At 46.9% G+C, this 502,954-nt stretch overlaps 8 protein-coding genes and 1 non-coding gene across 23 annotated transcripts; 4 read left to right on the top strand and 5 right to left on the bottom strand.

The window, feature by feature from the left end:
• Window positions 1–22,352: 22,352 nt before the first annotated feature.
• Window positions 22,353–60,182, top strand: LOC146185033 (G patch domain-containing protein 4-like). Of its 7 annotated transcripts, none has more exons than XM_084606017.1 (8): window positions 22,353–22,456; window positions 22,602–22,675; window positions 29,976–30,062; window positions 35,673–35,753; window positions 36,274–36,362; window positions 38,274–38,323; window positions 57,683–57,733; window positions 59,897–60,061. In XM_084606017.1, exons 1-8 carry the CDS (start codon window positions 22,402–22,404, stop codon window positions 59,920–59,922), a joined length of 513 nt encoding a protein of 170 aa, XP_084462143.1. In that variant the 5' UTR covers window positions 22,353–22,401; the 3' UTR covers window positions 59,923–60,061. The 7 variants fall into 7 exon arrangements, with proteins under 7 accessions (XP_084462143.1, XP_084462136.1, XP_084462137.1 ...); XM_084606014.1 differs by lacking the exon at window positions 38,274–38,323 and adding an exon at window positions 26,121–26,246 and having other exon boundaries at window positions 22,412–22,456; window positions 59,897–60,182; XM_084606010.1 differs by lacking the exon at window positions 38,274–38,323 and having other exon boundaries at window positions 59,897–60,182.
• A 1,199-nt stretch (window positions 60,183–61,381) lies between these two features.
• Window positions 61,382–161,225, top strand: atos (atos homolog atossa). 4 transcript variants are annotated; one of them, XM_084606018.1, is made up of 15 exons: window positions 61,382–61,577; window positions 116,023–116,222; window positions 119,299–119,388; window positions 143,010–143,129; window positions 143,653–143,837; window positions 144,631–144,830; window positions 145,627–145,752; window positions 146,504–147,785; window positions 151,517–151,645; window positions 154,112–154,182; window positions 155,066–155,174; window positions 158,233–158,394; window positions 158,826–158,885; window positions 160,417–160,592; window positions 160,705–161,225. In XM_084606018.1, exons 3-15 carry the CDS (start codon window positions 119,367–119,369, stop codon window positions 160,868–160,870), a joined length of 2,808 nt encoding a protein of 935 aa, XP_084462144.1. In that variant the 5' UTR covers window positions 61,382–61,577; window positions 116,023–116,222; window positions 119,299–119,366; the 3' UTR covers window positions 160,871–161,225. The 4 variants fall into 4 exon arrangements, with proteins under 4 accessions (XP_084462144.1, XP_084462147.1, XP_084462145.1 ...); XM_084606019.1 differs by lacking the exon at window positions 61,382–61,577 and adding an exon at window positions 61,599–61,719; XM_084606020.1 differs by lacking the exon at window positions 61,382–61,577 and adding an exon at window positions 83,681–83,703.
• A 6,675-nt stretch (window positions 161,226–167,900) lies between these two features.
• On the top strand, window positions 167,901–319,281 carry Wdr37 (WD repeat domain 37). 2 transcript variants are annotated; one of them, XM_084606025.1, is made up of 12 exons: window positions 167,901–168,073; window positions 168,370–168,519; window positions 197,736–197,806; window positions 291,433–291,600; window positions 303,094–303,282; window positions 304,050–304,234; window positions 305,176–305,224; window positions 305,360–305,542; window positions 308,006–308,144; window positions 309,955–310,089; window positions 316,151–316,262; window positions 317,537–319,281. In XM_084606025.1, the coding sequence occupies exons 2-12, from the start codon at window positions 168,377–168,379 to the stop codon at window positions 317,696–317,698; spliced, it is 1,536 nt and encodes a 511-aa protein (XP_084462151.1). In that variant the 5' UTR covers window positions 167,901–168,073; window positions 168,370–168,376; the 3' UTR covers window positions 317,699–319,281. The 2 variants fall into 2 exon arrangements, with proteins under 2 accessions (XP_084462151.1, XP_084462152.1); XM_084606026.1 differs by lacking the exon at window positions 197,736–197,806 and having other exon boundaries at window positions 167,902–168,073.
• LOC146185036 (uncharacterized) lies at window positions 169,226–184,952 on the bottom strand. Its single transcript, XM_084605789.1, has 2 exons — window positions 184,442–184,952; window positions 169,226–169,728 (listed from the first exon to the last, which is right to left on the bottom strand). Exons 1-2 carry the CDS (start codon window positions 184,950–184,952, stop codon window positions 169,475–169,477), a joined length of 765 nt encoding a protein of 254 aa, XP_084461915.1. The 3' UTR covers window positions 169,226–169,474.
• FER (tyrosine-protein kinase Fer) lies at window positions 319,167–341,168 on the bottom strand. 2 transcript variants are annotated; one of them, XM_084606024.1, is made up of 18 exons: window positions 340,782–341,168; window positions 338,443–338,665; window positions 337,182–337,355; window positions 336,113–336,209; window positions 335,836–336,028; window positions 334,432–334,569; window positions 333,610–333,732; window positions 332,901–333,023; window positions 332,339–332,516; window positions 329,695–329,793; window positions 328,637–328,726; window positions 326,982–327,179; window positions 326,107–326,283; window positions 324,657–324,870; window positions 323,769–323,892; window positions 322,307–322,458; window positions 321,377–321,499; window positions 319,167–319,815 (listed from the first exon to the last, which is right to left on the bottom strand). In XM_084606024.1, the coding sequence occupies exons 2-18, from the start codon at window positions 338,653–338,655 to the stop codon at window positions 319,676–319,678; spliced, it is 2,556 nt and encodes an 851-aa protein (XP_084462150.1). In that variant the 5' UTR covers window positions 338,656–338,665; window positions 340,782–341,168; the 3' UTR covers window positions 319,167–319,675. The 2 variants fall into 2 exon arrangements, with proteins under 2 accessions (XP_084462150.1, XP_084462148.1); XM_084606022.1 differs by having other exon boundaries at window positions 328,637–328,741.
• A 16,070-nt stretch (window positions 341,169–357,238) lies between these two features.
• LOC146185038 (ras-related protein Rab-8A-like) lies at window positions 357,239–452,891 on the bottom strand. 3 transcript variants are annotated; one of them, XM_084606028.1, is made up of 7 exons: window positions 452,719–452,890; window positions 423,740–423,800; window positions 392,945–393,005; window positions 375,046–375,123; window positions 369,897–369,986; window positions 367,135–367,248; window positions 357,239–363,109 (listed from the first exon to the last, which is right to left on the bottom strand). In XM_084606028.1, the coding sequence occupies exons 1-7, from the start codon at window positions 452,840–452,842 to the stop codon at window positions 363,011–363,013; spliced, it is 627 nt and encodes a 208-aa protein (XP_084462154.1). In that variant the 5' UTR covers window positions 452,843–452,890; the 3' UTR covers window positions 357,239–363,010. The 3 variants fall into 3 exon arrangements, with proteins under 3 accessions (XP_084462154.1, XP_084462153.1, XP_084462155.1); XM_084606027.1 differs by having other exon boundaries at window positions 367,117–367,248; window positions 452,719–452,889; XM_084606029.1 differs by lacking the exon at window positions 369,897–369,986 and having other exon boundaries at window positions 367,117–367,248; window positions 452,719–452,891.
• On the top strand, window positions 385,853–385,926 carry TRNAI-AAU (transfer RNA isoleucine (anticodon AAU)). The gene has a single exon. It is a non-coding gene; the product is annotated as a tRNA-Ile (tRNA).
• Window positions 452,892–457,333: 4,442 nt separating the features above from the next.
• On the bottom strand, window positions 457,334–460,358 carry HINT1 (histidine triad nucleotide binding protein 1). The gene is made up of 3 exons (XM_084606030.1): window positions 460,126–460,358; window positions 459,293–459,397; window positions 457,334–457,647 (listed from the first exon to the last, which is right to left on the bottom strand). The coding sequence occupies exons 1-3, from the start codon at window positions 460,234–460,236 to the stop codon at window positions 457,483–457,485; spliced, it is 381 nt and encodes a 126-aa protein (XP_084462156.1). The 5' UTR covers window positions 460,237–460,358; the 3' UTR covers window positions 457,334–457,482.
• A 5,395-nt stretch (window positions 460,359–465,753) lies between these two features.
• LOC146185041 (ras-related protein Rab-21-like) lies at window positions 465,754–494,000 on the bottom strand. 2 transcript variants are annotated; one of them, XM_084606031.1, is made up of 6 exons: window positions 493,652–493,997; window positions 492,705–492,801; window positions 489,805–489,874; window positions 486,185–486,278; window positions 479,724–479,879; window positions 465,754–467,495 (listed from the first exon to the last, which is right to left on the bottom strand). In XM_084606031.1, the coding sequence occupies exons 1-6, from the start codon at window positions 493,710–493,712 to the stop codon at window positions 467,275–467,277; spliced, it is 699 nt and encodes a 232-aa protein (XP_084462157.1). In that variant the 5' UTR covers window positions 493,713–493,997; the 3' UTR covers window positions 465,754–467,274. The 2 variants fall into 2 exon arrangements, with proteins under 2 accessions (XP_084462157.1, XP_084462158.1); XM_084606032.1 differs by lacking the exon at window positions 465,754–467,495 and adding an exon at window positions 474,995–475,878 and having other exon boundaries at window positions 493,652–494,000.
• Between the last annotated feature and the right edge of the window lie 8,954 nt (window positions 494,001–502,954).

The raw sequence follows: 502,954 nt of genomic DNA on the forward strand, positions 1-502,954 counted from the left end.
CGCCGTGGTCACTTGCTTCGCAGCCAATGGGGACTGAGGGTCGGGGGTTAGAGTATTCATAGGAGGTAGCGGCCAATTACTACACCAGGAGGGAAAAATCCTGTTCTGGCGCGCCCAAAACCTGTGTACGCAATTTCATGGCCACAGGGAATTTTTTTAATGCGAAAAAATTAGTTCGCTATGTTCACTGATTTCTGTCCGCAGAACGTGTCAGCAAAATCGTGTCCGCAGCAGTTGTGAGTAATTGAGAAGGGGTGGAAGTTAATGAGTGGTGTAAATTGATAAAGGGGAACGTAATGTTGTGTCGGAAAAAATAATTAGGCAATTAATTAGAATAACTGGTTCACAGGAAAGGAAAGGTGCAGTATCTGTCCCACTTGTTCTGTGGACACCTGAATTGCGTCGTAAGGGAAGGGAGGAAGGTAGGAGTGAACGCGGAAAGAGAGCAAGGGGTATGCATATTGTCACGTAGCCGTTTAGGCCCGTAACCAGAAGGTTGGTTTTAATAGGGGGGTTGACCTAGAAGGCACAGAAGAGTAGGTCCAGAGAGCACTGAGAGACAGCAGCCGACTTCAGCTTCTTCTCAAAACGCCACGAGACCACTTCTTCCAGTCCGCGCACGAGACTCTCGATGAGCTGCCGCCTAGCGGCTGCTGTTGCACACGCTACATTACCCCCCTCTCTAAAAAAATAAATGCGAGTTTGATGAATTCAAAAGCAGAAATAAAGCAAGAAACATGCGGTAGGCGGTGCGCTAATTTTCTCGCGAAAACTACGGTTTCATGCGCACGACATGAGCAACCTCGGATTTCTGCTGACGACGAGTAGAAGAAAAGCCGTCCGGAAGCACTTCGTAAGTCACGTCGCTCAGCTGACGGAGCACTTTGTATGGGCCAAAGTACTGTTTCAGAAGTTTTTCGGATAGTCCCCGACGTCGAATCGTAGTCCAGAGCCACACCCTGTCGCCCGGTTCGAAAGTCACTACACGGTGGCGGTGATCGTACCGCTGGGCGTCTCGACCTTGCTGGTTCCGGATGCGTGCCCTCGCCAGCTGTCGCGCTTGTTCTGCGCGTTGAGTGAACTCCTCGGCGCCAACTTCGAGGTCACGGCCGTCGTGGGGCAACATGGCTTCGAGCATTGTCGAAACTTCACGGCCATACAATAAGGAGAAAGGCGTCATTTGCGTTGTTTCCTATTGCGCCGTGTTGTACGCGAACGTGACGTACGGGAGGACGTCATCCCAAGACCGATGTTCAACATCCACGTACATGGACATCATGTCGGCGAGAGTTTTGTTCAGACGTTCTGTCAAGCCATTAGTTCGTGGATGGTAGGCTGTTGACCTGCGATGGGTAGTGCCGCTTAGCTGCATGACAGATTCCAGTAGCTTGGCAGTGAAAGCAGTGCCTCGGTCCGTTATTATAACTCTCGGGGCGCCGTGCCTGAGGACTATGCGTTCGATGAAAAATTTCGCTGCCTCGATTGCCGTACCACGCTGGAGGGCCTTCGTTTCAGCGTAACGCGTAAGGTAATCTGTAGCGACAATTATCCACCTGTTGCCGGAATCAGAAATTGGAAAAGGACCCAACAAATCCATGCCAACTTGTTCGAATGGGTATCTTGGCACTTGAACAGGATGTAGTAAACCGGCCGGTTTCACAGGCGGTGTTTTTCGTCGCTGGCAATCATGGCATGTTCTCACGTAATGGCGTACTGCGGCCGCAAGGTTTGGCCAATAATAACTCTTCTTAATTCGGGCCAGAGTTCGAGCATACCCCAGGTGACCCGCGGTGGGCTCGTCATGACATGCCTGTAAGATTTCTTCGCGAAGAGACTCTGGTACGACGAGGAGATAATCTCTTCCCGTCGGAGCGAAGTTGATCTTGTATAAAACATTGTTTCGCATGCAAAATGACGAATGCGTTCTGGCGAAGAGACGGGGAATTTCTGTAGTGCGCTCTTCTAGAAAATCAATAAGTGGTGCGAGAGCCGGATCATTACGTTGCTGCTGCGAAACAGTGAGCGCGTCGACGGTTGCGATAAGGGGAAAGTCTGGTTCTTCGTCTTCCCGCGCAGCCTCGACAGGTGAACGGGACAAGCAGTCAGCGTCGTTGTGCTGACGTCCAGACTTATACACGATGGTCATGTCGAACTCCTGTAGCCGTAAGCTCCATCGTGCAAGGCGTCCGGAGGGGTCTCGCAAGTTTGTTAACCAGCACAGAGAGTGGTGGTCACTCACAACCCGAAAGCGCCGGCCATAAAGATAGGGTCGAAATTTCATCACCGCCCATACAACGGCCAGACATTCTTTTTCGGTGGTTGAATAGTTTGATTCGGCACGGGACAAAGTCCGGCTTGCGTATGCGATAACTCGCTCGGCACCGTCTTGCCACTGGACGAGTACAGCGCCTAGACCCACGTTGCTGGCATCTGTGTGGACCAGAGTCTCGGCATTCGCATCGAAATGGGCAAGTACAGGTGTTGTCTGCAAGCGGTGCCGTAACTCGTCGAATGCCTTTTGCTGTTCGTCCGTCCAGGTGAAGGTGACATCATCCCGGGTGAGACGTGTCAACGGAGCGGCAATGCGTGAAAAGTTTTCAATAAATCTGCGGTAATAGGCGCAGAGGCCCAAGAAACGGCGAACTGTCTTCTTGTTACATGGAGTAGGGAATTTGGTGACGGCAGCTGTTTTAGCGGGATCGGGACGAACTCCTCGATGGCTGACGACGTGGCCCAAGAACATGAGCTCTTCATAGCCAAAGTGACACTTTTGTGGTTTTAACGTGAGGCCGGCAGATCTGATAGCCCGTAGCACAGCGGAGAGACGTTGGAGGTGTTCCTCGAACGTTGGTGAAAACACAACAACGTCGTCCAGGTAGACTAGACACATCTGCCATTTAAGACCAGATAGAACTGCGTCCATCATTCGCTAAAATGTCGCTGGAGCGGAGCACAATTCGAAAGGTAGGACTTTGAATTCATAAAGTCCATCGGGCGTGACAAACGCTGTCTTCTCGCGATCACGTTCATCGACTTCGATCTGCCAGTAACCGCTCTTGAGATCAAGCGATGAAAAGTAGCGCGCGTGGCGCAACCGGTCTAACGAGTCATCAATGCGTGGCAGCGGGTAGACGTCTTTTTTTGTGACCTGATTGAGCGTACGGTAGTCCACACAGAACCTTAAACTTCCGTCTTTCTTCTTAACGAGGACAACAGGCGAAGCCCAGGGACTCCTCGATGGCTGGATGACACCGTCATTTAACATCTCGTCGACCTGTTGAGCAATGACTTCGCGTTCCCGCGGTGACACTCGGTAGGGGTTCTGTCTGACTGGTCGGGTGCGGTCGTCGGTTATTATGCGGTGCTTGGTCAAGGGCGTCTGTTTAACCGCGGAGGCGGATGAGAAGCAGTCTTGAAACTGAAAGAGTAGCCCAACGAGTCTGTCCTTCTCTGCCGGTGATAGAGCGGGATTCACATCAGGGTTGAAGTTGGGCGTTTGGCTGGCAGACGTGTTGGTCTCAAGAACAAAGCAGCCGTGGGCTGCTTCTGCAACACCTTCAAAGTAAGCTACCGTGGTGCCTTTAGCGATGCGTTGCCGTTCGTTCCCGAAGTTCGTAATCAGTACGTGAGCTAGACCATTAGTCAGATGAACTATACCGCGTGCAACACAGACTCCATGATGTAACAGAAGCTCTATGTTCTGTTCGGCAACACCGGCAGCACAGGACTGATCGTCGCACCTGACTGCGACGAGAGCAGACGAACGCGGCGGCATGAATACATCCGCGTCAACGATGCGTAAAGGTGCGTGGCGTCTTTCTGAGTCAGCGGTCATCGTTTCAGGCGTCGAAAACGTTACAGTACGGCGAGGAACATTAATAATCGCCCCATGCTCACGTAAAAAGTCCATGCCGAGTATGAGATCCTTGCAGCAGTGTGGCAGGATAACAAAAACGGCTACAAAGGCTGAATCGGCGATGGTTACTCGGGCAGTGCATCGTCCGATCGGCGTCATAAGGTGACCGCCAGCAGTACGAATTTGCGGCCCCAGCCATTCAGTTTTCACCTTAGAGAGCCGATCTACGAAATTTTTGCTTATTATTGAGAAGTCTGCTCCGGTGTCTACCAAAGCTGTTACTGGGTGTCCGTCGACGAGAACGGAAAGGTCGGCGCTAACAACTTGATCGGCTTGAGGTTGATTGGGAGTTTCGGATTCATGTGGCGGCGGCGGCATCCTGGTCACAGCATCGGACTGAGTCGTCACGGGGGGGTCTTCGGTATATCGGTTCCGTTCGTCAGCAACCTGCCCCCCTGAGGTCGCCACCTTCAGTTTCCCCGGTGTGGGCTTGGCGACCGGCGCCTCGGCGCATCATTAAAATCACGGCGGCTAGGTGACGAGTAGCGCGCGGGAGAAGACTGTGTACGGCTGCTTGAAGAGGTTGCACGGGTTGCGAGGTATTCCTCGATTTCTGGAGGGCGTTCGCCGACCCGGGGACGCGGGGAATCCCGAGAAAAACCCCGAAGACCGAGCTCACGGTATGGACAACGACGGTACAAGTGGCCGGGTTCTCCACAGTGGTAGCACAGCGGCCGTTGGCGAGGAGTGCGCCAGACGTCTGCCTTCCGAACCGGTGGCTGCATGATGGGGCTCTGCTGGGGCGGTGGCTGGTAGGAAGGCTGGTAGTATAGTGGCTGAGGAGCGGACGGCTGTATGACGAGGCTCTGCTGGTATGGCGGCTGGAAGGACGGTTGGTAGAACGGTGGCTGCAAAGTGGGTGGCGGTTGTGCTTCGAATCGAAGCTGTTGCGCAGGAGGCACTGCAGGCCGACGAAGAGCCGCTGCGTAGTTCATAGAACGTGGCTCCGACAGTGACTCAGGCGGTGACAATGTCTGACGTATTTCTTCCCGCACGGCTTCGGTGACAGCCACGGCAGTCGGGTTAGGCGATCCAAGATTGAACTTGAGGAGCTCCTCGCGAACTACCTCGCGGATCAGCTCACGCAGAGAGTGATCATCAGTGGACCTGTTCAATGTGGCCACACTGCTGAAGGGCTGACCACAGGCAGACTCCGTGCGCCGGTATCTTTGCTGCAGGGCTCGCTCAATGAGGGTAGCTTCATTGATGAAGTCCGCGACGGTTTGAGGTGGACTCCGAACCAGACCAGCGAAGAGGGGTTCTTTTACGCCCTGCATCAGGTGGCGCAACTTCGCTGATTCCGTCATGTCGGGATCAGCCCGTCGGCAAAGACGCGTCACGTCCTCAGCGAACATGGCCACGCTCTCGTTTGGTAGTTGCACACGAGCTTCTAGGAGGCGGCGTGCGCGATCACGGCGGTCATGGCTGGAAAAAGTGTCCCGCAGCTGCTGGCAAAAGGAATCCCAGCTTTGAAGACTGGCTTCCCTATTCTCATACCATGTTTTTGCGCAGTCCTCAAGGGCGAAATACACATTGTGCAGCCTCTGAGCAGGGCTCCACTGATTGAATTGCGCCACTCGCTCGAACTGGTCGATCCAGTCGTCGACATCTTCCCCAGTAGCGCCATGGAAACTGGGGGGCGTACGAGGCTGCTGAAGCAGCAACTGGTGCTGACTTGCCTGTGCCATTACAGAAGTCTCGAACTGCTGATCAGCTGGCGTCGGTTCAGGTAGAGGAGCGAACTCCGGCGCCAGACCTCGGAGGCGACGGCTGCAGCGATGAACGGGTGTCGACACGAGCGGAAGCTGGTTGGGACTCAATGAGCGGCTGCGAGAGGCCCGAGACATGTAATTCAAGGCCTCACCTCCACCAGTGTCACGTAGCCGTTTAGGCCCGTAACCAGAAGGTTGGTTTTAATAGGGGGGTTGACCTAGAAGGCACAGAAGAGTAGGTCCAGAGAGCACTGAGAGACAGCAGCCGACTTCAGCTTCTTCTCAAAACGCCACGAGACCACTTCTTCCAGTCCGCGCACGAGACTCTCGATGAGCTGCCGCCTAGCGGCTGCTGTTGCACACGCTACAATATATATGTATGAAAACTTTGTTCCACCGAGAAGGGGCCTCCTATTCCACTGCCCCGGCACGCAGGCCGGAAGCGCGGGTCAGGAAATACTCCGTGGACTAAGGACTAGTGAAGTTACATTGTTTCTTCACGGCCTCAGCCGCCAGGCGGATGGCTAGCTGCTGGATGGCGGGATCTCTGCTCCACAGCTAAGCTTCCCAGACTTCTCTACTATCTATGTTTAGGCTAGCACCTGGGGAATCGGCGCATTCCCGAATTATGTGATTGAGAGTGCCTTTTTGACCACACTTTTTGCATCTCGAATTGTTTTCATTTCTGGTCTGTGTCAGGACGACCCAAACTGGACAGATGTAATTTCCAGCTTGTAAACGCCTGCGCGCTTCATTGTTGGAGAGAGACCGATCTGGGGGCGGATAGCTCCCTCTATTTAGCTTATAGTGCTCTGTAATTTCATGATATGTTATGATGCAATCTTTTATTCCCTTGCAATCGGGTTGTTCTGCAGCCGCCCGGTGGTAGAGAGCTTCACGAGCTCGTGCAGCCTCGTTGCCAGTGACAGATTCGTGTGCAGGTATCCATATAATGGATATTCTTCGATTAATAGGGTTTGCTAGGAGGACGCGCTTGGCTTCCTCCGAGATCCTCCCTTTTCCGAGATTCCAAACAGCACTTTTTCGGTCGCTAATAACCACGTTTGCCTACGTATCAACGCAAGCGAGCGCTGTTGCAACCTCTTCAGCTGTGTCTTTGTCGCGGGTGCGTGACAAGGCCGTGACCTTGAGTATTCCATTTCCATCGACCACCGCCAAGACTGCAGCATCAACATGGGCTACTTCTTCGGCTATCTTGTTTCTCATTCTTTTTGCAATGGTTTTGGCTCTGTGTTCTCTGCGTTCTTTATTATGTACTGGGTGCATTTTCCTCGGCAAGGATGAAACCAATAAGCATTTCCTCGTGTCGAAAGGAATGTTTCTTGTAGGCCTCCATCTGGTTGGAGGCCTATCCACTCTAGGATGGTTCTCCCTGTTTTTGTCTGGCTTAATCTTTCTATAGCTGAGCGATCCGAACCGCCTCAGCAAGTTCCTGCCATGCATTGGGAATCCCCATCTTTTCCAGCTTCTCTGTCGAAGTGGATATAGGGAGTCCTAGTGCCCGCTTGGTGCATATTATGGTGTCAATTCTGTCGCGTTCAACTTTCTTAATATCGAAGAAGGGTGTGAAGTAACATATGCGGCTGATGATGCAAGCTTGCGTAACCCTTAGGAGGCTGCGTTCTTTGAGGCTGTGGCCTCTGAGCGCAACCCTCCTAAATATGCCCGTAACCTGCGCCGCAAAATTTTCCAGTTTTCTTACCCTATGGTGTTTGTATTTTGACCATTCGTTTGAATGAACATACCCAATATTTTAATTTCATCTACTCGAGAGACAAGAGAATCTTCGACTTTGATTTTGATGTCTGCCTCGTTCTTTTTCTTGCGTTTTGGGTTGTAGATAAAGAGCTCTGATATCTGCGGAGAGCATGGTTGGCCTCTGTCAGCTGCGTATTTGACTACCTCATCTGCGGCAGTCTGCAGCTTCCACTCTATCTCCGCGTCACTACCCCTATTTATCCGGAGATTTATGTCGTCCGCGTACATGCTAATTTTAGGAGGGAAGTCCTCTCATTGCTATGTTGAACAAAATTGGGGAGAGGACAGAGCCTTGGGGGGTTTCCTTGCTGCATAGTGTGGTTGTAAGGGATTTGATGTCTTGGAAGTTCATGACTATCTCTGGTCGAGAGAAAGTCTCTAATGTAGTTGTATGTTTTTTCGCCAACTCCAATTTCTTAAAGTCCAGCTAGTATTGCCCCGGGTTTGATAATGTCAAGGGCTTTGGTTATGTCCAGGCCGAGAATAGCCTTTGTGTCCAAAGTATGTTGCTTTAGAATGTCGTACTTAAGTCTCTCAGCATAACGTCCTGTGTGCTGAGGTATGGTGTTCTGCTGAGGACCGGCCTAAAGCCCACCATTTCATGGGGGCAGAGGTTTTCTTGTTCTATGTATTAAGGCGAAAACCTTTATTGCGTCATCGTTGTAGTCAGTGTCACGCTTTTGCGGCGGTTCGATTGGTCGAGACGGGATGACGTCATGGAGATCTCGGCCAATCACAGAGCACCACCCCAGTATGCGCGAAGGCATGCCTTATATGGTCATATGTCAATCAATGAGCAATTACAAATGAATGAATCATTAATTATTTATATAATAAATACTAAATACTGGTTATTTATTACGATTTACTAATGACTCATTAATATGTAAATAATGAATAATAATTACTGATTGGTAATTTTTAAATACTGAAAAATTAATTATTAGTAATTAGTGACTGTGTAATAAGTTATTAATTACTCATTAATGCCGCGCATCAGGTAAAATCAACAACAGTAAACGTAGAACTACTGCGAAGATGCAAGGAGCGCGATGTCGTCGCTGCCAAGCAAAATTCACTGAATAAATGAACTCGCAGAATGTGAAAGAGTAGACGCTCGCTTTACTCGTAGCAGCATTCATCGCTACATGCGCAAGTCGCGTAGCAGAGTGCAGCACTCAGGCTTTCGCCTTTCATCCCTTTAGTCGTCAAAGTGTCCTCGAATTTCTGGTGAGCCTCGCACGCACCACGTGTTCCATTAGTTTACCCACGCACGAGGTTAGCGAGATGGGTCTCAGGTTTTCCAATGAATGTAACGTCAAGGATGTGACGTCACGCAACTGGAAGTAGAGCCGAAAGAGGGCATAGGAAGGGATTGGCGCGCAATTTGAAAATACCAAAGACTAAAATGGGTAAGTCAGTTCAGGCGTTCAGTCGTGTCCGACTCTTCGTGACCCTATGGACCATGTCACGCCACGCTTTCCGGTCTCTCACTATCTTCTTAACATCACATAGCTTCATCTGCAATGCCTCGAGAATGCCATCTAACCATCGCGTTCGCTGCCTACCCCTTCTCCGGCGACCCTCAACCTTTCCCAACATCAAATCTTTCTCCAGCGACTCCTCTCTTCTCATCAGATGACCAAAGTAGCTGAGCTTTAACTTTAGAATTTGACCCTCCAATGAGCAGTCAGGGTTTATGGTCGACAATATCGACTGATTTGATCTTCTGGCAGTCCAAGGAACTCTTAAGAGTCTTCGCCAGCACCACAATTCAAACGCGTCAATTCTTCGGCGGTCAGCCTTTTTCACAGTCCAACTCTCGCATCCATACATCACAACTGGAAAGACCATAGCACGGGTTATACGGATCTTGGTTGGCAGACTAATGTCTCTGCTCTTTACTAGGCGGTCAAGGCTAACCATTGCTCTCTTTCCCAGAAGCAGGCGTCTCCTAATTTCATGGCTGCAGTCTCCTTCCGAGGTAATCTTGGCGCCCAAGAACAGAAAATCTGTTACAGCTTCCACTTCTTGTCCATTGATGCTCCAGGACTTGATAGGGCAAGACGCCATGATCTTCGTCTTTTTAATGTTCAGTTTAAGCCCAAACTTCTCACTCTCTTCTTGTACGCGCATCAGAAGTCTCTTGAGTTCCACTTCACTTTCTGCCATTAAAGTGGTATCATCCGCATATCTAAGGTTGTTGATACGTTTTCCAGCAATCTTCACTCCAGCTGAAGACTCGTCCAGACCGGCCTTCCTCATGATGCACTCTGCATATAGGTTAAATAGGCAGGGCGACAGTATGCAGCCTTGCCTCACCCCTTTCTCAATCGGAAACCAATCAGTAAGACCATGCCCAGTTCTGACTGTGGCCTCTTGCCCTTCATACAGGTTCCTGAGGAGACAGATGAGGTGAATTGGAACTCCCATCTCTCGGAGAGCTTGCCACAATCTGCTGTGATCTACGCAGTCAAACGCTTTCGCATAATCAATAAAGCAGAAGTAAATGGGTTTCTGGAACTCTCTTGCTTTTTCCATGATCCAGCGAAGGTTGGCAATTTGGTCTCTAGTTCCTCTGCCCTTGCGAAACCCAGCTTGCACGTCCGGAAGCTCCCGATCCACATACTGCTGCAGCCTACCTTGCAGGATTTTTAACATCACCTTGCTAGCATGCGAAATAAGCGCGATCGTGCGGTAGTTGGAACAATCTTTGGCACTGCCTTTCTTTGGAATGGGGATGTAAACTGACCTCCTCCAATCCTGTGGCCACTGCAGGGTTGTCCAAATCTTTTGACATAATGTATGCAGTGTGTTAACAGCGTCGTGGTTGAGGTTTTGAAGCAACTCAGCTGGAATACCATCAATTCCGCTTGCTTTGTTCTTAGCAAGGCTGGCTAAGGCCCATTCAAACAAGAAGTGAATTAGGCAACTAGAAGCAACCAGCAGCAGCATCCGCACTTTCGCATTACTCCAATGCAGATTCTGCAGGGCTGCGTTTCAATGAAGGCGAAACGAAGAGGCGTACGCGTGCTGTGCGCGATGTTAGTGTACGTTTAAGATCCCCAGGTGGTCAAAGTTACTCCCTAGCCCTCCACTACGGCTCCTTTTTCTCTCTTCCCACTTACACTCCCATCTTCTCTTCCCTTACGGTGCGGTTTAGGCGCCCCGCCGGGGTGGTGCAGTGGTAAGACTCCCGACTACTGTGCCGGAGTACCCGGGTTCGAACCCGACCTCGGCGGCTGCGTTTCGATGGAGGCGAAACGATGAGGCGTCCGTGTGCTGTGCGATGTCAGCGCACGTTAAAGATCCCCAGGTGGTCGAAATTACTCCGTAGCCCTCCACTACGGCTCCTCTTTCTCTCTTTCCACTTTCACTGCCACCTTCCTCCCTTCCCTTACTGCGCGGTTGCGGTGTCCACGGAAAACAAGTGAGACAGTTACCTCGCCTTTCCCTTCCTATAAATAAATCAGTTTTTTAAATCACAGAAAACAAGTGAGACAGTTACCGCGCCTTTCCCTTCCTATAAATAAATCAGTTTTAAATAAATCAGACAATGCGAAACTACTCAATATAGTTTTGTCGATACTGGGTTTATCAATGCAGACAAATGCCAAATCATTGACTTCATTACTAAAGACAACATAATCATGGATATTAAGGCGAAAGCCTTTGTCTCATCATTGTCGTCAGCAAAAGTGTCACGCCTTTGCGGCGGCTCTGATTGGTCGAGACAGGATGACGTCATGGAGGTATCGACTAATCACAGAGAACCCCCACAGTATGCGCAAATGCGTGCCTTATATGGCCATACGCTAATCAATGGTAAATTACTAATAATGATTAATTAAGCAGTTAAATGCTTTTTACGAATTACTAATCAATTATAATTAATTAGTTAACTATAAATTATTAATTATTGGCTCATTAATCACTGCTTACTAATTTGTGCCATTTGTTGAATTAAAATAATGATTTATTGCTAATTAATGCCGCGCACCCGGTAAAATCAACCACACAACAGTAAACGTAGAACAAGTGCGAAGATACAAGCAGCGCGATCTCGTCGCTGCCATGTAGAATTCACTGAATAAATGCAATGCACTCGCAGCAGCATTCATCGCTACATGTGCAACAATCGCGTAGCAGAATGCAGCACTAAGGATTTCACCTTTCATCTCTTTAGTCGCCAAAGTGTCCTCGAATGTTTGTTTTTTTTAATCTGGTGGGAAATTGCGCGGCACCGGGATTCGAACCCCAGTTTTCATGCATGCGAGGCGATTGTTCTATACCTCTAAGCCACCGCTGCAAAAAAAAAAATAAAAAAAAATGCTAATAGAATCACGGGAAATTGAGTTAATTTAGTCCTAGAATCTCCGCCGTGGTGGTGCAATGGCTAAAGTGCCCGACTACTGTGCCGGAACCCGCGTTCGATCCCGGTCACCGGCAGCTGCGTTTCTATGGCGGTGAAACAGAGAGCGTCCTTGTATGCACTGTGCGGAAGGTGCAGGGTTCGATCTGGTGTGTACCTGGGTGCTCACCTATGAGGAGTATTCTTTTTTTTTTTGTTCATGTATCCTCCTATGAACTCACCGGGTTCCACGAGCACAAGCTTTGCCCTAGAGAGGTGTTCGGCTGCTCTGGGATTAAATGCTTCAAAATAAAAAGACTCTCATTATCCTTGAGAGAAGATGCTATAGCGTTGCCGTATAGGCATTAAACGTTGTTGCTAAGTAATGGGTATAATTATAGTGCTAATTAATAAAGATGTGGCTAATTGGTAGTGCTACTTAGTAGTATAATGATTGGTAAGGATTAGCGCTTTTTAGTGGTGGTTAATATTCACCTAAATGTTACTGTAATATTATGAGTGATCGCTGTCTCCTTCAAGGTATGAGGCGATCGCATAAGGCCTCAACTATCGCACTGAACGAACCCTCCTCAGCGGAGCAGAGGTACCGAACCGCGATAGCAACCGATCGGGTAGCCATTTGTTCCTCACTCGACGACATTTTCTCTTCTGCAAGCTTTTTTGCCTCTAAGCTGACACTTTGCAATGGTGGTTGAATGACGTCACAGCATGTGACGCCATCACCACGTTGATCATTCAGAGAATTCTGCTTTGGCCACAGGGTTTTTGGCGAATGTGTACTCTTATACTCTACCGGATTAATGAATTCTTGACTTCACGTCGTGAAGTCGAAAAAATCTTGCGCCTTGGTGACTAAAGCTGCTCTTCCATTACTCAAACGTCATTGTGTTCGCTTGTTTTGCTTTCATTTCTGCACCGTAGTGGGGTTTTGGACATTCTGTCCGAAGGTAACTGACGTTTTGAAAACTCAGTTATGTTTACCTGAGTTTATCACTGTATTTGAGAAAGTGGCTAATTAAAGACTAAATTTTAAAATATCAAAATGCGTTGCATGTAAACTGGCTCATTTTTTGACATTCAGTCGGTGTGTATTTTGTTTTAAATAAGGTCGACAAAGCCCAAAAAGCGGGGTAACTAATTGGTTTAAGCACGTGCTTCGCATTCGGGAGGTGTCTCCAGCGGGTGCTCGCCTGCAAAGGATGGCGGGCTTTGAGGGTGGGCCTTTGATTTCTCCCTTTGAAGGCGGAATATTTATTTATTTATTTATTTATTTATTTATTTATTTATTTATTTATTTATTTATTTATTGATTGATTGATTGATTGATTGATTGATTGATTGATTGATTGATTGATTGATTGATTGATTGATTGATTGATTGATTGATTTGCTTGTTTTTTTCCTACCTCACTTGAGTTTCAAAATAGTACAAACCGGGCGCTATATATAGCACTGCGCGCTAATTTTGACGACCTAGTTCGTGTTCAGCGGGCTCCATTTTCGCATTAGCCCTTAATCAAAAGCGGCTTTCGTAGGGATCGAGCCCAGAAAGTAGGCCGGGCTCTTTCGAGGAAAGCTAAATCCTTTTGATCCATATAGCGCAGCTGGCCTGCATGTTGACTGAACCTTTCTATGTTGAGCTTTCCGCAGTCGTGAAACTTGAGGCCAGCAGATAACATTTCCGCCGTAACCAGCTCGTTCACTTCATGACGCCGTCCACGTGAGAAGTCTGTTAAGAGACACCCCAGAAGCCATCTTCCTCTCTGCAGGCGTTGACTCGAGTTTGCTCACGTGCCAGCTGAGCCAGCGTAACCGAAGAGGCATCGCAGTAACGCTGTTTCCGCTCGACAAAGAATAGACCGTATAGCCGTGTTCGCCTGGGTCGTGTCACGTATACTCTGGGAAGCCAACCACATGGTGTCACATAAAACATGGATCCCCGTTTGTGCGAGAAGATAAAGATAACAGCACTGTATCTATGCGATCCGCGGTGCAAAGAAAGCACGAAACCGACTCTGCACTTCATACATTCAATTAGAAGGGTGCATGTATTGATGTGCAAGAGAAGGAGGCCGAGAGCCCCTTCGCGTGGTTTTCAGATATAGTGTACACTCATGAGCAAAAGTGGTATGCAACACGCAGCCGGTAGCGTGTTGGCAAAATTGGTATGCAACGCGCAGCCCATATATGCCCGCAGCGAGCATATACAGGAACACTAAGGAAAACTGCATTGCAACGCCATCTAGCAACGCCCACCCGGGATCGAGGCAGTCGTGGCGCTTTCCCATGCATTTTATCGACATGCGCATGTTGCTATCGCTGTCCCTGCTAGCTGGCATTTCAATGCAGTTTTCCCGAACTCCGCCACTGGCTCCGTACGTGTTGTATACCACTTTTTCAAACGACTGTACGTGCACCTGAGGCGCCATCATCCACTCTCAGCTGTCATCGATTTCATTGAATCGTACACGCAAAACTCAATGAGCTCATGCGCGCTGGTGCAATGGTTAGGGCGCTAGACTGCTGCACCCAAGGATGCGGGATCCAACTGCTTTTCGATGGAGCCCTAAAAGCAAGGCGACTGTGGTCGAAATTTCCGGAGCCCTCTACTGCGGCGTCTCACTCAGCCTGAATCGCTTTGCTGCGTTAAACCCCATAAACCATAAGCCAAAACTTCATGAATCAATCAATCAGCCACTTAGGTGGAACGGGGTATGCGAAAAGATTAGTTGTGGTTTAGCTCTGGTTAACCCTAGTTGAATCGCGAAAGCAACGGCGGAAGCTTCTTTTGACTGCTACATTATTCCCCTATCACGCCCTATCAGTGTAAGGTGCTACATTATTGAGTACACTTAAGCTCATCCTTTAAGGGCATGACGCGAGAGCGTAAGCTACCAGCCCACATATAAAGTCACGCTTCAACCAAGCCGTATGGACGTGCCTGCGTGTCTTAGGGGCAACAAGAATGCAAACGGTTCTGGCAAGCTGATTCTGGTATCACGCTCCCATATGAAAGGAGCGACGCGAGTTGGCAGCTCCTGCCCGTGGCGTAGAGGTAACGTGATTTGAAATGTCATGGCACGCTGATGTTTTTTTATGAGGAGACCGTATACCTAAGCCTCTTCACGGCGTTGCTGCGGCAACCCGAGGTCTCGCTTTGGCCGTCGTAGTGTTGCTTTCGCATCAAAAAGCAACGCTGTACTGACGTAAGGCACATGCAAAGAGAGCCCATTTCTATCCATTCACGCGAGGAGAATGATAGACGCGACATATTTGCGGAACTTATCAGGGGCGTAGCCAGAGTGGGCGCTTATGGGGCTTCAACCCCACCCGAAATTGTTTCTCACTGTCATGCACCGCCGACCAAAACAACTACCTGAAATCAATCTGGATTTTGTCTGCAGTGCCTCCTGTATTCTCAAAAACATATTTTGGCGCGAACATTGCGAACTCGGGCTGGATTTCCCATGTACCTGGAGTAGCATAAGGCAAGAAACCGCAAGGTTTTAAGAGCTCATCGATGGTGAGCTGGCTAGTCGTGTCATCTCACGGCAGCCGCGGAATCTACGCAGCGAATAATAATAATAATAATAATAATAATAATAATAATAATAATAATAATAATAATAATAATAATAATAATAATAATAATAATAATTGGTTCACAGGAAGGGAAAGGTGCAGTATCTGTCACACTTGCTCTGTGGACACCTGAACCGCGCCGTAAGGAAGAGGGGAAGATGGGAGGGAAAGTGGAAAGAGAGAAAGCGAATAAATTTCAATTCCAAAACTATACTACCTACACGTGATTTTACAAACGGGTGATGGATGCTGCCATATTGGGGAGCAGGGCTGTTCTCCTGGCACACGAAGGCGTTGGCGACTGCCCCTGCTTAACAGCCAGTCAAACCGGTTTCTCCAGGGGTCGTGAAATGGTCTATAGAATACGGGTATATTCTAGGCACTGTACCTAAACTGTTCAAACACTGTAGAGAGCTGCAGGTAACTGTTTCACGTACTGGTCCGTCAGGAAGACTACGCCTTCCAACTAATGTTAATAACATATGCCTTGGAAACTGAGTGTGATGCATTTTAAGCTCTGCATTTCCTAACTGAAACTAAAACGATTTTCGTCTGAACAATAAATGCGCATGTCATGATCGAAAATTCGGTGGCTGGCTAGCCCCCGCCGCAAGCGGCGTTGACCTACCGTCCCAGCCCCGTATAGACCAACACAGTGTTTACAAACAAAGGGGGCGCTCGCGGCGTCGCAGCCGACTGAGGGTGAAAAAGAGGCTTAGCGCCCATAGGAATACATGGAAGCGAAATATTCCAAAGCAGTTTTCTAATTTCACGGGTCATCTGTGATGTCGTTATTCAGTACAGCGGAACCATGAGCATCCTAGAACAGGTCACGAAAGTATCAAATCTCATTAGCGAGGCGAAGTATCGAGCTCGGGTGCATTTCGTTTCGCAACACTATTGACAGGTGGCGCGCATATTTGTCTCTTTCTTTGCACGTGGCAACCGGAAACGGACGGACTGGCGACAGCGGCAGCTTCCGAAACGTCAAATAATGAGTTCTTTTTTTTATTACCTTATTTCATTTTCAGCTAGTTAGGTTAGGTGCAGCCTAAAGAATAGATTTTAGCTCTTGGTCCTAGCGGCCTGGTTTTTCGTGCCGGCAGCTAGGTTTCCTTGACGTTCATTATTTAGCTATCTTGTTTAGATAAATATTATTTCTAGGCTATTGGCATTCACAGAATTGGTTTTTAACGCGTGTTTGCTAGTCGTTTCTTGTGTCTTCTTTTGGCAATTTGTATATTCTGAGAATTCGTAATAGATATAGTTCAGTCGATGAGCGCTTAAGATGTGCAATCAAAAGAAGGTAAAGTGTACTCAGTGTGAGGCGCAGGTTAATCTCAAGGAAACGCGTTTTGACTCTGTAGGTGAAGCGGAAGGCAGCGACTTTTTGTGTCGGTGTTGCGCACTGAGTGCGCGTCTAGATAGATTTGATCAAGAAAGGGGCAGTTTAGTGTCTCGTGTGGATGATTTAGAAAATGAAGTACGTTTGTTAAGAGCGGAAAATCAGAAACTGCTTGGACAGCTTACTCAAATTGAAAAAAAAAAGGGGGCCGTCTCTATCCTTGGAACCAACGAGGACGAACATTCCAATGCGGGCCACGTGGCTGGGGCCAGCACTGGCATGGAAGGCATAAGCAAAGTAGGTCAGGCGGATCCGAACCGTCAGAGTTATTTAGAAGCAGCTAAGACGCCGGAAAAAAAGGAAGAAGTAAGGAAGAATGAAAATTCCAGAGATAAGGACACAGATAACCGAAAGCAGGAGCCAACAGTTGGGAGAGGGAGAGAGAAGGCCTAGGTGCTTATCGCCGGAGATTCTAACATGAACAGGTGCAAGCGAGATATCTTGGAACGTGTAAGGGGTGATAAGAGAGTGTTGGTTGGAGCCTTCCCAGGGAGAACAATGAGGGCAGTGCTAAAAGAGAGTAAAAATAGGCTGTTGAAGAATTCCGCAGAACGCAGTATGGTAATAGTAGCCGCGGGGCTAAACGATATCCTAAATGGTGACGCTGCAGGAGTGGTGGAAAGTATAGCTAAGGGAGTTGACGAGATCAGGGAGATAGCACAGCAGACGCAGATAGTTGTATGCACAGTACCAGAGGTGCTAGGATTGCACGGAAAGATGGAAAATGACGTGGTGACAGTTAATCAGGACATAAGAAAGTTAAGAGAAGCGTTTCGAAGTGGTTGTGGTAAACAGGGAGGTATATAAAGTAGGTTTTGGTAGGGCTTTTCAGCGAGATGGCATTCATTTTAACAGAAGGGTGGGAGCAGAGATCGGCTGGCGCCTGGCAGGCAGGGCTGTAGCTTTTTTATGGGGTCCGCGAGGACTCCGTGCACAGAGGTAGTTAGAAGTGAAGCAGAAGAAAGTGTAATAATGGAGGCTGAGCCCCCAAAAATGGCAAAGAGTAGGTCGAGAAAGAAAAGTACAAAAAAAAAATTTAACACTAGGATCAGCTACATAAACACGCAAGAAGGTAGAAAAAGAGCGAAATGGCTAGAGATAGAACAGCAATTGACGGATGACAAAATAGGTGTGTACGCTCTTTGCGAGACTCATCTCAGGGATCTAGAAGATCCGCCGTTTATAGAAGGCTACGTCTGGGAAGGGTGCAACAGAACGAGAAAGGAAAAAAAGGGTGGAGGGGTAGGTATGTTGATACACCAGGGAACAAATTGGCAAAGAATTAAATCATCTTGTAAAGAACATATCTGGGTTTCAGGAACAATTGCCGGCATAAGGACATGGCTAGGGGTAGTTTATTTAGGAACAGGACATCAATGCAGGCAAGAAAACAGGGATCATGTTGAATGTCTCAGTGACGATATAAGCCAGTTTGGAAAATGAGCCAATATTACTCTACTGGGGGACATGAACGGCCACATCGACGATCTGGATGGATACACGGATTGTAACGGCAAGCTAATGCTAGATTTCTGTGAGCGACACGATCTAGTTATAGTAAATAGAGAAACAAAATGTGAAGGCCAAATCACGTGGGAATTCCGCAACAGGCAGACGACCATTGACTATTTTCTAATGTCGCAGGAAATTTATAGCAAGGTCCCAAAAATGGAAATAGACGAAGAAGGGGAGTGTAGTCTGGGAAGTGATCATAAACGTATTAGTCTGCAGATGGTGCCCTTGATGAAAAGAGAAATGGAACTTAGACAAAACGTAAACGCAAAATTAAACGACGATCAAATAGCGTAGATAGCAGCAGACATAGAGGAAGCAATAGAGAAAAGCCCCACGGAAGACTGGGATTATGAACAGGTAGAACTACTCATAAGGAGGAAAATTCAGGAGGTTAAAGTAGCAAACCGCTGGAATGGAAAGAGGAAGCCACGGAGCTGGTGGAATAAGGAAATCAGGGAAGCTATTGAACAACGACGAGTTTCTTCAAGGGAACACCGAATGGCAAAGAAAGCATAGGTATCTCAGGAGGAAATCGACCAAAAATGGGAATCATATCGACAAAAGAAACTTCAAGAGCAGGCCCTCGTCCAAAGTAAAATAAGACAGTCCACCGATCGCTGGATGGCTGATATACACGATGCCTCTAGAGGCGGAGCAAGAAAATTCTGGAACCATATAAGCTGGCTAGGGAAGAAGAATCAAAGAAAGCAGGATCGGATTCAAGATAACGAGGGAAATTGTTTAAAGGGAGATAACGCAGTGAACTACATTACATCAGTTATAGCCGAGTCATTTAAGAGCGACGATATGGTAATCTCCGCAAATCAGGAAGCAACACAAGTTAGCAGAATACAAAGCAGTTTAGAACTGACCAATCTAAACTGGAAAAAGGCAGAAAAAAATATTCCTGAAAACACATCTACAGGAATAGATGGAATTCCGATCAAGCTGATTAATGAACTCGGTCCAAAAAGTAAGGAAACGTTGTTAAAAGCTCTGGAAACAGTCATAACGAATAAGCAAATTCCGGACAGCTGGTGACAGAGTAAAATGAATTTGATTTATAAGGGGAAAGGAGACAGGATGCACATAAAATCCTACAGGCCGATTACCATAACATCTGTTATGTACAGGTTAGCTATGCAGGCGGTGAAATTAAAGGTGCAAGCATGGGTTGAAAGTAACAAGCTACTCGGAGAACTTCAGAACGGCTTTAGAAATGGTAGGCGCTTAGATGATAGCCTGTTCGTGCTTACCCAATGCATCGAAATATCTAGAGTGGAAAATAGACCTTTGTATTTGGCCTTCCTGGACATAAACGGGGCGTACGACAACGTAAGCAGGGAACTCCTGTGAAACATATTAAAAGAAGAAGGTATCGGCTATGAGATAATAGAGTTCCTAGAGGAAATATACCGGGATAACAAAGTAGAAATTACGTGGGAAGGGATAAGAAGTTCGGAGGATGTCAAAGTATGCAAAGGATTAAGACAAGGCTGTCCTCTATCACCGGTGCTGTTCATGCTTTATATGATAAACCTGGAACGGAGGATACAAGACAGTAACCTAGGTTTTAACCTGTCATATAGATTAGGTGGAAAGGCGGTAGAGCAGCGCCTCCCCGGTTTGATGTATGCAGACGATATTGTGCTGCTAGCTGAGAGTCTGGAAGAATTGCAAACTCTAGTTAAGTATTGCGGAGACGAAGGGGACGCTTTAGGCTTCAGTTTCAGCGCAGTTAATTCGGGTCTGATGATTTTCAACGACTCAACTGATCAGGGTCTTAAAATGCAAGGCCTTGAAATACCTAGAGTAGCAGAATATAAATATCTGGGGGTATGGGTAAACGAAGGATTGGCATACATTGGAAAGCATGAGCAATCACTTAAGGCTAAAGGGCGAAGGAATGCCGGGATAATGAAGCATAAGGCATTGTGGGGATACAATAGGTATGAGGTATTGAGGGGTATTTGGAAAGGAATTATGGTGCCCGGACTTACTTTCGGAAATGCGGTTTTGTGCCTAAAATCAGAGGTACAGTCGACATTAGAAACAAATCAGAGATCCGTTGGACGATTAGCACTAGGTGCCCACGGCAAAACTACAAATGAGGCGGTACAGGGAGATATGGGCTGGGCATCTTTCGAAGTACGGGAAGCTCAGAGTAAAATATATTATATGAGGAACGCCTGAGGAAATTGGACAGTAACAGATGGGCAGCTAAAGTATTTAAATACCTTTACCTAAAAAGCGTTGACTCACAATGGAGGAAAAGAACTAGGAAACTAACTAGTAAGTATGCAAGTAACAAGGACGGAGAAATAAAGAGCATTAAGCAACAGGTGAAAAACACAGAAGGTAAAAATTGGATAAATTCGATGGAAAAGAAACAGAGTGTGGAATTATACCGAAAGTGGAAAATGCAGATCAGGAAGGAAGATTTCTTTGATAACTCAAGAGGCAGTGGCCTACTTTTTGAAGCTAGATCAGGGTGCCTTAGAACACAAAAAGAAATTTAACAATGGAGATGACGCATGTGCTGTATGTGGAAACTCCAGTGAAACAATTGACCATATTATACTCGAATGTAATGGTATCCATCCGGAAGTTGGTGCAGGCGCAATCACTGTTCCTGAAGCTCTGGGGTTTAGAGATAACAGTGGCCGGGAGAATAAACCGGCGGTGGAAACTAGCAAAAAACGACTGGAAGATTGGTGGCTTAAAAGCAGAGAATTAAGTGACATAATGTTAGTAATGTAGGAAAAAAATTTAATAAATAGAATGATGGTTTAGTTAACCATTCTAAATCAATAAGTAAGATATATAGGGAGAAAAATGAGCATGATAGCTACTGCTACCACCCCGTTTCAAAGGGGACGCTCCTATATCCCATCCCATCCATCCCATTCTGCAAGGCGGATTGGGGAGGAGGAAAGCGTGACCAAACCCGCGTCGGCGAGGAAAGAGAAGCGGAGGGAGAGAGTACAGTGCGAAGCTGAGCGCCGGACGCGGGCTCGGCGTTCGTGTAGCAAATTCGGCCTACGCCGAATGCATTGCAGCGTGCCAGAGTCGGCGCTCCTGTCTTAATATCTCACTCCGTGGTCAGGACCTTGCATCCGCAGTTCCGTCTCACTGGCTGGCACAGGTAGCCGACTCAATGCGCCTGCATTTTGGTTGCTGGATCTACTTTATGGTGTACTTGTAGACACCAAGGGTAATCGCCCATCTCTGAATGCGTGATGCTGCAGTACTCGGAATAAGCCTGTATTCCTTTAAGACTCCCAACAGTGGTTCATGGACAGTCTTCAATGTAAACTTCCCGCACAACAAGCAGTCACTGAACTTCACCATTGCAAACATGAAAGCCAGAGCCTCCTTTTCTAGCTGAGAATAGTTCTTCTCTGCCTTTCCCAGGTAGCACCGAAATATTATAGTAATGTTACGTTTTTGTTTCAGTCGATTGTTATTTTGATGTTGTTAATGTCCTATTTTTGTAATGTTTTAGAAATGTTACATATCAAGGTTGGTATAATGTGTTGATAAACCTTTAAAGAATATAAATCTAACATGTATGCAACATAAACATAACATTCGTGAAAATGTAGAACAACCAGAGAGGAGGCGTAAAACGCCGGACTTGCAAACCGGTTCGCCTGCCGCTTCCACCGTACTGATAGTACTGACGTTAGGTGCACACAGCAGCTCAGCGAGCATTATGGAGACGCCCAGGGAGCCCTCGTTTCAAAGGTCTATAGTTAACGTTTACAAAGTACGTTTACGTTTGCGAAGAAATTGTACTGAAGGGAAACCGAAACAAGACTATATATATGAAGTCAAGGTGAAGTCCTGTACCAAAAAAATATGTTAATTATTTTGCATTTTTTGCACTTTTTAAGCATACGCTCTTTTTAATTAAAGCATTAATTTTTCTTAAAGCTATTTTTTATGCTCTAATTCAATACTTTGATCCTTTGATTTTTATTGCAAGGAGCTACAGCCACTACAGCCCTCTATTGAGCTTTAACAAAACTCATGCGGTTACCGCTTCAAGGGCTACTTTTGACATATATCTAGTCGTCCAGTTGGCAACTGCGCCAACTGCGCTTTGTTTTCATTTTATATGGCTGACAATGGTTTCGCACGTGGAATCTTGGAGAAGTACGGATGGACCGAAGGTTTGTGCTGATTGCGTTGATTTTCATCACTGTGTATTGAAGCTTTGACTGCGCTCACTGCGCTTCACCTGGCAGCTTCGAACCACTTAAAGCTAGTACTTGCGCAGGTTCGCAATGCACATCATGGACAACTTTTTGTTTTCAGGCAAGGGTCTCGGAAAGAATGAAACTGGAATAGCAAAAGCTTTGAAGCCGAAGATAAAGTTTGATACGGCTGGGGTACGTATGACTATTTTTGAAAATTTCAGCATTTTTTAATTTATATGCGATGAGAGCTCCAGCGGTACTTGGTTAGAAAACGAAACCGTCGTACGCACGAATGTAGTCAAGCATAATGTGTTCCGAGCGCGGCAGGGTTCGATAATTGGTACAATACTCTGCATCCCATAATTGTGTCTCCCCGACAGTAGACGTCCGTAAAGTGGGTCGGTAATAGAAACTAATAATAATAATAAAAAAAAAACATTTTAAACCAAAGAAGGTGGTGATTTGAGTTTGTTTCGGTGCATACTCGGAAGCATCATTATTGGTTGAAAGTAAAAGCTGAGCCACATGAAGTGGCCGCCTTTCTCAGTAACCATGGAAACATTGACAGTAGGTTTGATATTTGATATCTTCACTGGTGGCGCCTGAACCACCGAAAATTTTCTGTAGCTTCATTGATCATCAATCACGACTTCTTCGACACCCAAAGGTTGCTTAGCAGCTGACGAGATCTTCGTTTATGATGTTTGAACCATACAAAATTTTATCAGGTAACTGCTACAGTATATATAGCTTCATAGCTCTTCAATCCTGACTACTTCGTTGACACTCCAAGTCATTATTACTACTCCAGTTTCTCTCAAGCAGTCACAGAGCATTGCGAAGGGCAGATCATCATCCTAGATGAAAATAATCAGGCGGCAAAAGCCCAACGTGCCACCATGCAGCTGCTTGAGGCTCCGCGTGAAGTTAAGTATGGAGTGGCATGCAGGGATCACTACGTTCCACGTTATTCTTAACTTTCTTTAACACCACCGAAGGTGTATAGTTTGTGCCTGATTTTCTCCTGCACACTGCAGGTAACGCCACAAGCAGTTTGGCAGTTTGATTTAGTGGCCCTGATATAGCTAGTATTAAGAAGTTGGATTTTAGTTGTCATGTTTGGCGGCAAGTAACGAAGACAGATGTGGGAAAATTCTTCTGCCAAAATAGAATGGCAGCCAGCATATGGTCCACTTGAAGAATGATTTTCTGGCCGCTGGCTTTCAATGTGCATTTCAAGTCTTACAGAAACCCTCTGATGATACAAGATGTCATTCAAGCCTTCTTATTTGATTCATAAATACAGTAAATGCACGAGTTGAATGTCTTTGCAAGGCACCAAGGCCTCTTCGATTTCTATAGCACAATGGCCTTCCGTTTATTGGTGCTGCTTGCGCTACACAATAGCCCAGCATTGCCTCTACCTTTGCCCTAATTTTTCCTTGCAGCAAGCCCTGAAGCAAGCATAGAAAAAGGGCTGAGCAAAAGAAACTCATTTCATCTAAGTTAGAGAGGTTGTCTGGAGAATAATAGTGAGCATGGTCTTCAGCTGTTTTTGAGGGGTGGTGTTGGCAGTGCTATCAACGCTTGTGCTTTCCTCAGGGATTCAGTAACGTGCAGGGCCGTGCCAACCCTTAAATGTTGCAATTCATCCACAAGAGCAGGCAAAGCCGGTCACGCCTTGAAGCAACCAAGCACAAATATGTAAGGCTTGTATGCTATTTTTGCAACCAGATTTCAGAAATGAGCAATAGGGTGAAAGGACTTCATTACTGCCAACACACTGGGCTTTCTACTTTAGTACCTCATCGCAAATAAAAGCTCTGTTTGTAGACACACTTCCAGGCCACAAGAAGACGGCAGCTTCCTGGTTGGGCTGGATGCTGCCAAACCTTTCTAGATTGTGCAGTAGTAATGTTGAGCCATTTTGCACTGTCCTTTAGAATCACAGCAGCAGCTGATTTGGCAAGACTAAGACCAAGGTTACTTTCCACCCATTCTTGGACTGCTCAAACTGATTAATGTAGCCTTTCCCCCTTGAACTAGCATGCATGGCACTTCGCAGTAGCATTCAGTTCTATTATTTTGCACTTCATTCAGTCCATTTTAAAACTGTTGGCATGCTTTGTGTAGCCATCGCAATACTAGATATCACTTGCAAAAGATTTTCTACACATTCATGAACAGCATTTTTGTTGAAATGTGAGGCTATCTTGCAGTTCAGAAGGAGTGTTACATAGTGAACTGGCTCCGTTGAAGTGCATCAGCTCTGCAGCTTTTGCTAGGTGAGTGGTTGCATTCCTGTATGCTTTGAAGCATACCGCAGAAGAAAAAAAATGTGGTACCAGAAAAAGATCTGTGTCACTTTTGACTGGTTTACAGCATATTTAGTTCACCTCTCCCTGCAGGGCACTTAGCAACTACACATACCCACTTGGAGGACCTTTAGTAAAATGAAGTCCCAGAGGTACCCTATTGATAATTTGTAAGGCATCCTTCGCATCCTCAGCACAGGTGACAGCAGAGATGATTGCCTTGGCCATAATATCTTAATTTTTCACAAAGATGCGATAATGTTAGAAGTCTTTAAGTCTCGACATGCTGTCGACAGCAGTGGGAGCTTTGCAAATCTTGGTGTCACTAGCATTCTGAATCAAATGATTCAAGCCCACTTTTAAGAAGCCCTCCTGGACTGAAAATCTGATGAGTTGGTAGGACTGAGTGTACAGTGATAGCGGAAAGAAAAAACAAAACCTTCCTCATGAGGTACGTGAACCTCAGTGACTATTGGAGTTAGATATGATGAGCGAGGTTGTGAGCCCATTGTTAACGGGGTTTCACTAGCGTGGGTAGTGTTTTCATATTTTAACACGGTAGCATCAAAGGCCCTATTTACTGGAAATCTTGTGTCTGTGCCGGCTTTGGCATTTTGAGCGAAAAATGACAAGCAGGGCACTGGCACCAGAGCCTCTCTGATGTCATAATCAGCCTGCCAGGACTCTTGCATTCACATTACCCCTAAGCCACACGGGCACATTCATACGGCTTTGTTGAAGTGGAGCTATATATGTGGGGTGCTGGCTTATACTATCGCGTCATATCCTTAAAGGCAGAGCTTAAGTGTCCCCTATAATTTTTTGTCTCATTTAAGGTTAATTTTCAGTGACCAGATTTATTTGTTATAACCAATAATGCGCTTGACAGTATTGTTATAAGCAATTTATTTTGCCATGGAAATGCTGACGGTGCCACAATAGTTCATTATTATGTCTGAAATGTTGCTCTAAGGGGTATTCTTAAAGCGGGTTTGTCTATATTTGCAAAAGTAGTGAATGTTAGTCTAAATATTCTATTCATATTCAATTTGGTGCCATCACTCTTCCACTTATATTCAAGTTCGATAGGGCTCCAGTGTTCATATTTAATTCAATAACAGAGGCACACTTTTTATATTTAGTTCAGTTTGGAAAAATTACTCTATTTGCACACACCCAGTAAATTTTTGAAATTGTGAGTTTGGTGGCGTCTTGTTTACTCACATTAAGAGGGGATATTTGTTAGGGGTAGGCTTTGGGTAACAGCACTGCATTCTTGTCCCCTGTAAAATATGATAGCTGACCCTTTAGTGATCCTGCAGGTGTTTGTTCAGGAGTACAAGGCACTGTCATCACTGAGAATACGAACAATAAGGATCAGTTGGTACAACATGTTGGATTGGGCACTGCCTAAACAAATTTAGACTAAGGGCAGAGGAATGAAGACAGTGAGTGATTTAAATTTAGTGTTTGTTTATTTTTTGTGTGTCACACCATTTGACTCTTTCTTTACTGTGGAGAAAATGATAGTTCTTTGTAGACTTTGATTGTCTTTCTTTGTGTGTTAGTTATCAAATTTAATATTTTAAGTAACACATAAAATGGAAGCTAAAGAAACAAGCTTCTAAGCTATACAAATTTAAAGGACTAAATATTTGTTGAAACACAAAATTTTAATTGCAAAAAACAAGATTTCACAAAAAAATTAAACAGAACTTGCAAAACTACAGTTGTATTTGAAAATAGAAAAGCTAAAATTTTTCTGGAATATAAAAATGCTGAACCTCTTATTGACCACTGTCTATGAAAAAAGAAACTTCTAAGTTGATTAGTATTATTAGCACTAAATAAAAATTGTACATGCAAAACGAGGCCAGCAATGAAAACAAAATTAACTGGTGCGCAGATGCTGATGTTCCAGCCTGGTTTCTGTTATTGCTGTCAAAACGTGATTTTGATGGTAAAGGCAGCATGTTCAGACTCTTGCTGCTCGGGTTGTCGATAAAATCAACTGCAGACTTGGCAAAGCCACGATATTTGCAATGTTTTCGAGCTTGCCTTTCTTGTTATTTATTTAAATGCTACTGCACCCCTGGAATCCAGTGAAAAAGTGACACCTCAAGTGAAAGAAAAGAAAACAACATTGAAAATGAAACTTCAGTTGTTTCATTACGTGCTAGATGGCTCAGCGTGTTCATAAGCATAGTGGATGGCTCCAAAGTTGGTGTGGAAGTCTTTTGTTTGCAGACTGATATATGTACCATGCCTTTGAGGCATGTTCAATTATTTTTGGCTCGAGAAAAAAAAAAAAGAAAACTACACAGTAAACTATACTTTACTTGTCTGGTTACATGCCAAATCGTGAAGCATGGCAGCAAGCAATGTGGAAAGCTTTGAAATTGTCACACAAAGTAATCATTAGAAGGCTAACTATGCTCACTGGGTGTGGTAAGGAAAGAGTTAAGCTTATGACGATGGTCATAATATTGAGTGTCGTAGGCTTTCTTTGTCTTTTTTTTTTTTCATTTGTACACTAGCAGTTGAAATATGAAACGTCTAGCAGTCAGTAGCATTACACTTTATTTCTTTTTTGTGCATGGAAGCAATATAGCCTAACGTCGCCCTGCCATTCATTAGGGTGTTTCACTGCAGAACCTAAGGACGCAGGATCAAATCCCGGCTGCAGCAGCTGCTCTTTGATAGAGGCGAAAAAGCAAGGCCTTTGTGTGCTCTGTGATGTCAGTGCACTTTAAAGAACCCTTTGTGATCGAAATTTCCGGAGCCCTCCATTGCGGCATCTCTCATAGCCTGAGTCATTTTAGGTCGATAAACCCAGCATACAAAACCAAACCAAACCTGGCCCAATGTCACCATAGTATACTTTCAGAAATGTACAATGGTGACATTTGCATGGTTTATTTAATGCAGGAATGCATTTAACAGCTACATTTTCAGCTTTTATTGTCCGTCATGGTTCCGTCCACCAAGGCGAATCAACATCACTATATTGACTGGTTGCTAACAGAGTGTTTTTAGGAACTCTCGTTTGCGATTAAGTAAGTGTTACTTCAAAATAATGTCAGGTGAATAGGTACTAACTGTGAAAATTACTACCTCTAATAATGATATTCTGCTGGTACAAGCTTGCTGGTATAAAAAAAAATCTAGCCCAGTAGAATGGACTAGTGGCACCAGATGGCCGCAACTTGTCCAAAAGTAGCCGTACATGCTTGTATAAATGATCATTTTGCCTTTTATCCCACTCGTAAACTGGCACCTGTGTTGCTAAAACGCTATGAGCTCATATAACGGCAGCGTCAGCGGAACGTTCCACGAGTGCTGCTACTGACTGCTGAGAAGCTTCCAACGAGAACACGAAGGCGGAAGCTACAGCCAAGAATGCTAAATACAGAAAGACTAGACGTTCCTCTCATCATCTGCGGCAACTTTAACATCAATTCTAAGAAATCGCAGTGGTTGCCAGTCTTCATGCGCAAACTTCTTGGGGTCACAACTCTGAATAACTCAATTCAATCCACTACCAGAAGTGCATCTTGTATTGCTTATATCTTTGCGCGATAAGTTGATGTAACCAGTGTGAACTATATGTGTTACTTAAGTTATGTGCCTCTACTCGCCGTCCTGCGCGACAGCACAGAAGTATACATATTGCAACGTGCCGAAGAAGCCCGCCAACTCACTAAGTTGCGCATCTGTGACCAGCAGGTGCAGGATGCGCGACACTACGACATGCGGCACCGCGAGGTTGAATATCAGACGAGTGATCTTGTCTGGGTTTGGTCTCCAATCCGACGACGTGGACTTGGCAAAAAGCTCTTGCGTCGCTATTTCGGTCCTTACCGAGTTCTGTGCCACGTTGGCGCTCTCAGCTATGAAATTGTTCCTCACGGGGCCCCAACGATCAAGTCGTGCCGCACGACCAGAGATGGTCCACATCGTTCGCCTCAAACCATATCATGCAAAGACGCCCTCCCTGTGAGTCCATGAATTTCCTCGAGCATCGGGTCGATGCTTCCTCACTGAGGGAGTTAATGATGCCAGTGTGAAGAGGACAGTGAAGAGGAGCAGAAGACGGACGAAGTCCCCGTCTTGCGCTCAGACCGGACGTCCCTGGACTATGCTAACACTGGCTCTCTGTGTTACCGGCTCTGCGGCCTTCACACGTCTTTCGTCAGTGTGACAGTATGATTAAAACTAGGTTTCCTCACAATGTGTACTTTGTTTATACCAACAGAACATGGGCCAGCACTAGTGCATTCCTGCCGTGTGCAGTGGAATAATTGAGGCGTAGCACGGATTAGACCGCCAATTTTTTTCACTCTTTGCAACTTTTTAATGGATTTCTTTTTTCAGTGAAAGTATTCTTCTTTTTTCATCTGAACGTGATAATATATTAATTGAGATCAACTTCGTTTGTCATCGGGGTTCCTTAAAGTTTGAAAAAGAAAATGTTTCTTGTGCCTAATTAATAAAAGCCATACATGATGCTTAGCTGAGCTGTTGCCTTTATATTTTCTTTAACGTCTTCATATATGCATTGTTTTCTGCTGTCGAGAAAACTGAAGATTTGTGAATGCATTCTTAGGATCTCATAGCTCACAAATATAACATAAGTAGCTCATAAACGTTAGAAACTCGTGCACACCGTACACTTCTACGCTGGCGGAATTCTAGCTTTAGTCATTTTTTTTATTTATCTCCATTTTTTTTTATTATTCAAACCCTTTCTGCAAGGAAACATCAGCTGCAGTGTCATTTAGTAATGCGTTATAGAGCATAAGAGAATTGACAGCCCTAGACAGCACTTTCTATGTATGCCGTGCAACTTGTTACTTCGTTCTCTTTCTGTGTTTGGAAAAGTGTTTCCTGTTACAGACATGAAATGTCTCTCCTGAAAACAATGCTTAATGCTTTGTGAAAAATTGTAAAAGATTGCTTGCTCAAGAGTGGATGCACCCTAATAAAAGACCATTGAGGCCAGCAGGTTAAATAATAGCAGTGGAAAAGTTATTTGCACTTTTGTTCTTTAAATGTTTGATGTAGTGTTCTGAAACCTAACTTCAGTTTCTTGCCGAAGGCACTGTTGCATATCTTGTGTTTAGGTTATATCATTCAAAGCTGTTTCGGTGTGTGGCTCATCGTCTGTCTGTTTTCAGATGGGGCACAAGATTGACCTTACTTCTCAGTGGTGGAGCAAAGTATTTAATGATGCTGCTAAAAGTATCAAGGTTGACATGTCAGATGTAAGTTGCATGGAGGGTACTTTTTTTGCAATCAAAGAGATTATGGGGTCAGTGGAATCAAAAGTATAAGAAGCACAAAGGAAAAATAAAACGCTAAATGCTTGTCATTTTCATTCTTTTGTACTTCTAGGATACTAATTCATAGCAAGTTTTCTGATGTCCAGCATACTGCTGAATCATATTTCTGGGTGCCGCTTGGTACTAGCTATGGTGCTATTTCTGTAAATATGGTTCTGTCTGAAAGCACATGTTCGAAGGACATTATACTATAAAGCTGTAACAGGGGGTGGCGGAGTAGGATGGATGAGATTAGGAAGTTTATGGGGATAAGGTGGACTCAGATATGAAAGAGGCCTTTTGCCTAGATTGGGCATATTGTGGATAATGATGGTGATGCCATGGAAGAAGAAGAAGTTACTATACATGTAAAGTTGTGAAGCTAGATCTGGTTTTAGAAATCTAAGCTTGCAGAAATTACCAGATACGAGCATATGCAATTGTCGATCTAAACCTTGGCGTATAGTTGTCCTTTTCGGAATGCTTATTTCACAATCGAAAAGTGTATAACAGTTGCATCTTACCGCTACTAACTCATGGGGCTGAAACATAGAGGCTAAGTTAAAAGGGTTCTACTTAAGTTGAGGACAATGCAGAGAGCTGTGGAATGAAAAAATGATGTATGTAATGTGGGTGGGAGCAGCAAGTGTAGTGCACAGGTAATAGCGCTTTAATTAACAGATTATGCCTGTGTTTTCTTGGCTTTGCAGTTGCATTGCATAAATAGTCTGCAAAAAGGAGCACTGCCATGTTTGTCTGAGGAGGCTGTCCTGTTCTGCTGTAATTTTGTTTTTATCCTGGTACCGCATTGTCCTGCATTACTTGCCCCTGACATAGTGGCCGCTGGATTTTTTTGCAGCAACCTACTAACGTCTGTGTGTGAATCAGCATATTTTTTACTATGGTGGCAGCAATAGAGCTTCGTTTTAGCCAATAGAATTTACACCCCGCTGAAAAGAAATGAATGCTTTGAAGTTGGGAAAAATTACCATACTGCCAGCTACTAACTTAGCACGGATGCTCAAGTATATGGCTTGCCAAGATATCAGCGTGACTGAGTAGTGTCCACTGGGCCTGACTATACTGCGCGATGTGTCTGTAGCTGCAGACAATCACTGGTACCATACAGACACCCTAGCACAATCATGGACCAGACAGCCAATTCTCTGTAGTGCTAACGTCACGCCAAGCCAGTTAAGGGCATTCGTGTTAAGTCCGTGAAATCATGCCAATATGTTTACTACTATGTTTCTGTCAGTTTGTTCTGAATAATGTCTACTCATAAAGCAATTCTGAACGATTCAGTAATGTGTGTGTAACATAAAATAATCAAGGTAATTGAAACTCACATATGGCGCCTTTAGAAGGCAAGAGTAAGGAATTAACCGGCTTGTTATGTAAACTTGAAAGGACTAGAAAAAGGAAAAGAGCTGCTGAAAGAACTGAGGCTAACCCCCCCCACACATGAAAAGGTGCCACTGACACTTACCTTCAGGCAAAGTTTTTTTTAAATTTAAGCACACAGGAGGTCCTTACTCCAACACAATACCCAAAAGAAAAGTGAAACAACAACACTGTCCTTTAATAAAGCTTGAACATTGTGAATTATAATTTTGAGACAGACAACTTTCTGCTTGCAGTACTGATTGTAGCAGTGATAGACTTCACATCACTTTTGCAGTCTGGTCGTTGTGTGTGTAAATAACTGCAATCCGCACAAACCTACAGGCACAGCAACATAGGCGAGAGTGCGGTACTAAGTTGGATGAAGGCCCATGTTTGAAAGAACTTTTTTTCTCCCTTGGGAAGTTCGTTACAATGTCCTTGATGCATCTCAACTTCTCCAGGGACCAATGCCTCAAGAGACTTGAAGCACTCGCCTATTGGCTGAAGCAACAGAAATCATCGCGACATTCTATTGCTACGAGAAGCGCAGAGATGCAGCTGCACTCTTTGTGCTATAAGTACAGCAAACCTTCTTTGTGCTGATCAGCAAACAAATGAAGGGGAGGGGCTTCATTATAAAGTACATAAGAAGGGAGCCAATAGCCACTGACACAAAGGTAAGCACAGGAGATGCTTTCTTCTTTTGATGTCAATAAATGTTAAATTGATTGGTCAGAATGTAGGAGAAAAAACAACCGCATGCTGCTGATGGGGCCCAAATCCTCTACCTTTGAATTTCATGTCCGGTGCTCTACCACTGAGCTACGGTGACAGCGGTTCAATCTTCCAGTTTCTTGGGTGTTTATGTTAGGTGTAAAGTATCCTTAAGGGTGTTCACCAGCACCACCCTCCATCATAGTGGCAGACATTGCTACCATGTCCTGTGTTACCACAAGTGTCACATGGAATGTGATCTAATGAGGAGGGCGGGAGCCCTGTGATAGCCATCTTACACTAACATGGCATCAAGACCACCAAATTTAAATCCCTCGTTAAGCCCTCGTATACCGAGATCCTACCATGTGGTTGTTTTTTCTCTTCTACTTTCCAGCCAATTACTTCCACTATTAATTATTATTTTATTATTTCACATTCATGAACATCAAGAAAAAAAGAAAGAAAGAACATCCCCTATGCTTTCCTTTGTGTCAGTGACTGTTGTGCCCTTCTTATGTACTTCTTTGTACTAAAGGCACAGCACACTCAAAAATGAAATATTGGCACGTGCATTAGAGGTAGGGGACGAAGGAGCGCAATCAAACGACGTAGACAACTTTGAAGTGTAGGCCGTTCCTGGTGCCCACATTCGCTGGTTCTGCTGTCCCGGCGCCCTCGCTCAACAGCCACAGTAGTCTTTCTGTGTAACAACTGTTACACATCTGGTGGAAGTGCTGGGTATCATTGGTGAAATTCGTCAGGAAAACTGTCGCACAGCCGTCATTCAGGTCGACAAGACCACGTGCAATAGCCACTCCCTTCTCGAGTAACAGCGAACGGTTACTGTCCGCAATACCTTCGTAGTCGTGAAACCAGTCGTTCCTTACTAACACCAGCACACTGGACCATGGTGGCAGCATTACGTTGTCTTCGACAATACGCAGAGCATTGACTCCTGTGTCTTTTGTGTCACTGCGCCACGGCTTGCTTTGTCGAAAAAACTCGCGCCTTATGTAGGTCGATCACAGCACTGTTTGTCCATAGAAAGTCGAGGCCCAGGATGAAATCTCTTGAACACTCGCGCAAGACGACGAGTTCACCGACATAGACGAAACCGTGGATGCCGGTCCGGGCTGTGCACCTTTCGGCCGGGGTAATGAGGTGACCTCCAGCCGTGCGAATGCTAGGGCCTAACCATGGCTTCAAAACTTTGCTCAAATCCTGGGCGAAGCCGTGGCTCATCACCGAATAATCTGCACCGGTATCAAGTAAAGTGATGGCATTAGTACCATCGATTGTTACACACAAATCAGAGGTAGCGCGTCGGATACTGTCGCTACCGTGCCCAAAAGCAGCGTTTCGACGTATCGGCGGCGGAGGATCTTCAGTTATCCCGACAGCAGTCGCCTTGCCTCCGGAGACCGCTGGAATTAATTTTCCTGACGTGGGCTGGGAGAACGCCCAGGATAGCCGGAGTCTCGACGAGGACTTGTGGAACGTTAACGCCGAGGAGACGACGATCTAGAGTCATAGTGGCCGTATCTCCCAGGCCTCTGAAGGGCCGACAGGTGAGCTTCGATTTTGAATGGTCGTTTGCCGTTCCCTGGGCAAGGGTCGTCGGGCACGAAACCACGCAAGCCCACTTGGCGATATGGGCAGGCCCTGTAAAGATGACCCGCCTCACCACAGTGGTAGCAGAGGGGCCGCCGGTCTGGTGCACGCCACACTTCACATTTCCGTGGCCGCTGATAGGCTGGTCGAGCAGGCACACGGGCAAAACCAGACTGCTGCACTGCTTGAGTCGTGGTATTGACGGTATTGACGTCGTAGCCAGGTGCTGGTGATCGGCAGAGGACAGATGCATAGGTAGGTCTGACCTCAGTCTGGCTAGGACCCTCAGGGAGTTGTTGCTGCGCTGCTAGGCGCACCTCGTCCCGGACGACTTCCGACAGCGATGTAATAGAAGGCGTGCTGGAAGGTAGCTGGAGGGCTTGTAGTTCCTCCCTAACGATCGACCTGATTAGGTCACGTAAAGCGGCCACATCGCTCCCTAGCGACATCGAAGAAACAGCGGGGCCAAGCGTGCTCTCATGCCGATTGTATTGCCGGGCTCGTTGCAAGACCGTTGTTTCCATGATGGTCGCCTCAGTGAGGAATTCAGCAACAGTATGCGGTGGACTGCGCACAAGACCGGCAAAAAGCTCCTGCTTCACCCCATGCATGAGGTGGCGAAGCTTCTTCTCCACCATGAAGGGGTCGGCACGCTTGAAGAGGCACGTCATGTCCTCCACATACATCTGGATGCTTTCATTAGTCTGCTGGTTGTGAGAGTGAAGCGCAGCTTCTGCTTTCTCCCGGCGGTCTGCATTGGGGAATGTAGATAGGAGATTTTGGTGAAATGTCTCCCAGGCGGACAGATTGCTCTCGTGGTTCTCAAACCACGGCCTAGCGGAGTCTTCAAGCGAAAAAAATATGTTATGGAGCTTACGGACGTCACTCCAGCCGCTGTAGCGGCTGACCCGTTCAAAGAGGTCCAACCAGTCCTCCGCATCTTCGTATGCATCACCGTGAAAAGATGGCGGTGTTCGCGGCATGTGGTAGAGGTTGGGTATCGGGGACCTACTATCTGTGGCCATTTCTGGTGAAACCGTCGGTCGAGGTTGCGTCGTCCTCGTCATGGTGGCAAGAGGTCCGAATTCAGGTGACTGGCCGCGAAGGCGGCGGCTAGGGCGCTGATTAACCGGTGTGAGCTTCGTGTTCTTATCTCGTAGTCATACGTAGGTCGGGAAGCATATGCCCAGCACGACTACACCAGATGTGTACCAGTTGTTACACAGAAAGACTGCCGTGGCCGCTGAGCGAGGGCATCGAGACAGCTGAACCAGGGAACCTAATGAGCTTAATGTGGTTTTAAATAAATAATGTCTGCTTTTTTTTTCTCATTTACATAAAGAACCAGTATGTTAGTGGCTTCTTTTGTGTGCTGCTGCAGTGTTAGAGGCCATGCAGCAACAGTTGCCAAATTATGTATGCTTGAGTTGGGATTCAGGCTTTTCGCTATGCTTTGCATTGAGTGCTGCATACACATCCACTGCCTCAGCCATTTAGTGACTGTTTCAAGAAATCTAGGTTTGCATACATTTAAAATTTGCCAATATCAAATTGGCTGTCAGAAGAGAACTCGATAAATGCCACTTTTCACACAGTTCACAGTCTCATTCGCACTTCCAAGCTTTTCCATCATGAAGCATGGGAAAATGTGTGCAGTAGTGCAGTGAAGATGAGAGGCAAGTGTGCCACAGTTGGTGAACAAGATGGTGAACTTTGTGAAAGACATTCTCTTTATAACCACCTTTTTAAATACATCTTAATTTGAGTGATACAAATTTATTCTATGATCTTGTTCTTTGTGCTGTTTTTGTGCCTACATACTTTTTCAACACCTTCCAGGGGGCCACCACTATTTCCAAAGTCACGAAAAAAGAAAAGAAAAAGGCCTTGCCAAGAGACTGTTACAGTGGCTTCATAAAGGTGAGATTTGGGATATTGCTGTGTTGTGACTTGGGGAAAAGGCTTGTTACAAAATTGAGTGTGCATGCATGGGGTAAAGTGTCATGCAAGTTTCGCAACACAGCTTGATGCTGTTCCACATGACCTGTACTGTATGTTGCACACAGGCAGTTCACTTTCCTCTATAGCATACAAATAAGGCTGCTGTCATTCTATGGGGAAAGAAGAAACAGGCTTGAAACATATGTCTCCTCTCTGCTTTTGCATAGTCCAGTTGTCCTGTAGGCATTGTATGTTGATGGACTCGCATTGTTCAGTATGACCTGAAGGCAGTTGCAAGTAGCCAGTTATGGTGGCAGTAGAAAAGCCAAATTTTTGTGTTTGTATTCCTCATAAAACTCTTACTGTTGTTTTTCCTGTCAAAGCATAATGAGGGCATGGAAAATTTATACTAGAGTAAAATTAACACTGATAATGAAAGCCCTTCGAGTTTCTATTTTTCCAACATTGTGGTTTTGTTCTTACGATTGATTCTTCTTAGGCAGGGATTCAGGATAGAAACAGCTGGGTGCAAGCCTCTCCTGCTGTTGAAATGCATCGTTACGCGGAAGAAGAGGAGTCATCTGAAGGGTATGGAAATTCCAGCTCACCCAGCACTATAGGAACACTCTGCATTTTTATAGAGAATCAGTTTTGTAATTCTTTAGCATTTACTGTGAAATCTTATAATAGCAAGCTTTGCAGACTACTAAAAATTCCAGCGCAACCAAAGGCGGTAAACGTGCAGCACAAAGAAAGTTTCATACCTTTTAAACAGGCACATGCGTGGTTAAGGCAGTTACTAAACAGGAGTGCAGTGATTAGTTTTTGCTTGTTTATGTAAAGAAACCAATGATTTTCTTTTAACACATATGGCACAAGCTCCCCAGGATGAATGTTTCCGCATTGTTTACTTTCTCGTAGCCGGCATTTGGCACAAGGCTACAATGTCCAGTTAATGCACTAAGTTTTTTTTATTCAGGTCAAGATATCAGCACAGAATATAAGTTAGTCCACTTGGTCCATGTACAGTGATGAATTAGTATCTCCATTGTCCAGCTCATCCTCATTGCGACGATCTTCTTTGCCATGAACACTGGCAACAATTTCATCTGCAGTCAGCTTCCGATATAAGCATCGAAAATTATGCGTGGGCGTAGTAGAAGCTTGTTGACAACCTCGGTTTACAATTCCCTAGCGTTGCTGTTATCCATGCCTTCACATCTATCTGAGTGTAGCGAAACATCTGTCCCTGCATTCTTCCGAGAGTGGCAATTTGAAGCAGGCTTGCTTTTCTTTAGCAATTAGCAGTTCATTTTCTCACACCACAGTATTGCATTCAGTGCTGATACTGAGTTGGTATTGCAGTGAATTATTGGCATAATAAAATTCGAGTTACACACAGGTTTATTGAAAATGGATCACAGTTTACAATAATTCTGTTCAATGCGATAGACATATTAACTTATTTCCAATGGTTAATAACAAAATATTTAGTTGTGAAAAGGTCGAGGACTCATTTCTTATTGTTTAGCAAATGTCGTAATGCATGCACATCTTTTCTGGAGGTGACTGGGTTGGTCAAAGCATGCTTTATATAGTAAAATCTCAGTGATACGAATTTCGGGATGATACAAATTCGCGAAATTCCCTGGCCAAAGTGCATTGTGTACAGTGTGCAAAATTCCGGATGGTCCGAACATTCTCCCGCGCCACAACGTATGATACAAACGCGTGAACTGCGACTGCAACCTTGAGCACTACCCACTGCCCGCACATCGTTGACACCGCAATCGCCAACCGTGCTGTATGTATGCATCACGAGCAGTTTGCAGTGAAAAGTTAGACATTATGAACATTGCAGCCTAATAAAAAATGCTCATTCTTCGTCTTCGTCGGAGGCCGAGCTCTCGGAAACCGAGTCTTCCTTTTCACCCTCGTCCTCCCAGACGATTCGGAAGCGTTTGCGGCCAGGCATTAAAAATTCACCTCCCGCACACCATTCGCCACCCAAGTAAACTAAATTAGTAACGTCTAGCTGTCGAGCTGTTGCAGAATTTCCGATTTCTTCTGCCATCAGAATAGCTTTTTTGAGGAGAGTGTCGTACCGTGCATGGCGTGTTGTCATCGTGCAAAATGCAATAACAGCAGAAGTAAATGCACTAATCCACTGCGAAATGTGCGACAAGCGCGTGATGAAGGGGACGATGTGATTCTGAGCCCTCGAGTGAAAAGAGCGACGTTTTGACTTTGGATGGAATAAGATTTGACTGATTTGGCTTCCCTGGTACCCATGTTGCCAAGATAACATTGTAAAACCGCGAAAACCGAAACCGAGTGGTGATGCACCCCGGCATTGCTTTATGCCAACCAAATCCCAGTATTCGACTATAACGTGAGGATAGGCTTTGAGAGTCAAAAGTCATAAAAAAACTCTCGTTACATTCGAGTAAATACAGTAGTTTTATACAGGACTCCATGCACCAGCTTTTTTATGTACAGGAAGGACCTGCAGGAAACCAGGTGGAGCCATCATATTGATACGTGGCAAGGTAAGGCCAAAAGATTAGTCCAAGATGACTCCGCACACAGAAACACAGCAGCGTTAACCGGGCACCAACCGACACTTTCGCACGTCGTCTTCAGCAAAACTCACGAGCTGATTCTTCTTCCGTCCTTATGCAGATACCAGTGCATGCACCGCCTAATGTAGCATTACCCCGCCGGCTGAAAAGCACCGTCCCGGTGCGTACTAGCTTCCAAACCAGGGTCCGTGTAGTACGGCTTGAGGCGTGCAACATTGACCGTCTCGGTGCGTGGTGTAGAGGTATGCGTTGCGAGGTGCAAGGGCGCAATTTCATATGTCACTGGAGTCACTTGTCGTAAAATGCGGTTAGGTCCTGTATAACGGGGCAAAATTTTTTCTGAGAGGCCAACGCGGCGAGCTGGGGGTCCAAAGCAGCACGAGAGAGCCGCAAGAATACTGTGTGTTGTGATGACAGGAATCATAGCGACGTTTCTGGGAGTGCTGAGAGGCTGTGAGTCGGTTGCGAGCAACAACGCGGGCAGCATCAACTCGGGCTATGGCGTTACGAGCATATGAGCTGGCAGTGGCGGCCAAAGGGAGCAAGCTGTCAAAAGGAAGCAGAGGTTCACGGCCGTATAGAAGATAGAAGGGGGAGTAGCCGGTAGTGTCGTGACTCGACAAATTGTATGCGAATGTCACAAATGGCAGCGTTATGTCCCAGTCGCGGTGGTCATCAGAAACATACATAGACAGCATGTCCGTTAATGTCCGGTTAAGGTGTTCAGCAAGCCCGTTCGTCTGTGGATGGTAGGCAGTCGTGAAAGAATGACGAACGTTGCACAATCGTAGGATCTCGTCGACTATACGCGCAAGAAAGCAACGGCCACAGTCGGTGAGCAGTTGGCAGGGAGCTCTGTGGACGAGTATAACGTCGTTCCTCTGAGACATCAGTTGCACATCTGGTTGGTATTGCTCGTGTGACCGCGTAGCGTGTGGTGTAATCAGTCGCCACCGCAATCCATTTGTTCCCCGATGCGGACAGTGGAAAAGGCCCTAGAAGATTCAGACCCACTCGAGAAAATGGGTCTATGGGGATGTCGATCGGCTGCAGGAGTCCAGCTGGTAAAACTGCTGGCTTTTTCCGGTGTTGACAGCGGTCACAAGCAGCCACGTAGCGGCGGACTGCGCGGTATAGGCCTGGCCAAAAGAACCGACGGCGCACACTGTCGTATGTGCGAGAGACGCCTAGAAGATCTGCTGTGGGAATGTCGGGAAGCTGTTCAAGGACGGCTGTGCGTAGGTGCTGAGGGACTACTAGTAGAAGGTCGGGACCATCCGGTTGCATATTGTGCCGGTATAAGGTGCCGTCGTGGAGCACAAACAAACAAAGGGAAGGGTCATGGTGATCGGCGCGGAGGCGATTGATAATTTCGCGAAGCTGAGGGTCCTGGCGTTGCTCCCAGCGAATGTTGGAAAAGTCAGAAATAGAGAGCACGCAAGCGTTATTGTCAGATTCAAGTTGGCTTGGCGGGTCGACTGGATGACAGGACAGGCAATCGGCGTCTCGATGCAACTGGCCAGACTTATAAACTACTGAAAAATTGTACTCCTGAAGGCGCCAGGCCCAACGTCCAAGGCGGCCAGTAGGGTCTTTGAGTGTCGAAAGCCAACACAATGCGCGATGGTCAGTGACTACTGTGAATGGCCGCCCATACAAGTAAGGGCGGAACTTCGTAATGGCCCAAACTAGGGCTAAGCACTCACGTTCAGTGACAAAATAATTCTGTTCGGCAGCAGAGAGGAGTCGGCTGGCATAGGCGATGACGCGAGGGGAACCGAGCTGACGTTGTGCGAGAACGGCACCAATTTCATGACCACTTGCGTCGGTGCGTACTTCTGTGGGCGCTGACGGATTGAAGTGAGCCAACACTGGCGGACCAGTGAGGTGAGCAATAAGAGCGACGAAGGCGGCTGATTGTTCATGGCCCCAGGAAAAGGAGACCCCTTTTTTCAGAAGCTGCGTAAGTGGACGGGCGATTTCCGTGAAGTTTGGTACAAATCGCCGGAAATATGAGCAAAGTCCGAGGAAGCTACACACGTCGCTGCTAGATTTCGGTATAGGAAAATCACTTACAGCACGAATTTTGTCGGGGTCCGGCTGGATGTCATGGGTGTTGACCAAGTGTCCTAGGACCTTGAGTTTCCGGTGACCAAAGCTACACTTCTTTGAGTTCAACTGAAGGCCAGCTTGTCGGAAGACGCCAAGAATAGCCGAAACGTGATTGAGGTGGCCCTCAAAGGTTGATGAAAATACGATGACGTCATCGACGTAGCGCAGACATGTGGTCCATTTGAACCCGCTTAGTAAAGAGTCCATCATGCGCTCGAAGGTTGCAGGGGCATTACATTAGCCGAAAGGCATCACCTTGAATTGGTAGAGGCCATATGGGGTGACAAAAGCCGTCTTTTCACAATCTCTTTCGTCAGCAGAGATCTGCCAATATCCAGAACGGAGATCGATGGAGGAGAAGTAGTTGACACCATGCAGGCAGTCGAGGGCGTCATCGATCCTTGGAAGAGGGTACACGTCTTTCTTGGTTATCTTATTTAGGTGTCGATAATCTACGCAAAACCTCCAGCTGTTGTCTTTCATTTTAACAAGTACTACCGGAGACGCCCAGGGGCTGCTCGACGGCTCAATAATGTTGCTGGCCAACATTTTCTCCACTTCTTCCTGAATGACCTGGCGTTCGGAAAGAGCAACTCTGTAAGGCCGTCTGTGAATAGGGCGGGCATCTCCAGTATCGATGCGATGTGTGACGACGGACGTTTGGCCCAGGGATCCGTGACCAAAATCAAAAATGTCACTGTATGACCGCAAAAGGCCGGCAAGGGCGCTTGCACATTTGAGATGCAGGTCAGAGGCAATCATGGCTGAGATGCGGTCCTCCGGACTATGTGACGGGACAGGTTGTGCAGGTACCTCGGCGTGGTGGTCGGACAGCACTGCAGAAATAGTAAAGCTGAACAAAGGTGACAGCTCGGCAAGGAAAATGCCCCCCCGGGAGAACTTGCGAAGACATGCTGAAGTTGAGTACGGGAATGTCGGCGAGGTTATTCTCGACGTGTACAATGTTATGAGGCAGGACGATGTTGCGCTGTAGAGTGATGTCGGTGATGGTATTGACAACGTAGTCGCCGTCAGGAAGGGAGGGAAAAGGTGGCATCTCCTCGGCACGGGGCTCGACGAGATGGCGACGTTGGCGAGTTCTTGGCGAACAACGGCCTGTATCATGGTCATAGTGTCGGGCGGTGGAGACGTGAGTGGTGCAGGAGCCAAGGCCTCGAGTTCTCTCCGGATGATCCGAGTGATGTTCGCTGGATAAGAAGGCTGTTCCAAAGGCGGCAGGTCAGCGCAGGATGATGTAGCTGCTGTGTTTAGAAGGTGGTCAAAGCAATGTACGATACGGCGTTGTTTAGCCTGCTCGAATTTTCGACAGACTTGAAGTACCAAGTCGACAATAGCGCAATCCGTACAGAAGAGGATGTTGAACGCATCATCCGCTATGCCCTTGAGGATATGCCCTATCTTGTCACTTTCTGGCATGGAGCTGTTTACCTTGCGGCACAACGAAAGGACGTCTTGAATATAGGCAAAATAGGACTTCGTGGGGGATTGGGTGTGAGTGGAAAGTTCTGTTTTTGCTGCGCAAACCCGCCCAATCGACTTTCCGAACAAGTCCTGTAGCTTTTGTTTACAGATTTCCCAGGTCACTAGCTCTTGCTTGTGATTTTGGAACCACGTCCGAGCTGTTCCCGCCAAATAGAAGATTATGTTCGCCAGCATAATGGGCGCATCGCAGTGGTTGTTTCTGCTGCAGCACTCGTACTCATCTAGCCAGTCGTCAAAGTCCGGCTTGTCTTCGTCATTAAAGATGGGAAGGTGGCGGATCTTCGTGAGTACTACTGGCTGAGCCAATGTTGCTGCGATGGTAGGGGCTGCCTCGGAGGTCATAGTGGTCGTTGCTGACGTCGTTGTGAGCCCAGATAGGTGGCGGCCACTGCGCAAATCCAGCTTTTCTGTGCTATTTTGCTCTTATATTCTGTTCTGAGCGCACCGGGGAACTTGAGTCACCTCCACCAAGATAATACGTGGCAAGGTAAGGCCAAGAGATTAGTCCAAGATGACTCCGCACCACCAAACGACACTGCTCGCACGTCATCTTCACCAAAACTCACGAGCTTCTTCTTCCGTCCTTATACAGATACCAGTGCATGCACCGCCTAATGTAGCAATATCACCGCTGAATACAGTAAAGTCTCGTTAACTGGGCCTTCCAGGAACCAGAAAAATGTCAAAATTAACTGATGGCTGAAATAATCGAATGGGCCTGAAAGAGCTGCTAACAAACATTTGCATCATGGTAATTTTATCTGATGAACACCCGCACGATGAATGTCGGCATTTGAGAAAAAAAAGAAAAAAAAATAACAAAAAAGAACTGCATGTTTCAAGGTTTCATCAAATGCTTTGCTTTCTGCACTGTCGGTAAGGCCCTCTTCACAAAAGGGAAGGTCCCACTTCACATAATTACCCCGTCACCTTTTGAAGATGCTTCACTGCACAACTCACGTGGTTTAGCATTGCAGTGAAGCACGCAGTGCGGGAAAACTGTCGTAAACTCGAAAATTTTGGATACCAGTTTTTCAAACACAAATATGAATCAAATAAAAAACATACCTGATTCGTATTCGAAATTTAAAATATTCGCACACCCCTAAACTAAATATGTACGACTGCTGAAAGCTAAAACTTTCACTTCTCATAGTAAAACGTTTTTGCCTGCTGAACAGTACCTTGGCAACACTGCTGGCTATATAGAAGAAAGAAGCCTGTGTGGTGGGAATATGTAATTGTGAAGGTTCTCGGGAATGAAGGTAAAAACTCAACACACGAGGCGGCGGCACTTGAAAAAAAAAAAAAAAAAAACTAATTGCTGTAAAAAAAAAGCAACTCGTACAAGCGAGAAAAGTAAAAGTAAAACACATGCTATGAACAAAAATGATAATCTACAAAGGAAAAGAAAAAGTCCAAGCATATGTTAATGTCTGGGGTGGTGGTGCTTCTTAGGAAGTGGTGTGGCTGGGCGTCGGTGGCTCTGGGTGCGTCTCGAATCGAAGATTTGGGTCAACGACCGCTCTACAACAGGCCTCTGCGCTGCAACCTGAATCCGACAGCTACGCGTTTTGTTCGCGTACTTCAGGTGGCTGGAGCAGTGTCTGATGGAGATGCGGGCAGCTTGCCTTCGGTCACCCGGCTGGTGGCAACGTCATCACAGCTGCTAGGAAGGTCCGAGTCCAGCTGCGCCTGAGTCTGGTAGCTCAGGCAAATGCATCTGGAGACTGGATAGAGGCCGATCTGGGTCTGGAATCCCAGACATCTGTGGTGGAAGGCCAAGCCTAGTTACTCGGGTTGCCAGCAGACAGACACAGCAGAGAGACCTCTGTCTCTGACTGCTCCCTTTGTGTCCTCCCTTCTGACTGCCTAGCTATGCCTGCGCTCTCATCTCCACGTGCTGCTTTCTCCATGTGGCACTTTCTCGGTGTGCCATGCGCTTGTTCCTCCCACTTCTCTTCGTCGTCTTTGCCGTCCTTCTTGTGTGACGCTTGCTGCTCACGGTAATATAAGAGCAAAAAACCAGTCCTTGTAGCTGGAGCTGATGTACTATTCCACTCAATATGACTTACAACCCCAAGCAGTGTGGCCTAAGTGGTTCCCGAAAACATGGTGGTGCCAACAAGTGATGCAATTGAAAACGAGAGGGAAAGGATTTTGCTGGTCTAGCATTCAGCCTTCTCCCCTGTTCCGTGTGGTCATGACAGTGACCTAGCGTTATTGCATTACTGGCGCTTGTGTGCTGGATGCTACTCCCCTGCGCCATCTGGCTTTGTCAGTGACATTGCTTTACCGTGTCGCTGGCACTTGCATGCCGAATGCTAGGTGCAAATCATGCTAGATTAGGTTCGTTTATTTGGTTAGCACGGGGTTTCCCCATTAAAACCATTGACCCCACCATGGAACCCTGCCTCTGCCACGCGTTTGTTCCTCCCACTCCTCATCGTCGTCTTTGGCGTCCTTCTTGTGTGACGCTTGCTCCTCACGGTAATATATGAGCAAAGTACCAGTCCTTGTGGCTGGAGCTGATGTACTATTCCACTCAATATGACTTGCAACCCCAAGCGGTGTGGCCTAAGTGGTTCCCAAAAATATGGTGGTGCCAACAAGTGATGCACTTGAAAACGAGAGGGAAAGGATTTTGCTGGTCTAGCACTCAGCCTTCTCCCCTGTTCTGTGTGGTCGTGGCAGTGACCTAGCGTTATTGCGTTACTGGCGCTTGTGTGCTGGATGCTACTCCCCTGCGCCATCTGGCTTTGTCAGTGACAGTGCTTTACCGTGTCGCTAGCACTTGCATGCCGAATGCTAGGTGCAAATTGCACTAGATTATGTTCGCTCATTTGGTCAGCATGGGGTTTCCCGGTTCTAACCATTGACCCCAGCATGGAACCCTGCCTCTGCAACGCTTAACGCACCAGCTTTTGTGATAAATAACGAACTCAAATTTTGCAGAGCAGACGCAGGGGATGTACCTGGTGGCTGAAACAGCAGAATCCTTTCCACTTAGCTTTCAGGTGCGCTGCTGTCGGCCCCACCATGCTTCCGGAATATGCTGCAGCCATACACTCGCTGGTTGCAAGTCATATTGAGCATGATAGTACTTGGCAAGCATGTCACCTGGGGTGTGATTAGATTAATCAGTTAGTCCATTTATCTGTGAGTGGCAGGCCATATGAGTCTAGTAAGTTATGTATTCCATTCGAGCAGAGCAAGACTTTACCGATGTCAGACAAGAAGATATGGCCTCTGTCAGTGAGTAGTTCACAAGAAGCACAATTTTGAAGGACGAATTGAAATGAGAAGCTTGGTGGTGAAGTGCTCATGATGGCGAAATTGCCAAGGATCCTTGTTAGAGAGAAAATCGAGGGAAGACAGTCTATAGATACTTACATTGTTCAGGGCATGGAGAAAGGCGCAAACGATGAGCCCACGAGAAAGAGAGCATGCAGGAAGTGCAGGAAGGCCAGTACATTCAGCAAAAGTGCCTTTGGAAGAAGCAGCAAAGAACTCCAGTTCAGCTCGAGTACAGCATGTGCAGAGAAAATCCCAACCAAGAAATTTCATTGAAATGGAGATGTCATGGAAGTGGGAAGGCGAAACGATGTACTTGGTGACATACCTAATGCCCTGATTAACAATTTGAACAGTGCACACCACTAATGGCACGAAAGCTGTGCATTTGCCATGCACAACGAGAATACAGAAAGAGCTGTCCTCACTTTTCTCAGAGAATGCGAGACCTCGACCATGTTGAAAACTGATCACCAGTGTTGACAAGTGGTAGTGGAGCAACGGCCTCAACAGAATTTTTATTCAAATTTGTGGGACATAAATAGAGCCTTGGGCATTTTGTGGGTGGCACAGCGTGCCTCAGGAAATATGCATCCATCTCGGAAAGAGTGGGGTGCCATAGCATAGAACAGGTGGGGTGGTTATCACTAGTATGCCAAAGATTGCCGTATTTTAGAAGCGCGCTGAGAAAAAACATCTGTTCTCGAGGAACTTATGGCGCAAGCCTTTCAGACATAAATTAGGTCACAGAGTAGCTAGGTGGCTTTGTCCGGACAACAGTGGCAGCATAGGGCAGGTATGCAGCAACAGATGCAGAAGCATATGTCAGGTCTGTAGCGACAGGGGCGTTGACATAGGTCAGGAGTGCAGTGATAAGTGTGGGCTGGGGATTGGTGCAGGCGATTTGAATGCTACTCCACTCCAACACTCGTTCAGCGGTACCGACAGATACTGGGATGGCTCGGAGTTGATAGATAGATGCGAGAGTTGACGAACGACTTCATCATGGCTGAAGGCTTTGATCTTTTACAGTAGCAAAAACTGGTCAACTGAGAGTGAAGCACCATTATTTGCTAAGCTCATCTTAGTTCTAACAGGTGCTCATGACTTTGGCAACAATGCAAAGACCCTTCGAGAGGGGCATCTGAAATGCATCATTCTAAATCCCCTTAATAACATGCCTTTTTCTTGTAAGCCTCAGGTGTCTGAGCATTGACACAACTGCACAGGTTGATCATATCTTCAGTGTAACTTGTGAGGGTCTCGTCCAATTGCTGTAATCGCTCGCACTTGTTTGGTGCTAGTTTCTGTACAGTGGAGATGACTGAGCAATTCAGAGAGGTTCATCTTGAAGGGTACCTGTGAAGGTTCTCGGGATTAGAGCTAGAAATCAACACACAAGGCGACGGCACTTGGAAAAAAAGTCTAATTTAATAGTGAAGAAAAAAACAACACGTACAAGCAAGAAAAGGAAAAGAAATACGCAACGAACAGGGAAATAATCTACAAAAGAAAAGGAAAGGTCCACTCATGTGTTCGTGTCTTTCATAGTGGTGGTACGCTCGGTGGAGTAGTCCGTCTGGGCGTCGGCACAGTCGGCGTTTCTGGGTGCATCCCAAACCGACGAGTCAGGTCAGCGACGCTTTACAGCAGGCCTCTGCGCTACAGCCCGGATCTGACAGCTATGCGTTTTGTGCACATACTTCAGATGGCCAGAGCAGCGTTTGGTAGAGACGCGGGCAACTTGCATTTGGCCACCTGGCTGGTGGCCACGTCATCACTGCTGTTAGAAGGTCCGAGTCCATCTGCGCCTGAGTCCTGTAGCTCAGGCAGATGCATCTGGAGTCAGTATCGGGTCAGTCCGGGTCTGGAACTCCGGACATCTGTGGCCGAAGCCCAAGCCTGGTCACTTGGGTCTCCAGCAGACAGGCGCAGCTGAGAGATTTTTCTCCCTGACTGTTCTCTTCCGTGTCCTTGTTCCGACCCCTTGCTCTGGCTGCGCTCTCGTCTCCACCCGCTGCTTGCTCCACATGGCACTTTCTTGATGTGCCATGTATTTGTTGTTTTCTCCACGTGATGCTTTCTCGATGTGCCATGCGTTTGTTCTTTCTTCTCTTTGTTGTCTTTGGCATTACACTTATGTGGCACTTGCTCCTCACAGTACCTAATCAAAAGATCAGCTTTGTGTTTATGATACCAGAAGTTTGCAGTGTTGGTCAAATAGAAGATAATGTTGTTTAGTTTCATGATGTTGCCCACTTGTTATAGGTACTTACTGTCTCGTATGATGCAAGCCAGTCCTTACAGTCAGCGTTGTTAATACTGTTGAAAAATGTAAGGTCTCAGTGGTAGAGAGAGCTGGAACAAAAAACAGGTATGGTCATTCAAACAGCCTGGAGATTCGTGTCTTCAGCCGTAATGGCTTTCAGAAGCATGGTTGTGAAGTTTTAGGGCAGGAAGAAGATGTGACACACCTCCAACAGATGTAGCAGGAAGTTAATTAGGCAGTGTAGGGTCGATGAGAGCAGTGGCGCAAACGGACTCTCTGGTCAGCCTGGTCGAGAAGGCTCTCGCTCTGAGAAATACCAGTGTGGCTATTAAAGAATGCCTGCCATCTTCTTCAGCCTGTGGAGAAGGTCTGTCTTCTTTCTCGTAGTAATATTTAGTTTTAGAGTAAATTAGTGTCAGCTTACTACTTTCGAGCCAAAGTATGAAAAACATATGAAGCTCGGTATTTAAGCTGTGAGTAATCTGTTCTGTAGTTTTCCCATGGAAAAGAATTGGCTGCGGTTTAGCTCTGGTTAAACCGGGTTCAATTCTGTTAGCAATACCTGCATGGCTGCGCTTATGGCTCGGCATGTAGTGTACCTCAGGGTGCAGCTTGAGATGTTTAGCTATGAGTAAAGACATGGCACACAAATAAACGACTAGACTTCATTGAACGACGTCGTGTCCGTTGTCCCCTGGTAGGAGCTGCCAACTTGGGTTTCTCGTTTCACATGGGACGGTTATGTCAGAATCAGCCTGCCAGGACCCTGGCATTCACGTTACCCCTATAGGCCACTAAGGCACATTCATACGGCTTGGTTAAAGCCGTATTTGGCTCTGCTGCGGCTCAAGGTCAAACATGGCCCTTTCTGGGACTATGCGACAGTCTGAAACCTGACACAGTATTGCTAACGCAATAAAAAGTACCGTGTTGTAAGCATAATTACCTTTTAGTAAATGTGAAAGTGTGGAACGTTTAGTATGTGAAACGTCTGACTGCTTTTCCCTGCCGCCAAACTCATTACAGTCCTGACTACTTTGGCTACTGTAGAGATCTGTATAGAACTCCTCGGCTACTTTGACTATCTTGTCCATATTCGTGATGACGTTACCCGCCTTGTCCCTTATCGCATACATCTGGTTTTTGCCTATGCCCAATTTCTTCTTTGCCGCTTTAAGGCTTCCGCCGTTCTTTACAGCATGCTCAATTTTGTCCATGTTATATTTCCTTATATCGGCCACCTTGCGCTTATTGATTAGCTTTGATATCTCGGCCAATTCGATCTGGTCTGTTGGATTGGAAGCTTTCATACTCTGGCGTTTCTTAATCAAATCTTTCATCTCCTTAGACAGCTTACCAGAATCCTCTCTAACTATCCTACCGCCTACTTCTACCGCGCACTCGGTAATGATATCTCTAAAATTACTGTTCATTGCTTCTACACTAAAGTCATCATCCTCGGTTAAAGCTGAATATGAGATCCTGAATTCTTCTGCCCTCCCCCTCATGGCCAATTCGTTGATGGACTTCTTTCTTACTAATCTGTTCCATTCCCTCTTCAGATCTAGACTAATTCGAGATCTTACCATACTGTGGTCACTGCATCACAACTTTCCGATTACTTCTACATCCTGCATGATGCCGGCATTAGAACACAGTATGAAGTTAATTATATTTTTAGTCTCTCTGTTAAGGTTTTTCCATGTCCACTTCCGGTTCTTTCGTTTGCTGAAGGAGGTATTCATGATACTTAAGTTATCGTGCTCTGTAAAGTCAACTAGTAACTTCCCCCTGCTATTCCTAGAACCAATGCTATAGTCACCCACTGCCTGGTCTCCAGCCTGCTTTTTCTCTACCTTGGCATTGAAGTCACCCATTAGTAAAGTATACTACGTCTTTACTTTCCCCATTGCCAGTTCTACATCTTCGTTGAAGCTCAACTGCCTGATCATCATGACTACAAGTAGACACATAGGCTTGTACAACCTTCAGTTTATACCGCTTAGTATGCTTAATTAAGATGCCTGCCACCCTCCCATTAATGCTATAGAATTCCTCTATATTACCCATTATATCCTTATTGACAAGGAGCCCCGCCCCTAGTTCTCGTCTCTCTGATAAACCTCAATAACACAACACATGTCCACCCTTCAGTATAGTATATCCCACATATGGCCTCCTAACCTCACTAAGCCCTATCAAATCCCATTTCATGCCCTCCGATTCCTGCTAAACTGCCCTCACTAGCTAGAGCTCCAACGTTTAACGTCGCCAGGGTCAGTTTCCAATGGCGGCCTGTCCGGAGCCAGATTCTTAGCACCCTTTGCTGTGTTGCATGTCTGGCCACCAAAGTGGTCAGTTGCTTCGCAGCCGCTTGAGACTGATGGCTGGGGGTTTGTTAGAGTATTCATTTCACAACACCATTATAATGCCCATGCATTTTTTTCTCTCTTACATCTACGTGCTTCCTCTGCGCTTCAAGTACACTGACCCCTCACTTTTTTAGACTGCTTCACCACATGTGTGTCATCACACACTCCATGTGGCGAAGCTTCTTCAAAACAATGGGAGCATTTGCGAAAAAGCACCACTACTGCTGTGTCACACACTGAAAAGAGCCAGGAATGCATTGAAGATTCTGTTCAAAATGACCAATAGTGTGCACAAAACAAAACACTTGGCATAACCACGAGATATTGTCTTTATCGTTTAGCTTTCTTATCCACTTTTTTGTTGGCTTTATTTTTGTAGTGAGCTGGAATGCACTGAAATGTAATAGAATGACCTGTGTCAATCGCCTTGTGATGTAGGTAACCGTTGTCAAGTGAAACTGGCTGGTGATCAGCCGGCAAAGATGGTAAAAGAGGACACGGGCCAGCGAAGACGTTGAATGCTGGCCTCATTTGGTCTGCAGTCCTAGTCTTTGCTGCTGCAAGTGCCAGTTGCCTCACTAGCATGGTGGGCAAGGGCCTTTTGGGCCCTGATCACCGAGCACCCGAGGAGGAAGGCCTCCTAAACCTTTTTAGTGGGGATGGGATGGGGAGGAAAGTAGGGACAGTATTGGCATACCCACATCATGTGGGATGGAGAGCAGCAGCTCTCTTCACAATGCAGGCATTCAGGCGTTTCCTTTTGGGGTTGTAGCGAATAAAAAAAAAAAAAAGAAAACCATAAGGTGTTGGTCTAGAACTGCCACAGAACACGTCCATTGGCCCTAGACAGCCCTTTTGCCGGACATGGGTACCGTCGATGCCGAGCTTTGCAGTCATCAGCAATTTCTTGGAATCGCAACAGCAGCCGACTTAGCTCATGATAATGGGATCGGAGGGCGGGTGCTCAGCGGATAAGTGTACAGTCAGTGGCATTTGCCGCTTTGTTCCCTGATAGTCCCACATGGGCCAGTACCCACATCATGTGCCTAGGCTTGTGTTCCATGTCACAGAACGCATTGTGTAACAAATGCTGGGCCGGTGTTCCACCTCCCGACGCATATAGCTTTCACAGGTGAATCTCGAGTTGGTAATGACAGTTTGGTATCAGGGGTCAGAAACTGCGAAGGCAATCGCGAGTTCCTTGGTCCGATGAGCACTCTCAGCTCTCCGGAAACAACATAGAAATAAGGTAGTGAGAAGCCATTAGCAGAAACAAATTGCACATGGTTGGTTAAAAACTTTCGCTGTGCCAAACTGGGTGCTGCAGGCCAGTCAAGCTGCCAATGGGCAGGTTTTTTTTGTAGCTCTCCTCCATCTGGAAATTTCTATGTGGCAAATAAACTGATATGATCCCAGTTCAAAGCATGCGGATGAAGGATTAAAACACACAGCTGAAGTGTAAGGCCGGGATATGGTAATTTATAAAAAGTGTTCTTGAAATCTGAGAATAGTGCATCAGTTGGTATATGACGGCCAAGATTACAATGAATATCATAGGAACAAACTAATTGTGTTTCACATGAGTGGCCTTTCCGGAAACCATGCTGGTTTCGATTAAAGAACTTGACCAGTGTTAGGAATGTAGCAACATTAGAGTAAATGGTGTGTTCCATGGTATTAGGGCATGCACCAGTTAAGGAAATTTGTAGATTATTACCTGGGGATGATTGCTTGCTTTTTCTTCTTGTGGAATGGAGCCAGTATTAAATGACTCCTGTAAAGTGAGGGAAATTATAAAATTGAAAGTGTGCTTAGCATTTTTAGGGCTTTATAACTGATTCCATCAAGACCACAGGAAAATGAACATTTTAATTTTAGCGTGTGATATTTTAACGATATTAGCAATACCGTGTGGGTTAAAGGTGATGCCTTTTACGTAAATGTTGGATGCAGTGACAGAAGATCAGGAGCATCAGGAGTTACTTCGTTAGCAAGAACTGAACAGAATTTATAGTTCATGGGCATGTTGCTTCACCTACTGCACGGTGAGCCCGTGCTGCCACAGAATGAAATAAAGTAAAACCTCATCACAAGAGACACTCAAGGGACCCGAAAAAGATGTCTCTTGTAAGCAAGGTCTCTTGTAACCAAACATTCTAAAAGCACTGTGTTGATCAGTTTGCTGCACATCAGTGTATAAATGCATTGACACGCATGAACTGGAAATTATTCAGGAAAGCCTAAAGAAGTTATTCATACAAGTACCTATGTATTTTTGTGAGTGCAGAGTGTATTCCTTCCCAAATTCTGGAGGTAAAGCACTTCACTTTGCAAGCCTTCCTGTTGCTCTAATACCTTTGAAGCACTCCTACATGCTTGTCACCCTCAGATGCTGACACTTTTCCTCTGAAATGTCCTCATATTAATCCTCTATGGCACATATGCCATTTACTTGTGCAAGAATTTTGCAGTCTGTAAGCTCTTTGGAAGCACTCAAGATCACATCTGCAGATACGAATTCTTCAAAAGATTCTGGTACCTCAGCCGTCTCTTGGATGCTCACCCAAGCTTCATCTTCAAGGAAGCTTTCCACAGTATCCATATATGAGCCCTCTTACATCATGTCATCACATTTAAAACCTGCTTGTCTGAAACGGTTTTTCACAGCTTCACTTCTCGGGACATTCCAGACACCTAAAATCACCTGAACAGCAAACTTCGCATCAATTACTATTGTACAGTCATGCTGCCTGTCGAACAACAGATGGTCTACCAACCTTGTTTTGTACAGCAACTTGACTGAGTGCACAATGCCTTTGTCTGTTGGTTGAAGGTAGGGTGTGGAGTTTGGAGGGAAAAAATAACTTTGGTGGCTTTGAGCACAAGAACTTTGGTGCTGCAAGAAGCTTTGTCCACAAAGGGAAAGATATCAGCATTCTGAGCTTTTATCTTGTGATTAAATTTTAACAGCGAGGATTTAAAACTGTTGGATGTCATTCATGCATTTTGATTTGCTTCGTAGGTGACAGTAATGCGATGCCAGTGGCTGAAACAATGGGGTCGTTTTGACTTTCCAATCATGGGGAAGCACTCCTTCTCAGTTCCTGACATATATAACAGAATTTAACTAAGGGAATCTGAAGTGCATTCTGTACGAGTTGGCATGCTTCAGCTGCATTGCATGAGCACAGCTGGTTGGGGTCTCATCTAAATAGTGAGGAATTTACTCCATGGGACCTGCAAAAGTTAACCGAGTGTCTCTTGTAACCATGTCTCTTGTATGCAATATTGTTAACATGGCAGACATAGGAAAACCAACCAAACCATTTTCAAATGTCTCTTATAACTGAGTGTCTCTTGTAACAAGATTTAAATGTAGTGGTATTTACATCAGTGCTGATTGTTTTCAGGAAGTGCTCTTGGCTGGTTTGTAACGTTCAGGGAGGGTGGTGGATAAAAACTGGCATTTAGTTTGGGTAGTGAGATCGGAGCATTGCTTAGCAGGTGTGATATTCGTTCCGTGTACATTTGGTGTTAGATAACCTAGCAAAATAGAAAAGGGGGACTCGTCCTGTTATTTAAACCAATGTGATCTAAAACAATGACAAACGTGGTCATTCTGTTATAATGAACTTGGCAGAATAGTAAAGGTTATTTATCCTGTTATTTAAACATTTAATGTGATATAAAACGATGACAAACATGGTCATTCTTTTATACTGATGTTAGGGATGTAAACTGTTAAATGCAGCAATCCTTATTTTAAGGGAGACTAGTTCAATTCATTAGAATGTACATGATAGGTAGAGGCAAAACTGTTACAGAATGCAAGGTCTCAGTTCGTGCTAATGTAGTCTCCTTTATCATAGAGTATTAGCAGTTTTTGGATTTAGAACTTTTAGTAAGGTTAGCAGAAAAAGTAGTGTGAACTGCAAACTGGTCACTGTCACAATTTTTAGCAGCCGGAGAGGGTGATTATCGGTACAGTAGCTGCTAAGCTGGGCGTGATAAAGGACAAACGAGGCAAGGACCTCACTGAAGCCTCAGAGATAAAGAAGAGGTGGCAGGAATACACAGAAGAACTGTACAAGAAGGACCCGAATGTGCAAACCCAACATAGGACGGTTGTGATTACTGATCTCGAGCCGGGCATCCTGAAGAGTGAAGTTGAATGGGCCTTAGCCAGCCTTGCTAAGAACAAAGCTAGCGGAATTGATGGCATTCCAGCTGAGTTGCTTCAAAACCTCAACCATGACGCTGTTAACATTCTGCATACATTATGTCAGAAGATTTGGACAACCCTGCAGTGGCCACAGGATTGGAGGAGGTCAGTTTACATCCCCATTCCAAAGAAAGGCAGTGCCAAAGATTGTTCCAACTACCGCACGATCGCGCTTATTTCGCATGCTAGCAAGGTGATAAAATCCTCCAAGGTAGGCTGCAGCAGTATGTGGATCGGGAGCTTCCGGACGTGCAAGCTAGGTTTCGCAAGGGAAGAGGAACTAGAGACCAGATTACCAACCTCCGCTGGATCATGGAAAAAGCAAGAGAGTTCCAGGAACTTCTGCTTTATTGATTATGCGAAAGCATTTGACTGTGTAGATCACAACAGATTGTGGCAAGCTCTCCAAGAGATGGGAGTTCCAATTCACCTCATCTGTCTCCTCAGGAACCTGTATGAAGGGCAAGAGGCCACAGTCAGAACTGGGCATGGTCTTACTGATTGGTTTCCGATCGAGAAAGGAGTGAGGCAAGGCTGCATACTGTCGCCCTGCCTATTTAACCTATATGCAGAGTGCATCATGAGGAAGGCCGGTCTGGACGAGTCTTCAGGAGTCTTGCTGGAAAACGTATAAACAACCTTAGATATGCGGATGATACCACTTTAATGGCAGAAAGTGAAGTGGAACTCAAGAGACTTCTGATGCGTGTACAAGAAGAGAGTGAGAAGTTTGGGCTTAAACTGAACATTAAAAAACAAAAATCATGGCGTCTTGCCCTATCAAGTCCTGGAGCATCAATGGACAAGAAGTGGAAGCTGTGACAGATTTTCTGTTCTTGGGCTCCAAGATTACCTCGGAAGGAGACTGCAGCCACGAAATTAGGAGACGCCTGCTTCTGGGATCAGTTGTGATGTGTGGATGCGAGAGTTGGACTGTGAAAAAGGCTGACCGCTGAAGAATTGACGCGTTTGAATTGTGGTGCTGGCGGAGACTCTTGAGAGTTCCTTGGACTGCCAGAAGATCAAATCAGTCGATATTGTCGACCATAAACCCTGACTGCTCATTGGAGGGTCAAATTCTAAAGTTAAAGCTCAGCTACCTTGGTCATCTGATGAGAAGAGAGGAGTCGCTGGAGAAAGATTTGATGTTGGGAAAGGTTGAGGGTCGCCGGAGAAGGGGTAGGCAGCGAACGCGATGGTTAGATGGCATCCTCGAGGCACTGCAGATGAAGTTATGTGATGTTAGGAAGATAGTGAAAGACCGGAATGCGTGGCGTGACATGGTTCATAGGGTCACGAAGAGTCGGACACGACTGAACTGAACTGAGCTGAACTGAGCTGAATTAACAATAACCAGACCTGATTACAGAAAAGAGTGAAGCTATGTTTAAGGAAGGAAAAGGCCAAAAAAGATTTTGGACACTACACACTTAAAATAATAAGTTTACAAAACACTACGCACAAAACAAATAAAAAGAAATTGATCACCAGTTCACCCTTGACAACGGGAGTTGCATCGGTGCCTTAGCGGAATGCAGATGAGGTGTTTCATGTATCAATGCGGAACCTTCGATGGCGTGGCAGTCAGAGAAACAGCCAGAGGAAGGTGCAGGAGAAACAGCTGGAGACCCTCATGAGGTTGTACATTGAAGACCCCCTTAAGTAGCCATGAGTTAGGTGCGCAGGCCTCCACAGCTACTTCAGCAAGTTCATTTATTGTGAGCACTTGGCTCAATTCAGATAGTGTCTATACAGAAACCTTGAGATTTCCATTGTTATTAATTCAATGGCTGAGTACTTTAAGGACAGTTCATTCATTGACCATCTACCATTGCTTACAGCTATGCATTCCGTGCTAGATCATTTCCCTAATGCAGATGGGTGCTGTTAGATTTTTATCAAACATGGTAGATGAAGGTTAAATAATTGCAGTTAGAGTTTAACTGACTTTTACACTGCATTGCTGCTTTTACTGCACTCTCTTGTGGGCATTTCATGTGTTTCAGTAGACTAGTCTAGGAAAAGAAACTTGTTGCACATAATGCTGTAGCTCTTGTACCTGCCAGCCCCTCTTGTCACTCTTGTTTCGCATATGTGCACAGATAGGCTTGGTCTTCTTTTCTATTTTTGGTACGTTTCAGTGGTGCACATTTTGTGCAGTCGGCTACTGCATCTGAAAATCGGATATCATACTTCAGTATATTCTTTAGCTTTGCTTTTTTGCTATCAAGATTATATAAGTTGATGCTGCATTGCAGTTCTTTTTAGAAGATTGCCTGTGTTGTCTTTGACTTGCAGAAGCTTGCATGGGTACAGCTGCATTGCTGGAAAGTTTAAGCATGAGGATGGGAAGCTTCTTGCAGTATTAAAAGCAACACCTCGGCATCCTTCAGAGCCGCGCTGCACTTGTGGCCTCACTTGTGCCCACTGTTTGCCAAGCATAATGCATTCCTTTTGTGAAAAACATAATGAAACAATGTCAATCTGTTCAGGTCATGAAAAGTTTAATGTAACAGGGATGACCGAAAGGCTTAGGTATACAAGGGCATATAGGTAAGAGGAGTGTATATTAGCAAGGGCACAAGCATTGGTAAGGAGTTTTCTAGGAAATGTTTATTTAGCACTAGAAATTATATTCTCAGAGCTACTGCACTCGTCATCCTATAATTCTGGGTTTTAAACCCACATTATGCTCTCAACTTTTATGTCATTGCATTCTTTGATTGCATTCTCTTCCCTTACACAATGCAGTACATTCACGGACACCTGTTGACTTCTTCTGGTGTGGAATGCCAGTTGGTGTGACATTGCTGGAATTTGTTAAACAATGCACAGGTTGAATGTCACAAGAATAGCAATCTGGGATGGTTGTAATTTGTTGTGGCAAATAAATAGCATACAAACAGCAGAGGCAAAAGAATACAAAAGGTAGTCATCACAGTGCTGTTAATAATGACCATGTGCTTTTGCCTGCATTCTTTGTGTGCTGTTAATCCACCAGAAAGGTTGGATGGTTCATGGTCACATTCGTTTTTTACATTGTGTCTCTGGGAAGCTGAGCATAATTTCCTAATGCTTAAGTTATTAAAGTATTTGCCTTATCATTGCTACTTTAGTGCTCATCACTGCGTGTGATTCTTTCAGTACTCTGCAGAACGCCATCGGAACAAGTCTTTATTTTTTATTTATGATCGCATACACACTTTTCTAATAGTTGTAGTGTGTGCGGCGCCGCTCAGGCGCATGTCTCGCGAGGCCATTCGATGCCATACATGCGCTGCTCAGCGGACCGGCTAGAAACACGTCTGCTCATGGCGAACTAGGAAAGAAGTTTATTAATTCCTCTATGGGATACATGAAACGGACAGTAAACGCACATGACTCCTGCTGGCTGCTGTACGCAGCACGCATGGAGAGGCTCCCGGAACAATAATGGCACACACGTTTTGCTAAAATCTCACCAATTGCAAAGACGCTCCAGCAGAAATAGCACAGCATGCCACCACTCGATTAATTAGCATATGCGGTTTCATCGGTAGTTTATTCTGTTGCAGAATACCAGATGAGGAATTGTTCAAGGCATGTGGCGGTCTCACAGCACACAAGTAAGTAATATTTGCACTTGAAATGATGAGTTCAAGATCTGCATGTAGGGAGAGCTCAAGCGTCGTCAAGTGTGTCAGTGCCATAATAATGCACTAGCTAGTTGACACATTATTATTTATTGTTATTTATCAAATATTGGCGTTCATCTGCATGTATGGAGAGCTCAAGCGTCGCCAAGTGTGTCAGTGCCATAATAATGCACTAGCTGGCTGACGCGTATTATTATTTATTGTTATTTATCAAATATTGCCAGCTGCCATTTGGCGGCCAAGGCAGTAGTGGGTACAAATGAAATAATTAGGAAAGGCTTAACCTGGTTGCGCCAGCAATAGTGTGCTGAGAATTGCTGATTTTAATCATGGTTTAGGTCAAAGTCGATTGTTAAATCAAACTTCAAAGGTCATGTCATGGTCAGTTATAGGCTAAGCTATACTGGCCTTAGTTTGAATTATTCACATGGGGCCAAATGGTTGTGAAGTCATGAAACAGCTTAGCCAGTCAGGGCGACTGCGTATGATGTTCAGCGGTGTTCAATTCTCATCTCATCTGTTTATATGGAAAGAGCTGTCCGAGCTGGCAGCTCATCTCAACTCAGTCATTCCATCTGGTGTCACAACATCACACAACCTGCCGACCAATTAATTAATGCCTGGCCTTGTCACCTAAGTACCCCCTGCCAGATGCATGCTTATGAGTTTAGTATAGTTTCTATGGTTTAACATCCCAAAGCGACTCAGGCTATGAGAGGTGCTATAGTGGAGGACTCGAGAAATTTCGACCACCTGGGGTTTTTTAATGTGTACTGACAAGTTACAACACACAGAGCACGGGCGCTTTGCTTTCCGCCTCCATCGAAAAGCGGCCGCCGTGGCCGGGATTCGATCTCGCATCCTTAATTAGTCACAGTAGTCGAGCACCGTAACCACTGCGCCGCCCCGGCAGGGGTGCATGCTTATGATTTTTTGAAGCTGCAAGCTTCAAACGATGGTTGTTATAGCAACAGTTAATAACATCATTTGCATTAATGGCATCACTAAACTGCATAGCAAATTAGAGTGATGGCACACGATTCCGATGCTTGGCATCGGAATTGTGGTATCGGACAAATATTAGTCGCATTCATCTAAAATTGTAAAGTGGACATCGGTCACGAAACAGAGGAGAAAAAAGGACATGAACAGAGCACTACATTGTGTCCTGAACCTGCTTGTGCGCTGCTGAGATTACCAAGTGGTTTTAGCTCCCACCTTGTATGTAGGAGGTGTGGGTCTCTGTCCCTAGTGCCACTGGTAGATGCCCATTAGTTTTCCAATGGGTGCAAGCTTTCTGCTGTCATGATGCTCAACTCTTCAATGATTAAATACATAAAAAAGATAGATCTTTCACCCAAACTTGTCTAAACAACAAAACACCTCATGTAATGGTGCTCTTTTGCTGAAGCTTCCCTTGCATCTTTAAAAGTTATAGTCATCATCACGAGCATAGCTAAAATAGGCCACTGTGTCATGTGAACATGCTATAGTATTGGTAACAATATAGAGAGCATGTATGTCATTGCCTAATTTCTGCCAGATTAGGTGTCAGTGATGTTATAACTTCATCACCTGAAAACCATTTCGTGCCTTTGGCCTTCTTTGGGAACTGATAAGTATGTACTGTAGATTTTCTTTTTTGCATATGTTGTGAGTGCAGCTACTGATTATCTGATTATTATGAATGGTATCACTGGTAACATATCCCCTACTGGTGTAGTTTATTTAGGATCACATATTTCAGATGTATAAAGCATATCTGGCTTTGATAGCTTAGAGAGACAGAACGTGTTCTTAGTGAAATACCATGTGCACTAGCTGTTATCTAGCCAGGATAAATAACTCTGCCATGATTGTCCAAAGCTTCCTGGCATGTACAGCAAATACATAATGGTAGTTTGAGCTAACTGGCCCATTAAATAGGGCAGCTCTGAGCTGGGATCGGAGACAGGGACTGGTCAAGGGTGTTTTAGATGTGCACGTGGCTCATAATGTGTGAGTATTGTCAGAATTTCCCCCACAGTATGTGCAGGTTAAGTTGCATCATTCTTTTCTTCACACTGAAGTGAAGGCTTTGTGAACAGCTTGCTGTGTGTTTGCAGATACAGGGCCATATTTTATCTTTTTCAGAGCTGCAAGGCATGGCCATAGTATGAGTGGAAAGCTGAAACGTGTGCAGAAACAAGATGGGCTGTTGTGCATGCCAAGCAATGGCAGGGACGAGCTGCCAAACAAAAGGGCTGTGCTGCTGAAAGACAGCTGTCAAGTTGTTGCACAAGATGATGGAAGTCCAAATGTGATGCTAGAACAGTTGAAAAAGAAGTCCCACAAAAGGAAGAAAAGGAAACTAAAACATGCTACAGATCATGTAGGCGGAAGCAGTATTAAAGGAATTATTTCGTGTTGAAAAACCTCATGACAACATGTAGTTGTGTCATTCATCTGTTTTCTCTGTTTACTGCATGCATGAGCAGCTTCCTTGAGGTGATTATTTTTGTCTGCAGCAAATTTATAGCCATAGTTGTAAAGTTATTTCACTATTAATCAAAGATTTCCCATATTTTGTCATAATTGAGTTTGGAGTGTGGAAGATAGCAGTAAGTCACCATTGGAAAGAAAAAGGTGAATTGTCGCAACATATTGGTATCATTTCCACCATCTGCTTGCTCCTTTGGCCACAACTGTAATCAAGCTTTATTATAGTTCAGAAAGGAGTGTTGCTTTAGGCTGACCTCTTTGCCTGTCTATAATTATTAGTCGAAAAGTAGTTCAATGCACGAATCTACCCGTTAATATAGTGTTTCCAGGTGAGAATGGCTTTAATGGTTCAAAGTTTTTGCCTTTTTTATGTATTGAGGTTTAGGATAACATCAACATCGCGTTTAATAATCAATTTCCGTTTCACTGATGCATGGAATGTTATGTAGTGCATACCGTGAAATGCGACGCTACACTGCAGCTGTATTGTAACAGGCAGCGCGGCGAGTATACCATCATATTTGGCTTCTGTCGGGTCTGTACTACGGGCTGCTACGCGTAGCAGCTGTAATACCGGGCCGCGGGCCACAACGGATGGCGACACACTGCATGCACCTCGATCGTGAGTATCCCAATGCAAATTCCTTGCATACCTCGTAACGCGTCTTAAGGTTTGGACGCAGGGAGAAAAAAAAAAAAAGGATAAAGTCTTGTAACAATTGCAGCTTCCGGATATTACCCAGTAACTCTAAATATTACCAATATTACTGTTGCGACACGCTGCATGCATTAAGCGTCGGAAGTATTCAGGCGATACGTCACAATAGAAGATCGAAAGGAGCGAACAAAGCCCGTCTGTAAAGGAGCCAAGCGTGGTAAGCTGGAGCGGTATCGCGTAATTTGTTTACACATGCTTTAAAGGGAAAGGAGAAGCGGCAAGCAAACGTCGGCAGTTTCTGCCGCTTCCACATAGAGGCTTCTAGCGCAGCTGCGGCGTGGCTTCGCGTGGAGGAGAAACAGCTGATTGCCCAAGTGCACGTGACCTCATGAACGACGCTGTTGCTACGCGTTCCGCGAGTGGTCGAGCTGGACGCCTCGCGATTGGTTGGCATTGTGCCAGTCACGTGGACATGCGACCTCTAGCGTGCGAGTTTGATCAGCTGTATGGCTCAGTTGTGTTGCAGAAGACAGTGCAGGAAGCGGACTGTTTTGAGCTGACATGCCAGGTGCTTGCAAGTCGCATTGCGACGTGGATGCTGCATTCAAGAGGGAAATCGCCTGACGGACGTTTTGGGCAGTGATGGTTGCTGGAAATTCCTTCGAACGTCTTGAGGTGAGCACGGTGCGAGCGCAAACCGCGGATCTAGCGCTGCACGCGTAAGCCTAAACCTCCCGTCACCGTCTGCTACACGGAGTTTATTGTTCGCTCCAGCACTGTGATATGCGTGCCTGTCTTGGAGGAAGACGTACCGCAGGTAACCACTGCATGCGTTTGTGCGTTTGCAGCCGTTCTTCGCGTTCGTCATCGACGTGAGACGATCGCATCGATCATTGTTTTTGTTTGACCTCTGACGCGTTGACGACGCAGATGATGTGATGCACCCATCGCGCAGACGACTTCTACCATCCAGCACAGCTGCTTGAATAAGCTAAACCGACAAAAATGGTTTGCTTCTGTTTTGCGCAAAGGAGACGCCATCTGTTAATTCTCAGCTAGGAAGCTGTTCGCATTGGTGGCAGTTGCTCGCAGTTTCATGAAAGCAAAATTTTGTATGCATGCAAGAGAGAATAATAGCAGCTAAGTAAAAAACTGCTGCACTGTTTAGTGCGTTAATATATGTATATTTATTTTTGTATTTGCGGAGCTATACTCTAAATTCTTTGTCTATCCTGCTCGTCTCCGCCTCGCCACAGCCGCATTGCGGCGTCTGGTTAAACCATCAACCGATCGTAACCTTGCAGACGTTGTTAAACGTGTCGTCGTAGGTTAGCGAAGGTTGAGGCCGTTTCTTGACATGTGCTGATCTCGTTAGCGTTTTCCTTTTTCGTTCGTTGGTCACGCGTGCTAGACGTTGTTCGGGCTGCTGCGGCTCGTCTTTGTGACGCAAGCAGCGTGAACTAAAAAAGGCTAGATGGGTCGCTCTTCGGGCACCCCTCCCTCGATGAGGTCATGCTCTTGTCCGTGCATCCTGGCACTGCCCCACTACAGCGGTCGCCGGCATTTCGCCGGAGAGCACAGTTAGGCCGTGCTCACGACCCTGTTTGCTGGGCCGCAGCTGTTCTTTTTAGTTCATCCCAACAACTGGTTTGGTTTCGCCTATTTGCATGCAAAGCGTCGCACTCCTCGCAGCACTTGTTACGGGGGGCGCCTTTGCACAGAATCCCCTTTTCGGGTGACGTAGCAGGACGTTTAATTTCATGCGTGCACGGGTTCTTTTGTTTTGTGTTGCGCCTGCATATGCATTGTTTTGCCTGGCAGCGTGTCAGGATCTTAGTTTTGATGGGAGTCAGGCTTTGCCATTGAAAGTGCTGGTGACATCTCGATATATCTGGCAGGGAAACTTGCGAGCCTTCATTTCGAGGTCAGTCGTACTTTCCTTCTCCTTCAATGTATGCTTTTCCGTAATGTTGTGCACAATGCGTCGGAACGTCGTTCTTAATTCTAGCCTTCTGCGTTGTTTTCCTGGGAGTGGTCGTCTCAGTTTTTTGTCGTGCATTGTTGGCGGCTGCAGCCTGTTTCTCTCTCTCCCTTTATCCAAGGTCATGGGTTCGAACTCGCCTGCCACACTTCGCTGGAAATGAAATGCAAAAGCGCGATCGGAGTGGGCTAAATTAATCCGAAGCCTTCCACTGCGGATGTTTCTTTTTGTCGCCTCGGGATTTGACTTTATCGCCCAGAGTTCGATTTTTTTTTTTTTTCGTTTATTTGGTAGTTGCCCCTATAGTAAAAATATTGGTTGGTTTGTGGGGTTTAACGTCCCAACGCAACGCAGGATACGAGAGACGCCGTAGTGGAGGACTCCGGAAATTTCGACCACCTGGGGTTCTTTAACGTGCTAGTAAAACTATTGCCTCATGTGCAATGTAGTTACAGGGCTCATGATAAATGCAGTTGATGAGGACAGTAATTGCATATGTTGCATTTGTAACATGTCCGAATTATGCAGAGCTTGTCTGAAAATACAGAAATGTATTGCATCAGCCAAAAGAGTATGAAGTGACGTACAGAGATCATGATGCCCTTATTCGTGTACTTCACATTTGCAGTTGAATAGATGTATTTCAATGACCTGTCTGCTTCTGGTTTTACGCACAACTGTTGTGCATAAAACGAACTCTCAGCTTATTTGCACCTAGCATTTATTTAGTCCTCTTAGGTGAATTTAGCAACCTTCACGTGTCAAATAGGGTGGCTTCTATATGCTATATAGCAAATACAGCAAATGACATTTGATGGGACAGTGATCAGGGTAGCATGTCATCTGTCATTTTATACATGCTGATATTGCCTCCATTAGTAACGTCGTTTTTTGTTTTTCCCGAAATTTCAGTGGTGATATGCTTCTTAGAAACAGTTTGAATTCACGATCTTTCACTTGTTCATTTGATATGTCGTGACATTGTAATGTTGCTAATTCCACCATCTAAAACACTACGAGATTCTGCACATCTATGTAAAAAATTAGGTGTCTTTCTTGAGGCTTCAACATATTATTTAGGTGGAACACTCTGTTCTAGACAGAAAAAAAAATCGTGCATCAAAAGGTTACATCTAGCTCCATCAAATGTTTTATTTATCTGTGTAAAAAAAAATAGTTCCTGCTACCTCAGGATCAAGTTGTATATCTTTTTATTTTGTGGCAGCTCTTTGTTTCTGCTTGTACTGTTTCAAAGTCTTGCTCTGTAATAGCATTGTGATATACATGTTTTGTTGTACTTGTTTCCCATTTTTACTTTGCTCCATTCTTACCAATAAAACTATTTACAGGTGCAGTGTTATCCTTAGCCTCACTTATTATTTTTAACTACTGTAATTAGTATCTGTCCAGCTACGTTGCTTGAATTTTTGGGCACATAGGTGAAGTTAGTAAGGCAGCGCGATTGTTTGTGCTTCTGGGTTGTCAGTTTGTTCAGTATTCAGCCACAGCATTATCTAAGAGTAGACCATTGCCTGCTGACTTATGGTCACAAACTACTACCATTGTTGGCACATTGGCTAACAAAAAACATGGCGTGGAATCCTAAAGCAAATTCTATTAATGCCTCTTTTTGAACATGCAAAATATAATTCATTCTGGCCGGCCTGTAATAAAATTTAGTTCTTAATTGGGCCGTCCTCCAAAAAACAACAAAAGAATGTTTAATTTTTTGCTTGGTGAAGCATGGATAGCTTCTAGACACACAATTTTGGTAGTTTGGACGCATGCTAGCTCCAGTCTGTTAGCATGTGACATTGCATCTGTTTCTAATAGGGTAAAGTGCTGCATGTGTAAAAGTATTACCAAGTAAAAGAGTCAGCTATTACTTATATTAAAAGGTTGTTTCATTTAATGATAGTAAAAAAAGTGCTTTTAACGAGCTGTTCCTCTTACTTGTATATAGATGTCAATGCCACTCTGAGCCACATGTGGAGTAGTGTTTAAATTGCTTAAATACAGATGCCTGTCCTTTGTCATATCTTTGTGAAAAATCCTTCTTGAGAGGCTTCACTCCTTTTTCTGTTGCCTAAATGCAGAGCAATTTAAAGCTTAAACACGAGAAATATTGCTTTCCCATTTAGTGACTAAAGTGCAATTGGATGAGTGCACAGGTCATAGCAAAGATAATAGCTGCTGTCAGCGGGGTCAGGTTTGCCAGTCATGTGGCAACAACAAACAGTATTGTTTCTGGGGTCTCTGATCACAGGCTTAAAAAGAAAAAGACTGTTGACAACAAATTCTTACTTACATGTTTCCTTTTTAAAAATGACATGTTCGGCATTAGTATATGTGGTATTCACCTTTGATCGCAAAATAATTCATGATGAGCTTCTTGATGCTGTTTCAGTTTCATCAACTGAACAATGGCTGTGATGTCTGGTCGGTGCTTGTAGGTCACATGAGACATGAAAAGTGTTGTGGTATAACTGATGCATAATATGTTAATGCCCTTGAGGCAAACTGGTTTAAGTGTTGTAGGGTCAAGAGTATGTATCAGTGATTATATTCAGTTAATGTTATGTGACAAACACCAAATATGTATCACAATAATCACTCAGCTGATGAAACTGAAACAGCGTCAAGCCGAAATTCATATATAAATTATTTCGTGGTTGGGGTTTTATACTACGAGGTGATCCACAAATTGTGATGTCTTATGCATCATTTGAATGAAGAAAGTTGCAACTAACACTAGTTGTCTATCACCTTTTAATGGTTGTTCAACCTTGGTGCCATTTTAACAGAAATGCAGTGTTTTTTATTTAGTAACATCGAAAACTGAAAATGGAATGCAAGAAGCAGGAGCAGTACCGAGCAAAACATATTTGATATAGCCATGGGGCTAGCCCTCTTATAGGTGCTGCACTTTCTTGAACCTGCAGTGATCTGTGTTGAACATGAGAGTTCTGCGATTCGATTGTTACTCTTCTGAGAACAAACTCTCAAGTTGTCATGTGATAATTTTTCTGTTTGAGGTAAGACTCAGAAATGCAAGTATTGAACCATATAAGTAGAATTTTTATTGGTGGTTCTTTTTCTTTGTCTACATGTGTTACCAAAACAATGGGAACTAATTGATGTCATTGTATATTTAAGCAACAGAACCCCTTTTTCCGCAAAAAGAACAGAGCAGTTTTATGCTCGAAAAGGACATAATACGTACATAAGTTATACAGTTATCAGACAATAGGCAGTTATCAGAAACAAATCATGATGACATCAAGTTTTTATAAAAATCTCAGGCTTGATATGTAACACCACAATCTGCCAGCCTACAATCTGAGTCCATAATTTTCTCATCATCATCATCGCAAGTTTGAATCAAATACCAGAAAAAAGCTTTACCGGCAATAAATGTGTTTTCCTGGTAAACAAATGCCAACGAGGCCACAAAAGTCCAAATAGTCAAATTTTTCTGAAAACTAAAATGGGACAGAGTTGACACCAAGGTCCCTTTCACTAAGTGATATCATATATGTTCACCTAATCATGTTTCTTGGCTAGATGGGAGCAACGCCTGCAAACAGTATGTGCCTGTAGGAGGGGAGAATAAGTGCCGACACCAAATTTTGGATGTGTTATCTTATTTGCCACTATTCCTAAGACAGCAGTGTGCAGTTGTACCGTGTTTAATTGGGCTACTTTGGCTCTTGAGCGAAACTGTCGATGAAGAATGTCATCCATATTGACGAAATGTGGAAAAAAATGCTTTCTATTAGGGTTTGCTTAGAGTGCTGAGTTATTTATAAATTTGACGAAAACTTGTGGTCTAAGCGCATTATCCTAGTTGCCATTACCACAAAAAAACAAACAATGTATCTGGAAATGCAAATCATAACAGTTCATAAGATGCATGATGGCATCTAGCAGTGTGATTACATGCCCCTAATACAGATGTTCATCTCCCACAAACAGGTACAACACGTTCAGGCACTACATTTGCTGAGCGCATCTATCAACATCTCAAAAGCTTCGAGAAAACTTCCTTCTAGGCCGTTCATGCAATATAATAAATGTTAAAAGATGCCTTAACCTGACATCTTGCCATTGGAATCCGTTAAACTTAAAAATAAACAGAGAAAATACTGCAGCCAAGGCATTTATATTTAAGGCCTTTCTCTGGTGTCTCACTCAAAACAGGAAAGGAGTGATTGAATTGAAGCATTCGTTTTTGCTCAAATTCCTGTCGATATTAATGCAATAAGAATGCATGGGTTCCAGTGAGCTCCATTTTCATCCTGTTCATTGTGTTGATCACAATTTTACATATTAATGAGGCAAAAATACATTGAGAAATTTTGTCTCAAGAAAAACTGTCCGTCTTAATGGGACTCATATTAAAAGGCCCATGAAAAGCTATTTCTAAAACTAAAAAACACACGAGCAGCAGGAATTTCCATCAGGCCCCACCACAATGTAAGAATTTTTACTCTAGCTTCAATAACTGAAAAGATATTGAAATTTACAGCCCCCCTCCCCCTCAACCTGGCGCATGCTGGCCAGCAAAAAAAAAGAAAAATCGCAAGGGTGCCTTACTGCACCCCAGCCTGCCTGCTTGACTTGGGAGCGTCCAATGAGTGGATGTCATTAGGAAGGGAGAGCGCTGGGGAAGTTTTTGCCCAAATCGATTGCGAGCGATTTTGTTGTTCACTGCCTTGAGGACTGCGGTCTTTGGTGTTGCTGTGATCAAGCAGCAATGATATCATTTTTTAATCGCATAACCTGTAATGAAAATTGACATCAGTCAGTGCACTGTTATTGAAAATGAAACAGCATAAGATGAAAATTTAAGTTACAGAATATTTCAATCCATGCATGCTAGCATCTTGTGCCCCATTACAAAGAGGAAAAAGTTTGCATTCATACTTCTTTAAAGGAGCTACACAGAATTTTGTTTATAAATATTATTGTTTACTCAACTCGTCCATTTTACAGCCTCGCATGGGACTAGAACTTTATTATAAATGCCAAGATCAATCACAAGTGTATGCTCATGATTGTTTTGATACTTCTTTCAGAGAATGTGAAAAATATTCATTTTATTGATATCCCATAAATTTTTTGCAGAACTGATTATTGAGGAAGATAGCGATTTCTGGTGGAAGTAGGCAGAGCTGGTTTAGCTGTATGGAGGCTGTTCCATATTACTTGAAAGTTGAGACAATAGGTGCACCTGCAGGCATGTTCGGAGTTTTACGGTACGGAGAGCAGTGCTGTCCAATTGCACTCCTCCTGCTTATTTAAAAAGTTAAGCATCGATTGGGCTCCTTTTGCATTGCCGTGCTGCCTAGTGGAGCACGAGTAGAAAGCATGTTGTCTGGGCAGCTCTGGAAGAAGACAGTCAAGAAAAATATCATTTGTGGAATGCATATTTATGGTGGATTTAATGCATATATTTGTGGTGTACATGTCTGTAGTGCTCAGAACTGTGGCGCAACGTAGACAAACACGTAGATAGAAGCACAACACAGCACAGATACAGTTTGAGTGCTCTTCTCTTGTATTGTTCCCCTTGTAGATGCAGCCCTAAGAGACCTTGAAAGTGCTGTTTATTTATTTTTCACTTATTTCGATGCCCTCCTAGCCCACATGGCATTACTGAGAGTAGTAGTAATAAACTATAACAGAGGAGCAAGTATCACAGAAATGAAAACTAATCTGAGTCTTTCATCATTGGCTTCACGGCAAACCCATATAATTCCACCTTACACAATAATTCTTTTTTCATAGAACCTATTGCATATCACATTGCATTGATCATTCCTGCAATGTAGCTATCCCTTTATGCAAAACAGATTCTTTCTTATGCTCATTTGTTCCCCGTACTTCTAAAGAATGGAATGATCTTCTGAATGAAATGATATCTATTACTGATACAAATAATTTTCTCAAAGTTTTAGCTTGCACTGTATAAGCACTGCCAGTTTTGTATTTACTAATAATGTTATTGTTAATTTCATAGCTAAGGTTTCGTATATAGGGTCTATAATTTAGGTGCCTGCTTTTTACATTAATACTCCCCTATTAAATGCCTTGCGGGCTTGAGCAATGAGCGTATAAATAAATAAATAAATAAAATACAAGAGGTAAATTACTTTTTTTTTTGGGGGGGGGGGGGAATTTAGGACATGCAAAAGAGATAGTCATATTGTCCTGTGCTTTTGTGTAAAGTTTTCACTTTTTTCTCCTCCTAAGCAGGCAAGGAAGTCACGTTTTTTTTTTTTTTCCTTACACACACACACACACACGTGACTGTCATTGCTTAGTTGTACAGGAACAGTTTTGTCTATAGTGTACAAAGTGCACCAAATGACTGGTTCAGCTGGCATTCCTTCAAGAAATATAATTGGCCCTACTTACCACAATGCTATAGAGCTTCACACTTGCACATCACACAGCTTGCTGGTCACCTCAGTTTTCCAAAGAACTTTGAGCACTAATGCTGTTGTTCAGCACAGTTTAGTCAGCTGTGGTAGCTGTGGTTTTGCCTAAAACAATCTACACCACTATTTCAATTTTTGAAAATGCCGTTTATCCTTTTTGCACTCATTTTTTCATTATGGTCTTCATGGCTATGGTTTTAACATGGAAAAACGGATGAGCTAGTCTGGAGAAATTGACAACTTATGGTTTACATTTGTTTAAACTGACTGCATTTAGCTGTCACATTCGTCTTATTTTGCCTCCATAGTTGTCTCCGATGCTATGCTTAGTGATTTAGAGACCTTTTCAGCATCGCGCTTATTTCCATCCTGCAGCTTTAAGTTTCGCCACTTTTCAAAGCTCCTGTTGGGACCATGCTGGGACTTCAGAAAGTGTCACATACGCAGCAACTCTCTTATTAGAAGCTGTGGCTGACATTAAAGGGAAGCTGAAGCGGTTCTCAAATTGGATGAAATGCTGTGGTTGGGAAGAAAAGACTTCGAAAATCATATGTGTAAATTTTTTCTCGATTCTGTCCGTTAGAACAGCCGCAATCGCCTTTTAAAAACCCGCCGCGGACACGCCCCCGTCGCCTCCGGAAGCGCCGGGTCGGGGGATGGCAAAATTGGAGAGCTGGCGGAAGTGACGCCATTCACGGGGAGCCGGCCAGTAAAGCCCCTCAATAAACTAAAAGTAGCGCCATCTCCTCTCTCCTCCTCCGGCGGCGCCGCTCCTCCTCTCGCATTTCGACCGTGGCTCCACCTACGGGGTGCGCGACTAGCGCGCGCTCTCCGGAGTAGGCGCCCTTCACAGCCGTCTCGATCAGCGCCGCGCGCGCGCGCCGATCGAGGCGGCCGTGCGCCGGGTCTCACCAGAGCCTTGCATTTTGTCGCAATGTGATCAGGTTAAAATATTACTCACTGCTGAAACATAATTACCGAATGTTGACAGGGATTTCCCGCCAGAATAGTTTCAGCTGTGAGTGTCATACATCACATATACGCGATTTCGGCGTTAGTTCAACTCGCCGTCATCTCCGTGTGTCCGTAGTTCGTCACATTTGACCACTCAGCGGCATGCTTTATAGAATTTGTAACTAGGCGGCGGACAGGAACAATTTTGGAACAGTCTGTGTATGGTTTCTTTGCAGCGTTGACTGGACTGCGAGCTGCCGGTAAACTTGAGAAGTGTGGCAGCAGCTGTCTTCCATGTATTTTCAACTTCACCTGCAGATCAAATTAACTATAGGCGGCGGAAGCTGCAGTCTGTGTGGAATCTTTGCAGCTTTGATTGACTTGTGAGCTACCGGTAAACTTGGGGAGGGAGGGAGCAGTTATTTTTTTTTATATTTGGCGTTGACACGGTGTCGTGTTCAGCTGCCATGGTGTGTCACCATACGTACACGATTTTGGCGTCGATTTAACTTGCCTTCACCTCCTTGAGTCCGTCAGCCATTGACAAAGATGCGCAACATGCTTGAAAAAAAAAAAATTAACTAGGCTGCGGAAGCTGCAGTCTGTGTGGTTTCTTTGCAGGTTGGACTGAATTGTAAGCTACCGTGAAACTTGAGAAGCGTGGTAGCAGTTTTTTTTTTATATTTTGCGCTGAAACGGTTCGGTTTCAACTGTCAGTGCGTGACACCATTTGTACGCGATGTCTGCGTTGGTTGAACTCGCCTTCACCACCGTGCTTCTATCAGCCGCCGGCCAAAGAGCGCAACATGCTTGAAAAAAAAAAATTAAATAGCCAGCGGGAACGATTTAGTAGCAGTCCGCGTGGCAGCAAAACACACGGCGATATGTGCCGCGCGCGCGCCGCCCGCCCCGCTGGAAAGGAGGAAGCTGCACGCCCAGAAAAAAAAAAAGCGCGCGCGCGCACGTGACGGCGCTCGGCCAATGAGAGGGTCGAACGACGACGGAGAGCGCAGGAGAGGAGGCGGGCGGCAAACTTCACATGTTGGCGCTACTTTTAGTTTATTGAGGGGCTTTACCGGCCAGCCGTCCTGCCCGTCCCGCATTGCTTGCTCCGCTGCGTCTCGCGCTTTGGCGTGGCGAACGACGATTCAACGTAATCCTTTGCTAGTGCCGTTTGGTTTTTCTAGTTCGAGCGTTCTGTGTGGAGTGGGTGTAGCGACAGGTGGCCATCATGCCGTCGTTCTGTGCAGCATTCGGCTGCGCGAACACTGGCGGCCGGGACGATGTGGTGTTTCACACGTTTCCAAAGGACAAGAAACTTTCAGCGCGGTGGGTCTCTGCCGCGAAGAGGAAAAATTTCGTACCTACAAAATCAACTGTGTTGTGCTCGAACCATTTCCGTGACAGTGACTATTATCGGAGCTTGGGAACGATGCGGGCACTCGGAATTCCAATTAAATCAGCGCAACTGAAGCCCGGAGTCGTTCCGTCAGTGTTCCCGCACAACAATAACGCCTCGCCACCTCCAAGAGCGGCCTCCTGGCAGCACAAGCAGTCCGCTTCATTATTCATCAGCGCGCAGCACATGCAGCTGCACCTAATTGAACAAAATCTGATTATTTGAACTTATAAATATTTGAGCAATGCAAACAATTTGCATTCGTGAACGCTTGACAAGGCTGATGATCGACAATAGTATAGCGTTCGTGCAAATTTTTCCTCGAGTAAAAATGGCAAACTCGTCGAGCCGCGGTATGCATATATCTGTTGTAAGTCATTCTGCTGGCTATCTCGCTGCGCAACACCACCAACTACATCCTGCCGAAACAAGACCAACGGAAAGCCGCAGACAAAAAGAGGTGCACAGGACGACGCGGCAAAGATCTGCCTCGTTTTCTAGCTGGCTTTACTTGTTTAAAATGTGCCAATTCACCTAGCTCTCCACTATACTACATCTCGTAGGACGACAGAAGAAAAAAAAATACAGGGGCGCACTTAATAGCACCCACGAATAGCTTCCTCTTTCATCTCGTTACACTGCAGTCCAGCAGTGAACTCACTAAACAGGTTTGGCGCTCTTTCGTAGTAATAAAAGGCCTTCGGATGTAAGTAAGCACCGTGCTCTAAATAAATGAAAAACAAATGCTTTACCCCGCGTGCCTCGTGTAAGCATGCCGGCGTTTTGAATTCGACATTACAGATGTCTGGTGTTTCGGCTGTTATGCAGCAGCCAGTAAGCAACAGCGTTTCGACGTGATTTACTTTATTACCACTTGCACATCTACATCGCAAAGATATGTAAAAACAAGCACCTACGCAAAACATACGTACCAGAGGAGATTTCAAACCCGTGAAAATGTCGCGGCGTCACTTTCTCCATCGGCGCACTCCGCGGCGTCGTTGGTTCCGCCGTTTTCTGCAGCCGCTGATGGCTCGAACATATATGGCGAGAGTCCAAACTTTTCACTACTGTCCGCGCTATCCATAATTTTCAAGACTAGGCTTTCCAGCCAACTGAAGCAACGCGCTAGCAACGCACTACGCAGCAACGCCGTCGGTGCAGGCCGGAGACCCGCGGGACGCCCGTAGATGACGTCACGACGGTTCCGACCACTCACAGGCGACAGTGGCGTTCGCTCGGCGCCCTGAGGCGCTGGCGCGCGTTTTCTTCTAAAAAACAGCTGTTTGCGTTTATTTAAGCCCTTTTTTCATGCGATATTCTTGTTCAGTGGACCAAAAACAACTAAATGCTGCCGAAAACTCAATTTTTTCGAAAAGTGCTTCAGCTTCCCTTTAAATGCAGGTCACTTAAGAAATGGGAAATAAGCACTGCCACACAAAATGTTGAACTGGCTAAAAGATAGATTAAAAAAAAAATGGTCGACACACTGAAGTCGGTGAAGTGTCGATATGCTTACTTACCTACGAATGACGTCATGTCATCTTGTTGAGACCTTGTAAGGGGTCGTGTTATGTGTGTGCAGCCTTATAATTTTACAGCCGCACGTTGTGCCACTCGATCTGCGCGAGTACTTTGGTGTGGCCGCTCGCTACTTCGAATATTGAAACAAATGAAAAATGAAGTGAGCTTAGAGCATGTAAACAGGATGAAAAGGTAGGTCGAAAAAATAAAAGGGATTGGCCGGATATATATACAACTGTCTAAAAGTATTGGTAGCCTTGAGGAAGTGGCCTTTTCACGCAGTGCATTGTGTTTAAAAATGATGCTTGTTGTATTTACCTGACAGTATTTTTCGTTCTTCATGTTGTGTTCATATGGCAGTGCATTTTTTTTTCTTCACTTTGTTCTGTTGCCTACGATTATTGTTTTCCCGCGATGTTATATTCCCATCCTGCTAAAATCCCTCGTATAAGGCAGTATCTGTAAGAAATAAATGGAAAATCACAGCCCCGCTGTGTGAATCGCTGTTTCGGGCGCTCGACTGTCGAGGCAGAGGACGTGTGTTCGATCCAGAGCGTGGCGTCCGTGTTTCTGTGGGGGTGAAATTAGGCGCCCGTGCACTGTGCGAGGTGCACAAGGAAAGTGAATTGTCCCCGATTAGAGGTGTGTGCGTGCGGGCAACAACAATCTGAGGCGGTGTATGGTTCCTTGCCACGAAACCAATGTCCGTCCGCTAGCAGCAGCGCACTGCGTATGCACCGCGTGGAAACGACCTTCCTGATCAATGCGTGACCCAGTTCTCTGGGCGGCGCCCTTGCACTTAAGGAAGGGAGAGCGCACTTCGCTTTGGACCGCCACTGCGCGAGCACATGCAAAATCGCCCCCTTGACGAACATTGGCGATTTATTGCCCGCTCCACTTTTTCTTCCAGTCCTGTGGACTGATGTCCGCAAAACAACCTACAGCGTCGTCGTGCTTGCTCACTCATGTATCATTGGATAACTTATACAGAGTACGAATGCACCGCATTAATTGCAAGCGCTGATTCACTACCGTTAATTATTTGTGATGAACATTTGAACTTTACGTTACAACGGCGTCATATATCGTTGAAAAGGTATCGGTGAATCCGAAAACAAACGCTATATCATGGAAAACCGAGCTATCGTGCTGTTCTCAGTTCAACCATGGTAAAGCTTCCAATTTTTATGCGCGCTCGTCACGTTGAGGGGAAGAGTTCCACTGGTCAAGGCCTAACGAGGAATTTAAGGAGATATAGACCGCCGTGCAAAGAAGAAGAAAAAAAAAAAAGCCGCTAGCTTTTGCTTCTGCTGGCGCTTCTCACGTGCCCTGCTCCTCGGTCGTCTGCGCGCCCGGCGCGACAAGCTTATTGCTCTGTGCAAGTGATCCCGGTCTGTTGTCCTTCCTATCTTTTCTTGTCCTTGCCATTATTTTCGCGACGCTGTCGGCACCACTGGGTGAGTCTCGCTTGTTTACGGCGTCCCTTTATCCCTGCCGACCGAAGACAAAGAACGGCGCTGGATGTGTCAGGATCTCTCCCTCTGTCGCGTTTGCTTGGCGCGCCAGCCCTTCGCTTTTCCCCGCCATCGACCGGACAGGGCTGAATTCCGTGAGGGCATGATTGATTCGGCGCTGCGGCACCGGGATCTCCTGCTTTCCCCCAGGGCCGTTGTTCTCGTGGATCTTCCTTCAACGGCTGCAGCCTCCCAGTGTGCGCAGTGCGGGCAGAGAGAGGCGATCGCCTTTGGCCCTTTGCGGCACCGATCTAGGATGAGGAAAGCGAGATCCAAATGAGACAGCCTCCTACGCGGCCTCTTTTCCTCTCTTGATACCTGCCCATCGGGAATCGACCATGACGACCGGTTGACGTCATACTGCGGGAAATGGGTGCAATTATCCAGGCTCGCGCAGCTTATCGTCGCGGGGGTCGCGGCAACAGCGATATACCTGTACTCGACCGGACGATGTGCGTTAGAACGACGGTCATGTTGATGGTAGCTGCAGATGTCTGGTCGGTTAGGCGTGCACTCGTGTGCGCTTTAGCACCTGCCATAAGTTGGACCGGAGTCTGTTAATGTTAAACTAGTGGTGAACGTCGGTAAAGATCGTTGCGGGAGTAAGGTACGTCATATTCATTTTGAGTGAGGATTATGGGTGCAACAAATCGCCTGTCTCAGCCAAGTGGTGATAGGGACGTCGGAAGGACATAGCCGAGCCTCGGTGTTCAAGAGATAACATGGAACTGTATACCATTATTTCATGAGTACGACACATTTTATATCTCAGTCAAATGACACCTTATTACCACTTGCCAAGTATACATGCGCACATCAAAGCCACACTCCACTAAAGCGAAAAAAACCGAAGAGATGCTAGTGGACATCAGACTGAGGTTTGGTTGATATTGTTTAACGTTCCGAAGCGACTGGGGCTGCGAATGACACCCAAGTGAAAGGCTTCGCGATTTCGGCAGCCTGGGGTTTCTTATCGTCAGTGACAACACAGAGTACGAGGGCGCCTTGCCTCTCGCCTCCATTGAAAAGCGGCCGCCGCGGCCAGGATTTGATCCCGTGTTCTTGAAATCGACATTTGAATACCTTATAACCATGCACTAATCCACCGTGGCGCTACGAGATTGGCAGGAGGAGTTAGTGGAAACGCAGTGGCATTCGCACATTTCACATCGCTTACCTATTCTGAGCTAATTTCAGTTCCTGGATCTCGATCCACGGCGTAATGTAATTCTCGTTGCTTCGTAGCGCATGCAGCCTCGCGAGTGCGTGGGTCGAGGACATTGGAAGTTTCGCTGCTTTGTTACGTAATGGAGAGGTGAGAAAGCCGGAAAACGCGAACGAGCGGCAGAATCGAGGATGAAAGAAAGGGGGAGGATATCGCACATGACTTCCAACTTCCTATCAGACAGTGCTAATATAAGGGATAAGTGACTTCCCTATGCGGAAGTGTGTGGGTGCGGAGCGGCGTTGTATGGGTTTCGTTATTTTTATCGTCATATCTCGGCGCACTTATCTGTTCCTCCGATGTGTTCTTTGTTTATCGCACTGTGAACAAGTTTCTATGTGCCCCAGTGAATATCGCTTCCGGGGGCGTCGCACCAAGTCTGAGTGCCGTGTGTACATACACAAGTAAACTGCGCGTGCTTATCCAGGACTAAGTCGGGTGTCCCGAACTCTCCTGGGCAGTTTCCATAACACTGTCAAGAAGCTCCGGACCGCCCATTCCAGGCCGGCTGTTGTAACGAGATAAGATGCGGACCGAATACAACACGAACACGTTTTTCGGGATTTCGACGCTCAAATGCCGACGTAGTCATTAGCTTAATTTTTAATTATTGGGCATGATTCACAGGGTGGCGTAATGTCAAGTTTAACATTTCAGTTGTTAATATCTTTAACCTCCGTTGGCTCCGACCGTCTGATATGTTTTTGTGCTCGCCACTGTGTTGCGTGCTGGTTACATTTGTTGTCATTTGTATTAGGAGTGGTAAGCGAAGTCGGCTGAAACTTCTCTTTCTTGCGAACTGTATAAATTACGGTTGCGTCATCGTAAAATATCCAGATTTTTTATCTTATCTCATCTCCGTTGCACCACTCCACGTGAAGCGCCTCCTTGTGTATTGAAGATAGAACGCCACCAGGCCCACAAAAATTTAACTGCATTTGCACGTGACGCTCATTCGTAGCAGTTAGCAAAGCTTTCGACGCACCCGATGATAACAGACCGTTGAGGTCGTCCACTGAAGTTGATCCTTTTCTTATTGCGAAATCAATACTACGACAGCCAAAGTAAAGAGGCGTAGCTACTGTCTCCTCTTAAAAAAAAACAGCCTGCCATGACATTTGAATTCACGTTAACCCTATGCCACTGGCAGGAGCTGCCAACTCGGGTCGCTCCATTCATAAGGGAGGGTGATATCAGAATCAGCCTGTCAGAACCGTTTGTATTCTCGTTACCCCTACGACACGCAGGCAGGTCTATAAGGCTTGGTTGAAGCGTGACTTTATATGTGGGCTGGTAGCTTACGCTCTCGCGTCATATTAAAGGATGGTGTCCCCAATAATGTAGCACCTTACACTTCCGCCGTTGCTTGCGCGATTCAACTAGGGTTAGCCAGAGCTGAAGCACAACTATTTTTTTTTTCTTTTCCCTTTTATTGGGGCTCATTCCATAAGAGACAAACATAAATAGTAGGAAATGCCGGTCGCCAGCCCAGATACCACAATCTTATACAAATCGGAATCAATGAAAATGTCCGGGTGGTTGTTGAGAGAGTGTGCGAACGGCACTGTCAGCACCTACTAGCTCTGCTAACTACGGGACACCGAGGAGAGCGGCAGCACCGACACCGTATTCGCGTGATGCCCTCGACATGCCTTGCTGTCCCCGCACCCGTGACTGTCTCTCGTTCCGTCTTCCGTGGGCAGGCGTCCACGACGGCCCGCCGCTTTGACAGCAGCTCCCCATTCTCCCATCCCCTCGGGGGTATTCCGCGCGGACTCCGGTCTCGGCGCGGGTTTTTCCACGCGGGCATGTGGATCGATAGGCTCCGCACGTTGCCTGCCGCTTTTCAGGAAGGATTCCTCCCAACCGAGTCTCACATTCAGCGGCGCCTCCGTGCGGGGCCGCGCAGAAAGGCTTCATGTGCCTTGTCGGCGGCAGTGCACTGTTGCATACGCGGGTCGATACCCTCTTGAGTGCATTGAGTCTTCCTCCTCCTTCTCCTGTCCTATGCGCTTGGCTCCGACGACGTGCTGTGCTCTTCGCGCTTATTTTGGGGCGTTTGCCTTTGCCTAACTAGATTAAGAGAATTCTCGACGCGTTAGAGCGAATAATTGTTGACGCTGAAGGTTTCTTTAGAGCACCGGCCAGCTAGTCACGTGCAGTTGCACGCATGTCTTTTCAATGTAATTGGCATCTGCTGAACTGCGCAAAATTAACTGACATTGTCTCGAAGAAGCTGCAGTTTTGACACTGTCAGCCAGCATGTTCATCATACAAGGACATTGCATTGCTATAAGTAGGTCAATTTCAAAGCATAATCGAGGACCTGTAGTGAGTCAAACCAGCGCGATTGGTCTAAAAATGTGTAGAGAACTGATTTAACGCGGGTGCTGGGTAGCCCATCGTCGATGATGACAGCTGGCTGGATTCCAAAGAAAGACATGCCTAGAGGAGCGGCCGAAGAAAGTTAGGTGGACGGATGGGACCAGAGAATTGCATGCCTATGGGAGGTGCCCTGCAGCAGACGATGATAAGAAATAGCGATTGGTGTTAGGCGCCTTGTCAGTTTTGCGAGAACAACGGTTATGAACCCTAGCTGTCTCTCTGTGCAGTACTGCAGTTTCTCTCGGCGTGTGGTTAAGTCGAAGTGAGCCTGTCGCGTTACGAGGAGTATACCCATTTGTTCGGGTACATTCGCCCAAAGCGGAATGTCAATACCGCGATAGTTAAGCATGATTAGCGCGCATGTGCTGTTTTTATTTTCCTATTTGTACATGTAGAGTTTCGCCGTGTCGCTTTTTCAGGTGAAGATACTATTTAACCAGATCTCAGAAGGTGCGCGCGTACTGCAGTGTGTAGCAGTGATGCCCCTTTGTGATGCCTTAGAGGCAAGAGCCAGGTTTAAAGAGCTTTACTCCTGGGCTTTATTATTTCTTGCCTTCTCACGCGACTTGGCCTAAACGCAGTTGCCGTTGTTACGATTCAGCATTGCAGCCTGAAACTCGAGCGCGGTGTGGCTAGTCCCGTCGCTGTGCATGTGATATCGGACGCAGCAGGCGCAACTTTCAGTTCCCACGTTACACGTTTGCTCTCCGGTAGGGGACAGTGGGAGGCGGTTACAGCGTTGTCGGGTGTTTTTTTCACTCGGGAGACCTGCCTTGTTGGAGACTCGAGAAATGAGCTGACGCCCTGCGGTGTCTCACGCAGTCACGAGTGGTGGCGCACATTGTTCACCGGAGCCGTACCGTGTCGGAGAAAACACGCACGATTCATTCACCTCGTGCGGCGTCCCCTTGGCGTGAAGGATTTCATCTGGGTGGCTGCGCGTAGCCGAGCAGCGGAACTGTTCCGAGGACTACGGGAGACACAGTGGAGAGTCATTCGTTATAAGTGTTGCCTGTGCGGGACTTACGGTGCGAAGCGTCGCTCGGGAAGGGTTTTATGGATAGTGCAGCACGCGACCGTTCGGTAATTCTAACAGCCTTGACGTGCTTGCAACATATCTACCGCCCAATCATCTACTCTGTTTTTCTTCACATCTTAATTTCATTCAAGTAACGCCCTGCTTGGTTGTATTAACGGCGTGGTGCTCATCTTGAGTTTCACAAGCGCAGCTTCGAATTCCAGCAGTTCACGAATTGATAGCGATCGACCTGTCGTAGAACGATTTGCTGCCCCTGTACGCTTTTGTGATTCGGCTTTCCGAGCGTGTTGACTCGAGTTGCTGCAAAGACAGTGTCCTACTGATCGCTATACTTTCTTCTTATTTATCTCATTTCATGTCTTTCCATGCATCGCTTTCAAATCTGTTAATACCCGCAAACCTGTCCGCGGGACCGCGGCTGTTCTGAGTGGCGCATTTTAAGCTTTAATGTAAGTTTTCCTTCAAAACAAAACAAAAAACGTTAACATTTCGTAGCTTCTTGCTGGCCGATTTTTGTCCCCCACATTATTTTTGCTCCGTATAATGTATCACATGAACATTTTGTAAAGTACTAACGCATATCTTAGGGTCGCAGTGCATCATGCACAACGTGCCAAGTATTGCAGCTGTGTTTACTTCATACGTAGCTAGCTTTGTAGCTAGGCCACTATCTGAACGTATTGATATGAAGAGCGTGAAGACGATAATTCGGAAAGATAGCTACTAGTGCGTCTGCAAAATTGAAAATCACTGGCCGCCCAGCTGTCATTTGTACCAGGAAAGAAGCACAAGCACACGACGAACTCGCAATGCAAAACTGGCAATGGTTAATACACAAGCTGAGCAGAAATAAAAAAAAAAAAACTGCACCCAATCGAATGTGTCAAGTATACCACACGTGCATGAGGCTTTTCGAATAAATGCTGCCGAGAACAATTGGAAATCTGTATATTTACTATCAGTTCGTCCAAACTAGTAGCTTCATGCTACTCATGCATCTCGAGGCACTTATGTGAACGTTCATCCGACGTACCCTACGATCTATCGTCGGGGAACCGCGGCGCGCATTTCCTGTCGGAGGTTTGATCGTTTTATTCCCCGCCTATCGGAGCGGCATCGCGCCCCCGCAGTGTACACGCCGAGCTCATTGGTGCACGAGGTCTTTAGACGGAGTGGGACTTGTGATCCGTGCAGGCGCTTGTTTATGGCCCGTTGCTTGGGCCTCGACGTCGTGGAAGAAATGTACGATTGCCATTCGCTAGTAGGGACTTGGGTTTCGCATCCCAGTCGTTATCTATACCTCCCCACACATCTTTTCTCTCTCTCGGTGCCTTGGGAAGAGCGATCGACGTACGTCCGGATTTCCGTCCTCTGGCCACAGCGCCGCAGCTGACGGCGCTTTGATCGGCGCCAGGAGCCGTTTGCAGGCCTTCTCTCCTTTCGGCAGGAAGCGACACGAAACGCGGTGGCTGCAGGCGTCGTCGGAGCGTTTGCTTGCCCGTTGCTTTGAAATGGGGAGAGGCAGGTGTGTGTTTCTGTGTGGATGGATGGATTCGACAGGAGTGCCTGGGGAGGTATATAACGCGGAAGTTGGCTCGGAAAGTGCGCATGGAAAAACACCGAACGAGTGCGTGTGTCTTTGCGGCTTCGTTTCTTGTCGCCGCAGTCATTCGGCATCGTTCGCGCTTGGGTTATGAGGTAGTCGCTAATTATGTGTCGGTATTTCACTTTTATACGTTAGGGTCAGTGTAATGGAATAATTTTGTTGTCAAAAAGCTTGGAATGCATCAGGGATGAATCCTGTCGTCTTCTCGTTTCTTTCACAACTGTACCGTGTATCAACTTCGCAATTTTTTTCTCCTTAACGGAATATTGTAGGCCAATGTTCTTTCTCTACATCTTAGGAAGGAGGCTACTCCTTTGGTGATGTATTGTTTGAAACAAAAGCCTCCAGTTGACACGATCTCTGATCGGAGCGCATATAACTTCGTTATCAGCCCGTTGCTTGGTAATTTGTGGAGGTTAAACTGTCAGTCGCATTTACTGGTTTAGGTTAAAATAACACGTTCGTATGTGCACAGCGAGGCTATGCGTGGAATATCCCCCCTCTCCCCCATTATTTATACATATATTATGTTGAGGCATGAAAAGGAAAGAAAAATAAAGAGCCTCTGCCCGTGCCACATAGTATAACGGGCTAAGTCGCATCTTGTAAGGAATGAAAAAAGGGAATATTTTACTGCTTTACAAGAAACATCAAAATAAACCAGTATTCACAAAACATCATCAAACAAACATCAAACTGAATAAGCGGATGAAAATTTCGTTCAACCGGGTGTTCGAGTTATTCGGGTTCAAACTGCAGTGCCCGTATACCTGAATTCTCGTATATATCTGGCCGTTCTAAGAAAAAGGGGGAAAAAATGCTTCGTCGCTGCACGAATAGTCTCTTTGTCTAGCGTTCGTGTGTCTAAAGGCCAAACATTTCTCCAGAAGATGACATTCTCTCACTCTCTGTGCGGACTGCATCGTTAGAATCATTTTCCAACGGTGACCAGTATAAAAATTGACACGAACGCTATGGCATATTAAAGCTGCAGCTGTTTCTACATGGTGCGAGATGCGCGTGTTTCTTTCCTTTTCATATTGCGTTTTTGTGTCTTCGCGTTGTACGTACGTCGTGTCTTGAGATCCCCGAATGTGTATGAAAAATGGCCCGTATGTCCGCGCGCATTTCCGACTCCCTCGCAGCGGAAGATCTGAGCTGTGCAGGCTGTGCGGTAGCCACGTTGTCGGGGGGGTTTTTCTGCTTGTGGCGACATTTTCTATTACAACTGTGTATTCATTTAGTTTACTTATTTATTCATTCAGTTATTTATTTTGCTGTCTTTAACCGAGGAAGGAATGGGGTATGGAACGATTCTTGCTCTGGCGGCCACGGGAAAAAAAACGATGCTTCCTCCTCCTCCAGACGCCAGCTGCCGCGACTCTGGCGTGAAAGCTCTCATCTGTCTTACGTCGTCTGTTTTTGTCGTCTATGCGACAAAAAGCGAAGCAACTTTGTTGCGACCGCCGCGAATAATGGCAATAGAATGTTGTTATTCCGTGCTCGTTTGTTGCCGTGCGGCACTCCTAACTGTGCGTTTTTCGTCTAGTAGTAGTAGTAAAAAACATTTATTTCTCATGCACGCGAAAACTCACGCGAACGCGACGGCGGCACGCGTCGCGCGAAGCCTTCTCGCGAACAGAAATGCATGTGTCGCTTGGCTCGTCGCTCGGATCTGCCGAAATAGAAAATTTCGCTCGTTCGCCCGGAAGTAACCGTACGTCACTGCCGCTCATTTCGTATGCTTCCTTTATTTTGCTGAGTTGGATTGTGATTGTGCATTACCGCGTAAACATTTCGCTTTGTACGAACAATGGTGGATAGCCAAGGCTTCAAAGTGCGTCTAATCGCAACCGAAACAATAGAAACAAGGGGTCACGTGACTGTTCCTGCCTATTACAGTGCAAGTTCACACACATTCGATACGGTTTGCTGTAAATACTTTTTGCCATGTTGTCGCAAAATAACTTTAATTCTTGCAATCGTTATGACTGTTGTTGGATTTGGCAATAGTTTTGCGGTGTACTAAGCCACTATGCCAGCCACACAACGTACACAGAGCGTCGTCGCCGTTTCGCTCGGTTCGCGCTGTCGCGTGCATGCGTCTTCCCCAGTAGGCGACGGAGCGAACCATGATCGCTTTCGCCGCGCCGCCTTGTCGTTTCGCTCACATGTGATTCCCGCTTAATGCTTTACTACGGTGCGCGACACATTTGGACGTTGAAATGCAATGTTTCATATTCGCTGTTGCCGTCTGGGTTTCCGCCCGACAGCGTGCCATATTTTCCGTTTTTCTCCCAAAGTGGTGATTACTTGAATGTCTGCGTCATCAACATAGATCCTGAAACAACGTATAGCCGCGGTTGGTTTTCATTGCCGTTCCGACGTTAACTTCGGTGTTCTTGGCGACGTGCCATGCACGCAGCAGCCCGGAAGCGAAGCTTCATGCGTTTTTGTTTCTTTTTTTTTTTTTTTTCTCCTTCGCTGTATACTTTGACACGTATATCCCTCGTGCTTCGATTTCACTAGCGCTTTTCTTGGAATCTGACTCCGTTCCTTTTCTCTCTTCCGCTGCCCGAACTTGCGGTGTAAAAATCTGCACCCGTTTCCTGCATACGCCATCCGGCCCCGTTCCAGAGGAACGACCGTTCTCCGCGTGAAACGACTTTCGGTCTTCTCGTGTATTCCGTACCTTATATACACGACTGGAGCGCGTGCATCGAGCGGTGAGGTATAAACGGCTTCCCTTGGGATTTTTTTTACTTGCTTATTTTATGTGTTTCCCACTGCCATCGTTTTGCGAGCTTGTTTTCAGCTTGCTGGACCTAAAGGGAAAGTCTGCGCGGGTCGTTCGGCCGTTCTCCCCCTAATTGTCCCTTGCAATGCGACTGACCAAGCCTCGCGTGCAGGAAAAAGAACTAAATACAAACTGGGCGAAAGAACTACGTGACAGTGGCGCAGACCGTGGACAGCGGCGACACAACCCCTCTGCGCACATGCAAGCATGCATGCACAGGCGTGTGATCGTCGTTAGTCGCGAACGTCCTCGGCCCTCCGCACTGGTCATGGCCGTGGTTTTCCGTGCAGCCTGGGCGCTTTCTAGGCAGGACAGCGCGGGCAGGCTGGTGGTGGAGCTCGCCGTCGACTTTCATTAAGACCGAGGAAGGGTTACGAATGCGTCCGACTTTCGAAACAGCCTGCTTTTTGTTTTTCTACGGGGAAGCACGAAAACGCAGGCATCGTCTCGTCACCAGGGCTCGTTGCTTGCGCGCACGAAATGACATTTGTCCTTCCTCGCAAAAGATCAAGTCGCGGAACTGCCCATTTATTGACGTCACTAGTTCATCACGTCTCATATCTTTGTGGGGGATTTGATTTCACAGAATGTCTTCCCGTTGTGGTATCGCCAAGTGACAGAGGAGGAATTGTACTGACGCTTGATCTCCTTGTTGCGACGCATGTTTTAGTTTTTGTCAGACATTTCACGCGCAGTCACAATCACTTATCCTGCTTGTTCAGTTGCATGCTATCTCCGTTGAGGTCGAAGAGAACTTAGCAAGTACTGCTTATACGGGTTCCTGCAATTGACAACGTGGCTGCTAGGCTCAGACCCAGCATTCAGGGTTCACGTGTTACAACGTATCTCGGGCGCTTAGCTAAAGCATACCACAGAAGTTTCAGCAGGGCTTGAATGTAAAATAAATAAATAAAAAGCATGCAGAAACAATAGAGGGCAAACTCTACGGGCGTTCCGAGACAGTGTACAGGCAGCAACGTTATTTCGGCATTTTATCAAAGCGTTGCTTTGTTTCGGGTGCGTGCACACTTCGAAGCCCGCTGAGATCTTTGGCAAGAGGGGGAACTGTGTAGTGTTCGGAAACGGCGTGCCTCAGCAACACCGTTTGCCTGCGGTGAATACCGTTGTATAGTTCTGAAATCAACACATACAAGCATTCGCTTCCATATCATCCGTGACCTCGCGCAGTTGGGCGTCTCGCACCGCTGTTCTTTCTCCGGTGCTTGGCTGACCGTTCATTCTTCGAAAAGATATCGCTCTCCTTAGCGCATACACACTGACAATTTGCCAATCCACCTCGAGGCCGCTGCTGTCTTTCGACGCGGAGCGTTGTGGTATGGCCCCTAGCAGTGGAGGTGCCTCCGCAAGGTTGCCATCCGTCGTCACACACTGCTTCGGCGGCACCGCCCAGGCCCCACGAACCTGGGACGCTGGAGGACGTGTAATGACCCGTTCGGGCGCTAGCGCCCGCTGCAACGGGAAAAGCCACTCCTCAAGAGCCCGGGCAAAGAGGAGAAGCGTGTCAGCGGCTGTCGTACCGATAGCGAAATCTGGGGCCGAGGTTAAACCCATTGCGCCGCGTTACGTCGTTTCCCTAAGGACAGCCGCCCTCCGGTGGGCCACAGCTTTGCGCTGCCGCCCGTGTGTAACCAACGTCGTTGTGTGGAGCAGCTGCAGGAGGGGGAGCACGTGCGAAGCCGCACCGACGCTGCTGCACGTGCGATGAGCGGCGGCGATAGTGCGCGTGAACGGCTTTTGGGCACTCGAGGAGATAGCGCATTCAATGCCTTCTCGCGTAATTTCTTTTCGCCCGCGGTCCTGCTTACACTTAATGCAGTCCGGTTCTTGGTGCGTGTGCTCTTTTAGCCGAACCTGTCGCGCTAGACCTTTTAAACTTGGGAGACTCAGCTCCAGCCGGTCGGCTGATTGGCGCGGTGTAGTTGTAGGAATGCACCCTGTAGTACAAGTGTGTTTCTTGGGGCAATTAATTACTGCTTGTTCTAGCGTTGTCGTGTCGGCGAGTAATTAAATCGCCGGGCTGGTTTTTAGTACACTTGTAATGTACACTTGCAAGCTAGTGTATATTATTGTAAACCCAGCTACGGCGGCCGCATATCCAGGAACGAAACAAAAATTTCAGGGAGCACTTCGGCTCACTAAAGTGCTTCAAGGGAAGCCTTCCCCGCCGCGCTGCTTAGGCATTGTCTGCGAGACCGTCTGTGATTGACTAGAATTGTGACAGACACCGTCTATTTCTATATATGCTCTGTAGTGTGGCGTTCGAGGAAGCGGCAAATGAAAGGCGCCGCACGGACGCCTGGATCGAACGCCCGGCGGGGTCAGCTTCGTATATGCGGGAATCTCCTGGTGATGTCATCACCAGTCATGACTTCAGGACCAATGACGTCACCATGTGACGGCTATGGACGAATCGAAACGTCTAACCATTACTATTGGTTAGTGATAGTTAACAATGGCTTGCACTTTAAGAGTACTAGTTAGTCTTGTCAGTGATAGTTACGATGACCTCCAAATGCATGGGTTCCTATGGGCATCTGCTTAACTATTTTATTATTAGTCGTAAATTATCTTGAAAATGCCTTAAATCATGTTCCGATATCATCCGATTGGTATTAAGTATCGATTCAATTGTGATTGGCATATACCCATATAAGGCATGCATCCGAAACGCGGACACATTTGCTAACGACAGTATGAGGCATTAAATGCTTTCGCCTTAATAAATAAAAATGAAGCACGTTTGAGGAGGTGAGTAATGTCTACATGTGTTTAAATACTGTGCTTGTAGCTTCCTACTACATTGTCTGCTTAGTGCAGGTTCAGGACGTTGAACAGCGCATACCACACGGCCTCTGTCGACTCTTGCTTGTACTTCGCCTCGGCATCGGTCATCGACTCCGGGTGTCGTCGCGCATGCCCGTGCAAGCGAAGAATGCCGCATCGGCTGGGCTGCCCCATACAAAAATGGTCTATGTACTTCAATGGAAAAGTTTATGGTCAGTTATGTCTATCTATGGACTTTTATAGTCGGCTATAAAGTGCCATTGAAATATTTATAGGCAGCTATAGAAAATTCTATACCACTTTGTCTGTAGCTTCTGGACCATACAAAATATATTTAGCTAACTATAGAAAACCATATGTCCATGAAGCTATAGACTTTTAGTCATCGAGTTATCTCTAGCTGTCTATAGAAATTTGAATGGCTCTAAAGCTACAGACTGCAAGCCATAGAATCAGTTTTAGCAAGCTATAGAAATGTTTATGCTCCTGGAGCTATATATTATTAGTCATTCAGTTATCTTTAGCTGTCTATAGAAATTTGAACTTCTCTAATGCTACAAACTGCAATCCATAGAATCAGGTTTAGCACGCTATAGAAATGTTTATGCTCCTGATGCTATAGAATATTAGTAGTAGCGATATCTTTAGATGTCTATAGAAATTTGAATGCCTCTAAAGCTACAGACTACAAGTCATATAAGCTGCTTTAGCTGGTTATAGAAAAGTGTATGTTCCTGAAGCTATAGACTACTAGTCATACAGTTACATTTAGCGGTCTATAAAGTGAATGTCTCTAAAGCTACAGATTACAAGCCATATAAGCTACTTAGTAGGCTATAAAACAGTGTATGCACCTAAAGCTATATACTATTTGTCATACAGTTATCTTTAGCTGTCTATAGAAATTTAAATGGCTCTAAAGCTACAGACTGATAGCCATATAAGCTGCTTTAGCTGGCTATAGAAAAGTGCATGCTACTGAAGCTATAGACAAGTAGTCATACAGTTATCTTTAGCTGTCTATAGAAATGTCAATGCCTCTTAAACTACAGACTGCAAGTCATATAAGCTGCTTTAACTGGCTATATAAAAGTGCATGCTCTCGAAGCTATAGACTAGAAGTCATACAGTTATCTTTAGCCGTCTATAGAAATGGCAATGCTTCTAAAGCTACAGACTGCAAGTCATATAACCTGTTTTAGCTGGATATAGAATGCTGTATATACCAAAAGCTATAGACCAGTAGGCGTACACCCTTGTATGAAAGTACATATATCGCCGTTTCGAATCCCTTGCGTGACTTGTACTCCAGCTTGATTAAGAGTTGTGTGCTGTATGCAACGAGAAACCGTATGTCATCAACTACAACGCTGTACGCAAAAGGATTACGTCACAATATTGGTATAACTGGTGGGAGCACTGTCGGCGCATGGAAGTACGCCTGCAGTGAGTACCTCCGACCCTTGATAGTTTTAGTCGTGGGGACTGCTGGCCAATTTTCAGTTACTTATTCATCGAATTGAAAATAAAACCAAAGATATAGAGCATGGCACACATGCACATACACACTTGCGCATACACAAACACACGCACGCACATACATGCGCGCGCGCGCGAAGTTTCTATAGCTGACCATAGAAAATGCTAAAGACTGCAAATATTTAAATTAGGACACCAGAATGAGTCCATAGGTTATAGACTTCTATAGCAGGCTATAGCTTTTTGGGTCAAATATCTATAACCGACGATACAGGGGACTTTCTATAGCTGGCCATAAACGTTTGTATGCGACCATAGAAAATGCTAAAGACTGCAGTACATAGGGAGCCATAAGTCTATAGAATAGGTTAAAGACTTCTATAGAATAGGTTATAAAAAAACCTAAAGACTACCATAGGAACGGCTATAGCTTTTTGGGCCAAATATCTATAGCTGACCATACAAAGGAGTTTCTATAGCTGACCATAAAAAATGCTAAATACTGCAGTAAATAGGGAGCCATAAGTCCATAGAACAGGTTAAAGTCTTCTATAGAACAGACTATAGAAAAACCTAAAGACAGCCATAGAAGCGGCTATAGATATTTGGGCCAAATTTCTATAGCCGACCATACAAAGGATTTTCTATAGCTGACCATAGGAAATTTTTGTATGGGGCCTGTCCGCGTGCGAGCGCTTGCGGGTAACGTCGAAGCCCACATTCGCCCGATTCCTCGAACCCCTTGGCACGGAGGAGGCCGTGCCTCGAAGCGCTGGAGAGCGTCGTTCACTCTATACGTCCTCGCGTCCTTTTGTGCACTCTCGCGGTCCGCTACGCGTCGCAGGCTCCACCGCTTTCCTCGTAACGCCTCGTGCTCGCCCCTGCCTCGCGTTCTCTTCTTCGTCAAAGATTTCAGCCCAGGCATCTCGGGCGTGAAATTAAGCGAGCAAGGCGTGTAGGTGAAATTGGCTGTGTGCGCTTTGTAGAGTGACCTAAGCTGTAGCCCAATGGGCGAGGCGAGAAGTGAGCGGGAAATTCAGAAAAGAGCAACGGAGCGGTGTGGTTTCGCTGGTTATTCGGGCCCACTTGGAGAAAAGAGGACCAAGGTCTCGGCGACCCGAACTAGAGGAGGCCCCGTTTCCTCTCGCTCGTTCGCGCACGACCTACTGCGAGTGTACAAGCCCTGTTACGTTCCGAGTAGCTGGTGGCTGTGAACACTAGAAGACTTGAGCATTGTGCTGCGAGCGCGCCAGCAGACCCTCCGCGCCACGGGGTGCCAGCGAGGGCGCGGTGCTCTCATTAGGAAGGAGAGCGTCCTGCTCGGACTTGACATGTTTATGAGGGTCGCGAAGAGCGACCGTCACCTTCTCCTCTCCCCGCATTGGAACTCCGAGGTGGCCACGGCTCGGCCACCCACGGACCATCGCTTCCGGGAACCGCGGCTGGGTCACGTGACCACGACGTGCGGAGTGCGGCCAGCAGCGGTGAAGAAGAGTCTTCCTCCAGCAGCAGACGAGAACGGCTGCTCGGGGAGCCCGCTACCTTTTAGGGCCTGGGGCCCTCTTCGTTTCTTTGGGTCGCTTTTATTTAAATAAAGACCCGTTTAAAACCTTCACGGAGTCTGCAGCCCGTACCTCGCAATAATCTGGTTGGCAGCGGCGGGATCAAGACCAAGGCTGTGGGACAGCAACTGCTGACGGGAGAGCGTCTTCAACGATCCGGGATCGACGGAGCTCCGCTACGTGGCTCAGGGAGTCACCTTCGTCACAGCGCAACGTGAAGGCCAGGCGTGAAAGCAACCGCTCAAGGGAACAACAGCTGACGGGAGAGCGTCTTCGACGATCCGGGATCGACGGAGCTCCGCTACGTGGCTCAGGGAGTCACCTTCGTCGCAGCGCAACTTGAGGGCCAGGCGTGGAAGCAACCGCTCAAGGAGCAACTTCGACGATCTGGGATCGCCGGACTTGGCAGCTCGTGACTCCGGGAGGCACAGCGGCCATCGCGGACTCTTGGTTGGGTGAGTGCTGGAGCGACTACGTATTGCCAGACGAGCTAGAACTGGGTTCTGTTCGGGCAAAATTTCATTAATCACCACTGGGTGTGCGATTAGTTGAAGGCTTTGTAGTCGGCTCTCGTCAACCATGGACATTAAGAAGTTAAGTAAGGATGAACTGCTGCTGTTGGCAGCTGAACTTGGTTTAGAGATAAGCCAAAGTAGGAGAAAGCCAGAAATTCGCCTCGCTATTGAGGAGGCGGGCTTTGAAGAAGACGAGCTAACTGACGCTTGGGAAAAGATATGCCGAATCGAAAAAGAGAAAGCTGATGAACGAGAGAAGCAGAAGGAGAAAGAAAAGAGGGAGGCTGAGTTGGAAGCTGAGAGAGAGAGTAAAAGAATGGAACTCGAGATTGAAAAGACAAGGCTCGAGCGGGCAAGGATAGAACGCGGAGAAAGTGCCGTCACACCTCAGGGAGGTAACGTAAAGATGACGAACTTGCTTCAGCCGTTCAGAGTTGGCGATGACATCGCTCTCTATCTCATCAATTTTGAGAGGATGTGCGAGAGACACAACATTAGCCGTGACATGTGGCCGGAAAAGTTAATGGCATTGCTTCCTGGAGAACCATCGCAGGTCGTAGCACGCTTGAGTGCTAGCGAAGCGGGTGACTATGATTTGGTGAGATCAAGCCTGCTCGCGAAGTACAGGATTTCAACGGAAGAGTTCCGGAGGAGATTTCGCACGTCTCGAAAAAAACAAAATGAAAGCTTCTTGGAATTCGCCTGTACATTAAATGACAATTTGACGCAGTGGGTGAAAGGTTCAAAGGCAGAGGAATTCAAAAAGCTGAAAGATTTGATCTGCCTTGAACAATTTTTTGAGACCTTACCTGAAAAAATTCGTTTGTGGGTCAGGGACAGGCAAGAGGGACTGTCAGTAGAGAAAGCGGCGCAGCTTGCAGATGAATATGTGGCAAGCCGCAACTTTAAGCCAGGTAAGGCTGGGCAGGATTTCAGAAACGAGAATCAGGGGCAGAAGCTCTACCATCGAGATCAGCAGAAGCCTCGTGTAGAACCCCGCGTCAGAGAACGTGGTTCACTGCACCCCGTTACTTCACGCAGAGCCGATGAATCAGGTAGTAAGGAGAGTAGTGATCATTCGGCAGAATTTGAAAAAAGGAGGCCCTTGGCATGTTACAACTGTAAAGAGTCAGGACATTTCGCGCGAAACTGCACGAAAGAGAGGCAGGTGTTCGCCCCAGTGAGAGACCACCCGAGTAACAACGAACTCCTGAAACCGTACACTAAGGAGTGCACAGTAAATGGTCAGCGGTGCAGAGTTCTCAGGGATTCGGCCGCAACCATGGACGTAGTTCACCCTAAATTTGTTGCAAAAGAAGACTGTGTGTCGGAGTGTGCGTGGATACGTCAGGCAGTAAGTGAAGATTCGGTTTGTTTGCCAATGGCTAATGTTAAAATTGAGGGACCATTTGGCATACTAAAAACAGTAGCGGCTGTGTCGAAGGGTCTGCCCGAAGGCTACCCTTACCTTTTTTCCAACAGCTCGGAATCATTGCTCAATGAAAGGGGTTGTGGCTTCGCTGACGCCGAAGCCCAAGTGATGGCTTTAACTCGGGCTAAAGCGCGACAACTTTCGCAGAAGCTGATCTACCAAAATCAGGAGGGTACAACTGATGCCAGCAAATTAGTTAATCCTGAGGTAGTAATGGAACAGGATAAAAAGAGACCTGAAAGGTCGGAACAAAGTGAGGCTGACCCAGCGCAGAAGTCACAGAGCAGTCAGCGTCCGAATGAGACGGAAAGTGAGTTAAAGACCTCTTTTGTCGCTCCTATTGCGCGTAGCCTTGAGCTGCTACTTGAGGTAAGCAAAGAGAAGCTGATGTCTGAACAGAAAAGTGACCCGACTTTGAAAGTATTCAGTGGCGATTTGACCGAAGGAGTCTCGTCACAGAACATTTCCTTTCGGGAAAAAAACGGTGTTTTGTACCGGCATTATAAAGATAAACGAGGAAGGAAATTTGATCAGCTTTTAGTACCTACTAGGTATCGCAGGGAATTACTGCATCTTTGCCACGACAATTCCTGGGCTGGACACCTTGGCATAAACAAAACGAAAGCAAGGTTGCTTCAAGAGTTCTACTGGCCAGGTTGTTTCAGAGAAGTTCAGGATTTTGTCCGAACGTGCGAGACTTGTCAGAAAGTGGGAAAATCCACAGACAAGCGGAAGGCTCCAATGGTGAGCGTACCGATTATTTCCGAGCCTTTCCACCGAGTTGTTGTCGACATTGTTGGACCGTTGCCGAAAACAAAATCAGGGCACAAGTATTTGTTGACACTGTTGTGTCCTGCGACTAAATTTCCGGAGGCCATACCACTTAAGGAAGCAACATCGGTTGAGGTAGTGGATGGTCTTTTAGCCGTATTTTCTCGTGTTGGATTCCCTGCGGAAATACAAACTGATCAGGGTACGACATTCACTAGTGCACTGACCACCACTTTTCTCGAAAAGTGTGGGATACGAATCCTACACAGCTCTGTTTACCACCCACAGAGTAACAGTGTGGAGAGATGGCACGCGGTACTCAAGAAAGTATTGAGGGCTATGTGCTCGGAAAGAAAGACGGACTGGGACAGCTGCATTCCAGGCGCGCTTTTCGCCCTGCGCACTGTGCCACATGAAGGGACCGGATTTGCTCCCGCAGAGCTAGTATACGGGAGAAATCTCCGCGGTCCGCTAAGACTAGTTCGTGAGCTATGGGAAGACGAACGAGTGAGTAGAAGCGTTGTAGAGTATGTGCTCGAATTACTCCAGAGGTTAAGAGAAACTAGAAAAATTGTAAAATCGAACTTGGAGGCAGCTCAAAAGGTGGCAAAACGCTACTACGACAGGAATGCCAGGAAGAGGTCATTCGAGATTGGTGACAAGGTAATGATATTACGAACTAACCGGCAGCATAGGCTTGAGGTGCAATGGGAGGGACCCGTTGAAGTGCTTGATCGCATCTCGGAGGTTAACTATTTGGTAAAACTGCCGGGCAGGAGACGCGAAGAGCGTGTCTACCATGTTAACCTAATGAAGCCATTTCTGCAAAGAAAGGAAGTCGTCAGCATCGCTTTAAATGTGCCGCACGACATTCCTGCAGAACTTCCTTGCTTTCGAGAACAGGCTGCAAGCATTCAGGAGATCGTCGCGCACACCATCGACCGATCTGAATTAAGTGCCAAGCAGATCGAGGATATTGAGAACCTGATTGCCGAATTTTCGGACTGCTTTAGGGAAAGGCCAGGAAAAACCGACTTGATAACCCATGATATCGAATTGATATCCGAGATCCCTTTCAAGTCTAAGCCATACCGGGCGTCTCCTAGGCAACTAGAAGTTTTGAGGAAAGAGGTGAACCGAATGCTTGAGCTCGGGGTGATTAAAGAGGGAAGCAGCGATTACTGCTCTCCATGTCTGCTCGTTGAAGTTCCCGGGAAGGATCCACGACCTTGCGTGGATTATCGAAGGCTAAATGCCATAACGAAAGACCAAATCTACCCGCTGCCCAACATCGAGGAAAGAGTTGAGATTGTAAGCGGGGCAATGTACATCTCCACGTTTGATTTGGTGAGAGGCTACTGGCAGGTGCCTTTAACTGAAAGAGCTAGCCGCTACGCAGCATTCATCACACCTTTCGGGATTTTTCAGCCAGTTACAATGAGTTTTGGTTTGAAAAATGCCCCATCCTGCTTTTCTAGACTGATGGATCGGGTGCTTGAAGGTCTCAGTGACTTCGCATTGCCTTATCTAGATGATGTGGCGGTATTTTCGAGGGACTGGGAGTCGCACTTGGAACACGTAAGACAAGTGTTCGAGAGGTTTAGGACCGCAGGATTGACGCTTAAAGCAGAAAAGTGCCAGTTAGGCCGAGCAGGTGTCACTTACTTGGGACACGAAATAGGACGAGGGAAGCGGGAGCCCCTGAAAACTAAAGTGGAGGCTATCAGTGACTTTCCCAGGCCGACAACCAAAAAGGACGTGCGATCTTTCCTCGGTATGACTGGTTACTACCAGCGTTACATACCTAATTATTCAGAAGTGGCCAGTCCACTTACAGATAGTCTGCGGAAGCAGGAGGCTGACGTTGTCAACTGGACGCGAGCCAGAGAGGAATCATTTCGAAAGTTGAAGGAAGCCTTGACTTCGGGGCCAGTATTGGTCTCGCCAGATTTTTCTCGACCCTTTATTCTCCAGTGCGATGCCAGCAACCGCGGCCTAGGTGTCGTACTTTCCCAGATTGACAAAAACAACGAGGAGCATCCCGTGCTATACCTCAGTCGGAAATTGACACCGCGAGAGGAAGGGTACAGCACGTCTGAAAAAGAATGCCTATGCATGGTATGGGCCATTCAGAAGCTCTCTTGCTACATCCAAGGTACAAAATTCACAGTTGAGACCGATCATTGTCCTTTGTCCTGGCTGAAGCAAATGTCGGGCAAGAATGGCCGACTCCTGAGATGGAGCCTCATACTGCAGGAGCATAACTTCGATGTAAAATACAAAAGGGGAAGCGAGAACGGAAATGCAGATGGTTTGAGCCGAGGTTTTTAAGCTACGAGGCGTTAAAAAAAGAAAGCCTCTCAGAACTCTCGTTTAGTTTTGTGTTTTATTTTTTTCCATGTGTTGCCGAGGGCCGAATACTTGGTCCAGGAGGACCAGCATGGGGCAAAAATTCTGTAAACGACGTCTGGCAGTCGTTCGTCGCTTGGGCACCACCGACCAGGGGTTTCCGCGAATGTGTGCGTGCAAAGCGAGCGCGAGTGTTGTGCTTTGTGTTGGCCTTCTTCCGACCCTGCATCTGGGGACGCAGCCTCGGCGAAGGACTTCATCCGGGGGAGGAGTCTGTTACGTTCCGAGTAGCTGGTGGCTGTGAACACTAGAAGACTTGAGCATTGTGCTGCGAGCGCGCCAGCAGACCCTCCGCGCCACGGGGTGCCAGCGAGGGCGCGGTGCTCTCATTAGGAAGGAGAGCGTCCTGCTCGGACTTGACATGTTTATGAGGGTCGCGAAGAGCGACCGTCACCTTCTCCTCTCCCCGCATTGGAACTCCGAGGTGGCCACGGCTCGGCCACCCACGGACCATCGCTTCCGGGAACCGCGGCTGGGTCACGTGACCACGACGTGCGGAGTGCGGCCAGCAGCGGTGAAGAAGAGTCTTCCTCCAGCAGCAGACGAGAACGGCTGCTCGGGGAGCCCGCTACCTTTTAGGGCCTGGGGCCCTCTTCGTTTCTTTGGGTCGCTTTTATTTAAATAAAGACCCGTTTAAAACCTTCACGGAGTCTGCAGCCCGTACCTCGCAATAGCCCCCTTCCTCGCCTTTCAGCGAGCGCTGTATTCAGCCTTGCGCTGCATAGAACCCCTGAGCCCTATCATTTTGTGGCGATCAGTGCAACACCCTTTCCCTCTTTATTTTTTTTTTTTTTTAATTTACATTTCCCCTTCTCGTCTTGCGGACGAGCGGAGACTGCGCGGAAGCGTCGGCGCGCATACTTCTACTGGGACCTGGACACGCCCGTGCGTTGCCGTCGCATCCCGGCGCGTTTGGTGCTCGGCGACGATAGAGCGCTGCTTCTGAAGCAACCTCGTCCCTGCTGGGCAACGGGGCCTGCATCCCGCGCGAGAAGAAAATAATAATAAACGGGCATGCGCATGCTTCTTCTGCTGCTGTTTGGATGGGCCGAGAGAACTGGAAGTGCAGAAAAGTGTTCGTTTTCGGGACAGCTTCTTTAGGTCCGACAAGAATGCTGCTTTTTTCTACCGAGTGGAGTAAGGCTCGCAAGGGCAAAGTGCCGGGCTGCATTCGGCACTGATTAGTTGGACAAAGGTTCTTTAGGAAAATCCCCCATGGCTTTTGTTATAAGGAAGTAATTACTCATTGTCATGCACCCGAGCCTCAGCCATACAACCGCGAAGAAAATCTGTATAGCTTTCAACGTGTTTATTCTTACCGGTTGCGATGGGGAACCATGTGACCGTTCCCATTTTGGAGAAGCCGCACCCCTTTCTGGGAAATGGGGTCCAAGGCCTGACACTTTGTTCCATTGAGACGAATCACTGCATACTTGTCTACGATGCCCGCAATGTGGATGTATGCGTTCCAGAGCATTGTTTCGGTTCCCCGCAGTAGACTCTTCCTGCTCCACAAAACCATACGTTCGCAACCCCTCGTGAGCCGTCTTTCCCAACGTTTTTCTTCCGAGCCGGTGGCTTCTCCCACGGCCCGTGGAAATTCCTGGGCGTGGAAAAGAGCTGGCTCCGGCGAACCTGCCAACCGGCCCAGCTAGCGTGGAGGAGGTTCCCAAAAGAGAGGGGGAATAAAACATCGAAAGAGCTCGCACCGATTTCTACGCACTGTGTACACGCGCAGAAAAAGCGGCCCCCGCATCGGCGTTCGCTTTGTCCCTTGTCGACACTCGACGGTCTTTGTCGCCCTCTGTCGTCCCGTTGTTTGCCGTGACGCTCGTCTTGCTCGAGATGGCGTTCGGGGGCATTGTGCATGATGACGTTCGCACCCGTACACGCAGTCGGGACGTCGTTCACGCAGCTTGTCTTTTCACGCCAGTCACTTGTGTGCATGCCATTTGGAGCAGTCGCCATTTGCCTCTGTTCGACTTGGACGTAGAAAACTTATGGAGTGATCACCGCTCGCCCAGCGTCAGTTGCTGTTGCATACCGCCGCCGCTGTCCTTCAGTGCCCCTCGCAGAAGGTTGCATTCTGTTGAGTTATGGGTTCGGATCCCTCATATATCGTGCGAAGAAGCGTTCGTCCGAAGCAATCAGTAAGCTTTTGCAGTCATCGTTACCATTCTCGCCTAGTTGCTCTGGGCATAGATCGTTTAGTTGGCCTGTGGCGTGAAAAACAATAAAAAAAACTGCGGGAGCGCCCGTAAGTACCCGTAAGTGCTCCTCTCTATAGGTTGTGTGACGGCGCTGCAAGCAAATTTTCGTAATCCCCTGCTTTTCATTCGTAATTTCCGCCTTACGCAAGCACATTTTAAGCCTATAGATTAAGTGCAGCCCTGCACCTATTGACGCTCTACTTTCGACTGTGTTCGACTTGTCCGCCGTTCTCGGGTGCTCACAGCGCTCTATGCTTGACCGAACGTGGTAGCGCTGGCCCCTTCTATCATTTATCATCGCTTTAGTCGGCCGCCGGCTCATCTTTCGCTTGCTGCTCGACTGCATTCTAACTAGTCATATAATATACACGAGTTATGGCCGCGTCCGCCATAGCGGTGCTGGTTGGTCAGCGTCGTGCACTGCAACACCCATCCAATGCAGAGAGGGCCGCTTTCGCGACGCTCCTCTTCCGAGGCCCTTATCTCCATCGCGTTAGCGTCCGAAGCAGGGGTCTTCGTTTCGGGGCCGGTTTCTAGATGCACTTGGGGTCTTCTCCTCCGCTCTCGCGCATTTCCGTGCATACAAAAAAGGCAAAGTGCCCTGAACAAAACTGGAAGAGAGCGATCTCGCCGACGGACGGACGAGCGGGCGATGCAGCGCCCCTCGTGCATGCTGAACGGGAAGGGAGGGTTGGAAAAGGAGGGGGCGACACTCAGCAGCTGATCGTAGCGAGGGATCGAACCCTTCCTTGCTCAACTGGGGCAAGCCGGCAGGCAGCGCAGGCTGGTTCGATAGCGTTATACAGGTCTCGCCTACCTCTTCAAACTCAAACCGGAGCAAGGCCACGGCGTTTTCTTTCCTTTCTTTTTCTTTCTTCGCCTGCTCTTCGTCCTCCACGTGTTGCACACATCTCGCACGTGTTCGCCTGACCGCTTTTTCGGTGTTTATTTTTTATTTTATTTTTTTCATTCTTGATTTCCTTGGCGTCTACTCTCCCCCTCCCTGCATTTTCTTTTTGCCTTTCTTCGTTTTTTTTTTCTTAGACCATTCTTAAAAAAGAAAAATAGCGGAAAGAAAGTAGTGCGCGCGCGACCGGTCTGTGGTGATTAAAAAAGCAATATATATAACAAAGTGTCCTTCCTCTAGCACTAGGCTGCTTGCTCTGCGTGCACCTGCTGCGAAGTAATATGGATTGCGTCGACCTGCGCCGATCGCGATGCCTCTTGGGAGCCCAACAAGGCTACAGGCTCGAATTTGACTGGCCGTCTTGCCAGCGTAGCTACCCAGCCTTGGCACCGTGTCAAAGTCCTCGGGGCTTCGCTCACCTTTTAAGCCTTTTGCCGACGGACCTCCTTTCCTTTGTCAGCTTCAGCTCGTGCTAATGTCCTGCCATTTGTGAGTGATGTTTAGTGGGCTGCCCCATACGTGATAGGCTGCTGTCCTTGTGCCGGAAAGTGCTTGGCTGCTATAGTTGCGTAATCATCAGATCAACATAACTGAGCGAGTGTTGCGTAACGGATAATGTCTTCCCTTTGATGTTATCCAGTCTGGGGTTGTAGATCCGAACCGATGCTTATCCCTTTCATGCTTCTTTCTAATAACGAGTCTCTGTTTCACTGGTGATACGTATGGGAACTTCTTATGGCATGGATTTTTGTAGCCATGTTATGCTTTCGCGGCAGTATCATCTGAGCGAGTTGGTGCGGCAACCTTGGTGGAGATGAGAGTGAATACTAAGCTGACGCACTCTTAAGTTCGTCAGACCCTGCCCGTTGGAGTTCTCATTTTTCATTTTGCTTGACGACGTACTTGGCTGTATTTCATCTGCATTGGGCCCTTGAACAGAGGTGGCTGCTTTTCCTCGACACCCTTGAGGTGTAACGTCGCAGTGCGTGAGGGGTGTCATCGGTGCTATTCAATCATGCACCTCGTATAATCTGCGTCTCTCCCTGAGTCGCTTTGGGACGTTAAACCCCACAAACCAAACCATGTATAATCTTTCAGCTCTGCTTCTATGTGCCATGAAGGGTGTTACTATTCCAGCCGGATTGCTGGAGTCATAAGATCACCGCTGGCTTTTTTTTTTTTTTTGTGTGTGTGTGTGAGGCCAAAGGAAAACTGTTAAACATTGATCGTTACACTTCAGCATTCTTATGCGTCTGCAGCACGGGTTTGGATGTGAAACAACTAATCATTAGAACTCATGGTAGCTGTAAGTGGCGAGGAACGGCTCGCGGAATATCTTATTACGGAAGTTTGTTTTTGACGATTCTTGAATCGTGTGGCATGGTCGGTGTGCCACGGCTTTATATATGGCACGCGTAACGAGCGGCTATTCTCATCTGGGTTCTCACTCGAGCAAGCGCATATAGCGTCGGTTCGCTGAACGAGTTTCGTCTGTGCCAGATAAAAGGGAAACAGCTTGCTGCAAATCGAAACTACCCGCGAGACTGCATGCGCTCCCTGTCTCCTGCGCGCTATGCTCTACCTCCATATTGCTCGATTTCTCGACCAGTGTCTAAATTGCGCGTTCCAGACCACACCCGAAAATCGCCACGATTCACCGAGCTGACAATTAGCGTTGGAATATTTCTACAGCGCGCGTGATTGACTCTCCGGTCAGACGCCTGCTCGCTAAAAATGGCAGCACACTTCCGGTTGTGACGGAGCATTGTGTCAACCAGCAGTGCCACTCACAGAACGGCACCTCCTGCCTTTGCGAAAAAATAAAAAAGGAAAGCAAATAGCAGCGTGATCAGGAGACCTCAAGTGCATGGTCACCGCTCCGGTAATGTTAATCCATTGCGCCACTGATGCAACGAGTACGGCAGGCTTTAAATGTGCTCTTATTCATTTTGGCAATATTTCCACTATCTGTCGCTAGGTGACGCTGCTCAGAGGACCCTACTAGGGTGCCTCGATGTAGCGCGCCGCCGTACAGGGTGGAGACACCGCCTTCGACGGCGCCATGTTGGGGCAAGCTTAGATACGGCGGGCTATAGAGCCGCGGCTAGATTTCTTATTCAGCACGCTCTTGCGCTAGCAGGTTCGGCTGTGTACCGTTTTTACACACATACTCGCAATCCTGAGTGCTTTTTTGCTCGAAGAAAAAAAATGAAAGCAACTACTGCTTGCTAGCATGCGTAGTTTAAGAGGAAATGATCAAATTGCAGGTGGTAAGCATTTACTCTTTCGCCGTCTCGGATGTTCAAATTCGGTTATTTTGACGACTGGCGGTTTTATAAAGCAATGCATTTTGCACTGCGGACATGAATGAGTTTGAGGTACATAACATTCAGTTGCGTCTATTGCTATAGATCAACAACCATATGTACGTTTCAGGGAGCCGTATATCGAAAATAATTTGTATTGCAATGGCCCATCGTAAACCGTAGAAACGATGCGTAAATCTACCTTTGACACGTGTCGCATGCTGATGCACACGGCATTTTATTCCAAAACAATCCTCATTAAGACTTTGAAGCTGATTTTGGATGCACGCCTAGGAGACATCTTTTAATAAAAGTTGGCACCAGCTACAGTTTTGCTGCCGTACCTATCATTCGATTTTTCTGGCTGACTTAGCCAACTGAAGTAAATGCGCAAGTGCATCGTCCCAAACCGCTCTAACAGTCTGTTCACAAGCTTTGGGTATTCCGCGCAATCAATCACTGGAATCGGAACGGTTTGTTCGATAAGGCATTTATAGGATTTTACTCGACTCTTCAAATGGAAGATGTCGTTTTGTTCCGATAAATTTTTACACGCAATCAAACAATGTCGGGACAGCTGTTGACTTGAGGAGCCACCGTCCACACACTGTGTTTGCCCTCGAACTGGCGCTGAAATGATAGGCGACGAAACAGTCATTTTGCGTATTAATAATTACGCATCGCCTCGCGATGCGTAATTATTATACAGGGAAGGAAAAGCTGCATTCGGGATGAACTTTTGTACTGCGCAAGAACCTTGCTTCCTCACGACCGCTTTCACAAGATGATGCCGCTACACCTTCCAGCTCATGAGAGCAGTTTCTTTGAGACTTGTCGAGCTGCCAATCATGCTTAAAACGACGTAATTTTCACGAGAACCCAACTTTTTATATTATTTCAAATCTCAAAAACCTCGCGTAAAACTGCTCCTGTGTATAATTAAAAAAGAACAGCTTCAGAGGACCTGTTATCTCTGTTTCGCAAAATGTTGCACTAGCGATAAGCCCACTTGCCAAATTCCAGCGCGGCCAACTCACGGGGTGTTTTCTTTTTTTTTTTTTTTGCGACCAAAATAATTGTTACACACTGCGTTTCACTTCCTACTCTGTCGTGAGATGACATGCCATCCGTCGCTCTCCATTGTATCATTTCCCGAGAAGGACAGAGGGAATGTAATCTGTGTAAATCTGAAGCCTCGGCGGTTACCACCAGCTTTCAAGATCGAGTGTAAAAGGGAGCGATCGAAAGGGCACAATGGTGCATTCCTTTGACAAATACCAGGCTCGACCTTCTCCACATGTTCTTGGTGCGGCTATGAAAACAAAGGCAGAACCTCAACAACAGATATTATTGTGTGACACTACGCGAATGATACTAAAGTTGAGTGTCACTCACTGAAAGTTACACTAAATTTCCCCAAGTGACTACAACATAGCAGACACAATTGTCCATATATTTAGTTTATAAGCCCTCACGTACGCTGAAAATTCAAAATTTACACTTAAAAAACACAGTGCGCTACTCCCGATGCCAGGCAATGCGATGCTTCGACCTGCTTAAAGGTTGAAGAAGGCAGACCAAAATCTGTTGCGCACAATGCTAGATGGGGAAGCCAAAAGCCGCACAAAGCTCGTGATTACAAGCAGACGCGTGAAGCGGCGTGAGATAATGTCCTTTCAAACAGAAGTGCGTAACTGCGTTAGACGAGTGCAAAAATATCTTTTAAAATTCTTCCGTATAAACAGATACAGACCGCAAGAAAGACTGCACGCGCACATACGCAAGCGCTTGTGTGTGTTTGTCATCTTTCTAGTGGTCTGTGTCTGCGCTAGACCTTTTTACACGATTGAAATGCACCTATTCGCTCAAAAAAATTTATGAATGCATAAAAGAAGCACAGGTATTGTGGCTTACTTCGCAGTCTTCACGCTTCACTTTCGCGTCCCATACATTTCTCCGTCTTTTATCCCATGGAGAACAAAAACATCTGGCTCCTTTTTTTACTGAGCCAGCACACAATGGAACACAACAGCCTGGCACGCTAGTTTTCGCGACTGAACACAGTTCAATCGCCTAGCACCCAGCGCACAGCGCAACCGCTTCGCACACACCGCAGCAACGGCCCGAAGCGACTTGCCCCAAGATGGCGAGCACGGCGAAAGCGGCGGCGCGGGGCATGCCAAAGGGTGTCACCACCCTGTACGGCGGCGTTGGTATCGAGGCACCCTAGACCCTACCCTAGGACCCTATAAGTTCGATGGAAAAGAAACAGAGTGTGGAATTATACCGTAAGTGGAAAATGCAGATCAGGAAGGAAGATTTCTTTGATAACTCAAGAGGCAGTGCCTATACTTTTTGAAGCTAGATCAGGGTGCCTTAGAACACGCAGCTACAAAAAGAAATTTAACAATGGAGATGACGCATGTGCTGTATGTGGAAACTCCAGTGAAACAATTGACCATATTATACTCGAATGTAATGGTATCCATCCGGACGTTGATGCAGGCGCAATCACTGTTTTTGAAGCTCTGGGGTTTAGAGATACTATAGCCGGGTGAATAAACCGGCGGTGGAAACTAGCAAAAAACGACTGGAAGATTGGTGGCTTAAAAGCAGAGAAGTGACATAATGTTAGTAATGTAGGAACAAAAATTTAATAAATAGAATGATGGTTTAGTTAACCATTCTAAATCAATAATTAAGATATATGGAGAAAAATGAGCATGATAGCTACTGCTACTACCCCGTTTTAAAGGGGACGCTCCTATATTCCATCCATCCATCCATACCGTTGAGGGAACGGAATCACGCACCGCTCCCACGTGCAAGCCACCTACCTGGCTGCTGTTTAAATGTACGTGCTTAATGTGCATTCATATTGTGCTGCATGCACTGACTCTTTCAGTTGGGTGCACTACTTAATTGGGCCGACGAGTGGCGGTGTTATCGAGGCAGCAACGTTATGCACCGCATGGTCGCTCGTGCCGCTGCTCAATTTACGTGCAAGGTGGGTGGGGTGATCTCGCCCTTCTCCATGTCTTAGTTTTCGCTTAGCTCGAAACTATAATATGAGCTGCTCGGCGAAGCTGCTCGGGAGTGTTCACCGAAGGAAGCGATTTTCTGCACTATTCCGCGGCGGTTTCTCTTGCTGACTAGTTGCGGCAGTGAATGTCATGTGAACACAGCATGTAACCACGTTATTTTGTGTTATTTGTTGCTGTCGCTGGTGCCACGTTTTTTTTTTTTTTTTCGTTTCTTTTCACGCAGTGAGGCTAACCGGTAGTTTTTTTCCACAGCTGTCAGCATTTCTGAAAACTAGTAATCACTCTCTCATAAGTGTCATTTTCTGATCGGAAAATTATCGCAAGCCTCGACGTTCCTTCGTAATTCGCCAATTGAGAGACTCGGCAAGACGCGAAGAGGGCTTTTCTTCAAGATGACGGATAGTGAGGAGATTTTTAATCAATATCCTTGTCTGGGAGAGGGACTTTGAGAGGAATGATTTAAGCGCACAGTCTGCCGCAAGGAAGAAAAAAAAAAAAAAATAAGGGCGGAATCTTTCTACAGCGCGATGCTTGATGTGTCTCGTGCGGAGTTGGCCTGCTTCCAAGTAATCCTCTTCGAAGCTGGAGAATTCTCGAAGCCGGTCGATTCGGCCATGTTTTGGTGCCACTTAGATATGGAAAGGAGTTGCACCAACTCCAGTTGGATGGCTCTGTTTGCTTTCGCATGGAAACATTGTTTGAGAGGAAGGGCGATCGTACACACGTATTATCTATCTTGATTTCTTTTTCTTCTGCTGAAGTAAGTCCGCACATTTCACCGGGGATAAATTTTTTGGGCTGACCGCTTCAGTGACTCCGAAAGCTGTATGAAAAAAGTTTGTCCGGCGCATGCGCAAAGCACTCGCAATTCGGTCCCTAGTCCTCTTGATGATACCCATAAGCCTATATGCGACCGCAGATAATTTCGCTGGGCGCATGGTAATTTTTTGTTTCTTTGCTTAACAGGTTTGGTCTACATACTGGTCTATACACATGGTATAGTCTACATGTACTATGAGCCACGGCTGCCAGAGAAGCTTTGCCTGCGCGTAAGCGTTTTTTTTTTCTCCATCGGCGTGCGTTCGATGGAGGTTGCGCAGCGGAGTCGACGGTCGGGGGCTGCTTGCGCGCGCCGTTATCACTTTGCCCGGGCGTGTTGTGCAGGCGCCTTCGCTCACTCGACGCGTGCGGCTCGGTGGAAAACCGCCTGCGCCCTACATTTTTGTCGATTAGTTCCTTTCCGTGTTGGCTGCTCTGCGGAAGGCCTAGTTCGACGCTGAAACTCGCTTTGGGGCATGGCCTGCTGCTGCCCACTTTGTTCCAGCTTTTGATGGCTGCCCAAGAGCTTGTGCCTGCTTCGTTGGTTTACGATTCGCGCATATCCCTGGTTGCCTCCTCTTCGCTCTTGAAGTCGTCGCCGTTTCTGCACGCTATTTTTTTTTTTATTTTCTTCTTTGTGGAGAGGTGCGAATACTGCTGCCTATGGCGCTAATTCGCGAACGAACGCTATCAGTCGGGGGTGTCCTTCCTGTGCCGCACTTGTCTCGAAAACCGTTTACTCTTCGCCCCAGATTTTGTAGGGACCGTCTAGAATTAGAAGCTGTGGAACCCACTCGGTTTAGGTTACGTTTCCAACTGCAAGAAATCATTGTCTACATATTACAGCTGCCGATGTAGTTGCACAATTTAGTTCGCGAATTGGCACTTTTTCTTGCTTCTTATGCTGGTTGCCATTGTTATCGTGCAGTGGTTTGCATGAGGTTAACAGGTAGTTATCAAATCGTCTTCCAGTCTTCCAAGAGTTGTCGGAGGCTTATCAGCTGAGGTTGCAAAATGTGTGTGGCTGCGGGTGCCAATATTTATACGGTTCGCCAACATGTCGCCAACCCCGAGCGGTTGACGGTTTTGTGTTTTTCGTTCGTTGTGCGTACACACTCGCGGCTCGCTGTTGCCGAGCTGTGCCCTCCCCCCGGCGATATAATAACAGCACACGGTATAACGACAGACAGCGGAAGTCCTCGTATTAACAGATTACCCCGGAAGGAGAGGGGATTGCAAAAACGGGGCGCGAGGTAAAGCCCTTAGTTTCGTTATCAGCCGGTCCTGTTTGTTTGTTTTTCTCCCTCCTGCGTAGCATTATAGTATATGTGAGTATCCCACGTAATACGTTCCCCCTCTTTATTCCTCTGTTTTCGTGCTGCGGTGCGGAGAACCGCCTTCGCCTCCCTTCCGTACGTTCTCCCCACCACCGCTGTATGAAATGAGCTCCGCCATCTATACCTTGCTAGCTGGCCCGAAACGGAAAAGTTGTTCTATTTCAAGCCTAGCCTGTTTCGAATACGCGATAGTAGTTTTTGGGGTGGCCAAGGCGGTAGGGCTCGGCGTGTTCCTCTCCCCTCGCTCGATGGGCTCTCGTGCCTGAGATGGGAGGTTAAAACACGCACGGCACCGCACCCCACTCCAGAACGCACGGTGGAAGCCCCGGTGTCTACTACAGTGCGCGCGGTTCAGACCGGTTCAGACCTCGACTGGCTGGGGTCCGTGCGGTAATAACGCCGTGGCAGAGATCCAGCTGGTTTCGGCAGCAGCCAGGCGTAGCATCGCTTTCGTCCTGCGCTGTTAGCGCCCCTCCTTTTTCCCCCTTTCTCTCATTAAGCTTCTCTCTCTCTCGCAGCGCCCCAACGAGCCGCGTCTCAACCCGGATGCGCCCCGCAGTGCCACTAAACGAAAAGTCTTCTCCAGAGGGAAGGCGTAGATTAGTTGCCTGAGATGACAGCTCCGTGGAGATTCTGCTAATGCGTTTCATTACGCCCATTGGCGGCTTGAAATTTTGGGCGTAACAAGTAATTGGCGGTCAATTATTTGTTGAATTGTCAGGTGGCGTATAGCGAGTAGTTTGTCATGTTAAGTGACTTTCCTATATCAAGCACATGCCTTACTGTACTCTTAATTACCGGTCTGTCCTGCCATTTCTGCGCTCTTTTCCGCGTGTAAATCAGTTATTTCATTTATGTCAGCTTGGCTGCAGCCTAGCGTTAGGCGCTCAGTTCCGTTTCCTCCATTCCACGTCTGTCTTGCGCTCGTTGTCTCTAAATTTTGCTGATTCGACCAATATTACTCGCGCACAGCGGTCTCGTTGCTTCATGCCGCCGCTCCGTGCACACTGCTATCAGCATTCTTGAGAACTAAGGCAAATGTTGAAGTGGGTCAATGTATATTATCGTGATTTCATTGCATATTGTAATGCGATGTCTTACAAGTCTTTTGGTCACCGCTGTGCCGGCTCTGCAAGTTCTCCAGGCGCACTTAGCCGCGGGCTCCTATGGATGCATAATTGTTCGAGATTATTAACCACTTAGGTCGCGAAAAGCCGATTAGTACCATCGCTGTTATAGAATATTTAATTTGAGAGGCACTGCGCCGAGTGTAAGGCGGTAATCTCGATATTCACGCTCACGAAGGCGTCGTATAGCTTCTCTGCACCGGTTCGTTCGTGGTAAGCGAACGCAAGAACGCAGCCTTGATACTCGAGCGTTCGATAGTAGGTCGCGTCGCACAGCTCGTGTAAGATTATGGTTTACGATTGTATCTGCGTGTGCGGTCTTTGTAGGATCGGGAATACGTTCGCTATCCTTGCGCCTTATACCCTTTCACACGAGCAAATTTAATGTCAATCGTATCGAATGACATTGGCATCTAATGTCGTTATTCCCCTGATACACGAGAAAATTTAATGTCATTAGGTTCGAATGACATTCTTCATCGAATGAGTTTGGGGAACTCATTCGCATTTGATCGCGAATCGAATGTGTACTCTTGACGCCAGATACGCAGCAGAAACAAGTAACGCAACAACATATTCTGCGCACAATGAAATTAAAAAATTATATTTTTAAACTTTTGTTTTAAAACCTGTTAATTTATGTGTAAAATTATTCGCTCTGCAGGTTCTCGCGGAACGGCATTACTCTCGGTCACAGCAGTGATCCAGCCATGGCAGCGACTCACGATCATTTTGGGCTCTTTGTTTCTTGGTGGCCGCATCTCTCCGTATGTTTATCTCGGAACTATTTGAAGTTTTGACTGAGCTTCTCGCAGTTTGGACGTCAATTACAGGCTCTACGTGTCTTCGTGCGTCTCCGCGCTGTGTATCCGCGCTCCGCTGTGTTCAGCCATATTGTTTGTTTACATTTATTGACTTTGTCGGTGACTCGATACTTGGCTTGGATTTTTATGACTAAAGTGCTACAGAACAGCCAAAAGTAATGTTCTTCGCTTGAATTATCGTACAGAAATGTTTTGATCAGCTTTAAAATGTTACACATGTGATTTCAAACGCCTTTTATGCGCGCTGATGTTCCTTAAGTGCAGTATTTTTTTATAGCTGATCGTAATTGCCACCATTTTACCGTGTAGCACCGAAATAAATCGAATGACATTAAATCTGCTCGTGTGACAGAGGTATTACTTGGAACGATGCGTCGAACGATAGCGATAACACGTGGTATTGTGTACCGTGGTGCGTATTGCTTCTTTCACGCGTCCATGCGTGTCTTTTGATCTCATTGAGTCATGTGCTGAATGAACAGACCGCGTGCCTGTCGATGTTGTACGCACCTCCGTTACGTGTCATTGGCTGACATGTACATTTAGGCGTCTTGTCTGGCTTTCTCGTTGCATTGTGTTATATATAAGGTAATGTGACGCAATGTGATGCAGTAGCCTCCTGCAGCTCTCGACGATATTGTTAAGGAAAAGTACACAGTGGTAAACGCTAGTTGACTCTTAGACGCACACGACACACCGCACGCCACAGAACGAAGTCAGCTAGGCCTGAGCGTCGTCTTCTTCCCTACTTCACATCAGCACGTCGTCGTCGTCTCCATACTGTGCTCCGTAACAGTACTCCCCGCGCCGAAGAAGCACCGTCCCGGTGCGTCCTACACAGGAGAACTCGAATGATATGGTTTTAGACGGGCGACATGCACGGGTTCTGGATGAGGGGTTGTGGAAGGATTCTTGGGCTGTAAAGGGGCGATCTCATAGGTCACATCGGTGACTTGCCGCAAGACGGAGTAAGGGCCCACGTAACGAAACAAAAGTTTCTCACACATACCTACACGGCGAGCCGGGTGCCAAAGGAGTACGATGGAACCAGGAGGATAGTGGACGTCTCGGTGATGAAGGTCATAACGACGTTTTTGAGAGCGCTGAGATGCTCCAAGACGCTCTCGAGCAATGTGGCGGGCGGCATCAGCGCGGGCGATGGCATCCGAAGCGTAGCTGCAGGAAGAGTCGTCAAGAGGCAGGAAGGTGTTGAATGGGAGTAAAGGGTCACGGCCGAAGAGTAGATAAAAGGGAGAGTATCCGGCGGTATCATGGCATGAGGAGTTATAGGCGAATGTGACGAAAGGTAAGGAGACGTCCCAGTCACGATGGTGATCGGACACTTACATAGACAGCATGTCGGTCAGTGTGCGATTGAGGCGCTCAGTAAGACCGTTCGTTTGCGGATGGTAGGCCGTGGTGAACTGGTGACGAGTAGCGCAGGGGCGGAGAAGGTCATGAACCACTTGAGAGAGGAAACAGCGGCCGCGATCTGTTAGCAGTTGACGTGGAGCGCCATGAATCAAGATTACATCATACAGAGGAAAGTCGGCAACGTCGGAGGCGCAGTTGGTGGGGATAGCCCTGGTTGCAGCATATCGGGTGGTATAATCAGTCGCCACAGCAATCCATTTGTTTCCAAAAGTCGATGTCGGAAAAGGCCCAAGAAGATAGAGGCCCACACGAGGAAACGGCTCACTCGGCACTGGAATTGGTTGCAGGGGCCCACTAGGTTGAAGCGAGGGTGTCCTTCGGCGCTGACACAACTCACAAGCGGCGAAGTAGCGACGGACAGAGCGGTAGAGACCAGGCCAGAAAAATCTGCGTCGCACATTGTCATATGTGCGTGATACTCCCAAGTGTCCTGCTGTAGGAACGTCGTGAAGTTGGGCGAGGACACTAGAGCGCAGATGAGCCGGAACGACCAGTTAAAGGTCCGCGCCATCTGGACGCATATTGCGTCTGTATAATGTCTCCTTATGGAGTACAAACATGCTGGCGGAAGGATCGGGGATGTTGTGAAGCTCGTCAATAATTGGTTGCAGGGCAGGATCACGACGCTGTTCGGAGCCGATATTGATAAAGTCCGAGATGGACAAAACGTAGTCGTCGTCTGCATACTGTGCTCCGTAACAATATGTTGTATACCTGTGCCCGCAAAAAAGAATATGAATGACAGTGGGTACACCTCTGCATTAATAGTTTATTGCTGTCAGTTGCGAATTCAGTGGACTGAATAGTCTATTTTTGTTTGTGGGGTTTAACTTTCCAAAGCGACTCAGACTATGAGAGACGCCGTAGTGGAAGACTCCTGAAATTTCTACCATCTGCGATTTTTTAGCGTGCACTGACATCGCACAACACATGCGCGCTCTGCTTTTCGCCTCCACCGAAAAGCGGCCTCCGAGACCGGAATTCGATCCCTCATCCTTGGGCAGACTATAGTAGAGCGCCCAAACCATTGCGCCACCCTGGCGGAGAATAGTCTGAATAGTGAATGAACTGCAATGGGGCTCAAATTCTGCACAGTTAAGTTTCTTAAGCTACTCTGCGCAGTATGACTGTACCTGCGCGAAATGGGCATGTGCTGCATCCTTATGAAGTCGTCGGCAGGTGTATTGAGCTAGGTTGCAAAGGTAAACTTCCAGTTGCGTTAAACACCCTACAATCACTTAGCCGGCTGCTTTAGAACATGCGGGATGAAAACGTGATCTCGATCGAACACGGTATAGACAATGTCTAGTTTAGCTTTACTCGGCATCTCGCAGGGCGATCTTGTAACTGCTCCATTCAACGCCGGGTTTCTTGTCTTTTTTACATTCCTGTTGCATTAAAGTTTACCTTTTTTTTTGATGGGGCGCTTTTCCCGTGACGCACGAACATACATCAACTGTAGGGATCTCATGAAGTAGCATTTCGAAAAACGTTGTGGTATAACTGCGTAGCCTCTCATGCGTACAAAGCTTCAATGTTGATTGTACGTCGGAAGCGAGTGTGTATGTATTTGAGTTCAGACTCAAACTATGTTGGGGTTGCCTTTGTTGCGTTTCAAAACATATGGCTTTTGTGGTAACGCCCTGTGAAAATCTGATCGCGCAATATTTGAAAGCTGCGATATAGTGTCGTATACTCTGAATGTTCGGATAAACTGGGGCTTCGTACTATCTACCTTCCAGTCGTAGGAGTTCAGCCACAAATATATGGATTTCCGAATAGCCACTCTGGCGTTTAGGCGTAACGCACACGAAAGCGATTGCGGTCTCTGCTGGAGCCATCAGCATCGCCGATGCGAGGCGACCCCTCAACTAGGCGACGGCGGTAGCGTCTGCACTGGAGCGCGCAACTCCACAGCGCCTGTACAACAGATGCGCGATTTCGTGTGGCGCATGCCCAAGGTTAGGAGGTCTGCTCGGCCGCGTCCAAGGTTCCCCAAGTACGTGCACTCCCCTTTTCATTTCTGGCTCACGTCGGCCGCTGGTTGCCGTGAGCGGAGTGGGCGGCCGTGGTGCGCCGTTATATGGGCTTTCGAACAATACACGGTCCGGCGCTGCTCGTTAAAAGAACGAAAAGAGGGAGGGGGCACTACATCGTTGGTTGTGTGGGGTTAAGCAGTGAATGGCAATAGCGGAGGGAGGGGGATTGTTGGCGGCGTAGTTTCCCTGGACGTCAGGCGACAGCGCTGCAGGCAGTTTTTCAGTTCTTCGCGAGATAATATTTTTATTTTTTTTGTGTGTTCATTGGGAAGAGCTTACCATGCACGTATCTGCGTACGTGCACACTGGCATTATGCACTCCTCTATGAGGGCCTCGCATTAACGGTCAAGGCATTTACTTGTAAGCCAAGAACTAAAGCGCAACCAAGACGAACACAAGACTCTCCTCCGGAGAGTCCAGGATGTTTGTCACAACGAACGAGGGGCCGTTGACCTGCGGTGCTGCTGTGTATACGGTGGCATGCTTCGTCATTCCTACCCAATCAGTGCAGTGTTCATATTTCAAGAGAGTAAAAACATAGAATACTATGCGAAGTTCTGCGTACGACAACACTGTACAGCTCGATTCTAGTGCTGTCCGTGAAGTTGGCGACTCGAATCTGGGCAGTCATTCTCGAGCGCTTTTTTTTTTCTCCATCCGGCCTCTTTCCACCGGAAGAGATACTAATAGCTTTCTCTTAATGATTTTCGTTCTCCTTCTCCGACTTTATAACAGTCCCCGAAGAGGCGAAGGTCCTCCCTGCATTTACCCCGCGCACGCGCGGTGAAGACTGCATCCGGACCGGAATGACTTTTTCACTTTCAGTTTGTGCATCGTAAGCTTGTTCGTGGCCTGCGTCTGTGGCGAAAGTTTTTCGGGTCGCTATGCGGAAAGGGGGAGAGGGTTAGAAAATGTCATTCCAAGGCCTCTGATAGTTTGGAAAGGTACGTGGAGCTCGGCTTCACTAAACATGTTCCGAAAGCGCCCGGAAAAGGCGTATTCGCTTGTGCGTGCATGGTCGCGGGTTCTCTACAGAGTTTTGTTGTAGAGAAAAAGGTCCTCAGCGTCAAAAGAAACGCAGCTCTTGAAATCGGCGCAAATGGGGCGAAAGAGTTGTTTATAGTCTCAGCTTAATCTACCGACGAAAAAAATGCTTTGATTCCTCAGCAGATGCGTTTCTTTTTTTTTTTTTTTTTTTTTTTTTGTCGCAGTCAGAAGAATAGACGAATATATTTTGCGGACGAAATCAGAGTGAACGTGCGCGGTGCAATAGTTAACTTTTTGTTTTCTTTTCGAGCACTGTTCATTAAAAAATTGCGAAGTTCACGTGATGCCGCATATCTACAGCACGCCACCTATGAACAAGGGTGCAGTAACTTCTGGTGCAGCCATGTCATCGCGTCGTGATGTGTTCTCGTCGTTCTGAACCAGGAGAATGAGGAGGTGCGTAGTACTGCGAAAATGTGGCATTCCAGGCGGCTGTGGGGATTGGCATCGTCGGCCATGCATGCTGTTGTTATGGAGGAAAAAGAATACTGCACAGAAGGCACGCATGTTCATCATCGGCAGCCTGAAGCCAAACAGCTTTGTAGAGATTTCATTCAAAATTACTACCGGTCATGCAGATATGCAGCTATAATTTGTGACTATCACATATTTTTGGGTGAACATCAGTACTGTAAAAATAAATGGGGGACTTTACTTTTTGAACACCCCTCGCACATTTAACCGGTATTTACCCTGCTATAATTCCGACATTTGCAGTAGAGGGCTATGAGACGTGAAAAACAACGCACAAGGCACTGCTTTCAATGTCCGTCGCGACGATGCCGAGCCGAGCGTTATGTTTACGGGCCGTTCCTGGCACGGGCTTTGTAAACCGCTGTCTGGCTGGTACCCTGATCTCGACAGAGTGGCGCTGTTCCAACGATGCGGAGCTGCGGCGTGCAGACGGAAGTACTAAACAGTGCGAACAGGCGCGCGCGCGCTTTTTGCGTTGGCCAGCCGTCACACACGTGTCTGTCTTTTACTTCATGCGGTGCCGTTCCAAATGGTCTCGTACGTCCTTCAGGCGCGTTGCGTCATCGTCCCCCTCCACTTTCTTCTTTGTGTGTCGCTTTTTCGTTTCGTGGCATTCCTATCCTAGCATTACTCAGGCGCCATTGTTCTATGGCGTTGGTTTTGGTGCCACACGGCTTAGCAGTAACACTGCTTAGCCGTATTTTTCTCTCTTGCTTTCTCTCCTTCCTCTCGTTTGTGTCTTCTGTTTGTTCTTCCTTTTTGACCTCTTAGTTTTCTTTCTTTTCGTATGCCTGATGTTGATGCTGCGGCTGTGGCTTATGCCTAAAGACAGGACATGTTGCGTCTTTCGGACTTGTGATCCTCGGTGCAGTGTCGCGCGAGTCTTCAGTGGGTTACACGCTGCGCTGGACGCGTGGTTTTCGTGTTACCTTCACATGCGCGACCCCGTGACCCGTACTGCACCGTTTGAGCAATCCGATTTGCCAGTGGCTGTGCTTCCCGCTTCTCCTTGCGGCAAATTCTGTAGTCTGATAGTACTTTGCAGCGGCTGTACTCTCCGTAGGGGAGGTTTTGTAGATGTGTGGCGCTGTCATCTGCTCGTTTCCTCAAAAAGAAGCGATTTAAAGCCGCAGTTCTCTTCGGGCAGCTCAGGAATACATTGAGTCTGTCTGCTCTTTACGTACGCAGCCTCGACAAAAGTTGACAATTAACATGTTTACTGCCCAGACATCAGGCTCCCCGAAATGACTTCGACTACATCACCTCACACAAATTTCGCCTCGTTCAGTTTATCTATTTGGCCTTCCTATTTCCTCATTTTTTTTTTATTTATTTATTCGCCGTCCTTAGTCGATTTCAACGGACGGAGGCTCCTTCCAGGTCGTTCTTGGCAGTCTGGGCGACGCCCACCCGTATCCGTCGCTTTGGCCAAGTGAAGCCCCCGCTCTGAGCAGCAGCTTCCCCAAATCCGAAGCCGTCTCGGCTGCATGCGATGACGTTAGTTGGCGCGAGCGCGCGTGATCCCTCCGCAGCCTCCCATATCGTGTGCCAGGAAGAATCTCTTCTTGGTCGGCCGAGAGGCGTCCGCTATTTGCGTCCCCGAAGGCCGGAGGTATACCTGCTGGCGCCCGAACTTCTGTCGCGGCCAAGGACGCGCGCGTGGACCTTGGGGCTCGAATGTCGGCCGTGCGTTTCCTCTGAACGGCCACCGTCGCTTTCTCTACGCGCCGACAATGGGCGGCCGATCGTTTCGGCGGCTGTGTCTCCCTCTCTTTGTATTATCGCCCTGGCACTTAGCTGTGCTGCTGCAGCTGCTGCCAGTCCGCTCGCTGTTTTGCTGCTTCGCGGGTCGTGTTTTTCTTCGCTTCGCGGTGCTGGGTTGCGCAAAAGATGGGTGGCGGAGCTACTAGGGTGTTCCCCACTCTCTCTGCCTTGATTGCTCTGCGCGGTCGTCGCGACGTCAGCACGCAACGCGTACTCTTCGTGCCAAGGTTGGGACATTCGAACGCAGATTACAGTTTGGGCCAGCTGCGACAAGGGGCCTCGTAAAATTATTATTATTATTATTATTATTATTATTATTATTATTATTATTATTATTATTATTATTATTATTATTATTATTATTATTATTATTATTATTATTATTATTATTATTATTTTAGGCTTGTCTCGCGATACTCATGCGCGTCGTTTGGGTCAGTTGGGCGAGCCTCTTTCCCGTTTAAAATCGTCGCATGTAAGCGCGTGGTATTTTATAAATAACGGCAGCGTGGAATCGAAAGCGATTGGCTTGGTAGCACAAAATTTCTTGTACGGCACGAAATGTGGCTGGCTTACTAATGTAAATAACTAAAAGGATATCTGTAAACGCCGTGTATTTGTGTGAATGTTTTCCCCGGACGCAGTCATAAATAGTAATTATCTGCACCATCCTTAAATTTGTTACTGTCACCTTAGTCGGACCTTTTGTTTCCGCCTGGTTTGCAGGGGGAAAAAAATTAAAAAAAAAAAAAGAGCTTCCGCAGGCGTATATATATAACACTAAAATCAAACAGTGCGCGAAGAAAGAAGACGACCAAATATATATATATATATTAATCAACGTTTGGAATATCGTTTGAAAAATGAGGTCGAATAGCAAACCGTCCATGTACTGTGCGATGTCAGTGCACGTTAGACAACCCTAAATGATCGAAATTTCCGGATTCCTCCACTGCTACATGTCTGATAACATGAGCCGCTGTGGGGCGCTTTAAACCCTATAAACCAAATCAAAATTTTGGTTATTGTTTTGTCAACAAACCACCGGCCGCCTGCATGCTCGGATGAGCATAGTTATTTCGTCGCTTAATGGTCGTGATCTGGCATTCCACTGCGCGCGTTTGCCTTTCCTGTGCACTGCAGCTACTGGAGTGGAGCGATGCAGGTGTGTCGACGTCCTCCGCCGCTTCCGAGCCAGGAAAAGTGGCATTGAAAGTGCGTGACCGTCACAAGACGGTGGTAACCTTGGGGCTTGCCGTCGCTATGGACAGCATTTAATTCGTTCGTTCGGGAGCGCTACAAGTATACTCTGTCGTCCATGATTATGATGGGAATTGAGGTACAAGCCTTGGAGGACGGCGAGGCAGTTCTGCGCCGATGCAAAGAAAGCATGTCCGTGATTCGGAGGCATGTAGTTTGAACTCCAAGCAATGCGCGGAAGTAACACCGGATATATTTTTGACTTTTATGAGGCGTTATTTTCCGCATTCACCGCGCACTGTTTGTTTCACAGTTGTCTATTTTGCTCTTTTTTTTTCTTTCTTTAATGGACGTACGTTGAAAGTTTCGTTTATAGGAATGGGTAATGTGTCTTTACTAGTGAATTACGGGTAATTGCAACCTTAAAGAAACTCCAGTTATTCGAAATGATCCATGGCCACCCACCACGACGTCCCTCATGACTGACCTGAGTCGCTTTGGGACTTCAAACTCCGTAGATAAAACGAATCAGATCGCGGAGGCTTCGGTTGATTGGTCTCATTGTTGACATAAAACGACCGAACACTGACTTCTGCAGTGGGGAAATCCAGCCGGTGACCTGCATGGTCTGACTCGCTCTGTCGTCATGCGCACTGCGGCGTGTACTCGAGTTGGGTTGTTGGTGGTTTGTCATCGATCTCCCCCAGTTTCTTATACTTGTCCTCCCTCTTTTTCTTCCCTTCGCAGTCTTGGAGGCCATGGCCCAAGAAGTGGTTGTTCTCTCGCCCTCGCTGACCCCTTCGTTGGACGCGGAGTGCTGCAGCTGTTTGACTCCCCAGCCGAGCAGAGACCCGTGACTCCCCTATCCGCCAGAAGCTGGCGCGAGTTGGTGCCGGAGTCTCCTCATCCACGTGAGCGCCGTTGAAGAAGGTCCACCTCTGGCGCAGGTGAGTAGCGCTGCAGTTGCTTAGTATTTCTTCTCTCCCGGTTAACAGAGAGAAGCTGTAATTATAGGCGGCATGAATGGATCGAAAAATCATTGTCTCGTCTAACGTGAAGCGTATGCCCTCCAGTCCCTCATATTATGCGCAGAAACTCTGCTTGCAGTTATCATTCACCAACTGGCTGTGCTCAGAAGTAAGGCTGTCGAAACTGCAAACGAGTCTTGTACAGCTTATAGCCTCCTCTTGTTAAGAAATTGCATTTCAAAAAAAGAAAGAGAAACCTCATACGGCAGCCGGCGTAGGTATATATGGGCTTTCGGAATGAGGCAGTTACGTTATACTTTGACCGAGTGCACCTCCTTCAGGGCGAGCCGCAGTTTCCTCATATACTTATCAATCAAGAGCAAGAAAGTCGCCAACTTCCCGATCGAGTGTTCAAGCTCGCTGTACGGATGTCGCGCCGCGTCTCGTCTCGTACGCAATAATCGCTCACCTAATTTGAAATTCCTACGTTTAAGATTATTATTAAGATGACGTTATATATACGCCTCACCTGACGTGTCTGAAGTGCACACGTGGCACGTCCTTTTCCTGTACCTTCGCTTCCTGTATTCGTCTTTATCATTTTTACGTTGTCTTTAGCTTTTCTTACCTTTCCTGTCCCATGCGCCGCTAACCAGAACGTGGCACAAGCCCTCGTCCTTCGCCTGACGAAAGCTTTTTTTTTTTTTATCGCGATTATTGCAGGGGTTGGACTTCTCGGTTTAAACCGAAAAACACCGATAAAGGTACGCCCAAACCATTTTAAGAAGTTCGGTTTAAACCGAACTCTCGATGACGCGAGAAAATTACAACAGTGGTATGATGTGAGATCGTCGTTGGTTTATGTACAGCGGTTGAAGGTTTTGACGCATTGTTCATGGTATCACGAATGGGAAAAAATGGCAGGCGTTCTTCCCGACCCTCGAAGACATGCCAAGCGTTTGAGAAGGGGCGCCTGTGGCGAGGCAGGCACTTCGAGGGGCGAAGGACAGACCTGAGAATTTGCAGCGCAAGTGTGTCTAGGAAATCGCGGAGACTAAAGCCCGTCAGTTTCTTTCCGCGTGACACTTCTTAGACACAAGCCGAGAGAAGCGCGTTTCTTTTTTAAGTAATTTGACTTATGCAAAAATTTGATCGTAATAAATAATATTTCAGTTACTCCTTTGTCAAAGGTGTGAATTTATCTTTTACATATGCGTTTTGTCTTAACGCAAATTTTCATCATGACAATAGCATTTTCTTCCTGGTTCTTAGCTGTATATATGAGAAACAGTACATTAAATAAAAGTGGATAAAACAACGTGCAAGAAAAAAAAAGCGAAAATGTGCACTACGTCACCTGTAACTCTACAGGGATGCCTTTATCTCACTGAAGAAAAAAGCCGATATTTATTGAGCAGAAAATAATAATAACCGAAAAAGAAACGGAAGTTGTGTTTGCAAATAAACACCGAAAAATGTGAGCCGAATTATCAGAAAATAGAAACCGAAACCCGACGCTGCTCTCCGTTGTTATTCACGTGGTTATCCGTTTGGTTGGGCTGCGGTTGCGTGTTTTGTAGCACGTTTTAAGCGCCTCTGATTTGCTAAAGCGAAGTTTTACGTGCTTATTTTTTCCCCCTGATTTGTCTCCTTTGAGACGAGCTTCAAAAATATATTTTCGCTAACAGCAACGAGATGACGATTTGGCTTGCCATTCTTTGTATATTCGTAGGTTTATTCGAGCATGTTGGTCGTCTAGCCGGCTCTCAGACACTGCAGGAGATGTCTGTAAAAGACGTACCTCTCGAATGCCGCGTTTGCGTTCTGTGGAGGAAAAGCAAAAGCGCAAAAAAAGAAAAAGCTCCATGCAACGCCACGGCATTGAAGAGTTGCGCCGGACGCTTCCAAACTTGCTATTGACTCGTTCTGGATTGCGAAGGTATAGCGTGACTACTCGTTGTTGAAAACTGCGAATTTTTATTTCTAAACTTGGGATGCACTGATTTCTGTGGAACGACATTGCCCTTGGAATTCCCGCACGAGCGGAAGCCGTGCAACCGCGTTTACGTGGAAAAGTTGCACTGTCGCTCGAACAGATAGAATTGTGACTCGCAGAAAGAGACCGAATTTTTCCGAAGGCGAAATGTAGAAGTGTCCTTGGAAACTAAGTGCCGCACTGTTAATGCTTGTAATAAATGAAGGGCCCGGCGTTGAAGATGCAGCGCTGTCTCTTGTCGAAGATGTAGTCCTGACGAAAGCATGTGCGATTCGCAAAGGACCACGCAGAACTTCGCTTGCTCGTCGGTCATTTTGCGTAGCGATTGTCTTTTACCTCCCTCAGGCGTGTTTCGTCTTCTTCCCTGACCGTTCTCCCGCGTCTGCAGAGGCTTTCCCAGCATATTGTTGTTGGCCTCTTGAAAAATGTAATTGCAACCTCTAACCGAATTGTTTCTTTCTTCTTTGTCTTTGCTGTACACTAAGTAAGTGTACACTGTACACTAACTTGTTAGCGCGTGAATTAGCACATTAATGTAGATATACGACAAATACGTGTCTCACCCATCGTGTTTTCTGTCGGCGCACTGATTTACAACCCAACTTTATTGGTGGCCAAAAACTGCGATGCTACTGTGTAGAAACAGTCATTATTTTGTCACTGTCGCATAATTCATTGACTTGAAATATGCCAAGCTATCAGAGGTTGTGCATGTTGTCTGCTAGCAACAGTACTACGCGACTATATTTGTAAGACAGAGCTGTATCTTTTCTCTCTTTTTTTTTTTTTTCGGTTGCTGTCGATAGTACGTGATGCTGTGTGACTCGTGACAGTGACCATTCTCCTTTAGACTCACAGCGCCGTATATCGCCACTGGTGCGGAAACAGACAGTTGGAGTAAAAAGTTTCTTGTGTTCCGCGAAGCGGGTGGGGAACTCGTCGGAGCTGCCTTGCTGCGCATGGCTGCTCCCGCATTCATTCTACTCGATCTTTTTTTCCTGTCTTCCTCTTTCCCTGAAGGTGTATATGTTTCCCATGTGTACTTTTATGCGTGTGCAGGTTATTCGCCACATCTGGCTCGGAGGAACTGACGACTTCTGTCGGCTCCTGATCGCCTCTTGCCCAGAATGAGACCGACGGCGGAAAGCGGTGAGTGTTCCGAGGCGAACTCTTTTTCCGCGCTCTTTGTCCCGGTACCGTTGCCTGCTTTAGTTGATGCAATACCGCGATGATAGTTCGTTTGCGGCGATCAATTTCTAAAGGAAGTCCTCGTGCCGCGAAGGAGGAAGGGGGGTCGATCGGGCCTTTTTTCCATCTCGGTTTGTACACGCCACTCGAAACCGATTGTTTTAGGTGTAAATTTCTTTCTTGCGAGGCGTTATTAACGCCCCGAGATCATCATAATCGTATGCTTGGCCTGCGCTACAAGCGACTGAAGACAAGTCAGCGTCCTGCGGATGAAGGGAACGGTGGCGCAATGGAACTTAATCATTGCAGCTAAGCTAAGCTGACTGGTACATCCGTCCTCACTCGGCACATGATGCCTCAATTCCGTTCAGGCTCCCGTGCCAAAGTGCCGAAACGCAGCGTAGCGAACCTTTGGTGGTGCCGCAATGATGGCGAAGTCAAGGCCCGACGCTGGCACCTCACCTTGACAAATAGTGCTGGCGTGCTTGTCGTGCCCTTCCGCTCCTAGCCGTGTTTGCCTCGTTTCATAAGCACCACGCCACAAAGTACAGCTCGGCAACTGTGAGGGGTCGACTCACATCGTCTTTGGCGGCCGCCCACACAGGATGCCCTAAGTCTGTTGTTCCCTGGTGAACCCGAGAAGGGAAGCAGCATCTGTTTGCGCTGACGTCGTCACACTTCTGGGAAGTCTTCTCGCGTCTGGCTCGCGGACGGCGGGGCCCCGTCGCGCGCGCAGCTCTTGTCGGCGTTGCGTCATGCCTTGCGACACGCGTCTGTGCCGCTCTCTTGTGGCGGTCACGAGGCGCATCTCGTGTTTTGAGCAGCGCGCAGGTTTGTCGCCGTCGTTGTCGTAGATGACGTCGCCGAGCGATTATTTGGCCCCCTAGCCCGATACCAGCAACAGCTATCTACGCTGCTCACGCGCTCCGCCTCTGCGACGAGGAAGCGTGAGAGAAGCCGTGACACAGAGAATCGATGCCAAACGATTGATTTTTCTTCAGGCGCGCCCTGGTGCATGCACACCCCATCGACTGTGTTGACCTCCGTGAGCGGTCTCCTTCGGCCGCACATTGGTGGACAAGCGTCACGCGGCCAGGTAGAGGTGTCTCGAACTCCGTGAGGAGGAGGGGTGCACTCGATTGGTTCAGTGGCCGCTGTTCGGCCTTGAACCGACCAGCTGGATGGAGAGAGTCCCTCCCCGCATCTACCGTTTGCCACCGTATTTTGTGCTTTGTCAGCGGAGAGCGGGCTGTGTGGACGTCCTGGCCGATGGGGGTGGGGGGGCTCGCGAGTCCGTGACCCCTCGCTGTTGCCGGGGCCCTCGTCCGCGTGCATGCACGCTTGCTGCTTGTGGGTCGGCGCGCACTAGTCTCGGAACTCGCTCGCTCAGCTGTGCCCTTCCCCACAGCATCGTTCGGACCACACGGCCCCGCCTACTAATGATGAGCGGGGGGGGGGGGGGGGGGGGGGAGAGAGAGAGAGAGGTCATCACGAATGGCGGCCCGGTGTGTTCTCTCGATAGCACAGCGTGCGATGTGCTGCCGTCGGGCATCACTTGCTCTTCTCCCATAGCAGCGGCGGCGCGGCGATGGCTTTGCTTGCCCCGTCAGGTAACAGGGTACAGATGCTAGCGCTGACTCGGTGGACGCTTAGAGCCCTTTCCAGTGAGAGGGTCCACCGCAGGTGGCAGTGTTTGCTACCTCCAGCACACCCCCTCCCCTGGTGAATTCTTAGGAGACGTAATGGAGTCATGTTTTTGAGAAGTGGGATGACGAGCCAAGTGCAAGGGTATTTCACCTTTGGGATGCGTGTCTGCGAAGCGTGCGTTTTGATCCCCAGCCTTTTCCGTTCTCATTTGGGAGCACTTCATTGCAAACCTCCTGGCCTAATCGTCAGCTTCGAAATAGCTTCGGTTACTACGTGATTTGCAGTCCGATTTCCCGTTGGCATAGCTGTTCGCACTTGCGTCAGTAGCTACGTGGTAATAGGGCGCGCCTAATGAAGTTCGCAGACCGGAAAGCGTGGCGTGACATGGTCCATAGGGTCACGAAGAGTCGGACACGACTGAACTGAACTGAATGAAGTTCGCAGTTACCACCGCCGCGTTTTTCCTCTGCGTGCTCGATTTGCGCATTTACTTTGACGACTGTGATTGCGTCTGCGTACCGCAGCGCCTTTGGCAAGTGGCGTACGAGTTAAGACGAGGCGAGTACGCTGCTCTCCGTTTCATCACCACCGGTTACGAGCTAGCCTTTGCGTAGAGGTGTGGAACACTCCATCCATTATTGTTGTGGTGATGACTCTGGCCGATCACGGCAAGTGTATCTGACTTAATTAAATCGTTCGGAACAGTAGTTACAGGCGCAGAAGGATAATCTCGATCGTTGTTAATTATACAGCTAACTCTACATTACCTTTGGAGTCGACCACTGTTTAGAGTGGTGACATGTGTACCGTCTTGAGGTCGCCTTAACGTTATTTAAGTTAACTGATTGATATCTCACTGCCAGACTAATCCTGCTCACTCGTGGCCGTGAGCTCGAGAGGGCGAGCATGTTCGCTCGTGCTTACTCACGACGAGCATGTATTTCGCCTTGGGCCTGTTCGCTTGGTGAGCCTCGATACAATGTAGGCACAAAGAGATGCACACACTCCCCGTCGCTCTTCGAGCTGTCACGTACTTTCGAGCTTGTCCCTTGCACATTTGTGGAGAGCTCAGCTTGCGTGCTGGGCACCTGTCGCAGGCGCGTCCCTTCCGCATTGGAGCTCGTCCAGGGGGGGAGGTGCTGCAGCCAGCGAGGCGTGACTACTGCTAGCCGCGAACAGAGGAAGCGCCCAGGGCCGCCGCGGCCCGGTGAGCATCCCCTGGTGTGCGTGCGCGACTCGATACAGTTTGGAGAAAGGACACGCAGCAGGGGAAGCGATTCCAAAGCTGGATGCAGTTTTCCTCCCCTGCATGGTTGCCACGCGGCCTAGTTGCGTGCGAACCATTTAATATTGTCTCCACCGCTATGGACGACGGCTTATCTAATGAATGCGCCACCGTCGTTGCGCGCACCGAGGTAGTAACGCATGGTTCGCCTCGTATCCCTGTGAATGTGGCTGATATCCCTCTCGGTGCTTATGAAGGGTTTTGTTTATTTAGTTATCCGTCGCCGCTACCCTACCGGATATTAGCGGTGTACAGCTCCGAAGAAGCACTGCAACCTTTCTCTAGCCGGGACGTACACTTATCCTTTCTCGTCGCCACATTGTGGAGATTAGCATATGGTGGGCTGCACCAGGCGATCTGTGCTGTTAGCCACCGGCGACGTCCTTACACGCTTTCAATGTTTTCTGCATGTTCTGAGAAGATCGCCGGAACGGCGCTCGCTAGTGACACGACAATGAAGTTACAGCATAACCCGAGCGCCCAATCTCAGTACGCGATCCGATATCAGTCAGAAGAACTCTGATTACGTAATGCGGAGACGCACGCCGTTGGTTTCGTCGTCGGAAGCCAAGGTAAACCGAACCGCGCATTCCAACTTTCTCCAAAGAGCCTTTCGCGACGGGGGCGACCATAGTCCCGTGCTTCCCGTGGTTCCCACGGCTTCATGGCGGTTCTTTCGTTTCACCTCTTATCTCTATGCTTTCTTCTATTTTATTATTTTCGTTTTTAATACAATGTGCTCCTTTTCTTCTTCGGTGGGAGCAAGAAGGCGGCTGCGGAACGGGGGCTAGGTATGCGGCTTGCGGAGGCACACAGGATGGAGAGTCCAGGGAGTGGTGGGGGCCTGGGAGAGGCGGCCGCTGAGGAGGTGTGCGCGGTAATAAAAGTTCAGACCTAGTGCGCAACGCTTTCCCCGGAGCTTTGCTCACTCGGGCGTCTGCTCAGTGCTCTGTGGCAAACTCTGCTTAAAGGCCGCTACGAAGAAGCGAGTGATGGTTAGAAAAACTTTTTTTTTTCTTCGTTCCATTTTCTCATCTGAACGCGCAGCTTCATAGTCCTTCCCCTACCTTCCGTATGATTGCAGGGCTCTTTATTTATTTAATTTTTACTTCTTTGACTCTGAAAAGAGTGGGGAAGAAGGTGAGCGGCGAACCGACGGGCCACAGAACCTGTTCCTTCGGCGGCTGTCTGGCACGATGTGTTCTTTTTGTTTCCGAGGAAGCGCCGCTTAGTAAGGCATGTTTTCTTCTCTTCATATTTCCGGTCCTTTTATGGAGCGCCTCTGACGTCCCGCCGAGACGATATCTTTATGGCGCGCCGCTGTTTAGCGTTTATTACCCGCGCTGTGGCCATTCGAACGCACTTTCGGGCGACGCTACGTTGCTCCCGGGTTCACACGCCAAGCGGACGGCATTTATTACACTCACAAACAATGCTTTTTAGCTTATCCGTTTGTGCCGGAGGAAGTAGCGGAATGAAAGATGCAGGTGCTGCGCGTCGCGCACGATAGCGCGGGATAAGTTATCATCGAAGCTATTCCTTCCTGTGTCGTAATTCTGCCTCGGTGCACGATTATAGAAGACTTAGCTGTAGTTAGGGGGACTTTTTAACTCCAGTCTCTCACTATATCTTTCTGTTGGTAATGGGTTTAGGTTGCATACGATTGAAGCGCGCTTAGAATAGATGCTGCGAAGAGGGCAGCACTGTTTTGTTATCATGTTGTGTTGAAGCGGGACGAGACCACCGCAGTCTGCATGTGCTCGCCAGAATTGGGTCGTCTCGAGTGGCGTGTAACAAACGGTATCTCAGAGTGTCAACGTCGCAAATAGCGTGAACTTTCTAGAAGACAACCATTTTTGTTTAAGCTTTCGTAGCTATTCGTGACGATATAGTGTCGACTGTGCCGCCATGCAGTCTTCCTTTTAGTGTTTCCCAGTAGAGTGAGCTTCTACTTCATAGGGAGTCTGCGCCGATAGACGATGCATTGTTGAGCGGAGGGACAAGCGTTTTCGCGACAGACCTCGGGCAGCTTCGCCCGAGCTTCCTAAGATCGGGCCATATGGGGAGCAGCAGAGCGACGCTGTATCCCTGCAGTGCAGCTGTCGGTGATAACTTCCCGTCGCGCAGTGAAACGATCGCAGGCCGAGTTCTTTTGGCGGAGCGGTGGAAATATATCGATGGTTTCGACCTCACAGTGGTCTTATTATTCGTGACCCGGTTTAAATGTATCTCATCCAAAAAAGAAAAAAGAAAATGTTCGAGCAGATCGTTTTTTTGTACTGAACAGCTAGACAAGAACTGTCGGAGCTCGGTGGAAGGTCTGTAGGCACGCGTTTCTGTAATGAGCGCATAATCGTTACCGGCTTCCAGCTACCTATTTCCTGTCATTTTGTCCCCGATAGTGCACGCGCTTTCGCACTTTGTCGTCAGCTACAGTTTTCAGGGAGTGTGGTCTCCATTGGGCGGATAATTGAGGTTTCACTTTCTCGCTACCACGAGCGAACAATGCTCGAAAGACGACGAAATGAGGTGCAATCCGAGCGTCAAATGTTCCAGATCTCTTCGTTCCGTCGTTTGCGCATTACAAAGCCGGTCCGTGTCTAAGCCGCGCATTTCGTGAAGAGCGATAGGTTTCTGCGGCCGGCCGTTCGTTTTTGCTCCGTTTTGTCCCCTCCCTCTTGTGTCTGTTTCTGTTTTCTCTTTCTCCTTTTTTATTCCTTCCTTCGGGATTCGGTGTGTGTCGCGGCGGTTTATCGTCGGTTCAAGGATTTTTCCTCTTCCTGCTGCTGCGTTCGTGTTGTATCTGACGTTTGTTACGCGACGCGCGCCCATGCTGCAACGATAAGGAAATACTGAGCGGGGAGCTGCAGCTCCACTCTCTGCTCCTCCTTGTATTCGCGGTACGTGCGTGATCACCTGGTGCGCTTTCGTCGGTCCCGGCAGGCTGCAGCGAAGCAAAACCGCGCGTCGCATAAATGGGGCACCGCCTCTGATGAGGGCGGTTGGCGCATGCTCAGTGTAAGGGCGGTATGTATATAACTTCGCGTAAGAGTTTGCGTTTAGCATTTTCGCCGTGCACGGTTTGATGTCGCCGAAGCTTTCGCATGGTCAGCATGCTGGAGGCCGAATTGCTTGTTTTCTTTTTCTTTTCTCCAAACGGACGCTGATTAGGCATCTCAGGCGCAAAGATAGTGGCGTCAAATTATCTGGCATAGCACGCCGCAATGACGGTGGTTCCCTCTGGCTGGGTGAAGTAAACCAGAGCCGCTGCGGTTTATCGGGGACACTCGGCGAATTTATCCCAAGGACGCGATCCCGGCTGCTGCGGCCTTATTTCGGTTATAAAGGGCACGATGCCAGCGCCAATTGAAGAACCCTAGCGGTATAAATGAATCCGGAACCGACCAGTATACGGCGTCCTCATACAAACCCACACATTTTCATTTTTCGTGGGATCTTGTTCCACTGCCGTCAAGAGCTAACTTGCGGGAACATGGAAAATCTTCGCTGCTTGCGCTGAGAGGTGACATAGCGGTGACCCGTGCTCTCTCAAGAGTGGTTACGAAGCATATCTACGTAATATCGCGCGGGCTGACGCGACCAGCCCCAGGCCACGTCACGACACCTTGCCCCAGTGACATCGTCTCCGCTCGAAACGCCGTCCGACGTGTGTTTCTTCCCACCACGGAGATGCTTGCACGACATGTGAGCGGATAGTAAACAAGCTCATAAAGTTCAGCTGCGTCGTGTAGTAGCAGCGCGCTCCCTCGCTCCGTCACGATATGGGTGGCCCTCGGGCAACTAGGCCTTGCCGAAAGGGCCTAGTTGCCGTTCACGCTTCGGAAGTGAGCGTTGTATATAGCACAGTGCGGCTGCTGGTGTCCTGCGGCCGCCGAAGGCATTTATGGCCCGCCGAAAGAGAGACTGCATCGCCGAAAAAGGAGCTTGGTATTATTATTATTATTATTTTGGGCGCGTTTCTCGGACCTCGAGGCAGCGCTCGCACACTTACTTCCGGGGGAAAACCCCCGACTGGCACTGAAAATAACGCTGTCTTGCGTTGTCGTAGTCTTGCTTATTCTTTGATTTTTCTTTTTCCCTCGTTTCTCTCGCTCTTTTCATTTTTTTTTTTTTTTCGGCGTACCTCGTTCTCTGCACCCTAGCAACTGCAACCGTACCCGAAAAAGGACGCGGCTTAGTGTGGACGTGCTTCGCCGTGTATGTACGCTCGTTCGTGCGGGACGCGGCGAGGCCGTAAATGAGGAAGTTCGGGGGCGCTGCCGGATTGGGCGCGTAGTGCGCGTACGGCTAGCTGGCACGTGCCAGGGAACGGATAAGCAGCGAGTGTTGGGCTTGTTTATGCGCCTGCTAGTGGAATTCGGGCACCATGAGTAGCAGCTGCTAGCTTCGGTTAACCACGCCCCGCCCCACGTTATATGCCGTATTCAACCGCACCAAAAATGCCATTAGCCAAATAATCGCGCTGGTTTTTTGTGAAATGTAGTTAGCAAGTCAATCGCAGTTCAGTTTGCCGTGTAGCTGCACGCGCAACCACAATTAGTGATAGCCGCAGCTTACGTAACTTCTAAACATTGAGTGAAAGAGTGGGCGAGATAGGTCGTTGGCGGAACGCTATTGATGGGTTAATTTTACATCTACCTATACAGCTGATGACGTCATTGTACTTTTCGTTGTTGTTCCGTCTCCGCTTTAGTGCAGCTGTGAAAAAGAATCTGCGGCGGGCGCGCATTCGCGCTGAAGCAGACACAGCAATGATGGGGGTCATCGCGACATTGCAAGCGTGCTTGTGTCTCTGTAGAAACAGGCATTGCAGCTGCCTATGCTGGGTTGTGATCCGCGACGTCCTGCGGCACCGTATATTCCCCTCAAACTTACTTCGCCACCTGAATGCAAACGTTGCAGTTTCCGTGCAGCGCAGTTAGTGGTTGGCAAGGGACTTTCGTCCAGTTGTCGGAACGAACAGTGCGATGGACTCGCGCTAACGTGATTTCGCTTATCGTTCGACCTGACGTCGGTGTCCCATCAGAAAGGGTCCCCGCGCAACTCGGCCGTCGCATAAATGAAATCGTGCTTTTCGATCGGCTTCGAGCTCGAATCATCGAAAGGCATTTCGGACAAAAATGTCCGTGCTTGTGCAGCGACAGCGGGCTTTTTTTTCTTATGTGTTGTGTAGAGAGCAGTGGATTTGAGGAGGAGATAAAAATTACAGGGGTGCATTTAAGTCTCGTCCTTACGGGTAAGGGCGAAAATGCGAAAGCATTGAGAGCTCCTGCTTTTCCGACGTCTGCAGCATTTGTATTATCTTTAAATCCTTGTATATTTTTATTATTTCGCTTAATTGTTCTTTTAATTTATTATATTTATTATATCTCATTAACCCATCAGTTAGTCTCTCGGCTGTTGTGACCACGTAACTGCGACCACTTCCGGGGGTTGCGGTAAACTAATAATAACAGGCCTCAGTTTTGGCGCCTCGTGATCCATATAAGGCTCTCGCCTAGCGATGGAACTATGATCAAGCATACGGGACTTCGGAGGAAGGCACCAGACGAAGGCAAACAGCGACTGGCGCGCCTTTGTTAATTTCTCTTGTTAAATGTTTTACGCAGTACTCGTTATAGGATACGACGTTGAATGGAGATCACATTGCTTCGTAGGGCTGTGTTTTGTCATGGACGAATTTCGGCTGCCTCTTATACTACTTGTGCTGCTTTCATATAACCTCCACAATTAATAATTTCGTAATTTCAAATCGCGCTGATCGCGTAATCTCCGGGGCTAGTTGCCTCATCTCTGTCTCCTATATAGAATCTTGCGGAAACTGTGAAGGCAGAAAGAAAGAAAAAAAAAAAAATCTGTGCCGGAAGTAGTTGCCGCTTGGCTCGGTTTGGAATGGAGTCTGCTGGCGAGCAACCGACGCATCTAGGATTAATATTAATTTGTCTCTTCTTGATGAAGGCGTCGCCCAAATACAAACGCGCCGTTCTCCCGGGGTGAGGAGGAGGGGCTGCTAGAGAGAGCGAGGAGGGGTCGGCAGCGGAGGAGCAAGAACGGCCCAGAGCTTCGGGGCCCCGCTTTGGAGTAACGGCGAGGCGCTTTGGCGGCGAAGCCATTGTTGTGCCGCAGCAGTCGCTGGAGCCGAGCGGAAGGTGGACGTACCAAAAAGAAACGCTCGCGCAACGTTTCCGGCGAGGAAGCCGTGGCCCTACGATGGAAGCGGGAGATAGGGCATGTTCGCGCTTGCCGTGACGTACGAGTCGACGCACGCTTGTTTTTAGAGACGCTTGTATGCACCGTAGCAATATATTGATTATTTTTGCGTTGGCTCTTACAGGCCCGTCCTTTGTAAAGTTGTAAGCAGGACTTGTGCAATAAACATTATTATTATTATTATTATTATTATTATTATTATTATTATTATTATTATTATTATTATTATTATTATTATTATTATTCGCAAGGATGCAGAAAGGGGCGCCACCGTGGTGGAGGGCTCCGGATAATTTAGACCACCGAGGGTCCTTTTCCTTCCATTGCAATGCGGCCGGAATTAATCCTACCGACCTGCAAAGGGACCGTCGAAACCAGAAAATATGGAGGTATACAGACAGAGCACGGTAACCAAAGGAGTGCCGGCGGGTTCAGCTGTTGCTGTCAGAGACAAGCTTGAACCGCAACTATATCCCAACCTTCCATGACGAAGAGGAAAGCATGAGCCTCAGCTCAACAGCGAGATGCCTCACGAAGGCCTGACGATCACTGGAAAAAGGCGAGGCTGCGTCGCAGGTGTCGTGAGTAGTTGTGAGGTGGCAGCGCTGCCTCGAGCCACCGGTGACGACTGTTTAAGGTCAAGCTTCATCTCAGCTCTTCTGGTACGCGGCACCGCGACGTGACGCAAATGTGCGAGGAAAGAGAGCAAGGAGGCTGCGCTCAACTCCCGATTACAGGAAGCCGCCGACGTTGCATAGCGCTGACAATGACTCCGAGGATAGTGCACACTTGCCGCTTTTGCGCGCCTCCTGGGGAAAGCCTTCTGCGACGATTATCTCGACACAAAATTTTCTGAAGATGTTACGCCACAGAAACCAAGCTGAACGAAACTCCCAAGTGAACTATATGAAGCTCTAATGCACCTCAAAAGCATACAGACGCGCGTGCGTGCGCGGCGTACGCTTATTGATCATACCGTTGCGGTGCGCTGCATCAAGACGACGACGACGTGCTCGTGTGGTGGTGTGAAGAATACGGCGCTCAGGCTAAGCTGGGTTCGTTCTGGTGGTGTGTGCGTCTGACAGTTAACTAGCGTTTACCAATCATATGTTCTTCGTACTGCAGCATAAATAAGAATTTAAAAAAAATGCACACGGAAGCTTTACACACACAGAGCATAAAAGAAGGAACAAACAACACATGAAATGGAATATCGATGAGGTGAATCACGTAGAGAATGAAAATAATGTGATGTCTTAAAAACAACACAAGAAAGCATCCAAAACAGAAAAGAACAAAATACATTCATTGAAAGCGATACAGAGCATCATATACCAATACACAGTAAAGCATCAATAATAATAATAATAATAATAATAATAATAATAATAATAATAATAATAATAATAATAATAATAATAATAATAATAATAAATTATTATTATTATTATTATTATTATTATTATTATTATTATTATTATTATTATTATTATTATTATTATTATTATTATTATTATTATTATTATTATTATTATTATAACGTGGCCAGACGGGACAGGCGTGCGGTGGTGGTTAAACGAAGCAGGAACATTGCTCCCGATATTTTCACCACCATCCCGATCATTTGAGTTTGCAGAGCAACAGAGCGGAGTCGATCCTGTTAATGCCCAGTACGAGACGTCGACTTGCCGCATCAAGGCTCATTTTCTTTGCTTTTGGGATCATTTTTAAAGCACGTCGATTGAGGTGCTCAGAGGAATTAGAACAGTTATGTATGGAACGCTTCGAACAGAACGCGAGCTTGTTTCCATCTAGAGACAAGGGCCGTCGGATGGCAGGTGTCTGACACTTAATAAAACATTCCGATCCCGGCCTTCGCTTGAGCCGTCCGTGCCGCTGGCGTAAATATTGATCGTTCATTGTGTTCTATACTTCCAGTGCTATAAGCGCCCTCTGGCCTACGTGGACAATTTATAGACATTCGAATGATACTTTGAGCTATCGGATTCCGAGTCTTACCTCGACTAGAATCCTGAAGTACACCATTCCTTTTGTCTAATCGTGAAATTCTTCCTCCGGGTCGGCTAGAAGCCGTCACCTAATTAATCGTTAGCGGGATCTTTGTCGCTGGAGGGTCTTAGTTCTTTGGTTTCCATGGTGCATCTGTTTACACTGCCGCGTTGACTTCTGTTCGTCGGTGAATCGCATGCGTGCCCTTGGGTGATGGCTACACACTTAGCGAACAGCGCTCGTTTCGGGTCTCCTCGACTAGATTGCCGCGGTCTCCTGTTTTGGCCATGCGTTTCTTTTCGCAGCTGCGTGTCGTTTAGCTGGCGGGCGTCTGCAGTGTTGTCGCCGAGTGACACTTCACATTTCGTCGCTGCCAGTATGCGCATTGTCTCGGCTTGGGGTGAAGCGGGCTTAGCTACAAAAACACGAAAATGCGTCGAGTATGCGCGGCTCGTCCGTCTTGTGAGTACTTACGGTTGTGCGGGACGCATTTTTTTAGCGAAATTTCATGGACAAAGGAAATTAAAGCAGTGTGTTGTCTCATCGAGTCCAACTAAAATATAGATATTATCGCACTTGAGCCCGAGTTTGAACTTTATCACTGCCAGGGTTAAGGCTGGTTCACATGCAAGCGAACTGAGCGACAAGAGCGAAAAATTTCCAACGAGTCGGAACTACGTCGCTCGAGCCGCCGCGACAGAAATCGCTAGCGTTTTCGCTTGCATGTGAACCAGGCTTTAAAGGCCAGAATACATGCGGCGTTTTTTTCCACGATTTTCGCGCGTCGAAAACTGCCGCGCCGACGCGACGCCCAGCTCGAGATACATGGAACGACGAAGCGGCGCGAGCGCCGCCGCGGATCCCTCGATGCGAAAGCAAATGCAGCAGCGAGCGGAAATAACCGCAGAGCGAGGTACTAAAGTCCCTTGTGGTAAAATCCCGAAAGTGCTCATTCTAATGCTACTGTGCTAAATGTAGAAAGCGTACATTGGAGCGCAAGGATTTGGCTCGCTCGAATGAACGAAGATACTTCGGAATGCCCGCTCGGATACCAGCGGCACGGTTTTCTTTTTTTTATTTTTACAAATTTCAGTCCAGGGAGCAAACAAACACACAGCGATCCGAGAGTAGGTCGTTTGCTACGTCCAGGAGTTTAGTGAAGGCTTTCCGAATATGGGGGGGGAAGGTGCGCGGTGTTTCATTGACTCTCCGGCAGGCAAGTTTTTGCGAAACATATCCCCCATTACAGCCTTGCGCAACACAAAACAAACTTAACTTTTCAAGAAGATTTAAATGTAATCTCCATTTTGATGCCGAAAAAAAAAAACGCATTTAAACATTTCACCTCTCTTGGCAAGTTCTGCACTTGTGCAAAGTGCGCCGCGCTTTTGCATTCTGACTTTAATTCTGCCTGCATACTTCCGAGTATTCTCTCTAGGTTAGCTTCGTTTTCTGTGCGTTGTGCAGTGGCGTCACCTTAGTGGAATTTAACGTTGCTTATTTCGTAGCGTGTGATTGGTAACAAAAAAAAAAAAAAATCTTCCTGCCATGTGTCGTTCGCGTGACACATTGCTCTCTCTCTCTCTCTCTCTCTCTCTCTTTACACACCACTGTATCAGTTCCTCAAAAGTTATGGGAAAGCGAAAGAAGAACGTGAAAAATACAAAACAAGACAGCATCTTATATGTTCGATCCTGCAGTCGTGCAACAGGATAACATTTTAAACGAGGTTAAGTGTTTAGGAACCGAACTTTGCCGCACACCTCAGACGATTGAACCAAAGAGAAATTCCTTCAAATCTGAGAGCAACTTTAGTGAACATTAGACAACTAATCTCAGGTCACCGTAATTAGGCAGCAATTCCCGAGCGCCGTTTGCTGCGATGCACGGCTGTCGAGAATGCCTTCTCGATGTTGGCAGTGGCTGCGGCAGTCTTGCGGGGCAGGTTTATTTTTTTTTCTCCGTGATAGAGGCACCCATCGACGTGCTGCGCTAAGCGCCATGGCCTGTGCTGTTGTGTTTAGGCCCATGATTGAGCAGTTTGGCGCGCCCTAATTTAATTGCTTGGCTTCAGCTGTCGGGGCTCTTTAATGGCGTACCGCACTTCGCGCCAGTGCAGCGCTTTGCTTTTCGTTGAAAGGCTTCGTCTGCCCGAGGTGGCCTGTTTAGCGGCTGAAAAGGCTTTGCCTACGGGGTCTTCGTTCTGCCTTGTACTGCGTTTAGGCTGTTGGAAGTGAGGCTTCAGTTCGGGCCTTCTGGACAGCGATTTCTGTTTTTGCTGCTCGACTAACCGAATCTGGCCACGGTAATGCGCTTCCCTGTAGCACTAGTGTCATTGTCTTGGCTTTTGTCGAGGCCGAATTTTTTTTTTCTTTTGAAGCTTTCTGCGGATTTCACTGCTGCGTATGCTTTCTGTATTTTCGCTCGACGGAGGACGAAGGGAACGCAGTGCGCGCACATGCGCGCGCAAATCTTTCCGCGCTGGAAATATTTGGCGGCATTTTAAGGTGGTGCGTCACAGGGATGTCCGCTGTCTTGGATGAGTGTGCGAGGTTCCTGTAGTGCCACTGTCGCCCGAAATAAGCCCGACGTTACTCCTGATGTAGCGTCCACGGTGCAGATGACGATGAGGGGTGATGGGGAAGGGCATAGGGGTTCCAAGCCATCTTGGGCGCTGTGCCCGCGCGTTATGTAAGTCGTTTCGAGAAGCTCCGCTGCAGCGACCTTTTCGGGGCTTTCCGAGAGGTTAATGTCCGCGTTCCATGGTTGTCGCTTCATTCCGTAAGTCCATATTTGTTTACGCGAGAAGCGTTCGGTGGCTCCGATTGCCTGGCTGCAGTGTTTCTCATTGATGCCTTAGTCGTCAGCGGCACCTGGCGAAAATTTACCTACCCCCGCCTTCCACGCCTCCATTTTGCTTACCTGGTGTGTAGGTAAGCTAACAGAACACGTAATCCAAACGAGACTAAACAGATTCTAGAAGAACAGGAACTTTACCCCGACACAGTGATGGGAGGCAGGACACATTATTTTTTTTGTTTTTTGCATTCGATGTCATGCTTCAGCTTAAAGAGCATGTGCTAGACAACCAAACGGCAGATACGATTTGATATTCGGTATAGACGTGGTCAAAGCTTTCGACAGCGTTCACCACGCAGCGATACTACAACGAACTCTAAATGTAAGGGTATACAACTACGTCAAGGACTTCCAAAGTAAAGCTGTTACGATCAGCCTAGGAGGGAAGGAAGAGGAAGGCAGAAGGCTAGACAACAAAAATGGCTCGGTCCTCTCACCAACGCGCTTCAACATTGCAGTGATTGGTCTACCGGAGAAACTGGCAGGTATGAAGGACTCAATCACACAATATACACGGACAACCTCAACCCCTGGCTTACCAGAGGCAGTGATGCGCACATCGTAAACACCCTCCAAACAGCAATCGAGGAAATTGAGTCGTACCTAAGCCAAGTAGAACTCAAATGTTCTGCCGAGAAATCGGAAGCGCTCTTCCTCGGCCCACAGAACAGACAAAACACAAAGCCCCACGAACATGAGATAAAGCTAACGGTTAACGGGGACGAAATACAATTGGTAGACACGATTCGAGTGCTGGATCTTAGTATGCAATCAAACGGTGAGAACGCCGAAACGATACAAAACTCGAATCGAGTGTAGGCCAGACGACTCAAAAGAATAGCAAACACGCTGGAATGAAGTAGACAAACCTCTTGAGACTAATTTATTCATTTGCCAAGCCATAAATCTTGCTTTTAGCCCATGAATCCATCCAGTTGTGATAACTGGAATCACATTCTTGGCGCCATGCCTATATACGGCTAGCCAAAGCAGAAAATAACAAGCCTTGAAGTCCTAACCAAGAAAGGCGTCAAAACCGCCCTGGGCCTCTCCCCCGTTCACATCCACCCAGAACATTCTCAATATGGGCATTTCAAACACAATCGATGACCTCATCGAGGCTACCAGAGTTGCGCAACAGCAGCGACTCCGACGCTCGGGGCTAAAAATGCTAGGAAAGCTAGGCTTCGAATCTCGAGCGAGGCTCAGACTCGCGGAGAATATTCCAAAAGACATGGGGAACGATGACAGAGTCTACACACACACACACACACACACACACACACACACACACACACACACACACACACACACACACACACACACACACACACACACACACACAAACACAAACACAAACACAAACACAAACACAAACACACGCACGCACGCACGCACACACGCACACGCACACGCACACGCACACACACACACAAAAAGACAACTAGCCAACAGCCAGGACTGCCCCGCCGGGGTGGTGCAGTGGTAAGACGCCCGACTACTGTGCCGGAGTTCCCGGGTTCGAACCCGACCGCGGCGGCTGCGTTTCGATGGAGGCGAAACGAAGTGGCGTCCGTGTGCTGTGCGATGTCAGCGCACGTTAAAGATCCCCAGGTGGTCGAAATTACTCCGTAGCCCTCCACTCCGGCTCCTCTTTCTCTCTTTTCACTTTCATTCCCACCTTCCTCCCTTCCCTTACGGCGCGGTTCGGGTGTCCACAGAGCAAGTGTGACAGTTACTGTGCCTTTCCCTTCCTGTGAACCAATTAATTAACAGCCAGGACGTGGTTTAACGGACGTCGCGAAATACGCAGCCAGGCAGGACGGGGCCCGGGTCTCGCGCTGCAGCATTCGACAGAGGGACGCAACAGCGGCTGAGGAGCTGGCCTAACTCAACAGAATGGCAGAGTGATTATAACCGATTCCCAATCGGTTATCCGAAACTACATCGCAGGGAGGTTACCTGCCGACGCAGTCAGAATTCTGGCCCACGAGGGCCTGCGAGGAAACTGGGGTAGCGCACGCATAGGCCTGGGGACTCGCACACCTGGGTCACAATGCGGTCTCGTCGAGCAGATCACCGTCAGAACTAGGGTACGTGTCTCGATGCCTCTCGCCTCCGCGGAGGCGGAAGGCATCGAGGTACCCTAGTCGGAACGAGGAGCTGAACACACATCTCGATATTCTTAGTCATTGCAAATTAGGCAGGCAGATACGACTTCGAGCAAAGGTCTCAGCGGAAAGGGAAAAAAGTTGTAGGTTCCTCCCAACCCATTCGCAGATGGGATCCGGCAGTCCAGGACCCGAGTTATAAACACTGTAACGAAATTGCAGGCATTATCCACATGGTGTGGACATGCCCTAGTTACAACGAACCAAAGTCCTGGGTGGATTTAACGGCCAGCGAGAAAGAAAACCAAAGTCTTCCATCTGGCCCAGGACACTCCACTGAATCTCAAGCTGTATCACAGGGGGACTCAGCGCTCGAAGGGGAGGAAGGTGAAAGGGGAAGCAGATGACAGCGGTCAAGACCGAAGTCTTCATCTCCTTCTGATTCCTTGACGGGTGCAAATGAAGTTACTCCATCCATCCGACTCAGGCGCGAATTTCGCCTCAATCTAAGCGCGAGTTGAACCTGCGCCATCTTGCTGAGCGCTGTAACCACTGGGCTATATCTAGGCGCAAGGGCTTCGCTGTTCGTCAGCATGAATGGTGCATAAATACACAGCGCTTGGCATTGGCGGTCAATCTCGTGCCCGTGGTGCATCCCGATGAAACCAATTGTCGGCGCCGGTATGTGTTGTGGTGTGGTCGTTAGCGCACCGGTGTCTGCGTGCGGCCCACTTCGCTGTGCCGCATCCTCCGGCCAGCTCACTCTTGTCGGGCGCGAAAATCGTAAGCGGGGGCAGTTGCGACGGTGACGCTAACTTGTTGGATATGAGACTCGCCGAATTTAGACATCCCCTTCCACCTCCCTCTCTGGACTGTACATGCGTCCTGCTCGTCTCCTCGTTGGTTTCTCTCCCTTACATCAGTGGCGGCGACAGCGGAGCACTTTCCGAGAGCGCGCAAGGAGTCCGCCAGTATATGAACCGCGGGGCGTCCTCGGCCCAGTGACGCCAATCGGTGCCAAGGCCCGGCGGCCTTCCTTGTCACCGTTAGACGCCTGGCGCACGGGCGGCGAAGGGCGTCGGTCATTGTGCAGCCTCTGTCCCTCCACACCATCTACCTTGCCCCGTGCAGTGAATAAAAAGGGAAGGTAAGGGGGGGAGGGGGTGCTGCACTTCCCCGTCCCTACGTCCGCTCTGCTGCCACGTGAGGGTGGTGTCGTAAGAGGTCGGTCGTTGAGGCTGCTGCTGCGCTGCTGGGTCTCGCAGCGCTCTCCGGTACGGCCGTCCCAGTGACCTATTTGTACCATGGCGACCGCACTACCCAGCCCTCCCCCTCTCCTCTTCCCTTCTCTGCCGCCGCCCTCGCCGACGACGCCTCCTTTCGCACCCGCTTTGCGTCCGCCGCACTGTCGCCTTCCAGCAACTTTCACCGCAACCCTCCTCGTTTCCTGTGCCGGCCTCATCCTTCCTGGACTGTTGCTGCTGCGTTGGATGGTCCAGTTACATCGCCGTGCGCTTCGCTCTTACGCGTCTAGGCCGCCATCATGGTCAGGAGGACGGGCCTAACAAAACGAGGAAGTGGTCGGGCTCTTGCTCTTCCTTCTGGCGGGTGGCCTACGGGGCCAAACTGTAGGCCAAGTCCGTAACGTCATCCCGTTTCCGTCGTTTATAAAGGAGGCTCAGGGACCGAACACTGAGTGTCGAAGTACCGGACAGCAATGTACAGCTGTATGGAGCCACTTCTCTGGAACTCGCCGTTCTCACCACCACAGTCAGCAAAGAGGTGTGGAAAGGCAGCTTTTTCTCCCTCCCATGGAGGCTCGATTGGCACCCTCAGGACGCCGGAAGTATCTCGGCCCCTTTGGGCACTCCACTTGGCTGCTTTCGAATTACAGAATACCTAATCTCAATTTCGGCACTAAATTGATATTGCAGATGCCTGGCAGAACGGCGGCGCCATGCAAGCGAGCCTTGGCGTTAGCTGCGTCAGCCAACGCCCGGCAACAGCCCGATGCGTAGCCGGGCCATTCGCTATGCGCCGCCTCCAGTGTGTTGGAGGGGACGACGGACGGTCTTTGCAGGCGTCGGGAGAAATCGCCCCTCTGCTGCAGCGAGCACGGTGTGGCGCGGGTTTTTCGGCAGCGAGTAAAAGTGAAGCGTGCGTGACGCGCGGCGTGGGGGCGGCCTCCCATCTCGGCCAGAGCGCGGGGTTACCAGAGCGCGAAACGGCAGCGCGCCATCAGCCGGCTCGCGCTGTGTGCCAGATATCCCCCTGGCCCAGTGGATTTCTAGGTCGTGGAACCCTTTCCGGAGGGAGGGCGGTAGGCCGCGTCACTGTGCCTCTCGTTTCCTGGCCGCGTAGTGCTCAAGATAGTCATTGTTTTGAGCCAGGACTGCGTCTGGTAGTATCTATACCGTAACAAAGTAACGAGTCCTCCGCTGTTCTTCCTTTTCCTGGAGCCCGGCAACTGCTGGAGCTCTCCGAATGAGCATAAGAGCAGCCGAATCCGCAGTTGCACTTTTAATAACATGGAATAATTTCCTCGACAGCCCTTCGTAGACTTTTAAGCCGTCTGAACAGTTTTCGTCCACTCTCAGGTGCGTCACGATGAAGCGGACGCCGGAGACCGGCCGGCCTTCGCTCACCGCGTTTTTGCACGTATAGTCGTCCATTGTGCCAGTCTGTAGTACATCTGCTGTGGCAACATGTCCGACACGATCGTGAACTGTGGGAATACCATGGACCGAACGCAGTGAAACGAGTCGAGGGATCTTCGGCGACTACCAAAGCTGTGTAGGCCGTTTCACTTTTCATTGGAGCGACATGTCGGACTCCCGACTATGGTAGCCGCACGGAGAAGTCACATGGTCGCATATGTCTCAGCTCGCCCCGCTGCGGTGGCGCAGTGGTTAAGATGCCCGACTACTGTTCCAGGGTACCCTTGTTCTGACCCGGCCGCTGGCGGCTTCGTTTCGATGAAGGCAAAACGGAAAGGCGTCCGGGATTGATTACTCTGTGGCCTTTCACTGCAGCACCTTTTCTATTTCCGCTTCAACTCCCACTTTCCTCCCTTCCCCTGCGGAGCGATTGAGGTGTCCGCGGAAAAGTGTGACGTATACTGCGGCTTCCTTTTCCTGTAAACGTATTATTATTATTATTATTATTATTATCATCATCATCATCATTATTCAACTCGCGCCTCCCACAGTCCGCTCTTAACATTATCAGCCTGCAAATGATAACTTCAATCGCGCGACGATCTCGGATTCTTCCGCGTTGCTTTATTATTGTTATGCTTATTTACACGCTGTTACGAATTGAATAACAACTGAAGTTTATTTTTGAATGCTTTCCTTTTTTCCTCGCGGCGCCATTTTTGAACGCACCCTGGAGACGCTTACATCAATTAGTGCGCTACGCTAACAATGACATTCGCACCGATTTCGGAGCCTTTCGCGTTGTTTACGAACACGCTATAATCGCATAGCTGAAGTTTTGTTTTTAATGTTTCTTTTTTTCTCTCTTCAGGCGCCCTTGTTAGAAAGCATTTTAATGGGGCGGTAACGTCTAAAAGTGACCAGCTCAAAAAAAATTGAAAATCTTGTGGCTTCCCCTAACGTGCAGTTGATTTTATCGACACCCCGACCAGCACCAAAGCCTCCTGCTAGAGTTCAGTTATGACAGCGGGCATGGAACAGCCGCGTCCGAGCGCCTGTTAGTTTCGTTTTCGTCGCTTGCCTTTTTGTTTTGAGCGTTCAGTTATTTTTTTAGTCAGAATACTGTTAACTTAGAACATCCGTTTTTTTTTTTTAACATATAGTGTTCAATGAAAGCTTCGTTTCATTTTTTTCTTAGTCTTGTTTCTGGCAATTAAATTTTTATGCTGCAACGCATATTTCTTATTTACCTAAAGCACGTTTATAAAGCATTAATTTCGTGTGATACATATAATATTAAACCTAATAACTTTCGCTGAAAAAGACTGCCAAAATCAACAACAAAAAACCAGTCATTTTCCCCACGGTAGGGAAAGGGTTTAATATGGCTTCGACTATTGAGATTGAGCGGTTTATGAAAAGGTCAGGACACGTTATTTGCTCTCTGCGGTTTGCTAGTGTCTCATTCCTCTGTCCTTTCATCGTTTTTTTTTCTTCGTCACCTCTCGGAAATTACCGTTGTGTTTGCGCTAGGTGCCTGAGATATGCGCGCGGCACGCGGTAATGCATACCCCGGAACGCCTTGCGATCAGCTACAGCTCAACGCTCTGCCCTGATGGGGCTGGTGCAGGTGGGTCACCGCTGCTTGCGGCGGGGGCTGGCCTGGCACCGAATTTTAGAGCGCAGCACTTTGGCGTCCGTTCCTGGGTTTCGCGTCGGCGTCGGCCTCGTAACCAGCTCCGCCCCCCTTTCATCCCCCCAGCGCTAGCAGCGACCGACTGATACCGCTGGATGCCGCTGACGCCGCTAGAGAGTCAAGATAACGTGACTGCATAGAACACCGTCGCCGCCATGCAGAAAGAGGAGGGGAGGGTCCCCCCCCCCCTGTTCCTGTGTGGCGGATAGGGTGCTCTTCAGTTGCCGACGCGCCGGTTATTTCACGTAGGCCCCGGCACGTCGACGAATACGTGACCACCTTCCCACGGCTAGACCTGGTTCTTGGCGCTGCGGAAGCGAGGGTATCATATTGTTTGCGTCGGCATCGGCGGCGTTGTCCCTGAAACCAACTCCGCAGCTGGGGTTGACTCACTATCGGCGTCAGCAGCATCAGTCAGTCGCTGCTATCTCTTCCCTCCTCCCCTTATCGCGTTGTCCGCTTGCTGCGCGCGCTTCTGCCCCCATCGTTTGCCGCTGGGGTACACGCCGCCCCCCTCCCCCCTCTTCCTACGAGTCTCCGGTTGTCAAAGCGCCGGCTCGAACTTAATTCCTTTCTTCGCTCCTCCTCCAATGCAACCCCTGTGAGGTGGCAATCAGAGCCAGATCGGTGGCGGCGGATCTGTATATGTGCACCGCCCGAGCCGAAATTGCCGCTGCCGTTCGCCACTGCGAAATTATCTGCCAGTTCTTTCTGAGCCATGAGCGAGACGAAAAAAATTCTGTGATAGTGCATACATGTGTTGCTCGATTTCTTTGCCTCAATCTATCGAAAAGGTGAAACAGCTTATTTGCTGCGCTCAAATTTTGCATTAGGAAGCAACGTAATTGTCGGTAATTTTTTTGTCTGTTGTAGGCCGCATTGCACACGCTGTTGTTGCGGCGCGCGTCTTTCTTTCCCTCTTGCTTTTCTTTCTTCTCTATATTCTCTATCTGCACGAGGCAGCGGAGGTGGCTCAGCTACAGAGCCAGTAGCAGGCCCGTGCATTTTCTTTTCCTTCTTCCTACAGCCACAACAACAACAACTGCCTTAATAATAATAATAATAATTGGTTCACAGGAAAGGAAAGGCGCAGTATCTGTCACACTTCTGTGGACACCTGAACCGCGCCATAAGGGAAGGGAGTAAGGTGGGAGTTAAAGTGGAAAGAGAGAAAGAAGAGCCGTAGTGTAGGGCTACGGAGTAATTTCGACCACCTGGGGATCTTTAACGTGCGCTGACATCGCAGCACACGGACGCCTCTTCGTTTCGCCTCTATCGAAACGCAACTGGGTCCGTATTCTGAGGTAGCGTCGTTATTTGTTGTTGTGGCTGTAGGAAGAAGGAAAAGAAAACGCACGGGTCTGCTTCTGAAGGTGTCGCTATCTCTCCGACTTCGAGTCATCTGATTGGTGGAAACGTGACATCCGGTTCTGGTGTGTCCACCAATCAGGTGACTCGAGGTCGGGGAGATAGCGACACTTTCGATTACGACGCAAACGCGGAATACGGGCGGACCCTGGTACTGGTAACGGGGCTTTGTAGTGGCTCGCCGGAACTGGACCTTCGCCCTTCGCGAAGAAAAGCCAGCTAGCTGTTCGGAAACAGAGGTAGCAGCTCAACTTCGGGTCCGTGACAGCGCCTGCGTTCAATTATCGAAGAAGCGTCACGTTCACGGCCGTGGCCGCATTCGTGCGTGTGCGAGGACTCCTGCGGCGAGCGATGGGGGAATGACGCGTGCCATCGGTGCAGCCGCCCGCGGAACAAACTCTCCTTGCACGTGGCACGCACTATTGCGGCGCTGCTAATTATAACGTCCGCTGCCAACGCCACAAAGCCCTCTTTCGTACTGGCGGCAACGGCGACACGTGTGCGCATCATCGCATCGCACGCGGCTGCAGTACTGTTCGGAAGACGCGGTCGGCAAACATAAGGAACTGGCATTGTGTACACAGTATTGCTCATGAGAGAGCTGCGAGATTTTGTGCTTTGTCATGGCTAATGGAATTTAGAAGGAAACTTGGGAGATTGTGTACACAGTATTGCTCATGAGAGAGCTGCGAGATTTTGTGCTTTGTCATGGCTAATGGAATTTAGAAGGAAACTTGAGAGATTCTTGCTAGAGGGCACTCATGCATCAAGTTTTTCTAGGGTGCCTCAATACCAACCCTAAAGTTTTTCTACTCCCAAAGAAGCATAAAGGGAATTATTGATAAGCCACTCAGTTAGTGTCAGCACTTTAAATGAATATATAGTTGTGCAGATGCAAAGTGTGTTCATTGCAGCACTTAAGATTCCAGATCATGAGTTAGACTTCTTCAAATTTTGACCAAATCACATGAAATGGCAAAAGAGGGGCAGGGTGTGATGTTAATGTGGTCATTCATATCTCCAAGTACTCAGATTTAGATGCCTTTCTTTTCTGCTGCTAAAGGAGGTTGCTTACTTACTAAAGACTGTGACTTATAATAGAACTTTATTGTGTTCATCTAGTACTCTAATATAAAGTTCTGGCAAAAAATCAGCTTTATCATTGCAGGAAAAGGTATAAATATTTAGTACACATAGTGTCTCATAGTGATGGCCTTGCAGCATACAATTAATTGGCTGAGCCTCGCTTTTAATTTTTAAAATTGCACTCCTTAGAATATGTTGAAAATTGATGTCCTAAAGCTTGAAGCATTTTTCTTCTGTGGTACTTGAGAAACATATCACAAAGCATCAAAGCACGCAAATGACAAAAAGTATGCTTCATGTTATGTTTTTATATGTGGCTAACATTTTATCAGTTTGGGTCCAGATACTGTGTTATCTGTATACACTTATTGTGGTTTCACACATTTTATGCAATTTTTCGAAATGATGCTTCTTAGAGCAGGATAAAAATTGATATCCTTTAACTCGAAACAGTCTTCTTTTGTGGTACTCGAAAATGGTCGCGAAGTGCAGAAGCATTTAAATGACAAAACGCAATCCTCATTCGATGTTTCTATGGGCAGCTGACATTTTTGGTTTTGGTCCATTAGCTCTACCTTCTCTCTGTATATACACTCGTGGTTTTGCACATCTGTTGCACATTGCTGTTACAGAACGAAACAAGTCCCAAAAAGGTGGTGAACACACGAAAAGAAAAAGCACTACATCACTGTCAAGCAGTCCAAATGCTCCAACTCGTCTAGGCATCAGCTCGTGGCAGTTGTGTTCGCAAGGTACCTAGTGTTGTTTTCAGTTACCATTCACATGCTGAATAATGCTTTTCTGCTACACATAATGCAGCTAGCAGATATTAAAGGAAGCTTGCCTTTGGTTCAGCAATTGCCGAGCTCTTGCTGGTACTGAACTGCAACTTAAAAGCTTCTAATCCATTACCGTATTTGGTGTTTTTCTTTTTTCTCTTTTGCTTATTTCTTCTCTGTGAGATGTGCTCACCCCTGCTTTATTCATAGCATGTCTAGCTTTACAAAAATGCCATTTATGCTAGAGCTTTTCATTGTGTTATTTTGATACAGTGATAAACTGCAGTGTAATGTAGAGTATTTGTAGGTACTCTAAATGGGGGGGGGGGTACACCCTTCATCAGCATACTGAATTCTTCGTTTTAATAAAGGAGATGTCACTGCGTTGAAAACAGTCACATTTCTCTAATAAAATTTCTGCCTCTGCTTCTTTTGAGTGACTGCAAGTTCACTATTAATACAAACTGTGTTTCCTCCTCCTCCTCTATGTGCGCAGAGATGCATCCGGCTGTGGAGGAAGTGAAGATTGAGCCCTATGACTTCTTCATCGATGTGGGTAGCCTGGTGTTGGAGGGGCGGGTTCCATCCCGTTCGAGCAAGGGTTATGCTGAGGGCCTGCACTGTCCACCTACCAACCTGGCTCAGGCACGCCACCAATGCGACCCTACATCAGTGCTTGAGGTGTGCTTCCATCCTCATCTCTGCAAAATGAGAATGTATGAAATTTTTCTGGTAGGGTTCTTCCAAATCTTTTCACATGGAATGTAAAGCTGCCACCTTCCTGACATGTTATAAACAGGCGTGCATATTCATGTGGACCTTGGGATGAAGTCAAGTGAAAATGCAATACCTTCTCAGCGGTACATCCATAATCAAAATGGGAGCCTGGTATACTGAAAGTAGTGTCTCAGTCACTTTGTATGAAGAAAAAGAAAAGCATTCTCGCCGTGAAAAAGGTGAAACGCTCTTGAACTGGCTGCGTTTTTGCAGCGTAGAGCCAGAATTACCTGACATATGCTTTCCAGCAACCTTATCAACCTGCTAATGCTGCAGCAGAATCAAGCTGTTTACTAAGTTGCATTATTGTGGCGTGCTCATTCTCACTGCCTTCGCTACTTGTGGTGTGGTCACTACCCTGGCTTTTGTGTGAAGCTCTCCTGTGGCTTCTTGTGGACGCTTTGAGACCTCCCACCTCCATATAATGGAGGACTAGTGTTGTAGTGAACAACAGAAATGCTCACCTCTGTTGTTTTTATTGCCTGTCTTTTTTTTTTTCAAGCTAGTGCATTGAAAAGAACTTTTAAGTTTACATTTCAATCATGGGTTACAGTTTTCTAAGGTTGTCCTTGCCTGCATGGTAAATTTTGTGTTGCTGTGCCAAACAGGGTAGAACTTTTCTTTAGCTGCCTTCACCCATGTTATTTTGCCTCTGCAGAGCTGCCCCTGTAGCATTGCATTCTTTTCCCCTGTGCAGTGCCAGAGGTTTGAAGTGGCCCTAAAGCACATGGGGCTGCTGTGGAGGAACAACATCCCTATGTCCGTCGAGGTCCTGCTGTCGCCAGACTGTGCCCATTGCAGAACTGCGGACCAGACTAGTGGAATTGACATCTCCTCGGCACCAGACACGTCACACCTCCTGCTCGAGCAGTGGTTCATTCACATGCTGCCCAGGCGGTGAGTGCACATGCCCAAAACTGCTGCTTTCATAGAAGAAAAAAAATAATAAGTGGAGACAGTGTTGAGCCCGCAGTGCTTGGAAGTAGCATCCCACACATTTTGAGGGTAGTGTGGTAATTTTAATAAATTTAAATGAGTATGTCGCAGTCAAGTTATAACATGATAATATAATAATTGGTTCACAGGAAGGGAAAGGTGCTGTATCTGTCGCACTTGTTTTGTGGACACCTAAACCGCGCCGTAAGGGAAGGGGGGAAGGTGGGAGTGAAAGTGGAAATCACCTGTACCAACATCCCCCTTAAATCTGCCCTGGTGCAGAGGCTCTAAGCAGTTGCTAGTTTTCGCAGTTGGTAGTGTTTTAATTTTGTCTAAATGTACACAACATAAACATTTTTGTGCAAGTGTTAAATTTGAACCTCTTGTATAAGTTCAATCTTACATGAGCTGCACATCTGAGACCTAAAAAATAAATGGGAAGAGAACCTACATGGATTGTTCATTGATGCTTAAGCTGCATAAACCAAGTGTAACATTCCTTTTTGTGTTTCTTAAACTGCTAAATAGTAATGCTGCCAAAAGCACATGATAAAAAATGTAGCCAATTTTGAATTTGTAATTTCACAAAAAGGAAAGGCTTGTCCAGCGCTGTACAGTACCATATTTATTAATTAAATATTTCTTGGCGCTTCCTAACTTTTGTGCTCACAAAGAATGTTTTCTGAGGGGCAGCTCTAGCATAACTACTGTTAGGCTTTATGCGCACTTAGTCAAAGTTCTGTTCTGTTCGTTGCAGGGTTCCGGAAGCCATCGCTGCGCCACGAAGCCTGATCCAGGCCATACGGTCCTACCTTCACTTTTCACAGATCAGTGCCTGGTACAGCCTGTCGGGGGGAAGGAGTCCTCGAAACATCTACTACAGGTGTCTACTTCTATCCTACTCATAGATAGCCACTTCATTTAGTATGTGATGCGCAGCAGGAACTATCCATCATGAGCACAAAGTACAAAACTCACTGATTTCTGTCTATTGGGTGTCACTGTACAGTATTCATTAGCATGCAGTTCTGAACATCTGAGTGCGTGCTCTTGGAGTAATATGTTGAGGCAATATTTTCATCCTCATTGCTGCTGCATTATTAACTAGTAGCTAGTGCTCAAGCAGAGTCCAGAAAATAGGAGATCATGAGAATAAGGCACTTTCAGTTGTTTGGCAATTATTGTTATGCCTTTATTGCATTCCTCCTTTTTGAGAGCTGGCTGCCTTCGCGACTGTCCAGCGTTTTAAACACTGACTGGTTCCTCTTAAATGTTCCAGACAACTATCATTCAGCTTGTTGTAAGCGCAGGAGAACAGTTTTTTCAATTAGTCTGGTTGCTTGATGTTTGTGTTTAGCTACTCCTTCCAGATTTCATTTTTTGTGTGAATTCCATAGTGGAGCTTGTATTTAAGTAACCTGATTAGGGTTGCTATGCTGTTAACAGCAGTTCATGCAGCCGTAAAAAAAAAAATAAAAAAAAAATAAGAAATAAGAAATGGCTTTTAGTTCTCACAGCGGTTTCTTTATTTACGCTTCATTTCCCTATGGGGGTTCTTGTCAAGCTGCATTTCCCCTTTGTTCATGGATTAATCATTTGTTTTCTTTTTTATTTGTTTTGCATATACCATGCAGGATATCTGTGCCAGGTGAGGCATTCTCCAGCAAGTTTCTCTGCAGCCCTCATGTGCACAATTTTCCTGTGGCAAGCCTCGGGCGGAGTGCCTCCATCAAAGTATCTGTCAAGTCTGTGCCCCGGTGTCCCAATGGCATTCCGGCTGTTGCCTGTGCCAAGCATCCTACAGTGCCTACCATGCCCACGGCTCCCAGCAGTGAGCAGTCAGGCGCCCCCATCATCACTGCCCCGGTTCGAGGTCGAAGCCTCAGGGATGCCGACACAATTGTAAAGAACGATGAGTCGGCACTCCCCAAGCGCAAGGCCAAGAAGCACAGCAAAGGGGATCTTTCGGCTGACCTGCTGTTGGGAGAGAGCCTTCTCGATCCCCCACAGTCCTTGCAGATGTACCCCAAGCGCTACCAGAGCCCGTCACGATGTGGGAGCCCCAGTGTGGAGGTCCCTGAGCACCTTATGTTCAGGAGCCGGGCCCAGTCTCCGCTGGAGCCCAGCAGCGAAGCCCAAGCTGAGCGCAATCGAGGGAGGACTGCAAGACGACCCGTTATTGAGCGCTTTTTGAAGAAGAGTGGAGAAGCACTGCCCAGTGAGTCGTTTGCTTTGTCGGACACTGCAGCTGCTACCTCGAACCGAGGACAGAGAAAAGAGGAGCCGGTGACAGCTGCCACCCTTCCTTTCTGGCCAAGTCCTCATACTTGGGAGAGGGCAACTTTGCAGGCCCCTGAGCAGCCAGCTGCCTTTGTTCCAGTCCCGCAATCGCCACTTTTGCTCGGCGATGGCGGGGTTAATGCCAGTGCAAAAGAACTCTGTGAAAGGAAACCTGTTGACAAATTTGCCCGTGCCGCTTCGCCCGAAAAGGACTGCATTGGACTGAAGCAAAGCCTGGAAGACCTGAGCCTGTGTCACATGAGCAAACCTTCTGCCAAACACAAACTGATCTCAAGCAGCTCTAGTGATAGTTCACTGTTACATGTGCAGCAGCAACAGCAGCCAGCTGTCCAACCTGGCTTGCTAAGGACTTCAGGGCTCAGTGTGAAAGACCGGTGTGCGGAAGGGACAATTGGAAATGGTGAGGTGGTGCATCGGGCCATTGAAAAGGAGGTTGAAGCTAATGGTAGCAAATGTGGTCCCACTGGGGACAGGGAAGAAGCAAGTCATAAGAGAGCATTAGGACACAGTAAGACGTGGAGCGATGGGCTCTGTGACCTGAAGCTGAAAGATGGAGTGGTTGGAAAAGGCAGCCACATCTTCAGCAACCTCATTCACAAGCACAAAGTGAGGCAGGTGAGTGCACGCTGTTGTGAACCAAAGTGCCCTGTTTTTTCTCTAGTGTCCTAGATACTTCCTGTACTTATAGTCAAATTACTGCTGTGTAAATGTATTGACTCTCAATTTGACTTCCTAATTATCATGTAATAAAAGCACGTGATTGTTTATATTTTTTATCCCACTGCTTGTTTGCCTATCTCTATTACTCTGTCATGTTTACATGTGTTTAACTTCTGTTACTGCTAAAATCTCATATTACATTGCTGTTGTCGGCGTATAAGCCATGCTAAATATATATGCACACAGTTTCAGTTTTAAAATTCTAGTGTGGAATTTGCACAGCAGTCATGAGTGATTTAATTGTTTTTGAACTTCAGCACTCTTTTCTTGTCTGCCTTATTTCCTTAACTATGAATTGATTCCCTTCCCCCACAGAACATCTTAAAGTGTTGCAGTCGATGAAGATTGGGCACATTATGCGTCTTCATACTCAACTCTAGGCGGGCAGTTAGCATATTGTACGCCGTCTTAGTAAAGTTACCTAAACGAGCAGCCGCTTTTGTAAGTTACACAGACGTGTTTTTTGTACATATTTATTGGAAAAAAACACTGTACTTATGCTGTGAAGCACCATTTAGTCTTTTGGATAATGCATAAGATAATTGCTCCAATGGGTTAATGACCACATAAAGAAAGGAGTGGGAAGTGAAGCATCAGCCTTGAATTGCTATAGAGGTCAGAATGAAATTAATTACCAGCTATCGATAATTTGGCATGTGTACTCCATTTCACAAGTTGTTTGCAGCACTATGGAGCTCACATCTCTGTTGTCCATTCACGGCTGCGGTAACACAGTAGCCCTGAGTTTATTCTGTGGATTTATTTTTCAAACCTTTATTGCAGTAATTGAGAACGTAGTCCCACCTTTTTCTTCACAAAGTACAGCAGGTGTTCCATTTACTGTTCACATTAGAAATTAGCAGAGAAAGGCGACATGAATGCAGCTTTTCAGAGACCTGCTGTGAAGTAGTGTGAAACCACTATTCACAAACTGCGCTAAACTGCATGCAGCAGCTCCTAGTTCTTTTAATGCACTAGCAGTAGGGCTTCCACTGCACCAAAAAGTCTCTGCCTGTTTGTGCAGTCCTCGGCCACTGACAAGTGGGACTTAGCAGGCAGTTAGAACTCGCATTTGCCAATTTCACCAATATTTCTGGTGACATGGTCAGGCACTGATTGGCCGGCGAGTTGCGTGATGTCATGAGGCCATATGTCATGGCCGAATTGGCAGGAGCTGTGGACAGTTCTTTTGGGTTGGAAATATAACCCAGCAGGATCTTTGGAACCCATTGTCAAGCATATTACTCCTAGGCCATACAGGCACGTTTGTACAGCTTGGCTAAAGCAGGGCTTTCCATTTGTGCCTGGTGGTCTTTCACTGAGGTCGTCTTCACCAATTTCCTACCAGGCACAGTGGATCCAGGACACACTGCTGTTGCAGTGCCCTCTTGAGGGGCATTAAGCAGTACCCAAATTATATAGTGCACTGCCGCTAAAGCCCCAGTCACTTCCTGTTCAAATCAAGCACAACCATGAAAGGTTAGGATTAACCATGCAGATGCATAATAATTTGTGCTTAGCCCCAAGCTAAACTGCCTGTGAATTCTTTTCCCAGCCATGGAGCCACTGGTCACAGGATGATGGCAATGGAGGAGCACGTTTATGCGGAGTGCATTGTTCTCATTGGCTTTGATGGCCACAGGCTCCACAGTGCTGCAAACCACTTGTGAAATAAAGTGTAGTGCTACTACGTAAACTGTAGCTTCTCAAATGTATAGTTTAGGTATATGTTTGGGTAGTACTGATTTATACCGTATTTACTCTAATGTAACGCAAGGGGCGACTTTCCATACTGCCCAATAGGAAAAAAATAAAACCATGAACGAGATAAGTGCTTGAAAAAGTATCTTTAATAGACATTATGGTCATTGCAGTCTATTCAGAAGCGCCATTCGTTGTCATCATCGGAGGCAGAGTTCTCAGAAACCCCAGTCTTTCTTTTCACTCTCGTCCTCCCAGACGATTCGGAAGCCTTTGCGGCCAGGCCCACATTTAAAAATCATCTCCCGCTACATCCGCCACCCATGTAAGGTAGATTAGTAACGTCTAGCCGTCGAGCTGCCGCAGAATTTCCGATTCCTTCTGGTCTCACAATAACCTTTTTGCAGCGAATGTCGTATCGTGCACAGCATGTTGCCATCATGCAAAATGTGACAACAGAAGTAATCATGCTTATCCATTGCGAAAGATGTGACAAGCGCGTGATCAAGGGGACAACGTGATTCTGAGGCCACGAGAAAAAGAGCTATGTTTTGACTTTGAATGGATTGGGATTTGGCTGATTTGTCTTCCCTGGTACCCATATTGTCAACATAACATCGTAAAACTGCGGAAACCGGAAACCGAGTGGTGGCGGATTAAATATGGCTGCACCCCGGCGCTGCTTTAGCCAGCCGAATCGCAGTATTCGATTATAACATGAGGGTAGACTTTGAGGGCCAAAAATCTTGAAAAAAACTCTCATTACATTCGAGTAAATACGGTATTTCGTTTGCCAAAGGCATTTTTTCAATAATGCCACTTTAAGATACAACTAGCAAAAATGAACTTTTTTTTTTCATCTAGTTAAGTGATAAAAGTTCAAGTAATTTGCAAATTACTGTATTTAATTTGAAGATGTGCTTTTCAGTCAAATTTTTGTGCCTTAATAGTCACATTATTGTTTACATTACCTGGTCACTTTGTACCATTGCATGTTGTCATTGCAGCTTCCATTGGGCAGCTCCTTTGCAATAAAGTGCTGTTATGCTCTTGCACATCTTCAGAATACAGCCGTTAAGAAGTATTATGGATATCAGAAAAGACTATTAGCAAATTATTTGGCGCCAATCGCTACATAGTTCTGGTAGACATTTCTTTAGTGCATGCCATGAGCAGTACAGCTTAAAACTGTACAGCTGTAATATCTCAACATGAAAAGAATAATATGTGTAACTGTCTCTGAATAAAGAAGCTGTGTTGCTTTCATGCAATTCTGTGTTGTCTTGAGCTTGTAAAATAAAAAGCTCTACATGAGACTTGTCTTCGGAGGTTTCGCAAAGCTTGGGAGGAGCCGCAGTATTAATTTAAACATAATAAGGTGCCTAGCTCCGATTCGTCCGTACATGGCACAAAATGCCAGTTGCTTTGATTGCCTGGGTATATTTCTTAATGATTCCAAATGAAATTTGCAAGATTTTTTTTATAAATTCTTCAGCACATGAAAGTAATAATTCTACTCTCATTAGTCTGTATGTTAGCATTTCTGCTGAAAGTGAGGTTTGCTCTCCCATATAGGCTTATGAACACTGCATGCTCTAAAAAGAGAGCAGAGCAAACTAAGAGAGTGAAATAAATTCTGACTGAGTAATTGTGCTGCTTGCCCCCAGTATGTTGGGTTCATCCTAAAAAATTCTGTCAATAGGCCTGCATTGCTGTACAAGCTTCTGAAGCCTTGAGCACGTCTAGCATCGAAGGCACCACAGCTTCTTTGTCGCATCGTTGCTACTCTATTTAGAATGGTGCTTCATCTTGAGGAAATTTTTTTGGCTTTCTTCATTTCTTCCTGCCTAGCTTGTTCGGTGGATCAGACGTAAAGGTGCTAAGCACACGTGTGAGTTTACTCTGGGTCATTGGTCTTGCTTCAGATGATGTGCAAATCACGGAATCATCCAGTGCCTACAGCAGCAGAGCGTGCTCAGTTCCGCCGCTCTCTCGACAGTGCCACCTCAATGGTCTTCCATCAGAAAACTGGTCTGCCACTAACTTCTAGTCCTGTGAGTTTCATCCTGTAGCAGTTGTTAGTGAGCTGCAGTTTCCTGGATGATGCTGATCAAAAAAGAAAAGAAACAGCGTATGAATATGCATTTAGGTTGTGTCCACGATGCTGATTTGCTCCTCCTGCTTCTAGTTGTGCTCACAGATACCTTATCTTGCTGTGCCAGATAAAGCTTGCAAAGGGAACATTTCCTTTTATTCCTAGCATTGTGCTGGGCTGCGGCAATTAACATCAGAATTAAACGCAGCAAAGCAGGTGGCGGCTGTCTCGTCTACCTAGGGCGAGTGAGCCAATTAAAGGCTCAGTTTAGAGCGTGCAGAGTTTGCAGAAGGATACGGGTTTTGTGACAGGATGTTTTAAAACCTTGTGATCACAGTCCCAGATCTTCAGGCAGAAATCTGGCTTGTTAATTTGAGCCAATAAAGTAGCAGGCACCAAATTATTGTTGGTGTGTTCTGTTTTTGAAATGATGCACGGGACATTACAAAACACACATACATATCGATAGTGCAAATAAGCTACAAATTATTTTGTGACCGAATTTGTTTCTCACATGCAGTCTCGGCTTCGCTTCTAAACAAAAAATGGCGCCTATGACCTCACAGGTGCATTAAGATCATGTGAGGTGCGCAAGAACTGCAGTATGATCGCTTCCTTGGTCCTTCTAATTTTCAATGAGCTTTATGCAAACCTTCTGAAAAACTGGAATTGCAGACAGTTGATAAGGATAATAACGGGCAGTTTTCTTTACGACTCATGTGACTAGTACTCATCTGTGACAACACAGCCGTCATTCAGCAATTGAAACCAAAACCAAAGTGAATGGAAAAACAAATTTTAATTGTAAATTATTTAGCTGGCATAAGTGAATTCCATGTCATGCTTCATGTGTTCCGTTGTCTTGTGCACTACTCCAAATAAAAAAAGAACATGTACCCAAAATTTTTATCTATCTACTCTTATATTTATCTCGTAAGGAAAAGTTTGAGTGTTGTCTGAAAAGTGTTCATGGGGTAGTCCAGATGAAGTAGAGTGTGGCAAAGAATGGAAAGGGAGGTAGACAGTACCCACTCCATCAAGATAAAAATTTTGCTTAAGGAAACTGTGTGGAATCCTATTTTTTTTTCAAGGAAGAAAGAAAAAAGAAACATCTAACAGATACATCGTTCTAATGGGAATCCTTCCTGCAACTGCCCTCTCCAAGAGTGGCCCATAACTCTGCTCACAAGAAGAGTTTATAACAGTCTCCGCCTAAGGCATGGTATCAGGAGCTTGTAAACAAAATGTAGCCTATTAGTGTTGCCCTTTACTATATTTCATGGATTTTGGCATTCAGCCTGTAAATAAAGTAAGAATAAGGCCACTATTGTAAGCCAACCAATCTTGAATATCTGTTCTGCCATAAGAATTCATGCACTGCTTTTATTATCTATTTGCAATGGGAAGCTCTACTAATGTATATACTTTTATTTGGATTATGGGCACACAAGATCATTTTCCTGGTTAGCTGGAACGACTACGTTTGAAGCCTTCGGTTTTTATTATTTGAAGATTTGATTGGGGGGGGAGGGGGGGGGGGGGACTTTAATTTGATATTAAAAGGCATGTTTCGAGTTTTTTTTTTCTTTTGGTGAATATTAATTTTGATGAGCGAATTACTGACTTTTTGGCATTTCACTGTGGCAGTCCTGTGCACTAAAAGAAAGTCTGCTGGAGTCACTGTGTTAGCTCATCCAGCTCATAACATGCAACTGGCACTACTTGGAGCTATACTTGTAGAACAAATGGCTATTGTCATTTAAAAAGCAACAAAGCTAAATGAGGTAGCCAGCAGACTAAAATACAAGTGGAAATTCACTGCTAAACAATACACTGACATGTTATTGGTGACACCCATGCATGGTTTCATGTCATTGTCTTATATGCAATTTATAAGCCGAGATAAACTGTTTCAAGTGGAGATATTGATGGTGAGCAAACAACGTGTAGCAGTAGTTGCTGAGGAGGCTGTGCTTTTTGGTCCACAGTGGCATTTTGGGAAAAAGCACCTGAAATCGCATAAGTGTCACTGTCTCTCATCACAGCATTGGTTTCCTTGCTTATTTAACTTTCAGCTGTGACTGTGTATGCACACAGTTGATACAGTTGTAATCCATAGTCCACAGCCAGCCAGCTACCTATATGCCTTGCATGACACAATATTGATATAGAAAACTGAATTCAGCTTATTTCTTTTCTTGTATGAACTGAAAATTCTGGAAATTTATAAACTTGCTTATGCTTTTGAACTTGTTGTTCTACTTAGTTGTTTGTTCAGTCTGATGGAATGAGTGGTTCATTTAATGGGCACCACATGCACATAAAAATGCTGCTAACAGCCACATGGACTCTCTGTGCCTTGCCTTTAAAAATGTGCACAGAGAGAACAATTGTGTTGCACCAATTTTTTCATTTTTTTTTTCAGGCTCCTCTTCGAAAATCTGGAGCCAGTTTTGATTTTGATAGCAGCCTGACTTCTGTGTCTGCAATTAAGAGGTCAGTATTATGTTTCTTTCTTCCAGTAATTTGAGAAATTAAAAGGTCAGTTTTATGTTTCTTTTGTATCACACTTAATAATAGGAAGGACCAAACAGGTAGTGTCTAAGTTTGCTTGCTTATTAGTTTTTGCAGAACAGCTATCTTGAAATATCTGCCCTGCAGTAGTATATAAAGTCCAATGAAGATTATTTGTAAATGTTGTGCTGCTCAGCAGTAGCAGCATCAATTATACTATGTTCCAAGAGGGTCCTTACAGATTTTGCCTGGGATGGCTGTTGACTGTTGAACGTAAATCTCACGTTTATCAGTAATGTTACGCTGCAGTGTACTGTTCTACCTGTTGATTTCGGTCCACCTATGTTGTATGTTCTGCATGGTTAAGTGTTTGCAGCCCTTTTTTTTCTAAACATCTGACAAATATTGCAAAAAATAAGTGTCATTCTACTTGATTACAGGAAATCTAAATTATGGCATAAAAATGGGTGTTAGGTGCAAGTCTGTTATCCTTGAATTTATTTCACTGTAGAGCTTGTTTTTTTTCTTGCATGTCTTCTATGCAACCAGAGCTCTTGGGAGCGACAATGTCTTAAAATGGGGCTCATTGCATGCTGCCACAGTGAACTGCCTGCTACTCTGCATACATGAGCTAGATGGCAGCACTAGGTTTCTTCATACATCTGTAACATTCCTGAAAACGTGTGTTGTAGTGCAGCTGCATAAGCAGTGTAAAAATGCACAGATTTGATGGATGCTTGTTGTGCTTCCTCTTACTTCTTGAATTCTTGAGAGGTTAGTTTATTTTTTATGCATTCTTTATTTGTCACACGCAAAAAGAGTTAGCAGCACAACCCTTCAAACGTGCGTCCTTTGGTGTTTTCAGGGCATTGTTTGAGAAGGAACCTGAAGAAGAGGAAGCATCACCAGAGGAAATTATCAGCTCAAGCGCACCAGCATCCACCACTACAAGTAGCCTCATTGTTAACTTTGAAGTAAGTCTCTTAACTATTTGCTTCCCGAACAGTAGAGCACACAGACAGCATCACGCATTTATTTTGCTTATGGGAATGCATAATGTTGTTACAGAGTTACTGCATGTCTTTAACTGCATAAGTGCATTTTATCCCTGTCCCTGTGTGAACTAGTTTACCTTGTGTTAACTGGTGTGTAAAATATTGAAATTTCCGAATACAAATCGAATATGCTATTGGGGAAAAAATGCCTTCGAGTATCGGATGTCTGATCAGTTAAAAAAAAAAAAAGAAGAAAAAAGAAAAACTAGAAAACTCTATTCAGGTTGTTAATTTCAGAATTCACATTGGTATTTGCAGATAAGATAAAATTAAAATAGGATTACACAGAAGTGTGTACCCTACTGAAAATTCTGTATAAATTTTACACAATTCCAGAAAGGATCGACCTGCATGAAACTGAGGGGAGCAGTCGTATCACTGATTAATACAGTAAACTCTCAATAATTCATCCTTTAAGGGACCAGAAAATATGTCCACTGTAACCAAAAAGCTCCAATTATTGAATGAGCCTGAAAGGCCCGCTGAAAACCATGTGCATCAAGTAATTTTATCTGGTGAACACCTGCATTACAGTTGTCTGCATTTGAGATGAAATCATAGTGAAAATTTCTTTCCTGGTTTCGTCAAGTGCTTCACTTTGCTGCGCACACTGTTAGGAATGTCCTCCTTCATAAACCTGCCCCTTTGCATTTTGTGGATGCTTCACTGCACAGTCAGTGCAGTCGAACGTTGCAGTCAAGCGCACAGTGCAGTGAAACTGTGGTGAATTGGAAAATGTTTAGTGTATTCGGTAACTTTCGAATATTTGAAAATTTGAATATCAGCTTTTTGAAAACGAACATGAATCGAATAACAAACATATTCAATTCATATTCAAAATTTATAATATTTGCGCACTTCTATTGAAAATTTGAATATCAGCTTTTTGAAAACGAACATGAAGTGCGCAAATATTATAAATTTTGAATATGAATTGAATATGTTTGTTATTCGATTCATGTTCGTTTTCAAAAAGCTGATATTCAAATTTTCAAATAGTTAACAGTGATTAGTGTTGTATTGTTGAGTTATGCACTTCACTATCTGAAAAGATAAGACCAGCTTTTGATGCATTTAGAAGGAAGTTGTTTGCCATATGGACCTCTTTTGTTTGCAATATGCACAGGCTTTCTGAAGGCAGTTAGCACTTAGCGCTGACATTATTGTCACTGATACTGTTTGGAGAAAAAAAGATAAGAGAACTACTTTCTTCATATGCACAGCATTACCTATTATGCGAACGTAAATTTTGCTCATCACTTTACATGCACGTCAAAAAGCAGCAATTTAAAAAAAAAAATAGAATTTTGACACCTTGACGTATTTAAACAATCATGATCTTCTACATCTAAAATGCAGAGCTAGGGATGGTTCGGTAAATACTTTGAAAAATTGGTTAAATTAGCACGTGGAGCATTCTGAGAGGCAGTGATGGGACCAATATTTACGTGCATGATGCATCAAACCATGGTGCCGCCTGAAATCGGGATTGTGCAAGCTGGTAGGCTTTGCTGGCTTTACCACTGCACACTGCCAGGAAGCAGCAGCAGCAGCAACAACAACAACAACAACAACAACAACAACAACAACAACAACAACAACAACAACAACAACAACAACAACAACAACAATAACAATAATAATAATAATAATAATAATAATAATAATAATAATAATAATAATAATAATAATAATAAAATGTCTTTGCTGCCAAGACCAAGCTGCTTTACTGAACTCGTTAAAAACCTTCAGTTGTATTTTTTTCACCTTATTATTTTGGGCCAAACACTGCTTTTGTGCACAAAATTTAATGCATTTGTTTCAGTCAGATTAAGAGCAAATTAAAATGTATAGAATGTAGCTGTGTAGGTTTAGATACAATCTGTGGTAATTTTAAGAATCGAAATATTTTAGATATTCAGGCACCACTACTAAGAACTGTACACTAGATATGAAATTATCGCAAAAAGTTGATGGCAAGGGAATGACATTATTTTGCTCAGCTGTATAGAGCAGAGTCTTTGGTAGAAAAAGAGTAGAGTCAAGTCTTAGGCTGCCATGTTCAGCAGCTGCACAAGTATGCACTGTTTTTCACTTATGCTTAGCATTTAGAACAGGAAGGTGCTGAGCTATATTAGAATTGAAAACACGTTTGGGATAAGTAAATCATATGAAAACGTTGTGTTATAAATATAATAAAATAAGGCTTGAATCTTTATGTGTTTTTCACTAAAGGTTTGCATTGAATGCAGGGTTCAGTTGTGGTGGTCTGAATTGCTTGTCTGGTCACACAGCGCATATTTTCCAACTAATGTGAGCTGACTACAATAGTGCCTTGATAATTTGCCTGAAGTAAATGTTAATTCCGCTTCTGATCTTACACTGCATAATGCATATCTCAAAGTGATCCCATTCTTCCATGTCATCACCACAAAAAATACACTGGAAGGCGTGGCTAGCTTTAGTAGTCATCACCATGTGCTTGGTATAGGTGGCAATGGTTAATTTACCAGACTTGGAACAAGCAGAGTCTGCATGAGGAATGAATGCTCATTTTCGCATTTTTATCGCTGCAACCAGTGCCCTTATTCTAGTGGGCATGAAACACAGCATAAGGGTGAGCTTCATACACAGCATGGAGAGACCACGTTTCAGCTTTGGTTTCCTGTGTGCATCTCGCTATTTCCGCGGCCGTAGTATGCAGGCACACTGTGCTAATGCTTAAGTACTTCCTGTCTATTGTGTTTAGCCGACAAATGCTGATTCCGATCAAACTCTCCATGTTGATGGGTTTCCACAGAGGCAGTCGGAAAGACTGTTATTAACTGCCCCCTTATGTGTGGTGTCACCTCTGAATGGTCAATTTTGTCTTTGGGTGTCAGACATCAAGGGAAGTTTTGGGACTTGTACAAAGCTGCTAATACTTTCTGTTCAGTGTCACTAATTTCCCACTTCACTTCCTTCTCTTCTTGTGCAGGAGTCTGTCCTCAACGGCCGGCTGGAGCCAGTGAGCACTGTGCAGGGCTTTGTGGCTGAGATTGGGGCCAGTGGATCTTTCTGCCCCAGGCACATCACGCTGCCAGTCACTGTCTTCTTCTACTCGCTGCAGGACATCGACAAAGTTGTCTCACCTTATTTGGTAAGACCTCTGCTGTGCCCACTGAGCATTGCTTGTTTTTTATTGCTATATAAGCTTTAACCAAGAGGTGACACGTCAGACTGGTCATGAGTCATAAGACACTGTTGGTGCTTCGGCAGTCATGGGAAGGGGTCACTCGGTCAGGAATGTCGTTGCTGTTTTGTTAACTTTCTTAACAACCATTTTGTTTTGTGAATAAACAAATTCAAGTCGTGCTAACCATCACTGCTGTATGCTTTTCCCATCAGAGAAAGCAATCAAGTTTAACAGAAGACGTTTATTGAAGCCAGTGGAAACTTTTCAATGAACCTGAAGTTTTGCCTTTGCCAGCATAGTTGCACAAAAAATAGCAGCATTTGTCCATCATTGCATATGCAGTATGAGCTTGATTTCTGTGGTGAGAGTTAGTTTATGCTATTTCGTTCTTGCAGGGTCATATTAACCTTGGCATGAAAGGTTACCATGTTCCAAAGACGGGAACAATTCAAGTGGTAAGTTCTTGGCAGTTTAATGCAGAGTTGTGCCTGCAATATGTGTTGTCTTTACTTTTTAGTGATGCTGCTTTCTAAGGATTTTGCATCCGTTTTCTATCCTAGAGCTGCTTTATGGCCCTTTTAACTAGGAGACTAATGTAATGTAATATAATTTAACTGTGTCGAAGGGCGACATACATCTTATGCAAAAAGTTCTATAAAATTTAATTTGTCTGTCGCATAATATTGCACTTTCTTTTTAGTTGTGCTGATGAAACCAGCTGAGCTCAGCTTTATTTTTTGCAGGTTTTTATGTGAGGATTCTAGTTTTGTCTGCATGGTTTATAGGCAGAATGCATTGTTGAATTGCAGCCATTCAACAGACACTTGACCCTTCCACTTCCATGCTCATTTTTAATAACATCAGATAGAATTACTGAAACTATTTTATTCTTAGAAATTGCTGCCGGCATACACTACAAAATTATTTCTTTAGGCATACTGCACTAGCCACTCAAGTGGCTGTTGCAGGGATTGTCACCCAGTACAGATCTGTCATAATTACTGTTCACAACTTTGATGTGCAAAAAAAAGAAAATGCATTTGCTTTGTGAATATACATGATTTCATATGAGTAGAACAGATTTTATAAATTATTATAAATTGCAAATTAGATATGTGCCGCGGTAGTGCAGTGGTTAAGGTGCCCAACTACTGTGCCAGAGCACTCAGATTTGATCCCGACCGCCGTTTCGATGGAGGCGAAACGGAGAGGCATCCGTTTGCTTTGTGATGTCAGTGCACGTTAAAGATCCCCTGGTGGTCGAATTTACAACTTTCACTCCCACCTTCCTCCCTTCCAGGTGTCCGCAGAGCAAGTGTGAAAGATACTGCGCCTTTCCTTTCCTGTGAAACAATTATTATTATTACTGCTTGATCATTTATAGCAATGTATTCAAACAACTAAACAAGCTAGAGATTGAAAGAGGCTATCTACAGGTCTACTTAACAAAACTCCTGTGTCTTCTGTCTGACTCTTTATATTCACTGTGGTTGTGTTGGATTTCTGTTTTATGGGAAGGGAATTTTCTCATGTAATGATGTTCCTGCAGTCTTTCCAGTAAGTACAACAACCAATTCTTGGCTGGTTTTCACACTTGTTTTGAATACAGTTCACTTGTTTGAATATATACATTGCTAAAAATGATCAAGCAGTAAGCACATACCTAATTTGCAATTTATAATCATTTATAGGATCTCACACTAAAACCTAAGTACAGCAGCAAGGACAAATAGGATTCGTCCTTATCTCATCCTCAGCAAGTGACAGAAGTGCTGTAACAAGTTCTGCTTAGGCCAGGAAGCAATGCGCAAGATCACATAAATCCTGGAAGGGCTTAACTGTGAGCCATTAGCTGTGACTGTGTTGCACCTCTCATATTTGTTTGCAACCCGGTGCCATCCCTTCCATTACACTGGCACACGATCTCTTGGAAAGCAGTGTTGCTCACGTCTGTCACTGGGTGTTTTGTCTTCCCTATATCTGCAGACACTATTCAATCCTCATAACACTGTGGTAAAGATGTTTGTTGTTCGATACGACCTCTCGGACATGCCTCCCAACTGCCAGACGTTCATTCGGCAACGCACCCTCTTCATGCCCACCGATGGTTCGGAAACAGACACCGAGGCCAGCCGCTGGCTCCGCTACCTTATCCACCTCAGGTACACGAGTCGGCCTTCTTGGTTTGGGGCCCCACCTTATTGCCGTTGAATGCGTTGAGATGAAGGTGTGGCAAAGCTGGTACAACTTTTAAAAATCATCCTTCCTGTGCAGGTTTGCAAGCTCGAAGTCTGGACGCATCTACCTTCACACAGATGTGCGAATCATCGTATTCCGGAAGAGTGACTTGGACGCAGCCACCATTCATGGTGATCGTCCTTATGAGCTTCGCTCCTTCACCCAGTGCCCTGTCAACCCGAAGTTCTCACCTTGCGAGTAATTGACGCCATGGCCGACGATGGCCGAAGGAATAAGAGAAGCTCACTCTTTCATGCCCATACACAGAATCACATACTGGCCATGTCTTGCTCCTCCGTACATAATTTTTCCCCCCAGTTTGAGTAGAGTGATCTCTTTTTTGTGTGACTGCAGATTCAATAAACATCTGTAGAGCATGCGCCTCCTCTCAGAAGACAACGTGGCCATCTGTATTGTTTTTTTTCTCGTTGTTAAAAAGCAAAAATGAAATGATATTGTTCATGTATGCTGTTAACTTATTGTCTTAAAGGCTCTAATAAATTACTAGGAATATGTAGAAATAAAATATGCGCACCTGTTGTGTCATTATTATTTTTCATAATTACCATGGCACCCATGTTGCCTCCCTACTTTGTGGCCCCTCTCTCATATCCCTATCCTGTAGGTCTTTATTTTTTTCCATCCTTTGTGGCACTTGTTGAGTTGCGATGCTTTTGTTGCTCCACTGATCGCACGCACTGCCGGTGGTCCAGCAGGAACACTATTTGGCTTGCTGTTTTGGAAATGCGTGTGCTGCATCAGTGCCACAGTTTCTGCACCAGGTCTGACCTAGCAATTTTTTTGCACTCAACAGCGATGCTGAGATAAAAAAAACCTTGGAAAGAAAGAATTGGCAGTATTCATGAAATTTCTTGCAGTTGCTTTATCGCTCTGGAGTAGTCATGGGGGATAATTATTTTAGTGAAAACCAATTCTAAGTCTTTATCTCAGCATGACTATGTTAGCCCCATTGCACCCACTACAATTTCGGTGGTGGACAACGGCTGTTGAGATGCGTGTCTTTCTCCCTCTTTTCTTTTTCTTTCATCTCTATTTTCTCTTCTGTCTGCACGAGGCAGCGGAGGTGGCTCGGCTTGGATAATTAATTTAGTAAAACCCAAATTCTGTGTCTTTATATGAGAATGACAATGTTAGCCTAGCAGCAAAAGATGAACTCTTCTGATCACCATTTTGAAATGAACATGGTATAGTTTAGCCTTTTGCAATCTATGGTAAAAAAATTGCTGTGGTTTAGCTTGTGGTTAAAACTGGAGTTACGCGAGACTTATCTGCATGGCTACGCTTAGGTTCGGCTTGAAATAAAACCATGGCTTCTGCACATAGTAGTTTATTCTATGGTTTCAGCTTTATTTATTATTCTATGGTTTCAGCTTTATTTATGCCGTAGGGGGCACTTTTGACCAGTAAAGTGCGATGAGGCGAAAGCCCTATCACGCGGTGGTCCGAGGCCCTCCACTATGAAACCTCTTTCTGTTTTCACTCCCTCCTTTGCAATAACGCAAGTTACCAGGCAACATATAAAGCCGCTTCATAGGCGCCATATGAACATGCCTGCATGGCCTAGAGATTACGTGAGTGCAAGGGTTTTGGCAGGCTAATTGTGATATCATTCTCCCACATGAAATGAGGGACCCAAGTTGGCAGCTCCTGCCAAGCTTAATGTCTAGAAGCCATACGTCTAGTTAGTGCTCTGCCATGTCAGCTGCCAGCTACCACCTCCCACAACTTCTTCGCTCTTCGGACAGGCACGGACGAAATGGCGAGACTGTGGCTAATGTAGCTCTCACTACAAAACCCTGCTGACATGCAAGGTTTCCCAAATTTGCTGGTGATGGCTTTCATTTAGTGGCCATTATCAGGCTGTAATGGCTCTGTTTTCAGTGAATATCTCATCTTTATTGTTAGAAAATGTTAACCTACTGGTGCAGGCCAACTCCAACTTGTCCTAGGTGTTTAACATTTGACGCCATGGACTGCATGATCAAGCTAGACAAGAAAATTTGCAACCTGAATAGCATAAAGTATGCTGCACAAAGAATGCTTGGAGTACCCGATTTTGAGATCAGGCTGTGTGTCTTGGGCACGCTGGCACTGCTTCATAATTTAACAGCACAGTACTAAGCGAAAAGCATGTGTAAGCAGGCAGAGGGATTGACAAAATAGAATGCTTAAATATATAGTTGCTCTCTTGTCCAGTTGTCCCATATATCTGCAATATTAGATTGTGTACCTTGGAGTGACACCCTGGCCTTTGAACTGAGTTTGCAATCAACGGAGAGCTGTGCTGTCTTGTTCCTTAAAGTTGGCAACTGAGTTTGAAAGTAAGTTACGTGGCAAAGCATTCTTTACAGCCTCACATGGCACGCGCGATGCCAAAGTTTATTGGGCTGAAATTAAACGTTCTGGCTCTTCGCCGAGACTTTCATAGAGGGGTGAACCTGCAGCCAAGTTTAGCGAACTATGGTGTAAAGTTCTATGGTACAAAGGAGTGCGCATACATTTTGCATGTGCATGTGGTCAGATAAGAAAAATTGAGAAGTATTTTATGTGTGATGCACTGGAAATGGATATTGGAGAAAAAGTGTGTGGCATCATATTAGCCAGCTTGCATTGCAACTCCTCTTTACAGCGCAATTACAGGTGGTAAGAGAATATATGGTTGGTGTGGACAGACCGTAGGGAAAAGCACCAGCTCAGAAAGGGCAGCATATGCTGGGTTCAGTGTTGTTGATTAAGCAATGTCGCAATATATCCCCATTGAAGCTTCAACTAGCAGACACAGGAGGGAGCTGGAGAAAAATATGACCGCGTACACTGCTGAGCTGCTCAAACATTCACAAAGATTGGAACCTACACAGCCATCGGCAAAGTAAGTGTTGACATGTCTGACAAAGTAAGAGACATGCTTTGCACCATGTTGACATGCCCAGTGAACACGGCTATATATGTTTGTTACACACTTAAAAAACAAAAACGTGAGCGATATTGCATACAGTTAGCTAGGTGTTGAGGATGACTACAAAGCATCTACAAGCAATTTTGCAAAACATCTGGGCTCATGAAGATCCTCGCAATCATTTTAAAAATACTAAAGCACCACCTATGTTGGGTTAGAACCGATGCCTAGACGGTTTGTAAGGTATCAGTTTCAATGAGTGGTCCGATTGGCTAAATGGACTACCATTTGGTATAAACTGGTCAGCCCAGTTGAACCTAACAGCTAATAGTGCAACATCTAAATAAACTTTAATTTAGACACAGTGGTAGCTGTAATTTTGGTGGGTGTAGATCATGTTCCAAATGAATACTCAGTTGGATCACTTTTTGTAAATTGGTGAGCCAAAATTGTTTTGCCAGCTGCGTCCAATTGCTCTGTTCATATGTACTCTGTGTCCATGCAAACATATGTATATTGAAGCAGAACTAATGTGATTTTTATAATAAGATATATGAGCAGCTTAACTTACTAAACTGTGTTCATTGTTGCAGTATCACTGCAATCAGAATTAAAGATAACTACACTTAATGGGCAAATTAAGTACCACCGGCCCCAGAATGAGAGCCTGATGAGGGGTACGCAAGCAAGAGAATGTGTTCGCACATTGAGCTTATGCATTAGTGCTTGATTGAATGTAGCATTTTCTGTGTGTGATGCATGATAACCTGTCATCATTGATATCCATCAAAGCGTGCAATTTTCATAGCTTTCATTTTGGAGTGAATATAAGTTTGCAGGTTTCTTTTTCAACTGGAATGCTCCATTGTATGCATTGTCTGACCAATTGGACTCAGTTGTATGTTCCACTAGACTAAATATATGTAGTAGGACTGATCCAATAAATTGAATTGGTAAGTCTGATTGGACATATGCCTATTGGGTCTCGCTCACTGCGTGTAATTGGTGGAGGGTTGAAACAAAATAGGAGAGTCCAGTTGTTTCCAATTAAAAAAATTTAATTGGTTAAAACTGAGAAATTTTGTGTGCTCTCTTATATAAAACTATTTTTAAGTTTTAACACTTCAAACAGGGGTTTGAGGGCCCCCTCAAATGAAGGCAGGCATTGGACAAGAGAGGCATATGTTGTCATGTGGGTGCACTCCTGAGAATGCATAATCTGTGTGATCTAACTGGAGATGGAGATTCAATGCATAGTCCAGGCGGGGTAGATGAGGAGTGGTATGCGGTTTTAGGTAGTCACAATGTAAAAATTATTTTCTATAAATTAAGGGGGTGCCTTCAGGAAAATAGGGAGAGATTATGTTTTTCCAGGGACATACAGGAAAATCACTGGCATATATGGTCATGGGACTCTATGCTCACATGATGATTGGGGCAGGTAGAATATAGCTATCGCTGTCAATTCTTGTGGGAGAACACAGAAATATGGATCTTTCCTTCTACATTTTTTTCTCGTGGTCACCTTGGACAATTTCTTGTCTGAAATAAATCTTGACTTCTGAGGGACTATAAAAAGGAACGTGAAAAATAATGGAAATTTTGTCACACTGGTTGAAGTCAGTAGACTGGGTGCAAATTAAAGTGGAGTGGCCAAGAAATTCCAAGTATATATTTTTCCAACGCATTACATACTGTACATCCTTGTCAGATATTTGGAGTCCAATTTGCTTCTGGACCGCACCAAATAGATCATATAATGCAACCCTAGTGTGGTAAATTTCTTTATGGTAAGAATGTTGGTCCTGCCCCCCTCAGGGGTGGAACTCCTACAAATGCTGCAGGAATTAAACCTTGCTACACGGCTACATGAAGCAAGCCCCAGGTTCAAATATTTAGCAACAGTTCATTTTAAAAGGCATCGAAGAGGACGGGTGTTGCTTACTGAAGTGCATTTACAGCATTTCAGTTTAGGTCCAGAAAATATTTAGAGGACAGTTCATTACATTTTGAGAATGCAATGACATTACAGTCTAAAGCCCTACTCATCCTGCTTCTGCTCGTCACTCACTGCTGCTCGTGTACACTGCATGCGCAGCTACCATCTTCGGTCACATATTTACATATTTCCATAGTTGCCCTGTCCGCATGTACAGATTTTCCACAACGGCAGACACAACTTTGACTCCATTTGTTTAATGCTGATGCACAGAACTGCAATCTATAGACACATTTGCACCGCCAAGTCCAACAACTTGCTCGGCCATGTCTATAGCCATATGTCACAGGACTATGGTGGTTAACAGAACCAAAGAACATGCTAACTTTGCCATGTACATGGCTCCATGACAAATTCCGCTGGCCAATCAGTGCTCAGCTGTGTCACGTGGTTTCATGGCATCATGGCATCACGCATTCTGTCAGCCAGTCTCCAAAATATATTAAGCTTCCAGCGCATTAAAAAAGTTGCTGTGGATTATCGTTGTATACACACTGAACGAAACTGAGGCATGCAGCTGCCTCCGAACACATTATCAATGACTTCGACATTTTATATATACCAAAAAGCAACATATATCCTCTCCATGCAAGTGCACCTAAAATGGATGGATGGAATTGAAGATTGCACTCTCACGCTGGCATAGAATAATTGTTATTTCTGAAGTTAAATTCATGTCAGACTAACAGGGGTACTAAATGCAAGCATGTATATGCCAGTACACAGTTCCTTTGTGAGACAAAATAGCACAGTGATAACGCTTTTCGTAATACTTATAAGTTATAACCATCAGACAAAATAATAACCATAAGTATTTTGATGTGTTTGGTATAGTCAGCCACTAACAATTGATCTCGTATTCTGTTCAGTGGAGTAATACATACACTATATACCATGGCCCACAATCGCCAACTAATGTCTAAGGTAAGTGTATCATACTACGGTAGGGGCCAACTCTTTGAATCTCTTGAGTTCGACTATGATACAATTTGACTTGGTTAGTAACCTTTTCATGTTTTTGTGTCAAAGATTTACCAACACTTTTGTATTGTACACCATATCCTCAAGCACTTAAGTGTGGGTATTGTGTGTTCTGTTGACCAAAGTGGAGCAAAACTTCGTATACACCTTAGATTTGTGTTCTACCATGTGTTCCCCGTCCTGGCGCAATTATCTGGAAAAAGTAGAATACTTTTCAGTAAGATCATACCTCTCATTACATGCCTTTTGTATAGGCAAACAAGAATGTTAATTTATGTTGTTGTGACAGCATTCTTCTGGAGAACACTATGTTATGTCTACAACAAGCCTGACAGTGTTACTTCACAGTTTACTGTATGCCACATGAGAGAGCAGTTTCTTCTTCTAGGTCTACCACAAGTCTGACAGCGTTGTCATGCACAGTTTACTGTACCACGTGAGAGCGGTTTCGGTTTTTGCTTTACTCCGTTTCATACATCAAGTGCAACACTGTCAAAGCTACAGCTCTTGTTCGCGCTCTCCGCATCCGCGATGAAAAATAGTGCCTGCTCTTGACGAGAGCAAATAATAGTTATTTTGTCTGCAAGCTTAATACGTCTTACATTTGCCATCAATTTCATAAAGAGCACATTTTTTAAGAAGAAAGGATCGGATTCAGTGAATTTGTATGTTTTTATGTCGTTTTCGTTCGTGTCGCGTTTTCACTGCCCCGCAACCTTGCCAGCTGTGCCACTAGATTGCGCTGGCTGTGCCCTCCGCGCTGCGCATCTTTTTGAGAAAATGGTTCTTCGGTGCGCATTTTTTCTATAAGATCCGCACTGCGAAGATGTCTAGGCAAGTGAAGCAAGTTATTGCAAACTTGTATGCTCGGAATAGAGTCCGTTTTTGCAAGAACCACTCTGCCACAAAACGCGCGTGTAGTGATACGCCTTCATTTTTTTTCTTGCGGACTACTTGCGTAGCTTTCGCTGCGTTGCACCTGATGCATGGCGGAAATATACCTTGCCTGATGTATGAAACGGATTATAGCTCCTAGCAACATGCAGGAAAGAGAATGAGACAGGCCTTTGTCCCCGAGCTTTGAGCAATAACCCCCCCCCCCCCCCCCCCCTTCACGCATCAGAACTACGAACAGTATGAACATCTCTCTCTCTCTCCATAGCATAAATGGATAAAGGCTCGTCTCTATCCCTCGCCTGCCTTCTTTGCACAGCCACACTACACTACAGTCAAGGTCTACACCGACTAGAAGCCACACAACAAGGAGGTTATACCTGCCTAATTTGGACGTCATATTTGTCAGTCTAGTTTCCCGTTTGCGCTTTTATTGACTATCTCCAGGTGGAGCCACAATATCCGGCGCAACCACTGTTGGGAAGTGTTTTGACAGGACATCGGGCACTTCGTGTGCTATGTGCCCGGTGCTTAAGCGTATTTTCCGTGCAATTAAATGAACTACAGAAGGAATTCCGTCAACTACAGCAGGGATTACCTCTAAAATCAGTCTGGTGAGATCCTCAACGATGTTAAATGGCCACCTTAGTGGCGTCATTTCTACCCTCGTAGCGCATCGACCTTTTGAGTGTTGCATGCTTTGCCTCGAATTGTTTACTATGTGGTGATATTTATAGGTTGATCTAAATGAGGCTTTGTTGGGCAGGGCATTTATTGTTGCCAGGAGATCTGCGGTCACTCAACGCTCAGTATTCTTGACGTGCTGCAAGGATATGTATATATATATATATATATATATATATATATATATATATATATATATATATATATATTTTGTTTTGTTTTGCAGCCAAAACATGCCGCACGACTCGACCAGCAAACCGAGCAAAACCAAAGGAATAAAGAACTTTGCACGCGTTCTCAGTGACAAGGACTCCGACCTAACGTCTCCTTACGCCAAGAATGACGACGGCGAAACTGTGCTGCCATCGGCATTCAGGTATGTGACCTGTACCGTTCACCTTTCCTGTCGCCACCTAAGGCACTTTGCATGGAGTGCCCAGTTGCATACGTCCACGACGGCGTCATTAGCTGCATGTATGTGTTACTGCACAGTTATTCTGGCTGTTTTCAGTGCAGTAGCGAAAAGTCTTACGCTTGAATTCAAGCGCTGCTGCGTACGCCCACTGTGACTCACGAGCCGGCACTAAGTTTGTGTGTATGTGTGTTAGTTTTTATCGCGGTCCAGCTTACAACGGCACTCGCAGTGCATAGCGTTGACCAACGCTGGCTTATCCTTGTTGATTTGACTGCAAAAAGCGATGAATGGGTACTCCGGTTAATTATATACCACAACAGGATGCTGTCCGTGCCATCAGGGCGATTGTTGACGCTAATGCTGCTTTATTTATACCCATACCCTGACAAAGCGAACTTCTCTAGATGTTCACCAGAGTGCGCCTCATGTTATGCGTTAGCACATTCCGACGGTCGTCCCGATTTCTAAACGAAACTTCAAATCGACCCAACCCGACTAGATGTTAGTGCTTGTGCCGCTTTTATTAAACGTGACCATAGTGTTTTCTGAAGGGGCAGAGTGCTTTATATGTAGAGCCAACGTTTATTTCATTCGACATAAGAATGAAGCAAATTGTTCCTGGCAGCGAAGTTAAAAATCGAAAATGACATTTGCTGCGTTATGGGCTCATCACAGGTGATGACAGTCACATATAGTAGATGCATTCTCGTGTTCAGACATATTCAGTGATGCTCATCACTGGAAATGCTATACTCTTTTGCCTGACCTTGGCTTCTTGCACACCCTACCTTTGTTTCTAAATAAAATCAAAGCTCAGCTGTGTGCAGACAGTCTGCCTCTACTGAAAGTCACCTTATACCATCCACTGTACATGCCTAGCTGTCTTCTTGAGCTTGCTCTTCAAGAGCAATTAGCTTCATGTCCGTGCTTCGGCTGGCATGTCTTCAAGGTGCTGCTTGACCTTGGTGCATCGCATGTACTTTCGAAGAACCAGAAGAAATACAATGTGCACGGCGATGGAACATGTATGGATGATGTTCACTTGCAAAATCTTGAACACAATTTCCATAATGCTTGGAGGAGGAGGAGGTGAAGCTGGCAGTGCCGTGTCACTGCTGTGAGGGTCCGAGATTTCATGCCTCAGGTGTGTCTTTGCTTTTCCATGAAGCTCTGCAAACATTTTCGTAATAGATAACTTTTATGTGCACAGTGTCTTGGAAATAGTTCTGCTTATGTAATGATTAAATCAAGTTATCATACCTGCATAAATAAGTGGATGTTTTTCTTCCCCCCAGAAGTCTGAAAGCTTTGGATGTGCCTCATATGTAGGGCAATATGTTAGCAAAAATCTATTTTTGATGGCTAAAATAGCTGTTGCAGTCATTATGCAAGTTGACTGTGTGTGTGTGTTGCCATGCACAGTCTGTCAAAAATATACATCCGAAGAGGACGAAAAATAGTGTCCTCGCCATTCTCAAGCCCACATATTTCAGGAGTGCCTCCAGGAGCCTCATTACACAGCTTAAAAGCAAACCTTTGGCTGTTGTATTTTTGACAAAGACTACATGTCTGCTATAGCACAGTTGATTGTGGGGTTTTTCTTTTGGGGGAGATGGGACAATAACAATCAAGTTAACAGTGTGAATCCACATATACTTTGCTAAGGATCAGAGTAATACATTCTTCAAGCTTTGGAATGACTACCTTTTTTTTCAGTAGCTTTATCTCTGCATTATGTCACTACAGGCTGTTTCAGAAACCAGAAACGTATGACCATCATCCTTTCAGAACTGCTGCTGTTGTCAACTGGCAAAAAAGAGTGGTACCAGGTGCACACGCAGGAAAGAGCAGCCATCCATGCTTATTGCGCATGCACCTTTGTGGCAGATTCTCTCAGGCTTTTGTTGCCAGTGTGGCACAAGGCATGGCAGTCGTGCGCTCCCAGTTTCCCTTTAAGTGTGAAACAGCTTGTACATCACACTGACTTGTGCTAGTCAAGCTTTCATCCTAAAATAAACTGATTAAAGGACTTTTGCTCATGCTCTGTCTAGCACCTTTCTTGTTGTACTAAGAACTTCATGCTTACTACTTGCAAACGATGACTCCCTTCACACTGTTAGAGGGCAACTCCGAAGGGTATTCAAGCATTTTGAGTTCATGATTTCATTATTTTCAAGTTCCTTGAATCTCCTCTTGCTGGTTATGATGACAAGAATTTTAAAATAACGACCAAAAGAGTGAAATGAAAGATGGGTTTCAATCAGCACAGGCCGTCATGAACACTCATTAAACCTCTTGAGTGCGAGTTGCATGGCACACCTGGTGACTGAAACTGGTATAGCCAGATGCAGCTAAAAAAAATGCAGTTTTGGTCTTTCAAAAGACCCCCTGCAGCCAACAGGCAGGGACTGATCCTCGTGACATCTTGGACAATCCCCTTGGACTTGCTAGCATGACGATGCAGGATGTGGCAAATAAAAGGGCTGAGTAAGGGTGTCATGAAAATCAGTCGGTGGCATTGGCTGAATGGCCTCCTTTGAGAGACATCTGCTACTTTTTTTCTTCAGTCATATTAGACTATAATGTTATAATTACTTAATTGAAGAGGTCGAAAATAAGTTTGAAATTTTTTCCTTCAGCAACTGCTGAGCACATATCAATAGGTGTGAAGCTTGTGATAACGCTCAGTTAGCCCAGAAAATTTTCACTCAAGAGAATGATGTGAATTCACTAAATTTGACGCAAGAGATAAATGGACTGGCGAACCTAGTACAAAACATTCAGTAAAATGCATGGATGTTCTAAAAATCTTGGAGTTGTTCAAACAGCAGTTCCAGAGCTCTTTGGTGTTACCATATTTTAGTTAAATTTATATTGCAGTTTTTTTTCTTCTGGCCTTGATTACTTCCACCGAATTTGGCAGGTGCAGGACATTTCATTGCAGTGCAAGTGCATTTTTTCATTGAAGATGATTTCCACAGGCAGCACTGCATATTTGATGTCACAAACATTCCCTGCACAGTCATACCCACTAGCACCTTGAGTTGATTTTTCTAAAGTTGCTACTGCAGCCATGCAATGCTCACATGAATGCTTGTGATGGCGCATTACACTGCATCATGGGGCCTTGCCCATGGACAGAGTTTTAGTTTTCGCTGTTAGTAAACTGTTACACTTCACATTTCGAGAATCGATTTAGAGGGACTTAATCTTCTTTACAGGAAAAATGTCCAAAAAGTAGGAAGATATTGTGACTATCAACTTTTGCCGTCACCTCATTTTAAAGGGCACAGTTGCTATCTATACACCCTCTCCTTTTTACAGTCACAGACTAAGAAATGCTAGAACAGCTACATTAGGAGGTGATCATTTTACCCCAGTATAATGCACTTCAGTGCTTCTGAATTAGAAAATATATGTTTATTGCCATAATATTGAACACACTTGAATTTCAGAATAACAGCTTGAGGACAGAGTTTTCGTTTTCGCCGTTTTTAAACTTACTCTTCACATTTGGGAATCGATATAGAGGGACATAATCTTTACAGGAAAAATGTCCCAAAAGTAGGAAGATATTGCGACTAGCAACTTTCCGTTTCATATTACAGTTGTTAGTGTGCGCCTGTGTTGTTTCCATTTATATGTGTTTGTCTACATTGTGCTGCAGTTGTGGGTACTCTTGAATTTGATGCTGTTTTGGGCATGCTGTATAAAATTTATGTACTCTTAGTTAGCTGATGGTTGTTTTTGTATCACTGGGAAATGTATGCTTGCTTCAGTGTGAGCACTATAACAATGGTTTTAGCCCAATGTTCTTTGTCTTTTAAAGGTTTTATTGCTCTCATTTCATTCTCAGTGCATTGCTGCGATTGCCTTATGTCCGAGAATGTGCGCAGGTACTGCTCAAATGTCCCTGAGATCTCGAAAGTTCGGGCTGTGCTTAAGTGATAGGCCATTGACTTGATGGCCATTGGAGCCACCTGTGTTACAGTGCTTAGTTGGCCTTTGAGCCACTAACTACTGGTTCGAAAACCTCCGAAATGATTATGTGGCAGGGGTATTCGATGGTTTAGCTATGCATTTGTGGAGGAAACTTCAAGCATTTGTAGTGGCACTTGCTTGAACGACTATGCATATCATAACATCTCGGGTCTCGTTTCAGTAAGCTTAGCTTAGCTTTTGGTTTTTAGCAAAATAAGCAAATACAATGTTTTTCAAACTTAATTTATATATTCTTGGAATTATCTTTATTTCATTATCTATGCTGATGCAATCTAGGCGATCGGGATTAGATTGACTTCTGCAATCTTGGTTTATATTACTCCCTTGCTTTTCAGCCATAAACCTGTGGCTTTTTACCAACATATACTGCTGAGGCACTCAGATGACCTCATTTTTTTTAACACCTGAGCCTTAATGATCATGACAGCATCGACATCTCAGTAGCTACTGCTACATTCTATCAAAATTTCCATATCTTGAAGTTCTCTGAAAGCTCCACATAATTTTTGTATATTTGCTTTAATCTTTCACTACTGTCCTTCATACAAGCTTTCAGTATGCGCTGCCCATGCTTCAAAAGATGTCCAACCCATATAGCCCCACTCTGCCTCATTTGTGGTTTTTCTGTCAAGGATGTATTCTAGCCGCACCTCTGGCCTCAAAACAATAGACCATTCCTAAATTATGCCATGCCACACTTGCCGCGTTCCGGTTACCTTAGGGAACATGCGCTCGAGTTTTCTGTGTACCCCTAGCGCCGCCTAGTGGCCGCTGCGCCACTCGCTTAGTAGAATGACTGCGGCTACCGTAGCTGGAGGCGTGGAATGGCGGCTGAGTTATTACAAAACCGAAGGTATACTCCTGTGTTTACAAGTGCTCGGATACGATAAAAACGGTTGCTTTGTATTCAGTTCCACCGCAGCTGTACAAAAAAAATAATGGCAGAGGTGGACTCATGCAACTGTACCAGAACGGTAGTTCAATATGGGCATCTTGTTTGTGCGCTGCTTTATATCGCACGTCATAATGCCCGGTTTTGCCTGTCGTACCGTATGTATAAACATCGTTTTGTTTATTCGATTTTATCATTTGCGCAATCTTAGGACAGAGCATGTTATGAAGGGCGCCCGTTGGAACATTGCGTGAGCTCGAGCTTCGTGTGCGATTATTAGATGACCGAATGTGGCTCATGGACTAAAATAAGTCGCAGTCATCAACAGTACTGAGTGAAGACTTTTGTACATGGCATTCTTGTACAAACGTGTGACCGTCTAGGTGGCAAACCGGGGCTATCAAGTTGTAGCTATCCAAATGCGCAGTTTGTCGGAAGTGCTAAGAATGAGGTATTGTGCGAGTGAGTATGTGTGGACAATTCTTCCTGCAATTAGTTATTGCAGCTCGCTTATTGACCCCTTAAACATTTCGGAGAGATATAGACAAGGGGCGAGGACTCAATATACAGCATTTTGAAAATTCTCCCGCCTCAATTGGGATCTCATTTGCGCAGAAACCGCGCACAAAGTTTGACTATGGTACATACCTGGTTTGGCCGCTCATGATAAAAAACTAAGAACCATCTGCGACGCGACTGAGGAGCGAAGAACGCCAACGCAGTTTCCAGCGATGGATGGATGGATGGAATATGGGGAACCCAACCTAGTTTGGTTGCGCGACTGCAGCATGCGCTCCTCCGCAAGCGGCAAATTTTGAAGCATCGGTCAGGCACGGCACTGATGTGACGCTTGACTGAACATGTTTTGGCGGCTTCGTGTGCTGCTCGCGTTACCTCTCCTTGTGAGTGCTCGCACCGGCCCGCCGCCGTGGCTTCGCAGGCATGCAATTTGGTGTCACAGCTGAGTTTGGCTGGAGTGGTTCCGTGACGCTCGAAATGTGGGGAAATGTATTGTTGTAATGTTGGCTGTCACAACAACTCGCCTGTAGACTTTCGTGCCTTTGCGGCTTCTGCACGCGGAAGCAACTCGCTTTGAGCGTGCTCGCGTTCTATGTCGCTCGCGTTGTTGAAAGCTGCGCGCGCGCTCCTGCTTCTACTTTTCAAGCTCGCGCTTGGACGAAGTGGTGTTTGAAGCGAGTGTGCAGGAACGTACACGCTTCGACGTGGTTTTAAGAAAATTGCTGACAGCGGTGGCTATTTTCGCAGTGCAAATGTCAAAAAGGGAGAGCTGTTAGTCAGCCATGTGCATTCTGTTGAGCAGATTGTAGAAGATAACACTGTTATCGTGAAGGCTAAGTGTGGGTCGCAGGTCAGCGACCACATCGTGTACGACGTGGGATTTGAGGCAAGTATTTCATTTTTATTATACCCATTTCATTAAGGCCCAGGTGCTCTCTAAGGAGGGCTTCGGATTTTTGCCGCTGGATTGGCCCGATTGTTGTGCCTGGCTTGTGCAGGACTCATCTTCGTGGGAGTTTATGAAACAGCACACCGCAGCAGCATGCTTGCAGCGCCCTGAGTTCCTGCCTTGCATGTACACAATTGGCACGGGAAATCTCTGGCGCTTTTCAGGGCATGTCCATGCTAGCTGCAAAGAAGCATGTCACATAACAGAGACGGGCCGTTTGATTCATTTTGAACCCACGACGTAAGGAGCAAAAGTAACAAAAGAGAACAAGGATGCTGCTTCGCAACTCATTCTCAGGCGCAGATTGTTTCTTTAGAAAGCAGACACTGAAGCTCCAAGGCAGGATATATTAAATGACCTGTAAGAAAGGATGCAATTGAGTGAACATGTTCGTTTAGTTTCGTAGTGTTTATCGTACACCTCAGCGCGACAAGGCTAGGAGGGGCGCTGTATTGGAGACCTATAAAAATTTCACCCCCTCCCCCCTTCCTTCCATGGTTATTTAACGGCACGTATATTTCTAAAGACCTCCTTGCAGTTCGCCTCCAGCGAGCGGCGGCCGGGATCAAACCCGCGTCTCCATGACCAGTAGTCCCTAACGCGTGAGCCACCGCGGCGGGGCGAGTGATTGAATAAAACAGTTATATACCAATATAAAAGCTATATGAACAATGAAGTAATAACCACGCAGCGAAAATTTATTTTTCTAGGTATTGTCCAGAACTGTCTCATTTACTCTGTGGAATTGAAATTACTCAATTAGTTGCGGGACCAGTTATTAGGATCTGAATGTGATTCACGAAAATTAAAACGTGAAAATATCTCATTTGCAGCAAAAGGGTTGATGTTTCTTTCTATGCATGTGAATGCACATTCTATTCACGTGGAAGCTACGTATAAAATGTTCTGAGTATGCAATTGCATGACAATCGGCATCAAAATTAACATATTGGCACATAGTGAAAAGCACACCTAAGATGCGAATGGACCCACATATTTTTTATTAAGTTCATAGGCACCAACTAGATTACATCTGCAAGCTCTTCAGAAATTGAATCAAACAGCGCATCGAATAGTTGCATGCGCCGTACAAATCTGGGCCTTAATGAAATGGGTATAATAAAAATGAAATACTTGCCTAAAATCCCACGTCGTACACGATGGAGTCGCTGACCTGTGACACACACTTAGTATTCATGATAACAGCGTTGTCTTCTACAATCTGCTCAACAGAATGCACATGGCTGACTAACAGCTCTCCCTTTTTGACATTTGCTCTGCGAAAATAGCCACCGCTGTCGGATATTTTCTTAAAATCACATCGGGAAGCGTGTGCATTGTTGCACACTTGCTTCAAATACCACTTCATCTAAGTGTGAGTTTGAAAAGTAGAAGCAGAAGCGCGCGCGCAAGACAGCTTTCTTTCAGCACAAAAATCCAAGCGCGCGCAAGCAGCTTTCAACAACGCGAGCGACAAAGAACGCGAGCATGCGCAAAGTGAGTTGCTTCCGCATGCAGAAGCTGCAAAGACACGAAAATCTACAGGCGAGCTATTCACTCTGCATGACCAATCACATGGCGTTGGCCGGAGAGGGCGCTATTCACTGGCGCCCACAGCGCCACCCTGCGATGCTTGGGTCCCCTATAGGAGCGTCCCCTTTGAAACAGGGTGGTAGCAGTTGCTATCATGCTCGCTTTTTTCCCTATATCTTAATTATTGTTTTGGATTGGTTAACTATACCATCATTCTATTAAATTTTTGTTTCTACATTATTAACATTATGTTACTTTTCTGCTTTTAAGCCACCAATCTTCCAATCGTTTTTTTGTTAGCTTCCACCGCAAGTTCATTCACCTGGCCACTGACAGCGTGACAGCGTGACAGCGCCTGCATCGACTTACGGATGGATACCATCACATTCGAGTATATGATGGTTGTTTCTGCGGATTTACCACATACTGGACACATGGTTAAATTTCTTCTTGTAGCTGCATGTTCTAAGGCACCCTGATCTAGCTTCAAAAAGTAGGGCACTGTCTTTTGAGTTATCAAAGAAAGCTTCGTTCCTGATCTGCCTTTTCCACTTTCGGTATAGTTCCCCACTCCCCACTGTGTTTCTTTGCCATAGAATTTACCAAATTTTTACCTTCTGTGTGTTTCACATGTTCCTTAACGCTCTTTCTTTCTCCTTGTGACCAGCATACTTACTGGTTAGTTTCCTAGTTCTTTTCCTCCATTGTGAGTCAACGCTTTTCAGATATAAGTATTTAAATACTTTAGTTGCCCACCTGTTACTGTCCAATTTCTTCAGGCGTTCCTCATATAATATTTTACTCTGAGCTTCCCATACTTCGAAAGATGCCCAGCCCATATCTCCCTGCAGCCCCATTTTTGGTTTTGCCTTGGGCACCCAGTGCTAATCGTCCGACGGCTCTCTAATTTATTTCTAATGTCGACTGTACCTCTGCTTTTAGGCACGAAACCGCATTTCCGAAAGTGAGCCAGGGCGCCATAATTCCTTTCCAAATACCCCTCAACACCTGATACCTGTTGTATCCCCACAATGCCCTATGCTTCATTATCCCGGCATTTCTTTGCCCTTTTGCCCGAAGTGATTGCTCATGCTTTTCAGTGTATGCCAATCTTTCTTTACCCATACCAAGATATTTCTATTCTGCCACTCTAGGTATTTCATGGCTTTGTATTTTAAGACCCTGATCATTTGAGCCGTTGAAAATCATCAGATCCCACTTAACTGCGCTAAAACTGAAGCCTAGAGCATCCCATTCGCCTCCGCAATACTTAACTAGAGTTTGCAAGTCTTCTTGGCTATCTGCTAACAGCACAATATCGTCTGCATGCATTAAACCGGGGAGGTGCTGCTCTACCACCTTTCCGCCTAATCTATATGACAGGTTAAAACCTAGGTTACTTTCTTGTATCCTCCGTTCCATATTTATTATATAAAGCATGAACAGCAGTGATGATAGAGGACAACCTTGTCTTAATCCTTTGCATACCTTGACAGCTTCCATACTTCTTATTAGAGATGAGCAAGGCGGCTCACTTTAGTGAGCGGATCGGAGAAAGTGAGCCGGCTCACTTGAATGGCTCACTGGTCCACTTACATCTGTAGAGGTGAGTGGGTCGCTCAGGAGGGGCCGAACTTTTATATATGTATATTAATAGTAATAAAAAGTAAAATCAATTTTGGCCCTCGCGTGACACCGCAAGCAGTGGCATTTAGCATCAGTTTGTCTGCGGTTGTGATTGCAGTTGCGGTTTCTGCCTGTTGAGACGACTGAGGAAGGTGCTACAGAAGAATGCGGAACATTCGGACCACTTCGCTCTGCGGACAAGTACGAGTACTGGTCCCCACTTGTCGGCGTGGAACGAAATCACAAAACTGCAAGACAAAATAAAAAGTGCAGGCACCAGCAGCAGTGCGCCCGCGGTACCCGCAGGAAGATCCGAAGGCAATTGGTTGGTTGTGACATGACACCGACAATGGCGGTATAGTTGCTTTTTTGCTTTGCGTTTTGTCCAGGAAGGCCAAATACAAAGGTCTATTTTCCATTCTAGATATTTCGATCCATTGAGTAAGCACAAACAGGCTATCATCTAAACGCCTACCATTTCTAAAGCTGTTCTGAAGTTCTCCATGTATCTTCTTACTTTCTACCCATGATTGCATCTTTAATTTTACTGCCTGCATGGCCAACCTGTATATAACAGATGTTATGGCAATCGGCCTGTAGAATTTTATGTGAATCCTATCTCCTTTCCCTTTATAAATCATATTCAGTTTACTCTGCCGCCACCTGTCCAGAATTTGCTTATTCGTTATGACTGTTTCCAATGATTTTAACGTTTCCTTACTTCTTGGATCAAGTTCATTAATCAGCTTGATTGGAATTTTATCTATTCCTGTAGATGTGCTTTTATGAATATTTTTTCCACCTTTTTTCAGTTCAGATTGGTCAGTTCTAAGCTGCTTTGTATTCGGCTATCTTGTGTTGCTTCCTGATTTGCGGAAGTAGACAATTTCCCTTGTCATCTTGGATCCGGTCCTGCTTTCTTGGATTCTTTTTACCTAACCAGTTTATATGGTCCCAGAATTTTCTTGGTCTGCTTCTAGCGGTATTGTGTATTTCAGCCATCCAGAGATCGGTGGACTGGTTTATTTTACTTTGGACGAGGGCTTGTACACCAAGTTTCTTTTGTCGATACGATTCCCATTTTTGGTCTATTTCCTTCTGAGATACCTGTGCTTTCTTTGCCTCTCGATGTTCCCTTGAAGCTGCCCGGCGTTGTTGAATGGCTTTCCTGATTTCCTTATTCCACTAGCTTTGTGACTTTCTCTTTCCATTCCAGCAGTTTGCTGCTTTAACCTTCTTAATTTTTCTCCTTATCAATAGTTCTACCTGTTCATAACCTTAGTCTTTCATGGGGCTTTTCTCTATTGCTTCCTCTATGTCTGCTACTATCTGCGCTATTTGATCGTCGTTTAATTTTGCGTTTACTTTTTGTCTAAGTTTTATTTCTCTTTTCATCATGGTCCCCGTCTGCAGACTAATATGTTTATGATCACTTCCCATGCTATACTCCCCTTCTTCGTCTTATTTCCAAGCTTGCTATAAATTCCCTGCGACATTAGACAGTAGTCAGTGGTCGTCTGCCTGTTCCGAAATTCCCACATGATTTGTCCCTCACATTTTGTTTCTCTATTTATAATAACTAAATTGTGTCGCTCACAGAAATCTAGCATTAGCTTCCAGTTACTATCCGTGTATCTATCCAGATCGTCGATGTGGCCGTTCATGTCCCCCAGTAGAATAATATTGGCCCCGTCTCCAAACTGGCTTATATCGTCACTGAGACATTCAACGAAATCCTTGTTTTCCTGCCTGCATTGGTGTCCTGTTCCTAAATAAACTACCCCTAGCCATGTCCTTGCGCCGGCAATCATTCCTGATACCCAGATATGTTCTTTGCTAGATGATTTTATTCTTTGCCAATTTTTTCCTTGGTGTATCAACATTTCTACCCCTCTCCCACTTTTCTTTGTTCCCGTTCTGTTGCACCCTTCCCAGGCGTAGACTCATCTCAGGGATCTTTTAGATCCCAGAGATGGAGTCTTGCATAGCGCGTACACACCTATTTTGTTGTCCTTCAACTGCTGTTCTATCTCTAGCCATTTCGCTCTCTTTCTACCCCCTTGCATGTTTATGTATCTGATCCTAGTGTTAAACCTCTTACTTTTCTTTCTGGACCTCCTCTTTGCCATTTTGTTAGGCTTAGCCTCCATTATTACGATTTCTTCTGCTTATCTTTTAACTACCCCTGTGCCCGGAGCCCTCGCGGACCCCCTAAAAAAGCTATAGCCCTGCCTGCCAGGCGCCAGCTGATCTCTGCTCCCACCCTTCTGTTAAAATGGATGCCACCTCACTGTAAAGCCCTGCCAATACCTGCTTTGTGCACCCCCCTGTTTACCTTAACCACTTCGAAACGCTTCTCCAGGCTTAACTTTCTTATGCGATGATTAACTGTCACCACATACTTTTCAAGCTTTCCGTTTGTTCCTAGCACCTCCGGTACTGAGCACACAACGATCTGTGCTTGCTGTGCTATCACCCTGATATCGTCAACCCCCTGAGCTAAACTTGCCACCACTCCTGCAGCGTCACCATTTAGGATATTGTTCAGCCCCACGGCTACTATCACCATATTGCGCTCTGCAGAATTATTTGACAGCCTATTTTTGGTCTCTTTTAGCACTGTGTTCATTGTCATCCCTGGGAAGGTTCCAACTAATGGCGCATTCGGTTGGGGGGACGAGAGCAGAGGCGCCGAGCAATACAGAGCAGCACAGGAGCACCGCCAACGAGGGTGTAACTGTCCTCCCACGGGAATGCTCTCTGCATGTTAAGAGCAGCACGCCACGACCATGTGACCGCACTTCTCTTCCCAGCATTCTCTGCTTGCTCGCAGCGGCGGCAGTTGCAACTCGAGGAGAAGCCAACTCTCCGTGTAGAACCGCTTGTTTTGTATGCCATTGTTCTCACAGCGCGGCGATCTGCCTCCTTTGGCCCTTTCGACGCTAGCAGCGACTCTCAAACATGCATACAGCACCTGAGCAATGCTTTCCGTTCGCCGAGTGCCGACACTTTGCAGCCGCCATTTTGAGCGTCACTGAGTCAAGAGAGAAAAAAAAAAGGAGAAAGATGGCGCGGATATGACGCTTTATGCCATGTGACTTCCTCTACACTTGCTTTATATGAGGGAGCAGCGGTGAATGCACTCGGGTGCTAAGCGGAGGAAAAGCCCTCCTCCTCTATCATTGGAAGCCAGTGATTCTACTCCTGCTCTCCCACTGGAAGGCGCCCGCTTGTCTGAGAGCACTTTCGAAGTGCTCTCGAGTGCGCCTGCTCTCCCACTCGAATTCGCCATAATACTCGCTTATCACCCTTTACACGTTACATGATATCTCGACTGCACCTGCTCATGTTGGAACCCCCGACGATAAGCTTCCGGGCATTCTCTCTCTTCCTGTGTCCTTCTCTGGGATTTTCATTCCAGCAAAAGACAGCTGTAGTGCCATCTGGCGTCGCTGGAGGAAAGTGTGCGGTTCGAAAGTGCCCAGGCAAGCATGGCACGTTTTTGGAATGATGCTAGGTGACACCACCGCTGCCCTTTGGTGGAAAATTGGCATTGCGTCTTTCGCGCCTTCAGTCGCGTCAAAACTATTTTGGTTTCTCATCGTGCTAGTCCAAACCAGGTAATAACCGCTGTAAGACTTACTACACAACAAAAGGGACTACAGCGCGCATGTTTTATGCGCGGTTTCAGTGCAAATGAGGCGGGAGAATTTTTCAAAACATCTCCGATAAAGCTGCAGAACACTGTATAGTCGCAGTCATCACGCCGTTAAAGGGCCATTGTCCAGGGTATGACATTTTAAACAGAGCCCAATGCTTCCATGAGGTATACTACAGCGATGCGCCTGCCTGAAAACAGCAAGAACACAAATCAAAGCTCTCTCATGCTCCCCTACTAAAGCCAAGCGGCGCCACTAGTCAAGACGGAATGCAGTGGTCCGTCTCTCTAAGTGACGGGTGAACGATGGGCGAAACCACTTTTTGTGCTAGCCGTTCTCTGTGCTGTGCTGTTCCTAGAGCCTTCGCACAGACACTACGCTTCCCGCCAAACCCAGAGAAGGAAGGGGAATTTGGCTTGCGGTTGACTGCGGTGGCTGTAACTGCGCTACTAATTACTTTTTTCAGAAAATGTTTGTGGCTTTGCTTTCCGTGGGCGAAGCCTCACAGTCACGCGGGTTAGAAAATATTTTCGGCTGGAGGGTGGACTGGCCATTTAAGATAATGCCTGCAAATTTGATTTGATCTTGTGCAGGGAACAGCACATAGCAACTTTGTTTTTTCAAGCTTGCAGTGATCCTTTTTTTTTCTTCATTAATAGGACTGATTGCAACATCAACCATCGGTGCAGTTCTTACTTGGTTGGCTCTTACAGATGGAGAGCGTGTGCTGAGGCTATGGAGATTACAAGACGTGGTAGTTGTCCTCCACGCTTTCACATTGAATTTTGCCGACAGCTTCTGCCCTGCATTCATCAACAGAACGACTGTGCCTATTTAATTGCTTGTAGTGGTACCAAAGTGAACTTTCCAGATGCGTGGTTCACTGCAAGCTTAGTATTGTCAGCTTCGAGGAATATGTAAAACATTGAAAGCTGGTGGAGCGCAGTCGTAAACCGGCAGATGTCAAAGTGCAATGGCAGGCCTTTATTCTGTACACATGTATTGCATTGCTTTGCCCGCGCAAAAAAAAAAAAATAATAAAAAAAAATAAAATAAACATACAGTACATTATATATTGCGATACATTTTTAGTGGACAATTTCTTTTTTACCCAATGAAGCTATTTGAGTTATTATGGTTGTGCAGTAGATAAATGTTGCATACGTTCACTGCGCTTAGCACGTGCAGTACGAGGAAACCTATCGGAATGTTGTCATCGCAGCTCTTTACATTTACTGTAATATTTCGCCTCAAGTAGCTCTGCTTCATCGCAACTACCCTCATACCTGCTTGAAAGCATACACATAATTTACTGTGCGCAGCACCACTCTTTGAGAGTGTCCCTTGGCAAAGAAAGAAAAATGCATTTTCAGTTTAAAAACCTGTGCGTAGCAACAATATATATATATATATATGTATATATATATATATATATATATATATATATATATATATATATATATATATATATATATATATATATATATATTTTTTTTTTTTTTTGCAATGCAGTGGCAGCGTGGCTCGTAGCCAAGCTGGCAGACAGCTGCGCCGGTCAGGTTGCAACTGCAGTTCTGCAGAACAGTAAAGGTACCTTAGATACAGACGCACCCCCTGGGCAGCGCAAGTTCCCTAGTCCAGGCTTCTGTGCTGTGGGCGTGTCGGAACAGTGGTTCCTTACCCGCATGGAGATAGGCTAGAATTATAAGTGATATTTTATTTATAGCTGCAAAAGAAATAGTTGGTCATAATATAGAAATAGTTGGTCATAATATAGAAATAGTTAGTTATAATATGCTAAGATAGTTGTGGACGTAGAATTCTGGCAACGTTACACTTTAGTGACGATAGTAATTAGACTTCGCGGCCATTTGGGGAAAAGTGGTCAGGGTGCATTGTTCCAGTGCCTCGTTTAATACACTGCTTGCAGTGTCGCGTCCATTCCAAGGTACTCAGATTGTTTGTTTACTAGGGGACTGTGTGGTGGCGCTCGCATATTACCAGACCTCGTAATTTTTCTTTTCAGCAGTGTAGCTTAGATATTAATAATGCAGATAGTATTCTGTAATCGTTGAACTGCTTCTGTTGGAAGGAAATGCTCATATATTCTTTTAGAGGGTATACTTTGACATCGCGGCCGCGAGGGCCACTTTGGGGGGACGACAGGAAATGGGTGGGCGGCATCTCGAACCCCTCGCTCTGCAGGCACTAGCTGAAGGATGCACAGATTGTACTGACACGGCTACTTAGTTGACCTCTTGAATAATGCCAGAGGCTTCCGAAACCTATTGCAAAATGAAGTCCCCAAGACTCGAGTTATGCGAGACAGATAGACTGCCTGAAAGAAAGAGGTTGTCTGCCTACACCTAGAATGAGGTGTTACTTTAAAAGGCACCTTTCAGACGTGGGTGACTTAAAAAAAAAAAAACTGCGGAGGTTTGTCCCAATTTTAAGCATGACTACATCAGCCTGCCTTGACGCACTCGGCCCGGCATGCACCTCATCCATAACGAGACTTAGCAACGAAGCGCCGGCGAAGCAGTATTCCCCGCCTAGCCACGTGGTCATCAGTGCACATTAGAGAACCGCAGGTCACAGGTGCACAAAAATTTCGGAGCCCTCCACTACGGTGCCTCTCGACTAGCGCGAGCTGCAGTCTGAAGAGCAGAGCTCATGCACTAAAAAAAGAAGAGGCCAGTGTACCTGATTTGGTGAGCACTGGATCCCTGTGGTCAGCTGGCACAAAGATGTGTTTCGCGTCCAGCGCGGCGCCGGTGGCATTGGCGCCAGGGCGTGCGACGAGGGTGTCCTGAAGCACGACCACGGCTCCCTCGACCATGAACAGGAAGCGGAGCACAATGGCGACGACAAACACGGCCGCTGCAGCCAGCATGGGCCTGCGTGCCTCGCGCGTCGCAGCCCAAAAGACGACCCCGTAGGCGACCAGGCTTGCGCAGGTGATGGCTAGCTTTGCCGATAGCGACCATACGGCTATCGAGGCGAGGAACACGAGGCCTCGGTTGGGCTGCCGCCGCACCATGGTGACAGTAGCCAGTGCCAGCTTGCACGTGTCCACCGCCACGCTGGTCATGGCCAGCGCGCGCAGGTTCACCACCACATTGCGGGTGTCCTGCACGCTTCTCCGGGCTCGGTCGGCGGCGCGTTCGCCAGCCTCATCGCCGGCTCCTCGGCTGGGCAGCATCATGTGCGTCATCGCGCGTTGGCCATGTCTGCTGAGCTGCGTTGAAGGAAGGGCAAACTCTGGGTGGAACACGCAATGTTCGGCACTTGTGAAGCTGCTGTGCGCCCTCAAATGGTATCTATTCTTTGTAAAGCGCCCCTGCAATCGGCGTTCTCTTATCCACCGTTTGCTGCGAGTGCCGTCAGTTGTGCAACTGACGGACGCGTTCTCAAGGGGGAATGGTTACCTTGACTTACACAGTGGCTCCAGCCGGTTCGCATGGTCATGGCCTGCAGGTCGAAAATTAGCCCTGCGGTATCGAGTTGTCTTTTTCCGCTGAAAATGACAACATCTCAGCACTTTCTCAGAGAGAACTCGCTGCTCACGAGCACTCTGTAGCGTGGCGGCAGACACGCTGCTCAAGGGCTTCCTGAATTGAAAGTTTCTGCGCATACTCGTGGGGTGCGCCGAGCAGCGATGAGACGAGGATAGGGGGCGAATATACTAGTCGTTGCAGTATCTGTCTACACGGCAGCAGGGACGATGGAGGCTTGACTCTCCATATTGGGCTACTCGTGCACTTTGGAGGCGGCGTGTACCGATGCACCGCCGATATCGACGGAACACGTCAAATAAACGCCTTCTGCATATCTCAGGGACTTGGGCTTGAACTGTGCGACCCTTTACGAGATCTTGGATATATGAAACGAAGAGTGCGATCAGGACTGATGCCGCGCGGTCATACGGTCGGCAGTGTGGCGGCGCCGTACTTACCAGGGACGCACGCAGTGGACCACGCGGAGTGCCTGCTGGAACCTGCGGTGCCTGGAGGGGGGCTGTGTCTCGGCTGCTCACTTCATCGTTCTCTTCGCTGGGCTTGTCTCCATCACGATCCGTCTGCTCGGAGTATTCTTTACCTGTCCGGTATAGCCGAATAAAACGAAGACCTTTTCTATCGTTACACCGAATTTTTTGTCATGAACAGAATTTTGTATAGTTACGGAACTGCAAAACATACAAGAGAAAGGTCGACATTACGACGTATTTTTGGCATGGTTTCTGCAGATTTTTTTTTTTTTTTTTTTTTTTTTTTTTTTTTTTACTGGCTTTCTGCCTCTTTCCAGTTTAGATTGGTCAGTTCTAAGCTGCTTTGTATTCTGCTCCCTTGTGTTGCTTCCTGGTTTGCGGAGGTTACCCTATCGTCGCTCTTAAATGACTCGGCTATAACTAATGTAATGTAGTTCACTGCTTTGTTTCCCTTTAAACAATTTCTCTCGTTATCTTGAATCCGATCCTGCTTTCTTTGATTCTTCTTCCCTAGCCAGCTTATATTGTTCCAGAATTTTCCGTGGCAAGGGAAAAGCGCGCAGCGAGCGGCGCACACAATTAGTCGTGTACTCCCATCCTTCACCCGTCATTCAGCGAGACGGACCAATGGATGTCGTCGCTACTCCGACGTCAGCCTAGTGGCTCGTAGAGAACGGGGAAGCTGGTTTCCCTAAGAGGAGGATGAGAGAGCTTTGATTTGTATTTTTGCAGCTTTGCGGCGCGCGTATCGCTGTGGCATTTTGCACACGTACACTATCTCCGGTACCTGATCGAATCATTGGACTCCTTTCGTCAAGAAGTCATACCCTGGACAGTGGCCCTTTAAGAGGAGAATGGTGAAAGCCTAGCCTTCCTCTCCTATAATTTGCCTCTTATTGTTTCTAGTCGCGGTCATTTCAAGTCTTCGTTGGACATATTGGCCGTTTCGTAGTCATGAGTCATGCGTAGTCATTGTAGTCATTACCACTCATAGCTAAGCATGTTTACTCATTTTAAATCAGTTCCGGCCGTTACAAGTCATTGACGTATTGGTAGTTCCATGGTCATTTTCAGTAGCTTTATTATAATTTTATTGTCATTGCATTATTAAGTAACTCTGTCGATATCTATCACTTACCTTTTTTTTATCCATTACCAATTACCATCAATTATTTGCATTCCTAATGTCCCTCTTCATACATCCGTTATTAGTAAGTGACACATCAGCGTCCGGCGCACAGATCCCACCCACAACTCTCGCGCGCGAGATTTCGTTTCATATGTCAAATTTCCGTCGAAATGGCGTCGGACGTCAGGAGACGTAAAAAACAGCTCGGATGTCGAAATAGTACAAAAAGCGAAGCGTCAAAATTTGGTTAGAAACGCCGGATTAGTGACTTAATACTGAAGATCACCGAATGACCTATAGTTTGGGTAAAAAAAAAAAAAAAAAAAAAAACAAATACGAAGAAACTTAGATGATTACTCACATCCTGGGGAAAGACGTCGAAGCAGTGCGAGATCTCACAAAATGAGTAAAAAATGGCGGGTTTTTGTCGAATTAGATAAAAGAAAAACGTCTAATTAAGCGTAATAAATACTTAAGATCACCGAAGAACCTGTGATTGGGTAAAGAAACAAATGAGGTCAAACGCGGCGAATAAATACAAAGAGTCGCATAAGGGCTTTCATCGTACCGCACTTAATTAAAAGGTATACCTGAGTGCCTCCAACGATTTTTTCTTAACATTTGGAACATTCTAAAAACCCCGGTCGTAATTAGCTGAGACCAATCAGCAGGGGCTGGACACCATGTCCCATGCTCTTGTCGCATATACGAAATATGTCTTAATTGTTTGGCTTTGCTTAGCCGCGAGGGTTACCCTGCCTCTATATTATTCTACATTTATTACTCTTGAACCTTAACTTATATTCTTCTCCCCTCTACTACTACTGCTTTTCTCTTCTACCTCTATCTTGCGTGCTTGTGTACTTATTACAATTTATTTTCTTTCTTGTTTGCTTTTCTTTGTCTTCATCGTCGGCGACATCTCAGGACTTCTCTCGTTGACATTCGGGAACGACGGCCTAACTACCCTAAATATGAAAGTCAGAACCTATTGCGACGTCTCGCGGAATCTCAGGAACGCGAGATTTTCACCATGAGCCTATAGAAGGCTTTCGCCTTAAAAGGTCGTTGTCGGAATCCCTGCAGAATGTGCGTTTTTTCTCTCTGTCGGCTTTGCGATGCGCACAGCTCCATTTGCGCGCCGCGAGTATCGGACCCGCCGCAGGTGCGCTTTGTTCGAGCTCACAGGTGGGGCCTGGGTCGCCGCGCAGTTCGAGCATCATCCCTCAGCATCGTTTGATGCCGGTGCGCACACATGTGCTCGGGCTTGTGGCAGCGACATCAGCAGCTTGCGTCCCATTTATAGAAAAGCATGCTGCGGCCTAAGGCAAGGTCAAACATTTGCAGCGTGAATGTCGCTGTCCTATTATTACTCCAGGTTTGTTCCACGTGCGTGATGATGAACGTTTTTGAGCAAAGTTGGTTTAGGTTGGCTAGCTATTTATTTCCGAGCTCAAAAAGAAGACGACAGTGCACACGAGCTCTGTTGTTTTGGCAAAAGTAACCTGGCGCACACGAGCTCTGTTGTACAAATGAACAAAACGGTACGTCTTTGCCAAAAGTAACCGGGCTGCATGGTTTGCTTCTTGCTTGTATTGTACAGCTAACATGGATTCCCAGAGGATCGCAACTTGTTAAGTGAGGACAGGAGCTCGCATTTACTTTGCATAGCCCTAAACCTTCAGAAGTGGTACGAATTCTCTGCTACCTGTCCGAAAAACAGAACACGCAGCCTGGTTACTTTTCGCAAAGACGGTACATCGAAAAAATAGCTGTGCAGCCTAATCCTTGGCCGATCCCCCTGTGTGGGTATGTGTCATCAATTTAGAGAACATCATCAATAACAAATGAACGTATATTTGGAATATAGTTTACTAGAATACTGGTTCACTATAATTAGAAAAAACATCCGCATACTCTTCGTCGTCATCTTTTTGCGCTCAATATGCAGGGGATACGTATACCATACAGACCAACTTATGACATTAATGCGTTAGCTTAAGGTCGCTGACAGGCAACCTGAAACAAGGCGTCTTCAGGACATAGCAGCATTGCTGTTGCAATGTACGTCGTTGCTTGTAGTGCCTTTTCTTGTTGTTGTTAAAAAAAAATGGTTTCAGTTGTCTCCTTTGTATTGCTGTGTCCGTGTTGTGTAGTTTCAGTCGATGAGCTTGGGCGTTGATATCGTGGGTCGTTTTCTCTCAACAGTCTTCGCATCAAGCGGCCGCCGTTGCCTGCACGATTTCGCGCGAGCGTATGCAAAAAATATATGCCTAAATTGTGTCTTAATTAGTCCGTGTTACAGTCTGGTGTGTCAGCAGGGTAAAAGGGGGCAGCCTTGTCGTACGCAGCAGGCTTGAATGTGCGTTGCAGAGCGCAGCAATGGCGGAGCAAATTGTTGTGACGGAAGCTCACGCGTATACGACGACGCAGCAATCTTTCTCGCGCGCAGTTTACGGGGGATGGATGGAATCAACTTTATTAGATAAAGATAAATCTTCCAGGGTGGTCCCCTACTTGTCCAGGGGTCCACGGGCTTGTGTTTCGCGTAAAGCGGGGCTTAGGGTGGTGGATATGTGACGTGTGCAGGAAATCAGGGGCGACCATTGTCCCCGGCGGTGTCGCATGACTCCCCCGTATCTGTAGCCTTTTGCAGATGCATTGCTTCTGTTGACATTAAACGCACAACGTGCGCCTTTGTTGAATTTCTTTTTCGAGTTGTGGCGTCTGATACGCTCTTGATCATTGCCACTGCTTGCGATTGCTCCATAAAGACGGAGAAAAGAAATCTTTTTTATTTAGGAAAGTTTCTTCCGAAGCCATGGGGCTTGCATAACCAGTTCGTGGTCAGCGCTTTTAATTTCCACATTGTTTATAGGCGGGCCTGCTTTCATGAACATTCGGCTTATCGCCCTTGGCTTGCAAATCGTTTGGACATCAGCTAGCTCTATACGCAACAGTTGTGTGATTTTATTTTATACGAGCGCGTGCTATATGAGCTTAGCTATTCATTGCGTCGTTGGTTGCATTTCCCGGGGTATTTGGCTTTCGCTTTGTCTGTCATTGTATACATTGTCACGTTATGTGGTGCGTGCGCTGTGTATTCTGAGCCATAGCCTCCTTTATACTCTGTGCCTGTCAACGCGCCGCGCGAACTATAGAGTGGCACCGTCGAGTAAAGTTGCGCGGTCCCCTCGCTGAGGGCACCGCTGACGTAGGGGTCGAGGCGCACGGGTACGAATATCGGCGCGGGGCGGGAGCGCTGTTATTCGCTAGCGGGATAACTGTTCCTAAGCATGAGTCGTGCATATTCAGCATATTTACTTGTAAGGCCGACATCCACTAAGCATAACAAGTGATCATGATACTTGTTAGGCAATAACACCAACGCTATATGACATATTTTATGTCAGGCAGTTTCAAGAAATTGCGCATTGCTCGAAAAACTGCATGACTGCTCCGCTAGCACCAATGGTAATAGAAAAATTACAATGCTAGTCTACGCTGCAATAAAACAAAATTTAAGAAGAAAGGCACCAGCATTTATTTACACATTTCACAACAGCAATTGTGCTCCAAGAGTACCATGGTGTGATGTGATGGAAGTGGTGTGATGAATAGCTGTCACAAGTAGGGAAAAAGGTTCACGGTGACTGCTGTCACTGATAGCACTTCAGAAGCCAGCTTGATTTACAGATGATTGGAACAAGTGCATCGCAGTATGCCATTGAGATCTGTAAGGACAACAATTTTTGTATCAGCTGTTACTTTCAATGACTCAGCGCGTCGTACAAACGTTGTTTTTTTTTAACTAGAAAAACAAGGAAAGACAAATATACGCGTTGCATCTTTCTGTTTCGATCACTCCAAAATAATCGTCACAATAGGCAAAGCTCGTGTTTTTATTTTTTCACAGAATTCGAAACAAAAAATACTGCGCTGGAGCACATGTAACACCACACAGATGAGCTAACCAGGGAGGAAGTTCGCATCGCAGTCCAGAAAATACACGTGCACATTTATTATTATTACCTTACTGACGCGTAATAAACACACTTCTGGTGCTGTCATTATTTCTCACAGGCCTTAATGCAGTTGAGTGCTAGAAGGGAAACTAATATAGGCTTTGCAAGATTTGGTTTAACTCACTTTAAAGTAGTCATCTTCACAATAGGTAAATCTTGTGTTTCTATTTTATCACAAATTTTCGTAATTAGCGTATACTGCAAAAAAAAAAAAAAAAAAGCTTCGCAGGAGCACACTAACACACTACGCAGACGAGCTAGGCAGGGAAGCAATTAGCATTGCAGTCCAGAAAGCACAGGTGCGCATCTAACATTACTATTGCAGTATTGACGCTTAATAAACAGATTGTTGCTGTCACTATTTTTTACAAGCCTCAAAGCAGCTGAATACTACGCAGAGATCGCCGGAAGGACAAAGCAAAGCTGGCACTTACCAGTTGGTGCAATGCTGTATTCCTGCAGCACCCGAAGGCAGAGAAAAGTAGAAGCATGACCTTGCACACAGCAGAACAGTCCACGAAACAGCGAGAGAGCGGCAGCGTGTGGCTATCCAGACCGCTTTGCAACACGGCGCACCCTTGCCCGGCACACTCACGGCGCACCCGGCACTCGCCTGGCGAAGGTGACCCTACGTCGCTGTCGCCATCTCTCGGCAGCCAGCGGCGTAACTTGTCAACGGAGGAGGAGCGGCGGCGACGGCCGCGGAGCGCGGAGTTGACAGGCACAGAGTGTATAAAGGAGGTTATGTCTGAGCATACGCGTTCATACTTTGGCTCCCAGACTTTCGTGCACACGCGGTTGAGCATCGTCCCCTCCTCTATCCCTCGACTCTCCCTTCATTGCTGCCCATTCACCTGCTCTTCCTTTTAGAACTGCCCCACGTGCCCCGTGTTTTCCCCCTTTCTACATTCATCCTCCTGTCTCTTTCACTTTATCCGTCTTCCATAGACTTTTAGTATAGCGTATGGACGCTTTCGCACGATAAACTTCAGCAAATTGCGGGTCGTTACGCCGTGTGTCGCATCGGCGTTTTTAGTTAACTGTACGCATAGGCGGACGCAAGCTGCAGTGGTGACATCTGTATGGAGTTGAAATCAGAAAACACAGTCGGCTTTTTTTTTTTTTTTTCGGAAGTTAAAACCAGTCGAGTTCCGTATTGAACACTGACTTACTACAACACATTACACATTACAAGCTGCTAAGTTTACTTTGCGTCAAGTTTTGTATTGTCGTCACGGTGCATACCGTTCAAAACTTTGTTTACTAAGACAATCGTGTAAGCAGTCAAGCCAAGACGATCCACTTCATGGCGTTGCCAATTGACTGGCTTAGGGACTGCTCATCTGCCGTGCAAGAAAAGAAAACAGAACATATGAATCACTAAATATTTGTGCTGAAGGTTATACCGCTGTCATACGGGCATTTCGAAGGCCCTCGAACCGACTTCCTGTCGATTCGAAGGCCTTCGAAAGCTGCCACACGGGCGTTTTCAATGGCCATTGAGTCGATAGTCTATCGAGTCAACGGAACAACTCAGAACTCTATCGAGATCTCGAAGGCCTTCGAACCTCGCGCAAGGTTGCTAGCGTTGACCCGAGGAGTGTCACGCACACACGTGCACAGCGCGTTTACGATACAAAAACGTGAACAAGCGCTATTATTTTATATCTTTAATTTACGCGGTAAAATATAATACCCGTAATAATTTTAAAATAGTATCGCTCTTTTTTTAGGCATATTATTTATGTACTCTTCTCTACTACTGTAGCTTGCGATGCCGAGAAAAACAAACACAATGAAAAGCACAGTCGTATGAACGCCAACGCGTTAAAAAAAAAAAAAAAAACGTTGTCCTTGAATAACAACTAAACACCTGCAGTTACTAAAAAAAGGTAGCAGTTATATTTTATTTTGCATTTATAGAGAGATTTTAGTTCTTTAAGCAAAACCGAAAGCAACGATAGTGTCGCCATACACGTTTGGCGCCAAACACCAGAGCTGTTTTAATAGCCTTCGAGTTTTGCCGTGTAGCAGCGGCACAACTCCTTCGAGTTCGATCACGATTGAAAATCTCGAAGGCTATCAACTCAATCGCCTTTGAAGATTACCGTGTGGTAGGGGTATTACACAAGGCAAAGCGAAAGCTCCGTGTACCATTTATAGGCATGAGCCCATAAACAAGGTAACGAAGACAGATTCACACTGAAGCGGGCGATTTATACGCCGCCGTCAACGCGGTTCCCCCTATGCATCATAACTGCGGGGGGCCGGGCACGATTCTCTGCCTGTCTACGCTCATCTTGCCTCGCTTTTTCTTCTGCACTTTTCCTTCTGCAAGCACAAAATGCTCGCACGGGCACAGCCATGGCGCAGGTTGTACAGTAAAACGTTTCACTCAAACACTTTATCCCTTCTTCCTCACTCACTCATTCCGCCCCTCAGTGGTGACATAGCGGTTAGGGCGCTTGACTGCTATGCCCAAGGATCCGGGATTGACTACGCTAAACCCCAGGTGGTCGAAATTTTCGGAGCCCTCCACTACGGTGTCTCTCCATTCTCGCTCATTCAGTCGGGCGTAGCCGTTCCCAGTGCTGCCAGGTACGCCAGGTTCTGGCTTATATGCTCATCGCCCTCTCGCGAAAACTATTCCAAGCACCGTCCGCCAAGATATTGTAATGGAGTAAAAGAAATCGTTTAAGCCGATAATCTAACTGCGAACCATCGCACAACTTTCGAGGTCCGTAAGCGCGACAAAGTGGCGCTGGCGCGAAGTGATGTGGAAAACGGCGCATATTTAGATTTTGCGCTGAAAGAGGCGATGTCTGCAAACGCGCAGTTCGAAAAGTACGCGGATCGTGTCGTATGCCGACTCTGGCAGTAATTTGTCAGCGATTACTGTTTTTAATTTCTTTTTTTTTTTTTCGGAATGTTTGTGTTCTTTGTTATCGCATGATCTTGAGTATATTGAGTACGTTTTCTTTCTGGTGATTGACTGACGGAAATACCAAGCTGGTGTCTTTATGGTTCTCTTGCGTGTGGCGCGAAATCGAAGCATACGAGGGAAAATCGCTCGAAATGCCCCCTTCGATTTCTGTAGTGAAATCGTCCACTACAGTGTATATACACGGTCGATTCTCCTCACCTCAGAAGCGCGCATGCAGCATCCCCATGATTGCGTTTCCCGCGCACACCATCCAGACCTCCCAATGTCCCTCGTCGTACCGTTCTAGTGTCGGAAGGGGCATTACTCTAGCTTGAATGTCGCCGTCGGGGCCGCGGCGTGAAATGGGTCTCCGGAGGAGGCGGCGAAGCCCAATTTCGCTTCGCGCGAGGTGATGGACTCGCGAATTTGCTGCCTACGGGCAGTCTGGTCTCTTACCCCTTCCTCGTTTCCTTCTGCGCGGTTTCCAAACTCCCATCGGGAATCCAGCCGGCCTCCGTTTACTACTAGTGGACGACGAGACCCCCATGGGGGTTGGCGTGAGAAAGTCTGCGCTATCGGTCTCCTCCTTGGCCGATAGCTTAATCTGTAAGACATATCGGCCCCTAGTTGACCCTACAGCTGTTGACTTTTGCTGCCAAGGTATCGGTCCGAAACGTCCAGTGTCTTAGCCGCCTGGGGGAAAAATGAGCGGTGTGAACTTGTGTAAATAAATACTTTCCTAGGAAATAGAAACTTACGTATCCTGCGTTTTTGTTATCGCGTATGAACTGTTCAAAAGCGGATTTTATTTCCGCCCGTTTCGCTCGCTTTCCGCATCACAGAAAAGCAGCGTGACGGAGTTCGCGGAACCGGCGACCTTTTCCGAGGCGACTTGACGTCAGTGATCGGGACCGGGCGACGCTTGGATCGTCCACGCAGGCCCGCTTTCAAGCACAGTCGGCAGTAGCAGGGCGACTTGCGTGCCGCGGTGTGTCCATACGTCATGGCATATTCTCTCTCTCGTCTCCTCCTGTGTTGTTTTCTTTTTCTCTCCGCAGTGTTAGGGATAGGGCTTGCATGCTTGGAGGCAACTAGGTACTTCGTTACCGTGGTACTTAGTGCCGACCCGTTATTATTTTACTCAGCCAGTTTTATTCGCGATCGAGCTAGCCCGGTTCTGCTGGACGCTTGAGCCGGTTCCCGAAGCGCGGTTTTCGATCGTAGGGATACGGCGGGCCAGCCTCGCGAAACATTCAAGCGCAAAGCCATTGTTGGCCAGACTACTTGGTTGCGCAGAAATTGTAGATTCCTTTTTACTTTTGCATGATTAACATTTCATTTCTAGTAAAACGGCAGTTCGGGCGAGTTGGTTATATATTTGTTATTATAAAACAGAGCAAGGACACGGGACTAAGAAGAGGGGCGACTTGTGTGTCTTTTCCCTCTTCTTAGTCCAATGTCCTTGCGCTGTTTTATAAGAAAAACAGTTTAATTGTTTTCTAACAGCGCGAACAATATATACAGAAATAGAATTTGTCAATTGCACATTTACTCTAAATCTATGCTAATGTGCTGTGCCACGACTCGCTGAACATGAACAAATGGGAAAGTGCAGCAGAGTTGCATGCTGAGCTCGTTTGAAACTTCAGCCGACACCGGACTCAGGATTGAAAGCAAAAGTGAGAACAATATATACAGAAATAGAATTTGTCAATTGCACATTTACTCTAAATCTATGCTAATGTGCTGTGCCACGACTCGCTGAACATGAACAAATGGGAAAGTGCAGCAGAGTTGCATGCTGAGCTCGTTTGAAACTTCAGCCGACACCGGACTCAGGATTGAAAGCAAAAGTGAGCCTAGGGACCTATCCGGAGACCGGTACAAGCTAGCTTCCTCGTTAATCGTGTCGGCCATGTGTGTCAAAATGCGTTCCGCCATGTTTGGTTTTCCTGTTTTCTTCAGCGCGTGCCCTCACCTCTCTACGGCCTTTATACGCGGCGTTCTCAGCGCAAAGAAAGAAAATTAATGTTCGCTTGCGTTCATGTGCCACTTGGGTCTCGTCTGATAGCATTGAAACTGTGATTAATAAGAATAAAGTCTAGCGCTGGCTGACGGATCCTACTGTGAACGTTGAGGACATATCGATGCGTACAAAATAAACTTTTGCTAGCAGTCCAAGGGCAGCTCCGCTCTTCCGACCTTGTCCATGCAGCTACTGACGAATCAGGGGGAAAACATTACATTGGCGTAGAAGAATTCGCAATTCTTACATTGCTTGGTAACAACAAATTCCGTAGGGTACAAGACGGCAACGGCTTCCGGGAATGCCTACATTTGCATGGCTTTGGCCGGCCGGCATGGCATTCACTCGCTTTTGACGCGCGAAGTCCTCGAAGAGTCAAAGCTATAGTGAATGACCAGCAGGGTTTTGATCTTTGTCTTCTGCGATGCTATTGCTCGTCCACGCAGTCAAGACCTGACACCGCGTGCTAGAGTGGAGCTGCTCTTAGAACTAGTGAGGGCTCTACTTCGTAGATTTGAAATTGTGACGCAAACACAAGAGCTACATTACTCATGTGTTTGAAGAGTGACTCATTGCTCTACTATTTTTTTTTTGTTTAATGACGCTTAACGCCCCTGCTCTAGTTACCCGTGGCTGCTCACCCCCCCTCCTGCCTCATAGCAGCGACGTCATACGCTGCGCTTTCTGGCAAATATATTTGCGGGAACGGATGTCCATCTTTACCACAAAGTAGACTTGGAAGGAAAAGTACTACGATAGCGCCGTCTTTGAACCTTTGCCTCCTCTGCGAACAGCAACCAAACGTCGAGTAGTGCTGCCGGCTTGCTTTTGCACTGACACAGCCACGACTACAAGGGCGGAATTGTTTACATAAACAAGCGTGGACTTTTCCGCGCGCTCTCTCCCACTTCACCACAGCTCAGCTGTGGTCCGCCGAGCGCCGCGGCGGAACGCTGGAAGAGATCGCAAGTGGAGAGGGCAAAGTGAGGGCGAGGAGGCGTGCGGGAAAGCGTGCTTCCATTGGCCCACAGTCGGTGCAGGTGAAAGCGGCGACGATGATGCGGCGCGCGCGCCGCGACGGTGGCGGCGGTGCCGGATCGCTGGATTCGCTTTCTGTCCGCGGCCGCGTTCGCTAGGCCGCTCCGACGTCGCCGGCTACTACGACACAGCGTCGCGAGGAGGAAAGAGCAGCGGCTGTCGCGCGCGTGCCCGTTTCGCCACCTTCGGCCGGTGGTGGTTTTGTCCCATGTTCGCAGCCTGGGGCGGAGCAGCGTAGCGTGCTGTGTGTGCTGCCGCTTCTCGCTCGACCGCTGGGCGCTGCCGACGTGGTCACTTCGCGCACGTGGCTTCCGGATGCCGGCGCGGAGCGGCGCGTGCTCTCTTTCTCCCCACCAGTGGCGATCGTCGTCTCGGATAGTGCTGGCTCGCGGCCTCTGAGGTAGAGGAAGAGGAGGAACGGACATCCTTCGGCTGGCTCGAATTGCAATTGCTCGTTTCCGAGCATCGTTAAGATTTACTTGGTTTAGATTCCGTTAAAGGAAAATCGGTGTTGTGGTTGGGTTTCGGACCCGCGTGTAGAACTTGTGCGCGTGTTGTGGACCGTCGTTCTTCCGCTTCGTAGGTCTGTTATCCCCCGAACACTCGCTTCCTGAAAGACGTGTTCTCGCATACCCCGTTGCAGCGGCTTCGAGTGTCGTGTGTGTTTGTGTGTGTGTGTGTGCATGTGCGCGTTCCGCCGAGCTGTGCGCACGAGCTGTTCCGGTCGTGAGTCTCAGTGGGCTTTTCGCGCGGTAGACTGAGAATCGGCACCAGCAGTAGCCATGAACGCCGTGGTGGAAGGGCGCAAGCCTAGCGCTGGCGACGGCTCTGACCATCTGGCGTTCCTCTTGACCTTCCTGCACGGCAGGGGCCGCCTGTACGAGCTGTTCGGCCAGATCGAGAAAGAGTTCGAGTCGCTGTACGCCGAGAACCTCGCACGTGAGTACTCTGCTTGTTTGTTGAGCTCGCATGCGTACTCCGCTCTGTGTCTGCGCGCGACGGTGGTGCAAAACAGCGCACAAACTGTGTGTACAGGAGACTATTGCGCTTCAGTAAAACTTAGTATGCAATTGTCGATACATCCAGTGTTTTTAAATTCTTAGAAACGGCAATGCTCCTAAACAAGTTGTAATGTCCTTTGATATCTGTAGTTCGTATTCCTAACATAAACACAATACATCTCGTGTTCGGTGCATGATAGCCTTAGTTGCTTATGTGCCATTAAACCCAACACAACACAAAACTTTTGGCGCGTTGTCTTCTGCTGCGCGAAAGGCACGAGTACGGAGGAGCAACAGTGCGGCTTACTTTTGCGCCTCTTGTAGTTTGTTCCTGCCCCGCCGGGGTGGCGCATTGGTTACGGCGCTCGACTACTGTTCCCAAGTACGCGGGATCCAATCCTGGCCTCGGCGGCCGCCTTTCCGACCCCAGGCGCCCGTGTGCTGTGCGATGTCAGTGCACGTTAAAGAACCCCAGGTGGTCGAAATTTCCGGAGTCCTCCACTACGGCGTCTCTCATAGCCTGAGTCGCTTTGGGACGTTAAAACCCCACAAAAGCAATCGTAGTTGTTCCTTCTCCGTCCTCGTCGATTTTGCGCAAAAGGAGCATTGCACCGTAGTGCTTTTCTTCACTGAGGCGAGCGGAGCGTAGTGCAGTGGCCTGGCACACATGGCCTCCCCTTAGCCGCCGCCTAGTGGCTCCTTGTGTACTTCGTGCTCGTAGAATTCGTGCCACCCCGAACCGCCGGGAGGCAGAGCGGGCTGGCCACTTTTTTTATTTGCCCGTTGCCAGGTGATTCAGCCAAATGCCGCGCACGGCAGAGCCACTGACACGCTGTTTAGTGCGTCGATTGTAGACGATTTGCTCACACTCGTTAGACACTGCAGCGAAGAGGACCCCTCCATATGTGCTGCGAGGTATCCGGACGAAGGATGTAATCGACATGCACTGTTTAATTTGACGGCTGCAACTGGCACCTTTGGATGATACCTTTCAGGCAACTGTCAACCAGCGCTCATGCAGACTGGCAGGGATCTCGAGACCGGAAGTCGGCCACGGTGTTTTAAGTTTGGCGCCATGTGAGGCGCATATTGTTTTTAAGAATCCCGCGACGAAGACGTGCGCTTAGTGACTCGCCTAAAGAAGTGCGCGTCCGTCGTAACCAGCGTCAACGGATGTCGTAGGTTAGCCCTTCACGTTTTAATTGCATTATCCCCGCCGCGGCGGCTCAGTGGTTGAGATTGTCGACTGTTGGGCCAGAGTAGCCGGGTTCGAACGCCGGCGGCCGTGCTGTGCGATGTCAGTGCACGTTAAAGACCCCACGTGGTCAAAATTATTCCTTAGCCCTCCACTACGGCACATTTTCCAATAATAGTAATTGGTTCCCAGAAAGCGAAATGTGCAGTATCTGTCACACTTGTTTCTTAGACGCATACAACTAAATACACTGCTTACTCCTGCCCGATCTTTTCTATACAGAATCATACATTCCCCTGCATGCCCAAATTGCCCAGAACACTATGCAAACTTGGAGCATTGCATCTTTTCATGCCCTGTCGCCCTCCAATCTCCTCATTTTCCACACCCTCCTCCCCCAACGTGGCGGGCTTGGTTAGCCTCTGACCAGCTGCAAGATCAGTTGGCCTTGGTGACCCTGGCCCAGGACATTCTTAACGCTTAATGCAATGCGTTAAAGGGCCACTGTCCAGGGAAGGCCCTTTTAAGAAAAGGAGCCCAGTGTTTCGATCAGGTACCGGAGATAGTCTGTGCAAAATTCTACAGCGACACGCGCGCCACAAAGCATCGAAAATACAATTCAAAGCTCCCTCATGCTCTCCTTTGAGAAGCCAGCTTCACCGCTCCCTGCGCTGGCCCGACGGGCCCCGATAACGACGTACGTATCGGGAACGACGTCCATTGGTCCGTCTAGCTGACTGACGGGAGAAGGATGGGTGTCTACCGCTCGCAGCGCGCTTTTCCCTCGCCACGGCCAGACTGAATCCAGCGGCGCGCGCTCCCTCGACCGTTTTTTCTTTTTTTTTTTCGCGCTCGCGGAGAGCCACGCCCCACCTCCCGCCAAACGCGGAGGAGGAAGGGGAATATGTATTGTGGAGGCTAGACGACCTCGGGCAGGAGAGTGAAAAACCCTTACGAGGGAACGGAAGGAGAGAGGCAGGATAGAATCGGGTGATTGAGGCGGCTGTAACTGTGTCATTAGTTACTCTTTTCACAAACATTTTGCGGCCTTGCGTTCCAGGGGCGAAGTCTCACAGTCACCGGGGAATAAAATATTTTCGACCGGAGGGTGGACAGTGGGCCTTTAAATAAAGTTGTTTCCTCCTCCTCCCTTTCTGTAGACACCGAACCGCGCCGTAAGGGAAGAACATGCAGTGAAAGTAGAAAGAGGAGCCGTAGTGGAGGGCTGCGGAGTAATTTCGACCACCTGGGGATCTTTAACGTGCGCTGACAATCGCACAGCACGCGGACTCCTCTTCGTTTCGCCTCCATCGAAACGCAGCCGCCGAGGTCGGGATCTAACCCAGGTACTGCGGCACATTTCGGGCATTTAACCACTGCACCGGCGCGGCGGGGGCACCTCCTGCTACCTTTGCACTTTTTATCCCTTACGGCGTGGTTCAGGTGTCCACGGTGAAAAACAGATCCTGCCCCTTATAACCAGTTTGCATTTTTATGACTGCTTTTATGAAGCTCCGAATGCCGCCTACCTGGCTCCGTATCCGAGTTTGTATCGTTATCGAAAGTGTCGCTATCTCTCCGACCTCGAGTCATGTGATTGGTGGACACATGAGAACAGGATGCGACTAGACCAGTTTTGGTTCCGGTATTTCCACCAATCAGCTGACTCGCGGTCGGGGAGATAGCGAAGCGACACTTTCGATATAACGACACAAACTCGGAATACGGACCCTGATCTATATTCAGCGCCTTTTTTGCTCCTCAAGACTGTTGCATGTTCATCGGTAATTGCGTTACGGCTCCCTGCAGCACACGCGAACATTGATGGAAAGCTCTGATGCGAGCGCGCGGGCACGTTCAGATCTGCTTTACTCATCTTGATCTTTGCGCGTGCTGCTGGGATAAGACTTCACAATTACAGCTTAACCGAGGGCATGAGAAAGTCGAGAGGTGAGCGCTAAAAGATGGAAAGGGGAGAGCGCCTGTGTCGTTTTTGTCTTTATGAATCGTGGTTTAGCGATCGCATTACCCATTCGAATTTCCCCCTCCTGACGAACAGCTGTTTCGGTGTTCAAGAGATCCCATTCTCGCATGCATTGTCCTCGTTCGCCAACATGACGGTAATTCGCGTTTCTCTATTAACCGAGATGCTGGTGCGAGAGCAGTTCATCCACGGAAGTAATTAAGGCGAACAGCTTTCTTCTACTCGGTTTGGTTTTCGGCTAAGCGCTGCCATTGGCCGCCGTGCGGTTAAAAAATGTCGAGCGTTGAGGAGAGGAAACTGCTGCAGACGCGATGTACTATACAGGTCTCGTGCGTGGACCAATATATCCTTTGTCAACGTCTAGGTAAGGGAGAGCTATATACAATCGGGATCCGTACAGCGATTGCGGACGTTTGCATCTCTGGATGCTCGCCTCTTAAACTTTCCCGGTTAAACCGCTTTTCTACCCCGAAAAGGCTCGCTCTGTGTGCCTAGCACACAGCTCGGCCATCTTATCGGAGAGGACCAGGAGTGCCCGCCTGCATATAATTGCGGGAAGCGGTACTTTGTTCGCGGAGGAGATGGAAACGAAAGAAAACGGGTGAAGAGGCGCTGCTGATGGTTAGGCAGACAGCAGAGTTTAATGTCGTGAATGACGCCGCAACTGATGGTTTGTTTCTTGGCAGTATGCCGTCGCCGCTGCTTGACGTGAGAGATCAAAATTGGAATTTGTTTGAAAACTCCGCCGATATATACGTGCGTGATTTTCGCCGCTCGTGCCCCCTTATTTCGACCTTGGCAAGGAGGTGAATGAAATGTGCGAAGGGTTTCACCTCGGTGTGTGGTCGTCAGCGTATTGCACTTCGATTCTGGAACGAGCAGCCGTGTACAGCACTAAAGGGCCTTTGGCACGTGTTCAGGGAAGAACCTGGAAAGAGTAATGAATGAAGGCGCCGAGACGACGCGATATAGCGTTTGCTCTTTCTCGGTCCCGCCGTCTCTTCTTGACACAGCGTGCGCATTGATCATAGCAATGGAGCAAACAAGCTGCTGCCTTTCCTCAACCTGGCCTCGGCGTCTTTGTTTTTCAATTGTGCAAACGTCCTTGGGCCGAGATTTTCGCTCATGTCGAGGAGAACCCTCGCCGGCGTCCGCATGCAGTTAGTGCGGATCATTTCACTATATGCGGCCTGCTTCATCGCCCCGTGTTGCGGAGCCATCTTATTCATTGATCAGCGTCGACATCTTTTGCAGCCTTCAGTAGGACTTAATGCAGCAGTTTTGCAAGCAGACGAAAAATGAACTATAAATGCTGTAGTGGCACGTCTAGATTCAACTAGGGTTTTTATTCTCCCAGCTTATACCCCTTTTTCAAAAGAGTGGGAATATAGAAAAATATTCGTGGTTGTTCTGCATCGAACCGTGCTTTTGCTACCATTGCTCACGAGTCACAACCCTCCGAGCATGTCCTTAAAATCGCCTAGCCCGCGCACGCGGTAGACAAATAGGTCCATAAAGTACACAAAACAAACAAACTCTGACGCTTGCCTCAAGCTACGCACGGCTTTAATCTTTCTGGCCGTTTGTGAAACTCAAAAAGCCGCTGCCTATCGAAGTTCATCGCAGTATTTCATCCTCGTCCCAAAGCTGCTTCTAGCGTGCATGCAATATGGATGCGCTCGTGTTGTCTCTGTGCGAATGACGCGAGATATGCAACGCTTCGCGAAATGTTGTCCGTTGTGTCTACATTCGCGTATACGCTTGAAGATGAAGCTGCGGCCGACTGGTCATTCGTAAAATCCGAATTCGTGATGCCGAGCGTGTGCGGCTTCCCTGGACGGCGGAGAGAGCTCGAAACAGCTATAGAGTAGCGGGTCGTTGCTTTTTCTAGGCCGTTACTTGGCTGTCGTAACTCCATCTCTTACCGAAAATATTACTTTCCGTTCCCCGCAGTAGACTTGCTGTTGCCGTGTTTTTATATGCGGGGACAGGCTTCGCCCGAAAAGGCCCGTGCATACATCATACCGACATTGCTTCTTTCGGTGTACTTCCTAAACACTGTCTATAAATGCGCGGAAAGAGTTAGTGAGCAGGATGACAATTCCAAAAGTGGGGACTATTTTTCTCCCCTCTCACGTTCAAACGCAATTACGGTGCTTTACAAACGACCGTAGAAGGAAATGTATTGGATACAGTTATATTTGGAAAGCAGTGAAGTCGCTTCATGATTGGTTCCGAGCGCGGGTAGCAATTCTAATATCTTTCTTTTAATTATGGTACAACAAGAGTGAAGTTGTTTGCTTTTTGTCATTCGTTTCCGCTAGCATCGAAGTTGTTGCCACGCAAAAAGAAGAAAAAAAAAAAGACATGGTGCAAAACTTTTGTAAACGCCGGAAGAAAGCAATGCTTCCCGCGGAGTGTGACAGGTGGTGGTCGGATTAAGACCTGTGTGGCCTTGTTTAGCTTTGAGAGCACCAAGGAACAGTTGCTGCCACGGTGCATACGGCACGCTGTTGAATCTGCAAAACGACGGCGGTCGCAGCCAGCGGGACCAAGCCGCCAAAAACTGCTTCGGTTTGTGAACACTGGCTACGCTTTTCGCAACTTGCTCGCTCAAAGGTAACAGCCCACGTACTCGGGGTCTGTACGGGAAAAATTAAAAGCAAGCCAGGCGGTTACTGAATAACCATCGTGCATGGAGAAAATCCAATTACGACTTCCTTGTTATACCGCGGGAGGCAGTTTAGGGAGCGTAATTTCGTTATACGAGAGCGCCATCGTGCATCCTCTTGAATGTCGAGCAGTATACACCCCCACACTACCCCTTGTCGTTCACCGGGAGCACTCCGCGTGGCGTTCTCTCTCGGCATCTCCGTTCCCGCTTTGTTGGGCTGCCTGCATCACAGCTGCACCTCGCGTGCCTCGCTGCTGCGTCGCGCCAGTGTTGCTCTTTCCACGCAGCTGCCCTTTGAGCCGGGGAATCCTGTTACCTTCGTGTTTGTTCTCGACGCCATTAATGCGCTTGATGTGGGTTTGGTGTTTTGCTCACAGGCCGAAGGTGCATCGCTCTGCAGAGTCGTCGCAGGACTTATTTCGTTCCCTTATTTTTTTTTCTCTCTCTCTCAGGTAACTGAAGTGACCTTGACCCTGCAAGTTTACTCTTGACGCCGCATTTAACCGCTACATGTCTAGTCTTAACACGGTCTCGCTGCTCTGAACAAGAACTCTTATCGAATTTCGGAAGGATGGATAAGCAAAGTGCGCATGATTTCAGGTGCTTCAGAATGTCAAAACCATTTCTAGATGCTTGGTGTAGGTACACCCTCTGTCAAAAGTCTAGGTCTACTTCTGAGCCATACTATGTGGCTCGTAATGCATTCACTCGCTAAAGGTAAGGAGATTTTTCTTCTTACCCTCTCCAGTGGCTAGGACTTCCACGATTGTTAAAGGAGTCATAATATACGGCAAATCCTTCGGGCTCTAAACTTTTGACAAAGGCTATACGTCGTGCGCGTATATGAAGGCTATAGGGCAACTGCGCGTATTTTCAGTCAGTATTATTGCTTTGTGAGCATTGCAGAGCAAGCGTAGAACCTCGCTTTCCTCCCCAACGATTTGCTTTGGAAGCTGGATCCACTTGTAACAGACCTATTTGCTGTGCCGGAAAATTGGTTCGTGTGTGCGGGCTATCGCTGAAATGGATGTGTGTGGAAACTGCGCTGAACTGTTTGCCACCAAGAAGAGAAAAGTCTGCAACTGTCGTGGAAGCAGACGCGGGGCGAAGATGGGATGCGCAGCTGGTCACGAATTGTATCGCCCTCTAAATGACATTCCAGATGACTAGTCGCATACGCCCGAGCCGCGGGTCGGGCAAGTGTCTCTCAGTAAATTCCTTTATATCCTGCCCCTTACTGGTATCAAGTGCGATGTCTTTTCTTCCAGTGAGACTGTCACCGAATGCATGTGGCACAGGCAGAGGCTCTTTATTTTCCTTTCCTTTTCATGCCTCAACATAATATATATGTCATCGAATGCAGCGCGCACAGTGAGCTCTAGCTGTTAAGCTGTGCAGAAAGTTTCTTAAAAGATCGTGATGAGAAGCCAACCGCTAAATATTACTTGCCTGTCAACCTGTGTGTCGAATACAGCTAGTCTGTACGTGCATTACATTTCCGCCTCTGTGACGCAAAAGCATCGCCGCCGCGTTAGGCCCGTGTCAGAAATCTACTACTTAAGCGGATTGGTGGAGAAAGCAGGCAGAATATATGCAACAATGGCTAGCCTGAAGCAGTAGTGATAATTGGATTGCGTGAAAAAACGTATATTTATACAAACTACCGCAACTACTACAAACTACCAGGGGGGGGGGGGGGGGGGGGTAAAGTCACACCCAGCTCATTGTTTTGCCACGCCAGTATAGACGACGTCAAGACTGACCAATGAGCGCACTAGATTTACTAGACGAGTTAAATGAGACTTGGCAGTCCCTTTTATGTGGAGAGAGCTAGTGTGATCACCTTGTGCAAACAAGTGCATTTTTTTTTTTTTTTGCGAATAACTTTTAGGTGCGAACAACTGAGCCAACCTAGTTGTCATGTGTGACCTCCGCAGTCCTTTAGTGATTTTTCTTTTTCTCGTTTTAGACAGATGGTGCAAACTGCCGTGTAAAGAGGGAAGGAAAAAAAAAAGTGGCATAGCTATGCCTTGTGCACGCATGGTCCTTGACGCTTCGGGAAGGCCTTTCGGAGGTTGACCCTGGCGAAGAATTACGAAAGGCCGAGACTAGTTGCCTGCCATCTCTCTCCGTCTTGACACTTCATCGCGCGAATATTAAAACGAAAGGGGGGGTATGTACGTACGAGGGCACGAGAAAAACAAATTTCATACAGATTTAGGAAGGCGGTTGGCGTTCCGTGTTTTTGGCATCGGAGAAGAGCTGTCGAAATTTCGGGGAAGGAAAAAGAAAATATTGGAGGCCGGCATCCTATACGGCATCTTCCACTTCACCTTGTTGAAGAAATACCGTGCGGCACCAGTTCGGTTGCAAACCGAACCGAGTTAGCTCTTGGTGGCCCTGATTGTGCCTATGGGGCTCTTGCTCTGCAGAGATCACCTAGTGGCCATGGGTGGTTCCGATAAAAAAGTCGGGACGCGACGTATTGTTTCTCTCCCTTCTTTTACCGCCTTGACTTTTTCTCTTACGGCTTGCCTACACTGAGTGGGAAGTATCATAAAGTTTAAGAATATAAAACATTTTTGAATCGACGTTCAAAAGGAGCCAATCCGGACTACAGGCGCATGGTCTGTCGGGCAGAATGCCTCGCCAAGACATCGTGTAGCACACTTGGGAGATAGGCTGGGATTTTCCGCGAAGCAGTCTTTGCACATTGTCACCTGATTACTGCTCACGTGCTCTCCCCTCTGTGACATCAGCAAAACGGTTCTATAGCATGCGTTCTGCTACGGTGTTCCGCTGACGGCTTCTGGCTGCCGGTCGATAACCGCTGCTGTGTACCGCTAAATGGGCCTGTGGAACAAGCAGTTCATTGTCGTGGCTGTGAAAGCTCTGCTTTCACCACCTTAGCAGGAAACTGCTCACAAACATTTTGAAAGTAATTTGTTCGCTTACTGAAAACTGTCGGGACGACTTAAGACTAGTGCTGCACCTGCGCGGTAGCATTTTCAAAACGGGATGCTAGTCCCATTGAACTAGAGAGGTAATAGTAAAGTTCGCTCCGGGTAGCGTTGTCGTGGAGGTTGTGTCGGATGACGGATATGCTAGTGTCGTGTAGCAAAGTGTTTTTACGCAGCGGACTTCTGGGACAAGTTCAGTTCATGGAGAGGATCAGCGCAAGGAAACACGGACACAAGACATACGGAAAAACAGGACTGTCTTGGGTCCGTGCTTCCTTGCTCTGCACCTGTCCATGATGCCTCACCGACTGGCCTACGCGAAGGTATTAAAAGTTCAGTTCATTTGTTCCCCAGCGGGCCATAAGTCCGCATTCGGCTCTTTGACGCCATTTAGACGCTTATGACTGACCAGCTGTTAACCAGATCGACGCCTCACAGTGAGACCTATCATCGAATTTCTCGCGGCTTCGTTGTGGGGGTTAGACTTCGTAACTATAAAAGCGTGCATTTGAACAAACGATAGCAATAGTTGGGTTGCAGCGACGAAAAGGGCCCATTTCAGCAAGATCGCATGCCATCAGCACTCCAGTTACAGCATGTACTATATGCGGATGGCAACGGGGGCGCCGCCTACATTATAGAATGCCTTCCGTACCGCTCTCGTCTCGGCCAGAAGACAAAACGTCGTTCAAAAAGAGAGTGGGAGTCCGCGCGCAGCCCACGCAGAGCACGTCGGTCAGACGGCGGGGCTGGCAACAAAAGGCGGATGCTCCTCCACGCGCTGGCGGCTGTGGAAGCCCCGTTGCGTAAAAGCCTCGCCCGCATTGGCTCCGTTGGTGAACTGTTTCACCACGCGCGCACCTGCAACGAACTACGGCCTGCTTGGCTTTCTGACGTACTCTCTCTGCACAGACAGTGTACCCTGTCTCTGAGCCGTCGAACTCGTGTATGTTAAGCGCTTCTTCATGTGGTTTTCTTCAAAGCTTTTCTAGCCTGTTACATCTCGACTTCTCGCGCTCGACTTCAGCCTAATTGCTCTGGTACTGCAGCGTGGTGCTTCCGTTGGCGTGCGGAAGAAGCATGCTCGGCCGCGCACGAAGGCAGCATCCTCGTGACGTTGATCCCAGTTGTGGCTTGGCGCCATGCGTACACCGGCGGTTGCGCGGATCGAATGGTCGCCTCAGAGGCCGGATTTTGCGCGTTGTCAAGCCATATCCCGAAGACGTCCTTGAGGACGCCTGCAGCGTCGCATAAAGGAAAGTAATTTTTAGTGCGAAGGCGCTACTTCGCGGTGGAAATCGGAAAACCGGGAGGTATGTGGCGAGTCTTGACTTTTTACCGAGGTAAACTAGGTACTCCAAGCTTATTCTAGGTTTAGCCACGTTCAACCTATCTCTCTCTTCTCTCTCTCTCTCTCTCACACACACACACACACACACACACACACACACACACACACACACACACACACACACACACACACGCGCACACACACACACACACACACACACACACACACACACACACACACACACACACACACACACACATATATATATATATATATATCATCATCATCAGCCTGATTATACCCACTGCAGGGCGAAGGCCTCTCCCTTATTTCTCCACTTAACCCGGTTCTGTGCTATCTGCATCCACTTGACCCCTGCGAACTTCTTAATCTCATCCGCCCACCTAACCTTCTGCCGCCCCCTGCTACGCTTTCCTTCCCTTGGAATCCAGTTTGTTACCCTGAGCGACCATCGGTTATCCTTTCTTCGAACTGCATGCCCTGCCCATGCCCATTTCTTTTTTTTGATTTCCACTAGAATGTCGGTAACTTGAGTTATTTCTCTGACCTACTCTGCACGCTTTCTATCTCTTAATGTTACCCCTACCATTTTTCGTTCCATAGCCCTCTGGGTAGTCTTACTCTCTTGGTTAGCCTCCACGTTTCAGCCCCATAGGTGAGTACAGGCAAGATGCAACTGTTGTATACTTTCCTCTTGAGCGATACCGGTAAGCTGCTAGTCATAATCTGCGAGTGCTTGCCAAATGCGCTCCATCCCAATCTTATTCTTCTTGTTATTTCCGGTATATATATATATATATATATATATATATATATATATATATATATATATATATATATATATATATATATATTGGGTATGTTCCAAATGCGCTCCATCCCAATCTTATTCTTCTTGTTATTTCCGGTATATATATATATATATATATATATATTTATATTGGGTATGTTCCAAATGCGCTCCATCCCAATCTTATTCTTCTTGTTATTGTTATATATATATATATATATATATATATATATATATATATATATATATATATATGTGTGTGTATATATTGGGTATGTTCAGATAACTGTTAATCGAGGTGACAATCATTTGTTTTTGGTGAAAATGTTTTTTTGCATGTTGTGGGCGAATGTCTCGACACAAGGAATGAACCTTAGTTTTACAAGATAGACTAGTTTTCTCGGTGAAAAAGAAAAAAAAAAAACGTAGATCACTACAGGGGAGAAACGCCGTTTTTGTCATTTCAAAAAGTTGCAAGTTTGGATTTCTGCTGCTTGTTCACTAACTTTGTCGTGCATTATTTTTACTCAATCAATCTACGCATCATTTAGTTTAAGGAGAGTAATTAATGCACTTTTTTTTTATTGTCGCACTTAATTGTTTCAGTAAAAAATCGCGAACTTTGCTCCAGGAGCAGCGCACTGCAAAGCGGCCAATTTTCAATCCTGCATTCTGGCACGAAGCAGTAAAAAGCTGTCAGTAAATCTTTTTACCTTTATTATAAAGATTATGTTTTAATTTCAGGTAAAAATTTAAGGCTCTAGACCTTAAGTGTTTCCTCAACAACGCATAACGTTCGGCCAAATTTCGAAAACAGCAAGAAAGGGATAACTTTGATTCCAATTAAAAAATCATCTTCGATTCATCTCTTTCTCGGGAGCTCTCAGTAACTCAGAGTTATTGGGGCTAAAAAGGGGTTGCATTATATTGATAAAAGTGATAAAAATGTCAGTGACAGCTTGCTCTGACAATCGCTAATATTTAACCCTACATTCTGGCAGGATGAAATTAGTTGTTGCCATTGAAAATTTTTCTCAGTATTACGCAGGCCTATTATTCCTGCAAAAATTTGTAGCTCTGGAGTTGTCTGTTTTCTTTTTTTAATATTACTTAAAAATTGGCCGAAGTTCAAAAATATCGAAGAATGTACAAATTTGATTCGAATGTAAAAAAAAAAAAAAAAAAATCACCATCTTCGATTTTCATTTAAATCTTCTTAAACAAACCTCAGTTCTTTTAATTTTATCTCATACAATATCCAAAGCCTTTTCAATGCTTATAAAGTCGTTTTATGCTTGTTGGCAGGGTTGATGATAGCTTAGAATATAATGTATTCGCTATTTCTTGCTGTTTCATCGGAAAATCTGAGTGACCGTTTAGCTTTTACTCTATTCTCTATATATTTTTTATTATTATACGGTGCAGGGATATTCAATCCAGCTCTTAATTATATTATTTCTTATCTCTATTACGATAAACATTAACACTTATTTATTATTTGAGGGCAATTTTTGCTAAGTGCACTTACATGTATTACATAAGCAAAACGCTCTGCAGTGTGATATTTGTGCTGGATTTATGCACCTCTTTATGCCTGCGGCATGAACGAGCCGATATGGCGAGTGTTCTTATCTACAGAGCGATCTAGCCCAGAGAAAAGGCGAGGCAACCGGCCAGAGGAGAAGAGGTGTGGTGACCGCCAACATCACTTGACTGTGCCGCACCAGAAATATGCCGAATGCTTCCTGCAGATGCTGACGAGGAGGGGGCGTATTATCCTCGCGCGGCCCGTATTGGGTCGCATCTATGGGAAAGGAGTACGTGAATTTTGTTCGCTCTGTTTACTTCCTGAAGAGAAAGCGGCCCAAATTTTGACCCGCTCACAGTGACGCTAAGGGGCCGCTCATTATCCGTATCTAATAGATGGGACAGAACCGGGTATGATGCTTGTACGTGTCATCGAGGTTGCACTCGCCTCATACTCTCAGAGGACTCCTGACATCCACTCAGCTGTTTACGGCAGTCGCAGAGCAGTGCTTTCCATACTTGTATGACGTTTTCATAATTGACATTCATTGTTGCTAAAATGTCGGGTATGTTCACCATCGCCGGTGAATAAAAAGAATGAGGCGGCGTTTTTTTTTTTCGTGCGATCTTAGCGAGGTTCCAATTAGGGCGAACATTTTTTTCGTTTTCCGGCCTGCTCGCACGGAAATGATGTGCATCGTCTCGCGCGGCCCCGGGAAATCTAATTGGACGGGACAGATGATTACCGGGCAGAGAATGGCTTTTGATCGAGAAATCACTTGTGGTGCTCGGGGCCGTTCTCGGTCTTCTGGCCTTTTAATTTCGAGCAGCGAGCGAGGTTCCTTCGTATACTTCATTGCTACTAGGTTTTTGTTTTTCTTTTAGGCTCGAGATGGGGCAGGTGGGGCAGCTGAACCGGTGTATGCCAACGCTTGTACGCGCTGATTTTCGTAATTGCAGGTCGTGTACGACTAAGCTCTCTCCCCCCCCCCCCCCCCCCCCTCCCTCATCATCCGCTCACGCTTTCAACGCTGTTTGTTTAGGCGAATATAATTATAATATTCCGTGTAACTTTGGTCAGCCTCCTGTATGTTCTGGTGTCCTCTTTTCTAATAAAGCGGTGTCTTTTCGCTTTGCACCTCAGCATAGCAGGCTGAGGCCTCGCTGTGGGCGCAGAGGCGGTGCTGTGAATAGTGTGAAGTATATGGCATTATTCTGGTTACACGGTAAGCATAAACGTGAATTCGATGAATTTGTGCTATGCCGTTTTCTGCAGATGTTCAGTTTTCACCGGGGTTTTCTTTGCAATGAATGTTGTTACTTGGAAGCGTTCCTTCGCAGTGCTTTCTTGCGTTCAATTCTTTCGATATCGAAGAACACAATGTTTTAGTTGGTGTTAACGCCTATTAATCACTTGATGCCAGACCCAACTAAACGTACCTCGCTTTTCGTTCGTAATATTAGTTCGCATATTAAAGTTTTGCAGAGCTGGTGAGTGGAGATAAGGCGAAACATCCCTCACGTGGTCCAAATGTACTACTGAAGCGCAACGCTTTTCTGGGACCGGTCCTTGAGGTCTTCGGTCATGACTGCCCGTGCAAACGATAGCTCCTACAACAGTGCGGTGCGACCGCGGGACCTTTTGTTCTCTGCTATAAAAATTGTAGGGACGTCAGCCTGCCCTATCTTGCGGGTAATAGCTTGTGCTAAATAGTTTAGCCGCAGTTCCTCCGAAGGATTGCTGTAGCTTGCATTGTACAAATCAGAAAAAAAAAAAAACAAAAAACAAGCTTCTCAATCAGATTTTCGCTTGTGGGACCTCGGTAACGAATTGTCCCCCCCCCCCCCTTTTTTTTTTTTTTTTGAAGAAAGACAAGGAAAAGATTAACAAAAGAAGGGAACCTGGTTTATGGCGATGACAGCTCGACGTGCTCGCCGAGATCTAATGGCTTGAACGAATCGCTGTTGTTCCTTGGCTGCGCGCGCGTTTTTTTTTTTTTCTCTCTTTCTCACGGCCCTCGAACGCGTGATAGATCATGCGTGGGAGGCGGCGACGTCGCACTCCACTGTCATCATTACGTCGTTATGCAGCCTGTCTCACGCGGCAGGTGTTCTCGCGTCCCGTACGTGGGTTGTGATGCCCCATCCGCGTACGAGCGAAGGACCGTCGGCGTTGTTTTGTCACTCTTGTGTGCGGCGCGCAGCGCCATTCCTGAATTACGACCACGAAGCAGCAAACCACGCGTGTTGGCACGTCGCGGGTATACGTATGTACAGTCAAAACTCGATTTAACGAAACCCGATTTAACGAAGGTATTGTTACGACCAAGCATCCGCATTTGCGCGCTCTATTGTTCGCCTGTGGGCATGGATAAGTGCTGTGAATATGTGGTGATGGTCCAATGGCTCTAAGTGAGCCTGTTTCCAGGAATCCTGTTTTGTAAGCCTGTTTTGCTTTGTGGACACTCTGCAAATGCCAAATTGACCCTGCCAAGAGAACGTCTGGAAAAACACAAAGAAACGTCCCCCTGCGGGAAATGCAGGAAGTGCTTTCTTTCTTTTGTTCACCCTTCCAGTCGATAAGCCCTATCGTCCAGTGAGGAATGTCTACTTTCCAAAGGAGACGACAGAGTGACATGTCCGCTGACGTGCAGGACAAGAAAGGAGCATGACGCATACAGCCATTAAGTGATTTCCCAGGAATGCAGGAAAGATTTGCAATTGTCGAAAACGGACAATGCTGGGAGCGGAAGCGGCGCCACGTGCACTCGGGTTTCTGAGAAGTAAAACCACTTGTCAGAACCAGCCTGTGGTTTCTTTGCTGAAGAATAGAAATGTACCTCCTCTCCTCGCCGTTCCCAAGCTTTTCCCGCCAACAAGTGATCACGCCCAACGAATGAATGCCGGACCAGTCAGTGCTTCAGACCATCAGTGCAGTGATGTGTTCGATTGGATGCCGATACCTGAGGGGCGTGCCCTGGATTTGGTTGGTCAGCATCTTCAGAGAGGGGCTGGACATAGGGGGTTTTAAGGACGCTGCAGAGCACGAAATGTCGCTCTGAGCCCTGGGTAAACGGCTCATCCAGTCGCTTCTCGCTATGAACTCTTAACGCTTGCCATTTTGCTGATGTACCCTTCTTTTTCTTGTAAATAATCTTGTAAATAAGTTTTCTCAAAGTGCCATTAAACCTGCTTGTACATATTTCACCAACTTCGAAGATTCAGTCCTTCTTCAACCCCGAGTCTCTGCACGCTACCAAGTGAAGGCCGGGTCGACTTAGCCCCAGCGTCACGACAACTGGTGACCAGCGTTGGGATCTGAATCTACAAGCCACAACATCTGATGACTGGAGGTGGGATCTGGATCTACAAGCTACAACATCTGGTGATTCGAGGTGGATCAGAATCTACAAGCCACAACATCTTGTGATCGGAGGTGGCATCTCAAGCAACAAGCAGGAGCAACAATCGGCCAACAAGAAAGCAGCTCGGAACATCGATCGCATGTGTGGGTGAGTGCTTGGCTTTTCTTCTGATGTGGACCAGGTTCTAGAACAGGGTTAGATTTTAGAACTGGTAAAAAGTGTTGAAACGCCTTTAGGTTTGGTAGTTTGCACTGTTGTTTTGGAAGTAGCCGACACTCGGAGCGATCATGGACCTACAAAAGCTGCAGAAACCGGACCTGTTGCTATTGTGTGAGGAATTGGGAATTGATACAAGTGGTTTGGCACGAAAACCTTTGATTATAAAGGCAATCACAGATTTGGGAGCCGATGATGAGGAGCTCAGTGAAGCATGGAACCTCATCGCCCAAAAAAAGGAGGAACAGCTCAGACAGCAGAAAGAGCGCGAACGTCAGAGGGAAAAAGAGGAAAGGGAGCACGAACGTGAGAAGCTTGAGAGAGAAGCAAAAAAGCGGGAGCTAGAAATTGAGCTCCGGAAATTAGAAGTAGAGTTGAGCAAGAGGTCGGGCAATTGTCCCCAGCTAGCGGTACCTCTTCTCAACAAGGAGGCAGATTTCAAGATGTCAAAGTACATGCAGCCATATGTGATATCAGGGGATATCGGTCTGTATCTGGGTAACTTTGAGCGAACTTGCGAAGAACTGTCCTTCCAGCGAGACACGTGGTCTCAGAGATTATTGACGGTTCTGCCCTGCGAGGCAGCGGAGGTTGTCGCGCGGCTAAACAAGGAGGACGCGGACAACTACGAGAAGGTCAAAGCTTGCCTTCTGATTTTCGGAGACAGAGATGTGCAGGCCTTAACACGTTCAAAGGCGCGAGAACTAGCTACACTGCTCATTTCAGAAAAATCAACAGCGGAGGAAACGGCAGTTAAAACAGTGGTAAATGCGGAAAATAGCGGGCCAGAAAACTTTGAGAGCGAGGCATCTCAGATAAGTCAACATGAAAGTGAGCTTGATAAGACACGGAATGAGGACGTTCTTGAAAGTAACCTCTTGCCGCCAGTGTCTAGTAATCTCACGAGACTTTTAAGTGGAACCCGAGAGGACTTAGCTATGGAGCAAGCCAATGATCCCAAGAATAAGCTCGAAGTACAGTGGGAAGGACCTGCTAAAGTCGTTGCAGAGTTTTCTGACACTAACTACGCAGTGAAAATCCCCGATAGGCGTAAAGCAGTGCGCATTTATCATTGCAATCTTATGAAGCCTTATGAGCAGAGGGAAACCATGGTAAATCTAACGTTAAACCTTCCGGAGGAGATTGGGGATAACTTGATTTGCCTCAGCGGAAAAGGAAGCAACGCTCAGGAGCTTCTCAGAAAGACGGAGCAGAGAAGAGAACTAAAGAAATCCCAGCTGTCCGATCTGGGCGAAATAATAACAGAGTTTGAGGCCTGTTTCGTGGACAGGCCAGGCAGGACTGATTTGACTGAGCACGATATTGAGCTGACTTCAGACGTGCCAGTGCGATCAAGGTGCTACCGATTTTCTCCAAGGCAAAGAGAAATTCTGGATAGGGAAGTAACTCGCATGCTGGAATTAGGAGTAATAAAACCCTCGGAAAGCGATTATGCTTCGCCTATGATCTTAGTAGAAGCTCCAGGTAAAGACCCTAGGCCTGTGGTAGACTACCGAAAGCTAAATTCTCTCACCAGGGATCAAGTGTATCCTATTCCGAATATTGAGGAGAGAGTAGAACAGGTCAGTAGAGCGGCATATGTGACTACGCTGGACCTTACTCGAGGATACTGGCAAGTACCGCTCACTGAACGCGCCAGCAGATACGCGGCTTTCGTCACTCCGACGGGCAGCTACCAGCCAACAATGATGAGTTTCGGGCTCAAAAATGTTCCATTTTGTTTTTCCCGACTCATGGATAGGGTTTTAAAGGGGTGTGAAACATTCGCGGTGCCTTATTTAGACGACATTGCGGTTTTTTCCGACTCATGGGCGGACCATATGGTACATCTAAGAGCTGTACTGAGCCTTTTGCGTCAAGCTGGACTAACCGTAAAGGCCGAGAAATGTTGCCTGGCAAGGGCGACCGTGGACTACTTGGGTCACAATGTAGGTCAAGGTTTCAGGAAACCCAGCGAGATTAAGATTTCTGCGGTAGCAGACTACCCGCGGCCGAGCACGAAGACGGAAATTCGGGCATTCTTAGGGCTGACGGGATACTACAACCACTACATCCCTCACTATTCATCTTTGGCTAGCCCTCTGACCGACGCTCTCCGCAAGACAGAACCGACAAATGTAGTCTGGGACGAACAAAAGGAAGCCTCCTTCGTAAACCTGAAGGCTGTGCTGATTAGCCGTCCGGTATTGCGAGCTCCAGACTATGGCCGAGAATTCACGGTCCAGTGTGATGCCAGTGATCGAGGGTTAGGTGCTGTTCTCTGCCAGAGAGATGACGACGGTAATGAGCACCCCGTGCTCTACTTGAGCAGAAAACTGAGTACTAGAGAGAGGGCTTATTGCGCGTCAGAGAAAGAATGCGCTTGCATTGTATGGGCCATTCAAAAATTGCAGTGCTATCTTGGAGGGGCCAAATTCACCGTAGAGACGGACCATTGTCCCCTGGCTTGGCTGCAAACTGCGACATCGAAGAACAGTCGCCTTCTTAGGTGGAGCTTGATTTTACAGCAGTACAATTTTGAAATAAGATACAAAAAGGGGAAGTTAAATGGGAATGCGGACGCGCTTAGCCGCTCTTTCTAAGCGGTCCGAGATGTTCCTCACCATGTATCCAAATTGATAATCAGGTTTTTTTTTTTTTTTTTTTTTTTTTTTTTTTTTTTTCGTGCGCTTGTATATGTGTGGCTATGTAAAGCAGCACGTTTGGTTTTCTAGGAATACGTGGGTCCTGAACGTCTTGAGAGTGGGCTTTTCTCGAACAACAATGGCAGTCTTCTTTTAACCTGGTCTCTTCAGACGGGAGCCGAGTGCTTGCTTCGACATGTGGTTGAGTTTCAGACAGCTCGAGCAATTTGGCCTACAACAATCAAGACAACGCGACAAGCAACAGCGAGCTTCAAGCGTTCACGTGCAGGCCATTAAGTCGTCTCTTCATGCAGCAGCTGGGACTGCTGCCCTCCGAGACTCTTCTGGCGGGGGAGGAGGCTGTTACGACCAAGCATCCGCATTTGCGCGCTCTATTGTTCGCCTGTGGGCATGGATAAGTGCTGTGAATATGTGGTGATGGTCCAATGGCTCTAAGTGAGCCTGTTTCCAGGAATCCTGTTTTGTAAGCCTGTTTTGCTTTGTGGACACTCTGCAAATGCCAAATTGACCCTACCAAGAGAACGTCTGGAAAAACACAAAGAAACGTCCCCCTGCGGGAAATGCAGGAAGTGCTTTCTTTCTTTTGTTCACCCTTCCAGTCGATAAGCCCTATGGTCCAGTGAGGAATGTCTACTTTCCAAAGGAGACGACAGAGTGACATGTCCGCTGACGTGCAGGACAAGAAAGGAGCATGACGCATACAGCCATTAAGTGATTTCCCAGGAATGCAGGAAAGATTTGCAATTGTCGAAAACGGACAATGCTGGGAGCGGAAGCGGCGCCACGTGCACTCGGGTTTCTGAGAAGTAATACCACTTGTCAGAACCAGCCTGTGGTTTCTTTGCTGAAGAATAGAAATGTACCTCCTCTCCTCGCCGTTCCCAAGCTTTTCCCGCCAACACGTGATCACGCCCAACGAATGAATGCCGGACCAGTCAGTGCTTCAGACCATCAGTGCAGTGATGTGTTCGATTGGATGCCGATACCTGAGGGGCGTGCCCTGGATTTGGTTGGTCAGCATCTTCAGAGAGGGGCTGGACATAGGGGGTTTTAAGGACGCTGCAGAGCACGAAATGTCGCTCTGAGCCCTGGGTAAACGGCTCATCCAGTCGCTTCTCGCTATGAACTCTTAACGCTTGCCATTTTGCTGATGTACCCTTCTTTTTCTTGTAAATAATCTTGTAAATAAGTTTTCTCAAAGTGCCATTAAACCTGCTTGTACATATTTCACCAACTTCGAAGATTCAGTCCTTCTTCAACCCCGAGTCTCTGCACGCTACCAAGTGAAGGCCGGGTCGACTTAGCCCCAGCGTCACGACAGTATCCTAATTCCCCCTCAGACGCCCATAGGGTTCAATGCTTTGACTAACCCGAAATAACGAAACCGATTCCGTGATCTGTCCCGATTTAACGAACCTTTTTTCGAGAAATAAGGGTGAAAAAGTGTTAATTTTTGGTCTATTTTGTAGACAGCACCCCAAAATTTACAAAGTTCACCGACTTTGGCAGAAAATAAATTTGTAGTCCCCTCGGGCCTTTCTTGTCGAGTAAGAATTTTTGTTGTTTCTTTTCGTACGCGCTAGCGGCGCCGGTCGTGGTGTTGGCGCTACCCACTCGAAAGTAGCGCGGGGGGTCATGACGATTACCACACGGACCCCCAAAGATTGCGCTAGTTGTATGATTACCAACTTTGGCGCCAATTTGTCATTAGCTGTGTGGCTTGCCGTCCCGTCGGCGGTATTTAGGGAAGATTGTTGCGCCGCTAGCCGAACCGTCCTTTGGGTCGGTGCTACCGGCGTGAATTCGTCACGCGCAAGTGCGACGAAAAGTGAAAATGGTACGTGCTAACCGATACGACCGCGATAAGCTGGTACGGTTTATGCGGATGCAAAATGCATTATGTTCAATGGGTGCTCAGTCGCGGACTTGACTTTAACACTTTTAAAACTAAAGTACTGTTTAAGCGGGTACGTTTTAACGAGGTTTTACTGTAATCGAATGTACTGAATTATGTGCCCAAGAAATGCCTCATTCAATTTAACGAAGTTCTCGATTTAACGAAATAATTCACGGCTCCCCTCAACTTCGTTAAATCGAGTTTTAACTGTATATGAGTGCGAGCGGCGCCCCCTCTGCTTATGCGCGTGCGCCGCGATGGTGGTTGCCGCTCTTCGGCAAGGTCGTTGCACGCGTGGGCACTTGGGGCCGCGGCGGCGGAGCAGCGATTGTTTTACGTCCTACGAGTGGTGCGCTGGGCTTGCGTGGGACCCTCTGCTGCGAACATATACTGTATTTGCCCCAATGTAGTGCGGCCGTGGTTGTAACGCTAGGATAGCTTTTGCTGGTACTGGAAAAAGCACAGCTTGTGTTCCTTTCGAGTCGGTACTGTTCCCCTGCGCCGCTCTCCGTGGGTTTGGCTGAGGTTGTTGCTCCTGCATGCCAGCCGTGTTATAAGCGCAGGTTCTGCTCTCGGCTGCTCGGGCTCGCCTTCCGTCTGTATACATAGTTTTTTTTTTTTTTTTTTCACAGTCGCGACCTTAGATTTGTTGTTTCGCCTTTACCGTCGGTGTCTGCGTATGGCGTACGCGAAAACAACGCCCGTTGTGCGTGAGCACGGCGCTGTTATTAGTTGCGCTGATGATCGCGTCGGCGCGAATGTGGCTTGCTTTACTTTATTTGTTTTTACAGATACCTGCAGCACTTCAAGTGCATTATTACATGTGGGACGCTGCAGGAAAACATATGATTTAAATGAACAATGTCAGAACAAAGCAAGACAGCTATGCACAGTTGTAAGACGAGAGCAAAATACGAAACACCGACAGAGAGCTCCCGTGTGCTTACTTGATGCTGTCGGTTTCCTTGGGCGGACAGTGGATTTGTGTGCGCGCGAGGGAGATGCAATAAATCGGGCCTTGCGCCTCGAGGGATTCGTACGCGTTGTTTGAAACCTGGTCTCTGAGGTGTATACCGCCGCGGGCGAGCAACTACCGTCGTTGCCTCATCGCTGTTCTTTTCGTGTGTGCTTTTGGCAACCCCCTATTCACGTGCGCAGTGTGTCGGTTGACTTAAGATTATGTGTAATCACACGCATTCGAACACTAGTTAGTGAAGCCGCGAATCAACACCGCGTACTTTTCATACAATGTCGGTGTGCGATTAGTTCTCGGTCCGTCGCCTTTGCCCTTGACGGTGTTGAAATGTGGGAGCCACGCGACTGACGAGACCGGTATGGGTCACTTTCGAAAGTCGCCTCGTGCCCGCAGCCAGTGTTCCCGGTGGGCTTCGACAGCGAATTCGCTCGCCTCTCTGTGCGCGCGGTTACTTGTAAACACATTTGGAAACGCGCTGCGTTTTCTCTCTTGCACTCATCCGGCGACTGCCCTGTGCACCGCGTATAGTTGTAGCCACGTGCGAAGATCCCGCGCTGTTTTGAGATGCGCGTGGTGCTTTATGAGCGGAGGCGTCTGACTTGGGCTATGACTGACTGGGGAGCTCTGCCGACTCGTTGTTGGGAACTTTTTATACTGCTGTGTCGGATCAGAAGTAATGCACAAGCTGTAACGCTATTCAAGTTTATTATTATTATTATTATTACTGTAGGTTCCCCTCACTGTCTGCTCCCTAACCTCTCCAGGAATGCGCGTATGTTAGTGTGGACCTGGTGATTCAACATCTGGCGTTGCGCGGCATCAACGTCGTTCTCGCTGCCTGAACATAATTTCGTTCTCTCCCCGAGCGAAATCGGGTGTGTCTATGTGTGTACGTGTAGTGCGAGATTTTCCTCTCTTCTTGCCTCGATCTGTTCGCCGTTGTCGGTCGCGTATTGTTCGCGACTCGGTTCTATGGTCGCCATTAAGGAAACGGAGTGGAATGCCGTATCGAACTGCTGCTGCTGTTGTCGCATGATCCGGGGACTGTTTACGTCCTAACATTGCGGACGCGTGCGCTGTACGTGTCGTTGGGCGGCCGCATCAGTGCGAAGGAACGTAGTCCCCAGCTGTAGCGTCCACTCTTCCTTCATGGTCCGTTGAGTCTCCAAGTGTCAGAGAGAGAGAATACAGTAATGGTGGAGAGAGTAGAGCGAGCAGATATTGCCCCGACCGTAAATTGGCGCTGCCTGTGTACGTATAGCGAGCGAGTGCACGTGATTTGCGAAACGAAATGCAGTTGTTGCTTCGGCTGCTGAACACGACGCGGAATCGAATCCCTACCGCTGCAGTCGAAATTAGATGTCGACGAAATGTAGCAGGTTTTCCGTGTGATGTGCGAAAGGACCCCAAAAGGTGAAAATTCATCCGAAGCCCGCAATATGGCACCTTTCTTCTATATTTCACTTCCGCTTCTGTCTTCACGTTGTGTCGGTGAGATGTCCGGCGTGAGCGAGATATATGTAGTTACTGTGCCTGTTGTTTCCTCATGACCTGTACTTTTGTGTTGCGACATCAGGGCGCGGCAGGCATGCATCAATGCTGTGCATCCCCGAGGATGTAGTGATCAGTAAATAGGTACCTCATTGCGATGATTTGAATATATGAACGGCGATGGATAAGCCTATCATTAACGCATAGTTTCCATGGTAGTGGAACGCATTTTGCAGTGACCTGCCTCCCGCCGAGCTCGTTAGGCGTTTCTATAGGCCTAAACTGATGCGCATCGAAGTCGCAGCGGACGGTTCATTGGTGCTAGCCACTTACCATTACGCCTTAAATTGAATAACCACTCTTTAAAGTTAGAATCCAGTTGGTTTCCGCAGCTCCGCTGGCAGCGAATCGCCCCACGCGAGAGCCGGTTCGGTTGGCTGCACCGCGTGACGGCGTGCTAGTTTGAGTCCATCCTCAAGCGTAAGCCATTCATCACGCGTTACACTATGCCAGGAGCGCCACGTGTATAGGTCGACGAAATTTGAGTTCAATATATTAAGCTACTATCCCGTACTAGTGCGTCGAATTTTAAATGGAATAATTTGTATCTAATAATCCATAATATCCGGGTTCTGTACATCCGGCTCCACTTATATATGATCCAAGTGCACAGCGGAGCCTGCGCAATCCTTATTCCCCAGGATGTCCTCTCCCGACCGAGTAATGGTTGTGGCCATGGTGGTTGTGACCGTACATTGTAGTCGCGACTCGCCCGTCTGGCCACGCCAATTTACACTTTTCCACATCGTGCTTTTGAGAAAGAGGGAGCTAGAGGGCAGGCAGTGTATATATTACGATGTACTACAAGACCGGCTCACTCTTAACGCAGATATAGCGTGGTTTTCGGATATTAGTTGTAGCGAAACAGTCTCTAACGAAACTGTTTCGGAGCCATTTGGAAATCGTTTTAAGGAGGCTTTCACGTGAACCTTTCACCCGCCGCGGTGTTGTGATGCCGTGGTTAAGATGCCCGATTACTGTCCCGGAGCACCCGGGTTCGATCTCGACCGCTGGCAGCTGTGTTTCCATGGAGGCGAAACGAATTACTACGTAGCCCTCCACTACAGCACCTCTTTTTCTCTTCTTTCACTGCCACCTCCCTCCCTTCCCGTACGGCGCGGTTCACGTGTCCACAGAACAGGTGTGCCAGATACATCCGCCTGTGTATCTGTGATATAAATTTCAGGTTAGTGTGGCGAAAATTTCGGCGCAGGGGTGTGCCAGTGTGATGAACGCAGAGGTCTCTGAAGTGCTTGGATCACTTCCTTCAGCACGGTGTATATTTACGATGAACATATTTGGTACGCGGCCACTACGGGCTTCCACTCGGCCCAAGAAAAATTACGAGGGACTTTAGCGACTAAAGTAGTGAAAGGCGAAAGCCTAAGTGTCGCATTCTGCTACGCAACTGGCATTAATCAGTAATTCATTCTGTAATTAAGTATATAGTAATCGAATACTTAATTATTCATTAATTAGCAATGAATTACTTAATCCATCACACGTAATTATTAGTCGTTAATTAGTAATACATCATTTGATTGGAATATGGCTATATAAGGCACGCGTTCGCGCATACTGTGGTGGTGCTCTGCGATTGGTAGAGACCTCTATGACATCATCCCGCCTCGGCCAATCTGAGCCGCCGCAAAAGCTGGGCGCATTTTGTCCACGACAGCATGAATATCAAGGCTTTCGCCTTAATAGTCGCAGTCCGTCCGTCCAGTTCTCCGCATTGCTCTGGCAGGTGACGTATGGTCGGCTTGTTGTGTGACGTCATGAGACCACATGTCCTGGCCGAGGGAGCTGCCAAATTGGGCAACGCTTTTGAGATGGGAGTCGTACCCACCGGTACTCTGCACGCGTCTCCGTGCAGCTTGATTCAAGCGGGCTTTTCTTCTGTCTGCCAACCTGGACAGGGTACATCGAATTGATGAGAAATCAGGGTTAACTGTGCTCGTGCACAATACTTCGTGATTCTGCGGCGCGTTTCGGATACGAAGATTCGCCTTTTTTTCTACATCGCCCACCTGCTTCTTCTTCTTCACACACCTTTATCACATGCGAGCTGACCCCTCGTGCCCTAACTGCCCCTCCATCTAGGTGAATCTTGCACATTGTCTTTCCCTGTGTCCTGCCGTCATGCAATCACTATCCATACCCCCCTACCTGTCTCCTGGCGTGCCTGGCTGGGATCTTCTTCACCGAAGGACCAACTAGCCTTGGTACAACAGGCAGCCGATCTTCTGGAGGCTTAATTTGTGTCTTAAATAAAGTGCATTACTACTACTGGCAAACTTCATTCGTACCGGTACATATCGCAGGTCTCCGCGGAGCGCCGCGCGTGACGTCATCAATTAGCTATGCGCCGCATTGCGCATGTGCGATGTGCTGCGCCGCAGCGGCCGGGGATATAAGCCGTTTGTGGAGCAGCCGCTCGAGCGCTCGCTACGCTCGCCTGCAAACCGAATCTACACATTCTGCCGACATCGCTCGCCACGAAGAAGAGACACGCAGAAAAAGTGAAGTTGAGAGAGCTCAACGAGCGATGAAAACTCCCGATGAGCGAGAAGAGAAACTTGCAAAGCGACGACGCAAGCCGGCGGAGAAGGTGCGACAGCAACAACAGAGAAACGATTCGATCTCATCCACGACTACTGCTGTTTTCACTTCCTAGCTTAGTTGAGTAAAGCCACTGCCAATTTCTTCACCTTTCTTTCGCCTTTCTCACATCCCCCATGTTGTCGTGTAGTTGGTTGATAACACTGTCCCGGCAACGATCCGGCTTTCACCGGCTGCTTAAAAGGCACGTTTCTTGTTTTATCTGTACGCGTGGTTGCAATATTTAAAAGTTCCGCGTACGAGAAATCCAGATGGCAACAAGGAATCGCTCCGGCTTGCATGGATTGACTGCCGGAAAGCAGTGGCTCTATTTGCAGCGATGAGAAAAACACGTCTGTCGAGCCGGCGTTGTTACCCTCCCAACTTGTGTGCTTTTTTTTTTTTTTGTGGGCTGTATATTCGGCGCCTGCATACTCTTGCTGTTCGCTTTGTTGCGAATTTTTCTTTGTTTATTTTGTTTTGCAGGACGTGAAATGTAGCGCGGGAATGCGTTGCCCGTATGCGCATTAATTATATAACGTTGGACCCGGATATCAGGGAAGCACGTCGAAGTTTCTTGGAGCACCCTAACGCGTGCCATCACGTTGCAGTGGACTATATTATGTACAGTATTCAAACCGTCATTTTTCTGAGCATTTCGCGCCAGTCACGTGGGCGAGAATCATCCGTTATACCGAGTCGCGAAAAACAGAAAACTGCCTTTCAGATCTGCTTGTGTTGATGTTGGACAGTGAAGTGGAAATTGCATGCGCAAAATGTTGGGGGACAGACCGTACTGCATGAGCCATGAGGCGCATTATGACGTCTCATGACGCGATGGCGTGATCTCTCCTACTGTGACTGTTCCCATCCGTGCATGAAGTGCATACATATCAGTACTTAGTTGGCTCATCTGTCTGCTCGAAGCAGCTGTCGAGTTTTCTTCACATCCGTTCATGCTGCGTGCGGTAGGGAGCGCCAACCGTGCGAAAGCATCAACTCACGAAACAGATGCAAGTCATCACTCGGGAATTTATACTGTTGCATTGCTTTTCGCTGTTGCCCTGCTCTGATGGTCCGTTCATTCCAGCTTTGCTGCTCATTCTTAAGCGGCAAATATATACGGGCCCTTGTGGGATCTGTACATATTCCAGTTTATTTTGGCGTTGGCCGTCTTCCCCGTGCACCTTTCGCAATAGAGCATACTGTTGTCTCAGTAAAGGTTAATTGATAGCCCCCCTCCGCCTTGTCAGAAGTGAACGGCAGATTGAGGCTTTGTCTCAATGCTGCGATCGTCTGCGTATCTTTTGTTGTTGTGCTGGATTTAGCGAGGAAGTGCCCCGCGTCGTCGAGGTCGGCTCTCGGGTGCGCGAGCCTGATATGCGTCCACTAAATATCGCCGCGTTTCTGGCTCTCTTGCCGGGGGTGTCGGCTATCGTCATTTCGCGGGGCGTCCAGCCGGCGAAGTCTGGCGTGCACATAACGCACTTGCGTGGCCATAAGCAGCAGCGCTCGAGAGATCGCGCGCTACAAGGTGCTCAGGATTTGGTCATCCTGCACCTGTTCTTGTATACAAGTATACAATTTAATGCACATTGCGCATTCATTATGCCTCCGCTATATATAGGCGCGAACCTTATTCGAATTGGACGACAATAAAATTCGCCCATCCATTCATTACACAATTAGCGCGCGGTCAGACACTGGGAAGCTAGCGCCCCTCGCGGTTGAAGAGACATTTGGACACAGAGACAAGTGGATTCGCAGATCCGTCCAGCATGGCGCATTGAAGTTGCCTCCCCCCCCCCTCCTCTCTCTCTCTCGATATATATATATATATATATATATATATATATATATATATATATATATATATATATATATATATATATATATATATATATATATATATATATATATATATATTAGCAACGAAGTGCGTCCAGCTCTGTATCCCATGCACACACACTGAGCGGTTTTACAGGGTACTACATTTATACATCTTTTGTTCTTTCGAATTTAAATTTTTTGAATTTAAATTTGCTGCATAGGGTTTGTTGCCGTCCAGGTATCCCGAAGGACCTTAGCGATACACTGCTGGCTGTATTTCGGTTGGGTGTGAAGCAGTATGATATAATACGGCCGCGCATAGTCTCCAAGTTGTCTTGGGTGATTTGCTGGGAGTTGCCACCCATTTCTGCCTCAGTGAGCATGTGACTCGTGCGTCTTCCCGATGTAGAGTCGTCAGTCGCGTCCACTGCGTTCTATTCCTAGCGCACGACGACATACACACTTGCTGTGCAGCTTGACAGGGCGATATGAAGGCCTCTTCTGAAGCAGTGGCGATAGTAGGTCGCGGATGTCGCTTGGACAGCGAGCAGTTCGGCGTTGTTGCTTTCGAAATCCGGAATTTTCTCTTGGACAGCATCGGGAAGCTTTCTCGGAGTTGCATATGTCGTAACGCTGGGACTAAGTCGACCCGGCCTTCACTTGGTAGCGTGCAGAGACTCCGGGTTGATGAAGGATTGAATCTTCGAAGTTAGTAAAATATATACAAGCAGGTTTAATGGCACTTTGAGAAAACTTATTTACATGAAGAAAAAAAAATGGTATATCAGCAAAATGGCAAGCGTTAAGAGTTCATAGCGAGAAGCGTCTGGATGAGCCGTTTACCCAGGGCTCAGAGCGTCATTTCGTGCTCTGCAACGTCCTTAAATCCCCTATGTCCAGCCCCTCTCTGAAGATGCTGACCAATCAGTTCCAGGCCACACCCCTCAGATATCGGCAACCAATCGAACACATCACTGCACTGATGGTTTGATGCACTGACTGGTCCAGTATTGTTTCGTCGGGCGTGGTCTCTTGTTGTCGGGTAGAGTTTGGGAACGGCGAAGAGGTAAATTTCGATTCTTCTGCAAAGATCCGCTATGTTGGTTCCGGCAAGTGGATTTCCTTCTCAGAAACCCAAGTGTACGTGCGCGCCACGAATACTGCTCCCAGCAGTGTCCCTTTCCGGCAATTGCAACTCTTTCCTGCATTCACGGGAAATCCTCTAATGGCCGTAATCCTCATGCTCCTTTCTTCTCCTGTAGGTCAGCGGACGTGTCACTCCGATCGTCTCCTTTGGACAATAGGCATTCCTCACTTGACAATAGCGCCTCTCGACGGGAGGGGTGAACAGTTGAACAAAAGCACTTCCTATTTCTCACAGGGCGACGATTCTTTGTATTTTCTTGACTCCCTTGACAGGGCCAACTGGCCAACTTGACAGTTGTAGGGTCACGACAAAGCAAAGCATGCTCAGAAGATGCCTTGTCCCGCACGGAGCTGGCCGAACAACGCCGGCTAATCGAGCGGGCCGAGAGGATTGCCGTGGCCCATGGGCTTATGGACTGACGTGTATTTATTTCTTCTGAGACCGCTTCATCAGCACCAAACCGCAAGACCAGCGACAGCTGTTCTGGCGGGCCTGCAGGATTGAGGCGGCACATGGAGCTCTGGACTGAGGGCTCCACTCAGGAAGAAAAGGAAGTTTACATAATAAATGTTTTCCTCCTCCTCCTCCTCACACGAAAAGATTCATGTGAACAGGCTCACTTAGAGCCCTTGCAGGAACAGCACATATCAATACCATGCCCACAGGCGCACAATAGTGCGCGCAAGCGCGGACCATGCACGGTCACAACACATATCACAAAAGCGCGATTGCTGCACGTGCGTGCAGTGTTTTTTTTCCTCGTCGCCCGATAGTTGGAGGAGATAAATGAGTGACCTCTCGAGGGCCCGACAGACTGCTGATTTTCTTCGCGAGAGAACCCCTTTTGCTGCCTATCTCGGTTGGCTGTCGCCTAGCTTACTATGGGGAGTCTGCGGAGTAACGCAACTGTTCTCTACGGATGTACGATTGGTGACGCGTGCCCGCCATCTAATGAAGGTTGGATGGCGAGCTATTATGTTGGTTGTTCCCAAAGCGATCTGTGCCTTTTGTTATTACCAGCCATCCGGCGCTTGTGAATGTGCGCTCCTTTTCGAAAGTGGCCTTTTTATCCAAGGTCGCAGCGCGCGTGTCCCCCTTCCTTGTTCGCAATTTGCATAAATGTGAAGCTGAACGTGCGGCGTATACCTCTGGCGGTTAGTGTGACGTAGTCCTACCCTGAAGCGACTCGAGTTATGGCAGACCCACTCGAGTTATGGCAGACCCAGTAATGGAATACTTCAAATAGTATATGACTGTGGCAACACACTTGTGCCTGTATCTGTTTGCGTAAATGTGCTTACTCGCATACAAAACTTCGCTAGCTTCTTCCTCATCTGGCCTCTGTTCTGTAGTTGGTAGTTTAAACGCCCCGTTCTGCAGAGAATCCGCCGGCGTTGTGAGCGAGAAATCACGGCCATGGCACTGACAGCTGACGTGGCCAGGTTGATTTCTCGATGGTGGGACGAAACCACGTGACGTCACGACCGAGTTGGCAGGGGCTGTCAGCTTGGGTGGCTGCTTTGAGGTGGGAATCGAACTCATCGGGACCCTGGGATCCCGAGTCAGACACGCTGTAACACTAGTCGTTAGGCCACACAGGCACATCAACAGGGCTTGGTTAAAGTGGGGCTTTATAATCTACGTCGGGTGCTCATGAATATAATGGGGTAGCTTAAGATTGCGCATAATATAAATGCTGGAGATTAGGCGAGTAGCAGAATGTTATGTAACAGAACAATAAGGACCATGCTTTGGCGGTCAGAGTCTTCTGACGCGTTAATTAGCAAGACATAACGCATATATGCTTAGAACGAGAGAAAGAATGAGCACTGAACAAGGTTAGAGGGGGAGGAATTAAGCCGGGCCAACGTTCCGACAAGCGGACTTTGCTTCTCAGACAGACAAGTCCAAGCCCACAAGACATTCCTTCGGATTTCTCCCTCTTCCACTTGGCGGATGGTGAGGGAGAAATCCCTCTTTCTACTCGTCAGAACAGACGTTAGTGGTCAGGATAGGTAGATAAGGAATGACTGCAAAAATGAATAAAAGTGATTGGGAGCAGAAATGGAGCAAGAATAGCAAATAAGAATTGCAACTACAATCAGATTTGAAATAAGTCGACGGGTGAAAGGAAAATGCTACTTCATTCCTCCCGCTTCAATTTTATTTCCTCTCTCTCACCTATAGCGCCCTATTACATATCTCACTTTCTGTTTCTGCTGACCGGCTCCCTTTTTGAGACTCGGCGAAGTGTGCAGAAAATTCTGCAGCCTGCTGGGCCTCGAGCGTTTCTCGTAGTCTTTTACTGCATTGTAACAAAAACCACCACGTCATCATCATCACCATCATTGCTGTCGAGGCAGCCAACGCGGATGGCGGGTGCTGACTGGTGTCGTCTAATGAAACCATCTACAGCTGCATGGGCCGTTTAATTCTCCCTTTGCCGTGTGCAAATGACCACGTCTTTTCGCGGGTGTCGTGTGTGCCGCGTATTTATTGAAGCGGGGTGTCCTTTGTTTCCTATACACTTTGATGTTGGCCGAGTGCTGTATGCTGGTCATTATTAGGGGCCATTACGAATACGGCGCAGCTGATTCTCCTTTCTCTGAGTTTTTCTGCTGTGTGGACGTGCGTGCGGTATATGGACAACTGCCCCGGCGGCCGTGAAAAACGATTCTCATGTTCTGTTTTGTGGCCGATCGACCGGTGATGGGCGATATCAGAATGCGTCGACCCGCACGCAATACTCCCGTCGTGAGTCCCCCGTTGTCCGGCATAAATGCATGCAACTGGCGATTGTGCCATCGTTTCCAACACGTAGTGCTGCGGGTAGAAAGGAGCGGAAAGCCTCTGAGGCGTGGAGGGGGTCGGGCGGACGCTGGTGAATCAAATGAGTGCGTGTCGTCCGCAGCCAGCCAGCACGAAGGCCTTCCGAAAAGTCGCGCTGTCGTCCCCGTTCTCCTCCTCGAAGCGCCGTGTCACTGCTTCGGGCAGTCGGTGGCGCTCGCGAGCGTGTATCGACTGGACCTCGGGACACACCCCGCGGCTCTGCTGCTCGGGAAAGCGCTCGAGGCCGTCCCGCATACGGGATGAGGGAAGAAACATAAAATAAAGAACGGGGGATGAGGGAGGAAAGGCGTACTGAGCCAACAACTGAAGAAGGCCTTGCGAGGCTTGAAGGTCGCTCTTCGTGACGACCTCTGTGAAGGGAGGCTAACTCATTTGTCTGGTGTTTTTTATCCTGATTGTTCTGCTCCTTTCGACTCTTCCATGGTTGCCAATCCGCGTTCTCTCTGCCGAGTTTGTGCGCTCGCTTGTCTGTGTGTTGGGCGAAAAAGGACGGGCGAGGCCGCTGCGACGCCTGTCGCTCGGTAACTAACTGTCGATTGGGACGCACGCGGCATGGGCGTTTCGATTGCGGCCGGGACGAAGAGGGAGAGGACTGGTGGAAGTGGTGCCTTGAAGACAGCGGAGCTCGCTGACATACACTCGTGCGTGCGTGTTACAAGGTCGCGGCTTTTCTATGGTACGTGGTGGAAATCTGACTCGACTGTCAAGATGTGTCGCTCCCGTCCTCTCCTCACTCTTTCCTAGCTGCCTTCGCCTGTTGGCTCTTGACAGTCCCGACATTCATATTCGCTGCCCGTGCATCAACAGCCGCCATTTGTGACGAATCTGTGGTTTGTTCTGCGTTTCTGGTTGATATCGAATGTTAACATTCTTTTCACACGGTACAATGAATGCAGTGAAGCCATCTACAGTGTTAATAGTAGTAATAGCAGCAGGAGCAGCCAGTCCCGAATTGTCACAGCCCTGGTGCATATGAGACATTCTCTCGCGAGGGAATAACCACTCAAAAAGCCCGCCACGTTGGCTTCGTGCGCTTCGGCGTTTGTTGCTGTTACCGAGGTCACAAAATCTTGGCTGTGGCGACAAACGGCTCCCGTGTGCTGTGTGACGTCAGCGAACGCTACCCCCCAACACACACACACACACGCTCTAGAGGTGGAAATTGTGGGGCTTTTACCCGCGTGTCGCTTTAGGACATGAGATCCCGTTTACTGCGGTACCCGTACAGATATTTTACTGCGCATTCTTCGCCTTTCGAATGTGCGTGCGTCATTCGCGCGCGCGTAGAGAAATAGCACCGTGATTAAAATTTTTCAAACGCTTCTCTCGACTTCTTCCTGACGGAGTGGTCATAGTGTTTAACGTACCGAATAATATCTGCTCCTCGTGTTTAAACGTTGCGTTGGACGTGCTGTGCGCGCGCGTGCCATTCAGCGCCAGACATCCTTCCGGCACTTCCGCGTTTTTTGACCGTGACGACTTCCCCGCTACCTCCCATTCTTCTCCAAAGCAGCTCCTGGTGCGGGAACGTATGTATGTAAAGTGCACGTTGTTGTTGCGAACTGACCGCTGCTATATTATGACGGCCACTTGATGGCTCGCTAGCAATAACGCGCGGGGCCATCTCCTGCTTGAGGAGGCGGAAGCCCTAATGCACTGCGCCTATTTAGCCATGCGGTGTGCGTTCGGCGGCATAAAAGTTGAGCCACGAGCTCTCCCACTCTGCAGGTGGGTCAAGGGAACGAGGCTGTCGAGGGCCCCGAGTGAGGGTCGCTGCAGAGGACGAGGTGGCGGTGGATAGATGGGGAGTGAGAAATAGGGAGAGGTGCCCAACTGTGGCGTGGATGTCTGCTGCCAGCCAGATTAGTGGGAGAGACCGCTCGCACTTTGCATAATGGACGATGGGCCTGCATCCCCCCCTTCTCCATGCAAATTCACTCCGCCCCCGCGCCTGCTGCTGCTTGCTGGCCCACTTCGGGCAAGAGCGCCGCGGCGCGTTGAGAGTAGCGCGTGCAACGCGTGTGACGAGCGGTCGGTGGCGAGCTGTCGCTTCCCCCCCCCCCCCCCTCTGTTCGTTCCGTTTGTTGTTTGTGTGCACTTGCAGCTATGAACAGTTGGGTGGGGCCGCGGGGCGCTGAATATCAATAAGCACTGAGGCCCGCTTTGGCGTAGCGCACGCGTACTTGGGGCGGGTATTCAGGGTCACCCTGTCGTTTTCACGCCGAGCGCCCTCCGCTCTCTCTCTTCTGGCCTTCTCTATGAGTTGGCGGTCGACGTCATCTCATGCTGGTTACTTGTTTCAGCAGCGCGCTTATTCGCCTGGAATGCGGCGAGAACTGAGGCGCATTTTTCGCGGAAGCATAGCCTTTTTTTTTTTTTTTTTTTGTTTTTCTTCGTTGGTCGCGTTGGCTCGGAGCCGTGAGGCTTGCTCGCCGCCGCACAGTTCCTCGTTATACGAAGTCACTTGGGGTGGTGGTGGTAAGAACATTTATTAGCTATATACAAGGGCCAGGAGGTATGCTTGGATCAGCCCATAAGGGACCGGTCCTTACAAGCACTAGATGGAGGTCCCTAGTTTGGGACCCCAGTGGCGGTTGCCGCTGCCCGAGCGCGCGTTGGGCCTGTAAGTCGTGGCAGCCGAGCAGGATCGCCTCCCAGTCCTCCCGGGTTGGGTTGGAGATGGGGGGAATAGCCGGGTTGGAGGGGCAGGCCCACACTATGTGATAGATGTCAGAAGACACCGCTCCACAGTGTGGGCAGCTGCCGCTAAAGGAGGAGTCAAAATGTTTTAGGGCTGGCGGGCACAGCAATGTATTGGTGAAAAGGCGGAGAAGGAGCCGCTCATCCGCCTTTTTGAGGCCTTTACATGGGCTGGTGCAAAAGCGATGACAATTTTGATATACGTCGTGATACCGCTGAAGATGTAGGCCCATATAAGGTAACGCTGTACGGAGTCCATATTCCGTATGCAATTTAAGTAGATTCGATAGGCTAGGAAGGGAGTTCAGCCTTGTTCGACGTTCCGACAGGCCCCTCGCGAGTCGGTAATTATGTATTCTGAATCGGAGTGTGAGGCCGTGAGAGCAATCGCCACCTGCTTGTGTTGTACTGTGGGCTCTGAAGGTGAGAACGTTGAGTGTTTTGCTGTTGTGAACTACAGCGGCGGTGTACCATCCCCCGTGGTGAGGGCCGGAGGCGTCCACGTAGTATACACCCGTTATGTTGCCACAATGTCGGGCTAGGGCTTCCGCTCGTGTCAGGCGCCGACCATTATGATCCTCGTGTCACATATTGGCTGGAAGAGGTCGCACACAGAGGGCGAGTCACCACAGTTCTGGGATGCGGAACCTTCCATTAGAGGGGCGTGTTCGATACGGAGTCGAGCAAGAAGGCGGCGACCCGACTTCGTTTGCGATAAACGTGTGTACTGGTTTGTAGGGTGCGCCTCCCGGAGCTCCCAGAAAGGATTCACCACTCCAGGGGCCATAAGACGGCTGTTTGAAGTAGTGATGGGGAGGTCCAGGGCACGCTTAATAATTTGCGAAAGATGACCTCAAGGGCATCCTCCTCTTGTTTCCGTAAGTGGAGATAAGGTGTCGAATAGGGAATCCGACTGGTCACGAAGGCGTTTGCCAGCCGCAAGGCATCCTTGCATCGTAACCCCCCGCGTTTGTTTGAAACCCGGCGGACCATGCGGCCCACCTGGTCCTTCACCGTACGGAGTTTGGCCAATGTAGTGTCTGACCGTCTGTGTTTGTGGATGTAGAGTCCGTGTATCCGTATCTCGTCATCTTCGTGTATGAGACCACTGTGTAAAGAAAGAGTGATTTGAGTTGTTGTGTACTTTGGTGAGGGGCGGAGGTGCACCAATTCTGATTATTTGTCGGGAACACCAAAGACCGTAGCAGCGGGCTTAGCGGTCTACTATCGTCGCCGCTGTTTGCAGGCTGGCTTCAAAATCCCCTATGCTATCATGCATGGCCCACAGGGTGATGTACCGCGAGGAAAGTACCGCGCCTTAGGGGTTCACCGCGTGCCGAGTAGGTAAGGACCATGCTCATTATCTTGGATACGAATGTAGGATTGACGATCCATAAGAAATTGCTTTGTGTATTGGATTACTGGAGTGGCGACGCATGGTCAAGGATATAATGCGGGTCGGTTCAGGTAAAGCAACAGCGTTATCGGAGCGCGGAAGACTTCGAGCGAAGCGGCAGTTTCGCCGAAGCTCGTGCGTTCTACAGGTATGCCAGCAGAGGACCATGCGTGTGACTATACTTTAACGCAATCGATAGCGTTAAAGGCCACTCTCTAGAAAATCTGCCGTTGTCTCCGTTATAATCGGGTGAGTGAGTTTATTGAATTAAGACAAACATAAAGACACGCTCTGGCAGGTGGCAGCAGGTTACATCACTGAGCACTGGTTCTTCGATGGGCTACTCCCAGGCCACGTATAGGCAACCGCATACGAGCGATAGCTGGATAACATGGTAGCCTAGGGCTATATGCTAATAAGAACCTACACGGAATGACTAGTCTTTTTAAAAACGAAAGTCTTGACTCTACCGCCTCTCATTTTGCACTTTGTCGTTATGGATTCGTATTCATATTCGCAAATTAGTCTTTCCAACTCTACTAGCAGATGAATGTTAAATGCGAAGCAATGTGGTATGGCATCACCCTGAATGTTGCGCAAAGAATGGTTCCGCCCCAATTTGTTACAGTTTTGGTGTCTTCCTGTTTCGCACTTCCTTTCCACGCCACTTATTGAGACAACTAGGGCTTTCGCGTCACCTGAATCACCGGTGCTGACACTGTCGCTGTTTCTGTTTGTCCCACTTATTTTGACCGATAGGCAGGGTGATGACTAACAGTCATTGGACCCTGCGGAGGATTTTCAAACAGCTTACGACTCTCACGTGAAATCCAACGTCGCAACGAAATCAGTTCAGGCCAGTCCCAGCACGAGGGGAGTTATGCGGCAGGGGCTCCCTGGTAAAGGCTGTGAGCCTGGTTGACAAGTTTTATAGGAACGTCTCGCAGGCGCAGACTGCTGGGGGCTATGTATGTGTTCGTTGTCATTTTCCTTTTTTTTTTTTTTCGCTTTCTTGGTTTGATGTTCCCGCGTCTATACATTGTGGTTCTTTATTTGTATATCTGCTAAAATGCTGAGACCAATACACTAACCAAAATTTTGAAATAGTGCTGTCTCTTTGAAATAAAGTTGGTTCTGCGTTCACCCTTAACCCACGTACGATCGTCGGCAGCGTTCCTTCGGAGTCTGTGTCGGTCACCATACCACAGAAACGTTTTCTCAACGTTGGGTCCCTCGAGAGTAGCTTCAGAGCCGAACTGCTACCACCGTTGCCTGTCCATCTTTCAGTAAGCGTGCGCTGATTCGCCGTTCGTTTTTGGCCTCGCTGCTATCAAACGGCTATCAAACGTGCTTGGCTATACCGGGCGGGGCTTGAGCGTGGTAGTCGTACAAAATTTCCCTGTTGTGAAAGTCGCGAATGCAACTTGCTCTTCACCTTACAACCGAAGCTCTCTCCACAGCGCAGCCACACTTTCGAGCGGGGATGACCTGTGATTCATGCGCCAGTATGTACGAACTTCCAATACGAACGGTGAAAAGGTTGCGTATGCTGGAGGTTAATCTGCACCACTGTCTGCTCGCGTTTCCCAGTAAATAATCCACACGTGTTGCTGCCGTTTATTCACTGCTTTCATTAGTGCCGTCCCCGAGACACCCTGAACGGCTTCGCCTAAACCGGCTTGCACAAGAGCGTTGCATAGCCGAATTCGCTAAGTGGACGCGCGGGAGGAGCGTCCGTTAATCCCTGAATGCGAGTAATGAGCTGTGCAGTGGCGCTTTGCATGGCTCTTGTGTGCGTGTCTTTGCGGCTTGCCCAACGCGTCATCCGATGCAGTGTTCAGCAATCCCGGCGACTTTTTAATGTGCCGGGAGCGCTGTAATGTCCATACGAAACTTTGCCGGAGCCGAAAGATTTGTTCTGATCCGGTGTCATTTCGGTTCCCTGGTTTAAAGTCTGGCCCCGAAACGCGTGTTTCTCTGAAACGCGGCTGTTTGTAACGGGCTTCTGAAAGCTAATTTTACCTGATAAACGTCGTTCCTCTCAGATTCGCTGCCTCGACTCAGAGTCGGACTGTGAAGAAAATATATGGTGATCTGGCGCGGGCGCATATCAAATATTAGTTGGAAAAGGATTTAAAGCACTGTAGGACATTTGTCACGATCGCGCATTTCTACGCAGCTCCTTAGTGCTGGGTCATTGTACATGTCGTCTTTGTGCAGTGTGCTCGCCGGTGCATGCGAAAGCTGTTCATGCTGGCTTCACATATCCTTCGTTGTGAGAAGCCTCTGCCTGTGTTGTTACGCAAGGGCGGCTTTGCGCAAACCGGGATTGGCTTTGTAGAACGCCGTTCGCGGTGGAGTACTGCCTCCCCCTGCCGTTACCCATTATTGCTATACCCGCAACCGCAGTTTCTCCGTTCTTTCGAAACCAAGATAAAAGTGATGTCTGCCCCCCTCCTCCGCCTTGTTCCTCTTCATATGGCAACGACGACCGTGATAGCGCAGGTATGCAGTAATGGCTGCCAAGTCCAGCTATAAAACCGTCCTTTCTTTACACTGCTTGGCTGTATTATACAGGTGTGCCTGAGTGGAGGTCAAGCTGTAGTACCTGCCTGCACAAGATAAGATAGAGCGGTAACACGGTCAGATAGTCTTCATTCTTAGCCTTGGCGCTTCGTGATAGGTCTGTGCCGTGATCTTCCCTTTGTAGCGAGAACGCCGAGAAAATAATGTTTGAAATAAGGCTCAAAATAACTAACCCCGCCTCTATAACTCGGTTTACGGCGCTCACCCATGGACGCAGCTTCTATCCAGGGGCGACCGCATTTCGATGGACGGGAAAAGCAAGGCGCCCGTGTGTTCCTGTGTGATATCAGTGCACGTTCAAGAACCCCAGGCGGTCGAAACTTCTGGAACCCTCCACTACGGTCTCTGCCTTAGCTTGGGTCGCTTTGGTACGTTAAATCCCTATAAACCAAACCAAACTAGACGCGACTACCGGATCTCATAGGCTTCATTCAGATCACTTCCCCGAAGTATTTAGTCGGCGGCTATGTTTTTTATGCGACGTGTGTGGGCATCTGGTTCGGCGAACTCGTATACAATTCGTTGGCGTTTTCTTTTTTTCTCGGCAGTTGTCGCGTGGCGTTCCGGCCGGCGTTAGCCCCCCTTCGCCTCCTGCATTGAGTCGCATTCTGCGTCGAGAGCAGGATATTGGTGCGGGCTTCGTTCATATCCGGGCGCGGCTCGCCGCTCCGGGGCTTCCCGGTGCGCTGCAGCAGTTTTCACTCGCCCATTCCATGCGGGCCGCTGTCGGGTGAGCGCAGCGAAGGCATTTAATGCGCTGGCCCGGTTTCCACCTTTCTCATTGTTTATGTTCGCGGGTCCCTTTAAAACAGTGCCGCAACGACGCGCTTAGACTCCGGCAAACTGCGACGCTGGAAATAGCTCTTCCTGTTCGAGCTTTTTGCACCGACGATACTTTTCCCCCTACAGATTGTCGTCCTTCTCGCGTGGGACAGATGCGCGCAATGGCTTTTTCTTTGTTCACTGTCGGCGTCCTCATTGAGCGGAAGAGGAAAAACGAAAGCGCGCATTGCTGACGTCATAATGGGTGTGCCTTACGTCACTGAAGTCTGGTGGGAAGTGCTTTTTTGTTTGTTTTTGGTTTATTTTTAATACCGAGTGAAGCGGCGGTCTGTTAATTTTTCTTTTCTTCTTGCTTGTCTTGCCGCATGCATGCGTCCTATCGTGGGTAGCGCATTTCAGCTGCCAGGCACGGATTGCGCGTAACGTTCGGCGCAACGAAATCCTCGCATATTTCGCGCGACGCCTGGGAGGAGGACGGGTTGTTGCTGCCGCACACTCTTGCTTGAGTTAAGGCGTTTAATTGTCTCGGGTTCCGTGCCAACGTGAGGCGGCCCGCGAACGCGGGTGACTATGACAGCTTCGCGGTTTCATGTGTGCACTGTTCTGTACTCAAAGACATTCCCAACCTGGGAGCCAGCGTGTTGCTCGCTGGACAGCACCTCGCATCTGGAGCCACTGCTCATCTGCCTCTGGCTTAATGAATTGGTCGTATAAGGTGCGGAAAAGCATTCCAGTGAGAGACATGGTTGGTCCCAGTTTTGAAGTGTGCATACATGTATTTTACATGCTGAAGTGAAGGGTGTCCACGGCTACGGCGATGTAGTTGGACGGATGCGCACTTTAGGCTGTTGCCGTCAGTTAGCTTGGGATTACGTTTCCTCAAAGCATAATTGTACGCTCTGATTAAGGGCAATGTACGCCGTGGGGCACGATCAAGGGCTCCACGTGTGGTCGCTGGGGACAGATTGAACTGTACCGACTAGATTACAGCATTGTAATGGCAGAGTTAGGAGCCACTTCGGTAAGCTAGCTATACTCCGTTTCATACATCAGGTGCAACGCAGCGAAAGCTACGCACGTAGTCCGCAAGAAAAAAAAAAAACAAAAAAAACAGGAGGCGTATCACTACGCGCTCGTTCTGTAGGCGAGTGGTTCCTGCCGAAACGGGCTCTATTCCGAGCATACACGTTTGCAATAACATGCTTCGCATGCTTAGACATCTTCACAGAGCGGATCTTATAGGAAAAATGCGCACCAAAGAACCATTTTCTCAAAAAGGGATGCGCAGCGCGGAGGGCACAGCCAGCGCCATCTGGTGGCACAGCTGGCAAGGTTGCGGGGCAGCAAAACGCGGCACGAACAAAAACGACATCAAAAAACATACAAATTAGCCGAATCCGACCTTTTCTCCCTAAAAAAGGTGCTTTTTATGAAGTTGATGGCAAATGTAAAATGTATTAAGCTTGCAGACAAAACAACTATTATTTTCTCTCGTCAAGAGCAGGCACTATTTTTTATCGCGGATGCGGAGAGCGCAAACAAGAGCTGTAGCTTTGGTATTTTTACACTTGATGTATGAAACGGAGTATAGAAAAGGCAGAACGCTTTGTCGCCGTCACTCAGCCACCAATGTCGTCTGCGGTATATGTGGCGACACCTTGAGCGCCGACCCCGAGGAGGCGAGGCTACACCGCGTTACTGTGAAGCGACGATCACGCCGTAGAGTATTTCTTTTTCAGGTGCTTTTAGAGTATACCTTTAATTCTCAGCAATATGAGTTTGTCTTTCGCTGCCAGCAAAGCATTGGTGTATCCAGACAGAGCCTTATAACATTGATTTTTAGCGACAGCTATAACAATGGATGGGGCGACCTTCGTCCGCCTGTAATCTGTGTCGAGAGAGAGACCTAGCTCGCTCTGAAGCGGAGCGCTCTCCAGTCATGTTTTCTCCCTCTCTGCGTCGATACAGGTTGCCGGCGAAACACCGGTATACACGGACGCTTCGGAGGAGGGGATTGCGGGTTCCTGCAGGCTTAGGTTTGAGTTTGTATTCTTAAGGACCGATTTACCAATCCTTGGAATCCATGCCCTTCTTTCGGTCACGAATTTCTGCAACTTTTCTGTTGTATTGAATTTGAGTCCTCTCCTCCTTTACGTCACTTGGCCCGCTTTTGAGCCACTAATCCTCCAACTGCATTTTGTTTATTGGCTTTTGCCGCTATTCCGTTACCTTCGAAGTCACCCGTGGGCTGGAGGCAGTCGACGGTGACGGTTTCAGGTCGAACGCTGGCACCACCACCAACTGGTGAAGCGTGGGCACTTCCAGCTTTCTACGCAGTGCGAGTTTCTGGCCCAAAATGGCTCGCCCAAAAGAAGAGAAAGAAAGGAATGAGGTAGAACAAAAACTCGAATGGAATGTCGGGCAGCGTGCGAGGTCGGCGCGCGCCATGATTTCCTCCTCTGCGCGCGTGCCTGAAAGCGTGAGCTCTGGCCAGACTGCTGCGTGCCGTTGTTGTGCTTGGCAGAGGGGCCAGTTGCGTAGCGAAATTCTACACTCTCCTGTAAGAAGCGGGATGGAAAGATATGAGGGGGGGTTCTGTGTTATCGCACTGCAATCGTAGCGCTTGCGTCTAAATTTTTGAAAGTTGCGTAAAGTCTTTCTTTTGATTGCGATTACATCTTAATTGGCTCATACCTGCCTCGAGCAACGGCGACATTCGCTGGTGTCCTTTTCTGCTGCCAGTTAGTAACACGCACACACACTTGTTCACCACTGAACTTCGTTACGGCTTTTGTGGGCGCCGTTTATTAAATAGCTGGAATAGCCGTCCTTCCCGCTGCCTGGTGATCCGGTCGCAGTGCCTCGTTTTGCGGGTTTCTTGCTGGGAACGAGTTTGGGCCGCTTGCTGCCTTGTGAGCGGTGACAAGGCGGTGTATAGGAATGAGAGTTGGAAGTTTGGCGGCTCTCCGGATCGCGACGGAGGCCGTTATTTTGTCCCCAAAGAGTGAAGTGCAAAGTGATCTAAAAAGGCAGGTTGGAGGGGAGAGAAAGAGCTCTCTTTTTGGCGTGCACTCCGTGCACTCAAGAAATCCGTTTGTGAGCTTTCTAGACACCCTGCGTCGTCTTCAGATTGCGCGTTCAGGTAGCGGTGGGTCGCGGGGTGCCCCTTTTCCTTTTTTGGCCCTCCTCGCCTTTCTGCTGAACTCTGGTGCGGGATGAAAGGTCGCTGACCGAATAAAGATGAAATTTCGATACGGCTGGCTGTGGGCCTCTTCGGAAGCAGATACGGCGCCTGGAGAAACGGGGCGTGTGTGTGGCCATCTCCGTGCATGGTGGGGGCGGTTGTCTGGTCTGTTTGGCCACTGACCTATCGCGTGGGTGCCGGTTCCTCCGGGAGCACTGAGTATCCCTCTGTTGCTTGACCCGAGGACTCAAGCGGCAAAGTATCTTGTTTGTTCTCGTGCTCTAAGCCTTGTTTGTACTACCTATAGTCGCCGTGCCCCGATTGCCTGTACACGTGTCCGACGGCTGATGCTGTCGCCTCTCCAAAGATCTTTTCCACAAGATTACATGGTAGCCACTCTCGAAATTGTCATCTGTGTCTCTCTCTGTTTCCTCGTTCGTTTGTCGTCTCCTCTTGTGCCTTTATTGAGACAGGTCCTTAAACAAATTTCGCTACGTCCTTCGTGCCCCTTGTCTCGACTAATTGCGGCTGCCTTTTGTATGCGGCACGGGGAGTGTAACAAGCGGCTCCCTGCAAGCAGCGTAAATCACGTCGTCCACTTTGTTTGCTCATTTCCGTCCAAGCGGCCAGCGTCCGCCCCCGTTTTCAGGTCGCACGACGAGGAAGTGGCGGAACAGTACTCAGCGTTGCTTAACATCCTTCCTTGCTCTTCGGAGTAGGTGTAAAAGATATACGTGAGTTTCGGGAAATGTGCTTGACCTATCTACTTTCTCGTGTCGTCTCTGTCGCCCGCTAGGTATCTAACCCGAGGAGCGTATAGGAACCAGCAGATATAGTTTTATATTGGACCTCCTTCTGTCTCGCCTGACTCTAACGGCGCCTGTTAGCTTCGCAGTGTCGAGGTGACAGAAGAGGCGGCATTTGCGCGACGGCTGGTGCGCCCAGAGTTGGGATTCTTTCCTTCCTGCTATAGTGGTGGTGGGCTCTCCGAATTGTCGTTGGTGTTTCTTTTGTTTTTATCTAGTTTTTCTTTTATTCTATTTTGTGTCAGTGTGTGTAGAGAAGCCGGCGTGTGTCGACAGGGGGTTGTGAGAGGCAGCCCACGCCGCGGCAGGCGTCCGGTTGGCCGAAGGAAAAAGCTCTCTCTCTGGGCCTTGTAGCAAGGATGAATTAGAAGGAAATTACTGGCCTCACTCTGTCGCTTCTGTCGACCGAGTATTTTATTTCTCTCTCTCCCCTCCCTTTGTTGGTCGCCGCTTTTGGCGCTCGTCAGGTCGCAGCCAGGGGGATTTTTTGTTTCCCTGTCGTGTCGCCTTATCGTCGTCGTCTTGCTTGTCTGGCTCATCAGCTTCCGCGGGATTTTCTGCCCGACTTAAGGCACGGTACCAGCCGTTCGCGGATCGAACGATGCTCAGCTAGTGCCTAAAAGGCGCCCGCCTTCGTTCATTACAGACAGCGTCGTCTCCGATGCCTATTCGCATCCAGCATTATATCCGGCGCTCACTTTGATTTTGCTTTTCTTTTGCCCGGCAACATATCTTTGCGCCGCCGGTAATAGGATCACACAGTCCTTTTTTTTTTTCCAGACTGCTTCGATTGCAGAAGCACCTCGAAAAAGAGGGGACGCAACGCAAACCTTCGTGCCTCCCGTGAGCTTGAAACAGTGTTCTATATACCATTTCGGAGTTCTGTTACGTGTACGGTGCACGGGCGATGAGCTTTCGACCTGTTGTCCCCGTACCTTGTTCCGCTATTGTCGAGTGGCGACCTTCAAGCTGAAAACTCGCAAGATGAGATTGGGCGACGAAATGCGATGCGCACTTGGTTGTCGTCATGAGCCATCCGATCGGAGCTCGCCAGGGCTGCTGCTTGGGCGAATGTCTGCGACTAGGTCATTCCCGCGCACGTATGCCCGTCTTGTGGGCCTGTGTTTGCCCCACTTTGTAGCGCGAGATTCAGTGCTCGTAATTTAGCGTTTGGTTACTGCGTCTATGCTCCGCTCGCTTGAGCTCGTGTCATTGAGGAACGCGCGAAATTAGACCCGCCCAATAAAAAGTGCGCGAGCTGCCACGAGCCGGCCAGGAACATGATCAGGAGGAACATGACAGCCTCTCCAAAATAGGAACGACAACGATGGGAAAGTGTGCAGCGAACAGTACTGCTTGTCTTGACCTACAGCTGTCGTGTCTATGGTTCAGTTTATCGTCTAATCTTGGTGATCTATACCTGTCCTGGCCAGACAGGCCCTACGGGGAGCCAAGAAATATCAGAAAGTCATGGCGAAAACTCGCTGTCCCCAGATCTCGTCCAACTACCTATAACCCACCCGTTATTCCTATTTCCCATTCCCTTTCTCCCATCCCATTCCGCTACTTCCCACGGGAGATCAGGGGAGTCTCTCCGGGCGCGTGCTCCTGGCTGTGGGTCGCTGTAGTAGCATCCCCCACCCCTCCCCCCCCATCTTTTATTTATTACTTTCATGTTAAAACTTTTGTCGAAATGGACGTTCATATATATCGCCAATTCCGGATCTTTCTCTTCGCGCGATACGTTAGTGTTGCGGGAGGAGTCTTACCTTGGACTCCATCTTACTCAGTGTCGTCCGGTACTCTCATGGAGATGTAGCCATATCGCGATGCGGTTGTCGAACTTGGATGGAACTGCGCATGGGTTTGATGCACGTGCGACGTACGCTATGTGCTGAAAAGGCTGCATTGTCTTTAACTTTAGAGAGCGACAGTTTTGTCATAGCGTCGCGAATATCGTGATACAGCCGGCGTTTTTTTGGCCGAAGCAGTATAGGCCTAACACTTGTGTATGGATATGGAAGAACAGCAGTAACCAGGAAATAAGTATATATATGCACCAAATAAAAAATACAAGGATAAGTGCGTTTTCCGCACCTTTGGCGTGCGAGCAACACGTCAAAAATATATAATATTATTTCTAAAGTGCGGGCACATTGTTGTTCGCGATTAGCAGAAAGCCGGAACGGAACATCGCTCGCCCCGCTTGATGTCACACCGGTGGTTAGCGTATAAAAGCCAACCGCAACGGTCTCTTTCCGCCGCTGGTCTTGCGTTGCGCCTCCTTTCGTTCGCTGCTGCTTCTCCTTTACGTAGGCTTCAAGCACTGCGTGGCATTCCGCGTCGTGTATGGAACCACGACCCTTCTCGACTCGCGGGCGGGACGATGAAGCAATTCGCCCTCCACCATTACCGCATTGTTCCACGGCGCGTTGCTTTCGATTGGCGACAAGCGGGACGTCATTTTTCTCGTGGCCACCCAGGCGTGCTCCAATTGTTTTTGCCTGTGGTGCGTAAGGCCCGCAGGCTCTGTCGCGCGCTCCTCTGTGTTCCTTGCTCTGCCATGCGGCAAAGGGGAAAGAGACGCGTAATTGAAAACAGAAGCGACAGAACAGGCCGGCGAGTAAAAATGAATACCGTTACAACATTCGGGAAGGAAGAAATAAATCTATCTTTTGAGTCCACAATCGAGCGACTTTCCGCGGTGGTGTAAGATTTCATTTTTTTTTATACGTTTTACGATCAAAGCGCGAAATGCGATTCGGATTCCGTTTTTCATGCTGCGTTCTTTATCTTTTTTTCTTTCCCTCTCAACGAGTTATTCTACTCGGTTGCCAGATCGCGGTTTCGGGCGTGCAGTGCCACTTGTGCTGCGTGATGAGGAAGGTGTGGAAAAATGGTCAGGTGGGGCAGCGCGCGCACCTTGTGGAAAAGTACGCGCCCAGTTACGCAAGTTGGTGTAAGCGGCTACTCTAACAGAAGCCAGCGGCGAAGCATCGGCTAAACTGCCCCATTCTTCGGCTGATCCGAGCCCTGCAGATTCCTGGCGCCGCGCCAGTTACGTCTTGGCGGTGTGTGCAGCGCGGCAGGAGGAGACCCGAAGGTAGGTCTCGAGGGCACGCGCCGTCCGGTGTCGGGCGCTTTGGATTAACTGTCGCCTTCGGCGGTACTGATTAAGGATTAGTGCCGATATTTGTAGACTAGGATCTGCTATTCGCACATCGCGGAACTCGGTATGCCCTTATTGCGAAGAATTCCATTTCAGTATTGCGAATACTGCGGGGTACGCAGACAAAAAGCTATACTACGTTTGACCAGGTGTCGCTCTTGCAAGGCATACAGCATAACAAGTGCATTGGACTATGACATTTGCGCATGAAACAAACAGAAAAGAGAAAAATAAATTCAGTGGAACAATAAACGCGACACCTTTGTCTGGGCGATCACATAGCTGGACCTCCCCGGGACTTGCGAATGTTTGCAGCTCATCTTTGCCAATTCGTGTGTGTGTGTGTGTTATTAGCCCTTGGCTAGGCTTACTCTGAGTTCTCTATCTACGATGTCTGATAATCGACTGCATGTTTAGAGGGCGTGAACTTTCCATTAGCATATATGCTGCGAGTGGTGCCCCTAGTACTCGCGTAGCCATGGCGATCACGTTTAGACTGCGCACCTAGTTTATGTTCAAGCTTTGATCGCAGTTCAGCCTGGAATCGGATGCCGTGCGCGAAGTGCTCTGCGCGATCGACGTCCGCTTAACCACTGTCAGCTCTCACTTTTCACGGATCGAGCAGCCGGTCTGGTAATCGCCTCACCACCACACGCTGCTACGGCTTATATTTAACGCATGATCCCGGTGACCACAGCGACGAACCCGAACGCTCGCTTATGTGTGTACGTCGTAAGAAATCCTGGTTCGTTATCGGTGGCTGGTGTCGGGTGTGGATGCATGGGGTCAGCGGCCGCGACTCTTGCCTAGCAGCCGCGCGCTATTTTTGAAGGCGGGCGAAGTCTGGGGATGATTGCGGCTGTCTGATAATTTTTGTTTTTCCATCCGGGGCCCCCAAGACAGAGCCGCTGCCGCCCTTCAAGCACGCTCCAAGGCGTGAAGGATGCTCGTCTTTGTGGCGCCCCAGCTGTCGTGGAGGCGTCAGGAAGCCGACCCTAAACTCTTGGCGGCAACTTTCTTTCCAAGCACCCGCCGCTCTTTTCAAGTGTGGATCCGTGGACCGTCATTCACCCTTCGCGCTTTGTTTTGGGAAGCGCTGGCTGAGTGGAATTGGCGCCTGTGTGCTCCCCCTCATGTAAAACGATAGCTTGGTTGACGTATACTCTAAAGGAAGCGTGCCAAGAAAGCCGAGATTCACTGATATATTTATTTTTTCATTTATTTCATGAGGCTGATCAATGGGAAATTAATACCTATAGCTTGCCTGAAAGGCATATGATTACGAAGTAGAAATAACAACCGCATGTAGGTGGCGCTTTGCTTGCACGATGGGTAAGAATTGGCGCTCTTCGCCCGCGATGATTCGCCGTTGGGAAGACCGCATTCTTTTGTACCTGTTTGGAAGGACGGCCGTAGTGAGATAATGTTAGGCCCTTTTTTGCAATACTCTTTCGGTATGCTTTCATGTGCTCCTCGTTTGTTTTCCGAGCAATCTGATTATTATTATTATTATTATTATTATTATTATTATTATTATTATTATTATTATTATTATTATTATTATTATTATTATTATTATTATTATTATTATTGTTATTATTATTATTATTATTATTATTATTATTATTATTTATTTATTTATTATTATTTTTTTTTTGCTTATCCACTTACTGGTGCTCTTGCTCCGGGGTCACACGGGGCTTGTCATCCCCTTCGGATGAGGTTTTGTGTGTTGAAAACAGCCAAATATAGACACGGACGACACAAATCGACGACAGTCTCTATATTTGCGCGATGTTTTCAAGGAATTATGCTACTGACTAGCCCAAACGAAACACCTATTGCATCAGAGGTTTTGTGGGCATTCTCTGCTGCATGCTGGGAACTTAGCCGACATTCGTGGCTACACAAAAGGGCTCGCGTTCGTTTCGGGGACGGAGCGCGTTGGCCTGCTTTGTTCGCACGGGGAGGGTGACCTCTCACTGGAGAAGTGTACTTATTCCCTGAAGCGGCCGATGACTAGCGACATTCTGCTCGACTTCGACGGGTTGGAAATGCGGTACTTGCCAGCTTAGTCGCACATGTACGGAGAACACTACGCGTGCTTTCGCGGGCAAGCTGAGGCACGTGTGTGTTTCGGGTTTCGTTTTAGCAATGTTTTCTTTTCCTTGGCGGGACACTTGTGTTTCCGGATGACGTGCTTGGCTCCGCATTTCTAAGCTGGAAAGCATCGCGTGGAGTTCTAAACATAGCGCCCCTAAAATCGCAGCCCAACGAGAAACGCTCGATTGCCAAGACGGGTAAGGTCTTCGGAGAGTGCGTACGTGGCACACGCCCCGTACCGTGAGGCCAGCCTCTGTCATTTCTTCAACTGTCGCATACAGCACATCCCTCGTCGCCTAATTCTTGCACGGCGGTCGGAACTCTCTCTCTCTCTCTCTGGGCGACAACTGCGAATTGTGACATTTTTGTAATAAGCCTGGGCGAATATGCGTATTTCATTGCGGGGTCGGCTTGCTTAGAAACTGGCGTGCAAAGTCTGAGCTGTGGAGGAATTTCACCAAATGTCGTCGAGCTCGCGTCGCCTTTGCTGTCGCCGATTGGCGTATATAGTCACTTTTACAGCCCTACGCATTTTGTTGGGGCTATCTGCCGCGCATGCGGGACCCAGAGATTCTACGCACCGGTTTCAGCTAGACCGCTTTGGCTTCCCTTGAGGAAACCTGTATTTGTAGAGCAGGAAAACGTGTGCTTTTCACGCATAATTATGGAGTGGTTATTAATTAAATTGTCGCTATGCCTCGATCAGTGGTTAGGCTCCGAGGACGCGAGTTCGTTCCCAGCGGCGACTGCGTTTCGACGGAGGCGAAAAGCAAAGGCTTCCGTGTAATGCTGTGTGCACGTCATAGAACCGCTGGTGCTCGAAGTTTTTGGAGCACGTCACTACCGCGCCCCAATAGCCGATGTCGCTTTGGGACGCTGAACACCGTTAAATAGGTGCTCCGGCAAACGTTGTTTCCTTTCATGAAAACCTGGACTTTCAGATTTCTTATATTGAGAATGCTGTATAACCGATCGGCTTTCGAGGACGTCAACTTCCATTTTTTGTTATCTCCACACTGCCACTGTATTAATGCAAAAAAAAAAAAAAAAAGCAAAACCCGTGTAGTGGTCGCTGTCCGAGGTGAAAGGAAACTCATTGTTTCGCGTTGTACGAAACCCTCGACCACAGAGTCTATTGTTCTACCTGGAATTCTATCGATGACTTTTTTTTTTTTTTTTGCAGTCTTGTGATGTTTTCTTTCTGTACTGTCTAATGGCGATTTCCACTGGTCGGTTGGAGCTGGGCGCCCGAGCTACAGAGCGAATCAGCCTTGGTCGACCAGCGGAACGTGTAGAGCGCGCGGCGGAAGTAAAGCTGGGCCGGTTTCGAAAGTTGTAGCCGCATCCCAGCGCCAAAATGTTTGCGGTTGATAAATAGGCAGGAGTGCGGCCCTCAACAACTTGCTTTCTCATTTTTTAACGCTGCAGACATTTTTCGATAGACGAACTTCGACATATTCGCGCAAAAAACGGTGATGCCCAGTGTCCTCTGCCGATGTCGCCGAAACGGTCAAAAACAGCTAAAAGAATCCAGCAGCATCCGGAAGTGACCGCGTCAGCGACTAGGACTTCCGGCGAGATCCGACTTCGGTCGGCGGATCGAGCTGGAGCGTCCCGAGCTGCCCCAAACGACCAGCGGAATACGCGCAACCTATCTTGGTCGACCAGTGAAACTCGAAATCGTCGTCCCGGAGCAATAAAACGTGCTCCGTAGCGACCAGTGGAAATCGCCATAAGCTTGATCAGAGGGTGTTCCCTGAAACGCTCGATTGGCCACTTTCAGCGGACCCAGCGGACGCAACTTACATTTCTCAATTATGTGGTGGCACGCTATGTTGAACTCTCAATTGGCTCGGCTTTAGTCACGGATTGGTCCGCCTGCAGTAGAGCTTTGGGGTGTACGATGCGCATGAGAAGCTCACCACAGACATAGTGCAATGCTTACGTCTGTATTAAGTCTCAGCTGTGGTCGGATTTCCTAATGCGACCTGTAAGATGGTTTTGAAAGGATAGTGCGAAGTTGCCGTTTAACAGGTGTTCCTAATACGCTCTAGCAACTCAAATAATTTTTGTTGAGCCGGGCATGGTTTAAGTGCGCGTGCTGTGCTTCTTATCTCTTAACACGTTTACAGCAACAGAGGGTGTTCGGAAGACACACTAAACATGGCGCTCCATCGTAAATGTCTGTCCCGACGCCTAGTCGCCAACTTGCCCCGAAAACAAACTCTTGCTGTGCGTTCCGTGTCCCTTTAAAAAGTGTTGCTATCTCACCTCAGTCTGTGGTGACGCCTTCGTCATGGTTCCTGTCTGCCCCCCCCCCCCCCCCCCCCCCTCCTAAAGCACCAGATTCTTTTTTTATTATTATTATTATTCCAAGTTCCCAAAGGTTGCTTTGAAACTGGCGAAATGTAAAATGCGCCTGTGTGATGTGTGGTGTCAGCGCACATTGAAGAATACCGTTGTTTCCCAGCACCTCTCGTGTGTCGCTTCGGGGAGTTAAACACCGCTGTTCGCAGTTTGCGAAACGGCAACTAATGTATAACGTAGGAATAATTCTACGCGACTTCGGGAGATCATCTTTTGGTATTGGACTCAATCCCAATGAGGAGTAGCGAATAAGACTGGAAATAAGGCTTGCACTTCGCAAGCCCGGCCTTGGTGCTGCGTGTCATGTCAGCACCCGCAAAAACTGGGACTCTCAAGTTTGTGTGCACGCGTCGGCAACCCTTTCTCCATTGGTCGTTTTGTCGCGTATATGTATGCGTACATTGCGTCACGCTGTTCCGCTTGTGCGACGGCAACGGGCCACACGCGTTGCGCTAGCGAGTGTAATGGCATGCGCCAATTGTCGTCTGCGAAAGTGCCATTGTGCACATACGTGCCGCAGCAGGCTGCCTTGCCCCTTGACTCGTGCACAGCCGTCGTAGTAGTATACCGTACACACGCGTGCATAGGGCAGTGTGTGCCGCGCTTGCTTACTGCTGATAAACAGCTCTGCACCCGGCTTGCTGCTTGTAGGCGAGGGTTGAGAGCGGCATAGGGTTTGATAGGGTGAGAGGGAGAAAGAGAGATAAAAAAGGAAGAAACATCCGCCCTTATTCTTGTTCTTTGTGTTCCCTGACAATGGAGACGCGAATGAGAGTCCTTAGGCGTTTCCCCCCTTACGACTGCAGCTATTCCTGGCGTTGCGTGCGCTCCCTTCGGCGGCTTGGAGACGACAGCGCGCAGGTGTCGGCACGGCCACCACTCTTCCTTGTACCTTTCGGCGTGAGCGTAGTACACCCAGCATTCTGGGGAAGAGCCGCGCTGCTGTCATCACACGGGTGCGAGGGCGGCAGAGTTTCTCCTTTTGGGCGCCTCTTGCAGCGAGAGCTCGTCCTCGACCGGGGTGGTCGTCGATTCAGGGTCACCTCCGGAAACACCCTTCTGGGCGTACTAATAGATCTCCTCATACTTACACACGCACACACACAGGCCTGGTTTCCTCCTGCCGTGTTGACTCGGTATGTTTAGCATTCGGCTGTTGGCCGTCAGATTGCAAGGTCTCGAAGTGCTGATTTTGGCGAGCACATGAAGACCGCCTCTCTGCTGCGTATAGTGTCGGTGCATGTTTAAAGAACACCAGGGGGTCGAAATTATCTCGCGGCACGATACGTTAATGCCCCCTCCCCTCTCCTCTGTTACCGTTCACCCCCTCTCATCCCATCACGGAACGGTTCAGGCGTTCGGGGCAAGTGATACCGTTACCAGGCACTTATTTCGTCATGTCTACTTGTCCGTCAACGATACACCACTGACTGACGTACGCACTGACTTGCGGGGCGTGGTACCCGATTTAATTACGAGAGAGCTGGACGCCGCGAAAGGGCACGTACCGGTGCGGACAAACGTCAACTAAGCACGATATTTACTTCAAAAAATTTTCACGCGTTGCATAATTGAAGTCGTGGTATGTGCGAATCGGTAGTAGACGCCAGTAGCCTTTTATTTGGACAAATATTGCTTTCTTATCTTCAGTGCAGAAAGCGTGATTTTAATTTGATCGAAAAAGCGTGCTCCTTACTTACGTCCGCACCTCTACCTTTTCTCCCCATGAATCCGTGCTTGGGTGGGGACTTTTTGAGCACGAAATATAAGCCGAGAAATGGTACAGCAGCTGTTCACTTTGCGTACAGAGGTGGCTCGAAGAGCGACACTTATGGCCAGTTGCAAACAACGCGTGAGCAGGCAAATTCCTGGAGTCTTCGCTGAAAGCTTTTCTCTGTCCCTTGTAGGCCACCTTGCAGTGCATCTCCCGGAAGCTCGTCGTTGCAGAATTCACTCTGGAGATACCAAAGGCAGTCGTTTGTTTTGTTTTAGAGGCAGCGGCTGCGCAAATTACCGCCGCACTCGTTCTTTGTACTCTCTTGGAGGTCTCTGTGAGGCGCTGCTTTAGCCCGCGATTGAGGTACCACGGCTGATGCGCAGCGGGCTCCCCGAAAAGTTTAACGCGTAAAAACGTGGATGTCGCATGCCGTTTGATGCCTAAGGAGGAAAGCACGTGGTCGACCGAAACGAAGTTTGGAAATTGGGTCAGGGAATAGCCGCGGTTCCCGCGTCTCCGGGGTCGTGCGAAAAGAAGGCAGTGAAACGACTCTGGACACGCATCCAACAACTAATTGCGTCTTCCTCAATCCGGCGCCAGTCTTGAGCAATTCGTTGTCCCTCAGAACACGAGAAGAATGTGCGTTCGCATTTTCGTCGCTCGCTGCGCCTATAATGAGGCTTTATAACCCGAGGCACTTTTCTTGCCTCGTACTTGCATGCAGGCACCAGATCCTTTCTGAGAATGACAGTTAACTTGCCTCTGTGGCCTCAATTTTATTTTTAGCCATAGATGACCTCCGCTTTGTATTATTTTTGAGCTCATGACCGCACTTTTCTTCTCACGGCCGGACCTGTAATGCCGCGAAAATTAAACAAGAAAAAAACTTAAACGGGGAACTTTCTCGCCCGCCCTAACGGGCAGTCAAGAAGTCTAATCCCCGTGACAAAAAGAGAGAGAAATCTTTGGCATGGACATAAAGAAGCATGGAGTGTTCTTTTTCAACTGTAAGTATCCTGTGATCGGATGTTTGTGATTGGATTCTAGCCGTCGCTGCCCGTGTTTCATTGTTAAATGTTTCCTTCCCCTTTCACGCTCGCTCGTTTCGCTTGGTCGCACTCTACTGACTTATGCGGATGAACAAGTGAGGGGAAGAGATATATCTCACTAGCGCGCCCTCTTCCCTCCGTGAGCGCGGACGTTGTTGGCGCAGTGTGTCATGCCGTCGACGACAGCGCACGCGGCGACAAGTCGCCTGTCACCCTACGTACGCCTTGTGCGTACTTTCAGACGTGTGCTCGCTCGTTGCGGTGTAGTTGTGGGTCCCCCTTGAATGCACACACCGCACGTCCTGCTGTTGCTGGTGCACGCATCGCACTAAAGGCACACAGGTGGAGTCAGTGTTGCAGGTTCTATAAGCTACGTGCACATCCTTTGTCCAAAGTCAATTTCCTGTCTTGCATTTCCATTTTTTTTTTTTTTTTGAAGGACGGCTTCAAAAGACAGGCGGACGCGCCACGTATCAAGAGCCAGAGTTTGCCTTTCTCGAGGTTCGAGCCATTGCTGCTTTCTTTCTTTTTTTTTTTTTTGCGCTAGGTGTTATATCTTTCCAATAAGAAGAAAATTGTAGGGTTGCAAAGAGTATTTATTCATTTGCAGCATTATGGTATCATTCTACGTGTGAGCTGGCGTTTGATAAAGGTGTGTTTTTTGATGGCGAATATTGTCCTGTTCTTTCCTGCTGTGATCGATGGGTCACATCGGGAACTACCAAGGCGACGAAGCATGCCCCCGAAATAGCGACCTGCTTGAAGCGAGACGGCAATAAGGATGGAAGGACAGACGGAAGGCCGATAAAATGATTCCAGGCTGTAATTCTTTTATCGCTTGTCCATCTGGCTGTAACGCCAATTAGCGCAGTCTCCTGCGCTGCTTTTTATACCGTATCTGATAATGTTTGTACAGAGAAGAAAATAAAAGTTTAAATGTTTCACAGGAATTCAACGTTTAAATGGGGCGTGGATTAGTATAACATAACATTCCTGCTTTTTTTATTCCACTTTTTAAGCGAGTGGAGAAAAATATGTTTCTGTAAGCGTTTTCGAGCATTTTGCTGGGAAAGTTTCTTGTGATCTTCAACGTTGCCGTGCCTGAGAATCACGCGTCTCCACTCTCAGCGGTGACAAATTGTTGAGGTGGCTGTCAGCTATGAGCAGTCGTAATCTCTAATAATTTTGTTGCTTTTGTCACAGCTTTCACTGATTACGCTTAGATCAATAAAACACACGACTAACCTCAACGACAGTAATGACAGAGATCAGTTAGTTTGCCTGCTTTTACGAGCTAACTCCCAACTTAAACGCAACTAGAATGCGTTGATTCTGCTTGATCACCAAATAGGACCCGCTGACTTCCAGTTGGTAGGCACCCGGGACGAGTCAATGCCAGCTGAGTACCAGCAGAAACTAACTGAAATCATTTAGAACCAGCTAAAACAATTCGGAGTTTTTCATCTATTTGGGCGAATACAGTTTTGTGCTTTGACATGCGAATTATCAGGCTAGCTTTGAGATTAAGCGTACGATGCAACGAACAGCGCTTGAAGCATTCAACGTTGTAATACATAGGCTTTAATTTTAATCGTGGAAAATCGGGAAAAATATTATTTGACTATTTTTCGGACCAATCCTCAAAAGCCGTCACTGTTTGCAGCGAGGCTACATTGTCCACAGTCTCGCCATTTCGCCGGGCCTGTTCGAAGAGCGAACAAGAAAAAGAGAAGGAAAAGAAGAAAATGAAAAAGAGGACAGATAACTCGGTAATTGGTAGAGACGAACGACAACAGCGAGTTGCTACAGGACAGAAGGTTCGTTCGAACGTTGTGACGGCGGTGTGCCCCGTAGTTCGCCATAGAGACGATGTCATACTTCTACACCCGAATGAGAATGGGCAACGACGAGAAGCAAGAGGTGCTCATACGTGAAGTGGTCGCCCTATGGCGTAAATAAACCATAAACTACTATGTGCGAAATCCGTGCCTTTACTTTCAAGCCGAACTGAAGCGTAGCTCCAGGTTTAACCACAAGCTAAACCACAGCAAATTTGTGTTGTTGTTGTTGTTGAGGCAGGGAGGGAGGGGTTGACAACAGAGAGCCCCGTTCATTTGAATCCTGGGCAACGTTTCCGTGTACATGCAGCGGTGGGAATGCTTGTGCCACTGGCGCCAACTTGCTCCATTGCATTAAACACTTTGCATATTGCTGCGAACGAGTGGTTGTTGGTGAAATTGCGCCACGGCTGTGCGAAAATAACATTCCAACAGTGCTTGGTTTGTGGAGTTTAACGTCCCAAAGTGACTCAGGCTATGAGAGGCGACGTAGCGGAGGTCTCCGGAAATATCGACCGCCTGGGGTTCTTTAACGTGCACTAACATCGCACAGCACACGGGCGCCTTGCTTTTCGCCTCCATCGAAAAGCGGTCGCCGCGGCCGGGATTCGATCCCGCATCCTTTGGCACACTAGTTGAGCGCCCTAACCACTGCGTCACCAGGCGGGGCCATTCCAGCAATGTATAGAGCCGAGTAGAATGTAAAATAGGTTCAGTGCAATGTTGTAAAACTTCGTCGGCATGGTCACGCTCCTGTTTCAGCGAAGCGAAATGGCCGCGGTCATCCCAGAAAAACTCATTGATCGACGGCCAATTTATTCGTCCTGGCTAAACCAAGTTTCTCCAATTGAAGCGCGTCAGGGAGCGTTCATCGCAACGCGGGAGAGCAGCCCATTCTTAAATCTATAGACGAAAGCACATAATTAGAAAATTTAAAATGGGTATTTCTCGGCACTCTCCACAAAATTGATACAGCTAAACTTGCGCTAATGCCAACAAAACGTCACTCATTTTTCTTAGTAAAATAGTTATTTGGGTGCGCATAAAAAAAAATAAAAATAAAAAACACGCAGGTTTAACTAGCGCGACTGTTTTGGATCGTGCTGCATTCGAGCTTCATGCAGCGCGTTGTTCATGTATGCCGATTTTAACGCTATTTCTTAGCATCGTCCTCCTCCTACAAAACACGACGAACTGCTCCAGATTTAATTTTCTCCAGCCACAAAGCTTTGCGTTGTTTAGCGGCAAACACTTTGTAGAGAACGCAAGAACCTGGTGAATTAATTCGTTCATTGTAGTCCCGGAAGAGTCTTGCGATGCCCGTCGTAGATGTGCGTAGTCGCTCGACGAGATAATATATATATATATATTGTTACGAAGCGGCAAGCCGATGAAGACAGGAGACAGAACATGACCGATGACGATGGTAGATGACGTTTAATGAATGTTCGCGGGCCTAGCGCGAGCGCTCCTGCCCGCGCCACTGCCCGCTTCTTCCTTGTCGTCCGTAACATGACCCGGGGCCACCGAGCGATCGTCCCGATCGTGGACGAGGAAGTTTAGCGATGTTAATGATTTTATGGCATGATGACGGGCGTGTCTGGATGCTTGAAGAAGAAAAGGAAGAAAGAAGAATAGAGCGGCTTGCTGGTACGATGTCTGATGCGTGGGTGATCCGCCTCCCTTGGAGCTGTCAACCATCCGTCACCAGAGTCCATAGGACCAATGGCTCGAGGTCACGTCGGGCAGCTTGGGCGGGGGTTGCGTGTTCGTGTCCATCGGTTCCTTCGGGTCATTCGGGTCCTTCACCTCGGTTCTGATCGGTATGTCTGTTCTCCTTGTCTTCAGGTCCGGGCTGGGGGCTGGGCGGTGGTAGTTGTTCAGGTCTGGGCTTAAAGGGCTGGGGCGAAGCTGCTCGGCGATGTCCCTGGGCCCTCGGTGATGGTCCCGGCTTGAAGATGGCCTCGATGCTCCAAGGCGAGGATGGGGATGTCGTACGCCGCACCTCCAACCAAATGTTACGAAGCGGCAAGCCGATGAAGACAGGAGACAGAACATGACCGATGACGATGGTAGATGACGTTTAATGAATGTTCGCGGGCCTAGCGCGAGCGCTCCTGCCCGCGCCACTGCCCGCTTCTTCTTCCTTGTCGTCCGTAACAGTATATATAAAAAGCACTTTTTCTTCCTACTTTCATGCGTGGAAGAAGTAACTGGGATGGGCTGATTTTCGAAAGTTGGCATTCATTTGGTATACCGGTTCGCTGCGAACTCGGGTGCGAGTCGAGTTCATGTCTTCTTGCGCTTAGCAGAGAACTAACTATCCGAGCACTTTAGAGTAGTCCTCAAGGGTAGAGAACTTGAAATAGGAAGTATGTTTCTAGCTCTCGCGTTCTGTAATCCTTTGCAGCCAGTTTAATAACTTACCCAGCACCCAAGCTTCCACCTGATCGAAAGGTGTAGCGTGTAGTCTGGGTTGGAAGTGAAAGAAGACTGCTCGTCATTGATTTCTGTTCTGAAAAAAAGTTCAGCCGAAGTGTCTGTGCTTTACCCGTGTTTTTCTCCGCCTGCATCGACCTGCGCACAGATGTCCGGCAGGCTGTGTGTGTGCTTGTTTGTGTGTGCGAGCGAGTACTGTTCGCTTGGCAGGGGCGGTGGCGCACTTGCGTCCCGCATTAATTGGCTGCTGCGTGGTCGGCCTCTTCGCCTCCCACTCCCTTCGGCAGCCGATGCGGCGAGGTCGCTGATAAGCGGGGCCATTAGCGTTATTTCGGACGGGCTCCCGATTTGTCCCGTAAGCTACTCGACGTGTGTGCCCTAAAGCCCCTCAGGCTGCGTATCGATCGATAACGTTTTGCCCCCCCTCAGCGACTTGTGTCTTGCTCGAGCGCCTCTCTGCCTGTCTGCCTCTCTCTCTCTCTGTTGTGTTGTGCGTGTGTGTGTGTGTGTGTGTGTGTGTGTGTGTGTGTGTGTGTGTGTGTGTGTGTGTGTGTGTGTGTGTGTGTGTGTGTGTGTGTGTGTGTGTGTGTGTGTGTGTGTGTGTGTGTGTGTGTGTGTGTGTGTGTGTGTGTGTGTGTGTGTGTGTGTGTGTGTGTGTGTGTGTGTGTGTGTGTGTGTTGCGCACGCGCGATGTATGCGTATAAACGTCGGCCCCAACGTAGTCGGCTTTGTCGGCATTCAGAACAAATCTGGTTCAGGCTTCGCTTACAGCAACGACTGTGCATCGCTCTGACCTTGGCCGCTCATACGCCGTTGCGCGGCTGTCTGACCGATAACCTTTATTTTGTCGCCGTCCGATTGGGATTGGCTTGCCCGCTTTGCGATTGATGGACCCGAACGGCAATAATCCCGTCAAGGATGGTGTGCTTAATGGGCCCTCGTTAAGGCGACGCGATTTTTATTTAAACTGCGGTAGCCAAGGAGAAGGCGGAACCACTTAGGGGGGGGGGGGGGGGGGGGTTGCTTTTTGCCATTTGATCAGTAGGATATACTTCAAAATATTCCTTCTTCGCCTTCTTTCCGTGATTCGCGGTTTTCTTTTCTTTTTTTTTTTCCCCCTCGTAGGATATACTTCAATATTCCTTCTTTGCCTTCTTTCCGTGATTCGCGGTCCTTTTTCTTTTCCTTCTTTTCTTTCTTTTTTTTTTTTTCCTCGTAAGCGATAGCGCGCGTGAAATGTTGCGTTGAACGACTGCGCTTCCTGCATTTTGCGAAAGTGCACGGCACCTGTTACGTCGGGCAATTTGAATCCGTCGACTGTGGTGTACCCCGTACCCCAAAAACGAGGTCTGGCTCCATCGGACGGGGGTCTCCAGTGACGCGAGCAAAAATAAAAGAGGGAAATAGAAAGTTGCTGGCGGCTTACAGAGCGCAGGGGGTAATCCCGGACAGCGTAGCTGTGCTCCTGTGGCCGCCGGGCAGTGCGCGCGTCCGCGAGCGAGCTCACGTGAGCCTGTGTGAGTACATCGAACAGGCGGGCAGGCGGGCTTGATGACCCGCCTATTTCACCTCGCCAGATAGTGCGCGTTGTGACTGAACGCTCCACGTGTGCTATTTCCCACAATAACGGCCGATCGCCCACGACAGCCGTCAGTGTTTTGTACAGTGTGCCAGTGCATGCGTTGTGAACAGTTGCCTGGACACAGAGCTATTGCGGAGGCCCGCCCGATGTGCCGAGTGCTCAGGGACCTAAGACATTTGCGGGTAGGCCTCAAGCAAACTACTGTACACTGTACCATAGTGTATATATTTCTTTTATTTTTACCTACCCTTTCCTTTCTCCCTATCGCTCACCTTTTTGATTTCCTCTACCTTCTCCTCGCTATCCCTTTATTTCCGCCGCCCCAGTTCAGGTGCTTCAGATATAAGATAGCAGATACCGGGGCTGGCAAACATTTTTTCTTTCCTCTTGTACATACAATAAATAACCACTACAACAACAACAACAACAGAAAGTGGCTAGTGGCCTGTTTTGCACATCGTTTTAAGGCGAAAGCCTTTAATGCCTCGTCATTGTCAGCTGTCGAGAGAGGGTGTCACACTTTCGAGGGAGATAAAAATAAAGAAATAAACCTCCATCGGGAATCGAACGTCCATCCCTTGGTTCCCCAGCCTCGCGCATTACCAACTGCGCCACGCCCCGGATCGTGAAACGCTCTTTATAATTCCCCTTGTCTATCCGTGAGGATTCCGCGAGTGACAGATACTGCGCCTTTCCTTTCCTGCAAACGAATTATAGAACGCCGGTGAACTTTCATGCGTTCAATGCAATGCTGGTTGTGTTCGACAAAGGGCGCGTCATGTACTGTCACCAGGTGTTTCATGTATTGGCGAAGCTGACCCCGCCGGGCGTCCGATCCAGGCGTCCGTGCAGCGCCTTTAATTTGGCGCTTCCTCGAACGCCGCACCACACAGCAGACACAAGCATACCCAGATGTCCCCGCCGGGGTGGGGCAGTGGTAAGACGCCCGACTACTATGCCGGAGTTCCCGGGTTCGAACCCGACCGCGGCGGCTGCGTTTCGATGGAGGCAAAACGCAGTGTCGTCCGTGTGCTGTGCGATGTCAGCGTACGTTGAAGATCCCCAGGTGGTCGAAATTACTCCGTAGCCCTCCACTACGGCTCCCCTTTTTCTCTTTCCACCTTCACTCCCGCCTTCCTCCCTTCCCTTACGGCGCGGTTCAGGTGTCCACAGAGCAAGTGTGACAGATGCTGCGCCTTTCCCTTCCTGTGAACCAATCAACCAACCAACCCAGGTGTCTAGAGGCGTTAGTACAGCAGGCATCAGCGACATTTCAAATTGATTTACAGGATAGAAGAGGCGCATGACTCTGTCGCAGTTCTCCGCGGACACATGTACCACGCCGTAAAGGAAGGGAGGAATGTGGGAGTGAAAGAAGAGAGGGAGATATGAGTACCTCCACCCCGCTATAATGGCTTTCGCCTCATCGCACTTTAGTGGTCCAAAGTACCCGCTAGAATTTTTTTTCTTTCAACCTTGAGCTCTCGAAAATATGTTAATGGTCCTTATTAAGACTTACTGCGAAACTATCGAAGTGATAGAGAAGAAATATTCCGATTACCAGTGACAAGAAAAAAAAAATGGTTGCCTGCTTCGCATTCATGCAGTCCTTGTAGTTTCAAGCGCGGGGAGTCCAGACCTACCGATACCACCCGACTATAAGCCCTGTCCGCGAGGCGATGGGCGCTCAAAATAGCGCCATCCACTCGATTGGTTCCTTGCTTGGAAACCTGCTGTTTTAGGCGCTTTTGCCCTGAGGAACATTTCAGGGCCGCGATCTTCAGACTCTTCGGCGAACAAAGACCACCGAAGCACTCCTCTGAGTTTGGAAGCCACGTAGACACAGGCGACCGCCTGTATAGCTACACGTTATGCGGGAATTAATTTTTCTATCCTTACTGGTCAGGCCAGGCCCACGGTGTATAGTACAAGATGGACTCAGCTTCACTCTGCCGATGTGCACAGTGTACGATAAGTCGCGCATTACGCCCGCTTATCCACGTTGCATTTTCCATGTGCGCTTTTTCTCTCGTAGTCTCTTGATAAGCATATGTCTGGTTTAGCTCCGTATGAAGCGGTTTTATCAGTTGTGCACGTACTTTGTTTATTAGCGGCTCCTTTCTTCTGGGACACTGCACCCGCTTCGTTGCGGCTTCACCTTATCGACGCTGTGGCGGCGGCGTTCCTTTTCGGGCCTTTTTCCTCCTCTTCGTCGGACGGGCGCGTCCTTGTACGCGACGTACGACCGTTGTGTACTGGGGCTGTGCATAAATAACGAGGGGTGCATGCACTGCTTGTGTACGATTGCATAGGCTCCGGACTCCGGAAGCACAGTGTGATGCTCGACAGCATGTCTTCTGTGGCTTGTCGGCCCAGCTGCCAAGCGGGAGGGATGCTGGCAAGGTGTTCGCTTTGGCGAGTCGGCGCGCGTGTGACGGAAATAAACGAAAGAGGCCTGGCGAGCGTGGTCGTTGCGTTCGATTCCGCCTGCGCCTTTCTCTACGCCTTCCCAGTTTCCTTAGATTTGCTTGGCTGCGACGTTCAACACTGACTTTTTTTAATTTGTCGCACGACTTCAGCACAAAGTTTGCTCGAGCGTCCTCTTGTGCAGTGGTCGATGCGTTTGGAGTGCTGCCGCGGCAATCGCCTGAGTCTTTGTTGGGTCGCAGCAAACGGCAGTTCAGGCGCAGTTTGAGGGACGTTTATCTGTCACTTCGTTGCCTGCGAACGGTCAGGTTTTCGAGCGACGCCTGCGAAGTTCGCGGCAAATTCGTCCGATAAAACCAGCACCACACCATGGTTGCTGACAACAGCGGTCAGATCTAAACATATTCGGAGGTGAAGGCAAGGGTTCTCCTTTGCTGATAGAATTTGAGGAAGGAGGGCTAAGTGCCTCGCAGTACGTCTGATGGGCAAGTCATATGAAGCTCGTATTCTGAGTGTGTCGTGAGATTTTGTTTTCGTCCTCACCTGACTGGTAGGAACGCCGGAAGCGGATGTCAATTTGGCTGCGACTGCGAACGGTAGAGCAGGTTTCGCGTTTGCATATATGAGGTGAAGGAGAAAACGACATTTTTTATGACGACGTAAATCCACGGGTCCTGGTTGAGAAGAACGACAGGTTGGGCGAGCTGGTAGCGATCCATGATAGTTCAGCAGCGCTAACAAACAGGACAGAGTAGGAGAGGGGAAACAAAAAAACGGCGCTGAGTGATTCAGCGCCATCCTGTGTGTCCCTTCTATACTTTCGTAGTCCTGGTTACTTTTGGCAAAGACGGTACGCGGTATATGGCGACCTAACTACCCTTTTATTGTAAAACTCTCAAGATGACAAAAAAAAAATCATTAAATAAATGTGAGAGAAAGCTCGTACCCAACCAGAGGTTATCGCAGGCAAAAAGCAATTGCAAATAAAATAAAATAAGAAACTTCCAACAGCAAATTTAAGGAAAGCCAATCAGAAGAAAAAGAAAACTATGGCACGAATGTTGGGCGGCAAAAGTGGCTTTCAGGGACTACCTATCCTTTTTAGAGCGAGCCCTTTCTTTGACAGTGGCTTTCTTCTCGCGCACCCTTTCTTAAAATATTGTGCCTTTCAAGTTTAGCCGCTGCCAAATACATAACTTACACAAATGGAAAACATGTTCCCCCTTGTAGCAGCAGGCCTCCAAAGCGAGTGCACGATGTGTCCGTCCCACATAGGAGAGCACAAATGTGCGCGCCAAGAGCGTGGAATATAGATGCGATGTCGGAGGAGGGGCTGCGAATTGACCGATTGGCGGCACGAATAATGCCCGGATTTGGCTTCGAAGCATTGTGCGCTATTTTCGGTAGTGGCGCTAGCACAGGCGATCAACTGCTACTGCAAACTAGGCAAATCGCTGAGTTCCATAGGCGTCTGGAGGACCTAACGCAATCGCCCGTAACTCGGCGTAACTTCAGAGAATCCCTGGCTGCCCGCGCGTGCCTTTTGTTAAGAGGAAGGAAGGCACGCGGTTGACTGTGGGCAGCGTACATCACGGCCATGCCTCCTGGAGGCTGACGTTTTTCTTGGCTCACAGCCTCGCGTTGCGGTCTGTGCACACAAATACCGGCGCGTGTTTCGAATACCTGCATGCACGAAGGCGTGTTCGCGCCGCTTGGGAACGCGAAGTGGCGGATGGTCCGACAGACATGGGAATAATTGTGTTGACATCAAGGTCAACCGCCTTGCATCAGTCCAGTGTGGCGTCGCAGCTCCTATGACGTTACAAAAAAAAAAAAAAGTCAACACAGTGGTTGGAAGGCCTTTTAGTATAAATCCTGGTGGGCGAAAATTATGTGCTGCCATCCACTACACTAAGTGTTTAAGCGATTTTAAGGACCTGACGTAAGGACTGCGAATTACCGACTTGATGACGTTGTTCTGCGGTGTTCTGTCCTCCCCCCGAACAGAGGCGGCAGTGTTGTCTTCTGTGCGTGTTCTGTCTTGTTTGCGCCGTTCTTCATCGTGAATCTGTACGGCATCTAGCCCAAAACATCCTCCTCCTCTGGGCGTTGTTTGCAGCCGGCGCCTTCCTTTTCCGGCCTTTTAGTGAACCGAGAAGACGTGCGTCTGAGAGTGTTGCTTTGTCCTTCGGCCGGCGATATTAATTCGGTAGGAAGCGATTTCTCGCAGAACTCCGAAAGACCGACACGGTACTGGTGGAGATCAGAACGAAAGCGACGAGAGCTTCGGGAAGGACGGGCTCTCGTGAGAAGCGGTTCGGGCAAGCTAGTGTGCAGCCTCATTTCCTGCAATAGACTCGTGCGCTGGAATCCATATTATTTCTATATTAATTCTATCGGCCTCGCCTCGAGGACGCGTTTGGCCTCTTCCGAGATTATTCCTTTCCCAGAGTTCCTCACTGCATTTTTGCTGTCACATAAAATTGTCCTGGCCTCGGTAAGGCCTTACTCCTGATTGTCACGCCAGATCGTGACGTCACAGTCACGTGCTTGGCGCGGTTAAATTGAACAGAGCTTTCGCACGCTGTCACCTGTGTTTCCGGTAATTTTAATGCGAAATCACAGGGTCAAACCCAACCAAGAATGCTTGCACGTGTCGAGCACGGGCCAAAAATAAATGTCGGGGCCGAGTGGATTCGAACAAAGGAATTCCACGTGCTAAGCGAGTCGTCTCCAACAACTTCCATCTGCGCGCAAAGGCTTTCGCTCGCTCTACTCGTTTTACCTACGTTAAAACTCTACCACTCTTTTACGCACGCGCTGCTCTTTGCGCGATCTCGGCATTCGTCATGCCGGGTATGCTTTGCTCGCGTATTGATCGAGGTCGGAACCCTATATAGCGGCAACCCGCTGTGCGCGAGCAGCGTATATCCCTCGTTGATATTCGATGCCACTTCACCCTTTGAGTGTGGCCCGCTGGATTGGAAGAGGCGAGCCCGGTCTCGTTGCCTCCGGTGAGCATCAAGATCGTAATTATTCCATGGTGCTCACTGCTGAGAATGCCGTACGTGCCACTGCATGCAGCACTCCGTTACTTGTGAAAATGAAAATGTGTGTGTGTGTGTGTGTGTGTGTGTGTGTGTGTGTGTGTGTGTGTGTGTGTGTGTGTGTGTGTGTGTGTGTGTGTGTGTGTGTGTGTGTGTGTGTGTGTGTGTGTGTGTGTGTGTGTGTGTGTGTGTGTGTGTGTGTGTGTGTGTGTGTGTGTGTGTGTGTGTGTGTGTGTGTGTGTGTTTGTGTGTGTGTGTGCTTGCGTGCGCGCGCGCAATTAATAATCGGGAGGTTCAGAGCCTAGCAACGTCGCCTAGCGTTTGATTGTCTGCTTTAGTGCTTAAGCACTAAAAAAAAAAAAAAAAAAAACATACACCCGGCATCGGAGCGGATTCGAAATGGTCAGGTTCGAACCCGGATACTCTGGTTCAGTAGTCGAGCGTCTTAACCACTGAGTGACCGCGCCGGATGCTTTTCCGCCATTTTTTTAAATTATTATTAAAGGCGTAGTATCACTTCTCGGGTGCCACCTGAACCGCACTTTGAGGGAAGCGAGGAAGGTGTGCGTGAAAGATGGTTGGTTGGTTTGTGGGGTTTAACGTCCCAAAGCAACTCAGGCTATGAGAGACGCCGTAGTGGAGGACTCCGGTAATTTCGACCACCTGGGGTTCTTTAACGTGCACTGACATCGCACAGCACACGGGCGCCTTGCTTTTCGCCTCCACCGAAAAGCAGCAGCCGAGGCCGGGATTCGATCCCGCGTCCTTGGGAACAGTAGTCGAGCGCCGTAACCACTGCGCCACCTCGGCGGGTGTGCGTGAAAGAAGAAAACAACAGTGTCGTAGTGGTGGGATGCGGAATAATTTTGACCATCTGAGGATCTTGTGCACTAAGACATGGCACCGCATGCGGACACGTTTAAACGTGGCCGCCCTGGTCGAATCGGAGCACGTGCAAACCACTGAGCCACCGCGGCGAGGTTCTGAATTTACGCGGAGTGTGCACCTACCATTTTGGCGACCATTTTGTGGTGCATATATACGTCATCGGCGAAAGGCTGCTAGCGTATCATACATTATCGCCTCCTCCTCCGGCTTGCGCTGCTGAATTAAGCTCTGCAATCATCATCATCATCATCATCATCATCATCATCATCATCTGCCTGACTATACCCACTGTATGGCGAAGGCCTCTCCCATATTTCTCCAATTAACCCGGTTCTGTGCTAGCTGCATCCACTTGACCCCTGCGAACTTCTTAATCTCATCCGCCCACCTAACTTTCTGCCGCCGCGTGCTACGCTTTCCATCCCTTGGAATCCAGTTTGTTACCCTATGCGACCATCGGTTATCCTCTCTTCGCACTACATGTCCTGCCCATGCCCATTTCTTCTTAATTTCCACTAGAATGTCGGTAACTTGAGTTATTTCTCTGACCCACTCTGCACGCTTTCTATCTCTTAATGTTACCCCTACCATTTTTCATTCCATAGCCCTCTGGGTTGTCCTCAACTTAAGTTGAACTCTCTTGGTTAGCCTCCACGATTCAGCCCCGTAGGTGAGTACAGGTAAGATGCAACTGTTGTATACTTTCCTCTTGCGCGATACCGGTAAGCTGCTAGTCATAATCTTCAAGTGCTTGCCAAATGCGCTCCATCCCAATCTTATTCTTCTTATTTTTCATGGTCCGGATCTGCGGATACTACCTGTCCTAAGTAGACATATTCGCCTACTACTTCAGGTATTTCGCTACCTAATGTAAACTGCTGTTCCTTTCCAAGGCTGTTGAACATTACCTTAGTCTTCTGCATATTGATTTTCAAGCCTACCTTTCTACTTTTCCTGTCTAGGTCATCAATCATTATTTGCAGTTTATCCCCCGAGTTACTTAGCAAAGCAATGTCATCAGCAAATCGCAGATTACTGATGTATTCTCCATCTACCCTTATCCCTAACTGCCTCCATTCCAAGTCTCTAAATACTTCCTCTAAGCAAGCTGTGAATAGTACTGGGCAGATCGTGTCTCCTTGCCTAACACCTTTCTTTATGGAAATTTTGTTACTACATTTATATGCAGAACTATGGTTGCTGTGCAGCCACTATATATATCTTCCAGCACTTTCACATACGGCTCGTTTACCCCCTGATTTCGCAATGCCTGCATCACCGCCGAGGTTTCTACTGAGTCAAATGCTTTTTCGTAATCAATGAATACTCTGTATAAGGGATATTCCGAGCATTTTTCTATCACCTGGTTGATGGTATGGATATAATCGATAGCAGAGTAGCGTTTCCGAAAACCTTCTTGATCATTTTCTTGATTGCAGTCTAAGGTTCTCCTGATTCTATTAGCTATTACCTTGGTAAATACCTTATACGTAACAGACAGCAAGCTGATTGGTCTGTAATTTTTAAGGTCCTTAGAGTCCCCTTTCTTGTGAATGAGGATAATGTTTGCATTCTTCCATGGTTCCGGTACTGTCGATGACACCAGGCACTGCGTATACAGGGTGGCCAGTTTTTCTAGCACGATATCCCCCCCGTCCTTCAGCAAATCTGTAGTTATCTGATCCTCTCCAGCTGATTTCCCCCCTTTTCATAGTTTCTAATGCTTTCTTGACCTCGTCTTTCATCACTGGTGGAACGTCTGACGTTTTTTCCCTACCGCGAATCTCATTACAGTCCTGACTACTTTGGCTACTGTAGAGATCTGTATAGAACTCCTTGGCTACTTTGACTATCTTGTCCTCTGTGCCCCACCACAAAATCGCGCTCATTATGTCACTTATATAGTTTTATACTGCAGGGTGTCATGATTATCGCTTCTAATCGTCCGCTAAGTTATGAATTCCTCTATACATCGCATTAGGCAGCCGCAGCCGCTCTTACGTCGGGTATGTGACGGTTTGAGTTTTGTGGTGGGGGTCCGTTTTCGTGGCAAAGTCTGTACAAGTACTGCAGGGAAACCGAGGACGCTTATAGTGTTTGCGCTGTACATCGCCAGGGGCCTCTCCGCGGTGTGTTTCGGGGCTCGACTGCTGAGGACGAGGGTCAAATCCCGGCCGCAGGGGCCGCTTTTCGATGGAGGCGCGAAAACAAAGGCGCTCGTGTACTGCGAGATGCAAGTCCATGTTGAAGAACCCCAGGTGGTCGAAATTTCTGGAGCCCTCCACTACGGCGCCCTTCATGGTCCGAGTGGCTTTAGGACTTTATGGATTTTAACCTAAAAGAAAAAAAGGACACCGACCGTGCCGAAATAGCGCGGGACAGGGCAGCGCGATTTTTTTTTTTTTGTGCGCGTATATTCAAGCTTGTCGAGTAAAAAAGAGTTCAATATACTTATAATAAAAATTTAGAACGAGGTTTCATAACGAGAACAAATAGATATGATTTTGTTTTTACATTTTTCTCATCGCAGACCGCCATGATGTTACAGACGAGCAGCCCGAACCGTAAGCTTGTTGTGCGCACTTACAGCTCGCTCGTTTCTGTAAGCGAGCTAATATCAGCCGATATCCTTCAGACACGGTGTGTGAACGCCTACACCGTTATCGCTGGACGGCGCAGTTGCAAAATGCGCCTCTCTGCATAGCCGTGTTCCCCCAGTTGCGCGCCGCCGGCGAAAGATGCGCTCACGCGTGACCCAGGGTTCGCTAATGCGTCAGTTGTGTTCAGCACGATGCTTATCCCTTTCGGTTTGCTCAAGCTGGGGTTGACTGACTATGCCTGTGACCTTATGTCGGGACCTTATATCAAACATGAGAGCCTCTGATGACTTTTAATTCTCCTTTTTTTTTTCTTACCTTTTTTTCTTTTCCCCCCTGTAGCTTAGACATGCGCATTCAGTCGAAGGACGCGGAGTGATTGCGTTTTCCTGTCTCCTTAATTGTCGTCTCCCCATACACTGCTCGTTGTCGAGCCTTTCGTCGCTGTCCGGGGTTTACGGCAAAATGGGAAGCGCTCTCTCGCTTCAGCCCGTCGATTAATTGCGACTGCGGCGCGCAAGACAAACCGTGCGCATGGTGGCCGTTTCGGCCTGGCTCGATTCCAACGGGAAGCCTCTCGAAAGCGGCTTTAATTTCGGCTTGTGTAACCTTCTGGTGGGACGCTGTCGTCGCTCTTTGGAGCAGAGCACGGAAACACCGTGCGTGACACGTGCTCTTCGGAGCGCTCGAAATCGTGTGCAGCGTTTGTTGTAGCAGTCGTTTCTTCTAGTTCCTTTCTGCCCTCCTTTCTTTTAAGCCTTTATATGGCTCACGAGGCCTCAAATCTGAGGCCGGAAGTTGCCCGCAAAATGTGACCCAGTGGTCCCAGTCGCGACAGCCGAGGGACTAATGAAAACGAGCCATAAATTTAACGAGATAATGAAAAATAATTATGGAATACTAAAGCCGTTAGGGTGGTAGAACAGAGCACGATCAGTGAGCTTCTATTCGTGTTTTGCGTGACTACAGGCACGTTGTTTATTTGTATTTATTGTAAGGCAATTGTCAAGCATATTAAAACTCCTTGCCCACTCTCGTAATGTGGGCTGACGGGTAAGCTGACATGTCGGGTACGAAATTTGCATGGCATATAGTTAAAATACGCGGTATTGATCTGGCTGTGTCTAAACGTTCTACCTGCTCTCGCAAATGTAGTGTAGTATGGTATGCATAGCATGGTGTATGGCATATCATAGGATAGCATAGTACGCACCTCAAGCCGTGCTCGCCGTATTTGTTTACTCGTTTCAAAAAATCTCGCCGCGGTGGGGAGGATCGTTGGCCACGCAAGACCCTCTGCTTGTGTTCGTTGGCGATTAGCTTGCATTAAATTCAGCCACGCGCTTCCAGTCTCTGCCGTGTCATTCGCCCCCGAACGCGTTGTTCTTTGTGCACAAGACGTTCTTCTCCACCGTCGTTTTATTCCTCGCCACGTGCAACTGCGGCGATTTCGTGACGGCGAAGAAGCGCGTAAACGGCTTGTCCTTGTTGGCCGTTTTGCGTTTAGAACCCTGTTTTGAAACCCCTAGGCTGTTATCTTCGAATATCGGAGTATTTATCAGCATTCCTTGTCCTCCATTTTATATATATATATATATATATATATATATATCATTCTACTTTGCGACGTCGAGTGTTTACGCTTCGTTCATGATTCGCCTGGCGCGGCTGTGATTTTCGTGCCGCTTTAGGCGGCGGTACCGCAGCGTTATTGGGACCTCCTATACTGCCTTCCGAGGTGTTCCAAGGTCACAGAGGCCGTTAAAGATTGCCTTCAGTTAAAAAGACCTGCCGTGCCTTCCGAGAAAGAGCGGCATCCCGCGCGTATATACCGCTACCCGCTATTGATTGCGTTTGCAGCGGGTCCTGGTCCGGTTGCGTTGCGTGCGCGCGCCTCGCTATAGTTGCTATAGGTGCCGTATGGGCGTATAACGAGAGCTTCGTGCAGTGCGAGGGTCCCTGGCTGTTGTAGGGCGCTTTCTTTATTCACTGGCGCCGTTGTGGAGATGGGAGTCCCGGGAGCAGTGCGCGTTTCTTGTGTGCACCTTTCGCATTCGTGTGTCGCCAACAGGATAGCTCGCCGCGTTTTCACAGCGTATTCGTTTCTCGGACAGCAGCGCTGAGATGGGCTTGCATGCTTTGTCGTCCAAGCTTTGTTCACGTTCCCCACCCCCAATTTTCCTCCTCCTTTTTCGCGGTCGACGAAAAATGCTCCATTAGTGTGGCAACTATTGCACTAGTGGAGCTAAGGAAAGGTTTCGTCTCTGTTTCTACCTGTGCCGCGTTAATGGTGCGGCGAGCCGCAAGAAAAAGTGGTGGTTGACGTTACCTTGTCTCGCAGCAGCAAACTGCGCGTCAGCAGCGTCGGTCGATCACAACTTCGGTCAGCTTGTTTATTCATCGCAGCCCGAACATGTCGCCCTCGGCAATGAAAGCTGCACTGGGGGCCAAATTGAAGTTGGCGTAAGATCGATCGTTTGCCACTTTCTGATGCCCAAGTGGTACACTTTCGCCGTGGGCGGGTCTTCTCTAAACTGGAGACGCTCATCTCACACTGTTGTGCAGCGTCGTTGGGGCAGGGATGCTATTGCGCGCCTCCGTCTACAGAGATCTCTGTACGCGGAAATGCGTGACAGGTTGCCCTTGGGAGACCCTTTCGAACGTGGAAAATGCTGCTGCATCCTTGTTTTCGCACTGCGCACTATACTCTCTCGGACGAGGAAAAAAATGAAACGAGGAAAAATGATTTTGTGGAAATGAAGGTCCATCTAGACTGTCTCACATCTGGGTTCACGCCGTAACCGCGCCCTGGGGGAAGGGAGTGAAAAGAAGAAATAAAGAAATATTTTTTTTTTGTTTCGAAATACTTTCTACCAGCGTGGGATCATTAACGTGTATTCTCCTAGGAACAGCCACTGTGAAATGATTCGGTGGTGACCGGAGCCGATTGTCGGACGGACACTCAACCCGACTCGATGGTCGTTTAGTTCGACAACCTAGCATATCCATGAGCTCTATACAGGCGGTTTTCAGCCCGACAGGCTGACTCGACCCGAATTTTGGGGGGGTAATTGTAAACCCCCTGAAGGTGAACTAGCTACTATAGGGGTGGAAGAACGGCCAGCGCGAGACGAGCGGCAAAAACGAAGGGAAGAGAAATGAGCATGTTCAATCTCTCTAAACTAAACGTGCTTTTGCGCGGTCTGAAGTGAACGCCGCCGTCGGTTGCCTCGTGTTTCACGTTTACCATTGAATACGGGTCGCGCTCTACGTGCCTCTGCACCATAGAACTATACGTGCCATGTTTTGGTTCCTTTGTCTCCGGTTGCTTGTCAGCACCGTGAAAAAGGCTTCGTTTCTGTTTTCTTTTCTTCTTTTTTCTTTTTGCTGCAAAACGTTATTTGTGCGAAAGTTTATTCGCTTTGCATTCCGTTCGGTTTGCATCGTTCTCGCTCGAATGATTTCTGCTGATATATGTGGTTTGGATTGGTTGATTTGGTTTAAGTGATTTAATGTCCAAAAGGTACTCGCGCCTATAGTGCTTAAAGTCTGGCTCCACCGGAGGGGGATTTCGAGCACAGATGGAAAGGGAAATAGTGGAGAGAAAAAAGCGGCTGGTAGCCTGCTTCGGACATCATTTTTTGCAAAGGGAAGAAATTATTTTTCTCCGTCTTAGCTTTTAGAAAATACGTTAATGTCTCTGATTTAAACTCACTGCGGAAACAGTACAGGAGTGTTCTAAAAATCACTGGCAAAAAAAAAAAAAAGGATGGCAGCCTGCTTCGTATTCGTATGGCATTTAAGCGTGGACTGAGACACCCTGTCATTCGAGCACAGGGCGTCAGACCACGCTTGAATACTGGTGGAGCCCCGCCGGGGTGGTGCAGTGGTAAGACGCCCGACTACTGTGCCGGAGTACCCGGGTTCGAACCCGACCGCGGCGGCTGCGTTTCAATGGGGGCGAAACGAAGAGGCATCCGTGTGCTGTGCGATGTCAGTGCACGTTAAAGAACCCCAGGTGGTCGAAATTTCCGGAGTCCTCAACTACTCCGTCTCTCATAGCCTGAGTCGTTCTGGGACGGTAAACCCCACGAACCAAACCGAATATTGGTGGAGGGGGTCTCAGACCCCCTGAAAGAGGCACACCTTAGTGTGATGGGCTCCGGGAATTTCGAAGTGACCATCCGAGGTTTCTTTCTTCCGCTAACAAGGCCGTTTCCTGAAGTGCCACTCAGTTCCCAGCGTCCGGACGAGACGCTGGTGCCAGTGCACTACAGCATGTGACGGCGTCTGTGATTGCGCAGTCGTCCCTCGCGAGGCTTGCCAGGCGCGATGCAGAGGACGGACGAGATAGCATGAAATCAGGCGTGCGGAGTGCGCACATTTCCCAAAGCGTTTGGATGTTTAAAAATAAAGAAAAAAAAAAAACGTGGAGAGGGAGAGGGTTCTGCGGAAAGTGCGTTTCGTCCTTTCTTTCTTTTTATGATCGGTACAGCTATTGCGGAGGCCCGCCCGATGTGCCGAGTGCCCAGTGACCTAAGACATTTGCGGGTGGGCCTCAAGCAAACTACTGTATACTGTACCATAGTGTATATATTTCTTTTATTTCCCTTTTCTTTCTCCTTATCGCTCACCTCTTTGAGTTCCTCTACCTTTTCCTCCCTATCCCTTTATTTCTGCCGCCCCAGTTCAGCTGCTTCAGATATCAGATAGCAGATACCGGTGCTGGCAAACATATTTTCCTCCCGTTTGTATATACAATAAATAACCACAACCACCACCACCACCCCTTGTACACTGGCGCTATCTTTATGTTGGACCTTCTCCCGCTGTAGTCGCTTCTCCCGTTTTTTTTTTTTTTTTTTTTTTTTTTTTTTTTTTTTTTTTTTTTTGCGTGTTCTTCGTGACAGCGCTCATACCCAGCTCAAGATTGCGTCCCGAGGCTTTCGCGGTTTTATCGCGTATGTGGAGTACATCGTGGCTGCCGGGTTGTCCTGTCCGGATGCGTGGGAGTTTAGTCGCCGAGAGTGCAATGAACGCGCGTTGAGTGCGTTTCTGACGGAAGTAGATCATTGAGTGAACTGCCCCTTGAGAGGATTTCGGAGGAGGATTTGTTGGATTGAGGGGACGGATTTACTTCGTGGACGTGCAGGCTGCCTCCTGGTCTTGCGCGTAGTGCGGTCAATTGAGACTACATACATACTGTATTCCCGAGTTTGCCAAGAAAAACAAATCTTGACACCACCGTTTTTTTTTTTTTTTTTCGTTTGCCGTTTGGTGATGTGCTATGCGCGAAATCCGCGCTCACTAGGTTAACGAAAAAAAAAAAAAAAAGGAAGAACACGTTGGCTGTCAGTGTAGTATATAGTTTCTGCATATAGTCAACAAGAATTCGATAGAAATACAATGCGGTGAAATGAGGCATGGTTTGTATATAACCCGCTGTGAAGTTGCTGGCTACTGCCTCCGCTGGTTACTTTCGGGTTATATTGCTGGGTCTTTGGGCGTCGAAAAAAAGAAAAGAAAAAGGAGCCAGCAGTCTAAGAGTTCAAGGTAAACGTAGGGGATATATATATATTTTTTTTATGTATTTAATTTGATATTGACAAGAATTAGTCCTGTGATGATTTAGAGAGAAAGAATATTCTTTCTTCCTAAATCATCACAGGGCTAATTCTTGTCAATATCAACTTCAATACATATACAAAAATATCCCCTACGTTTACTTTGAACTTGTAGACTGTTGGCTCCTTTATTGTATCATTACGAGCCCCCCATTCACCCTTCAATTTTATACGGACGCCAGAGGCTTTCAAAACCGCTTGCGGGTGTGCGTGTGGGTTACCGCGTGGTTCGCGTCCGAAGGGCGCAGCCACCACTGTGTGCGACCTTCGAGGAGTGTCCTGCCTGCCTCCTATAAAATTACGGAGTTATCATTTCTATACAGAGTATTCTAGTTTCTTCTGCACAGGCTAAATAGATCCAGCGTGTAACTACTTATGTTGTTAGGACTTGTTCGCGAATGTATACTTGACCGGGCCACCTGCTCGTAAGCATATACTAAACCTCAAAAGCAATGCTGTCTAGTGTAGAGTTTTTTTTTTTTTTTTTTCTTGAACAGCAGCATGCGAATTTGATAAGATGCAACACGGTGCGCGTGAAATGACTACGGTTTGTCGATTTTTGTAGCGCGTCCCTAAGATATTTTGCAATATGGGGCTTCGCTGTGGTTTGCTGACTTCAGAAGCCGCTGATGTCGAATCTCGCTCACTGGCGGTTGCTATAGCGATAGCGAGCAGCGCGTGACAGAGCTCGCTGTCGCACCGCGAAATGCGCGGAGCATTCTTTCATGTTCCTTATTAAATTTCATTTTTTTTTTCCGCCCGTGTCTCAGGGGAAGCGAACACTTTGCGCTCGCGCTTTGATATGTTTTAGCTACCTATCGACGAAGAAAGACGGAAAAAAAAAAAAAAAAAACGCAGGGCAATGAAATCGTGGTTCTGAGAGAACGCGCAAGTCTGAAATGGAATCGGAGCCAGGCAGATTTCATTATTTCCGCCTCTCTTTGTGGCGCTTTCACGTGTGTGGAAGCGCGCTCTCTGGGTGGAATGTTCGCCACCCCAGTAACCGCGTTTTCGGCAGGGCCGCGTACCGTTCACCTGTGGGGATTTCTCTTTCTTCTTTTGCGTCAGTACGTATGCGCCGTTCGTGCCAGCTTTTATTTCTTCTTAAGGAGGGGGGTATATGACTCGAGGCACTGGAAATGCACTGTAGTTGGTTCCATTGCGCGGCGCGAATTTATATCTACTGGCGCCGATCCACGTCGTGCGGCACGGGCGCGTGTTCTCCTTGTTTTCACACGCTATGCGGTTTAACTTTTGCTCCGTTTTGTGTCCTCTCTACTCCTTCTCCAATTTCTGTCTGAGGGATTAAATAAAATAGTTTGGGCACCTATTGTTGATATTTATCGCACTGATTCGCCCCTGAATTGGCGTGCACACTATAAAAATAATAATAATAAATGCACCATTTAAGTGAATGGTATAGTTACCTTCTTTTTTTTTATTCAATAAGAAACACCTGGCTAACTCTTTAGCAATCCTACTGGCACGTGCCGCGAAATAGAGGGATACAACCGGTTGAAGACATGTCCCTCGATGATGTTGGTGACAAAGATCAAACACTGAAGGCGTCATGGGCGCGCGCCCTATACTTGCCCGTTGCACCGCTTATAAACAATTTGAGCGAACCCCTGTATCGAGTCAGGAAAGCTTAGCAGTTGGGCGGTAGTATTTAAGTTATTTATTCAAATATCATGCGGCAAATCGCAGTCATACTGCAAGCATACAATCTGCAGCTAGTCTTTGAGAACACGAATGCCTTTTATCACATCTCACCGCGATGTTGCAGTGGTTAAAATGCCCGACTACTGTACCGGAGTACCCGGACTCGATCCCAACAGCCGGCGGCTGCGTTTTGGTGGATGCGAAACCGAGTGGCGCCGGTGTGCTGTGCGACGTCAGTGCACGTTAAAGAACCCCAGGTGGTCGAAATTTCCGGAGCCCTCCACTACGGCGTCTCTCATAGCCTGAGTCGCTCTGGGACGATAAATCAAACCAAACCTTTATCATATTAAAAGAACGCTTGATTGACAAGTGAAAAGTGTTTCTGAACGTCTAACGGGGTTTAACGTCGGAAAGTGACTCAGGCTACGCGAGACGCCCTAGTGGAAGGCTCCGGTAATTTCGACTACCTGGGTCTCTATAACGTGCACTGGCATCGCACAGAACACGGATGCCTTGCTTTTCGTCTCCATCGAAAAGCGGCCGCCGCGGCCGGGATTCGATCCCGCATCCTTGGGCGCAGCATTCGAGCGCCTTGACCACTGCACCACCACTGCGGCGCTCTAAACCTCTGAAGTGATACCTAAATCCTCAAGCACCTTTGCACCCTAAGGAGTTGCTACATTTTTGCATCCATGCATATTAAAGAGTGTATTTGTATTTATGCATAAAGGTGGGTGGCGTGCTTAGCGCAACTTTTTTCTGCAAAATGAAAACAAAGAAGATTAAGGGGTAAAAATGTTTATGCAGTTTTCTTTTGCAGTGTATATCGTGCAGCTGTATATAGAAGCCATCACCCTTTGTTAGAGCTTTTAGTTTTCGCAAGATACCGGTCCTACTTTACGATATGCCACGAAGATAGGGCAGTTTAATGAAATGATGTGAATTTTATTGCACTTCTTGAGCCGATGGGGCCATATCATCGCTTCGCTCGAGGCTGTGTGTGCACCATTGTATCAGGCGCTCAGTTACAAGAGAGCCTTTGACCAGTTTCATTGTCGAGTTGCGAAGGGGCGTCCCATCGGCGGAAATATCTGTCCGATCATTGTCCCTTCCGCTGGGACTCGGATTTCGCTGCGCAGTGTCAGGCGAGCAGGATGCGTCTCGCATGACTCAATGTACGCGTATTGACGCCGCTCAGTCAGCGACTTTGTGCCCCGAGTCTGACACACAGTGATTCCTTCATCCAGTGTCGCGGGGCTTTGGTTACGTCAGAGGTTGAGCGAGCTGCTCTGAAATACATGGTCACGCATATACCTGCTGCCTAACGAATGGCGTATGCTGGCTCCACCTCGATGGTACATGCTCTACTCGTGGCGGACTAGCAAATCTTGAAACAGGGTGTTTCGGCTGTCAAGTATTGGCATGCAAGTTGGCTTATTGGAACCCCGCACAAGGTGCGGAAGTTTTCTTTATTTCGAGGTCCTGACCGAGCAGCGTCGGGGCACGCGTAATGCTGGCGTATACTTGTCGGCGGGAAGAGTCTTTTTGTTTTCCCTATGTTTTCTTCCTTGAGAAGCATATGCACTAGTTATCGCTTAAACGTTTGCAACATTTTATCAGCGTATACGCTTGTGTGTTCTTGCACAGACACGCGGATGGAGAGGCGCGTGCCATTGGCTTATCCGCGTGTGTATGCGTTGTATCGCCTAGCACACTGACCCGTTCCACGCGACGAAAATGTCTGGGTTGATGTTTGCTCAGCGGCGAAGACCCGATTGTCTGCCCGAATTGTAGCAGCTGGTCCTTTTCCTTGGCCGACGAGAATTGGTCACTGCATGATTAGGGGTCGGCCGAAGTGCACTTCCTTCTGGAGGTGGCAGAACGCTCGAGCAACCAGTGTTCTACATCGGCTGGAAGCGTGCGTACTGCGGTGGCGAGTATACGGGCCTCCCCGGTCCGAATGGTGCGGCAACGGTGGTTCGTTTTGTCTGGGATGCAGTGTCGATGCAGATTTTGAGGATGCAGTGAGCCCCGATGCAGATTTTGACGATTGCTCCGCCCTCGTTCTTAATAAGCGAGCGTTCGTTTTAAAACTGCTGCCGGCTGGAACTGTCGCTGTTCGCAGTATAAGTGTCGTTGCCTAGGGTTACATTCCGAGTGCCGAATAATCAGCATCGGGAGCCTTTTGTCCTGCGGTAGTTTCACGATGCATCTCGACGCCAATACTAGCCGGCTGTGCACAACCAGTCGCGCTGAGTGTGATTCGCAACGCGCAGCACGCGTCACAAAGTCGCGAAGCGCGGTGATGGTGTCACTAGTGGCGTGTGCTTCCAGCCGATATGCATTAAGCGCGAAGCGCACAACAGCCGCCACCGCAAGTTGCGCTGCAGATTATACCGAGCACGACTGTAGCTTCGCTCGGCGTTCGATTGAACGTATACTGCTCAGTGGTTACGGCGTTAGCCTACTGCTGGGGCCGAAACCTGGCCGTCTTCACTTGGGGACGAAACGGAAGACGATTGTGCGCAGTCGCGCTGAGATGACCGTAGCTGATTGAAGTTAATCCGGAGCTACGATGCCTCTTTCTCGGCCTCCTCTCAACTCTGTCCCTTCCCTCGCGACGCGCTGTTTGACGTCCACCGTGAGAGGGTTCCTACGCCTTTCCGATAACCAGTGAATATTGTCTTGAATAGTCGCGCCTGTGAAGGAGCCCGCGCCGTCGCACGTCCGTCTGTTTGCGTTGTTGTACGCAACACGTGCTGTCGTGACGCTGGGGCTACGTCGACCCGGCCTTCACTTGGTAGCGTGCAGAGACTCGGGGTTGAAGTAGGATTGAATCTTCGAAGTTGGTGAAATATGTACAAGCAGGTTTAATGGCACTTTGAGAAACTTATTTACAAGATTATTTACACGAAAAAGAAGGGTACATCAGCAAAATGGCAAGCGTTAAGAGTTCATAGCGAGAAGCGACTGGATGAGCCGTTTACCCAGGGCCCAGAGCGACATTTCGTGCTCTGCAGCGTCCTTAAAACCCCCCTATGTCCAGCCCCCTCTCTGAAGATGTTGACCAACCAAATCCAGGGCACGCCCCTCAGGTATCGGCATCCAATCGAACACATCACTGCACTGATGGTCTGAAGCACTGACTGGTCCGGCATTCATTCGTTGGGCGTGATCACTTGTTGGCGGGAAAAGCTTGGGAACGGCGAGGAGAGGAGGTACATTTCTATTCTTCAGCAAAGAAACCACAGGCTGGTTCTGACAAGTGGTTTTACTTCTCAGAAACCCGAGTGCACGTGGCGCCGCATCCGCTCCCAGCATTGTCCGTTTTCGACAATTGCAAATCTTTCCTGCATTCCTGGGAAATCACTTAATGGCTGTATGCGTCATGCTCCTTTCTTGTCCTGCACGTCAGCGGACATGTCACTCTGTCGTCTCCTTTGGAAAGTAGGCATTCCTCACTGGACGATAGGGCTTCTCGACTGGAAGGGTGAACAAAAGAAAGAAAGCACTTCCTGCATTTCCCGCAGGGGGACGTTTCTTTGTGTTTTTCCAGACGTTCTCTTGACAGGGTCAATTTGGCATTTGCAGGTTGTCCACAAAGCAAAACAGGCTTACAAAACAGGATTCCTGGAAACAGGCTCACTTAGAGCCATTGGACCATCACCACATTTTCACAATACTTTTCCATGCCCACAGGCGAACAATAGAGCGCGCAAATGCGGATGCTTGGTCGTAACAGCCTCCTCCCCCGCCAGAAGAGTCTCGGAGGGCAGCAGTCCCAGCTGCTGCATGAAGAGACGACTTAATGGCCTGCACGTGAACGCTTGAAGCTCGCTGTTGCTTGTCGCGTTGTCTTGATTGTTGTAGGCCAAATTGCTCGAGCTGTCTGAAACTCAACCACATGTCGAAGCAAGCACTCGGCTCCCGTCTGAAGAGACCAGGTCAAAAGAAAACTGCCATTGTTGTTCGAGAAAAGCCCACTCTCAAGACGTTCAGGACCCACGTATTCCTAGAAAACCAAACGTGCTGCTTTACATAGTCACACATATACAAGCGCACGAAAAAAAAAAAACCTGATTATCAATTTGGATACATGGTGAGGAACATCTCGGACCGCTTAGAAAGAGCGGCTAAGCGCGTCCGCATTCCCATTTAACTTCCCCTTTTTGTATCTTATTTCAAAATTGTACTGCTGTAAAATCAAGCTCCACCTAAGAAGGCGACTGTTCTTTGATGTCGCAGTTTGCAGCCAAGCCAGGGGACAATGGTCCGTCTCTACGGTGAATTTGGCCCCTCCAAGATAACACTGCAATTTTTGAATGGCCCATACAATGCAAGCGCACTCTTTCTCTGACGCGCAATAAGCCCTCTCTCTAGAACTCAGTTTTCTGCTCAAGTAGAGCACGGGGTGCTCATTACCGTCGTCATCTCTCTGGCAGAGAACAGCACCTAACCCTCGATCACTGGCATCACACTGGACCGTGAATTCTCGGTCATAGTCTGGAGCTCGCAATACCGGACGGCTAATCAGCACAGCCTTCAGGTTTACGAAGGAGGCTTCCTTTTGTTCGTCCCAGACTACATTTGTCGGTTCTGTCCTGCGGAGAGCGTCGGTCAGAGGGCTAGCCAAAGCTGAATAGTTAGGGATGTAGTGATTGTAGTACCCAGTCAGACCCAGGAATGCTCGAATTTCCGTCTTCGTGCTCGGCCGCGGGTAGTCTGCTACCGCAGAAATCTTAATCTCGCTGGGTTTCCTGAAACCTTGACCTACATTGTGACCCAAGTAGTCCACGGTCGCCCTTGCCAGGCAACATTTCTCGGCCTTTACGGTTAGTCCAGCTTGACGCAAAAGGCTCAGTACAGCTCTTAGATGTACCATATGGTCCGCCCATGAGTCGGAAAAAACCGCAATGTCGTCTAAATAAGGCACCGCGAATGTTTCACACCCCTTTAAAACCCTATCCATGAGTCGGGAAAAACAAAATGGAGCATTTTTGAGCCCGAAACTCATCATTGTTGGCTGGTAGCTGCCCGTCGGAGTGACGAAAGCCGCGTATCTGCTGGCGCGTTCAGTGAGCGGTACTTGCCAGTATCCTCGAGTAAGGTCCAGCGTAGTCACATATGCCGCTCTACTGACCTGTTCTACTCTCTCCTCAATATTCGGAATAGGATACACTTGATCCCTGGTGAGAGAATTTAGCTTTCGGTAGTCTACCACAGGCCTAGGGTCTTTACCTGGAGCTTCTACTAAGATCATAGGCGAAGCATAATCGCTTTCCGAGGGTTTTATTACTCCCAATTCCAGCATGCGAGTTACTTCCCTATCCAGAATTTCTCTTTGCCTTGGAGAAAATCGGTAGCACCTTGATCGCACTGGCACGTCTGAAGTCAGCTCAATATCGTGCTCAGTCAAATCAGTTCTGCCTGGCCTGCCCACGAAGCAGGCCTCAAACTCTGTTATTATCTCGCCCAGATCGGACAGCTGGGATTTCTTTAGTTCTCCTCTCTGCTCCGTCTTTTTGAGAAGCTCCTGAGCGTTGCTTCCTTTTCCGCTGAGGCAAATCAAGTTGTCCCCCATCTCCTCGGGAAGGTTTAACGTTAGATTTACCACGGCTTCCCTCTGCACATAAGGCTTCATAAGATTGCAATGATAAATGCGCACTTCTTTACGCCTACCGGGAATTTTCACTGCGTAGTTAGTGTTAGAAAGCTTTGCAACGACTTCAGCCGGTCCTTCCCACTGTACTTCGAGCTTATTCTGCCTTGAACTTCTCAGCAACATCACCTGGTCCCCGATACAAAACGTCCTTTGACGGGCTGTCTTATCATAGTACACCTTGGAACGAGCCTGGGCTGACTTCATGCTGGCCTCAACGAGTTCCTTAGTGTTATGTAAGCGATTCAAGAGGTTCAGAATGAATTCTACTACTGTTGGGTCTTCTCCGCGCCCCTCCCAGGCTTCGCGCACCATTCGCAAAGGTGAGCGCAGTGACCTTCCGTACACCAACTCGGCTGGGCTAAATCCAGTGGATTCGTGCGGCACTGACCGCAAAGCGAAAAGCGCTGCAGGCAGGCAGGTATCCCATTCGCGCTTGTTTTCATAGCACAGTCCCCTCAGGACTCGTTTGAGAACAGAGTGCCATCTTTCTACGCTGTTGCTCTGCGGATGATGGATCGAGCTATGCACTACCTTAATGCCGCATCGCTCGAGAAATGAGGTGGTGAGGACACTCGTGAAAACGCTACCCTGATCACTTTGGACCTCGGAAGGGAATCCAACTCGTGCAAACACTGACAGCAGCGAATCCACTACACTCTCGGACGTCACCTCGCGCAGCGGAACAGCCTCTGGAAACTTTGTGGCTGGGCATAACATAGTGAGGATATAACGGTACCCTGACTCTGTCACAGGAATTGGCCCAACTACATCTATTACTAACCGGTGAAACGGCTCGGTAATGATTGGTACTAACACCATCGGAGCTTTCCACTTATCTTGCGCCTTTCCAACCCGCTGGCACGTGTCGCATGATCGTACAAAATTTTCCGTGTCCTTAAAACATCCAGGCCAATAGTATTCTTGCAACAGCCTCTGCTTTGTTTTCTTTATTCCAAGGTGACATGACCACGAGCTGCCATGGGAAAGTCGCAGTAAGTCTCCGCGATACTTTTGGGGAACGACTAATTGGTCCCGCTCTACTCCGCGCTTATCCTTGAATAAGCGATACAGCACTCCCTTTCTCATCTCGAAAGAAATATTGTTTGCTGTCTTAGTGGCGCGGTGGCGCTCCCTTATCTCCTGTATCTTGGGATCATTGGCTTGCTCTATAGCTAAGTCCTCTCGGGTTCCACTTAAAAGTCTCGTGAGATTACTAGACACTGGCGGCAAGAGGTTACTCTCAAGAACGTCCTCATTCCGCGTCTCATCAAGCTCCCTTTCAAGTTGACATATCTGAGATGCCTCGCTCTCAAAGTTTTCTGACCTGCTATCTTCCGCATTTACCACTGTTTTAACTGCCGTTTCCTCCGCTGTGGATTTTTCTGGAATGAGCAGTGTAGCTAGTTCTCGCGCCTTTGAACGTGTTAAGGCTTGCACAACTCTGTCTCCGAAAAGGATGCCCCTCTTTCGCAGCAGCATGTCCGATTTGTTGGAGAACAAATACGGATAGCACTTAGGAAGCTTTCCTGAAACGGCAGCCTCGGTTGTTAATTCGCCGAAAGGGCCCTCGATGACCACGTTCGCGATCGGCAAGCACACACTCTGTTCCTCAACTACCTGTCGGATCCATGCACACTGTCCTGTATAGTCGGAAGGCGATACATACGCCGGATGGACAACATCCATCGTTGCGGCCGAATCGCGCAGTACCTTGCAAGGCTTCCCGTTGACTACTAGGTCATGCAGGTAGGGTTCTAAAAGCTGCATATTTTCATCGCAGTCCCTGACATACGAGAAAGCAATCTTTTCTTTCCGGCAGTTGACGGCAATGTGACCCTGCTCATTACACCTAAAGCATATGAGCGGCTTCCTAGCCTCAAGCTTATTCTTTGTGTTCTGCACGTTGGTCACTTCCCCACTTTTCTCACTGCCGTCCTTTCTAGGGAATTTGCCTGAAGAAACCTTCATTTCTTCGTTTCCAACTCTAGCAAAGTGCCTTTCCTGACGGTTTTTCACACTGAACTTGGGATTGCGGGGCCTATCCACAGCTGGGTTGCTGAATTGTCGGCGCGAAGCATACTCCTCAATAAGTTCGGCAGCTTCAGTTGCCGACTTAATTTCGCCTCGGTCCTGTAACCAATTTCTTTCTTTTTCTGGGAGGCAGTTATAAAACTGCTCCAAAAGAATTCGCTCGACTACAGCGTCCCTATCACTGTAGGAATCTGTGCTCTTTAGCCACTCGCCCAAATTTACTCTTAAATTGTACAGGAATTCAGGGTAACTCTCGTCCCTGGACTTAGTAGCGTTCCGAAAACGTTGTCTGAACGCCTCGGCGCTAAGCCTATACTTTCTCAGAAGGCAAGCTTTGACCTTCTCGTAGTTGTCCGCGTCCTCCTTGCTTAGCCGCGCGACAACCTCCGCTGCCTCGCAGGGCAGAACCGTCAATAATCTCCGAGACCACGTGTCTCGCTGGAAGGACAGTTTTTCGCAAGTTCGCTCAAAGTTAGCCAGATACAGACCGATATCCCCTGATATCACATATGGCTGCATGTACTTTGACATCTTGAAATCTGCCTCCTTGTTGAGACGAGGTACCGCTAGCTGGGGACAATCGCCCGACCTCTTGCTCAACTCTAGTTCTAATTTCCGGAGCTCAATTTCTAGCTCCAGCTTTTTTGCTTCTCTTTCAATTTCACGCTCTTTCTGCTGTCTGAGCTGTTCCTTTTTTTGACCGATCAGGTTCCATGCTTCACTGAGCTCCTCATCATCGGTTCCCAGATCAGTGATTGCCTTTATAATCAAGGGTTTTCGTGCCAAACCACTTGTATCAATTCCCAATTCCTCACACAATAGCAACAGGTCCGGTTTCTGCAGCTTTTGTAGGTCCATGATCGCTCCGAGTGTCGGCTACTTCCAAAACAACTGTGCAAACTACCAAACCTAAAGGCGTTTCAACACTTTTTACCAGTTCTAAAATCTAACTCTGTTCTAGAACCTGGTCCACATCAGAAGAAAAGCCAAGCACTCACCCACACATGCGATCGATGTTCCGAGCTGCTCTCTTGTTGGCCGATTGTTGCGCCTGCTTGTTGCTTGAGATGCCACCTCCGATCACCAGATGTTGTGGCTTGTAGCTTCAGATCCACCTCCAATCACCAGATGTTGTGGCTTGTAGATTCAGATCCCAACGCTGGTCACCAGTTGTCGTGACGCTGGGGCTACGTCGACCCGGCCTTCACTTGGTAGCGTGCAGAGACTCGGGGTTGAAGTAGGATTGAATCTTCGAAGTTGGTGAAATATGTACAAGCAGGTTTAATGGCACTTTGAGAAACTTATTTACAAGATTATTTACACGAAAAAGAAGGGTACATCAGCAAAATGGCAAGCGTTAAGAGTTCATAGCGAGAAGCGACTGGATGAGCCGTTTACCCAGGGCCCAGAGCGACATTTCGTGCTCTGCAGCGTCCTTAAAACCCCCCTATGTCCAGCCCCCTCTCTGAAGATGTTGACCAACCAAATCCAGGGCACGCCCCTCAGGTATCGGCATCCAATCGAACACATCACTGCACTGATGGTCTGAAGCACTGACTGGTCCGGCATTCATTCGTTGGGCGTGATCACTTGTTGGCGGGAAAAGCTTGGGAACGGCGAGGAGAGGAGGTACATTTCTATTCTTCAGCAAAGAAACCACAGGCTGGTTCTGACAAGTGGTTTTACTTCTCAGAAACCCGAGTGCACGTGGCGCCGCATCCGCTCCCAGCATTGTCCGTTTTCGACAATTGCAAATCTTTCCTGCATTCCTGGGAAATCACTTAATGGCTGTATGCGTCATGCTCCTTTCTTGTCCTGCACGTCAGCGGACATGTCACTCTGTCGTCTCCTTTGGAAAGTAGGCATTCCTCACTGGACGATAGGGCTTCTCGACTGGAAGGGTGAACAAAAGAAAGAAAGCACTTCCTGCATTTCCCGCAGGGGGACGTTTCTTTGTGTTTTTCCAGACGTTCTCTTGACAGGGTCAATTTGGCATTTGCAGGTTGTCCACAAAGCAAAACAGGCTTACAAAACAGGATTCCTGGAAACAGGCTCACTTAGAGCCATTGGACCATCACCACATTTTCACAATACTTTTCCATGCCCACAGGCGAACAATAGAGCGCGCAAATGCGGATGCTTGGTCGTAACAGCCTGTCCCTTCCGCTGGGACTCGGATTTCGCTGCGCAGTGTCAGGCGAGCAGGATGCGTCTCGCATGACTCAATGTACGCGTATTGACGCCGCTCAGTCAGCGACTTTGTGCCCCGAGTCTGACACACAGTGATTCCTTCATCCAGTGTCGCGGGGCTTTGGTTACGTCAGAGGTTGAGCGAGCTGCTCTGAAATACATGGTCACGCATATACCTGCTGCCTAACGAATGGCGTATGCTGGCTCCACCTCGATGGTACATGCTCTACTCGTGGCGGACTAGCAAATCTTGAAACAGGGTGTTTCGGCTGTCAAGTATTGGCATGCAAGTTGGCTTATTGGAACCCCGCACAAGGTGCGGAAGTTTTCTTTATTTCGAGGTCCTGACCGAGCAGCGTCGGGGCACGCGTAATGCTGGCGTATACTTGTCGGCGGGAAGAGTCTTTTTGTTTTCCCTATGTTTTCTTCCTTGAGAAGCATATGCACTAGTTATCGCTTAAACGTTTGCAACATTTTATCAGCGTATACGCTTGTGTGTTCTTGCACAGACACGCGGATGGAGAGGCGCGTGCCATTGGCTTATCTGCGTGTGTATGCGTTGTATCGCCTAGCACACTGACCCGTTCCACGCGACGAAAATGTCTGGGTTGATGTTTGCTCAGCGGCGAAGACCCGATTGTCTGCCCGAATTGTAGCAGCTGGTCCTTTTCCTTGGCCGACGAGAATTGGTCACTGCATGATTAGGGGTCGGCCGGAGTGCACTTCCTTCTGGAGGTGGCAGAACGCTCGAGCAACCAGTGTTCTACATCGGCTGGAAGCGTGCGTACTGCGGTGGCGAGTATACGGGCCTCCCCGGTCCGAATGGTGCGGCAACGGTGGTTCGTTTTGTTTGGGATGCAGTGTCGATGCAGATTTTGAGGATGCAGTGAGCCCCGATGCAGATTTTGACGATTGCTCCGCCCTCGTTCTTAATAAGCGAGCGTTCGTTTTAAAACTGCTGCCGGCTGGAACTGTCGCTGTTCGCAGTATAAGTGTCGTTGCCTAGGGTTACATTCCGAGTGCCGAATAATCAGCATCGGGAGCCTTTTGTCCTGCGGTAGTTTCACGATGCATCTCGACGCCAATACTAGCCGGCTGTGCACAACCAGTCGCGCTGAGTGTGATTCGCAACGCGCAGCACACGTCACAAAGTCGCGAAGCGCGGTGATGGTGTCACTAGTGGCGTGTGCTTCCAGCCGATATGCATTAAGCGCGAAGCGCACAACAGCCGCCACCGCAAGTTGCGCTGCAGATTATACCGAGCACGACTGTAGCTTCGCTCGGCGTTCGATTGAACGTATACTGCTCAGTGGTTACGGCGTTAGCCTACTGCTGGGGCCGAAACCTGGCCGTCTTCACTTGGGGACGAAACGGAAGACGATTGTGCGCAGTCGCGCTGAGATGACCGTAGCTGATTGAAGTTAATCCGGAGCTACGATGCCTCTTTCTCGGCCTCCTCTCAACTCTGTCCCTTCCCTCGCGACGCGCTGTTTGACGTCCACCGTGAGAGGGTTCCTACGCCTTTCCGATAACCAGTGAATATTGTCTTGAATAGTCGCGCCTGTGAAGGAGCCCGCGCCGTCGCACGTCCGTCTGTTTGCGTTGTTGTACGCAACACGTGCGGTGGGTGGCACGTAAATCAGGTTTCCTCCGATGATCCGGTGGCCGAGTCCAATTCGCGTATTCTTCCTCATCTGCCTTCCCGGCCACGCTCTTTCGGCCTTCGAGCGTATGCTGTGCAGGCGAGGAGTTTTATTTTCGGCCATTTTCTTTCCGTGCTCCCAACGGCCGTGCGGCTGCGCCCCCTTTCGTTTTTTTGTTTCTGCGCCGCCATCTTCCTGCTTCGTGTGTCGATGCGCATGATTAGCCATTCCTCAAAGCCCCGATCTCGGACGCGGCTACCTCGATAATTTCTGATCGGGAAAGAAACTCGCTTGCGCTGGGAACTGCCCCTCTCTCCCCTCTCCTAGATCCGAAAGGAAGGCTGATGCGCAGGGAGTAACAGGAGCGAAAATAGAAGGAGAAAAAGAAGAAAGAAAAAAAAAAAAAAGGCGAGCTGCGCGCCTGTAGGAGCGGCTCACGGAAACTAGGGGTCCGCGATAACTCCTGTGATGCTGAGCTTCTTTCTTTCTCGCCCTGTTGGTTCTTTTTCGTTTTTTTTTTTTCCTCTGTGTCGTTTGTTTCTTCAGGTTCTCTCTGGCACCCAATTACAGTGTGTCCGGACTGTCAGGACTAACCACGTATATACGCCCCTTAACGCAGCTTCCCAGTTCAGCAGTTCTCGGCGGCCGCCCCGAGAGCCCCGGCCACCGGAGTGAGGTTTCTCCCAGCTGCTCCCGGGAGCTGATTGCGGTGCTCCGATGAGGTGCTCGGGTTTTGTTTCCGAACAGCTCGTACAGGGTGCAAAGGGTTTAGCGCTGGTCGGTGCAGGGAAGTCTCGACTTCTTGCGTGTGCAGAGGGCGGTTAACGACTCGAAAGCCTCATTTTTGAGCTGAGAATGCGAATAAAGCGGCCCACGATACAGCAGACACTTCAACTGTCATATTTGTGGCATTAATCTATTTTTGTGATTTACTTAACACGTGGCTTGCTGACAGTCCGTCAGTCATTCGTCAGTCATTAGTATTTATTAAATTGTTTCGGTGCCATTTTTGGAAGTCAAACATCATCATCATCATCATCAGCCTGATTATACCCACTGCAGGGCGAAGGCCTCTCCCATATTTCTCCACTTAACCCGGTTCTGTGCTAGCTGCATCCACTTGACCCCTGCGAACTTCTTAATCTCATCTGCCCACCTAACTTTCTGCCGCCCCCTGCTACGCTTTCCTTCCCTTGGAATCCAGTTTGTTACCCTGAGCGACCATCGGTTATCCTTTCTTCGAACTACATGCCCTGCCCATGCCCATTTTTTTTTTTTTTATTTCCACTAGAATGTCGGTAACTTGAGTTATTTCTCTGACCCACTCTGCACGCTTTCTATCTCTGAATGTTACCCCTACCATTTTTCGTTCCAAAGCCCTCTGGGTTGTCCTCAACTTAAGTAGAACTCTCTTGGTTAGCCTCCGTTTGCCACCAAAGTCAAACGTTTGCCACCAAAAAAAAAACAAAAAAAAAAACACAATCGTCGCTTTCAAGCGTAGTGAAGCACCAATTCACATCATGGATGAACCTTTGCAGTTTACCGTTAGTTTTTTTTTTTTTTTTTTTTTTTTTTTTGTGCATTACCACTGTGATTGTTCACTTCCGCACTTACCCTATTTGTGGTGGCTCACATCTCCAGGCTCGTGCAGCAGAGTGACGCTCGTGCGACGCGCTCGTGTTGGCGGTTCGTGTGACGTCACGATATCACGTGTCATTGCCGAATTGGTAGGAGCTGCCAACTTGGGCCGCATCTTTTGACATGGGAATCGAACCCACCGAGACCTTTTGAATCCGAAGTCAGTCACGCTACTTCTAGACTATGCACGTACGTTCGTACGGTTTGGTTAAAGCAGCGCTTTATATCGGTGCTGACTGGTAGAGGCACAGATTGAAAGGCAGTTAGGCGATGAGAAGAATGTCCGCAAACGAGGAACCGTAGGAGGAGCCGCAGATTTCCTTAAAGGCGGAACTTGTGTGCGCCATAATTTATTACCTTCTTATTTCGATTATTTCCCTGGTCACATGTGATCGAGTCTGCAGCGAAAGCAGCCCTTTTGAACGTTCAATCGGGCACCGTGCGAAGCCAAAGACGGACGCGGTACCGAGCGTCAGGGTTCCCGCAAACCGCAGTCCTATCCGTTATACCCCCTGGCTAGCTCAGGCACGGCATGGGATCAGATTGCGCCGAGCAGGTGAAAGCAGCGGGAGAAGCTCTAAATCGGTATATAAGTGAGAAACTGGGCTAAGTTACAAATAAATACCCCATAGCAATTTCGTCTCCGGAAAGCGCGCGCGGCCGCTGGTGTTTTTCCTCCGAACGCCTTTCCGTCGGCCCGCTCGGTTGTTTGCTCGGGCGATGTGTTCTGTTATAAATCACTCGATGGCAAGCTGCTTTTGGTTCGTTACTTGCCTCCCCAAAACCCCCTCCGATGTTTTCCACAAAGCGGTCTGCTTTGCCGGCGAGGCTGCGGTGTGTACGCATGCGTCCACTGTATATCATTTCTCTCTCTCTCTCTTCTTTCTGTCTCTATGTCTATTGGGGAGGGGGGGCTAAGGGCTATATATGCATCCAAATTCTGAGCGCGTGATTAATAGGCTACACTGAGTATAAATGTTTTCTTTTTTTTTTTTACACGGCCATTGCGATGCAACCATTTACTTTGATAAAATCGTCACCGGTAGAATCCATTGGCGCGAAGATATTAAATTAAATCTTCTCGGAGATAACCGTGTCATAATTTACTGCCGGAAAACGTCAGCATACCCGCAGCGAGCGAAATAATTTTTGCCCATCATATTAATAGACTGTAGTTGCACTCAGTCGCCTAAAGCTCTCAGAAATTCCGGGGTTTAAAAATAAATAAGAGACTGAAGGTTATTCTCAATGATTGCGTTTCGCAGACTTTTGACAGGGTGTACGTACACTCCGTACAGCTTGATTTTAACGAATATATATATATATATATATATATATATATATATATATATATATATATATATATATATATGGCGCTTGTGAACACTCTCAAGCTTCGTATACAGACAACATAAATACCCAAGAAAGTAGCAGGGGGGACAGCGGTCGATGTAGCTCAGTTGGAAGAGCACCGGACGCGTTATTCGGAGGTCGTGGGTTCGGATCCCACCATCGGCACGTTGTTTTTTCTTCTACTTTGTGTCTAATTATCTTTCCCCTAAACATATTACATTACTAATTTCTGTGATTATCCAAGTTAACATTTAAAAAAAAAAAAGACAAAGTACCATCCCCAACGCTTTCCTTGGCCTCGCCGACTGTTGGCTTCTTTCCTTCATGTATTATAACGAGCACCCTCATTTCCCCTTGATTGATCTGCTTGTAGCTTACGGGGGTCTCGGTTCTGGCAGTCTTGAAGCCATAGGTAGCGTAAGAGGGTTCTAGCACAGCTTTCGCCCTCGCTCTTGATCACGTTCTACGTGACGCTGGCGATAACAAAGGACGTCCTACGTCCGCCGCTATGGCTGAGGGTGGCGCTTGTGAACACTCTCAAGCTTCGTATACAGACAACATAAATACCCAAGAAAGTAGCAGGGGGGACAGCGGTCGATGTAGCTCAGTTGGAAGAGCACCGGACGCGTTATTCGGAGGTCGTGGGTTCGGATCCCACCATCGGCACGTTGTTTTTTCTTCTACTTTGTGTCTAATTATCTTTCCCCTAAACAGATAACATTACTAATTTCTGTGATTATCCAAGTTAACATTAAAAAAAAATAAAAAAAAAAAGACAAAGTACCATCCCCAACGCTTTCCTTGGCCTCGCCGACTGTTGGCTTCTTTCCTTCATGTATTATAACGAGCACCCTCATTTTCCCTTGATTGATCTGTATATATATATATATATATATATATATATATATATATATATATATATATATATATATATATATATATATATATATATATTGCTGAATTTGGGTCAGTTCGCATCGTCCCATCCGAACAGGAGGTTGCAAATGTATTGCCCGGGGGAAGAGCTGGTGTTACATTAGAAAGTGTGCGCCTGCGTAGTGTTTCGACTCGCGAGTGTAACGCAAAAAGAAAGGAACCGGCGTTATTGGTTGAAAAAGCGCCAGATATTTCTCGGGCTTTTTGGCAATCCGGTTAAATATTCACCGCGGGAAGGGGAGAGGAGTGCCCTCGTATAAGCCGCAACCACATCTGTTTTTGCGCGTCCCGAGGCCGGGCGACCCTTGTGACTTGTTCTTCTCTTCGGGGGGAGAGCAGCAGGAATGACCGTTTCTCTTATTAAAGGCGTCAATATACATTACGAACCCGAGCCTCTCAGAAGAAAAAGAAAATACTTCAAAAATACTTGGGTCTCGCGACTGTGTGCGCGCGAAATGGAGAGGGCTTTATTCAGGCTGCGCATTTTTCTCGAGGCCGCGGGCCTAATCGATATATTCCCCGCTTTGTCCTCGTGCGTGTGTGGCCTACTTAATTATTTCTGCGTATCGCGTAAAAATGAGCGCGTGCGTGTTCATATTATGTATAATGAAGTAACTTCTGCGCGATGCAGGCATTAGCTACGGTGTTATCCTTGCAGCTGTCGTGACAAATAGGGTAGATCGGGTACTCGATCGTTTGTATAACGCGTTTCTTCTTTTTTTTTTTCTTTTGTCACCAGTGAATATGTTACGAGCTCCGCAGTGCGTCATAAATTGTCGTAGTCCGTCACCGTCTTCGTGAATGAGTAATTTACCACGTACGAAGGGCGAGATCGACTTAGTAAAGAGAGCGATAGAGAGAGAGAGAGCAGCTCGCGGACATGTCGACGCGAAATCTCAAACTCAGTAGGTACTGCCGCCTTCATTGTTACCTGTAAACGGTTATAAAAAGGTCTCGTTTTTTTTTTCTTTAATTATTACGTTGAACCGCCCGATAGAGATCTGGGATGAATTGGTTTCATTGACTTGGCACGGTTCTTTCGTGAGTTTGTTTGGTTTTTTTTTTTCAAAGATGAAAATGAATGAGAGCGATGGCACGTTCAATGCTTTGAAATCATGAGTCCGTGTTGCAAACCACCGCACCTTCTTTTTAAGGCGAAAGCCTTAAAATGGCTAATGCAGTTGTGGACACTGTGTGTCCCGCTTTTGCAGCGTTTTGATTGGCCGAGGCGGGATGCGTCCCTGCCATCTGCAAAGCCACACTTGAACGCACGCCTAGGAACGCCGCGCGACAGGAGCGATGGTGTACCGTTCAAACTCACACTTGCCGGAGAATTTGGGATAGATACTTCGCCTTTCCTTTCCTGTTAAACAATTATAATTATATGTAGCACTGCAACGAATGCCGACAAAAAGCTAACGATGGGTGGCAAATTATAGGATAGGAAGGGTAGGCTTTCGCCATTCTCCTCTTAAGAGGCATCTAAGAGACCATCTAATATTTTTTTTCCCTGGTTTTCTTTTCAGCCAAGCGTATAGCTGCGTCTTGCATCGCGTGTGTCCTGCGCGGGTGCGTCCGATAGCGCGCTCGCTCGCCTGTATTCTGGGAGCAGCCTAGGGGAATATCAGCCTACATTGGTCGTATAAGGGCTTTTTGACTGTTGGGTTGGACGATCTCGGCTGTACATATACTTTATTCGTTTTTTTTTTTTGCTCATTATAACGAATATTAGACAGGGCTGTTTGCCGTGAGATGACTTCGCGATTGCGCAGTCAACTGATATCGTACGAAAACCCCAGCGCTTGAGTAGGTGCCTAGCGTTGTCACCTGGGCCTGTTTAGTTTTCAATGCTGATTGGGACTACTGTCCAAGAATTAGCGGGAAATTTCGGTGGCGCTGAGAACATGAATTACAGCTCAAATTGCTAGAGCTCAAGTATTAGAGACATTTAGTTTAGCGCTACCGCTTACCGCTACCGTCTACCGCTACCGCGCGAGCATCAGTACGCATGCGCAGATCACTCCGAGGGCGACAGATGGCGCCACGTTCCTGTCAAATTCCCGCAGGCTCCGCACGCAGTTACCAATCAGCGTGTGCTCTGCTGACGGCGTGCCGTAGCGGTAGATGGCCGCAGTAAGCGGCAGCGGTAAACTAAATGTCTATTAGAGAGATTTAGCTTACCGCGATCTGCGATCCGCCACCGTTACCCTCTACCGTGCACAAGCTGATTGGTCCCGACGCGGCAGGTCTATGTGGCGATATCAAGTATGTGGCGCCATCTATCGGTGTCAAGGGGATCTGGGCATGCGCAGTGGAACGCGCGGTGGCGGATCACGGTAAGCTAAATCTCTCTATTATCTCACGTTATAATTGGAGTTCCGCAAGTTTTTAGCGTGTTCTTCGGCGGATTCGTCTATTTTGATATATGCTGTGTTGTACCATAGCATGCTCTGCCATACTGTACCATATACCGTACTACACCGTACTCTGTCATTCACCGCGTTGTTCACGTCTCATCGTGGCGTATATAGAGCTCATCGTGTGCTTGTGATAACAGGAAGTAGCAGAGCTCTTTCTCACCTATCGCTTCGTTTGTGCACACGCAGTGAAGGAGAAGGTGGAGACGCTGAGCGAGCAGCTGGGCGCCTGCTCCCTGCTGCCGGCCAGCGGTCCCCACGAGCTGTCGGCCGCCGTCGCCGACGCACATGTGGCCGGGGAGCCCGCCGCCGCTTCGGCCAAGGCCACGGCCAAGGCCAAGAGGGAGTCCATGACCGGTGAGAAAGTGCGCCGTGTTCTCCTCGCTTTTCTGTCGCTGCCCTGTCTGGCCATTGTCAGTATTAATGCGAAAACATTTCTTGGCTCTTGGGTGGCACGGATATGATGTGTGGCCACAAGATATGTACACGAGATAACAACAAACGGTTTACAGGCAAATAACAGAGGTTCATTAATGATAATGAAATAAGTCATAGCAGCGTTGTGTACAGACTACTAGTTAGTCGGGATAGTCATGGTGATAAAATACAATAGATACGACTGATAATGCTTCCAGTAGGCATTTAGGTCACCGTTAATGGTAAACAAACGATGTCAAAGGTTGGATAGATAGTGATATTCCGCACCTAAGGAGACTTAAGTGCGCCCCTGTATTTTTGTTTTAGTTTCACTTACTGAACATATGAAGAAGCGAATTAGGTCATTACAGGGAACCCCGGCAGAACATCCCCCGAGTACTTTCTCCAAAGCCGGCCGGCTCGTGTTTGTATCATGTGGAAGACCGCAGCGGTAGCGGTATGCGCGATAACGGTGCACTAAACGTCTCCATTGGAAATTTCTAGAATAGCGCCGTGCCTGTCGCTGTGTGAATTGTCGAGATCTACATTTGCACTTGCGGAGTAGTGAGCGTCGCCCACGCCCGGTGTGACACTATACGCCTGCCACCGCGCAAGGGCAGTTTAATTCCCCACTCAAGCGGCTATAGCGCTATGTTAAAACAGTCACTCGAGTGCATCTTCCTCCTCTTCAGCCATGCCTCTCTTTATCTTTGTGGGATTACTTGATACAGCTTACGTTTGGTTGCATTGTAGACCACAGAAGAAAAAAAAAAGCAAAAACTAAAGAGGAGTTGCTCATTGTGTCGGTTCATTTAGGCCGCCTCGATTGACGCAGTACTGGAAAGATTCGGAGAGTCCGTAGACGCCTGACAACAACTTCATTGGTCGAATATTTAGGGGACTCTCCCAAGGTGGAGTAGATTTGTAATTAGGGAGTAATTACTCATTGCCATCCACCCAAGCGCAGCCATACGGCTACAAAAGAAAACTATACAGCTTTCTCCGAAACTTTGTAGCTAAAGAAAAATTTGTCCTGGTTCAGGGATTGAACCCGGGAAAGTCGCTCGTATACCAACTGAGCTTACCAGTATGTGGATGTCAGTGAGAAATTACTCCCTTGTAGCAGCTTCTTTGTGATACAATTAACGTTCCCATGCGGGCGTGCAGGAAACCGCGCTCTTACAAAAGGGCTTCGCCCTACTTCAGCGCCTCTTAGAAGCATAGAAAGTGTAAGTGGGCCCTCCTTCGTTGCCTTCTTGTTTTACACTGGCCACCGCCTCATGCCTTCGGGTCATTGTTGCCGGCGCGGAAACCTTTGTGGACGCCAGTGGGCGGGTTGGTCCCGAAGTGGGGCATGGCTGACTGATACTCCTCGACTCGCTACGTTGATCACTGTTCGGGTGTGGGGCCGCTCGATTGCTACGTTAAAAGAAAGAGCGCTAAGGTGGAGAAGGGGAGGGGGGTCTTTTCTGCGACTGTTTCGTATTCTTTCTCAGAAAGCTGCTGGAGCGAGACGGAGCTATCCCATTGCTGTTTCATATAGTACCTATATAGACGGATCTGTCATCGTTAGACGAGTGCATTCAACCAGCGCTGAGCTAGCCGTTGGCACAGTAGTTTTTCTTTGCACATTTTTTTTTTCTCGCGTATATCATCTCACGCTAACTAGACGCACTCGTGCGCGTCGGACAGCGCACTTGTGTTGTTTGCTCACATAACGTGAGTGGGATTCAGTCTGTCCCAGGTGCAAAGGATGTTCCGATGCCCTTCGGTGACTGCCGAAACGCGTCTGTGGCTAAATGTCTGTTTTGAGCGAAAAATGTAATCGTGTTGATAGAGTCGAGATCGAGCATGACACGCGCTTCGCTAAAAATCGGCCGGTAATACCAGGGATCACAACTGGCTTAGCTGCACATCATAGGATTTGTGAGTACCCGTGATGAGCGGTCTTTGCCAGGGCTGTGTTTCTCCACGCACATTAAACCTAAACGGCCGTAGTACAGGCGGCGATATGCGCGGGCCTGCCGTTTGTCACGCGAGGTGTCACAGCGAGATCAGTGGGGCGATGAGGCGGGAAACAGCGGAGTTAAAAATTCGTTGTCTATAACACTTCAAATGGTGAGGATTGAGCCAAACGCCGCGGAGCCGCTCGCATTTTCTGTGCTATTTATACACCCCCTCTGCATTTGAGCGATTGGCTCGTGCGCAGGGTTAGTCGGTATGCTGTATGCCGTGTAACGCGACCTTTAGGGCATGCGAATTGTCGTTACCCGGGTCAGTTTTACGGCCGCACCTGCGCCTATAGTTGCGCAATCGGCCCCATTCCGTTCAGGCCTCGGCTCGGCCTCTGCACGGGGCCCTTGGGCTAAACTTGGTCACTCAATTTCGGCTCCCCCTTTGCCCGCAGACACGGCGCGAGAGGGAGAGGAAGCGGCCCATTGTTTAGCCGATACGGGGAAAGGAGGGCGACAGGAGGTACGAGAAACTCCGATGTAGGTGCTGCGTGTTCTTCGCACGGAGTGTCGGGTTCACCTGCTGGGCGGGCTGCGTGGCGCAACGACTACTCCGCTCCGGCCGAGTCTCGTTGCGTAATGGCGGGGCCGCTCGAGGCGATGTGGCCGAGTGGCTTCGATCGGCGGCGCGTGGGCCTTATTAACCCTATCAGATAATATACGGACAAGCGAGGCCTCCTCCTTCGGCAGCGGTGTCGCGGCGGCGCGCGATTCATCTCCTCCTCTTCTTTCTCATTCGGCTCTGCGTACTTACTTTTCGCCGCCCCCTCTCTCGGTTCCGTACGCCACCATTGAAACCTCGTTGTGCGTCACCGCTGTCATCGTTGAGTCGTTAGTAGTAGCAGAAGCACTAGTAGTAGTATGTGTTGCTGCAGTAAACTCGGTGGTCGCTCTTTCGAACGAGGAGCGAAGGGTGCTATACATGTCCGCTGTCCAGTGATGGTGCGCAATCAGTGGTGGCATGGTCTAGATCGAAGTCTGGAAGTTATCGAACACGCAGAACTCTTCACTACTTCATTGGGTATATAAGGTAGGGATTTGCGGAGCGCGCATCATTTGGAAAGTGGCATCACGATTTCCGCGTGCCTGTTCGCTGTCTTGCGTCGGTGCATGTGGCTTATCGTATATATATATATATATATATATATATATATATATATATATATATATATATATATATATATATATATATATATAGAGAGAGAGAGAGAGAGAGAGAGAGAGAGAGAGAGAGCCTAGCTTAAAGTAGTGCCAAAAGGCGAACTAGAGTGATGCGAAGAGTAACGGATGTAGTCCAAAGGAACAGAGAGGCGTATGCCAAGAACAGGGCAGCCTATCCTGTGGGACGGCAGGGGGTCGGACAGGTAAAGATATTAGGGACCTAGCATACGGTGCCCGCTGCCGGCACAACGCAGAACAGGGCTAATTGTAGATTAGTGGGAGAGATGATTTTGTCCAGGAGTGCAAGCAACTTGGATGTAAGGGTACGACGATAGCAATGCTACTAAAGCGGGCAGCGTGGGGTTATATGCGGGAAATGTTACTAGGCGGTGCAGCTGCAGTTTTCCGCTTTCAGTACCATTGCGGCACCAAATGGCTGTGCTCAGAAAGACGAATGCTTGAGCAACAGAGAGAGAGAGACCATATGGTTTGTGAATCCTCAAAACCATTGAACCCATTTCATTGACGACCTTTAGTTATTCGGTCTGGATCCCATTATACAACGCTGCTGTTTGTTTGCCCAACAACAGGGACGGTTAAAAGTACTAAGCGGATTTGTTAGAGCCCCCCTTCTCCTTTTTTAGCTGTCGGCCAGAGAGGAAAGAACGAGCGAGCACAGTGGAAACATTTCGCGAGCCCTGCGACGGAAGGAAACTCTTTCTTCTCGCCGTCGGCGATCGTTGAGGGCAAGTCGTCCGGTCCGACCGATTGGGAACAAATAAACGACCGGGATCCCGCCGGACAAGGCAATTACTGCTCGCCTCTTTTCTCTCGTCGATGTATCCAGTGCACGGAGTGGTCTGTCATTCTTTCTTCGCCGCCGCCTGGCGCAGGTTTATTTATTCTTCGGCGGCCATTGAAAGGCCGCGGTGGTGGAGGGCTGCTCTTCCGGAGATAAACAAAGTGAGCGGCTATTGGTATGGCACGACTGTCGGCACCCGTTTTGAGCGCGCTTTCATCCTTCGTAAAGGGTAAAGGCCCGCTTCACGGCGAGGGGCTGGGAGAGGGATGGGAATGCGGGGAGAGAGAGAGAGAGAGAGGTCAGCGGCTGTCTCAATGTCACGGGATTCTTGAGCCGGTTGCCTGGTGGCCTTTGGCCGTCTTGATGCCAGGGGCTGTCGACCAACGCCCGATAGCACAGAGCTTATTAGCGGGTCTGGGTGGAGCGCAGCTAATTACGCAAGGTGTGCTTTGAAGTTATCGCAGACTTATCTTTGTGGCCCACAGCAGCTCTGAGCCCCATTCTGCTGCCCAGAGAATCGGCTCTGGTCGCGCGCGTATTGGCTTGTTGTGCACTTTTGATAAAATGTTTTGTTTACGCGAGGCTGAGTGGAATAGGTGCACCATGTTGACCTTAGACGCTCGGCCGGTCATTTCGGGTGACCTTTAGACGCCCTCACTGCCTTGGAGGACCGTTGCTCTAGATATATAGTGGTGGTGTCGTATTGCCCTCCCTTCTCTCTTTCTCTCTCTCTTTCTTTTCGGGGGAATCGACAGAACGTTACTGATGCGGGAGCCGCTTCAGAACAACGAAGAACAGACATACTGGCGGAATTGTCTTAGTTGTGGTTATAACCAGAAGGTCGCGTGTGGGGAATTCGGCAACTATTTGATATTGTGCGGCGTCAAATCAAACTTGCACTCTGCCTCTTATGGTGATGGGGCGTGGCGAAGAAAGGCCGCGAGAACGCAGCTTGACGATGGCTTCTCCGGGTATATTTCGACAGGCGGTCGGGGAAGAGCTCCGAAATGTGATCTCGAGCTTCGAGGGCGAAGGGAAAAATAGATGAGAATTGTCTTCAGTTGAATGAATGCACTACAAGCAATGAAGAGCGCATCTCGTAAATTCACGGCAAGAAATCGTGAAAACAAGAATTGCAGGACACTTAAGATCCGCTTTTAAAGATACGGCGCGATAGCGTTGATGGCTGCTTTCTTTTTCTTTTTTTTTTTTTCGATATAGTACGTATCATTTTTGCCACACGTACCTGGGCAGCGGGGTTTGCTTCTCAGCAGAATGTGTGTACAGCGAAGTGTTACGGCTCACTCTGAAGACCAAAAGTTCTCGAATGGCGTGGACAGGGCTCTCCTTATTTTACAGATTTATTAGAGTTTGAAGAGTGCCATAAGTTTCGCTGTATGCACGTCTGCAAAACAAGCCCGATTACTTGGTTGCGTTTGGCAAAGACAGTGTGTGCACGTAAGTGTGCATGGCGCCAATGGTTGATCATATTCGTATGCACGCAGGGCAGAAAGGGTGAATCGATTCCATGCTAAGCAGTTCGCGCTGAAAGGCAATTATACTGACCTAACTTTCAGTGAACAGGTTCAAAAATTCCTACCGGTTGGCTGTTTGAAATAGAAAATTTCTGCAGAGACACACTCTCACCTGCAGCCGACGTCAATGACAAAGTTTTAAATTAACGCAATCTGGCAGTGAATTATGATTGATTGAGTTATTGATAAATCGATATCGATAGAAAACGTTTACTTAATTAGAAGAGTCAGTGGTCTTTAGCTCGATGGCTACCTGGCTCCAAATGACAGTGGACGTTGTGTTTGCACTGAGCTTCCAGCGGCGTGCGTCGGTCTTGTGCGTAGAAAAAGCACTATAATTTAGTCGCGCGACCGGCTTCGGTACGGCTTAGAGAACCTCGTACTGCAAAAACCGGCATTGTCTCGTCCACGGCTACCAACTCGCCGCTGACGTTAACCACCAGGCTGTAACGTTGATTCAAGAATATTAACGAACTAGGTTATTAGTATGCTTTGTAATGTATGACGTCCTCCGTACTTGAGTGTATGTTCCCGAAAGTGTTTTCCACGTTGAAAACCCTAATTTAGAATTCTCTAAAGCGCTCGCTGAAACACCGGGCAATAAGTACACGTGCGACATGAAATGGCACGTGAGATATGCTTTCAGTGCCGAAGCTTTGGCGTGTTTTCTGAGGATAACCTGCTATTAAATTTGTTTTATAGGCACCAGTTCAGTGCGGTACGCGCAGGGAGTCGACGGTCGGCCTTGATAGGCAAGGGTACCGCGTATACTGTGTTTATAAGCAGCCCGTTAAATGAGTTGTCGTCTCAGTTTCGCAAGTAAAACGCACATGTCGGCACCGCCGCTTGCTTAAAAATGCCGGCAACCCGTCCTTTTCTGTGCAGATGTCACGAGTTTCAATCGACCAGCAGGGAATATCTACTATAAATCAAGCTTTCTCGCTATAAATGCGTCTTTTTCTGTCGGATAAACGAGAGCATGGCCGGAAAGACAATTTTTACTGAGAGCGATAATTGTACTGAGTTGTCGTTGAAGTGTCCCATTTCTTTGGAGTTCCAGCTTGACTGCGCGTGTAATGTGCGTTGAAAAAAAAAAAAAAAAAGAAAAAATCACTCGGAGCGTCGTGCCTCACTTGGCTGTGTCGTGTTTGCACGCGTCAACATTCGCGAAGGGCTGCGCTGCGCCTTGCGATGAAGGTGGTATCACACGTGGCTGCCTTTTTAGGTAAATGTGGTTTGGTTAGCCATGGTTCCTTTTTATTTATTTTTATTTTATTTATTTTTTCCACTTTTCTCCGTGGGCGTCTGTTTGGCATGTTTAGCGGAAGCGCATGTAGCTGTGGGCCTAGTATATCACGGTTTCTCGGCTGTCGGTAAGCAATAGATTGGGGCAATACCCTCGTTCTGTAATGGCATGGCCTTCGGAAATCGTAGTGCCGAGCTAATGCTGCTGTTCTGGGGCCTTTATCTTCACTCTTGTGTTGTTCGATCTGCTGTCTTTCTGGTGCTTCTCGTGCAGATTTATCCTCACGACCAATAGTCTCTCTGTAGAGGTGGCATGTACACTATGTTTCGGCGAATACGCGAATGATGTCCACTCGACCAGCTATACGGGCGTCTGTGGGACATGCTCCTCTGGCTATCAGCATTGCGAATACGATTTTTCTTTTTCGGGCGTGCGCCTGGCGACTAACTGGAATTTATCGCTTTGCTGTCCAAAGTATCTCATCGCCTCTTTTTGCATTTTAAATTTACATGGTAGTTGGACGAACCCGGTTTGGGGCTGGACAGAATGAGCAGGTTTTATGGATTAGAGCGCGTTGTTCGCCGTCACCAGGTTTATTGACCGAGGTGCTGCGTCGCCCAGGCCGACGACGTGATGGAGTACGTGCTCTGACGACGTCCCCGTTTTTATTAGCGCTGTTTGTCTCGTTCCCGCTTATTTGCACTGCCATCAGCCCTCACCCCCTCGCCGCCACGCCTTCCCGTTCTCGTCAAAAAAAGGAGCCTGTTTTTTGATAGGCCGCGTCCGATAGAGCCGACAGCGCGGTATGCACCTTACAGCCTTTCGCGCCTACTTGGGCGAGAGTGAGGGATGCGGCGGGGCGTGCAGAACAGAACGCGTTTGGTATGTATAAAGGGGTCGAGAAAGATTCATTTCCCGCATTATTTATTATCTCTTGCCTCACTTCAGCTGCAGCTCTGTTTAAGCGCCTGTACTTCGCAATTGTGTTAAGCTGCCTAACGTCACGCACGCTCGGTCTTCACTCTGGCGCGCGATAGGTCGGGTGAGTGGCGTTGCTGTTGTTGCGACTGTAGGGAGAAGGAAAAGAAAATGCACGGGCCTGCAGTTACTGGCTCTGTAGCTGAGCCACCTCCGCTGCCTCGTGCGGACAGAGGAGCTCGTCGCGCGCCGAGTGTTTTTCGGGGAACCAGCAGAAAGAGTGGACGGGGAAGGAGGGTTATTCCAGCATTGTTTACCGCGACCGGTCGATATAAACGCGCGCTGCGAATGACCTGGCCGTGACCTGCTGCTGTGTGGGAGGCTGCCGTTCTTTCCCAGTGGTGCAGTTTGCTCGGAAAGGTGATATGGGCCTCCGAGCGAGATTTGCGGCCGCTGGTTTTCTCCAATTATTAAGGATTGCTGTGCGTGCCTGTGACAGGATGCTTTGCAGAAAGCAGGGGGATATAATTGCAGGCAATTGCAAGACCCGTGTTAATATGGGCTGCGTGCGCGATAAGCTGACTGTAGTTCAATACGGACCCCTTTCGTGAGTGCTAAATCAGCTTCACCTTGAGGCTGTACGCCTCACTAATGGAAAAACAGTAAATTTATTATGAAAGAAAAAAAAAAATACTATATACACATAGCTGTGCTTTTGTTTTCATGAAACAAAATGCGTCAGCCTCGTCTCGGTCACACCACCGCGTGTACATGTTAAGCGGTAATATTACATTAACACGTGTGTGTTCAGCACTTCGCCGTTCTTTGATGGCGCTAACTTCATGATTAGGATTAAAGCCTACCTAACGGATATGTCGAAACGAGTCCATTAACAGTCTTTCACGGCGCTACTAAGTTTCGGTGTGTTGGTAGCAGGGGAGGTGAACAGAAGGGTAGCAAAAAAAATAATAATAATAATTTCTCCTTTTTTTTTTTTCTGCATTGCTTAGACTGTGCGACAGCAGATTTGTGCATTTTTGAAGGGTGGAGATTGGCCTTGCCTCAGTGATGGCATGCATAGCGTTAGAACTCGCTCTAGTGGGCCCTTTTGTATACCTTTTAGAGATAAGTCGATAAAAAAAATGAAATTGTTATTTCTCTGCTTCTTTTTTGTAGTGCGAAGTCTCTTCTAGCCTAGCACGTTGCCGATTTCCGGATTCCGTCTGCCTAATGGAGTGCTGTTATGGCAACGATCAAGCCTAGCTTTGCTATACTTGGTTTTACCATGACTTGCTATAAGCAACCATGACTGATAGGCTCAAAGTCGAGGCTAATTGGGATTAGTTAACTCCAATTTCATAATTGCCCTATAATTTCAAGGGTGGTAGTCACTGTAGTTTTCTCATATGCAATCCTTTTTTTGTAAATATTTTTTGCTATGAAATTTGTTATTGTGGTCTGTTGATTTGAATATCTAATGAATACTGCATGTATTAATACCTTTTATATATCGTATGTAAGTGTTGCATAATGTGTTTTTTTAATATTTTATATACACTAGAGGTGTGTGCTGTTGTCTGCTGTTGTCTGTTTTGGGAGCCAAGGCCCAGTCAGGCTTGTCACCTTTGCCTTGGCTTCCCCTTTCTTGTAAAAAGAAAGAAATAAACTCCAACTCCAACTCTAATTAAACCTGTGTTCAGCACAGGTTAGGGAATGGAGTCTGAATAACATTGTCATAATTTTGACTTCCTTGAGCCTAATTGAGCGTGTGCTAGGCAGTTTATAAGCGTAATAGACCGATAGGTGAGCATGGAATTCTTTAAGGTGAAAATAAAATATTATGTTGCTGCCTAACACACATGGGCCACAATTAAACTTTCTAAGGCTAACTACTCTAAATAAGCCTAACCACGGGCTGACTTGAGCAGTGGTGGCTCGCACTTTGTACGGCCGGTGCAATGGGGGTGTTTTCTGTCTGCTGCCGGTGCGCGATCGTACGTGGCACTGCCGCCCTGCTCCTCCTCTGCAGGCGGAACGAGCGTGCGTCAAGCTAAGGAGGTCAAGCCTGTGGCCGCAGTCCTGCACATCGTTGTATGCCGTACCCAGTTGTTATCCTGTGTGTGAGGACGGTAATTAACGCGTCTGCTGCCGTTAGGCCAAGTTCTCACCTCAGAACAAGAAGACATGTTGCGATGAACGCGCCGCGCCGCTGGAGGTACACCAGAAACTCGACAAAAGTAGATATTTCACACTCACATTAATGGAACCCACAGTTGGTCATTGACTACCCTGACTCTGCAACAGGCATGGGGAAGCCGCCCTCAGAAAAAGGGACACGTGCAGTCAGAAACATGTTCAAATATGAAATGATGCCGCTGCTACTGCACATTTGATACTCCATGCAGGCAAAACTGTTACTTCCCCAGGGTCGATTACTGATTGAAACTGGCTGGGAGAATGCGATGCACCACATCGAACAATGAACGCTATGAAAGCAGCAGACAATGCACCATTCCGTTTCCAGTGGTGAACAGACCTGCTAGACCACTAATGCATTGCTTGTATTGCAGGCCCTATATGCATCTGCAGCCTTATTGTTACATTTCGATGATTAAAGGGTGTGTTTTTTGTTTTTTCTTTTAATATGAAGGAAGCAGGGGGGGCTGATAACCTTATGCTCAGTGCACTGCTAATTGGCTGTTTGTGTTTGTGATGCAAAAAAGGTATGACTGAGAATTGGGTTTTAAAATAGGGTTTTAACACAAGTTGTGCACTTTAGGAAATAATGAAATCGTGTTCTGTTTTCCGATGTTGTCTGAATAACTTCGACATAAATATATGGAATGAGTAAATTTGGGATGTCGCTGACTCTGTGAACTTAAATATTTTCAGGGCAAAGGGAATTCATGTTTAGGTTGATCACTGGCAGTTCATATTAGTCATATCATATCAAAAACATATACATGTCATTTTTCAGCTGTGCCAGAAGAATTGACTTGCGTCTATTGGTGTGGCATTCATCACAAATATTATGAGCCAGCACACCCTTTGACAAAGTCTGCGCATACAATGTGACTAGAGAGGAAGGCAAAGCGTGCGCCCATTGAGTCTGCATTTTCTTATGCTCACATTCCCTTAAGCTCGTTAAATTTAAGAGCTTGTTCATTCCAACGGGAACCAGCCCTCACGTCCAGATTACATGCTGCAAGGGATCATAATGCAAAGTAAATCGGAGTAGTGTGTCTCCAATATATGTTATATATCCGGCATAGTTTGGTACCAAGAATCTCACAAACGTGAACTTGAAGATGAGAAAGCACGTGCTTACTGGCCATTGCCACAAAAGCGAGCATCTAGGGAGGGGTAGGTCCATCACACTGCTAATGGCGGCTGAGTGTGGCGTGTAACTTGCTTACAAGGGCTTCCATTGTATCTGCGGCCAGTGCAGGCCATACGAAAGCGTGCACTACTGCCACTCAAGACCAGCCATGGCCTAATTAAGCCTATTTGGTGCAAAAGAATGTCTAGCTTTCACATGTCAAACTTGCATTTAGCTAGGGCTACACCACTCTCTTTCACTTCTTTTTCTCCATTTGGCACGATTGTACGGACGCAAAATGCAGAGTAACCGGCCTCTATTTTTCAGAGATTTTATTGCCTTTTGAAATGTAGCTATCAATAGGCAAGCCATTTCACATTTGACATGGGCCTGGAAATTCCAAGAGCTGTCATGACAGTGTTACTTTGTTTTTGTTGCAGCGAGCCAGCTGTCACAGAAAATAAAGAGCACATACAAGTTGAAGGCTTCCACCAGTCGCATTGTCTCAAGCTTCAAGACTTCCACACTGAGCTGCCAACTGGCTGTGAGCTACTTTGGCCACCGTGATGGAGTTTGGGAAGTCAGCACCTCACGTTCAGGACTCCTAGTTATTGCTACAGCATCGGCAGGTCAGTGACACGGTCTGCATTCTGGACCTGCTTGGTGCCCAGGTCATTGCTTTTGCATTTATGAAAAGGATGTGCAAGGAGTTATGAAATAGGTCAGCAACAGCACCTATACTTTTTCCCACTAATACCGATAGCATTGCATAAGCCGAAGCTTGTATTGGTTGATCATTGGGCTAAATACATACAAAGCTGCCCACATTTTGGGATAGTGTATGTTTCTCATTTGGCCATCATGGTTTTATTTCCCAATGGGCAGGTACTGGTCAGTTACATAAGGTTTCATGGCAATCACAGTTACAACTTGCTTGCTTACAGAAGAATTTGCTTCTGGGCTAGTTGATTCCCCCTTTTTTTGACATATGAGTGCAGTGCTGACTCAATATTACCATGTCATATTTTGAATTCTAGTTTTCTTATACAAAGCTCATTACTAAATATAAGTGCAGGCTGCCATCACAAGATATTTTCAGTAAAATATTTCTTTAGCATTTGAGCAGGTCTCGGGTCCATGGGTTCATCCTTTGATTTTAATTGTTAATCGTTTGAACAGAATCGACAGCGTCTCTCATTAAATCAAGCAGATTACAAAATTCATCGGCACGCTGTACCGTGTGCAGTCCTTATGCAGATTATACAGTACATAATGTTAAGGAGTTTTAGGGCCTGTGTTCATAACAGAATAATTGTGGGTTAGAGAGAGAAAATGGAAGTTTAAAACTAGCCTTGGGTCCTGCCCTCATGCTTTCTCGTTTGGCACAACAATGCAGATCACACGGCCAGGCTGTGGGACATCCAGACGGGCCAATGCATTGTACAGTATGCAGGGCACGAGGGCTCAGTAAACTCCGTGCGCTTCCATCCCACGCAAGACCTGCTTGTAACTGCCTCCGGAGACCAGAGTGCCCACATCTGGAGAGCTGCCACATCAGCTGCGGCTGCACTGGACTTGGTGGTGAGATCTCCTTTTTGTTTTAATTCAGAAGCGTTCATACAGATGCCATTTTGCCTCACTGTTGACTGGCCCCAGCAGATCATGGAGCCTATGTGTATTGGTGCAGATTATTCAAACAGAGCTTCCATAACGTATCGTTAATCTAACCAGTTTAAACCCTGGATAATTTTAGTGCTGCGAAAGATCTGCGTCACACTATAAAACCCAACCAAGAATGCTATGGGCTTGCGTATGCCAAGCTCAGATGGGAAAAAAAAAATAGCGTTTAAGCGGAGCGAATTCCCACCCAGGGATTTCTCAGGGGAAACGAGTATGAAACTTTGTAGCTATTGCCAGTCGCCCGCGTGCAGACTGCAATGCACTCTTGAACTGTGCATTGCACCTCTTTTCCCCACCAACTTTCATCTATGCGCAAAAGCTTTCACATGTCCTGCCAACAACTTGGGTCATTATTTGTCAGAAAGGACCAAAAGTGAACTCAAATTTTTCTCCTTGAGTGAAAGCAGAACAAATGTCGACAGGTCTGCATCCAGTGACGTCGCATACGCAAGGTTGCTTGTCCGTAGAAATGTTCCTGACTGAGGCCACAGAATGAGAAATTTTAAAATTCATTTGCTCTGTAACAGAATGCCACCACACTGCGAAATCAGGCACAAATGACCATAAAGCGAGAAAGAACATACCGCAAAAATCATTAAAATTCGATGAGAGAGAAAGAGCGCTACAGTTGGCCTCTGGCTGGTTAGCACCTTTATTAGCGAATAAATTGGCAAACTCATTTGAATGGTCTAGTTTTTGTTCTTAAGGCTAGAGCCATTATTGCTCGACACTTGGCTGACACAGGATCAAGGAAAAATTACTGGCACGTCTTTTTTGTTTAGTGTATGGCTTCAGTTAGTTGCCAGCTGTGTTTTATGCTTCCTTTTTTCGTTGTTTTCCAGAAAGGACATTCTTCTGAAGATGAAGTTGACCTTTCCGAGAAAGAAGATGGTCAGTATATGTTTTGAGAATCCTGTACTAACAAAGAATATTATACCTATCACATATTGCTGTTTTGCTGTTAATAAAGAGTAGTAATACTTTAGTACTGATCTTTTGTTACTTTGGTATGTTCTTACTCTGCAGACATTGACTCTGCAAGCAATGTCCTAGTGATGAAGAGCCCGCTGACTGAGTTGACGGGCCACAGCAGTGTTGTGATAGCATCCGACTGGTTGTCGGGTGGGGACCAGGTGATCACTGCTTCCTGGGATCGAACGGCCAATGTCTATGATGTGGAGAAGGGAGAGCTTGTGATTCAGCTTGTCGGTGAGTCTCATGGACACGCCTTCTGATCAACTGGATCTATTTTTTTTTACCCTATGAACACAAACAAAAATGAGACAACGCTAGTTTTGCCCTGTTTGAGATACAACTTTATTTTGGAGCTGAATTTTATGCCTGTGACACTGTGGTGTTGTTCATCGCGTGTGCCAGTTTTTAAAGTGTATGAAACTTATAATGGATGATTGAAGCAAGTAATATATAGGACGTGAATTTTTCAAGCTAGGAAGAATTTAAGGTTAGCAGAAATAAACTACAAATCAAGGAAAAGCCAGAGTAACTATCTCATTACAGGGGCTGTCATCATCACTGAGTGGCAAGATAAAGTGATACAGGTGTATAATTAGGATCTGGTAATGTAATGAGAAAGTATGATAACTGACAGGTGTTAAGGATAACAAGGGGGATTCCAAGATATTGAAGGCAAGCATAGCACAGGATGGAGGAAAGTTGGGTGGGTGAATGGGTTGGGAAGTTTGCAGGGATAAGTTGGCAACAACTGGCAAAGGACTGAGTTAATTGGAGAGGTGTGGAATAGGCCCTGCAGTGGGTGTAGTGCAGCTGCTGATGATCACGATGATGAAAACTTAAGCAGCATTTGAAAAATCTTATAACTCGTATATTTACTTGTAGAATAAAGAAAGGAACACTGTATAGCAAGCAAAATTTACAAGCGCCTTTCAATCCGAAAACATGTCAGTCATGATGAAGCCTGCTGAAGAATGCCTACTATACTTGCTCCTCAAAATTCTTGCGGCTCTTCAGCTAATACTTTTTTTCGTTTGCCAAAATTGCTTTTGACAGTAAGGGTTTGTGTTTAAATTGAGTTGATATTCATTATTCTCTGGAAGTACACAAGGAAGGGTATAGAAGCTAAACGCAGTATTTCCGCCTAGGCCTCTGCAGTCATTGAATTTGCTACTCACAGAAGAAGGCTGTCAGATTTATCAAACACTTGTGTACAAATGCACATGAAAGCATGCGTGTGTGTGTGTGTGCACACACGCACATGTGTACACATATGCACACACACACACATACACACAGCAGTCTATGCTTGCGGTGACAAGCTCATTTCAGAAGATCACAATATACAGCAACAAAAATCGTCATCTGCCCATCAACTCAGCAGAAATAAAAACACCTTAACAAGTTTTCCCTTTGTGCAAAGAAACAGAACTGCATACATGAACTGCACTTGAGACACTACAAATAAATTGATTTAAAACTACTGCCACATTCCATAACTTTGTATTGCCAGCAGCACAATACTATAGGCAACTCCACCTAGAAACTATGGAAATGTTTAGTGGCTTTAATGTAAAGTTATTTGCCCTCTTCTCTAGAGTTTGCAGAACATAAGATATGTCACATGCCAGGAAAAAAGAAAGACTCTTGGCTCTAAGCTATTTGTTATGCATTGGCAAGGTTTTGCTTGTTTACTGAATCTGCTGATATTGAAGTCTAGCCCTTCTTAGCTTTATTAAGAAAAGAGTTTGTTTGATAAAGCTATCGTTTGTCTTCTATGTTTTGCTTGCATATTGTGAACTTAACGAGTTTCTTGTCTCACAGAACTTTATTTTATTTTATGCTCGGCTTTTCTCTTTGTTTTTCCTAATATTTTATGTAAAAAATTGAACACCGATGTATATACCAATGGTCATGCTCACTGAACCTAACCACACTTGATGCCTGTTTTTTAAGCATCTGTGTTTTCATTTCTTTCTGGTTCCCATTTATTGTGCTGAGTAGGCATACATATTGCAGTGCTTTAAGTTGCAAGGGTGCTTGTGTATTGCTATAGTCATAATGTTAAAGTATGTATGGATAAAAGAAAGAATTACTGGATGAGCACATTAACTTATCTATATTTAAAGCTTTTTAGTGTCGAATTAGGTTGCAGACTTGACATGGTAGCAAGTGTATAAAAAGGTATCTCAGCTCATGGCCAAAAGTGAACAGCGACGGCTAATAACTGTTGCATTTCTTCACTGTTAATAAAACTTATACCTAGTTTCCCATGGTATCTTCTACTACTTGAATGTCTTCATGATGGAAAAATGTGATCAACTAAAGCAGTATGCTGCTATAAAATATTGCTCGCGGTTGCAAAACCACCTCTTTTGTGGACATGCTCTTCAAACAAGCTCTAAAAGTATGGAGGGCACTTAAGGGATATATAAATGGGGATAATACAAATTCAGATTTCATGCATTAATATATTTTAGCAAAATTCATTTACCAACTGCCACTTTCTGTAACTTTGTATTATTGCCAGTAACACAATATAGGCAGCTCCAACTTAAAATGAGTCTTCCAGTGCTGCCATAGAAATGTTCAGTGACTGTAAAGGCTTTCTTCTTTTGTGGTTGCTTCTCTTTTGTCGTATTGATTCTCTTCACTTCAGGCATTTCTCTCTTTCTTTGCCTATGCACTGCTCGGGAGCAGGTCATGACCAAGAATTGACCCACACCAGTGCACATCCAACGCAACGCCTGGTGGTGACCTCATCCAAGGACACAACGTTCCGCCTTTGGGACTTCAGGGAGCCCATACACTCAGTCAGCGTATTCCAGGGACACACAGAGTAAGCAGCATTTTGGTCTGAAGTGTTCTTGATTTTGATCTTGATATGCTCTGAGAAGCGAGAAGCATCCATCATCTCTGCCCGGTTCTCAGTGATCTGCCTCCAATTTCGCATCAGAATGTGCCAACACTGCGTCAGGTTTGAGCCAGCATTGATGCTTCCCCAGCTGTAAACATTGTCAAGTTGTGCCAGTGGACTTGCTACCACTAATGTCCCCAATTACATATTAGCTTATCTTTGCCCGAAGTGTAACAAAGAATAGGAAACTCTAGCTAGTTTCGGTTTTCACAACCTCACCACACCTGGTGGCCGGAAGGAAACTGATGTTTAAAAAGAAGCGACTGCTTTCGCAGGCGTGCGGCATAAGCTGCAGCAGACACTTTCAGTGGAGGCAAAAAATATTAGCCGCACTTGTGCTGTGCAATGTAGGTGCACATTAAATAACCCCAAGTGGTTGAAATTTCTGCAGCCCTCCACTACGCCATTTCTCATAGCCTGAGTCACTTTGGGACGTTAAACCCCACAAACTAACCAAAGATAAGCTGCAGCTGTGGCAGAGTTGTCTAAGACGCCAGCATCCGTACATACTCCTTTTTCGCCGGTGGTGTTTCAAATTGTGCTTGGTGTTGTTGCCAGGACAACAATACTACGCTTCAGTAGGCTTTGATCCGGCTGCTACGAAAGAAATTGGCGCTAGTGTCTCAAATGAGGGACAGTGGCTTCTATGGAAGTTTTCTACCCCTGGCCTAACCCTGAAGCTCTAGCCTCAAACCGCAAGGGAAATGAAGCATGACATGCTAGCACACATACTTCACATTTGGCCACTTTAACTAAATCAGCTGCAATTTTTTCAAATTACTTTTCCCTCTTTCCAGGCTTTTCAAGTAGTAGATGTGAATTCAGCATCTCCTTGTTAGCAGATGATGTAGATGGAAAAACATTATGCAGCAGTTGCTTTGTCATTTTAGTAAGTGCACCGTGTAATGTACTTAGAACCTAGCATAGTTGGCAGCACAATTATATAGAATGTGGATGCATAAGGGAAATTTTGTTTCCATGAAGTTACCAAGCCGAATACCTGGATTTTATGGGCTTGTATGCTCTAACCACTAGTATCAGTACCAGGCAACTAGATCACAAGGCAGTGCTAAAAAAAAAAAAGATAAAAATGATACACGACCGCTGTTAAGCCGATAAGAGTCAGCTTAAGGGCGGAAATGGTGAAAACCACTTTACAGGACTGTTTTCATTAACTGTGTTGTTCTCATTACTATTGTTACCATCATCAGCATCATAGCTAAATGCACTATCATTGTCATCATTTTTATGCTAGACAAGGGGAATTATGATCTAGTATTACTATGATGGATAATTTCTGCACACACTTTCTACACAAAAAATCTGATGATGCCACTCATAAGCCAAGAAATGTTTTCGCCTTAAAAAAAAAAAAAGAATCTCTTTCCTTAGCAGCTGCATCTTAAACTTATGCTACCGACTGTACACTTAGAGTTTCGTCAGTTTTTTTATAGTGGTTGTTTATGAGCGATTTTGTCCAGCTGCCCATGCTTTCAGAGATGAGCATTTGCCTTCTGCAGCTGTAATTGTGCACGGCACGATACAAACTCATAATATCTCTTCAACTGGTGATATCTAGGTCACGATAGGCCAAGATATTGGCCACATTACTCTCAGCCGTACCTACATCTTCAGCAGTTGTTTGTTTTTAATAACGCAATGCTCACAATGCTTTTGAAGAACATTCTTAAAACCTTACCGGGGACTGTTATGTCTGTTTCTTCATGTGCAGGGCTGTGACTTCTGCTGCTTTTACACCTGGAGACAAAGTTGTATCGGGAAGTGATGATCGCACAGTTAAGATCTGGGACCTGAAGAACATGAGGTCACCTCTTACGACAATCAGGCTTGACTCGCCTGTTAACAGGTAGCCGTTTTTACCTGTGTGCTCAAAAAAATCAAAATATGCATGCTGTGGTAGAATATTTGCTCTCCATCTTTATTACACTCTTCACATGACTTTCTATTAGTTGCTTGTTTTTATATAAAGTGAAACCTTGTTAATTTGCACTTCATGGGACCATGGAAAAATCATCTACAAAGAGGCAGTAAACCCTAATTGAAAACTGCTTAAATATTTCTGCTGACCAGACACAAAATGATGCCCAAGCTGCTACGTGAAAGAAGGTTAATTCAGAAGCTTTTATTCACATAGGGCCACAAATTTCTGTTGTGCATGCTGCTGAGGGGGCCTATTTGCCATAAGTGCAGTCTCTTAAACAATGTTCCAACTGCTCTATTAGGCCCCATGTTTAGGCTTGGGTGAACAGATGAAGCATGCTTATTGTGCATGCAGTTTCTTGGCTGTCTTCAGCTTCTTTGTCAGCATCGCTTGCATTGAATGGTGTTGTGACATAGTGACAATGTCACTGTGAGATCAGCCTGAAGTCTCAGCTCAATTCTCTGTATCTGTGAACGTGCAAAAGACAACTGTTTCTCCAGCACCTTCCTGCTGTGAAACGTTTGCAAAGAGCCCCTCACAGGCATTGGCAGTGACAGTCTACACCAAAAGCTTCACGCCGACGCAAGACATGTTGAGGTGTAATGTCGCTCGGGAAGCACCAATCGACAGTGGCAGTAATGCAACAACACAATGAGATGGCACTAAAGGTGCCATGATGCTGGTCAGCTGTCGGTGCAGGAATGACAGCTAGGAAAACAACAGTTTATACTAGAAGCCGCTGTGCTGTGGAGAAGTCGGATCGTGTGACAAGAAGTGATAGCTATGGAAATAGTCAGATCCACATGGCTTGGCCCATGACTGCTCAGCCAGCGACGCCTGCGAATAGGATGGTGGCAGGGGCACGCTGGCACCTCTAGTGATGGGAGGACACGATGCCATCTCTCCATGCATGTCTCAATGGCTGCGAGGTTGCTTGTTGTGTCCTGTGCCATATCCTCGTCAACATTTCACCACAATCTACACGCTAGGGACACTGATGAGGCGCCTTGGTAAACCACAGCATAGTTCATGATTGCTTTATTAGAGACCCCTTCAGCCTCATGCACATCGACAGATATGCGCTAGCTGAAGCTGAGCCATTCATGTTAAAGCAATACATCTTCAGCAGGCACCAAATGCAGGAGGTTTGACAGGAGTGGAGGCTATAGTTTTGTGTGACTAGGTCTTGAGCAGAACTGCTGCTTAAAGGGCCTTGGGAATGGTGTTTAAGTTGGCTAATTTGCAGTCATTTTTTTAAATTTGAACATTTAACACTTTGCGGCGATCCGCAGAGCCAGGCTTTTGCCCTAATCGTCGCATATGACTTCATGTAGTGCATGTGTCATAAGTAGTGGAGAGCCATCATTGGTTTGCCACCACTGTCATCCAAAAGAGTCCAGTGAGCCTCATAGATGTGTTGCTTCCACACACCATCAGGATTCAGTGCCATGTTTAAGTAGCATGCTCTTCTAAAACTAGAAGCCCACCTTGTCAGACGTCCGTAAAAATTTCTGCTTGAGCTAATGATCAGTGACACAATAAAAGCTTAAAAGCTCGTAAACTGACGAGAGATGTGGCAGACACTTTGGTTGGCAAACACCGGAATGCGAGTGAGTGCCCCACTGTGGCAACCGAAAGCACATGGGTGACATATTTGTAGGCAGGGCGACAACCCAACTTGTAATATTTATTCTTTTATGGCTCCCTCTTGCATAAAAGTTTAGAGGGAAAAGGCAGAGGGTCATTTTTAATCATCAGTACCTCTGGTGCTACACTAGCTAGATAAAGAATATTTACAGGAGAATAGTGAGTGGTTCAGTATCTATCAGTACTGTTTTTCTTACCCTCCTTGATGACCATTTCTGAGGTCCTTAAATTAAAGTTCACCTGGAGTGGAAAAACTGTCAAAGGTGACAGTTGAGGCCTGCCTTGTATTTAGGGAGCCTTAGTTTTTCTCAACTGCACATTTGTATTCTCACAGATCACTGTCCAGGGTGCAAAGATCTCTACTTCAAGTGCAAATGGGAACCTTACATACACTGCGCCAGTGCATGATTGCTCTAGGAACTGACCCCCATCATGTTAATGGCGTGAGGAGCTACCCTCCTCCTTTCATGCTTTGTGGCGCTGCCCAAGAATGAAAATATTAATTGCCAAAATCAGGAACAGGAAGTCTTTCCGGATGTTCATCAGATACTGTGCGTCTGACCCTAGCTGCAACTTAGCAGACCAGATCGTTTAAGCCAAGCACATAAAGTGAGTATTACAACTATACTGGTGAGGACTACGAATTAAGGGCCGATTTTGCCTCTCATGCTGTCTGATAATGTGCCCTTCTTTGAATAGTTTGCATGAAACATTCCTCAACAAACCAAGGCTCCTGTGGGGACAGCATTGAACACTCATGTGGGCTGCAAGCTAGGTCTTGTGCACTGAATTCCTACACTGAACATTCCAGCGGAAGAGCACCATTTATGCTTTTTGGCAGTCTTTCAAATTGCACACGCAACTGCGTGGCATGTTGCCAGACACAATGTGTTACTGCTAGGAATTCAGAAATGCGCAATTTTTTATTAAGCTATTTGCTAGCAGAATGTTGCAAAACTGCATTTTCTTTTGATGTTTTCTTAATCTTTTCACAGCAACTATGTACCTGCAAAGCAGTGGGTTATTCTTGACAAATGATGCACCTAGAAACACAACTTATAAATAGTACAGGTGCTAGCAGTAATAACTGACACAAACTAGCATCAATCAAATTAATAACTGCCTTTATCAAGCTAACTTTGCACAGATGTTAAAGTCGAGAGCACAAAGCTTGGTGCTTGCTAGGCCTGGGCAGAGATGTTATATTTATGGTGTCGCATAAGTGTAATAAAACACTGTGTGGTACATTAGTTTAATCAGGCATCCTCGCCTGCTCTGGGTTCAGTGGAATTGGGTGTTGTGCAACCCCAGGATTCGTTGTTGTGCTTTGGAACAGAGGTTCTCATAGAGAGTTCTGCAGAACCCCAGAGTTCGAGTGCTTTTCAAGGTTCCACGAGCTCCAAAATTCATTCATGAACCAACTCCGACTGTTCCATTACACGCCTTACTTAGGGACTGAGGACACTGCAATTATTTACTGCAGACTATTTCACTGTACAACCAGCTATTGTTAGTTGAATTTGGGCATTTCTTGAGGTACCATTTAACTGAGCATTCCTTTTTGCAAGCATATTAGACAGCAAGGAATGGAGATTGAAGCCAAGATGTGCGTTGTTCCTCGCCATCCTTTAAAAGCAGTTGAGATTCTCCGAATCTAGAAAAATTGAGAACCACAGCTATAGGGGCGCGTTATTAGTGTTGTGTGTCAGTTAGGAGCGTGTCAGTCAGTAAGGAGTGTTTTTTCTTTTTTTTTTTCTTCTTTAACAGTGCAGCTTCTTTTACTTACACTCCCAGGATGTGTAGAATTGGCAGATCCAAATGGAAGCACTGAAATGTTACCAATATTAACATATTTATTGGGTCCCTTGCCCTGCACTTCACTGCAGAACCAAGCTTTGTATTTTGTTTCTTTCTTCTTCACTGCCAAATTATGCGACCCCATTTGTACTTTCCCTCAACATTTTTCCTGCGCCTCTTTTGTTTTAGAAAATTCTCTCTCCAAACTCCTCCTGCACGCATTAGTATACAGTAAAACCCCGTTAATTCGGATTTCGCGGGACCGGAGAAAATGTCCGAATTAACCGAATGTCGAATTATCGAGAGGGGCAAAAAAAAAACGCAACAAACTGTCCCACACCAACATACCTTTATTTTTTGAAAAAATCTGTTATAGATGTCTGCTTTGTGCGAGAAACTTGCATCGCAACTACTATCTTACGCACCTCTGCCAAATGGTGCAGTGCACGTACGCTGTCTGCAGAGCCTGCACAAATGTCCTCCAGAACGCGCAGGGCGTCAACAGCCTCCGTCACAGTGTGATGCGGCAGTTCATCGCATGCATCGTCATCGTCTTCAGAACTGGGCTGTTCGCTTCCTAAGGCTTCTGCGATGATTTCACCGTCGGTGAGGTGGCCAGCAACGACAACGTCACTGTCGATAGCGACGTAATCACTCAGCCGAACATTCGATGGCAGAACGCTTTCGTAGTCTTCATCATCTTCATTGGCATCGAGGCCGTTCACACCGATGGAGTCGGTGCTATCACCGAAACCACTATGTCGGAAGCAGTTGGCGATCACTGCCGGTGGTGTGCCTCTCCACACATGCACCAGTATGTGTAGTGCACTTAGAAGTGTGACGTCATACTTGCGTCCAGCTTCCGTGCATAAGAGCATACGTTGAAGCACCTGCTTCCTGTACCGGCTCTTCAGGTATTGAATAATTCCCTGATCCATCGGTTGGAGGGAAGCAGTGGTGTTGGGTGGCAGGAAAAGTAATTCAATGTTTTCGAGCCCGGACATATTGCTGTGTGCACTGCAGTTGTCAACGACAAGCAGCACCTTGCGTTTTTGGACTGAAAAGCCGCGGTCAAGTTGTCCTAGCCACGCTTGAAATATTTCCGACGTCATCCAAGCCTTTTTGTTCGCTCGGTATTCTACCGGCAGCTGCTTTATATTCTTGAAGCACCGCGGCTTTTGAGATTTCCCAATAACCAGCAGTGGCAGCCGCTCCGTGCCGGTCATATTCGCAGCAAGCAAAACTGTCACTCTGTCCTTACTCCGCTTGCCGCCGACACACGGGTCCCCTTTAAAAGTGATTGTCTTATCAGGCAGAGCCTTGTAAAAAAGTGCCGTTTCGTCTGCATTAAATACATTGCAGGGCTCATAGGCAGCAAGGCGCCTCGGAAGCTGAGCCCTCCAATCGTTCTCGACGCTTTCATCCACAGCGCCTTTTTCGCCGCAGACACTACGGAAGACTAGATTATGCCTTTTCTTAAATCGGTCAAACCATCCTTCTGATGCACGGAAGGCTTCAATGTCCATCATTAGTGCGTACCTTTCTGCTTGTGCACAGATGAGGGGTCCACTCAAGGGCAGCTGTGCATTTAGCGTGTCAGAAATCCACCGAAGTAGTGCCTCTTCTAGCTTTGGGTGCGCTGCTGTCCGGAGTCTTTTTCGCTTGTCGCTGAACTTCTGTCCGTCGTAGGCTTCGAAAATCTGAGCTTCATTTTTTATGTATGAGCTCAGCGTGGACCTCTTCACGTTAAACTTTGCCATGATGACCTGTCGAGGCATTCCTTCCTTTACGGCTTTCAATATCTCGACTTTTTCTCCCAAGACCTTCGCTTTGCAGTACTTCGCCCGCTTTGCTGGGGCCGCAGTAGCCATCGCGGGGGCCTAAGAACGCAGCGCTATCGGGCTTGTTCCACGGGAAAAAATGAGAACAGGGGACTGCTGTCCACACTTCAGCACCAGCTTGACGCACACACCTCGCGAAAAAAAAAAGCGCACACCTTGCGTACGACACGCTCGCAACAGCTGAGACAAAGCGCGCTCTACGATGCACACGCAAAGAAAACAAAGGGAAAATGGCGAAGTACAGCCGTACGGCCAGCAGCAGAAAACAAAAAAGTATCCCATCGTGCCTTTTCCCATTTGATGTTTATAGCAATGAGTATGGTGCTGTTACATTTCGGTTGAACACCAGCGCCACCCGTGCTATAGTAGCCAGGCTTATCCCTCATTCACTATCATCATCATCGTCAGCCGCCCTCATGGCCGCCTTTTACACATACATTCAAGCTCCGCTGCCTGTCCGAATTAACCGAAGGGCGGCCAAATTTGTCCCAATTAACGAGAGTTTTGCGCCATAGAAAAGTAAATGCGGTTGACGGGACCGGATGGGCTGTCCGAATTATCCGATTTTCTGAATTAACGAGGGTCGAATTAACGAGGTTTTACTGTATTTTATTTTCACACAGCAGTGAAATTATTTGGTTTTCATCAATTAGTGTAGTTGGGCTACACTGAGCTGATTTTTGTTTGTCTTTCTGCTGCAGACTTGCAGTTTCCAACCAAAATGTCATTGCCATCCCACACGACAACCGGCAGGTTAGGCTGTACGACATGTCTGGTGTTCGCCTTGCAAGGCTGCCTCGCAACAGCAGACAGGTATGGAATTTTAATAAGAAAGCATTTCTTTCCTCATGAGTGGCACGTATAGGAACTGTGTACAGTGTGTGTTGTCGCGAGATGTGTACGGTATTTCAAGAGGTCAGAGCTCTCATTAATAAGAAAAACAAAATTGTGTGTATGCCAGGACTCGAACCACCATCCTTCCATGTCCCAGCCGAGTTGAAAGATTAAAAAATTGTCGCACGAGTGTTACGCACGAGGAAAGAGTCGGACGATCATCAACGGCCACAAATGATGACAACATTGATCGTGCGCGTGAAATGGTTCTGTGAGACAGAGGAGTGACTATTGATAAGTGGCACACAGACTACAAATTATTCATGGTTCTGCCTACGAAAGCATGCACAACAGTCTTAGTTTTTGTAAAGTCTGTACGAGATGGGTTTCAAAACAACTCGTAGGGCGCGGTGCATGCGTGGCTTGCTGGTCAGCCTCTTAGCCAAAAACCAGGAAGATTGTGCAGCGATGAGCCAAGTGCGTTGAAAACATAGAGGGTGCTATTGAAAAATAATGTTAAGTTCAGTTTCCTTCTTGTATTGCAATGAAAGTCACAGGTATGTTGCAGATCATTTTTGACTCGTCCTTGTAGCTAAGCATGCTATTGACAGGATATACTTCAAACGAATGTTACAACCCAATTAAATCAAATGGAAGTTGGGGATATTCATTAGGCCCATGAAAAATATGCTTGTTACAGTCAAGGAGGATGGTTGTGAAAGTAATGGCCTGTGGGTAATTTTAGCCTGTTTTTCTTTGAAATAAAAACGTTCCTCCTATCTTGCAATTTGGAATCCCATAGCTGGCACCTGAAAAAATGAATGTAAACTGAATGCAAGAAACCTCAACAGCTCTGTTATATGTCCTTATTTTCTACAAGATATTAGAACCTGCAAGCTTTTCTTTGCTTCAAACACAAGTTGACATCTTTATGCTATATGACTGCAAGAAGGCCATGTCTCACATTAGTGTGCTGCAAAATGCTGGTTTTGGCACAGTGCTTTATATCTCACTGTGTGCTGAAAGCCTTCAAAGTGAGTTATCGGACACCAGTCATAAAACGAAGTAAAAACATATAATTAAGATTTGCAGCAGTGATGTGGTTGGACAAAGCAGTAGCTAGTGGTATGTTAGCTGGGAAAGCATGTGTCAACTACTTCTCATTGCAGTCATATCCGAAGTGTTTCGTGCTGGAGGAGCACCCTGGGAATATCTCGGGGCGTTCTGAACATGGCAGCACTGCCAATTTTCAGGGCCACCGACGGATGGTGTGCGCTGCAGCTTGGCTTGACACTGACCAGGCCAATGTCAAGGCGAATCTCTTCACATGTGGTTTTGATCGCAACACCCTTGGCTGGAATGTTGGCGTGCCTTCTAAGGAAGAGTGCAAGGCTAGCCTCCTGAAGGCCAACTGAGCACAACAGGGATGAAAGCTTGTTGCAGGAAACTCCACTCTGCTTTTGCTTTTTCACTTGAAATGGCAGCTTGGAAGGCACAGAGTGCAGAGCAGCCCCGACCAGTCAGCATACCACCACCTCTGTTTGCTCTGAAGTCAGCCATTCGCGAGAACTGGTGAACATATCACGTCCACAGGAGGTGCTTGTGTAGCTGGCATGAACAACTTCCCCCTAATTTTTGCCATCCGGTTTACCACATAGGGATTTTCGTTTGGTCAGGGGCAAGAAAGAGGTGGTTTTTTTATTTTCTAAAGAACAATCATGCCGTTATAGTGTAGGAAGCACTTTTGTGCGATCACATCTTTCGTCTTTTCTCCCTTTTAAGTTGTAGTTATCGGTTTGTGCAGACCTCCAAGGACGATAGGCGTGGTATAAAATAAGGATAAAATTCATGGGCAGGCATCTCGCACTAATCAAAAAGTTCTGCATTGCTACTATTTCTTCATTGGCTTTATTGAAAGCTTAAGACTGTGATTTAAAGTTGATGAAAATGCCTTGAGCTTAAGTCACATTGCTTGAGAGCTATATGAAGAAGACACTCTTCCATTTCACTCCTCTTTTTTTTCTGTTTCAAATGAATTCATATTTAGTGCTCTTGGAGGGCAAGAGGCACAAGTTGTTGCAATACTATACCTTGTTGTCTTCTGAAAGTAGTGAGCGATTGTAGGTGTTAAAACATGGCACCTGTCTTGATGTAACTTACCAAAGGAAAGTTAGTAATTGTGGACACTTTTGATGTACTAGACATCTGTATGTGCATTCAGTCTGATATTTTGGCTTGTTTTATTATAAAGGTAGTTACATCAATGTTTGTTTATTACCTCTGCGTATACCTTCAGAAACTACAGTTAACCACCATTAAAAAAATACCCAGTTGCTAGCGGCCAATTTCGTTTGCGGAACTTTTGTCTGGTCATCAATACAGCGTTTGGAGGTGAAGAGGTTGTCTATTCAGCCAGTGTTGAAGCTTTGTCACAGTTCTGAAGATTATAAAGTAGTGTGTTGTCAGTCAGGAGAACTAAATCTAAAGCCTTCTTTTTTTTTCTTGCTCTCTGCACTCCCAACATTTCGTTAATCCCTAACCTCATAAAGAGCAGTGACTGTACTACCTAGCATAGACCAAAACTGTCACCAGATAAGTTCTGTGCAGTTAGACAGCAGTTCTAGAACTAGTGACATTCCATCTGTGAAGTGTCCTGGCTGTCTCTTTCAGTAACTACACATCCGCCAGAGTTCAGTCTCTACTTTTGTTGTGTGCGACAATGTATTGATGTAAATAGAATGCACTGGAAATGTTAGAGATGTGTGTGTGTGCTTGTGCAAATGTACCATGTGCTTTTGCTGTTCTAGTCTTGTACAGGCACAGGTGACTGTGGAAAGATCAATTGTCACAAAGTTGTGCAGATTGTAGCATACTTTATTTCAGTTAATTTTTTTCTTCTTATATGTCCAGAAACAGTAATTAGTGTTTGGTTTCTGATACAACCATTTCAAGTCTGTTTACACCCTGTACACTTATTAAAAGCCACTTATATACCTTCTTCCAGTTTTATTCTATTGCTTGCAAGGTTATTATTTAAAAGAAGGAAGAAAAATATGGCACAAAATAAATACCAGTGGCTGAGCTCTGAAGAACTGCCTGTACAAACTAGCTTATTTCACTAAAAAAAAAAAAGGTTATGCTGTTATAACATTTTTAGGACACCATTTGTTCATAACATGTTTTTTCAACTTTTGACAAACATTTAAATATTTAACTATACTGTATTTACACATCTGCTGCCATACAAGAGACAATTCCACACACAGAAGCATTTGTTCCTCAAGAGCGAAACTCTCTGCCAAAGCAACAGCAGAACACAGGTGACGATTTGAACAACCACAGCGTATGCGAAATAAATGTTTACATGTTCCAGTGCACTGTCCCCTCTGTCATTATATGTGCTTGCCAATATTGACCAGAGCTTGGTGAATCTCTTGGAACGTAGGCCTCTTGTCGGGGTTGTACTCCCAACACCGAAGCATAAGCTGGTACACGGTATCTGGTACCTTCTCGGGAGCTGGTAATCGGTACCCTGAAATTCAACACAGGCAAACATTCATGTCAGTTGCTGTTTGAAACACAAAGTGGCAGAGGCATAGCCAGGGGAGGTGTTGCAGTGTCAGAACACCCACTAACATAGCACGAGAAAGCTTCTGCATTCTGCTGTTGGAAAAGAGGATCCTGCTTATGTGAGCCTTAAATACGTTTGGCCACTTATGATTTTGGGGCAGCTGCCAACGAGTTATTTGTGAAGGGACAAAAAATATTTCTGTCATTGACATCACTGGGAAATTTCCAACCATACAACACAGTTTTAACATGATGTGGTAAATCTTAGTTATTACTCCTCCCACTTCCAATTGAAAATTATTTTTCACTGGAAAAGTGCATTTGAGCTATGATCAGATTACCATGAACTGGCACTTAGGAGCAGATTTAGTCAAGGCTCTGACCCCAAATTCGTGAGAAATTTACATCACACCAAAGAGTTTCACAATTCTGTAGATTGCTTCACATCGCTATGCACTGCACACAACATCAACACCCAAATGCCTCCAAATTGTACGAGCACAGTGCCCACACATTCTTTCAGCTCCGTGCTTGGTGGCTCATTTCCTCTCTGTTGAGATAAACATCCATGCTCTTATCAGCTCGGTCCTTTACTCTTACCGAAGACTCACTGCCTGGAGGCAGCACTGCCCAAACGAGCGCTGTAAACACACATGCGAAGAAAGAAATTACAGCCAATATGTGTGGTTAATGTGTATGTGCTAGCAATGCTGGAAGCTGAACCACTTTATACCCTTGGAGACACTCTGATGAAATATGTGGCCTCCGTTGCCCTTCTTATACCATGTCCTTGGTGCACACGGTGCAGCTGTTTCTCCTCTGCTTTTGAAGGTCGCAGAGACTAGACCAGCCAGACAAGCAAAAATTGGTGAAATGCAAGAGTTCAGGTTTCAGAGGTGTCGCTCAAAGAATGTGATTGAAACAGGCCTGACTGGGGCTAAATTTCGGTCCTGCTAGATTTATCGAGCTTTAGTACATAAATCTGCAAATGGGCCTACTCGGCTATTCATGCTTCCTTGGTGCACTAAAAAAAAAAGCCTATACCAGACGTTGGGCAACATACATGAGAAAAAAACCAATTGATGCTAAACACATAGAACATGCTATCTGATCTCCTCACTTGTGATATTCCCTTAAGCAGTGGGTTTGGCTGCACAAAAAACTTGGCTACATTGTATTCAGAACTGCCTTAATTTAAGCTAGATCTCGAAGAAATGTCAATATATGATTTGGCTGGGTTGATTCCCAGTTCATATAGCTTCACTTCATTTTGGGTTAAAAAATTCAAGAACTTCTTGAACAGGCAGATTTGTACACAGCTCAACCATTTCAACACACCGCGTTTACACTCTACAAACGGCATTTATAGAACCTTCTTGTCGGTGGCGGAACGGTTGTGAAGGTCACCTCGGTTTATAAACTTCACTCCTCAAAGCCTGCAGAATGTCGGCTATATTTTGCTTAAAGCTGCTTCTGTAGCACAATGCTACTAGCAAAGTGCTTTGGGAATTCTTCCAACTCACCTGTGTCTATCAGTTCCCTGGCTCGACTGTTGGACATGCCACAGTAAGGAGATGCGCCCAATGAATAGATTTCCCAGGCCAGGATGCCATAGCTCCAAACATCACACACAGATGTATATTTTCCTATCCATGACAAAACCAAAGGAAAAATAGTTATATCCAAGGTTCGAAAGGGCATAAATCTTGTGTTTGTTTATGGCTCAGTAGGGTAGCAGATGCATAGGATGTACCCAAGTACCATCTCATGATGCCTATACATCTGCTTCGAAAATGCACATGTGGTAGTTCTCGGACAATAGTTGTAAAAATATAAGACATAACCTGAAACCCCAGCACATAAAACTATATCTATCACTGCATACATTACAAGGCAGAACAGCGCAAGCTGCATAGGGACAAGAAAGGAAGACGAGACACACACAGCGCTGTGTGTATCTCGTCTTCCTTCCTTGTCCCTGCGCAGCTTGCGCTGTTCTGCCTTGAGATGAACCAACTAGCCTGCGATGTGTTATTCAACTGCATACATGAATAACTAGACGGCTGTTCAGGTACTGCTGTTTAGTGTGTACACAGAAATAATGCACCATATGTGAAGTAACCAGAAGTGAAGCAGTAAATAAGCAATGTAATATGCATCACATTTATTTGTCATTTGCGAGACCTTTGTCTTCATAAAGCCTTTCAGGGGGCAATCTGGAAGTAATTTATCTGTGAGGAATGCTCGTCAAACTAGATCTACAGTGTTAGAGTTGCTCAGCTGATTACTAGTAGTCATTCATGGAGCACTGCCAACAAGAGTCATGAACTTCCATCTGTACTGCACAAATCACTGCAAGCAGTTTGCAGGATACATTATAAAGAATGCACCTGCAGTGCTTTTATAACATTCTACATATATTCTATAAAATCGTGCGGTGGAGAACCACTCACCAAAATTCAGGGCCTCAGGTGCTGTCCACTTTATGGGTATCTGCTTCATGCCATCTGACACAATGTACTCCTCTTCTTCTCGTGACATGCCAAAGTCCGATATCTTTACTACGTTGTTCTTGCCTACCAGACAATTCCTTGCAGCCAAGTCTCTGCACAAGAAAATGGTCATTTTCTGGATAAGGCGCTGCTGCAAACAATGCAGGCTATCCAATGTTTGAAAGCACTTTCAACTATGTTAATTTACAAGGAAGAACCATGGTGGAATGTTGTCTAAGAACTGTTTGTGCTAGAAAGGGTGATGATTTGAATGCTATAATTCAGATATGGAAGAAGGGCTGAACACTGCGCAACACGAACCTTATTTTTGCATGCTTCCTACTGCTAGACAGACTTAGCTTCAGAAAAGTGGTGCAACAAGAGTACAGAACCATACCACTGCAGTTGCTCTGCCTGCAGCAAGGTTTCCCTTGCAGTAAATGGAGGTATAAGTCCAAATTGTGTTGCTATAATTCCTGTAGCGCACAAACCAATTTTAAAAAACAGCCAAACTCCAATTTGCGTTACCTTTATGGTGTTGCAGATTTGACCAACGACTTGATGTACCAAAGCTCAAAGTGTTTGCTTACTAACAACAACGTAGTAGTATCCTTGGAAATGTTTAATCTTTCAACTGCACATGGCTACTGTCGCCTGACATGAGGCTTTAAGTGGTTCAGCTCATAGTAAATCTCTCAACAGATTAAAGCTCAATTCGGTCCGACACTATATTCCATAATAAGATCCTCTTGTCTCCTAAAAAATATTAGCTGATCATGACTCCAAGCATTTCTCAACTTAGAAGTAAAGTTTGTGTTCTGTTCAGCTCTTTAAACCTGCTAGTTGGAATGAAGATATCTCCATTTTTTTTTCCTCTTCACAGAAACCACCTACATACTTGCAACATCGTAATTACAGTATGTGTAACTTTAAAATACACTGCACAAAGAAACCTATAAGTTTTACTGAGACTTTAATTGGTGGCAATGCAAATGTTGCAGGTATATGAGCCTGTCTGTAGACAAAAATAGCATAATGCGCACACAGTTGCTCAAGCACAGTCTAATTGCTTGAATGAAGTAAAATAAGAATGAATTTTTATTCTGATGGCAGGGGTGATGCTTTTGTTTCCTTTAATCTTTTGTCCTGTAAACTACTATTAGTTCTGCACGATAAAAAAGCTTCTTGATGCTGTACATAGAATCAGCTTCTCAGAATTCCTTACCATGCTGATAAAAATTTTCGAAAAATGTATTTGAGGGGTCAGCTAAATGGGTGCACAAAACAGTTTGACACTGCCCTACATTACGATTTTTTATAATTTTTTATTTTATCGAGCAATGTGCATGGCATTGGCAACTTGGTACTGCAAGAGCACAGCCCATAAACCACCCACACCGTAATGCAGCAAGGGGCACTTTACCTGTGTATGCAGTTTTTGCTTTCCAAATAAGCCATTCCAGCAGCCGCATCTGTACACATGTTCAGCAGCTCCTTCGGACTTAGTTTGGGCCCTTGATTTCTCAGGAAGGTCAGCAGAGATCCACCTTGGAAATGGAACAGGTAGATCCACCTTTAGTACTGAAGTGCACAGAAAAGAAGTCTCCAAAATAAAATGCAGTGTTACAGAAAGAATGCTGCTGTTTTATCGTGCTGCCAACAATAGGTCTGAAGCATTAAGACCTTCTCTATGGGCTGCTGCACTTAAACATGCTGCACACCACCACAGCCACCAGCACACACCCAACAGATGTCTGGATGGGACCGGAACCAGCTGCAGATGTATCGCTATTATTAGTGCAGTATGCCATTCAAGAGGTGCGTCCACTTCCACACTGCAAGCAGTGCAAACATCAGTGATACTTCACTGTGGCCTCATACCACTTGGCTGTGGGTATGTGGGCACAAGCACACTATCTGTATAGTATCTCTGTCCTGATCTGTGACATTTCTGTTAACTCTTACGTGCAAAAGCTTTTCAGTTATAGGTTTACCTAGTGCACTTAACTTTTCCCACCATTTCCTACTGGGCACTTTGGCAGCCATTATGTGGTTTACATGTATGCGCTATAGAGGACCCCAGACATGCCCCCTGGAGACTTTTCTCTCATACTAGCACATGTTCATAGAAGAGCGACAGAAACCATATTGCTTTGTAGCAGTGTCTAAATGCATTTTTTTTTTCGTTTATAGTTGGCTTATTTTGTACTTTACTCCAGGATTATATAGCAATTCTGTCTGTTACAAGGGTTTAAAATAATACGAAATTGCTTTGACCAAGAACATATGGTGCAAGTAGGAAGACTGGTACCTGGCACGAGTTCCATGACGATCATGATGGGCTGCTTCTGAACACAGATTCCAATAAATTTGACGATGTTTGGGTGGTCATATTGCTTTAAGATTCGTCCCTCCTGGAGAAATTTTTTCTTGTGTTCATCTGGCAGGTTGACGCGGCAAGTCTTCACAGCCACGTCTAGCCTTTGTGGGTGCAGAAGTGCTCTGTAGACATCTCCAAAATTGCCCTGTCAAAAAAAAAAAAAGGATATGCACAAGTCATGAAAATTTGGCAAACTCTTTAGCTTTCGATTAATCCAGCATAGTACTAGGTTTGAAAAAGGAACTTGAGAAAAAAGTCACAGAATGTCGCGCTTTTAATTTTCTTTTTTACTGCTCATAGATGCACACGAAGTTGACAGTAACTATTGCGACTGAAGAGGGAAAGTTGTTTATAGACCTTTAAAGATCATAAGTATGAAATTGTCAGAGAACGTGTATTTTTGTGCACTGACTACACATACCTAGTATGTCATTTAATATGTAATGTGTCATGGTTTTCTTGAAAGCTTTTAAAAAATTTGCTGCAAGGAACTTTACTGCATTGTGCTATAAAGGAACACACAAGATGTAAAATTATAATTCTGACGCAGAATTTAAGTTGTCAGGTTTTGAAGTTGCTACTTCAGAAAAAAAGCTAAGGAAGATTTTTCCCACATTTGGCATACGACACTAAACATAAATTTTCTTGACTGTTTTGAACAGAAGTGCCACGTAAAGCGTCACATAAATGCACAGAGATAAAATTCAATAATTTAATGGTGCATTTGAAATCACTCAAAAATATGTCCTGAAAATTTCATAGCTGTAAATCCATGAAAAATATCTTCTCGAAGAGCCCCTTGCCCTGTCATCTCTTGAATAACTGTAAAACATATTTGACCTCCAATAAATTGCAAAGCTGCTCTCAATTTGTGCAAGCTTATAATGCACAGTTGTAGCAATTCTAAAAGCACAGTGACAAGAAAAATAAAAATGGAATGTCAAATTTTTGTCTGCTCAATTAAAACTACATTTACCTTGGCAGCAAATATGTATGGGCTGTGGGTGTGCAACAAAATAGTATGCCACCTTGCACAAATCAACAGCCTGAACTCAATGCATGCAAATATGACAAAACATGCAAGCTCCATCTTCTCGTTCGCAGCACTGCAATAAATTGATTCTGAAGCACAAGCGTTCCCACGAATTCTTTTTTTCTTTTTTTTTTTTTGACACACTGCATGCTATAGGTGGCTGTTGTACTTTGGCCATTCAAAATCAAATGTGCCACAAAACAGTTGCTCAACCTCCATCTCTGCTTTGCATATTTTCGCTGCCTACCTAAATACTGAAATGGTATACGCTGTCTCTTTTATGAGTGGGGATTTTTGCTTAATTGGAATGTTGCGATTGTTCAAGAGCTGCACCGCGTGTTCACTCACTCTTCCAATTTTCTCAACGAGCTCAACATCATCGTTGTTCAGTTCCCATCGCTCTCGGAAGATGGGAGTTTGTAGTATTGCCCCTGATTTGCTTGTCACTGGATGTCCCAAGTGATGCTGATACACTATCAGCTCTTGCACTGTGCTGAAGGCTGGCCCTTCAAATCTGTACTTTCCCTGCACAAAAGAAGCAAACGGGTTTTCATTAAGTACTGAGATTTCATGGGCACTCGAAAACGCTCACAGTTAGTGCCTTTTGTATTCAAAGCAGGTGCTGCTGACACTAGGTAACACAAATGCTATTAGCACTGCTTAGCATACAGCTGCTGATCACATGCATGTTCGTGATGATGCAAAGTCTAAGATCATACTTCCTATGGCTCAGGATTAATTTATATCATTAATGTACTTTAATGTACACAGGCATTTTGTTTTTATAAATATGTGGCCTCCACAGTCGAAATCAAAGCTGTGACCTTGGGACCAGCAGCTGAATGTCAAACTCTGCCACCACAGCAGGTGACGATTACTTCCTATACAACAAATTGTAAAAATAAATGAACTATGAAGCAAAGAATTAAAGCTTATATTGCATATTGTCCAAGTTCTTCGACATGTTCTTATTTTCAGAATAAACACAGTTAAGGAAGCCGCAGTAATTATATTGCAGTGTTTATCATTTCTAGCTAATTACTTAAAATACTCCCACATCCATAGGTTATGTCATTTAACCTTTGCTCACATTTATCAAACATTTCAGCTATATTTGCTGTGTAATGTCATACTTAGTGTTTGCGTTTCTTGACGCATTTTAGGTGCCTTTGAGAGTTCATAGTTGCAAGCATGCAAAGATATAAATGGAAGATGGGGCTCACATCAGCGGTAGTCTGCACAATGAAATGCTTGTGGCCCTGCCAGCACACTGAGAGCACCACTTGCTTCGTTTCGTTTCGTATCGTCTCTCGCACAAGGTAGTCGCCATCATTGACAAGCAGTCGGACAACCTCTTCCCTTGGGAGCACACCATGGAACCAGTCTTCATCTTGTAGCGAGATGTTCGGGTTAACAGTCATCTGGATTGCGTTAAAAAAAGGGAGGAGAAAAAGCAGTGGCAGATCTTACGTTAATGGCAGCAGTGACAAAGTTATATTCATTTGAAAGAACACAGATTTGGTCTAGATGGTGATAAAACTCGAGAAAGGAAGCAATAGCAGAACCAGGGCGAACATAAGAGACTATGTAGGACAAGTGCTAAGTTCGGCATTATCTTTGTTGGTGCTGCTCTTTTTTGTTTTAAGTCACATCATGTTGACATTTGTCCAGCACCAACAGACACGTTTATTAACAAGAATAATTTATTGAGTAGTCTCCCTGCCAGCAAGTCAAACTCACTATGTCCTTACTGAAAAGGACAGGTTGCCACTGTTTTGAAGTGGTTGGCAGTTTAGCATAACCTCTAAGATCTAGAACAAAAACAATCTATCGATATGTGCATTTTACTCCCAAAATTGGGCAGCGATGGCAATGCCTGCATTTTGTTTGAGGCCTTTTCTTGCCTATATAAGCCTCGATTTCAGCAAGAATGGTCTTTCGTGATTGAAACACTGTACTCTATCAACACAGGCCAACTTCTATTCGTCCTCAGTGTTTCTTTGCTATAAAATACTTTTAATGCATCACTTCTCTCGCAAAAGATTCTGTCACATCAAATAAATGGTCCCTGAGACACACATTGAATCTGTATTTTAAATGCAGCTGAAGGCAAGCACAACAAAAGCGTCCTTTTCAACAATAATTTAAAAATGACTCTGGAATCACTATTGAGATAAACCTGCAAGAAAAAAAAGCAAAAGCACAGTGCGAAAGTCTCCACATTTCCCTCATGTACCGCTTTTTTTTTTCTCTCCTTCGAGTAAATGTTCACTCCTTTGGGTGTGCAATCAGAGCCAGAACACACACGGTTGCATGAATAAACATTATCTTTATACATACCGTGCTGAAAGCTGCCACTTTTTTAAACTTTTTACCTCCGAGGCCTTCTTGCTTGTAGCAGCATTACTGATGTGCTAGGAATTCAGCGCCTTGTGTGAGACTGGTGCAGTACTACATGCTGCACTCCTGATGCAATATTCATTGCCATCTTTCCCTTACGTATGCGTAAATTCACTCTCCACTTCCTTCAGACAAGGTAACTGGTCAATGGAGGCAGCTTATTTTCAGTGATCAACCAAAAGTTGCCTTACAGAATGGAAGCCTTAAGCCAAAATAAATAGTACAGTACTGACAGACCAAAAAAAAAAAAAGACAGCAGTGAGTGCAAAAACATCTCATGGCTCATACAAGCTCACAAATGTACTCTAGCTGAGCAAACACACTGATTAGTTTCTAATGCACAAGCACTCTAAAATGACCTTCTTTAAAAAAAAAAGAAAAAGATAATCAAAATGCTGTTCCACAGGCAAGACAATGCTATCTTTAAGTGAACGTGCACGAGCAGAAGAGCATGCAGGGAGACTGACACAACACTTACGCGGCTGTAGGGCCGGTGGTGGTGGGTGTTGTTAGTCTCTTCAGAGATGTTATTGGAGGTGGTGATGCACTCCTCGGAGTCCTTGGAAGGCTGGGGGCGGTTGGCCTGGCATGAATACACTGGACACTTTGGCAACGACATTTGTTTTTCCCTCATGCAGAATGAGGTGCTTTCGACTAGGGAAGTTTACGTAACCACAGGAGGTGGAAAGACATAAAAAAGCTTCTTGTGTAAGCTAGGAATGCAGCTTGGGACTTAAATATGCAGCTCATACTTGTGTTAACAACTACCACAGTGAACACCTCAACTCTAGGCTATATAAGGGTGCTGTCAAGAAATTACATTTATTGACATTACCTAGTGGCTCAAATTTTCAGTGCTAACAGTAGATACACAGTATTGCTTGCATAGCTTATTATGTCTGTTTTTCACACAATCTCCTAAAATTTACTTTAGCACAGATTATCCTTTCAATCAACCAATCCTGTTGTAAATGTTTTGAGTGCATTTTAAAGATCCCCAGGTGGTTAAAATTACACCGGAGACGATATCTCTGTCTTCCTTTCTTACAGCTCAGTAAAGATATTCACCAAGAAAAGAGGAAACTGCTGCATCTTTCCTTTCAACAAAAATTTCTTTCTGTGCAATTACATCTTTTCTTCTCAGCCAAAAAATGGCAGCCCACACTGACGTACTATGATCAGCACAATTCCTTTCACACAATTCCTGCTCTGAAATTATGTGGTAAACATACATAAACACTGACATGTGTAAGCATTAGAATGTATAATGAGAATATCCCGCTATTTATAGGCGCTGCAAAGTGATACCGCAAAATCAAACTCGGGTTCATTGTCTTTGACAACAAATTTAAATGTCTGTGCTGCCAGCCGTTGAGCCCACAGAATATGAATTCAAGCTAGGCCACCTACTTGAAGCGTGCGCTAATAAAAGTGACTACATACAGACATGCATTTTACTATATACCCTCTTCCATGCAGCATAAAAAGGGCGCCACTACAGCAGGCACAACAGAAGAGAAATCAAATTTCATTTACCTGCTTTCGGAGGAAGGGGCTCTTAATCTTGTCCACAAAATGCCTTGCTGCAATCTTGCTGATTGTAGTGAAGTCCATTATTTCTTCTCCCTTGCTGCTCTGAAATTAGGTGGTAAAGCAGCAGCTGAAATTATGTGAACATGGTGCAAGAGACTGCCATTCAACCTCTGATCACGTTTTGAAAATTCTCCACTCACAGAACTGCCATGATATATTTCTGTTGTACCCTTCACTACCCGGCTCAAGGCTGCAACTTTTTCTGACAGCACTTTTTTTATGACGGTGCACTGCAATTATGTAGACAATGCATGTAGACACGAATCTTTCTCGTGCGTTAAAGACGATGCTTCAGGTGCTACACCATTCAGTTCAGTTCAGTCGTTCAGTCGTGTCCGACTTTTCGTGACCCTATAGACCATGTCACGCCACGCTTTCCGGTCTCTCACTATCTTCCTAACATCACATAACTTCATCTGCAGTGCCTCGAGGATGCCATCTAACCATCGCGTTCGCTGCTTACCCCATCTCCGGCGACCCTCAACCTTTCCCAACATCAAATCTTTTTGCAGCGACTCCTCTCTTCTCATCAGATGACCAAAGTATCTGAGCTTCAACTTTAGAATTTGAGCCTCCAATGAGCGGTCAGGGTTTATGGTCGACATATCGACTGATTTGACCTTCTGGCAGTCCAAGCAACTCTCAAGAGTCTCCGCCAGCACCACAATTCAAACGCGTCAATTCTTCGGCGGTCAGCCTTCTTCATAGTCCAACTCTCGCATCCATACATCACAACTGGAAAGACCATAGCACGAGTTATACGGATCTTGGTTGACAGACTAATGTTACTAGGCGGTCAAGGCTAACCATTGCTCTCTTTCCCAGAAGCAGGCGTCTCCTAATTTCATGGCGGCGGTCTCCTTCCGAGGTAATCTTGGAGCCCAAGAAGAGAAAATCTGTCACAGCTTCCAGTTCTTATCCCTTGATGCTCCAGGACTTGATCGGGCAAGACACCATGATCTTTGTCTTTTTAATGTTCAGTTTAAGCCCAAACTTCTCACTCTCTTCTTGTACGCGCATCAGAAGTCTCTTGACTTCCACTTCACTTTCTGCCATTAAAGTGGTATCATCCGCATACCTAAGGTTGTTGGTACGTTTTCCAGCAATCTTCACTCCAGCTGAAGACTCGTCCAGACCGGCCTTCCTCATGATGCACTCTGCATATAGATTAAATAGGCAGGGCAACAGTATGCAGCCTTGCCTCACTCCTCTCTCAATCAGAAACCAAACAGTAAGATCATGCCCAGTTCTGACTGTGGCCTCTTGCCCTTCATACAGGTTCCTGAGGAGACAGATGAGGTGAATTGGAACTCCCATCTCTTGGAGAGCTTGCCACAATCTGCTGTGATCTACGCAGTCAAACGCTTTCGCATAATCAATAAAGCAGAAGTAGATGGGTTTCTGGAACTCTCTTGCTTTTTCCATGATCCAGCGAAGGTTGGCAATTTGGTCTCTAGTTCCCCTGCCCTTGCGAAACCCAGCTTGCACGTCTGGAAGCTCCCGATCCACATACTGCTGCAGCCTACCTTGGAGGATTTTCAACATCGCCTTGCTAGCATGCGAAATAAGCGCGATCATGCGGTAGTTGGAACAATGTTTGGCACTGCCTTTCTTTGGAATGGGAATGTAAACTGACCTCCTCCAATCCTGTGGCCACTGCAGGGTAGTCCAAATCTTCTGACATAATGTATGCAGAATGTTAACGGCATCGTGGTTGAGGTTTTGAAGCAACTCAGCTGGAATACCATCAATTCCACTAGCTTTGTTCTTAGCAAGGCTGGCTAAGGCCCATTCAACTTCACTCTTCAGGATGCCTGGCTTGAGATCAGTAATCACAACCATCTTATGTTGGGTTTGCACATCCGGGTCCTTCTTGTACAGTTCTTCTGTGTATTCCTGCCACCTCTTCTTTATCTCTGAGGCTTCAGTGAGGTCCTTGCCTCGTTTGTCCTTTATCACGCCCAGCTAGAAGCTTCCTTTGATATCTTTGATTGTCTTATACAGAGCTCTTGTGTTCCTTAATTGGCTGTTGTCCTCAACTGCTTGACACTGTATGTTCAGGAAGGCATTCTTATCTCTCCTTGCTATTTTCTGAAAATCCACATTGAGAACCTTGTATCTTTCTCTTTCCCCCATAACTTTTGCCATCCTCCTTTCTTCAGCTATTTGCAAAGCCATACTGAACTTCATAATATGAAATTGATTTCAGGCACAAGTTATAAACTGTAGGAATACTAGTAAGTGGTAAGCAGCATAAAGTAACGTGGAGGCAAGCTGGGAAAAGAACATTGGGGCTTCATTTTAGGTGTGCCTCCCACTGCTGGAATGCTGTAAACCTTCTAATATGTGGTACACTTTCCTTCTCACCTGACTCTTTCCTTCAAGAGCTGACAGATCTCTACACTCCTTTGGTGCAAAAAATTTCTAGCAGGTCTTCAGCAAGCAGACTGAACTGATTTGCAAATATTAACTTTTAGTAACAATTTTTGGTTAGAGCATGGTAAAAGCATAGACTCGGATCAGGTATACCAGCAAGTTTACAGCCGTGACAGGCATCTGTCAGAATTATCTCACAAGGAAAACATACTTGTTCTCCATTAAGGGTGACATCAAGTTCAAGATCCAGAGCCCGGGGGACTTCATTTCCCATCAGCGAAAGAGCCTGCACAAGCAGCTGCAGCTGGCTGTTGAACCGCTCTTCTTGGCACTTGGCTTCATCTCGCTCCCTTTTGATTATGTCCACAGCTCTCTTTTTCACCATGGCTCTGCAAATAAGTGACGGGAACAGTCACCCCATTAAGCTCGTAAATAGTCACTGAAAGGAAGAAGCCATTTAAGTTCGAGAATTCTCATCATTTGGTCCCTAATTAGGCTGTTTCTGGGGTTAACGCTGCATAGATCACCTATGCTTCATAACCTTACCACCTTCCCTACCTTTTCTGTCCTATTTTGCTCTAAAATACTTTCTTTTTTCCTCTCGAATAATGTTACCTCAGTCCCTTAGGAATCTTCAACGACTGGTTATATGCTTGCACCATAAATTTGTACGTATAAGAAGCTATTTCTAAAGTGCAGTTTCTTACGGCTGTTAATGAGCAGTTTTCCCATTCTCTACACTGGACGATGGTGACTGTCATTGCTACACTTACGCTGATCCCAGATCGGGAGTTGTCTTTATTTCAGACACGTCCACTTGAAACTGTGCTAACTGCGTCTCTTTCTCCAAGATCACAGCCTGGACATGGGCAACTTTCGCCTGAAGCTCAGTGATCCTGTGAGGGCAGAGCAAAGTACATACGCTGGCTCAAAGGGCATAAACACATAACACCAGAAAAGAGGGTACAAATGCTCATTTTTTATGCTCCTAGGTATGGGACATGCATAACCAAGATAAATTTGCATTTTGCCAAGAATATTCTCAAATTCAGCCTTGCGCAAAATAATGGATGCCATCCTGGGAAAAACCACCAGCAGAGGAATAGATTCACTGAAGCACTCATAGTGAAGGATATATAAAATTAATTGATTCATAACACCTTTATCAAAGCTGTCAACACTGATGACAACCTTTCATATGAAGAGATTGTGGTTTTTGTTGGAAAGTTTGTTTTGCTAAATTCCCTCCATGCAACCCAAGGATAGCAACTCCTTTACGAGTCAAGTTTCAACCATTTTAAGTGTCAGGGAAACTCTCTTGTGGCGAACAAGTACTTTCATTTGGGAACACAAATTTGCTAACTGTGACTACATGACTGCATCTATGTAGTGATATAGTGGCTTTATGAGCTGCTAACGTTGGTCCCAATACTGCTTAGCACATTACATGCATGGCTCCACATTTTTACCGAGTTCACTTACCTTTCCCTCACAGAGTCGATTGTAAATTCATCAACTGCAATCTGCTCTGGCTTCAGTTTACCGGAGTAGTTGTTCAGCAGTGATTCATCGTAATGGAAGTCAATAGGAGGAATTGGTTTCGACCTGCAAATGGATACATTGTACACAATTTGTACAGTATATGGGCTGAACTTTGATCATGCTTCAAAGTAGAAACACTTCATGAATATTACCTCAGTATGTCATTCTGTCCACACTCCACTCTAATACATAAGACTAGAGTGCTAAAGAAATTTTTGCTGAGCTGGGCTCGGGAGGCTTTGGCACATCCCATTAATAAAGGAAGGGTATGCATTAAATTGCTGCAGCAGCCACAGGCAGTCCCTTTTTTTTTTCTTCTTGCAAGGGCAAAATAAATTGTAGCTTTTTCGGTTTTGTAATTGCTTATTTTTATTTCTTGTTTACAATGATCAGCCTACTTTCCAATAGACATACTAGAAGGAGCACACACAGCAAAAAATGCAATAACTAAAACTTAGAATAAGCTGAAAAGTTCAAGAAGAGGTTTGCAAATACATTGTTTCAGAAATATTTCTACTGAAGGTCAGTGCAGTCATTAGAATAAAAAGTTTGAGTTAAATTTTCATGACTAATGTCATAAACAGTTGTATGCCTAATTCAAGTTACTGTCTGGGCCTCTTGGAATGTAAAGATATGGACTGGAAACATGGTTTTGGGTTGCATAAAAATGAATGCAATGATTAAGATAAAGTGTACTGTAACCACACTGTTTTCAACACATGCAGATTAACAATAAGGTAATCAAAAACTATAGGAACTCACTTGTATTTTTCAACAAAGTCCTCATATTCTTTGTCACTGTTCACTTGTTCTATGCTTTCCATGACACTTTTCTGGAGTGCTTGGAATGGTTCCGAACAAAAATTTGTACGATGTGAGAAGTCCCTCACGACTGCTTGCCTGTAGATACAAACCATGTCATTGTTAAGACAGTAGTAGGGATGCAACAAAGCTAAAAATGAATGTTTAGTGCCTTACCAGTAGTCCTATACGAAAGCAGTCGGCAAAGAAAGTCTGAGTGTTACCATTGGCATTGTATTGGTTGACACACATATACATAACTTCAAAATAAACTTTTGGCACATAAACCTATGTCCCAGTTTCCAAAGCCAAATTTCATTTGCCAGTGAGATAAAAGAGAACTTAAAGGGTGTCCACACATACGCACCGAATTTATTTTTATTCTTTATAGCACCTGAAAAGGCAGTGATGTGATCATGCACGAATTAAGTAAACAACTGGAGAGTAATCAGTGACTGCACATTGAAAAGTAGTCCGTTTCATATTAATAAAACATGTACATAGACTCTGTTTCTTGATCAGAAAACTGTTGCAGCATATATACATTTTTTTTAACAGTTTTGCTCTTAGAAATGCAAAGCTATCCTTGTGTTTCTCTCCTATGATGCCGGTGATACTTAGGAACAAAAGTCTTATAAAACTAATTTTAATTACAATTTTGTAGCTTCCATTTTTAAAGTTTTCTGAAAAACAGCTTAACCACCCCTCGAAATATTTGTCAGTGTCTGTCGCACATGATTCCCACATTAACTCCAAAGCCAACATTACAAAAAGAAGATTTTAATAGCAAAAAGTTTTTTCTTTTCCGCTCTGAAGTATTTCCAGGCTTGCTGATAAAAATGGTGTTACATCAGCATTCCACCCATCACTTAAAATTTATTGATCAATGAGGGACAGCAAACGAACAGGTTTTATTATTAGTGAATAGGACAGTGTAAGCACAAGTTTCATGCCAAGAATTCTTTTCAATTCTTTAGTGGCAGTCCTTAGAACGTTATCCTTAGACCCTACTGGTAATTTTACACTAACTATAGTCTGTACTGCACTCAAGACTTCCTCAAAACACTGCATTGCGCATATTATAAGCAGCACACTAAAGTGAACTTCAAGTAGCGTTATCATCAGTCAAAAAAAGATAAAATAACTAGAGGACATTTGCAATCTGTATATCTTTGCTTAACAAGCACTGGATGAACATGCAGAAATAAATTGGTTAAAAAATCACAGACTCATTGTGCAGTCTGACAAGTCAAAAGAAACAATCATTAATTTGCTTAATGTTATAGCACTCTAGGTAGCTGAGATATGGCTAAAGAGAGGATGTATATTCATAACGTATTTGTGTTACAGGAAAGAGAATTGTACCAGCAGTCCACTGCCTCCTGTTGCACTGTTTGTTGGTATTCTAGCAGGCCCGGTAGAAGTGTAGTCCTCAGGTGATGCTCATAGTTCATAGCTTCATTGAGGAGGAGGATATAGTCATTGTGGGCTTGGTGCAGTTTCCGAGTGGCCTTGACATAACGCTCTTTTGCCTCTTCCACCTTTTTGTTCCCTCGACCTAAAAGAAAAGTCACTGTGGTCAGCACTTACATTTTCACTGAATCCCATGCTTCTAATTCCAAAGCGCAAATCTTGTGATTACCTTTCATAAATTGGTCCTCATACTTTTCCTTAGCAGCCGCTGCATTCTCTATGCATTTCTCATACTCCGAGGTACTCCTAAGCACAGCATCTCTCAGCTTTTGCACGACAAAAGAAATGAAGAAAAAGTGAGAACTTGTTGTCACATGAGATATGAATCACCATTCTAGCGCCTTGACCTCATATTATTATTACAAACTCAAATTCAATCATGTGTCTGGTTACTCAATATCATATAACTGGGCACAGTCATGTGAATACAGAGGAAAGCGAAACAGTCTTTTCAGAGCCTTCACAGCTAAAACATGTCTCAGTTTGGGGATAGAACCTGGGGAAATTCCTGGAGATCCAACCCAGGAACTTCCCCAGATTCAATCCCCAGAACAAGACACTCTTCTTCAACTGCGTGCATGCTAATGAGTAATCGACTGAAATTAGCACCACTGTAAGGTGTTAACGTGAGCATGTTGAAATAATGCAAATGCAAGAATAGTGCTTGTGCTGGGTATGCAATATGCTTTTTAGGAGCACTGCACGCTTCTCACTGTCTCAGTTCGAAAAATGTTTCCTCCACACTTGAATATTTTTTTAGGCAATACCACATATAGTTACTGAGGCTGCCTGCCACATTAACAACTTGACGTCCCTGTTACAAGGAAAGTTGAACTAGCAATTAATTGAATTGCCACTGCACTGAATAACAATGAAGCATTCTTGAACAGCACTTTGTGCACAACACAGTCTGAAATAAATCACTTGATTGCACTACATACAGCTAGTTTTTTATTAACATAGTTTGTCTTTCTGCCACATTCAACTTTAAGCACTTATTTCACATTTTAATCCACTAAATAGTAATTTGTGTGCACCACACGCAAGCAGCACAACAAAATGAAACACAGCCCAACAAGGCCTGCCTGGCTACTGTAAGCACCAGCTGTTCAAGGTACCACCACTAATTTAAAAACAACTGTTTATGTTAAAAGAATGTTAAGATATCAATGTCTGAGGAGCATTAAAAACGAGCCCATTTTTCCCTTCTCAAAAGCCATTAGAAATATAAATTGTACCCTTGTCAGCTCTCCATGGATTCTTTGATGTTCTTCTTGATATACCTTCCTGAGTGCCCTTTTTTCCAAAATGAGGCAGCTCAACTTGTCTAACGTGTGGGTAGCAACTAGGTCAGCGTTCTGCTTAAAAAGCCTGCCAACAGTATCTGTAGTGTCCACAATGGCATTCCATGCCTGGAAAGAAGCACATTTTATCTTGTTAGACGCAGCAAATCTTATTGTAAAGTTCACATCTAACAATATTTCGAGATGGTTTGCCAACCCTACAGTGAAGCTGAATGCATGCCATATTTAAAAAAGGACAACAGAAAGAAACAAAAATTGGGGGTACATTAATCATCTCTGCATATTCAGCCTGATTAGCACTTGAAAACTATCTGGGTACTAGTAGGCCGATCTGAGCTACCACTTATGTGACCTGCTAGTTTACCACTACAAACAACTTTCTCATCAGTCACATATGCTAAACATACAACAGCTAGTTAGGCCAAAAGCACCCTCAAGAAATAACAGATGAACTGCAGAAATATTTTGAAAGCATGGAGCAAAGTTCTGTACACTAATTTTTATTCCATTATAATGTTTGCAACATGACACATCCCGCAAGAAAAATGTAAAAAATAGCTAGATATAAATTCTTCGAATTAGGTTGCCATTTATTTGTTGGAACAAGCCACTAATTAAAGTAATATTAGCTGGCTAATGACATTTAATTATTTAAGAAGAATAGTAGTTTAATTAGTTAACAGGAAGGCTAGTCCCACCATAAGCAAAAACATGTAACTAGAAAATGCAATTGCTGTGTACTGCAAAAAGGCAACAGAAAAGAAACAGTACTGGCAAGCAGGCAACTAATAACTAAAAACGTAAACTAGATCATAGGAACAGTGTCCTTCTAAGGAAGTTGCTCTGATTCTAAGCTGTCGAGATTACGGTAATGCAACATATCTGACATAGCTAAAGGACAGTCATATGTTTTCTTTTGTCATTGTAATTTCATGCTGTTCAGCACACTTAGTAATAGCAAACCAACTAGCCCAACTTTGCCATTCTTATGGCATATCTGAACACTGTACAAGTTTGAGCAGCTGTGGTTTAATACACAGTCACATATTCTAATTCAAACGTGCTCATCTATCAGTCTCAGATGCTACTAAGCAGATCCATTTGGGATATAATCTCAGTTATCAATCGTACCTCCGAGCATTCAGTTCAGTGGAAAACTCGACAGTGATATATGAGCAAGGGCATCTTAACACACCTTTGCAACCAGGCTGCCAGCAAGCTCTTCTCCGGGTTCTTGTTTGGCTGTCTGAACACAAAGAGCACTGAGGGCTAAGGAGTATTCACGGTCACACTTAACACGGTGCACAATGAAGCGACGCATATTCTCCAGCAGCCTGAGCTCTGCATCTTGCACAGAGAGGAGTGCATCATGAGAGCTCCAGCCCTGAAGCTCTGTGGCGAACCCCATCAGCAGTAACCTGCAATGGTACGCAAAGGTAGCACACAAATCAGCTGTAACTCTAACTTCCATAGAAACTAGCCTTGCCATAGCATCTAACTTTAGCAACATGCTCCACTTCAAGACAAAATACATCTGCTTACAGCATCACCATGCCGGATAAGGCATTGTCATATGGCAGGAAATTAATGTACAAGACTTCACCTTCTTTTCTCTTTTCAGCTCCTTTTATTGAAGGGTTAATTACTAGCAAGTGTCAGAGCCAAGAAGCATTCCGCTAAATGGTAGATTTTATGTAACTCTACAATTTTCCTTCCTCTACCCTGGCCTGAGGGTTTGGTTAAAATAAGCTGCTGACGAATTAATGCATATGGCACTGTGAGGATACAACAAAACAGACCTCTCAATATACAGCACAATGAGGGATGCTTACAGTACATGTAGTGTAGGCAGCAAGGCTGCACATATGTTAAGAAAGAAGTGATAATGGTGCCCTTTGCAGCTATGTATGAATATTTCCAAAATGTCTATTCATAAGCGAGCATGCAGACCATCATCAAAAAGTGCTCCCAATTTTCTCTAGACAGCTGTGACATTTTTTAGTTATTACCTGAAATCAAGCATCTCACAGCTTCTGCTGCACATTCGTGATAGAAGCTGAGCACTTATGGCCAGCCTATAACAGGTATAGTCAGAAGCAGTATAGCCCTGGCATAAAAATGAATGGAAACATCGTCAACCTATGTAATTTCATGAAAATGAAATTGCTGCTACAGAACATTTATGCTTTGCTGAGTCGTTTCAATGAATAGTTTTCTATGAACAACTTCCCGAGGCAGAGTTATCTAAAAGAGAAATATGCATTACGCAAGCCAGCGAGCGCAGCCTTGCGTTTTCCGACGATCTCTTCGATATTTCTTCCTACGACACACAGACGGCCCCGCACGGTGTAGTACCTATCAAGACGGCCTTCGTTTGGCTGACTGCCCCGATCGCTGTTGGGTCTCATGGACGCAGAAAACGAGGACAGGGCGGTTATCCCGGGTTTGATCTCGTGCAACGGACGCCTTCGGCGCAGAGCATTTCGTTGCGTCGGCCGTAGCAGCATAATGAGAGGTGTGGGGATGCAGTTACGAGTGCACGCATGTCATGCGGGAAAATATGACGCGCGGTATACATTTGCATAAAGCATAGCGCCGGCTTCTGTTGCACGGATATTGTTATGTGAGCGCCGTCCGGTATGCGCGCTTGCACTCCACAGTGACAAGCGAGAAAGACGTATAGCCGTACACGGGCGGTTTGAACTTCGCGCGCCGTATACCAAGCGCACGTTGTGGTTATAAATCAATATATTTTGTTATCCACAGAAAAAGAAAGAAATAATTAATGCCTGCATGCGTACGTACGAGTGCTGGTTTGCTACAAGGCCGAGTGCGACTTTATAAAATCTGACAGGGGGATGCATAACATATTTGGTGCAGTTGGTTTCGCTTCTCAGAACCCGCGTGCGCGATTAAAAGCTTATCGTACTGTTTTAGAAAGCTAGATCGCGTTATACCCCCCGTTTTCTTTTACGGTGCTGCTCAAAATGAATGAAAGAAGCATAGGGTAAAACGAACTTTAATCACGTCAGACGTACTACAATGACTGCAACGCGCAAGTCGATAAGCTCGCACGTTTAATTCTTATCCGCACCTTTCCCGATTATGATAAATAAGCGCAAAAAAGAAACCGCTGTTTCGGTGCTGGATTATTTAGCAAAACAGCATCGAGTCTAGTTATTCGTTTATAAGGAAAATCGCACAGAAAAATTATAGGAAGAATATATAGTGCTCAAATCTGCATATATGTGCCCCGCAACGCTGTGCTTATTTAAGATACCGACCAGGGCCGAAGATTGTGGACACGTCTGCCTGAGTTCCGCATCAGAAATACATGCCTAATTTTAGAAGCCGGCCTCCGGCGCCGAGTCAGCGAGCCCACGCGTTTTCTCCCAGTCCAAAGAGCACCTCGTCTGGTCAGCCTCGTGTGCTTTTTCTTCGATTACAACCAAAGCAGACGTTATTTTACATCGTAGCTATGCTGACATGAAATCGATTCTGACATTCTTAAATTTTCGTGAGCGTCACACTTACGGTCACAGATACAAAGGCGAAGTGCCGAAGGTTTTTTTGTTCCTAGAACAGGAGCAGGACGAACTTGAGTCTCAGGGTCGTATCCGAAAAAGACAACCGTAATCCACGTTGGTCTTCATTTGAGACACAGGTTATCCAGAGGACGATGTTCGTATGTAGTGAAAGCACAATTCTTGCACGCACTGAGCTCGTTCGAAGCACCAGCACACACGAGACTTTCACGAAAGACTCGGGAACAACAAAGGCACAGCCGCACGCACCAATTGCTTCCTCCACACTCGCGAGCAAAGGCGGCCGCGACGGAAAGCGCTCGCTTGGGAGAGAGCGGAGGGATCGTAGGTCGGGGAAAGAAAGCGACGGCTAGTTCGCAGACCTTCCGCCAGGGAAACTTGCTCTAGGCATAGACAAAGAAAGAAAATTCTTTAGGCGGGAAAGCCGAAACTAGGGCGGCAGCACGCGCGTCTAATGTGGTGCCATAGTGGTGCCCAAGGAGCCATACTAGAGGTAGATGCAAGGCTTAAAGTCAGGGGGGTCTCGGGGGGTCTGATACCCACCACAAATATTTAATACACCGCGCGCTTGAAGGTATGACTGCAAGAATACGAAGCAGGCAAATCGGAACATATTTTCTCTATCGTTTCGACAGTTTCGCAGTGAGTCTTAATAAGAGCCATGAAAACGTTTCTTATTAAAACCCGAGACGGAGAAAATAATGATTTGTCCCCCTTTTCATAAAACGATGTGCAAAGCAGGCCACCTGCGGTGTTCTCTTTTTCCCTCTTTATTTCCCTTTCCACCTGTGTTCGAATCACTGGTGACGTCCCTCCGATGGAGCCAGACTAATTCTACCATGGCCAGACTTTAAGCACAGAGGAGTATAAAAGCTGTTCACAACACTAAAGCATCCAAAGCCAGCTCCTGCACCTAAAGAGCTGGCACAAAAAGTGAAGAAACAGCGATTGTATACAGTACTGAAGTTTCCTTCATGCCTCACGTGACCTACACAGGACTTCGATGCCATAAACGTCGTTCAGCGGTTGAAACACGCATTCTTGCGCCACGATTGTGGTGCTCTCAACCGTGGTTTGAATGAACGAAATAAGCTGCTGCCGTGATTCGACAGCCCAGTCCCAGATATGTTGGCGATGGTTGCAGCCAGCGCGGTGAGCTCGCTGCGACTTGCACCGTCACGTGCGCCGACTATATGGGCCTGCCGCTGCAGCGGGGTCGTGGAGCCGAGGCCGCAGCTGATTTCGTTCACTGAAACCCAGGTTAGCAGCACAATCGTGCGCACGATTGCGCCAGTCACATGATTTTTTTTTTTATTTCGCTGGCTTTCTTTAGAGCTTGGAAAAACGATGCACGTGACGCTTTCTTTATCGGAAGTAAACGGAATGGGTTTTAGAAGGTGCTCTCTAATTTTGTAAATCCATTTATTGTCTAAATGCGATAGTTAGTAAGTTAGAAAAAATGATCTTAATTACTAATCAGTTAATTGAAAAATAAAAAAAAACTCCCTGTGGTGCGCCATATGGCTGGCAGCTGTATACAAATGGTTTCTCTGGCCTACCTCAAATGTTTCATTTTTTAACCCTTGGCTAAAGTTAGCTTAGACACCCTGTATATATAGCTGCAGAGGCGCGTAAAGGCCATTGGTTTAAATCCGCGGAAAATTTTGTTCAAAAGAAAAATGTACTTTGGCAGACAAAAGTTTCGAGGCACGAGAAAAGCAACGGTTGAGCTTGTCGAAACGTTGGCTTGCGGCCTTATACTTTACGACAGCAGGGAATGTTTTTGTAGACTTGGATGGTATTTTCCTCGAACGGCACGCAAATCTAATCAGAGTTGGTTTCCAATGGATGGGTAGAGGCGTTGTCATGCTCACTGTCTCGGCATAATGCCCTAGTAACGGGCTCGCTCTTGAGGACTAGATTTCTCGTCACATGCGAGATTGCGAACTCTGGAAGATACTAAACGAGCCACTTTTGCGGGGCTTGGACGCAAACGACTTCAGCTATACATGTTTTTTACAGGATATTGTACGTATATTCACCTGTCAGCAACTGCTCCTCTTGACCGTCCGGCCAACCACCCTCTTTAACTTCAAGCAAGCGTTCTTTAATGTTGACTTATAAACACTATACTTTGTGTGTTATTTCCAGCGAAAAAAAAAAATACCGTTCGTTACGTCAAAGAACTGTTTACCTTTACCGTTGTCACTATTGGTCCGACGGGTGATATCGCATTTATTGCGCGTGCTGATTGGTGTATGCGGCAGATTCAAATATGAGATATCGCATCAATGCCTCCCTGGATAGCCTGAAAGATATCTCATCTCATCTTAATAAGATAGAAGGCATCAAACATAACATCTATGCAGACGATATAACAATCTGGACAGATGGAGGCTTCAGCGCCGATATATCGCATAGGCTGCAGGAAGCGGCGTATATAGTTGAAAACTACGCCCTAGAGAGAGGACTATCTTGCTCTCCTCGCAAATCTGAACTTTTCTCAGTGTGCAGCAATGCACAACTAACCAGAGAATCCCACCTACCGCACCTACACAAACCAGTGGAGGTATACGTGGGAGGGAGCAAGGTACCGAGAGTCAGCACCATTAGGATCCTGGGGTATTTCCTACAGCAGAATAGGAAAAACACCACCATCTGAAAAAGCTTCAGACGTATGTCGACCAGGTAACGGGGATATTCAGGCGAATCTCTCTCTGGAACAAAGGCCTCAGAGAACACTGTCTAATAAAACTGCTTAGTGTCTTTGTAATCAGCAGGATAGCTTGCTACCCCCTTTCTCAATCTCAATTCTGGTGTTAGAGAAAATAATCAGAATGTTATTCAAAAGGGCTTTAGGCATCCCCCCCCAACTCGTCGACAGAGAAGCTTCTAGCTATGGGAACGCATAATACCTGGGAAGAGATTGCTAAAGCGGTCAGGGAAGCCCAGATTTGGCGGCTCAACTCCACTGTAGTTGGCCGAAAAATACTACAAGAACTACAGCTTCAGTCAAGTCAGCCACCCTATGTCGCTGAACTCCTGGAGCTTGAGACGCGGGAACTATTCAAAATTGCACCGATCCCTAAGAATATGCACCCGATTTATGATAAGGAACGAAGACAGCATAGAGCAAAATTTTTTCAAAGCAAACTAATAAACGACCCTCCTGAGGAATCAGCCTATTGCGATGCTGCCTGCGGGCTAGAACGGGCCGTGATCATAGCAGTGGTAGATCGGAACCACTCCCAGAAAGTAATTAGATCCATGAATACGCGTAACGCTTTAATAGCTGAAGAGGCTGCGATAGCGCTAACATGTACAGGCACTAAAGCCAAAACTATCCTTTCAGATAATAAGGCGGCTGTTAGGAACTTCGGCAAAGGCCTAATTTTCAAGCAGGCGGCCAGTCTACTGAGAAAGCACCCGCTAAGCCGGGAGGTTTCAGTCATCTGGATTCCAGCCTGGACTACCAGGCAATGAGGCTGCCCATCGCCTCGCTCGATATGTATACACCCGAGCGGCCATAGAGACCCCGCTACCCGGAGACAAAGACCCCCTCATCACCTACAAGGAGCTCTCTGAGACTCCCAGACTAAACAGAAGGATCTATCCACCACCAGATAGGTCCCTAATATCCTCAGAATGCAGGGCCTGGCGAAAACTTCAGGCCAATCGCTTCTTTCCTTATGTTACTCTGCATAATGAGTTGACAGGGGACCCAGAGGCTTGCAATCCCTGCAACGTACCTCTGAGTCAAAATCATCTAATCTGGCAATGCCCCGATTCTCCGGGAGCTAAAGAAACTGATCCTTTTGGTCAAATTACCTGGGAGTCTACCATCCGCAGCCCAAATGCGGATGAACAAAAGATCGTTCTACGCCTGGCGGAGGAGGCTTACTACAAGACCTTCTCTGCGGCCACGGCGCAGGAGAGCCGGCAAGGAGACCCTCCCCCTGGCTGAGGTCCTGCCCCGAGGTCCATGTCGGTGTAAATAAAGTCTTCTCACTCACTCATCCCTGGACAGGTCCGCTTGCTCCTTTTTCGAAGCTCGTGGGTTGCCAAATGCGTGCCGTACCAAAGGCGAGAAGGAAAGAAATGATTTTAGAATGGAAGAGTGCGTGCTAAGTGGAGGCCGAGTCCGATTCCAGCAGCAGCCGTTGCCGTAATGGCGTTCAAGGTGACAGGGGAAGAATCAAGTGTGCGCCGTCATTGCTACAGTGTACTGGATACCGTTACCGCAGACACAGTGAGACCAACGGCTTTGCAAGTGCCGAGGAACGTTCGAACTCCGGAAAGGCGATGCAGAAGTCAAACCGTGGCGAGAGAACCTGAAACTCGGAAGAAAGTACAGCAGCGGGTAACAATTAAGCACAGCAGGAATTCCGAGCAGCTCGAAGGAGTGAAAAGTGAGCTTGATGCACTTGTGAAAGAGCGGCATGCTGAACCGTGAAAGAGAGGACAGTGCCAAACTGGAAGGGTAAAGAACTTTTCGGGAGAAGCACCGGGAACAAACTATCGAAACACTGCAGCTCGAAGCATCAGAGTGACTAGGACTGCGGCTCGTGTGCTGTACTATAGAGGAAGTGCGCCGGCCCACGGTTTCATCAGGGAAAGGCTTCGTTCTGAATACTTCTAAGACTTCAAGATATGTTACCCGCCACAGCGACTATAATAGGCCGTTCGCTATGTTTTGTCACCTTGACGCCGGACAGTTATGTCGGCAGAAAGGAGCTCCTCGGAAAATCGTTACGCTACACAAGTGCGTTGCAGAGATTCGTAGCAAATCACGAGCGAAATGCACAAAAATTGCACGCACTGGTTAATTCCTTTATTTTTGTTCGGTTTGACGTGCAGGCGATGTAGCTTGTTGGCGGTGGAACCGACAACAGGCTTTTTGCAGTAGCTTTTTATGCAATTAAGCGAGCGCACGCAGCCGAAAGCGTGAAGACGAAACTATACCGCTTAGAGCTAGCTGTGTACGAGCTCCGGCCGGCCCGAATGCCCCCGGTCCGCGGGCTCCATTCCGGGCATATTTGCCTCGGGCGGGCTGGGCTGAACTGCCCGCTTCCAAGTACTCGCACACAAGTTTTGCGAAATATATGGCCATGGTGTGTGGGCGTCCTGAATACACAGCATGAAATGGTTTCCCGCGTTCTCCCCTCGCGAGAGCGTACGAGTTCTCTCTTGACGTACATTCCCCTTTCCTGCACGCGCCATAACTTAATCGAACGTTTGCTAGTCGTCAAAGACTGAACAGGAGAGCCGCTTGTGTGCCATTTAGTGTCGGCTTTCGTGTCTCCCGCTTCAGGAGGAGGAGGAGGAGAAAACTTTATTGGGGAGAAATTGATGTGTTCTTTCTTCGTGAGAGGACGCTTCTCAAGCCCCAGGGGTGGCCGTCGCTTGATGGCGCTCGACGACCTCATTGGCCCAGGCCGTGATGGCGTGTTGCCGGCCTGGATCAGAGCTAAGCAATGCGGCCTCCCACTGTTCCGAATTGGTAATCTGCAGGCCCTCCGGCGGTTGCATGTTTTCTAGTAAACATGATGTAACACCATCGCAGAGGGTATCCGTTTCAATATTCGCGCCACGCTGTCGCCTCTCACGAGTCTGCGTTGTCACTTGCTCCTAACCTAGACCTTGCATCGGTGGAAGCCTAATCAGAGCATCCGTCGCTTGAGTCAGGAAAGTACACGTGAAAGGCACACGAATCGAGACGAGCTCAATGAGTACTTGGCCACAGTAATAACCCCTTGCTCAGAGTTTCAGTTAGTGGGTAGCGCTGTTTTCCAGCCGCCATTTGGACCAGCGAAATAAACTTTAGCGCTGCCGGAGAAACGGTGCCGAGCCGATCTCAGACTCTTTCAATGTCGGGTTGGGCCTCATGTCGGTAGCATTGGACCCAGGCCGGGCCCAGGTTCAGAATTTCGTCCCGTGCACAGCGCTCATACCGCTAAAAAATCCTCGAGCAGTGTCCCATGAGATTCACTTGCACGGACTAGCTTCGAGATTTTTAGTGCATAACACTACTAGCCGCAATCACGGATTTCGCCGATGTCTGTCCGAAGCTGCTCTCTCTCCCTCTCTTTCTATTCGTGAACTTGAAGTGAAGAAAGAGAAAGTGGAGACGCGTACGTCGCGCGGCTCAACATTAGGGAGTTTTAGAATAGGGGGACCCAAGGCTTGGGGCCCCCAAGGAAATAGCGTGCGGCGGCGCAACGTGCTAGCCAAGCGGCGAGTTTTAGAATAGGGGTTTTCCCGACGCAGCGGAGCCGGGCTTGCGTTCGTCGATTGCAGCGCCGCAACGGTAAACCAAGAAAGAGCATTTAAATATATAAGAGCCAACAACGCTATTTTGTTAATCAAAAAGTGCTACTATTGCACAAAACTATATTAAAACTACCAGTTATACAAACTGTTTTTGTCATACAAGACGAAATCGGCCAATTGTCAATCCAGGCCGAGGCCGGGAAAACTCATTTGAACCTTCCGCGCTTTCCGCCGTCTAGTCCCCATGGCAACCGAACGAGGCGAACTCGCTAGGCCTAGCAGCTCGGTAAATCCAGAAGCAATCAGAAAATATAGGGCGTTTTATTGCTAAAATTTGGTGGTGCGGGCATCATGAGACATAGCATAAGCTTCGTTGGCCTTTCGTTTGCCATGGACGCGTGACACCATGGAGCGATGACGACGAATGTGTGCCGAGGCGAGCGGCCGCCGCTTGGCCGGTCGCCGCCATGTTGCCGTAACCCAAGCGACCCAACGGCGGCTTGGGGCGAACGCTATTTCCGAAAAATGGGGGCCGCCCCTAGCGTTAACCCAAGACCCCAAGCGCGGCTTACGTTCTGCGCATGCGCATTTCGACGCCCCAAGCTCCTTGGGGGCCCCAAAGCTTGGGGCCCCCTATTCTAAAACTCTCTATTAAGGAGGTGGAGCGGCCGCATAGCTGCAGCAGAAGCCGCTCTCTCTCTCTCTGTTCATCTATCTCTCCGTGAACTTGAAGAGGAGAAAGGGAAAGTGGCGACCCCCGCATCACGCGACCTAACACTGAGGGGGCAGAGCGGCCGCATAGATGCGCTCAGTGAGAGAGCAAGACAGTGAGAGAGGGGCGTGTGTGTTGCAGACGTGGCGGCCGTCACTGGGCAACATTTCACAAGCGTGTGTTACTCCGGAGTGAGCAGTCGCGTGTTGTTCGCGCGTCCTAAGCTTCGGCATCTCTCCCCTCGCGTCAGTCACTCCTCAGCCTTCACGGACAGCAGACGTGCACGCGCAGTGCTCCCTGAACCTCGGCTCCGAGCCGCTCGCCGTGTCGTGAAGCTGACTGTACTTACCTCCGCGCCTTAACTGGCGCTCGCCTTCAAGCGCGTTTCCCTCTCTTTTTCTCTCCTCTTATGATCCCACCCCAGACCTTTCGGCCGCAGAGTAGTGCACTGTAAAGAGGTAAATTGTGCCTATTTTCGTTCACTTCTGAAGATGGCGTAAAGAGAGCTGAGGATGCGGCTGCTCCGCGCGTTTGCTTCGCGTCGCAATGGATGAAGCCGGGCCGTGGTTTATGGCTTAAAGTACTATTCTGGCACGCACATTGAGCGGGGTGAATGTATAGTAAAGCTGCGAATACAGCGTTGGGGTGCACGCGTCCCGCACTTCTTCCACCCAGCCATCTTTTGCAAGCCCTGTTTCCGTGCCGCTCATCGCAGATGACACCAGAAGCAGCTGCGCCGGTGGTGGTGAAAATATTTACTGCAAAAATAGAGGGGCAACTCCACCCCCCCCCCCCTACATGACATAAGACGTGTCATGTAATGGGACCGCCCTTATAAAGCAAACGACAACCTTTAGACGGCTATCCGCTCAGAGTCTCCCGATTTCCCGCAGAGCTTACAGGAGGAGAGTGACTGATCGGGCCGGGTAGCGGGCATGAAGAAGAATTGAGTAGGGAGCAGTACGAGCCTGGAGTTGGCGCCAGTGGGAAGCCTCGGTTAGGGTTAGGGAGGGAGTCGGCGGTGCGTAAACACGCCGGCTATCTCGGTATAGGTAAGGATCGATATATGTGAATGATAAGCAGACGTGCCTGGGCTGGGGGAGGGAGCCCGACTCCTGCCGAAAAGTGGGACCTCGGAGAGGGAAGAGACCTCCTCGTTTCCTGGGAGGCCTGCATGTGCGGGGGCATAGAGTTTTTTACTCTTACCTATAGAGGGAAAGCTCTGCTTCCATCTATGGGAGTTTACATGGAGTTTCCAGACGACCAGTTCAGCCACCATGGGCGCTCAAAGCATCATGGACCGGAGAGCTACCGATTACAGAACTGCAACTTTTGGCCAAAACTAATGCAAAGATAAACGTTTTTCTACTGTAAATAGTCCTATCATTCAATATTGTGACTATAAATTTCAAAAAAGAGAAAGAAACAGCATGTCAGTGTGAGATTTATCCAATATAAGCGATGGCTCTTTCTCCTATTGGCTTAGTTTTGAGCAGCACAAATACCAATATTTCGCACTTAATAAGCACACTTTGAGAGGAAAAAAAAACGTTTTGGAAATATCTATGGTTGCGCAATTACTTAAGGAAGTTTTTAGTGGCATTTCGGGAAACAGAAACCTTTCATTGACGACGTCTGCTTTTGCGGCTTCGGTACATGGCTTTTTGCGGTCTATGTACGCACCTTGAGATGATGATGACGATATAAAAACATCATAGTAACGCCACTCCATGCATCTGAGAAAAACCGACTGTCCCGCAACAAGTAGCACACCGGCCCATGATTCTTAGCGCGCCCATGGTGGCTGAAGTGCAGCGCCCTCAGCTTTCCCTCTAGTTAGTGTAGGAAACTCTATGTGCGGGGGTTCAGATGAGGGTTGCGGGGCGGGTGAGGTTCTAAGATCGTAGAATTAAGCCGAGCCGCGGCACGGGATACCAGGCCATTGGCGAAATTGGATAGGACGGATTTTGAGCCTGAGAGAATTTTGGTGGTAGAGGTGTAGATGAGAGGAAGCGCAATGGCTACCTCCTTGGCAATTAGGGAGGAATCTGTGGTGATGGAGCCTGATGCGAGTAACCGGTACTGATTGCTAGCTACGGCGAGGACCATGCGGAAGCCCGACGAGTACGCTGCCACGTCTACGTAGACTACCTCTGAACTGTCACCGTACTCCTTGTGCAGGGCTTTGGCGCAGCCTGCTTTGCGCTCCCCGTTGTGTTCGGGGTGCATGTGCTTGGAGATAGGAGGGACTATGAGAAAAGAACGAAGGTCTGGAGGTAGGGGACCCCGTGGGTAGGATCAAACGTGTTGTGGGTACCGAGGTTGAGGAGCTGGGCAGTAGAGATGCTATAGGTGTAGCCGGGAGGCGAGGCTTCGTGAAGCTCCTGAGAAGCACATTGATGCGGTCCCACTCCTTTGACTTTAAAGGAGGTAGGGGAATGCGTACGCCGTGCGGCTCTTGATGTAGACTTGGGTGAGGCGGATTGTGTTTCGCTTTCGTAGACCCGCGCTTCGGTTCGCCATGCACCGGATGGTGTGGCTCCCTGGATTTGGGTCTGGAGAGCTTGGATGGTGTCGCCGTGGGAGTGAAGGCTGAGGCCCAATATGCGAATGAGACTAGAGAAATGGGGTGGCTATGGCGACATAATATACAACCTACAATCGGCCCTCAATATCATCGACTCGTACTTTCGCGCGCGTGGCTTGGCTTGCTGCCCTCCAAAACCACAATTCTGCCTCTACCGTCCCAGGCCACACGACCCCGCCAACCCTCTTATCTCATTAACTCTAGGTCTGTTCTTGTCTGCCGGCCTTTGTCCGCGCAGACCAGTGTGTACTCGAGTTCGCCCGCTCAGGGTCGTACCTGAGAGCGAAGCTTGAGCCTGTCGATCGTGATTCAACGATGCGCGACAGGCGTACCTTGCGGTGGTAGCCCACTCTCTCTCTCTCTAAGGAACCCTTTAGTCACCGCGAGAGAGAGAGATCACAGCAAGCCCTTGCTTGCTTGCGGCGCGCATTCCTTGTCCCTTGCGCGCAGCGGAGCCTTGCTCCTCGCGTGCTCCTAGGACGCGGTGACTGAGTGTTTGTGTAACGCTGGAGGACGGCGTTTAATAAACGTCTCCTTTGCGAACTTGGAGGCTGGTGTCATTGCAGCGAAGCGCTCTCCTCCCTGCGGATGTTGAGTGCCCGCTGTGGTGTTTCAGTGTGCGCGTGGTGAAAGCTGATTGGGGCCTCGGCTCGCGCGACGCTCGAACCCGCGGTGACTGGTGGCGATGCCCACGTAGAAACCACAAGCTGAATGTCGGAGACTTGGGCCAGTTGACAGGGGAGTTGGAGAAGGGCTACGTTGAAAAGGATAGTAGAAAGCGCGGCATCCCGTGGCGTCCCCTGTATTCCCAGTGAGACACCGGAAAGCTGGAGGTCGTCCAGTGTGAGTGTGGCTGTGCGTTCGGCGAGAAAGTCGCTGATGTAATATTACATCTGCGGGCCTACGTCAGTGTCGTGGAGGCCTTCTAGGACGGCTGCACGGGTAGCGTTGTCGAATGCTTTTGTTAGGTCGACACCGAGGGCCTTGATGTCGTCCGTGGGGGAGTCAAGGATCGATGGGGTGTTTGAGCTGTAGAAAGACGTCGTGGGTGGATAAGCCCGGGCGGAAACCAAACATGCAAGGAGGCATGAGGTCGCTGTGCTCCAGATACCGACTGAGTCGGGTCTGGAGAGTTTGCTTCATGGGCTTCCCCACACGGTACGTAAGTAAAATGGGACAGAGGTTAGCGGGATGAAGTGGTTTACCGGATTTGGGAATAGAGACTATAACTTGGCATCATTCCACGGAGGTGGGAGGGCGCCACGCAGCCAGCATTTGTTGAAGTAGCTAGTTATGGCTGTGATGAATGGGGATTCGAGGTTGCGGAATGCTTTGCGCACGCTTTCCGGTCCAGGAGCTGAGGATGTGCTGAGGTGCTGAAGTTCTGCCCTGACTTATGCCTCGGTGATGGGTTGGTCCAGGAAGAAGTCGGGTGATCCTAGGGAAGTGGAGATCCCGTAGCTCCTCGAGGAGTTCCTGCGGGGAGGCCGCGAATGTGTGTATGAGCTTGACGATCGAGGTTTTGTTTTTGATATGTCTTGGACTGAGTCGAGTCAATCAGATTGCAGAACAGGTCAGGCTCATGTTGCGGGTAAGCCTGTTACAGATTCCTAATTTTGGCGGGAGAGAGTCGAAGCATGCATCTCAATTCCCTTGTTAAGACGGGCCAGCCGAAGTCTAAGTGTTCTATTCCAGGGCTGGCACCGCCACCTCCGCTTAAGACCCGTCTTGGCTTCCCAGAGGTGCAGAAAATGGGAATCCATTGCGTCTGCAGGAGGGGGCGACTCACAGCGCGGACGTCGTACTAGAGTTGGTCGGACCAAATAGCTATGTCTGAGACTATGTTTAGAATGCGGGTTGCTCTGAAGGTGCGGAACGAGTTCCACTTCCCGATGATAGCACCACGAGGGGGTCCGCGTGTTGGGTCTACTTGTAGCAGAATCTCGATAGTGTAGGGATCACTACCCGGGTTCACCTGGGTGTTATACCACGCATAGTGAGGGAGGCGATGGGTAAAGGTGAGTTCGAGAGTAGTGTCTGTGCAAACATTGTTCCCGGTGCGAGTAGGGGTGATAGGGTCAGCGAGAAGGAAGAAACCGGCCTGCTGAGCTGCGAGCCATACGCTTCGCCCCTTGGGGTGTCGATCGTGTAGCCCCAGGTGGTGCGGTGTGTGGGGCGTTGATGTCCTCTACAGTTGGGTGGGGGCATTTGTGTGCGGCGCGTTTGGCGAGCGTGAAGAGTCAGTTGAAGTCGTACCGCAGGTATTTCGTTCGTATCCCAGAGCATCAGCAGTGGGTTCATTTCCGTGCGCTTTCCATCCACGAAGTGCAGTGAACACACAAGTGAGCTTTGTGATGGTACGAAGTTTTTTTTTTTTTATTAATCAAAGCCAACCATTGTCGATTCAACTTCAGATTGGCAGGAAAACGATGCAACAAAAACATGTCGCAGCCGCACTCCGACTTCCGTGTACCTGCCGTGTGCACGAACTAGCGGCAATATTTTCCCGCTTTCGTTGGGTACTGCCGCATCCCACGACCACGCAGTGCTGTCCAGATTACCTTGGAGTTGCGCACGGCGTTGCAACATTCGTTGCAACAAGGTAAATATGTATTTAACACGGGCTACTATAGCGAACGCACGTCGCTTTATGGACCGGGTTATCGATCAGTCCAAGCTAGGAGAGATGGCAACCACGATAAGGCGGAAACGGAAGTGGGGTCGCTCGTAGTGCATGATGTTATAGAGTATCTTGCTTCTTTTCGGAAAATGGTGTATTTTTTTATTTTATTTATTTCCAATACCTCAAAGACCCCAGGAGTACGGGGTTTTACATGAGGGGTATAGCTTGACAGTATTGTCGAGATTAACAAAAAAAAAAAAAAAAGTTTTCAATGGCGGTTCTGAAATGGCTTGGGTTAGAGTGAGCGACAATGTCAGCGGGAAGATCGTTCCAGTCGATGGCTGTCCTTACAAAAAATGAGTTGAGGTGCGTTGTCGTTCGGGCATGTGGCGGATAAACGGCCAAGGTGTGGCTGATGCGACTGGATGTTCGATGGATCGGCATGATGACTGCTTGCTGTGCTAGATGATAAGGCATGATAAAATTTATGAAATAAACAGAGTCTAGATATTTTACGGCGTGCTTGCAAGCTTGGGAGACCGGCATTAGCTTTTAGATTAGTGGCGCTAGTATTACGAGAATAGTCAGAGAAGATAAATCTAGCTGCACGGTTTTGTGTTAATTCAATGGTAGATATCAAGTTTTGAAGATGCGGGTCCCACAATGCGCATGCGTACTCCAATTTGGGCCTTACAAGGGTTACATAAGTTAGGTGTTTAACAGAAGAAGGTGCCTGAGCTAGGTTACGCCGAAGAAAGCCAAGTGTGTGGTTAGCATCGTTAGTAACGGATGTAACGTGAGAATGCCATGTAAGGTCACTGGAAATTGTGACACCTAAATATTTCAAAAAAGATGCTGAGGAGATAGTAGTTCCGTTTAGTAAGTAGTTGTACGAAGAATAGTGTTGGCGTCTGTGGAAGGTAATTAAGGCCGTTTTGTTAACATTTAGGGTCATTAACCAATTTCGACACCATTCCTCGACTTTTGCCAGATCGGCCTGAACAGCCAAATTATCAGTAGGGTTATGTATGGGACGGTAAATGACACAGTCATCGGCAAAAAGGCGGATATTAGAAGAGATGGAGTTGGGTAGGTCATTAATATAAATAAGGAAAAGAAGAGGACCAAGTACGGTACCTTGGGGTACACCGGAGAGAACAGGGGTGAGACTGGAAGCTTAATCGTTAGCGAGAACAAACTGGGAGCGGTTAGTAAGGAAATCTTCGATCCAATTAAATACAGATGCATTTAAGTTAATTCTTGACAGTTTTAGTAATAGTCGCTTGTGGGGAACCTTATCAAATGCTTTTTCGAAATCTAAGAAGAGTGCATCAGTAGGAATATTAAGGTCTAAGTTGGAACTAATGTCGTTTAAAAACAATGCAAGTTGCGTGTCACAAGAAAGGCCTTTCTGAAAACCGTGCTGATTGGGATGGAAAAATTTGATGGATGTTAGGAAGTTGACGACATGTGAGTAAATAACGTGTTCCATGATTTTAGAACATACGCTTGTGAGAGAAATGGGGCGAAAAGTGTTACCTGAGCCCTTCTTAGGAACTGGAACGATCTTGCCCACTTTCCAGTCTTGAGGGACTGTGCCAGATGATAAAGACTGCTGAAAAATGTGTGTTAGGATTATGCTAGTTATATGCTTGGTGTTCTTCAAAACCTTTGTGTTGATGCCGTCAACTCCTGACGATGATGTGAGCTTCAAAGAGTCGATAATTTTTGCTATGCCATGAGGTGTAAATGTAATGTCCGTCATGTTCGGATGAGTTAAAATGGGAAAGGGAGGAAGGTTTGCGTTAGTCTCTCGAGTGAAAACCGCACTGAAAGTGCGATTGAGGGCCTCAGCAATGTCGCCATCAGATAAAGGAATGCCTGACTCGTTAAGAAGACGCGTGCATTTGAACGTTTTGGGTTAATAATCCTCCAGAACTGTTTAGGGTTGTTGCGGATTAATAAAGGTAGTGTCGATGAAAAGAATAATCTTTTAGACTTTACTAGGAGCGAGCGAAAAAGTTTTAATGTAGAATGATACTTCTGCCATGCACGTGGGGTGTTAGTAGATTTTGCCGCTCTGAAGTGTCGTTTTGTTTTGTTTTTTAATCGTTTAAGAGATGATGTAAACCATGGTGATAAAGGACGGTCGCGAATAATCTTCACAGGTATGTACTTTTTGATTAGGTACGTTGAGGCTGGCGTTTTTGTAATAACTCGCTAAGGAGTAGCGAAGCGTTCACAACGCGTGATGGTGCGTAGGCAGCTAAGAGTTATTACCTCCGTCAGGCACTCTGGAAATATATTTAAGAGTGGGGGGACTGGAGGAGACCTCGAGTTTGTTTTATTTAAATTAAGTCTAAACTTGAATGGGCAGGTTTATGAAGCTGTACACATGAGGAGTGATCGACTGCATTAAGGAAGTGTCTGTGCACTTTGTTAATCAAGGACAGGGGCACAGGTGAGTCAATTAACGGCTCCGGCTATGACATAGGATTGGTTCAGGTTACTTACAAGAAGTGCTTTGCGGCTGGCTACAGAGCCAACTAGCTGAGCCCTCATCATCATCATCATCATCAGCCTGATTATACCCACTGCAGGGCGAAGGCCTCTCCCATATTTCTCCACTTAACCCGGTTCTGTGCTAGCTGCATCCACTTGACCCCTGCGAACTTCTTAATCTCATCCGCCCACCTAACTTTCTGCCTCCCCCTGCTACGCTTTCCTTCCCTTGGAATCCAGTTTGTTACCCTCAGCGACCATCGGTTATCCTCTCTTCGCACTACATGTCCTGCCCATGTCCATTTCTTCTTCTTAATTTCCACTAGAATGTCGGTAACTTGAGTTATTTCTCTGACCCAATCTGCACGCTTTCTATCTCTTAATGTTACCCCTACCATTTTTCGTTCCATAGCCCTCTGGGTTGTCCTCAACTTAAGTAGAACTCTCTTGGTTAGCCTCCACGTTTCAGCCCCATAGGTGAGTACAGGCAAGATGCAACTGTTGTATACTTTCCTCTTGAGCGATACCGGTAAGCTGCTAGTCATAATCTGCGAGTGCTTGCCAAATGCGCTCCATCCCAATCTTATTCTTCTTGAAGGTGCAGCGGTGGCGTAGCGGTAGAACATCCGCCTCGCATGCAAGAGGACCGGGGTTCAAATCCCGGTGCCGCGCAATTCTCCACCGGATGACAGAAAAAAAAAAAATCCGCGTGTCGATGGAATTGCATATACAGGTTTGGGGTGCGACCTGATGCCTCCGGCAACGCACTCCCTCACCAGAACAGGAGTTGGCCACCCTGGTGCAGTAATTGGCCACAACCTCCTATGATAAGCTCCATAAAACCCCGGCCCTCAGTCACCAGCGGCTGCGGAACAACTGACCACGGCGGCGGTCAGAGCTGTGAAGCAGCAGGGGGTGCTAAGAAAGCCTGGCTCCGCTGGACAGGCCGCCATTGGAAACTGACCCTGGCAACGTTTAATGCTAGAACCCTAGCTAGTGAAGCTAGTTTAGCAGTGCTGTTAGAGGAACTAGAGGGCATGAAATGGGATGTCATAGGGCTTAGTGAGGTTAGGAGGCCGAATGAGGCATATACTGTACTGAAGGATGGGCATGTACTGTGTTAGCGAGGTTTACCAGAGAGGCGACAACTAGGGGTAGGCTTCCTTGTCAATAAGTATATAGCGGGTAATATAGATGAATTCTATAGTATTAATGAGAGGGTTGCAGGCATCGTAATTAGGCTTAATAAGCGGTATAAACTGAAGGTTGTACAGGCCTATGCACCTACATGTAGTTATGATGACCAGGCAGTTGAAAGCTTCTATGAAGATGTAGAATCGGCAATGCGAAACGTAAAGACGCAGTATACTGTACTAATGGGCGACTTCAATGCCAAGGTAGGGAAAAAACAGGCAGGAGACAAGGCAGTAGGTGACTATGGCATTGGTTCTAGGAATAGCAGGGGGAAGTTACTAGTTGAGTTTGCAGAGCGCAATAACCTCAGAATCATGAATACCTTCTTCAGCAAACGGAAGAACCGGAAATGGACATGGAAAAGCTGAGCCCTATTGGGCTAAAATTGCAGGAAATCTTAATGCTAGGGAAATGTTGGGGAAGAAACTTTTCCTATTTTGCACCCCCCTTCCCCCCCCCCCCCCCCCCCCTCATCTGCTCGTGTATACCCGTTCGACAAGTGAGTGCTGTGTTAGTCGCGAATCTCGCACAGAGATGCGACGAGTACAAATTTACCAATTGCGGCACAGAATGAATTCTTTATTCAACCAAGTCATCGCGTTCAATTGCAGCTCAGCGATACACTCAGGCGCAATTATTGAGAGTGAGGTCACAAGTGCGCTTAGAAAGATAACACGGTTTCAGTCATGATGTATTTGTGTTTATATCAGCATCGTAGTCTTTTTTTTTTAAACTCACTTATTCCGTTATGAAACAATAATAAGCCGTTTGCTTGGCCTTCTGTGGAGCGTTATACGTACATGGCTGTACTGTACCGTTCTGTCTTACCGTAAATTGTAAGCACTGAAAACTTCACAGCAGCTTGTGACCGAAAACCGTGCTCCTAAATTAGAATCAGCTAGCTGGCGTTGGTTCGTAGCTTGAAAACAACAAGAATGAACAGACTGCATTCATCTCAGACGTGAGCACTTAAGTTGTGCATCACTGTCCGACGTAAATATGTCCCAAATGTCTTATGCAGTATGTCTTATTTTGCAAGCTTTAATTTTCCACGAAAAAAAAGTAGCGTGTGCGCCTCAAGTGACGATTATTGATATCCGATATTCTCGCATGCAGCACACTATACTTACGGCAAATTCACTACCAGTTTCTGCAAGAAGGTACAAACCAGTGCAACTATATAAACTGCTCTATAGCACCCTTCCTTACCAATATTTAAAGTGACTGCGAACACATCGACGTAAAGGATGCTTTGTGCGAACCACATCAGTGCAGCGAGGTAAGAGACGTCGTATTTGAAGTTAAATCACAATTGTACAAGATGTGCAAAGGCTAATGCTTTACTAAGGCTGTATTACCGGTCCTTTCCATTTTATTGTACATGCAGCTCATGCCGTGTACTGATTGCGGATTTTACAGTGAGCACAGACGCCAGCTTTTTGTTGCGTGCCGCGTTCTTTGCAATGATGCGTAATACAGTTCTATGCGTAAATCACCACGCGATACTTGTCTACGACGGCTAAGTGATTTATGGTCGAATTTTTATTATCTCATCTTTATCACTGCTTGTCGATTCGTGATTCTGGCTTTCGGAGCAGGCTGGCTTCAAGTGAATTAAAACGACGAAGCAGCGTTTATATCGCAGTTTCTTCACCTGATCTATACTGACGTCATACAGTTTAAACTAAAACTGATATTCGTGAAGGAAGAAATTGAACAATGAAAGCTGTGGTAGGCAAACTGGTGATTAATGTGTATAATAATGCCTTACGCACCATTACAAAAAAAAAAAAAAAAAAAAGGAAACTTGGAAATGAAATTCAGCGTCTATAGACCAACACCAATATGTGACGTAAGCTACGTGCGGTGAAGCTGCTTCGACTGGCTGGGCCGACTGGGGGCGTAAAGTAGGGTTAGCTTGGCATCAATAGAAATGCATATAACGGATAGTTTCCAAAACGTTTTTCTGGTGTCACAGTGCACCTATGATGTCTCCGCTTGAAGAATAACCAAGTACATCCTGGAACAGGAGTTTAACATGCGCGTGGGAGTCGCCTCCTGGCGGAGGTACAGGACGGGAGCGCGACCCACAGAAACACATGCAAGCAATACTTCTAAAAATATTTTCCCCGTTTCAGAAGTACCAACAGAGTAAGTCAATCGTTAAACTTTACCGTGCTTCGAACAATGGCGTCGGAACCTGCTGTCTTTGTTAAGAGTTTAGTGCCCAAGGTGTTTTCTTCTAAACCGTGTAGTAGGACTCCTCTAGCACTCGTGGAAACCCTACCTACTGGTTAGGGCAGGGCCGAAAATCTTCTTACTTTCAGGAGATTTTAACACTGCCAATGCTTTACGAACACGCCGTGTTGCTCAGAAGTAAACCCCATGCGCTCTAAGCTTTTGACAGACTAAATCATTACAAAGCTAGGTTTTAAAACTTGACAATAACTGTACTTGTAAAAGGCGCTGTATCCGCCGAGTGTTTCTCCAAAAATTATTTCGCTGTTTTGCTTACCCGTATTTCTATGAGTCCCACTCCGTTCTTGTATTGTATACTTTATACGAGAAGTGTGTGCACGGTGTTCAAAAAGCATTGTTCGCCTTTGAAATGACGTTTCATGCTTTCGCAATTTATTCCAAGACATAATCGGTTCCTCTTCGAGAAGGGACGGCATCATATGCGCACTGTGAAATCATGAATCTGCTTTGCAGACATTTTCTTTTTGCATATCTATGACTACAGCTGTACTCCAAGTCGGCTCCAGCATCCGCGAGCGCCCTCTTTGCTTGTAAACATAGTATTGGTTTATACTCCATCAACGAGGTCTTGTGTGTAACATCACCGACACTTTGATGACGGTCCACGCATGCAACAGACTGTATATACGCGGACAAGACAGACATTGCAGCCTTACGCTATCCTCCTAGTTTCCAACATCGCGACCATTATGATTTCTATGGAACTCATATGTCATCTTCCGACGTGGCTCAGCGATCTTAACGTGAGTTCAAGTCTGCGTCGTCACCTGGAGAATACTTTAAAGAACAGTTCCAACAAGAAAAGGACCGCTGCTACAGCCACTGAACACATTATGAAAGCTCTGGTGCAGCCCAAGCTGGCGCCATTCTATTTCTTTTATTTACTTACTACTTTGTTAGACAGCAGTGAATTCAACTAGAAAACACCGATCACCTTCTCTCATCCAGCAATCTCTTGTTCACATAGTTACGAACATATTTACAGTCCCGACCGCCCTCGGGCGCAGCGATTGTCGATTTCGCCGCGCCTGCCGGCGTTCGTTGGCCACACCGGATGCAGTGAGTCCGGACACACAGTCTCGCGTTTTCGCGACGGAACACGTCGGTATCCCGTTATACGCAAACAGCATCACACTTTGTACAGGAATGGTCCACACCGAAAGATCAGGTATATAACAAACTACGGTACACATTGGCAGCGCCCCACGCTTCAGTGACGCACACATGCCTGGAGGTTAAGTAATGATTCAACAATAACTATTCAGCGAAATCGCGACAAGGCCAGCTGTTACACGCTTTATTCGCAAAATGTTGAAGTTTCGTTGAGTTAAATCGCGTTGCTTTTATTAGACGCATGCGTTGCTTGCGTAAACAAGCTCATGTTTCGCGCACCTTTGCATTTCAGCCTTCTTCCGTCCCGCAGACGCCAACGATTGGCCACGAAACTAAAACGAATAAACAACCATCCATCCAGAAACGCTGAATGTCACCAAATATTTACGCTCGCTATGCAGGGGCGACAGAGTTACACACCTGACGTCACTCTCCTCGGATCGGCAGTATATGAAATGAAACGGGAAACACTGATAAGCGATAGTGCAGATCAAATACGTGTCCCACTTTGTGCTCAGCGTTGTGGATGCGCGTTCTAACGAGAGCCAGCTCGTAAGCCTCGCAAAGGTACACGAGCACGTGGTTTCCAAATGCAAAAGCGCGTTGCCTGGGCTCTTCCTTGCCTTTTTGTGCCCTCGTACTCGATAAATATCCACAATCGTCAATCAAGGAAAGCTGCGCGGCCGTCAGTGAGCAAATTGGAAAGGCCACGAGCAACTTTAGCCCTTAAACCTCGCCGGTGCCCTCGGGTAACAGCCCTGGTATCTGCGCTGAAGACAACGGAATATTGTTTTGCTTAATCATAAAAATTGATTGCGTGGCTGTCTGTGGCTATGCAAATGTTCGGCGGTAAGAAACGCATATGTTATTAAGGAAGTTTGAATTGAAAACAGAACTTTTTTTTTTCGCTCAGTTTAATTAATTTAGCGACGTCAAGACCGGGTTTTACGTGAGCACTGTTTAGAAAGGAATGACACTTATGCAGCTTAGCATAGCCTAGCCTTATAGCCTTAGAGAACTGCGTCGATTATCTGTGTCCACGACATCGCTTTTTCCCCCTTGAAAACCAGTGTGAATATGACTTGTGCGTTGTGTTGAGGAAAAATGACTATCATGCGCCAAACACTATGTTTAACGAGTTTGTTTAGTGGATAAGAAATGAGAGCCTTTTATAAATTTTTAGGATCCTTGTTTCTTCCATAGAACTAAAATCAAATGAAAATTCAACAAGTAAATTGTCTCCGAGTAAGCTGGGGAGGAAAGGGATGTGATATTGGCATAATCGAGTAAAATACGTTTTCCTCAGCTGTTGGAGCTCTGTGCCTGAGAATAAAATGTTGCTTAGTGCGGCTCGCTCACCTCCACACCTCTATACCGAGTTTCTTGAAGAATGATTGGCCCTGTTTTGTCAGTAGAAGTTATGTGTGGCGTCTGTCATAGCCTTAGTCGCTTTGGGAAGTTGAACCCCACAAACCAAACAAAACCAGAAGTTGTGCCCGGTCTGTCCAAGATAGCATAAAATTACTTCAATGAAACTCTCATTCTAGTGTATGACTTCCATTTTACAATGGCCGGTCTTACAAAGTGCATTTTTTTATTTCCTTCATTATTTCTTTTAGTCTGCCATTCATTTCTTCGCTTACACTGTCCTAATGTCATGCAATCTTTGTATGGTATTCATATTTTCTTTATTTTCTCCCTTAGAGATTGTGCAGCAGGTAAGCTGTGTCTCTCTAACGCTTAAATGTAACGCTATATAGGCTCTGTTTCGATGTCCTGTGTTACTGTTTTGTATCGAATACACAGACAGCATAACATTCAATAGTAAATACAGTTCGGTAGCCTGCATTACAGTGCTGCCCATCCGACATAATTTGCTATTTTTGAGTCGTCTGTACAAAATTCTGCGTCCTGCACATATTTTTTCTTTTGTAGTTTACAGGTATTCTTGTAATATGTGTCTATGTGATATTTGCTTTTTGCGAGCGTTTGTTAATCTGAAGCTAAATACACAGGGGAGGCAGTGCCAGGGTGGCAACGGATCATGTCTTGTGGAAACTTTGGAAGGGCGTCTAGTATTCCGAATTCTTGGCATTGATTTCATTTCCTGGTGTCAGTTTTACGTAAAAACAGTTCTGTTTTCATTGAAAGTAGCTTCTAGCTATTAGAACGCAGTAATGCATGGGCGCAGACAGACTCCGATGTGTATTCAGTGTCCCTTTAAAATTACATTTCGTAAACTTCCTTTCCGATTCTCCACACGGACTGCTTTCTATCACCACCTGCGCTTACTGCGGTTCAAGGTACATATAAGATTTAGCCTTACACTAGTTTGTTACTATATCAGACGTTCCACGAAGTATCTTACTTGTGACCGGACTTTGGACTGCACCGAATTATGATACGGTCAACGTAAAAGATTGCAACTAATTCATCCCATCTCCGTCGCGGGATACCTTGTTCAGACTCGCGCTTCCTCTGTCTGTGGAAACGTACCTCTGCCAGCTCCATCATTTACCTGCGTGTGCATACGCACACAACGAGGTAAGGTTCGCTCGTCACCCTATTAAGCGCGTCTGTTGCAACCGTTGTGTTTCTCCGTACACACGCACACACCCTGCACACATACACACGTCTATATGCCGGCTCTTGTCGGCGAAACGCGTAGCGTGAAGACGAAGCGATGCGCGGTGAGTGCCGTGGATTGTAAAGCCGTCCATTCCGCCGTCGCACTTGGATAAGGGCCGCTGACGGTTCAAGGGCCGCAGCAGATCTGTCGCCGTCAGCGGCCGGGTATATCAGGCGTCGGTCAGTCCAAGGTCCGCGCCTTTCCCAAAGGACGTCGCAGCAGTGGGGGCGCAGCGAGGCGGCAGCGCGGAAATAAACTAGCTCGGGCGTTGGTGACACGGCAGGAGCAACGACGGGAAGGTCTTTAAGAAGAACGGGTTGAGGCGTCACTCAGCAGTTGCAGCGATACTGCGCCGACGGTGACTGCCGATTCTGGTTCAGGTCTGCCTTCTCCCACTGAAGTCGCTCACTCTCCTCGAACTTGTTGGGCTGCGAAAAAAACAGGTTGCGACCAAGTGTTAGGCAAGGAGGGAATTGCTGCGGACCGTAAACACAAGCAGCAGCAGCGACGGTCAACCTGGCCTCCCTCTTCCCACGTCCTATCTCCCCTTCCCCCGGACGCCAAGAGTGCCGCCACGACATTAGGCCGGCATAACCCGTGTCCGGTATCCCCCTCCCCAAGAATATCCCACAGTACCTAGAAGAAGAACCTGGACCTACACATGTTCGCATGAGATACCGCATCGTCGCCCTCACATCAAATGATTTCCCCATTCTCTCCCCTCAGTGATACAAGATGTTGGTTAGTAGCCCAATGTGCTTAGTTAAACCCACAAAGTTGCGGAAGGTTTCTCACAGGGGAGCAATTGCCCATCAGGATCCACTCGTGCGTAGCCTTACGAGTAGCCTTACGAGTACGAACACTGGGGATGTAGCTTTCTCTTCCAGCCACACGGCTGCGCTTGGATGAACTCTAATGACTTTGCTTAAAAAGCGCCTTCGTAATGTGAGAAACGCGGAGGGGTTCTCTAGAAGACCGAAACTATATGTCAATATCCGTCTTGCTTAACTTTCCGCGACCTGTTGTGCCACATAATTAGTTAACAAGCAAAAATCTAAAAAAAAAAATGAATCCTGCGTGCTGAAACATCGCAATGACATGACACTACCCTTATCTGCCCTAACGCACCCACCTTAGAGTCCAGGTTTAAACCTGAGTGGATTCGGTTATATACGCGGAACGACAAAACAAAAGGCACAATTGCGCAGTGTAAATCCGCGGATGGCGCTCATGGACTCACGCACTTATCGGCACTGCATGGAATTTCTGCAACGCACAATGCATAGCGAATAACGGCACCTTTTACGAAAAATAGGAAATTCTGTGAGCCTGTGTTTAGGTGCTGTCGATCACGCGCATTTGTTGCAGTTTTCGACGAAAGCAGTCAAAGGTATTACTTCCCAAGCGACCTTTGTACGCTGCTCTGGGAACTGTATTCCAGGTTTTAAAACGGGGTGACCCCGTTTTACGCAGAAAAAGTGTAACAAAATGAGGGGCTCGCTGAAGGAAGCTGTCAGTCTGCAAAACCAAGGAAAGGATAGGGAAAGTTTTCTATTTTGCGTTTAAAAAAATGTGGTGTTGACGAAAAATTTATGGCCGAAAGACAATTAAATATAAGGTAAAAAAAGAAAATGACTGGTGAGATGTGAGCATACAACGACCTCCGAATTTCCTCTGCCCTACCTACTTCTCATCCCCACAAATTATCTTTTCATTTCGTGCCTTCTGTCTTTTATATTCTGGATTCTAACGCATATTCTATATAGGAAAAATTGTAGGACGCTTAAGATAGCGTTATCGGGTCCCGTTCGCACCTCAATGCGTTGAAGACGGTGGATGGATGTATAAGGCTTTGAATCGGGCGGCAGCTCACGCCATCTGTTGCAGCAGCACCGTACGGTCGAAGGAATTTTCCAGTAAGTGCCGCATAAGCAAAGCGGAAATGTTCTTTGCTACTCGCTTAACTATTACTGCCGTAATTGGTTTCTTTCTGACGCACCTAAACATTAGCTGACAGTCACAAGGCAATGCATACTATAGGTCCACGTTTATTTGGGCAGAATCAATGCGGTTCTGTGGCGGAGTTCTTCTTTATTTTTATTTTTATTTTATTGCCTGTTTGCGTGCTCGTCTCGCACTGAGAAGGAAACGTGTTCGAGTCCGTAGGTTTCCGCAGAACATTTATTGTTTCTTTACTTTCTTCCGATTTTTTTTTTTTTTTTTTTTTTTGCGTTACAACCGCAAGCTGACACCGGCTTTTCTGCGACACGGGGCAGCGCTATGGCGTAAAAAGAACTTACATCAGTGCTGGGTATTCTGCTGCCTGCGATATCCTGAGAAAAATTCGCCAGCGGAATACACCGCCTTTCTTACTAGCCGCGGACGATAGTGCAGATTGTAACGCATACGCATGATCAAAGAACTGTTGCAGATTCTACTACAAGGCCACTCACTGCGACTTTCCCGTGAACCAACGGATCACAGAAATGGGAATCTGCGCAGCAGGAGAGAAGTCGTTAATTGCACCATACTCTGTGAGATCACACTTGTGAGCTCGCGCACCCACTTCAACACCTTCCCCATATTTAGCGTTTGAAACTGTGCCAGGCTGTTACAGAAATTTTGTAGAACGAGAAAAGTGTGTGCGTGTGTGTGTGTGTGAAGCTTTGGCATAAGTGAAGCGGCCCGTTGCTTAGCGCTGCAGGACAACCGGCAGTACAAAAAAATGTAAGGGAGGGAAGGATACACACGTAGAGCTTATCGTAATTAATTTTGAGGCGAGCTATAGACCAGATGCGCAGCGCAACATGTGCGCCTGCAGCACAGGCAGCCGCAGTTGCACGTGCATGCGGTTGTCACAGTCGTCACAAAATGGAGCATTTGCGCCCCGCGACGCAGGTACAGTTCCAAACGGTTTGCACTTACGAACATCACAGCGGCTCCGGAATTTTACGCATTTCATGGAAAGACACGGGGAATAAGGGAATTGAACGGCGGGAACAGTAAGGAGAGCGGAAAGTTGGGCGAGTTGCTTGACATGCATAAAGTTTGCGCGTGGACACGAAGACAAGAGAGGAAAAACGAAGACGAGCGCTAACTCACAACTGAAGGAACAGTAAGGAGCGACGAAGCTTGCACAGCGAATAAAAGTTTCGCGTCTTTTCAAGAACAAAAAAAAAAAAAAAAAAAAAAAAAAACAAATACTAGAGAAGATGCTAGCACGCGTGCTTTTGGAAAACGATGAAATAAAAGCCTCTGCAAGTTGCACGAATGGCGGAAAAAAAAGCATACACGTAATAAATATACCATAACCTTATTGTCTTCCAAATCTTACTTCTTCTCAATGTCGGGCTTGCGGGGACTGCTCTCGCACGCTGCGACGACATTCCAGGCTTGCAATCGTCGCACCGCGTGTAAGCGGGCTTATCGATGCAAGCACTGCCTTTCAATCACAGGACAAATTGCGGCCCCCGAGCGAATGGCTGCGCGCGTGCCTTAATAGGCGCCACCGTGCGACGACGCCGCGCATGCCTCGAGTGCCGCAAGAACAAAGGCCGGCTGGCTGTCCGGCGGAGCTATCAAGGTTTCGCTGTTACGCCCAGTCTTCGATCGGTAATTGTTCTCGCTGCTCCGACGGAGCTATTTGGGCTCCGCGCCACTGGAAACTAGCTGGTTATGCTGTGCGTTAGTCACCGAGGTCGCATCAGTCCTCCCTCCCGCGTGATTGCCGTTCATCGTAGTGGTCAATTGCAAGTCGCGCTTTCGCTGTTCGACCCCCCGTCGAGCAATTGGGAACCGATTACTCGCTACTTATTGCTGTTCGCTTTTCGAGGCGCGCAGTTGCCGGCTGTGTCATTCGATGTTGGCGGCCAAGTACAGCGAGGTGCGAGGGCGCGTGAGTTTTGTATTGCGCAGACAGCTGCTGTGGAATTTTCGCCATGACCATCGAACAATCTCACAGAATGTGTACAGGGCTTTCGCTAGAACTGGAAACAGGCGATGCAGCAAACAGAAGATGGCAACATATGTATGTGATCTGTCGCGCAGGACTTTTCTAGACAATTTCGCGCTTAATCATGCTAAACCTACGCGACAAATGTGACACGCTCCGTCTCTTGCAACGCATTATGTCGGTCCGAGCGTTCCAGCGAAACAATGCACACGAAGAAGCAGTAACGCAGGAAAGCCAATCACAAACCATCAAAAATGGGGGTTGAAGAACAAAATAATAATAATAATAATAATAATAATAATAATAATAATAATAATAATAATAATAATAATAATAATAATAATAATAATAATAATAATAATAATAATAAGACTAACTAAAAACGGAACTAAACACAACGGGAGCTCAGCAGCACATGCATGCAACAAAACGAACGAACGCAAAAGAAGCAAACAAAGGAAAAAAAACGAGGAGGACTTGTACAAGGGGGCTGATGATCACCCTCTGCTCCCTCTGCTCTCGGATTTTCCTGGCAAGCGTGACGAAGGCCTCCTGGATGTTGATGTTCTGCTTGCAGCTGCACTCGAAGAACGGGATGTCGAAGCTCTCCGCCATCTGCGGTCGAGGAGGAGGGAAATAAAAGTTACTGTGCGGTCGTGATGCGCTCGAAGGCGCACTAATTAAGCCGTGACACACCCAAGCCTGTACATCCGGCAACGTAAATTTACGGACCCTGTAGGTCGCTCGAAAACTCAAGGTTACAATACACCAATTGCAACCAGAACACAGAGCACTGCCCACTCCGACATTGCACCAGCAGCACAGTGCACAGGCTTCCGGGGCTGCTGTGATTTGTATACTTTTCATTGGACAGGTACGCGGTTGACGGTGTTGTGTCTTGCATCCAAATGTGACTCCGTGAAAATTTTGGTTCGAGCTTTGTTTCGATGCAATCCGATCTCCGGTGTACTGTTCTGCATCGCCGAATCCTTTGACTTAGCTTAATTCTTTTTGATCTTGTGTGGATTTATAGATCAACCGTAGATCCGTGCTATACATCCTGTACTTTTCGCGCCTAAAGTGGGCAGCTTGTGGAAAGCCGCGTCTCGTGCAGTTGCATGCAAGTGAATTACGGCATTATATATAAAGCACGCAGCTGGTCATTGACAACAGCGTTCTATTTCAGGGACGACGTTTAAATGTCTCTCCGCGCGCGATGAGGTTAGGGCGATTGCCATAACTACATTCAAACGTGATCACACTGCGTTCTAATAGCGATAAGCCCTCATGTTTATGTATCTGAATGTTGCTTGAGCACGTCGCATTCTCCGGCGTAGTATTTATTCGCCTTATCTGCTGAAAATTGTAACGCATGGTCGTTGCCTCCAAGACCCATGCGCAGTTCGTAACTCTGGCGGCAGCTGTACAAGTTTACCTAGCTGTTGACAGCCGCTGGCGCTAAATGCGTGTCTGACGTGCATGGACATTTGCAGTCATTGAGGGGTGTCCTATGTCAGATGGAGGTGCCAAAGAAGTAAGCCGTCACAGGACGTGCACTGCTGGCAGACAACGACCGCGGCAAACAAGACTGGAACCTCAAGCTGCAGGATAAGTTCTAATTCGGTGTTTGGCCAAACGGCAAACGCAGGAAAGTTTTTACCTATCGCTGGGATCCGTATGAGTGAGTGAACGGGTTCCCAAAGGCCGTTTCCATAGATGCATTCACGTTAATAGGCGAAAAAGCGTGATTTGTCATGGTTAACGGGTACGAAGCTGACATCGCACGCTTCACATCATGCAGGTGTGGAGTCTTTCCAAAGGCGTTTCGAGCAGAAACCACCTGGAACAATTCCTGTGTGCCCGTCTCGTTCGGTTTCGTGTGTTCTTTTGACCATGCACTTCTTTTGCGCACCACGCGTTACTTCCTCTTGTGCAACGTTTTCCCTTTATCTCAGTATTACACGCACAGCTTCAGCGTAAACACATGTGTATAGATTCCGTGTCGCTTTGTGGAATATTTTACAACGAATTTAACGACCTCGCATACAGCCAAAGAACGAGGCCAGGGGATGACATAAGGTGAGGGCGACACTTTCTTGTGCCCTCCTTTATCGGTGCCGAGCCCCGCTCTATCGCACGACTGATGACCTTGATCGCTTCCAATTCCTATCACGCACTTGAAATAGAGGGCAAGCGCGGTCGAACGGTATTCGTTTCGTAATTTTCTCCTTTTTACACTCCCTCTTTCACCTCGAATCGGGACCTTCGTGACCCCGGGATGTCTGGCGTGCCCCGCGGTTATCGCTGCTTGTGCTCCATATCTCCCCCCTTGCAGGAATGCCGTTCGCGTGCGGTGTGGACGTAAAAGCACGGCAAACACACGTTCTCGCGGGCCCATTTTCCTCGAATGGGTCGCGGCGCCGCTTTCATGGGATCGATTGGCGCCAGCTTGTGGGCCCGTATACGCGTTGTTTTGTACACAGAGCTTGTTTCGCAAATACCGTCCTCGAATCGAATCGTCTGGTCACCACGGTGTCAACGACTCCTAACAGGGTTTTCGCAAGTGCTCTTAAAACGGTGCGCTCAGACGTGGCCAGCATGGAACTATAAAGTCGCTACATAGGCGGTTGTTGTCCGCATCTGTACTGAATGCAGGATATGCCGGCGCGTTGTGAGAAAGGCGCACAGTTGTTTCCTAGGCGGCGTGGATGAACCAGCCGCCAGGTCATATTATCGGAGCTGACCACATGACAAAGTGCGTGGTCGATTGCAGGTTTCATGTCCATTGTGTTAAAAGCGCAGTCACAGCTCCCTAATGTAAGTAAACACACAAACTGTGTGTGAGTGGCTCGACCTCACAGCATCTGCAATGACGAGTCAATTGCGCATTAATGACCTATATAGTGACTGGAAGCTGACACAGCTATCATCTGGGCACCACATGTACACGTGCATCCACGCATCAGTACTCGGTAGCGCTTTCCGTGCAGTTATTCTGCAAATTACTGCTGAAAACACCAAAGATTTCAACAGCTTCTATTGAAAAGTTCAGCCCATTATAAAAAAAAAAAAAAGACAAGCAAGGGATGTCCTTTAAAGCGATAAGTGCATATAAAAAGCAGCGTGCCAGGCATTGTCCCCTTCACGGATTTTGAACACATCACATATGTAAAAGGAAACGTTGCTCATATCTACTAGTGTTGGCGAAAAGATTTCGGTTCGTTCACATCGCGGAGATGGGAAACAGGGTGTAGAGAGCGCACCTTTTCTCCCCGGTCCTTCTCCACTTGGCGCATGTGCGTCGCGTCGCATTTGTTGCCCACCAAGACCTTGACGACCTCTGGCGACGCGTTCTGCGACAGATCGAAGGGAAGGGGCAGACGGTGGATAGAAAAGGCAGAGAAATGTGTAGATCAGGTGTTTCGTACTGTGCTACTCAAACGAACGTGAACCACTCACACCTCTATCACTGTGCCATCGTTTCCTTTAAGACCGTGTGTCCCCTAGAACCGTACGTACTCGCACTGACAACAGTACACCGCACGCCACGGTTGCAAGCTGCCTGGGAAAAGTTCCCGATAATGTTCTTGCAGGTTTGGGTGGGCTCGCGCTACGACAGCTTTGGTGGAACGTTTGAGCGACCTGGCACTGCACTGTCACATTGTCGTTGCCCGCGCTGCGAGGTAATTGATAGCGCACGGTGCGTTTGATACATGCTGTTATACGGATTCCTCATTGGCTCTACACGGTAAATGGTAGTAGCGATGTGCTGAAACATTGTCCTAGTATAGCAGGAGAGCATGTTTCTTTAAGCTCACTGCTATATAGTTCGCATCTTTCGATCCTCGCAACAGTTGCCTGCGGAGTGGTAGCTGTGTGGATGGAAGACCGACAAGCAGTAATTTGTGCATATAGTTCTGCTGGATTAGCCCCGCTTGCAAAAACAACGACAATGTTTGGCCTCTCGTTTTTTACAGGTGCCGATCGAAGAACATAATCCATGACTTTAGCAGAATACGCTCGTACTGGCTAGTTTTTCGAAACGTATCCGAGAATATAGACTTTTATTTGATCGTACTGGCGTCAAGGCTTCAGCTTTTTACTCTGTAACCGTACTCAGATGTTGAAGCCACGCAGGTGTATGGCTTTACGTATTTAGGGCCGAATGTTATAAGGAGCAAATTTGATATTATTATGTATTCATAGCACAGAGTAAAGGTTGTCACAGTGCCTCAAGCATACAGACGTCGGCTTATGCGTAAGGAGTGCCCTCTAAACAACGGCGATGAAATGTGCGCAAATTCCATTCACGCCGGCAGAAAAAAGAAGAAAAAAAAATAACCGAGGATTAGCTCCGCCTAAACCGATTAAGACGTGCTTAAACACGTGCAGTGTTTGGAATTATTTTCCTTAGCGACTTAACGTTAAAATACCGGCAAAGACTTTGGCAAAGTGTTCATCATCATCATCAGCCTGACTATACCCACTGCAGGGCGAAAGCAAAGTGTTACACAGCTTTAGTTCGGTTGTTTTTCGGGGAAAGGAGCAGTATCTGCCTCTCTCCTAGGTGGACACCTACAGTTGCAATTAACGGCATACAATTTGTGGTGCATATATGTGGCCGGTTCGAATCCCTGTCGCGAATTAGCCTTCAACGTGGCCAGCAGATGGATTCTAAATAGGAAGCAAAATGGTACGAGACCAACCTAAACGCTGTGCGACGAACGGTTAGGTCACGATTATTTTGCGGACTGACGTTATATTTTTGTTGTTATTCCCTGCGGACACATTCTTGCGGACAATCGGACGCCACTCAAGAGCAAAGTAGACCTTCGCCTTAAAATAAACCTTCATTAATGCTATGACATTATGCGTCTCATTAGCAGAAAAGCCGTCGGCGCTCGTTCGTTCGTCGTTGGTTTGGTTTGTGGGGTTCAACGTCCCAAAACAACTCAGGCTATGAGAGACGCCGTAGTGGAGGACTCCGGAAATTTCGACCACCCGGGGTTCTTTAACGTGCACTGACATCGCACAGCACACGGGCGCCTTGCTTTTCGCCTCCACCGAAAAGCGGCCGCCGGGGCCGGGATTCGATCCCGCATCCTTGGGAACAGTAGTGGAGCGCCGTAACCACTGCGCCACCCCGGCGGGGTTCGTTCGTTCGTCGTCGTCGTTGCCGTGCTCGCGAGATGCTCGTGGAAACCTCGGCGATGGTAAATAGGGCGACGCCATCGAGCAGTCGTATATCGCGCACGGCAAGCCGAGCATCCACGATGCATCGCTATAGCATGATACAATTTAAAAAAGAAAAGTGATTCCTAACCATGGGGCATGATAAGCGGCATGTGTATTACTCCGATAAGCAGTAAATAAAATTAGTTTTTGAAATTTGACTACAACAAGCAAGCCAGGGGCATTGAAATAATCAGCTTATAATTTGTTATAATGGTTAGCTTTTTATTTGGGTAGCAAAAAAATAAAAAGCGTTAACAGTGTACTACTTTCTGCCAATGCAGTCTTAAGTTGTATCCGATTGCAGCGAACGAGGGCGCGAACGAGGCTTGTACCGAAATTGCGATGCAGCGTTCCGAACGGTGCCAAACTATCTCCAGTTGCATATAGCATACTTTTGCTCTTCACGAGTGAATAGCAGTGAGAAGTGAAGTTCGCCAATGATGATGAATAACTTGATGAATAACTTTATTAACACCCGTCAAGGAAAAGATTCCTCCCCTTTCAGCATCAGCAGGCTGAAATCTCTTGGGATTCAGCGGTGTCCAGGGCCAGATGGATGATTTTTGTTTGGACTTCTTTGTTCTGGTTGATATTTAAAGCCTCCCAGGACTCCAAATTCCTGTCTGGTTCGTTGTATCTAGAGCATGCGCACACCATGTGTATCATACCTGCAATTTCGTTGCAATGTTTGCACCGCGGGTCCTGTATCACCGGATGCCATCTGCTTAGTGCGAGTGGGTTGGGAACTGCAACTTTCTCCGTGTAACCTCTTCTTTTCTGCTTAGAATTTTGTCTGCTCGAGGCAACGTCTGTCTTTCTAATCATTGAGAATATCATAGTATGTTTTCAACTCTTCGCCCTGAAGGGGCTCTCTGCTCAACGAGACCGCACTGCTATCCCGGTGTGTAAGTCTTCGGGCCAGTACTTGCGCTGTCTCCTCACAGGCCCTCGTGGGCCGGAGTCCAAACGAGTTTAATGAGCTCTGCCGGTGGCGGTCCGGCAGCCAGAATTTTAACCGCTTCGGCAGATATCTTGCCTGCGTTGTAGTTTCGGACAGCCGATTGGGAATCTGTTACAATCACCCTTACATACTGTTGTATTAGGGCCAGCGAAATGGTCACCTCCTCAGCCGCTGTTGCGTCCCTCTGTCGAATGCTGCGCAGCACAAGACCCGGTCCCCATCCTCCCTGGTTGCTAGGGCTACGAAACTCGTTCTGCATTCCTATTCCGTCGCGTCCGTGTAAACCACGTCCTGTCAGTCTGCTAGTTTTTTCTGTATAGCTTTCGCTCTGTCTTTTCTTCTACCCTCATGGTGTACCGGGTGCATATTCCTTGGAAGTGATGGGATTCTTATTTTGTTCCTTATGTCTGTTGGGATATCCTCAGTCAGTTTTAGCCTTGCTCGAGGTTCCAAGCCTAGCTTTTCTAGTATTTAAGTCCCGATCGGCTGCGTAGGAGTCGTTGCTGCTGTGTTACTGTGGTCAATGAGCTCGTCTAACGTGTTTGAAATCCCCATGTTGAGAATTTTCTGGGTGGATATGTACGGAGGGATTTCAGTTCTTTCCTGCTTTTGCCAGCCATAGGTATGGTGCCACGTATGTAATCCTACAAGTGAATCAATTAGTCTCAATAGGTTCGCCTCTTTCATTCCCGCGTGTTTGTTTGCTATTCTCTTGATTAGCCGACACGTCTGGCCTACAGTCGATTCGAATGTTTGTATCGTTTCGGTGTTCTTACCGTTTGACTGGATCCGAAGACGCAGCACTCTAATCGTTTCTATACCCAGAGTATTTTGTCCCCATTTACCGTTAGCGTTATCCCGTGTTCCCGGGGCTTTGTTTGTTTATTTCGTGGGCCGAGGAAGAGCGCTTCCGATTTCTCTACTTCAGCTCTACTTCAGCTTCTTGGCAGCTACTTCACTACAGGGATGCGAACCGACGACCTCCAAGCGGATGCCTTCAAGCCAAGGTTTCTGCAATTACGGCTCACCGATGGTGCGTGAAGTATGACGTCGAGTACGCGCGCACATACTTCGAATGCCAGCTGAAAGAACTTCTTTGTCATTTCACTCGCAGGACTATTATCAGTGTCCCTGCCGAATTTTTTCCTCCTCGTTGAGGGCGAGCATACCGCACTATATACTTCGAAGCTTATCTTGAGGGACACCTCAGTATATATCTACGTTCAGTGCTCGCTTTTTTTTTTAATTACTATCTATGTGTAGCAATATCTCCACTATGAGTTGTTTCTCTAATTAGTTTCCCTTGAAGTCTGTTGAAATTACGCTGGAGGCTGCAAAGAAACGTGGAGTTGCCGACTTTCACTGGCTCAGCGAGACCACTGACATGCATGGCTCTGCTTTCTGAACAACTTGCCGTCCCAAGGCGTCAGTATACGGTCGTCTCTCCTAGCGCCACAGGCTTGGAGAAAAACGGCTCCAGCTACGCAAGCCTCGAATGCAAGCGCCTGCTTGGGGCCTCCCCCGCTCGGGGCACCGGAGGAGTTTGTCAAGTAAATCCTCGGCTGAATGTGACTAAGCCCCGCGCGCGAGCCGGAATGCCGATCGACCCTCGTTCCGATGTTAAGAGGATTTCGTGGCCGCGACAATACGGCGGCGGTGTAGATCAGAGGCAAGGCTGCCCCTAAACGCGAGAGATGAGCTGTGCGAGCGGAAGATCAGCGGCAATGATGTCCGGCATGCCTTGTAAGGGTTTCGGACGACGCAGAGGTGTGCCTTGTTCGAGCGCTCTGCTGTGACGCGTGTATACGCCCTCCCGTGGCAGGTGCATCTTCGTAATAACGCGATTATTGGCGCCTCGCCCCTACACAGGTGTGCACTAATACTATAAACGGGAAAAGTGAACGCGTTATGAACGAAGTGCGAACGGAAAATAATAATGTGGATGCGAACGCGTAATCCCGTGTCGCGAGGTCTCTCATGGAAAAAGAGTGATAAGTCTTCGATTGCACGATTCGTGCGAGATCCATGACTCGGGCACTTCCACGTAAACCGCAGTGCATATCTAGCAAGTGTGGACGAACTCCGCTAGCCTCCACTTAGGATGCTGGAACGAGCGGGCATTTAGCATTATCGTATATATGATCTCGGAAACGCGTGAATGACACTCCGCACTGAGTACAGGAAACACAAAGGAGAGTGCACTGTTTTTGGCTTACCTCTTCGATATTCCTGAACCAGTAGGAGAGGTGGTTGAAGGAGTCCATGTTTGTGACGTCATACATGATTAGAATGCCCTGGAAAACACACGAAACATACAATACATAAAAATAAGTTATACTCGAAAAATAACGGACTAACACAGCTCGAACAGCGCGGTGGCACGGCAGCTATAACACAACCTGACCTGTCGGTACCGTAGGAACTATTTCTGTGGGAACATATTTGCGTTCGTTGTTTCTGTGGACTTGCCGACTCGGCCGTCTCATTTCCAGCATGCCCCGTAGTCACCCTCCGCACGGCCACTTCGTGTTTTTGTTAGCTTGCTTCATGTCTGCTCTGAGTACCGAAGGTTCCGAACCATGTACGTAAATGAATACTTGCTGCGCTGGGCGCTGAATGTTCGGCGCGTTCTTCTTTGTCATGCAGTTGATGCGTCTCATTATTGGTGGGAGTGCGTCGTTGCGATGCCCGCTGTTGTACAGGGTTTTCAGTGCTGCGGGAGAGTAATTTCCTTCCATTGCTGTCGTCTCACGTGTACTTGTATACCATATATTCGCTCCATATTCGTCAACATCGGTCGGATCATATAACTCAGTGTTGTGTACTATTGGCGACATGCTAAGGGTTATTAGTGGCAGTAAATCGCGATGATACAGTTCTCGGGCAAAGGAGCAAGTTTAGTACAGCGAACGTACACAAGAAGCAGTGTTCTGTGACGACAATATCACTATGCCATTTAAGCGCGTTCATGAGTTGTCAACTGATAACGACTCTCGTGCGATTACGCATGCTACTGTGCACAGCATCGCCACTGCTGTATAGCTTGCGGGTTAGGGAGAGTTACATACTGCGAAAACACAAGCCACGGACGCTGCGAGGAAGATCCCGTGCATCTCGTGACGCAAACGCGTGGCTCGCGTAAAGGTGTATTTACCAAAACGCGCCGTTTAGAAGCAGTAAATTTCATCACACTGATAACTCACGCTCAGGGCGAGGAGGTTGCACGAGCTGGGTTATGTCGCGAGTTCACGGGCGTCGTACAAAATGAGCAGCAATTACACGCGCGTCGCAAGCCAGTGGTTCGGAAAACGAGGCCCGCTTTACAATCGCTTACACGCCTTTAGTTCGCGTACCCGCGCAAGGAATTCACGTAGGCGTATGCCACGTGCACCACTATGCTGGTCGCTTTCTTTCCGCGCGATCAAAGAAAGCGAACAAGCCTGAATTGCTTCCGAAATGACGAAAAGCCTCTTCAGCGAGGCAATTACGCGGGTCACACAAAGGCGGCTTCTCGGAGCTCTAGACGTCCAACGCGTGCGAGTTGGGAGCGCCCTGTGCCTTGGGCAGCGGAGCGTTCTGCGCCTTCCGGGGTCTGCACGTAGCATATACACCTCGTAACGCGAGCGCCTGCATAAGGGCTATTTATCCGCTGCGACGCATTGTGTAGGGTCGCTCATCTCGTCTCGCGGGACGTCGCTGTGTGTACCTAACGGAGCGAGCTATGAGCGAGGAGGGCTCCTTCTGTACAAAGCAAGCCCGCACATGGCACGTGAGAAACACGCCCGTGGATCGGTGCCGGCGTCTAGCGGTGCAGATCATCTAAGTATGGTTCGCTTTACGGTATATAGGGTGCCGGAACCACTTACGCGAGTTCAGGCCGCTTGCCTGCTACGGGTGACGGCGTCGACGATGAGTGATGAACAGACGGAACGGGTGTACGCTATATGTAATTTTACGTAGCCAGATCCTACTACCACCTGGTGTGCATTATGAGGTCTGATAATATATACGTATCGGCAACAAAATAGATCGGTTACCCTGTAGCGTGCTATTACTTCAAAAACACCGACGCACGTAGAGAGATGGGCTTCCTGGCGCACATCGCGAACGATTTGCTGTGCGACAAGCCCACGTAGGAGACACGCAGGAATGAAAGACAATGAAGGATGGGTGAGAATACTCATCACGTTTAATGGGCCGCTAGATAGAAGCGCTTCATTTTTACCCCTCAAATAAACTTGTACAATTTGGCTTTATATCGTTGTGATGACGTTCGTTTCTTAGTAAAGTGCGCGTTTACTGTTGGGAAATTTCGATTCATCAATGGAACATTTCTTTGTTCTGTCATTCAACCAATATTCATGACGTTAAGGATGATTGACACCGAATTATGGACTCGATGATCAGTGACCAAAATCGGATGGCGGCGAAGTCTATCCCTTATAAATCCGCACTCTTAAAGCGGTGACGTCATCGCAGTTGCCTTATTGAAACTGCCTGTGGTCCGAGATGCATACTTCAGTTTCGGACTTATGTTAGTTTATAGAATCTCCATTTTCATAAAAGTAGGTTTGATTTCATTACAACGCAGTAACCCACCAACGTGATTACCCATTCAATCAAATGTGATTTAGGCAGACTTCAGTTGCATGCCTTCAGCGCTGTCCCCTCTTCGATCTCTTCCATGATGCCACACAGATAGCGCGGCCATTCTTGACGAACCTCAGTGAGAGTAAAATATGGCGCACTGACCCAGCATGAAGAACCGACCGTTCCGGCTTCACTTGTTCGCCCTTTACTTGTCACACGTGATACGCCAGAGCGTATGAAAAGGCGGTTATCGCCCCACAACCATGAGCTCCTCTCGGGTCACCCCACAATGCAGATATGGCTGCCCCTTTCTGCGAAAAAGTCCATTTGATGCGCTATATCAGCCGTGCCTCAACGTGCCAATAATAGCAATATGTACATGACCGATAGTACGTGAGCTAAAGCGTACAGTCGTAAACACTTGGACGAAGCCCAAGGACACTTGATGAGTGACCACGTACAGCCTTTATCAAAAGTTTACAGCCCAGAGGGTTTGCTTTTAAGCCGTATAATATGACTTCTGTAATAATCGTGGAAGTCCTAGCCATTGAAGAGGGTAGGACGAAACATCTTCTTGCCTTCAGCAAGTATGGAAACCTGGGAATGCATTACGAGCCACATAGTATTGCTCAGAAGTAGACCCCCATGGGCTGTAAACTTTTGATAAAGGCTGTACGTACAGTTAAAACCAAAAAGCTTTTTTAAAGCCCTTTTTTTTAACAGCATATAGACATTTGTTTGCAGTACAGTGAAACGAGAAAGGCTCCTACAGTTGGAAGGCGGTCACCATGTTCATTCGCTATTCGGCAAAAAGAACGCATATAGGCAAGAAATGTCAGTTTCTTGACGCGTTAAAGCGCCATTTTCATGAATTGGCAGATAAGTAGTCACTGGCACTAGTAAGCCGTTGTTCTCTTTTTTTTTTTTTTTCTTTTCCAAGGCAAACCCACGAGGGCGCTGGATTAACCGTTCGAGTTGAACGTGCTCCTGTATCTGCGAATCGCATGCAGGCTATTTTCAGGCACGGCGTATACTAGACCGACATGTGCGCCATTTACCCTGTGGTTTTGTGCACGATTGGAATGTGCCCATCGATCTCTGAGTGATTTATGTCACGCGCATATACGACGTAGGGTTCCTAGGCCAGAATTCCAGGTTATGCCTTCCTCTCGGCACGCACAGCAGCGGCACTGCGTCGTACCGGCGACGCAAGCCATGTACACAGCCGTCCAAGCGAAACGCGTGGTATGCTTTCGTTATGAGGCGGTGAAAGCGCTACACGCCTATAGTGGAAGCGAGCTGAATCGAATGAATGCCCCGGAGGGTTTATGCGTACAAGGTGCGGAGCGGTGATCACCATACCACGAACAAGAAGGTTACGAGGAAGAATCGCCTGTTTCCGCTCGCATCGCTTGGCGACGTTTCGCATTTAGAATCCGCTCCGTCCCTCTTCACGCGCGATGATCTATTTTCGTCAGCCCCAATCTATCCGCGTGAGACATTCGCTGATTTCCTAACTGCCTGTAATGTGACCGGGGGCGGAAGCATTGTGGGAACACCGGTGACGGGCTTGATATCTCAATTGGCATCTCTCGATCTGCTCCCTTTGTAGGAGGAAATGGGGATGCACACAGGGAGCGGTTAGCCAGGAGTTCAATTCTGGGTGATAAGACCGGTTGCGGCTAACTAAGTGTAACGAGAGTCAATGACTGCGGTCTTCTTTCTTTCTTTCTTTTTTTTTTTTTTGCCCCCAATAGATACGAAGTTTCGTGTTATCACTCCGTACAGTGCAAGGAGAGAAAAGGCGCTGATCATCGATGCGATCTGAGCTATTTGCTTCTTTGTTTCAGTTGTGAATCTATGACAGGCAGGCTTCGCCCAGATGTATTCTCTCTTTAACGGCGATGCTGCTTCTCGTAGCTAACACCTAGCGAAGCTGCGCGATGCAGTAGCTGCGGGGTAGTCTTTATGTGCGGCACCTTGTGTATATCCACATCGGCGAGTGTATAACTGCGCTCCTCCGAAGAAAGGAAGACGACAAGAAAGTCTGACAAGAACGGAGCAAAAAACATGCGAAGCATGCTTAAGTGCGAACATGTAACAAACATCATGACTCTTTCTGGCCACGTCCCGGACATGGCGCTGCTGAGCACCGCCAGGTTACTGCCCGGTTCTACTTGTAATCGCGGGCGCCCACTGTTCGCCAAGCAGTCTATACATAGCGGCCGGCATCGAGGCACTTCTTATCGCACCAAGCGTCCACCCGTCCCGAGGAAAAACAAAATCTTATCGGCGGAAATGACGCCTGAGCGGAGCTGTGTAGCCAGCGGCGATGATGGCCGGGCGTCTATTGTCGCCGGTACAAGAACCACGTCGTCAAGCGCGTGTCTCTGAACGAGGAAGGAAGCGGGCGCGGCCACTCCGCTGTGCTTTAACCGATAGAGGGAGAGCTGCGGAGTTCTGTGATTTCGCGCCGATTAGCGTCGATTTCGTTGTGTTTCTGTATATAGCATTTTCGTTCCGCCAGTCGTTCGTGTCTACCGGCAGTCCTTTATTTAGTGGTCACTAGCTGTTAGTGTTTAACCGCACTCTAGCCCTAAGAAATAATTGTGAGAAAGAAATTCGTAAAAATTAAAGGTCCCTACATTATATTCCAGGAAGGAAACGTTTCGCATGTTTCCGCGTGATAGCTGTAGTCGCCAACCTCCCAGTAAATACCGTTGGCTGCTATGTAAACGCCGCTGTTTACAACGACCCGATTGGCTCGTTTGATGACTGTTTTTTAAATATTTATTTATTTATTTATTTATTTATTTATTTATTTATTTATTTATTTACAGCATACGGCTAGTCTCAAGCAGGAGGCTGTAGGATGTCCCGCACAAGTGTCATCATGGTCCCCTCAAAACTTAATTCATTGATAAATCTATATCGCCAACAAAACGTCCGCGCAGTGTGGATATCTTATGTGGATGAACTAGTATATACGCATATAGTAAAGAGTATACAGTTAAGATGATGCCGCGTGCATGACGGCGTGCATTCTGAGCAGGCATATGTATAGACAGAAAAAAAAAAAAATAACTGCTGCGTGCCGCTCCTGTAGACCTCGATTATGACGCAAAACGGCCTGCTTTAATGTAAGCCGCTCAATTCAGCTGTAACACGGAACATCCAATATCCTGCTTCATATCAGGGCGTGGCAGAGTTCGTTTTCGAAGTTTGCGCGCGTCCAGGGTGTGTATAGAGGCGGTGACAACGACCTTGAGTGTTGCCATTCCCGGTCGGACAGTATGTATACGGCAGCCGGCGCCATTCCGACGGCGAAGACACGGAGCGTCCCACTTTCTCGTCGCGACGTCGTCGTATACGCCATTACCTACAGCTGCTCTCGGCGCGTCGTAAAGAAGAATCCGCATTTGCGCGAATTCGAGGACGCTGCGGCGCGCGCAGCAGTTTTCGGTGACGAGTAATCTGAGACATTCGAGGTCCTTGACGCCTTGTTCTCAGCGGCTGCTGTTCGCTCGCTGAAGCTGCAGACCGAGCATAGGGCTCACAGGTGGTCTGTTCCAAAGTAACATGTATACTATAGTACAGCCTTTGTCAAACGTGTAGAGCCCAGGGGCTCTGCTTCTGATCCGTGCAGTGGCGCCGATTTAGCATTAAGGGAAGTCTTTCCTATTAGAGAGGACAAAACATCTTACCATCGAGAGGTTCGGAACACTGGAAATGCATTACAAGCCTCACGAAGTGGCTCAGAAGCATACAGACCCCTTGGGCTTTACACTTTTGACGAAGGCTGTACATGTATTGCATGCATCCGCGAAACACTGTGTGCAAACCATAGATGCATTCCCACAAACTGCGCTCGCGACTGGTGGCAGATTATAATGTATTTCCCTTTCTTTATCTTCGTCTTCTGAAAGCTCCCATAGAAGCCGGCCTATTCCGGTGAGGTTGTCTTTTCTTCCTCTGATACCTCTCCCAAGCTCTTCCAGGACCACCGTGCCTAGGACACATCAACTGTCCTCCTGCCTGCCATATATGCAGTGGATGTTGAACTTGAAAGTAAGCTATTTTTATTGTTATTCGGATGACGTTGATTGTGAGTTGTGTGGTGCTGACGCGAAACCGTTGCCTCGTGAGTTGTAACTGTAGCGTACAACTTCCGAATCCAATCGTGCATGGAAAAGTGGCACTTTAGTTTGGTGGTTTTCAGGAGAGGTGTGTGCCACCCGGTGGCAGCCCTAACGAGATAGGCAGCGTACTTCAATGTGTTTCTACAGCACTTATCGCATGTGTATCCCAGTCAAGCCTAGCTCGCTCCAAACGTATACGAACCAGTGCAGGTAATCGGTAGCCATGCACTGTGCAATACCGCACAGCATACACATAGCCTGCGAAGCAAAAAAGATGGAAATCGAAGTGTGTGCGCCACGACGTACTGAGACCCGCGCGGCTGTCTAGAGAGAGGGTGGGGTATGCAATTCAGTCCTTTGAATTGAATAATTGTTACTAAGAGTGAAGCTGAAGTGCCCTATGTGCAGTGAGTCACTGAGTCATTGTTTTCGACGGAATTTACTTCGTTGCTCTATTGCTTTTTTTTTTTCATAAAAAAAAGAAGCGCTCAAATTCTGCCTATCATTGACCTAACGAATGTAGCTTTAAAGCTGTTTTTATATAAAACCTGCAATTATGGACTGGATTATAAATGACTAGCTTAGGCGAACGCAGCACGATTTGTTAAATGGAACTAAACCAACATATGTTGCCGCAACCTCTGGTGTGCCCCAAGGGTCTGTTTTGGGGCCATTGCTATTTAGTCTTTATAAATGACATTGTGCAAGATCTTGAATGCAAAGTGAGATAATATGAAGATGATTGAGCCATTTACAGGGACGTTGAAAATGACCGTGATTTCAGCAGTTTTGAGAATAATCTGAACAAAATTCATGCTTGGTGCACTAAGTGAGGCATGTTCTTGAGCAGTGCTGAATGTCAATTTGTGTCATTCACCCGCAAACTCTTTCCTGGAGATCAGTATAAATTGGGCAAACTACTTCTTTAAAAGGTTCAAGATTACAATAACCTTGGGGTCTATTTTTTAGAAAATTTGACATGGAACAGACACGTTGAATATATTTAATCACAAAGTCATCTTGAATGTAAAATCTTGAGTGAAATAGCTACTGCACATAACAAATGTTCGTCCGGTACTCAAGTGCAATTGCGCGGTGTGGGACACTGAAAGCTCTAATCTTATAGAAAAGATTTAACGTATCGCTGCAAGGTTTGTTTCCGGTAATTATAACTTCTGCAGCAGTATTACATTACACGTTTACAGCAGTATTACATTACAGCAGAATTACAAACAGCGGCGTTTACAGAGAACCTTGGTTGGAAAACACTTGCATATCGCAAAATGTATTTATTTTTTTTTTTTTTTTTGTCGAGTTCACTCTGGTCTCAAAGGAATAAACAAGAACATTTTCCCCCCAAACTTCGTCTCTGAACGATGTGATCACGAGGTGCAAGTTCTTGAAACGCGCTGTCGAACTGGTGCATACCGTAATTACTTTTTTCCTAATACACTGGAACAGGCTTCCCAAGAACATTGGTGAGCGTAACGCTTTAGTCTTTTTTAGGTAGAACGAGAGGAAGAAGATGGCTTACACGGTATGAAAGAGAACTGAACAAGGGGGGACAGTGCCGGGGGGAAGCCTAAGTTCGCAGGTCGAGCCAACGTTTCGAAAAGTGGACCAAAGGAAGACAAGTCCACTTGTAGAAACGTTGGCTCGACCTGCGAACTTAAGCTCCCATGTTCCGCGGCCCTGGCTCTGCCGGAATCTTCCGCGGTAAGCAACTTCGAGCAGACTTCTGCACGGTGCGATGGCAACACACCGAACACTCTACTGGACTTCCATTCAAGCGATGCACCAGCAAAGCCTATTTGAAAGCCTTTCTAGGCTCAGGGGTGTGCGCAGAAAGTGTGCGTCCGCGCAAGGTGTCCACCCCTGCTAGCTGTCCACATCCGCCTCGCATTCAGGACGGTACCAGGTTCGATTCCTGGTTCCGCCGGGTACCCACCGCCACCGGTTTCGATGGACACAACATTTCTTTGGCCTGGTTCTCGACTCTTCTGCGGTTAAATGCTTGGGACCCTTTCTCAAGGATTTCACCCCAGAGTAGCCGAGCACCAGGCCGGGGGAAAGCTTGTACCCACTGAAAACCAGATACCCGGCAGTGGCAGGGATCGAACCTGGTACCTCCCGAAGCGAGGCGGATGCTCGACAACAAGGCCACCGCTTCGGTCAAGCATACGCACAGATAGCATTTACAGACGATGTTCGACACGATGGCTCGAAGGCCACAGCGGCAGGTGAAGAGCTTCCTCCCCAGGCACCCCTTGAGACAACCAGCCGCCAGGTCGAGGAAAGCCTTTTTCACCGGTTGGGTTGTCGGCGGTTGGTGTCGCACCTCCCGCAACCGAGGCGAGCTACCAAACCACCACGACGCTGCGCTATTAAGTGGCAATTCCGTTTGTTCCCCTGTTTGGGCCTTGAATAACGTGCTGCGTTTCGCCAGCTGTGTTACTGAACAAAAAAATAATGTGATCAGGAAGCCGAATTACTCTTGACTACAGTGAGGGACAGCTGAGTATATGTGACGCAGCCATAAAGTCTGCTGACGTTTGGAAATGATTAGAAGGGACTGTATAAAGGAAGTAGGACCGCAGCACGTACGCAGAATGCATGACTTCCGAGCGGCGAGCGAAATAGGTCCGAGTGTTTTTCCACTAAAGGTGTGGCAGCCCGTCACCATGCACAGGACAGGCGAAGAATAGCTGGTATAGTGCAATGAGTGTTCTTTCTTCCACTGTGAGCCTCTTCTGCATTAACATACAATTAAGGATTAAACATAATCCGTTGCGATTTGCCAGAGTTTACTGAGTCCGTATTGAAAAAAAAAAAAACGTATTTGCGTTTTTAACAGGTCTTTTATGAAATAACATGGGATTATGCAGGATCTGATGTGAGACGTATAGGAACTAAATAGAAATATGCAGAACTAGTAGAAGGACGCACATGAGATGCATATGGGTCCTGTGTTCTCATAACAAGCGCCTGTAACTCCTGCATATTGCATGTGGGATGCATTTTAAGAGATATCGGCGCTGTGAATAGGTCCCGTATTGTAGGGGTTGGATGTGATCCTAAACCTTCAGGATTTTTATATGCAAGGCTGCAAAGGCAAATTTTGATATACGCGTGCGGTGTCCCGGCTAAATGCGATCAAGATTTAAAACAACAAAACGTTTTTCAAATTTTAATGAAGTAAACATTATTATCCGACCTTTGCAGTGTTATAAAGAACACTGTCCAAAAACTTTCCGGGATAATTTCAAACCATCAGTCCAGATGTTCCTTACTATGCGCTGAGATGTGAGTACAAGAACGTTCATTTCGCGATCGTTGATATGCGGTCGCCATGGCCGACTCCGGCAGAAATTGGGGATCAAAAGCCTTCATTCAAACTGTCCCGTTACTGTCTGAAAAGCGGAAATAATTCAACGCCGTAAGGTGCCCTTAAGGCGCACATTCGCGATCACTTTGATCGTACGAATTCAAGCATGACAACTATTTCCTAGGGCTTGGAGTCAGGTACCGCAATGCCACCAATACGTCTGGTTGCTTATGCAGGCGAATTATGCCTTGCATGGCGTGAAACCGTTCAAGCAAACGGTATGCGCAGTTTAAGTCAGGCTTATATTTGCAGAGGTAAAAGCTATTGGCGACAAGTACAGCCTTTATCAAGGGTCTGCTTTTAAGCCTTGTGTCTCGGCATTCATGAGAGTCGACCCCATTGGAGAGGGTATACGGCAAAAAAAAAATTTAGCTTCAGGAGATTTGGACACTCCGAATGCGTTGCGAGCCACACGGTGTGACTGACAAGCAAATGCCTTGGGCTCTACACTTTTGACAAAGACAACCTCACGCTGATAGAACGAACTGCTTCAAGCTTTGGGAGGACAAGTGCAGTAACTGCAGAAATGCCGTCGCGCAAAACATGAAAAGCGTGACATTTTTATTGTAATCGTCCTAATGAGATCGCAATATATTTCACGACCCTTTTATGAATTGTGCTGCAATTCTGCACTTCTTAGGGTGCTTCGAATGAGTTCCAACGCTGACTCGCTGTGGAAGCCCAGCCAAGTGCATGGAAAGGCATCCCTCTTCTCAGCCGGGTCGCGCGCCCCCATCGCCGAGAGACCGGTTTTGGCGCACGCAGACACGCGCTTTGCGGGCGACCAACGCACGACGACAGCGCCTGTAGACTTGTTGCACAGCTCCCCGACCGCCACTATTGGACTCCTTATCACATAACTGCATTGCACAAGCACTTATGTCGTTGAAAGCCAGCGATTCCTGTGCCGGCCTGCTAGCTCAGTCGGTTAGAGCGTCGTGCTAATAACGCGAAGGTCGTAGGTTCGATCCCTGCGCAGGCCAAATATTTTTTCGTTCTCCTTGACGGTGCCAGCGCGCGTGATCACTGGCAACAGTGGGCGTAAAATGGCGGGCTCTATTCCGAACAACGATGCGTAGTTGTGCGCTATTCAAGCGGGTATTCGAAAATGTGATCGTAGACTTCATTTAATTTTATTACCTTAAACAACTTAGGGGTGTAGTACATAGAAGATGGGGTGAAGTACATAAAAATATGTTCTCTTCATACATGATGCGCGGAACACTTTCATGGAATATAAAGGGACACGTGATGGCAGCGATGTGGTGGGGAAGGTCGTTCTAGTCGGCTGCTGTTCTCGGAAATAATGAAGTTGAAAAGGTGACAGTACGGTCGTGAAACCTGGTGCGTTAAGAAAAGTGTGAAGCAGGTGCGCAGATATAAGGTTCCTGGTGAAGTGCAGAATAGTAAAACTTGTGATAAGGAGAGAGACTGGCGTTGCGGCGGAATGAAATTGACTGTAGATCTGGTTGTTTTTTTTTACTTTATTTTTTATTTTTTCGGAATGAAATGCTGACATCGCATGATTAGCATGCATATATGGATCCAGTGGCTCAGTTTTGAGCCTCCTCGAGGGCATTACCAAGATGTAATTGGTGGGTATTCCAAACAGCAGATGAATATTCTAATCTCGGTCGGTCCAATGCTGTGTAATCAAGTTGTCTTACATGGAGAGGGGCACTACGGAGGTGATGCTTTAAAAAACCTAATGATTTGTTAGCAGATGCGATAATGTCCATTACATGTGTATGTCTGGTTAAATTAGAAGAGAGAGAGAGACACACACAGAAGTATTTATACGATGGTTTTACGAAAATAAAAGAGGGTTGCGGTGGCGGTGGAAGGGCACAATTTTACATTTAGTAGGATTAAGGGTCATTACCCTTTGATTGCACCATGCTTGTATGTTGTTTAGGGTCAGTCTGTAAAGATTATTGATCGGATGAGTTAGTGACAGAATGGTAGATAACAAAATAGTCGACAAACAACCGAATACGGCATGACACTTGGAGGGGTATAAATCCGCGATGTAAGTGAAGAGCACTAAAAGCCCAAGAACGGACTCGTGGGGAACGTCTGACGTTACTGGTAATGGGTTTGATTTGGCATGTTAACTGAAACAGAAAACTCTAATAAGAAATAATTTGATCCAGGCAACTTATTTGGCTGCAAGTTTAAATATGAAGTTTCAGCAACAAGCGATCATGCGGAACAACTATCGAATGCTTTCGCGAAGTCGAGAAAGATGACATCGGTTTGCATGTTAATATCGAGGTTGGTGTGAACATTATGATGAAAAATGACCTCACAAGACATGTTTTTTTTTTTCTTTTTGCAAAATCGATGTGATGAATGGAAGAAATTATTTGAGTCCAAGAAATCCATGACTGAAGAATCAGTTACATGTTCCATGAGCACTTTGCAATATAGCTGTGGACTATCCTTTTAAACCTCGCCGAGGTGGCGCAGTGCTAAGGCGCTCGACGTGCCCAAGGTTGCGGTATCGAATCCCGGCCTCGCCGGCCACTTTTCGATGGAGGCCAAAAGCAAGGCGCCCGCGGCCTGTGCGATGTCAGTGCACGTTAAAGAGCCCCAGGTGGTCGAAATTTCCGGAGTCCTCCACTACTGCGTCTCTCATAGCTTGAGTCGTTCTGGGACTTTAAACCCCACGAACCGAACCAAATTAACTTATCCTTTTCAGGCTGCAAGTGCATGTTAGAATATCGCGGCGTAAAAAATTGCGAAGAAACAGTGTTGAAGAGGGATGTAATAAAAGTGCTGCATAAATGCGTACTCATTGTCTTCAACGACGGAACATGCTGTTATTTACTCACTGCACTGCGTTACGTAAGAAGTTTTTTTCACTGTTCCTTATGTATACTTTCCCCGCTTCCCTCATTATCCGCATTCGGAATGTCCGTGACGGTCTTAGAACGGTTGGACTTGTTTATGACAAGTACGTGCAGTGACTGAGAGTGCACTGTTCTAATATGCATCAATAGTTACATACGGCCGGTTATGAGCGAGTGAGACTGGTATTCGATTCGATGATGCGAACGTTTGTTAATATCGACGTCTAGCTCGTCGTGATCTGAAGCCACACTGTTTAACGATGCTGACCAAAATTTCAGTGCGAACATTTAATCGCGACGACTATTTAGTGTCCGGGCTACTTCCCAGCTCAAGCGCTTCTGACTTGTGAAGCTTATTGGAAGAGAACATTACGTGATAACGTAAGGGCCCCGCATCGCAGAAAAGTCGGCGTGGTTGTTGGACCTGAGGGATGTCAGCAGGAGCAAAGAAATAAGTTTTGCAGACCGTAGTGTCTATTTGCTTCGCAACTAGCATCCATATGCTGGTCAAGTTGAAGGGTAGTTTGCGACAGGGATTCTAACCGACGACACGTGTACCTTTAATTGTTCGCCCTTCATTGCAAGTGTAGGCGTCCATCGAGAAATGAGTCAGACAATTCGCCTTCCTTCCCCGGTAACCAGCTTAAACAAAAAATGTAAAAGTACTCGCAGAATGAAAAGGCGGTGTTAAAGGCGCTAACTTGAGCGTACCCTTCTTTTCTGCACATTTCCGAAAACTTCTGTGCGTCCACGTATAACTAAAGGTCGCTCGCGATGAAGACATCTGACGCAATCGTTTCGCTGGCAAACAAAAGCGGACTACAACTATATGAGAAGGGCTCTCGTACTTCTGTTGTTTGGAATGTAATTCATCCTATTATAACGTCCGTCATACAGTCAATCGGTGTCCTGAGGTTTGTTCACACCATGTTAGCGACCACTGCACTTTTAAACATGGAACTTATATCGTACCATAGCCCGTACTGGCACTCCTCCCACGGTAAGTCCAGCGGTGGTAGAAACGTACTTGTGTTGGACTGGTCACGTACACGCATGTCCCACCGTGGCACCATTAAGTAAACTCCTGAAGGACCATCTTCATATGTAGTTCAGAACTAGCACCGCTCCCGCCCCCCACAATAACAGAATGTAAAGCCAAAGAGTAGATCTCTTCAGCACCACCGATGTATCGCGGGTAGAGTCGGCCTGCATGCACGAATGGCACACACAGGGCCTTCCGCTCGCAAAGCTACTGCGGTGACAGCCGTCGTGTCGTATCAGCCAGCATGCTGATACGACACGTGTCCCGTCGCCAGGCGCTCCTTAGATTGCACATACTTTATTCAGGTGAATTAATTTCTCCTGGTTAGAGAGCAATTTTTGCTTCCATTAATTCTATTAGCAAGCGCCGAACTCCGCACAGGTGTGCTTCAGTGCACATCTTGTTGCCTGCAAAGTATAGCCCTGAAATGTCCTGTTTTTCTTTTCGCTTGTTTCCCAATAAAGCGCGTTCTGGGTGCTTCCAGCGCTCATTTATTTTCGCAGTTTATGTTGGATCCCGGTGTGCACATAAGCTGCCCGTATATGTTTAACGTCCAGGTTTTTATACGCGCCAGAGCAGACGCTCATTGCAGCTACTTCTCTCGGAAGGGAAACCTGCTCCTCGAAGCGTGACAAGGGTGTGATGACCTTCCGTGTAGCGCCTTCTCCACTAAACCGCTGCGGCGCTCCTCCGCGCAGCGTCGGCACGCATTTACAAAGCTCACGAAGCAAGCACGCCCTGGCAAGCCCTTCCCCGTCGCACCTCGTCTCGTGTCGGTTCTGTTTCACCGTTGCGTTTCCCGCCTCACCCTTTTCCCTCCCCTCTCTCTCTCTGACACTGGCACACTTGTCATGCAGGAAGGAGGGAAACCCCGCCGTCGCATGCGGATTTCTGCGGGATGTTTTGCTTGTTATTTAGGACGTTTCGTCACTACCTCTTGACGTGTGATCTTGATCCTTTCGCTTTGACGAGCTGCGTGCGTGCATGCTACTTACACCGAAGCCATCATTCACCCTCACTCTTCGCTTCACTGCGATGTTGTTCAGGTGCGAAACAAGCGGTCATTGGAGCGCAAGGATGATTTCACGCTGGAACACAAGAAGAATCGGCACTTTTGTTCACCACTCCTATAGAAAGCGTCAAACGCCGAAGCGCTTGTTATTCGTCTTTAAATGCCGGAGAAAAAAAAAAAAAAAAACAGAAACGTACGTGCTTGGGATAGCGTCTTAAGCAGAACGGATGGACAGCAAACACACGGGATGAATCTGTTTCATGTTGCTGAAATTAATTTTCGGCCTAATACTGTTGTCAACGTGCGAATTCGAAAAGGTGATGCGAAGAGTGCTCATGTGCACGGTCAGTTCACGCTATTCATTCGCGGCGTTTACACAGTCCCAAGCGTGGACTGTACATGCATAACGGAGCAAACGGAAGAGGAAAGTATTCGTGTGAGCCATATTTCTCTCAAACCTTTTATATGTTCCTATATTAGGCGCGATATGATTCCCGTATACGCCCCAACTGCACTGCATAGGTCGTGCTCTAGTGCACGAAGTAGAAGATCATGCGTTTAGAAGTTGTTCCTTAATCCGTGGCCATCGCGGGGACACAACTGAACAGCCTGCAGGTTTACGAAGTCAGCTCGCCTGTCCTGCCCTATATATGTCACTGTTTAGCGATGCAAGAATACGAAGCCGGATGTATGCAGTGCATCCTCATCCGGATGTAGGTACGTAGCGCAGTAAACCCGCCGCGCAATCTGCATTGCCGAGAGCCTGACTTCTGATAACCAAAGGCGCTTTTGACTCCGAACGCGACAGCACATTATGTGTGGTTTCTGAAGCACACCAATGGCTGGCTTTTCAATGGAATAAATCGTTACAACGAGATATACATTTCAAAGAGCGAAGGGGAACAAACGAACCGGACCTTCTCCGTTATACCGTTACTAGCATGCGCACAGCCCCTATCCGAAACGCACGCACAAACCAGGCGACAACTTCGGAATGATGTAGTAGACCTCTATAATAGCATAGGAGTAGAAACTCGATCACCTTCTATCACTCCCATATTGGAACGATTTAGAACAGTGACGACGTAACGTGGGCCGTATATTCTATGGTCCGCCGTACTTCTTTGGCGAAATCTGTACGTGCCAATCGCAGCTAGCCTCGTGCTGCGGAGACAGAAGGGTGAGTTCAGCGTATATCTGTGGAAACAGGTTGTCTGGTTATAAATATACAGTTAGACTTCGGCACTGCAGGTGTAACTTCCGCATGTATCTTTCGTTGGCCACGCGTGCCACGCCGGATAGCACGTTCGGCGCCTGCCAGGAAGACCCGCAGGATGTCCGCTAAAAAAGTAGCGCGCAAATATGGGTGCCCTGTCGCCGGGGTACCGTCTCGGCAGCCGCTTCGGAGGAGCTGACGGCGGCCCTTTTTATGCCTCAGATAAGTGAGGTGCGCGAAGATAACGGAAGTGGCGTCGCGGACCCGCACTGTCTGTCTGCACAACCGCTGAATGTGCCTGGCGCGACACTGGAGCCGGATGCGAGTGCGCGAGGGCAGGACTGCCATGTACAGAAGGCGAGAGATGGCTGCGGTGTGTGAACGCTGAAAAAAGTACGCAAACGCCGTGACGATCGCGCTTCGGATAGCACGTGGCTGCCCGCGGATAAGACTGCGGAAAACTGCAGAGATGCTGAACGGCGCAAGCACGTGCGACGATTCGCGATCCAGAAAATTGAGTGAGGAGGATTTTGAGACCCTGCAACGGTTGAAAGTCCGCTTACAGCGGCAGGTCCGGAGTGACTGTTCGAACTGTGCACGCCACGCGCATGATTAGCATATGAAACATGTACTTAATTACATGAACTACCGATCATACTATGCACGTGGCTGCAGCAGTCATGCACGTCTGCAAGGAATCAATGTCGAGTAAGGAGAATTTCCTTTAGGGCTGAAGTAATTGAAATCTAAATGCAGTCTCTAATTTTCCCAGCGTTGTATTTGTGTAGTTGTATTTTGCACTTGCACATTTATTATTCGTATTTTTTTATGCCTTTGTGCTGAGCACACGTTAGTCCTTTTAATGCAACGGCCTGAAGTATTTTCTAAATAAAATCTAAACGCTGTATCGTCGTATTAAGTTATGAACAACAGAAAGCGAGAGAGGCGCTAAAATTAGCGCAGTGATGCAAGGGTACGAAGCACTGGCGTTACAGACGTGCGTCTCCGTGCTTTCATTTTTTTATTTAGGAATTCCAATGACACAAATTGGGCACTATTTTTAGTACGAATTAACGTATTCGGAACACTGCGTAAGTGGAAATTCGTCAGACTATACTGTCCACCGCGGAATAACTTCGATCATTGGTTTTTATGGCGCTCATTTTGCAGCCATCTAATAACGTTTAAGCGGCACATCCCGTGCGTTCCTGTACTCTGCGAAAAATATGATACAGCAGCCGTCTGAAGCGCGTAGCGGTTGTAAAGCGTGGCTGAAGCTTACTGCAATGATCTTAAATGGTTTTTGGTTAGGGAGATTTAAGTACTGTGACTTCTCGCTTGTTCATCGAAGTCTCCGACCTTATCCCCAGATTAGGCCACGCCAGAGGAAACAACGTGATGCGCGTTTTCAATAATCGATAATCAACTCACTTCTCGTTTAAACGAAGTTTTCGAAACGGTGCTGCAGTAGAAGAATTACGCAATATCTGCTTTCATACGAAAGCGAATGGTCGCACGTGTACACCTGCAGCATGATCAAAGTGCGCAGCATGGTCACAGGAAGCATGGTTAACTTGAGGTGAGCTTCATGCTTAAATGATGCCTCATATAGTCTGTTCATTCCTCTTCCGCTGCAGCATCACATTCATTATATGTCTGAATAACCCAGCTATTCGCAATATTACCTCTAGGTATATATTTGAAACGTAACTCCCGTCTGAGTGCGAACTGAGTGTATTTGAGTTCTTCTGCACCGCGGTTTACGGAGAGCAGAAAATCGCACGCGAAGCGGTAAGGCGAGCCGCGCTCCGGTCCCGGCACCGCGCTGTCTCAGTTCGTTGACAGCGTCGCTGGAGCGGAAGCAGGAATGGGCGCTCACCATGGCTCCTCGGTAGTAGGCCGTGGTCAGGGTGCGGAACCGCTCCTGGCCTGCAGTGTCCCTGCACAGACAAGGGCGAGGGTGATTGGTAACGGGTGAAGTCTCGGATACGACTCTGGGTCGTTGGCCGCGCCCGTATAGCGGTGCAATCCACTCGAGCAGAGCGGCGACTGTGGTCGATATATACTGCAGGCTTCGGGCCACGAGTGACCTGCCCGCTCTACAGCAGTGTTCCCTTTGCCGTAACTTCGCTTTTCGCGACGTCAGTTAGTAATCGTCGCTGCTCTGAAGCTGAATTCTATAAGATGAACTGTGTGCGTGCGATGTAAGTACACGTCAAAGAACCCCAGGTGGTAGACATTAATCCAAAGTCTTAGGCTACGGCGTCACTCTCTTTTGTAAGCATAGCGATAGAGTTCAGCTTCACCACGGCTGATATTTAGTGAAATTTCTGTCCTTTGAGCACCGCTGTACGATGTGTATTCGCTTCAGAAGCGATTAGTTCAGCTTGTCAGCAGACCGATATATAGCGCGCGGGTGATGATTATACCGTGTTGCCAGCAGATGTGAGCAATGAACAGGTCGTAGAGAACGTATGCCATGTGATGCTGCTATGGGAGAAGAACCACCTACAAGTACGCATCTTGAATTCGCTGATGTTCATGCTGTGCCTGCGACGATGACGCCTGCGCTGTTCTGTCACTTCGTAACTGTGGAGCACGCGGGAACGTGCCATCATATTTTGTAGCGAAAGCTACGCTGCGCTAGGTTTCCAAGCCGTCGGCGTGGCACCGTGTGCCGTATGCCGTGTTGCCTTGCAACGGTCACGTGGTATAGACCGAGAGCTGGGCCAGGAGTTGGAGGAGGAAAGAAGAAGAAAAAAAAAAAAAGACGAAGAAGATAAGTCGGTAATTGGTAGAGGCAAACGACAACAGCGAGTTGCTAGGACAGAAGGTTCGTTCGAACGTTGTGACGGCGGCACATTAAATCCAGGTGTCCGGAGAAAAATTCGCTGCAACACTCACAGCTTTCGCTTTATCGCTAGGTTCCAGCCATGTTTAAATCCGCACAATTTCTTTTCCATGTGCAGGCATGAACAACTCCAGAGAAACGAGGTGAAAGCCAGAAACTATTGTTACGCGTTTCACGGCCCCGTTCTCAGTCCCTTTCTCTCTGTTCGTAATAGCTTGTTACACCTCGCATCTACACACCGTTATCTGTGGTACTACTAAGTGTTGCGACGGACTGCTATTGTGGAAACGGCCGACCCGTGATAACAAATGATACGGATGAGAACAACGTGGACATGTGCGCAGACGTACACGTTCCTCTTCCGTCAGTATGCAACAACCAACCTGACTCAGTATTAGACTGCTATTCTATGGAACTTTCATTTATGAAATGCACATTGTGCCAATGCACTATTCTCCTTTCATCTGTACCATGCAAAAATCTCGGAGTATGCACAATTGTGCATCACTGATGTAATATCGCTAAAGATGCAATATTCCAGCCTGCATTCTTAGATGTAACCTGTGGTACTCTCTCTTCGACGGTGGTGTTAAATCTCCGCAACGGCAGGTGGCCTGCACGGGTCATAGCAATTCTCGTGAGCGGGGCACTCCTCTCTCCCTCGGGGATGGCACGCCGTAGACACGTGCCAGCAGCGACTGCGCACCCAGCGTGTGTGCGCATCGCTGGGTTCGGCCAGAGAACGGTGAAGCCGCACCCGCCGACCGGACGCCTTTCGCCTTTCAAGGCCGGCCCGCTGTGTGAACATCTGTCGCTCCGGGAGGCCGCACGTGACCGGCGCACGACCGCGGCGGACCGCATGCCTGCTACTCTGCCGTGCACCACTGGCGCTCCTCAGCAAATGGCTGGGCAGCGAAGACGGGCAGCTGGCTGAGCGACGGATCGACCAAGGCACGAGGAAGTCACGAATGTGGAGCCAGGGGCGATCCTGACTTGCAATCAGATTTCTTTGTGTCTGAACGAAGCATCGCGCTCCGTCCGGCACTTTCCTTCGGTGAAGGACAAACGGAACAATGACCACAGTGTGCGCACGCAATGGGTAGAGAAGGCACGCTAATCATCCGCCGAATAACAAGCGCATCTCATGCAAGTATTCCTCATGAACGGGCGCACATTTGGGGTATTCCGTTATTCACATGGCGAGGAGGCTTTTAGTGAGTTACCGCTACAACGTCTATAATAGCCCCTTGGTGCGTTGAGCTATACATATACCATAGAATATATGTCCAACCGGAGATGTCATCCACTGTCTATTTGTAAAGAGGGCTCTAACCAGTCGCGCATCCATGAGATGGAGACTTGTAGTGGCCGTGATGCTGCCATACCGAGACTGCAGGGGAAGTGGAACTGCGGGGCGAGCCGCTGGACATCCTGTCACACTATGCCAGCACGCAACCGGGTTAAAAGCCTTCGTCCACCATACGGCTGCTCTCAGTTACTGCGCATGGAACTTTGGATGTAACCACCTTCTGCAGTGATATGAGTAATGTAGGATTATTTATGCGGTTCAGATCAGATATGACTTTTAAAAGCAGGACATACGCGTCGAAGAAGACGCGCAGCAGATTGAGAACGTACGCACGGAAAGAAAACAGAAGGACCAGAAGCAAGAAATTGCAAGTATTCCAGTGCGCAATCTGTAACTGCGGCGGGATGCAGTCTGGAGAATCTGGCACCGCACGGCATGTCGCCGTTCTCCTGAACTACGTAGGAAGGCGGCCTTAGAAATTAACTGCGACATATGCTACGCTGATATAATTCTAGAAGAGCCCTACGGAAGTGTAAGGAATGAAGTTCCCTTTAATAACAGACACAGCACGTTTAGTGCATTCTAAACGCTCCAGCTAAGCGAGGGTAACCGCAGAAACCCTGAAGTCACACACACACACAAAAAAAAAAAAAAGTAATGGAAAAGCACTACGCTTTCAACTTAAACGCAAATTATGCCTATATGGAGAGGTTTGAGCGAAGGGAAGGTGAACCATTCACTGCGTCTCCTGATGGCTGCAAGATTGCACGCAGAACAATGACACTTCTAAGACTTCACGTGAAGGATACTGTGTGAGCCTGCAATATCTACTCAGAAAGCTGTGAACTGCGCGCAATCTTATGCAAAGAAATCAATGACGGCATCTAAATCGATCCCGCCGTCAGGTAAAACGCTGGAAGGACTGGCAAGCGGAGACGGATGCCGAGAAGCAAAGTGTGTCCGAACGACGTAATATACGCATATTCAATTGAGAGCTACATACTAGTCTGTAAACGATGACCAGCCTATTAACTTCGTTTCCACAAGGAAAGGCCATTGCAGCAGCATGCCGGACAGGCAGAAATACTTCGTGCACTGCGCTGATGTCGTACGGACGGAAAGTGCCACAAAGAAAGAAACAAGGAATGTAAGATGATAAGAAAAAAAAAATCCTTTCAGCTGCGATACCAAGGTCACCGTGCGCCTAAATGTAAAAAAATAGAGCTGTGTATTTCTTCTTATAACGCAGTGTGGTGAGGCTAACCACCGCCTGGAGAAACCCTTTCAAGCATTCAGAAATCCCATGAATGCGGTGAGCGGTGAGACTGGGGTAGCATGTGCAGGGAGATGGAAGGAAGGAAAAATATAAACGACGTATATAGATAGCGTCGTAGAGTGTGCATGAATCTGAACATCTGGGGAAGCATGAAGAAATGGGCATAGAATAACTGCAGGAGGTTGGTGCGCGCGTGTACATGCGAACGTGCTTTAACCGAAGCAGGAAGTAATTCATATTCTTACTCATGGAGTAAGTTTTGACAGTGTTCCTGCGTACGAAGACAAAGTAACCACTGTTTTACCAGCCCAGAAAAGAGTACATTAAAAAAGATACAGTAGCTGCTATAGGCGCACGACCGACTAAATCCTGAAGTTCTGACAGCCCAGCAGGGAGGACACTTGAAGGTTCGTAACGAAAGATGTGGAGCATCTTTCGGACCACATAAGAAAACGCTTCTAATTTTATGCACATGCGAGAATCTATACAGCAATTAAATATATAGTGGACTGAGCGCAAGGCCGATAGCGATTATAGCCGAGTATGCAGGAAGCAAGACACCAGGGACACTGTGAGAGAGCCCTGAAAACGGAGGCATTGATAACGAGGCTGAATAATGTATGAAACAATAAATCGATGAGATAGTGCTAACAGCACCCGATTCACAGTAAACAGAGGAATAGAAGAGGCCCCGAGAGTAATGGTGTATAGGATGACTAAATCAAGCGAATAACGGAACTAGCCCCTGGAACATATACTTTCCTTCTACAAAAGTATATGCTGTTCAGAATAGATGAAATAGCAGTATGAAGTTCTGGATAGATGGAGCAGAGTATAGAAATATATAAGCGGGACACTTACGAGAAATTGCATTGTTTTATTTTGAAGTGAGATGGTGATTCCTGAGTGTACGTGCGATATCTAAACGGACAGTGAAAATGCACGATTATTGAATGCGAAGTCCTTGCCTCACAGACAGCCCCGCTCTTTCATTGTTTAAAATCGTCCTACCGGAAGAACGCGTATGATATATCCGTGCAACGGAAGCACTTGCGACAGGCTAAAACGTACCAACCTACCCGGAATAGTGACCATACCTCCGTAGTGATGAAGTGCCGCAATGAAAACGTATATAGTCAATCGCACGTGTTCGCACATCCATGCTCCGTTCATTCTTTGTTTTCGCAGGCGAGTAATGCGCTATATCTCGTTACACATAGCTTAATGCAAGTAAGCCGCACACATCGGCTTCTGCAGAAGCATCGCGGCATGGACTAGCCGTGCCTCGCAAGCACGTAGTCATCGTTATGTTCCGCGACGATCGCGAAGGCACTGCCTCTGCTACTCTCTGTAGCCGTTTATCTCTTTTCTCCGCGTGCGTGGGAAGATGAGAGGAGTGCGAATGGTGTGACTCACTCGTTTTAATTCGCCCACTGCGGGCTTGACGCCGACCTTTGACGCTAGACTAGAGGGCGCGGTCGTTCGCGACTCCGAGCGATTGCCAGAGGGGAAATGTGATGCATGCGTGAGGCAGCACGGCAACGATGAAGCGCACATGTTGCTCATCCTCGCTTCTGTATCTTCCGTTTGTTGCTATTGCAGGTCTCTCTGTCGCGAACGGGGTTGTGCGCTGCTGCTGGACTTCGTTCTCCTGTCCGCTGAACGGAAAATGGACAGAGCTCGTTCCCCGCTGCTGTTGCGCTACTCTTAACGGCGCCATCACGAACTGAAGTGCCCGCATGAACGTCGGTCGCCTGTAGAAGCCATACTTTTCGTAATCGGGTGGCCATGTATCTGCCGCGCGTCTTTTCTGGAAGGTTCCATTCATTGCACTGCTTCTGTGAATTTGCCGACGTAGTTCCGTACACTGCATACTATACAGCAATACATGCAGTGAATAGCCGACCCTGCAATGGAGGGCGTGGAGTAAGTCCAAGATCTGTTTACTTCAATCCAACACTGTTGCATGTCGTTCATGCATCCGTGTGCCGGACAGTTCGTGCCACGACTTCCCACCGGACATCACGTAGAGAAATTGCGACCGGGTGACGGTATTGTAATGCACGCAAATTTCAGCGCGAGAGCACCGCATGGAGTTCAGAGACGTTCTCAGAGCTGAAGACAGGGACTTGAAGAGCGCGCGCGTCGCGATCTCACGCGGTGATTCTCGGCGCTGTTGCCCTCACTAACCGCATGTGTCTCGGGAGAAGGAAGGCGGGGCTGCTTCGTCATGGGAAAGAGAGCACTGTCAACACAAATCAAAATTCGGAATGGGGCACAGGGGTAGGCACACCATGTGTTGAACTGCTGTGTGTCACTGACATCCGTACACATCGTCACCGGAGGGCACTGCGCACTGTCATTCGCTTACTGCTTCGCATTACGGCAGAATTACGAACGCCCTGTGAATGCTCCGTGCATTGAAAGAAACACTCATTGAACCTTAATTTTCAACCGGCGGCACAGAACTTTCCTGCCCGCGCGCAACCCCTGTGCCGCGACAGAGCGACTGCTCTAGGGCTTTTATGAATGGCCCCACCGGGCGTGCCATTCAGAGAAGCAGCACGTTACTCAGTATACATGCACGCGTTGTCTCGTTTATATATATACGACCGGGTACGTCGTCGCGATAACGTGCTCTTATCGAGACGAACTTAAGACATGCACATCGAACCCACCTCCATTGTTACTGCGAGAAGCTACTCTTATGCCACTCAGGTACGTTTATATATATGGCTTCGTTAAAGCGGCGCTTTATATGCATGTATAGGGCGGTCTTATACATAACGCGGTAGATTACGAGTATATGCTAATGAGCATATGCGACCCCTAACTGCAGTAGAAAACTACGTAGGTGCTATCGTCTCGTTTTCCCATACGAGGTAATTCCCATTTCGCCTAACAACGTACGCTAAATCGCATCGCCATTTCCTGTTACCTATAGTATCGTTATAAATGAAGTAATGGATGTCATCACTTTGTGCGCTGTTTCTTTTTCAGCACCGAACAACGGGTTCCTAGGGACGTTGCAGTGAACATACTATCTCACTACGGGGAGGAACAGAATTGCCTTTCACGCGATAAGGAGTACATGCAGCGGTGTGCGACTTATGCATATTAACTATAGATTCTCGAACCCCCTACAGTGCTTCTTGTTACGGGAATGTACGAATACTACGTTTGGATTATGCAAAGAACTGCGAGTAAGGTTGCGGTCTACCGCAGTGATCACGCAGGGGGGAACCATGCATGCAGTTCATGCATCGAATTGATTTCCTTGTGGCACGCGTCGCGGAAGATGCGCGGTGCCAGGCGGGAGTACTGGCCTGGATTTCATAATTGCTTCATAAATACTGCTGGGATTTCCTCAGTTCGTCCTGATACGGAGAAAAGCTCATGAGTACATTCATTAAAAGACATGTCGTTACAACATGAGTTGCCGAAATCGCAATGAATCCTGCAGTAGAAGCAAGAAAGGAATGAAGTTATACGCATAAGATTACTTCAAGGACGTATGCTGGATAGGTTATGGTGAGTATGCAAGTAAATAATGGTAATTTGCTCCTCATCAAATGTCAGAGAAGGCCGTTGGGCTGTTTTCAACACCGTCCTGGATGCGCACGGACGACAAAATGAGAGATCGAGCACAATTAACGCACGCGGATACAGGAATGGAATGGATTGGTGTCGTCAACCGACGTTAACGACGTGCTGCGCGCAGTTTCCCCTCGTATATTCCGACGCACGCAACGGCCCACAACTCTACATTTTTGCGTGCTAGTCGAGCGCGCCGTGGCGAAAGTGCACTGAAAATAACGGCCGCTAGTGAACATCATTGACAGCACACCTCAGGTTGCTCTCGCACACGCATTACAGCGGCATGCGCTGAAAGTTTCGCTGAAAGTTGACCCACTTCCACGAATTCACGGATGTAGTACCCATACGGATTCGTTAGTGTTGCCAGTCGTTTCCGAGCTGTTGACGCACAAGATTCCATGTTTGCATATGGAAGCTTGAGCTTCGGCGCAATATGCAGCGCTCGAAAAGAGCATTTCCGACCTTACACGTCAGCGAGTGAGAATCCTAGTGCCTTTAGAACAGTCAGTCAGGAGTGCGGCAATGACAGTTGCTTGCGTGATAAACCAACAAGGATTAGCTATTTGCGCAATTCGCAAGAGGCACAGGGAAAACATTCACAGTTGCTATTACGCAACTTGCTACATATGTAACTGTTTTTTCCAGCTGGAAGGCGAGCAGGTCGCACGTATGGCTTTCGAGGAAAACGAATTTAGAATCGTCTCACTTTGCGGGAAAGTAGGTGGCGCGCACTCACTGACCCGGTCACAGGAGTGTACTAGTGGAAACGTGATTCAGTTTGTATCTGCAGGATACGATCTCCATTCAGAGGATTGTTCGCCGGAGAATAGATAGATTCCTCAGAGGTCACACAAGAGTACTGCGTGCACGACGGTCTCCTCGTGGTACCTTGCTACCGCTTTTCGCTCCTTTCTCGCTCAAGCAGCTTGCGACCTATGTCCCATAAGCCTACCTGCGGTACACAACGAGCTCCATGTATGGTGCTCGTACTACCTCGAACGAAGGGAACTCGACTTATCGGTTGGCGCCGAGGCTTGCGCTTGTCCCCGTAACAAAAACAACTAAGGCGCGTTGTCTTCGGGGGTTGCTCCCGTTGGTCGCCTAGCCATTGGAGCGCGATCACAATCAGACCGCACTAAAAGGGGACATTCGCCGGAGCGTGCCGCGTACCGGATTGAGCTGAACGTCGAAGGGCCATCGAGTACGCCCTCCCTTCGCGGCTCGCTTGTTTTCGAAGCCTTCGGGCCGAAAGGAGAGTGCATGATCGTTCTTCGGTAGCGCTGAACGTAACCACGCCTGGTTGGAAAACGCGGCCGATCCGTTAAGCTCGCTGGCTGCAAACTATCTGCCTTGAGGTGTCGTGCACGCCTCGTCGTAGTGCGACTCAAGGATGCACAAAGCAAAAAAAAAAAAAAAAAATGGATAAGTTTGGGATGGGACCGCGTATCGGCATCGAACAACGGAAAACCGAGACCGTTCGAAGAGCGATCCCTACGAGCGGCTGAGGTGGTGAGCAGTACTTGAACAATGGGCTTCGTCACGTTTCCCGGACAGACGAGATGTACAGGGGTTCAGCAGAATTCTAGCGCGGTCATCAGCAAACGTGCACGATTTCTGCGTATCTTGAACGCAGTGTCGTGGACGGCGGTGCGCAGGGCTATGCAAGTGGCAACGAAGTCCCGCGGCCACTGCAGGCGAAGGCCTTCCCTATATAGATCTACGGGGTCTCTTCCTATGAGTGCTTCGATTCGGAAGAGCAACGAAGAATGCGTATCGACAGTGGAGCAGAGAAAATGAACATGAAAACGCTGCAGCTGTTACATCCTGACCAGTGACAACATAGCGCTCGTTAGTACAGCCATCGCTGCGCTGATTTTGGTCGCATCTGTTCACGGCGAATGACATAAGCTTCTCCGCGTAGGGATTTCTCACATTCGCGAACTCGCACCTGCACCCCACATCACCATCGATGGGGATCGCGTGCAGTGTCAGATAATAAAATACACCTCCCCCCTGTCTCCCAGCTGGAGCGCGGACGCTGTGAGCGCGTGCGACAGATTCCACATCTACGCGCCTCTTCAGTGCTGCAGCAGCTCACTTTATAACGTCCTGCCGTTAGCAAGGCAGTGCAAATCCGCATATTCCGCACAATGTCTGGCATGCTGTAACGCTCTTCATGAGGCAGCAAGTGACAACAAAGAGTGTCTGCGGCCACTGCGTCTATACTATACTGAACTAGAAAACTGATTCTCGTCTATACCGATAGAAAGCAGCATATGACACGCAGCACTTCGGGTTTGCGTGTGAAGAGCGTTGCGTGAGCGGACACACTCCACCACTATGCATCTCCAGCGAGACGCTAGCTGCTTAGCGTGTACGCTGACACTTCCCGTTGCGATCGGTGTAGGACAATGATGGACACTGCTGAACGTGTATATGTAGGAACACTCGCCATAACGCCGATGGCATATCGGGTTCTAGCGGAGCTGGAAAGGAATTTATCGAGGACCTTTAAAGTTAATCAAGTCTTTCCAACTTGATAAAAAATTTTAGTCTTTAAGTTGTGCCCCTCACCCCCCTCTTTTTTTTCTTTCCCCTCCCTTCGCTAGTCTCAAAAACTGAAATCTATCGCAGCCCGCTTTTTAAATTCGCGCCACGCTACGTAACGAACGGAGCAGATAGCTTATCCGCCTTGCAGAAGTACTGCGTGTAATCGAGAGCCGAGTCCGTCTTCAACACCGCAATTTTAAATAACCGCAGTGCCATTTTTGACCTCGTGAATTTTGATTGAACAGCTGGACTTCGCCTCCGGCTGCAGTATACGTTACCGTTCGGCCATCAGCAACGAAATATTCTCCTCCGAACCTCGATAAGAACGTCACTAGAGAACCTTATAAAAACTCACACGCCGCATGCAGTGAACACATCCAGCTTTAGCCGTTGTCATTACTTGTAAAGAATATTGTCACTGCTGTGTTATGATGAAACAGTTGACATCCAGTGTTTCCTATTACGTACTGCTGGTTTTATTAACCATGCACTTCAGAACGACGACCGCAAAAGGGAATTTGTGGTCGCTGCAACTTCGCACAACAGTATGCGATCCATTCAAGATTAATCTCTCGATTGCAGCGATTTGTGAATATTAAGCCACCGTCCTCGCACAGTGCGTTATGACTACGTCTGCAGTCATTCGAGGAAACCTAAAGAAATGAGATGCACACGGCATCTATCCAATCCGTGGCATATTTAACATGAACGGATGGTGTTTCGAAACTTTCGAGTCCTCTGAAGATGAACCGAGTGGCTCGTCCTGCGCGCCACAGCTTTCTCAGCTCCCCTCTCTTTTCCTCGATTGGAGTGCGGAAAGTGGGAGAGAAAGGACGCCGACGAAGAAAAAGCGAACAGCATTCGGGTCAGCGCACTTGGCTCAATCAGTGGACGGCCGAAACCTACTTCGGTCCATTTACGGAGAAATGCTCCCGAGGAGGCAGCTGCGAAGCGTTGTTTGAGACTGCCGCAACCCTATATTCGTATATCCTGCGGTACAGCACACGGCCGTGGTGTTTGCTGGCCAAACGGAAGGCTAGATGGCTTCCTTCTTTCATCGAGAAAATAGAATCCCGTACGACGCCCTTCTGTGCCGCGCAGCCGTCCCGACCGCCAGCCGCATCGGGCGGTGTTTGCTTTTCTTGCGCAAGCCGTTCGCACACGGGTAAGGCAGCACTGCTATCCCTGACGAAGAGCTGATGCTGCTCAGACGTTACCTTGATGCATCGAAAACAAGCAGGCTGTTCGCGCAGCGGAAGCGTGTCCTCGATTTCGGCGAATTCCTCCGACCTTGTCGGTCGAAGAAAGTACGCATGCTTCGCATCAAGGCTATCAGATTTTAAACGTTAACCGTGCTAATTACCTGCTCGAATACTTCGATAATGTAGGTTTTCAGACTCCATGCACTGCGCGTATACGTTATGCCACACTACCGTCATGGAGTGTTGCAATAACTGTACTGTGCATGTTTCATTCCGGCACGGCTTTTGCGTAGTGTTCCTTCCACCGCATGGTTAGACAACGTTGGCCTAACCGTGTCGTATTATTTCCCTGCGCACGCTGCCGCCCAAGATCGTGAGTTCTGGTTGCGATGGACAAAAGACGAGGAAACGCGAGCTGCTCAGCACAGTCCGCGCACGGACGGCTTCCGTAATTTACTTGATACCCTTTCAACACCATCACCCGGCTCAACCGTATACAGCTCTCCCCCTCTTCGCGTGCGCCGCTAAACGAGGCAGACGAGAGTGAAATCAAGAGCAAAATCAGCCGGCGAGATCGAGCACAGATCAAGAGCCTCGCTAGCCGCCAGGCCGCGCAGTGGAAGTCCGCGTTCCATGGATCAGCACGCCCGGAAGTTGAAAATCGGGACCGAGCGGGACGCATGCATGCATTGCCGAGGAGGGGGGCGCATGGGCCGGCGATACCGACGGCACGCATGCCGCTATATGGAGTGGTGCGCTGCTCGAAATCCGGAGCAGAGCCCAGCAGCAGTCGCCGGTCCTGCGGAAATCCGCGGCCCCGCGGGTACACCTCCGGAACGCATGTGCGGACAAGGCTGTAGAACCGGCTCGCGTCTATGGAGAGCCCGTCCTCTATTTATGCGGCGGGTATAGTATGTGGCACGGGGTAGACGCGGCAGGCGCCGGCCTCGTGGAGTGAATGCGTTCGTGCGTCTGTATAAAAGTATTGCCGCGATATCGGTAATTGCGGCGACAGGAGTCGCTCCGCGCGACACCGAAAGTCGAGCGAGAGTTCCTTAATGGGGCAGCGACGCCCGTGTTTGGGCGTGGTTGAAAGGACACGCCGCTTTCCTTCTGCGCAGCTATGAGACGAGCGAAACGCCGCTTTCGATTTCGCTGCGAGCATTATAACGGCGGTCAACGAATGCGCGAATCAGCCCGCCCTGGGGAGGTGAGACCATCGAGCTTTTGACTCAGCACGTGGTAGATAGGCTTTAGGATTAATGCGGAGTTATGCATGGATACTTCCTGCAAATTAGTAGCGCAATTATACTGACGGAGGTTCAGAGTTGCAGAGGGAGTACGCAGAAATGCAAGCTCGACCATACCCACGCGACTCGGTTATCGTTTAAAGCGAAGTTCATGGATTAGCGCAGCGCATGGTTGAGTTCCTCTCACTGTACAATCATCGTCATATTCAAGATCAAGAATATTAAATACTGAACAGGATATACATACTTGTTCCATCAAACCCTCCTAATATTCTGCCTCCTTCAACGACCTCGTTTCTCTTGACGTTAGCAGTATATAGGTTATACTGGCAGCACTGTAAGTCTCTGTTCGTGGAGTAGGATTGGCACGTAATGGACCGCAGTCAAATCAAAACGGTTCGGCGGTCGCGTCATATACCAACTATATGCTAAGCAAATCTGATGCATAAAGTCTTCGACGCGACGGTTATGCTTAATTGTGATCCTACTATTTTTCATAACCTTGGCATGCCTTTCGTTAACGGATCATTAACGGCATCTTCTTTACGTGTAAACATTGCCTGACGTATCGATGACACATTTTAAATGCTTTATGCATGCATTAAACGGGCTGCCTAATGCAGCTAACTGCTACGTGCATGCAGAACGGCGAACTTGCATTTTCGACATGTACACCTCTCCGGCTGCGACTTCGCTGCTCGCAGCCTCGCTTTATTCTTACAGCTACGCAACACATATGGAGGACAACTTTGTGTCCTCCAAATAGGTCAGCACCATAGCGCAACAACCACATTCCGCACGCGCCGAGTTCACGCCGTGCTCGGAATTTTAAGAAAAAAGGAATGAACGCGCGAATGAAGAAAAAGCAAACATAATCCCCGAAGAGCAATCGTCCCGAATCTACGCGATTAGCGATCGGCTTATAGTGCAGGCCCCGACTGTATACGGTCTGAAAATCTGCGAAGACTCGCAGAAAAAACGGGGCGAGTGTAGAGCGCGTACATGTTATGCGGGTCTTTCGACGTCGCTTCGTCGTCGTCGGTCGTGCACGTCCGCGATGTACTAGATGCCGGCGACGATGCATTATGAAAGGAGGCGTGATTATGGACCGCGTTGTTTCAGCCGAACGAGCGATCTAGAAAGAGGGATTGAGCGGGACGGGAGAGATTGCAGGTCGGTCGTTGAGTCTTTCGTGGGATAAATGACCCTGCGTTGTATATACATTACCCTCACCTATCGAATAGCAATGAAGCCAGGTGACCGCGTCGCCCAGATACGCGTCGTACACGCTTCAACTGCCGCGGGCTGAGTATACGCCCCGACGTTCCGCCTCAGTTTTTGAGATTGAGTGCGCGCGCGTTCCTGTATAGTTTACGCTGGGCTTTCGATGTTTTGGCATGAGCGTGTCTTGGAACGAAAGTTTCAGGGAAACAGGAGTACGTTGCGAACGGTACCGCCTTCACCTGACACTGCATGCTGTAAGAAGTTACTACAAAAGAATTGTTTCTTTACCGTGGCAGGCAGTCTTTGTTTGGTACGTCGGCAGCGAATTAGCTCCTTTCGCATTGACCTGAGACCTCATCTCAACTCTATCGATATAAAAATCTCTACAATTGACCAACGCGAGGAAAGCTGATATCTTTTCGATAACTATAATTTATCCGCTGAAGGTGCAAGTATTGAGTGCGCGCACGAGAACGTCAGTGCTACGTTTCTATACCTCATCAGACATTCTCCCGCATGGTCCTGAACCCTATGCAAACTTAGAACATCGCATGTTTGCCTGAACTGGTGGAATTCACTCACCTCACTTTCCACACCCTCCTCCCCCAACTTGGCGGGCTTGGTTAGCCTCTGACCAACTGAAAGACCAGCTGGTCTTGGTGACCCCGGCCTGGGACATTCTCGACGTGCGTTACAAAGTTGTTTTCTCCTCCTCCTCCTCCTCCTCCTCCTCCTCCTCCTCCTCCTCCTCCTCCTCCTCCTCCTCCTCCTCCTCCTCGGTGTCACGAGTTTCAATGGTGCAGCAGAAGCATGTCATGCATCGAATGGAATGCGAATTCTAGCTGTGTTCGAACTGCTTAGCATATTTTGAGCAGTTTCATCTTTCGAAAGCAATCGAGTGGCCTTAACTCGTCCCACACATCGCAATGCGGCGTGATTCGCTATGCTCGCAGACTTTGGCTTTCGGCACTCCGTGCGCTAGCTGTAATTACGGTTTCGCAATCCTTATCCTCCCTTTTCCGTTCATTTCTGTAAATATGAAATTACGATATACGATCGCCAGCGTTCATGAAAAATGGAGGCTTGCCAGTCGCCACGGTATTACCGCGAAGGTCACGCGCTTCTCTCTTTTCCCCCGCAGCTTGCGCAAGAAAATATGTGACAAAGACTGATCGCTTTGCTTTTTTATAATTCTGTTGCTCAGGAAGTACATCTGCACGTTTATTTTTGGAAGCTTTCTCAGTTGTTTTCCATGATCCACGGCTAGCAGTATAAACGCATGGGCGCAGTTTTACACACAAGACGTCAGAGCCGATGCAAGCGTTCCACCCATAGCTGCGCCTTTCGCCGTTTTATGGGGCTATATAACGAATGGCCGCAGTGACCCGAATTGCAGGCTCGGCTCAAAGCAGCGCAGAAAGGATTCTAACAGGCGAATAGGAAATCTTCGTGAAAGCGCAGTGAACTATTCGAAACTCTTGCGTATGCAGAGGCGCAATTTACTATTCGCGCAGGGGGATCGTTGCATGTACCAAGTCCAAACCATTATCGAAGGTCACGTAACCCTCACGTCATGTAAGAGGACAAAGACCCAGACAGATTTCACTAACCGACTGCGCAGCTAAGTACAGTTCGCCCTGAGCCATGCGAAATGTTGAGGACGCGTACAGCACTCGGGATATACGAATCGTTCATTAAGAAGACTAAGCTTCCGAGAAAGGCTAGTCACGCTGTGTTCTGTTCTTTAATGTATTAGCAGCCAATTGTATAAGGCGGCGAGGTAGCGGTGCGCCTTTCCAGGAGTTCTCTGCTTCGTTCGGACTGCAGCGCGCATGCTGCGCCGGCATACCTGACGTCTAGCCGGAGCAGACGGCCTTTCTTCTTCGCGCCGTTGTGAAATGTCGTTGTTTCCTTGCGGCCTCAGAGGCCTATACGGCATCTAATATCACGCGCCCAGCTTCTGAAATATGAAACGCAGTCTTTGGCAAATGTAACTACATAACGCAGTTTGTTTCTTAGCCTTGTAACGGAGCAATGTATGCGGGAACTATTGCTCCCACTTTTCCATGCTGACCTTTCGGCCTTCAGAGGTGCCTCTGCGCATGGCTAGTTCTGGCGAATACGGTACGAGTGGCCGGTGCCCACCGCAACAACAGTGCTTCCGCAACGGAATTCGTATTGCTGTATGAAGCGCAATGTTAAGCTCAGTTCGTGGAATTTAAAGAGTGGTAACCACCTTGGCAATCCCCGCAATTCGTATGCGGCGACGTCTCTGCCTCTACTTTAGAGATATGGAAAATCAGGGGTGAATAGTAGCCTATAGACGGAGATACGTTCGGTACTGAATAAAGGGACTGGGATTTAGAAAAGATTCAACCGAAACACTATTGATCTGAGGCTGTTGAAAAACTTCCGGTGCCCATTTAGGGTATTGCTGATTTGCTTCTCTTTCCTTTTCTTTTTGTGCTCGAACCAGGGTCAGATGCTAATTTATATTGGTGTTCATATTTTTCAGGTTTTCACGCGTCACAACCACTGTTTATCATCTGGGCCCTCTCAACCTCCGCTCGTAGGTAAAGCTACGAGGACCTTCCCGAAACAGAACGCCTGCATTAAAATTACTGACTCATTATACACCGCGATGTCTTCCTTCCTGTTGAGCGGACTTCAGTAACCACGGTCAGTGCAGAAAGGACCCACGAAGCTCCCAAAATAAAGGTTCGCCGCAGTGTGCGCACGAGTGCTTTCTTTATTGCGCACAGGCGGCGTTATAGCTTTCCAATATGAGGTCCTCATATGCAACGTCCATGGAATTCACAGCCGAACTCCACGCTGGTGCCGGATTGGTCATACACCTCATATCTCGGAATAAATGCCTCGATGAGCGCAGTTTCGCATCTCATTGTGCACTTCCTGAAGTAGATAGACTATCTATCGTGCGAAACGAAAGCAGAGTGAAAATGAAATACTGTGATAATATATTCTACAATGCAATACAGCCACTAGTAGTGCAGGCAAGCGTACAAGTACGATAGCTGTACCCGTTTTTTGCGAGATATATACGCACATGCATGCACAGGTGCTATCGTGTCGCACAGACGTAGAGTTTTTCGTACCTGTCAGCAGTGAGCAGACGCCTTAACATCTTAACGATGTACTTCCATGTACTTAACGATGGAACGGAGAGTACGACTCTGTGTAATACATTACACAGAGTCGTACTCTCCGTTCCATGAAATACTTTCGGCGAAACGGATGAAGTCGCATCATTCACCGCCTGTAGTGACACCCGGTAATTCGAGATTAGAGGACTTAGAGGTTATTGATAATTATTATGATGACAATGATTATTATAATTATTTCTACGCAATGCATGCATGCAGAAATAAATCCCGAGTCTGATGTGCGCGTGCGGAACTCCGCTGAGATGTGCTAAAATCATGCACCGCGACAGTACGCACTATATGCGAATGTAAATTTTCGGAGTTAACGTCTCGTAGCGACACGCGGATTATGAAGAATGCCGTACAGCAGGGTTTGGCAATTACTTTGAAAACCCGAGGTCATACAAACGTACGATGGCTTCGCAAATCACACCGGCGTGTCTGCATTTACACCTCACTCGTAATATAGCGCGCCACCTTCGTATCAGCAACCTGATGTCGAAGCCATTGGGCCACTGCGGAGGGCACATGGTATAGCAAGTGTTACCATGCTTATGTGATGCATAGATGTTTCACATAGTCGCGCTAAATCATTCACTGCAGTGTTCGCTCTATATGTGCATATGCGCAAGCATGAACTTCCGAATGACCATAATGTTTTTTTTAATGACGCATGGTATTTTGCCTGTGTGATGCCGGGTTTATTGTCGAAGCATTTTATCGCTCAGGAGCCGAATTCAGGACAGATCTCCACATCTCTCCCATGCGTCGTGGATGCATGTAAAACACCGGACTACCACTACGGCATACACTTTCAAAACTCGTTGCACATCTCCTCATTGAGCATGCATGTTGATGACATTTGTACCAGTATTTGTTATGTAATATGCCATCCTCTAGCATAGGACATGCGAATCGCAGGCGGCGTCCGGTATGCGTCAAACTGGTATTCCTCGCACCTCCAATTTCGCGCGGAACTAGCGACCTAACCCAGCTAATATCGCCTTACATAACTCCGAACCATGTCAGAACGATCGTTTCGCCCTCTTAACGAGCCAGCAACCGCAGTTACAACAAGAAAAAAAAAACGCATAAAAACTTCAGGAAGAGCACCAATGACGACAGTGAGCGCCTCGCAGACTTGAACCCGCTTCACGCGTGGTGGCTGCAAGCAAGGGGCGTCAGCCGTTGCCGCCGCTTCCATCATTTGGCTAACAGACAGAACGACGACGCCTCAGCGAGAGCGTGGCATCGCTGAGGGCAGCTTCCGGCCCGAACGAACGATAATCGTCCCAAGGGGTGGAGGAAGACGACCAGTCTGCGCGCCCAGCCACCGCATGACGGAAGAGACTCCAGCATTGATGCTGCAGGAAAAAAGACAGCACGGAATGAAGAACGAAACAAAAAAAGGAGACGCACGAAGAGCCACCGCGGGGTGAAGAACGCCGACTCAGAGGGTAATCAAAACTGATGAGACGGGAACAAAGCGGCGAGCGGACGGCTGAAGGAGCTGGGGCCCATGTATAGCGGAGACGAGAAGGCGAATGTTGATAATAAAAAGAAGAATTGAGTGGAGGGATGGGTATACACATACGCGCCTCCATCTATTACGACGCCTCTCCCACGCTGCTGGCGCAGAGCGACGGCTCCGCCATTTTCCATTAAGCGAGTGAGGCGCATACTTTGGGAACGACCGCGCCTGTAGTGGTGGAGATGATCAGACCTTCAACATTTGAAATGAACGGAGGATTCGAGGGTTAACCGCGGGAAGGTGTTCCTGGCGCCGACTTCCGTCGCTTAGAGCGCGACGTCGTATTCTTGTACTACGTGCTCTATTCGGCTTCTGTGTATAGCGCATGCTCGAGACCTCCTACATGACCCGAAATGTGATGGCTAAAAGGGATCATTCGCGCACGGTCACGGACCAACTTGTGTGGCACATTCCCACGGCTCCAGCGCCATTGTGAGGCCCCGCAAAGGGTGCTCGTGACGTTCCCGGAGAACAGAAAACAAGAAAAAAAAAAAAAAAAAAACGAAGTGACTCCCACCTTTCAAGGACGGAGCTGCGGCAGGTCTTACACATGACGACCACTTGAAATTAGGTGCGGACGCAGTTATACTTATTCTCCCCGGTTAATCTCCCTGCGTTTCCTCCCCCTCCTGCTCCACGGTACATGCACTGCTGGTCAAAAAACTCTCCCATGCCGATGTACCTGTATTAGAGCACTATGAATATATATCTCACTAAGAATTGAGGGTAAAGTCGGGCTGGTTAGTTACGACGAAAACAGCGCTTACAGAAGGCACAGCGGCCCTTTTCTGCTGTCCCGTCCCCTGTAAACGCTGCTTTCGTCGTTCCTTTCCATATCTCTTACTTCTTTTCTGTGCGCACGGATAACGTCATTGCAGTTAATTGTCTAAATTGCTCAGAACGTGCACTCCTCTTACTTCTCACAGTTGACACAGCCAACAACAACGAAGCCACCGCCGTATCGACCTGCTGTATTGCAGATTGCATGAAACGCGCAGAGAAAGCAACGAGAGAAAGCGAAATTCGAGCGTCGCTGGGGAGGTCGTAGGTGAAAGGCAGCGCATGCGCCGACTGAGTTCAACCATGGTTTCTACGAGCGGAAGTTCAACCGGCAAGGCTAGAACACCGCAGTGCTGCGCTACAGCAAACTTGGTAGTGCCGTCATGCCGCTCTCTTGGGGCTTTGGCCGCGGCGTGCGAAGCGTACGTGCGTGGCGCGCGGACACACCGTGACCGGCGCCCGAGCTGTAATTACGTCATGCGGGCCGAAAGACGATCGTCGGACGTGCGCGGCATGTGGACGAGCGGCCGCAGCTCCTCAGTCGAACAGAACGTCGCAGCAACCTTCCTCCCCCCTTCCTCCTTTTCGCTCTCCTAAGCTAATCCAGCGCTACATTGTGGCTTAAGGCTACGAAACAGACGAATTCGGTAGCGTTAAGGACACAAACGTGTTGCAGTGCCGGAACGGCCGGAACTGAGCAGCGCCGCAACACTGGGAGCCTATCAGGAACTTGCCGTTGAGTTTGACGGTGCGCTGCGGAAACTCACCGATGTTCACGAACTATAGGCGACGTAGGCGTTGCTGAGACTGCAACAGCGGAGCGTCTACCAACATATGCACTGCGCCTAGTGGCTGTGCACTTCCATCGAACGTACACGTGCACGAGATAAACGTCCGTACTGAACGGGCCCGGAAGGCAGCCTTTCCTGCATGGCGGGCATCATATGGGAGAAGTGCAAGCAAGGTGCATGACGTGAACAAGCGTGTATCTTTCATGCTAAGAGGATATGGAGCTTTAAGTGACGTCGCCTCTGACGCACGTGGAGGGTGTTGTCATGGCAATTTGTATATATACGTGCAGTACGTTCTTGGCTGTGCAATTTCCGGCGTATTGTATTATGGCGTAGACTACACAATTGTTAGCAGCTTTAATTTAGGCGCGAGGACCTACATTAATTTAACGTATTGCTTGAAATTGGTCTATATATCAAGGCATATATCTTTCAAACGGTATACCCCTACAATGCCTGCAAAAAGACTGCGGGGAAGATACCGTAAAAACCAACCGCAGGGCCAAACAGGTTCGAGATTTCCGAAATATTCGCGCAACTGAGCATGATAAATGTTAAGACGCCTTCACCAGCAGTCCATTTGCCCTTACTATTTCAGACAGCTAAGTAATTTCTTGCATTGTAACCGTGTACTGTAAGCTGCTTTTGAAAATTAGAACGCAGTTTTCCCTGCGATCTTCCCGCACGCGTATATTCCCTGCTGCTTAGCAACATGATACGAAGTTCTTGTCCATTCTATGGAATTAATGAACCGAAGATAAAAAGCGCTAATGCCAAATACGTACACATTACTTAGGCTGCTTTGTATAAAGCAATGAATTGAAGCCATAATGAACTATTATGGGCATACTGTAATCGCCTGCCACATTTACACGGCGGATGTTAGATGCGCTGGACGTTGCCACACATAGAGCGAACCGACCCAGCTTCCTCTTCTTCAGCTTCTCCCGCCACACCTCATCTTCCTCCAATACAGGACCGCGAGACGTGCGTGACACAGCCCCCTTCGCAGACGATGCCCGCCGGGCGAGTAAAGGTTCGTCACGTTGATAGCAGTGCTTCATGCGGGCCACGTGAACTACTTGAGTCTTCCGAGAACGACGACCATTGGGTGGTCAGGCGAGAGACTACAAAGTTGACTGCGCTGAGGCGTTCCATTACAACGAAAAGGCCAGTATACCGATGCAACAGTTTCTGGGATAAGCCGCGCTTACGCAACGGCGTCCAAAGCCACACCAAGTCACCAGGGGCATAATTAACATCTTGATTACGCTTGTCGTAGCGTTGCTTGTAGAGTTCTTGGGAGGCTAGAGTGCGAAGTCTAGCGAGTCGGCCAGCTTCTTCAGCCAAAGAGAGTTTCATCAGGGAGTGAGAAAGGTAAAATCGTGTCCAAAGTATTGGGTTCGTGGCAGCGTTATAGGCTGAAGATGACCCGGGGGAGAGCAGGTTGGGTGCTTGAAACGTCGGCACTGGAAACTGGTGAGTAGTTGGACACATCTTTGGCCAATAAAAATGCTCCTTAGTCCTGTGCAATGTCCTGGCAAAACACAAATGTCCAGCCGTGGCATCGTCGTGCATTAGCCGAAGGACATGACACCGAGGAACCTGACACCGAAGACTTTTAGGAACTACCAGAAGAAACCGTGCACCTACTGACGAGTATAGTTCTTCCTGTATAGTAGGCCGTCACGAATGCAGAATGAGGTCGCAGGGTTCCGGGAACTTGCAGCATCAAAAAAAAGAAGAAAAAAAAAAACGGCGCCAATTTCCTGTCGTTCCGCTGTGCAATCTTGAATTCACCAACATCGGGGAAGCTTGGAGAGATAGCAGCTATATATTCATTCAAAATCTCACTCTCGCAATAAGTAGTTTCAAGCGGCAACCGTGACAGGCAGTCAGCATCACCCTGCTTACGACCACTCTTAAAAGACACAGTAAAATTGAATTCTTGGAGGCGCAAAGCCCATCGCGCAAAGCCTCCACAGCGGTCACGAAGGTTTACAAGCCAACGTAAGGAATGATGGTCCATCGCAATTTCAAATGCACATCCATAAAGATATGACCTAAACCGTGGCACACCGAAAACAACAGCTAAGAATTCCTGTTCAGTTACTGTGTAATTACGCTAAGCATTGATTAAAGGACGGCTTGCATATGCAACGACATGTTCATTGTCATTGTGGCGCTGTATGAGCACAGCACCAATTCAGACTGCTGTCGTGACGCTGGGGCTATGTCGACCCGGCCTTCACTTGGTAGCGTGCAGAGACTCGGGGTTGAAGGACTGAATCTTCGAAGTTGGTAAAATATATACAAGCAGGTTTAATGGCACTTTGAGAAAACTTATTTACATGATTATTTACATGAAAAAGAAGGGTACATCAGCAAAATGGCAAGCGTTAAGAGTTCATAGCGAGAAGCGACTGGATGAGCCGTTTACCCAGGGCTCAGAGCGAGATTTCGTGCTCTGCAGCGTCCTTAAAACCCCCTATGTCCAGCCCCTCTCTGAAGATGCTGACCAACCAAATCCAGGGCACGCCCCTCAGATATCGGCATCCAATCGAACACATCACTGCACTGATGGTCTGAAGCACTGACTGGCCCGGCATTGTTTCGTTGGGCCTGGTCACTTGTTGGCGGGAAAAGCTTGGGAACGGCGAGGAGGTACATTTCTATTCTTCAGCAAAGATCCGGTAGGCTGGTTCCGGTAAGTGGATTTCCTTCTCAGAAACCCAAGTGCACGTGCGCGCCACATACTGCTCCCAGCATTTTCCCTTTCCAGCAATTGCAAATCTTTCCTGCATTCCCGGGAAATCCTCTAATGGCCGTAATCACCTTGCTCCTTTCTTGTCCTGTACGTCAGCGGACGTGTCACTCTGTCGTCTCCTTTGGACAGTATAGGCATTCCTCACTGGACAATAGCGCTTCTCGACGAGAAGAGTGAACAATTGAACGAAAGCACTTCCAGCTATTTCCCGCAGGGGGACATTTCTTGGTATTTTTCTAGACGTTCCCTTGACAGGACCAATTTGGCATTTGCAGGGTCTCAACAATAGCAAAACAGGCTTACAAAAAAGGATTCATGGAAACAGGCTCACTTAGAGCCATTGTACCAACAGCACATATCCACAGCACTTATCCATGCCCACAGGCGAACAATAGAGCGCGCAAATGCGGATGATGCACGGTCGTAACACTGCGCTGGCGTCAGTGTGAATTTTTGTTGGAGCTGATGGGCAGAAGTGGCGTAGTACAGGTCCTGATGTCAAAATAAATTTTAACAGACGAAAGGCGGTGTAACATCTTTGGGTAGAAGACAAGTAAGTGGATACGCTAGGTCAGCAAACTTCGAAACAAAACGCCGGAAATAGCGCCCCAAAAAACTCCTGAGCTGTTTTAAAGATTTTTGCGGTTTAAAACAAGTGACAGCTTCAATTTTTTTTCGGACCAGGCCTGACCCCATCCTTGTCTACAAGGTGTCCAAGTACCACTGTCTGGCGTTCTCCAAAACGACATTTCTTGTAATCGAGTACCAGACCAGTTTTCTCAATACACTCCAGGACAATCTCTAATCGACTGTTGTGTTCACGAAAGGTAGTTCCGAATATTACTACATCGTCCAAATAACACATACAAATGTGCCACTTAAGTCCGCGCAAAACTATATCCATGAATCTTTCGAAGGTGGCTTGAGCGTTACATAATCCAAACGGCATCACATTAAATTCATACAGATCCGTCTGGGGTGATGAATGCGTTCTTTATCTTTCGGGTGCATGGGAATTTGCCAATAGCTTGATCGCAGATCAGCTAAGGAAAAATAGGAGGTGGTATGCAAACAATCAATGGCTCCATTAATACGTGGCAGATGATACACGTTCTTCTTGGTAACAGTATTCAGCCGTCAATAATCGATAAAAAATCGCCATGTGCCATTTTTTTTTTTACTAGTATCACAGGGGCAGCCCAGGGAGTAGTCGATTCTTGAATGATGCCCTTATGCAGCATATCACGAACTTGTTCTTCGATCGTCTGGTGCTCTGATGGGGATATACGATAAGGCTTCTGACGGATTGGAGCAGCAGTCCCAGTGTTGATCCTGTGCTGAGTACGGGAAATGGAAATCCATGGTGGCAGTTCCCACAGAAATCGAAAGCTGCAGTATGTTTTGACAGAACTTCCACTAAACTGTGACTGTCACTTGTTGGCAGGAATTTGTTAACCATGGAAACAAATTTTGTCTTATCTACTCCTGAGCATGCGGTAGGTTGGTAATTGTCTATGCTGGGCACTGCCACTGATTCAACAGCGTTTTTGTCAAAGTTGGCAAGTTTTAGACCACGTGGTAATACAACAGATTCATTTGAGCATTACAGGAACGGAAGCTGGGTCGGTCCGCTCTGGGTGTGCTAACGTCCAGCGCATCTAACATCCGCTGTGTAAATAAACCTCGTAGCAACTGTGGTGGAGGTGCGGGATATAGATCACCACGGAACGTCTCCTACACCGCCGAAGCAGAAGAAAATTCCTCTTCTGCTTCTCCCGTCACACCTCATCTTCCTCCAATACGGGACCGCGGGAAGTGCATGGCAGTATATTGTTACGGACGACAAGGAAGAAGAAGCAGGCAGTGGCGCGGGCAGGAGCGCTCGCGCTAGGCCCGCGCACATTCTTTAAACGTCATCTACCATCGCCATCGGTCATGTTCTGTTTCCTGTCTTCATCGGCTTGCCGCTTCGTAACTATATATATATATATATATATATATATATAGAGAGAGAGAGAGAGAGCACCGTTGTATGCACATTATGCATCAAAAAGAAAGTAAGCGGACTTCACCACAGAAACGATGCATATCGGCGAAACGCGACTTCAGGGAACATAGATGTGCCTTTACACGGCGGCGCGGTCATCCCTATTTAACAGTACATAACTATTAGAGAAAACACAATGCTAGAAATAAATAAAAAAATTACAACTTGAGAAACCCAACCTAGCCATTGCGTAATGCGAAGCACCATAAGGTGTACGTGCGAAAACGTATATTATAGCCGCAACGAAACGTCACGTAAAGCTGTGAGGCTGTGAACACTAGAGTATTCCACCCTCCGAGCGATGCATGTGCACTAAGGAGGAGGAGGGGGGGGGGGGGGGGAGGCAGGGAGGTTAACCCGTAAAAGCAACCGGTTTGCTGCACTGGGGGAAGGGGGTGAGTGGATATAAAAGTTGGGAGAGAGGGATGGTTGAAGTCAGTACAGTCACATCACAGACATGCCACATCACATCACGTCACAGTCATAGCACTTAACATAACAGCAAACTCATAGTATTTCGATTAGGTCTGTGCTTTTCATAAAACGGAGCAGTGCCTGGGAGGCCTTCACCGCAGACGATCACCGTGGCCAGGGGCCTAAAATCTTAATTTCAGTCAATGGGCGTCCATCTAGATGGTCCAGCGTACGGCACAGACACTGTCTTTCCTCGCTGTATATCGGGCACTCACAAAGAATGTAGCCTATAGACTCGTCGCATCCACAGTTTGTACATGCAGGGCTGTTTGCCATGCCTATCATAAAAGAATATGAGCTTATGTTAGTGCATATCCAGGACACAGTATGTGCACTAACATTGCGCAGTCAGGATAAGGAGTAGTAAATAGTGAATAACGAGGACATTAGTACATTTTTTCACACGCGACGCGTCTACAGAAATGGCTAAATCCTATGTGAGCCGCTGAGCTATTCAATTTCATACTATTGCGTAACATTGCGCGCAGCCCGCTGCCGGCCGAAGCACCTGGTGCCGTGCTGCCATCTATTCGCGCCAGCTGAAAGCGCGCACTACAGCGAAGCCTGGGGGACTGTTTTTTCCCGCAGCCGCTATGCGAAGCAGAGAAACCAGCTTTAAAGCGCTAACTTCCACGTCGAACTGCACGCATGTCGTTAAAAAAAAAAAAAAAAAAAAAAAAAAAGGTCCGGAAAGAGAGATTGAGGTCGATGACAGCGGCTGAAAAACAGCAGCACAGAGAAGAAATAAGATACACACGAGCGCTCACGTGCATCGTTGAATTACGGCCCAAAATTCGCCGCAAATGAAACTGCAGGAAAGCTCAGGACGCAATTAGTGGAAGGGAAGGTAATTAGAGGGGGGTACTGCGAAGAAGAGAAACACTAGCATCGCACCACTTCCAGAGTGAACGCGTGCATGTAGGCATGGGTGTCAGCTCCTGCGTGCCTGAATGCTAAACCTGCGCTCACTGAACCAATTGTTTCATTACCTCCATTAGCTCTAGCAGCGGCGCGCTCCATTTCTTGCAGTTTCAGGCGATGACACCTGGGCCTATAAAACTTGAGCTCATAAAATGGAACAGATTCTTGAAACTGGTAACACGTTTGTATATTAATACAAGGCGGAGGTTGTATGCAATTTTCAATCAATTCATTGCAGTTTTATTTACGGAATAGTGAGAGCGGAAAGAAGAAAAAATATCTGTCAACGCGACCGCTTTACCAGACTCGCAACCCTTACAAAGATGTGGTTTTGAAGCGAATTAAATGGCCACATAATTAATTGTAGGCTGTTCAAGAGACACAGAAAAGCGCACACAAGTGATATTTAGGCGCAACAAACCATAATGGTTGTATACATCATTTATAATTCTATATACCTACATTTGAACATCATGCAAGGTTGTGGCCTAGAAACGCATTCCGGACAGTGGCGCCAGATAAACTGCTTAACAATTCGAAAAATAGCCTGTTCAAGTATTTCGGGGGCAAGTATTTAGCGTGGCGAAACCATAGTTTGTTCAGCACCACGGTAAGGAATAGGTCTCTGCTTTGTCTTCCCGTGTACGGTATCACAATGCTGGAAAGAGATTGTTTATTTCTAATGAGTTTAGTTATGGCCTATCTGATAATTGCGCCAAAACTGTATTTGCCATGTTGGTCAGTTCTTTTAAGACGGGCGAAAACAAGAACAGGCTGGTGTCGTCGGCGTATATGATAGATTGAATTACTGCAGGTATTGCATATCTCATCAATCTGTGAAATTGCGCGATTGCACAAACACACTGGGACAGAACGAACTTCGCCACGCACATGTCACGATAATAGACGGTTATGCTAGCCTCCTAGACAGAAACCAATATTACCGGCAACGTGCGCCTGCGAATTGACTTGTCTGTCCGGCGCGCAACCAGGCCTATTGTATTTCCCCCATGCCAGTGATTTCAAGTTTATGAGTGCTCTTAGTCGATGTGCTGAGCTACGTACACATCTGACTTCCGCGTCAAAAACTTTGATGAGTACAGCTTTGCAATATCGAAGGACGGGCACGAACTTGGTCGTTAGATGTCGGAGAGGAAACGCTTTCATAGTGAGAAGACGAGCATGTCCTAGAATTTATTGAAGAGGAAAATAGTTCGGATGCTTGGGACGTTTATTTCAACGTGCAAGGCAAACGTCTACAGATCCCAGCGATACGCGAGAAATTTCGGCGTTTTATGTTCGTACTCCAGCCTTGCGCTACATCAGGATGAGATGTAAAAGTTTGCGCGTAAATGGCGAGAATGCACGGTGTAAAGCAGGAATTTTCTATGCACAGATAGGGGCAGATAATTTGTTATAGCTCCCGCAAAGTTCCATCAAGATATGATGCTACACACTATTTCTGTAGCCGTAAAGAACAGCTAAGGTGGCAAAATGAAAGGAATTAACTGTAAGCGATATCTGCGCTCATATTATGCAACAATGTGGGAGGTGGCCGGGTTTATTGGAAAAATCAGTGAGGACAATTGTGGGCAGCCCTACAATGGCGATACTATATATACGACTTAGTGAGCCGCGTGTCCGCAGCCTCATATCCTGCAAGGATGCTGAGTGACTGCGCGTTGAGCTACCAACTCTCGGTTGCCCGCAAGAAAGATTCGCAAGATTGATGCAACTAAACTAGGTAACGCAACGAATACTACAAAAGTTAAGGATTGCTGCAACTCGCCTCAAGTGTGCCTGCACCAACCGCTGCTTATATCAGTCGGTTGTTCAGTCAGAATGAAAAGTGACTGAACCACATCAACCCGAAACGAAGCAACCGTCAAAACTGGAAAAATAGCAGCTATACTAACAGGGGTGGAAACATGCAGAAGACACCGGCGGAAAGGTCATATGGCCGGCCAAATCCTTCAGCACGTCTGAGAGAATGACGATTAGCGGTCAGTGTCAATTAATACTGGAGCCGAATTTGAAATAGATCACTTCGCCCCTGTAATGCAACGTCCTGGAAAGCAGGCGAACTGACCCATTTTCCAAAGGGGACCAAGTTCACTATGCCGCATAGTGTACCGTCCTCTGGAATCAATCAATGCCTCTTTGAACTGGTGTCCGATATATGCAAAGACGAAAATGTTGAATCACCTCTTGCTTTGGGTCTGCCCAGCTCTGAAAGCGACACAAATCCGGCACTTGACGATAGCCGGCCTTTCAGCAAGCAGAGACCACATCATCGCTCACTCCTGGACTTCATAAAATTAGCCAACCTTTTTCCATTCATTATTTCCTCATTCTTCATCTCATTCCCTACTGATGCCCTGAGGCAATAAATATCGTTACATAAAGAACTGGTACCGCGTGCACATTGTTCCCTTGTCCTACATCGTTACACTTACATTTATTCCCAGCCATTAAGCAGAGTTCGAAAGGTAATCATTTTGTACCGGACATTGCAGTCAATGACTGCTGTTGATGAGCGGTTCTAGTCACAAGAATTCTTAATTTCAAACGTTTCGCAACATTGGCAAAGCGGGTGAAGATGCACGGGAGAGATTACGATGGGGCAGTTTTGACGTTTCGTTATTATCGGACAAGCGCATAGGTTTCATTTGTTTTCATTTAAGGCTATTTTTTAAACTCCTCATGAGGGTATTCGCTAAACTTCATGCTCTAAACTTAAATTTTGTGCTACACTTCTAAACTTTATCCGTTTAACTTACGCGTAAACTTTCCATCACAACCGTCGCACGTTCTGAATATTCCGAAGAATGCACTTACTCTTACCATCGAACCGGAAGATAACTGCGTGTAACTGCTTAGGTCACCTGTCGTCAGAAGCAATTTCTGACACTGTGGCGAAATCCTCTATGAAGTCTCATCTACGGATCGACGGAATGCAGAACACGATGACGACACGGCGATTTCACCCGCTGGTGACGTAAGCGTTCGAAATCGAATGTTGAATGAAACACTCTAAGGCGAAGGAGAAGCACGGTGCGAAATGACCGTGTATATAGCTAGCAGTCGCTTGCAAATGAAACGACAGAGAATCTCTTCTCCTAAGCCTTATGGAATTTATGAATTTAGAGAGTGTATTTCCCTATCGCACAAATTACGCACTAATTAAAGAGCTGGCACTTAGGCACTGTATGCCGGACAGCATAAGTGCGCTTCGATGCATGTACTGCATTTCGCTCATGTCTGACGGTGCCACTTGAGCACTCAGCAAAAACTATTAATATAAAAAGCGCGCATACCAATTACTTATGTACCCTGAATGGGTACCCTGTCCGCATGGAAACGAGACGTACACAATGACCGCGATTATTTATGCAAAACGTGAGTTGATATGCATCCACGTACCTCGGAGAGTTGGCTTCGCATTCGGGTTATCGTTTCTGGTGTACATAAGCACTGTATCCAGGGGACCAGTAGCCAAACATGTGATAGGTTCGTTCTTTCGGACGTCTTTTTTCCACTCTGTTCGGCCAGAGAATCTGACGAAGGGTGCCCTTCGATATGCCTTTTTCGTTGCTGTTACAGTCCTTCACTTGCGTTATACTTGCTTAGCCGACGTAACTTTGTCGAGTATTTACACGGGACCGTGTAAACCATGCCGGCATATATCTTTTTTTTTTTTATCTCTCCCGTAAGTCGCACCTCCAGCCGTTTCAGCTTGCCTAAAAGAAAGCGGCAGATTTGGGTGTTACAGCCATTGTACGTTGTTGATGAGGATCCGCTCGTTCTGGATACGGTGCCAGCGTCGCCGGGCTAGTTCCAGATACCCGCGCATTTTCTCTGAAAGTAGCGCATCACATTCAATGAAATAATAAGACCTGATTCCTGCAGTCACAAACTTTGAGAAGGCCTTAACAGCGTTTCCTGCACTGCATAGAAGTCCAGTGCCTTCGTACCGAATGGGACTTTGTTCCCGCAATGTCATTGCTCTCTACTTTACAGCATTGTCCAGAGAACACTTCTTTCATTTTTCACTGAGTTCACGATGAAAATGGTATACCCTACTCTGGCTGCAAGTCAGTCACGCACTGAAGGTGATTTGGAGTTCATCGCGGAGTATGGCCGAACGTTGAACAATAAAACGGACGACCTGACGCTCGCGGACAATGGGCACTCATAACCACGTATACGAGAGCGGCTGCTCCCTGAATACGCGCAAGCATACCGAATGAAGGGAGTCTTCAAGATGGGCATCAATGCGTGATGATACGGGTCATTGTCATGCATAATGGTGGTGGTACGTTCGTGATCCATGGGCTGACGGAGTAACGTATACGAAAGCGCAGCTCTTCTCGCGGGTGCAACAAGAGACGTCAATTACGCCGCCATCGTGACTTATACGATAACGCGACTTCACATGATGACAAAAGTGTATGGCAGTGTAATTTTGTTCAAACGCGTGCCGTCGCGCACCAATGCTTGTGGTGAAGCCGCATACAAATAAGCCCGAGATTTGGCTCTCGAAATACAGGCCCGCCGAGATGAATAAGGATGACCTTGCATCATGAGCGTACACGGCCATGTGACAGCCATGCCATTTCGAGGATCGACGATCACACAGTGCACAACCGAGCGTATAATCGATCAAATCAGAAGCTCCGTCAAGAGTTCTCGGGAGCTAGTAAAGAGCATCTAAAGGCGCCCCGATTTTACACGCAAGATCACCCATGTAGACCCACACTTAAAAAAACAAACAAAAAAAAAAAAAAACACACGTTTCTTCATTAAGCGTACCTGCACCACATGCTCCGCTGCATACAACCTCTGAAGTCAGGATCACCCCATTACTGGACTACCGCGATTCCTCTGGGGCCAATCAGCAGCCCTTGCTACGACTGCTAGTCAAGAACAAAAGCACTCACCATATTTGTAGCTTCACCGGTAGACCGTCGAGGTTGATGATCTTCTGCTTGAAGTCAATGCCTGCAAAACGCAAAGCCAATCCGACGATCAATACAAAACAAAGCTTAGCATTTCTTCCTTTTTTCTTTTTTTTTTTTCTAATTGCAAGAACGAAGTACCTCTAAAGATCGGGAGCCTCGATACGTATAATGTGCACACCACGGTGATTTGATTTGCAGGGAGGGCGCGTACTTAAAAATGCTATAGTGTTTCAGAACGAATTTAGGCGCGTATCCACAGGTTATCAATGGCTACAGCATTTCCCTTGACCTGGCGCTCGGATTTCTCTGGAACTAAATGTTTCAAGAAAAAAAGAAGTAGTTTACTGATCTCACCTGGTGAAGACCGAACACCTTAACCATTTGTAGTAGCGGTATCCAGCTAAGCTATAGCTCTGTGCCATGGAAAATCAAACCTTATTTTGGGTGCACTGATAAGTGGCAGCTTTATCTGCTCAAGGCGCATTTGCCCTCGCTTGCAAGCAAGGACATCTATCCCGTACATAAATTTCTTCTTACACGCAATGCCCATATTCGCGAACGCGCGTATGGTTATACCACATGTCTCGGGCCCTGAAAACAGTTACTATGCCCAGCTGCAGTTAAGGTCTGGCTCCCGAAACTAAACGAAAAACATTTTTTTTTTTTCACTTTTGCTGCATTTTTTGCGTGTGTGCGTGTTTCCATCTTGCCTTTGTGAACATAAAGGAAAGTGAGGCACGAAAGAAGAATAAACAAAACGCACGCGATAAAAGGGTAACATCCCCACGTTTCGAAAGCACTGTTGCCTAACACCGCTCTGACCTCTGTCTGCAGCAGTCCGTTGACTCCCTGTACTACAGGCATGCTCTGTGGAGGCATAAATTATGTCGTCACTCCGCAAATATGGCCCCATAAACCTCCGCGCGTCGTAACGAAGGAAGAACGCGAAAATAGCTGACTCAGCTGCATGCTCAGCGGGCAGTCCATCGATCTCTACGAGTTCGCATTACCCTCCAGTACTGATAAAAGTATTCCATGATATTTTATTGACAATCTGTGCATTGTTTCGCTTTTACCAAGAGCAGTTTAGTTAGTCCGCTGGTTAGTGATGCTTAGGGCATTGCCAGCTCCAATGTGATAAAAAACAAAAACAAAGAGAATACTGAATAATGTCTTGCGCAAGTAATAAACGTTGCCACAAACTTGTCTTTTCTTCACCATGCCTTCATCACGTACAACTGATTTGCTCAAAGGAGGGGCGCGACTCAAACACTCCCCGTTCTAGCCGCGAAGCACGCTTGAATGTTTTACGCTCCTCAACGAGAGTAAAGTAAAAGAGAGAAAAAGAAAAAAAAAGAAGGAGAAAATGAACGAACGGTAATGCTTTCGATGGATAAAGACGCTCGCTCAGCGCGAGGCGCGCGCTTTCCCGGTAAAATAACGTCGCCGCACGGAGAAGCGAACAAACGTGTACGTTTGAAGGCAAAGGCGAAAGCACGCAGGACAGCACAGGCCTGATACAACCGTCGTTGAGGAGAACGCAATCTTCTTCCGGCCCGTAAAGAAAGGCTCCGTTCTGCTCTCCCTTCTCCCCCTTCTCCCCCGAGAATCAGTCGGAGAGGACGTCACGTTACATCCCGACAACTTGGCGTTTGAGTTGTATCTTGCACGACGGGATAGACGGAAGCCTCGAGCGAGAGTAGAGAAAGCGGAAACGGAGAGCCGACTCGCGGTGCGGTAAGCCACGTTCGCTGGGGGCGTTCCTGATACACGCCTGAATCTGTCCCTTGATTGCTTCTTGTAACCTTCTATTTTTTTCTTTTTTTTTCCCCCAGTGTAATAAGACGAGCCGCGCGAGGCTGCAAAAATAAAAAGTCAGCGTACAAGAGATTTGTGCGGGAAGCGAGAGTGGTAAGGAATGGAGCACGCACTCTCGTAATAGTTTCGTCTCGAATGCGATCCCCGTTCGCCCAAGAACTCGGGGCTTCATCAGAGTTTCGGGCAGCAGCGCCGTCTTGGCTGGCTCCTCTCTTCCTGCGAATTGTATACTCGGTTGGGCTGGTGGCAGAATGGTTTCGCGTGAGGTCGTACTCTTTGCATGCGTTTTCCCTGTTTTCTTTACCTTCGAGCCTTGAACTTTTTTTTTCTCTGCATATCTAGCAAAACATCTATCCCGACCCTTCTCTTTCAGCTTTCCTCCATATCTGGCACGGCGGATATTTTTTTTTTTTTTAGTTTTTTGCCACTCTGTAGAATAGGAAGACGCAAAAGCTTGAATCTTGCGTAGCACAGCGCTTTGAGTTAGCCTGTGTTTCCACGCAAGCTAGAGGGCCACATCTTTTCTGCGCCCAGATTACGCTCCGAAACACAGGTGCGCAATTTAGACGAAACGTTAATTTCCAAGCCTCGGAGGAAACGGACCGCCTGCAATATAAAAAATAGACGAATGTGGAACCTTGAAAATAAGAATACAAAAATTAGCACGAAGGGGGCGACACTCTACGGTATTGCCAAAATTCATCAGTAAATACGTGAATAATAAATTCGTCCGGGTTCTCAATATTCGTGGCTCTTACACCTTGCAAATTGCTATACAGCCTTAATTAAGGAGCATGGCTTGCGCTGGCGTGTTTCATGGCTGTGTGAGCGTTTTAGCGTATACACACCGACACATTTTAATTACATCGGAACAGCCACTGTCAAGTCTGTCGGCGCCGGTGACAGCCCGCGCGTCCCTTCGATGCGAAGGCTCGCTTACAGCGTTTGTGCTAAAACTTAGAAACGCACATTGGAAAAAGGAGTGAAACTTATATCCACAGTCTGTTTTTAAAAAATAAGGCCAGCATAAAGGCTACGTCTTTCGATCCTGATGAAGCAGAACGAGGTGAAATGCTAGTGGAAAAGTGGTACCGGTTTTCAAAAAAGGCGACCGCAGTATAATAACCAACCACCGTCCCATTACTATACTACCGTTTTTCAGTAAACTGATTGAAAAAGTAGTTGTCATTCGTCTAACAAATTATTTTCTTAAATTCGATCTCTTAATACCCTACCAATTTGGATTCAGGCCGAACTACTCTACCGAACTTGCATTAATAGAATTCACTGACCAAAGCGTTCCCTTCATCGTGGTTTCTTTGTTGATGCCCTTTTTATTGATCTAACAAAAGCTTCGACACAATTACCCAAAACATGCTCTTTCAAAAATTAGAATGTCTTGGCATTTGTGGTGTGGTCCTGCAATTAGCCAATTCAAAGCTATCCCACTGACAGACTTCAAGTTGTTGAATTTGGTGGCATATTTTCTTACCCAAAGCTAATGAACTACGGTGTCCCCAGGGATCCATTGTAGACCCTCTCCTCTTCCTCATTTATATTAATGACTTGCCAAAATGATTCAACTACTCCTGTTCCATTTTACGCTTACGATACTACCATTTTCTTTTTTCCCACGCTAGTGATGTTTCTATACTAACCGCCAATTTGAACACTGACCTTCGGAGTATTCATACTTGGTGACAAAATAACCATCTATTAATTAACCGAAGAAAAAAGACGACCTTTATGGTTTTTCATTCAAGCAACAATTAAGGAGGTAGTTCGTGATCTTAAGGTGCATTTAGGCACGGACATAATTTACCCGTCAGAATCCACAACATTTCTTGGTGTCGTTCTAGATAATCAACTAAAGTTTCATCAGCATATCAATTTCATCAAATCTAAGCAGCCTATGGTATTCACGTGATAATTAAAGCCCGGCATTACTTTGACCTACCTACACTTCGCATGTTATATTTCTCCTTCGTACATAGCCACCTCTCGTAATGCAAATCATCTTGGGGTAACGCATGCAACACTCACTTTTTATGCGTTGGCCACCTTCAAATTCAAGCACTCCGAATTATTACTTTTAGCTCTTACTGTGCATCCGTTCTCAATTTTTATCGCACTCTTAACATACTGCCATTGTCACTACAGCTTAATTTTAGGTTGGCATCAATTATTTTTAAAACGAGTAATAATCATGTCGTTCTTAGTGGTTTTGAGTCCTCAAGCTCTAACAATAATAACACCAGATTTGCTGAAGATCATAATCTACAATTACCGAAAATCAGGAATAATCATGAAAAACAGACTACATACTTTTCAGACATATCTGTGTGGAATTCATTGCCATTCGAAATCAAATCACAGCGCACTCTTCATTTATTCAATCATTCATTAAAGGCTTACTTTTTATACCTTGTTTTGTTCCACCGACTAAAGATGTTGCTCTGGCTGTTAAGTTTCCGTGTTTACATCATTTCATTCGTTTTTCAGTAATTTGCATTCTCAGATTTCTGCAATTAGTGCATTTTTGTTCGCAGTCCTCGATTATTTAGAATTTTTCATACTGTTTCTTGTTAGAATTGTATTGTATAGGTTGTTTTCTCTGCACGCCTGCATATTCTTTTCTTAATAACTGCCTAGTAAGTTATCCGCGAATCTTATCCATTTTGTCATAGGAGGCCCCCCCGACAGTACTTCGGCACTTCCTCCTGTAATACAGGTATGTATGTACATGTATCTCACAACGAAAAATAAACATGATAAAGTAATCTCCGAATATCACATGAAAATCAGCTAATTCCAAGTCGTTTGTGTAGTACACCTTCGAAGGTTCACGTGAATACTGCAAAAAGAAAGAAAGAAAGAAGCTAGGGACGAATGAAATGATTCGCTGAGGCTATGCGCTATAGAAAATGTACACGATATACATGTACCTGAATAAGTCGATGTTTCCAGCAGCAAAAGAGAAATTTTATTTTGTACGAAAATACGACAATGGATGCAGACTGCGGCAGATTCTTGACGGGTATACGCACCAAGATAAAGGCATGCCGATGGCCAGAAAAGCAAACAACAAAGCAAGGGTAACTGGCCCACCAAAGAACCAGGCCCAGAAGTTACACATGGTGTCTACAAACTTATCGCGGAACGCAGTGCTTATATTAGAGATTACCCTGGCACACAAACAAGGGACAATAGTAAGGGGTTTAGATGTAGGAAAAAAATAAAAGGCGACGAACAGTAGACGGAGGATTAAGTTAGTACGGTCGAGTCATCGATTCCAGCTTGTTCTCATAGACCTATGACAAGAACCCATGAAAGGGCCTATACGAAAGAACAAGAGTATAGGAAAGAAACGAGTGTGCCAGCGCCACAGAAACTGTGCCTCCCCGTCTGCTACGATAAGAATGTTTTTGACTCCATATACAATGCAACTTCAGTTTGGGCTCATTCGCCGATCTTATATTTTTAAGAGGCTTAGAGAGAACAAGGATTTCAGAGCCCATATGGGAGGCAACGACTGTCCCTGTTACTCAGCCATTATTTATCTCAACGCACTATGTGCGCTTTGCAGTACTGCTACATATCTAAAAAAAAAAAAAAAAAACACCTTGCACCGCATTGGGAGAATTACTTCATCACCATAAATATAGTAGTCTAATATATCTCTCCGAGCTTGACCTCCATGTATTATTCCCAGCGCCATGTCGTTTTTTGATAACGGATTCGTTCATGAAATATGGCTTGTTCCACCTGCCAGTCATTGGCTTCATCCTTTGTGCTATCACTGAGCGGAACATTTCGCAGTAGGGCATATTGCAGCAGAAGCAGGAGTAATGACATTACGACTCGATCGCTGCACTGAAAATTATTAATTGAAGATATTGAACCCCACCGCGGTGGCGCAGTGGTTAAAATGCCCGTCTACTGTGCCGGAGTACCCGGGTTCGAACTCGACCGCCGGCAGCCGGTGGCTGCATTTCGATGGGGCAAAACGAAGGGGAGTCCGTGTGCTGTGCGATTTCAGTGCACATTAAAGATCTCCAGGTGCTCTAAATTACTCCGCAGCCCTCCACTACGGCTCCTTTTCACTCCCGCCTTCCTCCCTTTCCTAACGGCGCGGTTCAGGTGTCCAGAGAAGCAAGTGTAACAGATACTGTGCCTCTTCTTTCCTGTGAACCAATTGTTTTTATTATTATTATTATTATTATTATTATTATTATTATTATTATTATTATTATTATTATTATTATTATTATTATTATTATTATTATTATTATTATTATTATTATTATTATTATTATTATTATTATTATTATAGTGAATATATTAAGGCGAAAGCCTTTCTAGGCTCATAAAGCGTAAATCTGCGCGTCGCACCCATGCGCTGATGTGCCACTCGCAAATAGCGGAAGTGTAGGGAGAGAGCTTAAGGATGAAAACGATTGATGGTGATAGGTAATTATTAAATGTTTTAAATAGATATCTGTAGAGATAACTACTAATGCTAATAGCTAATAATTGTCATTAATAATGACTCAAACGACTTGTAACCGCAACTGATTGGAAATTAGTAAAAATGCTTAGTGGTTCGCCAACTAAGCCCAATTCTCGCCATTTTAAATATGCTTAGCTATGAGTGGTAATGACTAATGACTAGGCATAGCTCGTCACGTCTACGAAACTACTGTAACGAAACGACCAATAAGTCAAACGACGACTGAAATGATCGCAACTGAGGTAAACGATGAGAGGCAAATGATAGGAGAGGAAGGGTAGGCTTTCGCCGTTCTCCTTCTAAGAGACCCTCTAATCTTTTTTTACTTCGGTGTGCCTTTTGGTTTGGTTTGGTTAATGGGCCCGTTTAACGTCCCAAATCGACTCAGGCTATGAGAGACGACGTATGGTGGAGGGCTCCGGAGTAATTTCGACCACCTGGGGTTCTTTAACGTACACTGACATCGCACAGCACTGGGGCGCACTGGCATTCGCCTCCATTGAAAAGCGGCCGGCATTCGATCCCTCCTCCTGGGTATCATTCGAGCGCCCTAACCGCTGCATCGTCGCGGCGGAGCTTTATTTAATTAATGTGGATATACCTCCCCTAACACATGTGTAGCATACTTCTTTGTGGCGGACCTTCAGGGGCAACATATATCTATAAAAACGGACGGTATATGAAATCGCTGTTCTGCGCACCTTTCTGATCTTTGAGTTGCGCTTTCAAAAACCGCACTCTTTTAGCTCTAGTAAGCATTTCTTATGTGCGCTAGCCGGCACATAGCGGCCCAATGCTTGTTCTGTACGGTGACCGTAACCGTCGCACCGCCATTTCGATTGGCGTCGCTCATGTGGTTGGCGATGCACAGGTAAGAAGCAAAACACTTCATATTTCGACGTAGGCGCCTCGTTCTGTACAAGGCGCATGACAGCTGACGAAAATATAACGTTCAATGCCATATGCGTACACTGTCGAAAGGTGCATAAGCGTCGAAGCGAACAGAAAACTTATTCTGAATAACTAAACAGAAGTACGAATACCTTACCACAATAGGTACCGGTGAAGCTAAATGCGATGCACATTTGGAGAATTTGGACATTCAAGTCCTGTTCGCCGCATTCTTGCCTCGTAAGCAAAGCTGAGCAACTTCCACTTTCGAAGTACAGCCCAACCAGCAGTCATTCAGCGGAAGCTGAGTATGTATGTGTCGTTGTGCAGGTGGAGTAACACGCATTACATTCCCGGCGATATGAAATGATATGATCACTTTTTGCGACGCTTCCATCGTTTCCGTGGCTGTTCTGGCACGGCTGATGTAAACGCCAGAACCACGGTGCAAGAATATTTAGGTGGGGACACAGCACGGGCGAGGCACTGGACGCAAGTTTCCAGATAAGGTACCAGCCATGCTCCTCCGAACCGGGCCGCTGATCGCAGCGTCAGCGTCGATGTAGCGGTGAATCTTCGCTGGAAGAAAAAAACACATACATCGACAACGCCGTTGCGATAGCAACCCGATGATATCGCCCGGCGCGTTTCTCCTGCGCGAGCCGTTTGCGTGGCCCGAACTGTTTCCTCGCCGTCGCCAGAAGCATCACCGTAGCACTTTATTCTTAAGCCATGCCCACTGCATCAGTGCAGAAGCGAGGTCCAGAATAATTTATTGGCTTGTCAATACTATTGACGTAATATATTCCTAACAACGAAGTGAAGAAAAGGTTGAAGTTGCACTTTATGTTGAAATATGGGGGAGCGAGTACTACATTACTCAACCATTGAGTCATCGTTATTCAATTGAAGGCGCCGGGGAACCAGTTTTGTCACTTTGGATAGCGTAAATAGAGCAGGGAAAGCGAATCCTGCGTTCGGTTGGGCGAATGGGAAAAATATAAAAATTCATAGGGTATTCTTAACCACTTAATCAAGGAAATGCAACAGCGCCCCGTACCGCTTCTCTATCGCATAAATCACTAACGTGCAAACTGAGTGGAAGAATGGAAGAAGAGGGATAAGCAAGCGAGGAACTGTACGGACGTGTTATTGGTACGAAAAACGTTACAAATGTTGCCGTGATTTAAGGCTTTTTTGCCTCAAGCAAGCTCAACTGTCTTCTATATTTGCACGAATCCCGACTGCACGAACGGCTGCACGATCTATCTATCTATGTTCATCAACTGATTTATATGCGGCTTTGGCGCACCACATCACATTACTGTTCGCCAATCTCTAACGTAGATTCAAGAAAGCTGTTAACCGTAATTTTACCTCTATTTTTTTTGTATTGAATAAATTATACTTGGTGTTCTTTTTTCATTGTGAAATTCTCTTCCCCTCTGTACTGTACCCTATACCCTGAGGATAAAAGAATAAGGGAAAGGAAAAAAGAAGCTAAGAGAAGTAATGGTATAGAGGAAGTGAGAGGAAGGGGGGAATTCAGTGGGAGCTAGCAGAATCCAGTTCGAGGACCTCTAATGTATTGAAGGAATAAAGTAAGGAGCAAACTAAGGATGAGCGGGCACACTGATGGGCGAACAAAAGATGTAAAGTCAAAGAACAAATGAAACGACTGATGGTTAATGCTTTGCTGTCAAAGTGCCGCCGCTTACGCGTGCAGCAGGTTCAAATTCCGCGCGAAAATTCATTCGCCTTCTGCGCTTTTATTTAAGCATTCACGAAGCCACAGATTTATAAAACTGCGCTGAATAATGGACCTAGACAAAAACAACGCGACAAAAATATTTTTCTCTCATCATAGGCCACAGTTTACGAGAAAATGGCTCTCAAAAAGCATGTATTCACCATAGAAAAGCAGTGCCTCTCACTACGTCACAGGCCGCTGAGCGAACTGCCATCTCGTATGGCTTAGACTAACTAGGGGACTTTATCTGGAACCGGCGCGGTACGCTGTGTCCCCACCTATATATCTTGCACCGTGGCCAGAACACAGTGCTGGACGCGAACCGCGCAGAGGGCTCGAATACGGACGAGTTGACGGTGCGATCTTCAGCGGCGGTTAAAAACTTATAACGCATCGACAGCTTAAAGCGCATTTCGAAAGCTCGGAATGGCACTGTGCCTGTATTAATACGTATTGAGGGCGAGGGGCTGCACCATCCTTTCCACTCGTATAAAGAGATAACAGCGACAAGCTTCGGACAGTCTACGCACCGCTCGCACTGGCTGAGCAGCTCCGGCAGCCGAGTGGGTCAACTGCCGCATACGTGAAGACGGTGGTTCGAATCCCGGCATCTGCTTTGAGAACGCTTCCATTCTGAGCGGAGCGCTGACCGGGACTCGGACCGATATCGCTCCGGGTCACTTGTGACCCGGCTGTACGTCAGCTACCGTAGTGCCTTTTAAGCACGTCATCTCCTCTCGCTGTCCCCCAGGCATACAGTGGGCGGATATCTGTCGCTGCTGTTTTGAAGTGCACGCCTGAGTGTGTTAGGATGTGAGATCCCCGTACTTCCTGCATCGGCAGCATAGAGAGGGAGAGTATGAACTAATGTATCGGATCACGAACGTCCTGCTGGCTGCTGAACAGGTGCACTGTTCTGCCGTTTACACATAACAGTGAGCTGTACTTCGATAAACATGCATACTCCTCAATTGGCTCCATCGCTACGTTCCGGAACAGGAGTCCGGAACAGTTCCGAAATCACGCGTACAGTATGGTAATAATCATATAAATGTTCCGGATAGTGCCGCAGAGCATTGTGAAGTGGCGCCCCAATGAACTGGAGTGTGGTTCCAGAGTCGGAGGGGAGGGCCTCTTTCTTTTGTTCGCAGTAGTAGACTCATGCAGATAACTTAGTTTACAAAGTGGAAGCTCGATTAAGCATGGTCACGCATGGTCTTCTGTGGTTTCCTCCATGGCTGTCTGCGAATGTCAAGGACACCACAGCCAGGTCTAGACACGAAGATGTCGAGGGACTCTTGAAGGGGATGTCCCAAGGAGGCGAGCCAGAGGGTCAGCGTGGCGGTGGAGGGAAAGGGTAGACAGGGGACTGGAAGGCAGTGCGGCCTTGTTCCAGGCAATGTTGTATATTTGTGGAGGTAAGTACCGGCACCAGGACCGGGTTAATTGGAGGAATGTGGGAGATGCCTTCGCCCTGCAGTAGGTATAGTCCGGCTGAAGAAGGTGATGATGATGTACCGGTATCAATTAAATTTGCCAGGTGTGTGAAGCAGCGCGGTTGCGTCTCATTGAGCCGCACATGAAGTCAAATTACAGGCGTCGATGACCTCGCTCGGCGAGGCTAGTAAATAAAGCTTTCGGTTAAAAATTTACACCGCAATTGGATCGGCCCCGAGAAGTTGCGCAGAATAGCGAATTTGTCATTATTATTATGAACAGGTATTGTGAAATGAAATGGCTTTGGATATTCCATGCAATAAAACGCAACTAAATTGACTTGGCAGTTAATTCAACTTCGGACGGTTTCTAATTCTAAGAGGCGGTTCTAAGCAATTTGAAGCGCAAAAACCCGAACTCAGTTTAGTATTTATTTTTATGGTTTTAAACAATGTAATACAATGCTTTTTTTTTTTTTGGTGCCTTGTATTTGCGAGTTACTGAGGAATGCTCCGGGAAATGTAATAAAATCAAAGATGATGGCTTTTTATATTAAAATCAAAATTCCCCGCTTTGTGTGTGTGTGTGTGTGGGTGGGGGGGGGGGGGAGGGGGGGGAGAGTGGCGGGTTTGATTCTGGTACATTTTGAAGTGATGTACAGAAACAAAAAATTGTACAAGTCTAGAACTATTAAATTTTCTTGTTAACAAACTGCAAAAAACTGCGAAAAAGATTGAGCGGTAACACCGCAATGTCTCTTGACAAAGGCTGGACTTTAATGATATCTTCAGTATCATGTGGCTCCTGCAGGGATGCTTACGATATTAATTTTCCCAGAAAACAGCAGCAAAAAATATTTTATTGTTTACGGGAGTAGAAGTGCCCTAGATGTGATGATTAAATAGCGATGTGCGACGAAATTTTGGTGTACATGCAGCACAGCTCCAAAGCTTCAAGTTTAAAAAATGGCAAAAATGACGCTTTCCGCATCTCGTCTTATATTATTTTTCCCGAGAAGGCTACAGCATACCTTCAAAAAGTAGGGCTCATCCCTTCTTTCCGACACATTAACCCTTCATATATATATAAAAAATAAATAACCAGTAAAAATGAAGGATGGTTAAGGGCTCTTGATCACTGCTTTCACCTAACACACTCGTATAAATTCGACAAATTCTATAAAACTGATGTTTCGCTCCTTTGCAGGCAAAGCCTCAGGCAACAGTGACAATGGCAGGACTTCTCTACGAGAGTTAATACAGAATAATATCAGGTAGCTGCGATGGATGCGCGCACCACGAGATACTTCCTTACGCCTCCCCCCCTCCCCCCCTCCTATTGCACTCCCTCAGAAAGCAATTACGACAGCAATGTAACACTAGAAAAGTAGTTAACGAAAAGAATAATAAAATCTTAGCTAAATTTTTATTTGGATTCAATGCTACACGAAGGTGTCCAACAACAACCCATAATCTGAGTACTTTGCAAATTCCATTCGTTGGTTCCATTGGTTTTTCTGTTTCAGGTAGCAAAAACAAATTAAAATTCGTCCGCTTATTTAAACGGAAGGAGATGCTATGAATTTGAAACTGAAACGCTGCCACAAGTGGCACTGCGAGATAAATATTAGGTCACCAGGCCTGACCTTGACCGCTGCGGTATGCACTGAAAGGCTTCCCTTCCTGCAATACTCGAGCCTTGGCCAGAAATTAAAATTACAGGCTCAAGGTGATATGGTCGCGGGGTCACGGCGGGGGCACGGACCAATACGAATTTTTGTCGCAGGACATCGTCGTTTGATCCAAACGCTCGCGCTAAATTGGCGCTATGGTTCCCGTATATATATGTGACGCGGAATTTAGAGACGCCGAAGGCGTCACTCTTATACAGCAGCTGTTATCGCCTGTTATCGGGACTGTTATCGGAGCTGTTACAGCCGACTTTCCTGGAAAGTGAATGGTACGCAGCTGGTTTATCCTGATGTTGTGACGGCGTACACTTCGCTATAGGTAGTGACTAACATTCATTCCCCAACACCATGCGGAAATGGCTTTCACAGATGCCACCCGTATCTCAACATACACTGTAAAAAATGTTTTGGTGAGAATTACCGAAATTTTGTGACTGCTGCCCAGCCAGAAATGTTGTTCTGCTATTTTTATGTTTTTAATTCTTCCTTGAATTTACTTTTTTTTTTTCTGTTTCCAACGAACACAAAATTTCCGCAAATTGACATAAACGATCCGTTCTGCTACTGTTTTTTGTTTTTCTGTCATTTCACAGATTTTTCTGTTACAGCTAACAGAAAATGTCTGATGTATATTCCTCTCTTTTCATTTTTCTGTTATTTCACAAAAAAAAAAACTAATAAAAACTGTGAAATTACACGCGGCTCGCCTTTCTGTCATTAAACAGCATTTTTTCTTACTAAAGCACCATTGCGCGAGAAACTTTCTGTCGGCGTTGGCAACAATCGATGGCACCCATAATGTTGGCCTCGACGAGTGGAACGACGACACGCCTAACCGATATCAGATGTAGCAAGGAGCCACTCCTTTTTCTTTTTTTTCTTTTGACCCACTACCTCAAGATAGACGCACTATTTATCCCTTTTTCGTATCGAAAATTTTACGTAACCGTTCTTCGGACAACGCTTTGGTGGTTGTAATACCATTTTTCGTGCAATTTAGCATTCATATACTATTCAAGTAACAGTCAATTTGCGATAGGAAATTGAGCTGTTTGCCTTCCAACCAAGGTTCTGGCTAGAAAGAGAATTACTGTCTTTTTTTTCTCTCTCTCTTTTTTTTTTCGTGAACGTGTTTCGGTAAATGGCGTATAACAGATATGACCTGTAAGGAGACAGAAATTTTCTTTAAAAATACCTACAATTTTACATACAAACAGTCCCAAGCACAATCTTCTCTATCAGGTGACTACGTCAGTATTGCGAGATGGCAGTCACGGTTACCAGAAGGATCCACATGGCTTGAGCTTGCCACCACGTGCTGCCGTGAGCCTACACATGCCCTGCAGTATGAGTACATGCCATCTCACACGCGTGCTTCCTCCGGTATACAGCTTGTGACGCGGACAGCGACGTGAGATTCCGTAGTTTCAATTAAGAAACGTTACAGCACCATTGGGACTTCGATGTGAGGTATTTATGAAGATAATGCCTGCAGGACAACGGAAAAAACCTACAAAGCGCAGACATCGTTAGCATACATCATTGGTACAATAAAAAAGACATGTACACTGGACCAGACATAACCCTGCAACGAGCTAAAGAGCCGACGCATAGCAGTGCAAACAACTCCCCATCCGACGTCGCTTGCGACACTTGACGAATAATATACTCCCGACAGGACGCGCTTTGAGGTGTCTGCGCCGGCTAGACGCCAAGCTAAGAAGCCAGAGATAAAATGGTAATAAGAGTGTAAAGAGCACCGACGGGAGCATTCTCTCGTCTCTCGGTTTTGTGCTTGCACTTCTACTGACAGCTTTATGTGCACACCCTTGCATCACTCGTAAAATGGTCGAAGAAACAAGATGCTCGGATTTTCATTTTCTCCCAGCTCGAGTTACTGCCAGTTCAACTCTGACGGGAAGATGTTCGGCCACTTAACTGAGATGTCGACAGGCAAGATAGAGGGAGTCACAAAGCATCAAGTACCGACTCCTGAAGACATTATTTAGGTTCTTTATATCCGCCAAAAGAATGTTTCCACACTTTCAGTCACCGCGCACCATTTCGAATGGAAATTTATTTTTTACGTAAATTAATAGTCTATGCAGGTTCACAGAAACTCAATTAGCTTGCCTTTAAACGTGAAACATCAGCTGTTAATTTGTCTACCATCGTGCGCAAAGCGGGATGGGATGGTGCACAGTCGCAAAATTACGACATCGGACGGCATACTGTAGAAATAATGGCACCGCAGAGAGTTGCATAGCCAGGATTTGGACAAAAGTGTCAGCAAATTAATGTTTTATTCAGATGTAAATACATTAACCAGGTTTGACACCAATATTCATTACGTAAAACATCAGCTTGGTGGGCGGAAACATTGGTGTTATTGTCTATACGGCGACTAACAATACAATCGTCAGCAAACAGTATAGAATGGTATTTGAAATGGTAGAAGTGTTGTCATTTATGTGTACTAGAAAGAGCACGGAACCGAGGACGGTACCCTCAGGCACACCTGTAAGTATGAGGGACCTGGAAGAAACAGTATTATTAGCATAAGCAAATTGCTGTCGGTTAAGAAATCATAAATTCACTCATACACGTGCGGATAAAAATTAAAATAAAAAAACAGTAAATAACCATTCATGGGGAATTATTCGCAGAAGCTTTCTCTGTAGACTAAATATATTGCACCAACTGGAATATCATCGCTGAGTCTAGAACTAAGATCATTTATCAGTAATATTAATTGTGTCTCACAAGAGCGCGCTTTTCGAAACACATTGGTTGGGATTAAATAAATTACAAGACATTAGAAAGTTTACATGTGAGTGAATTACACGTTCCATTAGTTTAGACTAAACAGCAGTAAAGCATGGGTGACTGTGTGAAGGGCCTCTTTCGGGACTGGAGTGACCTAGCCTACCTTCCAATCTTGTGAAACTGAACCGGATGAAAGAAACTCACGGAATATATAGGACAAAATAATACTTGAAATGTGCTTGCTGTTGGTTAGTATTTTGCATGATTCCAGTTCACAGCTGCAAATAAGTTTAAGTGATTCAACAAGGTTTATGATTCTGGGGGTTTCGAATATTAAGCCAGGTATTGAAATGCGATCGAAACAAGGAAAATATGGCACAAAGTGATTAAGAGTAAGCTCACGAGTAAAAACAGAACGAAAAGTTGAATTTAAGACACAGGCTGCGTCTTGGTCTGGAACAGGTAGTGGTCCCATCTAGGTCGAGCAGTAACTTGGAATGAGTGAGGTTAACAAGTTTCCAATATTTTTAAAGACCATTCAGGAACGTGGAAGGCAGGGTCGATGAATATAATGACTACTTTACTTTTTTTCCAAGGAAGCAAATGTTTCGTCCGCATGGTGGTATTTTTTTTCTTTTTTCCAAAGCCCTTACAAACAAGACCCTTTCGCTACATGAAATAAAAAAAAAAACCTTTGTTCGCTTTTATGCAGATGGTTTTATTGTTTTTGAACTATGGGGATCTTACGCTCTCGGCCACAGAGACAGGTTACATGAGCCCGCATATAAGTTCCTGTATTCTATTTCTAAAAAGCGTTCATGGAGTTAGTGTCTACGGAACGCTCGCGAAAAATCGATTAAAGACCAGTTACAAAACTGAGTCAGTGCTTCGTTATTCTTGTGATAACCGGCTCTATTGCGCACGGTTACATTTTTTTTTTTTTTTAATGCGGAAGCATTACTTCGCTATGTTCACCGATTTCTGTCCGCAGACCGCGTCCGCAAAATCGTGTCTGCAGCAGTTGTGAGTAATTGAGAAGTGGTAGAGGTTAATGAGTGGTGTCAATCGGTAGAGGGTGACGTAATGTTGCCACAGAAAAATTAATTAGACAGATAACATAATTAGGTAATTATTTACAGGTGAAAAATGTAAAGGTCCGCAGCAGTTGTGAGTAATTAAGAAGTGGTAGAGGCTAATGAGTGGTGTCAATCAATAGAGGGTGACGTAATGTTGCTTCAGGAAGGTTAATTAGGTAAACAAAATAATTAGGTAATTAATTACAGGCAAAAAATGTAAAAGTTGTCCGCAGCAGTTGAGTAATTGAGAAGTAGTAGAGGTTAATGAGTGGTGTCAATCGATAGAGGGTAACGTAATGTAGCGCTCGAAAAAAATAATTAGGCCAATAAGTTAATTAGGAACTTAATAAGAGGCAAAACAGGCAAAATCGTGTCCGCAGCAGTTGTGAGTAATTGAGAAGTGGTAGAGGTTAATGAGTGGTGTCAATCGATAGAGGGTGACGTAATGTTGTGTCCGAAAAATAATTTGACCAATAGGTTAATTAGGTAATTAATTAGAAACAAAATGTAAAAGTAAAGGCGCAAATGGTCTCATTAGCCAATGGCTTAACACCACATTTAAATGTATCAAATGCTAAAATGGTCAATCAAATTTTTTCTTTGCTTTTCCCCTTTCATTACCTATTCATTCGACAGCGGCGAAAACGATACCAGTTCTATGCGGTATAGAGCGATAACCAAGGGTATCAGGTGGAAACTGATCAACCATGGCGTCATTGGTTGGAAGGCCTCCTGCGTTGAGGAGCACTTGCGCTTGTATATCTATATGTATACGGCCTGAGGCACCTTCTCTCAATTTTCTAGGCGCAAATTAAACGGTTCAACTTCGGTAACAAACGGTACGGGCTCCCGGCCATAAGCCGCTTTCCTTAATAATAATAAAAGAAAAGCGACCACTTGATACGGATGCGGTGGCAATGACATGTTAAAATGTTCTTATAAGGCTTCTTGAAACTGCACCGTGGTCCGTTACTAATTGACAGTGCTTCTCCCATTAACGCGCATAGATTCATTTTCTTCTAGACTATTATAGCCATTGGAGCAAGCTTCCTGCCTCAGCTGTTATACGATAACTACCGCTGAACAATGCTGTTCTGGAGTTAACCGCCATTTTAACCTTCTAATTACAGTCCTTGTTGATCTATCAGCTACACTCACTGGTTTATGCTTTACAATGACACGCAGAAAACTTTCGTGTGAACTTTGTTTCCAGTTTCCGATGCTTTCCTAGCCCCTAGCTTCCTAACTTCTGACAGCTGAAATAAATGTTGAACGTTGATGATTACCATGACTGATATTCAAACCAGCCCGGTCGCTTCCTGCATGTTCAGTAACAGGAAGTTGAGCGAGTCCTGCCGGCACGCGCGCTCGTTGTCCCGTTTCGCTCCGTCGCCGGACACGGCCGGGCGAGAGAAGGCGGTCGTTGGCGTCGTCTCGTCCGGCCGCCGGCTGGCCAGCCTTTTGTTCCGGCACCGAGTGTGTCGCCGGCCTTGCGCCGCGCTCATCGATCGGCCAGGATACGAGGACCGTGCGCTGCCCCCATCCTCCTCCACTTTGCGGGAGCCTGAACGAGACCGCCGTCGTTAAAGCCCTGCATACACTAACGCCAGTGCGATCTATCTGAAATAGACCCATAGAAGAAGTCAGGACAGCCCGCCGGGCAGAGCGGCTACCGCTCTCCCAGGAGACCGGTCAAGGCGGTGACGCGACACGCACCGATCGCCTTGACTCCGAGCTCGGAATGGCTTTGTGCTAGCGGCTATCTTATTCTCTTTTGATGTGTCCTTCCAAATCCGCTACACGAAGTTGGGCCGCTATAGCGTGTGACATGGCACAGAGCGAACGCGTCCTGTCCGGACTCACTCGATTGGTTGCGTGCATGGCAACAATCGGTGTTCCGCTTGAAGTGACGGCTCCAACTAGCGGACAAGTGGGCGAACACGTGTCGGCTTGCTCAACGAAAGCCAGAATTGCAAGCGTACAGATCTGTGGCCCCCAATAACACGAGAGCAGCCGAACCGCCAGGCAAGAGCCAATCGCCGAATTGCGTTTTCGGTTTCGCAGTCTTTCTCGTCGCTCTGTCAGGAGCGACAGAGGTCGGTCTTGTAAGCCTCAGCGAATGATTCAAGCAGAGTTACGAAGTCAACGAGGTGGCGCAACACACCCACTAAACAGGTATACAGACGGAGTCTAGGTGTCCAGCACTATCGTGACAGTTGTTTCCGTCGAACGACGCCAACTAACATCAGCCGAGATGACAGTTTCACCATCCAGACACTTTACAGACAATGTATAGGCGGTGTAACCATGCTATGACGCCACAAACCACCACTTCCTCACGTGGACATTCACGATCAGCTATAAGCCGTGTTTTGGTGCATTAAAAGTCGCCGTTAAACAATGTGTACAGCACCACGCTGTGGCTAGACGACATCGTGCGAGTTTAAAGAGTACTATACTAAGAAGAGAAAAATAAAACTGACGCTTAAGTGCCATCCACCGGAGTAAAAATTCCTGCAGCGACTTTTATACCGTATCCTAGCCGCGCTCATCTGCAACATACGCTGTCACAGCTAGCAACATCTCGCCACTCACCAAAAGGAGGCTCATCAACCCGCATGATTTTGCCTCGACGAGGCGGTGCAGGTTCTCTTTCCAGGTGCGCGAAACAGTCGCAAGGATCGCGTATGAGAGACGCGTTACTAAGTTACCGAAAGGATTATAGGCAAGAAAAGCCTACAAGTACCAAACGGACACGACGCACAATGCAGCTGTCAGATCGGTATGATGAAGGAAGCTACCCGGCTCACAGAATGTCCGCAGCTCACCGCAAAGTACGCGAAAAGATGAAGCAGGTGGAGCTAGAGAGATAGCAGATCGCAGCCCGCGAAAAGACTCCGTTGGTGTTGTACTGTGCCAGCAAAACAAAGATCGGTAAAGAGCCCTTCTACGAAAATCACAGAGGCAGCGAATTATTGGGCGAGACCCGTAGTGACGTACTCTGCACATGCATGCTGCGTGCAAGTACACACAGTAGACCTGGAAACATGCCCCGGTGTGGCCTGGCTGGCGAGTCAGTTTCCCACGTCGTCCTATAGAGTGCCCTGTCATGCAACACACGATCAGCGGAGCGGCAGTGCGGCAGTGTATACCCCCTGCGGATGCTGAGCGCGATCTACAGGACCAATGAAACTCAATAATTTCCTTCCTCTATGATGGTATCTAATTGAGAAGTTACATTCAGCACTGGCGACATGGTTTTCGGCAGTCGAGTGAGCATCCACTAGGAACGTCGTGGAGGGCACAAAGTGGCGGCTCGAGCATTGGTGGCAAAATCAAGAAACCCGCACGTGACTTTTGGGTTGGCAACAGCAGACAGAACTGGCACCACTTACACTACAGAAGCAAATCAGCCTTTTTCGTATTTTTTATCGTATTTTTCTTTTCTTTTTTGGCCTTATCCAGAACTCTGTCGATTGCCCGATACAAAGGGATAGCACATATCATCATCATCATAATCCGGATGCTCGCGCGCTATGCATGAAGTAAAGAAAAATATTATACAAGAAGCCAACAACTGGTGACACACAACGCCAAACAGGCGTGTTTCTCGTTCTGCCCCATCGTTTGGTCGTTAATATTAATTGAGATTGTGTGTTCCTCGTCCTTTGACCTTTGAGCGGCAGACGCCTGCCTAATCGCCAGGCGCTGCCAACCATGGTTTCGCCATTGGGATGGGAGGGTGATACCGGAATGTAGCTTTTAGCGACCCTTCGACCCCGAGTCAGACCAACACCACCTAGAAGTCTTCTATAGGTGGTGTTGGTCAGACACGCTGTCCATAGGCCGCAAAGGCGCGCGCGTACGGCTTTGGCTAAAGCGGAATTTAAAAATATGCCGCTTAATGGTATCTTGGGCAGCATATATATATACATCACGGTCACCCTCACGAGCCTGAGTCTGGCAGGCGGTAACGGTTGACGGTTTTTGTGACGTCATGAGACCGAACTGGCAGCCGCTGTCAACTCGCGCTTCACCATTGAGATGGGAGGAAGAAACCGCAATCAAGCCTTTCGGGATCCTTGAATCCCGTGCAAGATACACTAGGCTTACACCTAGCACTTTTTAGAACGGTTTGGATAAAGCGGGGCTTTATATCTATGTTGTTCCAGGTATCTTGGGAAGCTTCCATCACGGCACACCTCACGAGAAACACTTCGCCTAACAAGGAAAACAACAAAAACCAATCTCGTCACTGTCTCCGTACGGCACTCTAAAGCTATAGAACGCACAGCTAAACTACGCAAAGTCGTGTTTTCGCACGGTAGAGCCAGTTAAACCATAGTTTAAACTTTAAACACCGCTTAACTTTTTCTTCTACGGTTGTATAACCCTACTCAGTTCAGTTCAGTCGTTCAGTCATGTCCGACTCTTCGTGACCTTATGGACCATGTCACGCCACGCTTTCCGGTCTCTCACTATCTTCCTAACATCACATAACTTCATCTGCAGTGCCTCAAGGATGCCATCTAACCATCGCGTTCGCTGCCTACCCCTTCTCCGGCGACCCTCAACCTTTCCCAACATCAAATCTTTCTCCAGCGACTCCTCTCTTCTCATCAGATGACCAAAGTAGCTGAGCTTTAACTTTAGAATTTGACCCTCCAATGAGCGGTCAGGGTTTATGGTCGACAATATCGACTGATTTGATCTTCTGGCAGTCCAAGGAACTCTCAAGAGTCTTCGCCAGCACCACAGTTTAAACGCGTCAATTCTTCGGCGGTCAGCCTTTTTAACAGTCCAACTCTCGCATCCATACATCACAACTGGAAAGACCATAGCACGAGTTATACGGATCTTGGTTGGCAGACTAATGTCTCTGCTCTTACTAGGCGGTCAAGGCTAACCATTGCTCTCTTTCCTAGAAGCAGGCGTCTCCTAATTTCATGGCTGCAGTCTCCTTCCGAGGTAATCTTGGAGCCCAAGAAGAGAAAATCTGTCACAGCTTCCACTTCTTGTCCATTGATGCTCCAGGGCTTGATAGGGCAAGACGCCATGATCTTTGTCTTTTTAATGTTCAGTTTAAGCCCAAACTTCTCACTCTCTTCTTGTACGCGCATCAGAAGTCTCTTGAGTTCCACTTCACTTTCTGCCATTAAAGTGGTATCATCCGCATATCTAAGGTTGTTGATACGTTTTCCAGCAATCTTCACTCCAGCTGAAGACTCGTCCAGAGCGGACTTCCTCATGATGCACTCTGCATATAGGTTAAATAGGCAGGGCGACAGTATGCAGCCTTGCCTCACTCCTTTCTCAATCGGAAACCAATGAGTAAGACCATGCCCAGTTCTGACTGTGACCTCTTGCCCTTCATATAGGTTCCTGAGGAGACAGATGAGGTGAATTGGAACTCCCATCTCTTGGAGAGCTTGCCACAATCTGCTGTGATCTAAGCAGTCAAACGCTTTCGCATAATCAATAAAGCAGAAGTAGATGGGCTTCTGGAACTCTCTTGCTTTTTCCATGATCCAGCGAAGGTTGGCAACTTGGTCTCTAGTTCCTCTGCCCTTGCGAAACCCAGCTTGCACGTCCGGAAGCTCCCGATCCACATACTGCTGCAGCCTACCTTGGAGGATTTTCAACATCACCTTGCTAGCATGCGAAATAAGCGCGATCGTGCGGTAGTTGGAACAATCTTTGGCACTGCCTTTCTTTGGAATGGGGATGTAAACTGACCTCCTCCAATCCTGTGGCCACTGCAGGGTTGTCCAAATCTTCTGACATAATGCATGCAGAATGTTAACAGCGTCATGGTTGAGGTTTTGAAGCAACTCAGCTGGAATGTCATCAATTCCGCTAGCTTTGTTCTTAGCAAGGCTGGCTAAGGCCCATTCAACTTCACTAGCCCTACTAGCCCACGCAACATATTCTGCAATTCCTTTACATTTCAGCTCTTCGTAGCGTGCGTTCACAGATCAAGTTTAGGCTCTAGCCGTTCGTGCCGAATGAAATCACGGGCAGGATTTTGTTTCACGCATCTTCAATTAATGACGGGGTTAACATGCAAGCGAAGCCGAATCATGTAAATATATTCTGACCACAGTGAGCAACTGCCTCGTAATGACGCCCCGGACAATTAACTAATGGCAACGCGCGGCAGCCTCAAACGTGAGAAGGGAGCGCAAACACAGAACTGTGTCATCAAACGAAACTGCAAGCCCGAACGGACCAAACACCGCGTTTAATGGCACTGCCACGCGTGGACAGCCATAAAAAAACGCTCCCTGTCATCAGCGGGTCTACATCAAAGTTTTCACCGGCTTATCGCTAAACCAAACATATTAAGCCAGCGTGCGCGCCATTAACCCCTGCTCCTATCTCTTTTTAACCGGGCCGCTCAAGTACTACAGGCTTGTGACGCGAGCGCTCCGCGCGTCAAGCCAAGCAAGCTGCTGCTATATAGGGGCGCTCGTTTAAACACGTGACCACGTGACTCCTTAACGCCGCGCCCATAAATGCAGCCGCGTGTTTCCGCGTGAAGGCTCCTCAATAGCAGGCTGCCGCCACACGCTGCTCGTACCTTATTTATGACTCTCGGAGCCCGCCGCGTAACTAGGAGACGTGACATATGATGACGCGCCATCTTGGGAGGTAAACGTCGCGACGTCTCTTTCACTACTCTTCCTTTTTTCCACCCTTCCGAGCGTGCAGTCAATCAAAGGAAGAAGTGGAAGCTGCTGCCGACGCCCTTTCTGGCTCTGTCACTGCTCTGCTTTGTGAACGAATGCGGGGATTGGATGCACGCTTGCACGTACTGGTGCGTCCAAGGGCAGAAATCCTAACTAGAAAGGGTGCACGGCTCTGTATGCCAAAGCGCGAACGAGTACCTGCATCGTCGTCGATATATCGATAATCCACGGCGTCATCCGCCCATACACGGAACCTTCGTGGAAAGCGACCCTATTGTATCCCGCGAAAAACGCGCGATTCTTGGTATTATTTGGTAGGTGCGCAATATCGAGCTGATTTTCGTTGTACCCACGAAGGAGTTCTTATCCCTGCTGTTTTGTCGCCTATATACGTACGCACCCCTCGGTGCGCAGAGATCTGTATTCAAATGGCCATCTTGCTGGTGATTCGATTCTTTCGCTCAATGCCTGCTCGTACCCTCTGTGTCGAGTGATTCCGGAGCATTAATGTCGCACCCCGCCGGGGTGGCGCAGTGGTTACGGCGCTCGACTACTGTTCCCAAGGACGCGGGATCGAATCCCGGCCTCGGCGGCAGCTTTTCGATGGAGGCGAAAAGCAAGGCGCCCGTGTGCTGTGCGTTGTCAGTGCACGTTAAAGAACCCCAGGTGGTCAAAATTTCCGGAGTCCTCCACTACGGCGTCTCTCATAGCCTGAGTTGCTTTGGGACGTTAAACCCCACAAACCAACCAACCAACCATTAATGTCGCAATATGCGCGGTTTTCAAGCTAACAGCGTATTTTTGTTTGTTTTCGCCAAGGCTAGGAAGGACAGGAGCCTTTATCTAGAATTTTACAGAATGTAAGCAGAGAGCACATAACTTCTCCCCGTCCTTTGAACTGTCGTAGCACAAGCGATAACCAGCAGTGATTGAACTTTCACGTTCGCTTCAGTACGCGTTTTTTTTTTTCTTCTTTTTTTCTCTAAAGCAGTATGGGCGACTGAGATGCTTTTCTAACATGCATGCGACAGGAGTCGGCCATGCAGCTTCATATTTTTTTTTCATTAAAAAAAAAAGAAAAGAGAAGCAATGCGCGGCATTCTTCGCAGCGAAGAGGCCAAACAAGTCTTGCTTATTTGCGCCTTATTATTAAGTAAGGCGCTGACACCTTGAAGTTCTTGAAGAGGTCCACTTTTATTTTTTCGTTGCTGAAAGAAGTGTTTTTCACGGGTTCCAAACGTCTGTCTGGCTGTAATCGGCGCGTCTTGCCAATTACATGAGGCTCACAACCAGACGAAATGCCTCGCAAATTCAGCCTCCTAGCTTAGCTCCCTCTAAATACGCTAGAATAATACCGAAGCTTGAGAAAGACAACCAGAAGATCCACGTAAAGCTGAACGCTTGGTTACCATGGAACGAGCATTTCGCAGCAGTACAGCTTCTGGCTTCAAATTTAAGTTTCCGGTTATCGTGTAACTGAGCTGCACAGAATAAAATGAAACGTGCAGACGCAAGCGCGCGTTTGTGTGCCTGAGTGTGTGCGCGCGTACGTATGTACGTTTCATTTTATTCTGTGCAGCTTAGTTACACGTTTCCATAAATGCTTGTACGAGGCACCCAAACGTCCAGATAACCTAGCTTTAAATTCTTCAAGTTTAGCTTTCATTTGCCATCTTTGCAAAGTGAAAGCAACAAAGGCAGAAACCAGAGCTCTTATTTGTTTATTTAAAGTTGCGGAGTGACGGTGACTCAATGTCAAAGAATCTGCCCTCGACTATCACGCAAACAGCGCTTTCGACGTCCTCACTGCGTCCACCTTCCAATTCTTAGCGAAGCAAGCAGTTGTTAGGTACACGAAGAAGGAATGCTCCACTAAAACTGCAGCGAAAATCATTAACCACCAACGACGACTTCATATCATGAGTGTCACTTCAAAGGCGACATCAAAGGAATCAATCTAAGCGTTTCAAGCCAATTAATTTAATACTGGGAAGACATTTAAAGAGTACGTAATCGTAGTGGAATAATTAAATTCAAGAAAGGGATGTTCTTGCTAAAGGTGACCACCCGGTGCACATGTGTGACCTCCAGCCCACTGCAGCTGCCCAGCAGCCTTGGCCAACTGCACCGGTCAGCGCAGCACTAACAGTCGGCGCGCGGCGCAATGCGTGATCTTTTCAAGCTCTGGACATGCCTTGCTGGCGGACAGGTGTTGTCCAGCCTGCGTACGGCACGTATCTTGTTATAAGAGCCGGGTGTGCCTACACAACTGTGAACGCTCAGGGGCTCGAGCGCGCTGGAAACGTGTTCAGACAAACAGGAAAAAAAAAAAAAAAAAAAGCGGGAGAGGGGGGTACACGTCTGGGCACAGTGCCTAGAATATTTATTTACGTTTTCTTTATTTGTATCGAATTCTATTTAAAGGCGCTGTAAATGTAACAGTCGACGTTTCTAAGCGCTAAAGTGTTGCCTTATTCTTCTGTTTTCGTGCTATTTTTGGCAATGAAAATAAATTATTGTGAGTACTCAATTTGTGCCTGGGCATGAAATGCTCGATTCCTGCTGCTGTTTTTGAAAACATGATCCATAAATGGCAGGCAACACTAAAGACGTTTATTTTATTTATTTAAATTTCCAATTATATATTGACACCTACATTGCAATACGCTAGCATTTATGCCTGTTGCCATTTTGCCTTCCAAAACATTTTTTCCTCGTACATTGCGAAAAGTTTCTTTCTGAGTAGCACACAAAAATGTTCGAGTACGGCATCGTTAGAGCGGGCAAGGCCAACACCACCTTGGCAAAGCACGACACCTCCCCCCCCCCCCCCCTCCCTCTCCCTTGCGCGCACACAGAAGCAGCCGGAACCCAAGAAATGGAGAGAGTGAGAAAAAAAGAAAGAACTGGCTAAACTACGCTATGGTGAGCAGTCCGTACCAAATATAATATCAACGTGTATTTGGCCTTTTGACGAAGAGAACAGGAACACGTGGAAGGGAAGAAGGAAGCCCTGCTTCACTCAATTAAACCTAGCTAAAATAAGAAAAAAAAAAAAAAGGCTTAACAAGGACCATATGAACTTTATAAAGTACGCGTTGGGAAGGAAGGCGAAAGGATAAGGATTGACAGAAAATATGATAGGAGGAAAACCGCCAAGAGAAAAACCGCGCTCAAAGATTCTCCCTTTGATCAGTTTCGCAAACCCAGCGAGGAAAACCGAGCACAAAAGAGACGTTTTCGCAGCCGAAAAATGCAGCAGCGGCGGCCGTCTTGACTCGCCTTACAAGACGTACTAACGACGAGGGTAAGAATATATATTGCCTCGGCTCCGCTCTCGTCACCTAGTGAGAACGGTCAACAAGGCAGAGCAGAATAATCGGATGAGCACGACAATGAGGGGACACAAATGAGGCAGATATAAAAAGAACGCAAATAAATTAAGGTACCATGCAACTTCAAACGCATAAAACCATGCATCTCTTGACTCACGTTAAACTGGCTATAATGTTGGGCTTCAGTTCACAAGCTTGGCTCCAAACAAACACTGATCACGTTGTTTGTCGTGAGAACAAGTATTCGGGCTTCGCTAAAACCGATTCAGCGTTTATACTTAACGTGACCTAGTGTCTTCTGTACTGAGCTCAACCTATGTAATCGAACTAAAAACCGCCTTATTCAATTTCGTGACAGACAGGATATTGTAAAATCGGATACAAGATTAATCTTGGGGTCTTAGTTGAAGTAACAGTGAAGGGCCGCGACGCTGCAAGCGCACAACGTGAGGCAAGACAAAACAAGGACCAAAGGATGACGAAACTAGATATAAACCGTGAAACATGACACCACCCGCGTCTCCGTCTGTCAATTCTCAAACGCTCTTCTGCAATCGTGATAGCGAAACTCTGAGAGAACACTCCTTTAGCCATATTTTCTTTTGATTCCGCGACTTTTCGGAAGAATGGCGCAGAAATCAATGTCACATGGAGACATTAAACTCTTTTTTTAAAAAAACAAAACAACAGAAGAAAGGGAAGAAGCCCGACCGAAGCACAGCGTTCGAAAATACACCTCGGCACGACATCCGATTTGCAGCTGCGACTCCCGTGGTCATATGGGACCAGCCGCATTGTTTTGGCTCGCATTTGGGAGCGCATTGTTTTGGCTTGGAACATGTTTTGTCTGCCCTGAAGCCGCCTAAATAGACGGCACTTTCATTTTTATATGTTCACTTCCCTCATTTTTTTCTTCTTCCCTCTGTGTCTCGAATGTGGGTCACGTTGCAGCTGCGAGGCGTCAGATAAACTTCATTACGGTTCCTGTTTCGTTTTTCTTCTGGGTTTTCCTTCTTCTTCCCCAGCTTTTGCGACTTGACCATGTTTCAATAGCACCGAAGAACTCGGAGAGCAAGGCAATCAATCAGGATTGCGTCACACGTGAAAAACGAAACCTGGAACGGTCGCCCATAGCGACAAGTCGAATCAACGCGCTGTAGTAGAGGAGACGGGAGATGGTTTCGACATGAAACAGCGCTCGTCTGCGCAGCCAGACTTAATTTAACGAAAAAAAAAAAAAAATCTGAGACCCACTTTGATGCACCAGAGCTTCCGTCTCAGCTTTATAAACCGTCGTATAATGGAAAAGAAAGAAAGAAAGGAGAAAAGTACTACAAACGGTTGAAGCGTGGCTTTACCTAAATATCAAACAGAACGAATCAAAGACTTAAGAGTTCCAAGGAAGCGTACCTTCCGTAACATTGCATATTGGAAATGTGTTAATTCGAATTCGGTCCACCGGCTTATTTGAATTAACGCTTCGGCACCGATAAAGTCACGTGTTAAAGGCGCGTCTTCATCGAGCTGCGCGTTATTTTAACAAATTTCCGGTCCCCCCCGACTTCGAATTATCGAGAGGCAACTGTATAATGGAATTTGTTGACGTATATCATTTATGATTACTGAAGCCTGAATTATAACAGTATATAACACACTAACTGTATATAATTACCTGTTCTTATTTACTTGCAGTGCGGGCTCTGACTTCTGTGATAGAACGGTACATTGCAATGTAAATAGCTAGCTCGATTTTATTTTCATAAGTATATACGATTATGCCCAGGCGCTGACATATGCAGCGCAGCCAGCGCCTTACGTGTCTTTGTAACTTGTTAATTCGTTTGAATGTATAAACCATGAACAATCAACGTTGTCGGTAATTAGAACACGTTAAGTGATTAATAAATTACCCGCAATACATTTCGACAAGGCATTCACCTGACAGAGAGGCGAAACTCAAAAGTGGAGCTTGAGGCATCTGCTACAGCAGTTCTATGAATCAAAACCATTTATGAAACATATATTGAATATAATAAAAAAAAAAACTACTAACCAAGTTCTCTGCTTTGCGGTCTCAAAGATTGGCTCCGCCTACACCTGCTGAAAGAACCTAGCCAGTTACGCCGACGTACGACGACTGGTAGATTTCAAATGTCACGCCAGCGAACACGCGTGGGCCAACACAACGGCCGGTTTTTCCCATAATGGGTATTCCGACAATAGGATCTGCAGACCTTTGTCCTTTGACTATTTTTATTTGTCCGTATAAAAACTTCTCAGCTAACAATAGCGATCGGCCTTGGAGGAGGCAGCTGCACGGTGCGGACTGGCCACATAGAGGGTTTACGCAGTGCCTTTACAACTCCAGACCGCAGGCGAGGATCTCGCAACAAATGAGTTGGACCACAACGAAAAATCAATCTGGGTCCAAAACGGGGGGAATTCCCCGCGGCGCAGCGTTCTGCGCTTAAAGGCCGCACCGCGTTGAATCAAGATTCGCACGTACACCGCTTCGAACGCGCCGGCCAGATGACTCATCGCCCGTATTGTTTGCTTTGTACCAGCACGGGGAGCCTAACAGTTCCCCTCTTATGGCTAGTTTATACTTTCACCCGCCTCTCTGCTTCGTACACAATGCGGGAACTCCACGGTAGCTCGCTTCCGCGTCACAAGCGGGGGTTGTGAGCCTTGCGCAAAACCACAATTTTCGAGAACACAGATGTTTTGCATGCAAAACACAGGCCTCGCTCAACAGGTCCTCTTTGAAGCGGCACTTAGCAGCCAGCGCGAAATTACACCCAAGATGCAGTTTTCTTATTGCAAACGAGAAGTCCCAGCGGTGCTTCGAAAGGCGGAAAAGGTGCCGAGCCGTCGACCTGATGTTTGGGCTTTCTCACCGAACTCAAAAGCGCCTGGGAGAAGCCCAATTTACAGGACGGAGAAGAAATCGGAGAAATACGTTCGCATTCGCCCGTAGGGGGCGCGATGAGACTTACCGATCGTTGATATATAAGTGTCGTAGAAGCGCTCGTCGCAGAATCGGTGTACGATGCACGTTTTGCCCACATTGCTGTCTCCTAGGACGAGAATTTTGAAAATGGCCGTGAAGTCCACCGCCATGTTGACCCAACTGACAGCGGCTGACGCGGGATCGATGTGTTGCTCCGGGCGAGGGAGAACCGCAGAGGAGGGAGCACTTCCGGAGCCTGGCGGATGTGACGTCAGCCTCGCATCTGCAGGTGTTTCGTTTATTTTTATGTGCGTGTAGTGCGTGTGCGTGCGCTTTCATCGCTCTGATCTTGCGACGCTAGCAGCGGCGCCCGAGTGGCGGAAGCGCTAAGCGAACGCAAGTTAAAGAAATGCTAGGAAACCACCTGCACGCCGGTCATTCGAAATTGACTGAAAAACGTTGGAGAAAAGGCTACATATTGGACCTCACTTTCGTCACGCGATGGGGTTCCGTAGCTGTATAAACGAAGCTGTCTGATTTCCGAGTAATGCATCCCATCCCAAGTCACGACGTGTACCCGGCATGCATGAAATTGCCGCGTCAGAGGAGTAAAGTTAAGGTTGTTGCACATGCAAGCGAAAACGATCACAAATATTTCTGCCGCCGCGGCGACAATTGCAAGCGAAGATGTCCCAAAAGTTTTCTTTTTGTCGCGTAGTTTAATTTCGTTCATTAGTTCGCATCTGATCAAGTCACCATTCAGGCGATAGTGCTGATTTTAATTTATACCCGTTAGATTCTGGTGTCATAAAGGCCCAGTGGCATGTATTTGCGAAATGTCCTCAGCACTGTTTACTAGCTGCTAACGCGTGTTCACGCGCATCGAACGTATTGCCAATTCTAATTGCCAATGAGGAGCAAGATTGAAACCGAACAGCTGTTTCAAGAGGCGATTTGGATTCACATGGATTGGTGGATTTTAAAAGCGTCCCCTTTTAAACAGGGTACGTAGCGTACGACATTTTCCACCATATGTTCGGCTTCTTTTTTTTTTTTTTGCTTATATCTTGAATGTGGAAACACGTCAACTATTTCGTCATTTTAGTTCATAAATTTTTATTTCTACCTTTCTAACACAATGTCATCTTTCTGCTTTTCGGCCACCAATCTTCCAATCACTTTGATTTCGCCAACGTTTAATTCAACCGCGAGGACTGCATGGAGTCTCTAAACCCTACGGTGAAAGAGAGTGACTGCGCCTGCATCCAAATGGACACCATAATACTGAAGTATAAGATCTTCAATTGTCTCCAAGTAGACCGCGAAGATGCGGTCGTTCTGGATCCCCCATTAAAAACTCGCAAAACACACGCACACAGCAGAAATGTGGGCGGGAGGGTATACCATGGCGCCATCTCTCGGCAGCGCCAGCATGGATTGGATTCGTGAGGCTCCATGAGGCCGTTCGACCGACGGTGCCTTTAAAGTGCAATAGTGTCACGAAATACATATTTCAGTGCACCGTGACACAATGTGTGATGTACTGCTCTTTTCCTTGAACTATCCATTTCCCCTGTGGCGTTGACAAACGCCTGCCTTGAGTCAAAAGGGATCAGGACTTCTCACTTACTACGGCGACTGAGGAGGTTCACGTGCGCCGCACTCCTTGCAATGTTTTCGCATGTTTTAGAGCGTGAGCTCTACTCTGCACTGTAACTCGCATGTTCATGTGGCGCTGCAAATTACACTGAGCAGACACACTCATGGGTGAGCGGAGTTACGATCACCTGGGTTCAAGGTCATTCACTTGCGCCTATCACCTCAAGCCGATGTAGTGGAGGGCTGCGGAAATTTCGACCGTCTGGGATTCTTTAACATGCGCTAACCATGTGCCTAGGAGGGCTTTTCACAGATGCTTCGCGGCGCTTGGTTTCTCAGTCTAGATATGGATGATGTGCGTGCCGGTCAGAGTGCGTCAACGCTTAGGCGCATGCTGATGAGTAAACATGTAAAAGGAGCTTACGCTCGGATAACTAGGTTTAACAGGAGTTGTGGTCTCATTTTCGCTCCATCCAAATCATAAAACAGGCTTTTTTGGCAACAAAGCACTGCACAGAATAAACGAGCTGTCACAAGCAAATTAGTCGGGGTTCAAATCGATTTAAATCAATTAAAACATGCTAAACCAACATTTGGCATGGTTGTGCTCGGTGGTTTAGCAGCGAGGGATTGGCACAAAATTTGACAAAGCCTTTGTTAATTAGTTTGGTTTCCGGGGAATGGAAAAAGTGTAGCCTGCCTTCTCGATACACAAGACTTACAGCTGGAGATCAATACTTCGTCGGTCCAAATCCCTATTGCAAACTAGCCACCAACTAGCACACGGATGCTAAATGGGGTGACAGCACCCTGAACGCTGCACAAAGAATGGTTGCATCAAACGTTTAATATGGCACGCATTATATCTTTGGCATCAATTTCTGCTCATGCCACACATGAAACAAGTAAGACTGGCACCTTAAAATGCAGCAAGTTTTATCTGTGTCAAACCAGTGTAGTGACAAGCATTCTACAGAAAACACTGTGTGTCGCACTGTTTTACAGACAACACTGAATGGCTACATTAAAGTCAAGTGTTGAGAGGTTACCATGCTGGCAAATCTCACTGAAATGAAAATTTCAACATTTGAGACGAGAGGCAAAGAGCAACAAGTCATACCATAGTCATACCAAACCAAACCAAATGCAGGTTACTCAGTTTCGTTTTGTGCCCGCAGATATGGCACCATTCAACTTCTCTTTTCAGAGTAGATGAGTAGTGTAGTAAGTATAATACCAGGTCTTGGCTAACATGAAGCAGTCTTTAAATGCATAAAAGAATACAGACACCAAATTTTGGTTGCCTTCTTAACGATACCACGGCCGCTCGATGGGAGCCCAGTGCGCTTCCATCGAGCGGCCGTGACGATACATACTAAGTGCTGAATTACTGTACAATGGATCCTCTTGTGGTATTTTACTAGTGCCACAAAATAATTTATGAATTCTTTTTCCTCTCACTTGTTTCGGTTTCAACGGCCAAGCAACAGCTACGTCAAAATATAAATCACGCAAAGGATTAAAAAACTAGGCTTTCAGCTTTTTCACTAGAGAATGCTGTCCTTGTTGCAGGCTGCTTCAGCACTGTGGTAAATCAAAACGGAGCCATTGTATTTCAGTTTTTGGTCCCTCATGTGACCTATACTTGACTGACGTCACAGCCATCGCCAAGCTGCTAAAACAAATCTTAACAGGCGAGCAGGGAAATTTGCTTATAAATTATTTAGCAGTCGCAGGCAAATGGCATGTGCCGAGCTATGTAAATAGCGTATTACACATCAAAAACACAATCCAAAACTAGGCATCTGTATTTGAACCTGTGCAGGAGTGTTAAATTTCAGCCAGCTCCTTCAGCAACAACTCCACGTACATACCCTTGCTGCACACTACAGTGGGAACTTACACCATTTTTTGTGCCAATTCTCAGCAGAAATAACCATAATTCCCAAAGCACTCTTTCAGATAAACATAGAAGCTTGCAGCAAGCTTAGTCCTACAAATCTGATTTTGACATAATAAACCTCAGTATCAGAGTTGTGAATACCTTTGCTGCTTAGCCGTTACACATGCTCACAACCTACAATGTAAGGACATACCAAGAAAAAATTAAAATGAGAGCCCTTGCTCTCATGGCGAGGATTCATGTGGTCACCATTGCAATGCACAATTGAAGCCAGCACTGTTCACCCCAGTGGTAGAGCTTGCGCCTATACCTTCAGTATGGGTATGAAATGAAGAATGAATAAATGATTAAATGAATGAAAAAAGGTTGGCTGATTTTATGAAGTCCAGGAGTGAGTGATGATGAGGTCCCTGCGTCCAAGCGACATATGAGGCAGGATTGGTTGCTGAAAGGCTATCCTTAGGTGCCGAATTCGTGTTGGTTTCAGTGCTGGGCAGTCCCACAGCAAGTGGAGAATGTCGGCCTCAACATCGTTTTTACAGATCGGGCACCCTGGGCGGGGATATACTTCATTTACTACATCTTGCAAGTATCCCTGTAGGGTGCACTGAAAATGTTATATGCAGTAAGCTTCGACATGCATCATTAAAATCCTTATTTGTCAATCACATGCTTAGCAATTCAAGCTTAGCACACATTTTTTTTTTTTGGCATGTCCCAATTGACAAAAATGTAATTTTGTCGCAACCTACTTGAGAAGCCATGAGCAGAGATATGCAGTCCAATTCTAAGGATGCAAACTACACTGCACTAAAAATTTTTTAGCAATGCACCCTACAATCGATTAATAAAACTTTTTCCGAAGCCGCACTTTAATCTTGAGACAACTGGTAAACAGGGCAATTTCAAAGGGATACATCACGATGCCACAAGTGCAGTGGAAAAGCTAATGGCATTCACAAGGACAAGGTGCCATTTCTTAATTTAGATGTGCACAGCACTGGTCATACTTGCACAAAGGCTGAATGAGCCTCAAAATTCTAAACAGCCAGCATAAGGGTTTTTCTTTTTATTCAAAACATTGCTACCAGAGGTACAACCTCACTATGGTGAGTATAAAGTCAAGAAAACCGGTTAACAACACACTAAAGACCTTCACTCACATTTAACACTTTATTCATCAAACAGCGCAACCAGAACATGATCAACAGTCTTCCACCTTAAGAAATGACAAAGGAGTAAGTTAGGCACATACACAGCAATTGAAACGGCTACAAGGCAAATGAGAGGCCCCAATGCATAAGGATGTTAGCCAGGGGGCCAGTTCATCTGGCGTCCCCCGAGAACATGAAGATGGATGTGGTACACGGACTGGCAGCCCTGTGGACCATCGTTGATCACGACACGGAAACCCTTATCCAGTTTTTGTTCCTTGGCCACATGCTGTGCCACATACATGATGTGGCCCAAAATCTGGAGGCACAGGAGAAGGAACAATAGATGAAAAGTTATAGGTAACGAAGAAAGCAAAACACAAGCAACCAGTGCAAAGATAAGAATTCAGCAATCCATATCTCAGCCAGGTCATTTTCTGTTTAGCCAGAAGCCATAAAGAAATGCACAGAATTATGGTGAATTCCAAATACAGGGCTGGAGCACTTCCAGAGCAACGTTTTCTGCTTTTTTTCGAGTATTGTATTCCAAACGCAGATCCGGAACACAGATCGCGTCTTCCAAACGCAGATGGGTAGCAATCACCGAGCCAAAGTCGCTCCATGGAGTAGTAAAGACTGCTCTGCCTAAATCTGAGGAGCTGGCCGGAAGTTTGTGTGGCGCATTCCTTCAACAGTGCTCTATATTACCGCCTGCTTGTCATATCAGCCGCGCTGGCTCCGCCCTCTGCACTTTGTAGCAGACGACCAGAACTTGCCGCCGCTATGGATGTGACGAACTAGCGCTCGCTCTTGAAGACAGCAAGCAGAAGAGCAGCTTCAGCTTGGAAAGCGACTGCAAAACTGTCTTTATGTGTTTGTATTTCGTAAAATCGAAGCTATTCAATTACTGCTCTGCTTTGGGAGGCTGAAGACGGAGGCTGCGACTGTTTTGTTAAAAAAAAAAATGCCGAAGAACTCTTTCCAAGTACGCTTGTATTTGGCTGTGCGACCTTGAATGAAATAATCGCGTATGGTGTTGATGTCAACGTCTCAAGAAGCAGCGGGAGCAATGTAGATCCATTACAGGTTTGAAAACAGATGATACGGCGCATACAGGAAGCGCAGGCAAGTGCAAGGAATGATGGGTTTTTCCTGTTAGTTCGCGACGACCACCATCTTGCTCCGACTGGAGCAAGAGTGTTCCAAACGTAGTCAGAATGCATGCGCTCCACCGCATTCGCACACTCTGTTCCGGAGAGTGCGGACTGCTCTGGCTCTGCGACTGGAATTCACCACTAGAGTCTAACACTATTTAAGGTATTCTTAAACTTTCTGCGAATATTTGATAAAAGTATCCATGCAAGTATTAGGCTTGACAGGAACAACAGCAAAAGATAGGGAGCTTTCGAATACTTTGCAACAAGGGACAACCCTGAAAACAATGTGGGCAAACCAATTAATGAATCCTCACCAACAATGAGCACTTGCACCACTCTTCACACACACACAAAGCTGCAGAAATGTGCCAATTCGGCCTCTTTGTTGGTAGTGCTTTCCTCTCAACAGAAGTACAGAGTGCACAAAAGAACAATGTAGACTGGTATGTCAGGGATATCACTAACACTAATGGCGTCATTAGCACTGAATGATGCCTATGAATGACGTTCTTTGTTCACCTGTTGTGAATTCAAAGAAATGAATAAACTCAGGCCATATTTACCCCCATTTCAAGCCCCAATTTAAGAACACAAATGTACAGGTCATCTTAAAAATAGATTGCAAGCTTCCCTTAAGTAGAGAACAGGCAATGTATGATTCACTGCAGATATATTATGAATTCAAGAACAAAAAATAAAAATTCATGGGCTGTAAAAAGAAAAAAAGAGAGGTTGCTTACAAAATATAAATTAAAACCTCCACATAAGGTGCACTTCGGTTCAAATGCGGCTATGCATATAACTTACATCTTTGTCCGCTTCCTCGGCCTTGGAGAGCTGTGAGATGGCCTTCTTCGGTATCACCAAAAAATGCACCGGCGCCTGTGGGTTGATGTCATGGAAGGCCACGCACTGAAAGGGAAAAGAGCTGGTTAAGGCTTCGAACGGCGACGGTAAACCATTTAATGAACGAGCATAATACCAATATAACCTACTCGCTTTCTCAACAAACCTCTAGGTGAAAACAAAGGAGACGCTGCGCTGTGTCAGAACAGCAACCTTATGAACGCTTGAGGTCAACCACCAGTGGAACGTTCGAGAAAATTAGGCATATGAGCATAGACGCCTTGTAGCTTTCCTGCTAACGTCTCTTGCGGTCCACCCCAGGGTAGGAAATCGAAGCGCAGTTGATGAACGATGCATACACAGCCCTTCTATCGCCCAACCTAATTCCTTAACACAACTTTCACCGGAATGCAGATAACCACCGACAAACCCACACGTGCGAACAAATATGTCATGGTTTTAAACACTACGACATCCTTCGCCTATAAGCAGCTTGATGATTAGACGATTCGAGTACATTATAGCTCTTTTCGTGTCCAAGTCAAGTAAACCAAATCTCCGTAAAGTTGTTTACAAACGCAAAGTTCAGCGGTTAGGCCTAGGCCTAGGCCACAAGATACCGGCAAAAGACAATTTAACCAAACCGACCACAAAAAAGCTCGCGAGAAAGACATCCACGGTGCCCACCTATCTTGACACCTGATTTCGTGAGAAAATACTGGAACTAAGATTATCTTTGACCACGTATACCCTGCATGATGTTTAAAACAGAGGAAGCGTGGGAATTAGCTCACCTTGTCATCCTCGTATATAAACTTCGTGGGTATTTCGCCCCTTATTATTTTGCCGAATATGGTATCGCCAGTTTCGGATGCCAGCTGGGCTTTTTCAACTTCACCTGCCATGTTCTAGAGCGTGAACCGCCCAGTGCACTTTCAAACGCCGGATGAAAATACCGACCGACGACGATAGACAAGCCGGCGTGCTAATGCGAGTGGGCGAGTGGGGTGTACACCTAATCTCTTTCTCTATGGTACAGCATGGTACAGTGGCCAAGTGGCTAGCGAGAGCGAGGAAGGCCGTTAGGACAGCGGGTGCCGCTGCAAGCGCTAGCGATCTTTCTTTTCGGAGAAGCGTGCAGTGTGCAGTCGCAGCCATCAGTGACAGCCAACGTTAATAGAACTTAGTTCTATTAGCGTTGGTGACAGCAGAGTAGCCTAAAAATATTGCAGACGTCGCAGATTGATTGTTTGGAGAAAAAAAAATTATAGGTGCTTAGTGGATGGTGGATCTGTACAGGGTCTTAAATATTTGGGGGCTGGGATTTAAAAAAATTCCTATGCAACGTCTACTACCCCATTCGAGCTGAAATAACGTTCACAAAGTAGCTAAATATAGTCTACGTTATCTGATAAGTGATTCAACATCGGTACTTGCCTAGATTTCCCCAAATAGAGGAAAAACTGCTCTCGGTGGCGTGCACAATTTTCGCAGAAGAGAGTCGAAAAGCTATTTTGACATGATACGTCATCTGTCGAGCGGTGAGACAAGCTCCATCCCACCGTTGGCGCGCTTGCCTCGCTGCCCGACAGATGACACACTATGTCAAAATAGCTTTTCGACTCTCTTCTCCGAAAATCGTGCACGCCGCCGAGAGCAGTTTTTTCTCGATTTCGGAAAATCTAGGCAAGTACCGATGTTGAATCACTTATCAGATAACGTAGACGATATTTTGCTACTTTGTGAACGTTATTTCAGCTCGAATGTGGTAGTAGATTTTTCATAGGAATTTTTTAAATCCCAGCCCCCAACTATTCAAGACCCTGTATAGTGTGCTAGGTGGCCGTCAGTCGATGCTGTACCCTTGGCTCTGATCACGACCTCAAACTGAATTTCCAGGTCGTAGTTGAACGGTTGAACAGGTCCACGGGGCGCTAGCTGGCGCCATGAGCTTCGAAGATGTTTGAGTGGGAGACCTCCCGGGCAGTCCTAGAATACGTTGCATAACACGTACGATTTCTAGCCCTTCGACAGAGCTGGGATTGTGATGCCTTCGCAAATTGAATTAGTTTTATGGTGGTGTCGAAGTCGTCTACGATACGTGTACATTAAAAAAAAAAGAAGAAGAAAAAAAAAAGCAACGTTGCAGAAAACAGGTTGTGGGAGCGCTAATCGGTCCTTCGGGGTTGGGACGTTGGGATCCATGCAGGCCTTCGCGGAAGACAACTCATCGCTCTGCATACACATGCTTCACCTCGGACGACCAGCTAGCCTGCGCGCGTGGATAACCACCTCCTTCATCTGTGGGATCGATGCCCGCCATGGTCTGGTCCGGCGGTGGAAGCATACCCACAAGACGAACAAGCGGCTCCGTTGCGCCTATGCTAATTCTGACGACACAGGCCGAACAGTATGCGTGTCCCACATATATCTGGCTGATATGAATTCCAACTAGATCGCAAGGTGCGGTAGGGCGGCGGCACAGATGAGCAGCTCTTCCGCACGTAGCTCGATCCGGCCAGCACACGCGGTGAAACAATATGCGAAGGATCCAAGGGCCCGAGTCTGATTCAGTATGCTGGGCAACCAAACGCAGATCTGTATGCGCTTCAGGGCCAATTAGGTAGCTCTCGCTAAGATGAGGCGCGGTACGGCTCCCATGCAGAGACGGCATACAGTCATGCTGTTGGCGATCGAATTTGCCGGATCTGGAGTACGCCCGACTCCTCGAATGCGTCAATCATATATATTTGGGATAGATCAGTGCCCTTGCCGGAGGAATGAAAGACTTCCCTCGTGACTTTCATCCCCAAGCCCAGGAAGGCGGTACACTTTGATAATAGAGAGTTTTAGCTGACCGTGATCCGCCACCACGCGTTCCACTGCGCATGCCCAGATGACGCCGATAGATGGTGCCACATACTGGATGTCGGCACATAGACCTGCCTCGACCAATCAGCTTGTGCGCCCGCCCACGCACGGTGGCGGATCGCTAAGTCTCTAATAGATTTAGCTTACCGTCATCCGCCACCGTGACCCTCTACAGCGCGTGGGCGGGGCGCAAAAGCTAGATTTAGCTTACCGTGATCCGCCACCGTGACCCTCTACCGCGCGTGGGCGGGGCGCAAAAGCTAATTGGTCTCGACGCGGCAGGTCTATGTGTCGACGTCCAGTATGTGATGATGATGATGATGATGAACTGGTGGCCATGCCCTTTGAAGCGGGTGGACACTCACACAGTATCCGGCCAGGGGGGGAAAAAAGCGAGAAAAGGAGAAAAAAAAAGTTACACACTGAGTTGCGGAGTTACACACACACGCGCACATAGGTCACATCGGTCACTCACACAAGCACACACACAAGCAGTAGCTGCCACCAAACACCCCCTATCGGCGGCGCACAGTCTTCCACCACTCGGCTAGGCGCTTCTTGGTGGTCTCCACAGCTCCCCCTCTGACGCTGCCGCCCGCGTCCTCTTCCTGCGGCTGCTTGGTAGATGGGGTCGAGAAGCCAAGCGCTTTCAGGAACGTGGCTCCCTCTTGTTGTGGCGGCTGGAGGCCCTGGCAGTGCATAACCAAGTGCTCTGCGCTTTCGTCCGCCGCACCACACACTCTGCACGCCGTGTCGTGTATAGTTGTGTCGAACCGGCTTTTGTACACCAGGGTCCGCAAAGCCCCCGCTCTTGCCTCGAATAGGAGGCTACTCCCGACACTGTTGTCATACAGTGTTGCGGGCTTGGGAGCTAATTTATGGCGGCTGTACAACGCGAGCGTGGTCTTCTTGCTCATTGCGTCCCGCCACATTTCGCTCTCAGCTGCCCCGACACGCCGACGGACCTCCGCTGCCCATTTTGTTGCGGAATCGGTGTCTGGTTCTGGTGCCATCTATCGGCGTCGAGGGAATCTGGGCATGCGCGGTGGCGGATCACGGTAGCTGATCGCGGTAAGCTAAATCTCTCTAATCTGCGCACAATTTCCCTTACTTCATGTGTGTCGGAAAGCTTATGGAGACGATGGTACGCGACAGTCTCATCTCGCCCATATACTTCGAGGTTAATGGGTTTTTCGCCGACGCAATTTGTACGGCTTTAGATCGCATATCAATGTGTCAATGTGCGGCTTATTCTTTCCGCGGCCGAAAGTGCTCATTTTGTGGCTGTAGGAAGAAGGAAAAAAAAAAAAATGCACGGGCCTGCTACTGGCTGTAGCTGAGCCATCTCCGCTGCCTCGCGCGGACAGAAGAGAAAATAGATAAGAAAAAGGAGATAAAGACGCTCGCCCAAAACTGTCGTCCACTACTGAAGCGATGGCGGGTGCAATGACGGCCCACAACAGATAAAAATTCGGTGGCAGGCTAGCCCCCGCCGCAAGCGGCGGTGACCTACCTGACCCAGCCCCATCAGGACCAGGATTAGCCCCCCTCCACCCCTCCCCTCGTGCGGACAGAAGAGAGAAAGTAGAGAAGAAAAGAAGAGGGAGAAATAGACGCGCGCGCCGCCGTCGTCCACCGCCTAAGCGGCGGCGGGTGCAATATGACGGCTTCGGAATTGTGCTCATGCATCGGGTCGAGGAAGTCGCCATTGCCGGACTCGCGGTTGCTGACCCCCATGCCGTACTGTCATTACCGACTCGAGGTTCACCCGTGAAAGTCATATGCGTGGCGAGGTTGGCACGCTATAGCTCACCGCTTGCTTTACAATGCGGACCGCGACGTGCAACCCCAGCCTATGAGCATCGCGTGTGGGCGCCGGCGCATTGGACTATCCTGCAGGGAACAAAGTGGCGAACGCCGCTGCCCGCGCGATATGCTCCAGGCACCCACACTCCGCGGTCCCCCGATGACGAGATAGGCCGACCGCTGCTGCGGTTGCGAGAAATTATTGACGATTGCAAAGCTCTCCTGGCGAAGGGGACTGTCGAAGGCCGACGAACGCGTGCTGCGACAGCTGCAGACCAACACTTTCTGGTGTCCGGCCTAGGCTGCTCGCTACGACGCAAATATGAAACCCGAATGCCCGCACTGTAAAGAGAGTCGTTGCTATTTATCCCACATGGTGCTTCCCTCCCCATCCCACCCCCACTGAGGAGGCTTGGGAGGTCTTCCTCCTCGGGTACTCGTCGGTCGAGGTCCGAAAGGCTCTTGCCCACCGTGCTCGCAAGGCGGCTGGAACTTGCAGCAGCCCTACTGGGGTTGCTGACCAATGAGGCCAGCGTCCACAATCTTCATCTTGCCTTGTCAGATGATGGGAGGATGCACCAGGTGCTGTCCTCCTGTGAGGGTATACAGACCTCAACCATGTGATCATCATTCTACGGCAATCCCAGGCAAGGCCTGCTGCACCACAGGGGTGAGGGATTTGTAGCGAAAGCTACACTACGCCAGCCGCTTCGACTCTTTGTCATGGTCACACTAACATTGAGCCGAAAATGAAAAGGAAGAAGAAAAAGACAGATAACTTGGTAGTTGGTAGAGACGAACGACAACAGTGAGTTGCTAGGACAGAAGGTTCGTTTGAACATTGTGATGGCGGTGTGCCCCGGAGTTCGACGTAGAGACGATGTCATACCACTAGAAGTCTCCTGCACCCGAATGAGAATGCATGGTCAACAACGAGAGCCAAGGGGTGCTCATACGTGAAGAGATTCCGCTATTGCATAAATAAAGCTGAACGCCATGTCTTTAATTTCAAGCCGAACCTAAGCATAGTCATACAGATTGCTCTCGCATAACTCCAGATTTAACCACATGCTAAACTACAACTAATTTTTTTGTTTTGGGGAGCGGGCTTTTCCCAGCCAAGGGGTTCATGCAATCTGGTTGATCCCCGCAGAGGTGGGGTTGCAGTGCCAGTGCATCACGTCCACTCCAACCCAACGGGTCAAAGCCCGACGTGAGCAAATCTTCTAACATATTACTTCGATGTTTCCATTTTTCGCGTCCCTTCATTACAGGAAATCAGTGTTTTACAAGCAAACACTCGGATACCTGTTGTAGAAGCCGTCGCGCTATTTTGGTGGACATTACCGCTGTGATGAGCTTTTCTTCGTCTTCCCTGTCATATTTTTTCCAACTCTCCTCGTTAGCAGGTGGCAGTGGTGGCGACTGAACAGAAGCCGACAGAAGCCTGCTGACAAGCCCATGCATTTTCCTTTTCACTTTTCCAATCGCAACAAACAAAACACGGGGACATGCACAGTCTTGGTTGAAATGTTGAAAAAGAAGTGCAAGCCTGAGCTACATAAACCAAGCAAAGAAAGATGAAAGGGCAAGTAGTTGGCCACAAGGTTTTTGCAAAGCAAGGCCTCATGTGGTAGCCCCCCTTTTGAAAGGCGGGGCTACCCCACTCAAGGTAACATATTCGAATAAAAGGTTATGAAGCTAACAATGCTCTGTAATGAATGGATTCCAAGCATGCTGCATTGGGTGTGTGGCGAAAAGGGGCATGCAAAGTGGTGTAGCCCAAAACATTTTATTATAAAATGCCCCTGACATCACATCCTTTCAAAACAAACTTCTCAATGCATTCATAATGGCACTTGGGAAGTCAGAGTAATGACACACTTTAGCTCTTAGTCACACAAGCAACACATTTTTCTTGTAAAAAAGAGAAACACTTAGCATATGTTCCACACTTTCACTATTTAAATGTATTTAACACTTTTCTCTTGAGACAGTGCTAAGAAGAATCACAATCTCCAACACTTGGCAACAGATGAAATGGCAAGTGATTTTATTATCACAGCACAGGAGCACACAAAGCATAAAATTTAGCATTGAAAGATAACCTAATCTGCATTCTTTAAAATTCATGTCTTTCTTGTTTCAAAGCCTAAGCATATATAAACTGGCGCAGGACAGAAACAGAATGAGCTGTTCCAATGCGAATGCGTCAGCTCTAAGGCACAAGCACTGATAAAAATACTGGCAAACTTGCACAACATATGCATGGAAATATGCTTTTCACTCGAGTTGTGTACAGCATGCAGAAATAGAAATGCATTCAGCTGCATCGAGCAATGGAACCAAACTATACAATCTAAAAAAAAAAAATAAACAACTGTCCAGCAGCATAATCATAATGTAGAAAACAATTCACATATAACAAGAAAATTTGTACAGGTACAGAACAGCTGAAGCTAATGATGTAACCGAGCAATGACTATACCATACATGGAGATGCCTTTTGTCAAATCTCAACCCTTTACTCGGAAGAACTTGAAAGGGGTTTCCCCTTGTATATTGAGCATTATTTGCGCAGTTCAGTGAGGAGAGCACTTTCAGATTTGTCACATGTAAGTACAAATGAACTGTTGGGCAAGTTGGCATATTTGCTAGAGAATGGCAGCCCGATAGAGACCGCACAACACACAGTGTCCATTGCCTTGTATCCACATGGCTCATTGCTGTGAAACAAACAGCTGGTAGAGTGCGCATGTGTTGTCCTCTTTGTTGTAAGCTGTGCCCATTCTGCTTCTGTTGTCTAGCAAGTATAAATGATTGCTAAAAGTTTTCGTTCCAGCTTGCTTCAACCTAAAAGCATCACAAAATGGGTGTTGGTATCAAACCACAAAATCAAAAACAAAGAAAAATGAGGTCAAATTATCAGCACAGAATGGTCCCAGACTCTCTGTGCCCACTATGCACAGGGCAGTACATGCTGTCAGTTCTTGTGCAAGTCCAGAGTAATGGCAGTGATTACAATGGAAACATAGTACTCAAAGTGTGACACCTTTCAGTCTCGTTTTAAGACTAACTGCCCCACAGGAGGTCAGAATGTTCACAAAGACTTAGCGGACAAAAATGTGAATCATGGGACGTAAATGAGTGGTTCAGCATGTCTAGGGAACGACGACACAACTACACCGAGGCATGCTATTTAGGCTACCTCAGCATCTCCTGGTAGCTGCAGCTAGCAGAGTGCCACGCTGTTGAATAGTTTCTACTCAACAGAAACAATGAGAGTCTGGCTTGAGTAGATCTGGATCTGAGGGAAGGCGCTCTATTCGGAGTGTCTTTGACAGCGTGAATTTGTCAAGTGATCCACACAGTGAAGGGTCGGTGGGCGGGCAGCTGCCTTCCACTTGATAGAGAAGCTTGCTAGATGCAGCTCTCTCTTCTGCTTCGACAATCTGGAGTGCCAAGTGGCAGAACATCTCGTCAATACCTGCCAAATAAAGGCACGAATAGGCTGTCACATAACTCATGAAAAAGACAATACCTAACAAAAATTTTATGCCAGAACGGTGCCAAAAAATAAAAAATAAAAAGGAAAAAAGAACACAACACAAATATAATGACCCAAATACGCTGATGCCTAAATATCAAAGGCATGAGAAAATACACTTCCCACCAACTTGTAGCACTGAGGGGCAGTGAGGAGCTCACCACCTTCCACTGCTGTAATGCATTCTAGTGAGAAATGCTTGGAACTTGGAAGGGGAAAAAAAAAAAAAAAAAATTGCACCTCCCAGTTGCCTTTTAGTGGCACAAAAACAACCCTTCATGCATCTGGACATTCCACTGTAATGAAAAAATATTTGGGGTGTAATAAGTAAGTAATGAATCATCTGCATATACTGTTTGCACTGTGCTCGGGTAGACGCAAATGACTGATTCCCCACTACCCTTTGGACATTTCAGAGGTGCTGCATCAAGTTAATACCTAAATCTTATGGCTACTGCAGAGTTTTTTTATTTATAACATTATGCGGACAAAACGTGGTCCAAGAAAGAGGCAGATTACAAAACAAGGCACAAGAAACAGTGACCCTAAACAGCATTTGTATTGACAAAATACATACACATACTAAAAAACAAACAAAGCATACCATTATAAAAATAAATGGGATATTATCACACATCAACAAGCTTCATATGGAAAGAAACAATATGCAAAGCCAGCAATATATTGTAAAACTGTAAAAACACAGTTGGTTTTTACGGTATTGGTTGGTTTGAAATCGACCAGTACTAGTAGGTATTGAAACCGACCACAGGAGAAGGATGGGCACAAGTGTCCCTGGCTTGGCATCTGGCTGTCTTCACTGTGTGTGTGCTTGGAAGGCGCCCTGCAAATCCTGCTGTGCCCTTTCAGGGGCAAACACAGTTTCAAACGTACCAGCCTGCATAGGTGGGTAGATACTTGGGCTTGTTGGTACATGATCGAAGGGAACAAAATGTAGCGCACCAAGACAAGGACAGAGAAAGAAGACACACACAGCGCTGTGTGTGTCTTCTTTCTCTGTCCTTGTCTTGGTGCGCTACATTTTGTTCCCTTCTGCATAGGTGGTTTGCACTACTGCATTCACATGAGAGTTGAGTTGAGCTGTTGGGTTTAATGGCACATAGACTTTCATGCACCAAACGCCAGGTTTAGTGTGTCATATATATCCAGTGATGGTGTAGAGGTAGAACATCTCCCTCGCGTGCAAGAGGACCGTGGTTCGAATCCCGGTGCTGCACAATTCTCCACCAGATTAAAAAAAAAAAAAAGTCAGCGTGGCGATGGAATTGCCACAAACAGGTTTGGGTTGCGACCTACCCAGTGAACACCTCCGGAAACCACTCCCTCACCAGAACAGGATTTGGCCACCCTGGTGTAGTAATTGGCAACAACTTTCTATGCATATTGTTATGTGGTGGCATGACAGGCAATGGAACACGGTGACACAACAGAAACAGAACGACATGATGACATGACGATGAAATATGCTTTAATGGCCAGCGGGCCTGGCACGAGCGCTCCACCCCGCGCCACTGCCCGCATCATCATCTTCATAGCATTACCCGGGACCACCGAGCGATCGTCCCGATCGATTGCTAGAAATCCAATGCATGACGTGACGATGAACACAGACACAGGATTGGGACATGAAACGCTGGACACCACAATTAATGCGAAGATGGGAAGAATGCTTGCACCGGAGCATCAAGTCCAATCTTCACCGTTTGCCGAAGGCCATGGCTCATGGACATGCCGAACGGCTTGGGCGGGGGTGCTGTCTTCGCACGAGTGGTCGTGAGGTCGCTTCGTCGTGGGGTCGGTAGGGTCGGCTTTGGGTTCTTCCTGGTCGTCGTGCATTGTGGTCAGGGCTGGGGACGAGGCTGGTTGGGTCTGAGCAAAAAGGGCTGGGGCAGAGCTGGGCAGCGATCTCCACGGGCTTTCGGCAGATGGACCCGGCATACGGTTGGCTTCAACAGTGCAAGGCGAGTATGGGGATGAACCGCACCTCCGACCGAATGTTACGTGGTGGTGACAAGCGATGGAACACGGCGACACAACAGAAACAGAACGACGTGATGACATGGTGATGAAATATGCTGTAATGGCCAGCGGGCCTGGCACGAGCGCTCCGCCCCGCCCGTGCCACTGCCCGCATCGTCATCTTCGTAGCAATATTCTAACAAACCCCCAGCCTTCAGTCCCCAGCGGCTGCGAAGCAACTGAACACGGCGGCGGTCAGACCTGCAACACAGCTAAGGGTGGTAAGAATCTCTAGCTCCTGACAGGCCGCCATTGGAAATTAACCCTGGCAATGTTTAACGCTAAAACCCTAGATAGTGAGGCTAGTTTAGCAGTACTGCTAGAGAAATTAGAGGGTATGAAATGGGATGTGATAGGGCTTAGTGAGGTTAGAAGGCCAAATTAGGCATATACTATACTGAAGGGCAGACATGTATTGTGTTATCGAAAGTTTACTGGAAGGACGAGAACTAGGAGTAGGGTTTCTTGTCAGTAAGTATATAGCTGGTAATATAGAGGAATTCTATAGCATTAATGAGAGGGTGGCAGGCATCGTAATTAAGCTTACTAAGCGGTATAAACTCAAGGTTGTACAGGCCTACGCGCCTACATGTAGTCATGATGACCAGGCAGTCGAAAGCTTCAACAAAGATGTAGAATTGGCAATGGGGAAAGTAAGGACGCAGTATACTTTACTAATGGGCGACTTCAATGAAAAGGTAAGGCAAAAGCAGGCTGGAGACCAGGCAGTGGGTGAATATGGCATTGGTTCTAGGAATAGCAGGGGGGAGTTACTAGTTGAGTTTGCAAAGCTCAATAACTTAAGAATCATGAATATCTTCTTCAGCAAACGGAAGAACCGGAAGTGGACATAAAAAAGCCCTAACAGAGAGACTAAAAATATAATTAACTTCATACTGTGTTCTAACCCCGGCATCATGCAGGATGTAGAGGTAATCGGAAAGGTGCAATGCAGTGACCACAGGATGGTAAGGTCTCGAATTAATCAAGATCTGAAGAGGGAATGGAACAGATTAGTAGGAAAGAAGTCCATCAACGAATTGGCCATGAGGGAGAGGAAGCGAAGATGATGACCTTAGCGTAGAAGCAATGAACAGTAATTTCAGAGATATCATGACTGAGTGCGCGGTAGAAGTAGGCAGTAGGATAGGGTACTCTACCGTAGGTAAACTATATGAGAAGACGACAGATTTGCTTAGGAAATGACAAAGTCTGAAAGCCTCCAACCCAACAGACAGGATAGAACTGGCAGAGATATCAAAGCTAATCAACAAACGTAAAGTGGCCAACATAAGGAAGTATAACATGGGAAAAATTGAACATTCTCTAAAGAGCGGGGGCATCCTTAAAGCAGTGAAGAGGAAATTGGGCATAGGCAAAAATCAGATGTATGCGCTAAGGGACAAGGCGAGCAATGTCATCACGAATATGGACAAGATAGTCAAAGTAGCCGAGGAGTTCTATACTGATCTATACTGTAGTCGAAATAGTCAGGACAATAATAAGATAGGCAGTAGTGAAAAGCAGTCAGGCGTTCCGCCAGTGACGAAGGATGAGGTTAAAAAAGCTTTAGAAACTACGAAAAGGGGGAAAGCGGCTAGAGAGGACCTGGTAAATGCAGATTTGTTGAAGGACAGGGGGGATATCGTGCAAGAAAAACTGGCCACCCTGTATACGCAATGCCTGGTGTTATCAGTGGTACCAGAATCATGGAAGAACTCTAACATTATCTTAATTCATAAGAAAGGGGACACTAAGGACTTGAAAAATTACAGACCAGTTAGCTTACTATCTTTTACATATACGATGTTTACTAATGTAATTGCTAACAGAATTAGGACACTCTTAGATTTCAATCAAGCAAACGATCAGGCAGGTTTTCTGAAAGGGTACTCTACTATCGATCAAATCCATACCATCAACCAGGTGATATAAAAATGCTCGAAATATAACCAGCCCTTATATATATCATTCATTGACTACGGAAAAGCATTTGACTCGGTAGAAACTTCGGCAGTCATACAGGCATTGCGAAATCAGGGTGTAGACGAGCCTTATGGGAAAGTACTGGAAGATATCTATAGTGGCTGCACAGCAATCATAGTTCTGCATAAAAAAAGTAACACAATTCCCATAAATAAAGGTGTTAGGCAAGGAGACACATCTCCCCAGTACTATTCACAGCTTGCTTAGAGGAAGTATTCAGAGACTTAGCAGTTAGAGATAAGTATTAATGGAGAATACCTCAGTAATCTGCGATTCACTGAATGACATTGCCTTGCTAAGTAACTGAGGAGATGGACTGCAAAGAATGATTGATGACCTAGACAGGAATAGTAGAAAGGTAGGCTTGAAAATCAATATGCAGTTCAGAATAGGTAATGAAGCACTGGAAATGGTAGAGGAATATGTCTACTTAGGACAGGTAGTAACTGCAGATTCAGACCATGAAAGGGAAATAACTAGGAGAATAAGATAGGGATGGAGCACATTTGGCAAGTATACACAGATTATGACTAGCAGCTTACCAGTATCGCTCAAGAGGAATGTATACAGCAGTTGCATCTTACCTGTGCTAGCCTATGGGGCTGAAGCGTGGAGACTAACGAAAAGGGTTCTATTTAAGTTAAGGACAACGCAGAGGGCTATGGAACGAAACATGGTAGGTGTAACGTTAAGGGATAGGAAGCGCGCAGAGTGGGTCAGAGAAATAATTCGAGTTAATGACATTCTAGAGGCAATCAAGAAGAAGAAATGGGCATGGGCAGGGCATGTAGTGCGTAGAGAGGACAACCGATGGTCACTTAGGGTAACAAATTGGTTTCCTAGGGAAGGAAAGCGTAGCAGACTAGCAGGGGGCGACAGAAAGTTAGATGGGTGAATGAGGTTCAGAAGTTCGTAGGGATGCAGCTAGCACAGGACCGGGTTAATTGGAGAAAGATGGGAGAGGCCTTTGCCCTGTTGTGGGTATTGTCCAGCTGATGATGATAATGATGATAAGTTAAAGACATCTAAAGAGTTGTTTTAAAATGCTATAACTGATTTTAAAGCTTTGTTTCTTTTAGGAATGAACAACACATGAAGTATTGATAAGTGAATTTCGTCGTTAGGGGATGAGAAGGAATGTGTCCATCGAAGAATTGTGGGAAGTTGTTTTTCTCTTTTACTCCAGTTTTTTTACACGAGCATAAAACGTTATCATTGTCATCACTTCTTCATGCAGTTTGCATTCCGGTCTCTTGTTTCGCAAGAATAAAGCTGTGTGTGTGTGTCCAATGCGCAAGCGTCATAAAATGACTGCAATGAAATGTTCTTGATGAGAACATGACTTCCATTCTCCTGTGATGGGCTTTATTAGGTGTAGCAGTTATGCTCTACTTTATTATTCCATTCAGACTGCCATATTTCTCTCAGCTTGCAGTTTACTAACTTCATGCTATCCATGTAGGGAATACATGCTTTCTTGTGTTCTTCTTGGTGCAGCACACACGTCTGTTTTCTGATTTCCATTAATTCAGACACGGCTCGAAACCCAGCACAATTTTATGCAGCGTCCCCGTGTTGTGGCATTTGTTATGCTGTGTATGATATTGCCGATTATTGGCATAACTGCATTTCTATGGTGAAGGGCTGCGAGTACACTTAGGAAATCGGTGTAAATGATACTGTTCTTGGCATTCTTGTTTATTGCTGTTTCTACTGCCAGAGAGACTGCGCAGTGAAAATGATAGCACACTGAGGTAACTTTACTGTTTTTTCTCGTTTGTCTTTTACTATGGTACTGCCTACATAAAATGGTGCTTTAAAGCCGATAGTATAAAATGTTCTTTAATTTCTGTATTTTTCGTTCAGGGTCACAAACTCCTGTAACAAGTGAATAAGTGTTCATGTAGAATTTTGTGAGTGTGAAGTTAGATACAATGGGGAACTATACCAAGGCGGCAGTGGGTATGAATAATGCACAACATCGGGTAGTGTATTGAGTACGTCTAATTTTTGGCACTGCTCTTCAAAATGACGCAAGTTGAGTGGCTTGAAATGAGTGACTTGACTGCTTGCGGCTTGTTATTGAACAGTGTCTTGGATGGGTATTTTGTGACAAAGGTGTTTCTGCAGTGAATACATTTTCAGGATGTAAGAAAATGTGAGCATTGTTCTTCTGTCTGCAAGTGATGGCTCATTTGTTTCCATGTAAAGACTGCTTACAGGTGACGTCTTGTAGGCACCTATACACAGACGCAAACATAAGTTATGGACTTAGTCGAGTCATTTCAGGTATGAGGGTCTTGCAGACCCGTACACCATGCAATCGTGATCTAAAACAAGGGGGTTCAATCTGGAGCTCGCAAGCGCCCTATCCGGGATGAGTTGCACAGTAAATTGGAGTAAGAGAAGAAATAATGCTACAGCAGATAAAGTCAATCTTATTCTTAGCATTCTGGAGTAAAGGTGCTGAAGCTGAAGCCTCGAGAAAGCAGACTTGGCAGTGGCATGGTGTGGAATCGCAAAGTGTATGTGTGCCTGCTTTTGTTTCTTCTTTTTCCCTCACTAAACACATTCTTAAAGCGAAATTCCGATAATAAGCCTTTTCAATTTCAGTTATATATATATGAACATGGGCCATAGGAGATTTCAATAGTGTAATTAAAATACAAGGTTTGTATACAAAGTATTGCGCACAACTTTTTTCCGACGTGACTGTATGTTGCAGCGTGCTCGCATCGTACATGCACGGTGGCGGAGGATGTGACCTTCAAGACGTGCCAAATGCCAGTTACCCGCGTGCGTTAATTCAGGCTAGGTCGTGCTTTTAGTGGACCCCTGTTGAGTGACTGGGTGCAAGTACAAAAGCAGCAAACAATTCTACAGTGGTACACCATCAAATTTTGTGTTGGACTGATGAAATAAGGTATGCAGACGTTGGGTACGATTCGCCACATGTTCAGGGATGAAAGCATGTCACAAACTGCCGTTTTTAAGCAGCACAAGCTCTTCAAACATGACTGAGAGAGTGAGAAGGACGAGCCCCGCGCTGGACGGCTGCCGACGTCAAGAACAGACAACATGCAACGTGTGCATGAAGTGCTGGGTGAATTCAGACAGTCGTTAACATGTGCGAGGGATGGCAGATGAAACTGGCATTGATAACATCACTGTTATCACAGCTGTCAAATGATAACATGACAATTATCACATGACATTATCACAGAAAATTTGGTGACGCGAAAGGTCTGTGCTAAACTTATCCAGAAGGTCTTGACGAACAAGCAAAAGCAGAGGCGAGTGTCTGCTTGTGAGGATTTTCTAAAACACACTGGAGACCGATTTTTGGACAGCGCAATCACGGAAGACGAAACTTAGATATTTGATTACAACCTGGAAACAAAGCAGCAAAATTCCTAATGGTACACTTCGGCATTAACTCATCCAAAAAAGGCTCGAATGAGCAAATCCAGAGCTATGCTCATTTTTTCGATACAAAGAGCGTGGCCAACTACGAATTAGTACCAGATAGACAGACAGTAAATGGCGCTTTTATTGCGAAAGCAATACTACTTCCATTTTCAGCGATTTGCGTAGCCAAGGTCGGTAGGCACGTTTGACCTTTAATGACCCCAGATGGCTGTGATGCCACACCAGCTGCGAGAGATGACCTACCAAGTCGAGTCGTCGAGTGGCAGCGGTCGGTAGGCACGGCGCGCCGCGGATGAGATGATGACGTCACTGTGACGTCATACCAGCTGCGAGAGATGAGCTACCAAGTCGAGTCGTCAGATGAGCTACCAAGTCGAGTCGTCGGGTGGCGGCGGTCGGCGCCACCCGAGGCACGGCGCACTGCAGCTGGAGCCGCACTGCTACCGAGTGGAGGCGCTGATGTCACCTTTTCTCTCGCAGTTGAGAGGAAGAGGAGGAAAATGATGGGTATATAAATGCTCGCGCTTGCTCAGCTGTAGCGGCGGGGAGGTGGTGAAGGGTGGCTGTGGCTGGCCCTGTGGGGTTGGGACTGGTGGGTCGTCGCCGTTTGCGGCAGGAACTGGCCAGCCACCGAATTTTTGTCTGTTGTGGGCAGTCATTGCACCCGTCACCGCTTAGGTGGTGGACGATGACTGTTGCGGCGCGCGTCTTTCTCTCCCTCTTCCTTTTCTTCTCTACTTTCTCTCTTCTGTCCGCACGAGGCAGCGGAGGTGGCTCAGCTACAGAGCCAGTAGCAGGCCCATGCATTTTCTTTTCCTTCTTCTTACAGCCACAACAGCAACAACAGCTGAGGCAGTCGCGATGCATCCTGATAAACAGAAAGAAAAGTCACGCCCTCGATGAAGCCAGGAAATGACAGCGGGCTACAGAGACAGATGAAGAACAGGAACAGCGTCTCGCTCAACGGCGCGCTCAAGATGCAGCTAGACGAGCGCGTCGCGCTTCTCTTGAATCGTCCTCGACCGGTGACGACTCCGAATGAAATGTAATGGATGCTTTGAAAAGTGAAGACTCTTTGTCGACGTATTCACTCACCAGTCAAGAATATAGGAATGCAACTAGGCGGCAATGACACGTTCAGGAAACAGAAGAACGGCAACGAAACTATAGCGTAGCCATGCTATTATTGCTTTCGCAACCTACCAGGCTTAACTTAAGCCAAGCTCCAGCTAATTTTATTTACCTAGAAGTGCTAAGAAGACTGAAGAGAAGGGTCAACCATGTGAAACCAGCTATAGACAAACATGGACAATGAAAATTGCGTCATGACAATGCAACCAACTACATCTGCACTAAGGTCAGCGACTACCTGATGACAAACAGCATCACGTCGATTCTCTAATCCCCTTACTGTCGCGACTTGCACCAGCATACTATTTCCTATTTCCAAAAGCTGTATCCTTCCTCAAAGAACTCCCCCATGGGGCCCTAAGTGCCATCAAAGGAGCATGCACGAGAGCCTTTCAGGAATTCGCCTACCAAGGGGCATCCAAGTCATGAAAAAGTTGGCAAAAGTATGTCAACGCTGAAGGGATGTAGTACTTTGAAGACATTTGAGGTCCTGTACCAATATCTCTAATAAATCTATTTTACTGAAACTTTTCCCAATACTTCTATACAGACTCTGTGGCAGTGCTTAAGCAAAAAAAAAAAAGGGAACAGTATATAAATTTCACCAAGGAAAAGAACTGGGCTCAAATGAAACGCCAGCATGAATGACACAGCAACAAGAAACAAGGCACCAGTTGATATTTGCATGTAAAGAAATGGACGTAATTGCGTGCTATAAAAAAAATAATCAGTTGGTGTAACTTGGTGCCTTCTGATAGAGAATCTCATTAGCTTTCAGAAAATATGTTACACTTAGGTGCTCATAACCTCAAGAATGCTTTCTTTGATTGCCTTTTGTGATGATATCAAGTGGAAAGGGAATAATCAGGATTTATTTGAACTGTTTAGTAACAAAATCAATGTTAAGATTTTGCAATCTGCAAATATTACATATCCCTGGCTTCAGAAAATATGCAACTTGGGTATCACTGGCAGTGCAGTTTTACTACAATTTGTTGTGACAAACGATCCTTTTCACAGTGTACAATGGGCAGCATCAGTGACGTCTCATTTCCTCATTCTATCTTCAACAACAAGAGAAGGCTAGCCCGTTTCAAGTATTCAAGAACAATATCACACTCACATACATTTCACTGCAATGCGCGAAAGTTGAAAAACTAAGAAAAGGCATCTCCTGCAACTTAACAATGAAGATATTCTTCTCCATTCTAACTTGCTTTGGGAACAAGTACAATTATAAATTCCCTATCAGCCTCCAGGCTTTCCAAGAATGCAAATTTTTAATGTTAAACAAATAACTTTTTTAATAAATTCGGGTTCCTTCGTAGCAAAATATAAACAGATTTAATGTTGTGTCTGATTCATGATAGCTTGAGCTACTTATGTAGCATAAAGACAGCCATAGTATTCAGCAATTCAGCACCTCTTGTTACTCAAATTTTTGTTCTTCTACAAAAGAAATAGGAAAAAAAAAAAACTTTTCGGCAGCCTCAAAAACAGCTGGCACACACCCACGCCATGCTAAAAAAATTTTTCTGCTCCACTTTGTGGTCAAAGGGCAAGCTGTCCATGCAAGAATGCATATGACAGAGTAGGAATTGCCAACATTACAGCTTTTGTTTTCTACATCTCATTATCAGATAAGCATGAGCACTTGAGCACTGTGTGTGGTTTGTGATTAGCGTTCTGTGTCACCTCCTTTTGTGCCCCACTTCCTAGCGCTATCCACCTACATTCCCTGTGGCGTCGTGCGCCGGCAACGTCTGTGGCACCGTGTCATGCATGAGAGTGTGAGATGAAATTAGTGACCGCAAGTGAATGTGGCAACCTGAAGATAAGCCACAGCAAGCAAAACAAAATTTTAAAATAACCACTGGACGACGTGAAATGAAGCTGGACAGGCATGCCAATAATAATGAGCATAAGTATCCACTTTAATTATCCCTACTGCTTCTCGAATAGAAAGCCCTAAATCATCGTGCTGCACTTGTGATTGAGGACTGCTTGCATAATGAGGGGGAATAAAGACTGCCTTTATTATTATCGTTCTTTGCACACTGTGTCCACTTGAGCACCCTGTAGGACACTGCTTTATCTCTCTCTAATATAGCCAACCTCAAGTTACGTTCCAGTACACTGTTGTCACAAAGTTGCTGCCTGATTTTATAATGTCTGAGTAGTTTATTTCGTATCCTGGGGCTGACTGAACCTTGCCATGAAAAGCCATGAACTTCTAGTACTCACGTGTTCAAGCTGGCACTAATGAATATATGTTAGAAAAGCTTGCAAGTATATCTCGAGTTGCTTTCAGCACGAAAAAAGCACCTTGATGTAAAATTTAGAAACTACAGCTGCCAGAACAGCCACGAATAAGTCAGGGTTTTACAACCATAGCAAATTCACCTTGTGACAATATCTCAGGAAAACAAAATTAGACATACCTAATGGTGTGGCATGGTGAGTGGCTTTAATTTGCCAAAGCTGCACATGGGTTACAAGGGATGGAGAGGCATTAGTGGAGGGCTACTGATTGATTTCAACCTGGTATTCTTTTGCATTCACTGACACCACATAGCTCATATAAAGACGCCTTTTTAATTTTGCCTCCATCAAGTGTGGCTAGCGTGGTTGGGATACTGGGCTCAGCAGCTCTGGCGAGGTTCAATTGGCGAGGTTTGAATCAGAGTACCTGGCTATTGGTACAACTACATAATCGGATATCATCTAACCTCTGTGCTAGATGCAAGCATCACACATTTTCACTGAGTAGCTTAACATCTCGCATTGTGCACTAATATTTAATAACACTACACTGTTACCAGAACTCGCACCTCTTCCTCTCCAAGTCCACTACTATTTGAAACAATCGGTTTCAAGTATTCTTTGGGGCCCCTGCATATAATCTCAGAGCTTTCGACCCCTCCTTTTTAGTAGAGCTCTTCCCTCTTTTATTCTCTGGGCTGAACAATAAAACCAAACAAGGCTGTGTGTGTTTGGTCAATCTCGTGATCTGAATCATGATGGTTCAGAAGACAGCCATTCAAAGGCCGATATGATCAAGGTACAATGTTGCAGTGCATCACTGCAAAGGCTGGATGAACTAGTAAAACTGAGTCAAACGGTCCTTGAACTACTGTTCAGCTTAAACCAATAAAGCAGCCAAATTTACGGTTACAGCTGATAACACAATATAAACCTCGTCGTCAGGGTAACCCTGTGCCTGCTCCTTGTAAATATTCGGCCATCTGTACAAAGCTCATGGAGGCTGCAGTACAAATGCAACCAAGTGCCTTAAGTCTGACGTATTCCGTTTCTACTATACAAGCCAATGGCTGATGTCACTGCTTGGAACCTATTTTAGCAAACTTATGACTCTATTACAGACGTAAAGAGCGAAGTTTCACTGCTGCGTCCACTTTGGTTTTGTTGAATTCAATTTTTGAGATTTTCTGGACACAACCTACAAGGTGAAAGAAAAATATGCCTTGCTCCATCCATCTTAAGACCTGAGGGGAAACATTTGCTGCAGTTCACAGCCATGAAATTGCAATGGTGCTGAGGAGGACAAACCGGTCATCCCACCTTCATTGCTCAGAGCTGAGCATTCAAAGAAATGGCCTCCTATGTCCCGAGCATACTTCTGTGCCACAGCTTTGTCGACCACACGGTGCTGCATTAGATCACACTTGTTTCCCACCAAGACCAGGACGATTGCCTCTTCCACGTTCCGTCGCAGTTCTGCGTTGTACACGAGCAAAGACACATAATGCTAGTTTGAGCACTTCACTTAAAGCAGAAAGCTACCAACAAATGCAACTCCGTACACTGATAGCCTCATCAAGAGGGCTTGAAGTTAATGAAAGGATGCCTTCAAGCAAAAAATGCTGCAGTGTTCGGGCTGCTTGCATGCTTCGTGTGCCTACTAAATCTTTTACACTTCGCCAAGTCGCAAAGGTTTCTTGGCAGTAAATACGGGGTTTAACATCTTGAAGCTGTATCATGCCTATGGAGACACCCTTGTGAAGGGTTCCAGATTAATTTCAGCTACTTGGTATTCTTTACTGTGCTCTTACACACCATGATACATGGAAAACGTTGCATCTCATACATATGCTCCACAGTGGTTTTAATTCTAAGCTCCATGTCAGCAGATCTGTCTCTGGAACACTTGGCACTTCATTTATAGCATTCTATTCATTAGGTGCATGAAGATTTATGAGTGCAAGTACAACACTCAATGAAGCAGTCGTGTAATGGTGTATGTACATTCTTACCACACTCATTGAGTAAGCTGACAACTTGAAGGCCAGTGTTATGAACGGCTACAATCACCTCCTCCATCGTGAGCATATTGTTCTGTGTGAGGAACTTGGGATCACAAAACACTGCATGGTGTGACTTTGAAGCAAAAGCTTCACTACGCTAGGTAGAGCCGATCATCGCGTGAGCTTCAATTTGACATTTAAGGAGCAGGACGACATACTGGTGCTATGCGGCTCAGGTGTCTACAAAAAAATGTGACAGATACTGTGCCTCTCTTTTCCTATAGACCAACGTACGATGTCAGCGTGGGCTAGCCACTGAACTTCAAGGAGTCATCGGACAAAGTGTGGCTATAAATATATAGTGCCTTTAAAAAGAGGGCTTTGTCAGGCTGGTTGGTTCATATTGAACTAAGGGAAGAAACAGCGCTGACAGACAGAACGAGTGGAAAGACGAGACGGGCAGCGCATTTGTCTGTCTCGCCTTTCCACTCGTCCTGTCTGTTAGCACTGTTTCTTCACTTAGTTCATACAGTGCCTTCCTATCCCTAAAACATTTGACCTCTTGAAGTGTAACCTTGTGGGCTACCATGGTGTCGCACCACAAGGTCATGACTTTGACCCTTTGACTTTTCAAAGGTGGAGGTGAGGAGAGAGTGGAAGGTGGTGGAGCACGTGATTAATCCCGTGGGTGATGTCACATTGTGCCATCGTGCGATGGAAATAGTCATGATGTCAATCGATGGGTATAAGAACGAGGAGCAACTGCGCCTCAACTCAAAGTCAGCCATGGACACCAGTGGTGACGATGCTGCACTTAGCACGTCATACTCATGCCATTTAAATCGGGCTATGAAAAAGATGTACCAATGCGTAATCATGCTGTGAAGCTTTCGCTGAATAACATGTTTAACTATGCTAAACCTCTGCTAATGTTTTTTTCATGTCGTTTAGTGCATCACAAACTTCTGACCAACCATGGAGGCTAGCCATCCTCAATAGGATACCCAGTGGAATTCCCAATGAAAAAAATTCTAGGGGGCAGTTTGGACCGCTGCTATTGCATGGTGGTCCGAAGCCCTCCACTACAGCGCCTCTCTTTTTTTACTCCCACCTTCCTCCTTTTCCGCAGTGTCCGCAGAGAATTGTGACAGATATTGCGCCTTTTCTTTTCTGTAAACCAATTTGAAACGCCGCTGATGCCTGCTGTACCGCGTCTGCTTCTGCATGCTGTGCGGTGTGGCATTCCAGGAAGCGCCAAATAAAAGGCGCTACACGGATGCCTGGAATGCGCAGTGCGAGACCACCATAGTTGTGACTACTGGCTAAAGTCTGTGACAGATACTGAGCCTTTTATTTCCTGTAAACGAATTTGAAACACTGTACTGCATCTGCTTAGTGGTGCGGGGAGTCTACTTCAATTAGACTCAACTACACTTTGTACTGCATCTGCTTCTGTATGCTGTGTAGTGCAGCATTCGAGGAAGCGCAAAATGAAAGGCACCGCATGGAAGCCTGGATCGGACGGCCGGCGGGGTCAGCTTCGTGTATGTGTGAATCACCTGGTGACGTCATGACCGGATGTGACGTCATTGTGACATCACTTCCGGTTATTAGGCATTGTCGGATGTGACGTCATGATGACGTTGCATCAGACCATAACATTACGGCTGATCATGTCACCATGTGATGACGCCACAGTCATATCTGTATTTAGCCATGACAGTTAGTTATGATTAATGACTAATTAGTACTAGTTAGTCATTAGCCATAACTATTACTAGTTAATGGCTGGACGGGCAGAGTCATGGCCACGTCATCATTAATCTCAAGGCATGACATACTACACCACCGATGATGTCATCATTTATTTCGAGGTACGACATGCTACACTACTGATGACGCCATCATTATTTCAAGGCACGACATACTGCACCATTGATGACGTCATTATTTATTTCAAGGTACGACATACTATAACACTGATGACGTCATCATAAATTTCAAGGCATGATATACTACAGCACTGATGACGTCATCATTTATTTCAAGGTATGACATACTACAGCACTGATGACATCATAAAACTAAAGCATTACGGATGGATTGACGGACACGATCGTGGCCACGAGCATGAGCCATTATATGCTTTCGCTTTAATATTTAATAGAATACCCGGCCGGGGTGGTGCAGTGGTAGGGCACTTGACTACTGTGCTCAAGGATGCGGGATCGAATCCTGGCCTCGGCGGCCATTTTTCTGAGGAGGCAAAAAACTAGGCACCCATGTCAGTGCAGAACCCCAGGTGGTCAAAATTTCCGGAGCCTTCCCCTACGGCATCTCTCATAGCCTTAGTTGCTTTGGGATGTTAAACTTAACAAACCAAACCAAACCTATTTAATAGAATCCCCAGTGGAATCTGTTATGAAATCCCCAAGAGAATAAAAATTTTCCTCTCCACTCTTAAGAACCTAGTATTCAAAGCAGAATAGCTGGTACATGACACATGACTCACTAATGCCCTACAGTTTAGGAAATGTGTAAAAAGGTTGCCCCAGAAACTTTTGTTAAAGTTGAGAAGCAGCAGTATATATTTTTATTTTCCTGTTTGCATCAAATGCTTAACAGAAGGCAGATGTATCTCAATTTTAGATATGGCATAAGAATGTGGTGATGAGACGTGAAGCATGAATGACCTATGTCCATGATATCAGGAAGATCTGCAATTGATTTTGGAGGTTTGAAATGAATAAGCAATTCGATTCAAAGTCTTCCTGATACCATCAACATACTTGTTTGCCTACATTGCTCCAAATATAACTAACGAACTGTTTCCTTCTCATGCTTCACATCCTATCCCAGCATTCTTATGCACAGCAGGGTACAGGGTATATTCAAGCCAAGAACTGTGTTGAAAATGAATATATCACTATGAAACCAAAACTAAGATGAATCTTTGAAAAACATCACTTTAAATATCATTAGTGGCTGGAGTCTTCATCATAACTGAAACTAATCGGAGTACTTTGCTTTAGCCGAAAAAGGGCAGTATTTTTGTGGTGTAATCAACATTTTGCTGACTGTTCAATATGAGTTAACAATGCGTCACAATAGAGAATTAAGAGCCTGCAGAAGCTTGGAGAATAGCACGACTATATAATTGTTGGACTGAGTAATTAGCTGCGTGTTTCGATGCATTACTCTGGTACTTGAGACCCACAGTGCAAGCCTCCATTACCTTCTCAAGTTTTGGCTAATAGCTAAGTGCCTTATACAGACTCATCACCTCATTAGGGCCATTACCTTGCAGGACAAAGGGTAGGTGCAATTAAAAAAAAAAACTGTTTTCATAATATGAAATTTTCACTTTTTCTTGAATCGGATGCAATGTCTCACTTTCATGCCAACAATATTTGAACCCCAAAAGTTACATTTCCAAAACCTGGCTGGTGACTAACATAGCCCTAATTTACAACTGTGTGCAACGTGTAACCCTATTGTGTTGGTAAAAAAAAAAGACACAGATAAAAAAAAAAAAAACAAGACTGGTACACTGATCACCTCCAAGTTTAAAGAGCTTGTTAGGGTTCATTTGGCAACAAAGAAAGCTACTACCTAGCATTTTGTTTTAAGAAGATTTCGTTCCAGAATATATTCAATTTGCTTGAAATGCATTGTTTACTGCTGGATTGCTTCAGCACGGTTTCTCTCAATGTACCTATATCTTTTTTCCCCAGCCCTGGGGTTCGCGAGCGACTGTTACTAGAACTACTAATGCTGAACAAGTGGTTTTAGAAACACTCATTTTGCACTAACCAGCCTATTCTGACCCTTATGATGTTGAATTCTGGCAATGCCATCTGACACAGGGTACTGTTTCTATATGATAGTGACCATTTTCCAATAGTCTTCATTATTCAAAACTCTCGTTGTCGGCTGCATGCACAGATGCGCTAAAGGTGGCTTCCTGACTATGACTATACAACGGCTGAGAAAGAAAAAGGAATGCCTCCATGAGAAGAAACAAAGTGTAAATTAGTCTTCATTTTCCTTGGGGGACTGGGCTGCGAAGGATGTGCTTACTGGTTTCCAAGAGTAAAAACATCCAGGATCAATGTCGTGCCCTCTTTTTTCAAACAAGGCAGCATCACCTGAGAGGACATTTTCATGCTATCTGGTGTTTCACCGAGGTTCTACACAGTGCAATGGTTGCTTGAGCCAATGGCCTAATCTCGAGGAAACGGCTATACAGTTATCCCAATAGAGGCCCGAAAATCAAGGGAGCAAACAAACAAGAGAAATAACGATTGTCAAGATAAATGCCAAGCTGGTGGCTATTTCGCTTTTTCTTACTTAAAAGCCAATCATATGAAAACAAATTTTGCAACAAGCGATCCTTTTGTTCAGGAACCACACATAATAGAATCATTCTTTTTAGCCTAGTCCCGCTGCGGTGGTGTAGCGGTTAAGATGCCCAACTACTGTGCCAGAGTGCCCGGGTTTGATCCCGGTCGCTGGCAGCTGCATTTCGATGGAGGCGACACGACGAAGTGTCCGTGCGATGCCAATGCACATTAAAGATCCCTAGGTGGTCGATATTACCATGCAGCCCTCCACTACAGCTCCTCTATCTCTAAACTTTCATTCCCACCTTCCTCCTTTCCCTTACTGCACAGCTAAGGTGTCCACAGAAACTAGTGTGACAGATACTGCACCTTTCCCTTCTTGTGACCCAATTATTATTATTATCCTTTCTGGCCGGTACCTAACAACCATAAAGGACTGTCTACTGAACCAGAATTACGGAAACGATGCCGGATTTTGTTGCAGGGGCAGTTTATAGCCCATTCTGCCCTGAAAATTAGGCATTGAGTAAAAAGAAACAAAAAATAAACTTCTTTGAAACAATAGTTCTAGCTCAGCAAGAAAGCATAGAGGGCTGATTACAATACCAGCGTGATTGCTTTACATCTAGCAGACCCTGGAAAAAAAAGTCACAAATATCTGCTATTATGCACCGGAGGTATGGGGCCTACCCTGTGCACTAGAGGTATGTGTGTAAGGGTACCCACATTGGCTGTGCACCTAAAATGTCAGCCGCAGTGTGAAAACACACAAGCATCTAAAGAAGTGTCAATTCCTGGTTTCCATGATGGTAGAGCTGCACTTTCATTGCTGCTATCTTCATAATCCGAGGTGCCTCTGACTGCTTGTGGATTACTGCCACGTTAACCTTTTCTTCCTTTCCAATACGAGGTTTTGTTTCTGTAAAATGTCTGGTGCTTTAACATTTCTTTTAAGCGTGTTGAAAGCATGAGACACTTGCATCTTTCACAACAAGATAGTTATTCTGACATATTTATTCTAAGACTTAGGTCTAATCCAACTTGCCTAAGCGAGTTAAAGTGCATGTTGCTGGCCTGTTGCTTCTTTTATTTTCTCCTTTGTTTGATAACTATACAATTTACTCTTTGAATTAACTATAACTTACTTTTTATCTATGGCTAGACAAATTTATTTCTCGCCACTGTTTCTTTTTTTAATGCCGACATTTTATCTTGGAAACATATCTGCACATTTTTGCATCATCAATTACTGCATATCCGCTGCTATAGATAAAAAACAACTCCTGTCAAAATACATGTGATTTCTGACCATATGGGGGTGCCATATAGTAGCCCGTGCACTGCCAGTTCCTTATTCTCATGTCATTCCACATCTATGTCGAAAGTACCCAAAGCCATTTTACTACAACCGAAGATGCAGAAGGACCGTCCTTACCTATTGCCCACTGCTTCATGGCTTCATAGCTGCTAGATGAAGTTATGTCATATGCAAGAATTGCAGCATTGGCTTTTCTGTAATACAGTGGAGCCTGTAAAAAAAAAAAAAAAAAAAAACGAAAAATATTTGAAAGCACAGTTGTGCAGCAAGTACTATGTAGATAAATAAAACACAGACAGGCAAGTAAAAGTTTAAATGAGAAAAAAAAAATAGTGAGGTCAGCTAAAGTGATTCCAACTTCCAAATGCCTTTAGCATGGCAAGTTAACACATCTGGATTTCAGGCTACAATGCCTTGGGCATCCCAGAAGAGTCACTTGGACTAGTGTGGCCCATAGTACTCCCAACCAAAGTTTGGTTTAGTTTGCAGAGTTTAACATCTCAAAGTGACTCAAGCTATGAGGGACGCCGTAGAGGAGGGCTTCCGAAATCTCGATCGCATGGAGGAATGCAGTTTGTGCAGATAGCTGACACTCATTAGCCACTAACTCCTGAAATAATTGCGAGAAAGGGGTTAACGAGGCCAAGTGCAAATCAAAGAAACCTTTGCAGCTAATTTGTTACTTCTTGATGCATAATTACGAGGAAAAATTAACAAAAAACTAAGAGATGAGTGCAATTGCAACAGACAAACATTCTACAAATGGGAACAGAGGTCTCCTGGTATTAGCTGCAATTGAAGCCTAGGGCTTAAGACAACACTTGTGGAGGTGGAAGTCAGAATCTCATGCTATAATGAATAGTAGTCAAAGGGGCAGAGACATCAAATTTTATTAGCATATTTATACTTTGAAATTATGCGTAAGAAATCGTTAAACATAGACCACTGCATGAATTAACCTATTCTAAGTGTACAAGTTTTTACTGAGTGCTGGAGGATTGCATGTTGTGATCTATGTTTACTATGACCATGGGGTCATGGGCAGAGTTGTAAAGCAAAATTATGGTTTGGTTTGGTTTGTAGGGTTTAATGTCCCAAAGCAACTCAGGCTATGAGAGACGCCGTAGTGGAGGATTCCGAAAATTTAGACCACCTGGGGTTCTTTAACGTGCACTGACATCGCACAGCACACGGGCGCCTTCCTTTTCGCCTCCATCGAAAAGCGGCCGCCGAGGTCGGGATTCGATCCCACGTCCTTGGGAACAGGCAAAATTATGGTAGAAAACAAATTACATTAGGTGGTCATTGACAAGCACAGCCAACATGGGCCCAGACAGTTTCTTGTCAGTCCTGGAAACTTCAGTCTCCAAAAGTAAGTTTTATTTTTTCACTTCAGTTGAGCAAAAAGGAAATAACTATTTCAGAACAGCATTGCTGGTAAGCCACTAACTAGACTAATTCAAAGTTTTCTCCCCTCATTGGCAAAGAGCGGGTCTTGTAAGTGGGGTCTTCTATGTGCACTGTTAGTGCTCCCAAAGAAAAACCCAGCCATCTCTTCATAGTGCAGTGCATAAGTGATAGCGATTATGAAATGGCAGGTCGAGAAAAAAATTAGAAGTCGCTGCAGAAACTGCACTGGGAGAATGCGAAAGCATTAGCGCTGCCGTGACGATTTTGTAATTTTTACTTTTTTCAACTTTTTAATGTGCTAATTGTGATTTTATATTATTTTACTCTCATCATCAGCCGGATAATACCCACTGCAGAGCGAAGGCCTCTCCCATGTTCCTCTAATTAACCCGGTCCTGTGCTAGCTGCATCCACTTTAACCCTATGAACTTCTTAACATCATCCATCCACCTAACTTTCTGTTGTCCTCTGCTAGTCTGCTACGCTTTCCTTCCCTTGAAATCCAATTTGTTACCCTAGGTGACCATCTGTTGTCCTTTCTATGTAATACATGCCCTGCCCATGCCCATTTCTTCTTTTTGATTTCCTCTAGAATGTAATTACCTCGAGTTATTTCTCTGACCCACACGGCACGCTTCCCATCTCTTAATGTCACACCTACCATTTTGCACTCCATAGCCCTCTGCGTTGTCCTCAACTTAAGTAGAACCCTTTTCATTAGCCTCCATGTTTCAGCCCCATAGGTGAGTACAGGTAAGACACAACTGTTATATACTTGCCTACTGGGAAACATACATGCACGCAACAGCGCGAACAGACAACAACGCGAAACGGCGACGACGCTCTGTGTTGCTGGCATGATACACCACAGAACTATTTACAAATATAATAATATAATAATAATACTTTATTTTTCCTTTACTACAAGGAAAGGAACGGAGCAGCCGCTAAAAAGCTGCTTCGAAGAGCAGCTTGACGGGGCGGCTGCCCCTGCATATGACGGCATTTCACAGCAGAGAAAGTCACGCCTAAGCAGTGAGTAAACAATCAATGGAGAAATAATTAGACTACAAAAAAGCACTAGGTAAATGCAACAGCAGTCATAACAATTGCAAGAATTGAATTTTTTACGACACCATGCAAAACAAAAGACATTTTAAACACACCGCATTGAGTATGAAGCATTTCACATGTGTTAATGGTCATGTGACCTTTTGTCTTTTTTTGGTTGCCATTAGACGTTAGTTGAATCCTTGGCCAATTTACCGTTGTTTCTACAAAGCGTGAAATTTATGCGGCAATGCACAATCACAGTGCAACATTGCAGTAAAAAGAAAGCGTGCGCAATGAGCGGCAGTGATGTAGGCTTCATGTTCATGCTATTGGCTGATCATGCATGCACTTCCGGGCGAACGGGCGAAATTTTCTATTTTGGCAGATCCGAGCGACGAGCGAAGCAACACATGCATTTCTGTTCGCAAGAACTCTTCGCGCGCCGCCATCAAGTTCGCATTCGCGCGAGTTTTCGCGTACATGTAGCTCAGCCTTAATGCCCTGTCAATTCCCCAAGGTCACAGTCACACTGCAGTCGACCTTAATCATCAATCGCACGTTTGACAGCAGCCCAATAGCTATGCACAAACATTCCATAATGTAACTTGTTTCATTTAAAAATATTTTGTGGTCTATCACCATAATGGAAAAAAAAAAAAAATCAATTTATCAAGAAATTTGTCAATGTGCTCTATAATTTTGCAAATATTGCTTGGAGTTCGCAGTGAATATTCAAAAAGCTCAGTAATTAAATGCAATTAGACAATTAGTTAAAGGGTAGACAAAGAATTTTTCTAAATTTTGGCTTTAGTTACGTGAAAAAAAACCTGTATATTTCAAGTTAACACACAATAATAATACAGGAAACTGCCCTGCTCCGACATTCAGCCACAAGGATGATATCTGTAAGAGCTGAACAAATAGATATTGCAGGGTTTGCGACAGAGCGGAAGCCAGAACTTATCAATGACTCAACGGGAAACAGGCATGCCATCCCCCCCCCCCCAAAAAAAAAAAAGAAAAAAGGAAATATATCTACATATATTTCCGTGTGCAGATTTCAAAGAAGGAAGAGATTTCCCACTACGCACATGCCAGAGTAGCTGTACAAATTGCTAGCAACACGATTTTATCACAGGGCAGCATTGCAGCAGCAAAGTATATAATTTCCCCAACAGAGATAATATGCATCTGCTCTAGACCATGTACCACCAAAAGATGTTTTTAAATCTTAATGAATGTTCATTTACTGCAGCTGAAAAGGAAAGCCTTACCATTGCCCTGAATCTCTCTTGGCCTGCTGTGTCCCAAAGCTGTATCTTCACCCTGTCATTTCCTACATTCCTAGAACAATAAAAGTGAAGAAAAAAAAATTCAAGACACACACTAAACAAGTAGAGTCAATAAAGTTTCACAAAAGAAAAAAAAAAGAGAAGGGGCACTATTAAAAACCAGCAACACCTTGCCATCTCTTAATTTTTTTTTCTCTCTCTCTCTTTACCCCTTCCAATTATATGTTCCTTCCTCTACCAAGAATAAGCATTAGTATCACAGAAGAAACAAATTTGCAGTGCAACTAGGGGGCTATAAAGCTATTTGCATGACATATAACATGCCTATAATAGAGTGCTATAAAAACAATGTTTGAAACATTTTTGGTGTATCACATATTTGCTTCTTTTATCCTTGTGAGCTTTTATGGGGTAACAAAACTTTTATGCCAGCCTTTCTGAAATAGCTTTTATAGCTTTTATTTCCAGAAAGAGATATGACATAAGCAATTGTGCACTTGAAGGAAGTTGAAAAGGTTTGGTTCGGTTAATGGGGTTTAACGTCCCAAAACGACTCAGGCTATGAGATTCACCGTAGTGGAGGACTCTGGAAATTTCGACCACCTGGGGTTCTTTAACGTGCACTGGCATCGCACAGCACAAGGGCACCTTGCTTTTCGCTTCCATTGAAACGTAGATGCCGCCGGTAGGGTTCGAACCCGTGTATACTCCGGCACAGTGTTCGGGCATCTTAAACAATTGCCCCACCGCGGCGGGGCAAAATTTGAAAATGAAGAATGTGCTTGAACTCCTCCCCACGCTTTGTGCCACTAAGGTGGTGGTCATTGCATATCTAGAAGCAGAATTCGCAGCATCGCATATGTCGCCATCATACCTTCCAGTGAGCTAGGAATGCTTAGAGAGAAAGGAAGTAAAACAAAGGTTAAACATGATATAAATGGTGGTTTAGAACCTGTTATCATAAACCTCAAGATTTAAAGCAGAATGTAAAAATGCAGATGAACTGTTTCTTTTAGGGAAAAAAAAGGTGGGGATCCATCGACACAAACTGCAGAAGACGACATGAATGCAAGCTCTGCAGAGAAGCTCTGCTCTCACAGTCATTAAGCGCGAGTCCACTAAAGGACAAAATGACTTTACCTGCCTCTGTTGCCCGTGACTAGATCTCCATGTCCTGAGTATCCCCTTTTTCACTCAATGAAACCACAGGCCACCATTGTATGTCTTGTCCAAATCTATTGCTTCTTCTTGCAATGAATGCCCTTTTCCAAGGCCCCAAGAACATTAACATTTGCTTTAACAGGTCTTGACATAAATGTTCTGCACTAAAGTGACTTCATGCCTGTTGTCAACAAACAAATGTAAGGAAAATGAAGGGCTTTGTTACAATGTGCCTGGGGAGGAAGCCAGCAGCTACTGATACAAAGGAAAGAATAGGGATGTTTTTCTTTGCATTGATCAATGTGAAATAATTATGAACACAAAGAAAAAATAAACATAGCCTATGCTTTCCTTTGCACAAGTGACTGCCGGCTCTTTTTGTATGTTCATGTCTGCTAGGACGCACATTAAACACTTTTGGTGGTGGACTCTCATATGTTAAGGTAGGACATAGCCTACAAGGGCTGTTATAGAGGGGAAATGACTACATAGGGCTATATTTAGAGGGGAACTAGGGATTAGTGATAACAATATAGGGCCCTTTGAAGTGCATGCAAAGTTTAGCATGTTAATGTTTCTGCATTTCATAACAATCAAATTTGCAGCTACCACAAACTTGTCCGGAGCAGCAAAGAGACATAACTAACCACCATGGCACATTCTAAATAAGATTCAAGCAAAGAGCTGAGAAAAATAAAACTTTAGGTTTGTTCTATAATGTGCCATTTGTGCTGATCCCAAGCCTTTTATTTCTGATTATACTATGTAAACCAAGATTTTATAAAAATTTCTGTGGGCACAAAAGTAAGCACAATATGCAGGGACTGTAAAAACAAGTGATAAGATGCAACAGTGCTGTTCAGTGCTATGTGCATAAGCCATGGTCATAAAAAATTACTGGTATTGCACTGTACTATTGGATTTGTAAGAAATTGAACTTTTCCAGTGCTGGTCAGTAATGACCAGAGTGACATGACGAAGGGCACAATGATATAGAAACAGGTCGAGTGGAAAACCCATTATGTTTCTACATTGCCAATTTGTTATCTGCCACAGCTAGCTCAGCTTGGTTCTTGGCATTGATCACTAGAAGTTACAACACGTAAGTTTAAAGTTAAACATGAGCTATCTCACAGATAAAAATTACATGACGAAGGTAGGCACTCTGCGTTACCCCATAAAGCCCTATAAACCTACAAAGACAGTGGGCACGAGTACTTCGCCCAGAAACCATGGGCTGCTTTGTAGCTGCAGAACTATATATGACGGTGATGTAAACTGCACATTATGAAGTAGCACTGGCAAGTAGAGAAAATGTAGAAGTGCCCGAAGTGTAGTAGCTGAATATCTTGTGCCTGCAATGGCCAAAATATTGAGCAATAAATGACTGTTTTGTGAGCTCTCAAATAATTTGCCAGACCAATTATGTCTTCAATGTAATAGATTTTCATGGAGAGAAGCTCGTGCGGAAAGCAATTTTCAGCTCAAAAATGAAATAGGGTAATAAGTTGATCCAACGGATTCATGCAGGTTCATTTGAAAATTTACCAGCTATGAGAAATTGTCTTCAGGGTATACGGACAAGACTGTGACAGCAAGGTCAGAGTTGTTATACCTTGAATTTGTAAAAAAAACCAAGAAGGGAGTGGAATAGCTGTTTGGAGGCTTGAAATATCTAGCTGAAAGGTGGAAAGTACGTGGAACAGTGAACATGGACTCACACTCTGAGTGTCGTGAAAGACGCCCCAATTGTTGGTGATGTTGCACCAAGGAATTTTTTCTGCGAGTACCTTGTGATAATGCTTGTCTTCCCAACGCCTGGAAAGCAAGGCATATATGTTAAACCCCAGGCTTGAGAAGCAACATAACAAATGATGCACTGCAATATAACCCCATTTCAAGAAATGTTTTAACTTCTAGCTGCCAGCTTCTCCAATAGACCGCATTAAAAAAAAAAGGAGTGGGGAGAAACAATGTGCTCGCAGATACAGCCCTAATGCCCAATACAAGATATAAAGACCAGCTGTCTAGCTTCTGCATTATGCCCTCTGGCTGGTAAAGAATCAGCATTGCTCCAAATCTCGTGAGGTGCGCGGAAGTATAGTCCCCACCCTAAAAAGCTCAGGCGTTCTGCAAATGAGCGAAAAATCCCCATATCCGGTCAGGTAGTAAGTCTGGTCGTCAGCGTATAGTGTGTGTGCCCTCATCCTTGGGTATGCTGTTATTTTAGCACGTAGAAAAAAATAAAATGAAAAGGCTGTGCAGAACAGTGGGCTATCAGACCTAAATGCGTCGCTAGCAAATCGTAAACGTGGATGTTTCTAATGCACTTGGTGACACTGCACTTTTAAAGGCACTTTGTACCAGTAGTTTCAGTATCAGCGCGTGCAATGTTTGCAGTGTCTTTCAGCTCTACGGAGAGCGCTAATCGGATATCGAACGGGTGAAGGTGATCGCCACACGTGCAGTCAGCACGGAAGCAAAGCCGCAAAGCTATGTCCAAGAGAGCTGGTGCACAAGCACACCACCATGAAGCACACTTCGCGGCGAAAAAAAACAACAAAAAACAAAAAAAAAACACAAAGACGCAAGCGCAACAAAGGTATCCTAGAAACTTTTAGTCGCGAAAACAAAAGAAAAGCGTACAACGAAACAAAACAGAACTGACCCAGAGCTCCAAGCAAAACAACTTTGGCGTCGACTATCTTCGGCTCCTCAACGGTTGTCATTTTTGCAGCACGCTAGAAATGCAGCCTGCTAAGACAACGTCATAGTCAGGAACAAGTGCTGCGGTAAGCGCTCCACTTTGTCGCAATGACAACAGCGCGCTAAGCATCACACACTTGAGTGTGTGGCGTGCAGCAGCGAACCATGCAGCGAACCAAGGAGGAGGGAAAAACCCCTAACAGCTGCTTGAGCTGTTCTGTTATAGTTTTGTTTTGCTTTTTGGGTAGTTTACACTGGGTTTACAAGGCCTCGTCTCGTAGTTTAGTTTAGGCTACACTTGGCTACGCTCCCCTTCGCAGCTAAAGCCAAAACAAGTCAAATAAGCAAAAAAAAAAAAAGAAATGCCACCATCTGTTTAGCAGTAAAATAAGGTTTGTTTTAAAAATTTACTGATCGTTGCTTAAAGAAAAAGTAACAAAATTATCTTTGCTAGCTGCACATGGCTGCACGCTGCACTACGGATGGATGAATGGATGGAATATAGGAGCGTCCCCTTTGAAACGGGGTGGTAGCAGTAGCTATCATGAAGCAGTAGCTATCATGCACTGCAGTAGCTACCATAGCTGCAACCAATGCCACCTAACGGCGTCTTATCATTTCGTGACTGGCGGGATATTCAAACACAAAGTCCTGGTCTCGAAGCGAAACTCGCAATTTATACTTTCAAGAATGCTACGTAAGAAATGGCTTTGATTATGTAATTTATAATAAAATTACACCAAGCAGAAAAAAAAAAAAATGAAGCGGTTGAATCGGAAGCAGCGCACTAGCCGCGAATACAGGAATCAAGTGAAAGCGGGAATGCTACAGCGCATTGGACAATTACCGGCGCGCTGTAGCATGCTTCTTCCAACTAAACCGCGGAATCCTCGCAACTCAAATTTCGCACAGAAATAACATTTTGTCGTTAGCATTTTTTTTTAATACCAAATTTGTTTAGGATACTTGCCTGACTCGATCAGAAGTCGGATGTTCCCATCGTATGCGGTGGCGGCGAGGTCCTCCCGGCGGCGAGTGACCACTGCCAGGAATGCCAAGACTGTAAGCCGGAATGTAAGCCGGTGTGCAACAAAAAATGTAAGCCCCTTTATGAGCAAGCGAAATATTATCTACCCATAAGGAACGACTTAAGCATGAAATCACGGAGGCTTTTTACATGTCAAGACAAGGGAATACATGCATAAGCGCACCGTCGATTTCTCTAACATAAAAGGAACTGCCATATCTATAGACTACACATGGAATTGATCTCTTCCGTCGCTTCCTTCTCTATTTAGTAATTGTTGTTCGCTTTTGTGACTATGAAGTTCCTTGCTTTCGCACCTTATTTTAGTTAATCAGCACCCACACCTGCTGTATCGTGCCCTAAACTTTTCTTGGTGCTATCCCGTTTTGTTTTCTGCTGTTTTTAGTTTCATGAGATGGGTATTTATTTCGTGCTTTTCAATAAAAGTTTTAGTTGCGAAAAAGCGCTCTTGTTGTGTCCTACTCCTTGGTCCCCGTTTTTTGCGATACATTCAATATGAATAGGATTCAACTCGCCAAACTTTCGACTTTACTATTAAAACCAACGTGACAAAGAAAGAAAAAGCGCAGTGTTCCTTGAGTTCTTGATTGGCAACTCTCTTGTCATGCACCAGTGAAAAAAAAAAAAAAAAAAGCAAACTCCCTTATACGTTGGCCCAGCGTCGAACATTGCCGAACATTGAGCCAGGGACGGCCTCATATTACACTATTACACGAACACTGCTGTGACTGCAATCGCTATCACTTGGTCGGTCAGACCAAGCTGCATGGTCTGCCAAGCTGGAGTTGGCGCCAGCGCCGTTTCCCACTGCTTCATGTGGCGGTGAGGAACTGGGGACACACCAGCATTTATTTATTTCGGGATACTGTCAATCCATAGAGGGATTGTAACAGGGGTGGGTACAAAAAAAAAAAAAAGCAAAAAAAACAATCGTACAATTGCATGGTGATGCGATCGGGCTCGGAGACAGCGTGGGAGGATTGACAAATAAAGTTTTAATGTGCAACTTTTTCCTTCGTAAGACGTGAACAAGTAGTCAGATCAGATCAAAGCAGCCGAAAGATACGTACAATTTCGCTGCTTAATACTGTACGTCCGTGACGCCCGGTTCCCTAGCTGGGGAAATATGGCTCACGCGGTACAGTCCATTCAGTGGGACCAATCCACGGAGATAACCTCTTTGGACAAAGCCGGTGATTAAGGAACCATCCACTACCGGAAATGTCTTTCGAACCTCCTCACAGATTTTCCAGTCATCATTGCAATCATCACCACCACCATCAGCCGGACTATACCCACTACATGGCGAAGGCCTCTCCCATATTCCTCCAATTAACCCAGTACTGTGCTAGCTGCATCCGCTTGACCCCAACAAAAGCTCCTTAACCTCATCCGTCCCCTACTTTTCTGCCGTCCCAGTCTACGCTTGCCTTCCATTGAAATCCAATTTGTTACCATCGGTTATCTTCTCATCGCATTACATGTCCTACCCATGCCCATTTTGTCTTCTTGATTTCGACTAGAATGTCAATAACTCGAGTTTGTTTCCTGACCAATTCTGTAAGCTCCCTCTCTCTCGACGCTACACCTTTCCTGGTGTAACGGATTTTCCGATGGTGGCGAGGACCGACTGTCTTCGTGGCGATAGCGATCTCGTGCTTCCCGTTAGCGACAGAGTTTCGGTACCGACATGGGTACCAAGGACAAAAGGGTCTGAGAAAGAGCTGGCCGTCGGTTGAGGTCGCTGAGTAACGGAAGGTCAACTAACTGGCCGGATCAATTCGAGATCGGGATCTCTGCCTTCATTACTCAAATCAGGGGATATACCCTGTTCCGCCCTTATCTACTCCGTCTAGGCTGCCGTCTCGGCTGCCGTCCAGTACGCTCCTTATCCCACCGACAAAATGGACGTGACCCTGTAGTCGACGCTGTTTGCGTATTGCGCGATTAGCCACAAATGATGACCTGCTCCACAACGTCAAAACGTTGACCCAGCCAACGTGAATTTCGCCCCCCTCCCCCCATCAACCCCCCTCTCCTGGTGAAAGCGCTAGCTGTTGGCTATCAAAGGGTTCAGCATACGATAACACTTCCAGTTAAGCATTAAGGCTATTATTTGCCCTCTGAGTGGAACGGTGATTTGGGATTTCATTTGTTTAACGGCGGTCGCACCCTTATTCTGGACGATACCGCTTTGTGACCCATAAAGCACGCCCCAACGCTCGCGATGGTCTTCATGCCTTCTGCGTTGCCGGCTCAACCCACGGTTTACCTTATCTTACCTCTTTTCTTTTTTGCGTGTGTTTGTAGTTCTGCTGAAGTTTGCGGTTCTGCTTCTTTACTTCATGCATATCACATATATTTGCAGAATCTTTTCGGCGTCATTTATTTATGGTATATGTTTTTTTTTTGTTTTTCATATTGTTTCTTTTAACCAATGCATTCTTTCTCTAGTTTCTGTTTTCTTATTGTTTCAATGTTTTCCTGTTCTTGTTCGCATTGTATATTGGGTTTGCTCCCCCCTATGTAATGCCCTCGGGCCTTTAAGAAAACAATTAATGAAATGAAAAAAAAAATACTTTCTGCGGCGGGAGCGAGTCCAGCCGACCCACTCCCTACGCTAGAGTTGACTCGACTCGATCCCTCGACTTTTCGATTCAACCCGACAGCGTTTGCACGAACTTTATAACCGGTTTTCGACTCGACAACTCATCCCGCTCCTATCGGGTGCATGTAAACCCCGCTACAGGAGAATGCGTGTGTGGTGTCCCCTGGTGCTGAGAGTCGATGCGCTTGACGCAGAGAACAATCTGATCGACTTTGTAACGGAACATGAATAAGTTTTTGTCTTATTTTATTATTATCAACTTATTTTTGTCTTGTATGCCCCTCCTGCTTGAGCTCAGACCTGCAGTAGTGAGCAAAAAAAAGTAAATAAATAAATAAATAAATTTCCTGCACCAGCTTTGTAATGTAAATGGCACACATGACGAGACTCGTTATCCAAAAGGCGCGATTGTGATGAGAAGGAATCGGGGCACTGCCAGCAAGAGCGGCCAGTTCGTTCCAGATTCCGACTAAGTGAGAAATACAGTGGGTTTTCACTCTACGTGACTGCGTCCAGCAAATTATAACGAGTTTGCCAGACTTTAAACAGGCTGATGGGATTGCTTCTCAGTCGCTTAGGGGAGCCCTTAATGCACACCAAGAGGCAAATAATATAATAAAAGCCAACGGTTCTACTTATACATGACGTGAAAGACATGATGTGAGAGACAACGCTCGCGTGCTGTTACCATAGATCCGATGAAAACATTCCTTTCCGTTGTAGCAAGGATGTTCTTGCACGTGCCCTTTATTTTTCTGAGGCACCCCCGTAATTTGTAACGATACCGATGACTATACCAAAAATGGCTACTGCAATAATGATGACTCAGAAAATAGGATCGCGGGGATTTTTTCACTGCGGTACTCAGAAGTGACTTTAATTCTGACGACACTCCAAACTGACAGGCGGAGTTGGCTAGACGCGTCTGCACACAACCAAGCACCGTTGCCGACTTATGCTGAACCCGCCACCATGTTTGGCCATGCCACGTGACCAGTGCACCTGCAACTGCCAGCGCAGGCTACGTCCCGTGGTCTCACTGCGTCACACACCCCGTCGACAAACCAGTGAACGGCTATGTCACGTGGTCTCTTGATCGACATTTCCAGTCGACCAATCAGCGAACTTTGTGACAGCGGATGCCGCCGAACGCAGCCAGCTTTTGTTCTTCGATAAGTTTTTAATGCGTTAATGTAAAGACAAAGATAAATGGAAGTAGAGCCTGTCAGCCTTTCACATACACAACTCGACCAAACAAGTTGCGCCTCAAAAGTGATCTGATGAGGAACATGCATTGCGTGCGAAGGAAACACGATGTTTCGCGAACAATGTCACGTGGTGGTAATAATCCCACTAAAATAAGCTCTTTATTGGGCTGACTTGCACCCGCAAGAGAATTAAGAAACACGGCGGCGGCGATACTATATAGCAAGCGCTCTCGTCAGTCGTCGAACTACTGACGCCCGTCGCACTCGCCACCGCTCAGCTTAAAGGTGGCGAATAAGCACCTAGACAAAGCCTCGAAAAGTGAGTAGCACTACCTCGAACATTGTAAAAAAAGACGCGAGTGGCCGCAATCATTCGATACATCTCCGCGTATCTGCGCGGCAAACAAAATGAGTAATGAGTGATAACAACATTTTGACATTAGAAACGAGAAGAATGATTTCCAGATTGCGGTTTCTGTATCGGCTTTGCAATCACCAACTTGATATCAATGCACAATTGCTCATTCATCCACGCGTGGGTCGTCCAACCCGACACTCCCATCATCACAACCTGGAACCCATCTTTGCCCGTACTAACAGATTCAAGAACTCTTTTTTTCCGCGCACTGTCTCCCAGTGGAATGCACTTCCAAAAGATGTTTTCTCCGCTAATAATGTAACAGTTTTTGAAGAAGGTGTAAGAAAAGCCCTGCTTTGATTTTTTGCTTTCCTATTTGCTGATTCAATTTTTTTTTCCCCCATCATATGTTTGCACTGTATCCTGTTCGTTTTATATTTTTGCTTGCCGATGGTGGCGCTGAAATACATTTTCTTTTGTCCTGTATTGCCCTCCTGCTTGGTCTATATTGACTGCAGTATGTTCTCAATAAATAAATAAAAATGTTAAAGCCGCGTCTCGGCGACACTGCACGCAAGTAAACAAAGAACACAAGACCGTTCATTGCGGCGCACGCACAGTGATAAGGCCGCACGCCAGTGACTGCCAGCAGCAACAAGTAAAGGTTACAAGGGTTCGCGGCATTACGATTGGATCGAACACGTTCAAACGCGGCACTATATATAAAAAAATCCTATTATCGCGGATAGTGCCTGAAACGTGTTCGTATTTTATATGTAGGGAAGCAAGCTTCTACGTTGTGCGAGCGATGGCGGATGTCTTCGTGGCCTGTTACGAGGAAGTTTTTCACTGGGCTACCACATTTATTACGACCACACTGTAATCACAACAAAGGTGCTTTGCAAGACTGAGTTTATAATCCGTCAAATTAGCGCGGCCGGCCCACACAACGTTCTTGAATAAGGCAGTCAGCTCGAAAAAAATAATCGCATGGCTCGCAGCCTCGTACAAAAATGATCTATAAGATGCCCAAAGCAAAGTGAACAACGCGAGAAGCAAAAAAAAAAAAATAAATTTTTAGTCAAGATCGCGAAAAACTTTACGTGTTTGGCGTCTGCGGACAAAATAGGTCGGGAAGAAGGGGAGTTCATTTTTTTATTTATTGTACAATTAACTTCGGGAAGGGGACAACGATTTATACAAAATATATGAGGAGGAGAGTGGCCTTATGTAAATTCACGTGAGGTGAGTTGACTAAAATATAAATTTATGCTGTTATGAGCGGCGTATGTAAGATCCTTTTTCGTGCCTGAATGCCGGTGGGCGGTCAGCGCTGCCTGCGGATGATTTGTGGCAAGGCATATATGTAGTTAAGGCATTGAAATGTTTAGAGTGGATTCCCTCTTTATTCGCATGTGATTTCGTTCACTAATGCTTGCTGCCCGGTAGGTATACTGGACCAACTATATATATAGTTTCATGTTCTGCTTATGAGCACAACGGTAAGACATACGAGGCTTAACATCCCAAAGTAACATCGCCTACGGGGCTCGACGTAGTGGAGAGCTTCAGTAATTTCGACCACCTCTGATGTTTTTACATGCTTTAAAACAGCCCATTACACGGCGCCTTGCGTTTCGCCTCTGTCTAAACGTGGCAACATAACCATGCGACCTGCGATCCAAAAGTTTATCGTTGCCTTCGCTTGGGTTTAAATGCTATGGGGAGTACTTGAGATATTAACGATGATGTTTCTGCAAGCATCTTTCGAATCTGTACCCACGATAGGACGTGGAGCACCTTTGTTTAAGGATAACCCAATTACGTAATCGGCAGCATGATGCTATACAGCGGCGCGAAATTAAGATTCCAAACCACTTGTTTGGAACTTCGTGAATGCTTCTTTGGCGTATTCGGACGTGGTTGTCATAATTATGTTACGAAAAATTTGGCTACTTTCAGCCATCGACGCCACGCTGCTGCCGCTGTCCGCATTATCCTCGTTAAAACTTCAAGTTGGGCTAGTTGGTAACTGCTTACTGCAATATTTTCTAGTGGTAAATAAAAAGAAATACTCACGAATACCCAATACACACGAACACCCGTGTGTTGTCTTCGTGTGTGTCCGTTTTTGTTTACCGCTAGAAAATGATTCCACTATGTTATCCGCATATTCGCGCTGCAGTGTTTTTGCCGTCGCTGAAAGCACTTTCATATGTCTTCTTGGGATCGTCGACCGTGGCAGAAAGGAAGCTGGAAATCACTGCTGGATGCCCTTTTGTTCGTAGAAAATATGGAAAAGGAAAAAATTGCCGACGATTACGTTACTTCCTAATGCGAAATTTGAGCGCAGTTTATCAGCTGTTTCACCTTTCCTATAGATTGAGGCAAAAATTTCGAGCAAGACACGTATCTACAATTACAGACAACGTTTTTAAAATTTTCACACGTATTCCTTCAAGAAACACTCCACTAACAGTTCTTGGCTGTCATGAAAGAAGCTTTGTGGTCGGAGAAATGAAGAGAGCAATTAAGTTATCGGGAGGTTGCGGGAGGCAGCGCGTGGGCCCATAGGAACATTGCACGACGAACAGATAGCAGCGACTGACTGATGCCGCTGATGCCGCTAGCGAGCGAAGAGAACGTGACTGCATTTCGGCTTGGGATGCCACTCCGTGATCCGCTGATAGCGAGCCGGCGTTTCGGCAACCGGAGAGCACCCTCGCCGCCACGCAGGAAAAGAAGGGGGAGGGGGGATATAAGGAGTGGCTAACGGGGAAGCGAGCGCAGCAATCAGATAACACACGCGGTCGGCACCACGCAGGAATAGGGGGGCTGGGCTTGGGGGCTGAAAGGGGGGCGGAGCTGGTTACGAGGCCGACGCAGATGCGAAACCCAGAAACAGGCGCCAAAAAGCTGCGCTCTAAAACCAGGAAGTAACATTTGGAACCCAAGCGCAAGTTTCGCCGCGCGACGGCAAAATGTGAAACGTCGGGACGTCGCCGTAGCAAACGCTCCGCTAGCTTCGTGTGCACTTGCGGCGAACAGGTTGCGCGGGGTGGTGTTTTTGCGATATAGAACCGCTTCCACCGAACCAAAACGGAGGTTTCGAAGTAGGGCAGTGTCGTGGGCAGCCGCAACAGCGCGCGAAACGCTAAAGGACGAGACCCACATGCAATTCTATGCAGACTCCTTTGCAGCTTCGCCGCAAGACCCGTCTTCCAATCAAATGGTCTCGCTCGGAGACGTCTTGCATTTTTTGTGGAAACGAGAAGAGCAAATGTCTCACTTCCGCGTAAACTGAGAAACGTAGCCAGTTAACGCTGACGGCAATGATTTAATACCGCACCCGGAAAATGAAGGAGATGGAGGAGTCCCTTGCGTCTCACTCCCCGCGTGTGATTTGTTTTGCCGATTTTTTTTTTATGTGCTGTCCGTGTTTTGTGAGCGCTCTGAAACTAACAAAATGAACAGATATCCAGCGTGCGACGTTCGCCAGTCACATGTGTGAATGTGCATTAACGGATACCTGCCTTTTCATTTCTACAACGACTTAAAAATATCGAGGAACGAGGCCTTTTCATTGGGAAACATGCTTTGCTAAGAAGCGTGAAAATTTTCGCAAATTGACCAACAACGAAATTATGTCGCAAGCGCAGTGATAACGGTGCACCTGTCGCTCGACACCACTCACACGGGATGCCCCATTCGTGCCACAGGATTAATGAGTGCAAACATAACACTATCATAAAGAAGCGCAACTATTTTATGAAAACGGAGCTAAATGGGACGAACAGTACACCTGGTTTTACAGAACTTGGATTTCACCAGCCAGCTAGCCGGATGTAAGTCCACTGCAGCGCACCGAGCACGCATGTCCCATACGTTACCATGCTTTTCAGCCTACTAGCATTCGTGCCCATGAAGAAGCACCTCTCTAGGTCTTTCGACTGCAAGATTTGCTTTAGTAACCTCGTAAAATAAAAACAAAGCCGTATATACATAGCATGCTATAGCTCAAAACGATGGTCAATGAGTGCGCC

The sequence above is a fragment of the Amblyomma maculatum genome, chromosome 6 (genome assembly GCF_055883805.1).
Source record: "Amblyomma maculatum isolate TAMU_Amacu chromosome 6, ASM5588380v1, whole genome shotgun sequence".
NCBI classification, from domain to species: domain Eukaryota; kingdom Metazoa; phylum Arthropoda; class Arachnida; order Ixodida; family Ixodidae; genus Amblyomma; species Amblyomma maculatum.

Bases quoted from the DNA above. Each gene is read 5' to 3' on its own strand.
- LOC146185038 (XM_084606027.1), bottom strand. From the start codon at position 452,842: ATGGCGGTGGACTTCACGGCCATTTTCAAAATTCTCGTCCTAGGAGAC. The intron at 393,006-423,739 runs GTGAGTGCTTTT...TTGTCTGTGCAG, and splicing joins CCGGTGAAGCTACAAATATG to GGACACTGCAGGCCAGGAGC. The intron at 369,987-375,045 runs GTAAGCCAAAAA...GATCTGTCGCAG, and splicing joins GGTTCAGGAATATCGAAGAG to AACGCGTCGCCAGAGGTCGT.
- FER (XM_084606022.1), bottom strand. From the start codon at position 338,655: ATGGGGTTCGCCACAGAGCTTCAGGGCTGGAGCTCTCATGATGCACTC. The intron at 322,459-323,768 runs GTAAAGTGCCCC...TTTCTTGTGCAG, and splicing joins AGCAAAAACTGCATACACAG to AGACTTGGCTGCAAGGAATT. The intron at 319,816-321,376 runs GTGAGTTGGAAG...GTTGAATTTCAG, and splicing joins CAGGGAACTGATAGACACAG to GGTACCGATTACCAGCTCCC.
- LOC146185036 (XM_084605789.1), bottom strand. From the start codon at position 184,952: ATGACGCACATGATGCTGCCCAGCCGAGGAGCCGGCGATGAGGCTGGC. The intron at 169,729-184,441 runs GTACACTGGCCT...AAATGTTTGCAG, and splicing joins TCCAGTGCTCACCAAATCAG to AGCTTCATGGAAAAGCAAAG.
- HINT1 (XM_084606030.1), bottom strand. From the start codon at position 460,236: ATGGCAGGTGAAGTTGAAAAAGCCCAGCTGGCATCCGAAACTGGCGAT. The intron at 459,398-460,125 runs GTGAGCTAATTC...TTTCCCTTTCAG, and splicing joins TTATATACGAGGATGACAAG to TGCGTGGCCTTCCATGACAT. The intron at 457,648-459,292 runs GTAAGTTATATG...CTGTGCCTCCAG, and splicing joins CCGAGGAAGCGGACAAAGAT to ATTTTGGGCCACATCATGTA.
- atos (XM_084606018.1), top strand. From the start codon at position 119,367: ATGAGACCGACGGCGGAAAGCG. The intron at 145,753-146,503 runs GTGTCTACTTCT...TATACCATGCAG, and splicing joins CCTCGAAACATCTACTACAG to GATATCTGTGCCAGGTGAGG. The intron at 151,646-154,111 runs GTGAGTTTCATC...TTTTTTTTTCAG, and splicing joins TGCCACTAACTTCTAGTCCT to GCTCCTCTTCGAAAATCTGG.
- Wdr37 (XM_084606025.1), top strand. From the start codon at position 168,377: ATGCCGCACGACTCGACCAGCAAACCGAGCAAAACCAAAGGAATAAAG. The intron at 197,807-291,432 runs GTGAGTACTCTG...GTGCACACGCAG, and splicing joins GTACGCCGAGAACCTCGCAC to TGAAGGAGAAGGTGGAGACG. The intron at 305,225-305,359 runs GTCAGTATATGT...CTTACTCTGCAG, and splicing joins CCTTTCCGAGAAAGAAGATG to ACATTGACTCTGCAAGCAAT.
- LOC146185041 (XM_084606031.1), bottom strand. From the start codon at position 493,712: ATGACAACCGTTGAGGAGCCGAAGATAGTCGACGCCAAAGTTGTTTTG. The intron at 489,875-492,704 runs GTGAGTCCATGT...TTATTGTTCTAG, and splicing joins TCTTTCACGACACTCAGAGT to GAATGTAGGAAATGACAGGG. The intron at 467,496-479,723 runs GTGGGATGACCG...TTTATTTGGCAG, and splicing joins CTCAGCTCTGAGCAATGAAG to GTATTGACGAGATGTTCTGC.
- LOC146185033 (XM_084606010.1), top strand. From the start codon at position 22,402: ATGGCTGACAATGGTTTCGCACGTGGAATCTTGGAGAAGTACGGATGG. The intron at 22,457-22,601 runs GTTTGTGCTGAT...TTTTGTTTTCAG, and splicing joins GAAGTACGGATGGACCGAAG to GCAAGGGTCTCGGAAAGAAT. The intron at 22,676-29,975 runs GTACGTATGACT...GTCTGTTTTCAG, and splicing joins TAAAGTTTGATACGGCTGGG to ATGGGGCACAAGATTGACCT.